The sequence below is a fragment of the Colias croceus genome, chromosome 2 (genome assembly GCF_905220415.1).
Source record: "Colias croceus chromosome 2, ilColCroc2.1".
Lineage (NCBI taxonomy): Eukaryota > Metazoa > Arthropoda > Insecta > Lepidoptera > Pieridae > Colias > Colias croceus.
The window spans coordinates 7,249,123-7,787,136 of NC_059538.1; the positions used below are offsets into that span (position 1 = coordinate 7,249,123).

The 538,014-nt window shown below is 33.7% G+C and overlaps 24 protein-coding genes, 4 long non-coding RNA genes and 1 other non-coding gene across 49 annotated transcripts; 15 read left to right on the forward strand and 14 right to left on the reverse strand.

Annotated features, from left to right (window-relative positions):
- The first annotated feature begins 5,626 nt into the window (after window positions 1–5,626).
- LOC123702383 (flap endonuclease GEN) lies at window positions 5,627–10,483 on the forward strand. 4 transcript variants are annotated; one of them, XM_045650126.1, is made up of 11 exons: window positions 5,627–5,760; window positions 5,842–5,936; window positions 6,018–6,222; window positions 6,411–6,500; window positions 7,146–7,299; window positions 7,510–7,642; window positions 7,732–7,893; window positions 8,740–8,905; window positions 9,131–9,275; window positions 9,362–9,439; window positions 9,506–10,483. In XM_045650126.1, the coding sequence occupies exons 1-11, from the start codon at window positions 5,698–5,700 to the stop codon at window positions 10,423–10,425; spliced, it is 2,211 nt and encodes a 736-aa protein (XP_045506082.1). In that variant the 5' UTR covers window positions 5,627–5,697; the 3' UTR covers window positions 10,426–10,483. The 4 variants fall into 4 exon arrangements, with proteins under 4 accessions (XP_045506082.1, XP_045506090.1, XP_045506097.1 ...); XM_045650134.1 differs by lacking the exon at window positions 5,627–5,760 and having other exon boundaries at window positions 5,848–5,936; window positions 6,080–6,222; XM_045650141.1 differs by lacking the exons at window positions 5,627–5,760; window positions 5,842–5,936 and having other exon boundaries at window positions 6,101–6,208.
- A 4,204-nt stretch (window positions 10,484–14,687) lies between these two features.
- On the forward strand, window positions 14,688–73,580 carry LOC123703032 (cyclic nucleotide-gated cation channel alpha-3). Of its 8 annotated transcripts, none has more exons than XM_045650904.1 (15): window positions 14,688–14,918; window positions 21,271–21,393; window positions 32,499–32,612; window positions 48,775–48,904; window positions 52,587–52,721; window positions 55,092–55,270; window positions 55,966–56,463; window positions 62,635–62,778; window positions 68,293–68,485; window positions 68,879–68,979; window positions 69,067–69,216; window positions 70,266–70,442; window positions 71,200–71,344; window positions 71,572–71,814; window positions 72,403–73,580. In XM_045650904.1, the coding sequence occupies exons 4-15, from the start codon at window positions 48,777–48,779 to the stop codon at window positions 72,488–72,490; spliced, it is 2,181 nt and encodes a 726-aa protein (XP_045506860.1). In that variant the 5' UTR covers window positions 14,688–14,918; window positions 21,271–21,393; window positions 32,499–32,612; window positions 48,775–48,776; the 3' UTR covers window positions 72,491–73,580. The 8 variants fall into 8 exon arrangements, with proteins under 8 accessions (XP_045506860.1, XP_045506897.1, XP_045506870.1 ...); XM_045650941.1 differs by having other exon boundaries at window positions 71,626–71,814; XM_045650914.1 differs by having other exon boundaries at window positions 70,266–70,433.
- A 22,421-nt stretch (window positions 73,581–96,001) lies between these two features.
- Window positions 96,002–170,979, forward strand: LOC123700143 (filamin-A). The gene is made up of 54 exons (XM_045647278.1): window positions 96,002–96,165; window positions 106,757–107,058; window positions 107,202–107,382; window positions 107,470–107,569; window positions 108,515–108,657; window positions 109,331–109,554; window positions 110,715–110,856; window positions 111,425–111,588; window positions 112,412–112,587; window positions 113,182–113,294; window positions 114,347–114,528; window positions 115,273–115,515; window positions 115,715–115,841; window positions 116,040–116,448; window positions 116,781–116,953; window positions 117,190–117,289; window positions 117,642–117,816; window positions 118,327–118,496; window positions 120,202–120,293; window positions 120,996–121,172; window positions 137,364–137,503; window positions 145,288–145,413; window positions 146,411–146,531; window positions 146,818–146,891; window positions 147,492–147,648; window positions 148,316–148,524; window positions 148,713–148,892; window positions 149,490–149,564; window positions 152,380–152,539; window positions 153,579–153,727; window positions 154,044–154,116; window positions 154,767–154,934; window positions 155,296–155,465; window positions 155,660–155,752; window positions 155,911–156,055; window positions 156,172–156,257; window positions 156,361–156,553; window positions 157,352–157,573; window positions 157,951–158,114; window positions 158,398–158,548; window positions 158,718–158,966; window positions 159,311–159,531; window positions 159,869–160,076; window positions 161,253–161,381; window positions 161,609–161,773; window positions 161,997–162,154; window positions 162,442–162,621; window positions 164,487–164,631; window positions 165,340–165,555; window positions 165,912–166,085; window positions 166,741–166,916; window positions 167,327–167,488; window positions 167,937–168,116; window positions 170,076–170,979. The coding sequence occupies exons 2-54, from the start codon at window positions 106,843–106,845 to the stop codon at window positions 170,211–170,213; spliced, it is 8,664 nt and encodes a 2,887-aa protein (XP_045503234.1). The 5' UTR covers window positions 96,002–96,165; window positions 106,757–106,842; the 3' UTR covers window positions 170,214–170,979.
- On the forward strand, window positions 128,522–348,424 carry LOC123700154 (ATP-binding cassette sub-family C member 4-like). 3 transcript variants are annotated; one of them, XM_045647290.1, is made up of 28 exons: window positions 128,522–128,788; window positions 310,302–310,384; window positions 311,158–311,243; window positions 312,011–312,167; window positions 320,471–320,605; window positions 321,086–321,293; window positions 324,720–324,942; window positions 327,663–327,819; window positions 332,077–332,279; window positions 332,632–332,889; window positions 333,581–333,749; window positions 334,334–334,476; window positions 335,183–335,335; window positions 336,512–336,705; window positions 337,240–337,440; window positions 339,230–339,438; window positions 340,136–340,296; window positions 340,931–341,157; window positions 341,531–341,681; window positions 342,129–342,255; window positions 342,682–342,785; window positions 342,912–343,029; window positions 343,533–343,772; window positions 344,429–344,615; window positions 344,877–345,049; window positions 346,240–346,339; window positions 346,755–346,895; window positions 347,245–348,424. In XM_045647290.1, exons 1-28 carry the CDS (start codon window positions 128,714–128,716, stop codon window positions 347,287–347,289), a joined length of 4,428 nt encoding a protein of 1,475 aa, XP_045503246.1. In that variant the 5' UTR covers window positions 128,522–128,713; the 3' UTR covers window positions 347,290–348,424. The 3 variants fall into 3 exon arrangements, with proteins under 3 accessions (XP_045503246.1, XP_045503261.1, XP_045503254.1); XM_045647298.1 differs by lacking the exon at window positions 128,522–128,788 and adding an exon at window positions 309,364–309,650; XM_045647305.1 differs by lacking the exon at window positions 320,471–320,605.
- On the reverse strand, window positions 171,630–177,370 carry LOC123700233. The gene is made up of 3 exons (XM_045647401.1): window positions 177,154–177,370; window positions 175,757–175,942; window positions 171,630–171,901 (listed from the first exon to the last, which is right to left on the reverse strand). The coding sequence occupies exons 1-3, from the start codon at window positions 177,233–177,235 to the stop codon at window positions 171,744–171,746; spliced, it is 426 nt and encodes a 141-aa protein (XP_045503357.1). The 5' UTR covers window positions 177,236–177,370; the 3' UTR covers window positions 171,630–171,743.
- On the reverse strand, window positions 192,205–194,181 carry LOC123700243. Its single transcript, XR_006752604.1, has 2 exons — window positions 193,944–194,181; window positions 192,205–193,577 (listed from the first exon to the last, which is right to left on the reverse strand). It is a non-coding gene; the product is annotated as an uncharacterized LOC123700243 (long non-coding RNA).
- On the forward strand, window positions 194,970–206,827 carry LOC123700174 (putative ATP-dependent RNA helicase Pl10). 2 transcript variants are annotated; one of them, XM_045647315.1, is made up of 13 exons: window positions 194,970–195,190; window positions 197,118–197,214; window positions 197,695–197,868; window positions 198,409–198,704; window positions 199,256–199,399; window positions 199,644–199,852; window positions 200,114–200,239; window positions 200,426–200,780; window positions 201,509–201,635; window positions 201,879–202,031; window positions 203,384–203,579; window positions 204,067–204,236; window positions 205,214–206,827. In XM_045647315.1, the coding sequence occupies exons 1-13, from the start codon at window positions 195,146–195,148 to the stop codon at window positions 205,327–205,329; spliced, it is 2,208 nt and encodes a 735-aa protein (XP_045503271.1). In that variant the 5' UTR covers window positions 194,970–195,145; the 3' UTR covers window positions 205,330–206,827. The 2 variants fall into 2 exon arrangements, with proteins under 2 accessions (XP_045503271.1, XP_045503279.1); XM_045647323.1 differs by lacking the exon at window positions 197,695–197,868.
- Window positions 244,520–265,394, forward strand: LOC123700203 (zinc finger protein ZIC 4-like). Its single transcript, XM_045647356.1, has 3 exons — window positions 244,520–244,828; window positions 250,184–251,020; window positions 263,786–265,394. Exons 2-3 carry the CDS (start codon window positions 250,318–250,320, stop codon window positions 264,406–264,408), a joined length of 1,326 nt encoding a protein of 441 aa, XP_045503312.1. The 5' UTR covers window positions 244,520–244,828; window positions 250,184–250,317; the 3' UTR covers window positions 264,409–265,394.
- LOC123700238 lies at window positions 275,360–277,741 on the reverse strand. The gene is made up of 3 exons (XR_006752603.1): window positions 277,540–277,741; window positions 275,771–275,957; window positions 275,360–275,571 (listed from the first exon to the last, which is right to left on the reverse strand). It is a non-coding gene; the product is annotated as an uncharacterized LOC123700238 (long non-coding RNA).
- On the reverse strand, window positions 276,500–276,581 carry Trnas-gcu. The gene has a single exon. It is a non-coding gene; the product is annotated as a tRNA-Ser (tRNA).
- Window positions 291,832–293,797, forward strand: LOC123700209 (glycerophosphodiester phosphodiesterase GDPD6-like). The gene is made up of 2 exons (XM_045647362.1): window positions 291,832–292,163; window positions 292,595–293,797. Exons 1-2 carry the CDS (start codon window positions 292,161–292,163, stop codon window positions 293,723–293,725), a joined length of 1,134 nt encoding a protein of 377 aa, XP_045503318.1. The 5' UTR covers window positions 291,832–292,160; the 3' UTR covers window positions 293,726–293,797.
- LOC123700221 (glycerophosphodiester phosphodiesterase GDPD6-like) lies at window positions 294,164–295,749 on the forward strand. Its single transcript, XM_045647374.1, has one exon. The coding sequence runs from the start codon at window positions 294,609–294,611 to the stop codon at window positions 295,710–295,712; it is 1,104 nt and encodes a 367-aa protein (XP_045503330.1). The 5' UTR covers window positions 294,164–294,608; the 3' UTR covers window positions 295,713–295,749.
- Window positions 298,629–304,661, forward strand: LOC123700189 (UDP-glucuronic acid decarboxylase 1). 2 transcript variants are annotated; one of them, XM_045647343.1, is made up of 10 exons: window positions 298,632–298,745; window positions 298,830–298,892; window positions 299,017–299,345; window positions 299,676–299,855; window positions 299,938–300,043; window positions 300,381–300,494; window positions 301,306–301,493; window positions 303,254–303,386; window positions 303,596–303,732; window positions 303,851–304,661. In XM_045647343.1, exons 2-10 carry the CDS (start codon window positions 298,832–298,834, stop codon window positions 303,965–303,967), a joined length of 1,365 nt encoding a protein of 454 aa, XP_045503299.1. In that variant the 5' UTR covers window positions 298,632–298,745; window positions 298,830–298,831; the 3' UTR covers window positions 303,968–304,661. The 2 variants fall into 2 exon arrangements, with proteins under 2 accessions (XP_045503290.1, XP_045503299.1); XM_045647334.1 differs by having other exon boundaries at window positions 298,629–298,892.
- Window positions 304,680–306,352, reverse strand: LOC123700226 (beta-1,3-galactosyltransferase 6). Its single transcript, XM_045647388.1, has 3 exons — window positions 305,485–306,352; window positions 305,213–305,403; window positions 304,680–305,077 (listed from the first exon to the last, which is right to left on the reverse strand). Exons 1-3 carry the CDS (start codon window positions 306,112–306,114, stop codon window positions 304,804–304,806), a joined length of 1,095 nt encoding a protein of 364 aa, XP_045503344.1. The 5' UTR covers window positions 306,115–306,352; the 3' UTR covers window positions 304,680–304,803.
- Window positions 348,425–350,342: 1,918 nt separating the features above from the next.
- LOC123701508 lies at window positions 350,343–396,624 on the reverse strand. The gene is made up of 11 exons (XM_045649012.1): window positions 396,390–396,624; window positions 392,855–393,066; window positions 369,692–369,873; window positions 366,770–366,865; window positions 365,814–365,922; window positions 364,299–364,432; window positions 362,745–362,936; window positions 362,206–362,346; window positions 354,161–354,309; window positions 353,776–353,949; window positions 350,343–351,706 (listed from the first exon to the last, which is right to left on the reverse strand). Exons 2-11 carry the CDS (start codon window positions 393,049–393,051, stop codon window positions 351,632–351,634), a joined length of 1,449 nt encoding a protein of 482 aa, XP_045504968.1. The 5' UTR covers window positions 393,052–393,066; window positions 396,390–396,624; the 3' UTR covers window positions 350,343–351,631.
- LOC123701525 lies at window positions 367,301–368,745 on the forward strand. Its single transcript, XR_006752750.1, has 2 exons — window positions 367,301–367,576; window positions 368,331–368,745. It is a non-coding gene; the product is annotated as an uncharacterized LOC123701525 (long non-coding RNA).
- Window positions 396,625–397,666: 1,042 nt separating the features above from the next.
- LOC123705714 (dynein regulatory complex protein 9-like) lies at window positions 397,667–400,509 on the reverse strand. The gene is made up of 5 exons (XM_045654681.1): window positions 400,488–400,509; window positions 400,216–400,321; window positions 399,947–400,117; window positions 399,573–399,704; window positions 397,667–397,870 (listed from the first exon to the last, which is right to left on the reverse strand). The coding sequence occupies exons 2-5, from the start codon at window positions 400,234–400,236 to the stop codon at window positions 397,667–397,669; spliced, it is 528 nt and encodes a 175-aa protein (XP_045510637.1). The 5' UTR covers window positions 400,237–400,321; window positions 400,488–400,509.
- A 7,979-nt stretch (window positions 400,510–408,488) lies between these two features.
- LOC123702481 (diuretic hormone 45) lies at window positions 408,489–448,205 on the reverse strand. Of its 3 annotated transcripts, none has more exons than XM_045650256.1 (6): window positions 448,060–448,205; window positions 421,534–421,577; window positions 416,271–416,393; window positions 415,073–415,162; window positions 410,515–410,701; window positions 408,489–409,143 (listed from the first exon to the last, which is right to left on the reverse strand). In XM_045650256.1, the coding sequence occupies exons 2-6, from the start codon at window positions 421,534–421,536 to the stop codon at window positions 409,103–409,105; spliced, it is 444 nt and encodes a 147-aa protein (XP_045506212.1). In that variant the 5' UTR covers window positions 421,537–421,577; window positions 448,060–448,205; the 3' UTR covers window positions 408,489–409,102. The 3 variants fall into 3 exon arrangements, with proteins under 3 accessions (XP_045506212.1, XP_045506219.1, XP_045506226.1); XM_045650263.1 differs by lacking the exons at window positions 408,489–409,143; window positions 410,515–410,701 and adding exons at window positions 412,711–413,190; window positions 413,488–413,644; XM_045650270.1 differs by lacking the exons at window positions 408,489–409,143; window positions 410,515–410,701 and adding exons at window positions 413,763–414,071; window positions 414,344–414,494.
- Window positions 427,124–428,405, forward strand: LOC123702475. Its single transcript, XM_045650241.1, has 2 exons — window positions 427,124–427,274; window positions 427,649–428,405. The coding sequence occupies exon 2, from the start codon at window positions 427,683–427,685 to the stop codon at window positions 428,373–428,375; it is 693 nt and encodes a 230-aa protein (XP_045506197.1). The 5' UTR covers window positions 427,124–427,274; window positions 427,649–427,682; the 3' UTR covers window positions 428,376–428,405.
- An 11,280-nt stretch (window positions 448,206–459,485) lies between the features above and the next one.
- On the reverse strand, window positions 459,486–460,437 carry LOC123700062. The gene is made up of 2 exons (XM_045647179.1): window positions 460,034–460,437; window positions 459,486–459,948 (listed from the first exon to the last, which is right to left on the reverse strand). The coding sequence occupies exons 1-2, from the start codon at window positions 460,435–460,437 to the stop codon at window positions 459,486–459,488; spliced, it is 867 nt and encodes a 288-aa protein (XP_045503135.1).
- Window positions 460,438–461,240: 803 nt separating this feature from the next.
- Window positions 461,241–470,043, forward strand: LOC123702467 (integrator complex subunit 14). Its single transcript, XM_045650231.1, has 11 exons — window positions 461,241–461,555; window positions 461,641–461,795; window positions 461,975–462,110; window positions 462,490–462,599; window positions 462,989–463,181; window positions 463,293–463,396; window positions 463,475–463,567; window positions 463,886–464,072; window positions 464,278–464,426; window positions 464,780–465,204; window positions 469,823–470,043. The coding sequence occupies exons 1-10, from the start codon at window positions 461,369–461,371 to the stop codon at window positions 465,038–465,040; spliced, it is 1,575 nt and encodes a 524-aa protein (XP_045506187.1). The 5' UTR covers window positions 461,241–461,368; the 3' UTR covers window positions 465,041–465,204; window positions 469,823–470,043.
- Window positions 470,044–471,308: 1,265 nt separating this feature from the next.
- LOC123701712 (protein O-mannosyl-transferase TMTC4-like) lies at window positions 471,309–476,004 on the reverse strand. Its single transcript, XM_045649221.1, has 11 exons — window positions 475,561–476,004; window positions 475,096–475,480; window positions 474,783–475,025; window positions 474,484–474,686; window positions 474,006–474,189; window positions 473,646–473,854; window positions 473,355–473,462; window positions 473,098–473,239; window positions 472,469–472,583; window positions 472,064–472,252; window positions 471,309–471,448 (listed from the first exon to the last, which is right to left on the reverse strand). Exons 1-11 carry the CDS (start codon window positions 475,779–475,781, stop codon window positions 471,309–471,311), a joined length of 2,139 nt encoding a protein of 712 aa, XP_045505177.1. The 5' UTR covers window positions 475,782–476,004.
- A 1,462-nt stretch (window positions 476,005–477,466) lies between these two features.
- Window positions 477,467–481,185, forward strand: LOC123701702. The gene is made up of 5 exons (XM_045649210.1): window positions 477,467–477,791; window positions 477,889–479,799; window positions 479,958–480,127; window positions 480,471–480,662; window positions 480,899–481,185. Exons 1-5 carry the CDS (start codon window positions 477,701–477,703, stop codon window positions 481,169–481,171), a joined length of 2,637 nt encoding a protein of 878 aa, XP_045505166.1. The 5' UTR covers window positions 477,467–477,700; the 3' UTR covers window positions 481,172–481,185.
- LOC123701722 (zinc finger CCHC domain-containing protein 24-like) lies at window positions 480,732–482,344 on the reverse strand. Its single transcript, XM_045649233.1, has 4 exons — window positions 482,164–482,344; window positions 481,888–482,037; window positions 481,602–481,724; window positions 480,732–481,506 (listed from the first exon to the last, which is right to left on the reverse strand). Exons 1-4 carry the CDS (start codon window positions 482,188–482,190, stop codon window positions 481,378–481,380), a joined length of 429 nt encoding a protein of 142 aa, XP_045505189.1. The 5' UTR covers window positions 482,191–482,344; the 3' UTR covers window positions 480,732–481,377.
- A 2,938-nt stretch (window positions 482,345–485,282) lies between these two features.
- LOC123704245 lies at window positions 485,283–489,861 on the reverse strand. Of its 2 annotated transcripts, none has more exons than XM_045652559.1 (8): window positions 489,428–489,861; window positions 489,192–489,312; window positions 488,303–489,047; window positions 487,603–487,799; window positions 487,222–487,331; window positions 486,785–486,991; window positions 485,788–486,014; window positions 485,283–485,691 (listed from the first exon to the last, which is right to left on the reverse strand). In XM_045652559.1, the coding sequence occupies exons 1-8, from the start codon at window positions 489,539–489,541 to the stop codon at window positions 485,466–485,468; spliced, it is 1,947 nt and encodes a 648-aa protein (XP_045508515.1). In that variant the 5' UTR covers window positions 489,542–489,861; the 3' UTR covers window positions 485,283–485,465. The 2 variants fall into 2 exon arrangements, with proteins under 2 accessions (XP_045508515.1, XP_045508508.1); XM_045652552.1 differs by having other exon boundaries at window positions 487,603–487,811.
- Window positions 489,862–490,665: 804 nt separating this feature from the next.
- Window positions 490,666–491,837, reverse strand: LOC123702527. The gene is made up of 2 exons (XR_006752890.1): window positions 491,505–491,837; window positions 490,666–490,879 (listed from the first exon to the last, which is right to left on the reverse strand). It is a non-coding gene; the product is annotated as an uncharacterized LOC123702527 (long non-coding RNA).
- A 158-nt stretch (window positions 491,838–491,995) lies between these two features.
- On the forward strand, window positions 491,996–495,175 carry LOC123704597 (decapping and exoribonuclease protein-like). Of its 4 annotated transcripts, none has more exons than XM_045653006.1 (5): window positions 492,291–492,391; window positions 492,547–492,743; window positions 493,144–493,405; window positions 493,908–494,046; window positions 494,779–495,175. In XM_045653006.1, the coding sequence occupies exons 1-5, from the start codon at window positions 492,366–492,368 to the stop codon at window positions 495,037–495,039; spliced, it is 885 nt and encodes a 294-aa protein (XP_045508962.1). In that variant the 5' UTR covers window positions 492,291–492,365; the 3' UTR covers window positions 495,040–495,175. The 4 variants fall into 4 exon arrangements, with proteins under 4 accessions (XP_045508950.1, XP_045508957.1, XP_045508962.1 ...); XM_045653010.1 differs by having other exon boundaries at window positions 492,547–492,623; XM_045652994.1 differs by having other exon boundaries at window positions 491,996–492,743.
- A 2,761-nt stretch (window positions 495,176–497,936) lies between these two features.
- On the reverse strand, window positions 497,937–508,986 carry LOC123701597. Its single transcript, XM_045649074.1, has 9 exons — window positions 508,577–508,986; window positions 507,533–507,679; window positions 506,880–506,975; window positions 503,788–503,904; window positions 502,803–502,878; window positions 502,388–502,451; window positions 502,079–502,189; window positions 501,911–501,969; window positions 497,937–501,816 (listed from the first exon to the last, which is right to left on the reverse strand). The coding sequence occupies exons 1-9, from the start codon at window positions 508,861–508,863 to the stop codon at window positions 498,787–498,789; spliced, it is 3,987 nt and encodes a 1,328-aa protein (XP_045505030.1). The 5' UTR covers window positions 508,864–508,986; the 3' UTR covers window positions 497,937–498,786.
- Window positions 508,987–528,531: 19,545 nt separating this feature from the next.
- LOC123704496 (exostosin-3) lies at window positions 528,532–537,336 on the forward strand. Its single transcript, XM_045652878.1, has 10 exons — window positions 528,532–528,993; window positions 529,192–529,314; window positions 530,267–530,778; window positions 530,863–531,168; window positions 531,241–532,249; window positions 532,757–532,959; window positions 533,581–533,682; window positions 535,157–535,331; window positions 535,588–535,692; window positions 536,172–537,336. Exons 1-10 carry the CDS (start codon window positions 528,874–528,876, stop codon window positions 536,274–536,276), a joined length of 2,760 nt encoding a protein of 919 aa, XP_045508834.1. The 5' UTR covers window positions 528,532–528,873; the 3' UTR covers window positions 536,277–537,336.
- The last annotated feature ends 678 nt before the right edge of the window (window positions 537,337–538,014 follow it).

The window sequence follows — 538,014 nt, forward strand, 5'->3', positions numbered from 1 at the left end:
GATTGAACAAAAAAAAATTCAGTTAACGTAATAAATATTTGAGAACCATCAAATCAAAATTTTTTATCCTTGTTATCTCTGTTAGCTACCACAATCGAGACTTTCGTACACGAAATTATTGGGCGTCTCATCAAAACAAAGCTACAAACGGAAAATTAGCTTGATAGTAGTCACTTGCAAAAATGGGCGATGTATCCTGAACTATAAGGAAACGTCATACAAAATGTTCGAAATGGCTCCCCCGTATTGAGGGGGATCGATAGTTGATCGATAGTAGCGGGTGACACATCCACAGATTTTGAATGACAAAGATACATAGTATAGAAAAAAGTTTAAAGTGATGTCATTTCACATTAAATAAATATCGATTGTTTCAGTTTGTAGCCCTTTCAAAAAATATATTTGTAAATACCGCATCTGACAACAAGTTAAAAAGAGACTATTTTTTAATTTCTATAGATTTTATTTATTTATTTATGTACCATTACAAATTTTACAAACTATAATATTAAAAGAAAAGGAAACATTCACAGCACATAAGGCAACCTTATCGCTTATCAGCGATCTCTTCCAGGCTGCCCAAGGTAAAGGATAAAGATTAATATTAAATGGGTACCTACCTATGTACCGGGTAGATACCTATGGCAGTATGAGTTTTAAATAATGTTGACATATTTTCTACCAAAATGATAGCTACAAATAGTACCTAGGAGTCCAGTCTGTTTAAAGATAGCATCTATTTTTTACGCAATCTAGAAGAGCACGGAAATCTAAAAAAATGGAAGCCTTAAAAAAATCTTGTTTAAATTTACCTAAATATTAGGGAAGAAAAAGATAGAAATTATACTTAATTATTGTATTTTTATCGATACGTGGCGTCTCCACTTTGTCAAGCACTAAGCCTGTCAAACTATTTTTTTTCTTCCTAAAACAAAAAGGTAGAGGTTCTATGCTCGTCTAATAATAATTTTAATTTATTTTTGCATGTTTTGTGTTTTTTAATTTATATTATTTAATTTATCGTTTTAAAAATAATTTAAGTAGTAGGTATACCTACATACAAGTATTGTAAATTCTGGTTTCAAATAATTATTGAATATATATGTATAATACAAATATCAAGCATTATAAATAATTAAGGTACATTAAATAGCCTTCGGCGTCCATAACAAAACAAGATTTCAAAATATAGCACTGATAAAAACGTATTTACTTTTACAAGCTGTATTAATTCGGATTGTTTCTTCTTGTATATTCATATTTAGGCTACACCATTTTTGTATTTTAACGGGTTTTAATCGGGTCTTAACTCTTTAAGTTCAGTAGTTTCTGAGATTACAAACAAAGAAACTCTTCAGCTTTATAATATTAGTATAGATTATCCTGTTTACATCAGATGTTCGAAAATAATCTAAACGTAATTAATTTCGTTTGAGCCAAATTAATCGCTCAATTAACGGCTAATAGGCCATGATAGCCATTAAATATTGATTATATTTATATACTGCAATATGCGCTTATTATATCATCTGTTCATCTTTATTTGCCTACTGCAATATCTCCCTGGACGATTAGCTTGTCTGTGATAAGATTATTGAAGACAATTCCAAAAATAACTTTCCAAAAATAAGTTTTTTATTCTAGATAGGGAGGCGAATAGGGGAATTTTCTACAATACTCGATCGTGGCAGTTTAAGATATGAGAGATACCTTAGACCTAATAGAACAACCTTGTTAACTATTTAGCTTTTTATGTAGGTAGTGACGCAGGCCTAGGATAGACGATCAGATAAGTAAAAAAAAATCGATAGTCTGAAATACTCGAGCGCGTCAGATTAAGATATTGGGGGTTGATTTTAGTGTTTTAAGACTAAATTTAACTAATCTGACCATAAGTCCTTGACGCCGCCGAGTTATAGGGTCGCGAACTTGTAAAAACTCTTTGCTGTAGTTGAAACATTCAACGTTAAGCAATATGCCGCATAATGCGCTCTAGTGCTGTAATTGGAAAACTACCTACCGATATTGCACAAATAATACCTAAAAGTGCAAAGGAATAGCTTTTGATCGGTAGGTAACTAGATAATAATTTTTAAAACTTGGTTCGAGCAAAATTTTTGGCGGGCGCCATTTTTGCGTCATTAGTCATAGACTAAAAATTTAAGAGATAGTAATACCACAGTATTACTGCTACTACAATATTATTTCCTACAGTAAGGAAACGCTTTTGATGTCGCGCGATGCCGCCGCCAGCGTAGGTACTTACGCTGCCACACGAAAATACGCTAGGGTTGCAACAAATGGGAAATAAAACAATTGTGATTATTAATATTATGATGAAATCATTTATTCATATGTAGGTACATTCAAAATAACATATGAATATTCAAATACACATTTATAAAATATTGTACTGTGGATATTATTTGAAAAAAAAGGAAAATATATTACCTACGTATCTGTATCACCAAGAACGTTTAGGTATATAAACCACGCTCTGCTACCAAAAAATGTGTAGCACAAAGAATGGATCGGCGGCCGTTGATACACATTTTCCAAAGTAACAATAGTTAAATATTACCGAAATCAAACCCTAGGTACATATTATCTGAAACAACCATATTCTTGTAGGTCATCTTCTGAATAGCATTATGAGCATTATAATCCAATTTCCCTCCAGAGTCCAGTCTTCTGTCTTCGAATCGGTTTCTTTTTAACCGACTTTAAAAAAAGGAGGAGGTTCCTAATTCGGCCGGTTACACCGATTATGCTAAGGTTTCTGAACCGAATTATGCGATTCTTTTTTTGTTTGACGCAGAATGGTTTCCAATTGGTCCCATAAAAATTTCATTCGGGTAGGCCTAGTATTTTTTATTTTATGAGCATTTTTGTCTGATCTTGATGAATTGAAATCTAGCAAGTAACTTTGATTTACTTCCCGATTGAGCTTAGGTACGTTTTGTATACAGTATGTAAATTGGATATTGCTGAAAAATTATCATAACAACCCACATTGCCCCGCTCCTGTTGGTCTTAGCGTGATGATATATTATAGCCTATATCCTTCCTTGATAAATGGGCAATCTAACACCGAAATAATTTTTCAAATCGGACCAGTAGTTCCCGAGATTAGCGCGTTCAAACAAACAAACTCTTCAGCTTTATAATATTAGTATAGATTATATACCTACCGTGTTTTCCAATTACAGAGCATAATAGAGCATAGTGCGACTCAGTGGCGCACAATGCCGAATTTAAAGGGGAAAAATTAAAATTCTGTCACTGTGTTGGCATCGATTGCACGCATCACGCGCATTACTTTTAAGAGTGCTCGATTGTGCGAAGCGTTGCTGTAGTTGAAACATTCAACCACAGTATACTGTATAACTATTGGTTTGATTGTGTGGTTTTGGCGACACTGGTTTTCATACTAATTATGACATTATAGCACTTCTATTTGTTTTTACTGTTCTGTGCATTCAACCTTGATTCAACGTGTCGTAGACAGAGTAACTAATAGACCCAATGACGATACCTTTCTCACTTACACAAGAAAGAGAGCGAAAATACCATAACAAATGCATAAGACAAAGACACAAATACCCAATTTTTTGTCCCTTAGTGTGTAACCTGTTTTTCAAGATCAGCAACTTGAGTTGCGAAACAAACTTTGACAGTTCGTGCCTTCATCGTGCTTGGTGTTCGAATTTTGGATATTATTTAGTAAAAAATCGATACGAGTACATTGAAAAGACGGTGAAATTATCTTAATATAGACATCGAAGTAAATAGAATGGTGCGTTGTCGTGTTATTGCATGTATAAGCGATAGTGAGAAGAAAATTGCGGGTGTGTCTTTTCACGCGTAAGTACGACTTTATTGTCCTTATTTATAGTTTCTCAGTGATGATTATTTATACTTTAGCCTAAAGTAACAACAAGTCGCGTTAAAACAAGGAAAATATTAGCGTAATATCGATTTTTATATTCAATAACCTATAAACATCAACAAGTAAGTGTTGCCAGTGTCGGGAAAAATAATACCCCGATCATCAATAAAAAAATATTGATTTGACAATATGGCGAAACTCGAAAGTAAATGAATATGAAAGCCCATAATAACCCAGTGTTTCGGGAAGACTTCGGCATCGAAAACATATTTTAATTTATTATTTCTTATAGAAATAATTGTGATTGACATAAAATTACACTTATTACATAAATTACCTGAACTACCTACGAGCATTAATTATTATTAACCTATGTTTATCGATTTGTTTCCAGATGATCCAGACCTACGTAATTAATGGATCGAAGTGGGAGAAAAGATTGGATTCTCATAAAATATTGTAAAATATGAACAAGCCAATGAAAAAGTAAGAAATGTGTACACGAAATTAACATTGTTTTGTCATCAATAATCAATTTGCTTATATTTTTTTGTATCTACTAAATTGATTATAAAGACAAAAGAAAAATCTCTTATAGGTCTACCAGAATCTGATGGCATATTTATATTTAAGAAATAAAAGATTTTCATGTGGCAACTTATTTGACAACTATCAAATTGGTTGTCAAATTATTTGTCTTTTTTGCAGTTGTTATATAATTTTTAGGATTTTGTCTAAAAAATCTTCGAAAATGTCGAAAAAGCCGCTGTGGTCACAAGCAAGAGGTGTTGTTTATAATGTGTATAGAAAAATATTTGATGAAGAAGGGTCAAACACATCACAATTTTCAATTTAGAAGATTTTATTGGTAAATTGGACTTACCCGCTTTGATACTTTTAATTAAAAAATATTATATGTAGGTAACTATAATATTGTTTGTTGATTGGAATATAATTTTATGAAAACTTATTACAGGAGTTTCCAATACGGCTATTCGTCCAGTCCAAGCTGTCCAAGTCAATTTTATAATGTGTGTTTCTGTTAATACTTACGAAAATAAACATAGTTTTATTTTACTTTTATTTTATTTTATAAAAAATTATAAGCAGTCTAGTTTTCTATCGATATAACATCGATATTTTCACATGGCATAATGATAATGAACATACAAATATAGGTATGTGTAAATAATAATATGTATTACCTGTGTAAAAGTAATATGTATATTATACATGTAAGTATGTACCTACATAATATTAAGTGGATATCTCATTATTAAGTACAGTATTGTCCACTTATGTAATGTGACTAATGATATTGAGAACAAACTAAAAAATAAGCAGTATCAAGATCGTTCAGTCCATTTTCCCTAGGGTTGCACACTCAAAATTTTGATTTCCCTAATTGCCATCAGATTCTGGTTTACCTATATCTGGTTTTATTTAATTGCTCCTAAAAATATTTACCCTTTCCAAAACATCCGGGAGCTCGGATACTGTGGCAACATTCAACTTATACATTGACAAACTATCTTTGTCTCAGTCGCGGTTACAGAGTACCTTTGTCTATTAGTTTCTCTGTCTACGGCTTTAGTGCTGAATTGGAAAATACCATAGTACATGATATTCCGTATTTAATTATCTGTAATGTCTGTGGTACTGTCATAGACAATACATAATAGGGTGCTGTCAGGTGCTGTCAGTGTCAACAGTTGAGCGTTAATTTTAAAATATGAATCAATGATCAAAATCTAATTAACATTATTTAAATATTCTTGTGTATTAAAAAGTTATGTATTTAAAAAAATATGGGTATCAAAGGTTTATGGACTGTTATGTCACCTTACTGTGAAAAGAAATCCTTACATGAGGTAAATGTAAAATGTATAATGTGTCACAACTTATTTTGATACAATATTATCAAACAATTATAAAAAACTATATGTTTCTAGATTAGAGGAGAAACTGTTGCAATTGATCTATCGGGCTGGGTGTGCGACAGTCAAAATGTGACCGATTATTATATTCAACCAAAGTTGTATTTAAGGTAAATAATAAAATAAAAAAACAATAGAAGTTTTTATTTCTTATCATTATCCAGACAGACTACATTCACTTAATGTTTCAGAAATTTATTTTTCAGAACAGCATATTTATTACTTGCTGATATCACTCCTATATTTGTGTTAGAAGGCGATGCCCCAGAATTAAAAAGAGATGTGATGGCTGCAAGAAACGCGATTCAATTTCGAGGAGCAGCGCCTAAGTCAGACTCGGCTAAAAGTCAAGCACCAAGCATAACTAGGAAACGATTTAAAGGTGTTTTAAAAGAAGTATGTCTAATGCAATCAAAACAATTCTTCTTCTTCATTTCATTCATTATACAGAAGATAATTATTAATCTCAATAATTTAATACCAATATTAATTTTTAAAGATTGAACTCCTAAAAAATATTTTGCTACAATATTGTGTTGTGTGTATCTTTTGTTATACTAATATATTTATGGATGCTATTTTAGTGTGAATCATTATTGAAGAGTATGGGTGTGAGGTGTATTAAAGGCAGAGGAGAAGCAGAAGCTACATGTGCGAGATTAAATTCACAAGGAGTTAGTATTAACTGTGTAACAATATGACCTACTCTCACATAGAAGTGAAAAAAATAATTATAATATGTTTTATAAGTTACTACAGTAGGCGCTCGATAATCCGGCGCTCTCCAATCCGGCACGCTCAGTAGTCCGGCACTTCAGGACTCAGACAGCCCGCTCTATAATCCGGCATTTTACATAGCTGAACGCCGAACTACTGAGTGGCGCGGCCGGCGGTGTTCGAGTAGTTTCTTTCGCTCGGCAGTCCGGACTCTGGGCCTAACCTCAATAGTGAAGCCACATGTAATTTTTTTTATAATAAATTCAACTTACCATTGTAAATATGAGGTCTTATTTCCTATACTAATTCGATAATCCGGCATTTCCGACAATCTGGCATAGAGGAAAAATTGCCGGTGCCGGATTAGCCTACGCCATTAGCAAGTGCCTACTGTAATATTATCAAATGTCTAAAATATGTAAATTTCATAAAATACTTATTCTTAACACTGAGCCCTAAATTTATTTGTAATAACTAATAACAATATGATTATTACAATATGATTGCAACAGAGTTTGCGCAACTTCATGTAAATAAATTGATCATAAATTATTTGTTGTTTTAGTATGTATCTTCTCATATATGGTAAATATAATATTTAGTTGGTAGATGCAGTGGTGTCTCAGGATTCAGATTGCTTTGCGTACGGCGCCCGGCGCGTATATCGCAATTTTAGCGTTTCAAGCTCCGCAGGAGGCGGAGCGATGCAAGGATCAGTAGACTGTTATGATGCTGATAAAATGTTTGAATCTAATGGTAAGTTTTCTTTAGTATTTGTTTGAGTATTATGCTTATTATATTAATGGCTAACGAAAAAGCCAAAACAGCTAACCAAAAAAGTAAAAATATATTTTTACAATTTTAATAAAAAAATTTATTATCTACTCTACCTGTTCTTCAAAATTATGAAATGTTCTTCTTTTTATGAAAAGTTTCTAAACTTTCTATTGCTTTCACAACATTCAGGATTTGGACGCAAAAAAATGATAGCACTGGCAATTCTGTGTGGCTGTGATTATGGGGCCGGTGCGTGCGGAAGTTCAATAACCACCGTTTTATCATTTTTGCACACTGTACCTGAAGATAAAGTTATACACAGGTAATATAATTATTGATACATATTTTCAATAAATGATTTTTATTTTGATACAAAAACTTTAAGATAATAAACCTATATAAATATACTAGATTACTATGCTGGGTAACGGACACGAAAGAGTACGAAGACCAAGAGCGCTGGGTGGCTCGGCCGGGAAGATGTGACCGCTGCGGGCACGTCGGCCGCACGCACTTGCGGAGCGGCTGCCCGGTGTGCGCCACTAACAAGGGATGCGACGATCTGGGGTATAAGTGAGTATGCTATAGCTGCAAAAACACTAGAAATATATATCTGTCCTAGGATAATTCAATTTGCAACAGCCCACAGACCCCATAGAGACGCGACCTCTTGGTAATTTTGAGATCGGTTGCTCTCCGCCCCGCAAGCTGAAAGCATCATCATGATTTTATTTCACATAAAAAGTAATTAATTGATTACCATAAAAATATCTAATTGTGTATTAATGCTTTATTTTATCACTCTTAATTTTACGATATGTTCGTCATCTTTTCGATTCGAACATCATCAGAATAAATTCGAATTCGAACATATCAAAAATTATATTTTTATGAAAAGAGAAATGTCCGAATATCATTAATATTGCTAGTGTATACAAGGACGATGTCACGGGAGCAATGATACGCATAATTATCGAAACCAATAATTTAATTTGTAAACATATCGGCCGCAACGTGTTAATGTGTTTAGTTGGGAAATAATTTGTTTCATGGGACTGTTTCATATAGATTCTGATAGTGGAATGAAATAACGAAATATTTCATAACAAATGGATGCACGAATTTATCTTTATTAAGTTATTTAACAATGATGTTGTTTATTTCTGATGTTACTCTGAAAAATATAAAAGCATATGTCATTTAAATTTCTTGATAAATAAAGGAAAACTCGTAACAAAGTGACATTTTTGAGTAAACGTTTATACAGTCTACTATGTAGACAATGTATGTGTACAATACAGTACTACAGTGTTGTTAACTCAAAAGCCACGGTCAATATCACCTCCAGTCCACCGTTGGATGCTCGATAAATCGAAAATTAATTATGATGAAAATTTAACAATCGCCATCTGTGTTCAGGGCGAAAGTGGCGGAATTAAAACGTGAATTGTCGCTCCGAAGCCGGGCGCTCTCGTGCGGAATGCCGTTCCCCGAACCGAAAGTTATGAAGGAATTCCTCGATGCAACACCAGATAATATAGATCTCGACGCGGCCATTCCGCAGCCGAGTTTAATTCAATTCGTGGTATTTGCTTTGAATTCATTTATGTTGCTAGTTACTCTCATTGGCTGCGAAACTAAAGGAATCGTTTTTGGAATTTAATATTGTTTTAAATGCTAATGAGTTATATTCGCATTTGTATAAGTATGTGGCAGAAACTAAATTACAATGAATATTTACGAAATTAACTGATTACTTTTTTTTTGATTTTCTATTTCATTGTATAGTTGAATAGCTTTTAATTTTCAGAAAATAATGTCGAGCAAATTGGACTGGACGGAGAGATATTGCGTGGAAAAGTTTTTACCGATACTTACAAAATGGCACCTTCAAAGTAATATTGTTTGTCGGACGATCAAACCTTCAAACATCATCAAAAAGAGAAACCCAAGAGGTATTGATACAAGCACTTCAAATCATACATTTTTATTTTTAATTTGTTTCGATGTTAAGTTTTTGTACAAAATGTTACTTTTTCAGGAGTGCCTAGTTATGAAGTTGTATGGACTGACATTAACAACCAATATGATGCACTCGTTCCAGATGATCAATTAAAAGGTAAAATTCAATAGAAAAAATATAATAGCAAAATAAATGTTAATGTAATATGTTTGCATGTTTTAGAAGGTGAAGATATATCCGACGTTTGGACAACAACAGAAAGACAAGATTTGATGCGAAAATATTATCCAGATGTGGTTGAAAGTTTTGAGGAGAGTATCAAGAAACCGCCTAAAGTGAAAAAGGCTCGTGGTCGAAAGAAGCTAGACGACAAAGAAATTAATCAAAATAAAAGCAATGCTTCTGTAAAACCCAAAAGAAAATATACGCGAAAAGTGAAAAAGCAAACTGATATTGTATCCGAATTGAATCATTCATTGAAAAACTTAAGCCTCACTAGAACAACTGAAGCTAATAACAGTAAATTGAACGTAAGCGTAAGTGTTAATAAACTAAAACGAAAAATGAAAAACAATTCCAAAGGAAAATGCAAAGCCACAATCGAGAGCTATTTCGTAGCGAAAAAGAAAAGAAAGTCCAATGCGAGTTCGTTCCGTAAATTTAAAGATACGTCACTCGTAAAGCTTGAATATCCAGATCATAAAAAGCTCGACGACGAAAAAGAGAATATTAACGATAAACATCTATTGAATACGCTCGATATGAGTGCAGAGGAAATTCCGGAAAGCGACTTATCTGACATTGTGGATAATATTGTCAAGGGAGCTCCCACGTTTACGACTGCCAAGCTCGATAGCAATCTCGTCAAGTTAGTATTTAAAAACAATTTGGAGCGGCGCAGAATGAGTGTAATGTCTGAAATAAAATTTAACAACAATTGTTCAACGCCTAAATACAGTCCCAAAAAGAATATTTTTAATTTCTCCCGACGTTCATCGGTTAACAATGCAAATACTAGTTACTTTTTTGATAAATTAAGTGAGCGCGATGCTTTTGAAATGTCGCTCGAGTACAAACATAAAAGTGCGATTATAGATGCTGACGCAACTGTTGACTATAGTTTGCCCGACGTTCACATTTAAATCAAGTTGAGTTATTATCAAGGTTGTGTAAATATTTGAATAAAACTTTTATGCGGAATAGCTTTTTTTTCATGCCTATGATCCACTTCCTGTATCGGTAATTACTTTGTAAATACATATTAGGTTGATTTAAAAATATTATCTTCCATCGAGATCCGAGAGATGTGAGCACACTTCTCATTTTAGTATCTATACACATTGAAGTATTTCCTAGATAATCGGCGAAAAGATTGTTATTACTTTTACGCTGTTAAAGCACAATTCATATTTTCGTACCTTTATTTTATACGAAACTTAAACGTAACAAATCAATAACTAAAAATGTTATCTATTTCTTTTCACACTTATCTGAGAAAAAAAACTTAGTGCAGGAAATGCTAATTATCTAATTAATAGGTACATAGGTAAAAAAATATATTATCTGTGGTATTACTCCATAAACGCTTTAAACAGTTCTCTAAATGCAACTTGAGTTTACATAAATCCGTTCGTATTTCATTTTCTAGCAATAACAAGTAGAAATCGTAATAGTTAGAGGTTTCAGGTATTCACTAATAGGAAATCCGGTAAGTGCTGAACTTTGCCACGTGACTGTTGGAGCGCAGATGGATTACATTTGATAATACCTAGTTTATATAGAATCCAAACTTGGAATTAAACTTCCATTTACTATTCTAGAATTATAAGATTTTGATGACAGTGTAAAGATTAGTTGCTAGGTTTCTTAATAGTTCTAATAGTGCTATCTCTGTATGATCTTTACCCTAATACATTTTAATTGTAAAAATTTATGCCTTGACCTTAGGCCAACATACATCCCAATTGAAAAAGAAAATGAAAATTGGTGTACGAAATGTTATCTACCTTTACGACAGCAAATCTCATATATATCATATATATAATCTCATATATAAATATACGACTGAACAAACATTAATAACTACGTACCACTTATATAATGTACTCATATTTTACTATCATTATCCGCAATAAAGAGAAATATACGTTAATAAATGGCGTATGTATAGTTTATACAGTGTGTACAAACGATATGATGATTAATCAATTTAATATCGGGTATTGGGATGGCTCTATCAGTACGCTAGAGATCATTTAAACGCGGTTTATTAAACGTCGCATCTATTTAAAAGTCACGATTTTATGTCGCATAGATAGGTATGTAATGCTTTGATGAGAATCTTTTTTATTTTAACATTGTAAATAGCTCGTATTAATTAAAGTTAGCTTGGTTTAATTTTCGATATATTTTTTGCTTCCTGTTATAATATGACCCATATAATATTTAATTTTAATCTATCTTCTAATGACAGAATTTATAATTAAAAGTTTAATAAAATATGTATTATTTTGTCTACCAATACTTAATTTATGGACACGCCCAGTCGCAGGCTGCTTAGTTCACCGATACATCATATTATCTGATAGGTATAAGTTTTACCTACGTATGTTACGGAATAGGTTATTCATTCAAACTGAATGGGAGGCTAGAGAGCTAATATATATTTATAACACTTCTTCAGCCTATTCTACAATTACTTTATTGAATCCCAAATCCCATAAGGGGGAACAGTAGCGTGTACGGCCTTTTATTAGATGAAGCGCCTGCTATTTGTCTTCTTGTGTCAAAACATAAAATATATATCTACTAGCTTTCCGCCCGCGGCTTCGCCCGCGTTTTCAAAGAAAAACCCGCATAGTTCCCGTTCCCGTGGGATTTCAGGGATAAAACCTAGCCTATGTTACTCGTGGATAATGTAGCTTTCGAATGGTGAAAGAATTTTTCAAATCTGCCAAGTAGTTTCGGAGCCTATTCAATTCATACAAACAAACAAACAAACAAAAAATCAAACCTTTCCTCTTTATAATATTTGTATAGATGTATAGATTTTACACTCATTTATGTTGTAACAAATGGTTTTTGTTTCGGATATTCTTACACTTATATTCATTTTCTTCGTGCACACAAATTTATTATTCGATGAATATGAGAGATCGTGCAACAAAATAGAATTTCATTATGTATTAGGTACTGATATTTCATTGTTGTAGCGTTTGTATTGATCACACCTCTCATATCTTCATGAAAGGTCGCATGACAAGTAATTAATAATGCGCTATTAACATTGTTCGGAGAGAAATGTTCGTTTATTTTATTAGGATTTAGTGAATATCTAGGGCTAAATGTGTAGTGAAAGCAGTCTGCAGTGTATTATAAATCTAAGATTATTTAATAAACCAAATTGTTGTAACTTGCTTATACGTTACTCCTATTTAAAATGATCACGTCATCCTTCTTATACTATAGTTAGGTGATTTCCAAAAATAGATCTTCTATCTATTTTTAGAAACCACCTAATGGTGTTCTATTGATCGGTTAATTAGTTAGGTAACCACTTGTTAGTATAGGTACCTATAAGTTTACTTTTAAGTAGTACTGAAACAAATTGATATTTACCGACCTCAAAAAATAAACTTTATATATAAATTGATAATCACTTAGACATTCAAAAGCTGTGTACTAATAAATTAAAGTACAGTGGTCCTCATTGTCATTTTATAGTTATACTCCTGTACTACCTATGGTTCCTCCATTGGGAAATTCAAGTTTATGTTGTTAAATGTATAAATAAGATGTTATTTTTATGAACCAAGACATTATAAACGCTCATTTTTATCATGCTTCCACATATAATATAATACTTTCTACCTTATATTAGTCGTATGTCGTAAAGTTTTAAAATGAATAAATATATACTTTGCGTCTTAACACTCTATGTTGCAAACAAATAGGTTGAATTCAAACTGCAATTATTTGTGATAGATCGAGGCAGAAGTTTGTAGCATGTTTATTAAAGCTAGATAGAGTACTTTACTCAAATCTATATTAATTTGTCAGAAAAAATATTTAATGCTTTATGACGATGTGCAAGTATAAACTTTATATTTCATGTTTGTTTCCGAATTTCACTTAACCAACACTACGTAACAATTGTGACAACCTATTTTCTAACTGAAAAATAAAATATTGGTTTCTTGAAATTTGCCCACTACCTATGTAGCCTAAACTAAGTTAAGCTTATTCGATGGCTTTTAGATAACTAAGAAAGATTTTTTAACGTATTCCGTTAAAACACACATTTCATAATTGATTAATTGTACAATGTATACAATACAAAGAGCATACAGAACATTATGTTCGTCACACAATATTATTGGTGTAGTCGGGATCAAATTGTCACATCCTTGTGATATTGCGAGTCTCTAATCACTGTGGAAACTCGATCAATTTGGCGAGATTAGAATATCAACATTTTCAAGAGTTGATCTAATTATAATTGAATTTACTGTAATACGTTATATTTATTTTAAACATTTATTATTTATAATATTTTCTGATAGTTTCGTATAAAGCTTAATTGGATTAAGTTTCCTGGAAATGAGTAACGACGTGTCTATATAATGTAGGTCGGTACACAGAGATGTTTTGCTCGACCCGTCATCTGCCGATTTCCCAGGAATATCAAATTGTAGCATTTTAATCGTTTTCGATCAACCCCAGCCGTTTCACCGCTGATAAAGTGTTTTAATTGCTAAAAGGCAAGCCTATATAGGATTTATTTAATAATTTAGGTTTTGAAATCATATTTCAAAATACTTTTATTTATAGAAATTGTTTAGTAAATTGATTTAAAACATTTTCATTATTTTCTCCTAACTAATATTTTTATAATCTACTATAATTGATTATTGACATTTCATATTCCTTTATTCATTTGATCCAATCACAATTTATTCAGAATCATTCTTGCAAGAAAATAAATAAATTCACATAAATATTACTTTTCTGTTGCTAGGCTGAATACGGTATTATCTGCTAACAGATCCTGAAACAACTTCAAATAGGACAACCTGAAATAGGATTCATATTTCGTCTCCGCTACAGGATAAACCTCACTGATTTACTGGGACTTGGAGTTTTTCAGACAGTAGAGCAATGTTTAGGTTCAAAGCGTTCAGAGTTTGTGCACGATCGAACCGTGAAACGCTGTGCGAAAGTCTAAATCCTTTTTAACCTCGTCACTGTGTTAGAAGGAGAAGCACGATGGGTTTGTTCACCCCTCTATCGGGAGATGTCGCGGACGGTCGGAGAGGGTCGGGAGGCTGCGACGCAGAGCGCGCGCGCGTACCCGGCCGTTTCGTCATTGCGACGGAGGCTGTCGTTTGTCAGCGCTGGACCGGAGGAGCGCTAGTTCCGCACCGACCGCATCGTGGTACCGTGTGACAACCGGCCCGCGTAACGCAAGCACGCCTCCGGAGCCCCGGGAAGCAGCGCGACACGTCCCACCAAACCGTGCGGTGTAACTCGACCGGTGATATCGGCTAGTGTTTGTGCTCGTGCTCCGTAGCTCAGTGAAACTTTCCCGGGACCGGCGATTGTGGCGCGATGTGAAGTGGCGACCGTGAATTCATGTGTAAGTTGGTGCGTTGCATGTGTCACCTACACGCTATGACAAAATGTGCTGGCATAGAACATCTTCAGTATTTATAGAAGCTGCAATTTTCACGAATATGTATGGATTACAGATTTCCTAGGAAGCAGCAATGTATTTTAACCTCTACCCGGAGGGGATAAAGTCGCGCACGTGCGCTGTTGTCTTTGATCAAAGGGAATATTTCTGATTTTTAAATTTCTTCTCCATGTATTTTGTCAAAGGAACACAATGCTTAACAAGAAAAAATATAATTAGTATATAAAATAAATGCTACCTTTGTTACCAACGTAACAGGTGTCGACGGTCTACTGGCATTCACTTTAAATTGTATTGAATAAGATCGATAATTTATATTGATTGCTTCATAAAAAAAAATCAAATAACAACTTAAATAAGTATGCATCTTGTTTCATATCATGTTATACTTTACGCAAAGTGCTTAACAAAACCTTTTTGCGAATGCTATGCAAATAATGAAAGATAATCTATGAGGCTTTTTCTAAATTTCATTCTATTCTTACCACCCCTTGATATTTATTTTCGGGCTCATAAATGGGTGATGAATCATAATTGCCATAACATATTTTGTGTATTAATAATTTACATGTGAGGGTGTGAAGTATAATTTTCCGTTAAACAAATTTTATTTTATTTGAATTTTTCATATCGACTTTTCAGTCTCAAACATTTGCGGGTATGTGAAAAATAAAACTACCGTACCTTTAATGAAATCAGAATAAAAAATAATCATGATATATTGAAATACTACTGATAATATTATATTTATATAGTTAATAGTATTCCAAAAATAATATAAAAACTTGATTTAGAGGAATGTTAAAATTTCAATTTTTTTCTGAAGTCTCATAATAATATCATGTCCTTGTTTGAACCAAACGAATAATTGTTTAAAAGAAAACTAAATGCTAACCTTAGCTCCGAACGTTGGTCCTAATAAAAAAAAATATTCAGAGATTTAAAATAATTTCTAAACATTTTATAGAGAAAGCGGCAGGAGCTTTTCCCGAGCGACGCACTTAAACAAGTACCTAATAGATGAAAACGATCGAGTGATCATTTTAAGTGAGCTTTATTTCTAAGTAACCATCTTAAATATATATCTCAATACATATACGATATATATGGGATTTAAAAACGTAAAACTACGCTTGATAAAAATGTGATAGATAAGTCTCGCTAAGTGTTTCGTTTTTTGGGTAATTTTCAAGTTTCATGCTAATTTTCAGTCGTTGTTTTGTCTTCTGTGTTTCTGACAGTTCTTAGTATTTCATTTGTATAATATATTTTCCTCTTTATAGCATCCTTTATTAATATAATGTCTCATGAAATCATTGTTGTACAAACAGTCTGTTTTCTATAAATGTTGTTTTTAATCATTTTTGTATAAAATATTTAAAAGCTTTCATTTATTCATTTGCTTTCTCATCTGCAATGAAAAACTAAATCCAGTGCGCTTTTGTTTTAAATTTATACAAGATTTATATAAAGCTGCTGAAGTTACAAACTTCAAAGTATTTTACAAAATATGCATTAATTTTTTGTGGCAAGGTCCGACCATGCGTGAAAGCTCCGTAACAGTTTTAATTAAAATTGTTCAAGTTGATGTTTTTCATAACAAAACGGTTTTCTTTATATGCAAAATATCAAGGAAGTACGTATTTGTATGAGGTATTCTTGCATATTAATTGTATTTTTCGATTCGTAATCATGTATAATAGCTACAGTACTACAGACTATTAATAGCTGTATTAAATTAGTTTGTAGAGCTAACAATATAGAGAATTAAAAAATCTATACCTACTGATAACTATTTAGTCTTCCCAATATTTAAGAAAATTAGGCGTAACACTTTAAATTGCTTGAATATGAATCACACAAACAATACTTATTGTCAATGGATTTGTCTTTCTGTCTTTCCGTGTGCTTTGCGCACGCAGGTTCGCTCGCATGCATTTTACGTTCAACCCCTATTTTACCCTTACAAGTTTAATTTTCATGGCAAAAAAGATTATCCCAAAGGTCGATTGATCCATACGAGAATTTTCATCAAAACTTATTAACATTAACAATATTGCTAATGGTAGTAACGCAGGCCCCGGAACCACAGACAATAGAAAATCTATTGTGCCTGGGACCGATCGGGCCGCTTGGGGCTCAATGGGTTAAGTTAATCTTAAATCTTGGGTAAAATGCGATTCATATATAGCAATGCTAAGCTACAAAGAAATAATAAATTCGATTTCAGTAATCACGATAGCCGGGTTTCATTGTTACAATCCTTACCTTTTCGGCACATTTAATACAGAACACGTTACCGGCCTTCCATAGTTAATGTACCTTTACATCGTTTAACATAACAAAATTCATGAGTGTACTAATAAATTGAAACAAACAGATATACTTATTTTGATTTTGCCTCAAACATTAGTGGTAAACACTAATATTTACATTAGGTTTATCACTGTTTGCACACGCTAGATCTTAACTACGAGCTACGAGCTACGAGGTGAAATGTTTTCTCACAAATAAGGTTAAAAAATGTACAGCATTTTTAAATTAAATAATATTTGTACTATTTTCGATCTTTGGGACGTTTTTATGTTACAATTTAATCATACACGGGTTACCTTATATGAAATATTCATTGTTGCCAAAGGTTGCGGTATAATCTTATTACCGTTTCCCTACGAAAGTTTTGGTCTTCCTCTACGGAGTTACGATTTTAATCCATCATATATTAAATTTATTTTATGTTACCGATGATACCTACAGATGACCTTTTTGTTTTTTTTTGGTAGGTACGTAGCTAAATAATATGCTTAATCAAAATGTAAACTCGTCAATAATTTTTCAAAATAATATTGATATGTCGCGAAAACGCAAGGAAATAAAATGGATATTTATGATAAATTCAATGCTCATGTAGGACGATTGCAGCACCAAAACTCTCTTGCGAAGCTTATAATCACAAAGCTGTAGGTAGCTGCTCTAAAGTTGTGTTCTTACAATTTATACACTAAGTGAAACTTGCCTTCAATTTTCCATTTACGCTGCTTCGCGTTTTACTGTATCCACTGTTTTATTTTATTTCGTGTTGTTGTTTCGTTCGAAATGTCATCTGAAGTAAAATACTTATAAATTGTATGGAATTTAATACCATTTTAATGAGCTTTTCAATATAAATAGCTATTAATTATTTCGTTTCCTTTATGTATGTTTATAATATTATGGCCTTTGTGTGTTCTATTTCTGTGTGAAAGTTGAGCCGACCGTTACTTAATGTGACCTCATTTTTTTATCTATATTCTTGAGCGTGTATCTTTTTATAGTTGCGATTCATTTTATATGCCTTATAATATATCGGATTTTTAAAGTAGGAACATAAATTCATCCATCATATTGTGATTTGCAGTGTACACAACAATCGCGTTGTTTAATGTAAAATAGAATATTCGGTACAAAATATGGCCTCGTAACAGTTGAAAAGGCCCTCAGACTTCATGCCAGTTAAAAAGTGAATGCAGAGAATAGTCGTTGATAGCGGGATGTCACGCGTATCATCGCGTATCTGACTGTGCCGACAAAGTTCCACTGAACAACGAAAACATTTCGGGAATGAGTGTACGTCAGAAGCAGTCGGTTCTGAAATAAATGGCAAGTGTTCAGCGACTGACACTCGCCGAATGGACGACACGTCGGAAATTTAAAATGCTTGCCCGATTTTCAAAGCCCATTTATTTGTAGCTTGCGAAGCGTATCGTCGCTTCCTATTCATTATGTCGTCCTTACTGCCCTTGGACGAAGAAAGGTAAATGTTATTAAAGTAATTTGGAATATTAATTTAGCGGGAGTAACATAAAATGGACTTCATTCCAATTTGTATTTACGTTTCTCATATTTTAATATCGTTATAAGATACCTACCATACCGAATGTGAAATTTATAAGTTTAGTAATTTCCGAGGTATTTTGCAAACAAAGATATTTCATACAATTTCAAATACCTAGTTCATAAAAGTTCTTGTCTTGGGACGACAGTGAAGGCAAACTGCAAGACGGATGATAATAAAAGTTAGAAGAAGCAGCGGTACTCCGCATCGCTATTTATAATGGTGGCAGTACACATGGGGCCAACGTGTTGGGCCAATGGGTTGGGCCAACGTGTAGAGAGCTACTTGGCGGTATGTTGGCTTCATTAACCTAGTTGGCGCCAATATTGGCAGGCCAACCGAATGTTGTCGGTTTTTTGTGCACACTTCAAAGGATCTTGGCGCGCTCCGCAAACAGCGTTCACACGTTGGTGTCTTGTTCAGTTTATTGTTACTCGTCAGTGGAGACCACAGTGGAGACAGTATCGTTGCGCGTCAATGAAATTTACGTTTCCATGTTCCGATAGCGATGGCGGCGCCGATGTGGACAAGCAATGAGGTTTTACAATTCGTAGAATTGTATCGACATGAAGGAATAATTTGGAATCCACTGCATGAACTACACAAAAATAAAAACCATATGACTCAATAAATTAGATGTTTTATTTTCTATTTAAGTATTATATTATTCTAGATATTTTTCATAACTCACTTTCATACATTTGCGATAAAAAAATGAATATATTAAAAAATGAGTAAAATAGTATGAAACAGTTACTTGTTCTTAAAAATTAAATAACAATATACAATGAGCATGATTTTGATCAAAATGTGCTTTATTACATAAATAATATTATCAAATGTCACAAATCAATACATCATCTACTCTACATCTACAATAATCTTAAAGTTTCGTTTTATAATTTATAGGTAGTTAAAATTAAATTAAATGTAAAATGTACACATTTTAAACATTTGAAAAAATCTAAACATATTTTTTAATAATGTTTTATTAGGTTTTATTTATACAGAAATAAAAAAAAAAGGAAAATAGAGATTGGAAAATGGTATCATCGCAGACGGCAGAGTACACTCAAGAGTTATTGGTGCACATGTACGTAATAATTAAACGCACTGTATAAATAAATTGCCGCGGCTGCAAGAACTTCTACGGACTACGTCCATCTTTGAAGCGCCAATGCAGAATGAACAGTACGCCAATGTGTGAACAGGAATCTTGATATCCTTCATTTTTTCCCAACACGTTGGCCCAACGCCTTGGCCCCATGTGTACTGCCGCTATAATGTGTGTTATGAATGGTTTAGCCTTTGTGGCTGCAAAAAGGAGGATCTGTTGAATTATTATATCATAGCCACAGCATTTTATATGAAGATTTTGTATTTTTTATAAGAAAGAAAAATCTAAATCCTGGCACTTACTGGGCTTTCAAAACCCTAAAATTTTCATTTATACCTGATATTTACGATTTACGATATCCGTATAATAATAAAACTCGAGAATGAGTCGAAAAATTCGGTCAATTATGATTTAACGTTTTTTTTAAAGGCACAAGGAAAGTTCTTATGGAGAGAAAATACGAAAAAGCCACACCTATAGCCCAATAAGGCAGAACAACGTTTAGGGCAGTAGTTTTAAATAAATACATTTTATCGGTATTAAATATTATAAGATAGTCTACCCTAAAACGCTGCTGAAATGATAAACACACTCATCATTTCAGCAGCCTACACAAAGGCATTGTGCCGTTCTGTAGTCATTACCGTTTCGACGTATAGGATAAAAGACGCAAAGCTAACCGAATAATTTCCTATTATTCCAACATTCTGCAATTCAATAGTTATCAATAGACCGGAAAATGGCCGACAAAAAATCTATTGAAAATAATGTACACATGGTTGGAAAACGTAAATGTGGTTTTCGATATTTCCAATACAAAAAGCTTACAATAGTTATCGTTGACACTCCCGGCACGATCGACAGCTAACTGCAGCAATTGTGTCGCATTTTGCGCACTTTTAATACTGTTCTGTAGGTAGTCAGATTATTGACATTAAATATATGAATAGAGACAAACACTTATTCAATTTATGCCGCATTTGTGTTACCCATTTATAAATTAATTATAAAAAAAAATTGCATTTGGTAGGTATCGGTTTATCGTTAATGTGTTGGTGAATAAAAATGGGACACAACAATCAGCTTTCAGGAATTTCAACTCAATTAATTTTCATTATTTAAAATTTAGGGAATAGGAAGGTACTTATTTTAAAATGATTAGTTCATTTTTCCAATAAAATTAATATAATCCACCTAAGTATATTTGTTACCTACATTACCGGGTCAAAGTACAAAACGTCTTTTGTTTGATTCATTTATCGTGTTAAGTTTGAACTTATGATATATTTATTTGTCAAATATAGGCGCAGGGAGGTGAGTGGAGGCACACGCGGGCAAGATGGCTGCGGCGACTAGCTGATAGCATGCGGGCGGCGGCGCGGCCCGCCCCGACCTAGCCGATCGCACTAGGAGCGCCACCTTCACGGGTAAGATAATAAACACAGACAAACATTCATAGACAAGCCACAAGAACATAAACAATAACTCAAAAAATTGGCAAAGCACTTATACCTGCCACTAATGTTACTATGTATGGGCTGTGGTGACCACTTAACATCAGGTGTCCCACCTGCCCTTTCACTTGCTCTGACGTAAAAAAAGGCACGAAAAACTACAAAGAATTAAATGACAGTACTTATAGGAAATCATAAACGCACTGCAGATAGATTTACCTATATTAATCGGTGGTTAATAATCATTTAAAAGATATGAGAGTAATAATGTAAATAATAGTACATAATGAAACGTGTTCACACACAACTTTATTGGGATAACGAATTTCGGTTGTTAAACAAATATTATGTGTAAGCAGCATCATTTTTACATACGTAATAGTGTGTTCAAAAATGTTTGCTAAATTTTAACCATTTTTGAGAATTATAATTTATATCAATGACAGAGCATATTAATTATGAGTTTTTGTCATGGCAGGTAACTTACTGAAGGTAGGGATAAAGGATGTGATATAAATACAAAGTACTTTCCGGAATATCGAGTTTCAGGAAATTTCTCACTTCTAGGTTCAATGCTTTATCTAAGTCTATAATGGAGCATATGCGCCTTGATACTTAAAAGTTTCCTGAACAATATTTCAGATTGTAATGTTACCATATCCATTTCATTACAATTTTAAGCTCAACTTTGTTAATTGAATTAAAAAATTACGGCCATAGTATTCACCCTATGCGGTAACTACATCTCTGTATAATGTTCCTTTTATGCCTCAAACTTGCTGGGATTTAAGAAATTTCATTATAAAGTGCAGCGTTTGAATATTTTACAATGTACACTGCAGAGGTTATCCACAATGCTTATTAATTCTTTAAATAAAGCGGCCTTGCTGGCTAATTAGGCACGGACTCGACAGGCCCATAAAACAGCCTTTCCTACAAAGTTTCGAACGCTCCCGGGCGTGTTGTAAGCGCGACTCAAAATATACTAGCATAATACAAAAAGTTATCACTTGTCACTAGACAATTGCGAAAGTTGTCACGCATGCAAAATAGTTTGGGGAACGTAAATCCATTTTGTATTAGGCATATTGTGGTGTTGAAGAGTTTCATATATTGCCTCTATGATATTTCTTTATGACATATACGTTTAATCGGACTGCTGTATGAGGTAAATGTTGCTGTAGATGGATATATTTTATGTTGTAGAGACTATTATTATATAATGGTACAGCATTGGTACCAAAACTAATAAGTTGTAATATTATAAATGATCATATTATCATTAATTTGTACCGCAATAACATTACATCATTTGGGAAATAAGTATCAACAATGAGAGTTAGATAATCAAGAAACAACGTCACAGTTAAATAAAATATATAACGTGAAAAAAAGATTCGTTAATTTTTACATAGTTACATTTGGGACGAACCTTTCTGACGAGTATTTGTACTCCGGCTCGAATTCTCCGCGCCCTACATGCATGAATAAGTGAAGGCACTTGTCCAAGAAAATGAGAGATTTGCCGGCTGTTTCGTTAAAAGGGCGACGGTGTTCACAGCAGGAGGTACAAGATGTAAAAATATATCATACGTACAGTACCTTCCTAGTCCTATATTATTGCAAACGTATACAAAAATAAACTTTTCCCCTTAACTTCGTTTAAAACCAGTAAGTTAAAGGATAGGTTGTGATGTTTATAGTCAAGCTTTTGTGTGTAAACCTGCAAGTTTAAAATACAAGGCGTATGCTACGAGCTCCTCGTTAAATTCTTTGTTCAAGCAAAACGTAATTATAGCTTGCGTTTTTCCGTGTTTGCAATGGTTTTGAGGTGATAACGCATACTGAATATTTTGACCCTTTTCCCTTTGTAAAAATTTTGCTGCCTTTACATTTTGTTAAATATGCCACAATGCATGTTTTTAAATATTTGTTTAAACGCTGAAAAAAGGCTTCTATAATTTGAAAAACTCAGACTGTTCATTATTAAATTTACACTTCCTTGGTGATTTTATTATTATGTATCGACGGCTTAAGAAAGTCTGAATACATAAATTTGTCAAAATCATGCGCTAATATTTGAAAATTCGCGAGATATTCTCCTAACAGAGAGGTTGAATTTATGGATGAACGATATTTCAATGTTATAGAGCTTTACTTTCTATAAAATGTGAAGGAATTTATATTGAAATATAACAGACATTGTAAGGTCAATTACGTTTTAGATATGGTTATATTATTATCATCTTATTCGATTATTATACACGTCAATAGGTCTATACGTTCAATTCTATGTTAGGTGCTCGCGCACTAAGTTAAATTTTAAATTAAATTTGAATTTAGAATAATAATGTGAGTTGTCTTTTTGTTATGTAAATTGAATATTTTATTTCATAAATCACCTTTGAAAAAGCTTGGTTCTTGTGAATAGCTTTTTCCAGGCCGTGACTTACAGTGCTGCATATTAATTGTAATTGGATGTTCCGTTGACATCCGAAAGTGTCATAGAAAATTGTCGCGCCGCGTATGCTACCCATACCAATAAAGGAAAAACAGAAACACACGTGTTGTTATCGAAAAAGAAATATTTTGATAAAATAATTGAGGATTAAAATGTCTGTGTATGATTTATAAATATTTTTATGAATATAATTCATGTCGGTACTTACAGCAATTGGGAGGCTTAATAAATAGAGGGACGGTGTTCTATTGCTTGTGGGGCATAAAAGAGTTATTTTTATAATTTTTGCACTCGTTTCACATGTGAGATTATAACACGGTACTTCATTATGGCAACACGTTTTCATTTATAACTGAGTACATAAGTTGATTATTTTATGAGATAGGCGCTGATAATACCTGAATGCATCGCTCGGAGTAGGGTCGTATATACGGGTTGGGCCTCGTAAACAACGCATGTTTATGACTTCACCCGTGATACCTCCGCCGTACTCGTAAAATGGAAATAGACCTTACGAGATTATGCGTTTTATCTACGTGCATAGGTTGCCTTATGTGTCTAATAAAATTGCAAGGTATTTAACTAACACGTAGCGGTGATAAGATTTGTTTACGATTCATCTACAAGTGGCAAGTTTCAGTATTTTCGAGTTGAAGTACCTACCTGAGTCCTGATTACGGAACTTATAGCACGCGACTATCACAATCCGTAGGTATACCTATGTTGGTAGTTTGTACGCTCAAAGAGTGACTGATGAACTGCTGTAATATAAGGCGGGATATACAGGAAGAAAAGTCGATAAAGCGGAAATTAGGTCTGGGATTCACTACCTCAATAATTTAATATCGCCCTGTTACGTTAGTGAGCGGGATATCGCCATAATACGAATATTAACAGAAGCTCCAAGAAACAAGCCTTGTTTCTATTTAAAGCGACGTACGCTAGTTAATTATCATCGTATATTTCGGTATTAATTGTACCTACTACCTAGCTATTTTATTAAAAACGTAGACTATGACTAACTTAGTATTTTTTTGACATAGAAACAATGAAATTATTTTCTACTTTAATATGTATACCTAGATGTATACATAATCGAAACATCTGAAATGAAGAAAAATGAAGTTAAAATTTCACATCTGAACTTTTAGAACGACGGGGAAGGTGTTTTGTATTGGATATCATAAATATAATACCGACGACCCGTAAAACACGTTTTTGCACTTTATTTTGAAATACATAAACTGGGGATTCCTATTCCGTATGACAATATCAATGTTTGTTTGGAAATGCCTTAATTACTTTATAATAACGTATAAACATACGTGTCGACAGAGGTCGTTAACAGCCCACCGGAGTTGTTGAAATGTATTTCAAACACTCTAATGTACTTTTTTAGTGGCATTGAGCATGAACTGCGAAACAATCATCGTTCTGAACAATTATTTCGCAACATTTAATTAAATGTATCCATTTATTCTCATTCCAGTTATTTAGGTTTTCATATTATACACAGGGAATATTAAGCTTTAAATTACCTGTGTTTTGTATTCCGCTTTGCAAATTCACTTCATATAAAATTAATAACAGAAAAATGATATAAAATGTTTTATGTACTTCACAAAAACTGTCACATCCGACGAGCCTTGGAAGCCTTTGATTATACCAAATATAAATGGTACTACAGTGCATCTTAATTCACTTCTGTTTTTTATTTATTTTCCTCTACATACCTTCTAATAGAATAAAAATAACTGTCGTCTCTACAGTAATATAGAGTATAGAGTATTTCGGAGAAGTAAAAAACACGTGTTCGAATATTTTTAAGGATTTTACATGCTTAAAATAAAGCACATTGGCTTAAATTGGGCTCCATATCATTTTTGATTGCCCTGAATATATAAGGACTTTAGGTAATACGGCTGATGGTAATAGGAAACTTTGCTCATATCCGCTATAGCAGGCTGAGTAATGTGATTGCCCGTAGGCAGACACCACTTAGCAATTGCGCGTATTGAATTAGAAGGTTAGCTCGACTTTGCCCTTTACTATGCAGTCAATTATCCTAATGAGAGTGTATGCACGCTTTTATCCCGTCTAAATGCACAATAAATTTCAGTTTATATTCAAACCAGACAACGTTTATAAATAGTAACAGAGTCTTATAATGTGTATGTCATAACATAATGTTAAACGGCACTCAATCAAACGGCAATTCAATTATATTTAAGATAGGAATAACGAATTGTTTAATATACCATTTTATTGAATTTGAAAAAAAAAATATCTCAAAGAACCGTGTTTAATCTCATGGTAAATTTGCGATCGGAAATAAGGAATTTGAAATTAAAAAGGAAAGCGCTTCAATATAAATCAAATCCCGTGCCAGTAGAAGGTGTTAGCGACAATTTTCGATGAGCGATTCCGAACGTATTATACAGCTAAGTGTTGGTGAATAAAAACTTGAACAGGCTTTAATGAGTTTTCCTCGGAATCGCGTAAAATACCGCGCCGCAAGTGCTACGCCGTAGCGCTACGTTTTTGTTCCTATAGATCTACGATAAGGAACGTAATGTGCAATTTGGCGTCAAATTGTTATGACTTTGTAAAATTAATATGGATTTTGTGATAAATTTATAATCTACATATTTCATTTTCCTCCGAACTTGTTGTACTATACAATGGAGATCTATTTGCCTTCGCCTTATTCTGGGATGTAACATCTTTTAATTGGCAAGATGCCAGATAATAAAAGTATAATACATCGTGTATATAACAGCCGGTAATCAAGATAAATTTGCTATATCTTTCTATATAAATAATTGGTTGGTGAACCGAGAAACACTTTTGATTACGTATATTAATAAATCTTTATTTTAATTTATGGTAAAACTACTGAGTTTTGCTTATGCTATTTTCGTTAGTTATCTATACATATAATAAATCTGTAGAAGGGTCAATTCTGTAAATTGAAAATATTAAAAAAATAAATACCAGGGGGTGTTACTGGATCGATACCAAACCGAAATATGTGATTAAAAAATTTTTTGTCTGTCTGTCTATCTGTCTGTCTGTCTGTCTGTATGTTCAGGCATCACGTGAAAACTAACGGTTCGATTTCGATGAAACTTGGGATAATTATACCTTATTATCCTGGGCGTAAAATAGGATACTTTTTATCCTGGAAAAATAGGTAGAAAAAAATTAATTTTAATTTTTAAGTTTTTTCCATAGACGATGTTCTGTAGAACCGCGAACACACGTTGCGTATTATTATAGGCCTAGCCGTATTTGGGTCCAATAGATATTTATAAGACATGATTGTTAGAGTTACTCAAAATGGAGAAATAAACCATCCACGCGAAGACCGACATCCGCGCGGACGGAGTCGCGGGTGGAAGCTAGTTCCTAATATAATTACAAACAATCTAGTTTTAGCGTAATGCTGATTTAAACCGTCAAAATATTAATTTTTAAGTTATTTTTTGTCCAGGTCTGAATTATTTGTCAGTAATAATAATAATATGTCTGATTAAAAATACTTGTTAAATTACAGTTTTATTACTATTTTCATGGAAGGTATATTTTCATGGTATATTTAGATATATAGTTACGCGATGAAATAAGTTATAAAAAGAGTTCTTTATAACTGTTCGTTTAATATTCTGAAACGTTATAATACGGACCTTTATAAATATATTTTTAAAGCTTGTAAAAAACTTTATAAAGCCCGTTGAAAGCCTGTTCAGTCATATATAAAACAATGAGCTAAATTTGAATTGTAACTGAACGAAAAATAACATGGGCGTTTTATTATTTTACTTATCTCTTTTCATTTATTTTATGTGAAATCTGCTTTGCATAAAGGGTTAGTAATGAATAATAATATTTTCGTATTGAATTTTTTTCAGTACAAATTTTATAATGGTTTTAAGTGGAGAGGATGGAGTATAAATTATGCATACAAATAAAATGAAATATTACATTTACAATATAAGGAATAAAATCACTATTTGTCAGAGGAAACATTAGAGAAACGATTTCCGCATCTCATTTGGGTTACAGTTCATTTATATCAGAACCGCAAAAGCATATCTAAATTATTCAGAAGAGAATTTCTGTCGCAGCATAGGAAACGGACTATTCCATCCACTTCCAGCGTAGGCGATTAACTCATAAATTTGTTGGGCCGCATTACGACGACCCACAATCCTAGCAAATAGTTAGTCCGCAATATCAAGCGAATAGTCGATGGAGGAAAGTGTCTTAGAGATATATAAATTCTCTTTATAATCAATATTATTATAATACGAATTTTTCTTTTAAACGACTGTCATGAAATAATTAGCTCATAAAATGTCTGAAATAACAACAGTTATATTTCTAGTAAACGAAGAAAATTACAACACATTTCAACTTCTATAATGTAACATATTTATTCTCGTTAATGCCTGTAGTGTAAAGTTACACGATGGAACATATTTATCCACATTTATTCGTAAGAACGAGAGTTGTTTATACATAATTTCATTGCAAATACTATAATCAAATAACTATGAGTAACAAACTTATATATAAGCAGTATATTTTCATTGAAAATCGCTGACAAAACCAATTCAGTTAAAGTTACCAAGTTGTGTTGGTCGCATTGTTCTCGAAGCAAAAATAGCACAAGCTAGCCAGTCTAGCATCTGAACTTATGCCATCGAGCCAACTGCAACGGGGTATTTATAGTGTGCGCTTTTATACATTGACACAACTTTATCATGTACTTTAAATAACGCGAGTTCTTTACAGCTATGATTATAACAAATTTATCAAAATATAGTTTATTCTTTGCGTATTTCTGTTTCGTTTATTTTTTACTGTACATTAACAAACTCTGAGAAATTGAGTTTCAGATATAAAAAAATAACTAAAGTCTGAAGATCAATTATTCGTTTCAATTCAATCAATTTAAAATAAGACAAATATATTCATTAAAAAGCTACAGGCACGTATGTCGAAAATAATTCACGAATGAGAGTATAAGGATATTAATTAGTCATCATATTTTAAACGAAACATGTTCTACGAGCACACTTTTGAATTATAAGTTACAAGTCGCGTAAATATATAATATTACCCAAATGTGAACAGATAAGGATGCTAACTTTTGTAACATGTTTTAAATGTATCCTTAATGTACACCGGGTATTATAGCCTTGTTCAGCGGATCGAAAATTATTAAAAGTATTCTTGAAAATAATTATAAAGTTACGCGTACGAACATGCGAGGTTCGAGCTTTTGAGTGTCTTTAAACATCGTCGACCGGATAATTACACTGTTAATGGGATAATGGTACTTAACGTATTCCTTACTTTTCACAGAATATGAACTGAATTAAACAACTTATAACAATCTTATGCAATAACTGTATCTATTAAATGGGACTTTTGGAAGTTGTAATAGTATTTAGTATTATTTGAATCTCTGTTTTAGTGGAATTGGCTTCTGTAGAATGTTTGTACGACACGTTATACAGCATACATATATACATATAGAACGTGTATTCTTGGTGCATCTAAATATACGTTTTATACACGTAACTAATTGCCTCTCATACTTTCTTTGAGTATATTTGCAATAATGAAGTTGGATTGTTGCCTAAAATTAAACAACGTCATTAAATTTCGAGCCAAGTACATGGGTAAAGCAGTGATAGCGTAGGATAGAGTTTATACGCGTTCTTCGTAATCCACCTCCTAATACTGAGCCTATAAATTAGATTAAGCCAATTGGTTATGCTCTACAGCTATTATATTGCCCATTAATGTTAATTGTATACAAAATAAAATATCATTGCTTAAAATGTAAAAATTTTATAGCGGGAGTCGAGCATGCTTCGGCACCAATTAGGTCACGCTCCCGCCGGGCTTATCTACACCATGAGAGAAGATCAGCGTCATAGTGGTAGCATATTCACAGTAGGTATGTGATCGCGCTTCTTTTAATGAAGCTATAACCAACATCCTAAATCCAAACCCTTTTGAGAACTAGATATTTCATATAAAGTGTTTTGTAGTTAAATGGGTTCCTTAATTGTTATTTTGTGAAACAGCGATACTTATCTTAAAAATTCTTCTAATGACTAATCGCTTTTCAGTACAAAATACCCTATATTCACTGTTCTATTAAAGTAATAAGTTTATGTATTAACCCGATTAAAGTTTATTTATTAAACCAGATTTTTTCATGTTTAATATGAAGGTTAAATAGTAAGAATACCAATAATACTACATTCCGTACACATCTGTTTTTTTCTAACGCACTATGAGCTTAGATTTAATATTTTATAAAACGACCTGAAAGATAATCCGTATATAGGCAATGTTTGTAATGTACGAAGCTTGTTTTTCGGAATAACACGCATTATCATTTCATTTTATGAACATATACATTTCATCAGTTAAACGAGCATATTTGATAGCGATAGGACGTCTAAACGAATTTTTTATTTATAACATTGCGTTCTGGAAATATATTCGTTTCCGTATAAAAATAGCACTGTGACAGCTAGCGTTGGTCATTAAGGTTCAACTTATGGACGTACTATATAACGTGGACACCTATACATGTATGGTATCCGAAGAATCGGCACATTAGAGAGCATAAAGCAAGGAGATGACTCCCAAACGCGTCGTTCGCACACATTCACAGAGTCCGTTCCATCGTGGGCCCTTATCGCAGACACGTTATTGGAAACTGAAAGAACCTATCAATTTCTGGTCCTATTTTTGTCTGCGATAGAAAATTGATCGCTCCAACATTTTTAGCAAAAGATAATGACTGTGTGCTCATAGCAAGCATGTAATATTTCATTGTCATATCAATTCTGAATGTAAAATATTCAAACAATGCAGAATTTAATGAAGTAGAAACGAAGTAGATATATAAAATTTCTGTCAATAAAACTCTCGTTTAGTCAAATCGTTTTTATCACAAAAAATATGAAAACACCGGTTCAGCTTTTTTTCATACACTCAAACTCCAACATTTATTTGTTCAATTTGACTTCTTATAAAAGCACTTTTGAATCGACATAACATTTTTTATCATGCATGCATAGCATGAAATCCTTTTAAATAAAAAATAATTTTGTTTTTAAAAGAAATATGTCGAGAATCTAGGTTTTTTCAATCAATTCGTCACTTCAAGTGACTACTATAATAATTAATACTGTAATATAAAATTTAAATAAGAAGAATTTTATTAAATCTAACAGATTATCTGAAGAAGTATATTTTTTATTTAAATAAATTATTACTTGATGAATATGTGTATTAAAAACTAGAGTACTCGTTCATCTAAGCATAATGTAATAATTTTCCTTCCTGGATAGTATGACCGTACTCTTGAGGGCGCCTAGTCAGCATTTGCCAAGACAGGACTGCAGTGCGGTAGGGGCATAAATTGTAATATTTAACCCATGTGACGGCCATGATATATTATTTTCGCTGCAGATTATCGTTATGTTCAGTGTTTTGAACGATGAGCATGTGGATAATGACGTATTAAGCGATGTTTTTTCGATATGAATATCAATAAAAATTTCAAGATTTTTTCTTCTGAAAGTCCCTAAAATAGTTAATGACTTTCCCATAAAATATTTACATTATTTTGATGTATAATTGAGCGATTATATTTCTGCATTAACTGCTTTTAACGATTGCCCGTATCTTTCTCAAAAGTGTCAAGATAAATAATAAAATGAGGATATATTTTGTCTTTATCGTATAAATAAATAAAAATGGTGAAAACAACACTTCAAAGTAGGTACGTTCTATTCAGACTCGCTCCCATGGGACTGAGGGTTGGGGAGATGCTTGTTACGTATTTAATTAGGTTTGTTACATTTTCTTTGTTTCTTTTTAAACCAAATTGCCATACTTGTGCCTTAATTATTGTCAATGCTTTACTTTGAGGAAATTAATGTCGATACATTATTCATGACAAGTGTTTTCATGTTAACAGCAACATAAGTATAGGTTCAAAACTAACTTAAAGAGCGTTTTTAATAAAGTACGTCAACACGTATAATAAGTAGTAACTTAGTTTACATTTAAGTAGAGTATTTTGCGAGTGACAATAAAACATAAACTAACAATTTAATGGTTCAACATACATTTTATTCAAACGATTTTCTTGAATTGAATTGGAACTTGGAAGATATTTTGTAAAAACGAAACAAGTGGAATTGAATTGGACATCATTTGCTAGTGACTCCCAATTCGACTATTCATGAAATCGCAAAATTAATTTGTTTTGACGGTTTTGTCCTTTCAGCTTTTTTAATTGAACCAACTAAAGAGTTATAACCACATCTTTGAGTAACGTAAATTTTCCTGATTGAGGTTATGACACAGATTAGGTACATTCAAGTTTTGTATAGTTTTATAGTATGTCTTCTACGCGTTGTATCTATGACGTTCTAGATCGTTGTATTTACGACTAACACACAAGAAAGTTATGTACAAAGCAGATAGATGTACACCTATTTTCAGTAGGTAGTGTCTTAAGTTTGACGTTGACACTTGAGATAGTTAGTAGCGTGAACTGTAATGCATGTCTGTGCAGGCGCGCTGGAGGGCGGTCCCCTGGGCGGCGGCAGCGGCGGCGCGCTCGGCGCTCTGCGTGCGCCCAGCTCGCCGCCCGCGTCCAGCCTCGGCACTAGCCGGCACAGTCTCATAGGTGAGTTCATGTACACTCCCTTTTAATTCCCATTACCAAACCTTTTGTATGAGGTTACGAAGCGCATTAATATCGTTGTGAGCTTTTATATACCCCCCTTTTGTGAAAATTTCTCAAACTTTTGTATGAAATAAAGAATCGCGTTTCGAGTTCGAAAGAAGTTGTTAAAGATGTTTGTCCAAGTTTAGATTATCATATGAATGTGGTTTTAAAGTTTGGAACGGAGGAAAATGCGGTCGTATACCTTTCCATCAAAGTTCATTTGTCGGAAAATAGAAGTATACTGCAATAAAAAATAACAGATGGAATTCATTTGATCGCATGTGATTGGAAAGAAATTTAAAACGCTAGTGAGCGTGATTCAATTGAATTCATTCAGTTGTAAAAATAATAATTGATTTAAAAATATGAAATGTTTTATCGTTTATGAAGTTAACGTTTATGCAGTGAATTTTTCAAAATCAAAAAGCAATTAATAGAACGTGATTAAAACTCGACGTGTTAAAAGCTTTTTTTATGTATCAAAAAGCTTAGCTATCTTTAATATAAGCCTTGCAAATATTGCTACGAACAAACATACGGGATACTCGGTGCCTTCATTTGTATTACAATGGATATGACCCATTTTGTATTTAAGAACAACAAGTGAGGAACAAAGACGCGTTCGTCAAATGGGTACGCACACTCACTTTGATAAGGGCGCGATGTGTCCCTCATTGCGTAGGTTTAATTTAGCGGCGTAGTTTAATTAACAGGATTCCGAGTGGTGCGTCCTAAGGAAATTGATGAGTTGTGTAGTGGAGGCGGAGCAGTCGGCTCGGCTTTCTCGTAAATCTGTATTATACCGGTTCACCTAGCGCCTGATTAATTTATCTTATTTTCAGAGATTCTAAGATATCTCATTATTCACTTAAAAGAGTAGATGAGGTAAAATTTGTTCTAATCTTGCTCATCAATGGCGTGAAATGTACCTACGGTGAATAATACTGTCCATTATGATATTCAAAATCGATAACCTTTTCGTGGTTGAATCAAATTATAGTACTCTAGCTTCGTATTGAGATACGGAGATTAATTCAACCGTTACCGGAATAAACACCATTCAACATGCACTATGTAAATTGAAAATCCTCTAAAAGACATAAACACGTTTCAGTTCAGTGTACACATAAAACACTACTACAAACAACATTAAGCCTGCCACATGTGTGTTGGACACGTATTAAATTAGAACTCGATGTCAACCGCAAAAAAGGCTCGATGTTTATGGTACATGTACGGCGTAGACTAGGTGTATGATCTACATCAAGATCTACATCAAATCTACATTTGTAAATAATGTGTCAAAATGAAAAATCTGCGATTCTAGGAGTATTGAGACGGAATTTGTTCTAAACAATGTTCCTATGGTTATCGATATTATAAAGATTTAAATGATTTATCTTATATTGTTTCTCATTTGAATAGACCTTAATCATTTAATTTTCAGATTACATAGGTACCAAAACCAATTCTGGTCAGCAAACATTATAAAGTTGTTTGAGATCTTAAAAAAGTACTTAACTCTTTAAACAAAGTGTAATTTTCATAATTACGTATTAAACAGAATAAAAATTTCGCGATTTCAAGTGTTGTTTTGACTACACAGTTAGGTACTCATTACGGATTAAGTTTTATTCTTTTAACGTCGTTAGCAGTTGCTTGGCATAAATATTTTGAAGAAATTCGTAAACAAGTTTTTGTTTGCGTCTAGACTTGGAATTTTATCCTTCATAATTATAGTACACTAGTTGCTCTTTACCATTACGTGGACGATCTTTCGTAAAACCACATTTATCTAGGGTAAGAAATAGTAAAAATCTGAGTTAAAATTTCATAAAAAAACCAGATTCGTAATCATATAACGAAAATATTATATTAAAACAAGAGTAAAATTAATAACAGCCCGTGTAATTGCGCTTAAAATCCACGTTAATACCTCGATATCCTATACAACGCAATCTATAGAGGTAATATTATTCGCACCAGGAGCAGGAAATCCCTTCGTAATGGATAACTTGGAATTATTCATGTGAATGTATTCGCTGTAATGATGAATCGAAAGCGATTCAAATTAATACACGAATGAATGTAATGATTTACTGAATAGAACTAGTGGGTATTGTAGCGTATTACACGGTAAATATTGTGTTCAATTGTAATTTACGTGCTGTAATAGTTTCATAATTACTGATTAAATTCATGGCTTTTTGGAATTATTATTTTATGGGTTTTGATGTTAGTAACAAGTAAAATTAGGATATTTTATGTGTAGTAGATTAGTTTATGAGGTAGGTTCAATATCTATATAACTAAGATTCAATAGGGGAAAACACGTGCCACCTAGTTTGGAGCAATTTAATTCCGGTGTCTTTTCACTAATGGCCTGTTAGTGTGTTGTCAGCTTAGTGCGATCTTGATATCTTAGGTTAAGTGTTATTTGAATATAGCTGTTTTTGATTTTAATGTAAGAAAACCAGAGCAATATAATAAGAATAAATCAGAAGATAATGTTAAATAAAAAATGACCTAATACATAATACTTTATTATTTTTAGAAATAAATAAATGTAGGGCATCGAGCCCGACGAACGTTTATTTTTAATTTGTAGGTATTATAGTATAAAATATATAATAATACTAGCTTTCCGCCCGCGGCTTCGCCCGCGTTTTCAAAGAAAAGCCCGCACAGTTCCCGTTCCCGAAGGATTTCCGGGATAAAATCTATCCTATCTCTCAAGTTGGATCGAACTGCACACGGTGTGCGAATTTTATTATAATCGGTTAAGTGGTTTAGGAGTCCATTGAGGACGAACATTGTGACACGAGATTTATATATGTTAAGAAGATAATTGCATTTAAATTATAACCTTCAATCACAAAGATACAATTTACTGAAAGCAAAATAATCATAGAAAAAAGGTCCCGTTGTGAAATTGCGCTTTCAAAGTGCTTGTACATCTGGATTTTATTCAATTAGTTTAAAAGTTGAGACTGAAATCGCATTTGAATGATCCAAGATTATTTTTATTCCAACTTTGTTATAGAAGTGTCTGTTTATTTAAGAACTAATTAAATTGTACTAATGGATAAACTCGTCGCGACTACATGAGGAAATACAGAAATATTACATTTTCTTTGTGTACCTACGAGTATAAATACTTATGTAGTCATGTGCGTGTTTATATTTTGAAGTGTATTTTAATAAAATAAAGTGGTAGTTATTTTCACTAGATAAGAAAAAAAAATGTTGTTTAGGCAAAAAACGATTTAGACATCTAAGAATTAGGTATATTTAAAACGTTTTAAAAAATACTTTTTAGCTCCAATAATTACGGATCTACAGCCGTGTCTAAAAGTTCAAAGGATTTTCCAACAGAATGTTAAGTAATTTTTCCATCGGATTCATTTATCGCTGAAGTGGATCCCTCCAGGGATATTCGCCCCGCATTGCAGATAGTTCAAATAATATTTTCTGTAACAACAAGCACGTAGTCAATCAATTTTAGCTGAAGATTCGAGTGCACTTATTACTAACAATAATTTATCAAACTGTTTCTAGATTTATTGTAGGTTACAGATAACAAATACTTGGATATTTTGAGTCTTTTAAATCGGGTAGAGATGAAGAAAAAGTGTTCATGATATTGGTTTGCTTGTGGTTACGTGATAAAATCTACAATATCTCTATATTATTTACTCTCAAACAGCACCACTAAAGTTAAATTTGAAAATTATCAACCTCAAATATTGAATTACGTTCAAATATCCTTAACACTTGTTTAGAACCGTATTCTAGGAAACAAAATTGGTATTGTACAAGAGAAATACTCAGATTCTAAATCTTGATTGTCCATTCATTCTTGAAACCCATTTATCGCGACCTCTGATTTTGACAAGCTTGAAATTTTCCGATTTTATCGTGATACGAATCAGATTGTGCAATTCAATCAATAAAATATTTCCCGTAGCTATTATTTTGCATCGTCGATGTTTGAACGCAAACAGAATGTAATAAAAGTTGAAGTGACGCTGTTAACGATTGATTATTGTAGGAAATCCTATAAAGCCGCTTGTGAGTGTCAATCTCTGTCGCCCCATATCACGCACCCTTACACATGTCTGCACTCAAACGGTTACAATACACTTGCCAAACAATATTGATAGCGAGAAAGACGACATCTAAAATCGAATAAATGCCACGCCTCGGAAACTATCGAGGCCATGTCCATATTTTTTAAAGCTTCGCTTTTAAAAAGCAACACCATTTGTTAATAATATTTTCAGTAAAAAATTCAAAAAACACCATAGTATTGATATAATAATTATGATTACTATGGAATTCCTGATATCGCATAATATACATCGTAGATACTTAACTGGAAACTTAATCTGGTCGAAAAGGTAGTAATTACATCCTATCAAAAGCATCAGGGCAGGTGAACTACAATTTTCTGAAGCAGATATACCTAGTCATATAATATAAACAATTTGTTATCATGTTTCGGCGAATAGAAAAGACAGCGGATTAATGACCCAAATCTACAATATTTTTTTGGCCAGCGATGTTATATAGGGCGACAATTTTCTGAGGCAGGTAACAGATATCATGTCTAAGTGGTTCTATGAACTGAACGCAGTTGTTTGTATTATATGTGTTTATAATGTTTATATTGAAATACAAATGTGATAGACGAACCTGAAAGAAGGTAAAAGATAAGGACATTTTATATAACAACCACTATTGACTCATTGCAAAAAAGTACGCCAAAGCTGCTCTTGAAATTAACTCCGCTTTGCCATATATTCCGAAACCCGTAGAGCGAACACAAGGCGATGTACGGAAGTGAAACTCAAGTCAGTGTAGCATTTTAAGTTTTATATTTTTAAAGATATTATTGTAAATTATGTGGTATCGATTCGTAGGTTTATGAAATTTTCATAACGTCTACAGAGTTGGTATTTGATATACGAAGCCTGCATTAGAGCACGGTTGAACGTAAAACTTTCATGACATCATCTCACAAAAGAACGCGGTTCTCTATTAATATTTATCGTTGCACTCATTTACATCGCTATTGTATCATTTTTATTACAAAACCACAATATTTTCCTTGGAGTTTGTTTATTTGGAACAATGTAGAGCTATTTTACATCGCAACTGCCAATATTTATATGCAAACGAATATTATAAATGTATAAGCAATCTTGTATATTACTTTGAATGAAATCATAGTTCGTTTGCGATTTAATTATTTCTTGTAGAAACTTTTAACATCGTAAATACAATTCTAGGGTGAAGAAATGTACGTGCTGTGTGCATGATCAAATTTCAGTTAAAAATGTTTTCTGTAACTCTCAAGAGATAAGAGCCGAAAAGCAGAAGTAGGTTAACATCAAAATTACAGCTAAGTCAAAATTGGTGTATTTTGATATCTGTTTATACATTTTTTCCATCATACTTAATAAAACAAATGTGGATTAAAGATATTTCAAACAAAATTAACTAAGTACGAGTTATTAATAAAAATAAACACGTTACACAGTTATCAATTTAATAAAATGTTGCCAGAATTGGAGTAAGAATAAATTAAAATACTCTGTATAGAACGCTACAATATTTTATATTCAATTTACTCAACTATCAATTCTAGAGAAAAGAAAAAAGGCTTTATAATTGAAGACTCCAATAATTGCTAGCTGAGAATCAGAAGGTTCTAATTTATAACAGAGATCGAGAATAGCTGGCATCGATCTTTATCAATGGCTATTAAGTTTTATGTGGCTAGCTCTTTCATTATAAGACTTATAATGAAAGAAGACACACACACTTAATACTAAGGCAATTGCAACGAAGTGTCTAGAAAATCACTTCAAGTTGGCACAATTCAACTTTATGTGTACACATTCTATAGCTTTTCATCTGTTAGAAATTAATAACACACTATATACGAGTAGAGTTTAAATGTAAAAGTTAGTCAGAACATGCAACTGGCTAATCAAATTGTATAAATAAACAAAACACCTTGATTGAACTCTTAATCGCTTCGTAGTATTGCGTTAGTGGTGTAGACTGTAGCTAATCAATATATACCCAATAGCAGAACGGCTAAGATAATAGGATGACTTGGTTCTCCCTCCTCTAATACATTTGAATAAACAATAGAAATCAAACAATCCCAGCATACAATATTTTTTACACTGGAGTAATAATTATGTGTGATAAATGCATCCGAATGATATTAATTACCCCCGGGCGCCTTCGAACGCGTTAAAAATAGCCTCAGTGCCAAGAGAATGAGGGCAGTGGACAAGTTTAATGGAATTATTGTGAGTTATAGAGTGCTGCGGGATTGCTCTTATTCGTTCATTATATCCTTATAATATCGTTTTAACGATCTACGATGTTTTCTTTGTGTGGACGATGAGCATTGTAAACTGTGTTGTTGCGCAATTAGATTCTGTAATTGTAGTTCAGGGATTAGCTTTCTGACTTTGCTTCATTGTGTAATAGCTTATAGGTAGGGAATTGCTTGTGGTGACTGGTGGCTGTATGATTTTGAAACCAAATGAACATTATGTACTGATTTCTGATCCCTTGAAAGTGGAGGATTAATTTTGATTTATTTATACTCACAGCAATTAACAGATGTTATTGAGCGAGAGAGTACTTATTTTATATAACCGGCCCAATTAAACAAGAGTCGGGCATAAGCAACGTAAATGTAAATATTTAATAGTCTGTTAAAATAGTAATCCCAAAGTAATTTACTCTCAGCAAGCATAAAAATCTTCAATCTATGGTGCGTATAAAAAGTAAGAACGTAAAGTAATTGCTTATAATAAAAAAGGCCTGAAAACAAAGGCGGCTTGCTCTGTTTAATGAGACAAAGCGTTCCATCTCAACATTTTGCTAATGTTTCTCTGCGGCTCGCAATATGCTCACATATAGCACTCAGATACATATGTTAATTCAGCGTTGAGAGTGAACATCTAATTCAATCTGCCTAGAACCTAATAGTTTGTTCATATTGTTAGGAAGTTCGTTATAAACGTGCCGTTTGCTAAACTTAATAAAATATATAACAGGTCGTTAGTAAATGTTGTTTTATTATTTCTAGTAAAGTTGTTGCAATATTGTAAGTATGGAATTATTTTATGCAAAAATTATGTGTTTTTATTATCATACATCGGTATCTTTTGTTTACATGAATAGCAATTACAATAGTAATTATTTTATACATCATTAGTTAAATTTATTTCGACTATTTATAATATTAAGGGCCGATTTTTCAATGCCCAGATAAACAGCTAGATAGACTTTATTCTTCAGTTAACAAAATATTCAATTTTTCAATAGACGAATAGGACTTATCTATCGAATAACTACGTTATTTGACGAATAAATCTATCTGCCGCTCCAACGGCCAGATAGCGTGCTATTCGACGAATAGGCATTTGATTTGACAACTGACGCGTCAAATTTGGGATATTTTCGTTTGTAATAACATAGAGCATAGAATTATTAACAATTAAGCCTTTTTCTATATAATTATTATCAATTAAAATCATATTGAAATTGATGTTTTTGGTAGTATTGATGACCATGCCATTGAAAATTTGCCGAACGCTGCCTTTATGTCGTTTCCATCGTAAAATATATAAATTTAAACACAAATTTAATCAAAACTCTTTACTAGAATCAAAACAACAATCAACAAACATAGAACACAAGAAAAACCTAAAATGCACTCCTGACGTGAGTCATAATGACGGTTGTTGACAACTTGCAAGAGTTGACTCTTTCCCGCTCTAACCTGACTAATTTAATATGTTTATTTCGCCACTCCGAGAGCAGAGCTGCCAATATGGAAATATTTGGTCAGATAGTTATTCATCAAATAAATCACGATTGAAAAATAGGCGAGCCGTAATGAGCTAGATTAACAATTGAATAAATCTATTCGAGGGGTAATTATTAGACTGAATATCTGGGCATTGAAAAATCGGCCCTAAAATGAATATATTTCGAGGTGTTAAATTTAAAATATATAAAGGTAAACATAAAAGTAGCGCCGTAGTATATATTTTAAATGTAAAAGAAATCCCTGTAATGTGCAGTACTTATTATGAATTTCAGTTGAAAACAGTAAGAAATGAGGGATAAAAATTCGTTATTCCGTTGGTAGCAAACAGGCGATGCTGTCTTTATGCAAAAAGTTGCTTAAGAGTTCTGTAACAGTGCGGTCAACTTGTCTAGGTTTATTTCCTTTACGTAAAAGAAGCTCTATAAGTTTGCTTCGACCTCACTGTAAAGGTAATATATACTACATTTAATGCTGGTAAAAGTGGGAAGAAAATATAAAAGTATGGCTTTTATTTTATTTTTATACCTTTTTAACGTTGATAAGAAGGCAATGAGGAGCTCTCCATATTGTTTTAGTTTAGGTAATATGTAATTCGTCTCTTATATTTTCGAAAATTATTTGCACCTGCTTGAGTATTTATACTTTATTGCTACACGTGCATGATCTTAGTTACAGGGAAACGAGCCCTCGAGATTCATAAAGTATTCGTTTTTGGGAAAAAAATTTTGAAAGGGAAAAGACAGTTTGCACATTTCTTCACAATTTGAGATGTATTATCATCCCAAACTTACACCATCTCTTACTCTGGCTTCAGTATTTATTTATTCAGTATACTTAAAGATTGGCGGAGTAAAACAAAGTCCCAAGGGTTATGCTTGTCTACGAAAGTTTTTACCCGTATCTACGTAAGGGAATTGGAACATAATCAAGATTCATTAAAACTTTCAATTTACTTCAAAACAATGCTTTTAAATTAATAATTGCATGCACTGCTTATCATCAACCTTTACAACAAATAGAAATCAACGATTGACAACGTCCAATGAAAAGTTATTGCATTAAAATATTTTTTTAATACCTATTTTAAAAGCTTTATTTATAAATAGCTCTAGAATTAATGTTATTTATATTTGAAAACAAACAAAGAACCATTCCCCAAGCCGACTGGTCATCGAGGGGAATTAGACCACTACCCTCCAATAAACAATTCTATCACAAAGCACAAATATTGGAATACATATACAAAGATGGACAATAAAAACGCCATAAAAATTGGAACATTCAATGTGAGATCCCTTTCTTCCACCGAGAGATATATTCAACTAACATACGCACTTGAAAACATAAAGTTTGACATATTAGGACTGTCTGAAGTGAGAAGGCTCGGTTGTAATATAGAAGAGTATGATGATTACATTTTATGTTACATTGGTGAAACGAAAGGCCTTCATGGTGTTGGATTTCTGCTAAATAAAAAATTTAAAGAAAATATACACAATTTCGCTGGAATCTCTGAAAGGGTAGCTTTGCTACAGCTAAAGCTAGAACAGGTCACCATCTCTATAATCCAGGCATATGCTCCTACGGAGACGTCCCAAGAGGAAGAAGTCCAAACATTCTACAACGACATGGAGAAAGCACATCTTCTAGCTGGTAAGAATCTCATAGTAATGGGAGACTTTAATGCAAAAATCGGCCATCCTAAGTCAGAAGAAAGCTTGTGCATGGGAAGGTATGGTTATGGGCAACGCAATAAAAGGGGACAACAATTAATAGATTATGCCATTGAACACCAACTATGTATCATGAACACATTTTTCAACAAAAAACAAAATAGAAAATGGACATGGATGTCACCTAATCAAAAAGTAAAAAACGAGATCGATTTTATTATGACCAACCAACCGCATATGATCAGCAACATCGAAATTCTTAACCAAATCAGCTTTTCTTCTGACCATAGGTTATTAAGAGCAACACTCACCATGTACCCTAGAACGAAAAGTAGAAGAAACTTCAAAAACTCTATAATAAACCTAAAAACCGAAAACGAAATTAAAATATACACCAACAACCTGAAAGACAATTTAAAAGACACAAACTTAACCAAAAACGTTCAAATATATTACAATTCATTGGAAAAACACATAAAAGATAGCCTAACAAAAACACAAAGTGACCCTAAGATTGAAAAGAAAAAGAATAGAATACTAACTGACCATACCATAAATCTAATTAAAAAACGCTCGGAATTGATACTTTCTAAAAATAAAACCAAACAACAGAAAAAAGAACTTACCCAACTATTTAAAACCACGAATAGATCAATCAAACTTGACTACAATAAACATAGAGAAGAAATAATAACAAGGAATCTAAATACAAGTAGAAGCGCTAAAAGAGCTTATAAAGAATTGACCCTTCAAAAGAAATGGATACAAAAACTAAAATACGAAACAAATGAAACCAAGACAAGAAAAGACGTGATAGACCATGCGACAGAATTCTACAGAGAATTATACAGCAAGAAAGGGAAGGAGACACAATACTATGGACACAATAGCGAAGACAACAACAAATATTCAATTGAACCAATAAGAGAAGGAGAAGTACACTCACAAATAAAAAAACTTAAAAACGAGAAGAGCCCTGGACCTGATGGATTGACGAATGAGTCTCTTAAATTAGGAGCCCCTTTCTTACTGAAACACCTAACAAAACTATTTAATATGATAATAGACACTGAAACAATACCGAAACAATGGTGCTCATCTGACATAGTTTTGATATATAAAAAGGGGAATCCGCTGGAATTGAGTAACTACAGACCCATCAGCCTTCTACCTAGTGCATACAAGCTCTTCTCTTCTATTATATTAAATCGAATTGCTAATAAAATTAACCTCACACAACCAGTGGAACAGGCGGGTTTCTGTTCAGGTTTTAGTACAATCGACCATATTCATACAGTGGAACAACTAATCCAAAAATACGAAGAATATAATATGCCTCTTTACATAGCCTGCATCGATTATAGTAAAGCTTTCGATAGCATTAGCCACAATTCAATATGGAACGCACTAAGAACATCAAACGTGGAAGACAAATACATTAACATTATAAAATGCATATACTCCAACAGTACCAGTAAGGTAAAACTAGAAAGAAGAGGTGATCCTATTAGAATAGAAAGGGGAGTTAGACAAGGCGATCCTTTGTCGCCTAAACTTTTCATAGCAGTGCTGGAAAGTATATTTTCTAACTTACAGTGGGCAAAATATGGTATCAATATTGATGGACGACGCTTGACGCATCTCAGGTTTGCAGATGACATCATATTATTCTCGGAAACAGCCAAACAATTACAAGAAATGCTCCGGGAGCTAGATAAAGAAAGTGGCAAAGTAGGTTTACAGTTGAATAGAAGTAAGACAAAAATTATTACCAATAGCTTTAAAATACCTATCAACATAAATGGAGGCACGATAGAATACGTCAATAATTACATATATTTAGGGAAACAAATATCATTTAATAGAAACAATAACGAAGAAGAGGTAGAAAGAAGAATAAATATTGCATGGAAAAAGTTTTGGTCACATAAAGAAATACTAAAAGGGAACTACAGTATGAAGATAAAGAGAACGGTAATGGATACATGTATCTTGCCTAGTCTACTGTATGGTTGTCAAACATGGACCTACACTAATAAAGTAAAACAAAGATTAAATACAACACAAAGGGCAATGGAGAGAAGTATCTTAAATATAAACATTAGAAACAAAATAAGTAACACAACAATACGCCAAAAAACAAAAATTTTAGACGCACTTACCCACGCCTTGAAGTTTAAGTGGCAATGGGCAGGTCACATTTCGCGCTACACTGACAAAAGGTGGACACTGCTAACTACCAGATGGAAGGGACCAGTTTCGGGCAAAAGGAATGTTGGACGTCCATTCAAAAGGTGGTCTGATGATTTTATAGGGGTCGCGGGGAAAAATTGGATTTATAAGGGAAAAGACAGAAATCTTTGGAAGAAAATGGAGGAGGCCTTTACTCAACGAGATCCATACCTCAACTAAATAAACAATAAAACTAACACTTACTAACTAGCATAATAATATACCTACTAATAATACTAACACCATTTGAAATGTAAAATTTGAGTTATGGAATAAAGAAGGCTTTATTATTATTATTATTATTATATTTGAATAAAATTGAGTGCCTATTTAGTGATAAAATATTTCCTTCTTTATGACATTGTTACCCATTTAATTAATAACAAATTACACCTACAAGGGAATTGAGATGTCTTCGCACGCACCAAAAGGAGGCGCGAACGTCGACGCGACGGAGCCAAAGCGTAGCGTATCTACTAATTGAATCTTAGAACTCGTCTCTAACTTTCCCAAACTCGCGCGAAATTTGATTAGCTCGTCATCTTTCTACGAGTTTAATATTTTTTAACAATTTGGAACATTAATCACCGGATTAACGGCTAGTGGATACATTGTTTATACAGCGGGAAATCATGGAACTTTTAACGATCTACAAAAGTAAGATTATTAATTGAGTCATATTTTAAAGCTACGTTTGTTGTGAGCTAACCGCTATTTGTTACTTTCAAATGCCAGCTTTCTTTAAAACTTGTGTCTTTTTCATCTTTTTCTGTTTCTTCACAAAGATGTATACCTAGTAATTCTTCTCTTTTGAAGAAAGTAAAAACAGTTTTGTGTATTAATATAAAAATATTAAATATACTTATTAACATTTTCCTCACAGTAACAAATTTACTGTATGAAATATTAATTTTTACTTGGATTATATTCCATTTGTTCAATTACTCCTGTATCCGTCACAAACTCATATTGGATGTGATGGTAATAATTTTGTAGCGTATTTACTAAAATAACCTTTATTTTTCGTTAATTAACATTGCCTGTGCATGGTAATTGAAATTTATTATCCTCATTTACATTTACATTTATATTAAACAATTATATGTTTCTTTTTATACTTTGAATTTAAACTCATATTATATTTATCTAACGGCCTATGTAATTATTCTACATTGCTTTATAATTAGTTTTTTTTTTCAAATGGTTGAATACCGACATGCCTTCAAGTTTTGCTTTCAAGAAAAATTCTGTTTATTTCCTAAAAAATATAATCAAGTGATAAAAACGGACTTAATACAAATGCTAGTATAATGATATGGCTCATAAAGATTAATTTAGTCAAGAACATACGAAAATGATTTATATTTAACTTTTTAAGATACATCTACGTCAAAGCACGTCAAAGTGCACCAAGTTTTACCTATAATAGAGAAAGATGGTCATACTCATATGTACTTTCCACTAAGCCATATTCGAGTTTAAAACACTGTGTAGTTTTATTCGCATCCTTTGTTCCAAGCTGGGAGTGCAGAAGTTCGATCTAAACTTACACTGGCCTACACTTCCTTAAGAGGCAACAAGTAGTCGTAGTGTTTCAGAATTTCAACGCTGAATGCGTCATTACTTTGACGTCATCAAGGTTTTAATGACTCTGAGAGAAAGAACGCGACTTGAATGTTTAATTAACATTTTAAGATGTCATTTAGCGCTCAAAAAACTGAGAGACGTATAAATGTTAGCGGTGTATTGTGGTTGAATGTCGATTGTAGTTTTTCTTTGGAATCTGACCTTTGTTAATAAAGCAAGTCCTTTATTCACATTAAAACAAAGCTGCCCTTATTGAATACCGTCCGAGCGTGGTGCAGGAATATAAAGAATTAATTAAAAAGGGGAATAAGATGGATGGAATGGAGGCCGGTAGATCGGTACCGGTTGAGGTACGCCCCATTGATCACACGCTGAGCAAAAAAAGTTTAGCTATCAGTTACGTTGGACACTCTTTTATAATTTATTCTAGTTTAAGTATTTCTTCAGTAATAAAATTTTTCTGTATTGTAGATGGTGTTTGAAGTCAATTTACCGTTTCATTTATGACACGCATGTGGCTATGTTACAACTAATTACCTGATCTGTTGATTCGATGCACGGACGTAATTAAAATTAAATAACACATCATATAAACATGTATATTAAAGTAGAAAACCCTTGTTTTAGCTATTTACAAAGTCTATGTTATATTATGACGAAATGTTGATAAATATGGCTATGAATGTTAATATACGGTACAAATTATGGAAACGGCTACTACCGCCATTTAATCATCCCAGTAACACGTAAAATACAGTACTATCCCTAACAAGTATCCTCGGATGTGTACCCGCCAGTAGAGCGATGCTCTCACAAAATTTACATTTTAGTTTTAAGGTAATAAGTACGGCATAAAATTATCTCGACTGAAACACGGGGGAATTAAAATGAAAATGTAATGATGATTTTCTCAGTATGTAAATTAAGTGAATGCTCCTTTTCTTACAAATTTTCTTCTTCGATTCAGCCATCTTATTCTTAAAAATCAAAATTTCAGCGAATATACGTCACTGTTAAAAAGTATTTAGTGAAGGCGATAGGATTTCTTCAAGTTAATTTTGCAATAACAGGGTGAGAGTGCTTAAGTGTAGATTTTGTGCAGATTCTCAATGTATTTTAATGATATGTTGCGACGCACTGCGGCGCGCCTCCGGCAACGAGTTATCTGTTACAACCACAACTGGCTTGCGGTACTTTGGAATAAACATAGGAACTTACTTTATTCTTCTAATAAAAATATATATTGCGATTATGAGTTTATTTTTCTAATGTACAACATGAGCAACACACATTCAGCAGGATTGACTCTTGAGAGAGATTATACATATTACGGAAGGATGTTTATTATTTGTTCTGAAAAACATGTTTGCTTTAATTCACAAGTTTAATTTAAACAATATTAAATAAGGCACAAAATGTCACAAAGTATTACCAAAAATATGTCAGCCATTTCGAAAAATACCTAGAAGGAAAACATTGCATCGCAAAACGATACCCATAATAGCTGCAAGAACAACACTGAAGTTAAATTGAAGAATATTGTTGATTCAAATGCGATTTGCAACATCTGCTTGAAGCCCTTTAATGAAAAGACTCATTTTTGCAGCTGTAAATGTTGCAGGCAGACGTTTAATTACTGCTCCAATCAATATGTTTGTCCAATCTAATATGATAAAAAAACAACTATGAGTAACTTTTTATTTAACGTTGAAAGGTGTTTGATTTTAAAATTGGAGTCTTAGGTCGAACTCGTGTTAAAAACATTTTTAGAGTCGTGTAATAAAATGGGGTATAATAAGATAAAATAAGGATTGCTAAACACCGTAATTTTAAGCTGCAAATACGAGATGATTTGTGTGGATAATTTCAGAGGTAATAAACATACCTAGAGTATTTGCTAATAGCATCATAGCAACATTAATGTTCTATAAATCGAAACTAATCCGGACATTTCGCAGTCACACTCCGCACTGCGACGCAGCGTGTCATTAAAATTTACCAAAACCACGGGCTGCGAATGAAACAATCCTCGCGAAGGTACCTGTTTACACAAAGCTGTTTGTGACGTCAAACCTCGGCTACAAATACCAATTACCTCTCATCCTAATACGATTTTAAGTCTTTGTTCCCTTACTCTACATCGAAAATAATTTAATCGGAGGTCCTTTATTGTGTATTATTTGCAATGGAAACCACGAGCAAATTTTACAGCTCGGGATTATTTGTAATTACGACGATTGCCCAATTGCATTGAATTTTCAGCTTATTTTTAGTACTTGGACGGGCACGACGGAGTTTCTTTCAAACCCGTAATTTGGACCGGAACTTTGGGTGAGCGGGCGCCTAAATGAACAAAATTGTGAACGACAGTTTATAAAAAGAGCAGGGTAGACTTTATTCGATTTATTTATTTGGTCCTCAAGATGTCTCGCTTTCATTGTCTGCTTTGGTTTTTGTCTTTCTTGTTTAGTCTTTTAAAAAATCTTAAAATATTGTCGGTACAAAATTCTTTGTCTCCGAGTTCACCCTTGCCTGCCATGCCTTTATTTGATTTTTTTTACGGGTAGAGGAAATGAAAAATTTTTTTGGTTGTGTTATTTAAAACAAATTTTGATTGTTGTACGTATCTAAAAAAAACAAGCACCTACATATATTTTACTATAGTTCAAAACTTTTTACCACTAATGATACAAAGAAATTCACACACATCTGAAAATATTGTAATGCAGACTATAGCTATATACTAATATTACATTTTCCCTAGATATGATGACGTGTCGGCTGGGTTCGCGGCGGCTGGGCGGGTCGCGAGGCTCCCTGCAAGCCGGCACCGCATGCTCTGCTGCGAGTGAATTGGATCTCTCTTTACGCTCACGACGCTCACATAAAGCTAGGTAAGCATACATTATACGTAAAATGAAGAATATCTATAGATAAATAAAAAAGGATTATTTATTGTCGCATAATTACAACATCGTTTTGATACGGTACTAACCACAGAAAGAGTATAAGCTCACAAAACTATATCTATTGAGAACTTAAACCGCTTTATAGATTTACTTAATAACTTTTATAAACGATATTTAGTAAAATAATCTAACCATTATGATTTTATTTTAAATGTGAAAATTAAAGTTAAACATTTAAAACTCATGAAGGCGTTCCCATCGTTTTATAAATTTGTTCAAAATTTGATACTAAACGAAAAAGTAAACATTAGCGTTGAAAGTTTGATTCAGTTTTGGATTCAAATAAGCTAGAGCTTTTGTGCAACTTTGAATATTCGTATTAAGTATATATTTTATGGAATAAACTAATTCAAATAAACATTTCATATCAATTAAAGTTGTTTCACACAAACAAACTATACACAATTAGCCTACAATACGTGGTCTCCGTAGCGATGTTATATATTTCTCTATTATTTGTGGAGAATACAAAGCAATAGGAGTATTTGTTTAGGAAATGTTGTTATTATTAGTTATGCGCCTTAGAAGGATGAAGGGAAAGTTGCTCAAGTATGAAATATTGACTGTATTCGGTATATACGCATAATAAATGATTACCCGAGAGCTTAGGCCAAAAATAACTCGAATGACCTACTTTTATATAGAATGTAATCAGTTCAAATGAAGTCTAATCACCTTTACAAAATTATACTAAACATCATTATTTTCTCTTCAACCTACAGCCCTAAAACATTCTTAATCCGCAGCGTATTTTTAAAAAGATTGTTCGATTTCTCTGTGCGATCGACTTTTCTTTTCGACGGGGAATTTTTACCCAATGGTCTCATTTAGAATCTGAGGCTGTATCAACTTCCCCAGGGATGCCTCATAAGTATCGGTCCCAAGTATGTATAAGAAATAAAACATCGGTTTCCCTTCCTCCTTATGTCGCATTTGTCACTGCTAAGGTTCGTGATCATTTTCTTTAAAAGTCTTAAATTGGACTGGACACTTAACTGGAAAGTACTATTGCCTTATTTAAATATATGGTTAACTAAGCTTTATGCAAAAAAATTGACATATTCTTAAAGCGAATTCTAGATTGATTTGAGTTTTTTAAATTCATAATTTTTTTACGTCTTAAACAAATATCACATTAAAAAATAATAACAACAACTACTACTAACTACGGTGAACTAATGGAATTTTCCACTAGGATAGAAACACGTATTGGAGAAACTATTATAACAAAGTACGTTAATCACAAGTTCTTTACCTTGCGGGTGTACTAACTTTTACTCGAATCCTTTAATAGAATCGTAATATTGCAAATGATCGAACTTTCCAGAAGTTTCTTCACCGTCTCTTAGAAACAAAGTCGGAGCAAATTAAATGATATCTTGGATGGATACTTGTATATTACTGTCGTCTTTGTTGTGCAATAAGTGTTTATATTTATTCAAATAACATTTCCTTACTTCTCATTGTATATTATGTATTATTCATTAGTCTTATATAATGATTGTGAAAATGAACTTTTGTTAATATCCGGTTTTAAGGGTACCTAAACTTAATTGACTTTCTATAAAAGGCGTCAGATGGTCTATGAATAACGTTTATAAAACGTTTATATTTGTCATTTTGTAGCTTTTGTAGGAAATAGAGGATTGTTTTCATCCGTCATGACGTTATTGATAGCAATTCTAAAATAGGTTATAGCACACATTTACCGGGTTCAGACTGGGTTTTATGTATGCAGTACCTAGTGATGACGTGTGAGGTGTGACGTGTACGTTCTGCGCTATGCAAAAGCAATATTATTTCGCATCCTCTAAACTGGAGCTGTCAAGCAGCTTTCAACGATAAACCAGATATATTGTGCTTCTATCTCTGAGATAATCTCACCCAGTTAGCGTTTAAACAAAAGTGCACCGTAAATTGGGGCGTTTCTTGGATTGTACTTGAACGATGCGCTATCATTTATTGTGAATACTTTTTAAATCTCCGAGGGTGCATGTATAGTAGAAATTTATATAATATGAGTGCAATTATCAAAAGTTTCTATACTTTTGAATGATATTTTCAAATTATAAAACGAAGCGATTCTGAGTATTTTAAAATTAAAAAGCATAGATTGAATTTACAGTTAAATAAACAAAAATAAAATTTACATCATTGCAAAAATCTACACTCAAAAGCAAAAATAAAACACAGCATAAAAATAACTTACACAAGTCCAACCAACTCAGCAGTACACGTATACAGGTACGGGTATGTGTAGTTTCTTTGTTACTCGTTAACGCGCTATTCACTTACTGGCTCGGAAAATCTTCGCCATAAACTGAATACAACTGGCTTTTACCTTACGTTTTTAATTTATACATTGTTTATCCACCATAAAAATGTTGTACGGTTTCAAAATGTTTAGTATTGAGAGAAATTTATTGCTGTTTACGTAACAAAAAGCACATTTTCCTAAAGTATCAATTATTTGGCGTTAGGTGGTAAACGTGTGCCGTGCCCATTAAAGCAGCCGTGGAGTGCCAGCTTCGAGGGCCCGTCTCTTGTTTGTTGAGGCACGTGAGAGCCCTTATTTTAAGAGAGCCTTAATCATAAGTGTCCCGTCATTCAGAGATACGAGCTAAAGAAGGAGGGAGGAGGTTGGCCCAGAGTAAATAAGAGATTTTATCGTTAGATCAAGTTAAACAAGCCAAATTAGTAGTTAGATATTGTTCATTTCGTGTAGAATTAATTATTTAATTAAAAATGCATTTATTTATAGATAAAAAATCTGATACCATTAAAGTGCATAGAAATAAATATCCTCAACGCGTTATTTTTGTTAAAAAATAATAAAAATTTTAACAAACAAAAAGTATTTAAAATATTACTAGCAAAAGCTTTCACAAAACGGCATTCGCAGTAGAAATATCGATAAAATACGTTTTATTTTCTGAATCCGCCTATTTCCATTGAGGCGTTTCTATAGTAAATCTCGTGAAATGTAACATTTCAACGCAGGTAGCAATGTTAAGCCAGCAATATTGGGAGTCGTGCGAGCGGGCGACGCGCCGCCTCACCATCGAATCACATTTTTGAACGGTTTATATCTCATTTCACACTACGACAGCTCGAAGCGAGCACTTTTACCCCTCAGTCCCTCGATACTGCATTTGAAAAACCAATTTTTACCGGTAGCCGCTCATGTGCCACTAAGTCGATTGAGCTTTGGAACTGCGGCGGGTATTCCTCGGCTTTTCCTCGTGCTATCGAATTCTATTAAAATTGATCAGGTTGATCTCGTTTTTAGCTGAAATTCAATTACAATATACACTCAAAATTGAATTCTTTTGTAACTTTTCGTCTTAAGTGGGGTATTTTAATTTAATAAATAAATGTGAATTCAACTCTATCATCTTCGTGTATTTCAGAGATTAAGGCTATGATATTTTACTGATTGATAACTTAACAGATTTCACATACATTCAAAAGAAATGCCACTAACCAACGATGCGCTCTAAGAAAAATCGATTTAATCAATCTGCTATTGTTGCGTGTTCTCCAATTCATACCATAGTGTTTATTATCTGTGTCTACTGATGTCATTCATGATACATTAACTGTATAGATTAAAACTCCTGGGTGCAAGTGGCGAGGCCCCACTGCTCGGCGGCTGGCGCAGCACGCCGCACACGCCGCACGCGACGCCCGCCCCGCACCACTCGCACAACCACCTCGCTTCTCATTGTAACGGCACTGACAGGTTAGTTACTACCAGTTGCTAATGACTCATACTAACTTTGCTAATAGATTTAACTTTTAATACTGTTTTGAGAAAAAGATGTTGCGGATTAAAAAGGGGATGTTTTCGTGGTATAAACCGGTAACTGCAAAATTTTATGAGAGGTAATTATTATAAAAATTCGATCACGACGCTGGACTCCTTTACTCTGGACTCCTGGACTCCTGGACGCTAACCAGCATACTTTCGCGTCATTCCGGGGCGGATGCTTGACCAACTCGGCCACTCGCCCCGAGTCGAGTCCCGCCTCGTGATCAAATTTTTTCTTCTCTTTATAAATTTATATTTATAAAACATTCCAATGTCATAAATTCAAATTCAGAGGTAATTCATTTTGAAACTCAAACATTTTGTAAGGTTTATCACTTTTATTATACTACGTACTTTAATTTATGTGATTATTCCTATGTTTCATTTATAAATTTTGATTCATATAATTTGAAGTTATTATTTGATGGATTATGTAAAATATTTAACGAATTATTCGTTAAGTCGTTTTACAGTAAAAAATAACATTGTTTTAATTAAAAAAAGTGTATGTAATCAATAATAATTAAGAATTCATTAAAAAGCTGTTACAGTATCCAACAGCTGCAAAAATTTGTTAAGGGATACTATTATAACTACTAGTTCTGGATACATCGCCCATTTTTGCAAGTGACTACTATCAAGCTAATTTTCCGTTTGTAGCTTTATTTTGATGAGACGCCCAATAATTTCGTGTACGAAAGTCTCGATTGTGGTAGCTAACAGAGATAACAAGGATAAAAATTTTTGATTTGATGGTTCTCAAATATTTATTACTAACTTAATTTTTTTTTTGTTCAATCTCAAGATAATTACCTAAATTATTCGAAAAAATATTTGTCCTACAAAATCTATGGTTTGTTCAAAGAGTCCCCCTTTCCAAAGTGTATCGATAACGAGGTCATCATAAATGATTACTAACAAGCAGATTTTTTTGTTTTCACTTAGTTAATGTTTATATTATAATTCAACAGACATATTGTCCTACAAATTGCGTAATAAATATTTGAGAACCATCAAATCAAAAAATTTTATCCTTGTTATCTCTGTTACCTACCACAATCGAGAGTTTCGTACACGAAATTATTCGGTGTCTCATCAAAATAAAGCTACAAACGGAAAATCAGCTTGATAGTAGTCACTTGCAAAAATGGGCGATGTATCCTGAACTATACGGAGTGCATGAGTTAAAGTTTGAGTTTTTAAATAATTATCTCAGATTTTAACCTTTATGTTAAAATGTTCCTGTTTTGTATAATATTGGAATATTCGATGCGCCTGTATTTCAGAGTTATTCAGCAACTATTTACTATTTCATCACGAGAACAAGTTTTCATGTAAACACCCGCGGCTGTGTGCATACTCGAGAGTCAGTCTCCGATTTTATTTTAACAAAATTCCTTTCGATCTTAGCTTAAGTAATTCATTTCTGTTATGTGTAACTTTTATAAACATTATGTTGACCAAAATATTTTAATCAGCAATAAATTAAAATGTTATTATGCGTTACTTTATAAAACGTTATGATTTACATCTGAATTGATTTCGAATCGTTGATAGATATTGAAAACAGGTTCTCCGAAAGCGATATTAATTGAACTTACTTGAATTGCGGCTTCATTTTCATGTTCATGTGACATTTCGTTATTGACTCTATATTACGTGTTATTACATACGTCGAAGTCCCTGCTTGTCGATGTCAGTATACAATCAGTCTATGTAAACCTGTACATATGAATTAATATGTATTGTTATAACACGCATACATTATTGGCTGATAGTAATGTGATCTGTTGCCATTGATTGTTGTGAGAACATAAATTGAATTCAAAATGGATTCTGTTTGATCTAAACTAGTCTTAATAGGCTATTACATCGAGAATTAATTGTTTAATGTGCTTGTATCAGTTACATAGATCGTATTAAATGCAATTTTTAATTGAATAAAAAAGATAAAATAATGACTGTTAATCCGTTTCTGTTGACTTCCAATTAAGTAATTAATTACATAATACCAATTCCCTTGCTGAATAAGCCAATAATTTTGAATGATTGAATGCTGGAACATAAAACATCGTTATTTTAGGTAATATAATAAATAATTAATCAATACTCAGTAATTTCACATTGAGTCTACACACAGATATTTCGTATTTCTCTTTGTATCGCCTTTGCAGATGTTTAAAAGATCTCTGATATTACTTAAAGACACACGTGTTTAACTGGCATCCTTATATTGACACAAACAGTCTATCGATTTTATAAATTGGAGCAACTAATAAATTCAACAATTTTGATCAACAGCAGATCCATCCGACGACGGTCGACCTTCAACGCTGGGCCGTTTCGGTTCGGATTGTCATTTTCATTCGTGTTCGACCCCGCCGGCCGGCTGTGCTATTACTGGTCCATGGTCGTCTCCCTCGCATTCTTATACAACCTCTGGGTCATCGTATATAGATTCGCCTTTCAAGAAATCAATGGTAAGATGTTCATCTTAAACCCTTTATAGATATATCGAACGCGAAGGCTGGAAGTTTTCATCCGTATAGTTTTTCTGTACCTCATAATTTAGATTCTCACTTAAAGTTGATTATTTAAGTTTACGTATAACGTTAAAATTAACAATGAATCCTATACTATCCTAACATAATAAATAATGCGATTTGTCATCTAATTAATTTATTATTTACTTATAACAAGTTTAATGAACCCTCTCTGATGTGCTTGGAATACGAATTCATGTTTAATTTTTATGAGCGCATAATATTGACTGATATTAATTATTTTGAAATTTAGTCATTTATATGAAGCTCATGTAACGTCTATTTGAGGAAGCAACTTAGATTAGCAGCCGATCTGGCTTGCATCGATTTAGCGCACTCAGCGAATAGTTTGCGTAACTTGCACCGTAGAGAATTAAATTACTTACCTAAATAGCTTTTCTCTTGAATGTCAAAACCGTAAGACAATGTGATACTTTGAAAGACGCATCTCAATGTAACAACGCTCAAATTTCCTATTGTTTTGTTACAGTCGTCCTTTCATATTTCCACAAAGATATAATCTCATTTGTTATACGCTTTTAAGATGGTTTTAGAAGTAGAACATAATATTCAACCCGCCCTTTCAATGCGATATAACGAAGTCCTTAGCCTTTTAATGTCTTTTGTTTCAGGTGAAACGTTAATAGTGTGGTTTTGTTTGGATTATTTTTCGGACTTCCTTTATCTGGCGGACATTTTATTTCATTTTCGGACGGGCTACTTAGAAGACGGGGTGTTGCAAACGGAACCGGCGAAGCTGAGGGCGCATTATATGAACTCTACCACATTTTACATAGACTGTCTCTGTTTATTGCCGCTGGATTTCCTTTATTTATCGATAGGCTTTAATTCCATCTTAAGATCCTTCAGACTTGTAAAAATTTATCGCTTCTGGGCCTTCATGGACCGTACCGAACGGCACACGAACTATCCTAATTTATTTAGGTCGACCAGTTTAATTCATTATTTATTAGTGATATTCCATTGGAATGGATGCTTGTACCATATAATATATAAAAACAATGGATTCGGTAGTAAAAACTGGGTATATCATGATACAGAGACTGCGGACGTAGTGAAACAATATCTACAGAGTTATTATTGGTGCACGTTGGCGCTGACTACAATAGGTGAGTACATTTTTTCCATATATTCAGTCGTAAAACTAGATTTTATCTTAAAAATTCTCGAACACTGAAATAAAAAGAGATGGATACAACCACGGTCTCTTGTAAAATATAAGGGATCATAAACATACCTGAAAAGGTACAACGTAAGTTCGTAACATAAGTTTTAAAAGCAACTTACTTGTAAAGAGGTTATCCTCGAATATTATATGAGGGCTTTTTAGGCAGGTACGTGATCCTGTATAGTTTACAATATCGTGTTTAATAAGGGCCCTTTATGAAAGTTGATATCAAATATGGGTTGTAAAATAATATATTATTATGTCACACATATTTCATTGCAGTACCTAGGAGGCTAGGAGTTTGCGACTGAAATTTTCAATATAGTTTTAATAAATATGTTTTCCAGTAACATTAACAAATACTGTGAAAAAAATTATATGAATATTTAATATAAGTATCACTAAAACAACATTATCTTAATAATTGCAGACAAGTCAAGTCAATGACATAATAAAAATTCAAGGTGTGTCTGAAAATGTAAAATTAATAGGGTCATTTTCGAAATCTAATACAGTTAATACCGTTAAATAAACTTTACAAATGCTATGCATTCTATTACACATAATGCAGATGCTGCAACTGCTTGGCTTACACCCAAAAGAGATTATATTTAGATCGTTTGCACTTTAGTGGCAATTTAAACACCTATATTCCTAGTACGGGAGTTAAAATGCTGAAAAGGCACTATATAAAAGCATTACGGCGTTTAATTTAAGAAGTATGATACTTCAAGAATTATTTAACACAATTTTCCTTATTCCTCATCGTCTTAAAAACTTCGTCGATTGGAAATTTTCGAACAAAAAAAAAAAATATATACTTTTAAAGTATTTAGTAGGTCTAGTTTCGACGCGTTACGATTTTGATCTTCTAGATAGTTTCCATGTAATTTTATCAATGAATGCAGGTATTGTAGAATAAGTAATATCAACTACATAGGTACAACACGAGTTTATATCACAAATAATAATAAAATATTTTAAAATAATTTTTTAAATAAAATTTAATATTCTATCCAAATATTATTTTAACCATAAACGTTTAAATAAATTTTATATTGCATAAAACTCAAGCGAACACTTTGGTTTATAAGAACTCTCATAAAAGTTGCAGTAAGCGTTCTTAAGGATGATGGCCTTCACAGATTTCAGTTATATCACTTTCGTGAATTTTCTTTAAAATTATGCTTCTCGAAAGAGAAATACAAAGGCTAATCCAATGCTTTTCTATCATAATATTTTTTACAACATAAACGTAAGCTACTAAAAAATAATAAATACCAACCTAATTATCATGTTTTAAAAACATAATCAATGTTCTCATCATAATTGTCTTTTTTATATGAAACATTTCAATATAACATGATATAATATTAAACGTACAGGTAAATCGATGAGGGAAAGTATTCCCAACGGCTTAACGTGACTAAAATATTTAATAATAGAGTGTTTGATGCGGTAAAGCGCGACACGGGCAACCCGGTCGAGGTCGACTGTTTCCGTCCTATCGGTAAATGGAGATATAATTGCAGGAAAGATAGCGTTTATTTATGTTGCTTATATGTTATTATCGATTCGAAAGCACCATCAATAGTGATAAGTACATTCGGGATCTTTTAGTTTAGATATATATTTATAATTTGATTAGGCCAATACTTTATTTTGTTTCATGTTTGTCCAAAACTCTTTTTCTTTAATGCATTTTTTGTATCATTTCTAAATTACTTGAATGCAATGCGATAGTAATAACTGTTTTTTGGATTAGTGTTCCTATGATTAGTATCGCTGATCCGTACTCCGATACTCGGATAAAAAATAATATTGTTAAAATTTTGTTATGTCAATTTCGTCCGCGCATGTCTAGAAAGCCACAATACAACTCACAATTTAAAAACCTTTTAATACTGACGATACAGAAACTTTTCCTAAAACAAACAGGTTAATTAACGATCAATATCGAATATTTGGAAAATTAATTCTTATCCTTATAATTAATTTAATCTACATTTCATTGAGGAAATTTTAAATCTAAAGTAGCTATATTCAGTCAAGATTACTTTTAAGCAAAAGTGCTTTTAACTGAGACTTCTAGCAAAAGCACCTTTGACTGAAAAGTTTTCGCCGAAACAGCTATAATAAATATAAAAATTTTAAGTCCTTTAATTTAAGAAGCATAAACAACTTCAATATTTTCCGTCAATGATATCAAGAAAAACCCGTGGAATTAATTTTAATTCCACGGGTTTTTCTTGGTATTACTGAAAGTATATCTCATAACCAAAGTATATAAAATAAAAATATAAAATAATTGTGCGTGTGCTAAGTTCAAATGTTTCAAATATATGTACCTATCTAATGAAATAAGCGCGGCAATGATGAAATGTTATTTCATTACGCATAATATATTATTTAGATTTGAAAATCACTATACGTACCAACGTATAGTGATAGGCACCAGCCTCTTCCCATAATACCCTTTCTTTGTTAACATATTAAAATATTTCGCCGTACTAATCAAACATGCAAATGATATCTATACCCCCTTACGCAAAAACATACGTGCGTATTATGCGTTCAAATTAAAATTATTTAACGCAGTACGTACGTAATTTTGAACGCGATAATGTTCCTGGGTTATGGCGGAGGTGTTGGAACGTCTAGCCTCATTTCATTTAATGAGGCCATTTGAATTTCGCGACTGCGTACACTTATTGCAGATCGCACAAACACGTTTTATGTGTGAGGTATTAAATCATTTAATTTTATGATTCCCCACATCTTATTTCATGTGAATTCTACCTTATACATGTCATTTATTTAAAATGTGAACCTTCGGTTATAGGTTAAAGAGCTTATCTTTCATTATACTAGCGCAAAATTAGGATATAGAATTATATAATACAATGAACCTATGTCAAAGTAATTTAAGATGTTTTATTAATGTTAAAGTAAATAATATTTTATTGGTATTAGATTTTCTTGTATACACTGCTCCTTAATATAAAAACGTACTTCGTAATTACAAAAGGATCCATCATAACGATAAGAAAAATGTGTTGCGATATTAGGGCCTAACAACATCTAAACAAGGAAAATAGAGCGATTACATTTTTTAAGCTTTTTGTTGCGTAAAGGTTGAATTATGGCTCCGATTTCGGCGAAAGAATTCTTTTTCAAAGATAAAGGTCTCTTTGTGGCCCTATTATATCAGACTCACTCGGCTGTAATAATCAGCAAAATAATCGGCAAAAAGAAATAATCGATTTCTTGTGTTACGTCACTACGTGTACAACAAACAAGAAATACATTAAAATGTTTAAAATCGCAGATACAATAAACATTATTTAACATGATATGAAATGATATAAAACATGGTCATTATTAATTTAACAATAATATTTGTTAAGTTATTCCTACTTTATTTACCATTAGTCTCGGCGCTAATAATGTCCTGCGCTAATCATAAAGTGTTCTGGAATAAAGTGTAGATAGATGTGGGAAACCAATGTAGAGTTAAAATAAAATATGAAATTAGCACGAAGAACATTTTATAATATTTTCATAAGTTTTTAGTGGTACTTAGTAGGATGAGCCTTTCTATAAAATCTAGCCTTTAACATGAATTTCCTAGAAGAAGCTTATTATCTAATGAAAATGTGAGGTTCAAGGAATTATGAAAAATATTTCTATAAAGCTTTAAAGATTGTTATCAAATGTTTGTTTGGTTTCTTCCGCTTTCTTGCAACTTTGAACTCCAACATGAATTCATTCAAAGCAAATATAAGTAATGTATTTACAAATATTGACTCGAAAGTCAGTCGCGGGCCGACCGTGTTTAACGATTCAGTGGCGTTTAGGTATGTGTATGATTTCTTTCAAATGTTACCAAATCCAATTATGTTCAGTTATTGTGAATATAATATAGCAATACAAATAATTAAAAGTTTGCATTGAGCCATCTGCCGCATCTCCAGTCGATATTACCCAGGAGTCTACAACGAGAGCGTTCAATAGAAGGGAGTTTATAATAACTTTAACACCCGAAATTCCCAGTGCGGAAACTTTTCAAATGTGCTCATAATATTTGATATCTGCGGTCGGGTGTACCCAACCCCTAATCAAGGCGCATTCAATTGGCTTACCCAGGGTTTGACACCGTTGTATTAATATGCGGATACATTTCGATGCGGTTAACCACTGAAAGCTTTTTAAGAGCTTCTACCTAATTAGTTTACAGTATCGCTTTTATTTTTGGGAATTTAGAATTTCAGTTATAGAAATGAACGAAGAAAAAGTAAGAAGCGACGTATTTCGTTCAGCAGTTTCAAAAATAGGAAAAGTTTAAAGATAAAATTTTTTTTAGTAATATATTTCATGAAATCTAATTCTCGATTTGTATATTTTGTGGACGTGTTTAATAATATTGGGTAACGAAAAGTTACACACTTCCCCTATGTGTTAAATATCAATATATCTTAGCGTGGTTTATCGATACCCTCTATCTAGCGGAATGTTCGAATGAGTTATGTTCTAAGTATTTCTTTGCCTCTTCTAGAACCTATAAATCATTCTCCACATAGACTTTTATCCTCTTCAATTGAATGGATGTATCGCATTCCGCAGTGGAAGTGGCCTCTATTCAATTCAAAGTAGCTTATAGAGCAATTTATCCTTTTTACCGCTTCCTCGTCACAGGTGCCGGGGCACAAATATCTTCCGTTTCGAGGCTTAATTTGACATTGATTCTATAGAAAGATGAAGTTGAAATGTGCAACCTGTTTTAATAATTTTCCTTACAACGGAATATATATACGCTGTCCGCCTTTTCGAGAACTCGCCTTTATACGTTACAGTTGTCAGTACGAAATGAATAAACTATTTCATAGCTGTCGGGATGTCTATGTGTGTGCTTTTTATTATTCAATATATTTGTCTTTTTAATATAGTAATGTTTTTCTCCGATACTTTTAGCATACCTGCCAATGTAAAATTATTACTAGAGCAAATTATTACATACTTTTATTTCATTAACTACCATAAAATAAAACTTATTTGACGATAGGTTCATTTTACTATTTCAGATTGGATTTTATCCTTAAAATGAACTTTGATGACGTATCTGAGGTACGCCCTACTTTTGCAAAACGAGCGCTATCTTCAATTAACATTTGAATGTTTCCGACTAAAAATTTACTCATTTCAAGGCAATTATAAATTTGCGCTTCAACGAATTTAACAAATGTGAACTACCGAATTCACTCGTGCCTCCGTGCAATGGTGGTCGGAGCAATTGTGACCACAACTCGTTATTAATTAAAACTATTTAATTACCGGTGTGCGGCTCGCTTCAAATTGAGACTAAAACATTATTTAAATTTATTTAGTATCTAGAAAATTACTGCTTCTAGCTGTTAGATTTATAAAGCACTAAATAAAGCGTATATCTTACAAGTTGAAATTGACTACAGAGCTTCTAAATTTATTTATGCAGTTGTGATATAAATAAATTGAACTACAAGTTGCGGCTCTGAACGGCGACTGCAGTATTTGCTTCCAGCAATCACGTACCTTCCAATCGTCTAGCCGCTCTGCATCCTGCTATTTGAAAATGAGACCAAAATTATATTTGGCCAGAAAGCGTCCTCGGCTTTCGTTGCACGGAATTTTAAATTTCAACTTTAAAAGATGATCTATGAATTATGGATGTTTGACTAATACTTAGTTGAAATATTATTTATGCTATCTATTCAATTTTTCGATCATTCTCTTCGAGTTTGTTTCCTTTAAGGCACCAACCAGAATGAATTTACAAAAATTTTTCAATGAACAATTCGAAGCAAAACAAATAATCGCGTGATATTCTTTACAAACGTGCTAACGAAAAAAATAAAACAATGTTCTAATATTAATTTAGAATAGGTACAAGAAAAAAATGTTGTAATTTATAAGATCTAAGTCGTATAATTTTACAACCCATGTTACCGCAATAAACCCTACGATTAATTAACGGACTTATAAAAATAACAAAGAAGTGAGTTGATGAACTCTACATAGTCATACAGTTATTTATAAATAAATTAAATACATTTTCTAATACATATCTATTTGTCAGGTGACCTGCCCCGACCGCGTAGTAAAGGAGAATACGTGTTTGTGATAGCCCAGCTTCTGTTCGGGCTCTTGTTATTCGCAACAGTGCTGGGACACGTCGCCAATATCGTCACTTCAGTGAGCACGGCGAGGAAAGAGTTCCAAGGTAAGGTTGTTCATAATTATTTGTAGTACGTTCTTATATTTTACAGCTTCGTCTTTCGCCGGATTGAAGAAGGATTAACTGAAAATAATACATACAACATCAAATTAGCTTTCTTTTCGCGAAAGTGTTTTTAAAATTATGGTTTTGTTGTTGATTCTATTATCTATACACACTGAAAAATAACGTCTTTTGATTTTCTTTTAATAGTCAGTGTAGAATGGGTCGTCAGCTTTAGTATATTTTTGCAACAACCATTAAAACGTTCTGTGTTATTCTGGTTCATAACTTACATTACTATTACATTCTAATTTCGCTTAATAATATCACCTACGATATTAGTGATATTATTAAGCGAATAATATCGTAGGTATATTTGTAGGATTTTAATTTGGTATTGTAGTAGTTTATACCGCCTCAGCTTAATTAAGGTTATACACGCTCTCAGTGATCGCTCTAGAAAGTACTAAACTTAGTTTTCCGTACATAATATTATTATAGCACAACTTTGTTGTTACAGAAATGTACTACACCACTTACTAAATCAGCTCTTTTGGTTTTATTTTAAACAACTCCTGTTTTTCATTAGATTATAACATATTGGACTAAATTGTAATAAACAATGGTTTTACTTGAATGGTATAATGATACAAAACTTCTAATACAGTCAGGCGTGTTTACGGTGTATTAAAAACATTATTTCTTAATCAACACACCATTTTCCGTTCAAATGATTAAAAAAAAAAACGATTTCTTTTAAATATTACGCTGTAAGAGTGTCATGATTCAGTGATTATTTAATATAAAGTCGTTATAAAAAAAGTAGGAAGCTTCGTCGTCACCGTGAGTAATACTCCTGCAATATGTATCACTAATGATGTTAATGTGTCATCCCTGTTCGCTCTAATAGCATGTATAATTCAAACGAGTAAATTACGCAAGCAGTAGTGCATAAATATCTGCTCATTGAATGCACACTATCTTTAGTATGGAGTTATGTTTGTTACATTATTATTTATGTAACATATCTGGCGAATTTGAAGTGAGGGCATAAGTTTATCAATAAAATTCGTAACTCTAAAAAACTACCGCAGGCCACAACGACACTAAAGAAGCTTTCATGAGTTTATTTTTTTAATATGTACGAAGCTATAAAAAACTGAATCCACGTAACATAATATTTTACAGCTGTAGAGTACACGTTGGAATAAAAGTCAGGTACTAACAAATATGTTAATCAGGTGGCCATAATTTATATGTGTGATGAATAGTAAAACAGAGTTAATGCTGCAAATATAACATACTGTTTATATAATCTGTGAGTACTTTGTAGCACCTATTCTATACAATGATCTCAGGGTAACAATATGTCCAGAAGAGAGATTAAGAGAGGCGCCGAAAACTCAACGTGCTTATAGCTTTCTGAGACAGTGATTGTAGCCGAACAAAAGCTATTCACCAGACCAATAATACTATGAATTTATTAAGTTTGATAATTAGTCCACAGAAGTTATTGATACAGATAAAGTAAAGTTCTCTCCTCTCTTTTATTCACGTATTCTAAAGCATAATTAATTTATTGTATTTTAAATGAAATAATAAATACAATATCCTAAAATAATAAATACAATTTTACATATCAATAAGTTTATATCCTATGAAATAATGTCAATATTTTTACACAATATGGAGGAGTACCTTCACTCGTTTATAGTTGGAAAAGTAAAAGAATTGAAAGCGAGATGAAAGGCTGTACAATTCGTTATACCCATAAACATGGGGCTTACTGCGATTTCAAACAAAACATTTCCGATTTTCTCTCTTATATGGAGTTTTATTCACATAAAAGTTTTTACGCCAAATGTTTTGATTACGTATGTTTACTTGTGTTTATACGGCTATTAAGGGCATTGCAAGTGAATTGTGGGATTTTGTAGTTACTTTTATAACGTATTTGGATAAGATTGATTGAATTTACCAATGATGTTTCAAAGAATGCATTCTCTCATAATGGAATTATTTTATTGAGTAAACAAGACATTGGACCATAGAAAGCAAACTTAACCCGAGTACTTAATGATAAATAACTCAGAATATTAACTCATTCGAAGTGTTTACCTTCATTTATTGATCATTATAGTTTAAAACATCATCGACACGTTGAAGCACAATTTGTAACATTAATACGAACAACATTTGCCGTAATTATTAATAACCTTACGCTAATTCATTAATGGTTGCGGTTCAACGCGTTCAATTTCGTGCGATTCGCTGTTAATATGATAATTAACTTGTACTCGTTTGTTTTCATTTTAGTGTAGGTATATTGACAATTAATACAATAGACCGTTGTATATCTTCATGTTTAATTAAATAATTAATTACAAGAACAATGTTTTTTGGATTGATAGCTGTATGATTTTATTAAAGCAAACACTTTTTAAAGCATTTTTTTCTATAAGTACTACTAAGTTTAATTGTATATTTCTATTAGAATTTCATTCATATCCAAGATTTTAAATCCTTTCGGTATACGCTAACTGACCGGTAAAGTTGTCTTGTTATTTCACTAAACTGAAAGGTTAGTACGGGACTAGGGTCAAAGAGCTGACGTAGCCCGTAGGTGAGACGCGGAGTCGCATTAACGTGCTAAGCAGGTAAACGTGCCGGCACGCGCCGGCCTTCGACGGCCCACGACAAAACAATCTCCCCTACCCTAATTATCCTGTTCAATTGCCAAACCTTTCCATAGTTACACGAAAATCATTTGTCTTTTTAGATTGGGTCAAGTACAAAGGTAATTTTGGGAAATTAGTAATTTATCCTAACAGTCGTATACATTTTTCTTTAAATATATTTGGTACAATTATATAATTTCGAATACAATATGAAACTTATTATAAAGTAAATTGAATCGTGTATGACGTCAGTGCAGACGGAGAGGTCAGTGGACTGCAATGTAGCACGGGGTAAGGTTGAGTTAAAAATAAACATTATCGCGTGACGGAACATCGATGGCCGAAACCGATTCAATTCACAGCAGACACAGGGGCAGCAAAGTGTCAACAGTTTTAATTAGCATTGCAGTTTGGTCGAAAAGACAATGGCGCCGCGGCGGCACAGAGCGGGCTGAATCCGTGACCTTCCTCGGTGGCGCTGCAGCGAAATAGGTCAGCGGCTTGAATGCTATATATAGCTCGGCGAAAGTCGGGCGCCGCACCCCATCCCAGCGGTGCGTCCCGCGCGTCCGCCGCATCGATCCGCAATCCGCCGACCGGTCCGCTCTCTGCCAGCCCTGGGATGCCGCTACGCCGTAGCCCTAACACGCGTGCTACACGCTACGGGCTACGGCACTCGAAGCGTGCTTGATTATACTAATTAAACCTTGATAAACGGCGAGACGTGTCGAATTGCTATTGCTTAACGGAAAATTGAGTGAAATTTAATTAATAAATAACTAACTGTCGCCAATCAAATGGCTGCGTCGAGTTTGTATCTAGAATTAAATTTTCGCTTCATATTGAATATCAAATTTGATTTTGTATTTCATCGAAACACTAATTAAAATTTAATTGTAATATATAGAAGCAATTCTTTATTTATTTATTTTCATGAATCCAGTAAATAAAATAAATATAAGTAAGAAGGTAGATATTGAATGCGAATACAAGACAATAAACTTTGGAGCACATTACTCTTATCATAAATACCATTTACTCTACACTATTACTATCTCGAGACAAAAAATAATAACGTGGTCGTTTCAAAGAATTATTTCATTGCCTTATATTTCTTATAACGAGATTTCTTATTATATAAACGAGAAATATAGCGTCCGCGAAAAGGGAATACATGTTACCAATAGACAAAATGTTTTATAATTAATTTTCTAATAATTCTTGTAAATTTTACTTGTGTCTAATACGCCGATCATTTCAGAAATACTGGTAACGCCAATATAATTAAAATAGTAAATGTAGATATTAAATGTTTATTATTTCGTGGTGTATTCCTTCATCCTTCCCTACATACGAGCACAACCAATCACCGCGCGCTATTTAGCGCTGGCCACGTGACCTACCTATGTCACGAAGGTCATTCGACAGTTCTCTCCGATCTTTTGCGAGGATCAGAACTCAACCGCCGGAGAGCTTCCACGAGGCTCTCTAGATCATCAGGCATTGTGCTTTTGTAAAACCACCGGGGTATCCCGTGCCCCGGCCCTTGGTCGCGCTCACCGCCGCGTGTGTGTTTGTGTGGAGTGTCGAACTGGACCCGTTCTTACCCGCCGCGAGCTGGAGGACCCTGACCGCGTGGCAGCGGCGTGTGTTCTGGACGCTACTCCCTCCGACGACGTATGTGCCGTGTGTTCCCGTCTTTCCCGTCTTTGCTAACACCACGTTGATCTAAATACAGTCCACTTCATATCGAGAATATATTTACGTATATTTTTTATATTGGCGCGACCAAATACATTTTTAAAGTAAATTATAATAGCATGTTTCTAGTTGTTACGATTAAAACAGTTTAAAAAACGTACTCGTGCAATTTATATACTTCTCTATAACAATAATGCATAATACGAAACATAGTGTCAGGTAGTACTCCAGCTAACATTGAGTGTAACGGTTTTATCTAAACTTTGTATTTGATACATGTTCCAAATTTGAACGATATCGCTATTATTATATAGAGTAAAACGAGCTATACTCGTTACCTATAGTGCTCGTTATAAAATCATGCATAAGCCGTAGTATATACTTTGCTCAAAGCCACGAACTAACCCAACTTTATCGGCAAGTCGCTGACATGAAAGGCTTAATCGGGTGTGCTAAACTTGAGATTGAAATTATTCTTGCTACCATTAACTTATTCCAACATTTGAGACGCTAAACTTACTCCCGAAAGTACTTCTCGTCTTTACACTCGGAGTTATTTAAGTTAACTATTATACATTTTAATTTTCACAAGCTTTGCAAGCGATACTTTTAAACGTGATATAAATTTTATTACCAGCACCGCACCTATAGTAAACTTCAGAGATGAATTTTTTTATGACGTGGTACTTAAGTCTTTATAGGGACGTAATGGCATCTGGTGAGGCGATTTGATCAGATAACATAGCTATCTTTAATAAAATAAACATTTTTTAAATATGAGTTAATTTTTTTCTTCTATTGAAATTAACGTATCGTAATTAATTATTAACTTAAATTAAATTTATTATAATTAGTATTTATGCTATAGTGCATACAGGCCTTGACCACAACAAAGTGATGTTCAAAATGATATTGGCACGAAAATTGATGTATGTAGAGCAATGTATAATTAATATTAAACCTAGACCAAATGTTTGAAATGTTCGGTTATTATAGATAATACACAGGCTTTTGAGTATGAAATATGTTCATAAGTGGTTATGTTTACTGAATACCATATTTAATTTCGATATCACTCAACTGTATTTCCATTTAAATTAAAATTAATATTAACTATTGATTTTCATAATTGTTGCAGCAAAACTAGATGGTGTCAAAACCTACATGCGTATGAGAAGAGTTCCAAACCATTTACAAGTGAAAGTTATAAAATGGTTCGATTATTTATGGCTCACGCAGAAGTGTTCAGACGAAGAGAAGGCAGTGTCTTGTCTTCCCGATAAACTAAAAGCAGAAATAGCTATAAATGTCCATCTCGACACACTGAAGAGGTACATATTATTTACTTGTTTTACACGTGTATGTCTACAATCAAAATGGTTTGAATCGAATCGTGCATAAATTTACGAGAATAAATTCAATGGAAATGATTTCTAAATTATGAATACAGTTACGATAAAGCAGCGTCAGAGAAGCAGTTTGAGCTTAATATCCCGTGTTGTATAATTAAAAACAGAAACATTCACTTTTTATGTCCATGAATTATTCAAAAGCGTTCGTTTATACGATCCGTAAATTTTTGTCGTCAAATGGCTATTGCGAGCTTTTGTTTTTCCACTAAATGCTGTTAGTGCATTGTTTGGGGTGTGGGTCCGCGATAACTTATATTATATGCGATGATTCCACAACAATTTAAGCACTTTTTATATTTTATTAATTCGCAGAGTGGAGATCTTTCAGAATACGGAAGCTGGTTTTTTGTGTGAACTAGTGTTGAGGCTTCGCCCCGTACTGTTTTCTCCAGGAGATTACATATGCAGGAAAGGTACGGAATAAGTACTATTTACCAAGTAAAATAATTATAGGGAATGCAAAGGCCAAAATAACATAAAATATTAATATTCCGTTGTAGGTGAAGTCGGGAAGGAAATGTACATAGTGAATCGAGGGAAATTACAGGTGATGGGTGACAACGGAAAAACAGTTCTTGCAACACTAAAGGCTGGTTCTTATTTTGGCGAAATTTCCATTCTGAATATGGGCACAGCAGGTAAACAACTTGGTAAATATCGCAACGGCCCGAGACGCCACGCCATTATTATCTATTTCGTTATTTTCGGAAAGTCTTTAAAACGCAAAGGTTTCGAGGAGACGCTGCAGTCAGGCCGAGGGAGCGGCCACAACGCTATCAACAGGTTCTGGGACATCTACAGACGACCTTTACGCCTGATTTATCTTTTAGTTATTATTCAAAGATTTGAATTTCTTTTAATGATAGCTAAAATAAATATCAGTTAAAGTCGTTTTGTATGAAAATTATTGTAGAGAACGCTTAACATTTTTTATTTTTTATATCACATTTTTTCGCATTTTTTTCCTATTTTGACTATCACTAATATATACATCATTTTACACTTTATACTTTCATTATAATATATATTATATATTTAGGTAATGTACAGCTTTGTTATTTACTTCATCGCATTTATTAATCTTAGTAGATGAAAGCGTCACGAGTTTTCTTTTGCTTTCAACTTTCATCTCCTTTGGTTGTATTGAAGGCAGTGTCCCCGATCGCTTTGCATCCTCCCCAAATTTTTTATATATTTGGCGTGACTTCTTGGTGCATGTAACCCCAAGATTAAATTTAAATTCTATATTGACAATTTACGTTATTGAATGATATTTCGTCATTTTGCCGGTTTAGCTGTTAAATCTTTAGTTTGAAAATCTTAGTAAAAATAGTCTTGAACATGTAGCGGCTTATTCTTTTCGAAGTAAAGTTTCTTATTTTTAAATCCCCAATGCTTTGTCTTGAAGCACTCTCTAATATCGTTAGAAATGGCTTCTTATAGTTTGTTTCTAAGTGGTATGACTTCAATTTTTTCACTTACATTTGTCTTTGGTCTATAATTCCACTTGAATGCGAGGGTAGTTTTGGTTGTGTCTGGTTGACCATTCCCTTGATTCCTCTCACAACTGGTGTTTCGGTTTCTGTATGGAATGCTTGTGATCTTCTGGCCTGGTCTTGGCTATCTGAAAGCCATGGCAGTTCATGAGATGTGTACCGAGCACCAGTTGGCACGGAGTGTGTGGATGACACGTCGACAGGCAACCGGCGGACAGCGTCAGTGCGCTCCGTGGGCTACTCGGACCTGTTCGTGCTCAGCAAGAACGACATGTGGGATGTCCTCAAAGAGTATCCTGCTGCGCGTGTACGCCTTGAAGCGATAGCGGTGAAAAGACTTGAAAAATATAGAAAAACACCGGCGGACAAAGGTACGTATGGTATGTTATCACTCCATCACTTTCATATTTTTTAAGCATATAAGTAGTTTTAATTAGTTTTAAATAGCTTACTGCCACACTCGGAGTTGAAAAATTTTGACATCTAATACATTTTTAAGTAGATTAACATTAAAATCGGTTAAATATTTTACTCTCTTGTTACTTCAATTCAGTTCATGTTAAAAACACACTTGAACACGTGTCAGAAGTGACACTTCTTTAGTAAGATTCAATGATTGCCATGACCTTGAAATTTTACTCTCAACGCGCCTAAAGAAGTTCACTTCAAAAGATAAAATGTATCTACATATCTAAATTATATACTGTTTATTTTATTAATGTTACTTATTCCCATCAAGTCCTAACAAACCAGTGTTGCAGAAAATCCTGCAACCAGAAACTCCTCTAACTGCACACATGCTGAATTTTGGCATTATTTAATGTTTATTTATATTTTAACTGTATCTTTCTTTTGTGCCATATGCAATTAATTCTTTTCTAGTGAATTATTCTTAGTGTGGCATTTAGAATAGAAATAATTATCTTAGTACATATTTGAAAGCTTATCTAGTAGGTTTATTTGTAATTAAATTTGACTTTGCTTTAATGTAAATATAACCTTTCAGTAAGTAGACAGCACCCATGTGATGATTTTATAACACTCATCGCATGAACCTTGCAAATTTCCTAGCACTTACAATTTTATTGTTTGTTTGACGCCCAGAACAAGATGGTTACATCATTTTGTGTCTTTTAGTATCTATCGGGCGTTGCCAATCGACGCCGGGAATGCTGGAGTCGGTCGGAAAAGTGTCGATAGTGGATATGCAGCTCCCTCGCCCCTCTATGATTATTCCGATGCATTCTTCACATCCGCCTTCTTTCCGGGACCAGGTTTATAGGTATATCATAGGAACGCATTATGTTAATCTTTAATTTGTAGAGATCTTTAAATTTTAAGGTGATTATTTCAAATTTCTTGTTCCAAATTTCACAACATTCTGATTTTTATTAATATTTTTAAGTAATTTATATTTCAACTGGTCTGTGATAGAAAATCACAAAGATTTTATTGTCAATATTTTAGATTCCGAGTTTAACAGTTTTCACTATTAATGTTCTATTTTAGTTCATCAGTAAGCCCTCTTCGGGTAGCATCACCAGTAGTATCGTGTGCTTCAAGTGCCCGTAGCAGTGCTGTGGGCGGCGGTAGTGTTGCGACGGGCAGTGTGGCTCCCAAGGTCGTCCGTGACTCTCATGATGCACTGGAGTCAGAGATAAAGCGCCTACGGGAACGCCTGTATACGGTCGAAACGGAGAACGCCGCTATGTCCGCGAAGCTGAGCCAGCAGCAATGGGAAGTTGATCAAAGGTTTGTTTTCAGGCAGTGTTTTGAGAGGAATATTATGGTGCCAAAGTTTATACTTTTATTGGTTAGAGTCTTGTTTTATATTTAGAGGACTCTCATTATCTTTATCCTTTTATAGATATTAATGATTATGTACGATCTAAAATTTACTTAAATCTTTAAATTGGAAATCTTGTTTTTTCATTAAACGAGAAAAGAATGTGATTGATTTAATTTTTTTTTAAAGATACTCTTTTTAAATCTGGGTTTTGTAAAGACCAAGCTATTTTACATAATTATTCGCTTCAAGAAGAGGTGAGGACAAGGTATTTACGTCGACAAAGGTGTACTTGTTTTAAGAGTCTTGTGAAGCTGTAATTTGCCACAATGTGTCGGCCAAGCATGTTTAAAGTCTTTTTTTATATTTGCTTCTTATTCTGCGTCATATTTTTGAAAATACCTTAAATTTCGCTCTTAAATTAACAAATTAAGGGAAAATAATTTTTTATTATCACCTGAAAATACATACCTATTCCTAATGATAGAACTTAATAATATGAAATTAATGTGAGAGGTTCCAGCTTGTGTAATTGCGTTAATACTTGGTCATAGGTTACAAGAGATCGAAATGCAGATCTGTGGTGGAAGTTCACTGAGCTCGCAGGAGGAGAACGAGCGCAACCGGGAGAGCATTATTTAACGGCGCGCTTCGCCCTCCGCGCTTGCCGCGCGACACGTTCCAGCTCAGAGCGCGCCGCATACGTTTCGCCTTGCCGCAGTTTGTTGAGCACTAAACTATAACATCGAATGCTAGCGAACCCTTCAGTGCCATAGACCTTGTGGATTCCAGTGGCCAGTTTTCCCCTTAATGTATGAAATGTGCTGTTCGCTACAGATAATGTATAGTGCCACAAACGCCGGCTCGCGTTTCTAGCGCGTGATCTTCCTATAAACTTCGGACTCCCAGTGTTATGACGATTATAGAAAATGGAAAGTTACATACGAATTAACTTTATCAAATTTATATACATATACTTAGTATATACGACTCGCTAATAATAAATGACGAGTGTTCGTGAAGTGAGATTTTGTCGAGACAATATTATCTTTAAATCGTTTAAACCCAATGGTGTAGTGTGTGGTTTATGTGTGTGCGCAAGGTGCGTCGTGTGTGCGCTAATCCTGCATTTTGAGTTCGCGTCTGACGACCATACATGTGTTTAGATATTAATAATTAAAAACTATTGTAAATATCTAATTTTTTATTTAATATGTTCATTTATTTTGTAATATTAATAAGATGATCTTTAATAAACGGGCACGAAACGGCCGGGTAAGAACTAAGCGTTTTCAATAAATTCGTAACGTTAACTTTAGTTGAAACTGTTTATGTATGTTTGGTATCTAGTGTGAGACGGTAGTGGTACGATAACCAAATGCAGAAGGATACAGAGAACATTAAAAGCTTTATTTGTTATAATTATGTAATCTACGTAACTCTTGTAACTAGGCGTGTGCAGCAACGCAGGGACGCAGTGCATTGAATGTTCGACAGAATGGTCTCACCTGTGATTCTCACATATAAATGATAAAAGTTATTTTCTATTTCACCATTTTAAGCTTTAATTATTATTAATCTGGGAGACTAACGAACGTATGTCGTTGTTATCCGATTCTGGTATATTTTCTCCTTTGTTATATTATTAAGGTGATATAACGGTTAGGTAGGTCTTTATTGTCAATAAAATTTTATATAATCTATGTGTATCGAAGGATCTATGAATGCATATACTTCGTTCAATAAGTAAAAAGAACCACATTGAGTTACCATTTGTTATACAGAGAAAATATACCTCTGTATCTATACTAAGTAATGTAGATTAAATAATAATACATAATAGGTACTCAATTTCGTTTGGTATTTTGTAAATCACTACTGCCAAATAAATGTTAAGTACATAGATAAAATGTTTTAATGTAAAGATATTGATCATAAACTGATTAATGTTTTATACTTATTATCTAAAAAAATATAAATAATAAGTTCGTTTAAACGTCGTTATTTAATAGTGATTCGTCGATTCGATTGATATTTACTGTTGATGCTTATTTCCTTTCGTGTTTGTTTCTTGTAATATATTTTAATTACAATGTGCATACAATGACATATAAGTATAATATTCAATATTAAGAAAATTGTAAATAAATTACATACAAATCCTACGATATTCGTTTTTAGTCAGTTTTTCATTGGGGTGCGTTTTCTTTAAACCACGAGCCAAGGTTCTTCTCGTGTTTTGTAAGAATCTTAAGGGATACAATCCTATATCGTTCATCTATTAAACACAATAATTATTGTACTTCAAGATATTTTCTCCTATTTAATTTATTTATCTGTTTATTATATTAAATATTGTAATGAACCTTTTCCCATAAATTGTATATCATATAACCTGTGGCACTTCGAGGTAATATAATAAATATTAAGAGATAACAATGTTTCATTTCAGACAATTTAGATGCATTTTAAAACTCCTTAAGAATGTTTTGTAATGAAAACGTAGCCTCCTGTGGTTATTACTGATACGTAGCTTTTGATAAAACTTAGACAGTAGTATTGAATATAATAAAATAAAAAATAAAACCAACTAAAATGCTCAAAATTTCAACGAAACGATTCATATCAAAAGCGTTATCATCTCATCAGAATTCCACTTTAGTTATTTTCAAATAAGAACGAAGACTATAATAATGTATTGAAGTACAATATATTGGAACAATAATTCTTATACGCAACCAACGAAAAATATTGTATGTACGTACCTAATATAAATGTAAAGACCAGTATTGTTATTTTATTTTAAATGTACTGAATTACTAACAAAATGTCTCTTAATCTGAAGGCGTCTGTTTTGCGAAGGATTTTAATAATTATACCTAAAGTTAAATTCACAAATAAAGCTTACGTTTTGAATTCATAATTGTTCTTCTGTATTAAATAATTATCTTTATATTTTATTTTTTAATAAATATAATATAACTCTTTTACCGAATTTATGCACCATATATTTTTGTTATATTTAAACATTATTATTGTTTCATTTTGTATTCTGTATAAATTTAATATAGTTTTATTATTATTTTTTAAATATAAAGTAATAAACTCCTTAAATATTCAATCTATATGATTGTACAAGAATTCCAGATTAAATTGTAAATACAATTTTATTTGTTCTTATTGTATATGTATATCTATAAATATTATTTTTTCAATTATGAATTGATAATAATGCATACCTACATTGCAATCAAATATAATAAACGAAGCAAGTGCTTAATATGATAATTATATGTATAAGTATTGCAATGAAAAGAATCAATAAATTGTCGCAATTCAATTGTTTTGTATTGTTATGTACATTTGTATATTCTGTTTGTCATTATATGTATATGCGTTGGAACTTGGAGAAGTTGTATAAGGTGACGAAGTTTTTCAGTAGTAGAAAATTTACCGTGCCCAGGCTTGTGGACCCTGAATTGGCAATCAATTATATGTCACATGATTCATTTTATTGTTAATAAAAAGATTACGATAATGATGCAACTCTTTCATTTAAATCTCCCTTCCATTTAAACAACACATTAAACGTACCAACTCATGTTTATAGCAAAACAGAAAAGATATCTACTAGATCTACTTGCATCTGTCTATATGATTAGGAATATGTCAGTTCATAATAGATAGGGAGGCGAAGAGGGGAATTTTCTGCAATACTCGAGCGTGGCAGTTTAAGATATGAGAGATACCTTAGACCTAATAGAACAAACTTTTTCACTATTTAGCTCTATATGTAGTGACGCGCGCCTAGGATAGACGATCAGATTAGTAAAAAAAATCGATAGTCTGAAATACTCGAGCGCGTCAGATTAAGATATTGGGGGTTGATTTTAGTGTTTTAAGACTAAATTTAATTAATCTGACCATAAGTCCTTGACGCCGCCGAGTTATAGGGTCGCGAACTTGTAAAAAAAAAACGTTAACCCGGCATTCTCGAGCGCGATTTTTTTTATTTTTATTTTGAAGAATATAATCTAAAACTTACTAAAAACACAAAATCTGCCGGTTTCCGCATGACCGGAAGTCTGGAGGAGCCATTTCGTCTTCCGAAAAACGCGTTGCAGCATATAAGTCGCGAACTTTACTTTTTCAAAAAAAAAAGTTTCAAAAAAGGTAATTTTATTTTACAAAAAAAGGTCTCTTTTCATTTTTGTCCAAAGTTTAATTTTTTTTTACTTGAAGCATCATAAAAACTCAAACTCCCGGTTTTTTGAGTATATCTCGAAAACTGAGGGTGGTAAGAAAAATTGATATGAAATAACGATGATTAAAAAAAAGAAACCCACAAACCTTTTTCGGTCAGATTAAGAGAACCCACCAACATTTTTATCAGATTAAGAAAATATGCTTTCAGGATACCTAGATAAACCTCCCCTATGAAAATCTGACGCGCTCGAGTATTTCAAAAGGACTTTTTTTTCTGAATTTTCAAAAATTCATCGTAACTTATCGTCGTGCCGTAATTGTCAGTTTTTTTAAGGGGAGCTTTCTTGGGGCCTAATTAACACCCCTTCCGAAAATCTGACGCGCTCGAGTAAATTTTTTTTTTGTGCATTTTTGACGAATTTATATGCCTAGCCCCACCACGCAAACCGGCAGATTAGTATACCGTTGTTATCAGAGGCACTTGGGGTATACGTAGTATGAATATCTGACGCGCTCGAGAATGCCCAAGTAAATGTTTTTTTTTACATTTTTGAAAATCCGTACACGCCAAACCCACCGCTAAAATGGTTTTTACTTTTTACCATAGAAGCTTTTCTTTTCGAAATTATTTTCTCTTTCGATTTTGATAAGTCTCGACGACGCCGTTGAATTACGCCATTTAGCTACCTCGCCTCCCTATCTATAAATAGAAAAACATGTTACATATAGCTTGTTTAAAGCTCTACAATTGCTCGACACTATTGAATAAACAGATCTGGAAAGGCTTAACAAAATAAGACAGGTGAAAAACGATTATTAACGAAGGGATGTAGTGTAGTTATAAAGTATTCACAAAAAATATAGAAATACGCCTAAAGCTTAGAAAAGTTGTAAGTATTTTTAAGGAAATAAATGATTAGCTATTTTTATTACTTTGTTCTCACAGTAATGTATAATATGTATATAGAATACAAATGTTCCGTACTTAGGTAGGAACGTTATGTAGACGATGTTGAATTTTTAGTAAAAAGTACACAGAAGACGAACTTTCTTTATTATCAATGCATTCAAAATATTTATCTGCGGTATTCCCTGAAGATCACTACCGCAACTCTGAAACAGAAGGTAAAGAATATTATGTTTAAAATATAATATATGCCAAGCATTCATAATATTATTAGGTAATTAATAACGATACACATATTATACGAATGCTATTTTTGTAAGTATGATAACTTAAAACGTAATATAATAAAAAAAAGTCATAAAATAAAGTGTTCGAGTCATAATCATAAATAAATTGCTATAGTTGAAAATATGATTAATCTTTGGTTATCTTAAGAACCAGAAAGAGAATAAATAGCACAAAAATAATACACGTAAGAATGAATAATTTAACACAAATAGTTGAACGTCATAAAATGTTGTTAAATAATATATTAAAAAATCTTTTTAAAGAATTTATGAAGACGGAACAAATTTACATAAGTTCCCTTAAATTGAATAAAAAGTAATCTGCCTATTTCTCGAGACCTCGGATTTCCAGTCGTTTAATATTTAAGTTCACGCTAACTCGCAATCCGTTTTCCGCCCCGGCATTTGTTCTTGATTTTTATATTTCATTTATCCAAAGGACTCTTCTTATTCATAATGCAGTTACACAATATTACGTATGTTGAATCCACTTTTTGTTAGCTGTTTTGTAGAAGCTATTCAAACCGATTGGCCTTACCAAACCTTAAAAAAGTTTACCCAAAGTTTACCTCCTAATTGACAGGTTTTAGTTACGTATAACATTCAAAATCTTTACTAATATTTTATAGAGGAAAGATTTCTTTTCAGAACAAATCCCGGGTTACAAATTGCTAGGCATATAACAAAAATAAGGGATTGAAAATAAAAAGAGAAAATGTTTATTAATAATAGAGCAAATATTAACAATCATACAAATACTGCTAAATACCTAGATTTAGTTGTTCATGGTAAATCAAGAAAAAAATGTCACAATGAATAAATAAGCAATAATAATTAATTTATTGTAGAAAACAACACGTACATATGTAACAGTATAAATACTTATAATTACATTAAAACTCATGCAGTATTTGTACATTGTATGTTCCCTATTCGAAGCAGAACCGAATTTAATATGTATAATAGCAAAAGGATTATTGATATATAAAATAAGGGATGTAAATTTGACAACAGCCATCGCGCGATATCATAACATGCTCGCGAGAAAAGCCAGGGGCTGAATATTTGAATAATAATATAGTTTGATGTATTACTTTCGTCTTTCATGAGTATTTGGTACAAGAGAGCTCTATTGTCTTCCTTAAATATGACTTTAAATTTACAGATGCTTGGTTAGAAAAACAAATTGCATTCTTTAATTTGTCCAATTGTCTATATTCTTATTATCATTAGTAAAATTTAAAAAATACATAGATCCCTTTTATTCTAAGATAAGGTAGATAGGTACATATTGATACAATAAAATGAACGTTATTATTGGGCTGATTTCATAAAGCCTCTAGTGGTTAATGGTACCGGGACTCGAACTTTGTGATAGCACAAAAAAAACGTTTCGAAGTGACGCTAATGAAAGTTTCGGACATCGAAGGGCGGCGCGACTAATTGATTACCAGATATTGATCACCAGAGTTAAATGTCATGACTTGGAATTTTTAATATCTCGTATTTTTTTATTACCCTATAATAGCGTCGAGTGCGATAAAATAAGAAGGCCTGTGTTGCCGACAGTAAAGTTAAACCAATTAAAAATTTACACACAATTCTTTTACATTTGTTTGCTTGGCACGCAGCCCATTTCCGTAACAGGACTTTCATTAAAGTTTATGCAATTACTTATATAAAAATCGTTAACACTTCCTCGAGTACAGAGTAAACATGTTTTCCTTTTGCGTATGTTTTGTTAACAATGAAGTTTTTGTTCTATTTTGTTTTCTTTGCAATACTGCAAAATTGCCAAATTAATACCAAAATTAACAAAAACTGGTAACGGTCTAGTTTATTCAACGCTCTAATTTCTTATTAACTAATGATTTTTAAAGTAACAGATTAAGATATTCAGCCGTATATTCAAATTTATTTTCTGAATAAAAACGAATCCCAAAAGATTAATTAAAAATAGAGAAGTGTAACGTCTGTCTGTGATATTCAACTTAAATAGCTGCTGTGTGTTACCCTAGATCTTTTAATTAGGGCTGTAAGCTTAAAAATTGATCATCTACTTCCTCATTAGAAGGTACTTTACTGCTCTGTCAGCATCACAGTTATGATGGTTTTTAATTAACGTTACGTTATGTATCTTTGTACTATACCAATACAGTCAATTGATTCGTTCAAAAAATAGTAACCTAGTGTTCCCCACTTTCTTCTGTACAGACATAAACAAAACATCATAGGACAATCATCAGTATTAGAATAAAGTCTTAGTTTAACAGAGCAAAAATATTTAATGCGATAAGGTAACTAATTCATCACTGAAACAAGTGCAATGTGCATATTCTTATTAAGGGATATTGAATATAATATATATTATCGATAATATTTATTAATATATGTAATTAAATAACAAGAAGAATATACACAATGCGATCCCTTAAACTTTTTGTTCATCTTGGTACATAAATAATCGTTAATGAAAATGTATACAGAATTTCGAACGCTTGAAGCTTTATTTTAATAATGGTAAACACGAAAGGTATCCAATGGACAAAGGGACAGGAACCGGGAAGTAGAAGACAAATTGGTGACATTTACAACGCGGTCAGCGAAGGCTCACCGACTCCGCTCTAATGGACCAGCGTAATATCAAATTGCCAGCCTGAAAAGGGCTTGGAAACACCACTATCGTTTAGTTTACTACTATGCTGTTAACAAAACGACGTGTGTACTGTATAGTGCACGATTAACTATTATGGACGTTTTGATACTCGCACGTGGTAGGTTGTCATCTAGACATGGATGTAGTATATGGAAGTTCGCGCAGTATATGGAATTGTCTAAGAATTTTTTGCTCAAGATATATTATTTATATGTATAATGTTAGATATAGACAAAAAACATACTCAACAAAGCATCACCCTTCTTGAAGCGCTATAGCTAACACAGTCTACAGTCGTCTATAAATTAAAAATAAATCATAACTGCATACAAAAATTAAAGATCTCAATATTATTTCATTCCATGTAAACTTCATTATCCTAATTATATTTGCAAGCAGCAACACAAATATTCTACAAATCCATTAAACTTTCAGGAAATTACCTAAAACAATTTCAGAGACTTTAGTTCTGTAGAATTTGTATGGAAATGTTATTCGGCTTCTAAACTCAACATTCCCACGGAACTATTTGTTGAAATAAGTGTAACAAACTTGTCAGTAATTCCAATTAATCACATGCACATGTAAGAATGTGTGTAATGGAAAATTATTATTTGGAAGATTCTTCTTTTTATAAGAATTTTCGGAAATTCTTGTAAAGTCTAATAATATATATTTTTCTACCTTAAAGCTCTACCTACATGTTGTGCATGCAGCTTCTATTTTCAACTAATTTATTTGTACCAAAAACATATTTAAAAAATCTCGTATAAAAAGTAAAAAAATATAAAATATATGACAAAAATCGCTTTGAAGAACGAAATCAACGAAGCATTATTTTTTAATTGCGCGTTGCAATTTTTTGTCACAATTACAGGTTATAGGTTTGCATTTTTCACTCGCTTTTTATTTAAGTACACTAGGAATAAAATATAAAGTCTATAAACGGTCTGATAAAGTAATTATATTTTATAGTATTGTTTAATTATATTTGTTCAATTTTAAATCATCAGTGGTGGCATACGTAACGTAAGAATATTATAAAAGATTAAATAAATATCAGAGACAGTAAATAACACCAGTAAAGTAAACATGTAGTTAGTTGTATTGTTAATTACCTGGCATAATTATTGAAAATCCCTTTGCAGTGTGCAAGAAAATTATAACAGAGCAATTGAAATTATAGTCAGAGAGAGCGTGACACTAATAAAATATATCATTTTTCCCATTATCTCCGTTATATTATTAAGCGACGTTACAGCTGCAGAGGATATAATTGGAATTGAATTTAGATTGGTCTTTTTATTTAAATTGCTATAATAATTTATAATTAAGAATAAAATGAGTAACTTGTAGTATTTTTTTTCATGGAATATTCTCTTGTCGTATAGGTAAAATAAATGTTTCATAAACAGATTAGGATAACTTGATTGATTGTTCACTTCATACCAATTGTATGAATTTTAAGTATATAACGTAAATTATCATTATCACTTTAGTTCTATAAATTTTTAGTATAAATATTTAAAAAAAAGTTGTAGGTAACATTTGGTTTCAATGAACAATCATAATAAAATCATAGAGAACTTTCTGGATTAATATGTGCATTTTCTGCCCGGCTATGATTCGTAACGTTATTAGGAAACTCAGCAGAAAAACCTCTACCGACAAATTGATACCATTTGTATCTGCTACGCTACAATTCGCCATGTTTGCTACTTTCTACGGTTCAACCAAGCATTATTTATCACACGAAATTCGGAAAATGAATTATGGAATTGAAAAATGAATGAATGTTCTTACAATCGTTCTTACTGAATTTTTGAACATGGAAAATGATGTTCGGGTTGATGTTCTATTGCTATCAAGTTATATTAGATTTTTTAAGGATTTTAAAGGTGGATCTGACTTTGAGTAACGTATATTGTCTTTCCCTTTCCCTATAATATATAAAACAAACGATCGGACAACGAATGAATACCCTTCATGCATATTAAAACAGAAAATCCGTAAACAAAACAATTTGTTTTATTTATTTTATTTTGTTATATTTGCGTTAAAGTGACATTATATAACTTGAAAACACTCGCAAGATATCTGTGTTACGAACTAATGTTGCTATTTTCTACAAATAAAAGCGTGGAAGGAACCACAATCATCCACTTTCGACGAGAGGTGTATTACTCCTTCCAAGTGATTGGTTCTAAAGGAAACCTTCGACAACATCATTGCAAATAATTCTGCGTTTACTTTGATATATAAATGTTGGTATATAAAGAACACACTTTCTTTGATTGGGTAGAGTTATGGTACAAAAAGCTTCTTTGTAGCAATTTGTAACAAAAACGATTTTATTGAAATTTTCTTTGATAAATATAATGAAAAATCTCTAGATGTTGCCAGGTGGTTCTCGAGCTTTTCGTCAAGCATTGACCACCTTGTATCAAATCCAAGTCGAATATTAATATTTAATCGTAAGTAGGCACCTATTTTTAACCGAACTCCAAAAAAGGAGCAGGTTTTTTGTTTGATGTGGAATGGTGTCGAATTGGTCCCATAAAAAATTTATTCGGATAGGCCCAGTAGTTTTTATTTTATGAGATTTTTTTTCTGATCTCGATGACTTAATTGAAATGTTGCAAGTTACTTTGATTCACTAAAAAGTATTACATAAAAATAACTACGTTAAAAACAGCCGACTTCAAAACGGAAAAGTAAAGAATAAAAAGATTTGATATTATTCATTACTACATATTATTTAGATGTGCTATTTATTAAATAGGTTTGAAGTGGGTGCCAAGCATTAAGCACTTAGTAAGTATTGAACCCGTGCACCGAAATCAAACCTTTTAAGTAAATAGCACATCTAAATAATATGTAGTAATTAATAATATCAAATCTTTTTTATATTTCTCACTTACGTAGGTATCTCTAATAAAAGGTGATTGAACAAAACTAAAAAATATTATAAATGCATGATTGTTTATGATAAACAACTCTACCGTGAGTGAAAAATTACATATCCATACTAATATTATAAATGCGAAAGTAACTCTGTCTGTCTGTCTGTTACTCAATCACGCCTTAACTACTGAACCAATTTGCATGAAATTCGGTAAAGAGATATTTTGATACCCGTGAAAGCTACTTTTTACCCAGGGACATAGGATAGGTTTTATCCTGGAAATTCCACGGGAACGGAAACTATGCGGGTTTTTTTTGAAAACGCGGGCGAAGCCGCGCGCAGAAAGCTAGTAGGTAATATAAAAATACGGGAAACTGATGCGCGATAAACAGACATTACCTACACAAAGTCAAGTCTCAAGGTTAGCTAACATTAGGTTGAGATAATCTAAAAATAGTTTCATAGCAATGGCCATCTAAAAATAGATTTATTGTTTCACCATAAAATACACATCGGATAAAAGCGTAATCCAAGGGATGAAATGCGAACATCTACAGATAAGTTATTGTGAGTTATGGCTTTATATGTAATTCTACTACGGCTTTGGTTTTTATATCATTCTGATTACTTCGAACACAAATGAAGTAAAAAAGCGAAATTGTAATATACAACATAACGAAACATGCTCTGCAATATTAAGTATAAAACTACTTTTTTAGGAATTCACGATTTTTATTGTTATTTTAGCTAGTTCATTGGTATTTTTTTATTTAATTTATGGGTAAGTTCTAACACTTTTTACTAGAGTTCTGGAAATCCTGTATTACATAGTAATGTCATTTATAAAATTCATGCCTTATGCAATGACCTATTATACTAGGCCTTATGAGATTAATATACCTACTTACTTCCAGTCCTCAATTCCAAGATTGAAGTACTTCGAAAGCGCCTTAAATTCATATTATTTCGCAGTAAGAAAAGTCGATAGGTAAATCCACAGCAGGAGGAGCTCCGAGGATCTACTCGTTAGAGTCCAGCGAGGATGATTTATCGTCGGCGATGGCAGCTACAGCTCGTCTTGATTAATTACCGAGCCCCTGGGAAAACTACCGCCCTACCTCTCAGCCTTATCGTTTGTAAGCTTATCGAAATTATATTAATTATTGTTCAATATCCAATACCGTATAAACGCTTGCGGCCTTGAATACTATCGGGTAACTGTTGGAGTTACGAGATTTACAAATTGTATATAAGTAATATAATAATTTGATTAAAGTGGAGTGCCGGTTTTCGGCATCTTGTCAGGTGGACACCGACCCTATAGACAGGGGTAAAATTGTTTCATGTATTATTCAAATTGTTCAATGATCGCACGGTCGAAGTCGTTACCGCGGTGAGGCGGTACGTATTCTCATAATGGCACCATTTGCTGAGATTGCCTGAAAGATTCTTAGGCGCCGCAGCGTTTTTTAACCAGACAACCAACATACGCTTTGATTTTGCTATTGTGTTAACAATTAATTAAATAATTCTTTGATATTTTAGTCTTGAATGTAATTTAGTTGGTTGATTTTATAGTAGAGTTATTGTCAGTTAGAATATAATCTGATATTTATATTGAATATTTGTTCCATATAATTACAGTGAAGTGAACTCTAAATTCACCGAGGTAAAAATAAATTGTCATAAAAATACATAGTTAAAAAAAATTGAGACCATTAAAAAAGGTTTGACCCCAAAATATGTCTAGAGAATCATCTTTTAACCTTTATCATCCCACTCGCGATTACTTTTGGGATAAGCTGCTACTTACTGCGCTTGTCTACCAATAAATGAACATAGATACATTTTCTTGATAGATTCTATTTTTAGAACCATTTTATATATCAAAGACTAAAGCTGACGGTAATTGTTATAAAGTACAGATTTGAAATAGATAAATGAGGAAAATTCTGTTCTTTGAATGGTTTAAGATAGTGCTAAAAATTAAACAATATCTATTGTTTAATTTTAAGAATTTGTACCATTACATGTCTGTAGACATTTATAGGCACCAACCATGTATGAATCTAAATCTATATAAGTATCTATTTTGTAAAATTTTTAGCATCCAGCGGACAAAACTGTAAAGCTGTAAAGAAAAAAAAGAATAACACTACCACTTCAATCTTCACTACCATATTTTAAGCCCTTCAAAAGAAGGAAGGTTATGAATTATGAATAAGAATTCTATTTTTTGTAGCCATGGAAATCGGGGTGACATTAAAGTCGCACCCGTAATAAATATTTTATACCATGGCTGACCAATATGACGAATACCTCGATATAGTCACTTTGATATACAAACACATTCGCGTTTGCTCGGACCTCAAGGGAAATCGTAGGAAGGCGGACCGCGGAAACCTTTCTATATTAACAAAACTTTAATGTAACTGGCGCGTCCCACGGGTGTGTCGTAGAGAAGATTTTTTTCGAGCAGTAAATTTTCTTTAAATCCAACGCGTGGCATTCGGCCAACATTCTGCTTAAAAATCTTATTTGAACCCATGACAGCGACCATGTTAACAGCAATTTTTGTTTGTCTTTTTATTATGTTCTCTTTGTTTAGTTTACTGTTTATTGTATATGTTGTGTACCTTTTTTTGGATAATTGAAACTTCCAATTACAAGCAAATGTCAAGACAACACAATTTTTTAAGCTAAGGACGGGTTACGCTAAGGATGAAATTCGTTTACTCGTAATATGTGTATCTATACCTAAATACTGATTCAATGTAAGTATCTTATTTCTACCTAGGTATGTTAATAACCCAAAAATTCTTTTTATATACTACTTTAGTATAATATATTTAAAATTTAAAATGTTTTAAAGCTAAGCGAATGTATTATGTCGTAGGTTTTATCTATTTTATTCATGTTACTGTTGATATGGAATTGTGTCCGAACCGGAAATTAAACTCACGATTCTTGGCAAAGGAGCAAATAGACACAATGTATAATGGTTACATGCAAAATTGAATGTCTTTTATCATTGACAGTAGCAGATTTGATTTAAATCAAATATTGTATCAGAAATTGTAACTGAAAACGTTTATTAAGTATGTACTAGTTAGAAGGGAAGTCCCATGTCCCCTAGTGGGGTAAGGGGCAGATGCCTTATACCTACACCTGTTTCACTGATCGAATTTCTTTAGGAACGAGTAGGTGATCAGCCTTCTGTGTCCTACCAGACCAAGACATTTTCTTTCTTTTTCTCCACCGGGAATCGAACCCAGGGCCCCTCAGTTCTACGTCCACGCGTTAACCACCAAAGAGGCGGTCATGCATGTACTAGTTTAAGCACCTATTTATGTGCATACTTACTCCCATAGGAATCATATGTTTTAACGCAGTAAATGAGAGTCTATATGGTAGAATAAAATAGTTCTTTTGCAACATGAAAGAAATACAAAAGAAAGAAACACTTGCATATAATAATATAATATTAGTAATCTATGAGGTTACATAAAAAAGCACATAGAGACATAGGAAGAGCACGTGTCCTATTACTTAATTATCACTTTCTTTAGGAATAAACTGACATATTTTGTGGAATTTGTCTTAAATATAAGTCATCTCATTATGAGACTATGAATTGATGTGCCTATAATATCTCCATCATAAGAGCCACTTTTCTATGCAATGAAAATTCTGACGAATTTAATTCGCTTGCTCAGAAATATTTTCTTAGAGTATTCATGAAAGTTCGTACGATAGATGACACAATATAAAAGCGATAAGACTTGGAAAATAAAAGATACTAGGTAACCTACTTTAATGCACACAGTCACCAAGTGTTAGTTCAAAGCTTATAATGTATGTACACTACACATGTGAATCTAACTTTAAGACGTCAAAGGCAAGGAGAAACTGTGTTCGCTTTGAGTACCTGCATGCTATTTCAGCCTGAAAATAGCAGACAATATTGTGCATTCAATAGAACAAAACAGTTCAGTGGTTTCCTACTTATAAGTCTTAAACAGTGTGCCCGCGGTATGCACTATAGGCGCTCGTTCATACTTTAATATTATAAATGCGAAAGTAACTCTGTCTGTTACTCAATCACGCCTTAACTACTGAACCAATTTGCATGAAATTTGGTAAAGAGATATTTTGATACCCGAGAAACTACTAGGCTACTTTTGACCCCGGGACATAGGATAGGTTTTATCCCGGAAATACCACGGGAACGGGAACTATGCGGGTTTTTCTTTGACTGCGCGGGCGAAGCCGCGGATGGAAAGCCTAAATATTAATTAGTTGGTCTAAGATTCATCGCAATCCAAATAGTATCTGTATGTTGAGTCTATAATGTGTACGTTTTATTAGGAAACATGTTCATAAATAGATTTATTGGTTGCTTTTAAAAATAACAGCATCTATGGGTGAAATTATGCTTAAGTGAGCTCTGAAAGATTTGTGTTTGATTTCACTCTCTACTCTGCGATCACCCATGACAATACTACAACATAAGAAATCCTATCAGCAATAGTTTATTTATTAATTAATGTTAATTTAGAAACATCACACAAGGAAGTTCTGTTATATCAAAGAAATAACAGAACACATTTTCACAGATTTCACAGAACAGAAGAAGAATACATTTTGTTACTATATATATATGTACATCTACGTAAGAACTATGAATCGCCTTAATGTATAATTTAGTATGTTAATATGATGTATGATAATTTAATAATATAATTATGCAAATAAATAATATACAACCTAAAAGGATACAGCTTTCAGCATTTTAATAACTACTTGCATTAAGAGGCATTCATTGTTTTATTCAGTAATACTACAACAGCAAGTTCCAAGAAGAAGGTAATATAAAATGACAGCGGTCACAGTACTTGCACAAATAATAAAGTGAAGAGGTACGTAAGTAAAGCAGTGAATCGCACGGCAGGGAGGGTCCAACGCTTCCACCCTCGCTTTGTAATACGGATGAGCTGTCAAGCTATTTTCAGCTTTCCTGTACTCCGTTCACGCCATCTGAAATGGCCTGGCTACATCGTCGGCAAGGCACTTTAATAATATTTTTCCGAAGTAAACTAGAATAGTCTATTGAATATTGTTAAGGATAACGGGCCATTACTTCATTTATATATTTTAACTTATTAATTTAACGGATATTTTAACTGCAATTTATACGTAATTGCGTTCCAAAAATCCCTCTAAGGCTTTTGATGGACAGTCATATCTACAAGGGATCTAATTACATAAGAATGAGCTTAACGTTCGAGTATTATTGTAGGTTAAATATATGAATGAAAAACATTTATTATTGAACAAGGTGTTTTAAATTTTAAGATGTCTAAAATGTAAAGCTACATAAAAATATTTTACAGTGTTCTAGATCTGTTATGAAGATATTTAAAGTTAGTTAACCACGAAATGCGAGAGGTCGGTTGTCGCAAAGCGTCACTGCAAACAACTGGGCTGCCCTTTGATCCTCATAAATTAAGTAAATATTTGAGCACTCTCAGCTGCAAGAATTTCATAAACTTGAAAATATTAACATCATTTTTAATAATTTTTGCTGCACATAATTGACGCAAACTAGTTTTAAATCGTTAAGTAACTTCTAAAATTATATTTCTAGAAGACGACAAAATTTGTTACAAATCTTCGACGTCAGTAACATTTCAATTTTAGTTTTTACTAATTTATTATTAACTGAATGCTTAGTACTTTTATTTCCTCACTATTTTAATAATATTAAACTTATTTCGTAAAGTTTTATTTAAAATAATGATGACTCGTAAGGGCCGAAATTCATTACTTACTATGAACAGCTTTTTGTTATTTTAGCACTTCACCAAAATTGCCATTTGGCTGCCAATCTAAAAGTAATTACAAACTCATTTGCAGCGATAACTTAACAAGATTTCATTTGAAAGATATTAATTAACTTTTCTTTAAGAACTAAGTAATAATTTAAAAAAATAATAATGCAAAAGGCACATAGCTAGGTATAAAACAATTGTCTATTTTAGATATACTTAGTTTTATGTGAATGAGAAAATTTAATAATACATACAATGATATCATAGTTTTTAAAGTTAGATACATAATAATATGATTAAAGATCTACATATTAAACTATGATGTACCATCTTATTTCATGCGTCATACAAATAGTATGTATGTTGTATGTATGTACTAGGTATGTTATCTTTACCTTTTTTATTTTGTTTTGATATTTATTTTACACGTTTTGGATTTTTATGCAAATACAGGGTGTCCCGCTATTGGTATACTAAGCGCGAAGGGACTGGTCGTTTTGCATACACTGATCACGTAAAAAATAGTTAAATAAAAATAACTAAATTACGTCAAAAAAATTTTCCTGAAAATTCATATTTTCTTATCTAGCTTAGTAGATAGGGAGGCGAGGTAGCTAAATGGCGTAATTCAACGGCGTCGTCGAGACTTATCAAAATCGAAAGAGAAAATAATTTCGAAAAGAAAAGCTTCTATGGTAAAAACCATTTTAGCGGTGGGTTTGGCGTGTTCGGATTTTCAAAAATGTAAAAAAAAACAGTTACTTGGGCATTCTCGAGCGCGTCAGATATTCATACTACGTATACCCCAAGTGCCTCTGATAACAACGGTATACTAATCTGCCGGTTTGCGTGGTGGGGCTAGGCATATAAATTCGTCAAAAATGCACAAAAAAAAAATTTACTCGAGCGCGTCAGATTTTCGGAAGGGGTGTTAATTAGGCCCCAAGAAAGCTCCCCTTAAAAAAACTGACGATTACGGCATGACGATAAGTTACGATGATTTTTTGAAAATGCAGAAAAAAAAAGTCCTTTTAAAATACTCGAGCGCGTCAGATTTTCATAGGGGAGGTTTATCTAGGTATCCTGAAAGCATATTTTCTTAATCTGATAAAAATGTTGGTGGGTTCTCTTAATCTGACCGAAAAAGGTTTGTGGGTTTCTTTTTTTTAATCATCGTTATTTCATATCAATTTTTTTTACCACCCTCAGTTTTCGAGATATACTCAAAAAACCGGGAGTTTGAGTTTTTATGATGCTTCAAGTAAATAAAAATTAAACTTTGGACAAAAATGAAAAGAGACCTTTTTTGTAAAATAAAATTACCTTTTTTGTTTATTTAAACTTTTTTTTTTGAAAAAGTAAAGTTCGCGACTTATATGCTGCAACGCGTTTTTCGGAAGACGAAATGGCTCCTCCAGACTTCCGGTCATGCGGAAACCGGCAGATTTTGTGTTTTTAGTAAGTTTTAGATTATATTCTTCAAAATAAAAATAAAAAAAATCGCGCTCGAGAATGCCGGGTTAACGTTTTTTTTTTACAAGTTCGCGACCCTATAACTCAGCGGCGTCAAGGACTTATGGTCAGATTAATTAAATTTAGTCTTAAAACACTAAAATCAACCCCCAATATCTTAATCTGACGCGCTCGAGTATTTCAGACTATCGATTTTTTTTTACTAATCTGATCGTCTATCCTAGGCGCGCGTCACTACATATAGAGCTAAATAGTGAAAAAGTTTGTTCTATTAGGTCTAAGGTATCTCTCATATCTTAAACTGCCACGCTCGAGTATTGCAGAAAATTCCCCTCTTCGCCTCCCTATCTATAGCGCAGCCAGCATATACCGTTCCTCTAATGTGAGCATTTTGTCTATGAAAACATAATCTTAAACGATAGCTCACGTGCGGGTGGTAAAGTTGGGCGGGTTGCTTGTTATGGATGTACAATATAGAGTTTAAAAATTCATCTATTTGAAAAAAAAAAGCCTCTGGAATTTTATAAGTATTTTTTATGTACTCAGCGTATGCAAAACTATAACCTCCTTTGTATGCACTGATGGCCGGTCAAGCTCTGCAACCAGCCTTACGGTTGTGCTAAGCGGTTGTGATTGAAAATGTTAGCGCCATTTTATAAATTTTATTACAGATATAAGTTTGTTATATAAATATAGGGCCACGCAACTCATATACATTGTTTAATATTCATTATACGTATAGATATACTTTTTAAATAGCCCTTACAAATAAGGTACGTAGCTCATCTACGATTTTTAGCATGTTTTAAATTGTAACCCTTATTTCGCATTTCAACAACTAAAAAGCTATTTGTAAATCGAACATAGATGTTCAATTTGCTGTCGCATCGATGGCCTGTTCTCCCCATGAGTAGATCAAGGATTTCTTTACTCGAATCACGTAGCATCGAGTGGACGAGTGCGGTGTCCTCTGAATGTATAAGGAGCCACGAAAAGACAACCCTGCATGATTCTAGAGGTAAGTACAAATACATTTTGTGGTTCATATTTAAAATTAACCTTTTTAAATTTTCAGTTCTTGGGTATTTATAATGTTGAATTTAGTTATTTATTCAATAAATAGGTACTATAGGTATTATAGGTACGTAGGTAGCGCTTAGAAATGTGTTCATTATATTGTAGAGATGGTCAAAATGTTGAAGAAAAAAAAATTTGTATACACAAAATATACAGTAGAAACTAAGTAAGTTTTATAGATAGGGTACTTTTGTTTTCAATGTAAACTAATAAACTGAGAGCCATGAAAGTCAGTATCATAATGAGCGGTTCGGCGTTACCTTTTTCCACATAATTTTGACCACATCATCTACCTATAGTTATTTCGAATAGTTTCTGGAGATTGTAAAAGAACAGTTAAACTACAATTAATTGAGATCTTGGATGAAAATTTCTTGAGAGAAAAGAAAATTAAAAAATACTTATGACAAATGAATTAGTAAATTGTAACGAGGAATTTTTAAATTATAAAATGTATAGATATATACAGGGTGTCCCAAAAAGTAGTGATGAACGGAAGCTGGGAGGTTAAGGACCTAGAGGGCTATCCGAATCACCCCCATGTATGTTATGCGATTTTTCGTATTTTCGGAGTTATGACGTTTTTTTTCAATTTTTCACCTATCGCCGAGTACGATGATATTTTCACTCATGGTGACGTCAATTATTGCGCTAAATGCTTGATTTTTTATTGTTTGCTAAGCTGAAAGATAGGCCAATTCAGTATGGTAACATTTACTATCGTTAGATGTTTGAATGGAATAAAAAAAAGAATTAAATGCCAAGAAAGATAAAATTATCCAGTATGTTCACAACTTCAAGGGCCCGTAAAAAAATAAAATCACATAGAAAAGTTTTCCGTTTTGCTTTTAAAAACTTGCTCTATCTATCAGGTAGCTACCCTGAAAATTTCATTTTATTATTCAGAAAGCTTCAATCGAAAAATTGAAATCTAAATGTGGTAAGTGCAAAAATTGAATTAACATGATGAATAATAAAAACAAATTAATACCAATAACAAGGTGTTAAATTACATGGCAGTCTCCCCCCATTCACATAAGGGTGATTCGGAAAGCCCTCTAGGTCCTCCACCTCCCAGCTTCCGTTCATCACTACTTTTTGGGACACCCTGTATATTTTTTTATGGAAACGTCATGCATAACTACTATTATCTGATCATCATATTATCAGGGTTTGAAATAACAATATTCTTAAATTAACCGCCAATAGGAAAACAAAGTAACCCTTTGAATTTTAACTCACGATAAATCACGCTTATTAGAAATTAAAAAGGGGCTGCGACTGCGGTGACTCCTCTAATCTTATAAATTATAAAAAACAAGGAGAAGCAATAAATTGCAATTCTGTTACCCGACACGGGTACGGTAATGAGCCGCAGTGAGGATCCGGCGACCCAATTGTCTTCTCATACTAACTAAGCTATATTTCAATTTCATCGACGGACAAAACATCGAATTCCCAGAGAGTAATATATCGCCTTCTCTTTGACATAGGTTTCACTTGATCGCCATTAGGGGTGTAAATTGTCGGCGAAGCTCGGTCCGCCCTTTGCATATTTAAGTAAAGGGATTTGCAAATTGGTTTTAAACTTTGTGTCAACAGCGTAAGGTTGTGCTATTTAATTTAACACAACTGAGATGATTAAACTACTTCTAATGTCGATGTTCCGTATCCTGAACTTGGACAAAATTTCCCAAGATAACGATTGAGTCATATTGTACTATAAACTTTTCTGAAGACGGAAGATACCACTATCCGCTTTACTTTTAGCATGCCTCATAAGCGAGACGCTGTACTAATGCTCTACCGCTCTACCACGAAAATGAAGTGATTTTTTAACTTCGAGTATTTAATAGTAAAAATAAATTTTGTGTTTCAAATATTAAGTAGGGTATCTACGTCTACGTATGTAGGAATGGAAACTGGAGTGGTCCATTTTCTATATGCTTCAGAGTTCAGTATAATCCAAAAGTATCAAAGTAATTTCAAATATCAGTTTCTAATTCAATATAGTTTAATCGTATTTGCCATTACAAATTGTTAGAAAAATAAGATGCTGAAGCGTGCACCTCGGGATTTTCTTCATTTTTTTTCACATGATATAGCTCATTTCTTGCTCACTATCAGGTAAAATATTTCTCGTATTCCCCTTTAAAAACGCAGCGCACATTTAAAATGTTCGAGCGAATAAGTGTCGCAATAAATATTCAATTTAGTTACCTTACGATATGCATATCGCAGTTGCATACTTCAGCACTTTCCCGACTTGTCCGTGTGTATTCGTCTCTCTAGAGCAAACGTTCCATTTTTCATTTATTGAAAATTTTCCTGTAAATGTTTCACCTGCGCCCACTAGCGAAAATCCAATTTCAACCTGGGCTCTCCGAATTGAATGTAAAATTATACAATGTACATATCTACATAATATGTTTACAAATCCGAGCGCATTTACATTCGCATATCCAGATTGCGGGATTATCCGCGGGGCAAATAAAACGAATGCCCATAAATTAAACTGACATTTAAAGCTCATCAAGTTTTTAACTCCACCTGAAATACTTTGATAACAAATGCATATATCAGGAAATTAGAATAATTTATTACTATAATTAAATATAAACTCGCCGATTCTATGCAGTTTTAAAATCTTCTTATAATATTAATAAAATTCGCATACGGTCTTATTATCTTTGTTATAATCAATGTTAATCGATTCTGGAACTACGTAATCAAGTATATTTAATTACAACCACATACCACCTTCTTAATTCCTGATACAATAATAATAAAGACGCAATCTTCAATCTATATTTCCATATTCCATATATTCTCAGCAAATAATCCGGAAATAATTGAAAATCTAAAACAGATCCTTTGTTAAATTTAAAGACATGTTGGTAATTAAAAATGTTAAAAATTAAAACACATTGAAAATGAAATCTACTCGGTACTGGCAAAATTTTCCCAAAAATGTTTATTTGGGAAGATTTTTGATAAAGTAACAGATGAAATCGAAATCATGTTTGTTGGAACTACAATAAAGTATCATAATATTTAAAAATATTCCTACTGATGAATAATATGATTAATATGTACTTAGATGATGTTACTGCATACTGATCAAATGTCATGATATGTTAATATAATAATCTGAATTCTATCATTCTTGGAGTATTCCAATTTTATGACAGGCTAGAGTCGGCAGCATCTGTGGCCCGTAGGCCAAATGTCACTGCGGTCTCTATTCAAGCATTCAAATTTATTCACGAGTTAAAGGCACCCGGCTTCATACTTCATGATTTCTCGACCTGCGCATTCGTTGTTATTGGAAATGATTTTTCCTACAACATTGTGAACGTAATAATTTTATTAATACGGTGTATTTACATCTAACGAACAAAGAGCTAGAAATAGAGCAAGAGCATTATTTCGTGATCTTTCAGTGTAAACGAAAACTTGTATTCAGTATTAGACCATTGCCATTTTATTATAATCTTTTCGAACGCACTAAGTAGAACGAAAGAAAGCTCTACGCCTGTTTACACTAAAATAATTTGACATAGTCACAATGAGCGTTCGCTCGTTTGATGTAAATGCACCGTTACACATATGAAACATGGAGATTTATTTCCTATTACTTAATTTAACCGAATGATACAATTGCACACTACACTTTTGGAACCACCCGCGAGTTACGTACGCTTGGTTCTAACGCATACCTAGAGCTGAAATTATTAGGTACGTAGAGTATAGGTAGAGAATTTTTAAAATATGAGAAGTGAGGCATAATCTATATGAAGTATTACAATAAGTACCTACCCCATATTCTTCATTTTACATAAATAATTAAATTTAAATTTAACTTTATCACTTTATTATATAACGACTATTATATTTAACATAATTTTATCATGACTTACCCAAAGGAGATCACAGAGAAATTCTCGAAAATACATAACAATTAAACATCACTTTGATAATAATTATTTTATAGGCAGATAACATAGTATAAAGAGCAGATAATCCTTGAAAAACTAATTGGTTTTAGGCATTTTAAAATTCACAGTTAACTACAATATTATAATGGTGACATAATAACAAAATACAGGTATGTACAGAGTTATTTTAATTACCTAAAGAAAAAAATGTGCGTCGTATTTTTTCTCTATGCTGCAACGTTTTATTTTATGTACTCGTAACTAACAAATATATTGAATGAGGCTTCAACGACGAATCTATGGAATAATAAATATGTTTTAGAGTAGCTTCCGAAACCGATATTATGTTGGTACCTTACCAACATAATATCTGTTTACGAAAAAAGATAAAATTTATTGTAAACAATAAACAAAAAAATATTGTAACTGAAAAATGTTTTTTTTTTCACCATCATTCGTTTATTTTGATAATGATAGAGTTTAGGATAAATTTAAATTAAAAAAAATCATAAATTAAACCTTCCTTACCTCAAATATTACAAAATAAAACATGACTTGTTATGGTATATTGTAACTGACGTTCAGTTCGTTAAAAAACGCAGTATAATATTAGTGGAATGTACTTCTTCCGGTGGAACGAATCTATATAGAGAACATAACTTCCCACGTCGGTACTTAGCATCATCAAAGAGTTTACTCGAGAAAAACGTAATCACTGTGCAAGGCACCATATGGCCGCTACGGCCGTCAACCATGTCCAAAGACATAAATGGGCACATTGTCATCACAGATGGAATGCCATTGCGTCGGGGCAGCCTTGCGCACGGGCCGTGGTGTGCGGCAGGGGGGGGCGGCACTCCCGCGCAACCTGCGCCTCCGTTCGCACAGATAGTACCTCGCTCGCCGCACGTTGAGCGAACCATCGCGCTCCGTTCCAATATTTAACGCGTTACTTAGTCGACACTGGATACGATAGTGTAAACATGAAGTGACAGACTCTCTCTTAAGTGATGCTCTCATAGACTCTAAATCACAAGGTAATTCGAGAATATTACGCGATACGTCGTTAATACGCCAATAAACTTAGCAAGGGCATTTGCGAGTCGGTGCAGCGAAGTCATAACAGTTATCGTCGTTACGTGTTATTCAAATTACTATTGTCAAAACAATCGAATTGATGCCGTTTATAGTAACGTACGAGTATATGCAGATACAGGTGCATCTGATTTGTGAATGACTAGGAGCGTGAACGACCGGTTTCTGCTTGCATAACAGAACCAAAGTAGAGTAGTGTGTCAACGGTGTCTTGGTAGAGCGGAGAGCCTTTTCGAGTATTAAGGGTGACAAAGATTGTGAAGTGCTGAGATAATGACATCATCCCGATATGTTCACAGTTCACACACCGCCCACAGTACACGTGTCTTAAGGTTATACGAAGTGTGAAAATTCATAATCGCGTTGGGTTTAATACGATTTAATAATAATTATGCTCGATTATTTTATTATTCGATAAAAATTAATTATTTCGGAACAGCCAATTGTATAGGTATTTCATTATTTTAAAATTGGTAACAAATCTATTAGAAATATTAACATTTGTATTTTTATACAAATATAGGAAGTATAATAACAAATAATATGTCCAATAATGACTTATATTCCGAAGTGTGCACTTAAATTTAATCTTTGTGTTCAGATTCATTTCAAAATGATAGCTATATTAAATTTTACACGGGCCTTTGTAGTATAATAATATTATCCACCTAACTAGCAAAATGTATAGTGAGATACACGATACATTATAGCTGTAAAATAAATGTAGAGAGATAATAAAGAATATTTCGCGGTTAGTGACTTTAACATAAAAAGTAACTGTAACGTAAGATCTAAAAATCTTAAACCTATATTAAAATCAAAAACAGCATAGGTAGTTACAGTATAATAATATTACGTTTGAATTAAATAGTATATAAAGTTAATAACTTCAAGTAGGTATTACATTTAAATACCAAATGGACGTTCCTGACTTAAAAGATTCGATTATGTGAAAAAAATATTTATAAATCTTTTTCAGAAATGAATTTCCGACTAAAGATATGTCATTTCAACACCGCCTTACATTATATACATCGTGCCAATAAATGAGCGACCTCACTCAAACTGCTACAAACGTCCCACAACATTCGAAAATGTGGACATTGGGAAATGTCGATAAGTAAACCTCCATTACTCAGGAAATATAAAAAATATATTGTGCCAGAAACATTTGTTGCACCTTACAGTTTGTTTTAACTGTTATTTTAGATTTTTAAAGAGCATCTTTGCGATGTACATATTTTTTAGATTTAAATTAGAAGTTCTTACAACTGTAATACTTCTTTAACTAGGTTGAGGATTTTACTTTTAACGCTTGCAAAAAGTCAGACATCATTCGGTCATAAGTTACAGTGCCAAGGACTGTTATTACTAACAAAATGTACGTTTTAAGTAAGTAAATAATTAAAATTTATGGTTGTGTTTATAACAAAACTTATCTTTATAATAATTTATCTGATAGGATTCGAGTAACCTAATACGTTCGTATGCTATTGAGACAAGACTATTAATAAAACAATAGAAAATTCTTTATTTACATATACATTTGTATGAATTCCTCATGCAAATTAATAGTGTAATAATGTTCTTTTAGATTTCCGCAAACACATCTTCCTCTATATTAATTATTCAACTCCATTCATGTACTTATCTCCGCCTCATGTCTAATGAAAATTCCGCATGACTAATATATGCTTTGACTACTTTGATTCATGCTCTGACACATTACTATATATGGCTATAATAAATGATTTAACGAACCGTATAATCTACTTGAAATTATTATATAGTACAGTTCACATTGAAAGCTTTAACGATTTTGAATGAAGCAACGTGTTTTAGAAAATACTGCGTGTAAGTTTGAGTGTAAGTTTGTAAATTAGTGTTATATAAAATTAATATACCTACCGCTGCCATTACATTGATTTTTCTACAATTATGGATCTTATTAGTAGAAATAAAAACTTAATAACTTCGACACGAGTGCGCGACATGAGGTAGAGCGCTACAATCAGATGTAGATATTCTAGTAAAAAGCCCAGTTAAGCACTGATAAACAATATTGTTTAATCTGAATTAAGCCTAAAACTCCTGAAAATATGATATTTTCTCAGTAAAATGTTCCACAAAAATACATAGATTGTGAATGTGTAGTAGAGAACTTGCTTCGTTCGCCCTAATTGTAACGCATATATTTTGTAAAAATTACATACAAGTGATATAAAAAGAACTTATAGCATTAAAAAAGTGCATAGATAAAAAGTATTTATCAAGTTAACAGTGTGAAATAACATTAGATAAAGAACTTTGCATCTTAAAAACTTAAAAATGTATCGATGATCATTCGTATTGCTTATTGCGAACGAAGTTTTCAGATTGAGTTTTTTTTTTAATTATACAGAATATCCATTGCTTTAAGAATAAATTTAATTATTTTTAATACGTTATATACACATCATAATATACTTCTTCACAAATATTAAAGGAATTTTGAAAATGTAAGAAATACGTGCATCGAATATATTTTCTCCTGTATCCAGAAACCGGAACAAAGACAAATATTTTCAACATTCTTCATTGAACGGTATTATTGTGGTATACGAAAGTGGTATGTTTAATTCAAATAATGAAAATTAATTAGGAATTCTGTAATTTTTTACATATACTTATGCCATGTTTTATTCATTAGCCGTTAGGAGTTAAAAAGTACAGAGTTAATGTAAAACTCATTTCCAAGCACATAGACGGACAGAGTTTGTCTCAATAATGAAATTGAATAATTGATATTGACTATTAAAGACATTCATAATATGAGTTCAATATTTGAAATTATTTCAGTACAATTTTATTTCATTTTAAGTTAATAACACAACAACATTTAAACCTATTTACATGTGTTTATTATGTGTACATGTGTTTATTATTTTTGTTAATTTTCCATTCGACAGTTAGTCTTAATTAATTGTTTGACCTAAATAAATGTAATTACAATTTTATTAAATACTCAATTAGGGTTAATGAGTTTTACAGCAGTCTTTATGAAGGGACGTTAGCTCGTCCTAGCTTGTTTTGTACACTTAATGCGCACTCAGCATTGCAAAGATGTTTCATAAGTAGATATAATGACATGGGTGTAAAGTTTAGATACTTGGATGTTTCTACGCCGATAGCTTCGCACATTATTGGAGGCAGCGAAGCACGAAGCGTCGTTAGGCAGCCGCTCGTTTAAAATAACATCGCACAATTTTAGACGCGATTTCACATTATTCATTTTTCTTGTTCCCCGCTAATGAGTGCCCATGGTAATGATAACATCATTGCTTTTTGATATATTAACGTACTGTTACATTAATGTAGTATAATCAAATCAGGATCTGGAATGTTAATAAACCATTACCAAAGGCATACATTTTTTTCATATCTTAACATGACACAACATAACATATTATGAAATTAGGTATATTAAAATATGGACACCGATCACCGACATGCCAATACTAATAAAATATAAAAATATAAACGGATTATAAATATCTTAATCTGAACCTTTTATACAACCTTCTTTCCGTTTAGCATTAAATTTCTAAGAATCAGCAACAGCAAAAAACCATATTTTCCAGGTACTTATTATAAAGAAGACTGGATATTATTAATCATGTTATTTTATAACAAATTCATTGAATACAATGTGGTGATGTTTAACAAGACATTTAATGATCACCTTACAATAGTTATCAAATCAAAACAATTGCTTTTGCGTAGGTTGCAGATGTATTGAGATGCATGGAACTACAAACACAGTCACAATGCATGACAACATAACCAATGCAATTAAATTTATTATTATGTTAATACTAGATTTCCGCCCGCGGCTTCGCCCACGTTTTAAAGAAAAACCCGCATAGTTCCCGTTCCCGAAGAATTTACGGGATAAGACCCATCCTATGTGTTAATCCAAGTTACCCTCTATATGTGTGCTAAATTTCATTGTAATCGGTTCAGTAGTATTTGCGTGAAGGAGCACACACACACACACACACATCCTCACAAACTTTCGCATATATAATATTAGTAGGATTGTCTTTGTAAAATATAATATCAACTCATTGTATCATGCATTACATTCATATCTCTTGTTTGTTACACCTGCGAGATTTTTGTTACGTTGTTTCGTGTTGAATTATATATTTCTCTATCTATGTCTGAAGCTTTTTACACGGAAGCCCTTCGATGTAGGTACGTGCATGAAATTGTGTCGAGCGGAAGTAAAGAAGTTACCTTAGGGATATTTGACATTTATTTGAATGACAACTTTTATGTTTAATGTGTCTTTTTTCGACTTATTGGAAATGACAAAGCGTGGCTCGCAACATGATACTGGGAAATACTTTGAGTCATTATTGTCAAACATTATGTACTCGAAGTTTGTTTGACCAGCTTGGTTTGACCCGAACATTGCTTAAAAATATTTTTGAGGAAAGTTCAAAATATTATCTCTAACAATAATTATCATACTAAGTAGATAATAATAATGAATTTGTACCTATATTTTTGTGTATACGTACAGACCAAAATTTATTCAGATTAAGCTGAAAGTAACAAAAGTATGACAATCCCGAGAGTCGGTCCAATAAAATATATTTAAGTTCAAAAGAACGAATATATAATACTATTCCATGATAACAAATACAAGCTGTCCCTTGCTTCTGTTACGAAATCACATTCACACGTAGCTTTGATTATTATCCATTGTCTAGACTTGAGATAACATCATGAATATTACTAAAGTTTTTATCGATACCCAAAGAAGGTACTTTAGTTTATCGAACTTGAAGGAATATATTTTATTTATAATGAGATGCTAAATATTAAATACGAAAACGTGTAGGTATATTCTTCAAATTGTATGTAAATATGTACATATACCTCATTACATGAAAGTGACTTTAATATATTAAAACTTTGAAAAGCCGATAGGTACATGTTAAAGGTATATCGTCCCTTTGCAAAATTTTCAGAATATAATTCGAACCAATTAAATATTTGGTTCTAAGGGATTCGTCGGCTATAAATAAAGAAACTGGTTTTGTATTTAAAATCCTGTTTCGCGAGTTACCAAAGAAAGACGGCAAGCAATTAAAAAAAACAACAAAAAGTGCCGGTCAGCACTGTTGTTTTGGGGAAAGAAACAATGAGTTTTCGCTTTAATAACTAAGTGATGAGTCCGCGATCTTTTTAATGCTGTGAAACCTTTCAGATTATTTTTATTGCCTTTCAAATTTACTTCAAAGCGCTTTTGTGTGTTTTTATAACTATATTTTGGTATGAATAATGTTCTCTTCTCATTTACAAAATTACTATTTCATTGTATTTCCTAATAGTTTAAAATACAATGATGTAGAATATCCCAGTTCATGCTAAGAGTCGACCAATATTATGAGCTCTTTTATATTACAAAGTCTCATCTCTAAGCAGCCCAAGTTCCAACTAGTTTTCCACTCACCTCCCTTAATGTTGATGAAATTGCTTCAATATTGCACCGTCGGAGTTTCTCTGAACAAAGAAATTGTATGAGCGATAGCTACTAACGAATCTCAGAAGACTTTTGCAATGAAAAAGACATATCTACTGGTGCTTTCAGTCAGCGATTTTATACATTTTGATTGCGCTACTAGCATTTTATTTGAGACAAAATATAAATTTTATAAAGATATACGAACGATATTATCTTACCATCCCAATAATAAATCCGCCAAATTGTACATTTATTTTAACTTTAAGTTACATAATTTATCGTTTCTGTAAATTTTGTTCTTGTGTGCACTGTACAATAAAGTGTTTTCTATTCTTTCTATTCTATTCTAAATGTGCATTGTATTAGGTATATTAATAATATTATAGCATATCATACAGAAATAATCTCCTAGGCCAATTTTAATTTGGTAACATGATTTTTACCTACGGATAACTGGTGGAAAAATAAGGAAGAAATACATATGTCTATTTTGGAATTGGAGTTATTTAATACCTATCTAATTAGTTGTTTTTCGTTCTTTTATGGTTGATTATTTAAATACAAAATATTTCGTTTGAATAATTCAATTACATTGAATTTAGTAATTAATCAACACCAATCGTTAATTAAAAGAATTTTTGGTTGTCATCGTCTTATTTCCCAGAGATAACTAACCATGTATATGTATCATTTAAGTTTCCGAGTACACAATACAATTGGAAATGGAAAGAGTCGGGTAAATGGTAGGTATTTGAAGCCGCATACCTTGAAGATAATATTTTCTACCACATAATATTATGTAACACAAATATAAATCAAGCCATTTGAAAAAAAAAGTGTAATATGTGCCCACGTTACCGACACTATGTTAATATATGTATTACATTAAAGTTACTTAAAAATAATAAAATCGTCACTAATACGTAAAACGTGGTAATACATCACTTTATTTATCTTCAATAAATCAAAATGGTAACAAAATCTATCGTAAAACGTCTCATTCAAGCGCTACCTATACTATTAAACATTTAGTTTATATGTTTCAACTATAAAAATTTAACTACCGAATACGAATAAAATCAATTGCAATGCCGATAGTTTTCCATAAATTGATTTCTAAGTGGGCGTCCGACTCATTGTCACGCAATAGCACACGGCCCACTTACAAAAATATGATTAGCACTGGCTTTGGTGGTACGTAATAAATCATTGTACCTATTGTATAACAGTATGTACATTTAAATTGTTGCTAAAAGTTTAAAGTAATATAATTGGATATATCTATTGTGTATACGATAAATCTTTTGCATTATTTAACTAATGGATATTCTGAATATTCTCTCTTTTTTAACTGTCAGCGGTAAAGGAAAAATAATTTCATTTACTTAGCGGAAAATTCTCTTTGTAAAATGAAACTTGAACACTGTGAATTTCCAAGATTTTAATCCAATTATTCACATATCGAAATAAGCCTTTAATTTGAAATGGATGCAGTATGACAGTTCGGGTAGGTACCAACAGAGCAAAAATATAGCAGAAAAGCTATATCACAGTACAAATATTATTTAACTGGTTCAATATCGTACTAGATATTTGTTGATATTGCGTTGGCTGTCAGACTGCAAATAAACTGGCCCAACGAATTGATTACATATATACGGTTTACGTGAAGTGATGCAGAAACTTGAACAAGCGATTAGCGGCATGTCAACAGAGACTAACGAGGTAATAGTTAGTCCCGATCGCTATCACATTCTATATAAATAAACATTAACTATTTACACACATAAAATAAATAAACTTCTACGTTGAACCACTATTTTCTCTATACGGTGTCATTTAACAAGTTATTATACCAACAAATAACAATACACTCAGTTAATAACCATTAATTAATATGGAGACAGTGCAAAATGTTGGCCAAATTTACGATATACCTATATGTACCTACATTACTTATAGGTATATATTTTATTCAAAGTTTCTCCAAAAATAAATTACAGGGATTATGTGGAAAGTTTAACTGGATAAAATATATATTGTTATATTGGCGCAGTATGTAATTCATTGCATTATGCACTTGAAAATATATACTATATAAAAACTCATTTGTTTACGAAGAACACGCAGGTAGCTAATTACATAAATAATTAACGACGCACCTCCGACACACAGGTAAAATGTAAACAAGGCCTGGGGGCTCTTTAACATTCCTATATATTCACTTATGCGGAAATCTATATATAATACGCTTATTTACATTGTATTCCATTGTTTCCTGTTAATTAAAACTTCGGGAAAACTTTGTAACGGGTACATAAAAAGAGACATAGGTACAGACTGTGCTTTTACTGAACTTTTAATTTCCAACCTTTGGTACTAAAAGCTCAAACCAACTTGTCTAATTATATACTAATACGTCCAGAAAATAATCCATAATCAAGTTATGAATAACATTACGATACCTCAAGATCATGATCGACCTAAAATAGAGATGACGCTACGTCAGATGACGATGTCGTCGCAAACACACGACCCACGAACGATTGTGTATTCATATTAATATTTATCGGCAGACTAATTTAAACTCGATATAGCCCACGTCGTTTTTAGCATTACATATTAAGGTCCAATAATTACAACATTAATTATCCACATTGCAAACTCTGACTCATAAACAGAAATATACGACAACAAACTCCCTTAATTAGTTCTGACTGCTGAGTAAAAACAACAAAAAATATTGCATGATGATAAAGCACTCTAAAACGTAATCAAGCGGATATTGAAATGAAAAGCACATTCGTTGAAACCTTATATCCGCAAAAAATCTCTGTAGTAATTACATTTCTGCAGTAATCTTTGGAAGTTGAAAAAAAACCTTTTCAAATGAATGCCTTATGTTATTTCCTATGACTTCCATCTTTCAATCAGATGAAGTTAGAGGAAAAGCTTCGAAATAAAATTGATTTTGGTGAGAAGGTATGAAAGATGTAATTTAAAGAGTGCGCAGCCACCTGCTCTTAGACTGAAGGTTTTATGTAAGGTTTTATAGCCTCCGCCCTTATTTTATACATCTCTCCTTATTTTCGTGACCTACACTTAAACGGAATATTTTAAGCCTGGCTTAAAACGTTTGCTAAATGTAGGTATAAAGCGTACATTTTTTAGGTAGCGCGTTCATAAAATCGAGTTTACTGACCATGACAAATTAAAAAGATTCTCCGTAGGTAATATTAATTAATGAAAATTTGCATAATAGGACCGAATCACATACGCTTTAATAAAGCTTAGAAAAATTATAGAATATAATGGTGAACTCTGGCTCGTAAAGCTTCCGGTCATAAAACTCCCTTTTATTCCTGTAGACTAATTACAGTGTGCACCGGCCCATGTGCTTTGGTACACATCTTTTATTGTAAGTAATTGCCGTGTTTGCACGCAACGCTCTTTTCGAGTACAACATTAAGCTAGGTACCCATGGTTAAACGAAGCCAGGAAAGGTACCTTTGTTGTTGTTTTGCCACAAAGTATTTTGCATACAAAAAATAAACGTGGATCTCATGATGTTGCGTCTTCAATTTTATTAATTTAATGTTACGATTAATAAAAAATTATGCAGCCTTATTTAATTGATGTATTTTTATAAATTTGTGTTTTGCATTTTTTTATTTATGGATACTGCTATACTTAAGAGATGTTGCGTATAGGATTGCGTTGTGACTTTGTTTAAAAATATTTTGCCACGAAGCTATATTTTTGAAATTCATAGTTATAAAAAAATAATGAGGTTTGTGTCTTTAAACGGCATTACGAATAATATGATAAAGCATATGAAAGGTTTCTTTATTTGTCACGTGACGTGCAATAACTTTGCAATGTTACCACAGATTTCTGTAATTTTTAGCAGTATACTAAGTTTCCAGCTTGCTCCTATGATCAACGCGTGTTGAAAATGTTTAATAGTTTACTTCAACAACTTTAAAACGATTATGACTAGCAATTAGAATTTAAAATAAGATAAGCTCCATCAACTAACAATAAGGGAAGTTTTAATCTTGTTGACATCATTGCCGACTCCAGTGATTGCATCACTGTAGTCGGAGCAGGAATCAACATGAATGAGAAGTATCGTTTTGGAACAACCTGACATTATTCCGATATAAAAACACAAATGATTAAGTATTAACAAATATGCATATATTTAATTTAAGGTATCGATACACTGACAGTAAACGAAATCAGCCGTTGCTTGTGGTGCTATCGAGCGCTCTGAAAGCATCATCAATCACAGCCCCAAGTGACAATACGTCATCAATCTGCTCAAAACTCTTAGCGGCTTCTCTGTTGACATTGACGAAAACCATGATAGTACCGAACTTTAGCAGAATTTGGCACAAAAACCGTTTTGTTGCTGGTCACTAACATATTATTATCATCATAATAATTATAATCTAACAAAAGCCCTTCTCAACTGCAATTAACACAGATATCCTTGAAGTTAGTTAAAGCAAATACTTCAAAAGGATATTATAAATTAGCCGACTTTTGTAGAAAAGTGAAATTTCCAATATTTTCATCTCGAATTATTCTTTTCGTTTCAAGCTGAGGTTTATGAGTTCTAGAATGTTCGCTACGAAGACTTCCCGAGTAGCTACATAAAACATAGATGATACATCCTGCATATAAATATCTTCATCTATTATTAGAATCGGAAATAGTTCACTTAGCATCGTTAGAACAAAATTATGACATATTTTTATAACGTACAATTAAACTAATTGCTACTGTATCGAATTTTAAAACCATCATATCAATTAAATCATAAACTGGCCTATAAAATGTAAATCCTATTGAAAGGCAATTTATGGAATCCACATTTCACTGATTTACATTTCATGTGGACTAAAGTGCACTACAAAAATGCAATCTCAGAATTTTTGTATTTAATTTCATATTTCATCATGAAACTCATAGTTAATAATTACCGAATAATTTTTAATTTGTTTTAATTTTAGATGACAGCAAACCTTCGAGCAGTATTGGCGGATATGATATATGAGAAATATTCATAGATTCGAGTGTAATTGATAAAGAAAGCACAATGGAGGGTGTGAGGGTTACCCATCAAGGCTTGAAGGCGCACACGCCTGAAGGCTCGGCTGGTCGTATCACCCAGGCCGGCCTTGCAGCTCGAAGTCCTGAAGGCACTGCCGCCAAGGCCATGGCTATCAAGGGCCATGAAGATCTGTGGGTGGAAATCCAGGCGAATACCTTTAGAAACTGGATTAATGAAACTCTTAAACCCATGAACATAAAGGTAAAATATATTTTCTAGTTTATCTGTCGAAATCATTCAGAATGCTCTCAAGATTCTATCAATACCCAGTCTTTAAGTGTGGTAGGCACAATGCAATATGAAGTACGTGGAAGATAATTGTTCCAATCTATTATTTTTCTCAGGTAATCGACTTAGTAGAGGATTTACGAGATGGAACAATTCTTTGTTCGTTAGTGGAAGCTTTACAGGGACGTAAGTTAAAAGGTTGGAGCCGAAAGCCTAGTAACCAACACCACAAGTTGGAAAACGTTACCACCGCCTTGCAAGCCATTGAAGACGACGGAGTTAAATTAGTTAATATAGGTAATAAGTGCATTTTTCAAACCTACCATATTTATCTTGATATTCATTCATTTGGCTGTAATTAAATCTTCTTTGTATTTTGTACAGGTAATGTGGACATAGTTAATGGAAATCTTAAATTAATATTAGGATTAATTTGGTCACTCATCGTCCGATATCAAATTGGAAGAAGTAAATTCCCACCCAGGTAAGAAAATTGAGCTAGCATTAACATATTAAACACTGTCATTTATTACATGATATATTTTCCGGTCTTCACTGATAAATAGAAGGTAATAATTACCATCGCCAGATATAGGTCGATCGAGGTGTCGTATCTAGATGGTTTGGGCGCAAAAATAAGAAACTAAAAAGCGTATATTTAAGTATCTCAGATATAATTGAAGTCAAGATCAATTATTGTGATTTTTATATAGAAAAAATTAAAATAGAAAATGAAGGTTAACGTTTTTTTCTTTCTATTCATTGCAATATTATTTCTTAAATATTTACGACATCACTATAAAAAGAGTGCTGAAAAAAGTAAGCTCTACATTCATCTCTCTAGGGCTAGCGATTATTACAGCGCTAGAACACATTGTAACCTACACATGCGGACTAACTACGTAATAGACGAAGCAATTAGCACTGTAAGGCGCGGCGTAAATACAGATAAAATGCGATTGCGCGACATCCCACCTAAACTATTCGACTTACAACAACCTGATGTTGGGAAATACTCGTTTCTCTATAAAAATTGAACATGCTACTTTCTAATAAATTATTGAACAAATATATTGTGCAGTCTGCTTTGTCGTCACATTTTTTATTAAGAGTTCGTATAATACTCATAAAAATAAATTATCGCTATGTTATTTGTTACTTTATCATATTAAACAGAAAACATTGTATGTGTACAATTAGTTTTTTAAGCTTAATTGTTATAGTTATGTATACTAAACGGTGCGCTTTTAAATTTTTACGATCGAACCTTATCCTTTTGTATCTACATTCTACACCGATCATAAAATTCTTACCAAAAATTTAAAAGCAACGCTAAGCTATCCACACGTTAGGTGTATTTGCAGTAAATTCTTGGCTTTTACGAGTCTATCTGCAATGAATCGTCAGTTCTCATTACCTAAAATTGCAGAAAGTTGATGCTATCTTGGCTGCAATCGACCCTGCCAGAGTGTCGAGTCAGCAATCTTACGACTGACTGGAATAGTGGTGTGCTTCTATCGGCTCTTCTAGACTACTGCAAGCCTGGCACATTCCCGCAATGGAGAGAACTAAGTACGCTCTTGGAATGTTTTAATTTGTCTGTATGTTGCTGATGATCAAATTTAATCCGTCGTTGAAAAATACCTGTAATAAAGTATTTAATATGGAGAATGTCTTGGTTGCAATTCAATATAACTAAAATAACAAAAGACAAACATGTTCTGAATTTGATCATATAGTTGATTACTTTAAATGGTATGACTTAGAAGTTTCTATATAAATTAATGTGATTAATGTCTTTTAACAATATATTATTTTAGTTCCAACCATTTTGAATATATATTTTCGTAGACAAAGACCTAACAAAACTCACTCCTATTATTTTCCCCATTACACACAGAGAGGATTCCAATACAATCCCAAATTCGGATTACTAGATATATATAATATTTGTTTTTGTTTCCTATATGTTAAATTGAATAACTGAAACATACGACGATCAAAGAAATCCAATAGTCACAGGAAGTAAATAAATAAGTTTTGCTTTTATTTATTTAATATGTGACTCAATCCCAATTCAAGACGGAGATAAAAATGTTTCTTAGCTCACCTTTCGGCTTCATCATATTGAAAACATAAGTCTAGCATCTTGTAATCAATTTTGGTAACAAAATCAACAATAAAAATAACAAAATGTATACTTCGCCCCTTTAAATACTCTTAACGCTATTTATGTCTTATTTAGATCGTCACGAGGCTGTAGAAAATTGTAGAAGGGCAATGAAATTGGCGCATCGTGAATTACAAGTGCCCATGGTTCTGGAGCCAGAATATTTGGCCTCGCCATGGCTGGATGAACTGTCCGGCATGACGTATCTGTCTTACTTCATGAAGCCGGACGCTGCTGGAGTGAAAGCTACGTTGGACTGGGTCAACTCACGTCTAGAGAGACCTATTTCTAATTTCACGGTAATTTATTTACTGTTTAACATTCAGATAATAAGCACGTATTAACGCATAGTCAAAACATATCGCGTGGGTGGGTATGTTGGGTTTAGTTTTTAATTTTTTTTTTTTTTGATAACTACATGAAGATGGTAAAATATTTAGATGGTATATTAGATGGTAAAATATTCTTACCTACCATTGGATAGTTACACGTCAATTCAATTTTGTTAGGAGATTGTTAATCAAAGGGCTCAAGGCCGTGTATTCAAAGTGAAAATTCAATATGGAAATTTGTGATTTTCCCCGAGGTGAACAATCTGCTTTTCATCGGAATAACCGAAGAAAATAAATAAAATGTATTGTTATGCTTTTAATTAATAAAATATTTGTTCTTGGACTCGTATTCAAATTTTTTAGAATGTGAAAATTGGTGTTTTTCTAGCGCGTTTCGTCTATGGCCGCGTGGAAAATTTAATTTATTATTTTATAATAGTTAATGAATATTTCACTAGGTATATTAAATTAACGACTTTTTTTAATAAGTAGGTAATTTAAATTTACAACTATAAGTATAATGTAGTTTTTTTTAATGAAGAGATATTTAATTCATATTTGAAAAAATACTATTTTTAGAATTATTTCTTACATTACAACGTGCTTTTTAATTTCGCATTTATACTTTTGAATAAATAACCTCGTTTTGAGCATGTAGAACAAAATATTATTTCGAAATATGAGATCAAGTGGTTAATCATGTTAATTTTACACAAATTGAAATATGAGCAAAAGGTGTGAACCATTTTCACGGAGAGTTCAATTTTCGTGTGATTAGAACAGGCCAAAAGGGAATTCCAGTTCCGACGAGTAAACAAACAGGAAAATGAAAAGGGCGAGCTAATGCCATTGAGGGACATAAACAGGCCAAAATTGTGTTGTACACCAATATGTTTGTTCTGGTATCGAATGATAATATACCTACATACTTTCGTCTGCTTTCACTTTGTTTTTATAACACCCCAAGATTTTCGCGTCATAAATAATAGCAAACCACTTAGTGAGTTTTAGCGTAATTCGTTATAAGATTAATAGTTTGTTTTCAAATAATGTAGATTCTCATAATTAATGGTACCTTTGAAGAAAATTGTGTAACTAACCACTAAGGTTTGTATTTAAATTTTTAGACTGACTGGAACGACGGTCGAGTAGCAAATGAACTGGTAAGGTCAATGGGGGGACCAGCTCCACCACCTAGCCGACTGAGAAGGGATCCCGCACGATGGGAAGAAAACAATCAACAAGCAATTGACGCAGCCAAAAAACTAGGTGTGTTATTATTTACTCAACCCAACCAATACATTCGTTTTTCTTTAATTAACAACGTTTACAAGTCCCCGATGCGTAATGTGTGTTCCAATTCGTGTATCATTTAATTGCACAGCAATGTTTTGTTGCTTTAACATATTGCGAAATTCTCCTACATAATATTCTGCTCCGATATTACCTTTGATCTGCCGTAGTGGTACTCTGTTGGGAAAACTGTCGAATGGTTATTACTTAATACAAACTGTCTGCAAAATATCTCTAATTCAACATGTGAGGCTATTAAAGAACCACTTATGAATAAATTATAAATGATGATTATTATCTATTATTCATTTATATAAAGTCGGCTATTCATCGTCGAATCTTGTCATCAAATTATGTATTTTTAACTGGTTTTATTATTACCTACACATAATAAAATATTATTTGTTACAATAAAATACATGGCATAGCGGAAGGACGTAATAGCTTTACATGTATATAGTTTATCTATGTGTGCATTGAGAACATTTCGTAGAATGGACATTACATTGTAACAATAAAGAATTTAAATGACTTCTCATTACAGGAGTCCAGCCAGTATTATCAGCCAAGGACATGAGCTCTAGTGACGTAGAACACTTAGGGGTAATGGCATGGGCTACCCAGTTCCGAAACATACCGCCGCGTCCGCCCGTACACGACATGTTGCGAGTCGCACTCGATTCCACTTCGGGGAGGGTAGGAGAGCCTGTAAGTGCCTCGGGATTTATTTTAAGGAAAAAGAACATTAATTTTGCGTAACGCGACTGGGTGTGCTCTCGAGCGAGACGAAGCTAATCTTGGAAATTAACTCATTATTTATTGCAGATTTTTTGTTGTTCTTTCCTGGTTCACAAAAAGCTTTACATGTTTAGATATAGGTTTTTACGGAACATCTTTAATTAAAAATAACTCCTAATAGCATAAGCTGAGTTGAGATAAGTTTAAAGCGCGTCACACACGGTGAAGATACTATAATATTTTATGTTAAGATTCTCTAATATAAAATATTACAGTATCTTAAGGTATCCGGTAGGTACCCGAAATTTTGTGTCAGTGTTTCGGGTCATTTGTAACAGGATGGCGTTTCTACAGGGGTCTTAGTACGCAATGACAAAAAGAAAAATGATGGTCAGAACGCTGATACCGGATACCCTAAGATACTGTAATATTTTATATTAGAGAATCTTAACATAAAATATTATAGTATCTTCACCGTGTGTGACGCGCTTTATTTTCATGAAATTCAAATTCAAATTCAAATTAATTTATTTGCCAAAGAACATGGTATACATAGATGTCAGGTAACAATTGAGTTCCAGCATGTTCAGCCGTTATTAACAGCATGCAAATTATGTCACTTAATTTTAAGTCAAAATTTCAATTATTACATTATCATTAGGTACATAAGTACATTTCAAAGTCTACAATTATTATTAACAAAGTCAAAAAAAAAATCACAATTCAAAATTTATATTGGAAGTAATCTGCCATTGTGTAAAAGGAATTTTATTGGAAATTCTCATTTTTGCAGACATATATTAAAGTGGAAAGCATATCGAGGGATCTTTCAATATCTGAAGTGAAAGTATACATAGTGAATCCATTAGAGCAGGAATCGAGGCTCAAGCTGGATTCGAGAGGTTCCGGGGAATTTGTACCGGAACACGCTGGTATGCACGAAATTGTTCTCGTCGTCGACGATATCAGGTAACTTTATTGATACTTTATTGACTTCACTCTTTTATTATAAGCATTTACGATCTCGCTATAAAATTTTAACAAGACTTAATTAAAACAAAGGGAACGGAATGCTCTGCTGTTTTCATATCATATATTTCTGAATTTTTGTTAAAATTTGATGAATGCATGGTACTTACATAATTGAAATATTAAAAAGTATTTTTAAAAAGGTTTTTCATATAATACAGTATTCGATGAATTTTTACTCCAAAATGAACTATTTTGGCAAAGTTATAGTGTGAAAAGTGAAATATTAAATATGAATTCAAGTAATGGATGTAGCAGGTATATTAGTAAAAAAAACACACACACAATAGTGGCGAACATTTGAAAATAATGAAAAAAATAGATGGCTGCTAGTCATCAAAATATTCGTATCTTTTGTTCGTAGAAAAACAACGACAGCTTTTATGTCAGGGATTTTAAAAGCCGTGTAGGTATTGATTGCTATTGCATCCGCCTAACAACTTGCGGGCTAAAATCTTTGATTTAGGAAAGGTCATTGACTTTTAAAATGTATGGAGTAGAATACTATATACTTACATAATTTATTTTATACAGGGTGGATGGCAGATACTTTTTCCGAGTGTTGCCAAGACTGGTGTCGGTACCTCCACCTGGCATGGCGCCTTGTGCAGCTGGTAGTCTTGTAGAAGTATTAGTTAGTGCAACAGGTATGAAATTAAAATTTCCTATTTAATAAAATTAACTGCGTTAAAAACAACCGACTTCAAAAACGGAAAAGTAAAAAATAAAAAAGATTTGATATTATTAATTGCTACATATTATTTAGATGTGCTATTTATTAAATAGGTTTGATGTCGGTGCACGGGCTTAATACTAAGTGCTTAGTGTTTGGCACCGACTTCAAACCTATTTAATAAATAGCACATCTAAATAATATGTAGCAATTAATAATATCAAACCTTTTTTATTTTTTACTTTTCCGTTTTTGAAGTCGGTTGTTTTTAACGCAGTTAATTTTATTTAATACTTTTTAGTGTAATTTTCAACACGAATCAAACGAGCCCAAACTCGATAAAGTTGAGTCAATATATTACTGAGTTCCTATGGCCACCTTCCGATTCCATCATCAAATCAGCTCTATGTCATGATAATGTTTCATCGCTATCCAATTTACACACTTATACAAAATTTCAGCTCAATCGGTTACCGGGAAGTGAATCAAAGTTACTTGCTACATTCCAATTAAGTCATCGAGTACAGACAAAAATGCTCATAAAATAAAAACTACTGGGCCTAGCCGAATAAAATTTTTATGGGACCAATTCGACACCATCCTGCATCGAACAAAAAAAGAATCACGTAAATCGGTTCAGAAACCTCGGAGTAATCGGTGTACATAAAAAAAAAAAAAAAAAAAAAAAAAAAAAATATACCGGCCGAATTGATAACCTCCTCCTTTTTTTTGAAGTCGGTTAAAAAAATACAGTGTTTTTTTTTAATAATAATATAATGGCCCTTAGCATGATTGTGTCAATGCATTACATATTTCACATTGTTATCTATTGGATAACCATCATTTCTTTTTACTTTTAAATATGTCATTAGCATATTTAAAATAAAATTTTCACAAGCCTCGTATTTAAACAAGTAAGAAAAATCATTAAAGAAATTTTATAATACAATTTCTAAGATAACTTACTCCGAAAAAAGTACTGTAAAGCCGCCTAAAATCTATCTAAACAATTATTATAACAAACAGGTGCACCACGCCGCGAAGACATAGACGTGACAGCACACTCTCCAAGCGGTCGAGCGGTACCGCTAGAGGCGCGGCACCCGCCACCCTCAGCACCCGGCACTACCGCGTCCAGCGCTACCTTCCAACCTGACGAAGCTGGCACTTGGACTATCGCGATCACGTACAAGGGTGAACATATACAGGTAGATAAGTGCTTCTTTTCATAACACAATGACAGTTTGTACTTATTTTTAAAATTCCCATTTTTATACGAAGTTTTGAATTTGTATATGGTATTAAGATTATTTACGTAAAAATGTATTAATTGTATAGGTACGATAAAAGTAAAACAAAATACCTACTTTCTGATTTTAATCTGTGTAGTGTGTATAATAATTTAAATAGAAAATAAATATCTATCAACTCTATGTACGCAGTACGATAATATTTAAACATGTGTTGGAGAAAGGTTTTGCTTTTAATTAATGAAGCAGAAGTTGTATATTCTTAATGGACTCGCATTAATCCAATCACTATTTCCTAGAATTCGCAAAGCGCTAAATGCTAGCTTACATTATTGAAATAATTTTTATAATCCACTTAGGTATTATAAAAAAGGGAAACAGTGGAAATGTTTATTTAAAGTCTTATTCAGTTAGAAAAATAGACCTTGGATTGTGTAGCTCGTGAAGATTAAAAAAAAGCAATTATAATGCAATCTAAAATGTAATATGTTTTCTTTATAAAAGATTCAACCCATAAAAAAAATTGAATTTTATAACCACTACTTTTAATTAAATAATTAATCTACAAATTTAAGTAACACTCATATAAGCGCTACATATTCCAATTTCTATTTGAGTGCAGTGCAACCTAAAATCGAATGGAGCTCCACATAATTCATCTACCAAACATGCGATGCATCTTCATTACGTAAATAATTACAGGGTGGTCCGTTCACGTGCGAAGTTTTCGAGCCAGCAGGCGTGCGGCTCAGCCCGGGCGCGCTCGAAGGGGCCGAGCCACTCAAACCGCACTCCTTCGAGTTGGACACCAGCGGCTGCGGCGTCAAGGGCGACTTGCAGCTAGACATCGTTCATGATAAACGAAGCGTAATGTGTGCTCTAGAGAAGTTGTCGCCAACGAAATATCGAGCGACATTCATGCCAAAGGCACCGGGAAAGCATCGGGTAAATTTAACTTATATATGTTACACATGCAGTTCAGGATTTATTTTGATTCACATGAATGTCCAGATGGCAGATATATATATCTCTTCAGTTCTACGAATACATTTAATTCGTATCCATTAATATGAATAATAATTGCCCTTAAATGTTACCTTTCAATACACATTCACACATTTTTAACTGAATATTATATTTGCAGTTGTACATATATTTCAACGGTTATGATGTTCACGGATCGCCGCATGTGTTTAGAGTAGGGTCACGCTCTAAAAAGCCCAGAGACAGCGCGAGCCCATCGCCTGCGTATGCCAGAATGTCAAGTCCAGGTATTTATAAAAAATAATAGAAAATATACTAAAAAAATCAGTACTGTTGTAATTAATTAGAACTAGTAATATTTAAATTCTCATACAAGATTACAAAAATAATCAGCTATTTAAAACGTCCTACATAATTCTTTAAACCAAAAATACCACTGTTACTGCCGAATGAACCTTTTGATGGAACGTTTCTGTGTTTTTCAGTCACCCGCTTAAGATCTGAAAGTCCTCACAATCCATACAATTTATACGATTCGAATGCTACGAAATATAACACGAGCTCAATAGATCGACGGGAAGAGCGTCGAGATTCGAGCGATTATTATAAACATGGATCAGATGTCAAAGAAAAATCTTTCGATGTTACCGATTCGTATACGTCTAGGGTGAATAAAAAAGAAACGTATAAATACGAACCTGAAAGTCCACGTAATAGAACAGCTAGTCCGATAACATCGAAATATTTGGGAAATGGCTCGAGATTGGACATTAACAGGTCAAATAGTCCGTACAGAGCTAGCAGCCCATACAGAGCGACAAGTCCAGTCGGCCGGACAAGCCCGCTAACCAGGAAAGACAGTCCTTTGAATAGGACGGCTAGTCCAATTAACCGGTACGTGTGATAGCCAAGATACAATATATCTACGTAGCTCTAGAATGATTGGTTCGTGTTTGTGATTGAACGAACCATCGATGTCAGTCCTGTAATACAACACCTCAAACAGAATTAATTGCACCTACTTTAAGGTTAATGAGATTGCTCTAACACAATTTGTGAATAGGATGCAGTCTGATACTTTAAAACTCAACAACAAAGACTGCAACTTGAATAGTTTTAATTTATGTAAATGTTTCAATTGTGCTTGGAAAATATAACTAAAAATGGAAGCTGGCATAGATATCAAATGCAATAAGTAACAAAATGTACTATTATTTTTGTTCCAGCGTTAATAGTCCGACGGAACGCTACAGTCCCGTTACAACTACGAAACGTGTAGTAGAAAAACGATCCAATTACAAAATGTACAGTTCATACAGTGGCTCTCAAGATAATCTTGATCAGAGCAGTCCATTATCATCATTGGAAAATGAACGTGCCAGGAGATATGGAAGTCCAGGTACTTTATATTTAAAAACATATAAAAGCAGATGTGGTAGGTACCTATATGTATATAATATTAAGTACATCATAGTTAATGTTACGTTATTAGATCAAACAACCAAATATCCATACAATTGAAAACTACTTTTAGTTTCTCTAGCAATAATTTATGTTTGATTTATTAAAAATAAACATAAAACGCAAGATATTAATTTGTATAGGTACCTAATAGCTTTCATTTAATTCAAAAAGGGATAGGAGAAGGTGGGGATCCGGGAGGGAGAGCACCCAGCACAAGAAAAGATTCATGGGATTCAGTTGAGAAAACAAGGCAAATGCTCAGTAATAATAGGTGAGAATAAAATTTTGATTATTAATTAATTTATGCTTCGTTAAGTAAACAATTTATTTCGTAGATAATTAAAACTTTAGTAAAGACTTTTTATATGAAAAACAATTTCCATTCGTCAAGGACAATTAAATAATTTCAAGCTCTCCAATCTATATTATGAATATGAGTGACCTACAATATTTCGGGTATAAATTCCAAAAAGACGAAATGCTGCGAATGTATTTCCTCAGATCGAATTCTCACAGGGACGTCTATTCAAAGCACAGTACCCACGTGAAGTGTTCACGCTAAATTTCTAATGAATTGATGTTTGAAATCAATCACTAATGCTAAATTAATGTTGTCCAAATAGCTTGGAGCCAAGCAATACAGAGCGGTACGGAGCGAGCACACTAGAGCGGGAGACGCAGCGCAACACGCAGCTCAACAAGCAGCTCAACAAGTTTAGCGATTTATCGCGCGACTCGTTCAACCGCCAGCTTGACCGGTTGGCCGATGATCACGAATCCGACACTTACACCAGCCGTGTAAGTAAATTCTACGTGTTTGATGAAATTGTACTCAACTGTGGCCAGCGTGTATGCTCAGGTGGAAATTAGTTCGTCCATATATATGTTTTGGTTAATTTAAAGTGGTAATAGGTAGCCCAATGAACGTGAAATTTTATGTTTTGCACGCTATACGGGTTACTTAATTGATGAGCATTTCAATGCAGATATGCATAATGCATATTATATAGTTGAAGTGACATTATGCTAGTGCGATCTATACAGATAACTGTTTATCTTATTGTAATGTAATCTCTAATTGTGATTTAAAAAATGAATCAGTGTTATAAGCTGTGGTTATAAGATATATGGGTAATATTAATAAGATTTTTTGTAGATATTGATGTAATGAACTGAGTTAATAGGTTGATATTAATATATTTTCATTTTTCGAAACAAACTAACAAATAAATATTATCGGTAGTAAACTTAAAGCTAAGAAATATCTTAACTTATTAATCCCAATAATAAGACATAATTTATATGTAGCAAGAGTTCAAGCGAGAAGTACACGAGAGCTCGTACGTCGTCCGCGACTCCTCATACAGCAGCGTGGAGGAGAAGCGCCAACAGCATCAGTCTTTTTTATCCAATAGGCCCCCCCGCGACCCGACCGGGGGGGCCCCTACTGAGACGGACGCAGCTCATGCCCGTTTCAGGTAACTTTTCTTTTTACACTTTGATTTTGCCTTGGTATACAAATATTGTGTGACCTTCCCTGGCTCTGACAGGATTGATAAAACTTTGTAAAAAAATATTTTTTATTTGATTCTATCTATTGATGATATCACATGAACAAAAACATGTAAATCAAATTCCTCATCGACAGGTCTGTAGAAGTATAAACAAACAACCACAATTTCTAATTTCAAATGTTAGGTACTCGTACCCTTCGTACCCTATAAATAATCAAATTCATTGAAGCATTGTATTAAACCGCTGATTTTATATTCTTTTATGTATTGTTACACTTTAATATCTTGTCAAAGGATCGTAACACGAATACATAAAAAGGACGGACACGTAATTTTGTGTCCGGAATACAAAAATTCGCATGTAAAAATTGAACCGAACGTGAACGTGCAATTTATTTCGTGATCCGTACCTATCTAGGATGTATTTTTTCTGTTATTTTGTGGTCTTTTTTCCATATGTATTTGCAATGTTCTACTATTTATGATATATTTAATTTATAATATAGTTTCTGATATGTTATGGATATTGTTGCATTGCTATGGAGGTATACAGGGTGTAATCGTTAAGTGTGCACAAGCGATTATTTCGAAACTATTGCAGATATCAAAAAACTTTAAACTTATATTGAAAGTACTTGACCTAATGAGTAAAATGGCCGTAATAAATTTTTAAAACTAAACGAGAAATATCCAAAAATGTTACATTAAACGCTCCCATACATTTGATTTCCCATACATTTTGTATTCATATCAGATTTTCGAAATGACGTCCTCATTGCGTACAATAACATGAGGAGCTCTATTTAAAGTTTCTAAATGAATTCCTTCAAATTTGCGAAGTAATAAAAGCAGAAAACTATAATATTTCATATTAAATGTAGGTACTACATGGGATATTCATATCTCATACTAAATGTATAGGATGGTTTTAAGATATTTTTTTTGATATTTCCTGTTTTATTTTTAAAAATTTATTACGGCCATTTTACTCATTAGGTAAAGTACTTTCGATATCAGTTTAAGGCTTTTTGTTATCTGTAATAGTTACGGAAAAATCGCCTGTGCACACTTAACAATTACACCCTGTATACAGATTTTTTTAAGAAATGGACAATTTGGAGCCTTCATTTTTGATTAGCTACAAAATCACAAAGAATATTTAATTAATAAATAAATTAGTTAATAATAGAATAATGTGTCTTTCCATAAAATAAATAGGTGCAGGTGTGTAGAAACGATCGCCAAGAACGAAATAAGTAGTCTATAAAGAAAATATAAAGCCTTTAAACGGAAATGCGTTCTCAGCGTAATAAATTTTGGAATCCGTAGTAACGGCCTCCTTGCAGCCCCCTGGTGATTCGGAATTTATTTTATAAATATATACTGTTACTACAGATAATAAATACAAATTCATTTTTAAAGTATACCACTCAATAATTTAATATTATTCTTACTGGAAAAAAGTTTAGATATAATCTATCTCTAGCAATGCCATTCTAATCGAATGAACTTTTTAGGTATTTTATGATTAAAATATTTCTGTTTTGCCTCTGTCTTTATATCATAAACTGATAATAAATATACTTGTCGTAATCTTATCCTTGGAAGTAGAAGTGCTTCTCATGTAACCGTTATTTAACTAATTTAATGAAAACTTTATTTGTTGCAGACCCATTCAAAGGGATAACAATAGAGGTGCCAAAGGAATAGTAATAAAACCAACTTACAAAGGAGTTGTAGGGCAACCTGTTGAGTTTATAGGTAATTACAAGGTCCAACAATCTGTTTTTGTTGAATAAATTTCGCTCTTTTAATTAACAGGAAACTTCTCGGAAATCGCATGTTTTTCCCTGAAATTTTGTCAATGTATATTTTAATTATAAGACCATTTTACGAAAATTATGGTTGAAATATTATTTTTCTTTATTAATTCTGTAAGTACCTAGCGATGGGCAGTATTTCATTTAAGTATAAAAAATGGTAAAATTTTTCCTTTCTAAACAATATCGTTGTAAGTAATTAAGCTCTTGCTCTGTCTCTAGCTCAAAATTTAATTCTAATTTGAAAAATTTGAAATCTTTTATTCATTTAATAAATGACTAATTAAGGAAATACTCTTATTCTTCTACTTAACATTTAAATGTTTTTTTTTTATATTAAGTTCAAATTAATGATTTAGGGTTTCAAAAACAAATTACAAAATAATATGTAGGTAGTAAGTTTGTTAATGAATAGCAAATCTTTTGTATAAATATACTATTATTTAATAAAATATAAGACTTTATCTATGCCTACTTTTATATTATTAGAAGCAATTTATAAATATTTAGATCGAAATTTCAAACATCACACCACGCTCAAATTTTCCATACAATTTTGCCAGTTTTAAAGACTAGTGTACAACACACCGCGATCATATATTTTCTCATAAGTACACTTTAGGAAAGTCTTTAATTTGTCTAGTGGATGCCAGCACAGCAGGTCCTGGACAGCTGGAGCTAGAAGTGTCCGGCGGTAACGGAGCGCTGGTAGCCAGCTCGGTGCGGTCGCTCGGCGCACACAGATACATCGCCGCGTTCACCCCTCGGGTGTTACGCCCGCATTCTGTGCGGGTCACTTTTAACAATGAACACGTACCAGGTAAGGCTTCTTTATTGTAGACAAGCTTCGCTAAATTGTTTTGCTTTGTATTTTATTTACGCATGGGAAAAAGTGACCAGTTTGAAAATAATTGTTTGACTCTGTGAACGGCAACGCATGTGAATTTTATTTTTGGATAAATATTGAAATCCGTCTTTAAGTTATATCATTCTGGTAAATAATGAATAGAAAGTAGTTTATTACATCCTTTTTATGTTCATTTCTATTAATAAATAAGGTTTAAAATTCGCTGATATCTCTAACTTCCGATTATAAAAATAAACGTTCACATTATTGTGGTTGCAACTTGCCCGCTTTACGATTTTGCCTAGATCCTCTTCGCCACTCTTATCTCCACCGTTACAGAGACAAAGTATAATTTATTTTCGGGTAAGGTTATGAAGGGATGAGCCCACTTACCTATTAAAATATAATAAGGGACGACCGACTCCTTAAGAGGCTAAAAGGGCAGTGGTAGGAACTAGGAAGACGATTTTTACTTTAATCGGTTTTCTTTAAAGTCACATGTAGTTTGGATTTGTTACTTGTTATCGAAAATGAAAATTCAATACCTTGTCCTACAATAATATTATGTGTCTTGTATCTGCTGTGGTATATTGTATGGTATGTGGTATATTTACTAAAAATTATGTAATGGATAATATGTAACAGTATTACTTCTTAGTATTATTTTTCCATTGGGTTACCTGGCAGAGATTTTTAAAAGATTAGATCCATTCACCATAATAATGTGTTGCATAAGATGGCAATAAATATATCCTGTATGTAAATGATGAGGATATCACATATTATTGTTAATTCAAACACAGTTTCAATAAGAATGGATGCTCTTTCTATATTTTTGTATCTTAGTTACGTAGGTACTCACCGTAATTAATAGTTACTGCAATGTATTTTTCACATTAACAAACATTTGCCAATACATAATACTGTATTTACTTTATTAAAATAATTCATTCAAATCGATCTCTTATTATTTATCTATTCTCAACCTATAACCTTTTTATTATAAGGTGGTTATAATGTCACACATATTAATTTAATTTTAAATATTCCAACGTAGTCACTGGTCGCCTCGGATTTTCACGTCGTGGCAGTCTTAATAAAATTAGTCTCTTACGCTAGGTATCATAACTGAAACTATGATTTTAATATCAACTACAGTCTACAAATTATTATGTGTACCTAAGCTTGAGTTTTGGTACCTGTATAAATTCGTTAAATTAGTGCCATGATCTCAATAATCTTAGATGATATAATCAGGGATAATTCGAAACTATAAGTCAGTTAGTAATTATAGATATCATTACATGATTAATAAATAAGTGATACTAAACTTTCCAAAAGGAAGTAGCTATTTATAGATTTAGACACATCTATAATCTGAAACAAGTCAGTTTCTGTTTAACAATCCGTGGCATGATATCATATACTTAATAAAGGAGTAGCTTCTATTTGAAGACAACCCAACGCGTAATAATTCAAGCAGGCCGCAGACAGCTAGGGAATTACTTACCGGCTTCAGCTCAGGCGAATAAGCAAATTGTTACTTATTATACTTTAACAAGCTCTGTGAAACCCAAGTTTTTAAGTAATGCATTTCGGCGTTATTCAAGAACTCGAGTTCACAGTTCCGACTGTAAGATAATCATTTTTGCAAAAACTACCTCATTATTAGGTAGTTATTTACAACCTATCTATAATATAAAAATGAATCCCAAAATGTGTTGGTAAGCGCATAACTTGAAAACGGCTTTACCGATTTCGTTAATTCTTTTTTTATAATATTCCTTGAAGTTTGAGGATGGTTCTTATGTAGAGAAAACGTGAATATGTACCACGGGCGAAGCCGGGGCGGACCGCTAGTTACCTATATAAATTAGCGTAGTGGAGACGCAGGGGTGTAGGCCTAGGGTTTCCGGTACCGGTCTCTTTTTTGAGAACCGGGAATTTCGGTACTTTTCCTTAAAAGAACCGGGAATTCCCGGTTCTTTCGGTTCTTTCGGGAATATTATTTAATACTACTAGTTTATCTATTACTCTTTCAAACTTCTATTCCTACTATCGAATTCATTATTTTTCTTCACTGTAAAACTCTTATTCACCGTTATTTTACTTTTCCACACTTTCTACTGTTCAAAAGTTCAAAACTTTAATGTAAATAGCTACGAGCTTATAGAAAAAACAAGCGAAATACATGGTCGCTCTGTCCCTGCTTTCGCTGTATGGCTTTCGCCATGGACGGTCAGCTGGTGATCTCCTAGTTCTCTTAACCCATCGTTGGGCTACGGCAATCGAGAGTAAAGGAGAGGCCTTAGCGGTTGCCTTCGATCGGGTGTGGCATCGGGCTCTTCTCTCGAAACTTCCAGCCTATGAACTCCCAGAGAAATTATGTAAGTGGATCCCGGTTCCATTTTACTAACAAAAGAACCGGGAATTCCCGGGATTTTCGGTTCCGGGATTTCCCGGTTCTGAACCCTAGGTGTAGCGCCTCAGGTTAAAAAATGGGGTTCATCAGATTTTTTTTTCTTATTTAGGTATCTGCACCTTATTTTTGTCATCACTACTACATTCAATGAATTAAACAATCACGAGTAAATCGAAGTCTTAAAATGAAAACTGCACGCACTTAGCCAGTGGTTGATTATAATCAATAATCATATATTATAACCAATCCCATAGGTGTTGCTACATTGGAAACAATTTAGGTATGTGGAAGGATGAAAAATGAATTCTCAATTATTCGATGACAGCTAAAACTCACTGAGCAAAAAAGTGACTTAGGTACATAGGTATTATGTAACACGTCCACACGCATAATATCGCGTGTATCAGTAAATACCCGATATGTAATACCATAATTGATACTGAACATGTGAAAGGAAGAAATAATATATAGCAGTACATGTTACTTAGGTATATAAATAAAATAAAATTTATTAGCAACTTCAATTATAACATTACAATATTGCTCTGCCTTCTGAACTAGCTACAAACTTTAACTCCAACACTGCTACGGCATAAATCCCTTACTGAAGATTGTAAAAATACGGTATAAGTATGTTTAATTGTATATTTATCTTTTTCTATTGAATGCACATCTCGACCTTTTAATTGTTTCGCGGTCATGGCCAATTATTTCACACGTCACATAATATGCAGGTATACAAATAACAAGTTCATAAAAAAATCTAATTAAATACAAAACTAAACGAGATAGGTATAGGATTATAAAAGAACCATCATACGATATAGGTAATTTCTAATCAAGCTATCATTATCTAAGTAGGTATATCTACTAGGTAATTCAAGAAATCGCCTACTACCTACCTACTTCTAATGTCAAAGCTGGTAAGGCAAAGAGTCTACCATACAAATTAACTTAAAATACACCTTGAAGTAGTAGGTACTTACACGTTTGGTAAAAGTGAACTCAAGTCTAGAATTACGATTACCGACTGAATGTAGGCTCTCGAATTCCCTGGCGCCATTTTGAATACCTGAGTGACGTCACGCGGCTGGGCGCGGGCGAGCCGCTTGCGCACCGCACTTCACAATTCACATTCGGCCCACAGACGCACTCGAACGAGGCTACGCCTCTCCAACAAAATGCATTTTCGTCGTACATATCTAACCATATGTGTTAATAAATACTAAAACGTAACAGTACCTCTCTGATCTTTTGTACAAGAACAGTTGAGTTATTCAGTGTACCTGGCTTGTACGTGTGTAGTGATTCCGCTCAAGTGTTGTGATTTCTTTCGTGCAGTGCCCTAGATAGCTGTCACCGAGGGAGTGTTTCCGTGTCTCAAAGGTCTCTCCGGCCTCGATAAGTGAGTCTATTTGCATATACCTACAGAACACTCGGAAGCCTCCACACTCATCCATAATGTACGTGGGTGAGACACGTCATTGCCGTTGTTAAACCTCTTTTTCAAATTATCCTATTCGAAAACATCGTTACTACAAGTAGGTAAACATTTATAAAAATCTTATCTCTACTTTTCCATTTTTTTTAATAACATAATCTGTGTAATGTGTAGTAATTTCACACTATTAAATTAGAAATAGAAAGTAATTCAAAGGAAATTAAAATAGAAGCTCATTAAGTTATGCAAAAGTTACATTAAATACGGATCCGAGAAATTGCAATTACATGATTGACATTTACGTAATTTCTAGAAAGTGTAGAATCTCACTCTACGTGCAATAAAGTTGACTATAAACAAAATCTATTTAAGTTAGTTATGACAATATCAAATTGAAAACATTAGGTATGTCAAAGTGCAATCAAAGCTAAAACAATGGTCAATTATATTGTATATATTCATAAATTGTCCACGATATGTCAGTTATTATATGATAACAAAGCCATTATAATTATGCAGCGAGGAGGATATCCTTCGTCTTCTGTTTCGCATCACCGCATTCAGACAAAGAACACGAGCGTTGAACTCTTTTATAGGGATTGCTTACCGCACCCTTTTATCAATTGAAATAGGTACACAAAAAACACCCCTGTATTTATGTAGGTTAATGGCCTATATCCGATTGTATGCATACGGATGTATGCTTTTTACATTTCGAGTGATTCCTTTCAAAGCCTTGGCTTAATGTTGCGTGACTTGGAGAAAAATATCGTGCTAAGCCGTATCGTAACTAATAACGTGTCGGCCGGACTTGTACTGATATATTATACACTTATGATTTGCAATAAATGTAATTAGAGCAGTATTATATAACGAAGCAATCGATTACACGCATGTTTTCTTTCTTTCACTGATTTTGTGGTCACCTAAGGTTACATTAATAATACATAATATTAAAATTTAAAACAGCTATCATGAAAGCTTATCTGAAATATGAAAAAATAAATTTGACAACAGGTTTTCAACAGATTAAATTAGTTACTGAAACACAATATTATCTGTTCACATAATATTTATTGGTAGTTTAGGGTCATTGCGCCAGTTCGCGTCCACTTATTGCAGTTGGAAAGTTTGAAGGAGAAAATAAAAATGTTCCAACGCAAAATTTATGTAACGTGTTCATTACATTGTCTATTATAAGATTTACTTTCAATTGTGTTGGAAATATCATGTGGTTTTTATTTATAATAAATAAATAGCAGAATTAGGCGTTTTACCCAGTTCGCGTCCAAAAATTCCAGTTTGCGTCCACCCGTGGACCAGTTCGCGTCCACCAGCTTAGAAAAAGAATTAAGAGTGTATTGGGTGATATTTTATCAGATAAATGCAAATAAAAATTAGATTTTAATAAATTATTTATTTACGAATATAGTTATTTAATAAAAACCGGCCAAATGCGAGTGGGACTCGCACACCGAGGGTTCCGTATTAACCTGTTTTTTTTTTCATATGTTTTAACTGTAAATGATTATTTTTTCAATATTTCCCTTATTCGTGCTATATGACGTTGCTTCGTACCAAACTTCAAGTGTCTGTGTTCACGTAAAGTACCCTGTAGGTTTTTATTCCCTTGCGAATGTCGAAATTTGCGAAAATTTGCAGCATAAACGGCTGTATCTTTTGAATTCTTTGGCTTATAAGTTTGATTTTTTCACTGCTTCAAGGGACCGTAGACTTGAGTATTCAATAAAAATTTCAGCTTTATACCTGAACGCGTTACTGAGAAAAAGGGTCTTGACAGAAAGACAGACCGGCAGACGGACATACAGACGGACGGATATCAAAGTGATCCTACAAGGATTCCGGTTTTTTAATTCACTGTAAGGAAACTGGAAACACTTATTTATATTTATCTTCTCATCATTAATAGAACTAAAAATTAACAAAAACAACGTTACATTATGTAAATAAATAATAATCAGTTCTATTAAGATTACCTACCTACCCTATTTTTTAGTTTGTAATGAATTAAATTTCTTTTTTGTTTATATTATTTTCTTAACCACAGACTTATTGACTCTCATTCTCAAAGATACTAGTCTCATTCTTAGAATACCCATTTTAAAATGAAAAAATAGCATAAAAATTTGCTCATTTGAATGAAAATTTAAATTATCAACTTGTGGTCTTAGTCAAAAATTTACAATCTATTTTAAATTACATATTTTAACAAACAATTCATTGCTACGTAATGAAAAACAATGTGGACGCAATATGTTCTATTGCTATGCACTATAGGTATAGTTTGCGCCCAACATGGACGCAAAATGGAAGTTGTATAAATTCGGTGTAGTAATTCGCGTCCACCTTATTTTAGCTAGTAATTGTAAAAGTAATAAGCTGATTTATAATCCATACTATTCCATGTTTTGTTAGCAAAGTAAAGAAAGTTACATATTCAAAAATTCACATTTAACAATAAGATACTTACCGCCAAACGCGACGCTGCGCACTATTTTTTTCTCAAAATCCCGCGCGTTTTAGCTCTCTCGTCTAATAGCCAAAATTAAATATTTTTTTTAAATAGGATAGGCGGTGCGCAGGCATATTTTGAACATGTGTGCATGTCTCTTATACATTGAGATATTATCGGAAATTTTTCTTATTACAATTTTACATAAAGTATACTTATTTTCGTGAATTTTCTAAAAGATATCCGCAAAATGGACGCGAATAGGCGCAATGACCCTAGTTAACATTCTCAGAAAATACACCTAGCATGTTCTTTTGTTAAAATTACATATAAGCTATTGCATAGCTTCTATATCGCGGGCTTACTTAATGATCTAAGATTGCGGGCCTTGAGCGCGGGGATCGAATCGACAAATTCCGTAACGAAAAAACCTCACGTTCCCCACTCCGGTGGGCGGAGGTGTGGCTTGAAGGCATAGCAATTAGCATGCAATAGCTTTACCGCGGCAGTCCCCGAGTGCCACACGTCGTTTTTTTTATACATTGTATTCTAGCCGTTAATTGGAGTCTCGTTCTCAAAAACCACCATAGTTTTAAAAAGGTATCAAAATAATACAATAAGTAAGGGCTTCACAAATAGACAATAGTCAATCTATTAATTATTTTAATTACCTACTAGGAAAGGACCTAGGTACCTTAACACAAATTAATTTGCATTAACTATTTATATGGTATTAATTAGACTTATTATATAATAACTAATTGAATAATTAATGTACCCATTACAAAACTTACTAATGCTTTAATTTTCGCAGATTATAAATCAATTTTATTTATATATAAGAAATAACAAATTAATTATACATATAATATAGGTATATACCTAGCACCTTGCACCATACTTTGGTATGATGGGTATATACCCATCATACCAAAGTATGGTGCAAGCGGAATTGAATAGCTTGGCTAGTTTTAATAAGAGGTAATTGCGCTGGTTTGCCGTCCAGCTTCTGTTTTCGTCCATTTGACTGACCTGCTACAATCACGTGCGTAAAACTTGAATACAAACCTACCTTCCCGCGCAAGTTTGCACTTTTTACGGTCCATAATGTTTAAGCAACAGTACTATCAACATTAAAATTTGATTTGACAAGAAGAGAGTTCAAAAAATTAACGTAAATGTGGCCGCTTCGCATACGTGCCTTGCAGATGTCATCGCGCGAGAGAAAAATTTGCCGGCGAGAAAAGTTCATGGTAAGGTAAATCACTGTTTTAGCTAGTTTACGTAATGTTTTTGGTACGTATGGTTATTTATAAGCATAATAAACGCAATTATAAGTGTTTATTATACATTTTTATAATACTCTTCGAAATATTAAGTGGACGGATATTAGGTTACCAAATTCTCAAAATATTTGGTTTTCGTCCAAGTGGACGGAAACTCAAACAGCTACGTGAATATTTGTTAGGGTCATTTTACTTTATCGGACCTTTAAAATACTGAATAGTTTCTCCCGAAGTGATCTTTATTGCTATTAGTTTAGTTTTTTTGGTTTCCGTCCACTGCTATGTCAGTGCTGCCAAAATAAAAAAATATTTAAAGAAGTGGACGAAAACTAAATTTAGCTTTAAATGTTTTAGTTTTCGTCCATGAATGAGTATTGGAGTATCCAAAAATTAAATATAGCCATTCTTTTGCATTACTTTTCGTCTATTTTTACGTATTGAAAAGTTTTCTATTCAGTATCTTCCTTATAAATAATTGGTGAGGGCCAGAGTGTTGTAGGTACCTAATATTGTCATTCATTCAGTCATGTATCATTCTCCTTATGTGAAGTAGAGTCAATTATTCGTAGCATAAATGGGGGTAGGTCAGACATAATACACTGTATTTTTCTTGATTATCATTCACTTGAGTATCATCTTTTATTCTAGGTCTGTTTTGCCAATGCAGTATTTTTTTATTATACTTACTCTTACTCAACGTATCCTCAGAAAGATCTTATTGTTTTTAGATGGCCTCGAAGGAGTCTAAGAAATCTAGAAAAAAAAGACGCTGCGTACACTGAAGATTCTGTAGCTAAAACTTATTATTATGGCTGTGTGTTTATAGTACGTTTCATTTGATAAACAAAGTATTAGAATGAAAATTTTTGTTGTTAGAATGAATATTTCTGTTTTTTGATGTTATTTCTTAGTCCTGTAATTATTACTTGTTTCATTTACATTGTAAGGAACGCATTCCTTTCTTTATTACGAATGATTATACAGTCATCACTAACGCCTAGGTATAAGGACTGCCAAGTGCTACATAGATCTCAGTGTTGACTAGTTATATTGATTATTATTAGTAAAACCACAAGTAAAACTAAACCTGGGTAGTGAGAAATTGTAATGTTAATTAAATAAACGTATATATTTACCTGTAATTGATTTTAAACTTAATAGTTGACCTACCCTCCTTTTTCTACACGGTGGTCGAAAACTAGCTTACACTAGGACGAAAACCAGTTTTTTTGGACGAAAACTAGCATTTACCCTACTTTTGCAGAAAATAATTTAAATAAAAAGATACATCAAAATGATTTATTTTCCCTTAATATTATCTTAAAGAAGACTATATAAGGACTTTAAAAAAAAATTATATGTTTAAGGAAGGGTGCTCCAAAATATTTATTTCGTATCACAAAGTTGGCAACTCCTATAATTGGACGAAAACCAGCGCAATGACCCTACCTAAAGCAATTAATGGATAGCAACTTAGCAAGTAAACTTGAATGCATAACGAGTAAAGACGTGGGACGAAAAAAGTGAAATATTTAACCACGCCATGTGAAAACTGGCACTTTCTTTTTACGTAAGTTGATGGTGTTTAAGCACGAGTAAAGACTAACGAGCCATAAAGGTGCGACGCTTCTTTATAGGCACACAAATACATTTTAAATTATTAGAATTATTATACTACTGTTACAACAATATTGTAGAGTTTAACACATAGGTACATAACTATTGTGATAAATGCTTCTAAACAACAATATAAGCCAACACTTCAATGATAAACTGCGTGTTAGACAATGTTAAAAAATGTAAATCTCGCGAGTCTTGAATTACAGATATCACATTGCAACCGCAAAGTTATCAAATAACTTAACACTACAATAATGCGTGTTCATACGACATTTGCTAAAAATCTATTTTATTAACATTTCAAATTCAATGCCTCATTTGAATTTGTATACCAGACAATATTATAATAAGTATTATTTTATTGTGAAATATAAAAATGTGCGTCAATAGAGAAAAACAGCAAAATGCATCACTTTTTTTAGTGTTTTTGCACAACTAGGAAACAAAAGTGTAAAGTAAAAGCCTGTCTGGAACAAGTAAACTGCATTGCGTCAGTTAATGTAAAAAACGTAGTTGAACAAGTTTTGGAACTCACATTTTTCACTTTATCTCTTAAATATGTATTCTTTTAAATGAATTAAAAAGTTGTATAAGTGGATAGGTATGTGAAATAATTTCAAAAAGGTAAATTTTACCTTTACTTTCATATTTTTGCGATATATTTTCAATCAATGACAATGATAGAAAGGAAATTGTACACACCGGAAATTTGTAATCTCTTATTTTTTATAACGCAAGTCATATTAATTATGTAACCGATGGGTAAGTCTTTTAGACTCATATACCTACCTAATTCAAAATACTAGGTAGCTATCACATAATAGACTATGTATAAATAGGCTTAAAGGTTGCTTCCAAAGGCACTTCTTGGTGCTTAAAATACCTACAAACAAGTCTTGTCCAAGGTAATGGAGGACGCCCGGTCCAGTCACGTTCCGTTGACAACGGGGCTTGACGTGATAACTGTCCAAAAACTACTATATAGCGGCACTATATTAAAAACGATAATTTCTAATATACATGCAAATGCATCAATTTCATTTTCATATTAAAAGAATATTAAAACGTTCAATTTATTAAACCCGACGTTGAACAGTTTTCATTAGGCGTACACTTAAAGCCTGTCCCAGACAGACGCGGCCTGCGGTGGCGATCTGCTGTTGCCTTCTTGCTTGACCGTGATAACAATATACTGCCGCGGCCGCGGTGGCGGTCATTCTAACCTACAGCGGCACATTAGCTCTCGAGTCTCACCTGCAAGTGGACGATAGTAATGGCCAATCGTACGAAGTTTTATTGCCCATATTTTGTTTTTAATTCTGTTGTTTTTTTGGTATTTATTTATTAGGTCAACCAACATTTGTTTACAATGATTCTTTAATATAATTATTATATAACATATAGTTCTTGTGATAAAGTAACAAATAATTAGAGGTTAACACAGCATGCGCCAATTATACAGAGCTATTTCTTAAGAGTACATAAGAGTAGTAAGTCTTTATGTGATGTATCATACAAAACTGGGTAATTTTGCACTGTTTGAATAAACAACTCAGTGTTTAAAGGCATAATTTCACGCGGTACACGCGGCCTGTTGCAAAAATTTACAACTGATCGCGTAATGACCGCCTCATGTCCGCGCGCTCATTCACACAGAAGCGGTGGCGGAGAGGGCGGGGCTTGCGGCCGCGGTAAGCCGCGCTGTGACCGCGTCCAGGCCGCGTCTGTCTATGTCGTTCCTAGAACTTTCAAGTAATCCAACTGACCGCCACCGCCACCGCCACCGCAGGCCGCGTCTGTCTGGGACACGCTTCAAGCGTGTAGACGTTTTAATTTTTTTCTCTCTCGCATTCCGCCCCAGTATCCATTGTGAAACGAATGCGACATGCAAACAATCTGTCAGAATTGTGTCCCGCGAGCGTTTCCGTCGACTGAAGTGAAACAATAGTGAAACTACAACGTTTTGTGGTTCCGCGGCTAATCTACTTGCACGCTTCGCAACTGATAAGGAGCGCACCGTGGCGTGCTAAACGAGGCCAGCGGTCATGCACTTGAGAACACTGTTATGCTGATGGTTATTAAACTTTTCCTTTTCTTATCAGAAAAACACATTATTCACCAAACAGAAGCAGATTTTGACGGGTAATTCTGTTTTAATTAAACAAATACAATAGAGAGACACTAATGTTAATAAACAATTGTGAAAACCCAAAAAACAATAAAAAAATTACTCAATTTAAACGTAAATCTAAATAGTTTTGAGGGACCATAGAAATAACATTTTCAAAATCAAGCTCAATACAGCTGACATTTCATTTAAAGTTTACAATGTAAACAATAATTTACAATAACCATTGCAATTAAATCAAAATGTATATATTTGAAGACATTGTCACATTGATGTTTATATTGACCTATTTAAAAAATATTACTTATTGGAATTATATCAATATTCCTGAACTTATTCCCGATTGTCCTGAAACCACAGCCATCCAGCTGACAATTTTTTCAAATAATTTTCTTTCAATAATTTAAATAATTACAATGTAGGTATGTTTTCTTTATATTGCGATGTTATTAGATATTTAGATTTAGGATAAGTATTACGTAATTTTGCTATGCGCTTAGCAGAAGACTCATCTTCATCAAAACCAGGGTCGTTGGTAATCTGATAAATAATAATAGTAATTTTAAACTTTGCGTGGGAAAACATAAAGTTTGATTATAATAAAAGTCAATTACTCTGGTCCGTCAACTACAGACCCGTTCAATTTATGAAAGCTATTAAAATTTTAGTTACACGATGAAAAATATCCTTTGAATCGAATTCTTCGTAGCCAATAACGTTTTCAGAATATAGTTTCTACTGGCGGATTTTTTAAATATGAATATAATTAACATTTATGTTTATATTTATATTATATTTAAGTTATTTATATAACCGTATTTGTGTTGCATAATATATTTATAACTGATTAAATCCTCTGCTATTAATATAATTCATCAGTCTGTTTACAACCTACGTTTGAAGATCATGCGTCGGCTTTTATAACAGTATTTCAATAATATGTATTCACTTTGGAAGGAAATCGCTCATTATATTTACATTAGCTCACAGCGATTAGGTGATATATTGCTTCTCACTAACGTAATATGAAATAATCGTGTGTCGTAATCACGTTGTAATGCAAACGGAGAATCCTTAGTAACCATCCGGTTTCTCGTTTCTTTAACATTTTGCTGATTAGGTAGTAATTACTCGATTATCCCAGCAATTACATAATAGATTTCTGCTAGAGTCATAATAGAGAGAGAGCTGAGCTCAGGTACATCGTCGCAATTTTCATTATTATAAGTTGTAGTCGTTCAGCGAATAATATGCATATTTACATTTTTTCTATCCTCATAAATATTGTTATAATAAAAGTGTACCGAGTACGATCTTTTAATCCTTTTCTAGAAAAAACCGATGATGCGGAAATAGAATTTTACTGAAAAGAAAAAACATTTATCAGAGGTAAATGACTGCCGCTTGCAGCGACTTTTTATACGAAGAATTGCTTTATGCTTGCACAGCGAAAACTTAAACGGTTGGACAGTTATTAAAATTGTTTTTATATATAAATACGGAAACAGTGATTTTTTTTTAATAAATTTCTTACTTTAATTCGACCCAACCAAAACCAAAACCAAAACCTATATTTGTGTATTTTTAGATACGAATGTAAATTATTCACCTTGAATTTCTTTAAAATGTGTTTATGTACACGAGCATCCTTACTTCATAACATTGTCGATTTGTATAACTAGTGACCAAAGCAATTACGAAATCAGTCTACTTTGTATGTTTATAATTATAACAGACTTTAATTTTTCTCAGCGGATCCAATCACTAAATTCGATTACGCAAATAATCTCCGCCAAAATATCGGAAAGAGATCATTAGTCATTCATTAATATTCATTATGAAATAACATTTACCAATGTTTCTCACAAAAGGCAATAAATGATCATTCACGCTGTCTTGCCACTAATGGCTGTTCACGGGATGCTGAATTATTCACTCTATTTATGTAAATGGTCAGATGTATACGTAGCTTAATATTAAACACGCGTTTGATTTCTAAACCCATGTCTGGTTTTCCTGTTTATCTTGGAACGTAATAGCTTTTGTATGTAAGCTATGTATGTAGGAGTGGCCACACCAACGTGAGAATGTTCAAATTGCGCAGTTACAATGTTATTATAATATGTATAAAAATATCTAAGTAGGTATATTTATCTCCATTACCATACGATTGCTGTATACATATTTCAGCTCGTCAGAATTTGACTAGTTCAGATTCAAAAACATCGTCAAAGATAGCAAGAGGCCCACAACCCAATTTGCAGTCGTTTGTATTTGATAAGCCTCTTAGGTTTTGCTTTTGACCATTAATCCATCAACAAATGGACGTCGGGTTTCGCTCCAAATTGTTTGCACCAAAAGAGGCACAAACCAAATCCTGCTAAAAAAAGTATCCATCTACCTTTTATTACATACGAAATACGGAAAAATATATCCTGATTTAATACGTACGATACGATACGTATATTCAGAAGCTTTTTCACGAACTTTTTTTTTTGTTCCAAACTCTCTTCTCGTTTACAAAAAACATCTGAGTTTGTTTTCTAGTAAATACTTAATATATCTAACTTAAGTTATCAAGCTAGATTAACTTCTATAGTCTGTATGGCTGTGAAATTAACGCTGATCATATAGAAAGTTAACGTGGATCTTCTGAGAAAAAAGGAAATCCACTATAATTATGGCCCTTTCTAAACATGTTGTGGAATAAAACTTCGAATTGAAATAGTTTTCGAAACTCCGTATAACTATGCAAGCTTTCGTAGTCTTTGTCGAAACTTATTCTAATATGTTTATATCAAGTTCATATTTTGTAATAATTTATGGGTATATATTTAGTAGTAAAACAAACTTATCTGCTGCATTGCTTTGCAATTACACATATGTTAAATACACTAATGTGTAATTATTATTTATGTAGCCAGGCTACGTGTTACCCTACTAATTAGCAAGGGCATGCAAACCTGTGAACCGTTAAGTTTGGTGTAGCGAAAATTCTAGGACAGTAACGGGTAAAATCAAGTTAACATAATATTATGCAAAATCAGATATGTTAAAACGTATTCAATTACCGTGGTGATGACAATCTAGTTAAATAATCTAAATATAAATTTATTACGTGTTCAACTCATGCGAATACAAAGCATAACTTACCACTAATCTAATATACCTAATATAATATTAGATAGAGGTACATTTGTGAAATATGGTAGCAATGTTATAAGATGTGTTTCAAATAATGATTAACATTTTATTTAAAGTTGAAAAGGCACAAATTAATCTGCAAAATTTAACTAACGACCTACCCCGATTTGGCACGGGTGCAATTATGCGTGTTGTATATCCAAAAAAAACTTTCTCTTGAATAGCTCTATCTATTAAAAAACTCGCATCAAAATCAGTTTCGTAGTTTCAAAGATCTCAGCATACATAGGGATAGACGGAAAAATTACTTTGTAATACTCATTAAGACGTGATAGTGATAAATAAATACATCTAAATGTATTGGGGAATAATACTGTCTAAAATAAATCAAATGTTCAAAGAGATTATACGAGCAGTATTCTCATCGCAATTTATAATTAGATTCCATTCCTAAATGTTTCTAATGTTAATTACTTTTGCTTCGCGTCTTGTTTTATTACCGAGGGTTTTATAGAACGAAACGTGACAGCTAAGATTAAAAAATACGAATAGCAACAAAATCAAAACAAACGACAATAGGTAACACCACGAGCGTTCAGCTGTTATGTTCGGGATTTTCGAGATAATAATTATCCTTTAATCTAAGTTACTTTCTATGTGTGTGCCAAATTTCATGAAAACCGGTCCGCAGTTTTTGCTTGAAGGAGTAACAAACAAACATACACTTTTGCACTTAATATAGGTAATGTTAGTAGGATTTACCATTACCATTCTTAAGAGAATTAAACCATGCTCTACGTTATAATTATTATTGACGTGAAAATATGCAATACATAGTCAAAATAGCGCTCTACAAATTTTCATACTAGCATCCATTAATATTCAAAATTTGAAGTACCTATTCTTCCGTCAAAGTAAGGTAATATTTGAGCGTTCTATTTGCATAAATTCCTCGTTTCCTCACTTACCTACTACCTACTTCAGCCGCTACAAATAATTTTGACAAAATGATTGATCGCCCTTTTGTTTGCTTCATAGCGATTGTTAGGTACGCTATTATACAATATTGCTTTTTCTGTATTTATATCATTCGTTTAACTCAAATCTCCCCACGGCCACGTAGCAATTCAAACGTGATTTGAAGGAATTTAATTAAAAACATGATATTTATTAAATAGGTATGTGAATGTTAAACAAATCGTGGAATCCTGTTTTGAACCGTTTCTAAAATAAGTTATAAGAAACGAAACGAACAATTTCTTTCAAAAACATTTTAGGACTTTAATTACCATATAGCTTAGCCATATAGGTATTATGTATCGTTGGCTTGGCTATGGCTAACTGTTTGATTATTGTGACTAATCCATACTTATATTATAAATGCGAAAGTAACTCTGTCTGTCTGTCTGTTACTCAATCACGTCTTAACTACTGAACCAATCTGCATGAAATTTGGTATAATTGATACCCGAGAAATCCCACGGGAAGGAAACTATGCGGGTTTTTCTTTAACTGCGCGGGCGATGCCGCGTGTGGAAAGCTAGTTGATAATAATAAAATTGGTAAGTATACATATGCCTATTCTTATTGGTACACACCCTAATTGAATACATAATACATTTATTTAATTTGATATCGTTATGTGTGCAGGATCTCCGTGGCAAGTCGAGGTTATGGCAGGGCCGGCGGGCGGCGGCGGAGGGGAGCCGACCAGGCTGATCCCCGCACGGGTGCCTGCCGTCTTTGAGATTTCCACATCACCTGGCGCATCCAGTTTTAGCAAAAACGAGGTAAAAGGTTTTTACGAAAGGCATGTTACGTAGCCTCACATATGTACATAGGGATCTAACGTTACAGCCTAAATGTCAACGAATAGCAATGAATAAGAAGTAGGTACCCAATATTAATATTACATTTAAAATTTCATTTACCCAATAAATATTTTTATACCTACTATTAAAAAGTAGGTATGTTGATGGTTCGACGGTTATACGTGGTAGTAGGTTCTCATATTATCATATTCTTGAACTTATGATCGGTAAAATATGACATCGTTTAACATACCAGCTATAAAAGCGTAATATCGGCATTGTGTAAAAAGGTCGGTTTTATACCATCATTTATAATAATAAATCTAATCTGTAACTTATGGGTAGAACGAAATAAAGATTATCAGCGGAATTACTGCCTATTATTAAAAAAATAGTTACTTAAAGTATATCCTAGAAGGCAGGTACATATTTTACACACACGGAAATTCCATTTGTGGATTTAATTTTTAGAAGCCTGATAAACAAACATTATTTATATTGTGAAATACCATAGGTACAAGTCTATATGTATATGACATTTAATAATTATAGTATTGATAAATGATATTCGATATTAATAGAATGTTTATGTGGCGGTGATATTTTAGGACTACTTAAGTGCGTTTAATATTGAACTTCCATTTGTCGCTTCCTCCACGTCCGCTGTACGCCTACAATATTCTTCCCACTCGAAACGAATATGAATATAATACACATCTAAACACTCGTAATATACATTTTTACCTTTTTTTTTTTTTTTTTTTTTTTTATTTTTTTTTTTTTTTTTTTTATAGTGGGGAAATCTTCCAAAGATACCCACGGCCCCCGGGGAAGGAGCCGTGGGTTATGTCGGATTCTTACCGACTAAAACCCCACTGTGTTCCGTCGAGCCGCTTTAATGAGGGGGCCGCGGGTATTTGTTAGAATTCTTCCGCAACCCCCTCGGCGGCAGCCCATCTCCAGGCCAGGCGCAAGCCAAGAACAGGAAAGGTGGATTGCCTGCTCTTCCCTCCCGTTGGCGGCATGAGCGGAACACGTCTCAAGTCGCCTCACCGCACCGGACGATGGATTACATTCCCCGTTCCACCGCCCGGCGCCCTTCGTCAAGGAGGCACGTTGCGACCGTGTAAAGCGGCCGCAACACGGCGACGACGCCCAATAAGACGTCTGCGCCGGATCGGGTCCGCGTGAGGATCCCTCTCGCGCACCCGCTCTGCCTCCTCTTTCTGCGAGATCACGCTCTCCGAGAATGCGATCACCGCACGCCAGGATCTGTCGCCATCCACCATTGCACGAGCAACGGAGGGTAGAGAGAGATCCGGCCCGATTATCGCGACTAAGCGAGCACGGGGCTCAGCCCACGCGGGGCACACGGCAAGAGTGTGATCTGCCGTGTCCTCCGGGCAGGCACACCAGTGGCAGACCATGCTGGGCTCCCTCCTCGCGACTTTACACAGGTACCGCCCGAAGCAGCCGTGCCCGGACAGTATCTGCGTAAGGTGGAAGGTTATGGCCCCGTGCCGCCTGTCGCACCACTCTTGGAGGACTGGACGTATGGCCGCAACCGTCCTCTCACCCGCGCTGGGCTCCTCGAGCCGGCGTTCCCACTCCCGGAACCGCCGCTCGACAGCCTCGGCCCTCCACTCCTCTACTTCCTCGTAGGAAGGATTCACCCCATGTGACCTAGACGCCGAGACGCGGCGATACACGTCCGCTAGCATCTCGGCGTCCAGATCCCATGGCGGCGTTCCGGCCATTACGCAGGCAGCCTCGAAAGACACCGTGCGGTATGCCCTAACTACCCTGAGCGCCATGACCCGCTGCGGCCTCCGCAAGAGGGGTCTGGTACGGGCGCTCAGGGTGTCTGCCCAGATGGGGGCCCCGTAAAGGGCCATGGAGCGGATTACGCCAGTGTATAGCCGGCGACACCCACCCCCAGCACCTCTAAGGTTTGGCAGCAAACTTCCCAGGGCTCCGGCCGCCCCTACAAGACGGGGGGCAAGGCGACGGAAGTGCTCCGTAAACCTCCATCGGCTATCCAACACGATGCCTAGGTATCTCATGGTGGTGGTGACCCTGATCGCTACTCCATCCACCCGGATCTCTGAGCCTGCGCTATGCAGCCTCCGGCGACCGGGAAAGAAGATGGCTTCGGATTTCTCCAGCGCCACCCGTAGTCCCAACCGCCGGATACGGCACACCACCTGCTCAACTCCCGTGGTAGCTAATAAAGCTGCCTCCTCGTATGTAGCCCCACGCGCAGTCACCAGAGTATCGTCGGCGTAACAAGTTACGCCAACACCTGGGAGGTTAGTGGCGCGTAGGACCCAGTCGTACCCGATGTTCCACAGAAGAGGCCCGAGGACCGACCCCTGTGGGACACCGCACGACACTTCCCTCTCACTCCATCCATCGCGGGTTGGATAGGCAACAGTCCTATCTGATAGGTATGACCGCAGCAGTCGCACCATGTAGCCCGGCACGCGATGATAGTGGAGAGCTTGCAGGATACTGCCCCACGGCAAGGTGTTAAACGCGTTGGCAATGTCCAAAGACACCGCCAGGAGGACTTCTCCACTAGCGGCCGCATCTTCTGCGGTGGCTCTCACGCGAGATATCGCGTCGAGTGTGGACCGACCACGGCGAAAGCCGAACTGGTTCCCGCTGAGGTCTGGTCCCACTCCCTCCAAATGGTTGACGAGGCGAGCTGCGAAAACGCGCTCAAAAAGCTTGCTCACCTCGTCAAGCAATACAATAGGCCTGTACGCTGAGGGCGAATCGCGCGGGCGCCCCTCCTTTCTTAACAGGACCAAATTCCCTGTCTTCCACCTACGGGGAAATTGGCCCCGCTCAAGGCAAGCCGAAAATAACCGCTCCACACGGGGCCCGAGGGCTTCCAACGCTAGCACCCACGCTCGACCAGGTACCCCGTCAGGTCCAGGAGCAGTGTTTTTCCCTTTAAGCCGCATAACTGCCGCCTCCAACTCCTCATGGGTAACGGCAGGGATTTCTTCTGCAGGCTCCTCCTGTGATGCAGGTGTCGCCGCCATCGGCGGAGGAGAGTATCTTCCCCGGTCCGGGAACAGAGACACCACAACCTGTTCTAGCAGACGGGGCTCGAGAGACTGAGACAGAGGCGGAGCCCACGGGCGGAGCTTCTGCCTCACCCGTTTATACGGCCGACCCCACGGCACCCGGTTCAGACCCTCGAGCATCTCTTCCCATGCTCTATCCTTGGCGCTGCTGATTGCCTCCTGCAGAGAGGTAACGCACTCCCTGTAGGAGGCATACAGTTGCGCTTCCTCCACTTCATCCCGTCCACTCCGGCGCCGGTGCCTGGTGTACGCCCGCCTCGCAGCCACGCAGGATGCGCGCAGCTGGGCAATTTCGGCGGACCACCAATACATCGGTCTTCTGCGCGGATTCGAGCGAACTCTACTCATGGCCGCATCACACACCTGCGCCATGGCATCAGCCATCCACGCTGCATCGTCCTCTACTGTTGTTGCGATCCGCGGTGCAGGGATCCATGCCTGAACTATGGCAGCCTCAATTAGGAGTTCCTTATCGAGACTACGAATCGACCAACGCGGACGTCCACCATTTAGGGAAGGCTCACCGCGAAACGCGGATGGCGCAGAGACGCTGAAGCGGATGTATCTGTGGTCCGACAGCGTTTCCACATCAGTAACAACCCTCCAGTCAGTAATTCGCCTTGCAAGGGGGGGGCTAGCGAAGGTGATGTCGACGATGGAGCCCCCTCTTTGCCGCACGCAGGTAAGCTCACTCCCGCGATTTACGACCGAGAGATCAGCCGCGACCGCCCAGTCCTGCAGCACCGCACCCCGCGCATTTCTCACCGATGATCCCCATGCCATTGATTTGGCATTGAAATCCCCGGCCAGAAGCACGGGCTGCGAAGGAGCTAGGTCAATCAGTTCCCCCAGATCTGCCAGGAACCGCTCGAATTCATCCAGGCCACGGTTGGGAGAGAAGTAGACCCCGATCACTGTGTTACCCTTGATCGAGGCCGAGACACAACCCCGCCGCCGGACTACCCTTTCCATTACTGTGCCGCCCTGCGTTACGAGCGTCACCAGTCCATCCAAGTCAGCCGCCCAGTTGTCCCGGGACGGCACGAAATAGGGCTCAGCCACCACCGCCACATCTATCCGCCACTCCGCCAGACTCTGGAGCAAAAGATCTTGGGCTCCGGCGCAGTGGTTGATATTGCCTTGGAGGAAATGGAGTAGAGCCATTACTGCGTTTCCATTTCGCTAACCGTCACATTCGCCTCGACGGGCGCGGGACAAGGACACGGTGCGGTACCTGGACCATCGCGTCCCCGATTTCCTCTTTTCCGCTTGGGAGCCTTGCAAGCTGGGCCCCCGAGCCGATGGCCTGCCGGTAGCTTGGCCTCGGAGCATAGAACGCAGCGAGCGGCGGAGGCAGAACATTCCCCGGCCTTGTGGCCTGTTTCTCCACATCGGAAACAGACGTTGCTCCTATCTACGAGCGAATTGCACTCGGCTCTTACGTGCCCCACCTCTAGGCAGCGGAAGCAACGCTGTGGCTTCACCTTGCCAAGCGTGACACTTGCAGAGATCCACCCTACTTGGATACGGCCTACCTGTGCCACCTTCTTTGCCGCGGCTATCGGGCAGCTCACCCAGGCTGAAGTCGAGCCGCGAGAGCCCACGCGCATGCCACTACACTTAACGTGTTCTGTAGGGCATTCTCCTGCCCGAGAAATCGCAGCCTCGACATCTTCAACAGCCGCCGAGTCGTCCAAGCCGATGATGTGCACTTCAGCGCATTTCACCGGCCTGGAAACCTTGACGGTGCCTTCGTCCCAAATCTCCCGCAGCTTTGCAGCGAGAGCATCTGCCTCCTTCGAGCTTGCGGCACCAGGGACTTCTAAGATCCTTGCCCCAGTCGCGGCACGCTTGAACCGCAGCGCACCTACACCGATTTCCGCCAGATCGATCTTTTGGCGTGATCCAGCCATTATAGAGGCATAGGTGACGCCTCGCTCCACTGCGCCTGGCTGCAGAGCAATAACGACAGCCGAGGACGAAGGATTGCGCAACCTCTGCGCCCTCGAGCGCACTCGCGCCGGCCCCTTTTTCTTTTTCGCCTTGCCCTTCTTTCCGACGACCGTCCATTCCTGCTCCAGCCGTTGCTGCAACTGGGGAGCAGAAGAAGTGGTGGGCACAGCCTTGTCAGCTGGCTTGGTCTTTTCCGGCTGCCGTGCAGCCTTCCCCTTGCCCTTCCCCTTGGCTTTTGCAGCTGGACCCGGTTTTGCAGGCTGCGCAGCAGGCTGTTCCGGTTTTCTCGCCTTTGCTGGAGCAGCACCTTTCGCTGGTGCCCCATTAGGGGGCTTTGGCGGCGGAAGAGGAGGAAAGTCCTCGGTTGGGGCTTGCCCAACCGCCATTCCCTCAACCCTGCCATCCCCCGACAATGGGGGCCTCACACACCTTTTTGGAGGCAACTCCAACGCTTCTAACCGGGCGTCCACCATTCCCCCAACCTGCCGCAAAATCTCCGCGGTCAGATCAGAGTCCACTCGCGTTTGCATGGGCTGTGCGGTCCCTATGATAGCCCTAAGCTCTCCCATCTCTTTTCGGAGGCCCGCGATTTCCGCCTGTAACTGGGTGTTCGCAGCTTGCAGCTGCCGCGTCTCCTCTGATGCAGTACGTTGTGCAAGAAGCACCGCCGCTTCTTGAATGGTGTCCGAGGCTTCCTTGAGGGAACGTTTGAATGCCACCCTTAGGTTTGTCGATTTTGCACGCACCTGCTCGATGGCATCCAGGCTCTCCTCTATACGGCGTTGGAGGGCCGCGGTAGAATCGTCGGCAAGACGTCCGTCCCCAGTTTCTCCAGCGCGGGAGGTACCGGCTCGAGAGGCTCGGGTGACCTGCGTTTCCTCGCTAGCCTCGAGCTCCGATTCCCTCCGTACGCGCGACAAGGCCTTCCTAGCGGCTGTCATGTCCGCTAAGGTCTTTCTTGCAGAGGCTGTACCTGCACAGAACCCCGCTGCTGCAGCCCCTCGCCCTTTGCCCCTTTTCGAGGCTTTCTTGGCCTGCCGCGTTCGGCCTTCTTCCGTGGAGGAGCCTGAGCAGCTCGCTCCAGAGGACCGCTTTCGCTTGGCCCACAGTCTATCCTCCTCATATGACTGGACCGTCATGAGACTATCTACGGACGTTGCCGTGGACAGCCCACTGGGTCCAGTCTTCCTCCTTCTGGTTTCAACGCGCCCCGTTTGGGTGCGCGCCTCTACCCCACGTTCCGTTTCGCTAAGCTTATCGGTCTCCGTTAGTCGTTTGCCAGTGGTCAGTTGCTCAGTAGCATTAGGGCCTGATGCATCACCCATGTGGCGGCCAGTGCCCCCTCCAGAATACGATGGGGCTGACGGTACTGTCCCGTCGGGACAGTCCCGTGAGGGATTCTCCACACTCGAAGCGAGGTGGTACCCTCCTGGAGTAGTTTTAGTTTTATTGACCTCCATTTTTGCTTTTTGTTAACCAGGGGGCGCTCCCCTGAGACATCTCTATCTGCCGGATTCCCACCGACCATTCATCCTCTCGCCGAGTGTCACTGACTTAGGATTGGGGTAATTTTTTATAGGGGTTGTCTTCCCCGCAGTCCCGTAGAACTCCCGGCCCTGTCTGCCATCCTGCGAGCAAAAGCTCCGCTGGCCCCTTCGAGCCACAGACACGCGCCAAAGCGCCATGCATCTCCTATTTACTCTTCTAATAAGAGAGGTACAGAGAGCAACCAGCTCGGTCCATATTCGCTTCACTCAAGGTGCTGGCTTGCACCCCAAGCTACTGAGCCCCTCCGCCGCGACAAGGCTTGGACCACGGGGGGATACATTTTTACCTACGACATTAATATAAAAGCCATTTAACAAACTTTAATTCCTTTCTTAAATAACATGTGTGACATGACATGTCTTTTTTAGATGAAAATTGTAAATATGTTCAAGGTTCAATTGTATATTCTACACAATACTAAGGGCATGTATAGAATATCTGTTAAAATATTTTTACAAAATAAAGATTAAATAAACTTCGTGAAAGTAACAACATAATACACATTATCTGAAAAAGTGGACGAAGTGAAGTGTAAAGGGCAAACAAAGGCTTTTATATATTTTTCACATCATATTTTCAAAGCAAACTAGATTGTATACTTAGTTTTACATCGTTAAACAAAGAAAGTAGGAGAAATAGGATTTCTTTTAACATTTTGTCTTGACCATTAAAGTAGGTAGGTATTACTTTTGTTATGTTCCTTTGAAAATATTTATAAAAGCCAAAAGGTTTTCCTTTTTTGCCACGCTATCCATTAGTGAAAACAGATCGAAAATGGGTGCAGTAGTTACTGAGTAATGAGTTTATAGCAAATGGACATCCAACGCGGCGGAGGACTTTATTTTTTTAAATAGTCATAACTACGGCCAGATTCTTTTTTTTTTCAATAATTATTATTTATAACTCTAATAGAGTATACTAGCTAAAAATAAAATGGACTATAATTCAGTACACCCGCATACTTACCTCGTAACCTAACCTTGTTTAATGGCAGTGAGTTTATTTATTCTAAACCGTATTTGGTAAAATTTTCACATAACATCGATACATCATTTAGTTTATAAAGGTTGTAGTGAACGTTGATATTTCATTTAACCAGTTTAAATAGTTAAATACATAATTAATAGTTGAAGAGAGGTGCTTTAAAAATATTTATTAATTATTCAGGTTGGTATGACCGTCACAGCCCCATCACGAAGACAGGTTACAGCAAGAGTGTTAGATGTGGCAGAGAGACCTGGCGTCTACCGTATCGAATTCACACCTGAAGAAGTTGGCACACATCTCATTGATGTAAGTTTTGTGAACTGAAACATAACGTTATAACATTTTTATCGCTTTCTTAATAAATTTGCTCTATTTTGTAGTTAGAAATTGTGTGGTAGGTATTATCTATGTTTGTCTAGGCAATAAAGAGGAATACAATAGGTATATAATGAAAAAATTAAAATGACTGTGTTTAAATAATTGTATACACTTTTCAAGCGCGACTTTTCAAGTAATAAATGTTATTACTAATTATAAAAGGTTCCTATTACCCAAAAGGGAATCATAAAGTCGAGACACGGCTGTTATTTGCATAGATACGCATTGAAATTACCTAATGATAATTTTGTCTATTTATTACCTACCCTAAGTACCTACACGAGAACCGTATCATATACCTATATATGTATTCATAAATGTCAAACTGGGGGAGTTTCGTGACCTTCACCATCGAAAATATCGGAAAACCTAAAGGGCAACCGTACAGATTCATTTTACACCCGGATCGTAAAAGTAATTTTGTGACGTACCTAGTTGTAACCCAAAAACGAAAAGCTTTCAGGTAAATTGCTATAGCTAAATCAGTATATGGCACGAAATCTTTTACTGTAGAATTTCACCATGTGTTCGCGTAATGATAACGTAGCTTTTAACGTAGTTTATTATACGGGTATACCGGTTATATCTATTCGATGATTTTCTAATTTACATCCCAATTTCTATATTTTAAACAGCCGTCAATCACAAAATTTAATATTAAAAGCTATCTAACAACATTAACATTGACCTGTAAATAATATTGAAGCCTTAGAGGAACTACATTTTATCCAGACTTATTCTCTCATCTCTGTACCAAATTTCATACTGTACCTAGGTACTTAGGTAATAATTTGCCTAAGAATCTATATTCCATATATTCGGATAAACCATAGGGATAAACTTTCTTACTTTCCTGTTCGATTATATTTTTTATAAAATAAGTAGGATATACGTATGATATATATTTTTTTTTATTGAACTATAGGTGTCAATTGGAGAAGAAAAATTAGCCGCTGGACCGCTCGTCGCAAAAGTATATGACGCAAGTCTCATCAAAGTGACTGACGTGGGTAATGCTATAGTTGGACAACAAAGCCAATTTAGAGGTGAGTTCCCACAGTAATTTTAAAGATAGTTAACTTACTACTTAATGTCAACTCAAAAGTAAAATTTGTCTGAGATAACATAACATTTTCTATTGTTATACCTAAGCTTTGTTGGTTTCTCTGCCATATTCATTAATAAATTAATGTTTCCGCTAAATACATATTCAATGTTATAATGTCTTCTATTATCTGAACCTAATCATATATTAGGGTAACTACGAATAGTATTTTTAAGATATTATGTTTTAAAAATAATATTGCCTATTGAAGTGTTCAATTTTTGTAGTGGATGCGAGCGCTGCTGGTGAAGGACAATTAGAAATTTCAATCAACGAGGGCGAAGTTCCTAATCATGTACAGGTAAGAATATATAGGCATAGGCATAGTTATATGCATATAAAAGTATTTATGTTAATTTTGAATTTAAATAATTCAAGATCACTCTAGCCTTATTAATTTTATTAATGTAAAAATGTAGGTGTTGTATATAAAGGCTTCAAGGCCAATTATAGAACGCTAACTTTCCGCCCGCGCCTAAGTCTGTACAATTTTTGACCTTATATTTTTAACACTCTATAGTTACGTAAATTTTCCCAGGAAAAATTTATCCTGTCTATGAAATTTTTCATTACTTTAGGCGTGAAATCGTAACAGATATAACTGACAAAGAGTTAGTTTCAGATTTATTATAATATTAGAATTATTAATTATTAGCTTTGATGCAAACAATAATTATTGGATTACTAAACTGTGATGATAATTGATCCGTTAATCAATTGAATTGAAGATGAGCATTTCAATGAATACAATCGAAATCGAAATTCGAAAATCGAAATTCCCTTGTTCTACATAAAGATTCTAAATAATTCCACGAAGTTTAACAAATGGATGTCTCCATTATTAATACTACATATTTGGAAAATACATTTCGTAAGTAAGTAAATTTCTATTTTGATACAGGTTGTGGGCGGTGGACGTTGCCTTGTTTTTTGGAGGCCTGAAACCCCAACGCCACACCGTGTTGACATAAAGTTTAATGGAGAACCAGTGCCTTCGTCGCCTTTTGTTTTTCACGTAGCACCTGCGCAAAGAGTCTCTATTGATACGTCACAAATAGGTAAGGTATATCTTTGAAATATTATATCTCACCTAATTTTAATCTCTCGTCCTCTCCTATCTAATAAGAATCAACTTCAAAATTTAATTATAATTTCTTCAAAATATTGTAATTTATAACTACTTACTTATCCTTTATTATTATAATATTTATAATCACAAAGGATAAGTACGAATGAGTATTACAATTAATAATAATAATTTTTATTTTGAATTTTGTATGTAAGGTACCTACCACTGGTAAGTACCATCTAGTACATTTTGACATTCTACTTATGAAATTGTGCTCCACCGGCACCGCCGCTATGTTTCATACATTTATCTCACAGATGGCGCACTAATTCAAATAACAAATCTGATAAGAACTTTTTAATTAAAATGATCATCGTCAATAATTTTTCATAACTTTGTATCACAGAACAGTTATTTGTATGAATATGCATTAGGAATATGCATCTTAACTTTAATAAAATTTTTGAACTTGATATCCATACAATAATTAGAATGTGATTTATGTCAAATGCTCCAATTGATTGCTTGTCAGATGTCAGATGATTTATTTGTAAACAAAGAAATTAGCAGCTAGATTATCTAGAGTCTAGCTAGCTTAATATTATCAGAGATGAACTTTACTGATTTAAGATTGTAAAGAATTTTACATTTTACAGAGCTGATACCGGTTGGCGAGTTAGTATCATGCTCAGTTCGCGTGGAAGGATCTGGCGGTGGTGAACTAACAGTTACCGTGCGAGGACCACGAGGGGAGGTGCCAGTTCGTCTTACTGGAGATGTAGTGTCTGGGCTAGTAGCTAGCTTCACAGCTAAAAATGTTGGACCACACACACTCACGGCTCATTATAACAGTCAGCCTGTACCGGTAAGTTAAATATGATCTTAATTGAATAATAAGGAAGCTTTAAATATTAGTTTATTATCATTCATAATTAATCCATTAATTTCAAGCTCTCAAATACATAAATTTTAAAGAATTACTTATAACATTTTTAAACCATAACATTATCAAATTAAAATTCTAAATAAATAAAAGAGATACATCATTTACAGGGGACACCATTCATATGTAAAGCATATGACAGTAAACTAGTAAGTGTTACGGGGGGATCTTTGGCTCAAGTAGGAGTACCAGTACAACTTGCAGTGGACGCAGCACAGGCAGGAGAAGGGAATCTGGAAATCACAGTAGCAGCGAGAGGACTGAATATTCCTACTCAAGTACATCCACAGGTAATATATTATATATTATATGATTTTGTGCATATAAATTAAATTTGCAAATAAATATTGTTTTGGTATTTAGGGGTAGATGGTAGTCAATCAAATGCATGTTTAGAATACATGTTCCTGTGTGTTTTTTATGCACTACAATAATTATTAATTACAATGTTTTTGGGAGGCAATTTTCACAAAATATCCAGAAGAATAAAAATAACAATATAAAAAAATTACTTAATAAGCCCAATTAACTGGCTTTGCAAACACTGCAAAATCCATACTATTATTAATATTATAAATGCGAAAGTAACTCTGTCTGTCTATCTGTTACTCAATCACCAATTTGCATGAAATTTGGTATAGAGATATTTTGATACTCGAGAAAGGACATAGGCTACCTTTTACCCCGGGACATAGGATAGGTTTTATCACGTAAATCCCACGGGAACGGGAACTATGCGGGTTTATCTTTGACTGCGCGGGCGAAACCGCGGGCGGAAAACTAGAATAACATAATATTATATACTTTTCATACTACATACATCTCATTTATTTAGATTATAGGTTTATACAGTGACATTGAATTAAATCTCTTTAATTTTATTTCAGGGCAATGCAAGGTTCACAGTATCATTTACACCAACTGAAGCCTGTGAACATGTTGTCAATGTATCATTTAACAAAGTAAGTAATACCATGGACCCAATAAATATCTAGAGGACTTATCATAGCCATAGTAAACAGCGTAATTCGTTTCTCAGTTCCCAATTTAGTCGATAGATGTCACTCGCAGTATCATTTGGCATTTTTTTATAATTGAATGGTTCTTGTCTCAACTAGATGTCGCTTCTAAAAAAAAATCAATGTGCCAAATAGTATCTTATGGTATCTTGACGTAAAATATAATACGCAAAAAACGTAAACTATAACGTAAAATATAAAACGTAAAATATTATAAAGGCAAGAGGCGGCTCGTGACAAAATTGTACGGGTGTTCAATTATTGAACTAAAACAAAGAAAATACAGTAGCGTAGTAAATTCATAACAAAAAAAATGAGCACCACATTATAAAAATGTTTATTTAAACACTAAAAATTATAAAGTACAGGCTATTTCAAAACGAATTCAATGATTATCAATTAATAATTAGAAAATCCCCGAATTTGCTTTCGCGAGCGTATTTTTATTGTTTGTTTATAATATAGGAGTGGCAACTGGCAACGTCGCGCGCTTGTCGCGCGCAATTGCTGCTGTCATGCGATGCGGCAACATCGCGATTTCGCGCAGGACCTCCGCAGGACTGTCGCAAAATTTCTCTTTCACTCTTATTGGATTCCGTATTTAGGCATTTGATATTCGTATTGGAGTTTAGGTATACGATAAATTTAATTTTAAATTAAAGATATATTAATTGTTAAATGAATGAGCACAACTTTATTATAATAATTATTTTTGAGAGTTCACTGCCCCAGCGCTCCTTAGGATGAACCGCCTATTTTTTCACTTCGATCATCGCTGTTCGAGAGTGACTTCGTGACCACCATCATGGAACACGCTGCTATGAACTGTTTTTATCTAAGAATTACTCGAACAATTAGAGCATAAATTTCAACGTAAGACGTATAAGTGTCTGTAGCTGTATTGACTCAGTCTCGTACTTATAAACTGATGGACGCTGGTTCAAATCATCGCCGTACATCTAGATTTTTTTTTTCTTTTCCCGTATTTTTTGCTCATATAAATATGTAATACTGTTTACAAGGGAATAATTAAGAACAAAAAAGATATAGACATTTTTTTCAGAAAATAAAGAATATATATACACTACTCTGATCACTATGTCGAATGTTTGTAGTGGGTGTCGAAACCTTATTAAAGGTACTCACTTCCTTAGATGCTCCCTATGTTCTCTAGCGTATGACTTGCAGTGCGCTGGAACCAACGATAAGAGATTTTATGCCATGTTACCTGAAAAGAAGTCTTCTTGGAAATGTCCAGCATGTCTTAGCCAGCGACCCAAACTTGATAACACCAACACAGTTAGTCGCTTACGTCAGTGTGAAGCGTACGTGTTTGATCAAGCGGGTTACAAATTAAATTCAATTCTAATTGAAATAGTATATCTTGTTGGAAGTTTTTATGAGTGGTGCTTAAGTTATCAAAAACAATCTGATTTGTGGACGAATACGCGTTATTAACTTATTATATACATCACGATTTATTATTAAAATTAACATTGGAAACTTTTTGCGTAAAAGTGATAAAAGTGGTTGACGGTATATTAAAAACAAAAGTTACAAATTAACATTGTCATCTATCGTGTCGATTTACCAGATACAATAAGAAACATAATTTCGTTAAAAATTACAAGACACTCGTAGCTCTGTACAAAGTGAACTGGATTTAGAACAGTTAGTAGGAAGATCGATCCTGACAAGGGTCATATTATCAGAAATTTATTACTATATTTTTTTTTTCTTAATTACTTAAATTTTCCAATCATTATGAAGTTTGCCTGTTGCAAAGCTACAACAGAAGGCAGCGCTGGGATTTTATCTTGCCCTCATTGTAAACGAAATTATCATATTGCATGTTTGTTCCCAATTGACAATAAGAAACAATTGACAAGCGAATTTAAAAAAAAATGGTTTTGCCCTGAATGTTCCACTCATCAGTCAAGATCTCTGAATACTGAAAATACCCCAGTACGCTCATGCGCTCAATTGTTACAACGAAGTCCTGATAACATTACAACACGTAGAGGTGGCACATCTTCTTTTAAATCCCCTATCGCTGTGAATAATAATGCATTATCAGCTGACTCTATTCGAGAGATTATATCCGAAGAGATGGAAAAGCTGCGGCGCTCACTGGAATCATCAATTATGAATAGGATTTCGTCAGATTTAAATTGTATATAAAGCAAGAAATTATTAGACTAAAATAATTCAAAAACACCGGAGTTTTTAAAACAACGCCCTCTAGATGTAATAATTGAAAATCGATAGTTTGCTGTTTCCATAGTTCTAAAATTGGTCACTAGTGGTGCTTTTAAAGCTGCAAATTAAATAATAAGCTCAAATCAGAGCGCCATCTAGTAATAGTCTGAAATTACGGGGTACGATCTCTAGTATGACCATTATCAGTCCTTTTAGATTATATTCGTCCATGGTAATACTATTACTCTGATTAATCATATTATAAGTATTGAATGTGATATAATATATGAATATTAAAAATTAAAAATTATTTTTAAATTCCACTGTTAAGTTAATCATGAATTTGTTTGTATTTTATTTATATTTTATGTGAGAATTGTTTAGAAATGCTGTTTATTCTATTCAAACATTACATATAAACAAAATTAAAGAGTCTTTAATAATTTAATTTTTTAATTTGTAAATCCCTATAATTAAAATTGTACCATATACCTAGTAGGTACTTGTAATTTGCTTTTACTGAAATATGACTGACATTTTAAATATTATGTGTATCTAGATGAGAGTGCCAGGTTGTCCTCTAGTCATAGATGTATCGGAGGGTGGTGTGAGCGGAGCAAGAGTGACCTTGCCGGGTCCTGTACCACTACACCAACCAACTTTCCTCACGCTACATCACTCTACCGCTACGTTGGAACAAATTGAAGTTAATGTTGAGGGTGAGTAACTTTGTGATACTATTAAGTAAGTACTCTATTGTTACTATACAGTCTTTTAAGAAAAAAATATCATGTTTTTTTTTAAATTTTGATACAACAAATTGTAGATACGGAGTGTGTTTAACACACTATGTTATTATGTTTATCAAAATTATGCAATGATTATCATATAATTTTGTGAATTGAAGGAAAAGATCTAATTAGTTATATCTATGTTCCATAAGTATGTTCTTGCTTTATTACTGGATTTTTGTTAAGTATGTGTCATGAATGTGTAATTAATATATTCTGACTACGATAAATACTATTGACAAAAATTAATAGAATAAATTGTTAATATTATGCACAACTTCAGATATTTCTTTTATAAAAAAGCTATAGATGAATTTATAAATAAAATAGTATTATGACATAAAACAAACAATATTTCCTTGCAGGGTGGAAAAAATGAATGAGAGTTGTTGAATGCGTTGAATGTATCAAATCCGATGAAAAGAATGTGGCCTCAGGGGACGAAAGTAGAAAGCTAGAACGTTTTGATATAGGTGTAAAAATAGCAGCTTTGCTACTAACAATTCTCACGAATCTTCTTAATTTTCCAACAATTATAATGATATTTTCATATATTATTAGTATATATAAGCTATCCTTTACTAACATAGACTAAGGTAATTGGTTTATTATAAAACTCATAGTGTTATAATGGTACTATAAAAATTATATCCAGGATTTAAGTTACGTTCGTGATACGACATAACATGTATAACATTCACGTTACAAAAGCTCATCCGCTTCGCCCTAACTTCTAACAATCATATGAATTATTCAAAATGAAAAAAAAAGAATATTTACATCATTAGAAAGTTATTGGGAATATGGTAGCTATCTGAGTCATGCTTGTATCATTCTAACGCATGACGGTGCATAGTGTTAGGTATCGCATGTAAGAATAGGGTAAAATATATTAGAGTAGGACTGTAGGGTTTAGGGTTAGGGCGAGTTAGGGCGTAGCGGTGAGCTGAGCGATGTTGGCGCGTAGGTCCGAACGGCGCGTCGGTCCCGGCCGCGGTGTCGGCGGCGGGCGCGGGCACGTTCCGCGCGGAGTTCGTGCCGCGGGCGGTGGGGGAGCACCGCTTGAACGTGCTGGTCGACTCGCAGCCTATACCCGCTAGCCCGTTCCATTTGAAGGTACGGTGCTTTTTGTTGTGATGGTTTTTTTATTAAATTTTTTAAATATAATTAATTGTGAATAAGTGAATGTTCTTGTGTGTACTGTATTTTCAATTTATACATTTCAAGGTCATGTAGAGTTTAAAGTAATACAACTAATTGTGAAAAAATAATTGTTGAAATTTTAAAATATATTCCTGGGTAGAATCGCTCTTATTAATTGTTGCAATTTAAACGCCCGGAAAGTTTTTATAGAATTATTTCAATGCGATTTTCTTTTCTAAGCATAAGACAATAATTGGTAGGTATAATATTATTTTTTTTTTGTTTATAGGTGTACGATGTGACGGCTATAAGAGTTAAAGATGTTGCTCATGGAACAGTTGGAAAGCCCGTTACGTTTTTGGGTAAGCTTTACAAAAATTAACTTTTTTAAAATATGTATACATATTTGTATGCGTAAAATTTTTGAAATTGCAATGTGTTACTTTTTTTACTACATGTAAATAAAATTAAAAGTGTGAAATATAAAGTATTACTTGTATTTCCCATTTCAACTTGCATAGTAAAATACTTTTTAATGCGCTTATGCGATTACGACTGGAAGTGCAAGAATCCTTATAGCTTACATCATCGGACGATCGCCCCGGTGAAACGAACTGGATCTCTTAAGCTGTAAATCTCACTAATGTTAAATACATATAAAGTTTTATTTCATAGAACCGTTAATGATTAGTATCGTAAATGAAAGAAAAATATTTATATGATGAATAAATTTGAAACACATTTCAAGATTCCGAATAAGATTTAATTAACAAATTTACAATTGCCTTTAGTTGTCCATAATTGGTTGCTAAATAAACAAGCAGTCTTTCAAGCTTTCGAAATAACATGTTCTACTCAACACTTACAATAATCTAAACAAACGACTTTTTACCATTGAGGTAACGCAAGTTTAATTGCCACTTCTTATTCTCTTCTCTATAAAAAGCACCATCCTGTCAATAAATGTGCTAAACATATACCAATATCAATTAAAAAAATATCGTATTTTCAGTGGAAACTATGGCCGCTGGGCCGGGTAACCTCGAAGTGACAGTGAACGGTGGCCGCGTGCCCACCGCAGCCGCGGCGCAGGGCGCGCACACGTACGCGATCAGCTTCACGCCGAGGGACCCGCGACCGCATACCGTGGAGCTGAGGTTTAATGGGGATCATGTGCCGGGTAATACTTGTTTTATATTATATTTATAGTTTAATTTTTACTGAAGTAATGTGTAATACAGAGTGAGACAATGTGCGTCAAAAATAATTATTTTTTTGGAATTTTTAGGTTGTAGTAATCATGAGTGATATTGGATTGATTTTACTTTGGAAAGTGTTGCGAAATTATTATCATAGTGCTAGTTACGAAATTATAACGAAACGAATCAACAAACTGGATTATATTCTTAATTCTTAATTGATTGATCAACAGTATTATCTCTCTAAAATCCTTGTACAAACTGCCTACAAACTTTTACTGCCTATAGCACAGTCGCACAAATTGAGAAGACCTTATAATTATAATTTTTCTTACCCAACAGGAAGTCCATTCGTCTGCCATGTATCAGCACCAGCGCGTGTAATAGGTGCAGGTTCAGGGGAATCCCCAGATAAAGTGTCAGTGGGCGACGCGTATACCTTCAGTGTAGACTCGCCGACATCACCGCATGTTGAAGTGCTGGGTCCAGCTAGACGACCAGTACCAGTACAGGTAAAAGTTCTTCCCAGCTAGCTCAAACGCAAAAAAATCTTTTTCAAGTAGAAATAAAAAAGAGTATATGAATATGATTGTTAAAACTATCGAACGAAGTCGAAGGTAGAAATAAAGTTAATTAAATATCATACAAACAGCATTATTTCTAAAGAGATTCCTGTCTAAAAATGCATTATTTTTATATTTTCCAGGTATCTGCCGATGAAACGGTGGGCGAAAACGAAGCAAGCAAACGGTATACAATATCGTTTATTCCAGTTGACGTAGGGGACCATAGTATAGAGGTAATTCAATTTTTCATTTTATACCAATTTCAGTCAAGAAAAATGGTGAAAGTATTTCCAAAATTCGTAACATCCATTACCAACTTACTAACAAACAAAAGTTTAAAGATTAGTAATTTTTAAATTTTAGTAAGGATTGACTGAAAATATTGTTCTAGGTTCGCGCAGGAGCCATGGGTGGTCACGTTGAAGGCAGTCCATTCTTGGTGAAAGCGTACAGCGCAGCTAGAGTATCCGTTACAGATATATCGCCTGGCGTAGTCGGTCGACCTGTTTCCTTCACGATAAACGCATCTCATGCTGGTAATAAAACAGAAAAAAGCAAAATAAATACTTTAACTAAGAACAAGATTAAAATATTTATGAAGTAAAATGATTATAGTATTTGTGGATTTTTATAATGATTTTATCGTTTACAGGGGCTGGGAATCTGGAAATCATCGTAGCCGTAAATGGCAGGAATGTGCCCAATTACGTTCAGAGTGAAGGAAACGCTCGATTCAAAGTAAGATACACATTTATTTACCTACAGAATATATTAAATCTCATTTCTTCAGATATTTTTAGCCCCCAAATTCCTAATAACATGCTCTAATTATTACTTTTAGGTCAACTTCAAACCAACGGAAGCAGCTCCTCATACATTATCAGTCCGTTTCAATGGACACGCAGTACCCGGTTCACCCTTTACTTGCATGGTATCAGCCCCAGCAGCCGCCCCTGATGCTAGAGCCACTGGACCAGGATTATCTTCTGCGGCCAGAGGAGAATCTGCGGAAATAAACCTCACTGGATTCCATTGTAAGTGACCTTCAGTTTTTTAAATGTGGTGGAAATTCTTTTTATACTTCTTCTAATTTTTTATCAAATTATTCTTTAAAATTTGTATTAAATTCAATTGTAGGTAGTTCTTAACATGATTGAGTGATATATTAAACATAATAATTTAGAGTATTTCTAGTAAATTTATTTTGTTATGTTGAATGAAACGAAAAATAAATAAAGCTAACAGCATTCTGCAGTAGCCGCAATAATACTGATGTTTGTGGTTACAAACGAGATATTACGTTTATTTACCAGAAAATAAATCAACAAACAATAGTTCATTGGTGTTTGTAGCAGATTATGTTTACAAATAGTTTATTTCGTTGGATACCGCAGTTGTGTTGGTGTTATGGCTGAGAGAATCCACAAAATAATTAGTGGATTTAAATCTACTAATAGTTTTAAACTACGTATTTCAGACGGTATCCCAATATTTTTTATGGTTATTTAAAATAAATAATACCTTATTCAATTTTGTCATGAAAAAATATTAAAACAAATAGATGAATTTGTTCTTTTTACATCATATTTGACGTTATAATTGACCAAAAATGTTCGTGTACAGTTTTTTATTAAGCTATTGCATAGCTTCTATCGCGGGCCTTGAGCGTGGGGACCGAATCGAAAAATTCCGTAACGAAAAAACCTCACGCTGCCGGCTCCCCACTCTGACGGGCGGAGGTGTGGCTTGAAGGCATAGCATGCAATAGTTTTACCGCGGCAGTCCCCGAGTGTCACACGTCGTTTTTTTATTTTATAATCATTTATGCACAGCATGCGAGCCCACAATATCCGTGACCGGTCCGGGCGGTACCAGTGTGCGTACGAGCACGCGGGCGCTAGGCGAGGGTCGCTACACGTGCACGTACACGCCCGACGCGGTGGGCCGGCACAGCGTGCACGTGCAGTGCGCGGGCCGGCACGTGCCCGGCTCGCCGTTTGTGTGCAACGTGTATGATGTGAGATGCGTGCGTGTTACTGGACTGGGTGCGGGAGGTGAGTTATGAAGAAATTTTAGATTGAAAATTATTATGTCACCGTCACTGGTTGGAGCGGTACCTGCAAACCGAAGTGAGGTAGATAGAAAGCAGTTTAATCGAGTTTTTAATTAAAAATGAAAAAAACATGTCAGATAATATTTATTGTAGCTTTCTAATCAAGCAAGAATTATAATCATATTTTTTATTCAATGCATAATATTAGATTAGACATGCATATTGCATATGTTCATATTTTTAATTAATCTTCTCAACTCATATTTTTGCAATTCTCAATTCAAACATATATCATAAGAATAATACAACCTATCTAAACGTTAAATTCTATCCTATTAGCTTGAATAATTCTACAATATTATTCCTAACATTTGGCAGAATTAGAAGGCACGCTCGAAGGTTTGAATCTAGATGAGAGCGCAGACGAAGAACGCGGAGTGGAAGTGGGGAAGCCGGTCACTTTCAGTGTTGATGCGGCTGGCGCGGGTGAAGGAACACTTGAACTAGTAGTTTCTACACCGTCTACCACTGTTAAAGCTGAGGTAAGTGACAGTTTACAAAAAATAGCGTGTGTGCCGACCACACGTGTCAGAAGTGAAACTTCTTTGGCTAGATTCAAAGATACTATAATTGACGTGACGGTATTGCCAAGACGCGACCTTGAAATTTTACTCTTATTTACTTAAAGAAATTCAATGTTAATTAAAAATAAATTTTACCACAACTGTTTAATGACAAGTTACAGTAGGTTGTAGTCGCTATAGAAAAATAGAAAAAATTGTTTTAATTAAAGTTCGTATTATAGTGAAGTTTTAATTATTTCAGGTAGTAGCAGTAGCCCGCGGTTTATATGACGTCACATTTATACCCGTGTCGCGGGAAGCTCATCGCGTTTCAGTCACATTCAACGAACAGCCCGTGCCTGGGAGCCCGTTTGTGTGCAGAGTTAATGAACCTCATACTTATGTGCAAATTGGTATGTTTCTTTGTAATTAAACCTCATTTATATAAATATGTTTTATGTCTCTAAGAAGACCTCTTACAGAAACTTTAGAACGCTGATAAAATTTAACAATGAAAACATATTTGAGCTTTATGACTTTTCTCCCTCTTTTTTCCTACGTCTTTATTTATTTTCCCTACAGGAACGACAGCAACAATCGAAATTGACGAGAACCTATCGGACGTGGAAGTGCTATCACCCACTGGTACAAGAGTATCAGATGCGAACTTGGAAGATATGGGTCTATTAATCTTCCCAGTGACCAGAGTGGGCAGATATGTGGTTCGTAGTGCGAGAGGACCCGTGGCTGAGGTGGAGGCTCTAGATCCGTCTGCTGTTAAAGTACTATCTATTGGGGAAGCGGTTGCACATAGACCTGCAATAGTTACAGGTATAGAACTGATACTTGAATACTCTTTATCGATTGGCTATTAATTTATGATACGTTATGGATTTTTTTCCTTGACTTTTCCTTGATCTAATTTCATAAATACTTGTTCAATTTTGAATCGAAGTATATGTGAAATAAAATATATTAGTATCTAATTTCAATATTTGTATCATAACTATACAAAAATAAATATGATAATACTGCTAGTGATTTGGTTTATTCATCTCTAGTTCCTTTGCACAAATTTTTTATCACATCTTTATTTAGCAATATGCTGACTGGCATTTATAATTATGGCTTATGTTTTCTGACAAGGCGTCTAATACATTCCATTTTGTATCCAGTTAGCACAAGCGGCGCTGGCGGGGGTCGTCTCTCAGCGCGAGTATCAAGCGGCGGACGCACAGTACCACACTCAGTTCGTCGGCGGGGTGGTTCTCGTACGGACCTTGTATGGCATCCCGCTAGAGCTGCTCCTCATCGTATTGCACTACTGTGGAGCGGCACTCCGGTGGCACGGGAACCGTTAGTTGTAGATGTGCTACCGGCGCATCATGGACAAGAGGTGTGTTTTTAAACTATTTGTGCAAATAATATTGAATCTAAAGTTTTTTTTATAAAACGGTTAATTCAAAGTGCATTAAGTATGTGACGGTTTATGTCAAAAATATTTACAGATTTTGATTGTTGGAAACTTTTTTATAAAATCTTTTTAGGTTAACTTGTTCACATTCTACGTGTACCTAACGTTAATACTTTGTTACTCTGAGTCAGTACGTTGATTCTTCGTTTCATAGAGTCGCCGAAATCGCAAAATTTATAGCGGTATTACGTCTCATTAAACCTTATTTTATTTACTGTCCACTTCGTAAACTCCAGTCACAATATATTATTCCACCCAGGTATCAGCATCAGGCCTTGGCCTGTACCAAGCACAAGTAAGCCGCGTATCGTCCTTCAGTATCGACACGCTCGGTCGAGCGGCACGTGAGTTCGATGTCGTGGTATCGGGGCCTGGAGCTAGAGCACTGCCAGTGCGCTGCTATCAGACCAAGTCGGGGCTGTTGCAAGCCGAGTTCACTATCACTGATGTAGGACAGAGTACTATTGGTAAGAATTTAGTTTATAGGTAGTACCTATTGTGTTATAGAAAACTTAATAATTATGTCAGAAAATTGCAAAAATGTAAAATTTTTGTGTTGTACAGAAGCTTAAGGATAAAAATTTTCTGATTATCATATCCCTTAAAACTGACACTTATTATCGTAAAATTTCATACATTATAATCTGTCATTTAACAGATATAAGCTAAACAGAACTTGTCAGGAAGCAGTAACATAGTATAAGTATATTAAGAAGAGCTGGAACGTCAACACATTTACACATTGCACATGTTAGGCCGGGAGATACTGACACAAAATTTCGGATCATTTGTAACAGGATGGCGGTCTAGAGGGGTCTTACTTATCAGACGAGTGTGACTTACGCCCACGCGACTAGTCCGCCGGTACCAGCGTTCTGACCATCATTTTTCTTTTTGTCATTGCGTAATAAGACCTCTGTAGAACCGCCATTCTGTTACAAATGACCCGAAATTTTGTGTCAGTATCTCCCGGCCTATGTATGTGTCATATTTTGCAATTGTTTATAAATACAGGGTGATGTAATTGGTGTAGTACGAATATCTAAAAATCTATGAAGAATTTTGTGATACAGTAAATGGAAGAATTATATACTATTTTACAGTATTTAATAAAATCATTTAATTTTTTGTTCATTTTCATTAGAAATGTCAATTTTTCTCACCAAGGTGGAAATTTGAATGATAAGGATCTTGTTAGAAAAATATAAATTTTGACTAAAATCGGCATTTTTTTTTTCAAAAATCAAATTACTAATTAATAATCAGAGTTATCACCATTTACATTAATTTACAAACGATATCGGTTGTTCTTACTTAAAATTGAATAGGTACCAATGTCTTATTGCGGTATGTGTTCTTTGGAAGTGTTCGTAAAGTTGTTGATCCGTAATTAAATTTTGCGGAAAATCTTTTAGAGCGCTTAGTTGTGACATATCCTAAGCATATTCAATAGAATTAAAAGACGAGCGAATATGCAAGCCAGTATAAAACTTGGATATTTTCTAAAATGAAACTAGAGTCGCATTTTTTTTTGAACATACTGTAAGTGAAATTGCATAAGTGTGAGTACTGTGAACATGCCAGCTTTGCTTAATTGACCGATACAAGGTAGTGCTGGTGCAATTATTTATTTTTATTTGCAGAGGTACTTCATCTTTCCAAACCGATAACTGGCAGCCCGTACACTTGTGAATCATTCGATCCGAACAAAGTAATACTCTCTGGTCTTCCAACTGGAAATCTTATCGCTCACACTCCTATCAACTTTACGGGTGAGAAAGTTAAAATGTTATCATAGAAATGTTAAGTTAAAACTCATGTTCTTTTGTATAAATTTTTGTACTATATTGTTACTGTAATTACTGTAAATATAGTTTAACAAGACTTTGCAAAAACTTGGAACAAACCCTTTTTATTAAAACGTCTACCATCCAAGCGCAATAAAACCTCGAGCCAATTTTCCTTTGTACATTTATATTTTTTTTTTTTTCATTGACAGTGGACACAAAAGACGCCGGTGTAGGTGAATTAGATGTACTCTGTGAAGCGATGGGCGAACGGCGTGTACGCTTACCCGTTGATATTCGAGAGGACGGACACTTGTACAAAGTGCGCTTGCGACCCACCATGCCCGCACATTACCGGATTTATGTTACTTACGGAGGTAATACTTTAACAGATTGAAAATATTTATTGATGATATGATCTACATTTTCAACTTATTAGATTAATATTTATAACATAAGAAGTACTTTTTCGGTGGTCTTTATAATAGTTTCACACCAACATCACAGTTTCTGAGTACCTTGTATTAATTTTTACCCGTCAAGCATGATTACCAAAAAAAACCCCATGTGTCTTATTAATTTTTTCAATATATTTACCAGGTGCCAGCATTCCTGGTAGCCCCATTTCTCTGGGTGTACTAAGCGCACGGGCTAGTATAGCTGCGCGGTGTGCGGGCACAGGACTTGCGCATGCGCACGTCGGCAAAGAGGCCGCTTTCACTATACACTGTGTGGATAACACGCCGCCCACTGTGCAGGTTTGTAAAAAGTTATGATTAGGTTTGTCACGATAAGCGCTGTAGAAAAATGTAATTCACATTTCCCAAAATGTAAAATCTTAAATCAACGTTTTATATTTTTTTAAGATTGTAAATAGAACAAACGATTATTAAATATGGGTTACTATTGTTTATGATTTGAATTTTCAATACATATTTCGTAATTATTGAAAATGTTACAGTGTACAGTATGTATTATAAAAAGTGCAAATAAATTTTGTAGTGATTTGCACCATAAATTATAAAATATATCTTAATTTTTATAGGTGGAAAGATTAAACGATGGCAAAGAAGAGGATTCTGATAACGGTCTACTGGAATGTCGTGTAGTAGCGGGTGCACCGAAAGAATGGTTGTGTGCCTACATACCGCTAGTAGTGGGACAATATGAAGTGAGGATATTCGTGCCGTCTGGACCTTTGCCTGGAAGCCCGTTTTCAGTTAAAGTAAGTTTGAAAATATTGTGAACGTGCTCACATTTCAAATCATGAAATTAATGTATCTTTATCAGGAGATTTTGTTGTCAAGGTACTAACAAAAATAATGGTTCTTATTGGATAGGTAATAGGCCAGTAGAAATCGACACAAAAAAACCCTAAATTCGCAAAGCACGATGTAGTTCTGAATTTTTGGTATGTTGTTTGGATCAGTTAGGGTGATGTAAATCCCAATTTGCAACTTCGAAAAAGTTGTGCTCGCTGCGCACCACGTGATAAACTGCGAAAATTTTGGACTGTTTTCACTTTTTGCTCTAAAAGTCATAAACTATGCGTTTTCGACAAGTATCATTCACTACATAAATTAAGGTTATTAAATTTTCAACAATTTAAGCCTAATTACAGCTCTCTAAACCTTATAACGACTAAACTGTGGCCATTCGAAGATGATTGAAGCAAAATATTGGCAAAAACCGCTCGTTCTATGAGAAGGTCGTATAATAAAGTTGTAGTGCATTTAATTTTCTTTCATTAGAGCATAGAACAAAGTCTGTGCGACAAATAGTTCACTCACAATATCTGAAAAACAAAAAGAAGGTGGAAATAGATTTTTAAAGAATTGAAACTGAGGGCATATAACATCATAAAAGGATAATACTTTTTCATTTGCAGGATAGGTAATTAACAAAATTACAAAATTTGGGAAAGTAGGAAAAAAGATTATACGCAAATAATAAACTGCGAAAATTTTAGACTTTTTTCACTTTTTGCTCTAAAAGTCATAAACTATGCGTTTCCGACAAGTATCATTCACTACATAAATAAAGCTAATTAAAATTGCAACAATTTAAGCCTAACTGCATCTCTCTAAACCTTATAACAACTAAGCTGTGGCCTTTTAAAGATAATCAGTTTTTACCTTCTTTTTGTTTTTCAGACATTGTGAGTGAACTATTTGTCTCATAGACTTTGTTCTATGCTCTAATGAAAGAAAATTAAATGCACTACAACTTTACTATACGACCTTTTCATAGAATGAGCGGTTTTTGCCAATATTTTGCTTCAAACGGGAGCAAAACTAAAAATTTCAATATTTCGGGAAAAATGAACCATCTTCGAATGGCCACAGTTTAGTCGTTATAAGGTTTAGAGAGCTGTAATTAGGCTTAAATTGTTGAAAATTTAATAACCTTAATTTATGTAGTGAATGATACTTGTCGGAAACGCATAGTTTATGACTTTTAGAGCAAAAAGTGAAAAAGTCCAAAATTTTCGTCGTTTATTATTTTCGTATAATCTTTTTTCCTACTTTCCCAAATTTTGTAATTTTGTTAATTACCTATCATGCAAATGAAAAAGTATTATCCTTTTTATGATTTCATATGCCCTCAGTTTCAATTCTTTAACAATCTATTTCTACCTTCTTTTTGTTTTTCAGATATTGTGAGTGAACTATTTGTCTCACAGACTTTGACTTTGAATGGCCACAGTTTAGTCGTTATAAGGTTTAGAGAGCTGTAATTAGGCTTAAAATGTTGCAAATTTAATAACCTTAATTTATGTAGTGAATGATACTTGTCGGAAACGCATAGTTTATGACTTTTAGAGCAAAAAGTGAAAACAGTCCAAAATTTTCGCAGTTTATCACGTGGTGCGCAGCGAGCACAACTTTTTCGAAGTTGCAAATTGGGATTTACATCACCCTAACTGATCCAAACAACATACCAAAAATTCAGAACTACATCGTGCTTTGCGAATTTAATGTTAATTTCCACTGGCCTATAAACAAGTGTTAACTTTCTTTCATATTGCTCTATTTTATATCCGTCTTAGAAAAATTGTGCTAAAATTATCATAAAAATGTATATTTTCAGGTAATAGACACATCAGCCATAGTAGCAGTAGGTGGTTGGGGTACGGACAATTCGGGGCGAGTTCGAGCACCTTCAAAACTCGTGTTGGATACAAGTAATGCGGGACCCGGGACATTGGAATGTTTACTCGCTGGAAGGCATCAACGTTAGTCAAACATTATTTTATTGTAGCAATAGCAATATTATAAAATATCTCCCTTAAAAATTAGTAAAGTTTATAGCCGAGTTAAGATAATTTTAATCGCAAAGCACATCTTAAATCATAATTTGAAAATATACTAATTTCATATTCATTCTATTTTTTCACTTTTAAATTTGTATGTTGACCATTTGAACAGAAAGTTTGCCCGGTCGCACAATAAAATGCATGCAGGAACAATAAATGGTGTTATAGTGCTTGTAAGTGTTATTAATTTAAAAGTGTTCCTTTAAGTATCTAAAAAACCGGCAGCAAGCCAAGGCTAATTTATTCCTACGATATCCCTCTCTTTCCTTTTTATGGACAGCAACACATTTCCCAGTTTATGGGCGGCGTGTATCGCTTAACACCAGCTGCTCGGTTGCTATCTGATAAGATTTAAAAAAAAAGTGTGTGTATACTTGTACACGCATTAGAAGTTATACTTTGGCTTATCGAAAAAATACTAGAATATACAACTTGAACATAGTTATCAATTTTCATACCGCCTAGAACTAACTTCATGCTGTTAAATTTAGGTGTCGGTGTGCGTGAGCATCGTAAAAATTCACTCTCATCATTTTTCTCCATCGCGCCAAAAGAAGTATAACTTCAAAAATCAAAGCTCACGCTAAATGATCGAATGCAATCTAAGTATGTTATGCATTTCCACAGGTGTAGAAACAGTATCAGGTCGGGCGGTAGTAACGCTAGCGGCCCCAGAGGGCGTGAGCGGCGAACAGGAACTAGAGCTCACTTACAACGGGGCCCTCGTCGCCGGGGCCCCGCGGAGGGCCCTCGTGGCCTCTGGGAATACTGCTGATCGAGTGACGTTGGCTGGCAGGGGCCTGGCGCATGCCGCACCGCATACACCGGCCGTTTTTACTGTTGGTGAGTGGCAAATAGAATTATTAGATTTAACTTGTTTACTTTTTTTGATAAATTAATAGACGAAAACGTGTGCTATTCTAACTCAAAAATATAATGATAATAAATTATTATGAAAAAAATAACATACAGCAACAACAACTCACGAGGTTTAAAAAGTTACATAGAATGTTTGCAAGTAGAATAAATAAGGCATATGTTCATGGATGCGTTTATTTCATTTTATGCTATAAACAAATGTGATGGTTACAAATATGTAATAAAATCGTTGTTGATACGTCTTATTCTGCTAAAGCCATTGAATATAATATTACTTTATTTTTGCTCCATTTTTTAAATATTGTGCATTTTTTCACTAGATGGTAGCGCAGCAGGTCCAGGTGCTCCAGAAGCATCATTATCATCGCCAGACGGTGAAACAATACCCGTAGCACTTACAGCTGCTGGACCTGGACTGTGGCGGGCTACTTACACACCTCGGCGGGCGGGAGACCATCATTTGCGGGTTCTGTGGGCTGGACGACTTGTTAAAGGTGAATTTTTATTTACGTTAATATCATGTTCATCATCATCATCATCTCATACGTTCATAAATTTTTGGGATTGTTGCCTCTACGATATTGATAATAATTTAAATGTAAAATTATTATTAAAATACAATAAAACCTTGTAAATTTTATAAAAATCACATTTTATATGCCTGTTCTATTTGTCGTAGATTGCGCGTTTCATTGCAATAACATGTGGATGCATAGATTTAGGTGTGTTTGTTCACAGCGTTTGTTAAAATGTCCATTAAACTTTAATACCAGTAAGATTCAAATCTTTAAAAACGATTTTGAGATCCTACATCGGCTCGCTTTGTTCTCCTATAAAACTCAATAACCTATACAAATGTATGGGCATTACGCCATTTGCCCTTGCCAAATGCAATTTTTATTCCCCATCTGTAATAGTGTATAATAAATCTATTTATTCATTAACTAGCGGTCCGACCCGGCTTCGCCCGTGGTACATATTTCGCAATAAAAGGTAACCTATGTTCTTTCTCAGGGTCTAAAGATTGTCTGTGCCAAATTTCATCAAAATCGATCCAGTAGTTTATGCGTGAAAACCATACATACATACATACATAATTACAAACCTTTCCTCTTTATAATATTAGTATAGATAATCCTCGCTCCACAGGTTGCCCGCTCACAGTGAAAGTGAGTGCGGGCTCAGAAAGCGGTGACGCATCCAAAGTAGTGTGCTCCGGGGCGGGGCTCGCGGGCGGCGTGGTGGGGAGGGACATACGCTCCTGGATAGACACGCGTAGAGCTGGCCCTGGGGAACTCACTGCGCATTGTACTGGCCCTAATAAGGTATGGAGATGTGGATGTGTATTTTATAATTTTATAAAGTGTGTTAATAAGATGTATGTGTGAAGTATTGTGTTTTATGTGTGTGGAAGTGTAGTTATGCTGAAATGGATTGCTTGTTGGATGATATTGACGAATATAATTATGTTTCTTTGGGTTTCAAGTCACCTTCCATTAGTATTTGAGTAAAATAAGTGTATACAGTATCACATAAGGGAATAATTCTTAATTTACTTCTGTATACAATGAAGAATAAATAAATAAATCAACGTAAGGTTGTAGTTCATACATAGTTTTAATCTCATATCAATTTAATGAGTGTTTTGATGTATTCGTTTCATTAATTAATTTTCCAATAGTTTATCAATAAGGAACATCCATAAACGACATTAAATAAAATATTCGCCCACTAGGTTGCATACTGTGAACTATACGAGCACGGTGACGGCACGTTCACACTGAACGTGAAGCCGGCTGAAGCGGGCCGGCACGTGCTGAGCGTACAGTTTGCGGGCGAACACGTGCCTGGATCACCGTTTATACTCAAAGTGGCTGGTGCTCCGGATCCTACCAAGGTAAAATAATTTGTATGTGTAAGCTATTTCATTTAGCTCATCAGCTCACTTTGTTTGATCAGATTCAATGTAAAAATTTGTATCATCTATTTGTCACGCAATTAAATCTAACATTTAACAATACGAACGATCTGTCGCTCGAAATTCCCGATACTAGCAAGAAGTCCTTTCCTACCAAGTTGCCTAGCAGAGATTGCTGTGTAGCAATAAGGCCGCCTATTGTGCAAAGTATTTGTACCTTATTAGTTTGTTATACTAGATTTACTAACATCGTTTTGTACGATAAATTATTTTCTCATAAAATCTGGGTATAAATATTGGGCTGGACGATATCAACAAAGTTGTTTAAAGCTTCGAGCTTTTATCTATTTATTCGCTTTTCGATACCATTACCATTTAAAATATTATTTTTTTTAATGCAATAATATCTATTGAAATTCGTTCACAGGTCCGAGTATACGGGCCGGGTATAGAGGCGGGTGTGCTAGCGACATTCCAGTCACGATTCGTGTGTGACACACGGGGAGCTGGCGCTGGCCAACTAACTGTACGAGTTAGAGGACCAAAAGGCGCTTTCCGAGTGGAAATGCAGAGGGAAAGCCAGAAGGATAGGACTATATTGTGCAAGGTGAGTGGCCTATGAGAATATAGAATAAATAAAATAAATAAATAGTTCACGACAATTTTCACACACGGCACGATCTGATCCCATACTAAGCTTTCGCTTGTATTATGGAAACCAGATGGCTGATAAACATACATATATAATCTATACATATAATAAATCTGTAGAAGGGTCAATTCTGTACATTGAAAATACAGAAAAAATAAATACCAGGGAGTGTTACTGGATCGATATCAAACCCAAATATGTGATTAAAAAAATTTTTGTCTGTCTGTCTGTCTGTCTGTCTGTCTGTCTGTCTGTCTGTCTGTATGTGAAGGCATCACGTGAAAACTAACGGTTCGATTTCGATGAAACTTGGTATAATTATACCTTATTATCCTGGGCGTAAAATAGGATACTTTTTATCCTGGAAAAATACGTAGAAAAAAATTAATCTTAATTTTTCAATTTTATCCATAGACGTTGTTCTGTAGAACTGCGAACACACGTTGCGTATTATTATAGGCCTAGCCGTATTTGGGTCCAATAGATATTTATAAGATATCATTGTTAGAGTTACTCAAAATGGAGAAATAAACCATCCACGCGAAGACCGACATCCGCGCGGACGGAGTCGCGGGCGGATGCTAGTTTTAAATAAATCTTAATATATATAAATCTCGTGTCACAATGTTTGTCCTCAATGGACTCCTAAACCACTTAACCGATTATAATAAAATTCGCACACCATGTGCAGTTCGATCCAACTTGAGAGATAGGATAGTTTAAACATGTAGGTACCACGGGCGAAGCCGGAGCGGACCACTAGTAGTTATGTAGATATTTAACACCAAGGTGTTGCATGTGTGTCTGGACACATAGCAAACGTCTATGTTCATCTCACACATATTTGCCCTGGATGGGAATCGAACCCACGACCTCTGGCTTGGAAGGTAGGGCCACTACCAACTAAGCCAACCGGTCAGTCTAGACAATTTCTTGTCTGGCAGGATACAGAAGGCTGATTGACACCCACTTCCTTCAAAGAGATTCGATCAGTGAAACAGATTTATGCATATATGCATCTGCCCCTTACCCCACATAGGACTTCATTTTTATAGTTCATGAGATTTGTGCGTTCAACCAAAGAGACAGTTTATGAAGAATAGAGAAAGACAATGGCAGAATTCCAATAATTCATCTCCCAATTTCTAAGCGATAAGAAAAAACAAGATTTCATAGTATTAAGTCATGATAATATTTCTATAATATTAAGTCGTCTTCAATGTCGTGATATTACAAATTATTATTATTTATTTATACTAATCAAATTACTTGAACTATTATTATTAATGGAAAATTAAAGATAAATGAATTTATTTGTTTATAACAACATAGATACGTAATAACTTATCAAGACGATTAACATCTTACAGATCCTTGAAATTGATAAATTACAAAAAAAATAGTATCGAACAACAGCAATTACGTTCACAAATTGTATTAATTAAAATCTTGATTTCGGTTTGATAGCAGTACATGAGGTACATTGGAAACAATTTTCTATGTCTTTTGTTACTTGTTGAAAATGTAGCTTTCTATCGAAGTTTTTAAAATCGATCTTGTAGTTGGTTCGATAAAACGATTTTTTACTTCGTGCTATAACAAACTAGCTTTCAGCCCGGGGCTTCGCCCGCGTTTTCAAAGAAAAACCCGATAAAACCTATCATATTATGTGTTAATCCAAGTTACCCTCTATAAGTGCGCTAAATTTCATTTCAATCTGTTCAGTAGTATTTGCGTGAAAGAGACACACACACACATCCTCACAAACTTTCGCATTTATAATATTAATAGGATAGGATAGGACAAACCATATGTTTTTTTTTTTCTAATGTTAGCTTGTATAATTTTGAGCTATAGGACACCTAATAAATCTGCATTGAATTATTTTTGTCTCTAATATACTATTGTCCTCAGTTCTCGCCCACCGAGCCAGGCGATTACCGCGTGGAGGTGCGATGGGCCGGGCGCCATGTTCCCGGCTCGCCGTTCCCGGTCATGATATTCGATACGCAGGAAGAACTCCGCCGTTATTTACAAGCCACTGCTGCTTGATACTTTTATTGTTTAATTTTATCCATGCTTTGTATTAAAATGCCTAATTCCGATGTTATAAAGTGACCTTGTTTAATAGTTCATTGATCAAGATTGGAAATTGTTTTATAAAGATACTCTACTCTGTTTATTACTAATGATTTATAATGGTTTTATGATAATTATTTTTTATCATGATTGTAATTTTGAAGATGTAATAAAATAATAATAATGTTATGAATGCAATTAGAAAAATGCAATAAATTGTATTAGAGAATTAGGTTTGTGTTGAATCGAAAATAATAAGTAGTTGTGAGTAATTTCATGAAACAGCCAATATGCCATATTTTTATGTTATTATAAAATGAAGCACTGAATGGATATAAATCTTATTCGAATCGCCATTACATTCCAAGTAATATTTAGTAAAATATAAAATATATTATATAGCGTATGATAATCTCTTTGTATCCGTCCATCGTAACATAGGTGATGTTGTTAGGATAAATATAAAATGAGCTTACTTCTAAAAGTACATTAAACTAGAAGGCATAATAAAATTCTTTATTTGTTAATATTTATTAATACAGAATATAGGTTTAACTTCATAACTAACTTCTGTAATTGTTTTTTGTTATTGTTACCTGCTTGTTGAGTTATAAGGAATGGACTGCACTATCAATTGATTTAAATTAACGAGTCTCATGTATGTCCGAGCTTTATATCTTTATAAGTATGTAATTTTTCCGCGGTTACTAATAATTGTTAATAAATTGAAAATTTATTATTTGACGGGTTTTATTTATTATTCTATCCCGCTACCAATTAAACTATTTACTTTAAAAATCCATTTACTGAAATGAATGTTCATTCATTCCCTATTTCACAAAGGGTTATCATTTATATGTTTCTGTGAAATTGTAATATTTTTAATGTTACAATTTCACAGAAACATATATACCTAACATATTTCTTCTAAGTGTACAACAAACATAGTAGGTAATTAGTATGATATAATATGAGCGTGAGACACTGTTCGTTAAAAGACATCTTAATTGCATTGACCACTCATTTACACATAAAAATCACGTCTCGCTAATTAATTACATCGCATTTGTCCATCAATAACTAGGTCACTGACGCCAGACTTGCGTCACATACACAATGGCTTCCCTATTCGTTTACGAATTGATAAACAGTCACAGATTTTTGAAAATAGTTCGAACCATCACACGTAATGTAGTTATATTTCTGTAATTGTACCTGTATCGTTACCATTATAATAATTATCAGTATTGTTTATGTTATGTTTCGGACCTTCCAACGACTGTCCTGTCTGGCACCTTTTCTTTTCAAGGCATTTGAGCTTACTTAATTATAGCAGTAAATAGACAATGTTTTCAAAATATTTTAAATCATTGAATAAAAATAGGTAAGTACTCAAACAAATTTCATTTATTACACAAACATACAATGAGTTCCCTGAACTATTATTACGTTGTTATCTTTTAATCAAGTATTAAAAAAATGTCTTTGGTTATTGACTAAGAACTATGGTTTATATCTAAATGCGATGCTTCGACGGTCAGGATATGAAACTCGAGATTCACCAGCGACCTGCGCACGCAGCGCGTCCAAACTTTGCCACAACTGTTGCATTTGACCAAAAATAATTACTTCTAGCCGCTGCACTGCGTTGTGTAGCTCTCCTGGAAATTAAGATAACATATTATTTATGTTCTATATCTTCTAATACCTTCTGTATATTATAATCATCTCGCTAATAGCAATAGGATAGTAAGGCGGGTAAAACCGCGCGGCATAGTTCGCATATTATCAGGGCCGTCTTAGACTATGCCGGGGCCCTTGGGCACTCAAGAATTGGGGGCCCTTTCAAACATAAAGAAATCAAACTTTAATAGGTATACAAAAATTTTCCCACAATTATATATGAAGAAACGAGAAAATTTCTATGTAAAATTTTTGCTCCATTTTTTAAATACATTTAACAAAAAAGTTAGTTCTGACCAATTTTGTATGATATGGTCTTTTGAGGAAACTTTTTTTCCTTGTTTTTTTTTTTTATATAATTCATTTGAAACGCTGCGCTGCTGCTGTAATGGCGCTCCAAAGTTGACTTAAATTAAATTTAATTAAGAAATATTTTAAGAATTACTTTTTCAAATTACCTTTCTCTTTTTCAAAGGAGAATGGCAAACTCCCATAGGACTCTGGGCCTGATCGTTACACTGATGATTTATGGGTGATTAAATAGATAAAAATTTACAGACTCTATGAATATAATAATTATAGATCTTTTCTATGGGATAGCAGAGATATTGGGATATTGATTAAGATCAATTTTGAATATAACGTTACTAAGGCCCTTCTGCCATTAGGTACGATACTTCTAGAATACGATACTCGCGTAGAATACTACTTAGATATTTGCTGGCTACCCGATGCTCGCATATTATGCGACTGAAAAATGACTAAATTCATTATTATTGTGCCTCGTTTTTGTGGACCGACGTTATAATAATAATAATTCATTTATTTATTGCAACAACAGTTACGTCGTTATGTCGAGCAATCAGCAATTCCAGTGACGAAGAAGCTCTTGCAATTTTTCTTTTTTATAGAAATAGAAGACGCCAACGTAAGAGTAAGAAGTACTGGATTCATCCATATATTGAAAGAAACATAAGAGAAGAAACATAGAGTTTTTGTAGCCGAACGAGAATTACAACATGATGATTAGATATTTTTATCTTTCTAACGAAGAGATACGCGCGAGAGTCGAGACGCGATGCAAAAGCGACCGACACGGTGAGTAGTGCTATACTAGTCGCGGACGTGTAGGATACCAGTAGCGTAGTGTGCGAGCCTACATAAAAATGTATGTGAGATACTCCGCGGCGACTAGTCTCCGAGACTTGCAGGATACTTGAATCGCCTATGCGTATCGTAATGGGAGAAGGGCCTAAAACTTCACTCAAATGTCAAACAACAAACATAAATCACTCATCACTGACACAATTATGATTAATAATTTGACATTTTATTAATGGCCAGCTACCTAAATAAAAATGTTATAATTATTATTGATTGAGTAAAACATGTTTTTATTTTATAGAATGATCTAAATAAATTAAGATATATTGTGTTAAAAATAAGTTAAGTTTTGCTTCTGATTTATAAAGCATTTGAATTCAATAAAATTAAAAATAAAATATAGACATTCATTCGTATTAATCACAGTATTAATCACAGAACAGTAAGATGTGGTATTAATCGATATATTCGACTTTTTTACTCCTGACAACACTGACAATCTCTGCTTGATAAGACCGGTAGTCATAGAAATCTAAATAACAATGCCGGTAGTGAACACATTATCTTTTTTTTTCAAAGATTTGTTTTCCCATAGAATCAGAAGTAAATATTTTACCAAGAATTACTAAAAATAACATAATGAATTTTAAATATATTATGATTTCTGTAACAGTTAGGCCCAGTTTCGCCATTCTCCTTTATCTTTTTAATTAGCGTCTGGATTTTTTCATTCGTAGCCGTTTCATATTGATCAAAATTATTGCGTGCGTTAATTGACATAATTTATTCAAGGCCTAGGCAAATGGCAAAAGTCAAAACGCTTGTCATCTATTCGTATAGAAATGGTCCGGTGTGAACAGAGTTCACCAAATTCTAGGACCTTTAAAACTACAAACTTGAACTTGAATTTGAATTTGAAAAAAAAAATAGGTGATTTCGCGATTAATACTGAAACTATAAGTTTTATGATAAAATCATTTAGGTGTGAAGTGATTTAAGAAACGTGTGCATATTATAAGGATGGGATGAGTTTATAAATCGTTATATCTTAGAAAATGGTAGGAAGGAAGGATATTGATTCTTTTGTATAGATAATTTTATGATCTACAATTTGAGTAAAAGTGGTTATATGATAAAACTTACCGTTTCGGTAAAAATCACGAAAAACCTATATATTACCTATTGACTTTTAGGAAAAAATTTTTTCCTAGTAACGGAAGGTTGGGAAATTTTAATTTATTTTTGAAGTGAAACTTCTTTAGGCGCGTTGACAGTAAAATTTCAAGGTCGCATCATAACAATACCGTAACGTCATGGAGTAATTCAACGATTTTGGTATCTTATAATCTTGCCAAAGAAGACGTGTGCTATTGAGCACCGAAATAATTTTTCAAATCGCACCAGTACCTAGTTCCCGAGATTAGCGCTTTCAAACAAAAAACAAACTCTGTTTTTAATAATTTTAACAAATTTCGGCTGGATGGGAATTTTGGTCGTGGTCGTCGTTGTCCTTGGTAGTGTGACCGAAACATTAGCAAAACGTCATAAGCTTATAATATCAATTAGTATCAATAGCGGATTCTATTCTCTAGCGTTTCTGCAAATTGTCTAGAGGCCCAGAGATTAAAGTTTTGTCAAAACGCCCTTGTATGCTATTTTGTAAACTTAGACTTGTCATTAATTTTCATAATTCCCAAAATAATTCAAGTAAAAATATATTATTTTACGTTAATAAGTAAATAAATAATTCGAGTAAATGTCTGATAAGTTAATTATAATGGTGTTCGAATCACTCGAATTATTTTACATAGATGTTTTGATTCGAATAAATCTGAAAATGATCTGACGTTCTGGCAACGAGAAAAGTGTATTGCTTTTTAATAAAATATTTTGAGATTTATGTGAAAAAAATTGTCAGTCCTACATGGAGATGTAGGACTGACTGGAGGAGTCGAGGGGGGCCCCCAGACGATGGGGGGCCCTGGGCACTGGCCCCCTGTGCCCCTATGGTAAAGACGGCAATGCATATTATAATATGTCGCCTGGTGAACACTATGGTTCACACACCTTTCACATGAACCGTTAAATCACTACATAGTATAAAACAAAGTCACTTTCTCTGTCCCTATGTCCCTTTGTATGCTTAAATCTTTGAAACTACGAAACGGATTTTGATGCGGTTTTTTTAATAGATACAGTGATTCAATAGGAAGGTTTTAGTATATAATTTATTATGTTTTAGACAAAGCGGGCGAAGCCGCGGACGGTTAGCTAGTCAAAAATAAATTATTATTACTGGAAAGCTTAATTTAAGACTAGAAAGCTCTGCCTCTAGCAGGAAACGGATATCATCTGTGCAATACATCACGAGAAAGATGCATAACGCGTTAGTTTGTCTAATTATATTTTTAACTGCATACGCATTTGCAAATTTATACGTGTAGTTATATCCTGTACTACGAAAGCATTTAAATTAATGATAGATGATTACTAAAGAGTTGCTCCTTAACTACTACGCTTATTTGAAACAATTTTATCATACCTATGTATTGATTGTTGATATTCTGTAGGTGTAAGCGTACCTTCAATTTCAAATCTTCAAAACCATGACTTCCGGACCGGTACTGTAGGAATTGTAAGATCCTATCGATCCTATGCGATTCTTTGATTCACACTACTATTGATAGATAATTACCTATTATTGTAAAAAGTAAAAACAAACAACTCACTTGATGTAACAACACCGTGTAGCCTTCTCGTTATCGTGGCATTTGCAGTGGCGTTAACTTCTTGTGTTTTGACAGAACACATGGCTCGCGCCTCTTCCCGAGGTCCACTGCCATGATATGTAGCATTCCGCACCTCTATGTAAGGCTGCCTATGGTCGTTACTTATAGTGTAATGAGGGCCGTGCTCTGAAATAAAATAATAACCTTAAGGCTGGCGATAGCATTACTAGGTACCAAAAATGTGCTTCATAAATACTTGAATATCTAATGAATTATAAAGAAAAAAAATTTAAGTAGGTCCTGATTCCTGATGCAGACTACAGTAGAAGCTTAGGTATTAATTAATACGAATAAAGGATAGATAAGTAACTCAAAAACAACTCGTTTGAATTGGACCAAAATAATTTAACTTCTTGAACTATACCTAACCACTTAATTATTATGAATCTTTCAAATTAAAAATGAAATATCATAAAAGATTTAGCAAGATAGTTAGGTATAAAAACATATACCTGAAGTTGAAATGAGAATGCCCTCTTTGACTAGGTATTTTTACGAAAAGTCTATTAATCAAAAAATAAACTCGGAAAAACTCATTAATAAGCTATCAGGCAGTTACTTACAAGCCTGGGGGCCTATTGAAATCCAGACGGCAGACGCAAGTGTAGATAACCTCGAGTTCTATTTCGTTATTGTTTCCCAATTGAACATACCTATCTCATTTCCCCATTTAAAAATTGGCAGACCAACACCACTTGGTTCTGTCAATCAATATTAATTTTTGCAAGACTTGGCCTTATTTTAAATACTCAAATACATATTTACGATGAACTTATACTTCGCGCAAGTACACCATATCTTATCAGTTAAATCTCAACCGGATGAATGGCATACGGACTACAAAATATTTATTTAAGATTAGGAATAACAAAAAAATAATGTATTCTACTAACATGTTTAAAAATTACGTGTGCTTTGTATTAATGAAAAAATGATCTGAACCAGATTTACTTATATAGGTAGAGCCTTACCTACCTACCAAAATAGTGCAGGATAGAGTTTGATAAATCTGTCCCGAACTATACTGTATGAGATGTGTTATAATTTAGAAAAAAGAACAAAATCAAATAACCAACCTTAATTACTGATATAAACCCATCTAAAAAAAACTTTTGAATGAAAAATTAAAAGGCATATTATGGCTATAATATGGCCTTAAGGTAACTGTGTGTTTATTTGTATACAGTTCATTATTTGTTTTTTGTCAATTTTACAAAAAAAGTAAGTACGGTCTAAAAAATGTAATTAATGAAAATAATTTTAATTTATTCTGTATATTACCTATACAGTACCTACAGAAAGGGAATTAACAAATCTAAGCCTTAGTGGGTACTTACGATAAGGATTTGCAGGCCCAGGAAGCACGTGAGTCAGTACAGTGAAAGTGAAAAACACCAGAAATATAACAAAATGCCACATTTCCAAAAACTAACAAACTCTTTATTATATTAAGTTATTAAATCAAAACCATTGTAAATATTATATTTTCGTAATTTTCGGATTATATTTGAATGAATATTACAAGTGCCTGCCGCTAAAGACGCGTCGAAGTGATCACTGAACTAGATGAAATCTGGGGGAATAAATAGCAACGGCTGGATGAACTACAGAAACCATGTATAGCTAAGTATAGTATATGTTATATGCGCTACCTGTGCTTCAATGATGAAGTCATATTTCATACCAAATTTGAACTTACTTTAGGTACATCTACCTAATCTGTGAACTAGGGATGTTAGATAGGTAGTTACAGACTCCCTATAATAATTATGTCGAATGTTGAAAGACTTGAAATAATTAAATATATGACGAAAGGTAAGTATAGTCTTTTTAATATAAGTATATCAATATGTAATGCTATGAATTTCCTAGATAGAGCTTTTCATCACGCATTTTAGAATACCTGACCTCAGATAAACATAAAGAGCAAGAGCCAGTCAAGGAATAAACTTTCGTCTTCTTAACCACTTTTCCTCAATTTAGGGCAATAGTATCTACAATTAACCTGCTGAAGTATTTTGCAGGGCGAGTAAAAAGCAGATGTAGCGCGAAAAATTTATGAACCTTTCATGTCAATTGCTAACAGCTAGAACTTCGATTTCTAAATAAACATTTACAAATAAATACGTGTGAATTTATTTTGCGCTTCTTTGAATATTATACAGGTTATATTTTAAGGGGTATCATTTAAGCTGTCACCAATTTAATTAGTTTTGTGTTTCCTAAATAATAGGGTTTGTCCTCAAAATAGTAGATCTGTCACCAAAATTTAGTCACCAAACAATGCAAAATCAGTTCCACAATAAATCACCTAAAATCCTGAGATATAAGGTCTATAGTACCAAATAAATGTTTTTGTATGTATTATAATAGGTGTGTCCTAATAAGTATTTAAGCAAACTAATTTAAAGAGATCACCAATAAATCATATTATGTTAGATACTAAAAGTTAAAATAAACAATATTTATTCTTAAAAATAATAACCACTGAATTATCAGCTCTGGTTTAATAGCTGGCTAATGGTTAGCATAATTGTAGATAAATTCTTGATAAAACACTTAATTAAATTAATTGAAATAATCAATATTTATTGTTAAAAAACAATAATCACTGAATAATCAGCGCTGGTTTGGATTTCGAAGGGCGCCCCCTTTTTCTTTTCTGGCCGATAAGCACATTTTTTGCTTCTGGTGGGGGGTTGGCCAGCTTTAAGCGTATGGCTAATCCGATAATAATATGTTTGCACATGTCAATTTTTAAAGCGCGCCAATTTGTCTCCGCCCCTTTGATAATTTTTTCATTAAAATTATAAATTGATGTATTAAATTGATAACGAATACTATTAATTTAATATCTGAACGAAATAAAATGTTACTACTGTACCTATTGGTGACAAAATATCAAATAAAAAGGAGTCGCAGTCAGGGATCGATAATCGATTTATTTGGTGACAGATCTACCATTCTGAGCACAGAGCTATTATTTAAGTAACAAAACTGTTATTATAAGAACGAAGTTTATATTCATGTTGCATTACATGAATATAAACTTCGTTATATAATTTTATTGGTTATCGATCTCTTATTTTACACATATATTAACATTAATTTGATAATTCATACCTGGGAACAATTTTTGCTTATCTGAGAACGAAAATATTTCGTGGTGATAGATCCATTTATTAGGTGATACAACTTGATGACAAATATAAATTTTGGTGATAGAAAATATAGTTCCCTATTTTAAGTAGCATAAATAACTATTAATCATATTGTGTTACGTATAGGGTATTTATTTATCTAGAAATAGTAGAGAGGATGATCTAAGTAGGTAGAGAGGCAAAAAGCGAATAGTTTAATCTTTTCAAGGTGATTTAAGAATCCGCAACAGTAATTTTCATATGCTATGCGTAAAAAAATTCTAATTAAAGAATTATGTGTTCGAATAATCATTGGCTAAGTTTAAACTGATGTCTTACGATACAGACGTCACTTAATTATTCCTGGTGTTTCCTTTCGTCACGCTCCATTTGTGTGATCAGCTATTGACCTATATTAAACCATAAAACCAATCTACTCATTCATTTACGTATTTGTTTTTTCAGACGAAGATAGACTTGTTAACGAACACTTAACCTTTTGAGGAAATGAGAGTCATGGACTGAAAGTTTCTTTATAGGTCTCGGGGAGCATTTTATGGCAAAAAGTCAGGTATTTCCTGTGGGTATTTCTAAAGAATATATTGAAAAGGCAAATATGTGTTAAATAAAATATATAAAGACGGGTGAAAGTGAATAATTAAAATACTCGTACCTACACCTTACTTGATAATCTTTAACCTTAATCTTATTATGTATAACAAAAAGTGATTAATATGTAAAATTTATGACAAAAGATGAGTCAAGTGTGCCTCTTTGGATATCATAGAAAACCTTGCCTTTTACCACAATTTCAAAACTTAAACAATAAGCTGCTTGTTCTTATATGTCCAACGTTTTTCCATTCAAAGTAAATTTTATTATCAGAAGTGTGAGATGGGAGTGGTGATATGCTGTTAGAATTAATCCACCGCATCAAAAATTGTGTCAAGGATACAATATACATGGCCAATGGTACATTGTTGATAGTCCTTTATAATCATGGGAAATTAATTCAATTAGATAGATGTGCATTTATGACTACATTTCAATAGCTGAAAACCAGGTATCATGATTTTTAGTTTATTTGTGGTTCTGACAATATACAAAGGTTAAATGGCGTCTATGTACATTGGCCAAACATATTTATATAAAAGACTACAATAGACTCAGTTTTCTTCGAGCGAAAAATGAATTGCTGTCGCTTTAGCGGTGAGATTCTTAAATAGATTTTAACTACCTACGTGCAGATAAGAAATCCTAGTTTCGAAACTAGATGATAATGGAAGCCAGTTAATCAATTACTACAAAATTTCATGGCCAGTGTTACGCGATTTATAATCCTTAGGCCTTCCCAGAACAGGCCACTGTTTAAACATATAGATACTTAAAAAATTGTTGAACGATGAATATTCTTCTGCTGACGTTACTCACAGCAACCATAAACACAAGTGGTATGTGATAATTGTGTTTTTATATGTTTTATTAATTGAATTTGGTCTGAGCATTACACCATTTTAAACCATCCGTAATGCATGGTATTAATCGTAAACCGTACAAGTAAAAAGCAATTTAAAGTACAGTTAAAAGCAATTGATGAAGGCCGAGAACGGTTTATTGGATTATTAAGAAAATTATTTTTTGTTAATAAAATATTTGTTTTAGCCTTAATCCCGTTACGAGAGCAGAAATTCTTAAATCCGAATGCGATGCTACGTCAACTGTTTGAAATACTGAGGCAAACTATTAAACAAGGTAGTCCTGAAAACAATGTGCCCGTCCTTGATCCAATGATATTTCTTAGAGAAGAAGTAAAAATCCAGACGAGGCTTATCAGGTAAAGCAAGTTAAATATCCTCCAAAATAATTAATAGGTATACATACCTAATCTAGGCACCTACTTCCTAGGCCTACTTCCCACCCCGATTTCGAATTTCGAACACCTTTTACAGCGTGATAATTATAATATAGGTAATTATAATATGTTGTTAACTACCAAGGGTTTATTTTTTTATTAAATCTTGTAAGAATCTGGTCCTCAACAATCTCTATGATAAAATATATCGGAGTCGATTTAACTATTCTGGTGATAGAGTTAAGTAAGAAAAACATATCGACTCTACCTACATAATATAATGAAGAATGAATGTTATGTAAGGGAAAAATGTTTTATAAGTAAGACTTACCTACCAATTAGTTATTATCATTTCAGTATCGGAGCAAATCTTACAAATGGTGTTATAAGAGGCCTAGGAGATTATCAATTAGATCATATAGAATTTAATCGTGATGAACTCACAATTGTCATGGAACTTACCATTTCAAAGTTAACTATTGAATCAGGTAATAAATTCATGCAGTTAAAAAATAAATACTTATAAGAAATGAGAAGCTTATGGGTTGTATGCATACGTTTTTTTGTTAGTTTTCAGAGCTAGAAATATTGGCATTTTTCGATGACTAGGTAAAATGTAGAGCGGCTCTATTTTTATTCATTCTAAGATTGGTGACACGATTTATCTTCACCGTTCAAAGCAGCATCATTCTCTAAATCTAACTATTATTCTTATTAACATAATGATATAATAACACAAGTAGATAGATATAACTTATTTAACAATACCTAATCAATTTAAAATATGTTTCAGATTATTACGAAATGGATGGTTTCTTATTTGACAAGTTGCCGATATTCGGCAAAGGGGAACTTAGGTTGGTAATCACAGGTTTTTATGTACCTAATTAGTATATTTTTAAGTAGGTCGACCTTAAAATTTGAATGAATAAGAAACTTTGAAAAACATTTTTTCAGGTTTGAAGTAAAAAATTTAGAAATATCATGCAAAGCTTTGTTAAGACCGTCTGCAAATGGTAAATCGACTTTAATTGAGAATTTTGGAAACTTCAGATTCAACGTGAAAGAAATTGCGGTAAGTACCTAAGTAATAGTTTCTAGAAAAATAACACATTATTAATTTAGATTATAATACTCGCACATAGCCCATTCAGATGATATAATCTATAAATTATTATCAAGGGCACTGATAAGGTAATTATATTATCTATTTATTGAATCAATAATAATTGATAAATTGTGTTTATCAAAAATAATAAGAATAAAAGGACATTAACCAAGTAGATAGTAGGTACTGTTCGTATCCTATATCAAGACCCGCGAAGATTTTACCTATAGGTACCTACCTAAGTATTTGTTATTTGATTTTGTTCTGTTATTGCGTATCCTAAATTTACAACCAGATAAATAATCAAAATACTAGACTTGCCCTTCTTTTGTCTCATTTAGTATAGATACAGAAGGATACAAATATTTCATTTGGTTTCATTAATTGTATGACGAATATAATATAAAATGCACTGAACTGTTGCATACCTACTTCACGGTCGATGTGATCTATTTGACTATTGATATAAAAAGGAAGGCATCATTAATCTCTCTTATTTACGACCTCATTGTAAACTTTTATAGGCGGTGCAATAAAATGCTATGAAAATAAATTGTCACAACAAAACGAATTTATTCAAAAATTCAAAACTGGAGACGTTTTTTTGCAGTTGACCGAAAATATAGGTAGAGCCTGGTTGATGAATTGATTATTATGCAACTCTACCATACATGAATAAGCTCTGTTTCTTCGTGTAAATTGCGTATTTTATTATGTATTGTTCACTCCAAAATAAGTAGTACAACTAGTATATAAAAATATATAAATGATCATAACCTAGATCGAAGGAATTTATAATAATATGTACTAAATATATTGTGTTTCTTATTCCAGTCTCACACGGAGTTTGGTGACAACGTAGACTGCATAATTAATAAAATAGTTAAAGATGTCCTCGCTTCCTATTTTACAAGATTCAATAAATACATAGCCAAAGTATACAGTCCTCAGATAAAGAAGATTTTAAATCCGTTTTTAGATAAATTTGATTCGTGGAGAATAATATCTAGTTTGTAATTGTACACCGCCTACTTACCTATTATATTATGTACTTCAAAGCTTTAATAAATGAATATTACTTATCTACTGCTTTTATTTCATCTCTATTCCTCTTTATACTACCTATACCTAAAGTATACTGCTTATTGATACACTCTTAAAGTACCTACTATATTTTATTTTATTTTATTTTATTAGTTTCCAAACAGCTTATACAACAATATGACATACAAATTATAAAAGTACAATTAAAAAAGTTCTATGTATAAACCTATTATATGGATACACAAAATATGTTTAGTGTGAAAGATATCACTTCAAAATACTGTTACCATAACAATAAAAAAATAAAAAAAATACGATAAAAGAAATGCTTATAACAAGATTCGGCATAAATCCGTGTGTTTCAGGTGCTACGCAGAGCAGTAAGTATTAAGCGACGAAAACTGGCTAGACTATTTGAAAATATGTCAATTGTGTTATCTTTATTAACTATTTCGTTATAACTTCGGCATAACCTAAATACTGGGTTATTATAAGAAATGCATAAGCGAGTGGCGGGTATATAGAAGGGTTTAGCGTTCCGAGTGACACGAGCGTTACAATACAAAGAGAATCTAGAAAGCATATCGGTGTGAATTAGGTTATTGATAATTTTATACATATAAGTTAAATCAATGAATTTACGTCGCATTTCAAGAGAATCCAAATTGAAATATTTAAGTCGAACGTCATAGGTAGGCAAGGATCTCCTAAGGTGTTTACGATAGCATAGAGAACGTAGAAATCGTTTTTGTACCGATTCGAGCTTGTCGATATGTGTTTTGTAGAATGGAGACCACACTGAGGAGCCATATTCAAGGGTGCTACGGACCAGAGATTTATAAAGAATTAGGGCACTATTTTTATTTTTAAAAGATCTGGACATTCGTAATATAAAACCTAAATTTTGATTGGCTTTTTTGACAGTGGATTCGACATGATCGATAAATGATAAGCTTTTATCGAATGTCACCCCTAGATCACGAATGGATTCTTTACGACCTATGATAATATTTGAAATTTGATACGAAAAGTTAATGCTGTTTACTTTATTAGTAAATGTGACAACATGACACTTAGAGGTGTTTAATTTCATTAAATTTCTCTTACACCAGGCATGAAGAGCAATTAAGTCTTCTTGAAGCAACTGACAGTCAGCAATATTTTCGACTTTTCTATATAATTTCAGATCATCCGCATAAAGTAGACATTTACTACCTATATTAAATCGTAAGGGTGCATCATTTATAAAAACCGCGAACAAAAGAGGGCCAAGATGGGAACCCTGGGGAACACCGGAAGGAACAGAAAAGGGTTCAGATAGGTAGCCGTTGACAGCAACTATTTGAGTGCGATTTTTAATGTATGAGATGATCCAACGCAATAAGTTCCCGTGTATACCACAAATCATCAGCTTTTTAATCAGGAGCTCATGGTTGACTTTATCGAAAGCCTTCTGAAAGTCGGTGTAGATGACATCCACTTGTCCTTTGTTGTCCAAAGTTTCTAGGAGATAGTCAGCGTATTCAGTTAAATTAGATGTTGTTGATTTACGCGCGACAAATCCATGTTGTTCAGAAATAAGTAAAGGTTTAACGAAATTGTAAATTTGATTGTAAATAACACGTTCAAATATTTTAGCGAAGCAATTTAGTATGCAGATGGGTCTGTAGTTACAACAGTTCGATCTATCACCGGATTTGAATATTGGAATTACGTGAGCGATCTTCCAAAAGTCAGGAAAGTTACCTGAAGATAGAGATCTATTAAATATTATAAACAGTGGTAAGGTGAGTTCGTTATAGCAAGATTTAACAAAATGAGATGGAATACCGTCTGGTCCAGGACCCTTGTTCGGATCTAATTGTTTAAGAAGTTTATTAACATCATGCGCGTCAATTACAACTTTGTTAAGACAATTATGCGAGTCGTTGTGGACGGGATCCTCAATAATGGCATTATTTATATGTATTATGTAGGTACTTCAAAGCTTTAATAAATGAATATTACTTATCCACTGCTTTTATTTCATCTCTATTCCTCTTTATATTACCTATACCTAAAGTATACTGCTTATTGATACACTCTTAAAGTACCTAGGTACTATATGTATTATGTAGGTACTTCAAAGCTTTAATGAATGAATATTACTTATCTACTGCTTTTATTTCATCTCTATTCCTCTTTATACTACCTATACCTAAAGTATACTGCTTATTGATACACTCTTAAAGTACCTACTATATGTATTATGTAGGTACTTCAAAGCTTTAATAAATGAATATTACTTATCCACTGCTTATTCCTCTTACTATTAATACAGTATATAAGTACTGCTAATTGATACACTCTTAAATTCTCATAAAATATGCTGAATTGACACATGCCGATACTTATTATGTTATTGCATGTCGAATAAAAGAGAAAACTTGTAGGTATGTACTTTTTACACTGATACATTTACGTTTACAATGAATAGGATATTCATACAAAATTACTATGATACTTATTAAGTGAAATTCCGTGTCCCCTATACTAGTGGGGTACGGGCAGATGCATTTTGCATACATCTGTTTCATTGATTTTCTTTAACAAGTAGGTGATCATTCTGTGTCCTGACAGACCGACTCATTTTTTTCTTCGTCTCCACCGGGAGTCGAACCCAGGACCCTCGGTTTTACGCTCACGCGTAAACCACGGCCACGGTACAAAGGAAGAAACTATGATAACTAATATAAAATATAAATGATATAAATACAATCAATGCTTGGTTTAATTTTGCCATATTGACGAAAAAAACTCTACCACAGAATAAATAGGGAAGAAATTCTACATACTCTCTAGAAATATACGCAACATACTTACGACAATTAACTTATGGGGGCCACCTCACGTAATTAATGGACGCCCCCCGTACTCACATGTCAAGAATTATTGATAATTTTAACATTACAATTGGATAAAATCATTTAGAGAAGTAGTTTTTTAGAATATTTAGTCCTGTATAGTCCTAGTTTAGTCATAGCTATCTATATGGATGAATAAATGTATTATCTATGAGCTTGAGAGTTTTGTTTTCTTTTCTCAATATAACGTAATAATAATATCATTATCCTTATATCAAAGGGTCGTCTCAAAATTCATAAACTTTAACTCAGACGTTGAAATATTTATGTGATAAGAAATAAAATAAAAAATTCTTAAGAACCTATAAAGACAGCAGTAAAAATAAAAATAATTGATGATAAAAATCACCCTTTCCAATTAAAATTATACATTAAAATAAAAATAAAATATGAACTCCCTATATTATAACCTCTTCCATAGGTAAATAATCCACACCTAAATAATGCGTAAAGATAAAAACAGTTTATCCATAACAATAGTTTATTTTACAGGATTTAACAATGAATAGTTTTATTGTTTTCAGATAATATTGATTAATCAAGTAATTAGGTTGATTACTGTCCTATCTCTGATTTATTTGTCGCAGGTGATCGCTGATTTTTGAATTAATTGTTTTTATGAGCGACCAGTAGTTTTGTGGCTCAAGCAAAACACAGGTGGGTTTTCCTGAAGTTCTGTAATCCCTTATATATTTTCATAAATATCCAATTGGTGACACGTAAGTAACATACCTCAATTCCAATATAAATTTTAAAGACTGTAAAATACGTTTTATAAAATTCCACGCAAAAGTTTCTTATTCTATCCACTTTTCCTTCGCCGTGGATCCCATGAATGGACGGTGTCCTGGCCGTGTCAATTTATTCTATGCTGTAATTTTATTGAAAATTCATCAGTCACCAATCATTTTTTAAATAAAAATATTACCTACTTATAAATAATTGTCTATGTGCACCCAATAAAATATAGGTACCTACCTACATTTAATTTTTTTTTTACAAACCGGTAACTAGTTTTAAATTTATTATTTACTAGCTTCCGCCCGCGACTCCGTCCGCGCGGATGTCGGTATTCGTGTGGATGGTTTATTTCTCCATTTTGAGTAACTCTGACAATGAGATCTTATAAATATCTATTAATACAAATACGGCTAGGCCTATAATAATAAAAATTATATATAAATAAATTTTTTTCTACGTATTTTTCCAGGATAAAAAGTATCCTATTTTACGCCCAGGACAATAAGGTATAATTATACCAAGTTTCATCGAAATCGAACCATTAGTTTTCACGTGATGTCTTCACATACAGACAGACAGACAGACAAAAATTTTTTTTATCACATATTTGGGTTTGGTATCGATCCAGTAACACCCCCTGCTATTTATTTTTTCAATATTTTCAATGTACAGAATTGACCCTTCTACAGATTTATTATATATGTATTATGTATAGATGTATAGATGTATAGATTTTTTCTTTATAGTCCTAGTTAACTAATAAATCAAATGTTCCCGAACACATAGAATAAATTATTTGCTAATAAAACTATTTTTCAAGTAAAGGGGCAGGTGGGCCCCGGCCATCTGGTGTAAAGTGGTCACCACCGCCTTTAATTATTACACTAATAACACTTTTCCCGGTCTTTTAAAGATACATACGCTCTATTCTTCAAGGGTCCAATATCGTAGTCATTCGGGAACTTCGCAATTTTTATTCTGATTGGTACTTAAGTATGTTATCTATCTCTTCAAATTATTCACATCATAAACAAGAATAGGTATTTATAATTTAATATTATAATACACATAATATACTCTACTATTTACTTACTAGTAAGTTTATAAAATACTAGTGGTCCGCCCCGGCTTCGCCCGTGGTACATATTTCGCGATAAAATGTAGCCTATGTCCTTTCTCGGGTATCAAAATATCTCCATACCAAATTTCATGAAAATTGGTTCAGTAGTTTAGGCGTGATTGAGTAACAGACAGACAGACAGACAGAGTTACTACTTACTTTCGCATTTATAATATTAGTATGGATGAGCAAAATCGAATGCAAAGAGTATATGCAGGTCATTACATTTTCAGTAAACCCATTATTTCCGTATTATGTTAATGACGATATAATAACGAGGTTGTGATATCTGACATAACATTGCCTTTTTACAATGGTAATACAAAATATAGTCATAGGAAATGGTATATTTTTGTACGTTGGTGTTTTCGACTTACCTACTTTGATAAATATATGGAACCTATAAACTAATTTTATAAGGCTGAAGAGATTGTTTGTTTCTTTATGAGATAGCCCATTTACCGAGGAAGGCTATCATCACGCTAAGACCAACAAGAACGGAGCCACGAGGGTGAAATCACGGGGCGCAGCTAGTCAATTAAAAGTATGTAATTAATTATGTTATGACTTTCAGGATGAAATTAGCAATTATATTGTTGGTAGCTGCTGTAGCGACGGCCGCGCCCAATACGGAATTGAAGCAAGATGTTTTCGATATTGACGTAGGTGGGTACTTACATAAAATAAATTATAAACTTGATAGTAACATAGCAGTTGATACCTATAGTAGGTAACTATGAATAACAGTTACTTTATCTTATAAGGTAGGTACCTACCAGATGTCTACAAATTATATTAAACAATTAACATTTCAGTAAGGTTATTTGTTATAAACTAAGATTTGAAACAGTAACATCATTTGACGATAAAACACATCGCTCATCTGCAATGACTAATGAGCATTCAACATGATTAGTTAGGTACCATGTGTTGTCAGTTTTTAGTTTGTTATAGAGTAGAATCGGAATTGGAAAACGAGCTTTCCTTTGGTAATAGGTACATGTAATGCATTTTACAAGTAAAAAACCACACATACTTTTAGTTAACTTTAGTTTAGGTAGGTACCTACAGCACTACAGGTAGGTACATACCTATGACCTAGGTATGTAGTATGTACCTACCTATATTGTACGTGTGTCAGAAACGTATTGTTAACCAATTTGATTTTAGCTAGCCAGATTAAAATCCTAGTTAGTTACTTACTTACACGAAAAAAAACCATAATCACTTGGCACTTATTCGACATACCTACTAAATATTATATTTACAACTTATTGTGTTACCTCAGTCAGAATAGAAATATGTATAACTAGGAACCTTAATCTCATTTTTATAGAATATAATTCCTGATAAAATTTTAATAGAATATAGGTATTATTATTATTTACAGCTGCGTTTGCAAACGCATCTCCAGAAAATCGCAACTTCCTCATAAACCAGTTGATTCGCCAAATAATCAACGTCCTCCGTCGCTTCATCAGAGATGGATCGGCCCTCCTCGGCCTTCCTCCCCTGGACCCTCTCGTTGTAGACAATCTTCACTTAGATGTGCCAGCTGGCCTTATAAAGTAAGCATTAAATGTACTTATGAATGATAACTATCCACTTTTACTAAATAAACCTATTTAATATCGTGAATATGTCAGTGGAAAGGAAGACAATATAATATAGTTTTGGTTTAGTTTTAGTAATTATTGGCCTTGGATAAATTGAAGATTTGAAATATTTATCGTTAATGTAAAAACCTAAAAAATAATATCAATGTTCGGTGTTTAGTAACATATTAAACCTAGTAACTACTAACTACCTACTGCAGTATCTTATTATAACATATTATTTAATGTATCGTCTAATTAATATATTATTGTTGTTGTTTATTCGCAGCTTAGACCTGCAATTAGCCGATGTATTAGTGACTGGTCTTGGAGGCTTCATTGTTCACAAGTCTGATCTCAAACTATCAGACCTTTCTTTCGATATTGATATCTCAGTTCCCCGTCTAACTATTTCCGCTGGTAAGCTATTTTACAAATAAAATAATCTTTTCTAGTATTAAAAAAAGTCAAGTGATAACCCTATAAGGCCGTCCGCCTAACACAATTCACAGTCTACGTATTTTTTTTTCTATGAAGCTAACAAAGGGTTGAATATTGTAATACTTTTAATACACTTGGAACAATAATATCCACATTGAATAAATTAACTTACAGGACACTATGATCTCACCGGTGATCTTCTAACAGCTATTCCTTTATATGGAGACGGAAAAGCTGAGTAAGTTATTGCTTTTATTTTTACTTTAGTCTTTTTGGTGCTTTATGCTTCTTTTATTTAATTTGATACTATTTTTAGGTTCATCGTTGAAGGATTCAGATTCCAAGCTAAGCTGTTTTTGAAACAGTCAACAGACAACGACCAAGCTACCGTTATTGACAGAATTGAAAACTTATCTTTCCAACTGCCACATTTCGAGGTACGTACTTGCTGTATCAATATTGAGAAAAAAACCCCGCGTATGAAATGAAATCAATATGGCGACAAACTTTTATTATCAAACTTTATCTAAGCTTTTATGGTAGGTATTGTCTGATAAAGAGCATCAATTCTAGGCAAAATGCTTAAAAAAATTAAAATCTTCTAAAGGTCCTACAAAAAGATGTAACATTACCTTATACTATTTGTACTTCGCTACACCTTTTACATAATATATTTCCAGTCCAAACTGACCGGAGTCATCGGAGGTGGAGACATAGACGGCATCGTCAATTCCGTCGTCGAAGAAGTGATCATCGACTACGTGGACCGCTTCCAGGGTGCCATCTCGAAGCTCGCCAGCAACATCGTACTTTCCGTTCTCAATCCGGTCCTAAACCAACTCAACTCTTGGCCATGGATCGCCGCCATTTTACCAAGACCTTAATTTGAACATTTTGCTGTTAAATATACCTAAATTGATTATTTATTGCTTTGTTATTTTATGTTAGGGCCGATTTTTCAATCCCTGGTTAAAACTTACCCGTCCAATAAAGTAACTATTTACCCCCGCCACACTATGCTCATCGTCCTGCTCCTCGTCCTGCTCATCGCGCTGCCGTTATTCGCCTCGATATTGCCGTCTGGCCACACATTGCTGTACTCGCGCGACGCTCTTTAGTTCGCACTTGTATTGCCGGCCCTTTGACTCGCGCGCAAAAGCCCACAAAATAGGGAGCAGTGAGCAGGACGATGAGCACGACGAGTGGCATGACGAGTAACGTGGCCACACTACGTCCCTGCCTACTTTCCTCCTCACTTCCCATACCACTCGTCGAGTCGTGTGGCTGGGGTATTACACGATAATATTAAAATGTCACTTGTAAACTGTCCATTGCATGCAATAAGAATACATTTTGAAATGGTAGTTTAATACGTTACTCGACGAATAAGTTTTAACCAAGGATTGAAAAATCAGCCCTTAGTTGATTAAAGGTAAACAATTGAACCTTTTTCGATTTATATTACAATATACAATTTGAAAATAAAAAAGCATAACGCATCCGTGTTTAGATTTTTTTAACAACTTTACGAAATACCATAAAAATGAGTGAAACACAGTACAAGCTTAACACCGATTTAATAAACCTTTAATAAACATTTGCATTAAACACTTTACAATGAACTTTTATCACTTCACCAAACTTCCCGGCACATCCCAGATACATCCAATTGGGATCCTGGTGGACAATCATTGGTGTAAACCGGCGAGTCATCGAAATCGATATTCTTTATGATAACATCATACTCCTGTACAACTTCTGGATATTGGTAGAATTCTCCTCGAATAAGTGCAGATAGTGCAGGACTGCATAATACGATCAATGTTATTGCAGCTAATAATATTCTTGACCACATTTTGGTGGGACTCACAACAGTATGGAGGGGTCGAGAGATCCTCGGTGACTGCTCATATGTTTGGAAGCAGACATCGCCACATCATTATCGAGGTTAAGCATATACATCCGTTCAGCCCACGCGTATGTGTTTATTCGCGTTAACATATCCAGATATCAGTCCTTTATTTCAATTGTTCATTGTCAAATAAAATGTAACGTATGATTTCAACGTAATTTTATTTTTGAACACTGACTTCATAAAGCATTCAAGTAACATTGTTGCCCGACGGAACAATGTCTAACTTGTTATAAATTTATTATCTACTGGATTTTTTCATAAGTTCTTATCCACACAGCATAGCTGCATAGAATATTTCTCGTGGAAACGCCCGTATTCCTATGCCTCAGCCCCCGGAATCACAGACACAATAGAAAATCTATTGTGTCTATTCCCGATCGGGCCGCTCGGTGGTCAATTGGTTAAATTCATGCCACAATGTGCAAACAAAAAAATTGAAATTCTATCAAATTCTAGGTTCTTTTGCATTAGTTTTCGTATATTTTCCTAGGGTTTCGAAGTAATTTAAAGTAAAAAAAAAAAGTTTCAATTGAGTTACCTAGGTAAAGTTTATTACCAAGTCAATAAAGACTAAACTACTATAGCATTACAAAAAGAAGGAATAGAACACTTACAGCTATGGTCAATACAATGCAACATCAAAATGTATAGTTGAAAATGTAGTAAAGTTGAACTAGAGCACATTGGAGTAAGAATAATAGTCAGTTTAAAAGCAGAAATTCTTAAAAGTTTTTGTAGATCAATATTATTGAATATCATACAAATTATACTTGTAATTTTTAAATATTTCAATCTTCATAATTATTTTTGTGAAATTATATGTCATTTACTCCAACATTCTCCAATAAAATATTATAAAAGATGCAACAGTTTTAGAAAAAATATCTTTATCACAGTTTTGGCAGTTGTTGCCTTTATAATAATATAATAAAAGCAGAAGTTACTTTTATAAACTATTTTTTAACAATTATGTTTCTTCGACACATTTATAGTTAACTACATATCTAACACTATATTTTAAATACCCAACATTAATAAATCTTTCTAATAAGATTAACATAATATATTTTCGAATTTAAAATAATAATTAACAGTTACTAATATAAAAATCCCAGAAATTATTATTAAGTAGGTAGTTATTTTTTGCTTACCTTTAATAGGTATGATGTTTGCAATTAATGATAGTACATATATGTTTAATTTGTCACATATTAAAAATGCTATATTGCATTTATTTCCCAATGCCTATTATGTACCTACATCTTACATACACAGAGACTGGTTAAATTTAATTTATACTAAATAAATATTAGCCGCCATTCAATTACTCTTCAGATTATTAATTTCCAAAATTTCAAAATTTCACTTTTAAAACAACTCTATACTAATGTCCAAATTTTCTACAGATTTTTTTTTCACGCATCTGCTTAATCAATTAGCAATTTTATTTTTATAATTAGAATAAGTACAATAGAAACTGTCCATAATTCAAAATTAATGTAAGGAGGTATGTTATACTTGACTACTTTTCTACTTTTTTTGCCTCACATTTAATAAATAAATATTCACATATATTAAATGTAAATCTTTCAGAGAATTGAGTTAAAACTCATAGTTTTATCTTATTTTACATTTCACAATACGAAACAGGAAAAGATAAAAATAAATCCGAAATAATGAATATGGTTATATGAAAATAATATTTAGTTAGGTATTTGCCTTTCCCTGGGTTTGGGGGGTTGTTGGCGCTCTCTCGGTTGTGGTGGCGGCTGCCTCTCCCTTGGTTGCGGTGGCTGTTGGGCGTTCACTTTCCGCGGTTGAGGAGGTGACTGGCGCGGCCGGGGCTCCGGTGGCGGGTGACGCTCACGAGGCGCTGGCGGTTGCTGGACGTTTGAACTCATGCTGGAAAAGAACAAAAAAAATTTAGAAAAATCTTTAGTTCTATAGTATGTTATTCTAATATGTATAAATAAAAAATTGCGAGATTGCAATAAGAAAGAAAACCTAAACAATATAAACTTCTAGTTATACATAATTATATTAAAAAGTAATTATTTTTAAATAGATTCCTGTACTTGTGAGCATAATATGAAGAAAAATATTGCAGTGTAGATTGTAACGTATAAAATATTAAATGTTGCTGCAAAGTATTTTAAAGATAGGTACATGTTTGTTTACATAAAATCGAGGCTTTTCCGCTTTTATTGATTTGTAGTTATCTCAACGTTAATTATGGGCGTGTATTTACATATTAACTAGGAAAATTACCTTTTATTTAAAAAATATGCACATCAATTTGAATATTAGCTTTAGTTTTATATAAATGGTTTTAATTATTGAAATCAGTAGTGTTGATTGTTTTCTTTTTCAATTAAACTTTGTGATCGTTTGACAGCCGACAGGTTTAAGTTTGACAATTGACTCATGAGAGTTTATTGTATAATAAAATTAAACATTTTAAATTTCGGTCGTATCAGATTGTCATACGACTTAATTTCCGAAATCAAAGCGTAAATAATGAGTCATGTTCATGTAAACGTCAAGTTAAAACCACAAAGCTTACCACAGAGCAAGTAATATGTTGAACCACAGAGGTTGAAACTTGAAACTGCCATATTCAACGGAGAGTGTTCAGTGGTTCAACGGCAATGACTTTACTGTGTCTCTAAATTCAATGAATGATTTGAATGAATGAAGTTATTTTATTACAAAAAGGGTTTTTGCACAGGGTTTTTGCATGGACTAGTGGCGTCACGTCGCGATGATATTTCGCGGCCAGTAATTAAACCTGGATATTTTAAAGAGCAATATAATTTGTGAGCAAAAGTTATTATTGACATAATATCTAAACCATGTCGGATACTCATTATCTAATTATTATTGCTTCGAGCTTTGAAAGACATTTGAATGAACGACTTCTTAATTATTATTGTTGCTAGTTGAATAAACTACTAATAATATTGAGGTTTCGTTTATAAGGTCGTCTGGTCGAGGTTTACAAGGAAAGTTAAAGGGAAGATATGTCATTAAAAATATATATTTTTTTATTAGATATTTTTCCTATTTTTTCGGAATTTCTCGATTCGGTCCCCGCGCTCAAGGCCCGCGATAGAAGCTATGCAATAGCTTAATAAAAAGTTTTATTTATATGACTAAAATAGACACAATCGATTCATTGCCTTTTTTTAAATATACCCTTGAATATACTCGTACATTATTTTTATTGTGACCAAAATAATATGACAAGAAATAAGTGAACGAATGAAATTTATAATTTTACTAAACGGCAACACTGAGTCTGTAAAAAAGAACAAAAACTGCGAATGAAAAGTGTTTGTGGGAAAGAAATTATAGCCTTTTCATGTGATTTTCTGAATTTGTGATTGTGCAAAATTCATTGTAGACTGTGTTTGTTGTAATAAATATTTTTGGAGCAACGTTCCCAAAAAAACGTACCGCTTGGTAGTAATATGAGTAATGTTACCAACCAAAATGGAACAGGTCTAGAGCAGCAGGTCGGTACCTCATGTCCTTTGTATTGATTTTTCTTAAATTGAATGAAAATCTATAAAAAATGTATTATTTCATAATAACTGGTATGCGTTTTTATCAAATGAATAATTTGTATGGAAAGCAAAGTCCTCTATTCATCAGTAGAAATAGTTTTACGTGTCTTACTATAACCAACATGGCGTCTAAATTCTAAGGTATCTCGAGTATTGGGGTGGGTTACAGCCTCACTTGCCCATTAGCTACTTTGTTAGGTTAGGAATAGAAATAATGTCAATTTATTACGATCGTCTACGGTTTCCCGTGTATTGTTATAGGCATACAATATACAGTTAAACTGACGATTATTCCCGAGAATTGCAACTAGGCTAGGCTTCACAAGGGTAGAAAGTAAAAAATCAATTTGGCAAGAATAAAATAAATACATCATGTTCATTCATCATTAATTTCTTATGATCAGATGCTTATGAACAAATATATGGATAAGTTTTTGCCATATCCACTGCATGCATTTCCATCTAATAAATTTATGAATCACTGTTATTTCACATTTCTTTACGAGATTTGATTACAAAATGTTGTGTAAAAGGTCAGGTATTAACTTAATTAAATGTCTTCTATTATTAACAATTTTTAGCTATTAAATACTATTAAATACTAACTTGTATAGAAATTTTTTGTGAATGTAATAGTATTGAGAAGATTTTATATACATTTTAATTTACATTCACATTATCGATGTGTGCAATAGTAAAAAATTTATTCACATTAAATTCCAAAAATATTCACCTTGTTATCACATTACTTGTGATTAAAGAAACTTTAAAGTTTATTAGGTATAAATTGAATCAGATTCAGTGATTAATTGAGGAAATAGGAAAGAGATAAATCATTATCTCTTGTAGTTTGTAATTTACAGTTCTTTGACACACTTTTGCGTCTGGTCATTAAATATGATAAATGAATGAGTATCATTCAATTTTAAGTTTGTGTGAAATTTTGTTCACACAAATTCTGACTCACAAAATATTAGTCAGAAGTATCTTGAAGAACATACTCTTGTCCTTAATATTTTTATACCCCTTTTATATAATTAATTAGCGGTTGTGATTCACAACAAGGGGGCTTGTAACTTTACTGAAAAATGACCTTGTTCTGCAATAGCTATATTTAGAAAGTGTTAAATAAATGCATTTTCAAGATTTCTATACTTATTGACATTCCTAATTCAATGATAACTAATTCTTAGTTCTAGAACCTAATTTTTGATACATATTTGATTTTATTGTCTATAGACAGTTCTTTACACTGCTTATAAATAAATAATGAAGGAATAGATTTAAATTATATTTTATGGTTTGTTGTATATTATGTTTTACTTGGATAACTGGTTAAAAATTGCAAATGTAATAATACAACTCTCAATACCTCTGTCATGATTTTATGTTTTTTATCTTGTGTTTGGTTGCCTGGAAGAGATGGCTACTAAAGCCATAAGGCCGCCATTTGTGCATGTCTCTCTTCTGTATATGTATGTCTTTTCCTGTTTGTAATGGTGTACAATAAAGCGTTTTCATTCATTCATTCATTCATACAACAATATTGACTGACAGAGCCAGGGGGTAAACAGCTACTACCCTGTAATGAAATAAAATCTTTATTGACTTCATAAATGATATGCGTTTCTGTCATCATGGTTTCTGTGATAAGGTTATTAAATTAATAAAGTGTATTGTTTTTTTTAATGTAATGGTTGTATTAATTTAAAAAACTGTTGAAATTACTTTGAATGTCAAAATTTTTCCATCTGACCTAGGTAATTAGCATAATATGGTTTTTATTATTAGAAAGTGGAATGTGACTACATGAATTCTTTCTTTATTTGTCTCATGTTAGTTATTAAGTACTAAAGATGTGATTTTTTTTATACAGCTTGCTGGTCTGGACTTGCAGCCTCAGGCTACTAAAAGTGCTGGCCGCTACATCCCTCCGCATCTGCGTAGGCAATTGGAGGCTAAACCTGCTGAAGGTAAGTTTGTTTACTAAGGCCAATAAAACTATTATTACGGTGACTAATCAAAATGTTCAAAGTAGGTAGATGATAAAGAATTTGAGAAACAAAATTTACAATATGTCATCGTTTTTAGGAATTTAGTTATACAGGATGAAAGATAAAATAATTGTACATAGCTTTATCATTTGGTGGTATCACTAGGATTATAACAATGAAAAAATTGGACACATTCTTTTTATTACTGAACTGATCCAATATTTTTAATGAATTATTCAATGAGCAATGTTTTTGTAATTTTATTTTTTATAAAATATAGAATTGTATAAATATAAAAAAAAAGTTTTATGTTTGGTGGATGGTCTTTTTTTAAAACATACTTATTAAAAACATACAAGTAATGGTTAGCTAAAATCATATGTACCTTCATCTAACGAAAGAAAATCAAACCAATTGACTGAAGCATCAAGTGATATCAATACAAAGACTGTTTCACAGGCGAAGGGTCTAAGCGTCAAAGCTTAGACAGCAACGAGGGACGGGACACCCGTTCATCATACGGAGGCAACTCTAGAACGTACGACCGTGGTGGTCGGCGCGACGACCGCGACCGTGACCGCGACCGTGAAAACGATCGCGGCTACGATCAGCGATACCCGCGCAGTAACCGCGGTACGAAAACCATCAAACTTAAATTAACCTCGAAATAGTGCAGAAGTCTTAAGTAACAAATAGTTCAAATGTAAAAGTTAATTTTGACCTTATGAATAGTGATACCAAAATTTGTTTTTGCTTGTATTTTGATCGTAAACCGCCGAGATTTATTGTTGAATGACGTCATTTTAATATGTAGTTAACAAAATTTCCAGACATCATTTTACATTACAAGCATTGGCGAACCATTGCGAATTGACCGTTATAATATAGCGGAAATTGACGCTACTTTTTATAAGAATAATTATGACGCATATGTGTATTACGTATTTGTGTTACGTATCTTAAAGCTATTTTTGATGGTTTGTTTTTTTTATTGTACAAAAATTTTTGGATTTAGGTATTATTAGCTACAACATCAGTAGATATCTATGCAGTTTGGATCATATCTATTGATATCAGTTTATTGAACATACTGTATTTGTCTTTGCTTATGCGAGAGCCTCACTGACATAAATTACCAGAATGACAATTCTAAATAGAAGGTGTGTGTCGCAGGTCGTGAAGCAGGAAGTCAGAATGGCGATTCAGATCGCTGGGAGTCAGAGCGCTGGTCGGACCGCGGGCGCGGCGGCGGCGCGGGCGGAGCGCGCGAGTCGCGCGACATTCGCGAGACGCGCGACGTGCGCGAGCCGCGCGGCGAGTCGCGCGACATCCGCCGCGACGAGGACTACACCGAGCCGCCGCAGCCGCGGAACGACCGGTGGAAGGAGCCGGAGCCCCGCGCGGAGGAGCGATCCAACTCCCGCTGGCCGTCGGACGACGTGCGCCGCACCTCGTCGCGCAGGGACGAGGTAATGTTGCTCCTCCATACAATACATTGATTTACCTGTGGTTTAACAGGTTGTTTTTTCAATTTGTCATGGAAGGGAAAATAGAAAATAATATGGGTAGCGTGGTTTTGGAAGTTGTTATAACATGTGGAGATTTTGGACTACCTTAAGTTGGAAATCAACATGTGCTTACATATTTGCAGATTATTCTTCTAAACTTTACATGAATTTGAAAGTTTGTCAATTAAAATTTTTAGTGCCAGCTATATAATATTGTAAAAGGGACAGTAGATAGTATGATAGGTCATTAATAACATACATTTAAAGAACTTAGATGTATTATGTAACAAAGATTAGTTCCATAATATCTGTATGTTTATACTTACTGTAATGCAGTTAATGATTAGAGTATCTAATTACAGATTTCAATATCAACCTTCATTATAGGTAATGATATAATATATAAAATTTCATTATATTCTAGTTGTATGTTTTAGGCTGCATCTAATGAGTTTTGGGTCTTAAGTTAAATAACTTTTAAATAGATACTTAATAATAATAATGGTCAACAGAATGATTGGACAGTCCCGCTACCTCGCGACGAGCGGCAGGAGTTGGAGCTCTTTGGCACTGGCAACACAGGAATCAATTTCTCCAAATACGAGGATATACCGGTTGAGGCCAGCGGCGAGAACGTACCGGACTTCATTACAAGCGTAAGTTTATCCTATTTATTTATTCTTAAAAATGAATGTATGCAATAAGATTTCGTAAGGAACATTATGAGAATATACGATTTGAAAATGCATAATTTTTGTCTAAAAAAAATATCTGATAAAATTAGTAGGGTTTAAATCTTTATATTTAAAAATTTATTTAAATCCCCATTTAAATCTAGTTGATCCTAGCAGGGCTCAAGTGATTTTGGATTATAATTAACTCTTACATTTTCTATTGCAGTTTGAGGATGTTAACCTGACAGAAATAATGCGGGCGAACATCGCCAGCGCGCGCTATGACAAGCCGACGCCGGTGCAGAAGTACGCGATCCCGATAGTGCTCGGCCGCCGCGACGTGATGGCGTGCGCGCAGACCGGCTCCGGCAAGACGGCCGCCTTCCTCGTGCCCATACTCAACCAGATGTATGAGGCTGGGCCCAAAAACGTGGGGTGAGGCTTTTGATTGTATTATTTTTTGGCGATACATATACAATCATCATATCTATGGTAATTGTTTTGTAATGATTGATATGGTGAGGTGAATTGAATGGTATGGGTAGGCAAATACATTTATAACTTATCTAAGTTACTTTATTATTAATTCGACATAAAAGTGGAAATAGTTTTGTATGATATTATACAAAATAAATTGAAAAAAAAAATACCTAAATTTCTTTGCTAAATAGCTAAAATATATATCGTTTATCCCAGGACATTCCAGCGACGCAAGCAATACCCGCTGGGGCTCGTGTTGGCGCCAACGCGCGAGCTCGCCACACAGATTTATGATGAAGCCAGAAAATTCGCCTACCGCTCGCGTGTCCGACCCTGTGTAGTGTAAGCATATACTTTGTTACTATTTATAATCTGCCATGACTTCAAAAATACTAAAGAAAAAATAATTTTTCATTATCTTGAGTTTTCAATTGATTTCCTTCTCTTTGCTGTTGTGCTGGAGTAACTTTTTGTGTTATTATCCCTATAATCCTATCTTTCAATACTAATTGAAATTGACTTGCACAGATACGGCGGCTCCCCGATCCACGAGCAGTTCCGCGAGCTGGAGCGCGGCTGCCACCTACTGGTGGCGACGCCCGGGCGGCTGGTGGACATGCTGGCGCGCGGCCGCGTGGCGCTCGACCACTGCCGCCATCTCGTGCTCGACGAGGCGGACCGCATGCTGGACATGGGCTTCGAGCCGCAGATCCGCAAGATCGTCGAGTGCCACACTATGCCCAAGACCGGCGAGCGGCAGACGCTCATGTTCTCCGCCACCTTCCCCAAGCAGATTCAAGTGCTCGCACAGGACTTCTTATACAATTACGTGTTCCTCGCTGTCGGACGGGTTGGCTCCACGTCTGAGAATATTACGCAGAAGGTGAGCTTTTATCATTTTTAACCGACTTCAAAAAAAGGAGGAGGTTATCAATTCGGCCGCTATATATTTTTTTTTTTTTTTTTTTATGTATGTACACCGATTACTCCGAGGTTTCTGAACCGATTTACGTGATTCTTTTTTTGTTCGATGCGGGATGGTGTCGAATTGGTCCCATAAAAATTTTATTCGGCTAGGCCTAGTAGTTTTTATTTTATGAGCATTTTTGTCTGTACTCGATGACTTAATTTCAATGTAGCAAGTAACTTTGATTCACTTCCCGGTAACCGATTGAGCTGAAATTTTGTATACGAATGTAAATTGGATAGCGATGAAACATTATCATGACATGGAGCTGATCTGATGATGGAATCGGAAGGTGGCCATAGGAACTCAGTAATATATTGACTCAACTTTATCGAGTTTGGGCTCGTTTGATTCGTGTTGAAAAATACACTAAAAAGTATTAAGTAAATAAAAATAACTGCGTTAAAAACAACCGACTTCAAAAACGGAAAAGTAAGTACATCAAACCTTTTTAGTAAATAGCACATAAAAATAATATGTAGTAATTAATAATATCAAATCTTTTTTATTTCTTACTTTTCCGTTTTTGAAGTCGGTTGTTTTTAACGCAGTTATTTTTATTTAATTACAAGTCACACAACATACAAATATGTAATATTTTTAAATTATCCAATACAACTAATAAATATTACTTTTGTTTATAGGTTGTATGGGTAGAGGAACAGGACAAGCGATCATTTTTGTTGGATTTATTGAATGCCTCCAATTTGTTGCAACGTTCGCGCACCGAGGAAGATCAACTCACTCTGGTCTTCGTCGAGACAAAGAAAGGTATAGTAAATTTTGTACTTATGAACTTACAACCTACATTTTATGAGAAAAATAATACAGAATTAATAAATCTTTATCAAAACTGTTAAAAAATGCGTATATGTATCATTTATTTTAAATGCGTAATTTAAACACATCAACCATTATTATTATGTCTTAAAGCCTTAGGTTGTCTAGCGTCATGATACTATATACGCGAAGCACCGACCTGTCACAAAACTAAACCAAGCTAATTGTACCCAGGTGCGGACCAGCTGGAGGAGTTCCTGGACCGCGACGGGTACCCGGTGACATCTATCCACGGGGACCGGTCGCAGCGTGAGCGAGAGGAGGCCCTGCGCCGCTTCAGATCTGGCCAGACGCCGATATTGGTGGCCACTGCTGTCGCCGCTAGAGGTCGCTTCTTGTTCCACACACACTACAGAATATATACATATAAAAAAAACAATAGTTAAATAAACAGCACAGCTAATCATATCACTAACGTAGCAATAGTAGCAGTAATTTCATGCAGACAAATGAAAATATTAAAACGGATAACCTTACACATGTTTAGAAACAAAGTTAATTGTATCGTCAATACATACACATTGAATTTATTAGCTGTGAGATTGGATACACTAAAACAAATTATATTCATAAAGAGTTTGAAAGACTTTGAAGTTCCCATACTTTATAAACAGTTTACAATAGTAATTTTTGCATGAGATCCTTTCTGAGTAATGTTTTAATATATTATATTAGGATAATTAACAAAAATAACTATGCAAATAAGTTTATATTTCAGTGTGAGAGTTTCAATACACACACAGGGAGATGCACTCGGTAAGGGATCTAGTGCAGGTAACTTTAGGAATTGGCATAATAATTGGCAGATTAAATGTATTCTGAAATAATTATTCGAATTAATTTCGCTTATTAAATTTAATTATAAATACAATAAAAATAAAAAATAAACATGTACAATTAATTTATTTATTTATTTTATTTATTTATTAATACTTTATTGCTCTTAGAATCATTACAAAAAGACTTAATCTAAGGATACATTACAACAATTGGCGGTCTTATCGCTATGCAGCGATTTCTTCCAGACAACCGGACGTACGAGGAGAAATTAAATTAGAGGAAAGGTGAAGGGTAGAGCATAAATATATATTTATAAAAGAAATAAATAAAGACTAAATAAATTACCTGCGTAAAGATATATCCATATAATATATAATAGATACAATATAATATATTCACAATCAAATAAGAATATGTTACGTAATAATAGTATAATATTCGAATACATATAATATAAATAATTTATATTAAGTACAGCGAGAGAAATGATAATCACGCACCAATGCTTTAAAACTCGATAAGGATTGTGCATTCTTTATATGAAGAGGCAAAGCATTCCACAATTTGATTGCCTGCACGGTAAATGAAGTGTCATAGAAGTTGGTGTTGTGTTCTGGCATTATTAATCGGAGCATTTCAGTCGACCGAACAGGTTCAGCATTAATATAACCTGACATCACACAATCTTATTTTTTTTCCCATGGAATAAATTTAGGAATGGTTCATTAAATTCGTTGATATACATCAAGTACAGTGTACACACACAACTTTTTTTTTGTTAACTACACTAGTTTTGGGTATATAAGTATTAAAGTACAGACAAATGGACACATATTTTTTGTAATGTGACTATCCACAAAACGAGTTCCAACAGCCAACTTTACGCTTCCCTTCTCCAGGTCTGGACATTCCGCACGTGCGGCACGTGATCAACTTCGACCTGCCGTCCGACGTGGAGGAGTATGTGCATCGCATCGGGCGTACCGGCCGTATGGGCAACCTCGGTGTAGCCACGTCGTTCTTCAACGACTCCAACCGCGGCCTGGCGCGGGACCTGGTCGAGCTGCTGGTGGAGGCTAAGCAGGATGTGCCAAAGTGAGTAATGATGTAGTACAGTAAAATGTAGTAAGGTCGCATAGTTTGACTTTAATATCTCTTTTTTTCTATAGCAAATTTATAAACCTTCAATGTTGCAAAATTTTTGAGTAAAATGTGTTATTGATCAATCTGAACAACATAATGTTATAAATGAAGCAGCATTTATTTATTAAATCAATAAGATAAAATGAACATTCTAATTATTTTTCTCTAAACAAGAATTGGAATTAACAGAAAAGTAGCCGTGGTATACATAAATATAAGCCAGTTTTCTGATAAAGTCCGTGATAGCCTGTTTGACATGTTTCGATAATGTTAATGTAAATTTTTCATTGTTTGTCCGTAACTGGACAGATAAGTTAACATAATATTAGGTGGTTGTGAAACCGCCCTTTATCGAATAATTTTGTTCAGTATTATATTGTGCGTGCTTTGCAGTATTGCCTATATAATAAAGTTAAATACTAAATCGTGTGTGTTGCAGTTGGTTGACGAGCACGGCAGCTGACGGTCGCGCTGGCGGCGGCGGGCGGCGCGCGGGCAGCCGCTCGGGCGGCGGCACTCGCTTCGGCGGCAGCGGCTTCGGGGCGCGCGACTTCCGTACGCAGTCGCGCACGCAGCCGCGCTCCGCCGGACCGTCCGCTATGGGCAATGGTACTGCACAATATATGTGGTGGTTGCACCCGTGTAAAGGCCTATTCAAACCGGAGTTGTACACAACCCACGGCAGTAGAAGATAACTCTCCCGTTTGAATGGGCCTTAAATGGAGTGGCTACCTCCGCCACACTTGTATGCATTTAATAGATGGGACTGGGATTGGCAAATTATGTTGTTGTAACACGGTTCAATGGAAAAGTTTGTAAGAAAAAAATTCGTGATTTCGATATGCGACCCACTTCGAACTTAATAATATAAAAATACCTTCAAAGCCATAATTTTGAGTGTAATTTTTTTATAAATATTTTTGTGACCATTCTCTTTGTTACAACGAATCACAACATGTAATGCAAAAATAGCTAATTAATATTTTTGCAAATTTCGGATAAATGACCAACGTTGAACATTTAATTCCATTTTTATACATGGAATTCATACATACTATGACTCATCAAACTAGTTAATAAGATATTTTGAGTTTTAGTGATTTGGGCGATTGCCAATCCTATTTGTGTTTCATATTAAAACATACAGAATGATAAAATTCCTCGCATCTCAATTTGCTCAAAACGACCGTGTTGTGTTATATGTTGCCACACTTGGAAATTTTAATTTTGAATTTATTAAAGGTTAAATTTATTTGAATTGTCGTCTTTAGATAGATTCCATACTTAAAATTGACTCAAACGATCCATGTTATAAAATTACAGATTGTAATTTTACCAGATTTTGGTCGGTTCGACAAAATTTTCCGAAAAATTTAAATTTAATTTCTTTTCAAAATAATGGTATATTTTCTTTGAGTGGAATTCCACAGAATACTATCCTTACACGTGACATTAATACAAAATTCACTCTGTATATTATGTTAACAATGTGATGATTTTTCTAACCCGCAACATAGTGCATAACGTAGGACTGTAAAAAGTCAAACGCTATTCACGTGTTTTGCCTATAACAGTCGGTTACACAGGTTTCGGCTACGGCGGCGGTTCGTACGGCGGCAACTACGGCGGTTCGTACGGCGGCGGTGGCGGCGGTGGCGGTGGCGGTGGCACCGACTGGTGGGAGAACTGCAATGAACCCTAGGGTGTTACTGCACCTGTGACGTCACTACCATCAAATGACGTCACTACCATCAAACGACGTCACTACCATCAAACGACGTCGCAACCATCAAACGACGTCGCTACCATCAAACGACGTCGCAACCATCAAATGACGTCACTACCATCAACCGACGTTTAACATCAGTCGACGCCAATACCATTATTCGACGTCCCTACCATCAGTCGACGTCCTACCACCACTCGACGTCCCTTTCACTACCTGACTAACATACATGGATAACTTCTTAATTAGATGATTTAATCAAACCGGTTTTGCCGCATTGTGTTAAATTTATTTATTAATTGTATCTTCAATTATGTTGTATCTGTGTTAAAACGTGAGGAGTGTAATAATAGTTTAATTAAAAATGGTAATGTACACTGAAATATAGTGAGTTTAAATTTTATTAAAAAGTATTGTAAACATTATAATTTTGCTATAGAGTTATTATGGAGTCGATTTTGCCCCAGTATTGGGAGATTGTGTCTAGTAGACTGTAATTACTTTTGTGAAACGAATTAAAAAGCGAAATATATCTTAAATTAATTGAATCTTTAGTTATGTTTAGTTTTATCCTGCCCCAATGTAGTTAATTTTGTACAAAGTTCTCCATGTATGTATCAACATTTTATAGTTAACCATCTCTGTATGTGATCGTCACAATATGAATTTTTCCCTATAGATAGACGGTGTAACTAGCACGACACTCAGACGGCAAAGCAAAATATCCCAGTTCACAAATAGCTCATACAAACGACAAGTTTCAAAATCTTTCAATCCGACTGGGCGTCGTGCACTTTCGTGTACCGTAAAATTAAGTAAATAAATCATTATTGTAATATTATTCGATTATTTTCCGCGCGTCGGATTAAATTACCCGTGAACTATTTAAGTATAGTTTTAAATGTAATTGTGATTCAGAGCGGTGCGTACGTGTGCGTGCGTCGCGATCGTTGAATCTCATGCGCGCCGAACGATCGCGGACAATGTTTTAACAATATTTTTAAAATATTTTAGATAGATGTCGTATCGGGCATTTCCCGCGATGCCCGTGGAAGCGAATCGCGATCAACTGATTGCGCGACAAATGGAAAAGCTACGTTTAGATTCCATCGCACCAGTGCTGGTCGCGATCCGCAATTTATTCTTTCAGTAACAATTATGTGGAAGTAGTCGATTAATATAGATTTTTTGATGTTCCATCTGTATCGTGGATTCGTCTGGATTGTATTGATGCTATATTGTATTTCTATTTGTCTTTTCCGACCTGTCTCCTTCACGATTTTCGACAATTTTAAGCATTTACGCACCTAAGTCGATGTAGCTATTCGATGCAGTAGATGATAGTTGGAGTACCGATACAGTATCATAGTAAATGTTATCTAAATTTTGTCTGTAGAGATTCCATATTGTAACATCTGTCACCAATGTGGTCTGTAATTTGAATGTGAATTTACAAATAAAAAATAAAACTGCATATTAGTTGTTTTTATTTTTCTTTCCTTTTCCCTTTATATAGTTTAACTGTTTGAATGTATTGACAATTTCTGTAGTTTACCAATAGGCTAGATTTATAGGGCATAATTCTACATTTTAAATACCAAAGTATAATGCAACAAAATGTTAAGGTAAATAAGCTAACAACTCTCTACAATAATTTTTGATAGCTTCGGAGTATTTTTTTTTTTTTTTTTACTTTATTCGGTCCGCTAACTGGACGTTCCAACATTTTGTGAAAATACAATCATAATCTTATCTTTGTGACATTTAGTTGGACGGCCTTCTAGGAGCGAACACAACATGCAAACAATTATAAACCTACACTTGTAACAATAATTAAAACTAAAATTTAAAACATATAACTAGTTAATTACATATTTGTTAAAAAAAAAATTTTTTTGATAGTACTGACCGATGCATTAAACAGGTCGAGATCATGGCATACAGTATTATAAGTAGAACACATACGGTTGATAGGTAAATTTTGGCCGTATTTAGTGCGACATAGAATTAAGTTAAAGGTCTTACGAGTGTGAATACCAATTCTTGGCGTGTTTAAATTGAGGAGACTAAGCAGATCAGGACTGTCCACCAAACCATGAAGAATTTTGTATAAGAAGACCATGTCCGCTGACTTTCGCCTTATAACTAGGGCAGTCATATTATAGTGTTCTAGTCTAGAATTATAGGTGGTTAAGCGTCGGCAAAGGTTATTAGTATACGTAAGATGGTACAAGAATTTTTTTTGAAGTTTTTCAATTCTATTGACATGGACTGCGTAAGATGGGCACCAGATCTGACTACAATATTCAAGCAGACTGCGGACGTAACAATTGAAGAGTATGACGGGAATTTCAGGATCCTTGAAGGCTTTAGTTTGTCGGATCACAAATCCCGCAAGTCTTGCCCCTTTACGGGTTATATGATCAATATGCTCTCTGAAATCCAATTTTCTATCAACTATAACACCCAAGTCTCGCAAACTCGAGACCTCCTTTACTTGTGTGTTGTTTATTTTATAAGAAACACTATTTAATTTTGAGCTTCTAGTGAACTTGATGTGGTAACACTTGGAGGCATTGAGAATCATTTTATTTGATTCGCACCATTTAGTAACATTATCAATATCGCTCTGCAAAGCAATAACATCCTTGCTATCACGAATGGTTCTGTAGATCTTTAAATCGTCTGCATAAAGTTTGTACTCTGAGTTTATTACAGAGCAGAGGTCATCAATGAATACAATAAAGAAAAGAGGTCCGAGGTGCGATCCCTGCGGTACGCCAGAGGGAACTAAAATAGGCTGCGAAGTATAGCCTCGAATGGCAATAAGTTGGGAGCGATTTCGCAGGTAGGACTCACACCACCTGAGGAGGGAACCACATATGCCAGCCCGGCCAAGTTTATCTATGAGGATGTCATGGTTGACAACGTCAAACGCTTTAGAGAAATCGGTGTAAATCGCATGTGTTTCCAATTTACTTTCAAGAGCTCTGTAAATGTGACTGACGTATGCCATAAGGTTCGAAGTAGTAGACCTCCCTGGTAGAAACCCGTGTTGATGACAGCTAATTTGGGACCTGAAGTGGGAATATAATATTTTTTGGATCATTGATTCGAAAACTTTGCCAAAGGATGAGAGAATAGAAATCGGTCTATAGTTAGTCACATCACTGTGGTCGCCATGCTTGTGAATCGGTTTGACGTAAGCAGTTTTCCATTTACTTGGAAAAACACCTGAATCTAATGATTTGTTAAAAATAATATGCAGCGGAGTGACCAACTGGGAGGCACAATTTTTTATGAATATAGGTGGTATAGCGTCGGGTCCAGGACCCTTACCAGCGTCGATATTCTTCAAGAACTTTAAAATCTCAGATTTGGCAAGGGTACAGGAGCCGAGGGATTCAACATGACTAGCAGAACTGACACGTACTGAAGAGTTATTGGCATTATTGTTGTAAATAGTTTGGAAGTATTTCGCAAATAAATCACAAACCTGCTGCCCGCCCCTAGCCACTTGACTATTGTGATACATCTCATCCGGAAATTCATTGCTATTGGATCTCAAAGATTTTATATAGGTCCAGAAATATTTAGGGTTCTTTTTAATGTGAGATTTAGCATTTGCTTTGAATTGAGATAAGCAATGAGAAAGCATGTCGTCACATCGCTGGCGCAACATTTTGAATGTGATGTGATCTCTAGGATTTCCATACGCCTTGAATCGCTTATGAAATTTGGCCTTTTCTTTTAACGCTTTTATTAGGGCAGGGCTAAACCATGAAGGGTAGTTATTTTTTCTTGGACTAGATAATGGAGTATATTTTTGTATAATGTTGTTTAGGACAGAGTAAAAATTATCAACAGAGTCATCAACCGAATAATTAGATTTAAGATGCGTAGCGAGTATGTGTATTGTTTGTTGATTGATTAAAATATTGATTTAGGTATTATTCTAAAATAATTTAAAACTATATCGATATAGCTACTCTATGTACAGAGTAAGTAGTAGGTACTAAAAAAATATTTGTAATATAAGCAATATAAGTAGGTATACAATAAACAATCTATGGTACATAAAGAACAAAAAATAATACAACGAAAGCGTTTCATGTACAGTTCACATCGTGACTTTATTGTACCTATTATAATATTATACAAAATATATAAAACATCTACTTTAACGATTACCATCAAGAAGATTTGGTAAGTAGGTGGACAAAACGCTAAAAGCTTTTCTAAGCTTGTCTTTAAAATATCATTATTATTAATTTATCTCATCGATTACATACGTAATGGCCAATGGCTTATTGAATACATCTTTTTGTGGCGCCTTTTTATTTGGAGATCGCGTCTGGAGCGGGCGGGACCCCGCCGTGAAGGCATCCACGGAATGTTCAAAAGGTGACTCGTGGATAAATTACGGACATTTCTTTCATTTTAACGATTCCCTATATTATTTAATTTATTTTTATTGTATGTTACACATTCGGCTTGTAACAATGTTTGTTTTTGGGCTTCATTAGCATAAAGCCCACGCTGAGGTAAAAAATTAAAGGCGCAGCCATTTTGATTCTTCGATAGTTTTAATCTTATGTAGGTAATTCCTAAAGGCTCACGTGTCTAATAAAAGAGATAGCGGGATGTCTCAATTCCACAATAATTTGTTAGTTTTTTATCGCATCACAATGGTGACACAATAAAACAATTAATTTATTATCGCTGGGAAAGATGATTCTGATCGGTTTATTGGTGGCGCTCGCCGCTGGACATTAATAGTTTTATGTAAGATGTAATTTTTATTAATTGTTTGTTAATATATCAGTTACTTTTAATTTATTTTTATGCGGGATCCGTCAATATACTTAGGTACCTAAGTACCTTATTCTAAAATAGATACTTACTTTAAATTTATAGGTAATAAACGACTGCCTTAATTCATTCAGGCTTAGGGGTCGTTCATAAAATACGTCACACTAAAATTTACTTTTTTTGACCACCCCCCCCCCCCCCGGTTGTCACGCTGTGTCACACTTTATGTGACCCCCCCTGGAAATATTTCGTCACAAAAACTAAGACCCCTCCCCCCTAAACATGATAAATTTTGATAAATAATACACCAATTTTGATATCAGAAAATCTTTTTTTTTTATTTTTATAATAAAATTTAAATATTAGCGCTCATGTTGAAAAAAAAATATATCAAGTTACAATTTATTGTAATAAATATATATACATTATGTTTAAATATCTGTATATTTACTAATACAAAATTGAAAAAAAAGTTGAGAGAACGAATACTCAGTAAAATTTTTTAATGGACGGCGAACGTCACGTCCCCTGTCCCCCCTTGTCACATCTTGTCACACACGCGAAAACCCCTCCCCCCCCCCCTTGTATGCGAACGTATTTTATGAACGGCCCCTTAGCATTCAGGTATTTTAATCAAAAATTTATTCATACAATTTTTTTGGCCTAAAATATGGGACTTCATAGAAAATTTGTTTTGAAATAGGTAACAGCAACAGTAATTTAAATCTCATATTATAGGTAGGTATATATGTATAGGTAAATTCATAAGATTAAAATAATTTCAAAATCAACGATTAGTTATATACAGGGTGTAATCGTTAAGTGTGCACAGGCGATTATTCCGTAACTATTACAGATATCAAAAAACTTTAAACTGATATCGAAAGTATTTAACCTAATGAGTAAAATGGCCATAATAAATTTTTAAAAATAAAACGAGAAATATCTAAAAAATTAACTTGAAACCCTCCCATACATTTAGTATGAGATAAGGAGATACGAATATCCCATGTACATGGGTTGATCCAAAAGTAATGATAATCAATATTAAACAAGGTCATTACGGTAATAATAATTATGTAGTTCTCTAGATAGTCTTCTAACTAGAAAATATACTTCAATATTTATTTTCTAAAACTTAAAAAAAAAAACTTTGACTTCATCCACAAAAACCCCTCCACGCGGCCATCACATCGCTGTCGTCTTAATAATGTATTGCTAAGAAAGTGTTTCTTGTGCCGAGGAAAGAGATAAAAGTAAATAGGAGCTAGATCTAAAAAATAGGGTAGGTGTTCAAGCATTTGGAATGCCTATTTTTGAATGGCAGCCATCGCAACTGACGCTTTGTGATCTGGTGCGTTGTCTTGGTGAAACAGCGTTCAGGTCCGCAGTTTGCCATGTCTCTTTTCCTTACTAACCTACCGCAATCTTTTAATTTGGTCTGTTTAGTAAGAGCCCAATAAAGTGGCTACCTTTTTAAAATATTCCACCATAAATTATTCCTTCAGCGTCCCAAAAAACTACCGCTTTAATCTAACCTACTGATTTTCAATTTCTTCATCGTCACTTTGGAAGCTCGCATCCAGGACATTGATTGTTTTTTGGTTTCAGCATAAACATGGTGAACTCGGGTAACGTCCATGATCACAAAACGTGACAAAAAATTATCCTGATATCATTAAAAATTTAGAAATTTACCCTCTACATGTCGAATCGTTGTTTCTTCTTTTCGTCGGGAAACATTCTGGCACGCACGGTTCACATTCAAATTAATGTAAATAATTGGAAACGTGGCCTGTTGATATGATTTTTTTGTGATTCTTAATACTTAGTGAATACATGAGCAAGCAAAAAACATTTATTTTATATTTTTATGTGCACAGGAAATACCCAATTATTTACTTTTGGATCAACCTAGTACATTTAATATGAAAGATTTTAGCTTTTTCTTTCTTTTTTGGTTTTCTCCTTTAATTACTTCGCAAATTTGAAGGGAAGTTCATTTAGAAACTGAAAATAGAGCTCCTCATTGTATTGCACAATGAGGACATCACTTCGAAAATCTACTATGAATACAAAATGTATGGGAAATAAAATGTATGGGAGCGTTTAATGTAACATTTTTGGCTATTTCTCGTTTTATTTTTAAAAATTTATTATGGCCATTTTACTCATTAGGTTAAGTACTTTCGATATCAGTTTAAAGTTTTTTGGTATCTGCAATAGTTACGGAATAATCGCTTGTGCACACTTAACGATTACACCCTGTATATTTAAATTGTTTATAAATGGATATTTTCTTATGTTTGTCAAACGATATTTTTGTGTAGATATTATACAGGTGGCCCGTTTTCAGTGGTCCAAAAATTTTTTTTAGCTTGAGAGCATCATAGTAATCATTTAAAACAAACTTTAGTTAAGCGAAAACTTATGGTTTAGAAATTATGAATTTTTTTTTTAAATATCTTAAATATTTTTATATCTTAAATATTTTTTTTAAAAATCCGTAGTTTTGACACAAAACTACTCTGTTATGAAAACTACTGGACCGAATTGAATGAAATTTGGTATAGGTATAGCGCAATAACCTACCTATCGCGCTATAGGCTCATCTTGTGTAAATAATTACACTGCATTTTTTTATTTTAACTTTTTCTGTAGTTTTTTGAATTTCTCGGCAAAATGTCGATTTTTCGAAAAAATCCTGTGAAAAAAAAAATGTACCACCAAGATTTTGCTGGTACTGCTAAAAACTTCCTTAAAATAAGGTTTTACACAAAACACAAAAAAAACACTTTACACAAAAAATCATAGTTGTCCTTCGATTGTAACATCTTCAAAAACAATATCATGTGCATTAACACATGAAAATCGAAAAATTACGAAATTTACCATAATTCAATTTTAATCATTTGGAACGGCCAATTTTTGGTTAAAGAACCATTTATTGCTATAAAAGTCGTTACAAATCAGTATTCACATGGCTATAAAAGTTAAAATGAATGAAATAAAATTTTTACCTGCTAGCCAAGATAACTTTACTTTATTCTAATGTCAATTTATAGAGTTTTTTTTTTTTGTTATTTAGTTTTTAGGTTTAAATATTAATAAAAGGTTTGGAGAATCCATAAAACAACATAAATTAACATATTGTTTATTTTTTACAAAAGGTTTTCGAAATGCCGTCCGCCTTTCGCTAAACATAATCTGCATCTGCGTAAGAAAATTTGTTTGCAGCCTATTAAATGGCTGCCGGCTTTCTTTAATGGCTGTTATAGCCACTTGAATTTTCCTCCAATTCTCGAACACGAACACGAACATGAACTCGAACACGAACACGAACACGAACACGAACTCAAACACGAACACAAGCTAAAAATCAAATTCGAACTCGAACTCGAACTCGAACTCGAACACGAACACGAACACGAACACGAACTCGAACTCGAACTCGAAAACGAACAAAAAACACGAACACGAACACGAACCCGAACACGAACACGAACACGAACACGAACACGAACACGAACACGAACACGAACACGAACACGAACACGAACACGAACACGAACACGAACACGAACACGAACACGAACACGAACACGAACACGAACACGAACACGAACACGAACACGAACACGAACACGAACACGAACACGAACCCGAACACGAACACGAACACGAACACGAACACGAACACGAACACGAACACGAACACGAACACGAACACGAACACGAACACGAACACGAACACGAACACGAACACGAACACGAACACGAACACGAACACGAACACGAACACGAACACGAACACGAACACGAACACGAACACGAACACGAACACGAACACGAACACGAACACGAACACGAACACAAACACAAACACAAACACAAACGCAAACACAAACACAAACACAAACACAAACATAAATCAGAATACAAATTCGAACACAAATTTCAACACAAATTCTAACACAAACACGAACACGAACACGAACACGAACACGAACACGAACACGAACACGAACACGAACACGAACACGAACACGAACACGAACACGAACACGAACACGAACACGAACACGAACACGAACACGAACACGAACACGAACACGAACACGAACACGAACACGAACACGAACACGAACACGAACACGAACACGAACACGAACACGAACACGAACACGAACACGAACACGAACACGAACACGAACACGAACACGAACACGAACACGAACACGAACACAAACACAAACATAAATCAGAATACAAATTCGAACAGAAATTCGAACAGAAATTCGAACACAAATTTCAACACAAATTCGAACACAAATTCGAACACGAACACAAACACAAATTCAAATTCGAACACGAACACGAACACGAACACGAACACGAACACGAACACGAACACGAACACGAACACTAACACGAACACTAACACTAACACTAACACGAACGCGAACGCGAACGCGAACGCGAACGCGAACGCGAACGCGAACGCGAACGCGAACGCGAACGCGAACGCGAACGCGAACGCGAACGCGAACGCGAACGCGAACGCGAACGCGAACGCGAACGCGAACGCGAACGCGAACGCGAACACGAACACGAACACGAACACGAACACGAACACGATCACGAACACAATCACGAAAACAAACAAACACAAATTCAAATTCGAACACGAACACGAACACGAATATGAACTCGAACTCGAACTCGAACACCAACACAAACACAAACACAAACACAAATTCGAACACGAACACAAACAAAAACACAAATTCGAACTCGAACACAAACACAAACACAAACGCAAACACCAACACAAACACAAACACAAATTCGAACACAAATTCGAATAAATAAATTTACATACTCAACGTATTGTAATATAGTGAATAATATTTTCTCAGTAGGTAACGTATGTTTATATTATGATGGTTTAGCTTGTTATGCGGATGAATTTGTGATTAGTTATAACATCTATATACTTATATTATAAAGCTGAAGAGTTTGTTTGTTTGAACGCGCTAATTTCGGGAAGAACTGGTTCTATTTTAAAAAAAGACGGGTTGCACTCCGGGAGTGCCGGCAGAAGTGAAAACTTGATTATTAACGTTCAGCATGTTTGATATTTTGGAATGGTATCCGTCTTACGCCGCTAAAGAAGTTTTCACTTCAAAAATTCTTTCGGTGTTAGATAGCCTATTTATCGAGGAAGGATATAATATTATCATCTCGCTAAAGCGCGTCACACATGGTGAAGATACTATAATATTTTATGTTAAGATTCTCTTATATAAAATATTACAGTATCTTAAGGTATCAGCGTTCTGACCATCATTTTTATTTTTGTCATTGCCTACTAAGACCCCTGTAGAACCGCCATCCTGTTACAAATGACCCGAAATTTTGTGTCAGTTTTTCAGTTTTCTTCTTAAGCTTGAAGACACTCGCTAAAACCGCGGTCAATAAATCAAATCAATAGACGTAAAACGTAGAATATTTAAATTCTATAACATTAACATTAACTACTTATAAGAAAACAAATGTCATTACAATTGCAACTGCAACAATAGACGAGGGAAGGTTTTGTTCTAATTTAAGTGGTCGTAAATTACCACGCCCGGGCCCGTATGACGGACATAATAGATTCTGCGTGTTTTGATTTATTACAATTTTAAATGTATAAACAACAGGCTATGGAACTTGTGCTGCTATTGTTTTTGAAAGGTAGAGCAGACCATAAATTAGTTAACAACAATATTTCCTGTTTTTTGCTCGCTATTAACTGCTCAATAAACAGAAGTAGGACCTTCATTAGGATCGGGAATAAAATTGCGTAAGTATTTTGTTTTGTTTGGACTCATTTCATTTGTTTTCATATTGTCATGAATTGAAGAGGTGTGAGAATTACATTAGATACATATTAAAAGAAAATAATGACCAAGGGAACCCAAACTTTGCCTCATACATGTATTGTTCTTTAACTCGACACTGTGTCATCACTGTCATCTAAATGTTGCTGTTAAGTAGGTAGGTATCTGAATTCTTAACATCTAAGGTAGAGTGGGTAAAATTACTAGAAGTCAAGGCCCTTCTGGTATAAACTCACCATTAACCATAAATTTCTGATTTCACAAAATAAGTAATAGTATTAAGTATACCTATACCTCATCCCTTAATCATTCATTACCTAACCTAACCATCTTAAGTTAGGTATGTAAATATACCTCTAAGTAGTAGAGATTTCTTTTTCAAGGAACTCAAACACTTATAAATATTTGATTATTTTGTCAATCTCAACCAAGCTTTCTTAATTATTTATAGTGATTTATGAGTGTCTCACTTATAAAAGACGCTCAGTCACGGTGGGCTATATGGTGTTCCAAAGCTATTATCCCGTGTAAAGTTTGTTTTCTAAACAAGACATCGGATGCAAACATTGTTCCTATATTCATTTTGTCTGTATAGTGTCCCTTCGTTTTGTTAGAAATTCAGTGAATACAAAAACCTGCTAGGTAGGTACATTTCGTCAACCTTTATACATTTTCAATGACAGTTTGTTACAATTCCCGATTTTGAAAGAGTGTTCCCTAGGGCATTGTTTTTTTTGGCCCCGGAATCGTTATTATATTTGTTTTTGGAGAACTAAAATAAATTAACATTGATTTATTGTTTTAAATTTGTCACAAGCAGTAGGCTGTTTTGTTAACAATATCAATTGTTTCTAATACAAGAAATAACGTGTATAAACAAATCTAATATATAAAAATCAATGCCACTTTTCGTTGTAATTCCATAACTCGAGAACGGCTGAACCGATTTCGATAATTCTTTTTTTATTATATTCCTTGAAGTACGAGGATGGTTCTTATGTAGAGAAAACGTTAATATGTACCACGGGCGAAGCCGGGGCGGACCGCTAGTTTACAATAAATTCTAATGTAGCTAGGTTTAATTGTTCACTTTTTTCAAAACTGAAAGTAGGGGAGACCGGGTACAAAAGTAACGGTGGGTCGAAAGTAACAAATGCTCTCTAGATTTATCCAATGGGCGAACACCGCTTAGCCTCTGTCAGGCGTTAGCCAAGAGCGCCCTCTTTAATTCTATTCATTCGCCGCGTGCGCCACGCGCAGTTAGGCTGTGTGACAGGACGCAACGTGTTTTCACGAATCAAAAGTACGATTTTCGTCATTTTTTTATTAAACGTTTACGTAGTCTTAAAATAATGATAGAAATCTGAATGTTTCCATATCCATTCTTGATTAGAGTAATTGTATATTGCTCATAATCATTTTTATGTAGCAAGTTCAGTTTTAAAATTTTGTTGCATATCTTGGCAAAAATATAGACAGGTACAAAAGTAACATAGCCCTATGGGTACAAAAGTAACATGCTATTTTTGTCCCATTATGATTATGTATATTTTTATGTACATCTTTACTTCAACAGAATGTCGCTACAGCGCATTAGAATTACTGATCGAGTTAAACGGACTGACACAGCTGAAGAGCATTTTGAAAATAGTGCAACAATTAGAGGCCTTGCAAAGAAATACCTATAATATTTGCCATGTAACATTATATAGATTTATAAAAGCCGGTAATACTAGTGCAGCTTAACCTTGCGTCGATCGAGATTTACTAATACAAGTAAAGTAATCTACGCGACTATTTAATCGAGTGCTCTGTAGTTTATTTTCGGTTATCTCCATCAACGAGCATAATGTGAATAATTTTTTTGATAACCTTGCTGAGGTATTGGGAAAGGTACCAATTTGAGTCAAAAGATATTCGTAATATATAATAAGATATTTTAGATTAAAAAAGTTATAGTATGTGGTGATTTTAATATTGATATACTTTTACAAACACAAACGGCTACACGAATTGTTAATTTGTTTCAGTCATTTAATCTGTATAAACTTTTTAATGAACCCACACGAATTACACCTACTTCTGCAACCTGTATTGATAATATATACTGCGACTGCTTCTGTTTAGAGAAAAATATTCTCAATACACTCACTTCGGATCACTGTGGCCAGAAAGTAGTTTTTGAATGGGATTGCTTACCTGAATTTAAAAGAATTAATGCTAGGCCTATAAGTAAAAAAGGCATTAATAAATTTAGAGATAATATTAATAAAAACCTGCCCGTACTGAATGATCAATCCTGTAATAATAATCCTTGTGAAATGTTTAAAAATCTTTTCAATTTAGTTCATAATGAATTTGAAAAAATATTTAAAGTTAAATCTTTAAATATTACCAAGGATTTACCATTTAGTAAATGGGCGACACCTAGCATACATAGGTGTAGGATCGTTCTTTATGAGTTATATGGTATGAAGCAATATAATAAAGACCCATCTTTTCTTAGTTATGTTAGAAATTACTCAAAAACTTTTAAAATTGTTTGTTTTACTGCGAAGCGATTGTATATCAGAGATAAAATACGCGAATCGGATAATAAAGTTAAAACAGTTTGGTCTATTATTAATGGTGAAATGGGTAAAAGCAAATCAAGTAATACTATAAAACTTGTAAATAATGACAGGGTTATTGACAAAAGTGCTGATGTTGCGCTTGCTTTTGAAGAATTCTTCAGTAGTGTCCCTGTTACTATTACTAATAGTTTAAATTCGTCTTCAGCACTTGCAGAAACCTTTTTGAGGGACCATGTTGCGGGGTGCAGTACATTATTTGAATTACGACACGTAACTGCTAGTGATATTGTTACTGCCTTTAAGACGCTTAATCTAAAAAATACTTGTGATCTTTGGGGAATGTCCGTAAATTTAGTTAATAATATCATAGAAAATATTGCGAAAAATTTAGCTTTTATATTTAATAAGTGTTGTGACTATGGTACATTTCCTAATTTACTAAAGCTTAGTAAAGTTATACCTCTATTTAAGAAGGGCGATCAAGAAGACTGTAACAATTATAGACCTATCTCTATTTTACCAACATTAAGTAAGGTATTCGAGAAGTTAATATTAAACCAACTGAGTAGTCATTTTGCATCTAATGATTTGCTGCACACCAAACAGTTTGGTTTCACAAAGGGGCGCTCAACCACAGATGCTGGGGTTGCACTTCTAACACATATATATAAAGCATGGGAAAACTCAAAAAATGCTCTGGGGATATTTTGTGACCTCTCCAAGGCATTTGACTGCGTTGAACATTGTACTTTGTTACGTAAACTTAATCACTATGGAATTAAAGGAAAAGCACAGAACCTCATAGCGTCATACCTGCATGATAGGATACAGACTGTAGTTGTTAATGGAGAACGTTCTAGCGGTGCGTCAATTAACATTGGTGTTCCACAGGGGTCAATTTTAGGTCCCTTCTTGTTCTTGGTATATATCAATGATCTTCCCTATTATTTGCAGGATAGGTGTGAAATAGTTCTGTTTGCAGATGATACCTCATTAATTTTTAATGTGGATAGGCATGACCCAAATGTTGACGAAGTGAACAGTGCTCTTTTACACATATCTGAATGGTTTAATGCCAATAATTTATTATTAAATGCCAAAAAAACCACTTGTGTTGAATTTTTACTTCCTAACGTAAAAAAGTTGAACAGAGATATTACCTTGAACGGGGAGGTATTGCATCCTACTGAGTCTACTGTATTTCTAGGGTTAACATTGGACGAGAAACTACAGTGGGGAGCCCATGTCAACACCGCTGCAGGTAAGCTCAGTTCAGCTGCATATGCAGTCCGAAAAATAAGGCAACTCACCGATGAAGATACGGCTAGACTGGTTTATTTCAGCTACTTTCATAGCATTATGTCCTATGGAATTCTACTGTGGGGCAGGGCTGCAGATATAGAAACTATATTTATCTTACAGAAAAGAGCCATTCGCTCTATATATAATTTACGTGCTCGGGATTCACTAAGAGATCATTTTAAGAATACTGGTATCCTTACTGTACCATCACAGTATATATTTAATAATATTTTGCATGTACACAAAAGCTCCGACTTACACACAAGAGTAGGAGATAGACACGATTATGGCACAAGGAACAGGAATAGAATTGAAATGCCATTTTTCCGATTAGCTAAAGTTAAAAATTCATTTATGGGTCAAGGTATACGCTTTTACAATAGAATTCCTCACAATATTAAAGAGTTTAGTAGTTCTAAATTTAAAACTTATATAAAAAATGTATTAGTTCAGAGAGCGTACTACAATATTCAGGAATATATGGACGATAAAAACCCATGGAGGGTTGTCGCGTAAAAACCACAAGACAGTTCATTGGCATATTATGATATATTATGTAGTTAGATATAAGTTTCATATATTGTAATATTTACATGATTTTAAAAGAGCAACTATGGAGTTTCTTGCCGATTCTTCTCCATAGATCACTGCTTTCCGAATCGGTGGTAAATGTTAAAATAATTATGTAATGACGATTCGAAAGTGCTACTAAATAGTAGTCTAATTGAATAAATGAATGTTTGAGTTTGAGTTTGAGTTTAAAAAAGGATTAAACAAGTAGGTGCCTAACAACCTTAGCAGAGCCTGGAAAATTAGTAACTAACTGTTGCTGTTACTAAAATTAGTTACTGCCATTAATGCTAATAGGAGAACACATCCCGCTTTTTTCGTATTGCCGAGGGTCCTGTTGGTTGTGCTGGAGCTGGGAATGCTAGTGGATGGATGCAGGATGTAGAATTTTTAATTATAAAAGAATGATTCCCTTAATTAATCTCATTACTTATACTAAGAATATTTTTTATAGATTTGTTTTGTATTATATTAGTAAGTATTATATTTAAAATACAAAAGATGATATGTGTTATTAATACAAAGTCTTTAAACAAATAATTTGTTGATTTACCATCATAATATTGTATTAATTACCAACTCCTTTTCTTGTTACTTTCGACCCACGACGTGTTACTTTTGACCTGCTTACGGGGTCGAAAGTAACAACTGACGATTTTTTTTTAAATTAGGTTTATTAATATAAATCACTACATAATGTAATAAATTGAGTCGCTAGTGTAAAGAATATAAACTAAATTTATATATGGTTATATTAATTTAATGATAACAGTAACACCCAGTGAGAAATCAAAGCAAAAGTACAAAGTGTTACTTTTGTACCCGGTCTCCCCTATTTTTTAATGTTCTTTTTAACAAAGTACATTTATTAAATATTAGGGCTTAGGCAAGTAGGTTAATGTTTAACCAAACAAAATGTTATACGAGTTTAAGGTACCTACTTCACCTATCTTATAAGCTCAGAAAAATATATTCATCACTTAATCTTTAGCCAAAAGGTGTTAAAAGATAATTAATATATATTATAGGTACCTTATAGAGAGCAATACCTTACCTAGCTCTACATACCTATGGGGAGGTATATCTAATACAGTAAATACATATTTATTTTCTCATTACATTCCAATAAATAAAAAAAATACCTACATAAATATAACGTTTAATCCCTACATCTGCGTGGTTGTTGAAGTATCCTCGAAGTACGAGTATGTAGCAGTAGGCCACATACATACGCCCTCCTGCGGTCGCACGTGCTCTCTTCAGCGAAGAACCAAGTGGCCACCGCAGTGCTAAATGATTCGCATTACGAGCTTTTTATACCACTGCTGGTATAAGTAGCCCAGCATGGGACATCCATTAAGTTTATTTAAAAGTCGTTAGATTTTAATTAGGTACGTAGAAATGTAGGTCATGTTGTTGGAATTGATTAATTTTTTTATGTAAATAGGTAACTAAGTAGTAAGTAGGCACAACGATTTCTGCGTCTAGAACTTTCGAAATAATAGATAGGTACCTATATATGAGATTAGTGCATTGTAGATATTATTTTCGGAATGTTTTAGTACCCATAACCCAACAATAAAGATATTATTTGTATTTGAAATGTCTCTAAATATGGATATGAATATTTCCATCTTTGTTCAAAACGTGATGAACAAGATATGTACTTCTCATGAGTCCTGTTATAAAATACCTAAAAACGGAGCCGGCTAATCAAGTTAATAACACTGGTCTGCAAAAAATTTTTTTTTCGCGCTCCTTCTTATTTTTGTACAAGATTATTATAGAAGTGATACTTCTGAACAGAAATTAAGTTTTAAAAAATTTGTATCACGTCTAGATTTTTTGTAGTTTAATTAGAAAGAAACCCATTTTTTATTCTAAGAATAAGTACATCGTTATTTTAATAATTAGGTTTGAATATTACAAATAATGTCAAGAAAACTATTAAAAACTATAAGATAATATAATTACACATTATTTACATTGTTTCAATTAGTAGTTTTCTTTTCTTTTAATATTTTATAAGGAGTTTCGCGACGAATCGATCAAGTATAATCATCAATCTTTGCTGCCAACTTATTATCTATATTTTACTATATTTTCAGTTAGCTTTTCCGTATTTCCTCTTAAACTTCTGGTGAAATGTTTCATAGTGGTCACCGGATACTCTTTTTACAGCTTTAGTCTGCTTAATTTCATAATTTAATTCTTATCTAAGCTCCCGCATTTGCAGTCCCTAGAGACCACACTAAAGACTCGCGCTTTCGATGTTGCGTCGTTTAAAAATTCATAACACGTGATTCAATTTTGCTTTATGGTTGAAATTATTTACAAATTTTCATCAATGTATCAGTACAATATAAAAATTTTACCAAATTATTAGGATAAAATTATCAACCGTCACCTTAAAACTTTACTTTGAACTGAGCGCAGCGGAGTCATGATGAGAACTACGGAAGCCCATAAATTTCCTTCAAATTAGGCCCGGCGCAGACGGCACACTTTTTGTGCGATCGAGTCTGCGGCGCACAAAAAGTCTGCATGACGCGCAAAAAGTCGGTCGCGGATTTTTCACAGACTCAACGCACACGACGCACATCTTCGATCATTTTGTCGGCAGAAAAATCGACCTCTGGCATGATAATAGATCGCGTGCGTACGTCCCTAGCAATTGCAGATTGCCGACTAAAGTGTGCGCCGTCTGCGTTAGCGCTTGTTGAAGCAAACGTTCTATTTTTTTCACAGACTTTTTGTGCGGAGCGGCGCGATGCGGCGCGGTGCGATCTGCCCGAATTACACGGATTTTTTGTGCGCCGGACTTTTTGCGCGTCGTGTGCGTTACTGCATATAATTTCATAGGTTCTATTTTGACAGACTAAAAAGTGCGTCACGGATAGTCTGTCGTCTGCGCACGGCCTTAGTGTAAAAATAATGTCTTCAGTAGATATATCGTTCTAGTTTTATAAATTCAAGTCATTTTTGTGATGAAAAATATCATAAAGACCGAATAAAATAGCATTATTGCAAGAGAGACTACTAAACAATACAGAATTTTGAAGTATTTAAAAACGACAATAAAAAAAAATTTAGACGTGATACAAAAAAACTGAAAGCAGATCTAGATTCAGCATGTTAAGATCTCCATGTTTATCATATTTTTATTCAAAGGAGGATTTCTTTGCAGACCAGTGTAATTAGGTAGGTAGATAGCTAAGCATAACTTACGTAGGGTAGGCTACTGGCTAAGGGTTACGAGGTGAACTTACACCTAAATTATGATTTTGCGATATAATTGACAGTACCCTTAAGATTTTAAATTAAAACCGCCAAGTAAACTTCAAACCCCAATCAAAAACTTAAACGTGCCATTTTTTGTTTAAATCGATTACCATATTCGACACGTCTTCTTTACATATTTTACATCTGTTTTCGATAAGGACGTGATTATAAAGTCCATTTATAAAATACGTCTCGTGAGTTAACTAAAATCAGAATGTTTATAATAATGGTAATAAATATAGCAGTAATAAATTTGAACCGGTTGTGAGGCGGGCTCGATGTTGGGTGGGGCGAGAGATGGCACGCCCAACGCCTTCTATATAATTCGGTATGTTATGTTACATATTGTCTTACATTATATACTTTGGGTGCATGTATCACATAAGTGACATGTATTAAATCTAAATTGATACGTGAATATATATTTTAATGTGTGAATGGTTAACTTATATGCTCTATGTCTCTATTTTGGAAATAGTCTCAAATCTCAACCTTGAATTTACTTTTCTTCCAAACCTCTCTTATATCCTCGTTAGCTTACTTAGTACCTACTTACGTTAGCTTACCTAGATGCAGGGTGAAATTAGCAAATAGGTACCTAGGTAAGCCAGTAGCAAAAAATATAAAAATTGGTAAAAAAACATCTAGTCATGAAGTATTGTTTTTTGTGGTGTAATCAAAATGGATAACACCTGGAATTGATAGAAATGTAAAATAAATTTACCTGTTATCCATTCCCCAAGGAAACGCGAAAGATATTCAAGAAGTCGGGAAGAATTAACCATATTGGCAAACAAACATAGTCCTGCTGATCTGCCGATGTCTACCGGTCAGAGCCTTAATATATTTTTGAAATATTTTGTCATTGTACCTAGGTATGTAGGTATTAAGTAGGTATCTGTCTATAGCATATACATAAATATTAGGAATTATTAAATTGGTATCATGGAGTTGGCTAGACAAAGAAAAGAAGACATGATAACGCCATGTACTTACAATTTGGTTGGATATAGAGAAAATTGTAAAGATATTGTAGGTACTTATCTACCTCTGTACAATATCTACTTTCTGTTATAATATTTTTAGTCCCTTTAATTGTCTACATTGTAAATATCATTTGGCATCTGGCTATCAACCCACCTGCTCTACAAGATAAGACATAAATCTAAAAAAATAAGTAGAGTTTTAGAAGAACAAAAAGCAAAATTACCTATAAGGCTCTTACTTGGGTTTTCTATGGGAAAATCAGGTGATAATACTCGGTAGGTTATAGCCAGGTGGGTAAATCTTCAATAAGGAAGGAAAGTACATAGGTACCTACTTAAATAGTGGAGAATTTCCATGGCTTTCGATCTCATACAATTTTCATTTCATTCTATATAAATATAGTCAATAGTGTATCTATACCTAAACACAGTTGTTGCGTACATGTTTATGTACCTAATAAAGAAGACTATTATGATGTAGTTTTACCTGTATTTATTCCTATAGTAATTTATAACTACAGAAGACTACACCCGAGAGTTCTAAAAGAGAATCAAAAGGAACTTAGTCAACCCACCTAATATGGTGTTCGATTGGTTGTTCTTTTCATAACTATCGCTTTTATTTTATTATCTATTCCTTAAGCTTGTGACATAATTACTAGAAATAATTATTTTCCACTAAAAAGGAGATCAACATTTTTCGGGAGGGAACTACCCTACTAAAGATTGATATGGGACAAATGACAATAATTTTCTATCAAGCAGAAAAATATCACGCCAATAGAATGGTTAAAAAATACTTCCAACGACTTAGAACTTTAAATAGAGATTAAATTGGTTAAAAATGATCTTCAATACCAGAAAGGATGGTAAGGAGGCATAGGCATCCAGAGGTAAGGAGTTACACCTAAATACATATACTTCTACGTATTCATTCTTCAGACTAGTACACCTAATTTTATTGCATAATATACACCTAAGTATCCAACAGGTGATATTTAACTCCCGCCCACACCAGGGAAGGAGAATAATTTCCAAGTGTAAACAGCAAACCGACGCGGGTGTAATGGATTACTAGGTGTGGATTATAAATTGCCCGTATCCGATATTTATGTTTTCAATTACTAGCCCTTCGTGTTCAGACTACCTGCCTACTTTACCGCAGTGATCTACAGATTGTAAATGCTTAACATAATATTTGCTCTGTTTTGAGATGACAATTTTCCGATGATAATAATTATTGCATTCAAGATTGCATTAAAAATTCTTAATAATAATCATTCCTTAGTTACTAAACATTTTCATTTTAATTCTTACTTCTACCTACTAGCTGTCCCGTTTTTTTATTATGATTTACCCCACAGATTTACCCTAAATGGTGAATTTCATCCAAATCGGAGCTCTGCTTTAGCCGTGAAAGCGTAACAACAGATAGATTAAAACAGACAAAAATTTCCAATATCTATATAATAAGTAGTAGATAGGACCTAATAATAACATAAAGTAAATATCTGACAGGTATTTACGAATTATTTTAACACTCCTTTATTCTTCTTATCCTTCGATAAAATTTATATGATAGAGTTTGGTAGTTACAAAACCGATGTTTGATGAACGATCAGTTTTTCATCCAACCCACTTGATGGGAAAATTGAATATCTATAAAAATTCAATATTCTTACTTCCCTAAATATTGATATAGGATAAAGAAAAATAATGTCTTGTAGATTATCCACTACGACTACAGGATAACCTAACAACAATAAAACATTAATTAATATATCAATAAACTTTTATTTGCTCCGTCAGAAGCATAAAAGAAGCGTCCAAGTTTATACATTATCAGCCCTATCGTTACGAACACGTAACATGTAATGAATGTGTTTTTCAGACGACTTAGAACATTAAAGAGAGATTAATTGTCCACTTTGTCTCAAAGCCAACTACGGGAACTGGGACATTATACTTGTATCATAATTTAGCGACTCGACGACAACTTCGTATTTACAAGGATAGCATTATAAATAAGTTCTAGAAGTACCTACTACCTATATCTTATTTGAATTAGTGTATCACGCAGACGCAATAAATGGGAAATGATTTTCCACACATTGCTGAAAAATACACGTTTACCATAGTAGGTAGATACCTACCTATTTCACAACGCTGTTTATAAAAAAAGATATTAAAAATTAGATATTAAAATGTATTTAACCTTAATATATTTCCCTTTTAGATATAGATAGATATACCTACCTACATACTATTAATGTTTTCATTTACCAAAAACATATTCAAACACAAGGGTTAGGCAGATATTAAGCAAACTATTTCTCGATATTTGTGACATTATAGCAATCGGTATACGTATATAAATTATCATAATATTATCAATTTATATACAAAAGTGTTTAAATAATAGTTATATTTATGCAAAGGCTCGGAGACCGTTCGGGCCCCCCGCGGGCCCCGCTGCGCGCGCGCATTTGTCGGGACAACTTTTACATCCCACTAAACATATAATAATTTAGAACACATCTTAGTTTTACAGAAATTATCGTATTATTACTATTTAATACGAAATTGCACTAATACGAAAGAACAGAAATGAATAAATAAAGTAATTTAATACAGATATTGACGTCTATTCAAAAGTTATGGTCCACTTTATTGGCCACTACGGCTATAAAATATTTTACTAGTAAATGTATTTATTTTACTACACAAAGTCAGCTAGAAACTTAACATGCTGATCGGAAGTTTCCTATTAAATTAAAACAGAATTAATGACTAGGAACTAAAAGTACCGTATATTGCGCTATTCTTAATCGCATCTTGCACAATGGTTATGAATTAACGAGTGAATGTATTTATTTTACTTAAATTATGTTATTTTTCATTTCTTTACCGTTATATAATAATATAACATTTGGAAATAACATGTGAATTTCATATATTTTATTGTACTTACAATTATTGTATTTAAAAACTTGCTTTCAATAAAAATATCCCACAGGTCACTGAAAATTAGAAACAGCAACCGATACTTTACCGTTCAACAATATTTTATCAATCTTCAAATACGACACAGTTAGATCAATTTAATTGCACAAATAAGCGTGAAAATAGAATGGTTATGTTTTCACCTCGGGTCAGGGCATAGACCGCGGTGTCGCGGGCGCACGAACGCTCACAGCTGGCCGGTGATGCCGGTGTCCCCGCGGGATTCATTTTGAAAATGCTATTTTTTAAACGAACCCTGCAGAGACACGTCCAGAACAATTAGTCACGAGAACAAACCACAAAAGAATATTATAAACTAATTTCCGCAACACCCGTCGCGCTTCACTTTAAATGTTTGGAGGTTTGTTTCCGGGGCTAACAGTTATACAGCTTTATGAAGTTATTGGTAATATTTTCGGTGTCAGATACACAACTGGAATGACTTTTTGGAACATGGCACGAGCTTTCTCAAAATGCTATCGAATGGCATTTTGAGAAATTTTGCTCGTGCCAAAGCTTAGACCTTGTATTTACCTAAGTACTTAAGTCAGACAATAAGAACATAGTTGATAGAGGAAGATAATGTTTGTCATGATAATATTTATTTATTTTTATTTATTTATTTACATCACATAGAACTTACTATCATTACAGGATTCTAACCTAATTCGACAGTGTTCTTTTATAAATTAACAAATATAATTATTATGATGTGATACAACCTATAGTTTATATCCATACTTACCTACATATTTCAGCAAAACGATGTGTAATAATATTACTCTACAACGTTTTTCAGAACAATGAAAAAAACACAACCAAGCGTACTGTATGATTATTTTATTCCCAAATAACATTGTTAGGATGCAAATAATAACGTTTATATAACGCTGACATTTTACAAGCGCATTGGTGACTTCTATATTAACGTGGTGGGTCTTTAGCAGAACCCCATGGGGAAAATGGCAGGATACTGGGACACCCGCGAAGACCAAACAATGCGTCGTGCCGCGAGACGCAAGCGCATACAGCGCAGGCCCACGGCTGGCCATTCAATCTTTACAAATCAAACAAATTATATTCGTCAAAAAAGTCAGTTAAAACTTCATTCAGATCTGTCAGCTGCTGGTGATAATGGGCTAGTGCTTAGGAAATTAAAAATAACATGATAAAAAACTAACGAATTAAATGACTCTACATTGAAAATTACGTGTAGCTAAACAATATTTAAGTCTAATATTTTTTTATATACTGTTACTGCTTGTTCATAATATTATGTTTACAGTTTAGCCATATATAATAAAACATATCTCAAATATCATTTCTATATTAATCTTTAATAGGTACATAACAGAAATAGAGTCTCCATTTTATCTTCAGGTGGTGTTTACCCGTTAATTACAAGCTCTCGTTATTAAAAGATAAATTATGTAGGTATATGCATAAGCAGTGTATAGATAAGTATAAAGAAACAGTAGGCACTAATTTTCTAAGCAGGTAAGAGAGCTCTATGATAATATTACATAGCACACGTCCTCTTGACATCAACGACTCGAAGTACCATTGAACATAACAGACCATTGGCTTGGAATTAAGGAGTGACTAGTTTAAATGAACATATAAGAAGCATTTACAAAAGCTCTTACGCGCACGTGACGCAGAATAAGGGAAATAATGGGGTAAGTCGGTAAGTACTTGATAATAAAACGATCTTTATAGGAACATATGCAATTTGCACTTAAAAATGCCTTGACACGAATAGCCTTTGATTCTTTTATTGGCGGAATCTTTAGTACACTTTGTAGAATAGTTACATTTTGTTTAAAATCAGCCATATTATTAGACATAGTAGTAAAGTTTTGTTAATGCCAATAATACTAGTACGCACTTCATATTGATTATAGGTTCCTATCACAGGTTCCTATTTATAGTACTATATAAGCTTTTATTTAAAATAAAAAGAGGTAAGTAATAAAGTATTATTGCGTGTGAAGCTTTAAATATTTTACCCATAAAACGACCACGACTATAAATAAGTTGTGATGTATTTAATAAACAAAAAGGTTCTACAACCTTCACAATATTATTCCTATCCACCCACCCAAGCGATGAATGGGTAAATAAATACTTTCTTAGTGGTTAATCAGAGCTTTTGAAAATAGAAGATACATTTGTTACTCCCTCATTCATTTCATCATTATAATCTCATTTTTTTAAGTGAACGTTGCTTTTTAAAACCCTTCAGGTTTCACTCATTACCTAAAGCTTTAACAGTTCAGTCCTTGTTAAATCAATGACTCGTGAGAAGATTTAACCGTCTTGCATCCGCTCAATACGGTCCGAGTTAGTCAGGGGAAATGAACATAGCATATTCTTTGATTTTTACGCAACAATGAATGATTCGGATAATTATACGCTCGAACAATGAACGTCGCGGAGTTGACTTGAATGCGTGGCGATAACAACGAGTTCGCATTAGCCCTCTTTAGAGTCAAAAGTTAAGAGCGAAAGAAAATCGCCGCATCAGGGGTCCTTGTACTTCCGTTTGGTTTCGGATTTCGCGCCATTGTTTTGGGCAAGGGCGCCAAGCGTCGGGCCATGTAGTGGCTTTGTTTGGAATCTGTTATAGTTTGGTGACAAGTGTTCGTATGGATTTTATTGTATCCATTGAAAAAACTTATTTTTATTCCATTTTGAAGAATTTTACAATTGTGTAGGTTTTAGGTATTTAGACAACCTATGCGAACATCACAACAATCGCTTTTTATTTTGAAACAAGTTTTTGTAATGATTTAAGGCGTTATAAAATATTGGGTACTTAAAATATGTATGAATGATAAAAATACTGTATAGTATATAATTTTAACAAGTTTTACTTTTTTCATACATAAAATTAAATCCGTCTAAGTATAGCATTTTACCTAAAGAAATAATTAATATAACGTCGACACGCGCGACTACGGAAACAATTCATTTAATCTTCTATATTCTTTTTAATACCTACTTTATGAATTCATATTTAAGAAAAATATCTACAATTCACTGTTTTGCGCTTAAAGAATTTCACGATTCCCCGTTATTAACGGGCCCTTTCATCAATTCTTTTGTGGTCCCATAATGACTGTGATTTAGGAAATAATCGCCATTCTCTTAGCGCCTGGGGTAACATTTTATTGTACTTAACACGATACCTGTGAGAAAAGACGTTTGGTACTTGAATCTATTTTATTAAACGTAAATATTTATTTATTTTTCGTTGGATTTCGTAAGTAGAGCCAGTTAGTAAGTATTTTTTTATAATTAAACTTTTCAGTAAAGATAGAAGATTGGATTGGATCTTTATTACCTACTACCCACTAAGTAACTTGGTAAGTTTTCTCTATTTTGACGATTCAAACGCAATTCAAATTCAAATATTTTATTTCATGAACATGGGTACAATTCTGGTGATTTCCAGCCATATCCTACCCGTCAAAGCATATGGAATTACAAATTATAAAATACCAATTAATAATATTATCCTAAAGTTCAATATTAAATATTATATTATGAAATTCGCAAAACGCGCTTCTAAACGAAGTCTAGTTAAATAAATATATGTTGAGTTTGATTTTGAAGTTACCTGCTGACAAGCTTAGGTACTCATATCTGGGGGCACGGTAGTGCCCCCGCCAAGACGAAAGACGAGCCAAGCGAAAGCGAAGCGCACGGGCACTACCTACCTTTTCTCGAAGCGTACTACAAGAACTATTATTGTATACCTAACACAAAAGTAATGAACAGTGAATTAATTTTTCACCTTACGCCGATGTGAATGTAGCGAAATGGCCAAGCCACATATTTTGACTAAGGTGTAGAGTTTGTGAAGTTAGGCCTTGTAGAGTTAGGGCGAGTACCTAGTGTTAGAAGCTTGGCTCTACATGAGATCTGATAACTTTTTGACAGTGCGAGTTATATGGGCTCGTCTTGGCAACATTTTACATGAAAATGTTTTTGGTGGGATTATATTATGTTAAAATTTGTAGCAGCACACTAAAAATAAAAATTAACACAAAATTCTTTCTGGACAACACAATCCCCAGATAATTTTCTTATTTATGTAATAATCTTAATTCATCGCACCTTTGTTTGGAAAGGCGGGTGAGTTTTATTAAATTACGGCTTTCACAAATTATATAGAAATAATAATTCGGTGGGGCGCGGAGGCGGCGCTATGGGGGGCTGCAGTTTTAATTAAACCCTAAATTATTGTTCACCTTCATTAATTCTTGTGCTCCTGGTCGGGAATACTAATGAGTTTCTACTTTTTTTACCGATCCTTGTTACTAACTTACCATAAAAGCCTTAACTCTTCGTGTTTGATCGGGGAATGTTACATCGCGTCATATTCCCTTCACGCTTAACATACTCATTTGATTTGCAGTCCATGTATGTATATGAACACGGTTAATAAACAATTAATTAACTCCGACTTAATTAATAAGGGTTTTTGTACTGTCTCTATAACATGGATTTACGAAGGATATCAGATGCGGATTGCGGTCAAAAACTTTTATATAGTGGTTTTGAATATACTTAGTTATCCGTAGAATTATCTGACGCCTAGGTAGGTAATTCAAGAAAATAATTGCGATGAACTGATGTTTATAGATATTACATGGAAATTATATCATTAAAATATACGTAATTATATACACCAAACAACTAAAAAAATTATTTGGTAGTAGGTAGACAGTCACCTAAAATAGCCAATGTAATGAGGGCACGACTCCCAATTTCTTACAGCAATTCTTACCAAACATATATATAACGGCACGCGCTTGCGGTTGTATTTCATCGAATTTTCCACGGTTATTTATTTATTTATTAAGGGTCGTAATAAATTGCGTTAAGTGGGGGCGGCCGGAGTCCCGCGGGGCGCTGCAGGGGAGCCTATAACCTCGGGAAAAACGCGCCTGGGCCATAAGTGCCTTTCTACACAAGCCTATATTACACTGTCGATACCTAAGGGTTGCGAACTAATACAAGCGCAATTTACTTCAATGAGCCTCCATTGTCGTTTGATGGAAAGTTTTCATATGATATTAAATGTGTTATTGGACTTTATTGATAGGTTTATTCGTTTAAATGAACTGTTTCTGTATTTCAATAACTTGTTTTGTTTTCCTTGACCACTATTTGTTCTTATTTGCCTTTAGGTATACACGTAGAATTGTAGCATATTCTGAAGTACAAAGTTGCTCACAAAAAACGTTAACAGTTCTTTTTTTTTGATACAAGTAGAAATTCAATCATTACACTTAGGTACAGTAGTAATTCTCAATTTGTTCTAGGCTCTAGAATAATTAATTGGGAAATGGGAGTAGAGACCAGTCTCAGAATAGGTATTACATAGGGGGTACCTACACTGAAAGTCCAAGATTGATAAACCTACAAACAAACAGATAATTTTCTTAGAAGTTATCCTTACATAGGTAGACATTGATTAAACTGGGAGAATCTCAACATCAAAACAAGTTAAGAGTAAAAAAGGAAAAGTAATACATTTTTTTTATTCATAACATTGTAGGCAAATAGGTTATTGAGGTCATAACCTATTTAGTACCTATTTTCCAACAATATTATGAATAAAAAAAATGTAATGAAAAAGATTTTGGTACATTAAAAATTCGCATCGGAACTTACTCTTTGAAAATAAGAAATTTAATGAACATTATTTATGAACAGCATTATTGATGAGACATATTTTATAAATTAATCAAACAATTTTCCACTGATACAATCTAGCTGATAACTAAGCGAAGTAGCAGAAATTATCATTATCTATTCCTTTGCTGTATGGAGTCAATAGAGCTGATTGGCAAAATCTTGATAACAACCCCCGTACAGGAGTCGCTTAATGTGCTTCTTGTCGTGACTAGCATTTTGCTATTATCAAGGCTTATTTAGCTACCCTTGTATTCAGAAATTTATGATATTAATTTATACACTATTTTATTGCTATACAACACACAACATTTGAATTAGGAGTCATTGTGCCTTGCAGTGAAGAGAAAGCTAGGCATTAGTTACGTTGAATAATTATGATAATTGTTAAATATTTTTTTAAGACATCATTCACTGAATAAAAATTAAGCAAGGTGTACTAAAAATAATATTCTAAAACAACTTCATGCTTTATGGAAATTGTAGTCGAAAGCTTTATTGTAAACGGACTCTATGACTCTACCTTTTGATTTTTGCTAATTTTACGGTTTACATATTATTAACTGAATCGTGGTTGATGTAAACTTTGCTATTGACTTGTTTGCATAACCGTTGGCATAACCTAATTGTGCACAAATATAAAAGTCAAGAATAAAACACCATATTATGGAGGTATATAACTCAAATAGAAAAAAAAACAAATCGATTATTATAATAGGTATATATATAAATCTCGTGTCACAATGTTTGTCCTCAATGGACTCCTTAACCACTTAACCGATTATAATAAAATTCGCACACCATATGCAGTTCGATCCAACTTGAGAGATAGGATAGTTTAAACATGTAGGTACCACGGGCGAAGCCGGGGCGGACCACTAGTAATAGGTATATAAACAGATTTTGGGGTAATTTCAGAAGCTTATTATTCATGAATCGGAAAAGTCACTCAAAAAATAAGCTTATAGAAAAGTGGAAACCATCGCTTTTTAAAAAAATCGATTAAAAATTATCTTTAGTAAATAACGATTTATAAATATAGAGGTAGATACTCATAATATAATAAGATAAATTTAAATGATAGTCCACCGTTCAGTACACTGTTAAACGACCAATTTGTCACGGAGCTGCTTTCTCGTGAGCACTTTCAGAATTCGTTTTTGATAGCATTGTACTGTTTTCAAAATGGATGCAATTCGTCGCATCCGATCAGCCTCGGGCGGCGTTTTTGATGTGCTTTTTGTGTACCTAAGGTTTTTTTAAGGTACTCACTAGTTGAATTACTATTACAGTATGAGTTATCAACTAGAAATATGTCCATAAACCATGCTTTAACTATTACCACAGAATACTTAATACCACATAATACTACTACTTTAGCAGCATCCTTCACTTCAACGTAAATTGTGATTAAGGGGATGCTTAAAGTAGCCTTCTTGAATATCTCATATACCAAATGTATTTGTACAGGTACAGCATAAATTCAAAACATCAAGACATTCTTATCATTTAAATTCTGTTCATGTAAAATGTTGCTGATTGCCCACATGACAAAGAAATACCTTCATTAGCATGAACGTTGTCTTGTACGGACAGAGCTCCTTACATCCATAGTCCATACTAATATTATAAATGCAAAAGTAACTCTGTCTGTCTGTCTGTTACTCAATCACGCCTTAACTACTGAACCAATTTGCATGAAATTTGGTATAGAGATATTTTGATACCCGAGAAAGGACATAGGATAGGTTTTATCCCGGAAATGCTACGGGAACGGGTACGGTTTTCTTTGAAAACGCGGGCGAAGCCGCGGGCGGAAAGCTAGTTATAAATAAATAAAAAAAATTACATCGTCATATTGAAAGAGTACCTTCAAGTGAAATTAGTTTATTGTCATATGAAGTATAAAAGAAATCAAAAAGGAACAAATTAATGAATACCATTTTCGGTACCGCAAATGCAAATCATTGGCCTACGGTAAGCAAAAAGGGCTAAACCGTCAATCGTCATCGTTTTATACTTGAGTCCGTTTCGAATCGCTCCATTTCGATTCCGTTTTTGCTGCGGCATGTGGCAACACCGCCGAGTTCTGTCGATTTCTTATTATTAATTACCTTCTTTTGTGCTGCCATATTCTAATCGATCTTTGATTGTGATAGTCAAATAATAGATGCACTTAATGATTTCTTAGTTAAAACGGAATGATGTTTTAGGTTTTGGATGGGTTATGAAGTTTGAAAAACATTAATGATGAGAATCGTTCTGTTTGTACCTATCGACGATTTATGTTAGAATTTTAATCCATACTAATATTATAAATGCGAAAGTAACTCTGTCTGTCTGTCTGTCTGTTACTCAATCACGCCTTACCTAACTACTGAACCAATTTGCATGAAATTTGGTATATAGATATTTTGATACCCGAGAAAGGACATAGGCTATTTTTTATCCCGGAAATCCCACGGGAACGGGAACTATGCGGGTTTTTCTTTAGACTGCGCGGGCGAAGCCGCGGGCGGAATGCTATTTAATTATAATTCTCTTATATGATAAAAACCTAGGTAGCTATATTAACAAGTGAACTTCGATGTTCTGAAAGAAACAGCAATCGGTATCATCGGCCATATAATATTAATATAAATAATATTCTGTATCACAAAGAAGATAATATAAAAATAAACACTTATTTCCCTTATTCCTCCTCACAACAGTTTTGCTCACTTACTTTCTTCCTAAAGATATTACAATTGCACATTGATATCTCACATAACATTTTCTATGCTCTGCTGACAAAATCACGAACTGAAATATTCAATGACACTAATTGTTCGCGCAGTGCCGTGTACACAGCCGCATGCGCTCATTAAACCGCGCACGCTCACTTGATGCGCGGGCGCCGACGTGTATAAATTGCTCAATTTACTTCCGAGCAAATGGCGTATTAAATTATTATCGCATATCATGTATGCGTGTATGTTCGGCTCCTTGAGTACGCTTTCATGAAACCTCAGCAGGGGTTAGAGATGATACCCTTATCCTTATGGGCTGGATAAATATACGACGCGTCCTGGTTTGTTTCGACGTTGCGTTAGTTTGCGATTTTATTAATGTTACTAATTAATTGTTTGTGAACATGATTTTAATGCAGAAATCATTCGCAAAGATCTTGTTTTATCTGTAATAAGAAATTGTATTTGTTTGTAGGAACTCGTATTAGCCCGTCAACTTGTAAGTAGTTTGTAAACTACCGAAGCACTAAAAGGTTCTTCCTCTGTGGCTGCTTCTTGCTATTAGTGCTGATTTACACAGGGTCAGTAGACGAGTCAGTCGCGGTGCCGAATTTCGGCGCCGCGACTGACTTTAACTGTTTACATAGACTTCAAGCCTCTGTACTGACTTCAAATCTGTTTACACAGGGTTTTTTTTTCGGGTCAGCACTGATTTGCCTCGAATTTGTAGTCAGTTACTGACCCTGTGTAAATCAGCACATACCTTCAGAATAATATTTTTAACTCTGTGAGGTTTAGCCTACGAGGTTTAACCTACGTCAGCTCAAATATTTTTTTGGAATATTGAAGCATTCTGGAACAAAGAGTTGATGGCCGATGGTAATATTGTGACAAACTAGAGGCAGCGAAATTGTTCACATTTCGGGACAACATCTCCGGCCTACCCAACTTTTTCAACGCACACTGAGGACTGTAGATAGTTGTTGTCAAAAATCCAAGACAGAATGACGATTCCCGAATCCGAATCTAATTTCGTTTAAATCATTGCCGGCAAAAAGTCTATCATTGGATGATGTCGGCGAGCTCATAGGGCCAGATATCAATAGTCATGGCCCGCTGACAGACCACAGCGGGACCGAATTAATTACATCAGATACTGTTATAAAGGGCAAGAGGTGAACGATCATTTTACTCTGAATCTACTTCATTAAATAATGCTTGTAGTAGATTGGAGTCTATTAGAAACAACTATTCGTAATGATAAGTACACTTATTGTTGTAGGTTGAATTGGCGAAATGAAATACGGTGAGGAGAGTAAAACCATCGGAATGAACAGTACCTACTTATAGAGAAATGCTTGTAGAGTAAATGCGTGCTAATTACAATCGACTTATCTTTAAATAGGCTATCTATATATAGTTATAATATACAATTATTCATTTAAATGGATAATTGCTTATTACTTACATAAATAAACAGAAATTTCTTTGAGTAAAAAGTACCAATTTGAATTAAGTACCTACTTACCTGCCTCATCTTTGAGGCTTTTCTTTTTTTTATTCAAAAATAAAGGATTGTGATTTTTTTATCGAAAGTATTTTAGTACCTATCTTCTTTTCTTTCAGGTAGCATTAAAAATTTATACTCATTTGGATTGTTTTCTATACAGATGATTTGAAGTATTAGTTTATGACTTACTAGGTAGCTTGCCGCACGCGACTTCACCCGCGTTTTCAAATAAAAACCCGATATGTATTAATCTAATTTGGATATGGTGGACCGTCTATATGTGTGCTAAATTTTATTGAACCTAATCAGTTCAGTAGTATTTGCGTGAAAGAGTACCTAACAAACATAGGTACTTATACATACACATATACATATACACATACAGCCATGCTCACAAACTTTCGCATTTATAATATTAGTTGGATTCTTCATATTTTATAGAAATATAATATTTTTCTCTTGATAGAGAATTTAAGACTAAATAAAATACATTTTTAATAACATATAGGTAATAGGTATTAAATCACTACCACCGCTATAGGTAGGTACTAACACTAGCCTCGATGACAATTTTTTTTTTTTTTTTTTTTTTTTTTTTTTTATGCAATAGGAGGCAACAGAGCAGACGCGTCACCTGGTGGTAAGTGCTCCACGTCGCCCATATGTACCCACGGTGCCAGAGACATTGTGAGTATGTTGCCGGCCTTTCAGGTAGGAATATGCTCTTTTCTTGAAGGTCCCCAGTTCATAGCCGTTTGGAAAAGCCGCATGAGGGAGTTTGTTCCAGATGTCTGTAGTGCGCGGGAAGAAAGACCTTTTAAAGCGCACAGTTGTAGATTGCCAACAGTCAAGGTGGTGAGGGTGGTATTGTTGACGATGTCGTGCTGTACGGTGGTGGAACTCGGCGGCGGGTAATGTTCCAAACAACTCTTCAGAGCACTCCCCATAGTAAATGCGATAGAGAACGCATAAGGAAGCGACATCTCTTCGCAACGCCAAAGTATCGAGCCGATCGGTGAGACTTGGCTCGTTAACAAGTCGTACAGCTCTCCTTTGAATGCGGTCAAATGGAAGGAGGTATTGTTGGGGTGCCCCGGCCCAGATGTGGGAGCAGTATTCCATGTGCGGCCTAACTTGCGCCTTATATAGCTTGAGGCGATGGTGCGACGTGAAATACTGCCCTGCTCTACAGAGCACACCGAGTTTTTGTGAAGCCAACTTGGCTTTTCCTTCCAAGTGACAAGAAAACTGTACGTTACTCGAGATTTCGAGACCAAGGATTCCGATACTGGCTGCGGCTGAGAGAGGAGTACCCTGAAAAGTAGGAGCTATGACGAAGGGGAGCTTTTTAGCGGTAAAGGCGCATACCTGTGTCTTTTTGGGGTTAAATTGGACTAGGTTTAGTCGGCCCCATTCTGAAACCTCTTGTAAAGAAGTTTCAATCTCAGACACAAGGTTGTTCCGGCACTCAATGACGCGCTCCTGAGAAATATTGCTGCGGCCGGTATATACTGCATCACCAGTACTGTCATCTGCATAGCAATGAATGCTGCCGTTGAGCAGCATATCATTGATATGCAGAAGGAACAGAGTGGGAGACAAGACACAGCCTTGTGGGACACCAGCATTCACAAGCTTAGGATCAGAGCAGGAACCGTCGACTACGACACTCATGCTACGCTCTGTGAGGAAACTGGCGACCCACTGGCAAAGTTTCTCAGGAAGCCCATAGGAAGGAAGCTTTGCAAGAAGCGCTTTGTGCCAAACCCGGTCAAAGGCTTTCGCTATGTCCAAGCTGACTGCTAAGGCTTCACCCTTGCTCTCGATCGCCGTTGCCCATCGATGAGTTAAGTATACAAGAAGATCACCAGCTGAGCGACCGCGACGGAAACCGTACTGTCGGTCACTGATCAGCTGGTGTTCCTCTAGATAATTCAACAGCTGGCGATTGATAACGGTTTCCATTATCTTGGAGAGCAAGGAGGTGATGGCTATGGGTCGATAATTGGACGGATCCGAGCGATCGCCCTTTTTCGGGATTGGGTGCACTAATGCTTTCTTCCATGAATTCGGGAAAACGCATGTGGAGTAGGAGTGCCGGAAAAGGCGCACGAGGACCGGTGCCAACTCTGGTGCACACATCTTCAGCACAATAGGAGGAATACCGTCGGGGCCACTCGACTTGTGGACATCTAGAGCGAACAGTGCCTTACGCACAGCACTCTGGGTAAATCGGATGTCCGGCATAGAGCCCTCAACCCGTGGGATGATAGGTGGTGAGTTCCCCATGTCATCTAAAGTCGAGTTTGCGGCAAAGAGGGAGCTAAGGAGATCAGCTTTCTCTTTTGCCGTGTGGGCCAACTGGTCATTCTCCATGCGCAGAGATGGTAGGGACGGCTGACAGAAGTTCCCTTGCACAGCTTTGGCGAGTGCCCAAAAGGCTCGTGTTCCCGAAGGAAGTCGGGCAAGTTTCTCACCAAGCTTAGCAATATGCTCTGACTTTGCTTTTGCTATTGCTCTTTTGAAAGACCTGGAGGCCGAGTTTAGTTCTCTCTTGAGTGTACAGGCGTTTGGACCACTAGACACGAGCGCAGTAGCCCAGGCCTGGTAACAGTCTTGTTTTCGGCGCGACGCCGTTTTACAAGAGCCACCAAACCAAGGCTGGGACTTGCCACCGACGGGCACAACAGAGTTTGGAATAAAAAGCTCCATCCCCTGAAGTATCACATCAGCAACAGAGTCGGCACAAGTGCTAGGATCATCTGCCGAGAAGCAAACACGGCCCCAGGGATAGGATGAAAAGAATGTACGCATCCCATCCCAGTCTGCTGACTTGTAGTGCCAAACGCGACGGCGGCCATTACAATGAGGTCGTGGATATCGCAGGATTGGCACCACACTCCGTATTAGGCAGTGGTCGGATGAACCTAAAGGAGCATCAACATTGACCTGATAGCCATCCGGATGAGAAGTCAGCAGAAGGTCCAACAGTGAAGGCGTATGATCCTCTACATCTGGAATTCGCGTGGGCGATGCTACCAGTTGAGTGAGACCATATGCAAGAGCAAAGTCATGGACAGATTTACCCGCATGATCAGTGGTACGAGACTGGAGCCATTCAACATGATGAGCGTTGAAATCACCAAGGACCACAATTTCGGCGGAAGGAATCTGTAGGAGCATGGTATCAGCAGCGGATTGTATATGTTCGAAGAGTCGGTCGGTTTCATCATTACCGCTGTGGGATCTGTAGAGGCACGCATAGACGCGGGGGTGGTCATCGCAATCTACGCGTAACCAAAGGATGGATAGATCCCTACCTTCAAGATAACCGAGGCGTCGAAAGCAGATATCGTTCCGGATGAATGCGCAAACACCAGCGCGGGGTATAAAGTTGTGCTCCAGATTGTATCCTGGGTAATTGAGATATGATGTATTAGAAGGGGAAGATATCTGCGTTTCGGTTAAAAAGAGCAAGGCCGGCTTGGCCGTCTCAAGATGGTAATGGACGGCGTTGATGTTAGAGTGTAAGCCCCTTATATTACAGAAATTCACGCAGTGCGTGTAAAGGGGTGCAGCGGTCTTTTTTCTCTTGTTGCCCCGGGTATGAGTAACGAGCGGGATTTTGCCCTCCCCAGAATACGCAGGGCAGCCTGAACGTGAGTGCTCAGGGAGGGATTCTCCAGCACTAAAAGTGTTGGTACCCTCCTGGGGTAATAATATTTGTAATTCCGCTGCCATATTAGGAAAGGGGATGGGGGGAAGTGGGCTTCCGGTATGTCTCACTCACCAATGCGAAACGCTAGACGCTTTACGCCGGTTTTCTGTGAGATAGTGGTATCGCGCCGGACGGACTACAGCCCATTCGTGCTACATACAAAAGAGGACTATTATATGTAGCTGTAGTCCTACCACTCTAGAAAAAATTTCGCCAGAGCCTCGTCCGTTGATCGGCAGGGTGCACCACGAGCAGGTGAGGTTGGCTTTGGCCGTTAGGTGGTATACGGCCATCACACCCCAAAACGACTATGGAAAATACATTTAATTTAATTTAATTTTTCGATATTTTAGAATTAAAATTACACTACACAAACTCTAGCAGACTTATTCATAAAACGTTGTTAGAGGTAGAGCAAAATCTGGTGTTTATTTATTTTTATTACCTACATGATGCTAATCTACCTACTGCAAGAATTTGAATGGAACTTATATGTGTCTATAGGCATATTGGACAACATAATATAAGTATATCTATCTTCAAAATTATTTTAAACATTTTCTCTTTGAAAAAAAGCCTGTCCTTTATTATTTTGTTCAATTTCACTTTTAGTTACTGTAATTGTAAGTTTTGAGAAATCAAATAAATGCTTTAAATTACCTACACTTGTTACTCAACGAATAAAAGATTTTTTTTTTTTAAGAAAAGCTCAAAAGTTAGTTCTACAATTTTATCGATTATTTACAATCTAAACCTAAACCCGATATAATTCACATTTTTTAAAACAATTACAAAAAAGGGATTTGAAAGTTTATTAAAACAAAATAATATCAAATTATTAATTATAAAAAAGCAATCATTTCTCCTTGGTCCTGTTTGTACAAAATGATAAGCAAGGGCTGAGCGCGCCATCTGGTGGGCCATGTTCAATAAAAGCGGTGTCCTGCGGTGTCATTGTCCTCGGTAATTTGTAGCTAGCATCACCTAAAACACCCTGTAAATAATTTAATATCAACGTTGTTTGTTTGATTGAGTAGGTATATACGGGAAACTTTCATTTAAATTACAGTAATTTGTATGTGGGAAATAAGTAAATTGTTGTTCAGGGGATGAATGACAAGATTTATAGTTACAAATTAAAGCAAGCTTCATGTTTCTTGCCTTCTTCTTATAAATGTAGAAAACAGAATATTGAGTTGGTAATAGGTATCTACTTATAAGGAACTATTTTCAATACGAGATAGTTAGGTTATTCATGCAGTTAACAGTATAAATAGCCCGTTAGACTTCAGCACAGCAAGCTGCTAAGAATTTGTTTTTCCACACATCCATTTCCTTCATTCCGATTCATTACTTACCATGACATTTTTCTCGTTATCATACTGAAGAGACCACACACGACTTTAATAATTGATTTGAAACATTCAGTCTTAGTGGGGGGGACTCTGTAACCCATTCAGCTGATTTTTTCCCCTCCTTCATTAGGAGCCTATCAAGTAAACGTTGTAAAGTTTTAACAATGAGGTGCCCATTAAGAATGAAACCGCAACAGGTTTCGATACAAAGAAATCAATAAAATTCTTCAAGCGGCACGAGCAAAAAGTATTATAGCAATCCGATCACGTTACTGTAAGCATAGCAAAAAGTATTGCGTGAGGAAAGTGCTCAAGTAAAAATATATTAAATTAATCACGAGCCTGACCGTGCGGCTTCGAATAAATTTCAGAGTGTAGCTAAAAGGGCATATGTTGTACAAAATTGCGCACACGAAATGCAACATTACAATCAATAATACATGTAGAGTTTGAAGATTTATTATGTATTCATTCATAATATTTCAACAAATTGAGATATTTTTTAGTTTTGGCTTTTTAAAATACAGTCTTGTACTCGCCTCGATTTATTCGTAAGAAAATGTTTTATAAAATGCGCGGGAGCGTCAGCCCGCCCCGCCATTAAGAGCGTTGACTCGGCCAATCCAGCCGCGGTGGGAAGTAGGCGTGCCTCATTACAAACACACATTAAATTACTATTTTTTACCAAATAATTGCTTAAACAAAAATATAAATTAATTAAGATAATTATTATTTATTAATTAGTGGCTCGTGCGAATATCCATTGTGTAAAACTTGATTCAATAAAATTCAGAGAAATTAAATTAATTTCTTCTTTTTATGACTTGCAGGTTGTTTCTATATATCTACCTCAATCAATAATTTATAATTAATTGACAAGAATAAAAGTTTCAAGGAAATGTATCATACATATAAACATTCAATTTCAGATTATTTATTACTGAATTAATTGGCTGTGAGTTGTGACAACTAGGTAGGTACCTAAGTATTTTTTACTGAGACAACGACTTTTTTATCTTTTATAGGTACTAATATTATGTAAGAAATGCAAAAAAAGCAAATGGTAATATGACGAAAACAGATTTTTAATGTTTTTAGTCATGGAATTTTTCAAACAAATCAATATACTTTAATTTTGTTGTTATAGTTTTATCTAAGTAAAGCAAAATCTAAAACAAGAAAAAATGTAGAGCAATATAATTTATCACGAAAAATTATTATTTTCAGCTCTACACGTGGACGCAGCATGACACGTATTAGATTAAAGGCGACAACATGTGTTTTCATTCTCACAGGAAAATACATTAGAGCAAACATTTCCCGGCGTGTCTTCTCTCTTTCCCACCTACGCAATTTTCCGTCTGCGCAAGAGAATACACGAATAAAGCTCGCTTGTTAACTAAATACGAGCTTTCAACGTAAATCTGATAAAACGTACACTTTACGACACAAGTACAGTGAAATTTTCTTCTTGTTTTATCAGAAGACGATCTTGTGTCTCTCTCTCGTAAGCGAGCTTACTGCAGCTAGAGTGAGACGACTATATAGCGCGCGTAGCTTTTCAGAGCGAAGTTTATTGGGCGAAAAAGTTCAAGTTGGTCCGCCCTTTTCGCAGCGTTTAGGGCTGCGATAGCGCCTTCGGTCCCGGTCGTTCGGAATATTTTCTAAGAAGCAGTATGCCGGGTGTTATGTGGGGCGGCGTCGCGGGAGCCCGCAGTCATGCTGAGAGCCTCAGCAGAGTCGGTGGACACATGTCGCGAAGCTTTTCAACGAGCGGTGAAAAACATTCGTGTGACAATTCGATCGAAAAACCAATGGTGCTGAAATGGCCCAATTCTAATATTTACTGTGAAATTGTAACAAAGTTATTATAACGATACGCCAATTTTATTTGTGATATTGATATTTTTGCTCTTAGTTTACATGGATTTTTAATTTTGAACTACCTAGTTGTGAAGTGGTATTAAATTGTGTTTATTCATTTTTTTTTAATAATTGTGCTTATGTAAGTTCTACATTTGGATTTTTCGCGGCCTTTTCTCAAGTAAGTATTCAAAGAAATAGAGATAGAGAGATAACCTATAATTAGAGAATTTTCTTCACTAAAATGTTATTAAATTAACAAAGTAAAGGTTTTAACTGGGTTGGTACGTCTATTGACTAATATACTCATAATAAAATTCTACTAATAAATATTATTTGCCTGTGTGTGAAATAAAAATACCTACTCCTGGAAAAATACTAATTCGTCATAGAAAAATATAGGTAATAAGTAACTCTACCCTATCAAGATAAACTTTAGTTTTACCTATAGGTAGAGTTCCATGTATTTCTATATAGAGTTAGGTACAATCCAATTATTTTATAAATTAGGTACACGAAAATAATAATTGTAGGTACTTAATGCTCATTAAAAATGATAATATTAATAATTTTACTGTGCACATACTACAAAGTAAAGCTGTGAATCGTTTTTGCTATAAACGGTTTTCCTACCGTCGGCAAAGTTGGAATTTAAAAACAACATTATTTTGATTGTACTAGGTATCTAATCTTTATTAAATTAATTTGAACTTATATGAATTATAAATGCCGAATAGAATAATGCATGTGATCACCTTACTTTTGATTATATAACAGGTATATTACACACAGGTAACAAGATTATGTAACAAGATTATGTAACTCAGTAGCGATAAGGCCGCCTTTTTGAACTATAATATTGTTTTTTTTCTTAATTTGTTATACTGTATGTTTTTATGGTGCTAAATAAAGTGTATTTATTTATTTATTATTTATTTATATTTTTAATAGGTAAGTAGGTACATGTAAAAAAACGATAGTAGGCAGATAAATATCATGTATACCTACTGTGGAAATACCATTAAAATATAATATATAATAATTAATTACCTATTTAATTTAGGTTCTATATCTTATAATTAATACCTATAAATCAACCTTGTAGTTTGTTATACATATTGTAATTAAAAAAAATGTAGAGTCGGTATTAAAATCAAAATAATATTATGGAAACTAAAAACTTTTATTATTTTACTAAACATATAGGCAGATAGAGATATATTATAAGTATACCTATTCATTACATCAAAACCATATTTTGTTTTAAACAGTGTATCTACATAATATAACTTAGGCTTAACTATTCAAATAATTGATATTAATTAATTATTTTTGATTTTAGTTTAAATTCAATATAGGTAGTAAAATTTCATGGAATTAAATATTCCACAATGAAGAAGAAATAAAGATTAGATAATATATTACATACTTTTTATGGTTATCTAGTACCTATAACTTAGCCCGAAAAGTAATTTCCGCTTGAAAATATTTAAAAAAAGCAATGAAATAACATGTGTTTATTATTAATTTTATCATCTATAGTATAATATGTCCCTATTTAAGCAGAATTTATAAATCTACACTAATATTATAAAGAGGAAAACTTTGTTTGTTTGTTTGATTGTAATGAATAGGCTCATAAACTACTGGACTGATTTTGATGAAATTTGGCACAGACAATCTATAGACCCCGAAAATCTTTAGATAATAAATTAAACGTAAAGCAATGTCAATTTGTAAGTACATAAATATGTATATAAAAAAAACCTTGATTTCTAAATTAATATTTAAAATTAAATTCTATAAGCTATGTTCTAACATAATATTTAAAATGCATAAATAATTATTCTATAGGTTATGCATTGTAAAGGCGATTCGAATATTACCAACCTACTTCCTTATTTTTTTATATTAGGTAAAATATGCACTTAAACCTACTTGTGTTTTATAAAAAAAATATTGTTGATGTAGGTCCTTTACATGTAAAATATATTTTTTATGAAGAATATTATGGAAAGAAAAAAGCTCACATCTTCATTGTGAATGCATTTAATGCGTTTTTAACTTGTATTAATAATTATTATGTGTTGGCAATTGGCACTTAGTACAATGAATTCATATAATTCATAAAATATTATTATTCCAGCTACCAAATGAAATGTATCTACTTTTGAGATACAAGTTTAACCATAATTATGGTTATGAGTATGAGTAATTTCATTAAATCATAACCATATTTTGTTTTTAACAGTCTATCTTAGGCACTAATTCCAATAATTGATTTTAATTATTTTCAATTGAGAGCAGTGGTGGCTCAGTGGTGAGACCTCGGACTTGGAATCGATAAGTCCGGGGTTCGAGACCAGGCGAGCGCGCAGGAAATAAATTGATTTTTCAATTTGCGCATGTTGTAACATCACCACTGCTCGAACGGTGAAGGAAAACATCGTGAGGAAACCGACATGTCGAAGAATTAAAAAAGTTCGACGACATGTGTCATCCGCCAACACGCACTTGGCCAGCGTGGTGGATTATGGCCTGTACCCTCATAGGAGGCCTGTGTCCCCGCAGTGGGAACGTATATGGGCTGATGATGATGATGATGATTTTCAATTGTAGTTTCAGTTCACTGTTCAATATAGATAAAATCCATGTAATTAAATATTCCACCATGAAAAAGAAAGAAAGATTAAAATAAAATACTTTTTAGGGTTATTATAATAATTTATAGTTTTAAGAATTTATTTAATAATAGTTAACTATTTATTTTATAACACTTAAATTATAATATGTATCTATATGTTAATGGTATTTTTAGTTTTAGGAGTTTGTTAAGGGGCTTTAGGTTTATCAATTTTAGTTTCAATAATTCGTACTTATGGTAATGATTATTTTCAAGATATAATTTATTATGATAAATTTTTTTATTTAAATTATTTTTATAATTCCTCTATGTTTATAATTATGAAGAATAAATAATTTTGTAAAACCATTGTGGCAACTAATCAGAATTTTATTTGTCTGTTGCTATTATAGGTATACCTATTTTAACATAGGTTGGTAATATAAATAAGATACATTTTGTTTGTACCTAAGCACAGACAACAAATTATAAGCTACTACTTATGTTTTATTTTATTTCATATTTAATATTAAGTACAGTAATTACCTACGGTACAAAACAAAGCCAGAATAAACAATTAATTACAACACATTTTAACACAGTTTTATAAACATTTTGTTAAATAATTAGATTATGAATGTTTATTTATAATTTATTACAGGCTACATATATCGTCTATTATGCAAGTAGATTTTTTTACTGAAAGTCTACGTTATATACGCACATGTTTAGTTCACAGATATGTTAGTACCTATAAAATATTTTTGTAGTGTTTAAAGTTGTGAAAATAATTTATTTGAATTTAAAAACTTTTAACATAATATAACATCATAAATTTATATTAAACTGACTCTACAACTATAAATAGGAACTTAAAAACGGAAATAAATTAATATTTAATTATAATAAGCGCTACCAACTCATACCAACATACCAACTCAAGTCGGTGCTAAATAAGACAAGTAGTACCTACCTGTATTTATTTGAATTGCAATAATATTATGTAGCAATAAGACAATCATGAACTATGAATGAAAACATTTATTTTCAATTTAAAAGCAAGTGTAGGTAGATCAGTGTTGTAGAATGTAGAGCGTTGATTAGGTATGTATGTATAATATGCATAACTAAATAAGTATTATCTGTATTTAGGCATATAACATAGAAAGTAAACAAACATATTTCATTAAACAAATATAATTAATAATTACTACGTTTAGAAGTACGCATTTGTTTTGTTTTAAGTCAATTGAGATATACTTAGAGACGATTTTTTTAAATATTATTTGTTACATTATAATTTGATATTGTGATGATAGTTGGATAGTAGAGGGCCTGAACATAAATCCAATTTAGATACCAAAATCATTTATGAATTCATAAATAAATTTATAATTGTTATGTTTACTTAAACAAATAGGTATGATATTACAATGTGTAGATACCTATACCTATGTTTCACATTGGGAAACTCAATAAACTGAAAGTATACTACCGTTTATGTGATAAGTAGGTACCATTATCGGCATATAACTCCATACTCCATTACAGTTTTATTTAATTAGCTTAGGATTTAAGAATAACACATAGGTGCTAGGTACTTAGATAAGATGTTGACATTCGAAACATGTATTTAGCTCGTTGGAGCAACAAATCTCGTAAACAGATCTCTCAGTTAACGGTTTTTATTAAAGTTCCGCCATTATTTCGCTAATGTGATTAAAACTAATTCCCTGAAAATCCCTGCAGCTGCAAAAAATTAAGAACAGACATATTCACTTACCATCAATGCTGTTAAACTTAGCGGGACTTAACGAGGCTGAATGCTCTGTGAATTGTTTTGAAAACGTCAGATTTTTAGTAATCCTATTGCCTGATGTCTGTCTGTGAAGATCTGTCAACCCGTTGCTTTGTGAGGAGGCGGCCACGCGGTGGGGAGCCCGCAGATCAGGCACAGATTAGATACATATCTAAAGGAATGACATTGTTTAGCGGGCGCAGGTAATATTGCCCGGGCGTGGTCCACATGGAACGATGAAGTGCTCCAAACAATACGTAAACAACGTTATTTTCAAATAATGCGATTATCCTTATCCGCTAGACAAACTCGTTCAACGTTAAATCTATTACAGTTTTTTTCGGGATGTCTTCATTTGACGTTTGATTTTTTTTTAATTCTAGTTGTATTTTCGCACAAAAAGTGGTGAGACAAAAAGTAACTTAATAGAAATTTAAATTAAATGGCACTTGCCTGAATATTAAACAAGAACAGTTTAAGTACTTACATTACCTACCATGAAAGTTCAACTAAATTTTCAATTCTAATATAGTTCTATAATGAATTAATTATCATCTTTAATTGAAATATCTATCTATTGATATTATTTAATCCGACATGATCTCAATATTAATTGAAAACAAGTTTAAGTTTACTTTTTGTCAAAATAATAGCTTTCGGCATTCATTAACAAGATTAAAATACAAAACAGGTTATTAAATGGTAGAGCTGCATTTTATACACGACCAAAGCCTATTTTTACAAATCATTAAACTATACACGCTAAACCCTGCAATAAAAGCGATTCCAGTCTGCCTAACAAATAAATTAAAATTAAATATACACGCACACAATTGGAATTTTTGTCTCAGGCGTATAAAAGTGTCCTATAAATTTACCCACAGTTTAATTTAATGTCCAAAAGTGCCTGCTTCAGTTTTTTTTTTATTATAAATAAACGTTCGATGCCGGTTATGGGTGCTCGAACGTGTGTTATTATTTTGAGAAATGGCTTTGAATTTGTCTCGGAATCACCTTGCTTTCTGGACTGGATTTATATTTTTTGTCTTTATCATCATAAGAATGTCTTAACAAAATTTTTACGAATGTTAAAATGTATTTAATTGTTTTAACAGGTCATTCAAACGAGAGTTATGCTGAGGAATGACAGCGCGTGAAGGAAATAAAAGTAGAACATAGCTAAGTCGGCCAGGAAGCGGCCGATCGATTGTTTTACGCGTAATTACCAGCGGGAAGGCCCGCCGTGTGGATGGTGGCGGGCGAATGGGGCTATGCGCCGGTGTCGGCCACACCCGCCATGAACGCTTTCCTTGAGACGAACCACGCACATCTCGCGTCTTACGGCCTGAAGATGTCCCCGCAGCCGGCGTGCGGCGTCGGCCCGCAGCACCGCGCTGCCGCGCCGCACCCGCCGCCGCACCACCCGCCGCACTACCAGCCCTACCCGCTCCACTCCTACCAGCCGGGATACCTCCGGGAGTACAGCGGCTGCGGCGAACTGTTCCCGCAGCAGCCTCTGGAACAGAGCTGGGACTGGCGCGGCGACGTGCACTACCAAGGAGGTGCCCCACCTCTTGTACCTCACTCCCACCCTCATACGCCGCACGCCTTTCTTCGATATGTCCGAGCGCCACCGCGACGGGATATGCGATGTCAGTGGCTAGACCCCGACCAGCCACCTCCGAGAAAACTATGCAACAAGTTGTTTTCGAGCATGCACGAAATAGTGACGCATTTGACCGTAGAGCACGTGGGAGGGCCGGAATGCACGACGCACGCCTGCTTTTGGCAAGGTTGTTCGAGGAACGGAAGACCCTTCAAAGCGAAATATAAACTTGTGAATCACATCAGAGTGCATACCGGAGAGAAACCGTTCCCCTGTCCGTTCCCAGGCTGTGGGAAGGTGTTTGCGAGATCAGAAAATCTGAAGATTCATAAACGGACGCATACAGGTAATTTAATTTTGATTTTTATGAATTTATACACATCGATTTACATAACATTGTATAATAGAATGTATAAGACGAGTGTTAAGGTAAACTATGTGCAGTAAGATGTCAAAGCTCAAGCCCGTAAGTGTCGATTGGTCGAAGCATTTCATATCTCATTAATTCATAATGAATAGCCCCCTGCGGTTATCCATGTGGTCTCACAGATGTTCGCTGTTGCGATGCGGCGGACACGCCTTGACAATAACTCGGTCAACACAATGACTCCGCAGTCTCCAAAACCTCGCGCAAACACAACAAACTATCTGTCAAAAATCAATGACACTAACTGAACGGTGAGAACAACAGTCCAACTAACGGAGCCCAATATAATGTCCACTGTCGACTTGTGAAGTCCGTTTCTTGGTACTATGAATCGAATCGTTTAACTTGAAACTTCATTTTCGATTTATTATCAGTCTTAAGATTCATCGCTATTGTATACTGTGAAATAAAAAATGTGCCATAAATTAAAACGTCCAGTTCCGCTGGCTCGTTTCCCCATGGGTTGTCTCTTTCACGCACTAGAACATTATGATAAGAAGAGCATTGACACATTTTAAATATAGGCTTTAAAGGTATGGTCAACAAATTCTTTGGCAAGGCACATTATGACCATCTGCTTTAAATTTTTTTTTTCTTGACCATATTCGACTGTAAGTAGTTGTGTATTTAAACTTTTGTCCTGTGCCCCCGTCTGCTATTATTTCTAGGCATTCCTGAATAGAGAGACCTTTTTGTGGTAAAGTTTGGAGAATTGTTTTATGATAGCTATAAATTTTACTTGAGAATCAATAGGAACATCTCAACCTAGCGTTGTTCTTATGGCGTGACTTGAGAAAAAAATATGAGTAATAAATAAGTAAGATAAAGGTTGCGCAAATTGACTATTTAAAAACTAGGTAAGAAGGTCTTTTTTATGTTTTTGAGGTTCTTAATTAATAAAATTAAAATTAAATTCCGAATATATTTAAAAAAATAATCAATATTGTATTGATAAAAACTCCAGTTCTAATATTATCCAAACGTAGAGACAGATCGACGATGGCCTCAAGCCTTCCGTGAAACTGATATTTTTATAAACACGTTTCAAATGTAACATAATCCTGCGTGTTTGGAAGTCGGTAGCTCAATTTATTTGCTATTGCTTTGCAGTAACATATCAATTTATTTAAATGATATCGATCTTTCTGGCTTACGTAAATTCGCTTATAAAACACCATTGTATTTTTCCGCTCCTGATAATAGATCCTGAGAATACTATTCGCAGTGATTGCAGAAATTTATAGATGCTATTCTTACGTATGGGTTTTTACAAACCAGTTTTTAATTAATTGAACTATAATATGATTTATTTCAAAGATGAGTCAGTTTAATTATTAATTCTTGTCAAATAAACACGAGCGTTACTAATTGTTTGAGTATAGCCGAAAGCTAAATCGTGTCCGTGGCCCGCGTCAAATACCCGCCGGCAATAGCATTGGGATTTTTGACGCAAAACCACACCTACAATGTGTAAATATCATAATAACGAATGTATCTAAGCGGTTATTAGTGTTTTATTTAATTGAGACATTTCTTTAATTGCGTCGAGATTGTTAAAAAAAATGAAAAATTGTATTGACATGCAACATTCGATTTCTTTCGTTTGTTTTATTTGGTCGGCTAAAGACTTAATCCATAATATTAAATTGGTGCAATTATTTGTAATTATTTGCATCAAGAACAAGTATACGGAAACGTTTAATTGCCTCAGGTAATTACGGTAGATACGGGTGGGTAATATAAATTCAGTACCAATTCATTACCTAGGTATTTGATACAAACCAAGATCTTTAATTTTCATTTATTTAATTCATATGTTCATTAATATTCATGAGTTGTCAATATCATTGTGATATTTCATAGCCAACTTTAACAATAATTTATTTATTTATTAAATATAGTATCTACCTACCTAGTTACTTACATTGCTCTCCAATCTCTATGTAATATGAATCTCTCAGTCGTCTGAATGTTTCATATAAAATACAATTTTCTTCCGCATCATTAAAATACTGGTTCAAGGGATAGGGCCGAGCACAATACTGTAATGATGATATGATTTCGAATGAAGACGACCCCCTATCAAACGCAGAGCTCAGCTAATATGCCGTATAAAATGACGCTTTCAAAATATTTTGCAAACAATGAGGAACCCTTCTGAACTTGTGGTTTCGGTATTGAATGCACCCGTCGAGTGCAGCTCCTTCACTTTATTGCCACTAACTAAATATCCATGTTCTCAACGCGTAATAAACTAAATTACGTGATCATCTCGTTATGGATTTTGGTTTTGATGTTTTAAGAAAGTATAATATTTTCATAAGTCTAATTTAATGGGTGTCAGTTAAAAATAATTACAGATAAATCCATATAAATTAATTGTTTCAATTGATTTCTACAGCGATGAAATTCACTGTTATACAAATAAATATTTTTGAGTAGAGCAATGAGCATAGTCAACTCAAAAGTATATTTGATACAATTTATTGTTTTATTACAAGAATTAAGATCCTGAACAAAGGCTTTTCTTACCGTAAAATTAAATCAAGCGTATTATTTTACACATTTTTCAAAATATTAACACAATAGTTAATAAAAAAATTAATCTCGGCATATGATAATGTTGTAACCCTGTAACAATCGGGAGCGTTTCAAAGCCGTTTATGAGGAGCGGCGGCCATCTGCCCCGGATTGATAAATTGTATAAAAAATATTACTATTAAGTACCAAATATACCGTATACGTGATGCATATGTGTGCATCATCGAGGGGAGTAGGTACCTACGCATATGTTTACTCAAAGTTAAATCTAAAATATTGAAGACTGAAATAAAGTAAATGAAGAAGGGCGACATGATATAGAAAATATGCCAGCCAATTAAACTAAAATTTAAATAATGAGATTAAACTATTTCTCATGTCGGATGTACTAATTACATTCAAAGAATTAAATATGCAGGACAATAAAAATGGATGCTCTAAACGTAACAACATGGGCGTGGCTATCACTCTGTAATAAGTTCTGTACCTTAGCCCTCGTTCCAAAAATCTCACTTCAATTTTCACACAAGCATGTCGAAAATCAGGGACACACCAACACATGAATAGCTACCCTACAAGCTGTGATCGCATGATATTGTCGCCTCGAATAGACAATACTGTTCTAAGCGGTTTACTTTTTATCTGCTTTGTGAGCACGTCCCCTTTCCAACGTTTACAATGTCGATGTGACAACACTGTACATGAAATTCGAACCGGCACATAAACGATGAGCACATTTAAATAACAATAGCAAGCGTATCTACGGTTCTGTTCTGTAAATGATACCCGTTTCAGATGTTCGCACCTGATTTGATAAGGTACCAAATTTCGGGTAAAAAACACAGCGATGCCGTCTACTGTATTTCGCTAAATTTCAAAGCGTTGGACAGTGCGAACAGGGTTTTGGCGTGCGAGCAAAAACCTCGTCGCCATGATACGGCTGCAAGAGGCTGGAACGCGTCTTCAGTCACATTGCGCGCTACATCCAACTGCATCGAATGCCTTCGTACGATACGCATCTTGCATCGCTAATGCGATCTGTAATTAAATAGATAGCTGTCGATTAAACAACAGCTTCTTACAACATATTAAGAATGATACACGTTTATAATCAAATTCCCTCGGATGAAATCAATGCGAATATAAACGTAATTGCGACTTACATTCTCATCTATATGTGAATATCGAGATGATGTTTTTGTCATTACATAATGTGCTTATATCTACCACCCGCATCGATCTTCCCTTAATGAATAATGAATCGATAGAGCCAGATAAGTCAAATCCTTGCGGATAATTTTTTGTTGCTATTTTTAAACCACTGATTATGAAAGGAGCTCTAGAAATAAATGAAAATTTATTTAATGATGCTTCGAAATTTACATTTATTAACATTTTACATTTTTATCACAATTTATGATATTTTAGTAGTCAAGCAGAAAAGGTTTTTAGTTTTTTGCCTCGTCATTTGCATTATGTATATGTGCACTATCTTGAAACTCTGTTTGTATGTCATCATAAATTTATATAATAGCAATGTGTACTCGTGCAATGGATTCAAAGTATGAAGTGCATTTACGGAGGCTTTGCCTACGCTAGCCCGCAGCCCGCTCTTGTATCTTATTGCCATCATTCCTTTTGACACTTTACTGCCTAGGCTTTATATTTTATAACGACCTGAGAATTTTTGTCCGCTTATTAACTGAGGAGAAATAAAGAATAAAAAGATGTACAGGTCTTATATCTTACATGAATGGATTTTAGCTTTTAGTTTACATGTTTTCTTATTTATCTATAACATATTATATAAAGTGACGACGACCTTGGACCTTTTCATGTACCTATGTATGTATTTATTTCTTTAGCAACTGTCGAAAGGATAATTCAAAATTGGCTGCAGCTATGAGCTTCCTAGCAATGTTTCTAGAATATCATGCTTGGTCGTATTGTTAAATATTGTGGCAGTGTAGGCTCTATCCGTTATATCGGCTTTAGATTAGGCTCCGTGATCATTAAATTAAATGATCGTTTCCAATGCGCAAGGAAAAACAGTTTGCTCTTTGAAGTACGTTACAGCGCGAAATTCTTTCGTCTTGTAGGGCGAAGCGGTGGGTCTCACTGAATCATTCAAACGTTTTTTTCACCGACACCTTGTCGCTATCAATATGTATCGCGCGTGATAGCTGACTTGCCAAAGAATAAGTCCTTTTTAAATTTCAAATAGAAAATTGACATCATTAAAGGTATTCAGTGTGATTTGTGTTTCTAAAACTACGGACAACAGGAAGCAAATAATGAGTGAATAATAATGAAAAATTAACGACAAATACCTAATACTTACTTCAAACTTAAATTTATAAGAGCCATACCTATAACATAAATATTTTTGATACATTACTCAACAGTCTACACTATTATAACCTATTACTTATTGTATAACATCGACAATCATATATTTAAACAGATATACCTACCTAAGCATAGCAAGAAGACTCGATTCACATTAACATAATTCTGCGTTAACTGTAGCTTTCCAAATTGAATTCCGTACATTTTACACCAACACCAAAAAGTCTTGATGGAACCTTCGAGACAAGAATTGGATAACAATCGAAATGTTTACACGGTAAAAAGATATAAACGATTCCCAAACTCTCTTTTTATATCGAACCAAGATAGCTTGTAAACGGCTTGAAATATTCATTCCTGTATCTGATGAATTGATGTTTTGAATAAAAAAAATAGTCCTCGTGTTAGTGGAAACTTACTTTTAAACAGTTACGTATGAAAAAATTCTATATACAGGTATAGATAATAATTACTTTTTTAAATATTAGATACCTAGGTACCTACTGAAGAAATTCGAAAAATTAGATTTTGTCTCTATTTGGCTAATAGCTAGATAAATTAGATATACCTTATTAGATAACTACTAAAGGAAAACTTGAAAAATAACTTATTCATTTACCAAATAACAAAGTTTCTTTAATCACAATTTCAATAATAAGGATTCTCTTTTTCTAAAAATGTAATATTCAAACACATTGTCTAGTTTATGATTTAGTATTTACTAGTAGAAAAAGATCTAAAAAACAACCAACAAATATATTTAAAAAAATGATTTATGAAACATGTTGTCCTCAAAAATTTAAAGAATGGTCAGAACATTTAGTGTTCCGGCGCGACTAACACAACAATAAAATTAAAGATGACAAAATAAGAACAAAAACGGCTATTAATAATCGTTAAAAATATTGGTTTGTCCCAAAATTGTGCCCAGGGGCTGAAACCTGACTCCGCGTGGGTGTCGAGTGGACGCGAGATAAGCGTAGGACCAAGTCTATATCTCAACGGATTTATATGACATTAGATATTTTACCGCAAAATTATAATATTTATTGTGTCTAAAATATTTAGATGTTAATGATTTTTTAATATATCGCTTTATGAACGATATTTTACGCTTCCTGCATAATAAGTAGTGAATCTTAATTTTGGCTTCCTGATTTTGCAATATTAGAGACATATTTAAAAAAAAAACAAAAAAAAAACTTAAACATATTTTTTACGAATTTAATGGTTCTCTATCGAATATTTCATTTCCTTTAAGCATATAAATTTTTTAATCGTTAATTTTTAACAAAAATATATTTTCCGTAGTAAAATCCAAGTAAAATCATACACCATTTGATTATTTTTTATCGCTTCGTTGCCGACGGTGATGTCGGTTTGGGCTGTCAAAACGCTTGACGTACAGATTGACGAGCTCGCTCAGACATCGTTTTACACTTATTTTCTTGTATGCAGGTGTATCTGACGTATCATATTTAGTCCTACCTACAAAGGAGAATCAAAAATTACCATGAGTTATGAATTGAGCCCTGATAAGAAATGATTAAACCCGAAAAGCAATTAATATTTTGAGTTTGTTCACTTCCAAAGCAATTTCAGCGCATTCCTTCTGGACACAGAAATACTATAACATTTTATTACTGTGTGTCGTGTACAGTGTACAGATGGTTATCTAAGCGAGAGCAAGACAGATAGATATTTCAGGATTTCCGCTGGAGACGACTCTGGCAGTTTAATTTACTATTTTGCCAGACGGTCAAATGTGATGCTGTAGGTATCATTGTGCACTATAGAAAATGGATTTCTATGTGATTTCTATCCCCTACGAGAAAAATAAAGAGCCATAAAGAATTTATTTTGCGAATTAAACATTTAAAGATTGGAAAATATACAATACCTAGATACCTGACTACACAAGTTTTAAGTGTTTAAAATTGTCATATTATACAATTATCATTGATTGCTAATTAGGTATAGTCACTTGTTAACAAACTTGCTAACACTTGCTGTAAAAACTTATTAATATAAAACACACTAAAATGTACACTAAAATGTTCTGTTGTGAGTTGTCTGTTACATATAGTTCCCATTAGCATGCAATTCTCTCACGCCATAGATTCGTTTTCATTTAATTTATAAAGCAGCGCGATATGACTGTGCAGTTTGCGGCCAGTGTTGTTACAACATTTACTATTATATTTTTATTGGGATGCTTTTGTATGAGTTGGCAGATATTTATCGGGTATTGGAACATTATTCGGTCCGCTCATAATCGTCCGCATAAAGCACCTTGTCACACGGTCGTTGGGCGCCGAACGCGCCGCCCGACCCCGCATATTCTTTTTGTATTTACGGGACAAGGGCCTGTATTCTTCGAGAAGTGGAAAAAATGAAGATATTAATATATCTTTCTAATTTGAAATACGTTTCGGATAAAAGGCGATCATAAATCATTATACTCTGTACGGAATTTAAACGCACGGACAGAATATCGATTTCGGGGAATGGACGATGTCGTCAATCAGTTTCTATGTATTTCACACGACATAAAAGATTATTCACAATTTAAGAATAGTATGCTACTGCTAGTAAAATATGACTATAATAGATGACTAATATTAAAATAACTATAATACTATATAATATATAATATATACTATCTTTATCTTTATCTTTATCTTTATAAAATCATTTTCATTCAATATAATACAAAATCAGTTAAGAGGAATTCGCTTTCTTTATGCTTTTATTTGATGCTCATTAATTTTGATGTTTATGAATGTTGTTTTAGATGTTACCTAATGCGTGTATCGATTAGTTTTAAGGTCAGAGGAACATGGCGGTCGTGTCTGGTCGAAATAGACGATTGTGTCAATAAACGGCCAGTCATCGAATTCTCATTAGCCGCTTGTCTATTGGGGATTGAATTAACTCGGATAAGCTCCATTCTCTAATAGCTATTAACCGATTAAAACAATGCCTATTACATTTAAATTGAGAGATATAAATGATGTATGTAATGCCAATAGAAAACGTTTTATTCAATTTTGCGTTCACTGATCTATGCTAAACATTGTACTGTGTACCTACTAGACATAATTGAGTGGTGTTTTAGAATAAGATTAGTATCGCACGATCATAGTTGACGTAAGAGTTGGTTGTATTATTATGTATACGAGTAATATGCGTATTAAAATACATGAATAAAACAGGTGCAAAACGTAGGTATCAAATAACAATTTATTCACAAACTGACGAGTTCGCGAACATAAGATAATGTAGTCTAATAATTTGCTTAAAGTGTTGTAATCTTCGTAAATAGCCGTCCCATTGAGAGCAACCTGATATCCGGCTGTCATGTTTGTTTTTTCTATAAACTCACCTAACGCCATTTACACAATTTGGGAGCAAAGGCCGCCTGTGTCACGTTACACATCACCCGTGCTATTTCTAAAAAGCTTGTTTTCTCAGCAGAGTCGCACTTAAGGAACGCACGGTAATTCGATACCGCAGAATTATTCATCTCAGGCAATGTGCCAGCGATTAATTATATCTACTCTATCTTTATTTCAACGCAATAGTTATTTAATTAAAGATTAGGGTGAGAGATTCTGGCTCACATTGCTTCAAAATTAGTAATAACTTTTGAGTCAAATTGTTGCTCTACCTATAAAGTTCCGTCAATTAATATTTCTACTACTGCTTGTTCTGTGTCACAAGCTTTATTGATCGTTATATTAATACATTGTATTCTGTATTAAATGTTCAATTATATTCAAATAGACACTACATTGATCCTGTCTGCAGTCTGAGTAAGTAAGTAGCTATATCGTATATAGAGTTCTACAAGTTTTATCTATAGGTGCTATAATATTATAAAGGTGAAGAGTTTGTTTGTCTGTTTGAACGCGCTAATCTCAGGAACTACTGGTCCGATTTGAATTATTACAATGTTAGATAGCCCATTTATCGAGGAAGGCTAGGCTTTATATCATCACGCTAAGACCAATAGGAGCAGAGCAATGCGGGTGAACTGCGGGGAACAGCTAATTATTGAATAAAGTTCAATTTCTCTAAAGCCAATATTAGATAAAATAATTTAACATGAATTAGGTAGTCTCCACTCTCCACCAACTTTGTATAAATAATGCCAATTCAATCACAAACTGCGCAATCAAATCTATTCAAGTTTGAAACATCCCTCTGTATTTCTGTAAATAATCTGTGGATAAAATTTCACATCGATAATAACGTAACAAAAAAGTGTCTCCCGTGGGTGATACAGGCGTTTAAGATAAACATCTGACCCTTGCCCGTGTCCCGACGTGGCATGCAACGAATTCACGACGTGCATTCTCGCTTCATGTTCTTTCTGTTTTTATTTTCTCATAAATTTTATATGAATATGTTTATATATAGCTCTAGGAAGGTATGAATGCTTTGGAGGAATACCTTATATTTGCGCTATTATATCTACGAGGTTGTTTGGCCTCACACATGAAATGTTGTCACAGGTATGTACCTACGTACCTACGTACCTATATAGTAGAAATATTTTGAGCAGATAATTTTTTCAATCTCATTTACCAAATAAACCTAGTTTCAGAAACGAAGTCACAACAAGATATTGAATTTTTAAACTCCATTTTACTAAAAATGTTTTAAATGAAGATCTTTATGATCGATAGTCGATACATCAATGTCAAACAAATTAATCAAAACGTCAATTCGTCAAAACTAAAATTGCACTCGAAGTATTTTCAAATTATAATCCTTAGTCCTTACTAGGAAATAAAAAATTGGTTGTCTGTAAAGTCGGTTTACTGACGATAGTTGAACGTGACAACGATTGTCCTTCTTTGTCGCTCATTCCGCGCTCTCGCTTGCACTGGAACGCCTCAGAGCGAGGTAACGCCACATGAGTCATGTTTATTCGGGCGTGCAGCCGGCTCTATCGAATTATAAGACGTTGTCACGTCAAAAATTATTACCTACCATAGATGTGAAGACCTCTACCATTTAAAATTCCACATAATTATAATCAAAGAAAAAACAAATGCACAAAGCCTTTTTCAATAAGATTACACTCTGATACCATACCACTAAATTATTAAATCGATGATCACAACAAAAACGTTAATAGAAAGCCATCTATTAATTAAGAAGTAATCCTTTGTTTCCCCTATGAGGTACCCCAATACACGTAAATGTTGCACATCAGGGCCACCGTGTCAGCGGCGCGTGCGCAGAGATAACCGATCACATTCCCGATAGAATTTGTCGTTAAGTATTTTTTGTGACACAAGATGAAACGCTCGATTAGTAATTAGACGGGCGACACATGTTTTCGACTCCTTTATCTTCTGCCTCATTAGGATCCCGGTCAGCCAACTTAGTCGATTTAAAATAGCTATAGGTAGGGTTCCGCACCTCTCAGTGGAGAGATATTCATATGCTGTTATAAAAACTTAAAGTTTTTACCTATTACAATGATTGCTCTAGCCTCTATGCATTCAATCTCATCCGTAACAGAGTGTCGAATGTTTTGAATTGGAAAGTTCTCTTCAGCAAAAAGCTCAATATTTTTCTTTCAAATAAAAATCTATAGGTAAGTACCTAATATCTAGTTCATTATGCAGAGTTCATTGCAATATTTTCGATTGTAGAAAAAATGTGGAGTAGGTTTTTCGATTTAAAGTGAAATGGATGACGGATATTTTTTCTCAGTAAGTAAAAAAGTCTCTTCTACGGAACTTATGTCTGCTGTGCGCATTCGCACTTTATGGATTTTTATTTTTATCTTTTCGGGTACGTATTTGAATTTTCAAACCAGTATTTTGATCACTAGCGCGTTTTAACAAAATCCCGTGTAACAACAAGATTCCGAAGCGATTAAACCTTCTCAATTTATGGCTAAACATGTGCATTTTATTTTTGTTGATATAACATAATGCGTTAACGCTACCTTGCTTATTTGTGCCTATTTGGAGCGAAAGGAAGTATCACTATTCATAATAAGCCTTAGAATGTGTGATCCGTTCATTCAGTATTTCGACACTGTAACAAAAATTGCGGTAAAGGGACTCGAGAAAGCTATTATGCCTGTGTTAACAGACACTTGAGATTAGCATCTGTACGTCTTCAACGAGATCCTCGAGTTTCAAACACAATACGGGGGATTACAAGCGAAGAGGTTTATTTGTAAACACAACAATGAAAGAATATTGTTGTACGCCGCGGTCACACTAACCGCCCGTTCAGCCTCCTTGTAATGTATTTTATTGTGGCGTATTCCCATCACACACGATTCGGTGAACTCGTGAGGAATTCATCACAATATTAAGCTCGGGATGCCGCCGATACCGCAAAAAATAAACAAAACATGTGTCAATGACGTATCAAATTATTATAAAGCCGTGCATTTTCCTGAAAATGAACCTTTATAAAATCCCAGAACGATGCGATGTGATAAATATTATACCTAATAATAATAAAATTATTTAGGAATAATCAAATTATCATTATTATTTTTGTGAAAATTGTTCCAATTTGTTGTCATCTCAATAATTCTTACTAACTCTACATAGAGTTTATACCTAAATAAATACATGATTACACCACGTCACAGCGTTAATTTAAATTTAAAAAAAATCAATCATTTGTTTTGCTTAACATAATAATAAATTCAGTGATTGAATGTAGAACTTATGTTTTTATAGGGCTCTTAAAAAATAATGTTGATTATTTTTCCGAACCAAATATCGACCAATAGAATTGCACCATTCGACGTCACGTGGTACAACCTACATGGTATTATACTGATAATTTTTTGAAAATTTTCTCTGGTCGATGACGTCAAACTGATAGGTTTAATTCAATTGTGAAATTATTGGCCGACATTTGGGACGGAAAAATAATCTCCCGAATACCACACGAGCTTCAAAATTATCTGGCATTTCCTTCAAGGTTCCCTGCAAACAAATAAAGTCGTCAAGTTTTTCAGGAAAAATCACTCAAAACTTGACTCCTTCATTTTGTTTGCAACGAACCTATCGGAAAATACCCGATAATTTTGAAGCTCTTGAGGTATTATAAGTGAATATTTCGCTAGCCCTTAAAGCGTATTTCATATGAAACTTTAAAGATAAATAAGTTATTTTTATTTCTTATTTTAAGCAAAGGGTAGCTTCACTAAATAAAGAGACAGATTAACGTCATTGTTCATTTTAATCATCACATCATCGGAAGGGATTCTTTCAATGTGAAAACTTTAACTTAACACTCGTGTTAACTGAAATGTAATCTTTTGACGTTAATTTAAGGTTTAAATTTCTTAAACCTTTTATTCGTACGGCATTGTCACGACAATGTGACAAAGTCCTCTTATAAAGATGATTTATGTCCCTGTTAAGTATCCCGTGCAATTGTTACGAATATTTATTTGTGCTCGTAAACTATAAACAACGAGCAAATCTGGTTATTTATTGCGTGATTGGACATTCGCATTCGCGGCCATCGATGTTTTATTGTGTATAGGAAGCAACAAATTATAGCTTTTTGAATAATTCCCGTAAGATATGAGACTATGGTGTATTTATTCTGCTGCTGTTTTAAGATATAATATCACTGTTATGTTTATCTTCATTTCTATATGAAATAATTATTAAATAACATTACCTGGGTGCATTATATTTTTTATTTAGATATAATTCTTCAAAATACTTTAACAATTAATATGTAATTGAAATTAATAACTGAAACATTTTCTAAATATTTTTTTATTATTTTCAGGTGAAAAACCGTTTAAATGCGAATACGCTGGTTGCGACCGGCGTTTCGCAAACTCTTCAGATAGGAAAAAGCATTCCCACGTGCACACATCGGACAAGCCGTATAACTGCAGGGTGCACGGTTGCGACAAGTCTTACACCCACCCGTCTTCGCTTCGCAAGCATATGAAGGTCCACGGCGCCGCTGGTGATGCGTCCCCGAGATATGACAGCGACGGGGATGACTCCTCGTCTGCTGGAAGCGTGAGCGTCACCGCCGGCGCGGCCAGTCCTCCCGTTCCGATACCACCGCCGCCAATACCGCCCGCTCCTCACCACCCTCAACACCACCTCACTATCACAGATAAGTTAGAAAGTCTAAACGATAAATACCTAAATCCCCACGATCAGAAATCCTACGAGCGACCGCCAGCCCCGCCGCATCATGCGCAACCACCTCATTTAACAAATATCGGCGGTAACGGCATGATGGACAACAAAATTGGCTTTAGTGGGCACTGGGGGCAATTCCAGCAGCCTGCTCCGGCGGTTCCTCATGGTGTTCCGGAATGGTGGTGTCCCTCGCAAGAATCGTATCACCACCATCATCTAATGCATCACTCAGGCGCGGCCGCCGCATACTGACCCCATCGCGCTTAGGGAACTCTTCATTCTTCGTTAATTGAATTATAATATACTTCAAATCGTGCCTAACTGTTCATAAAACCTATAAATTTATATAAACTTTAATTTTACTAATCCGCCTAAAGCTTTAACGATAATTTTTGAAAAAATAACGTAGAATGAAAGTTCACTTAAGCGCCGCTTGGTTTTTAAAATGTTACGCTTATAAATAAATTATCTGTATTTCTTGATATTTCCCATGTAACTCCTTGTAATTTATATATTCTTATACTGAGGCCAATTTTAGCCGTCCGAATGTTTATAAGTACATTATAAGTATCGAATCCTACAGACTGTATCTAAAGGGTTATTTAAAAGAGTATGAACAATAAATAGAAATTGAATTGTGGTGTAAAAACAAAAAGCTGTTAAAATAATAACCGATTCATTGAAAGCTTTACAGCATGTTGTATATTTCCCATAAATAAAGTCATACTGTGTCTTATTATATTTTAGAGATATTCTATTTTTATTGTCTGCGAGAGACCATTGTAATGTTTGTAACATTTTACACTATGCAACGGATAAGAAGCAAAATTTTGTCAACCTCGTTGACAGTGATTTATTGCAACTTTCAGATAATGTAAAGCATTTTTAAAATGTACAAACAGATGTATTGTTAAATCGCAAGCATTCTCAGAATATGTTTTTAATTATTCTTATAAGTGTGTTAAAACAACGAATGTCATAATGTTTTATGTATCTTATCTACTATGTATAACGTACGTACCTATCTACTAAATATATTCTTAAATAATTTTCTTAGATTACAAAATAAAAATAATTTTATACAAAATCTTTTCACAATATACTGTCGTCACATGCTAATTATTTTGCAAATGTCTTATATAAATATAATAAGGTAAGGCCAAAGCACCCAAGTCCAATAACGCTACACTAAGTAGAAGTAAGATATTATGTACAAATAGTTATTGTAAATTATTTACTTAGTTGCTAACAACTAAGCATTAACTGTGTATAATATTTGAGGACAAAATGCCCAGTGATAATAGAATTAAGTAATTGATTTATTGTAAATTGAATATTATGTGTTGTCGCTACAAAAAGTAAATTGTGCTATCTATCTGTACATTATGACTTCATGTATTTTATAATGATAAACTATTTTTTCACGAACCGGATCTAGATAAAGAAATATTTTATAGCAAAACGACTGAAATATAACTAAGTATATATTATGTTAAGTTAAATACAGATAAGGAATTGTTGATCGTCTTTTCTACAGCCATGTACATAGCAAAAAATAAAATATTATACAATACATTAAATACTTTTATGTTTAACCTACCTTATTAGATACCTACTTAGGTATATACCTAGAAACAATAAGATTTTAGTTTTTAGAATCACAATCCTGAATACTTAATTGCCTCCCACTTTTAAATGAAACATGTTTGGCAGTCATACCTATTTTCATAAATGATTTATACTTATGCAAAGTTGCAAGTTCCTTTTATTCTTAAGACATTAATAAGATTGATAACTTAAGACAAAGTATTAAAAATAAATCCAATTCTCGCGATCATTTCGATCGGATTTCGATCAAAAAACCTAACCGCGTGACGGTACCCACAATAAAACATCACAAAAACAAAACGAGGAACAACAATCATATTCCAAAAGAGAATTGAATTTATCATTGGGAAGGAACGAGAGGGACATATGATAAATGATGCAGAGCATATAGGGTATTAGCGGGTGCGAGCGAGACAGCTCCCCAGTTCCTTTCGACTTCACTGTCCACAGATGATTTATCGATTCTCAACAGGGATTGGCCGATCCAGTACTTAAAGATTTATAGATCCTTATGGAGCATGCGCAGTAGGAGCCCTTTCATATTATAAATCTCACTCCTGCGTATACATTCGCGATTACCTTCCGAGTAACGTTTAGTGACGAAATTAAAAATATAAATGTTTACATATTAGCCTTGATAAAGATGAAATAAAAACAAATACCTGGGAAGTTATAGGTACCTACTTGAATATTGAATACTGCCAAATCTAATCATATTCCGCTACCTACCTTACAATGAAATAAAGGTTCGCCTGAAAATAATTCAATATTTTTACTGTTAGCAATGTATAAAATATAAAATGCTAATAGCATTTTCGTTCTAAAATTGCTATGGGACAAAACTATTAATTTGTGAATATGAAATAATAATTGAAATGACTTCCGAACGGAACATTATAAATTAATAATCAAGAGCACGCTTAATACAAAAGTGTTCACCACAGCACACTAAGAATGGAACTCATGTGCAGTGGGAACACATTGCATCTATTGTTACGTTGATTATAGAGGGGCCAAGCCCGCGCATCCCTTGGCTAGATAAGATCTGCCTGCGTTTGACACCTGGCCCCGCCTCTTGCAACCCCTATCAAGCCCTGTTTGTCCTTACGAATAAAACGTACTTGTGTCGGAATCGCTTCGGACTTCTAATTCAACTATATAGGTAATCATTTTATATCTAAACAAAACAAATTATTTATAACTGGTACATGAAATCATGGACAAATATTTTGATCGAAGTATTTGCTATTTATTTCTTCAACACTCAACAGAACATGTTAAAGGTAAATACTATCTATTGTTTAATTTTGTTAGGTATTATATACGCGTTTTTGAGACACTTAATCACTAATTTGAAATCAAATAAATGTTAATCAAAATAACGGAAGACTTAAGAAGATAAAAGAAACGGAATTAACAATTGAGTGGAAATCTGTGTTTTCATGTGTATTCATCAGATTTACGAATTAATTCCTTTATCATAGATAGATATCGAGAGAGTCCCGTTCGAGCATCAAGATCAAGCAAAAACTATGATAATAAATCTACAGGGTTAAAATTGCTAAAATATTCCCGTAAGGTGCAAAAAAGAATGTATGATAAAATACAATAGAGACGGAATCCTAATGTATGCAGCACGGGCGGTCGTTTTTCGACCGGACCTATACGTATAAGACTGAAATCTTTATTTATTAGAACCCTGTAAATTATTAAAACTCAATGTTTTAAATCTTAAGGATAAATAGGACGGATAGCAACAAAAACGGTTGATATATTATGATGATAATTAATTGGTTACTTACAAACAAATACTATGTAGGTACCCATAGTATTTAATAATTAATATTTAGTAGGTACCTAAGAATAACCAATAGGCTATAACAATATCAGTGTTCTGCAAGTTCAAACAAAAAATAAAGAAACAGATTACCTAGGTACTTACATTTTCCAATAAACTGGCTGTTTCCATTAAACCAGATAAGCCGAAATCAAGATTTGTAGATCATCTTATCTAAATGATTAAAGACGTTATGTGCGATGCTGCGATAATATGATAATGTATTTGTATACAAAGCATTTAGATTTTTTTACAAGTATATAAGCATAGAAGTATATATACAAGTTTCTGTTTTGGCTACCTACTGTCCAAGAAGATGTTGCCTGGATAAAAAGCAGCCAATAAAAAGATTAGTTCTAAGTTCTTTAACAAACTCTACCTACATTAAAAACTTGAAGGATAAAAGGAGAATGAATGTTAAAAAATTGCTTATATTACTTAGAAAGATTTTATCAGTTATAAAAGGACTAATATTAGTGAAACGTATTCAATTATAGAATTCTCATATCCTATAACTTTCTCAAAGTTTTCTTAGAACCTAGAGGTTAGACCACAGATAGGAATATACTTATGTGCGCTTTTATTTTACGAGATGCATAAAATTGCTCCGATGCGACATGAAAGAAAGATAAACAAACATACTTTCGCTTTAATAGTACATATTTAATAATTAATATTTAATAGTAAGGATAACCATATCAGTGATCTGCAAGTTCAACAGCCGCCATAAGTTTAACTGCATGAAAATTGTTTGTGTTATTCCGTCAACATGTGTACAACAAACAAAGGACTTTACCCCAAAACTTTATCGAAATCCAGTTACTTTAAAACGTCTCAATCGTGTTTAGAATATAAATGAAAAGGCACGGAAGAGATAGCGGCGGCCTGCGGAGCGACAACACATTGTTTCACTATCGAGCCAAGTGTAAAGAATTAGGAGATATGCCATCGCACGTGCAACACATAAACTAACATGGAAATACACTAAACGGTGACACTATTTATTTTATGTGTAGATTAAACATCGATTGCCTCAATTTCCTGAATAACTATTATGCATAATAATATCAATTGCCACACTTTCCTGAATAACTATTATGCATAATAATATCAATTGCCACACTTTCCTGAATAACTATTATGCATAATAATATCAATTGCCACACTTTCCTGAATAACTATTATGCATAATATAATTATATTACCTACTGTTAGATGAGATCAAGAACGTACATCACTAGTCGCGGAAACGTCCCCTCCCTAATGCTGGCAGATGTCACTTGTCAGTCGATGGCGCGGAAAGAGTGTAACTGTGACGCGACATTCCTTTTGGCTTAATTAAAAAACTATTACTTCATTTAAAGTTCTTTCAATATCTTACATAATTCAGAAGTGGTATGTTCTCACGAGCACAAACGATAATCTGATTGTGTGACCTTGCTCGCGGTACACGTGGTGACAAGTTTGAAATATATCGTCGGTGTGGTATATGGTGCCCAAAAGACCTTGGTGAGCTCCATCCATATTGTTTTTTTTCATATTGTCTAAATTCTGTTTGGATTACTAGAACATTAAATAAACAATAACTAGTGAATATTAAAACATTCTAAGTGTGTGGACTATTATAATAATAAATTATAATATTTTGAATTTATAGAAGATAATTTTAAAAACTTAATTTCTATTTCATTTCTTGTGTGCGTTATATATAGTGGACAATTACTATAGAATAACATATGTGTGAAATAACATATGTGTGAAGTGTATATGTGTGAATCAGAACAATTTAATAAAACCTAAGTCTAATTAGATTCTTGATATAGAACAATTCGTTATAAACCTAATTTTAAGTAGATTTTAATTAAATAGTAAGTGTAATATGGGTCGCTCCAATGATAGGAAACGGGCTCGTAGTAGCACAAGTTCTTCATCTTCCTCTTCTGGGGAAGGTGGGAAAAAGCTCAAAAATAGTATAAGGAAGAAGGAAAGGAGGATCAAGGAATTGAAAGAATTAGTCAGACAGTTAAGAAAGAAGAATATGCCCGCTAGAAGTGGAACACCGCCCATATCTAAGTCGAGTACCAGTTTTGATAAGGATATGCGACCTGTTGTGCGTTATGTAGGGCGTAACGACTTTGTACCAGAATTTAACCCCCAAACAACATCAGTATCGATTGAACATTGGATTCGGAACTTAGAGAGCACAGCCAGGATGCATGGGTGGGATGAACGTACCCTAGTATGCAATTGCACCTCAAAATTGAGTGGGTACGCTAAAGCGTGGTATGAACAACAGGCTTCATATGAGATCAATTGGGACGAGTGGAAGGAAAAGTTAATAAAGGCATTTCCGTTCACCAAGAATAAACTTTCTCAGATTAGGGAACTCGTCAATAGGGTGAGGTTGCCAGATGAGGACCCAATTGAATTTTTCTACACAAAGCTGGGTATTGGAATGTCTTGCCATCTGAGTGATGAAGTCATAACTGAAGCTGTCATTGGGACACTTGGTAACAAGCTGTGGGAAGTTGGTGCTAAGTCAGCCGGGTGCCGTGATAGTGGTTCTCTTTTGCAATATTTAGGTAGCATTAATTCTGCAGATTTGGGCAATGATAATAGTCAGCCAAGCACCTCCAGACCTAGTGACCAAAAATTAAATAAAACAACAAAATGCTTTTCATGTGGCAAAATTGGCCATAAGGCTAGCAGGTGCTATAGGAGTACTAAGAAAACAACTCAAGTTCAGAACAAAAATAAAACTGATAAAAGGTGTTCATTTTGTGATCGGGTTGGTCATGTTGAAGCTGACTGTTTCAAGAAACGGATCCAGAAACATTGCAATTTCTGTGATATTAAGGGTCACACTCTTGATGAATGTAGGAAACGGTCAAGAGCGAGTCCTCAAAACAAACTGGTGCGAAAAGTTCAGACAGTATGCAATGATGTATCAGACAAAAAGTATTTTAAAACTGTACTGATTAATGGGAACCCTGCTGAAGCTTTTGTTGATTTTGGTAGTTCTTGCAATACTATGAAGCAGAGTTTTTGTGAGCGACAAAAATTGGAATGCACAACTGGTAATGACATGGTTATAAAGGGCTATGGTGATGCTCTTACTCTACCTCTTGGTTTGACTACAGCTGTGTTGACGGTGGATGGACTTGAGTTGGAGACTAAGTTTTATGTTGTACCAGATCAAGTTCAAGATTTTGATATTTTAGTGGGACAGCCATTTACTGAAGCGGAAGACGTTGTGGTGGTGAAGACTGCTTCTCAACTTAGCGTCTTCAAAAGAGATATGGCTTTGGAACTTGCAGAGCTGTGTGAAGACATTGAAAAGGTGCGTCTCTACCCTTATGTTGATGTTGTGTTAAATCCAGGCTTGAATAAGGTAACAGTCAGAACTGACCCATTGGCTAGGGGTATCATGGATGTGAAGCCCAGTGAACAGAGACTGCCAATGCATGAAAAGGACATACTGAGTGGGGAAGTAGAGAGTGAAGATGGATCAGTCGTTATAAAACTTATAAATAGGACACATGGACAGATTGAACTAAAAAGTGAAGAATGTGTAGCTCGAGCTGAATTGAAGAACATGGTCGAGGAACCAGTGAATGTACCTAAATTGGGTGATCACTTGACTGCTGAGGAACAAGAAGCTTTAAACTCACTTCTCGAGAACTATAGCGGGTGTTTTGCTAGCAACGGAATGGAGTTAGGGAACTGTAACATTGAAATGAACATCAAACTGACAGCAAACAAGGTAATTAATTACAAGCCGTACCGGATGTCCTTTCATGAAAGAGAGGTGGTAAGAAATATTGTGGCAGAGTTACTTGAAGCTCGTATAGTGGAGAAGTCAACTTCGCCTTATGCAAGTCCTGTACTGCTAGTGAAGAAGAGGGATGGGGGCTATCGCATGTGCGTTGACTATCGAGCATTGAATAAAATTACCGAAAAAGAAAGATATCCCCTACCTGTCATTCAAGATCTACTGGACAGACTTGTTGATAAGACAATGTTCTGTTGTTTGGACCTGGCGAATGGCTATCACCAAATTAAAATAGCAGCAGACTCGAGACCTTACACGGGTTTCGTCACACCTGATGGTCATTTTCAATACCGGATGATGAGTTTTGGGCTTTGTAACGCTCCCGCCGTATTTCAGCGGGCCATGAACGAAATACTTGCTCCTGTTATTCATGAGTGTGCGGAGGTGTACATTGATGATGTCATAATTTGGGGTAATGACGTCGCTAGTTGTCTGGACAATCTCAGGAAAGTTTTAGAGTTGATTGATGCTGCTGGTGTCAAATTGAAGCGGAGTAAGTGCTCATTCCTTACCAAAACTGTAGAATATCTTGGACATGAGATTCATGGAGGAGAGATACGACCATCTTCTCGCAAAATAACAGCTGTTGCGGACTTCAGGGCTCCCAGTAATGTACACGAGCTTCGTCAATTCTTAGGGTTGGCTAGCTACTTTCGCAAGTTTATTAAAGGGTTTGCTACAATTGCGAAGCCACTTACAATGTTGACCAAGAAGACTGCTGAGTGGAGCTGGGGTACCGAACAGACTGAAGCTATGGAAACATTAAAGAGGGTACTTACTTCTAATCCAGTCCTTGCGATTTATAATCCGAATCGTGAAACACAGATCCACACTGATGCTTCGAAGTTGGGTCTGGGTGGAGTGCTACTACAGCGACAAGAAAATGGCGACTGGAAAGCTGTTGCTTACGCGAGCAGACAGACCACAGCTACTGAGGTAAACTACCATAGTTTCGAACTTGAGGCGTTAGCTGTCGTCTTTAGCATTCAAAAATTCAAAGTGTACGTAACGGGTATTAAATTTCGAGTTGTGACAGATTGTTCAGCTCTGCGACTGGCATGGTCGAAAAGAGACTTGTCACCTCGCATAGCGCGTTGGTGGCTTGATCTGCAAGAATATGATTTTGACGTGGAACATCGACCTGGGACATCTATGGTACATGTGGACGCGCTCAGTCGAAATCCTATTGCAATTAAGCATATCGAGGAGAAGGACTTTATTAATGCCTTACAAGATGCTGATGAAGATATTCAGTCAACTATTACGAATTTACAACTGGAGTTAGACGCTAATAAACATAAAAAGGATGGGTTATCTAAGGACTACAAAATTGTAAACGAATTGTTGTGTCGTATTGTGGATGGTTCTGCTAAGCCTGTTGTGCCTAAAAGCGCGAGATGGCATATCATGAAGACTTATCACGACAACAATGGTCATTTAGGTGTAGAAAAGTGTCTGGAGGCTATTCAAGCCAAATATTGGTTTCCTAAAATGCGGAAAAGTGTAGAACGGTATGTGTCAAGCTGCATTGGTTGTCAGTTCGCCAAGAAACCGACTGGTAAACAGCCTGGGCTCTTACACCCGATTCCAAGAGCTCCTGTGCCTTTCGACACCCTACATGTCGATCATTTAGGGCCGTTTTGCAAAAGTAATGGGAAAACTTATATTTTTGCTCTGATAGATGGGTTTACAAAATTTGTGTGGTTAGAAGCTGTTGCCAGCGCCAATGCAAAAGGAGCTATTACTGCCCTAAATAGAATAATTCAAGTTTTTGGCTATCCCACAAGGATAGTGAGTGACAGAGGCACGGCATTCACCGGACGCGAATTTAAGGAATATTGCAGTGAGTCCGGAATAAAGCATGTTCTGAATGCCGTGGCGACTCCACGTGCAAATGGGCAGGTTGAGCGCCTAAACCGCACCATTCTTAATTCGCTAACCGCTCATATGGGCGAGGAGCAAAAAGGGTGGGATAAATACCTGCCTACAGTACAGCTAGGCATCAACTCGACCGTGAGCCAAGGGACTGGCAAATCGCCGTTGGAGCTATTATGTGGTTTGAGACCCCGTTTAGCTGGGGATATACAGGGAGCGTCATATGCGCCATCAAAGGTAGCCCCGAACAGAGAGGAAGCCTCCCGCAAAATTATTGATAACGCGGCACGAATGAAACTGCGGTATGACAAGGGTCGTCGTGCTAGTTTACCAATTGCAGTTGGTAGCTTAGTGATGGTCGAACGAAAAATTTTGCGACCAGGGCTGTCCAGTGGCAAGCTGATCCCTAAATACGCGGGACCATATAAGGTTACTGCAGTTTTGCCTAACGATCGTTACGAAGTCACGTCAGCTGCTAAGGGCAAAAGGGCCTATAAAAACATAATGGCACGTGACAAACTGAAGTTATGGCGAGCTCGATGTGAGACGTCATCTGATGATAGCGCTGCCTAATGGTGTTTTGAATTATTATCAATGAGCAGTTTCATGTTTTGATTGGTTACTGCGTCGCATATCTTGTGCCAATTAAAGTAGTTTGCCTATGGGGCCTTATACATTTGTTATGTAATAATTATGCCTCCGGGGCCTGTCGCTGTCCGCAGTGGTTACCTCCGGATATCTGATACAATACTTGCCTCCGGGGCCTAGTGTATGTGTTAACACTTGTTTTCCGAGCCTGTTCACACTGAAATAACTTATGTTGCCTGAGGGGCCAAGGCATCATTGTCGTATTGTACGCTTGCCTTAGGGGCCTTAGCATAGTCGGCCAATGTCTTGCTTGCCGTGAGGGGCCTCAGCACTATCACCGAAGCCTGCGTTTGCCTCAGGGGCCTCGCAGAGATGGCTTGCCTCAGGGGCCTTAGCAATATCAACGAATCCTGCATTGCCTCAGGGGCCTCGCAGAGATGGCTTGCCTCAGGGGCCTTAGCAATATCAACGAATCCTGCATTGCCTCAGGGGCCTCGCAGAGATGGCTTGCCTCAGGGGCCTTAGCAATATCAACGAATCCTGCATTGCCCTAGGGGCCTCGCAGAGATGGCTTGCCTCAGGGGCCTTAGCAATATCTACGAATTCTGTATTGCCTCAGGGGCCTCGCAGAGATGGCTTGCCTCAAGGGCCTTAGCTGAAGAGCTGCCGAAGCTGTCCGTTCGAGAAGCAAGAATCGTTGAGTCCGCGGGAATGAGTGAGTTCCGGTGGCCAGCCGGGGGAACTTCCTTCGGGGACCGAAGAGTTGCAGGATGGCCGAGCTGTTAGATGAGATCAAGAACGTACATCACTAGTCGCGGAAACGTCCCCTCCCTAATGCTGGCAGATGTCACTTGTCAGTCGATGGCGCGGAAAGAGTGTAACTGTGACGCGACATTCCTTTTGGCTTAATTAAAAAACTATTACTTCATTTAAAGTTCTTTCAATATCTTACACTACCTACACAAATTAAAGCCTATCTATTAAATTTATTAAAATTTTCAATAATTAGGTACCTACCAAAGATCACAAACCACAAAAAAAATACAAAAAATAGCAAAAAATCTGATATTTAATAATCTAATAGTATAACAGTCAGTACCTAGTAATAACATTACTACCTACTGACTTCATATTTAGCATGCAGCTGTACCTACATTTTTAAAATAAAGCAATAGTAAACACATAATGACACCAATACAGTAATATTTAATATATAAGTATAATTAAAGGAAGCTTACATTATAAACTTAAAAGAATAATAAATATCTTAACTGAAAATGAAACCCGAAAACAATTTTTTTTAAACTCATTTATTGTTTCTACCAACTTCCCCTTGCCGCTCGAGGCATAATTCACGCAAATATCTATTTTTCTTTGTTGAAGCGAGGGTGAGTCCCTCCCGGGGAGTGCTGATGATGAGTTACGAGGCAGAGGCAATAGGCTGGAGGCCGGAAATCGCCCCTCTTCGCCGGTGCCATCCCGCCCTACTTCCGATACCAATCGGCGGGCGTTTGCTTACATTGCTGCTGTATTTCATAATTTATTGACGATTTTGATGCTGATAATGTATTGGGAAACGATTCTGGATGGATTAAAATTATACATAAACTTTTGTGTGTCCGAAAAATCCTTGAACAGTCTGTTTTTCATGAATCAATCGAATGGCGTTGGCCTGCTGAAAATAATTTACATGAATTGTTTTATTTAAAGATATATCAATACTTGAAGGTAGAGTCTTTTAAAAACTGTACATTTAAGGTGCAAGGTAAGTTTAAATAAAAAAGCCCCATGACACGCTCAAATTTAAATATCATCTAGATCTTTAACATTAATAAATTAAATGTTACTTTTTTTTTTTTATTTCTATATTATACCTATAAAAACAAATATATTCCTCCTGTAGGTACAGTATTCCTTCACCGACATTTGAAAATCTTTAGCCACTTAATTGTATAGTATTCTAACACCCAGCCCATTGCCACAGGAGCATTAAGAGCAGGCTTACCAAGTGGCTAAGTGCATGTAGACATCGATCAAGGGTTGTAGGCGCGTGTCGGCGATCTACGACAAAACAATATTCATAAATAATGTTCATAACAATGCGCGGATGATGCGCGCACGTGGCCGCGACGCGTGTATCCCCGGCCGCATGTAATTATTTGCACTTATTAAAAAGATCATTTTCTTTTATTAAATTACGGTTTGTGTGAACTGTGATTCTATATTTATGTTGGTTTATACCTACTGTTTTGGTGGTTAGGGATAATGATAATATAGGAGAGTTATTTCTTAAATTAAATAAATAAATAAATTTATCTATTGGAAATTTAATTTTAATTTTTTTCTAAGTCCGCATTAGAATTTTTATAAAATGGGAAATCAGACCAGTACATTATTTTTAATATTATTTCCAGTTATATGCTCCAGTTCCAGTGGTGTAAGTAAATGTAATGTAATTTATAGCAACTACCCAACATAATGCAAAATAGGCACGTTTTGTAAAGAGCGTATTAATAATAAAAAAATTGTAGAATAATGTTTGGGTTCCAGTAAGCATGATAATAAAAATAAATAAATTTAAGTGAATAATTGACAAAATATATCGACGAGGATGGGATTCGAACCCACGCGTGCAGAGCACATTGGATTAGCAGTCCAACGCCTTAACCACTCGGCCACCTCGTCTTGCGCAAGAGATGTGAAATTCGTCATCATGTTGCCATCTTCATTTATAAACAATAGAAAGTTATGCTTTCCACTATAGCACAACCAGTGAAATAAATAATATGATGCCACCTATTAAATTGACCACAGTATAGTAAAAAAAATCTTTAAATATTCATGTATATTGTATATATACATATAATAAATCTGTAGAAGGGTCTGTCTTTCTGTCTGTCTGTCTGTATGTGAAGGCATCACGTAAAAACTAACGGTTCAATTTCGATGAAATTTGGTATACTTTTTATACCAGAAAAATACGTAGAAAAAATAAATCTTAATTTTTCTTAATTTTTCCGCGCGGACGGAGTCGCGGGCGGAAGCTAGTATACTAATATTAATCACACAGCTGTTGTAAACAGACCTCTAAATCAGGTTACATAAACTATTAATATTTGAAAACACTTCGTACTTATGGTGATATGATTTATATTTTATGTAAATAGAGGTAAGTTAATTAAAAATAGGTTATACAGTATACTAGTATCAATAATTAGCATAAGAACACTACAAGTCTTTATTATTATCATCATTATACCTAACTCGCGCCTGATTTTACCTCCAAATAAAGAGTACCTACTACCTACCCACTTAGGGGGTGATAATACACCAAAAACACCAAATAGACAATACCACTGAGGTCTTTATCAATGCGACGTTATCAAGAAAATAATTATCAATTCTGGGTATAAGTTGTATACGTAGTATATTATTATTAGTCTGTGGTATAAGTTATAACAGTCCCTATTATCTACTTAAGATATTTTAAACCCACTTAAATTATATTTATAATTATGCCTTTTATTTCCTATTACATTACAAACATTGCAATTAATATTAATTAAGTAAGTACATATTTTACTCGTTTTCTTGCATGTTTGGATATAGGTCCCCTTCAGTTAATTATACCACTTGGTTCTACCTTCACTCCTTCAGGCGTTGGATTCACTATAAGTATTCCTGTTATCTTTATGATGTCATCAGTCCACAGTTTCCAATGTCTTATAAAATCCACCTACTTGAATTTAATAATGTAAAACTTCATTCATAACTAATAAGTAAAATTGCATCTTTCAACTCTGGTTGTCACCATGAACCTATAAGATTAAGGCAAAACAATCAATCACATTCACGTGTTTTTGATATTAATATAAAATAACTACTATTTGAATCAAATTAGAATTTTGAGTTAATTACTTCATTTAAAATAAATTAAAGATGTTTTATGCGTCATAAATTACAGTTTAAACTGGCATAGTGTCATAATTTTATATTTATAGCAAGCCTACACCTTTCTTTTGTTCAAGTGCTTTTAAACGCCTAATGTTTTGACATTTTTTTATATAATTTTTATCACTAATCCCGGCAGATGTTCCCATCATATTTGTACCTGTTCTCTATAATTTATGAAAATTTTGCATACAAATTTAGTATTTACATACATCGCTTAATATTAAGGTTCTATCTAAGTGTTGTTTAATTTTTATCACAGATTTTTATGATAGTATTAACACATTATGTAGATGAGGTAATGATATCTTAAATTTTTAAATAAAAAAGATGCAAGGTAATGCCATAGGATTAAACAGAAAGAAGAGAAGTTGCAGCACAACATTCACTGTTAAACAAAATAACTTTTAATAGGTATTAAAAGATCTATTTGAACTATGTACTTGAAAAGACAGAGAAAGAAGGCATAACTACGTAATACATAATGACTATAACTACGACCTATATCTAGTCATTTACGTATGAAACCTTTCTCTGTCTATAGATTATAGTACCTAATACACACATAGATAGAGCAGCATAAGTACATACTTGCTATTTTCAGATATAGGGGAAAAAAAGTACTGTAAAATATCACAATTCACAACAAATTACGTTTACATAATAAAGTACATTCATAGCTAAGTCTAATTAATTATTAAATCACGCACACATCATCAGCACCAATCTTTTCATAGAGCGAACATCACACATTAAACACCAGTACCTGGTACCCACTATGATAAGAAATCAGTTTTAACAAACATTTACTAATCCACGTTATTAAATGTATTATTGTGGCAATAATACCTTAATCTCGAGATAAGTAATCTAATCCTTTATTTTTACAATCGGTAGGAAACTGCTTTTTAATTTATGAATATTGTTTTTTGTTTCTTCGAGTGCATATTATTTTTCCCTTTTTATTTTAGCATAAATTTTAACAACATGAACTTTAATAATCATATTGCTGTAAATACCGTAACGTTATACGTAAAGTATCTACATATTACGATAGACGTGAGCACATAATAAATAATAATATTAACGTAATCAAGACTTCCTTTCTAATACAAATTTTATCGTAGGCTTTGATTAAATTACTACTGGACATATCACGTATTCAAATCTGCCTCATTGACCATTGTACCTCACTCTCACCAGGCATCATCAAACCATTCCTATTTATACAAACATCCACAAGTTTTATTTGAATCAGTCGATCCTGTTAAAACTCAATTCAAATGAATCTTTAAGGCGCCAGGGCTACGGTGCAGCGTCCCTCGAATATGACAAATAACATGAAATGAAACTACACGAATACCAACATAAAATAAAAATGTCAAAAATTTAAATTAAGGATTAAAATATTTAAATTTAGTGCGCGTCCCGCTCACGCTCGTAGCGTCTCTGGGACCACGACGCGAAGCCTGCGTACGCGCCTGTCGAGCCTGCGGTTGGTTAGTGTGGAGAGAGCGCATTATTTCGTCCTTATTTTTATTTATGGATAGTTTAAAACTTTAAAACAATTCGAACATTTCTCTATTCCTGTCATAATAGTCTGATAATCTTTCAGTCTTCAGTAATGACGATATTATGAGGATACGTGAATATTATTTAATAATTAGATTTTTAAGAGTTACTGCTCGGTATAAAAATAATTAACATAATATTATGATGAGAAAAAAGACAAAGCAACAAAAAGCGATTTTATAGATAATACACAGATTTAAAATATGAAACCTACCTACTGTATCATATTATATGTAGGTACCTATTTTGACATAGGTGTTTCGTTGACAGGATGTATAATAACGGCTTTATAATTAGCATTGATTTATTTAATTTGCATAAATAATTTTCGGAACATGGTTAAAAAACTGGAAAATGTAGATTACAAAAATCAAATAGCATAGTCAGTATATAATTTTTCATTCATGGAATATTTTGATTATCTTTTCGCCAAAGTTCTCTCCATACTTACCTATCCCGAATACTATAAATTAATGGACTGTACTCCGCCAGAAATTTTAAATATTTGAAAGCACGTTTAGAAAAAATCAAAGTCTCCACTAACATAATATATTACATAAAATAAATAATACAATCATAAAGTAGTTATAAATGTAGTGTTTATAAAACGTAATTGTTGTTTTATGGTCCATATATTTTGGGATGGGACTCGGTTCAGGAATGGCCGGGCTTTTGGGAGCCTAGTGAAAGTCAATTTGTTTTAATTAGTTGAGCTAAACTGAGGGTTTGGATAACTCATCAACAAAACAAACTATTTATTTACGTTGGTTTCGGTAATTAAACTATTGAATATCGACCATAACTTACGAAGGTCTTAATAATATAGAGCTTCGGCTAAGTGTTGGAAGTTTAGGACTTAGGAGGGTTTTCGGGCCATGTTAATACGTTCAGTGGTTATAGATATGTATAAGACATTCTTAAAATTTCATTCTCTTATCTTAGAAACCAATACGTTTTAAAGTATTTAATCTCAATCTTGATATCGAAGTGAGTTCTATAAAAATATATGACCGTATAAAAACGTTACAGCGATACAAAATTAATACGTCTGTATATTGTCACGCATAAATATATATAAACAGCTGTGCATTTATTATATTAGTATAAAAGGCACTGATGTCTATAGATGATGTAATACCTATGCATGTGTTTCACCCAAATCGTAATTAAATTAGTATAACTTAGAACCTATCCATAATCCAACATTCTTTAAATTTTAACTCATTCTGGGAAATGTTTACACCATCAAAAATCAGAGTACGATAGAGATTCATTTTTTTTATTGAGCGTATACCTACTATATAATATATTTACGTATTTAAAAAAATCCATTAAAAACCTATTAACATTTAATAAGAATCGTAATCAGAAAAAATCAATGGAAGATCTCTCGTTCGTATGTTTATAGGTGAAGTCCAAAATAAATTTCCTTCAGCCTTTCCTATTATATTCTCGTATATTGTATGTGTTGTGATACTATAATGTTAAACAATATTGGTGTAAGAACTAAGAGGTACTACTACAGAAAGCCCAGTATATTACTTTCTTCCAATTGAAATGGGATTTGACAGTTTTTATCTTTGTTCAAAACCGGAAAATTCGATTAGGTATACGCTTCCATAACGATTACGACATGTTATGCCATTAATATTATCTTAATCGTGATCAGTATTGCACGAAAACGTCTAAATTAGACTTCAGGTAATGTATTTCTGCAAGTGACAGGCCATAATTCGCACCCCTCCCTGCATGTACCCGACAGCCGACCTTTGTGCACTAATAGTAGACTGTATCGATAGGACGTGCCTCCGACGTGCCCCACGCAAAAATGTACGCAATCCTATTTCGACAGTTATATTAAATTTAACAATCTTACGGCGTAGAGCTTAAGATTAAACTTTTAGAGGGTTTCAAAATTATAATGAGCTGTTATAACTATACAGAAGTACAGAAAATGCCGCCCTGATGCAGTATTTAGTTACGAACATTTATTCAATGTAGAGTGTACCTAAGTAGCAAGTACTACACAAGTCTTATTTCACCATTTTATTTTCTTTATTTTTAAGGACAAGAGAAAGTTTATAGCATGACCCCAAGACATGACCATAAAGCACAGCTTAAGCTGTTGGCATAACCGGGAATCCATGTAAACAATCAATGTGTTCTACCTAATTGATTAATTTGTGATAATGTCTGTTCTAATAAGAAATAGTTTGCATGTGCCAACTGCCAAGGCATGTGCTAACTATTAACCTGTTGAAACAACAGTGGCGTTGACAGAAGACATCGTCGAAAGGAAAAGCGAGGTGAAGGTGAGGGCAAGAATGGCAAGATGGTATTGATTGCCACGCCCACCCGCAGCGCGTTGCCTAGCAACCAGCACCTGACAGCTTTTCTCTACGAAATTCTGTAAATACGAAGCCTCTTTCACGAATTTGCGACTTCATTCCATACTTTGGTTGTCTGCAAGTTGTCTGCATCCACTGAAATCTTTCAAGTTCGTTTAACGTAGGTACGTCCAAGGTTTTCGTAATAAACAATTCAATTTGTTGTTTAGATGAGAGCTTTAGAGAGCTTTATGTACAAAAAAGCATTAACTACCTTCTTCTAGTATTTTTAAAATAAAATAAGATCACGCTCTACATTTCAATAAATATATTCTATGTTACTTGTGAGTTGTGTTGTTTAAACTTAGGAAGTACCTACCCTTGTACCTACCTACCTATATCAATAAATTGTCTATGTTAATGAGCTTTGACAAAATATATACTTACATTATTACATATCTATAAATAATGGTAACTATAAGTTATTATTTATATTAAAATACGTATCACAGACACCTGCTAACTAGGGAAAAAGAAAACCTGCACCATAATTTATGTAATATGTTGATTTTCTAGGTTAATGTTTCGAACATTTCTAAACTTTTCACTGCAGTCTATATAAGCAATATTGTAAATTGAGATATTTATAGATAATTGAATAGTCTAAATTCCTGTAATCCCATCGAATATTGTTATAAAGTTTCCTCTAAAGAATCCTAAAAATCGCTAAAAATGTTTGCGTATTAGCAAAATTCTTATAACAAAAATTATGCAAATTAAAATTTTTGCGAGTAATAAATTTATTTAATGTTGCTTAACAAGTGAAAGTACTGAAATATTGTTTTGGGAAACTGTCTAATAAAAAAGTTTTAATAAGCTCGTACAAAGGACACCGCTGAGAATCGTCCTTTTAGGATAAACTCAGCTGAAATTTATAACAATATTTCTTTCGCTTTTTAATTTGCAAAGTACATCAAAATATTTAAGCCAGTATGTCTTCCGATATTTTTCTATTGGTGCAAAATTTTGCATCATGTTTTTTAGTTAAGAAATAAAAAGATAAATAAAGTTATGTTCTCTTCAGGCTCAAAGTTTTGTTTGTAAATAGTTGTTGTGCAACATTTTTGATGTCCAAATTATTACCTACTTAACTTACTTATATTTTAACTTACCTTCTTAGTGCAGGCATCACTATCTATTAAATATTTGTGGTACAAAATACCATATGGTACTTGCTCTACATAAATACGTAGAGCAGGAACTCTTCACTACATAGTATAAAACAAAGTCGCTTTCTCTGTCCCTATGTCCCTTTGTATGCTTAAATCTTCAAAACTTCGCAACGGATTTTGATGCGGTTTTTTAAATAGATAGAGTGATTCAAGAGGAAGGTTTAAGTATATAATTTATTAGGTTTTAGACAAAGTGGACGAAGCCGCGGACGATAAGCTAGTTAAATATAATTTAAACAACAAGCAGTTCTAATAAGAAACTGACGAACTAATTAGAGATCAACAACATGGAAATGTTCAAACGGTGAATAATATGCCCATTTGCCTTTCCATCTTATAAAAAGTATTACACAAATACGATGATACTAAAAATCAGTGTATTAAACCGAGGTGGCCTAAGCCAAAGTGTTATTTATGCTCTTTTTATCTCAAACAAGGATCACCTTTGTTGCCGCTACTTTTTGTCGCCAGCCAAAAAACAATGTCGTTAAAGGACCTAACGATTGTACCGAACCGCTTTGTCTAATCGATGCGGATTTCTTTGTAGATTTAATCTTTACGATATCATTGATCTTTATTACAAAACGATTTTGTTTTAAATTAAGCAAGTGATGTTATTACATACGGCTAATGAAAATTCAATAATATCGCAAAAACTTCTTCAAGATCCAGTCTCTAAATACTTATAATGCTATCTGATATCTCTTTCAAATCAAGCTACCACGGGCACTTAATTTATATTTTATTAACAAAAAAGTCGTTTAATAAGATGGAAGTTTTTTGTGAACAAATAAAGAAAGTTTAAAATAAAAGATAAGATCTTACAACAAATATTTCTTGATAAAATATATTACACACCTATCATATTAAAATTATAACCTATAATTTAATTTTCAAAACGGCCCTCATAAAAAGTGACGTTGGGTGTTGTCAGGTGAAAAAACTGGTCGCATATTCGTTTGTTTCTTTTTTTTCCATGTTAGTTAACCCACGTTATAGTTTAGCGGTTCGGAAAAGATAGATGAAACGCGTTCTAGGAATACCTTCCATAATTCAACAGTTTTAAAAATCTGGATGCTATTAAAATTTGAAATTTTATGCATAATATTAATGAAAATTTTTCTTGAGAATAATAAAAACATTTTATGACATTATCATGGCAGTTAAAATTTAAAAACGTAGGTGAGTTGAAGGTATTTTGGTGAACATAATCATGAGTGACAATAAAAAGGCTCTTACACGAATAAAAAGCGAACTTATCATGTGCCAAGCCAGTGTTTACCTAATTCCATTAAAGTTGATTTTTGGTGATCACCATAAGTATTACACAGATTGAAGTTATTAATTTCACACATACTTGATACTATATACCTAGGTATTAGGTACTTGATACAAAAGGTTTCTTATTTACGGACATTCCATGTTTTTCAGTCTTCCTATTTAAAGAACCCACACAATTTTCCAAGCCAAGATCAACATAAACAAAGCAACGTAATAACTGATTAAGCAACAAATAAGAATAGGTACTTTGTTTTATGAATTTTGTGATTCACGAAAAGACAACTTCTATCAAGAAATATTATAAAAATAGCGCCAATATGATTAATAAGAAGGTTTTTATTTATATAATAGTTATACCTAAACTCTACTTTAAAATACAGATTACCTGCTTACTTTTTAAGATTCAATACACTTCCGATGGTTACAGGGCCATGTTACTAGTTATTTGTAGTAAGTTTTACCTGAAGTTTAATTATTTTTAAACAGCAAACTTATTTGAAAACTACACTCTCCCACGACCTAAGCCCGCGATCTTTGACGAATTACATGGCCGTCTGACAGGACATCATTTTATACCTACCTACACCTTTCGATCAATTCTTTGAAAGATGATGGCAAAAAATGTTGTTACCTATGTAGTTATATTTATATAAATACAAAACTACAATGCTTTTTATTATATATCCGTGTTTTATTCCTTTATCAAAAATAAAAAATTGTTTACTTAGTGAATTGTAAAAATTATCACAAATGTTGTTTAATATAAAAAATTCTTACATAATTTTTTTTATTTATATGGATTATCATAATAATGGAATATTTCTCATATTTTAATACATAATTTTATTTTTAATAAATTAATTACCATGAGGGTAATAGTTGGCCAGTACTTAAAAAAAACTCCGACCTACTTAAAACCTCCTACTTAAAAAAAAACTCCATAACAATATAATAATATAGCTATTGTCATTATTTTTCCAGTCCATCCACGGCTAATAAAACCGTTACCTACTTCATTTAACAGGTGGTGATCTTTGATTTAACAAAAGCATAGAGGTCCACTACAACAATAGCTTATTCGATCTAAAAGCGGAGCCACAACAGATGCTTCAATACAAACGAATGATTAATTGTATATGTTGAATCGTTTTTTAATGTAAAAACATATTTTTGAATTTCGCCTTTTGTTTATCCACGACGACGCCAACTTGTCTGCACCAGAGCGATTCGAATTTTGAAGAGCGATCATTAATTATATTTTGTCTTACTCACGCATTCCATTTTCAAAGTCGATATGATCTATAGATCTGATCTACGGGTCTATCGATCACGCGCATTGGAATCTAAATTTATTCATTTAGTTTATTTTTTGCAGACTATGTAGGTATTTTGAGGTAGGTTGCGTGGTATAGATATTTTTTCATCAGTAGGTACCTTGTGGGTACTTAATTTGAAAACTCATTACTTAGTTCACAGATCGTATCGTACAGTAAGTATTTTGTAAAATGAACTCTAAATGGCAACTTTTTCAATTCTGATTTTTGGGTATCTAAAAGAGGTATATAAAAAGTAACTTTAATATACCTATATCAACAACAAAATAATCTGAATTATAAAAATCCAGCATAAATGCAATTTGTCAAATCATCCTTTAAATACTACACAAGACGTTTGTAATTAAGCGATTTCATAGAAAAAGACTTTATTAGAAGATAACTAATTATCTGTAAACAATATTTCATCTCCGAAGATGGCAAGACGCGAGACAAAAAACAAAAGGTCGAAATGACCGCGCCAAAACCAAAACGCTCGCTCAAAACAAATAAACCTAAACAAAAAATGAAGTCGGTTAATAAGTTGGATGACATTTGGGAATTCGAAAAATTCTTCCTAAGCATTATTAATAGCGTACGGGGAATGGCGTCTGTATGATTATTAAAACGAGAAGACAACAATTACTTACGTGCCCTTAGACAAAGTCCTCTCCATCAATTAAACGGGCGGACCGTTTCGGTTACATGCTTATATTTTATCCTTTTATTGTTTCGACAAGACATTTTATAAACGTTACCATCGAGGCAGTCTTGTTTCGTTCCGAAGATTGCTTCTTCGTAACAATATACGTAGTATATTATTATTAGTCTGTGGTAACAAGTCCCGGATGGCGTGATAGCAAATAATTTTATAAGGACCTTTAACAATATGTCAAGCGGATTCGTATTCACTTTTTTCTTGCTTTCAATAAATAATACGTTCGCTTATAAGTTTACATTGTTCGATTTCGAGCGAGACGCAACTCGTCGATATTTCTCAAAAATTCTTTATTTTCATAAAAAAAAGCTCACAAAGCGGGTTCTTTATGCGTTTCGAAGATGCATTAGTTATTATGGGAGAATGATAATGTGATTATTGTTTTGCGAGCTTTTGGATGATTGATAGTCGTTTGTCACGGATAATGAAGTATTTTAGAGTCTTTAAATTTTATGCCCTAAGGGTCCGACAACAATGTGATGTATTGATAAGAATAAATTGATTTATAGAGTGGTATAATATTTACTCCTTTTTCTAGCTTTATTTATACTTTTAATTAATTTGTAACATCTTTCATGAGTTTCAATTTAAAGTTTAAAATGTCCGATGTGGCGATAAGATTGAAACTATCGTATGAACTTTCATCGACGATACATCTTTGCAGGACAATGCCGCACAAATTAATAATCCACGCCTATGCAGCTATTAGGTACGAGTAATTTTAATTTCGTCTATTGGTAAGTTCGATACGCTCTCACAACATAATGGTGATTATTTTTTATGTTTATAGTATCGTCAATACGTATTGTTACGGGTCGTGTCGATCGGCCGATTGTGGCCACGATTGACCGATAGCTAGGTATGCTGATTGTTCAATACCAATTTATCGACAAGGAACTAAAGAATTCAAAATTAAAACTGACATTTCATTTTAATGTACCTACTTTGAGCTTGAATAATTGTATTCTAAGTAATAATTTTATATAATGGGACGTATCACGTATATAGGTAACTAATTCACTGAAACGGATTGATGTGCACATTATAAAAAATAGATATAATTAACAGAGATACCTACTGTCTACAGGTTTGAAATCCCTATATATGTCGTGGTCATATCGTAGATTTGATCATTTCATGATATGAGTGGCCATTTCACGAAATGGTCGCATATCGTGAAATGGCCAATTTAGTTTGGCCACATCATGATGTGGTTTGGGCAGATCAATGATAAGAAATCGTTTCACGATATGGCCAATTAACGCACGGTTTTTTCATGAAATGACCAAAATTATTTGATCATATCGTAAAATAGTTACATTAATCGTTGGTAGAGGCGCTGCAAGCTCTGTGTTTATGTGATAAGATGGCGGCCGCTGGCGAAAATTAAATTATTTGCAGTTAAAAACTTCATAATTCGTTTAATAACAATATTACGAAGAAAGTCATAGCAAAGAATTTACGACGAAGAGGTACGAGTAGGTACTATGAAAAATGTGGATATCTTATATGTATTTTAGAAAAAATGCGACTTAAATAAAATTATTTAAGAAACTACTACTATATTATTATAATTGTTTGTTTTTTAAAAAGCGATCCGCTTTTGGCACTCGCCGGCCGCTGCCGCGGCACGCTCGCTTTGCTCGCTCGGCTCGTGCGTTGTTTATCAAAGTCTAACCTAACCTAACCTAATTGTTTTCTATTGCAAAAACGATTCGATTCTGGCATTCGCCGGCCGCTGCCGCGGCACTAACTTAAATGACATTAAACAAGTTTTTAGAATATAGTTATTCTGAAAATTTTTAATATTTTATGGACTCTTTATATTTTATACGATCTGGCCAAATGTGGATGACCAAATCGTGAAACGTTGACGATTTAACGATCTGATCAAACTATGTTGGCCATTTCACGATATGCGACCATTTCGTGAAATGGCCACTCATATCATGAAATGATCAAATCTACGATATGACCACGACATATACATTAGTTTAGTTAATAAAGTTAATTTAGGTTTTTGTTAAATTTTTACGTTATAAAAACCTATAACCATTTTAAGATCCTTTCTTTGGCTTTTTTCATGAACAAAGGCAACCTTTTTCCTCCCATTCCGATAAGTTCAATATTGACTTTAGATATTTATATAATTAATTGCGAAGGATCTCTCGTGAAAATAAAAAGCTAGCCCATGTTACAAGGCGTGGTTGCCCCGCCCGGGTTGACCATCCCACCTATTATTATCCACTTAACTGAATCACTTCTGTATGGGATATTTTATCTTTTCATTGGAATTTTTCAAAACATACCTTTAATTATAATTGATCGTTTGAAAGATAACTTATTTGGAAAATCTGAGTTTGATTTTCAATACGGTCGGTGTAGTAGGTAGATTTTAACAATTCATTATACCATTCATTAAACCTGTTGTTTTATGTAATTCATATAGTAATTTATATAATTATTTAAATTGGAAATATTCAAACAACCATAAATAAAATAAGGAATCCCTAATATTCTCCATATTCTTAACTAAGATACTTTATTCCATAATAAATAATACTATATTCTGTAAAAAAAACAGTTCAAGAATTTTTAACACAATTTGGAATGTAATAAAACAATTTGTATCGAATTTATCCAACCAAAATGTGTAATTTAATGTTTACAGTTAAACACAATTAAGCCCCTCTACCTTCTAAGGGGCAACGGTTTGGATAGACCTCTGGGGATAGTCTCTTCACAAAAGGATAATAAGTTTACCACAAGTAAACAATAAATTGATTTTTTGGAGGGAAGGATTATGTTTTTCTTCTAGACATCATAAAGATTCATAGATAATATTGTTTTTTCATAAACTATATTATAGATAGATACGCATTTCATGCTTCTTTGTAATGGTTTAAATTTCAGCATCTTAAATTTAATTAAATAAGCAGCATTTATTAGTACCTATATCAATTGTTTACGTATATAATAGGAATATGCAACATATAAAAAGAATACGAATACGAATATCGTATACAAATTTTACTAAAATGAAATAAAGTGGAAAAAAGTAATCAGATTTTTATTTAACAGTAAATCTCGTCAGCTAATAAAGTCGCCATATCCATTCACCCTTGCTGTAATCAATGTCTAATTCCGTATTCGAAGCTTACGATAATGATTAACGACAAACTTTATTAATTCGATCTACTGGGATTAGAGGACGCTACCGATTGCGGAGGGTAGGTGGAAAAAACAAACGAATTTTGCAAGGGATTCCTCGGCAGGGGATCTTGTATGCACCCTTTGATCAGGGCTACGACTAAAGTCGTAATAGAAAAACATGGTTTTTTGCGTTCCATATCACCTTAAGATAAAATATACTTACATATTTGATTTCCATAAGATTTAGCATATTTTGCAATTGCAAAAGACCGTAGTGCTCATAAAGCATTTTTTTTATTAGTGGGTTTCGGGTAAAAATCTTTGTAAGTTGGTACACATCTGAAATGTAGGTACAAATTATAATCTAAGAAATATTCTCTTTTTAATATGAGTAACTTCAAAGTTTTCTGGAAAATGGAAGAATAATTAAATAGTTGATAATATTTTAAAAACCTCATAACAATAAAAGTTACAATATCTCCTTCCGTGTACAAGAACAACTCACAATAACATAAACCTAGTTGTATTTATATTAAAATGAAAATGGTCGATTCTTTTGATCAACCCTAGCATATCAAATCTTTATGTCAACACACAGGGGGCAATGTTTACGCTTAGGGATGTTCACTTTTAATAAACGCATTTATTTAACAGTAATACCAGTAGTAATCGTTTTAAATTACTTTATGATACTGTTGTTTTTAATAAAAATGTCTCTTGATTAATGTCTCTACGTCACTTAATTATGTATCTATAATATATATATCATAAATCAAATACATTTTGGACAAATTATATAATATCAAGTGTAATTTTTGTACAAGAAATAATAAAATGATAACCTCTTATGTCTTATTTAAATTAATCCTGGTCTGGTCTGGTTTCCATAACACAAGCGAAAAGCTTAGTATGGGATCAGATCGTGCCGTGTGTGAAAATTGTCCCGAAATTAAAAAAAAAAAAATCCTACCTCAAGGCACAATACATGTTTTCTTCCAAAACAGTTTTGAGTAAATAAACAAATCTTTAGTCAATAAATGTGTGTAGACAATCAGACCATCCATATAAGAGTGACCTTATATTATTATCTCAATGATAACTTACGCGTGCTGTGTTTACATAGTGCCGTTACTCGAGGATCCGGGTTACGAAAAAATTATACAGAAAAACATAATTTCAACTTTCATAACATAATTTATTTTTACATGTCTTTAGTTTACTTGTCTTAAATACACTTGAAAAATAATTGTATTAATGTTATGTAAAAGATGATCATATACTAGCACTAGCTTTCCGCCCACGGCTTCGCCCGCGTTTTCAAAGAAAAACCCGCATAGTTCCCGTTCCCGAGGGATTTCCGGGATAAAACCTATCCTATCTCTCAAGTTGGATCGAACTGCACACGGTGTGCGAATTTTATTATAATCGGTTAAGTGGTTTAGGAGTCCATTGAGGACAAACATTGTGACACGAGATTTATATATATTAAGATATGACTGCAGAAGGTATTTATTTTTTACTATTGATAGATATTATTTTTATTTGTACTACCTACCTAGTTAGTCATATTTTTTATTTAAAAATGACATCTATATCTAAGTATGTAATATAAAAACCTTTAATCATACATAATAAAAAGCCTTTTATTCTATGTAACTTATGAGCTTAAATGTAGTATAGGTAGTTTCCTTAACATAATCATAAAAGATGGGAATTTTCGATATTCCATCGCTTTTTTAACAATTTTTTTTTAGTTTTGCTTATATGTAGATATGTGATAATATTTTATCAATATTATGATTTATGAACAGCTATTTTTGTCTACTTTCTAACTAAAAATATTACCACTTTAATTCTGAATTATTTTATACTGTGTTTACTAATTAATCAGGTATTGTGTGGTATAGTTAATGTAAAGATATTACGAATATAATCGCGGTAAGATAATATTTTATAGTGGTGCAACTAGCGACTCGTAATCACACGTAACTCGTGTCACACCACGATCACTTATCTAACACCGATCCAAAATGTCATAAAGATTTAAACATCATGTCTTATCTTGAATATTTCAAGTGTAAGTACAGTCGTTTAGTAAATACCTATATATTTTTATAATAGTTTTTTAATGTATTGTTAAAATGACAGCGACAACTATTATATTTAGAGTAATTGATTATTGATACTATATTCACCACAACATAATGATAGTGCTAACTGGTACTTATCATAGTAACTGTACCTAGTCCACATGACGTGTCTCAAGGAAAACCTTGAGCTTCTTTATTTTACTTATCGCCTCTCAATAGTTTTTAATTAACTAGGTAGGTATATCGTGGCTTTTAAAACATTAAACAAAGCAGAAAAATAATTCAATAAACAGCGTGCCTAATTTAAAACCAGTTTCTTTGACATTCACTACTTCGTGCCATAGCGTACTCTTCGTAACAAATGCTGAGGAAAACAATATGAATATTAATTTAAAAGACTTTCCTCTTTCGATTCACAACTCAACCGTGCAGCACGTGACGCGATATTGTTTCAGTAAACCATTTTAACTTATTTATAAGAGTAGGAATATTAGAGTAGTAAAATATAAAATTTGTAAAGAATTTCGTGCACACATGTAAACATCAGTGCTACGAGACGACACTAAAGTTATTGTCTAAAGTGAACTCTATCGAAGTTAGTTTTATTCGGATTGCTAAGTGTTTAAAATGGTAAGTTTAGTAGGTATTTACGTTTTCTAATTTAAAGTTTTTTGTTTTGATTTATGGATATTTTTCACAGCTTCTGTGAGTTCTGTTATGTGCATAAACTTTTAAACTATGTACCTATTACTAATTCAGTTATTGTTTAATATAGTTAATTTTAAAATATTAAAATGGGACGAAAACGATCAATGATCATACGTGTTTAGTTTTCTATTTCATTCCCATAACTAATATTATGTAAATTGGAAAAATAATTATAATATTTTTCTTATTGTTTTATAGAAAAGTTTATTTCCTTTTTAATATAATTATTTTTTTTATTCATGGCTGTAATGCTATAACATATTAAAACTCTATGAATTGTTTTTTTAAAGAAAAATTAATAAATTAAATAATTAAATTGTAATGTAATAATCTTATTTTTATTTTTATTTCAGGGTGAATACAAAGTATCAACACGTACGTGTATATGGGCAATATTTATAATTGGAGGCATAACTCTTGTATCTGCAGCACCATCGGCAATCATATCTTGGCAGCCTGATAAAGACGATCCAGACCGATGTCATCCAACCATCATCGCACACAGGGGCGCGAGCGGATATGTTCCCGAACATACTCTAGGTTCATACGCTCTAGCTGTCATAATGGGAGCCGACTACGTTGAGCCTGATTTAGTTATGACTAAGGACGGTCATCTCGTAGCACGACACGACAATGAGCTCGGATTAACCACTAATGTCGCAGATCATCCAGAATTTGCTGATCGACACCGAAATCAAACCGTCGACGGAAATCAAATAAGCGGTTGGTTTACAGAAGACTTCACCCTAGCTGAAATAAAAACTCTTAGAGCCATCGAACGAATTCCAAATATACGACCGGGCAATGCACGTATGAATGACGTGTTTAAGATCCCAACATTCCAAGAAATTATTGATCTTGTTAAGAGTTTACAGATCAGTCAAAAGAGGACCATTGGTTTATATCCAGAAATTAAACATAGTAGTCATTTTAAGAAATTAGGATTACCCATGGAACAGCGTCTAGTGGATACATTCCATTCAAATGGCTATAGAGGATTGAAAGCCCCTGTGTATATCCAATCATTTGAAGTCGAAAATTTAAAGCAATTGAAGGAAATAACGGGCCTTCGTTTGTTACAATTATATGAAAGCGACAAGTCCCTTCAACCTGCCGATCAAGTTATACTTGGAACTAATCTCACTTACGGCGATATGGCGACTCCAGAAGGATTACAAGAAGTTGCTAAATATGCATATGCTGTTGGACCAGATAAATCGTTTATTATTCCTCGTAAAGAAGATAACACACTCGGAGAACCGACAAGTTTTGTCAACGATGCGCATGCAGCAGGTTTAAAAGTACACCCTTATACCTTCAGAGCAGAAAACACTTTTCTGCCTAAAGAATTTCAAAGTGATGACCCAGAACTTTCTGCTAGAGGAGATTTAGTAGGGGAATTACGAGCATACATCGCGGCGGGTATTGATGGTTTATTTTCAGACCAACCTGATATACCAGTTAGTATTAGAGAAAATTGTTAGTAATATTTTAGGTGACTCTAGCATAAGTAGATATAATTCTATGTTATTATAAAATAAAAACATTGAATTAAAGGATTTTTTTTTTAATCTATACCTATAATTAAATGACCAATGTAAGTAAAAGAATATATAAGCTTATAAAGAATCGGCCAGCACAGTAGGTGATAGTAAATTATTTTTTTCGATAATACCACAGTTGACAGATATATACTACGTACATAATAATACCCTCTTGTATGTCATTTATTTTCTGTCATGTAGTTCACTTGCCATCTTAATGTGTTTTGTAACATTTAATTATAAAAGTAATGAAACAGTGTTTATACTTTATATACATATTACATAATTGACGTACGAATGAATATGCATCACGATCAAATCGTACTGATTTATGTGATGCTTTACTGTATATTTTCATGTTTGTTTTTTGCTGTTCAATAAATGGTTAAAAAAAAACAAAAAAAGTATATACCTACACTTATGTTGTAAAGAAGAATGATTTAAGGGTGTGTTTGTTTTCAAATAAAAACTCTCCGAAACTACATACCTACTGCACCGACTTGAAAAATTATTTCCTCAGCAGAAATCTACACGAGTGACATCTAGGCTAAATTATAATATTTTGTTTTTTATCCTAGGCGTAGCCGAAACGGTCGGCTAGAATTTTCATATTAATTTCTTTATATAATCGTCATAGAAAATATGTACTTATCTAAATGCTGAGGATCGTCACAATGTTATCAATAATTGTTGTCGTTAAAAAACTACTTAAATAGGATTAGCAGATAAAGTATCGTATAAACTTCTCGTAATTTTTAGCCTTTATAATATAATATTGATTAATAGTAATTACAGTTTAACGATAGTTACCGGACGCCTAAAAATGAATATTTTGTCAATTGTCTATGCTTTAGGATTCGTTTGTTCGGTTTATGCGTTGCCTAACAAAGAACAAAAGAAATACAGACGCGGACCCGATGACTGTGAGCCAGTGGTCGTTGCTCATCGTGGGGCAAGTGGATATGTGCCGGAACATACTTTAGGGGCATACGCCTTATCAGTAACTATGGGTGCAGATTATGTTGAACCTGATCTAGTTATGACCAAAGATGGGCACCTTATTGCTCGTCACGAAAACCAATTGGATGTTACCACCGATGTCGCACAGCGTCCTGAATTTGCGGACCGGTACCGAACAATTTCAATTCTTCAAAGAGAAATATCTGGATGGTTTTCAGAAGACTTCACTCTCGCTGAAATAAAAACTTTAAGAGCAATTGAAAGTTTGCCACGTATTCGACCAGGAAATACACGTATGGATGGAGCTTTTGAAATACCTACTTTCCAAGAAATCATTGATTTGGTAAGGGGACTGGAAGTAAGTGAGAATCGCACAATTGGAATATATCCAGAAATTAAATTAGGCAGTTATTTCAAACTCATAGGCTTACCAATGGAACAAGCGGTCGTAGATGCGTTTCACAAGAATGGTTACATGGGACCAAGTGCACCAGCCTATATACAATCCTTTGAAATAAATAATTTAAAAGAATTAAAAGCAATGACAGAACTTAGGTTATTGCAATTAATTGGTCGCAGACAAAATCAGCCGCTTGACCAGATGATAATAGGATCGAATTTAACGTACGGCGATATGGTGACAGCAGAGGGGCTAAAAGAGATATCGAAATATGCACACGCCGTTGGTCCTGATAAAAGTCATATTATTCCTCGTGACTCTAGAAATAGGCTTGGCAGACCAACAACATTTGTAGCAGACGCCCATGCGGTTGGGCTAAAAGTACATCCGTATACGTTTCGAGCAGAAAATGCGTATTTGCCAATAGAATTCAGGAGTGAAGATCCTTCTGATAGTGCGTTTGGTAATTTCAATGGAGAACTAAAAGCATTCTTAGCAACAGGAATCGACGGTTTATTTATAGACCAACCTGATTTTCTGGTGCGCTTGAGAAACCCATGTGTGTAATTTGTATTAAATGTAATGTTAACCAATATAGAAATGCTTATAGAAATGTGATTTAAATAAATTTATTATTTATTTTACAAATTTTTGTAGAAGTTTCCTCTCTACTGAGTACTTACTTTCCCGGTAGAAGAGTACTTAGTAAAATAATTGTAAGTACCTGTATTATAATTAATTCAGTAAGTAATTAATTTATTATGTATTATGTTTTATTTTTCCACTTCTTCAAAAAGATGATTTAAAAGCGTTTATTATTGTAGGTAATATTGTAAGTTAATAATCCACCACAAGTTCGAAGGTCAGGATCTACCACAGACATATAACTTCAAGAAATGTTTCTGTGGGGTCTGCACATAATGTTGTACCTGCTTCTTGAAAAAAAAGAAAACTACCATCTGATGGTTTTTTTCAATATGTTTTTATAGGTACTTGTTCTGTGGCGATTGCGAATATTTACAAAAAATAAATATTATAGACAGTTATAATAAGCCATTCCAGCTTAAAAAATCATTTTTAATAGGGAAACATCATATCAGCATCAAACAACACACTCAAAGATCTGATTTCACAAGATGAAGCCTATTTAGCTTAGCAAAAAAAGTCGTTATATTGTTTTTGTATTTCTATCAACATTCCTTCACTACGTAAGGCTACGTAAGGTTTTTGAGAAGTTAATGATGTAATCAGTATTAATTCATCCTTGCACAGAACAGGAAAAACTAATAGAAGTGCTATAATGTCATAATTAGTATGAAAACCAGTGTCGCCAAACCCACACATTTAAACCGGTAGTTATACCACACCCCGGACACTCCATACAAAATTATAGTTTTGACAGTCACACTGTAGAGACTGCAAATGTGTGTGTAAACTCTTTATGGTTGGCACATTTGTGACTAGCGTAAAAAAAAATTCGCGTTTTTCTGATGAAATACATCCGTAAACAGCACAATATCTAACCATTTTCTACGAAAAACGATAATCACAAATCCAAAATAATAAAATTGCTTTAAGTCAATTTGATTAATGTTGTCAATCTTCGTTGCGTTTCGTCTAAAGACGTCGTTGGTATCGTCCTTGCGGGGAAATGGGTACCATAAGTCATAACATGTCTGATCGTGCGGGGTGAGGTAAGTGTTTAATTTTGGCGGGAGGCGGAGAGTGTCCGTTCTGTAGCGTTTAGCTACTATTATGTATTCTGTGGTTATACAGTACACTACAAGTAAACTATGCCTTTGATTGGACAGCTTATTATGAGTAAAAACTGACTTAGGTTATAAATTCAGCATTACAATATGTACCCTAACGCACCAGGTTATGGTTTATTTTAGTATAACATCCCTAGGTATAATAGCTGTTTTGTTTCTCTTTGCTCAGAAATTCCAAATTCGAAAACATTCAGCTATTCCACAACAGAGGGCGTTAGTTTTCAATACATATAACTTTGAACCTCAACACATAAAGATAAGGTTGAAATTTGTGTCACTCTAAATTAATGACATTAACTTGACATTAACCTGATGCTATGCTCTAAGGGATGTCAGCCTTGTTATCGATAATTCACAAATAAATATATTTTTGTGCATTTTTTTTTTCTTTCTATTATAAGAGTATAGTATGATGTGTTACATTTTGGAGTATGTTTATTACTACTAAGTATGCCTTTTCATATTATTATATTTTGATAAAATACAGAATAGAATAGTATAAATCTATATTTACAAAATACAAACAGAAATTATGCATTATTTTAAATCTTGGAACTGCCGTAGGTTTGATGTATCGGTGGCCTTTGTTAGACTGCTTAGTGCTGTTCGGCATCCAGTTAACTCGTCACGTTGCTTTTATCCATTTCTCTTTTAAATTAGCCTCTTTGGAAAATCTATAAATAAATAGGACTAATGAAAGCAAAGGAAAAATAAAATAAAATTTAATATTAATTTATAGTGATTGTCTTTTCTAAAGTATCGATACTGTCGATTTGCGCCACATGCATCACTAATCCGACATTCGTTTGTTTATTGCAATAATATTCCAGAAAGTCTTGTTTGCTTTTCAATCTATAATAGTACTAATTTCTCATGGATTAAGGTTCATTTTGACTTATTATTTTTATAAATTTTTGACAAATTACGACAAGCGAAGCTATAACATAAAATATATCTATATATATAAAAGAAAGTCGTGTTAGTTACTCCACTTATAACTCAAGAACGGCTGAACCGATTTAGCTGAAAATTGGCAGGGAGGTAGTTTAGAGCCAGGAGTAGGATATAGGATACTAAATACGTACCACGGGCGAAGCCGGGGCGGACCACTAGTTTAAAATAAATTAAAATAAGACTTACCGATGGTATATAATGTCTCTATTGCTGATATTATTGTGTCTGCTATCATTTTTGGTCTCTAATACAAAACAACACGTCCCTATTAATGAATAAATATGGAAAAAAGGTTTGACAGCTGACAACCGACTCGAATATTTTTCTGCGCACAACTGAGAGCAAGTTAGGTGATCTTACCTTACTAGTGACACGTGGGCCACGCCCACATCACACTTCTATTAGTTTTTCCCTGTGGTTTTTCCTGTTCTGTGCATCCTTGCCTAGATTAAATTGGTAGAAGCAACTACTAAAGATACAAACTTGATACAAATATTCAGTTAAAGAAATATCAACTATCAGAACTGATATATGATGCTGTATGACGTAGATAATAGCTTAATGTCGCCCTCATTCTTTCCCTCATTTCTGCCAAGCTGCTGTAGTACCTAATTTCACGACGTGCCGAAAGATCCTTGTAGGCCTGTAAAAATTGCCAGCCTGAATAAAATATTTTTAATAAAAAGAAGTGTCATTGTGACATAGGTTGAAAAGTGACAGTGACAATACACAGTATGCTATTGACAGTTCACAGTATAGAATTCACAATTCTGAATATCAATAGCTCCGCATCAATGTAAATTTTATAAAGAAAATTTATTTAGACATTATTTTGTTCGATATTAAACAAAGTAAACAAGTACCTGTTATTATAGTAAGAAATACCTAAGTTGTATCAAAATTTATGTGATGATAATAATATTGAACATGTAAACCATAAAACTTGAAACACTTTCAGAAATGATAAGACAATCATTAAAATTCCGAAAAACTGTGACAATTATATGTGTATTAGCTCTGTGTAAGTACCAAAAAGTAATCATTAATTTACATTTCGTTTTGCGATAATTCTAATTAACAATTTCGTATGTACCTACACATATGTTTTAGTTAAGAATAAATTAAAATTATTCATGTTCTTTCAGTAATTTTTATTTTTCTTATATTGAGACAAGACAAATTTTATGACATTCAAATCGAAAAAGAATCCAGATCTGATGATGACTACCAGGGATTAAGTTATAGAGATTTTAACCGGTTACCAAAGAAGGAGAATATTTATGTACCAAGAGAAGAAAAAATTAAAAGAATGGAATCAAATGCTAAATCAGATGATAATGCTAAGAAAGAGTTGCAAGAAGCCAAAGCTCGAATTGAACAATTGGAAAAGAAACTGGCAGTTTTAGAGGGAAGAATACCTCAAAAATATCCTGATGTGAAATATCTTGGACATAAATTAAGGAAGAGAATATTGGTAACTTGTTTTATAGATTATAAAGTTGATTATATTAAAAATTGCAAAACTTCTTGAATATGATAAAACTTTAATGGATTATAATACTCCTATTATTATACAATTTATTCCACAGCTTTAATTAAAAAAAAATTATTATCTTCAAGTATTTAGTGTTTAAGAAAGAAACTCAATATTTGCACAATTGCACTATGCATATAAGCACAGCACTAGCATAAGGTGAACAAACAAAAGCAGTTAAACATAATGTAGAAAAAGTAAACAATTATTATTTACTACAATTTATGTACATTTTGGAATGTTATCAAATGGTAATATATAATTTTTCAGGTAACAGGAGGTGCAGGTTTTGTGGGATCACATTTAGTGGACATACTTATGATGCAAGGCCATGAAGTTATAGTTGTAGATAACTTCTTCACAGGACGAAAGAGAAATGTTGAACATTGGTTCGGACATCGTAATTTTGAAATGATCCATCATGATATTGTTAATCCACTTTATGTAGAGGTAATTTTAAATGACATGACATAATAAATACACAAATTAAGGAGTAAATAAATTTAAAAATGCTTTGCTTTTATGTTTCAAGGCGGATGAAATATATCACCTTGCTAGTCCAGCAAGCCCACCACATTACATGCAAAATCCAGTCAAAACAATAAAGACAAACACGTTGGGAACTATTAACATGTTGGGTAAATATTTCACATGATTGAAATAATATTTTTCTAAGGCTGGTTGCAGAGCTTGACCGACCATCAGTGCGTATGTCAGTCGCGCTTGTCATATGTATGGAAATTCATAAAACCGTTCATAGCTAGACCGAGCATACGCACGCGTATTGTCATGCGTATTAGTGTCATACAGTCATAGTCATACAATTGTTGATGCGTATCGTCAGGACCGACGGTACGCACTGACGGTTGGTCAAGCTCTGCAACCAGCCTAATAAAATTATGCATATTTCACGAATTAAATAATATTTTTCTTATATTATATAATTGTATAATCATAATTCAAATATAATTTCAGGATTAGCGAGGCGAGTTGGAGCAAAAATTCTTATTGCAAGTACATCTGAAGTATATGGGGATCCCATGGTACATCCCCAACCAGAGTCCTATTGGGGTCATGTCAATCCAATTGGTAATTAATACTTATCTAAATGAGTTCAATGTCTATGTCAATTACCTTATCATTGTATTCAAACAAACCAAATATCTACGGCATGATGAAAATAATTCATTCATTTCAAGCTTTATCACAAAAACTTCTAAATTATTTTTATTTAGAACTGCTTTGTTACTATAAATCATTGAGATAATATTACTACGTATGGAGGAGACACCACGAACAAAATCTGTGCGCCATTTTTTGCTCTAAGTTTTAAAAATTATTATCTAGTTAGGTACTTACTGATGAAAGTTATTCCTTTGCACTTTATTATTTGTGCAATATCGTAACACACACGAAGGCATATTTGATGCGTTTCACTTTAAAACAAACTAGCTTTCCGCCTGCGGCTTCGCCCGCGTTTTCAAAGAAAAACCCGCATAGTTCCCGTTCCCGTGGGATAAAACCTAGCCTATGTTACTCGTGGATAATGTAGCTTTCGAATGGTGAAAGAATTTTTAAAATCGGCCCAGTAGTTTATGAGCCTATTCATTACAATCAAACAAACAAAGTTTTCCTCTTTATAATATTAGTGTAGATAAAAAATGAGCGTGCAGTTGAGCCATATGGCTTATGGTGAGCGGAACATAAGTGATGTAGGTGGTGTCGTCTCCATATGTATATCACAATGCTATAAATTAAAATTTATCTATGACAAACATTAGCTGTTGATTTTGCCTCTATATTCTTAAAAGAAACTATGCGAACATCACATGAAATAAAATGTAAACAAAATGTAACTATAACACATTTAAATAGTAATACAAGATAAATACTTTTTCAGGACCCAGAGCCTGTTATGATGAAGGCAAAAGAGTGGCAGAGACATTGGCTTATTCCTACGCTAAGCAGGAAAAGGTATCTGTACGGGTTGCAAGAATATTCAACACTTATGGTCCGAGAATGCATGTATCCGACGGGCGCGTAGTGTCGAACTTTGTGATGCAAGCACTGCAAAATTTAACTATTACAGTAAGTAAAAAGAGTTGGGAATATAATAATGTAATAAAATTAGTTTAGTAATATTTTTGGAAACCATATTATGTGACGTTTTATGCATAGTACAAATTAATACTATTAGCACAGGTGGTGAACAATACTTATAAAATTAACTTCATACAATATCATCATTATTTATCGAAAATTCATAATTGCAACTCATTGTTCTAATTTCTAAAATATGTAATGTAATATAATATATAAATTAGAGATGCGCCGAATAGTGGTTTCACCGAATAACCGAATACCGAATACTATTCGGTTAGAACCTTACCGAACCGAATATTCGGCCGAATTATTCGGTTCAATGTTTTGACGTGTTTTGATGCGTAAACCGGTTCTAACGGGTCGCAAGTAGCTGCCGGCTCGGTGGCGAGCGAGCCTTACCTCACCGCCCGCCACCCGCGTCTATCGCCCGCGCACTCCGTGCCGTCTCAGTTGTGTTGAAACTTCGCACAAAATATTAAAATTTTTAAATTGTTTAAAAATTTTATATTTTTACTTTAAGTTAGTGTTTGCAATATGAGCGGACGTAATGTCATTTTCTATTGGGACTAAAAGCATTGTCTTCAGACTTCAGGATTTAAAGTATTATAAATATTAAATACTGACTAAGTTCTAATAATAAACATGATTAAATTATGTTGATGTAAATTTACAAAATAAACGTTGGTTTGAAATGTAATGATCGTTTTATTTTATACAGAGTGTAATCGGTGTGCACAGGCGATTATTCCATAACTATTACAGATATCAAAAAACTTTTAACTCATATTGAAAGTACTATACCTAATGAGTAAAATGACAATAATAACTTTTTAAAAATAAAACGAGAAATATCCAAAAATGTTACATGAAACGCTCCCATACATTTAGTATGAAATATGACTATTTCAAACATTTAATATGAAAGGTTTTGCTTTGTTATTTGATTTTGTGCTATAATTATTTCGCAAATTTTAATGAAAGTTCATTTAGAGACTGTAAATAGAGCTCGATGTGGAATACAATGGTATTCCAAATCGAGGATGTCGTCTCGAACATTGTATGGGACAATGAATGGGAGCGTTTCATGTAACATTTTTGGATATTTCTCGTTTTATTAAAAAAAAATTATTAATGTCATTTTACTCATTAGGTATAGTACTTTCAATATCAGTTTAAGGTTTTTTGATATCTGTTATAGTTACGGATAAATCGCCTGTGCACACTTAACGATTACACCCTGTATACCTTAGGTTCAAACATTCTTCATAGGATTTCTTTGACTTGTGTATAGTATGACATAAATCATTCATAATATGAAGTTATTTATTTAGTTCTATAGCCAAGAAAGTAGAAATACTCATACCGAATATATTCGGCACCTAAACCGAATGATTCGGCCGAATACGAATATTGAAAAAGATGCCGAATATGCCGAATACCGAATATGTATTCGGTATTCGGCGCATCCCTAATATAAATTATCATCTCAGTATTTTACATTATATTACTATTTAGTTTTTTAGTAATTAATTAATATAAGTATGATAGTCAATTAATGAAATATTAAAAATTAAAGAAGAAGACCTGTGAGAATATACTATAGCAATTGAGTTATTCATATTCTTGAGTATTTATATAACATTTGAAAATATAAATAAATATAAATCTGTTACAAATTTTAAAACATACATAACATATTTACCATCTTATGCATTGTATAACATGATCCTCTTTAATAATTCCAGGTGTATGGGAACGGAAAACAAACTCGATCCTTCTGTTACGTGTCAGATCTGGTTGATGGACTCCTTGCACTCATGGATTCCAGTTACACCTTACCTGTTAATATAGGAAATCCCGTAGAACACACTATAGAAGGTAAAATAATTTTAATTACATTTCAAATTACAATATGATTTACATGCAATTTCATTATGCTTTTATTTCTGCTTTCTAGAATGACATCATAGTATATGTGGAGTTTCATTCATTCTTTTTCCTCAAATGAATCTTAAATGCTAATTAGATTGCGAATTAGACTAGACAATATGCAAATTTAATACTTAATATTGTTTATATGATTTCAGAATTTGCTGTTATAATAAAGAATCTAGTCCCTGGATGTCGAAGTACCGTCGCAACGGGCGCGGCAGTAGAAGATGATCCGCAAAGGCGCAGGCCAGATATTACTCTTGCTGAAAAACATCTTAACTGGTCCCCTAAGGTACGATTAAACGACTATATTTACTGTATTTTGATATTGGCGTCAAGATATTGTTTGAAAAACTTTTTCATCATTCATCATCATTTCTAACATGTTTCTAACTCACTTTCTTTTTTAGATATCTCTGCAAGAAGGTCTGCAAAGAACAATTGATTACTTCAAAGAAGAACTCTCAAGGACCACATTCTACAACAATCAAACGTATATGGATGCAAAAGTAAAAGCCTCACACTAGAATAGAGTAGCTATTATGTATGTGATATTAGCCATTACAAGTGAAGTCTTACAATGAAAGAGTTTAGAGTAGTATTTCTGATTCTTCTTACACTCCATGCTTAGAAGAAAATATTTATCTCACATATTATTATAGCTTACCTCATAATAAATTGGCGATTTTATATCAGTGAGAAATATAAATCTGTAATTTTTGATCCTATTTCTTCTAAAAGACATTGAAATATTGTGATCGATAGTGTTGTTTAATATGAGAGTCAATTGTGAATTCTGAGTGGTTTTGTAGCACATGACGTTGCCTGTTTGTAGGTATTTGACTAGATTTTTGGATGATATCAAAAATATTATTTTAGTTTTTTTTATTATTATTTTTGTGTGGTGTCTCTCAATGTTAGCCAGAAGGGCTTCTACATCATAACGAGGACGCGTGGGTGACCCGAAGGTTCACCCTGGTAGCGACATTCGCAAGGGCGTCCCCCCTTGACGGGGATCTCGAACCTCGGTTGGGCTAATTATTTTAGTACATCATCCAATTTTAACATAGTAAGCCTAATGGCAATGATTGAAAAATAGACACAATTTATTGATGTTCTGTTTTGTAATGTGATTATAGCTTTTATATATTATTATCTTTAAATAAGGACTTGACTAATTTGTAATAATAATGTTTGAATGTTTGTTGTGTTCTTTTGGAAAATAAAAATAATTTTAAATTTGTTTATACAAGTGTTTTATTGTCCTTTAATATTTCAAATTGAATAAACAATCCATATAAAAGAGGTATAAGTAAAATGACTAGGAAAATATAGTTTAAAACTTAGTTAGGTACCAAAGTTACTATTTACAGCACATGGTGGGAAGGACATTCCAATCATAGAAGTAGTATTTCCGCAAAGCATTCTCAGTCTTGCACAACTTTTCTCCATGGGAATGGACTAATGTTCTGTACATCTGAAACATGTCAGTGGGCGTCTGCTTGTGACGTACAAGCATGTTATTTTCGCAACCTCGAGATTTCCACTGTGTATCAAACCTTATGTCATGAACTCTATTGATGCCATCTAGTGCTGCTGTCCACACTCCCATTGAGACATCTTCAGAGTTATAATGACTAAAAAATAAAATCAAGTCTTTAATGGGATATACCTATTACCAAAAAATATACATAATATATTATAACATTTTTTTATAAAATAAATATTGTGTTAAAGGAAATTTTTTTTTTTATATTTCAGAGAAACATTACCTTAATATCTCAGCATTATCTGCAACATATTTTACAATGCTTTTTGAAATTACATAACCACCTCCAAGAGCATATGGCAAATAAGTGTCACATAGAAACCAGTCTCTTTCTTCCCATTTTCCAGTCAAGTATACCCTAGCACGGCCATCAAAATAACCCCAATACAATCCTTTGTATTTTAAAAGTTCTTTCTAAAAAGGATTTTCAATTAGCTCGCTTAGAAATACAACGTAAAAAATGTTTTAATAGAATAAAGGCATATAGAAACTTACTTTTTTAGTAACATATTTTTGGATTTCAGGTTCATTCATGTTTGGTGCAAATGCCTCTAAATCTTTTATAATAAGATCTATTCTAAGAAAGGAATCATCATCACCCTTAATAAGATACTTCATTTCACTTAAATGATTATACAACCAGTGAAGAGAATAAATAACTTTAACTGCTAAATTTTTATAACCATCTTCAAAACTGTCTAAGAGCAACAAGTCATTAGTTCTGCTATTTTCCAATTTTAGTTTTTCCAATTTTACCAAATTTAAGTTACGAACACCAATTGAAAAAAACAATTTAATAAAATTATGTTGATGTTGGCTTCCAATCCATGAATGATTCCATTTGTATAATCTAACTCCATTTTCCTCAAAAATATTATGTGCAAAATTTGCCCACGTTGCACGAATGGCATCCCTTTTAGCTTCATTTTCTGGACTGCTGATTATTAGAATGGGATACTCGATGTTATCAAATTTCTGAGTAATTTTTATTGTATCTGCTTTTTGCATAGCAGCTGATGCACAATCTATTCGTATAAAATTTAAAGTAATACCACAACCTAGATAAAAAAATAAAATACTAGATAGTATCATGACTTTATATTTTTTTAAGTAGACTCTAAGCATAATGCGTTGCAACGGCAATGTTTATTTCTATTATATTTTACTTCTCCCCTTTTTTTTCAGAGATCTTGTATTTATTAAATCGCTTTAATTCATATATTGTTCTATTCAAAAAACGGCGCTCTCAAACTTCATCAAATAAATACTGCATTTACATATTCTGTAAAAAACTAAATTAGTTTTTACTTTTTAAGCAATTTCCATTTTAATTATTTAAAAAACAGTTAAAACATAACCATTGTTTACAACTTTACATCACAGATACCTATCTCAGTTATACATCCTTCCTCTATGCCTAGCTTATTTCATAAAGTCAAAATGACAGAATGAACTCAATGACACATTTGACTTTGAGTTTTGACAAGATTTGAAAGATTTGAGTTGTCGATGTTTGTCTACATATAACGGTGCATTTACATCAAACGAGCCAATGTTCATTCACCCCACTGCCACTATGTCAAATTATTTTAGTTTAAAGAGGCGTAGAGCATTATTTCATTGTTTTTAGTATGCTCGAAAAGATTCTATGCCATTTTATAATACTGAACTACACTGAATACGAGTTTTCGTTTACACTAAAAGATCACGAATGAATGCTCTTCAGTTTTGCTCTAGATCTATGTTCGCTTGATGTAAATGCACCGTTACATTTTTATCTAGAATACTAGGTTTTTATATATAACATTATAATCTTATTATAATATTAACATTTCTTCTTTAAATTTTTGTTTAGATTTCATATGAGAGCCAAAACGCATATAAGCACAGAGCCCAATTTATTATGCACTTGACAGTGTTTTTCACACAGGTTTTTCCTTATGGGTTTTTCATAATCATCTCTTTTCAACGATTTAAGTTGTTAAGGCGGCAGTACACATGGGGCCAAGGTGTTGGGCCAATGTATTGGGAAAAAATTATGGATAGGTACCAAGATTCCTGTTCACAATGGCTTACTGATCATTCTGCATTGGCGCTTCAAAGATGGACGTAGAAGTTCTTGCAACCGCGGCAATTTATTTATACAGTGCGTTCAATTATTACGTACATGTGCACCAATAACAATGAGTGTACTCTGCCGTCTGCGATGATACCATTTTCCAATCTCTATTTTCCTTTTTTTATTTCTGTATAAAACATTATTAAAAAATATGTTTAGATTTTTTCAAATGTTTAAAATGTGTACATTTTACATTAAATTTAATTTTAATAACTACTTATAAAACGAAACTTTAAAAAGTACGGACGAATGTATTGATTGGTGATATTTGATATTATTTATGTATTAAAGCACAATTTGATCAAAATCATGCTCATTGTATATTGTTATTTAATTTTGAAGCACAAGTAACTTTATATTATAGGTATATATTATATTTTACTCATATTATTATAAAATTTAATATACTCAATTTTTAATCGCGAATGTATGAAACTGGGTTATGAATAACATCTAGAATAATATAATAAATATAAAATAAAACATCTAATTTATTGGGTCATATGGTTTTTATTTTTATGTAGTTCATGCCGTGGATTCCAAATTATTCCTTCTTCATGTCAATACAATTCTATGAATTGTAAAACCTCATTGCTTGTCCACACCGCACCGGCGCCGTCATCGCTATCGGAACATGGAAACGTAAATTTCACTCACGCGCACAAAAAACGGCAACATTCGGATGGCCTGCCAATGTTAGCGCCAACTAGGCCAATTAAGCCAGCATACCGCCAGGTAATTCTCTACACGTTGGCCCAACACCATGGCATGTGTACTGCCGCCATTACAAAAAGCATTCGGATTATGCACACAAATGAAAGACAGCTAAGGCTAAATTATATTTATTTCAGAATTAAGCTAGAGTTTGAGCAAAATTTCATAAAATATTCCGGTAACCTAAAAAAAAATATAACCAATATGTTACAACAACCCACCTATAATAAATTTTTTTGAGGGTAATTTTTTCTGCAGAACATTTATGCACAATCTGTGCATTAAACATTCAACATCACAAAACAAACATCCAAAAGTCAAATGCAATTCACTTATAATAAAACTTATTTTTTTTTGTTTTAAATTTTCAAGGTATGGACATTGAGATTTTTTATGAATTTTTATATCTTTAATATTCACTGTATTTCTAACTAATCCATAAAATATAATAATTATATACATTTTCTATGTTTATTGACATTGACGTGACAAATACTTGCCGCAAATGATTTATAGTTTGTCGGTGCTCTGAGGTCGGTTTACTTGAAAGTCCGACAGCCGACTGCGAGCCAACCTATATTATAGGTAAACCAGAATCTGATGGCAATTAGGGAAATCAAAATTTTGAGTGTGCAACCCTGGGGAAAATGGACTGAACGATCTTGATACTGCTTATTTTTTATTTTGTCCTCAATATCATTAGTCACGTTACATAAGTGGACAATACTGTACTTAATAATGAGATATCCACTTAATATGATGTAGGTACATAAATATACAATTATACATATTACTTTTATACAGGTAATACATATTATTATTTACACATACCTATATTTGTATATTCATTACCAGTATGCCATGTGAAAATATCGATATAATTATAATGTAGATCAAAACTGCTTATAATTTTTTATAAAATAAAATATAAATAAAATAAAACTATGTTTATTTTAAATTATTAACAGATACACACATTATAAAATTGACTTGGACAGCTTGGACTTGACGAATAGCCGTATTGGAAACTCCTGTAATAAGTTTTCATAAAATTTTATTCTAATCAACAAACAATATTTTATTATTATTATTATTATATTATAGTTACCTACATATTATAATATTTTTTAATTTAAAGTATCAAAACGGGTAAGTTCAATTTACCAATAAAATCTTCAAAATTGAAAATTGTGATGTGTTTGACCCTTCTTCATCGAATGTTTTTCTATACACATTATAAACAACACCTCTTGCTTGTGATCGCAGCGGCTTTTTCGACATTTTCGAAGATTTTTTAGACAAAATCCTAAAAATTATTCATCAACTGCAATAAAGACAAATAATTTGACAACCAATTTGATAGTTGTCAAATAAGTTGCCACATGAAAATCTTTTATTTCATAAATAAAAATATGCCATCAGATTCTGGTAGACCTATACTTGTCCTATATTACTTGCTCTGTGATTACTTGCTCTGTGGAGCCAACTGCCGACAGCCGACTTGTGGCCGACTTCACGCGGTGTCGCGGTGACAGTTCAGTACGGTTTTTGCGGTTTCAGAATCGGTGGGGTTGGTGATAAAATATAAGTCATAATTTTAAAAATAGTTTTTAATTGTGTGTATTTTTATATTATATAACGGGGCCGAAACGTGTTTAATTTTTTTTATATAGTACTTTACACTCTATAGTTGTTTAATGAGAATAAAATATTTGTGTGAATGAGGGTAAAATTTAAATTTTAAAAAGTTAGTCCTGTGAAAAGTGATTTTAGTGAGATTACAAGACGCTATGAAATTATCATTTATATAAATCAAGGTGCTTCGAATGTAAGTACTTTAAAAAAATTATAATCAACATGTAGTTTTTGTTTTTGAATAAATTAATTTTGAATTAGTTACTTGTCGATGAAAACTGTAATAATAAACAGACACCGGTATTTATTTTGGAATTAGCAACGATAAATAATATCTTCCAAACACTAAAACCGAAACTCGAACTCACCATAGGTACATACTGTATGAGCTTCAAATGTTATTTCAAATAAATATTGTTGAAAAGTTAAATTGAACAACATGTTGTAATTTTATGTAGGTATATATACTTATTTTTGTACTCTTAAAAATTTATTATGTTCTGTTTTAAATATACAATAACATCTGTATAGAATTAAAGACATCACATACCTACCCGGTTTGGTTTTTTTAAATGTAAATTTTTACACAGAACAAAATATGTATTATACAACTTACATTTTTAAAAATTGTTAAGGTTTTTAAGTCATTGGTACATTAATTAATTAATACTATAAATAACATAGTCACATTTAACTTTTTTTACTATCAATCAATTAACTATAACATGAAATTCTCAGTACTCATTATATCTTTAAAACTAAAATGTTATGAGTAATTTTGCAAAGAATATAAATATGAAGGCTATATACTTAAGAAATAAACAATAAAATATCTCTTCCATAGATAAATATGGAGTCCCCATTGAAAAAAGGCAGACCGCCCCATCCTCGGGCGAGAGCAAACCCTTTATCAGCTATAACATTTGCGTAAGTAATATTTAATATTTATTTATTATATATGCAAAATAATTATATTCAACTAGTGGTCCGCCCCGGCTTCGCCCGTGGTACATATTTCGCAATAAAAGGTAGCCTATGTCCTTTCTCGGGTATCAAAATATCTCTATACCAAATTTCATGCCAATTGGTTCAGTAGTTTAGGCATGATTGAGTAACAGACAGACAGACAGAGTTACTTTCGCATTTATAATATAAGTATGGATATACTTAAAAAAAAGTATTATTGAATATTATATTCACTTAATTCAGGTATATTTTGTATGACAGTGATTAGAGAATTTATATTTAACTAGCTTACCGCCCGCGGTTTCGCCCGCTTTGTCTAAAACCTAATAAATTATAACTATACTAAAACCTTCCTCTTGAATCACTCTATCTATTAAAAAAGACCACATCAAAATCCGTTGCGTAGTTTTAAAGATTTAAGCATACAAAGAGACAGAGAAAGCGACTTTGTTTTATACTATGTAGTGAAGAAAGTAGGTAACTAGTTTATTCTCAGTAGGTTATTTCTGCTCATGTTTATATTCTTGAAGACTGAATGCTATTATTAATAATTAGTTACATTAGTTCAATTGTTGGTACTTACATAATGCAAAACAATATTTTTTATACAAATTCAATATATTTTTCATAATGATTATCACATAAATGAAAAAAAAAAACAATGAATTAAAAATGCTGTTAATATTAATAAATAAATTATCAATAATATTTTAAAAATGTTTAATTATCTATAGATGGACCTTACCAATATTTTGGGGAGGCTTGAAGAAAGAAATGGATGAAAATGATTTATATGAGCCGTTAGAAGAACATGCTTCAGGTATGTGTTTAAATTAGAATCATTTTTGCTACCTATATCAGTCTTAATTGTGAGATACAAGCATAAGGTATATTAATTATTGCTGTTTTCATTTCCTACACAATGCAAGTTATGCATGTTGTTTTATTAAATGACTAGGACAAAACACATAAATTTAGAAATGTACAAAAAGGTTTTCTAAAAAGGGGATAGCACTAAGGTGGTTTTTAAATACAATTTTCCTAACTATATGGAAAGTTTATGAATAAGTAGGAAATACCATGAAAATAAATATGATACCATTCATTCAAATAGCATTACAGTTAATGTTGTACTGAAAATGGAAAAGCAAGCCTATTTGTCAACTCATGTTAGCATCACCGTCTCCCATAGATATTCGCCTTCAGTTGCATAACAATAGGATTGCATACTGACCGTGGGACCATCTGCATCGCCCAGAGCTACAATATTATTGGCAACATATACCACTCCACTGCATTGATGCACAATATACTCACAAGTGTCCAAGCAGCGTTGTTTAAAACATTCATTGACATTAACACATTATTTCGTGGCATTAAAGTTCAAAGTAGCTATCGCTCAATATAAAACTCTGCCCAACACGCGTAGGCAGAGTTTTGCTTGGACAACACGCGTAGACAATTTTTGATCGTGATTGTGAATCTAGTTGTAAATTGTATATCAATGGTCTACTATTGGACATATACCTTTTTAAGGCACGCCAAATGCCATTCATGCTTTAATTGGATAAATATTGCAATGTTTAGGTCCACTGGGCGACAAATTCGCGCGGTTATGGGAAGAAGAGGTTGCCAGTGCGGGAGGGAAAAGAACTCCAAGCCTACTCAGGGTCATACTAAAAGCGTATGCTGCGCGATGTATGCTCTATGGCTTTGTTCTACTGTTCATGGAATGTGGAATACGGTAAGATTTGAAAATCCATTATATTTTAAATGCTGTATTTTGATAAACCTTTTAAATTATTGCAGCGAACTCTATAAAATGATGTGCCGTCCACAAATAATAATACCTTTTCGATCATAGCAAGGTACAACACAATGTGAAGGGTCCCAAAAGGCCCTCTATACAATAGGCCGGATTAGCTCTACGTATCGTAAAATACTTGCCAAAACTGCAGTGAATATATGTAATTATTATTACCTACATATTTTTTTTTAATCATTCTTCAATGAATATATTCAATAGGCGGTGGTAATTTATTCGATTACTTATACGTATTTACGACTTATATTAATTAGTGTTTGAATATTTTTTTTACTTTCATGGGAATCGTTAGAATTTCAACAATGTGCGTTTGTACTTATGTTCTACACGAAAATACAATGCTCGATCACTCGACAAGGCGGTGGAATACCGCAAATTCAAAAACAATTCACAATTTAAATTTTTTCAATAATTATGTTTTAAAACGGCGGTGTAAAAATATAATGAAATTCATAGTTTCCTTGAAATACATTCGCGTCAATCATTTTATTTTATTTAGGTACTTTCGTTTCTGTATTAATTGTTCTTAAATATCAAACAATAATAATAATTAGTACTCGTTATTATCATATTCATTATTTGAAATATTAAATACCTATATTGCATTCTTTGTATTACAATGCTCAATGAAAAAGTTATCATATTGAATAGAATATTAACGAAAGGAAGTTGATAGCGATCATCTTTAATTACTTTTTCTTGTTTTCCATATATTGGATAGGTATCCCAATTCCCAGATTTATTTAGGCTTTAATCATGTATTTATGACTTGCGACTAAAACGTGATATAAGTCGATTCTCAAACAATAATAGGTAAATGTTGTTTGTAGAAATTTCAATGATAACAAAACCCACAAAACCTATGTCAACCGTAATAAAATAATTGTCTCATAGCTAGGTATAATGGAAGTCGTTGGTAAATATGCACAATTGTGTAGATATTAACATATTTAAATCCTATTTTTAGAAAATATTGAATGTTTTTCTTCTATTTCGCACGTTTTTTTATTAATAAGACCTTGACAACCGTGTTTACACTGACCAAAGAAAAATAAAAGTTCCATACTTACATAAAATTTTAATTGCGAAAATGTGACATGTTTTGAAACATTTCATAGATAAAATAGATGAACATTAACCATATCTGATAAAGAAGGTACATGCATCGGTATCCATTGAATAGAACCGTAATTTAGTAACAGATATCGATGTTAACCTATTTTGTACTATCTATACATATAATAAAATCGTAGGAAAGTCAAAACTGTACATTGAATATTTTTTTAAAAGAATACCTGGGCCGTGATCTATAATCGATATAGAAGCCAAAAACATAGTTTTTAGAATTTTTGTCTGTTTGTCTGTTTGTCTGTTTGTCTGTTTGTCTGTTTGTCTGTTTGTCTGTATGTTTGTCCGAGCTAATCTCGAAAAGTACTGCATAGATTGACTTCAAATTTTGCATGAATATTACTAACAGGTCGGGTGAGGCTATAGGCTACATATTATCAAGCTATCATCTACGGGGGAGGAGCTGTGAACCTTTATTTTTCTTACGTATTCCGTGTATTACGACAGCGTACAATCTAAAGACTCATGTTTAAATGTTGGTTTCGAGTAAGCCATGCTATTATCTAGCTTTACAAAATAAAAACTATGTCATTTACGTAATTTGGGCAGAGAAACAGTTTAATGAATTTAGTAGTATAAAGACAAATTAGAAACAGCGCCATCTATTAAATGTTATAAAAATCAAATCAATTTACACGTTAACTATTGGAAATTAATAATCAAATGACGCATATATAAATGTTGTTTGACAATATCTAGATTGACACTATAAAAATTATGCCATTTAAGTAACTTGGGAAGAGAAACATAGCTTAAAGAATGTAAGTTGTATAATGTTAATTTTGTAACAGCGCCATCTATGAGATTTCGTAAAAATCAAATCAATTTACATGTTAACACTACTGAACACAATGTTAAAAATTAATAATTTAAATATAATTATGTTATTTATTTATTTAACTCTTTAACCCATATCTTCCGTTCCCTATAAGATATATTTCGTGTAAATAATAAACTACATTTTTTTTTAAAGTGAGGGTACCTACTTAGATGTTTATTATTTTAAGTAAAAATAGACACCATTATCTACAGTTAATCTAATGATTGTGTTCCAAAGAGTATAATAATATATTGTTGTGTTCATTAGTTACAATTTTTAAAATCTTCGTGTTTTATAAATTTACTAGCTTACCGCCCGCGGCTTCGTCCGCTTTGTCTAAAACCTAATAAATTATGTACTAAAACCTTCCTCTTGAATCAGTCTATCTATTAAAAAAACCGCATCAAAATCTGTTGCGAAGTTTTAAAGATTTAAGCATACAAAGGGACATAGGGACACAGAAAGCGACTTTTTTTTTATACTATGTAGTGATATTTATAAAGCAATTGAATGCCATAAAACCAAAAATATCAAATGCAATCTTCGTGTTTTGTGAATTTTCACCATCATGCGTTCCCACAAAAGGTAAGTTGTTACTTACAGGTATTTATTGAAATGAAATGAAATGAATGATTCTTTTATTATTTTGAGGTGCATTGGGAACAGAAGTTTTTGATAAAATTTTATTTGTAAGTAGCTTTTTTTATAGATTTACAGTTAACTTTTGATTTTTTTATTCAATGCTAATAAAATTATATCGCCTTTGGAAGACGATTTCTGCTGATATTTTTACTACACCACTTGAAAATTGATGATTTGATGATAAAGACAGTAGCAGCGAGGATTAAGTGGAAATTAGTAATCATCCGCTTCGTCAATTTTTGACTGAAGTTAATGTCCAACGTCCAATGGTTCAATCATTGGAAGTATCTCGGGAAATTTTGGAGGATATTTTTCAGGAAGGAGAGGAGGGCCAGCCAACCACATATCAAACTACTACGTTTTAGTACCGAAAAAAATGTTATTGCCAAATGAAACGTAAATTTTGCACTCACAACTTTACAAGTAATGTTTTTATTTTGACTTTGCGGTTATCTGATTATAATATTTATCGTTATGGCTATCGACGTACCGACCGTACTGGGATCAGAGTAGGTACATGATATACAGTTCATCATCCAGGATTGCTTAGAGCATTTTCACACTGAAAAAGATGTTTTCTTTGAATCGTAGTTGCTTCATTTATTTATTTTTAATCATTTTAAATAATATGTTTTAAATTCAAATTCAAATTCAAATTTCATTTATTTACAAGAATGTAGTTACAAAAAAGGTGTTGTTACAATATTAAGGCGCTAATACATTCTACCCACTATTTGGGTGTGCAAATATTTAAATGGATTTTGACATTTATATTTTATAAATATATCATTTTCATTATTTAAGTAGATAAAATAAATTATGTAACGGTTTTATAAGAAAACACATTATATTTGTTAGGCGACGGTGATTTCTTCCAGGCAAAAGAAATCATCTTCAGGATGGAATCATCCTGGATCATCTTCAGAATCATCTTCTGAATCATCTTCAGAATCATCTTCAGGATGGAATCATCATCATGGATCCAGATGGGGGTCAAGTGACGCGGGCCACGTACCACAAACATGCTTAGTTTGTGGTATCGAGCGCGAAAGATAGTCATCGTGTTTTTAGTAAAGTTACTATGTAAACTAACGTAATTTAATACTTAGGTACATATTCTATAATGGTGTGCTCAAACTGTTAATCTACATTTAATTTAGATTATTATTTGATACTAAGTAATGTAGAATTTAAACCACATTCATGTTTTCTTCAGATTTTAAGATTTTCTTATCAGAGTGTTCAATTTTAATGTAGTTAAATTTTATAAGAGACAATAATTAAGAAAATTTTAAAATAAAGTGTCACGTATTTTTTTTAAACAACGAATGACGAAAAACGACCTAATCGCGGACGAAGTCGCGGGCAACAGCTAGTTTGTTAATAAAATTAACCTAGATGTTTATCTTACTTGTATCTATTACTATTGAACTTATCCGGTTAGTGAACTGGCGGAATGCAATCGATTATTTTGTTAATTTATACTGATACTAGCGGTTCGCCCCGACTTCGCCCGTGGTACCTACATGTTTACGTTTTTTTTCATAAAAACTATCCTATCTCTCAAGTTGGATCGGACTACACATGGTGTGCGAATTTTATTATAAACGGTTAAGTGGTTTAGGAGTCCATTGAGGACAAACATTGTGACACGAGATTTATATATATTAAGATATACCTATTCGGGTTCTTAAATTACATTTTACGGTATTAGATGTTATTTGTGAACATGTATTTGGAAAATACATTACCTTGCATGAAACATTTCTCGACCCATCCCATCACCTGCCCCTATACAATTATTTGTACCTGCCTAATGCAACAAAAGCTATTTTTAATCTGCTAACAATATAGCTTCTAGTGTTAATAGTAATAATGATGTATAAAAACTAAAGAAAATTCCCTTCCACAAATTATATTAGGTACCAACTAATGGTGTAAACATATCAAATTACGTGCTCATTTTCGGGGCTTGTTGATATTATAATTCCCTAATTACTGAATACACCAAAGGACTTACAAGAACAATTTTTAGAAGTAATAAATAAATAAATAAATAAATATTTCAGGACAATTTTCACACACGGCACGATCTAATCCCATACTAAGCTTTCGCTTGTCTTATGGAAACCAGATGGCTGATAAACATACATATATAATTTTAAATAAATACTTATATAGATAATCAACACCCAAACACAGAGCAAACATCTATGTTCATCACACAAATATTTGCCCCGGGTGGGAATCGAACCCACGACCTCTGGCTTGGAAGGCAGGGTCACTACCAACCAAGCCAACCGGTCAGTCAAAAGTATTCCATATCATTAGAATATCGGACCTATAGAACAGCGTGGTGCACTTAGAATTTTAATTTACGTGAATGAACAAAACGTAGATAAAAAAGTATCTAATTCTAAGCAATTTATCTACGTGCGTAAAGAAAAAAATGTTGTGTGGTTTTATGAAACCACGGTAAAAGTGAAACTTTTTTTCACACTATACACATTTAAACTAGGGATGTAACGATACCGATACCGATACCGATATATCGGCCGATATAATCGGCAAGCCGATATATCGGTATCGCCGATAATAAAACAACCGATACCGATATCAAACAATTCAAAAAACCGCGCCCAATGAACGATGCGGGAGGCCGCCCGCGCGTGCGCACTTTGTTTTCTGAAAAAACTCTACCAATAGTAAACTTTTATTAGATACTGATTGTATGTGTATTACTTAAAGTTTAACTGACGTTGCAAAATAAATAGTTTTGTTGTTTTTTGATTTGGCATTTTTATTTAAAAGAATACGATTAACAGTTGAGTCTCTGTTAAATGTTGGTAACTTTATGCATAATTCACTATTTATTTTTCTACCAAGCCATCGATATCGGTATCGGTATCGGTATCGCCGATACATGACAACAAATATCGGTATCGGTATCGTATCGGCAAAATCATTTATCGTTACATCCCTAATTTAAACTAAAAATTATCGTATTTGTACGATAATTATCGTACGTATCGTGCGTCACGCGACATGCGCTACACAGACCAAAAAGTTTGAGACGATGGCGATGTAATAAAAGTTTCACTTTAATATCAAACATTAAAATTTAGAAAACTTACAGGGAGATACAATTCCATAAAGAAATATGCATTGATGCTTCCAATATCAAATACAATACAATTTCTGGATGTTTATAGACAAATCTATAAAACTGTCGATTTTGCAACAAAGTATTGTGTATAAAAATAATTTCGCGTTAACTTGGCGAGAATGACCGCAATTATGATAGCATAGGTGAAAATATTATATAGTTAGGTAAAAGTTTGCATAATTTTAGTTAGGCAATGCAACGTCGGAGTTACGTTATCTTGTTTTTAATTAAATAACAAATTGATTTATTAGGTCATGTGCCTCGAATTAAAAGATCAATTGTTTACTTAGTTTATTACCCCCAATTAGCATTCCAGACTTATTTGATATTTTATTTTGTTCTTCATGCAATTTGTTGCAAAGTTGCGTCTATAAATTGTGTGTGAAGATAAAGATGTCCCTATATCGGTTTTATAAAATAGTTAAATAGAATGGAAGTGATGCTGATTGAATTTCCAATGCCATTGTTGATTCATGGTTTGAATTTGCTATTCATCATGACGAAGTAAATCTAACATATTTAGCGGAAATCGCTATAAAATCATCTTTGGATCATCAGAAAGCACTATCGTATGATATTGATATCTACACTAATATTATAAAGAGGAAAACTTTGTTTGTTTGATTGTAATGAATAGGCTCATAAACTACTGGACCGATTTTAAAAATTCTTTCACCATTCGAAAGCTACATTATCCACGAGTAATGTATGTCCTGATTCGAGAATCTTGAAATCGTTTATTGACTCTTTACTATGTTAACGGTAAAAGTAATTAATATACATAAATACTTTCAATATTCATGTATTCAAGGAAATTTTAATTATTATTTATTCAAAATTAAGTGATACATTTGAAAAAATGAAGTTGAACGTTTATTTTTTTTATCTCAGTATGAATAATAATTATGAATGATTGATATGATGGTTTCCAAATCCAACAATGCAATTGGAGATGGTATTTTAAAGATAGTTTAGAATAAGGTCAAGAAATGAAGAAACGCGCTGTTACACTTTTGCCTTCGTTGCGTATGTCGACTTAGCTGTGGACTTAGCGGAATGGCAAGTCGCACAATGTGTCACTTACTTTTGGTTATGTGCGTGTTTACATTGCACGAGGAAACACCTCGCAGAGCATTGAGTTTCATGTAGCTATACGAGTAGCTAGGCTTAATACCTTTCATGACGTCATTATTTGCTTTGCGATCAAAGATCGACCAGGGTGGCTTGTACGAATTTGAAGTCACGAAATATTGGGTGGTCTGAGACGTGACGTGAATCTTATGTACCATAAATATTTCTCATCCTAATTATTCTATTAATTTCTGTCACAATTTGATTTAAATTCCATATTACGAACTTGTGTTCAATCCAAGTCCGTATGATATGACCACGATGTGACTCAATAATAAATATCAGCCAATATGTCACGTCCATTCGAATAGAAAACACCGGAACTAATCTATCTTTCTATAATTAGTTCGTAAAACGGGTATTTTACTTATCACACATAAGCATTTATTAAAATTGATTCTGCATTGCAGACTTGTAATAAAATGATCAACGCTTAGATACGAGTTACGACTATATAAAAAGAATTAAGCAATCATTTTAAGTTAATGTTTGATTTCTTATGTCATTGATAAGATATAATTATAATAATTGTTAGTTTGAATAATATTTGCTCTGAATTGAATTGATGGTATATTTTATATCTACGTGCTCGAAAGCCATTAGGCGTGATAACTGCCGTGCTCGGTGACTAGATTATGCATCGTTTATTTTATTAGATGAGATTAAGAGAGCATACCTGGAAATTTTCATACTTCTTACCATATGACTATTGACTAAGAAATTGTTTTTTTTTTTTTTTTTGGAATAAGTAGGTACCTAGTTAGAAACTATTTATAAGCTTTTTAACTGCGTAAGGGCAACTCATTTCTGCTTCTTTCATCGCAATTATGCATATTTTGACGACTCCAAGGTGTGATTCTATGAACACATGCTGAATAGCAAAAAAAGTCTACACTCACCTTTATTAATAGGTATTTATTATTATCACAGAATAACCCTTGCTTTAATACTATACCTAGATACCAAATTTTTAAGACAGAAATACTCAAATAAAACAAATGTGCACAATATATAATTGAATGTTTAGCGGCATGCAATTTGGGTGCGGTCTTTGTCGGTCTATTACTCAACTATTCATAGCATTTTCTTTTAATTATATACAATTAACTTGGAATTGAGCAACTGTAATAATCCTACAGCATTAAACCGTAAAGTCATAATGTTGTTCCTTTGAATTCAAATAGCTTCAAACATTGCGTGAATGATCGACGTTAATCTTTGCTTTAATCGTCTCATCTCAAACATCAACAATATTCTTTGAAATCATTACACTTACCTCTAATTATGAAAAATCACTGAGTAACTTTGCAGTTTAACAATCGTTCTCTCCTCTAGTATACAACAACCGCGTATGCTCGGTTTCTTCATCGCCTACTTCGGTCAGGAATCTCAACTTTTTATGCACAATCGTCTGTTGGAACTCCATAACCGAGTTGTAAGAGCGCAGGACAATACTACACTTAATTTAAAGTGAGGAAAATTGCCTGCTCCGTTGTTGAAGTAGTTTTACATTTAAATCATTGTTTATATCTTTCATAATTTTACTTTTCTTAGAAAGTTTCGTAGAAATGTAGTCAGTAGGTATATTTTTTCCAATTTCAGCTTTCTCATAGACAGGAGACTAGCGTAACTCAATCAATTTTCTTAATTAATTTTGTTATATTTTAAAAATTAATTATTTAGAAATTAATCAATTATCAAGTCACGCGTTCGTAGTGTCACTAGATATTTTACTGTAACATTATTTTATTTATCTTGTGGTTGTATAGAATATATTTCCATTCAGTAGTGTTAAAAGGAATGACTGCATGGTTGTTCATGATAATAGTGTATGCATATGTATGTATAGAAACATTGACCTACAACACTAGTGTGTTTCCTAGTTTATATCCGCAATTTTATATTAACTCCATGTGTAATTATGCTCAATGATGCCTCTTTTTTGTACAGCATAGCGCAACCAGTGTTTCTAGGAAAACTGGTCGAGTACTACAGCCCTGATCAGAAGACTGTGAAACCTACAGAGGCATATTTATACGCCGGAGCGGTTGTTATATGTTCGGCGTTAAACGTCTTCGTAGTACATCCGTACATGATGGCCATTCTACATATGGGCATGAAATTCAGGGTCGCCTGCTGTTCTCTTATTTATAGAAAGGTAAATAATCCATACTTATGTTGTAAAAATAAACGCGAAAGTAACGCTGTTTTTGTATCTGTTTCATTCGCTACTTCGAATGAATGGAGCCTTGGAGAAGGACATAGGCTGTTTTTTGACAAACAAAGTTTAACAAGTGAAATTGGAGTTCTTATGGATATTTGTATGCTGAATGATATGAGAAGCAATGAGGTGTTCAAGCGAATAAATTCTAATTCGCGGGCGGAATACTAGAGCTCTATATTAATTTGTTTTTATTGAATGTCACTGCAATACACTTTTCCCTCGAAATGCTTCTCCCTACTCTGAGGCCCAATGTTAAAATATCAGAACTTTAAGTGGACGAATACCTAAATATTTAAACTCGCAGACGTAAATAGTTATTATAAGAATCTATATACATAATAAACAGTACATGGAGTATTCGGTATTCGTATGTAAGTGTGATATAAAATTATACAGTTTTCCTCCAATAGACAATGATGCAAACGCGTGATTCATTCATCATTATCAGACAATTGATTTTAAACAGCTGTTACTGTGAAATAAATATAAAAGTTTAACGATTCAAGTTTACACTTTCAATTTGCAAGTCAATATCAATGTTATCTTTACTTCGAGGAGGTCGCGTTATCCTTTCAGCTACTGAGTAAATATTAGAAGTATAATATGTCAATAATAATAATTATGTGAAAACCCAGTTAAAGCTAATACATGATTTACTGTAGATAAAGTCTACAGTTCCAATACATGTACTTCAAGTTGTGTCTTTTGACGATATTTCGTCTTCATTCATGCCAAATCTAAATAGGTGACGAAATTATATTCGGGCAATGAAAATTTTCCAAGATGGAAATGGATTATGATTTAAATTTAAATTTATATTTAAATTGCATTTTTAAATTACGCTAGATGTTCATTACGATTGCCGTTTTACAAACCATTGTTACTTGGATTTTCCTCCATGCGGAGTAAATAATTACTAATAAAGTATTTTCCTATTAAAACTCAAAACATCGTGATAATCCCGAATAACTGGCAAATCCATTCTTATATTATAAATGCGAAAGTAACTCTGTCTGTCTGTCTGTTACTCAATTATGCCTAAACTACAACCAATTTGCATGAAATTTGGTATGGAGATATGTATTTTGATACCCGAGAAAGGACATAGGCTACCTTTTATTGCGAAATATGTACAACGGGCTCAGCCGGGGCGGACTACTAGTATAATATATGTCATTTAAGATTTTATCTCTTTAATAATGTCTCTAAGATTCAGATTTAAGCTGCAAGACAATTTTAGAACTCTATTTTATTTTCTGATCACTGCTAATTTGAGCGAATGTAAAATGTAAATGATAAGGCTGGTTGCAGAGCTTGACCGACCCTCAGTGCGTACCGTCGGTCCTGACAATACGCGTCAACAATTGTATGACTATGACACTATAATGCGCATGACAATACGCGTGCGTATGGTCGGTCTATAGTCCTTTTCACGTAGGATGATTCCTGTGACACTTCGTCGTGTTCCGAATTACGTATTTTATGTTTAAAACGCCAAAATAATTTTAGTGCATAGTATTTTTATTTTATGGCGGCATTAATACCAAAAATATAAAAATGAAACATCTTAAGCTTATAAATCAAAAACAGTATTGTTTAGTTTAATATAATGAAAAATAAAATAAAATAACACAAAAATATAATACCTACGCAATTCGTGTACATGAAATGGATCGTTGAAAAATCATAGAGTTGGAAAACATATAATCGGCGCCCATCTTGTGATCGTTTGTCAATCGAGTCAATCGTCTGTACGAGTGCGTCAGCTTTGTATACAAGTTGCATTTTTATATTGATATTTTACGTGGTATTCTGTTATTGTTACTAATTGTTATTGTTGACTTTTTTTTTGCTGTTGTTTGCTAAGTTTCCTTAGTTAATTGTTGGCGAAATGCCGAAAAAACTAATTTTGATACTTTATTCAAATCGATTTCATTTCCCTATAAAATATTATCGATTATCGGAAACAATTGATACGATTTCAGTAAAGACATCTCTACACGTGTCAAAAATCGATGTGTCACAGAAATCATCTTAGGTGGAAAGGACTATAGCTATGAACGGTTTTATGAATTTCCATACATATGACAAGCGCGACTGACGTACGCACTTATGGTCGGTCAAGCTCTGAAACCGGCCTAAACCATTATTAAAATTAAGTGTTATGCTTATCTATACTAGTATTATAAAGAGGAAAGGTTTGTATGTATGTATGGTTTTCACGCATAAACTACTGAACCGATTGTAATGAAATTTAGCACACATATAGAGGGTAACTTGGATTAACAAATAGGATAGGTTTTATCCCGGAAATCCCACGGGAATGGGAACTATGCGGGTTTTCCTTTGAAAACGCGGGCGAAAAGCTAGTGTAAAATAATTGTTGAAATAACTAATAATAGAAATCCAGAAATAAATTCTCATCACTGATACTATTGTTACGTATTCCTTGCCCTGACATTAAGGAACAAAATGTTAATCATTATCCAAATTCGGTTTATCGCTCGGAAGTTATGCGCGTACAATATACACCTACATACAATTCGGCGATTTTTTATTATACATGGTATTGTATACTCTTTAAATGTGTTCCGCTAGTGTATTAGGAAAGATAAAACAAGTTTTATTATATTTTTTTGAATAGTCTACCTACTGATGAAGTCAGACTCGAAATCTAAACCTTTTTTATTCCAGTGCTTATGAATAATCAATTTTTTTGTTGTTAAAATTTGATTATTAAGTCGGCCGCCTAACTAACTATTACAAAGAATATGTAATAATACTTGTTTATTATTTTAACTAGCCTGGATTTTACTTTATCTAAATTATTACCTATCTATTAGTAACATTTTATCGTAAGTCAATTAATCCTTCTAAAGTTTGTGTTAAATCACAAAGCTTCGACTGAAATACAGATAACTAAAAAGATCCCAAACGTTCCGTTGACAATTAAATACCCGTAAAATAGATCAAACGTCACATTTCCAAAGACTAATGCGCTAGAGCACCTTGGCATAAATGCACTATTCGACAACTAGTTTGGGAAGTATAGATATCAATGTATAGATCGCCAGAATTGCACAATTCTCATAAATATATTGTAATCCGAAATGACTATAACATTTTTTTTCGTTCACGTTTATTAATAGACTAATCCGTGTATAGAAATTGTCTGTTGAATATTTAGTTCAAGATTGAGATCTTGAATTTGATAATAATCTCACCCATAATCTATAACGAGAATGTCTCATGAAGCTCAAAAAATTATAATGGGATTTCTAATCTCGCAATCTTTAACTTTAATCGTTCATTAGCTGTCGCACAAAGTTCACAAAATTCTAAACTAATATATTTCTACAGTCGCTACGGCTTTCGAAGACAGCACTCGGCGAGACGACCATAGGTCAAGTGGTGAACCTCCTTTCCAACGATGTGAACCGCTTTGACGTTGCGATCATCTTCCTGCACTATCTATGGATCGGGCCGCTAGCTACTGTGATCATTACGTATTTCATGTGGCTGGAGATCAACTGGGCGGCGATAGTTGGTGTGGGATTCATGCTTGCGTTCATACCGCTGCAAGGTAAGGTTTTTGGGGTAATTTTTTTTGTGATTTTTTCAATATTTTTTTAGTTATTGTACTAATGCAGGTGAAGACGAATACAATAAACCAAAAAGCATTAAAATTTGTTCAGCCGTTTTTAAGTTATAACTTATAAGTCTTTTAGGTAACTTACCCGTTATCTTAAACAATACATATTATGTCGATTTTGATTCATAGGTATGTAAAAATTGTAAATAAACGTATAGAAAAAAAAATGATTTTAGATTAAAACATCAAAAATAGGTGTTCCAATTATATTGTATCAAGTTTCGATGATGATATACATACCAAAACTATTAATTTGCTAATAGTCATCGTTAATTTAGTGATATTTATAAATTCATGGGAACAAATCTTTTTAAATAAAATTTGTGAAAGTATAACAGGACAAAATAGGATTTTATTACTGATTGATTGCCGGCGAAACGAAGAAACAAAATGTAACAAAATATGTCAATAAACCAATGCAACAGATAATATGCTATTTCTGAATAGTGAAATGTGTTAAAACATGCATGAGAGAAAATAAATCTTCAAAATGTAATAATCGAGTGTGTTATTTTTGTGTAAAAATCACATCAAATACAATTTTCTTACCAACGCGAACGTAAAGGCACTGTGCATTCTTCACATATTTGTTAATTAAACCAAGCCAGATTATAATCATGACATTTAATTGGTGTGCGAGGGTCATTCCGGCTAATGACCCATATAGCATATATTATATAGGTTCTAACTTGTTCTAAGTGCCTACAAAATCCGTTCGTGTCCATATTTTTTACCAAGTGTTTCGCTTTAAACGTTCGTTTCGTTTTTTATTTGACCGTAGACACAATCGAATCAGATGGCCTCTCTCGGTAAAAAATGAGTGCATTCATGAAAACTTGTTTAATACTGCAGTTTTAGTATTTTCTCGTTAACCTTAAAACATCGCATTTCTTCGTATCGTAAGCATTATCCCCTTTTTTGCATCTACTCCTATTATTTAAATTATATGTAATTTAGTGTTTGTTTTAATTGGCTAATGTAAGAGATACCTACTAACTAACTGGCTTATGCGGTTAACACTGATAAAGTAAGGTCAACGGACCGACTTTAAATACCTTTTCACACGAACAAAGTTGGCGTTAGGATATACCACGATTTTCAGACGTATTGTGAAATTCTATACACTTACCTACATATAATCTCTTACTATTATCGTAGACAACGCCAACGCATACCTACGTCTCGGAACCTTAACCTATGCAGTGTATTTGCAACTCGGCAACGGTCTGTAACGTGACGCGACATTACGTGTTTACTGTTTACTGTGGAGGCCTTATTATGGTCAGTAACTTGATAGGATAAATAATTACTCATTGCAAAGATTGCACAATATTAGTTGCTCATCGTACCTAGGTACATATCGTTTTTATCTGTGGTCAATTTAGAACAATGCATCATTGCAGAAATACAAATAAAAACAATTTGTCACTAATTGAAACAACAACAGATAACGGCTAGGTTAATTGAGGTGCACTTTTTCCAAATGAAATGCCCCTTAGATAAAACACGGTCAAACTGTGCAATGAACTATTTTATTTTGCGCGCATAACAATAAAAAAATAATAAATTATTGACCGAAAGGACGTTCTGAATCATACTGATTGCATAAAATTGTGTAGGCGTATGACTGTTGGACTTTGCTTACTCAATTGTACATAACATTCTAGGTTCATTATACTATTTAGATATTTTAATATAGGTATGCGATTTGATAAAGATGAAATAAGAAACATACGCAAACTAAATAATACCTAAATATACATAATAAACGATACCTATGTAATTTTTTTTGAAATCGTAGTAATAACAAAAAGTTGTAATGTTTTCACCTTTATCACTAGTATACTACACGATCTTGAGATGGGATAGTTTTCCTGACATAACCTGTCTACTCTTGAGTCTTGACCAAGAAGCTTATATGTGTATTAGATGTAAGCTTCTTGGTCTTGACCTTAATTTGTAACAATGACACTTATCGGTGTTTTCGTTGGTAGCCGATGTCATAAATTTACTAAAGAACACAAAAAGATTATACCTACTTGACTTGCCGTAAGAAACAGGAGTGTCTTTATTCGTAATCCATTTAGGTACATTCATGTAAACATTACTGTATCAAGGCCACTATCGTTCTCTTTATATCTTCTTAAAGTCCTTGTGTAACAATACGAGGATTTTAACATATATAAAAAGAATACAGAAACAGGATTAGTTCTGTTTCGCTGATTTTACAAAGTTGTAAAGCTAATTTAAATATTACCATCGAAGCCTCAGCGGGTGATTACAGAGATGCACAAGCGATCACTAGGCTCTTTGCAATAATGTCGAAATCACTTGAATTGTCTTAAGTACTATTAGCTTCTGTTAAAAGGATTACTAGAAGTACAGTTATTTTGCTGCATTATTTCTATTTCTAAACGATGTGCGATGTACGTTTCAATTACTTAAAGAGAAAACTCTGTAGAATAAAGACGTTGAACCGCAAAACTATCAAGTGTTTTATTTTCGATGATGGGTTTTGGGAACGTTATAATATTTAATAAAGTTAAATATATTACGTTCCACAACATGTCTCAAGTTCATGTTCCTTTTAGAACAAGGTACCCCACATTATGTTTTCCATAGGATATCGCGAAATATGTTTTTCTTTTCAGCTTATTTGGGAAAACGTACATCAGTACTGCGTCTCAAAACAGCGCTGCGAACGGACGAGCGCGTGCGACTGATGAACGAAATATTATCCGGAATTCAGGTCATCAAGATGTACACTTGGGAGAAACCCTTCGCAGATCTCGTGGCCAAAGCTAGAAAGTAAGTTCAAACATTGCTTCGAGTTATGCTGCATATGTTTAATATTCTTGTTGTATTGTATGGGTTTATGCATGTTGCAATTGCGATTTATATACTCAACTATGTATTAATATAATATATATATCTTGCGAATAGAATGGTAAGAAAATAAATATCTTGTTCACGCTAATGTGTTTATTAAACGAGACGTGAAGTATCTAACACTTCGTTAAATAGTGAAAAGAAAATATATTTCTTGTTTTTTTTAAAGCGAGAAAAGATGGTATAAAATAGCACTTAGGGAGCATTACAATTAGTGGGTATTAGTATTAACATAGTGTATTATAATTTCTTTAACTCGCCCTCAGGGGCGTAGCTACCGCCGTATCTGCCGTATCAATTATACGGGGCCCCGGCGGCAAGGTGGCCCCCAACGTGCGCTTTTGTGAGAAATCTTTACCCTTCCTTAGGTCCCCCAAACAAATTTTTATACGGGGCCCCGCCAAGGCACGCTACGCTTCTGCTCGCCCTATGAGTGTGTGAGCTGGCTTTGGTATATAATATAAACTGTAAAATTAATTTGTGCTATTTAATGTTATTCTTAAGCGCGTTCGGCTAATGCATTTAGTCTTGTGTACATTTTTGCTGTAGGTATTATATTATCCATCTGTCTATGGTCTCTGCTTATAATATGAACTATAATTATACAAAAATGAAGAAACTGAGTAAATTGTATTGAAAATGTTTCTCGAATTACGTGAAACCAAACAAAATGTCTAACATGTGAAATATTAATGTATTCTTTGCGTGAAACAAAACATCGGCACGTTTATTAAATTATTAATTATGGTCGTCAAATGTTATCTTATCATTTATCATACGCGAATTAACGTCGAATGAAGATGGAACTTTTGCAAAAGCTTGTAATACATAAAATGTTCTATAAACAGAATTCTTGACTTGTATGTTTTTACTCAATGCCGAAGTATTCATTGAAAAATGATACCATAATATATTTTCAGTTAGCAATCTTTGTAGAATGAATCAATTTTCTAAGAAGTTTAATAAATACATGACTGATATTGACTAGCACTTCATATTATATGGCTATTACTACTGAATTATTACAAAACGTGCATAGTAATATTTTTTACAGAATTGTTCGCGAGTACAATAAAATTGTAATGTACCTATGTTAATAAATATAGCAGTGTAATATGTACACAGGCTGACCCACAATTTCATTTGATGTGTAAATATTTTTGTAGTACCTTCTACTTTTGTACAAGATAATCTCGAATATTTGTACGGCGTGATCTAAATACTATACATGCTTTCATTGCTTATCTAATAAAATAGATCGTATGTTTTCGCAAACCTTTTTTTACGTACATTGTCTGAATGGTTCCATGCTCCTTTTTATCTAAGAGGAAAACGCTCTGCCGCATTGGAATATGTACTAAAAACGTGCTTAAACTACATATTTTTTATTTCACGCTTCATCCGAACAAAATAAATTTTATTGTGTAAAATTCGAAGCAATATGCAAATTAGTTATGTGATGTTCTTGAGAATGTTCATTCAGACAGAGAGGTGACCTGTAAATTACATAATGGTTTATTTTGTAGCGGTAGTTGTTTTTAGGGTTCCGTAGCCAAAATGGCAAAAACGGAACCCTTATAGTTTCGTCATGTCCGTCTGTCCGTCTGTCCGTCTGTCCGTCTGTCACAGCCGATTTACTCGGAAACTATAAGTACTACAGTGATGAAATTTGATGGGAATATGTGTTGTATGAACCGCTACAAAAATATGACACTAAATAGTAAAAAAAAGAATTGGGGGTGGGGCCCCCCATACATGTAACTGAGGGATGAAATTTTTTTTTTCGATGTACATACCCGTGTGGGGTATCAATGGAAAGGTCTTTTAAAATGATATAAAGTTTTCTAAAAAACATTTTTCTTAAAGTGAACGGTTTTTGAGATATCAGCTCTCAAAGTCGTAAAAAGTATGTCCCCCCCTCTATTTTTATAACTACGGGGTATAAAATTCTAAAAAAAATAGAGGTGATGCATGCTAATTAACTCTTTCAACGATTTTTGGTTTGATCAAAGTATCTCTTATAGTTTTTGAGATAGGTTGATTTAACTGTAATTTATTATATTTGCTGCTACGGAACCCTTTGTGCGCGAGCCCGACTCGCACTTGGCCGGTTTTTATAATACTAATTTATGCGCTGACTCATTTGGCGATATTGATACTATAAAATCAGCATAATATGTTTGAGTGTTATGGTAAACTAGCGGTCCGCCCCGGCTTCGCCCGTGGTACATATTTCGCAATAAAAAGTAGCCTATGTCCTTTCTCGGGTATCAAAATATCTCTATACCAAATTTCATGCAAATTGGTTCAGTAGTTTAGGCGTGATTGAGTAACAGACAGACAGACAGAGTTACTTTCGCATTTATAATATTAGTATGGATAACTGAATCCCGTTGTAGCCTGATCCTCTAACCACACCTAACCACTACCTACAACTTAAAGGCTTCAAAATCAGACGTTTTGGATATTAGCTCAACTAGACATACAGATATATTTTTTACAAATTTAACTCATGATAAAATCTGTTTTTTTACACTTTACAAATAATATACGCACAATGTTTTGTTTATATACTTATTTCATAATGATCATTTATTTATTTCATCTGGTTTTCTTAACGTTTCAAAGTAAGCAATCAAATGAAAACAAAAATTAGGTAGTTGTTGCTGTTGCCAATGTTGCTATGTCGTCAATTAAGCTCGTCAACTTTAATAAATCAGCATTGATAGTTGTCTGTTTATTGTGTGACTAGTATAAATAGGGAACTCTAGGTTCAAATCGGCAAACGCATTGAAAATATAAATCAGTAAAAATAACGAATTAAAAAACTCTCTAGTTTCCGTTTACTAGACAATTTATTTTACAGACGACAAGTCGTAAATCGATCCATATAATTAAAAATGCTTAAGCTACCTAGGTACATAGTGGCTTCTCTCGGTCTAGCTTTCTTTGCGGTTGAAAAATAATATACCGTCTCTAATTACGATGTTACTATTTTTTATCACAGTTTCATTGCATTCGATGCAATAGCACTATCTTTAACAACTGCAATTTCTCAAATGAAATTTATCTTTATAATGAAATACATTTTATTAATTATTATTATCAATTTGAGAGCGTCTAGAATTCATTATAAACACGTGATTAAAAAAAGTAAAGAAGATTAATGCTTTTACGTAATTTAATAGGTATTATTCATTGAAGTAATCACCTCATATACACGTGCATGATACGTATTAATGGCATCATTTAGTGTCCGCAGGTTTTATTGATTTGAAATACGATACAGAAGCTTTCAATGTTTATTGTAATGTTTGCAATATCCTATTATGCAGTTGATAAGCGTACAAAAAAGGTTAAATACGAAATTAAGATATACAGAAAGACAAACAGAGGTTATATTTACAATGTACTTATGCTCTAATAGACGTAAGAAATTTATTACGCCATGTTATATCCGTGATAAGCTTTTAATTCAAGCACATATGTATTTAGTAATGTGTGAATCTATATTAACTGGATATCCTCTAATCTATGTCTTGCGACAGGATTCAAGGATGAGGCAAGATACAAATAAGATAAACGAATTGCTTCATGTTCAACGAGATATAATATATATTTAATATTATGTACATTTTATTTTATAATAAAGATGCGATTTTGATTTAGAATATTACTCTATATAAAAGATTATAATAATTAAAAAGAGCGTATGTGCCGAGTACACGTGTGAGAAGTGAAACTTCTTTAGCAAGATTCAAAGATACCAAAATCGTCGCCTTACCCCATAACGTGACAGTATTGTCATGACGCGACCTTGACGTTTTACTCTCAACGCGCCCAAAGAAGTTTCACTACAAAAAATTATCTTATGTGGCGAACTTAGAGCATTAAACCAATAATGTTGGTTTAATGCTCTAAGGTGGCGAATAAGAATAAATTATTTTGTGCAAAAGCTGGATATAGAAAGATATTTTCAAACCATATTTTCATTTTTTTTTGTGTGTCTCAATGTTAGCCAGAAGGGCTTCTACATTTTAACGCGGACGCGGGGGTGAACTTAAGGTTCACCCTGGTAGCGACATGCGCAAGGGCGTCCTTCATACAATACCATGTCTAACTTATTTGCGTTGAACAGCTCATGTAATATTTAACAAACGCGCACTTTCTTTGCAGACAAGAAATAAAGCAAATAAGGGCGACTTCATACATCCGCGGTGTGCTCACATCTTTCATCATGTTCACGACCCGTATCTGCCTGTTCTTCTCGATCCTGGCGTTCGTCCTTGAGAACAACGTGATTAGCGCCAAGCAAGTGTTCGTTGTGACGAGCTTTTATAATATACTGAGACAGACCATGACCGTGTTCTTCCCGCAAGGTTAGTTTGGGTTGAAAATGTATTTCAATTTTATAGGCCTATATAAACAAAACAAGTTTTTAACTTTGTATTGAATATGTCATTATAATGTTAATTTCAATCATTTACCATTTTACGCGTGGATAATTTCATATGCCTTCTTTTGATTTTAATAGCTTTGTTTCGTGTAAAGTCGTCGTTAATAATTTAATGTTTGAATTTATTCTCTCACCGTCTCTGCTATTTACATGTTACATTGTTTGTCATTGTTCAGAAAACTAGCAATTATCACTATCGTGATTCTTCAGCCGGAAATACTTAAGCAATTTTGCCCGCCTTAATAACGCATTTCCTTTACGCGTTTGTCTACCAGGTATAGCCCAAGTCGCTGAAGCTACCATATCGATAAAACGACTACAAAATTTCATGTTATACGAGGACACAAGTAAACCAGTACCAGGTTTAGCGGAAATTCAAACATCCTCCAAAAAAGGAAAGGAAGAATCTCTAGCAAAGGATATTCCACCTTCACCAGTCAAAGCCGATATGGAAAAGAAAAAGGAAGCCGATTCAAAACAATCGTTAGAAACTCCTCCGGAAACTAAAAAGGCCCATGAAGCTAAAGGCAATGGTGAGTCCTTTGATCTTTATTTATTCGAGTACAAAGTCCAACAATTCATTAGTTATTTGAACACAGTAATTACTTCATTTATTTCAACAGCGAATCGTTATTAATGAATGGCTACTAGGAATAGCAGCATCATAAAATCCATAAAATACGCACAAAGCAGTATTTTAGGTACAACAGCTGTAACATATATTTATGGTTATTCGTTATTGCCGTATTGTATTAAACGTAATTGTACGTTATGAATTTTACTAGATACTAATTAAAACAAGTACCTATTGCTTACAATCAATTAGCCACAAAGTGTTATTGATAATTACTAACTGGCTGCCCGTGGCTTCGTCCGCGTGTACACCATGATATCAGCCTCATTAAATTTTGTTATCTTGACAATAATAGCCTCTGTCCATTCCTAAGATTAATTACACCCATCTTGGTTCCAACTGTCATCATAATCTGATTCAGTACTTTAGGCAGAAACAGAACAATCGGCCTAGTAAAGTTAAATAGGACTGTACTGTTAAAGTGTGTAAGTTATGGTGTGCTATTCAACACTTTTAGCACACACCTACACCTAAATCAGAAAATCGAAGAAATCCTTATCCTTCCCTCAACCTCCTTCCCTCAACCTCCTTCCCTCAACCTCCTTCCCTCAACCTCCTTCCCTCAACCAAGTACAACTTTTTCTTCCTAGGTAATTTAGAAGCGCCACTAGAATCAGGTGAAGAAGACAATGAAGAGTTGGCAACAAGAGTTGAAGAAGACGCGAGAGGAGTAAGACTGAAACATGCCACCGCTAAATGGATAGTTTCGCACGCTGAAAACACGCTCACTGATATGTCGCTCACTATCAAACCTGGCAAGTAAGTGCAAGTCTTTTATCTTTGAAAATAATTGCATGAAATTGTATGATTGTTTTTACTAAAACGAGAGTAGAATAAGTGAAGAAAATAAAATTCCCAGTAGTAATAACACTCCTTTTTATAACTGAACTCTATATTCAATCGATGCTTTTATGAATCTTCTATTCAACTTTGTTACAACCTTGATTGAAAGATTGAAAAGAGATAAACGAGTATAGACAGTACATAACTTTTTCGTTTAATACATATTTTATTCTGTAATGAAAAAACGTGTGGCATTAACGTGTGACTGCCGCAAAAACGTGTGACTGCCGCGGTAAAGCTATTGCATGCTATGCCTTCAAGCCACACCTCCGCCTGTCGGAGTAGGGAGCATGAGGTTTTTCGTTATGGAATTTCTAGATTCGGTCCCCGCGCTCAAGGCCCGCGATAGAAGCTATGCAATAGCTTAATAATATAGTCAGATGTGCCAGGTTTTGTTTTAGTGTTTTTTCGTTTAATCCTTAAAAAAATATTTTCACGATTATCCTTTAAATTTTTTTGGACTGAAAAGTACCCATAGTATAAGAATTCTTAATTTACAGGTTAATAGCAGTAATAGGACCGGTGGGTGCGGGCAAGTCATCCCTTTTGCACGTACTGTTGCGTGAGTTGCCTCTCGTCTCTGGCTCTGTGCACATCGGTGGAACTGTATCGTATGCTAGTCAGGAGCCTTGGTTGTTTGCGGGTAATTAGAAATTGTTGTAAATACATAAATAATCACGCTTATGAAGTGTTCTGAATTTCGGGATTAATAAAGTAGTTATCGTTTTTAATTATTCTTAAAATCTTTACTTTTTTGTGTACATTCCAAAAACAGAAAACACCGTGTTCAAGATTCTTTTGAATAATTATAAATAATAAATAAATAAATAAATCATTTATTTGCACCATTTTGAGTTACAAAAATTTAATGACCCAGGCTCCTAATATAGTTGTAAACTGTTTTTCAGGAGCCTGTGTTCACACTAATTTATTATCACTGTTACAATGGCGTATACATACACGAGTTTATTCAGCTTATTCGACATAATTATACAGTTATAATTTGTATGTTGGTAAAGATCTTCGCATAAACGTACAATCTGATACACACTCGCTACAGAGAAATTATCTAAAAGTACAAGCAACTTTTGCTTCCGCCATATTTTGGCCAAATACGATATTTTTTTTACCATCGGTTCTTAAGGAATTTTTAGATACTAGCTTACCGCCCGCTGCTTCGCCCGCTTTGTCTAAAACCTAATAAATTATACACTAAAACCTTCCTCTTGAATCACTTTATCTGTTAAAGAAAACCGCATCAAAATCCGTTGCGTAGTTTTAAAGATTTAAGCATACAAAGGGACAGAGAAAGTGACTTTGTTTTATACTATGTAGTGATTTGTCCACAGGTAGCGTCCGTCAGAACATCTTATTCGGTCAGCCAATGGACCGCCCGCGATACAACGCGGTGGTGAGACGCTGTGCTCTAGACCGCGACTTTACGCTGTTCCCACATGGTGATAAGACTGTGGTCGGTGAACGGGGTGTTAGTCTTAGTGGAGGTGAGTAAGAATTTACTATAACAAAATAAAAAAAATATACCGGCCGAATTGAGAACCTCCCCCTTTTTGAAGTCGGTTAAATATAAAATATAATAAAAATGAAACATACAATAAATTTTATTAGTAACTTTAAACATTTTAATTCACAATATAGGTATAGGTATGTTTCATCGCGTAGATATTGGGAAGTTTGTAATGTATTTGTTATGTGTTTGTAGTGTAAGTATGTAAACTAATAATCTGAAGAAGAACTCCAAACTGAGTTCGAATTCCTGCAAAAAAAAGCTCGCGACTACATACATTTTCAGGGACTCGGGGTTGATGTTCAATTCTTTTAGTCTTCATAGCTTTAAATAATATTTAGACAAATTTAAATGTTACTTTTTATAAAAACAAAAAAACGTACTAAGTGATATCGATTTATAAGATCTCTGTATGTTACGCTTTCACGGCTACCTAATCGATCGTTTTTAAAGTATACTGAGGAGGGGAAATTATATGCAATACAAAGTATAACTTTATTGCGGTAAGTCAATGCAGTTTAATGGAAGCGTAACAATTCGCCTATAAACGGAATTACTGAATCGTTTACACGTGGAACACTAGAATATCTAGGTGTCTTACATTTATGCTGTCATGGTCGGGCCAGTGAAGAAAATTCCTATTAATTAGTGATTAGACTATAATAACTGATTTATAAGAATTTTCTAACAGACGAATATCATTTAGATTCTTACTATTTATTTCCTTCAGTAATTTTACGATAGTGAACAGTTTATAATTATTGATTGAATTCTTCTTCTTAATTTTTCTTCATTTTCGATGCTAAAATGTGTCCTAATATTTTTTTTCTTTACCCTTACGTCAGTTTTACATAGTAACAAGTTTTCTTAACATTATTTCAATCTCACGACAAATTTTCCTACAAAAACTGCCCTCTCCAGATCTACAAGCACACAGTGCTTTTTTTTTATAGTGGGGAAATCTTCCAAAGATACCCCCACGCCCCCCGGGGAAGGAGCCGTGGGCTATGTCGGATTCTTACCGACTAAAACCCCTCTGTGTTCCGTCGAGCCTCCTTAATGATGGGGCCGCGGGTATTGATTAGAATTCTTCCGCGACACAAGCACACAGTCCTAGGAATTAATGTTCGCAAATTGTCATTTTCCTCTCCAGGTCAACGTGCCCGCATCTCACTCGCGCGCGCAGTATACAAACGCGCAGACATATACCTACTGGATGATCCTCTATCTGCTGTGGACGCACACGTGGGCCGGCATCTCTTCGAGTCGTGCGTGGTCGGATACCTGCGGAACACCACTCGGGTGCTGGTCACCCACCAGCTGCAGTTCTTGAAGGATGTTGATCAGGTGCGTATACAAGCGTGGACATACGTACTGAACGCTACGTGGCGTGTGTGTACATCTACATTAACAAAATACATAGGAAATACGACAAATTATACATAAAGATTATGGTCGTACATATTGTAGGGTACTTCGTTTTAATTATAAACATCTATAAAAAAATTAAAGAATAGAAATTATTATATAGTGAGGCGGGTTTTGAATCCACATCCACATCCAAATTGAAATTAGAATGTTCGTTCGTTTCTGCTCTGTTGTTATTATCAGTGTGTAATTTTTAAAACCAAAATAGGAAATTATGTTTTCCTCTCTACTCATTAGAATAATAGTAATTAGTATGTAAATTTCTTAGAACTAACTGATCTCTATTTTTCAGTGTGACAAGTATTTCGTTTTGACAATACTATCTTTCCCTGTTTTAAAATATCATCTTTTCTTGTCATTGTTAATAAATTATTTATTTTAACTGAAAAATTTATCCAAATATTGAACTTTTAACATTGTATTATAAATAAAAAAAATCTTTCTTTTATTCAGATAATAATATTAAAGAACGGTGCAATAGCAGCGGCCGGAGACTTCGAAACGCTGAGCGCGTCGGGTCTGGACTTCGCGACGTTACTCGCGAGGGACGAGCAAGAGGACGAGAAGCCCGTTGCCGAGGAAAAGTCCAATATGGACCTGGATGAGTCTGTGCTGCAGGGCAGTTTCAGAAAACGCCAGATGAGCATACATTCCGTGAGTTTTTAATATCTCTATACATATATTAACCCACTAGCTTACCGCCCGCGGCTTCGCCCGCTTTCTCTAAAACGATTTGAGATTTAAACTACCTATCCTATCTCTCAAGTTGGATCGAACTGCACATGGTGTGCGAATTTTATTATAATCGGTTAAGTGGTTTAGGAGTCCATTGAGGACAAACATTGTGACACGAGGTTTATATATATTAAGATTGAGCCCCAAGCGGCCCGATCGGTCCGCGACACAATAGGTTTTCTATTGTGTCTGTGATTCCGGGGCCTGAGTTATTAAAATGAAAGCCTAGTTCACGTGGTTACGGCATCACGCGTGAATAGCTAGACCGATTTCGATTATTCTTATTTTGATGTGTTCATTATTGTCAGGAGAAGGATCAGATAGGAAATGTCAAGAAATTTGCGCCTAAATATTAAAAAAAAAAAACGCAAAAACTTAACGGCTATTTAATTTTCTATAAGTCAGAACAACGTCTATCGGGTCAGCTAGCTAGCTTAAATTTAAATGCAAAATTTATGTAGATAGCCCAGTTTTTATAAATCTGAATGCGAAATAATGTTATGATTATGATACGTATTAAATGATGTTCAAAATTATGGAAATGATCACGTCTTTACGTTATCTCAAAAACAATTTTATTTAAAGAGGTGTGAGGATTTGTGATTTCTTAAATTTTAAATGTAAAATATATTACTTTTAGCTACTTAATATCGAATAATACCACACATGCACTATAATGTTTCCCAATTTTTGAGAAAAAAAAGCAATCTTAATATAGTTTCTTAACTTATAATAATAGGATATTGGTAGTGGTTATTATATTAGTGGGATTATAAATAATCCGTATTAAACAAATAAGTACCTGTGTGTATTGTTAAGTCATTAATTGCTATAAGCTGCATGTGTAAACAATACAAGTGTAATTTTAAATCATATTATAAATTAATATTAAGGAAATATCCGACTTAGACAAAGCCTGTAAACCGATGAAATAACTGACAATTGCTTTCCTTACAATGTTGCATAAAAAAAATGTATACAAGTGTTTGAAGTTGTATTATTCACGGATTCTCAACTTTGTTTCGCAGAATTCTAGAGTAGTACATAGTAAGTAACTTAGTAAGTAACTTAGAACTTGTAATGCTCATAATACAGAATTATAATGTGTGGTTAACTGTCATAAACTTCATAGTACAAACTGCTTTATTATATAAAAAATCGCACGTAAACAATTTTTTAGTTCATTTGGAATTAAAAACATTTGATGATAGTAAACTTCATTATCTTAAAAATTATTATATATATTTACTGTATTTAATATATATAACAAATATTTTCTATAAGCAAGTAGGAAAGGAGTTTGTTTTTATAAAAATATTTACTAATTTTGCTATGGTTTATATTTATTTAAGTAATTTACAATAGAAAAATGTTTACTCATAAAACTTAAGATACTTAAAATGGTATGGTATATATTATAATAAATTAAAAAGATATATGTAAGTTATTTTTAAAAAATAAAATAAATCTTTAATAATAATTGCTTTTGGACTTTATTTTGAGTCTGAATTAATTCTGATAGATAAAATATATATAATACGTTTTTTTCCATAATACAGAATTCAACGTTAAAAATATAACGTTTCTTTATGAGTTTATTTAGAATTAAAATAAGCTATAATATCTTATTTATGTGGCAGTTGCAGACATCTGTTTCAATGATCGGTTTTCTAGATTGACACTATTTTTTTCTTGGTCGCATTCATAGGTGAGTTCGGTAGACAACTTGACAGCAACAGCGCCGCCAGAGGGCGGGCGTGAAGAAGCAGAAATGCGTTCAGCCGGCGCAGTATCGAGTGCAGTATACGGCGCCTACTTGCGGGCTAGTGGACACCCACTGCTCGTCACGCTAATGGCGCTAGTGGCGGTACTAGCCCAGTTGCTCGGTTCCGGCTCCGATTGGTGGACTAGCTACTGGTAATTAGGAGCTATTCACATTATTCTAGGGCAGTTAAACTAAACGCTGACCGCTCTGCTGCTGCTGGTCGTGAAAAAGCAGAAATGCGTTCAGCTGCTTGTACTTGCTAGCGGACAGCCGTTACTTGTTACACTCATGGCGCTGGTGGCAGTACTCGCACAGCTGCTCGGCTCGGGATCCGATTGGTGGACTAGTTACTGGTATAGTAGTAGATTGTAGAAAACAGTAATAGAACAGCAGTTATACTTGACGGCGACCGCGCTAATAGGCCGCGTCAAGATGCAGAGATGTAATATTGTATTGATCTGAGGTACTCCGTTCCTGCGCTGCATAGTTCAATAGTATCTTTACCCTCTATTGTAATTGTATACAAATGACATAGAAATCCTTAATCTCTATCCAAAATATTGTTCAAACAAGTAAATAATGCCTTATGGTTAAGTTGGCGAATGGCTTAACCATTCACTCAATATCTATACTAATATTATAAAGCTGAAGAGTTTGTTTGTTTGAACGCGCTAATCTCGGGAACTACTGGTCCGATTTGAAAAATTCTTTGGGTGTTAGATAGCTCATTTGTCGAGGAAGGCTATAGCCTACGACCAAAAGGAGTGGAGCCACGGGGGTGAAACCGCGCGGAGCAGCTAGTGTTTTATATCTACTTAATCCAGTTTATAACCGAATTTGTTTTACCAGGGTCAATCAAGAGGAACGTCATCCACGTACACTGCTACAGAACCTCGATACAAACGACACCAATGCTATGGATGTGTCATCTAACTTTACGAATGCGCTCGTTGATAACGCACACTTTGATTCTGGCCTCACAAGATACGATTGTATTTATATTTACACAAGTAAGTAATAACTAATGAGTAACAGTAGTTTTCTCTACCTATGCTACATAAACACACTGTCATAATTATATGTATCATTTAGTACTGAATCATTGCATCTGTACAGTCACGTGGTCTCATCTGAAAATTAGTGCAGCAATACATTTTAAATAATAGTTGATGCTTTGCTGACGGGGTGTCCTTTTTGCTTCCATTGCTATCTTTTTTTCTGTTTTGTGTGTTATATTACTAAGATTAATATTTTTTTACATGGTAACAAATAAAACTTTATTTATTTCTAATATTAGGTCTAAATACATGATTAATAGCTTTAAAAACCACATATTCTTCAAATCCTCACATTCAAATATTAAGATTTGCATTTTGGACAGTAGTAAATTCAGAAAGTTGCCAAAAATAATTTACAAATTAAGATCATTGGACACTATAAATAGTGCTCATTGGTCGATATAGTCTATACTCTATAGTAAAAAGACACGATAAAAAAAAATTCTATGTGTGTAGTGATTTTAACTCAAGAACTTTCAAATTATTACAATAATACATCAATATTTTCTGCATATTTGAATCAATTTTGATAGTACATTTTCTTCAAAGGCAATACCGATAGTTATGTTTCACCACTGTCCCGCAGGCATGGTGGTGGCGCTAGTTGTGATTTCCCTACTCCGTTCGTTCATATTCTTCTCCATGGCGATGAGAGCATCTACCCGTCTCCACAACAACATGTTCGCGTCCATCACACGTGCACCAATGAGATTCTTCCACACGAACCCGTCAGGCCGGATCCTGAACAGATTCTCTAAGGATATGGGTGCGGTGGATGAAGTGCTGCCGTCTGCTTTATTGGATGTACTGCAAGTGAGTTCATTTAAAGTTAGCTCCAGATTATACTTCTCTAACCTTTGGATTATTATTCGCTATTGTATTATACTTTTAATTTCGTTAACCCATTGAGCACCGAGCGGCCCAATCGGACAACGACACAATAGATTTTCTATTGTGTCTATGATTCCGGGGGCTGAGTTAAAGAAGTTTTATTCTAAACGCTAAAACAATTAAATTCTGTGGAGTCAATTATGGTTCTAAACAACACTCATGTATTCAGTAATCAAGTTCACAATTATATTATGATGTAAAACTTTTATATGTTTGTAACATCATGTGAAAAGCAAACAATCAGCCATTTTAATGGAATAAATAACCCCATTCATATATCTTATTCCTCCCTCAGATCGGGCTGTCGCTGATCGGTATCGTGATAGTGGTGGCGATAGTGAACTACTGGCTGCTGCTGCCGACGCTGGCCATCGGGCTGGTGTTCTACGGGCTAAGGATATTCTACATCGCCTCGTCGCGCAGCATCAAGCGCCTCGAGGGTGTGAGTGAGTCATCCTGACCCTCAACTATTGGTGTTACATGTAGACTGTATGACTAGTGTTTGGTGTTCGCTTTCCTTTAAGTTCTGTCTCGGTTGTTTGGTGTTCGCTTTCCTTAATAATAATAGTTCTGTCTCGGTGGTGGAAAACAATCCAGAAGGGTGAAAGAAAGCGTTGAGGTATTTCGAGTCTTAAGAACTGACTATGCGAAAGGATACACCTAAATACAATTAAAAAATGTTTTGTTTTCGTTCCTTAATAGACTAAATAGTTAATGTAATTTTGTTGTCAATGCACAATGTTTTCCTCTTAAGATCTCTATGCACGCATTTCTATATATTTTTTTTAAATTGTATCTCTTTATTAACTTGCATGCATCAAATTCCTTTTTTATAAATTAAATAACTGACAATATTAGTAACAAATTTAAGTGCTTTATTACCCCGTTTTCAGCACGTAGTCCAGTATTTTCCCATCTCAACGCCTCCCTACAAGGCATTACCACGATACGTGCGTTTGGCGCTCAAGAGGCTCTTATAAAGGAGTTTGATAACCACCAGGATCTGCACAGCTCTGCTTGGTAAATATTTACTAAAGTATTTACAATATAAAACTCATTTTACGACTGACCGGTTGGCTTGGTTGGTAGTGGCCCTGCCTTACAGACCAGAGGTCGTGGGTTCGATTCCCACTCGGGGCAAATATTTATGAACATAGATGTTTGCTCTGTGTCTGGGTGTTAATTATCTATATAAGTATTTATTTAAAATTGTATATGTATGTTTATCAGCCATCTGGTTTCCATAACACAAGCGAAAGCTTAGTATGGGATCAGATCGTGCCGTGTGTGAAAATTGTCCTGAAATATTTATTTATTTATTTTATTTATTTACTGCCAAATTTTTATTTTACGCAACTGTGAGCCTTAAATTACGTAAAGATAAGGTATAAAGTTAAGAAGTTGTAACTTAAATAAAGAGGATTTTTATTTAAATGTATTTTCCAGGTACATGTTTATCGCGAGCTCACGTGCTTTCGGCTTCTGGCTGGACTTGGTGTGCGTCATTTACATTGCTGTGGTCACCCTAAGCTTCTTAGTTTTCGGAAATGGTAATTACATTTACTCTAAATTCAATATCCAAATAAAAAAGGATAAACAGATAATTAGGTATATTAATCTGATATATAATATTTAATATCAAATGATAAATAATAAATGTAAACATGTATTTTTAGAGGAATACGGAGGCAACGTGGGTCTGGCTATCACTCAGGCGATGGGTCTCACCGGCATGTTCCAGTGGGGCATGCGGCAGTCCACCGAACTGGAGAACCAGATGACGAGCGTTGAAAGGTATACATATTATTTATAAGCATATATTATATCACAATTTATTTGAATACTTTCTTCCATTCTTTCTTCGACCGTGTTTTTAAAGTATACACATACAAAACAATGAATATTAGGAATTTTGTTTACAAATATGATCAAACGATACTATAAGAAATGTTTATTACATCAAACTAGAAAGGTAAGTATGTATATCTACCAAAACAAAAGATTTACCTCACTAAGAGGCTTGGCGACGTCGCTCCTACATATGTCCGTACGCTATATACATATTGGCGACATACGTCGTCCTTCGATACGTCGGTGAGCAACATTGCCATACCCTCTGTAATAATAATAATAATAAGCTTTATTTATTCCACCTTACAATTAATAAATACATATACATATGACATTTTTAGTTTTTTATCTATTCCTTGTTAGGTGGCTCCATATGGGTAAAAGCCTCCTCCATCTTGTACCAACACCCTCTGTACAGTGATCTTACTGTTTACAATCTTCGTCAGAATACAAGAGTACTCCTCCATCGAGCCAGAACCTCCGCTCGAGTCTCCCCCGAACAAGAAGCCGCCGCCATCTTGGCCGTCTGCCGGGCGCGTGCAGTTCCGCCGCGTGCGCCTGTACTACGCGCCCGGCGAGCCGCCCGTACTGCGCGACCTGACGCTGGAGGTGCAGCCGCGGGAGAAGGTCGGGATCGTGGGGAGAACGGGCGCGGGGAAGTCGTCGCTGATTAACGCGCTGTTTAGGTATGTGTGTTTTTTATTTAGAGGATAATTTGTATCTACTACATAGTATAAAACAAAGTCGCTTTCTCTGTCCCTATCTCCCTATATCCCTATGTCCCTTTGTATGCTTAAATCCTTAAAACTACGCAACGGATTTTGATGCGGTTTTTTTTAATACATAGAGTGATTCAAGAGGAAGGTTTTAGTATATAATTGATTAGGTTTTAGACAAAGCGGGCGAAGCCGCGGGCGGTAAGCTAGTAATAGATAAATTTAATATGGGGTATAATAGGAACAATAACTATAAGTTACCTTAAAATCAGTTCATGTATATTACTATTTATTCAAGATACAAGATTTTTTGAAGTGAAACTTCTTTAGGTGCGTTGACAAAAAATTTCAAGTTCGCGTCGTGGCAATACGGTTACGTCATGGAGTAAGGCGACGATTTTGGTATCTTTGAATCTTGCCAAAGAAGTTTCACTTCTGCCACGTGTGCTCATCACACACACGCTCTTTTTTTAATTTTAGATTTTTATTTTTTAATAGACTATCATTAAATTGCCAAAATCGAAAACATTAACAAGTAACTTTATTAAATAACCAATAACACACGCTAAAAATTATAAAACTACGTATTATTAACTAATCTTGAAATCTATTCATCATCCATTCAGACTGGCAACAATCGAAGGGGAGATCATAATAGACGGTCGGGAAACCTCCGAGCTGGGGCTGCACGAACTGCGCAGTCAGATCTCGATCATCCCGCAGGAGCCCGTGCTGTTCTCGGGCACTATGAGACATAACCTCGACCCCTTCGATGAGTACCCGGATCAAGTGCTGTGGAGGGCGTTGGAAGAGGTCAGTAGTATTGTAGTAAACAAACTGTCCAAAATTAAGTCGAGGTGGTTATTTCACAGAATGTATTCACACTTAGTCTATTTTTCATATCAAAATTGGGCTTTGTTAAATTCTTTTCATTAGTTTATTGATGCACGCCCGGTTTGCTAGTGGACTATAAATGTATCTTGTAACTTCTCTTCTACAAAGTTTCTCATGCACACGTTTCGAAGAAATACGTGTTCGTTTTCTATTATTTACCCATAGAGCTTGCCCGTACAGGTGGAACTAAAAGAAGCGGTAATGGAACTGCCAGCGGGTCTGAACTCGCGCATGTCGGAGGGCGGCGGCAACTTCTCGGTGGGCCAGCGGCAGCTCGTGTGCCTCGCGCGCGCCATCGTGCGCCGCAACCGCCTGCTCGTGCTCGACGAGGCCACCGCCAACGTCGACCCGCAGTTTGTATTCCAATACATACATGCATGGAACAAGATATAGCATATATGACATTGAGCTATTATTACTACGTATGGAGGAGACACCACGAAGAAAATCTGTGCGCAAGCGCGGCGGCGGCGCGGGGCGGCTAGTGAGTCAAATGACGTAAAATGGCGCCCGCCAAAAATTTTGCTCGAACCAAGTTTTAACAATGATAATATTGTCTAATTAATTACTGATTAAAAGTTATTTCTTTGCACTTTGCCGCATTACTTGAATTATAAGTGCAATATCGCAACACACTCGAGGGCATATTTGATGAGTTTCTTGGTTTTTTGCTTTTAAACAAACAAAACATGAATGCGACCATGGCACTAAAGCGACTGAGTACAGTTAAGCCATATGGCTTATGTTGAGCGGAACATATGTGATGTAGATTGAGCGCACACGCACACACACATAACATCCACATACTCTTATAAAAAAGGATACAAGACACGCACACAACTTACGAGTTCCAAAAGAACACACTCACTGCCACGCTTACTAGTTCACATTTCACGATACAGATACGCACGTCATCTTCGTAATGGGGAATATTCATGTTTTTCTTTTATGTCTTAAATTAATAGTTTACTATTTTATAACGTAGAAAAAAATATTAATGGGCTTCAAAATACTCTAGATATTTTTAAAAATGAAATTTAAAACTTTTAAAAAATGTAAGCAGTTCAAACGCCGCCATTGTGCGCGCGCTTTGCGTGACGTCACATGACACGTCCAGTGGGTGTTTACCTTGTGTTTACTATGGAGTATGGAGTGATGATTCATACAATGTCGTGTCAAATGACGTCACATTTCGTTCGACCAGTGGTGGCGCGTTCTGGCAGTTTGAATTTCGCTCACTTATTTTGCACTTTTTGAATATTATTTTAGGGGTTTAAATAAAAAGTAAATAAAAAAAAATCCTTTTCATTATAATATTACGATAATAAGTATTCGAGAAAAAAATATTTTAGGCCATTTAAAATTTTATGCATATTCCCTATTGTACACGCTCTTACATGTGCTATCTATATTATATTATCTATTTAAAGATTAGAACAACAATACTATAATATCTCACTATAACTATTTCAATAAGCTAAAAAATATTATGCGTTAAAATATAATACGTTATTTTTGTTCATACATTTTTTTTATATTTTAGAACGGACGCACTTATTCAGACGACAATCCGCAACAAATTCGCCGACTGCACCGTGCTCACGATCGCGCATCGACTACACACTGTCATGGATTCGGATAAAGTAATTAATTTACCTGTTTCACTTGTATTGATTATTATTTTTAGGAGTGTTCATATTTAGATAAGGGATATAATTTTTTATACTAGTTATGGCATTAAGTGAATTAGATTCTTTTGGGTCAGTTGGGTTTTAATTTGATTTTGAAAGATTTTTTGCACGATATTAAAAACGTTGAAATTAAACGTACTTACACATCCGATATAAACAATTATTTGAGTAATATCTAATTTCTAAATTAGAAATAACTTAATTTCCTAAATATGATATTGATATTAAGATACAATCTACATACATATTTTTCTTTCCGCGCAAAATCAGATTTTATATGCAGAAATATTCTGGCCTGGATTAATAAAATCTAAGTATATATTTTTTTTTAATTATTCTTATTAATAAATCTCTCTATTTCTCCTAGGTGCTTGTAATGGACGCGGGTCAGATGGTGGAATTCGACCACCCGCATATACTCCTGCAGAAGCCAGACGGTGTGTTGCGCGGAATGGTGGAGCAGACCGGACGATCTATGGCCGAGATATTGGCTAAGGTCGCCTCGCAGGTATGTATTTAACCAAATAGATTTATCTATTTATATTGTGTTTAAACAGAATATATTTATCAGTGTTACAATTAGTATGCCTAGCCTGTTTGTTAAGCGGCGCCATTAAACCAACGGCCCGTATATTGGGCAAAAGACGCAGCTGTTTGTAAAATATGACCTATAATGACAATTTTTTAAAGTAATGAGATTTCTGGGATTCGATTTTTTTATAAATTATTTTGATGTTTCACCGTTTCCATGTATAACACATCAAATATTTTTCGTTATTAATATAAAATCGCCAACGTTTTCTTTACTTTTCTTAATAATAATTTTACTCTTATCTTAATTATTTTTAAATTTTCAGGCGTATAACAAGAAATACCCACAAGCAACAGAGGCAACGGAGTGAAGATCACTCGCCGTTCGTTCCTATACTTACGCGTAGTTTATTTTAGTCAATTCGGCGTTTCGCTGAACACATGTTAGTTACGAAATTACATACGTCCTGTATCAGGGACCAACGATCTCTGGTTGTTCTTAAGCGAGATTGTATGTTGAACATAATTTATTTTCTTTGTAGATTGCATGTCGAGAAAGCGCGTTTTTTTCTTTGTTATCATTTATTTGGCTAAATATATCCAGTGATTTATATGATACATTGAAGTGAAGAGCACGATTGGTTGATTGTTTTTATGATAGATACAAAATATGAGAAACTTTTTCAATATTTATGTGTCATATAAAAGACTGCGTACAATGAGCATTGGTATCGAACGTTAAAGGCAATTTTTACCCAGTAAACTATTTCTTAGCTCTTCTCAATTTTATTCAGTAACCGTAAATATTATTCTTTTCTTTGCATTGAAAGAAATGAACTTATGTTTTAATGCCTTGACTGCCACAATGATAGCATTCTTACAATTCTTATCTGAACTTTTGTCTTTGAAGCTTTTTCCCTCAGTTAATGCGTTTTCTCGATTTGCAATAAATTTACAAACTACTATTAATTAAGTATAGCATGTATTTTCAAATGTGTGTCCTGTACAAGCGACAGGTTTTAGTTTTATATATTAACGTTTACTTAAATTATTATAATTGTAATTGAATTCAAATGACTGCCTACTTTCTCATAACAATCGAATACTTATTGAAATAATTTATTAAAGCTCAAATATAAGCTAGCCCAATTTTGATATAACGCATTGTATCAGCCTTGTATTGGGTAGCTAGTACGTTTAAGTACTTAATTTTTAAGTAGTTTCTATTCAATCTGGTTTTATCGTGGATTTATTTAATTTGATGTACTTAGAATAATTATTTTCTTTTTCTTCTGAAATAATGTGAATCTTAGTTACCAACCCACTTAATATGTAAGATCAATTTTAGCTTACATTATTATGGTGCGAATTTTTTTCTCGAATATTTTGAAAATTGAATTGTGTGATGTGTATTTCAATGTTAAATATATACAGTGCCTGCTAATTATGAATCTATTTTAATAAGATCTTGTTTGTTGAATGTTGTAATAAAAAATACATTTGCAATTCTGGTTTTTATTATCCAACCCTCTTCATCCTTTTTGCGGTAATTGAACGTTTAAACGTTGATGTTATCACGTTATAGTTACGCGTGCTTTTGTCTTCAAATGTACAAAACTTGTTCCGATCTATTCTGACCGCAAGCTTGATACATTTATTCCTTACCTTTTTATAGTACAACCAACATTATAAAGCGTAATGCCTCTAAAATTCATATTAATTTGTTATCATCATAAAGTAGGATTAGGCTGAGGTTTTCGACAAATTTTGTTAGTACTTAATTAAAAATTGGGTCGTAATCCTATAATATAAAAATTAGTCACAAAATGTGTCGGTAAGCGCTAACTCGAGAACGGCTGAACCGATTTCGTTAATTATCTTTTTATAATATTTATTTAAGTACGAGGATGGTTCTTATGGAGAGAAAACGTAAACATGTGCCACGGGCGAAGCCGGGGCGGGCCGCTAGTTAAATATAAAAAAAGCGTGTGTGCCGAGCACACGTGTCAAAAGTGAAACTTTTTTGACAAGATTCAAAGATACCAAAATCGTCACCTTACTCCATGACATGACGATGTTGAAATTTTACTCTCAACGCGCCTACAGAAGTTGCACTTCAAAATACACTATACAAAGAATGCGAGTGTCGAGAAATCTCAAGAACAGCAACAACAAACGTAGCACGCGGCTCATGTTCTATGTCTTCACAGCTTCAACTTAATAATAAATACCTAGACAAATTTTAGACATTGAATATCTGTATTGGTTAGGGATACCACTCAGGATTTATCTTTGGCTTTACAGCCGGGCCGCAGCACTGATTTTCAGTGGTTCCCATATCACAAATGAATTTTGCATTGCAAGTAACTAAAATATAATAACTAAACGTGAATGCACTAATTCGTCGAAATCATTCGAACAATCGGTAATTTTAATTAAAATCAAATCTGAGTATCAGTAATCAGTTCCCATAATTAGTTCTAGAAGAGCTTACAAAACGGTACCTAAACTAAACTTTTTAGAAGTTCGTTGTATAAAAACGGCAATGATTGAACGAGGCAGTTGTAAATAGCAGTTTTGGCAAGTTAAAAATTATAATTGGCAAGTATAATAACTAGTTCAGCGGTTAAAACTAAGTAGTTAAAGTAAACAAAAACGTGTAATAAAAAATATGAAATGGATCAGTGAATACACAATTGAGCAAGGAAATAATTAAAAATTATTGATTGATCATTGGACAGACGTGTGGGCAGTTATAAATCGGAATTCGTCGGTAAGAAATCTCATTCTAAGCAGTTCTATAAGCAATGAGGTTGTAAAATAAAATAAAAATTACATGTTTACACATATACATTTTATATAAGTTTGGGTAAGTACATGTTCCTTGAGTCACCAGTCACCACTCGCTATGATCTGCCGAACTATTTATCGAACCGCTCATTCCATCATTTTTACCGCTCATTTCAGTTATCGGACTGCTGAATTATTTTAAGAACTGACATTGTATGATAAAATAACCGAATGATTGATTTTTTATTACTGTTCATGTTCTATTGTAGCAATAATTAATCAACAGCCATTAAATTAAATAGGTAACTGCTCAATATGTTTTTCAACTGATCATAAAAATATCTCGAATATTTAAAAAACATCTCAAAAAAAAAGTTCCTTATATCAACTCTCAATTGAAAAATTCGTCACTATCTTATTTATCTTTTAATTCTTCGCTGTTTTTACTTTGTAATCTAGCCACAGGCCTACATTTTTAATGAATAAATATATTTCAACCCTAAACATAATTTACCAGGAGAAAAATAATTGTTTTCTAGTATCATGTGAGGAAAAGGCGGGATGGTGTGTACAGAATGTCATGTTCTCAGAGTTTGATAGAAAGAGACTTAAAAATCAAATAAAACAAGTATGATTCTTCTTAATCATTTATTAAGTCGTTTATACGTACATGCTATCCACAGAAAGCGAACTTAATTAACATAATATAAAACACTTCGGAATGTAAAGTAATACAAAACACGCTTAGCTATCATCGCCTATCGTGAAAATTATAACTATATACATCAACATGAATACTGAATATTTTTAACAACCCATATAAAATATGTGAGATGTAGGTATGAGAACTCAGGGTTCCAAGACACGAGTATTTCACTTAGCTTGGGACCCACTGTCGTACATTTATTGTAAAACATAAAATGGACAAATAAATTTATTTCATTTCATTTTCAGTTTCAACCCACTTTATGTGAGACAGTAAATATTCGACATTTTAGGATATTGCACTTACAAAACCTTAAGTCACATGGTAATTTTGAATACTGGTTCTGAGATTACACTTTAACACCAATCTAACACTATCTTCTATAAGCATGTTCATCATTAACTACCTTCATGTTATGTAGAAAATGGTATGAAGTAATACAAAAATATTAATTTCGAATTGAGAGTAAGACAGAATGTAGACATGCTAAGAGGTTGAAACGACTACATCTCTACAATGAAGAATATGAAATAACAGCGTACAAAGAAAGGTACTAAATGAATTACAAAATATTATATAATGCTGCAGCTCAGTTACAAACAATTGTTTATCACAGACCATTTTACCATTCGCTCAACTACACACTACAGCTTTAATGTATCTAAATATATGAGAGGCTTTTAAAGTTTTCACTTCATACATAAGAGCCACCGTAATTTACAACAAGCAACACAACACAAAAACAATTAAATTAATACAATGGACAGATTCTCAATTTTGAGAAGAACAATACTTATAATTAAGAAAATAAATTCAAACGCCTAAAATTGCCTCGCGGACATTAATTCGAAAGATAAATAAAATAAATACTAAAAGATACAACCGAAAAGATTAAATAATTGTCATGTAATTTTTCCCTTTGGCACGAGAAAGAGAAATAAGAAATTCGTGATAGTCTTAAGTTATCGAAAATAAACGTCACTGAGATCTTAGAAAACTGTATACAATTTTCATATTGTCCTACGTTCAACAGTAATGTGATTTATTTCGATAAATATTAAGAGAACTAACTTACTATCCACAGTCTTCTTGCTCATTAGCGGCACTTCACCAAAGTTAGTGTCAAACACTATTTATCACTATATAATACACTTATATTAACTAAGTATTGTTTCGTTTAGCGAAAGATTCGAGTCCCATACAAGTCACACACGCGTCTACACGAGCGCGGTCATGCTTCCAGAGCGAGAATATTTGCTTTCTTCCGTCTCCACTGGGTTCGCGGTCTTTTCCTGCAACGTTAAAAAATAACATTATGATCAAGTATCAAAAAAAGAAATAATATAAAAAATATATACATATATGTATCAATAGCCCAGAAGATTCTTTACATATGTACATTGAATAAGGATTAGAAATTACTAAACATTATATCGACTATGTATAGGTAATTTTAAGTCTTAAAATTTTTAATTCATATGACGTGTAATGTATGGTATGTAGGTTTTTCATATTTTTATTTATTTATTTTATTAATAACACTTTACTATGATAGTTAATAATACAAATTACTTAAAACTACAACTTATAGCTAATCTAGCACAGAGGGCGGCCTTATCACTAAAGAGTGATCTCTTCCAGGCACCCCACTGTGTGAAATAATAAAGGAGGAGGTAGGTCAGAAGTACACAAATACATAATATTAACATATTATTATAATTTTTAAATATTTATTATTAAAATCTACTCGTGTTGTTAGAAAATTATTATAATTATATATTTTGTAGTAATACGGGTCTTATAGTTTGTAAATGTACGTAAGCAACTTGTGAAGTTGTGAACTTGTTATTGTATTATAATAAGCTTAACTGGATATGAGTGATTAGGACCACTAAAGAAAACATTGTAGAAGAAAATAGTAAGCACTGCCACGGTAAATTTCCCACAAACGGTGCCAACGTTAATCCTTTTAAACGAATTATAACAATTTACTTTCTTAAACTGTTTCAACTCACCGCAGTAATTATTTTCTTGTTCTTACTATAAACATCTGACGTCTTTTTAAATAAATATGCAATTTGTCGTTAATATACATGCTTTAGTATTAATTTGTATTTTATTCTTTGTTAAATGTATCTTCAGTGGAATCTAGTTCTTCTTTGTACTAAAATGTACTTAAATCGCCGCGTACAGTATGTGCGCATGTGCATTGCGTGTTATGCGTTTATGATTGATATGTACATTGTTTATCTGTAGGCGTGCGATATGGGTACGTGCTTAGTCCTATGTGCGTATGCGTGTGTGTGTGTGTGTGTGCTATTTACTCCTAATAGTTGTTAAATTTGATATTTTTTATTTTTTGGCTTTGATATGTTTTTTATAAATATATATAAAGAACAGAAAAATTCGATTACTCAACTTCAACTCAGCCACCCTTTTCAACCCACCCCACTTTTATTCTTTATAAATTTATATTTATACGTACAAATTGTGTTTATGTGTGTGTGCACACAGGTGGCAGGCGTGTGCTATATATCGTGTATCTGTGTGTATGTATGCGTGTGTACTCACGGGCGGCTGCGGGGGCTGGGGCGCGGCGGGTGTGTGTTACATATCGTGTATCTGTGTGTATGTATGCGTGTGTACTCACGGGCGGCTGCGGGGGCTGGGGCGCGGCGGGTGTGTGTTACATATCGTGTATCTGTGTGTATGTATGCGTGTGTACTCACGGGCGGCTGCGGGGGCTGGGGCGCGGCGGGTGTGTGTAACATATCGTGTATCTGTGTGTATGTATGCGTGTGTACTCACGGGCGGCTGCGGGGGCTGGGGCGCGGCGGGTGTGTGTTACATATCGTGTATCTGTGTGTATGTATGCGTGTGTACTCACGGGCGGCTGCGGGGGCTGGGGCGCGGCGGGTGTGTGTTACATATCGTGTATCTGTGTGTATGTATGCGTGTGTACTCACGGGCGGCTGCGGGGGCTGGGGCGCGGCGGGTGTGTGTTACATATCGTGTATCTGTGTGTATGTATGCGTGTGTACTCACGGGCGGCTGCGGGGGCTGGGGCAAGGCGGGTGTGTGTAACATATCGTGTATCTGTGTGTATGTATGCGTGTGTACTCACGGGCGGCTGCGGGGGCTGGGGCGCGGCGGGTGTGTGTAACATATCGTGTATCTGTGTGTATGTATGCGTGTGTACTCACGGGCGGCTGCGGGGGCTGGGGCGCGGCGGGTGTGTGTAACATATCGTGTATCTGTGTGTATGTATGCGTGTGTACTCACGGGCGGCTGCGGGGGCTGGGGCGCGGCGGGTGTGTGTAACATATCGTGTATCTGTGTGTATGTATGCGTGTGTACTCACGGGCGGCTGCGGGGGCTGGGGCGCGGCGGGCGGCGGCAGCGGCAGCGCGAGGCGCAGCGCGGTCCAGAAGGCGCGGTCGTGCACGTGGCGCCACGCGATCAGCCGCGACCGCCGCAGCACCTCCACGAACCGCGACCCGCCGTCCTTCGCCTCGCGCTTCAGCTTCGGCAGGTCCTGCACAAAAATAAAAATAAGTTTAAAATCAGTTAAATAAAGAGAAAAAAGCTCCTAGAACGTGCTTTTAAAATACTATATGTATATTGTATGCAATCTTGAGACATGCCGTGCAAATCATTAGACTCGTGTAGACAGAAGTAGGCAGAGAATGTGTATATGTGTGTAAATGAACGTGCATGTACGTATGCGTGTATGTGTGCGTGTGTACCTGCAGCAGGACGACGACGGGCGGGTGCGGCAGCGCGCGCAGCTGGCACAGCGCAGTGAGCAGCTGGTGCGGCGACGCGTACTGCGCCGGCGACACCACCGCCACCACCGAGCGGCACCGGCTCGCCTCGCCCACTATCTCCTTGTACCCTACATAACGATAATATAAAATAAAACACGTTACACTTACTGGACTGTAAAGAGATCGAATCGATAAATATTACAGAACGTATAAATATAAATTAAAACACTTTACACAAACTGAAACTGTAAAGAGATAGAATAAATAAATATCAGCCTCGAAGAACCATAATCCAGTATACCCACAGAACAGTAAAAACAAATAGAAGTGTGATGTGGGCGTGGCTCACGTGTCACTAGTAAGGTAAGACCACGTCTTACTTGGTCTCAGTTGTGCACAGAAAAATATTCGAGTCGGTTGTCAGCTGTCAAACCTTTTTTCCATATTTATTCATTAATTAGGGCGTGTTGTTCGGTTTTAGAGTGGAAAAATGATAGCAGACGAAATAATATCAGCAATGGAGGCATTTCATACCATCGGTATGCTGCATACTACACTGCGCGGTTTCCCGTTGCGGTTCACAGGCGGGACAAATTCGACCGCCGCATGCAGCGTCAAACCGCCGCTGATAATCGGCGCTTTAAACTACACGGACGGTTTCCCGCTACGTTACATCATTCGGCGCGGGACCTTGGCGCTCGCTCGTGATGTTCAAATGAACAGAAAACAGCGATAAACCGCGTCCCGTGCAGTTTGATGGTCTGCGGTAGCGTTGGCGAGCGGATTCCCGCGGCGGGAAAACCGCTCGTATAGTATCACCCTATGTCTTATTTTAATTTATTTTAAATATATTTTATGTTATAACTTCGCTTGTCGTAATTTGTCAAAAATCTATAAAAATATTAAGTCAAAATAAACCTTAACCCATAAGAAATTAGTACTAATATAGATTGAACAGCAAACAAGACTTTCTGGAATATTATTGCAATAAACAAACGAATGTCGGTTTAGTGATGGTTGTAGCTTATATCGACATTATCGATACTTTAGACAAGACAAACATTATATATATTAAATTTTATTTTATTAAAGTGAATCTTTTATTACATCGTCTCAAACTTTTTGGTCTGTGTAGCGCATGTCGCGTGACGCACGATACGTACGATAATTATCGTACAAATACGATAATTTTTAGTTAAATGTCTATAGTGTGAAAAAGTTTCACTTTTGCCGTGGTTTCATAAAACCACACAACATTTTTTTTCCTTAGCTTTCATTTATCCAATTTATTTATAGATTTCCCAAAGAGGCTAATTTAAAAGAGAAATGGATAAATGCAACGTGACGAGTTAACTGGATGCCGAACAGCACTAAGAAGTCTAACAAAGGCCGCCGATACATCAAACCTACGGCAGTTACAAGATTTAAAATAATGCATATTTTCTGTTTGTATTTTGTAAATATAGATTTATACTATTCGTTCCGTTTTTTATTTAATAATAATAATATGAAAAGAAATACTTAGTAAACATACTCCAAAATGTGGCACATTGTACTATCTATACTCATATATTAGAAAGAAAAAAAATGCACAAGAAAATATTTATTATTGAATAATCGATAACAAGGCTGACACCCCTTAGGCTTAGACTTTAGAGCATAGCATCAGATTAATATCAAGTTAATGTCATTAATGTAGAGTGACACAAATTTCAACCTTATTTCTATGTGTTGAGGTTCAAAGTTATATCTATCGAAAACTAACGCCCTCTGTTGTGGAGTAGCTGAATGTTTTTCGAATTTGGAATTTCGGAGCAAAGAGAAACAAAACATCTAATATGCCTAGGGATGTTATATGAAAATAAACCGTAACAGGCTGCGTTAGGGTCCATATTGAAATGCTGAATTTATAACCTAAGTCAGTTTTACTCAAATTAAGCTGTCCAATCAAAGGCATAGTTTACTTGTAGCACAGACTACGTATACAACAGACGGTCCACTGTTTGGACGGTTTATTTTACAATAAATTAATCTTATAAATTACCACCTTTCATTCTGCGGCTTCAATCGTGTGCCTTAATCAATCCCTGTTCTTACCCTTTGAATCCTATTTAAGAAACAAAAGGGAGATCCTTTTTCAACGTAGGTAAATCGAAATTTCCGTCAAAATCGGTTCAGGCGCGTGCGGGAATCCCTATTTTCTCGTGGTCCCACTATTTTATCCTACTATGATAGAGTTACTTTCATATATATCTATAAAACAGAAAAGATTTGATAGGTACACTATTGGCATGGACCCAATAGAGTGTATTGGGTCCATGCTATTGGATAGACTCCGAAACTAGGTACCTACTGGACTGATTTGAAAAATTCTTTCACCATTCGAAGCAAAAATTATACCTACCAGATGAACATAGCCTACTTTTTATAACGGGAAAATGCTTCATTCTTACGGGAATCGATGACGAAATATTTAATTTTAGGCGCTTATAGAAAAAAACGCAAAAGACCATTTCTACGGTTTAAATCTCAAAACTTTTTGGTTCATATCAAGGTAATCTGATAGGATTATTTGGAAAATAAAACAAGATAACGTAGGTAGGTAACTATAATTTCGATTTATTATGATTATGATTTCTTGATATACTTAATTAATGTGACTAGAAATAATATTCTACGGTTTACGTACCTATAGGTTGTTAATTATTTCTAGTTGTATACGTAGTATATTATTATTAGTCTGTGTTTCTAGTATGTGGTATAGACATGCAAAACATTTAAAATTGTATTAAGTAATTAATAATGTAACAGTCCAATATAGTCTATTGAATAAAAAGTTCTAGAGTGCGTGAGTCAGTAACGTAAGATGTTTCTTCGGAAACATGTCAAGAGTCCCTAGGTAATAAATAATAATCATACTAAAACCCCGGGACACTAGGAGGAGCCCCGGAGGGGGGGTAGGGGGGGAATGGGTCCATTTTTTCATTTTTCGCTTTAATCTCAAAAACGGTACATGTTAGAGAAAAACTTTCAAGGAAAAGTTGAAAGGCCATAAAATTATCTACAAGTTGTACCTAAATCATTTTTTCCTATATCCTACCGTTTCTGAGTTACACGCAGTAAAAAATGATTTTAGCTCAATTTCCCCATACTACATACCCATGTTTATCACATCAATCGATCAAAAATATTTCTTTCTTCCAAAAAACTAAAATGTGCAACTTGTGACCGGTACTGATAGATTGCTCTTACTTAGGTCTATAATTGGTAAAATAAACACATTCCTCCATGGAAGCCTTTAGGAGGAATCGAATGTCAAAATATTTTATTATAATTTTATAGCCTTTCAACTTTTCCTTGTAAGTTTTTCTCTAACATGTTACAGTTTTTGAGATTTAAGCAAAAAATGTAAAAATGGACCCATTCCCCCCCTCCCCCCACTCCGGGGCTCCTCCTAGTGTCCCGGGGTTTTAGTATGTTTATTACCTAGGGACTCTTGACATGTTTCCGAAGAAACATCTTACGTTACTATCTCACGCACCCCCCTTGGAGGGACTCATTCAATGGACTAATAACACTGGATGCAAAAAAAATTTTTTAAAATCCGCAAATCACAGACTTGATTCATCATTCTGAGTAAGTAACTTTCCTAAAGAAACCATAATATGTGGGAAATGACAAAAAAATTTCGACCCTCCAAGCAAAATTCGCGACGCGCTCGGCAGTCGAAAATTTTGTTCATTTTCTACATATTATACATATTATACATTAAACATTTATTTATTTTTTAAAATTCTGATTTTATTTAAAGATTGCTCTTTAATATTCCGTTTTTCAGATTTACAAAAATCATGAATTTTTATTATTAATAGTTTTTCTAAAATAAATAGTAAATGTTCTTCACACTCTTCTTTACATTTGATCGTGTGGCTTGTGATCTCATTTAATAATGTTTTTTTAATATTTAACTTATGCTTAAGGTTTGGAAACACATCACTGAAAATGTTCAATGCTTGTTTCACTATGTTATATAGATCGTCGCTAGGTGTTTTTAAAGCAATCTCAAATATGCTATAATTTTTGTTCAGAATTAAAAGTTGTTTTTCGTCGTTTTTATTTCGTTCTTTTTAAATAAAATATTTTCACATTGGTCACACCTGTATTTTTCAAAACATTTTTTCCCAAGATAGCCAGCAAAGTAGGAAATTGAGCACTCTTCTAATTTATTCGAGCATGTAATTTCTTCCGGTTCCGATAATGCAGTCATGGTGGATGTAGACGGCGCTGGCTCTAAGTTTGTTATTGAAGTGCTTGGTGTAGATGTAATTGTTGTGGAATCTGGTCGTCCTGCACAGGTGGTTCATTTTCATCATCTATGGTTATAAATTTCTCATCGTCTCTCTCACAATTTCCAGTATCCATTGATGTCAATCAATTAAGGAAATTGTTTCTGAACACTGCCCGTAACTGCTTTGCAGTTGGGTTTCGATTACTCCCTGTTTTTGTCCTATACAGGCCAAACAAATTTTCTATTATGTCCTGATTTAGTCTGTAAGTATGAATAAACTGTAAATTTTTTATTAAATTTATTAAATTCTTAAATTCTTCATTAAACAAACATAAAACTGAAGTTATAGTTTGGACCATTCCAGTGAAACATAGTGGCACTGTATATTTTTTCTGACCATCTTTTTTATAGTTGATTTTTTTAAAATCATTCATTATTTTTAATCCATTTTTTAAAGTTTTTCTAACTGCGTCATTTTTTCTTGTCAAAGCCCTTTTATACGGGTTTTTATGTTTTAATGATTTACTGTTAAGTGAATCAAATAAATTATTTATTTCTTTTAAAAACTTGGCAGTATGTACTGCAGTTTCACTTTTTAGATCGCCGGTAGCTACTGCCGTTTCCATTGCTGCAGATACAGACTGGCTAAACACTTGTGTTGCCAGCTTCACTTTCATTTTTTCAAAAGAGTTCGGGTTTAAATGAGAAGGAGTGATTTTTCTAATACTTTTGCTTTTATTATTTTTGTCTATTATAAAGATTTACAACATCTTTAAAACTCACTTCTTTTCCATCCCAAATGAAGTTATTGGTGAGAAGATTGTTTCTTAGATTTTTCATAATATGCGGCACATCAAAAATTGAAAAAATTTTTGAGCCTTGTATATACAAGTATGGGGTATCCGCATTTACACCCATTCCTTTCAGTGCACTTACATTTGTGGTGCCTTGATCGCACACTATCGCCTTTGGTAGTAAGCCACTTTCCATGCATTTTTGCAGCACTGATTTAATAATATTTTTTTAATGTTCTGTTTTTACATTGGTGTGTGCCAAGAAGTAGGCCAGGGGAATTTTCCATTTTTCATATAATCCCCTGGCCACAAAAACTAAAACACTTTAAGCCTTTTTATCTGTCCTGTGGCCTTTGCCATAATCTTCAAACCCCTCTATTTGGTCGTGTTTTTCATTATACTCCAAACATGTCATTATGGACATCTCATCAAAACAAACCACACATGCTTTCTCTTTAATTGAAGCATGTTCAAATTTTTTTTTCACATTTTCAAAACAAGTTTTTGATACACCAGGGAAGCAGCTATTTCTTTGCAACCACCTTTTAATTGTACTTGGCGAAGCCAAAATAAGACCCATCTTTATAAGATGCCTGTACATTGATGGAGACTTATAATATAAGGACAAGCAGAATTTTTTTTCAGAAGTTTTCCATTTTGTCTGTTGTTTTCTCAGCTGCATTTTTGTAAAGATTTTAGCATTCTCACTTTTGAATTCAAAATTGTCTATATCTATTAATTTTTTTCCTGAAATTTTATTTTTCATTCTTTTAATAGTTATTTTGTTATTTCTTATTTTCTTTGCATAATATGCCATGCTTTGTTTAAGTTTAAGAATAGTTTTTTGCGGAGACTCAGACAAACAAAGACGCTTGGTTTTTGTAGGCATACTAAAATTGTACTCTGGTTTATTAATGTTCCCTTCTCCGAAGTCCAATTTTCTTTTATTGCTGTACTTTTTTACAGGTGTTTTAACTTTTAAATGTTCTGGTGATATAGCACATTTTGGTACAGCTGTTTTTTCCAGTACTGGCCGAAACGCTGTGGTCTTTTTTATATCACAATGCTGAAAATGGACTTCACAAATAAATCTGTTATATAGCTCATCTTCTGTCAGGTGGCTTAAATTCATGTTTCCTGCGATAAAAAAGGGTTTTTAATCACCTGTTGAATAAGGTTACAGTGGGAATAGAAATAAAATTTTTAATATTCATAGCTGTTATAGCAGAAAGATACTTACCAGCATTATCAAGCCATAGTTTCAGTCGACTTTTATCATTTATAGGGAACCGGAACATTGACAATTCTGAACTGGTGTTATTACAGCCAAAGTAGGCACATTTACGCCCAGGCGCCATGGTTTTCAAAGCAGATAAATTCCAAATAGAAGGCAGTTCACAGAGTCCGGGTGCACAGCAAAAGTCGTCAATTTCGTAAACCGAGGTCCAAAAGTAGTCAGTTGAGAAATTGAGATCATCCAAAAAAACAGCGCACAAGAAAGAACACACCAACCGAACCGAAACAAACAATGCCAAGTGGCAACCAACGAAACGCAATCTGTATCTATCAGCTGTCAGTCCAGTTCAGTGTGACCAACACCAAATTTTAAATACCTCTCAAAAAATCGTTGCTTGTTTTCGGATGTATTATTTATTATCTGCAATACCTGGGAGGGATGATTACAGAAATATAGAAAGTATTTGATTAAACTGAGAAAAAAATTACTTGTTTGTGTTGTTGCTCGTTTTAATTGTTTTTTTATGTAAGTACAAAAAAAAATTAATGCCACTGCATGAATGTAACTTTGGAGTACCTAATAAGATCTTGCAATCAAATATTCACACAATCCCGCAAGTTTTACTACAATTCATTTTTCGTATGAAAACGATCAATACATTAGGTACCTATTATAGGCCGCTACAGGAACGCAGTTTGTAAATAACGGCTCGAACCCATTTACAGCGAAAATTAAAGTTCTCGAAAAAAAATTGATAATTATTTCGCTGATAACTTTGCTTTGTGTCAAACTTCAATAAAAAAGCGTTCCTTTTCACAAAACTTAACATTTTTTATACTGCAAAGACTATTAAAAGCGTGAAGAGTATCGTAAAAACGTCTGTAGTGCCATCTATTGTTCGGTTAGCATCGCCAAATCGGACTGAGAATAACTTGTTTATAGTAGTTTCATGAGATGGCGTTGTTTAAATATAAACTTTTCTGTAAAATTAGTTAAAATCGAGCGAAAATGAAATTAAATAGGTAGGTTCCATTTACAAAAGTATGTAAAAAATTATAAAAAGCAATGAAATTGCAATTAAATCTAATTTTATTTTTTGCTGGTTAAAATGATACACTTATCGGCATCTATTGGTAGTCGGATGGCATTAATCCTGTTTTGTATGTAATGAACCAGACATGCTTGTAGTGTACTGTATAACTATCGGTTTAAATGTGTGGGTTTGGCGACACTGGTTTTCATACTAATTATGACATTAAAGGTACAAGTCCGAGACGGGCCGCAGACCGCAAACTGCAACCGCAAACTGCAAGCGACAGCACTTGTTTCTATGAACATCTATGAAATTGATTCCAAGCGCGGCGACACTGCTGCCTGCAGACGCAACGAGAAGCGATTCATAGATGTTCATAGAAACAAGTGTTGTCGCTTGCAGTTTGCGGTTGCAGTTTGCGGTCTGCGGCCCGTCTCGGACTTGTACCTTAAAGCACTTCTATTTGTTTTTACTGTTCTGTGAGTATACCGTATTTCAATTTCTTATCTGTGAGAACATATTATACTTTATAGAAGTCGTTTATTGATCAAGTTTTTGACCAAATCTCCAATTATACATTCTACTCCATTTTTTCTATAATTATCCCCCCCCTTTCAGGTAGTTAATAAAGACGATTTTTAACGTATATTTAACGTTTTAAAGTATACTTACAATCATCGGGTTGCGTGGATAGTAGGGTGGTGTGCACACGGTACTTGTACTTGAAGGCGAGGGTGGGTAATAACGCGCCACGCACCAGCTCAGAGTCAACTGCCGTCCAGCATACTAGCACGTCGAATTCCTTTTCCATCACTGCACATACAGATTACAAACATAAAATAAAACGTTTATACACTCAAATCTTAACAACAATCAAAAAAATGTTAGCAGAGTAACCTTCGATATATTTCGGTCAATACATTTACATCATTTGGACACTTAAATTTTGCACACAATAAATTATTATCGAGTATTTGAATGGCCATACGTTGAAAGGTCAACATAGTCTAAAAATTGGTTATTTTATACAACTAATTTAGGACTACCAAAATCATCAATAACAAATTCATTTAATCAATAGTGTTTAGAAACTTTATTGTTGGTTTACACAATCAAAAAAGGTTAACTAAAAATCATTGACTATATAAAAAGCAACATTGGTTTACAGTCTACACAATCATGAATCACATAAAGGTAAAAAGTCAGGTCACCCCTAGCGCGATGCGCAGCGGCCGCAGCACGTGCCCTCGCGTGCCGTGCGGCGAGCAGCAGGCGCGGCGTGTAGCGGCGGTGCAGCACGAGCGCGCTGGCCAGCAGCAGCGCGGCCGCCGCGCCGCCCAGCGCCAGCGCGCGCCAGCGCGGGCCCGCGCCGCCGCACCACGCCTCCGCGCCCCACTCGCCGTCTGCACACACACACGCGTTATAACTTATACACGAGACACCCCATGGGCCATGCTCCTTGTATCATACTCAGAAATCAGGCTCTGAAGTCTGAACAAACAATTGCAAACATTTGCAAGTGGGAGTCGAGCATGCTTCGTCACGAATTGGGCCACACTCGCACAGGGGAAGGTACCACACCCTCACAGAATATCGGCGCCATAGTGACAGTTTACTGTCGCGTTCCGTACGGTGAGTGAGGGGTCCGGAGGCCCACATCCCTTCCCATCCCCTACCCATCCTCTCCTTCCCTAACCTCATTCCCTCCCATCCTCGCCCTTTCTACCTAACTCCTCCCAAATCCCTTTGAGGACAGCAACACATCCACTTCCTAGTGGAGTGGATGCTTATGGGCGGCATTTATCGCTTAACACCAGGCGACGCGTCTGCTCGTTTGCTATCCTATAGCATAAAAAAAAATCTGAACACACGTCTATGAGCTCTTTTTATCTCTCTACCTCCGAACACACACACTACGTGTACACAAGCACGCACGTTTTACATGTTTATATAGTTCATGCTCTTTATATCATACCTTATAAAGGCTCTGAACATGGAGTATGGACACTTAAACACATGGTCACGCTACACTTTTCTTCTATCATTGTCGCCTCACTGACCGTTTGCACACACACACGCACTTTATATTTTACATTCTCCTTATACCAAACTCGCTTCTATACGTGTAAAATAGGTGACCCACAACATGCCCTTGTGCTGTGCACTCTTGGTATCTTGCTCCCAACACACAATCTACACATTCACCCAATCTGTTACACGTATCAACATTCTGTACACACACACACGTTTTTTGATATCCACTAAATTCTCCTTGTACTCTTTTCAAAAACACGTAACATTTTACACGTCCATGCTCTCTTTGTCAAAAAGGCGACGCTCTTTTCACAATACACTTGAAAAATGCCAAACTAAAACAGTAGTTAGTTATGAATATCAAATGCACTACGAACACAAGTTACACGACTAACGTTAAGCCCCCTATAAGCTCAGAAGCGTGCTCGAATTCAAATTACTCATATTTGCAGAAGAATAAAAATATATTACATTTTTCTTTAGATATTTAATATTTACTCATACAATTGTTAAGTGTTTTCACATGTAACTTCCATTATTAAAGTCTTCAATCTAAAGTGAAACTATTTTTATTTATTTATTCATACAGATTATTAGTTATTATCATTTCTGATATTCAAACTTTTCCATATTCTAAATGTTATGTTAACCTCTGCTGTTGACAACCTTTTAAGTGTCTAAACATTTGTACAGTACAACAAACACGCTAGCATATAACCAAAAAGTCTCACTTTTATAGTGCACGGTGACGTAATTCCTGAAGACCACATCGTTGCTATGCACCACGCACACGTACGTTCCGTAGTCCTGCACGGACAGCTGGTCGATGTTCAGATACGAGCCGATAATGTCTTCCACGTCCTCCCTGAAAATAACCAAATATCACACACGGCACGCAAACAATAAGGATTTACTCTTGGAACTGATATCTGAGTTGCGTCACACATGATATAAACTTCTCAGAAAGAAACGTGTTGCTGGAAGTCGTGATTGTAAAGCTATGAATTTCGTTGCGTGGAAATTGTATTGCAGCGGCATTTTAATATTCAATATCGCTATGACACGATTCCATTAATGAAAAATTAGAATTCTATAAATAAGTTATTGACCACGTCCACAATGGGCAAATGTTTATGTACAAATAATGCGTGCACTATTTCGATTCTTTTGACAATAATAAATAAATAATTACTTAACCACTTTTTTATTTGGTATATTATACCAAATAAAATCATACTATGTAACAAACTGGGATAATTTCCAATTTCCAGGTACGTTTTAAATGTTGATATTAAATTTTAATGCGAAAAAGCTATATAGGTATAATGTATATAATTATTTAAACAAAAACATAAACCGCTTTCCATTCCTCAGAACAGGACCGAATTCAAATGGGATCACACGCGGGCAGAACCAGATTTAAAATAGACATAATTAAAATCGGTTCATCCAGTCCAACGCTATGAGGTAGAAACCCTCCTCTTTCCGGAATCGGTTGAAAACGTTGAAAATTCATCATAGATGCACTAGTGCATTCTACGAACAGGGTTCCTTTAAAACAATTAAACTTCCCTGTACTTGTATACAAGTTTCGCTGCGACACCAACTTCCTCGCATATTCCCTTTTCGCAAGTTGCCCTGTGACCTGACAACCTTTCGAATCGTGGAATTTATTCTCTTTGCTTCACGTTATGAGATGTATATATATTTGTCATAACTTTTTAATCTGGATATGATACTGACGCATTTTAGTATGTATTAGTGAATCTTGAATTAACATTGGCACATATTTGCATCCTTGGGGATTACCCAATAACCCTTTTTCTAATACGATACATAAGTTTTCCTCTTTAGGAAGATGAACTACTCAATGACGACTTATTGTTTCGGAAGCTGTAGAATGAGGTAAACACACAACTATTTGAACTTGGTTTAAATATGTGGTCAATTACCATCTATGTAAAGTAAGCTATGTCTAAAAGTCGATTTAATTAATGTCAGATCACTTGGATCAGGTCGTCAGTCAGGCATTGTACTATCGGGTAGCTAGCTATAAAGAAATCTAGAAGTGTCGTGACTGTTAAATCTGTATTAGATAAACATAATATAATTCAAATACGCAATCCATATAGAAGTCAACAAATATTGATTATACTATGTAGTAATGCACTCATGGATATGTGTCAATACATGTTAAATCATAACATTTTTAAGAACTTCCCATTCAACCAGCAAATATTAATTACCTTGTTGTTTTTACTTCATTTTGCGAAGCCAATAGTTCACCTTCAGTCCCATTGGGCCACACTTTTAGCCACCGGAGATCACTTCGAGCGTCGGCCAAATACGAGCGACCTATAATAAATTAAATTCTATATTATTAATATCTCATATCAATTACGTTCATTTCTTTTTTTTTCATACTTACTAATATTTACGCAAAAACATCAATTCTTTAATTAATTGCTCGTTATATCGATATCGATAATTAAACTTGTTTTGTTTGATAAGAATAATGACATGGAGAAACAATTTAAATTCTTATAACGTGATAAAAACTCGTCTTTATTGCAGCAATACGAATTTGTAAACAAAAGTAAGTAAACAAGAAGGAGCAGTAAGAACTTCATTAAGTTTTATACGACTAACTGGAATAACTTGCTTAAAAATGTATCTCGGTAAATAAGACTGCCATTGCTTTCAAAGAATAATTTATGATGAAGTATAGATATGTAGGTAATAATCTCTTGTAGTCTGACAAAACTTTTAATGAAAATCAAATCAATCTTACACCTGGAAGTATACTAATCTACTTAGCTTTTTGTATATAGAACTTCGGCATTTAAATCTGAATTATAGGTTTCTTATGTAGAGAGTTGTAGAGGGTAAAAAATTCATTCGCGGTCAACCTTATTTTCCGATAATAGTTTACATTTACATCGATAAGACTTCAGCAACTAACGGAAGACCTTGTTGTTTTCCTCACTGCTACGCATAAATTGCTTTTTGCTGTACAAGAAAATGAAATCAATAAATTGTGAGCGAACTGTTGAACAATACAAAAATCAACCTTTTCAACTCAACTTTCAACTCGGGTAACGGTTATTCATCCATTAATCCCACTTACCACCCAACCATAACGGGTTGTCAAAACGGACACATGTTTCAGAAAATATCAAGAGTGAAATTTCATAGTCCTTACCGATGAGCGCTTCGCAGAAAAGCCGCAATTTGCTCCCTTCCTCCACCCACTGGTCCTTTGAAATGAACATTGTTTGTGGCGCGTCCGTCGGTTTTTCTGTGAAACGAAAATTGAGCTCATTGCGGGAATGATTCGGATATTTTCCCCGAACGACCAGCTGCAGCGCAGTGAAAAAATCTCGTTTAAAATGTAGCAGATCGTTTAAGATGCTGTTGAACCATAATTAAAGCTCTTTAAAGAGAAATTTAAATAATATGTTTTAAATTACTTATTACTTATATTAAAATAAATCTACACAGTGAAAAAGTACTATGTACTAAATTTTATTTGAATCTACGTTGTCTCTGTTACTATTTCTCACAACTTTCTACGGAGTACAGAGCATATACATAGTTATGATGGATGAAGGTTCCACACTAGAATTCTATTGATACATCTATACTTTCTCTTCATTTCTACGAAGCAAGATATCTATGGATACCTACGTCTTATTAATCTGATTTAGTCTCAGACTCAATGACACAAAACATATAGGGTAATTGCGCTGGTTTGCCGTCCAGCTTCTGTTTTCGTCCATTTGACTGACCTGCTACAATCACGTGCGTAAAACTTGAATACAAACCTACCTTCCCGCGCAAGTTTGCACTTTTTACGGTCCATAATGTTTAAGCAACAGTACTATCAACATGAAAATTTGATTTGACTAGAAGAGAGTTCAAAAAATTAACGTAAAAGTGGCCGCTTCGCATCCGTACCTTGCAGATGTCATCGCGCGAGAGAAAAATTTGCCGGCGAGAAAAGTTCATGGTAAGCTAAATCACTGTTTTAGCTAGTTTACGTAATGTTTTTGGTACGTATGTTTATTTATAAGCATAATAAACGCAATTATAAGTGTTTATCATACTTTTTTATAATACTTTTCGAAATATTAAGTGGACGGATACTAGGTTACCAAATTCTCAAAATATTTGGTTTTCGTCCAAGTGGACGGAAACTCAAACAGCTACGTGAATATTTGTTAGGGTCATTTTACTTTATCGGACCTTTAAAATACTGAATAGTTTCTCCCGAAGTGATCTTTATTGCTATTAGTTTAGTTTTTTTGGTTTCCGTCCACTGCTATGTCAGTGCTGCCAAAATAAAAAAATATTTAAAGAAGTGGACGAAAACTAAATTAAGCTTTAAATGTTTTAGTTTTCGTCCATGAATGAGTATTGGAGTAGACAAAAATTAAATATAGCTATTCTTTTGCATTACTTTTCGTCTATTTTTACGTATTGAAAAGTTTTCTATTCAGTATCTTCCTTATAAATAATTGGTGAGGGCCAGAGTGTTGTAGGTACTTAATATTGTCATTCATTCAGTCATGTATCATTCTCCTTATGTGAAGTAGAGTCAATTATTCGTAGCATAAATGGGGGTAGGTCAGACATAATACACTGTATTTTTCTTGATTATCATTCACTTGAGTATCATCTTTTATTCTAGGTCTGTTTTGCCAATGCAGTATTTTTTATTATACTTACTCAACGTATCCTCAGAAAGATCTTATTGTTTTTAGATGGCCTCGAAGGAGTCTAAGAAATCTAGAAAAAAAAAAGACGCTGCGTACACTGAAGATTCTGTAGCTAAAACTTATTATTATGGCTGTGTGTGTATAGTACGTTTCATTTGATAAAGAAAGTATTAGAATGAAAATTTTTGTTGTTAGAATGAATATTTCTGTTTTTTGATGTTATTTCTTAGTCCTGTAATTATTACTTGTTTCATTTAAATTGTAAGGAACGCATTCCTTTCTTTATTACGAATGATTATACAGTCATCACTAACGCCTATAAGGACTGCCAAGTGCTACATAGATCTCAGTGTTGACTAGTTATATTGATTATTATTAGTAAAACCACAAGTAAAACTAAACCTGTAAGGTAGTGAGAAATTGTAATGTTAATTAAATAAACGTATATATTTACCTGTAATTGATTTTTAACTTAATAGTTGACCTACCCTCCTTTTTCTACACGGTGGTCGAAAACTAGCTTACACTAGGACGAAAACCAGTTTTTTTGGACGAAAACTAGCATTTACCCTACTTTTGCAGAAAATAATTTAAGTAAAAAGATACATCAAAATGATTTATTTTCCCTTAATATTATCTTAAAGAAGACTATATAAGGACTTAAAAAAAATATTATATGTTTAAGGAAGGGTGCTCCAAAATATTTATTTCGTATCACAAAGTTGGCAACTCCTATAATTGGACGAAAACCAGCGCAATGACCCTATGCACATATTGCTTTATGTTGCTTTATCATTGGCCTTTTTAGTATTGCTTCATAAAATGCTTATCAATTCGATATAGTAGAATTCAAATTTCAAAACATATTTTCCTTGTTTAGGTATTGCATTGGTGGATATAGTTAATATTAGTGCTGATTTAAACAGGGTCAGTAGACAAGTCAGTCGCCAATTTTGGCGCCGCGACTGACTTTAACTGTTTACATTGACTTCAAATCTGTTTACACAGGGTTTTTTTCGGGTCAGCACTGATTTGCCTCGAATTTGTAGTCAGTTACTGACCCTGCGTAAATCAGCACTTATTTTAAATTTCATTCATACAATCATAGAGATGACTAGAACAACTAAACGATCAATTTTCAGGGGACTTTCAGGAAGAGATAACTGATGTTCTATGTACCTTACCTTTAAATATTCTCATTTATAACCAACGTTAATTACTATAAAGTATAAACTAACCTAATAAGGTGAGTTTGAGCCGACTTTAAAACATCAAACAAACGGTCAACTACCATAATATGAAAATACGAACATGCGTTATTAACAAATTTAACTCAAACTCAAGCTCTAATCATTTATTGCATACGAAATATACATTTGGTTATATAAAATTTAAGTTGGACTTACCCAGTATATCCAGTCTGATGGTGTGCGTCTCGCTGTGTGTTTCATTGCTGAGTCGGCAGGTGTAGTTGCCGGAGTCCGTGCGGGCCGCGTGCCGGGTGTACAGCGTCTGGTTCGCCGCCTCGGGGTACAAGATCAGGTTCGACACACCAGCTGACCAGGGGTACGCTACGCCGTCTTTGAACCTGGGGAAACCGTCTTCTTTGAGCAATCGATGTTATATTGAACACTTGTACAGGCTAGAGTTTGGAAGGACGCGTTCCTTATGGGTACTTATTTGAATTCAGTACAAGAAAATCGTAACAGCGAATAGTCAAAAGACTCAATTATAATTTACAGTAGCTACCAAAATGATTCTTTATACAAATATTAAAAACTTTATTACTGTTTTTATATTTGTAAATAAAATTAAGTGAAATGCAAATATGAAGTGCACAACAAATATTACGTTCGATTCTGATGATAAATTTTCTCAATTATGTATGTATCGTATCGTTTATTGGATAAACATGCGTTCATCGTATACGAATATAGTTAATATAATTGTGTCGTTCCGTACTACTGTGTTCCGTATTAATTTCGTAATCATTACATATAGCGCGGCGTCGTAGGTAGAGCGGGCTGATACACGTGTTTTTATAATATCAGGGAGATTGTAATTTGCGATACGATCAATTCCACACATCTATTACAGGAAACAATTCGCAGTAATGGCTAATGGAGCGCCGATCCGCTGGAAACGAGCAGCAGGCGGAGCGGGCGGCGGGCGGCGGCGCAGCGGCGGCCGACGGGCGATGCGACGTAATGCGACTGCAGCTGTCGATGACATGACATCCATTCCGCGAACAGGATCACGTTATTAAACTCTCGCTAACGAGGAAATCGTGACTTTCGAAGGCTTCGGACGACATCTGCGCACCGATTAATCTTCCCGCAACTCGCGTACATCTAAGAAACGCTAGCTAAATATTTATATTCCCATAATTCGGCGCGAACGGTACCAGCTGTAAATTGTTCAGGGAATGGATCTTTCGCAAACAAAACGTCGCGCGAAGCAACGATTCCTGCGAGTAGTAAAGTTCCGCGGGAGCCGTTTTTGAACGGTTTATAAAAGTAAAACAAACATTCGAGCGATGTTTCATCGCAAGGCCGCGTGAGGATCATTTCTCGGAATCGTCGAACGCAACCTGCTGAATTTCCACTAGATAATATTATGTTTCCATTTCGAGAACGCCTGGGGCGTTAATGAATTATTACTGTTTATTTGTAACGCATTAAAACTAATTTCGCTCACCCTACTTTGGATACATAATATACAGACTGTAGCTTTATTTCAGTAAACCATTTAAAAGCACTACCGAGTTGAAATTAAATAAAATGCTCTATAATTTATAAATGGATCCGGTTGAACATTGCGCTTCGGATAAAATTGCGGATACAACTTAGTTTTTTAAGGACGTATTTACAAATTGACGCGCATCAATTTTAGGTATTGAGTCTTACTACTACACGTGCACGGCTCACACACACATCGAAATGCGCGAAGCGGCGAAATTATGAGTAAACTGACACGACTTGATAATTGAGCTTATTTTTATTGCTATGTTTTTTTTAACTTTACTTCGATTTGTAAAGTTTGTAACGTTGAATGGTCACAAAAGTAGATACCATTTATCTAATTTCATTGGACAGTGATTGTTTGGTAAACAAGTACTTGCCGAAGTGTACTTCGAAGACTGGTACTGGAACTCATAGACGAGTGGAGCTAGGTGTGCCGAGTTTGGGCTCGTTTTGTTAGTAATGTTGAGACCTTACCTCCGGACTTGATGGAATGACCTGCAGGTGTACTTCGAAGACTGCTACTGGAACTAATAGACGAGTAGAGCTAGGTGTGCCGAGTTTGGGCTCGTTTTGTTAGTTATGTTGAGACCTTACCTCCGGACTTGATGGAGTGACCTGCAGGTGTACTTCGAAGACTGCTACTGGAACTAAAAGATGGTTAGAGCTAGGTGTGCCGAGTTTGGGCTCATTTTGTTAGTTATGTTGAGACCTTACCTCCGGACTTGATGGAGTGACCTGCAGGTGCATTTACAAAATATGTTTTATTAATTAATGTAATAATATAGTGTCGACTTATAAAAATACTACAGGTTTGCCGGCAGCTTCGCCTGCATCATTTTTAAATTTAACCCAAATTCGGCGCCATTTTGAAATTCTTTGTTAATTGACCGATTTCGTTCAAAATCGATATCTGAGGATCCTTAGGATCACAAAACAGGAAACTGTTACAAAAATTTGAAAAAGTCAACGCCATTTTGAAATTTTCTGTTATTGTACCGATTTCGTTCAAAATCGATATCTGAGGCTCCCTGGGATCGCAAAACAGGAAACTGGTACCAAAATTTTAAAAAGTCAGCGCCATTTTGAAATTCTTTGTTATTGTACCGATTTCGTTCAAAATCGATATCTGAGGATCCTTAGGATCACAAAACAGGAAACTGTTACCAAAATTGAAAAAAAGTCAACGCCATTTTGAAATTTTCTGTTATTGTACCGATTTCGTTCAAAATCGATATCTGAGGCTCCCTGGGATCGCAAAACAGGAAACTGGTACCAAAATTTTAAAAAGTCAGCGCCATTTTGAAATTCTTTGTTATTGTACCGATTTCGTTCAAAATCGATATCTCAGGCTCCCTGGGATCGCAAAACAGGAAACTGGTACCAAAATTTTTAAAAGTCAGCGCCATTTTGAAATTCTTTGTTATTGTACCGATTTCGTTCAAAATCGATATCTGAGGCTCCCTGGGATCGCAAAACAGGAAACTGGTACCAAAATTTTTAAAAGTCAGCGCCATTTTGAAATTCTTTGTTATTGTACCGATTTCGTTCAAAATCGATATCTGAGGCTCCCTGGGATCGCAAAACAGGAAACTGGTACCAAAATTTTAAAAAGTCAGTGCCATTTTGAAATTCTTTGTTATTGTACCGATTTCGTTCAAAATCAATATCTGAGGATCCTTAGGATCACAAAACAGGAAACTGTTACCAAAATTGAAAAAAAGACAACGTCATTTTGAAATTTTCTGTTATTGTACCGATTTCGTTCAAAATCGATATCTGAGACTCCCTGGGATCACAAAATAGGAAAATGGTACCGAAATTTAAAAAATTCGGCGCCATTATGAAATTCTTTGTTAATTGACATATTTCGTTCAAAATCGATACCTGAGGATCCTTAGGATCAAACTCAGCTCTGCTGGTTACGCTGGCAGAAAGATTCGACAGTTAACTGACATAGAAACTGCAAGAATTGTATATTTTGCTTCTTTACCAGCTGAATTTATTAAATTTTGGTACCAGTTTCCTATTTTGCGATCGTAGATCCTCAGATATCGATTTTGAAGGAAATCGGTACAACAAAGAATTTCAAAATGGCGCTGATTTTTTAAAATTTTGGTACCAGTTTCCGGTTTTGTGATCCTAGAGATCTTTAGATATCGATTTTGAACGAAATCAGTACAATAACAAAAATTTCAAAATGGCGTTGACTTTTTTTATTTTAGTAACAGTTTCCTGTTTTGTGATCCTAAGGATCCTCAGATATCGATTTTGAACGAAATCGGTACAATAACAAAAAAATCAAAATGGCGTTGACTTTTTTAAATTTCGGTACCATTTTCCTTTTTTGTGATCCCAGGGAGCCTCAGATATCGATTTTGAACGAAATCGGTACAATAATAAAGAATTTCAAAATGGCGCTGACTTTTTAAAATTTTGGTACCAGTTTCCTGTTTTGCGATCCCAGGGAGCCTCAGATATCGATTTTGAACGAAACCGGTACAATAACAAAGAATTTCAAAATGGCGCTGACTTTTAAAAGTTTTGGTACCAGTTTCCTGTTTTGCGATCCCAGGGAGCCTCAGATATCGATTTTGAACGAAATCGGTACAATAACAAAGAATTTCAAAATGGCGCTGACTTTTTAAAATTTTGGTACCAGTTTCCTGTTTTGCGATCCCAGGGAGCCTCAGATATCGATTTTGAACGAAATCGGTACAATAACAAAGAATTTCAAAATGGCGCTGACTTTTTAAAATTTTGGTACCAGTTTCCTGTTTTGCGATCCCAGGGAGCCTCAGATATCGATTTTGAACGAAATCGGTACAATAACAAAGAATATCAAAATGGCGCTGACTTTTAAAAATTTTGGTACCAGTTTTCTGTTTTGCGATCCCAGGGAGCCTCAGATATCGATTTTGAACGAAATCGGTACAATAACAAAGAATTTCAAAATGGCGCTGACTTTTTAAAATTTTGGTACCAGTTTCCTGTTTTGCGATCCCAGGGAGCCTCAGATATCGATTTTGAACGAAATCGGTACAATAACAGAAAATTTCAAAATGGCGTTGACTTTTTTTCAATTTTGGTAACAGTTTCCTGTTTTGTGATCCTAAGGATCCTCAGATATCGATTTTGAACGAAATCGGTCAATTAACAAAGAATTTCAAAATGGCGCCGAATTTGGGTTAAATTTAAAAATGATGCAGGCGAAGCTGCCGGCAAACCTGTAGTATTTTTATAAGTCGACACTATATTATTACATTAATTAATAAAACATATTTTGTAAATGCACCTGCAGGTCACTCCATCAAGTCCGGAGGTAAGGTCTCAACATAACTAACAAAATGAGCCCAAACTCGGCACACCTAGCTCTAACCATCTTTTAGTTCCAGTAGCAGTCTTCGAAGTACACCTGCAGGTTATTCCATCAATTCCGGAGGTAAGGTCTCAACATAACTAATAAAACGAGCCCAAACTCGGCACACCTAGCTCTACTCGTCTTTTAGTTCCAGTAGCAGTCTTCGAAGTACACCTGCAGGTCACTCCATCAAGTCCGGAGGTAAGGTCTCAACATAACTAACAAAACGAGCCCAAACTCGGCACACCTAGCTCTACTCGTCTATTAGTTCCAGTAGCAGTCTTCGAAGTACACATGCAGGTCACTCCATCAAGTCAGAAACTAAATATGAAATTTATAATCCCATAAGTATGAAAAACTATAAATAAAATCTTTAAACACCAAGGGGTGTGCCTTGGTTGTCGGTGCAGAATGCGTCAATGATCAAGTTTATTTGGTCAAATATTTTGTATACGTACAGCGATCTTTTCGTAAACGAGGAGCTGCCTACAAGCGTCACAGCGTCTACTCACAAAGGCGTCCGAGCGCCGACTAAATTACTAAAATATTTCATTACAAATTTTTGTACAATAAATCAAGATAGTGTCAAATAAAATAACCCTTATTTCCATGCAATAAGTATCACGCGTTACAGTTAAATATGTGAAAAAATAAGATTTGATTTTAATTTTTTTCTCAGCTTATTTGTAACATTTTGATAGTTTTAGTTCCTACCTTTTTGAGTTGGACATGTCTGCTTACTTAAAATATTTTTAAATAAGTAAATTTATTTTATTAAATAATAGAAAAATGCTTCTATATTCATCACGATATTGTCAATTTTGTGTGAAGAGGCAACGGAAATTATTTTTTACAATATTATAAACCAAAATTTTCGATTAAATAATTCCTACCATTTAAAGATTAAGGAGTAATCTATCTATGGTAATTATTAGTCAAATTTGGTTTTGTATTATTTTGCCGCAAAATGCATCGAAAAACTGCTTATTTTTGTCAGATTCGTAAACGCGTCCTTAAATAGCAAATATAAAACTGAAAATGTCAACGTGAAAACCCTATAATTTTACTCTGCGAAACAAATAAACTTAAAAGTACGGTAGCGGATAAAATCTGGTATAATGATTGTTTTTATAAATAGGACACAATGAGACGTCATCGTGAGTTTCTTAGAAATTTAATTTAGGTAGAGTAGGTAGGAGTAATTTTTACAAGTAGCGTTGACTCAATCAACAACACGTGGATAATTTAAATGTGGAAAGATGATCACATCGCGATCACAATGACAATTATTTTCAATTCATTTGTTGGGAATGTGAGAAATTTTCCAGCCTCTTTGCTCGCTGGTAGTTGCGGTACCTATATATATAACTAGCGGTCCGCCCCGGCTTCGCCCGTGGTACATATTAACGTTTTCTTTACATAAGAACCATCCTCGTACTTCAAGGAATATAATAAAAAAAGAATTATCGAAATCGGTTCAGCCGTTCTCGAGTTATGCGCTTACCAACACATTTTGGGATTCATTTTTATATTATAGAAGATATGTATATACGAGTGTGTGTTACTATTATATTATTTTGTGTATCATTCCATGAAATGGATTACGTGTAGATAGATTTGTATTATGTAATCTAAAATCTGTAAATGTAAAAAATAATAGTAATCTACATAGGTAAAACATCTCAGTCCTATTGTTAATTAATTTTTTACATGCACGCGTACTCAGACAAGTAAGAAAAATGCAAATATTAAAAAATATAATTATATTCGATATGTATATTCTCGGAAGAAACAATTACATGAACATCAATACACGCACATGGTTTTACCGAAGGAAATCTATAACAACGTGAATACATAAAAGGTAAAAAGAAATAAAAAGCAAAGTGCAGACAGAGTGCGGTGCCCTTTGTGGACTCCCGTCTCAAGTTTTTGTTCCTCTGCAAATGTTATGTCTGCTATAAAGGTAGGACGCAATTATTATGATATTAACGTTTCTTAAGAATGAGAATATCATTTTTTAAGAGCATTAAGTCGGACCATTTTACATACCACCAAAATAAAGAAAAAGCGGAGTGCGACTGTGTATTTTACACTGTGTTGTTTCCATTTTAATTTTAATCTAGATTAGAAGCACCATTTTTAAGTATCAATGAAAAGGGTCGATCAACGGTCGGTTAAAGGTCTCAAAAAAAGAGCTAAGATGAGGTCATAGCCGCACCGGCGCACCGGCAGACCCTGCAGACCGGGGCCGGCGAAATCATCCGAAATACGAACCGGTCTTTGACCCGCGTGTCGGCTTACACATAACTTGCGGCCACAAATCATTCGTGCATCACCTATACACTATACAGAGACAAAGGATACCTGTTTATTCATATACTGTTAGTAGCTTTTTGCTCCACGATGATCGACTGTGCTTATATTCATATAATACATTGTATAAAGTGAAGATAAAAATACATCGCATCATTACTCGCTTGGATCATAAGCATTTCAATGTATAAACATTTTTTTATTGCATACCCCATATGTCATATATAAAGTTCCATAATAGAAGCATTTCTAAAAGGTGGAATTACCCATTATAGAGAATCCGGAATCTCGATTATTGCCTTTAATTACTCGTAAGCACCACGGCTCACCTCTGCAGTATTTATAGTCATTATATAGGCATCAGTCATCCCAAGTTATGCTTGGTTGTTAACAGCTTTTAAAACATCCACCGTAATTGTTAAATCAAACGTCTGAAATAGCATCATTTTGCTCCCTAATAAATCTTGAATTGTAGGATATAATAAGTTGATATTAATTGAGTCTTAGTTATAATGATGAGCCCGTTCAGTGAATAGAGAATGTGCTTGTGAGTCGAGTTCTCTGTAACTCGACAATCTTGAGCAGCCAAGCGTCAATTCCTAGTCGAGTGTAAAAAATGTACTAAGGCTCTCACTGCTTCTGCGAATTAGCTGTAATTCTGGCTTACATTTAATACGCTTTCTTGTTTGTTTGATATAGGGGCGATTGTCTATGGATCGATAGTCGATTCATTTAATTAACTGATCGTTTTATTAAAAATCTAATTATAAACTTGGAACTAGCGAACAAACTTTACTGCACAGCGGCCACTTCATTCATCGGTTTGATATTGCGACATAATACAACATTGAATGAATCCACTCTCGACATAATATTGGCTGAAAGTATTTAAAGAAATTATGTATAGGTAACAGTAAACCTCCTAAGTACAATACATATTGACATTCTAGTTCGCAGACACAGTATACCTTTCACACCCGCTTACTATATGCACGGAGCAAATATTTATGTATAACAGTTAACTAACGCTGGCCTTTGGCTCTCCGTTCAGGGAATAAGCGGCTTAAAGTAACTTATTAGGATAGCGATGCCTATCAACTATCATTAGTTTTATCTATCCCTCCCACACAGGCGCAATTCGCAAACGAGTACACATCGAAGCACGAATCGTACTAATGAGGGGAGCGTGCTGAGGTTCCACGAAGGAGTAATTAGGGCTAGTGGCCGCCAAATTGACACCGCCCCGAGCAACTGGAACAGTTCTTTGTTGGAATTCACGTGTTGGCCGTTTCTCTGAAAGAACCACAATTATATGCAGTTGTCGCAGAGCACAGCCACGAACCCCTCGCATTACCCGGTAATCACACGTCGCCGCGTCACGCACCGATGACAATAATGACACTAACTATAGATGCGATTGTGGGAAATGCGATACGGGTAATCATGGAAACTATACTCGACGGATTCCAGATTCATATCAGAAAGGGCGCAATTGTCTGCTAACAATTTAGTGAACTTCTTGTTAACGACATTAATATAGTGTCACTGGATTAGAAATAGACTTACAAGAATCGTGTTTCACATTTAATAAAACATACTGCACTATTGATTATGTTTTGCAATAAAACTAAGCGTTAAGCACTAAACCCATTACAGCGATTTCGCCGAATCCAAGCTATAAAGTTCTATAGTCCTATATTACACTTCGCTGATTTAATTCCGATTAAATATGTTATATATTCACTACTCTGGATTGAAGAGGACTCAAATTAAATTATATAATATCAATGTAATAACTTAAACATCGATTGCATTTATAAATAAACACATATTTATGTTTATTGTATACAATTTCATTTAAACTCTGCATTAGGTACTTATATAAATGATTGATACGACATATTTTTAAACGGGTTACTACAATATAGCATATAACATAATATAATAACATATATCTTTCATGAAACAAAACAAGATAAAAGGGGATATTAAACTAATATGACTTGGATACCTTATTTATAAACTGTATAAGGCAAGCGATTTACCATCACTTAATGCAGCACAGTTGCCGTAAAAACACTACAATTCAGTATAGAAACAAAATTAATAAGAACTATTAGGGATGATTACTAAACCACTAAACTTATACAAAATTATAATTAATATTATTTCGAGTTACAAGAAGCAAATAAAACGAAAAAATACACTCGAGAGACAATTTTAAAATGAAATGTCGAGCCGTAATTAACATACAAAAAGTTTTTGCAAATGCGATGAGCCTATTTGTCGTCGGTTACAAAGGCGGCGCAGCAATTACACGCGAGTTAAGAATGCTCAACTACATGCAGGTATGTCAATTAATAACAGAGTTGCAGAAATAATATGCCTAGTGTACGGGCAAGAACGCTTCCCAAGTAACGAGTGTAGCAATTTCTTACAGTTACATCGGCCGAGGGATGCGCAGCGAGAATAGTGGAAATGTTAAAGCGAACCGCAAGAAAAAGTGCAGAGTACATGGCGCTGCGCAAAAACGAGATCGCGATACAGATGAACAGGCCGCGAGGAGAATTACATACCTACCTGCACATATATTTCGCCATCTCTAGGACAGATACTTTTGTAAAATTAAAAAAGATGAATCTGAAAACTAATCGCACAAGCTACGTATATGAAAAACAATTCCATTTTGTCTATTATAAATTACCTTTGATCCACTAATGCTTTCCAGGTATAATTAATGGTATTATATGGAATGGCAGATGGAGTCTTTGATAGAGACAATGTGCCGGGTTTCTAGTACATTAATGGTATTATCCATTTAGTATATAAAATACCCATGTGAATTGTATTCCACTTTATTCTTAAAACATTCCCATAAAACAGCACATATTAAAAACTTCTGTACGTGATGCTCGTATGGTATAGATCGGGAGTATTTAATGTTGTAGACATGTTATGCAAGATTACATAAGTCCGGTATAGTAGCGATGGCTATAGAGCGCAGGAAACGCGGTGAAAAACTACCGAGAGGAAAAGAGCACTTTATGATTGCAGGCTTGGTGTCCAGGGAATGTACTTTAGAGGTACGTAATGACACGTCCCGGAACAGACAGGTGCTCGCATGGCTGCGTAAGGGCAAAGAATGCCGACGCGCTGAGTCTCGCGGCTCTCGCCTGGGAACATGAAGCCCGTCAGTTTGCGCTCGCTCTGACATCTATATATCGACAATACGCTCAGATACTACACGATAACGGCTTTCTAAGTAATGCTCGAGCTATCGCTTATACGCGTCTGAGACACGTCGTTATTACACATTACCGATGTTACCAGCTCTACGATATATAATTGGTTATTCTGCGTAGAAATTAATTAACATGCATATTTCAATGCACACGGGGGGGGGGGGGTCATTCTAGCGAATAGCGGGAACGCCTCGCCTGCTACCGGTAAAACAATGGCTTTGTATTTAAATGAAGATAGGAAACAGGAAGCAATTTCCAATCACATTTGGGTGATAGAACTCGCATTAATGTTCGGTGAGGCATCGACTTTGGATATATACTACATAGTACATACACAATACATAGTACATACATATGTACGTGTGTGTGACGTGGGACACGAGTGTCTCGGAATTTAGCAGCAGCTTACATACAAATTGATTATTACTAAGCGAGGACATTAACTCATCTTATGTATCGAACAATAGCCGTTTAACATTCGGTAGTCGATCGCGGTTTCTTGGCAGTACGTGAAATTGCAAGTGCACAAGAATTTATTATTGCTCGAGGTGGTGCGACGAATGCTAAGCAGGTAGGCTGCCCGCGGTGTTGACCGTGCGTGATTCGACGTCTCTTCGATTATGCGAAATATTATGTATATCATTCCGCGAATTGGCCGGAAATAGCCGTTTCATTATGCGCGGCGGGTGCGTGAAATGATCGATTTGGATGGTCCGTTCTCGAATGGCGCCCCGTTTCCTAAAAGTCCTCGATAAGATCGTTCTTAGAGGCGGACGTGGTACATCACTACTTAAAGCTCTTAATAAAATGTCAGTCAATGAACTATATTCGAACGAGGGAATGAAATATTCAACAGGTTACTTCGCAAGCGGCAAGACGTGTAAACTGTAAGTATAGACTGTTTTGCAAACTTAAACTTAAATAACTAAGAAATGAAGTTTCAGCGCAAGTGAAGTGCGTCGCGATATAAAATATGGTGGCCACCGCAGTCGATAGAGTATAGACAGACGGACGTGCGGGACACGGCGACAGCATAATAAAGCTGCAGGCCGTCGGGCCCTGCCGAGATCCACGTGCGATAACACAGGCTTCATTTGACACATGAACGTTCTTATATAAATGTGACAAAATGATTTTAGACCGATGATTCATTTATTACATATTATCACTAAGATAAATGAACACACAGCGTAAAAGTAATCTACGATCAAGCAATGGCGCTTTGAATGTCATGGGTTTTATTTTATACTGAATCATTTTAATACTTGAGTACAGCTGACAATACTGAGTACTTTTGTTAGGTATATTTACTAACAAGTCAACGGTAGCCAGAGCAAAAAAAATTAACCCAATCATTTCTTGAAATAGGTTTATTTATAATGATTTAATAATAATTATTAATTATACATATCTACACGATTTAAATAAAAAAAGACAATACAAAACTTTGGACAAAATTTAAGGGCAATTTTATATTACCTATGCCATGATTTATTGGGTTAAAATCGATTGTGTGAAACATACCCTCGTGCGGTCGTGTTTGCAATTATAACCATTGGTTTGGTAATTTCAAACAATTATTTTTAGTAATTCAATATGCGGTTTTGGGTGTATCTGATGAACGGCATAAATTATATTGAAATTAACATTTAAATTTATGAGTACACACAGCAGCAGATTTATGAAGTGTCGATGTTTTTATTAAAAATATTGCTGAATTACAGCTAGTGCGTGTTTGCGTGCAGACTGCAGTCACAGGGCCGGTCGGCTCTTCTCAGAGACACGCAAGGTTCGCTGCTCTTCGCGCTAATCGTAATCAAACATCTAGCAATTAGTCGTATCAAAAACAAAATATGCGTTTACATCAAATCATCTGTAAGTAATACTCTTTTCCAGTAAACCTAATATATAGTTGAGACAAAATAGATCAAATGCGATAAAAAGTGCAACCGCAACAATGTTGCCGGTCATAGCCTTCGCAGCGTGGCAAATTGTCTCGAGTATTACACTCTTAATAACCGCCACACAAAAAATCGCATATCAAGCCTTTCCACGGCAATACTTCGTAACGCACTAATTATAGTGTATTGTTAAACGTCATTACGGGCGGTTGCCATGTTGCCACGCGGAGCAAGAGCCGGCAAAAAGATCGCATGTGGCCTTGAATTAGGATAATTCCCACGTACTGCAGACCAGGCTCGCAATTCAGATTCATATAATGGACAATGACAGCTACAACAAAAAATAAAAAATATGCAAATTACACCTATGACGTGCATGTGAAGTATTTTTAAACCCAACCTAAAAATGTATAAATTTATACATGCGTCTACCAATTATTATTTGTATATTGATTAAATAAATAAAGAAGGCTCATCAACTACATCCTCGCATAAAGAACTATTATAGGCGTGATTTCATTCGAACGAATAATATAGCTTATGAAACTTTAAAATCACCGACTATTATGAACGATCAAAAAACTATATTGAAAATCGAAATGAAGTAATCAATGACTCGCCAATCTTAGACAATACATAGTTGATAAGTTCCGTTATAAAGAAGCACAAAAACTTTGAAGCAATAACACCTTGCGTGATGTATCAAAATTTTCCCATTCACATTGGGCGGATACAAAAAATATGTATCTAGTTATGTCCATACAAATGACACCTCGATGGAGGTCTAGAGCAAAGTTCAATATTTGTTCAAGAGACAAACAGAAGGGTTGAGGGGCGGTCGCGAGATGCTGGTCGAATGTTAATTTTCACTATGAAGCCATTTGTCGGACGTGAGGCGGCGACATAACGAGCCTGCGCTACAATTCTGGAAACCCATACGAAACGACTGCAACGCAATGGCCATTGTTGCCTGGCTTATTATTTTATATTCAAGAATTTGCGTTCGCCGTACAATTGTTTACTATTATACTACGATGATACTGAATGGTCCGAACGGCTTCTCATCGTGCGACTATTACCTACTCTTTGCTTCGAAGCTTAGATATTCAATTGGTATTTTAAACTATTTTGCACAAGTAAAGATAAATTTAGATCAAATTAATATGGCATTTAATTTAAATGACTGTCGGTAATGTAGATTTTGCATACCAATGTATGCCTGGCGAACAAAGTGACATGATATTTCAATATCGTAATAACTAAGATATTAATTAAATATTCTGCATCTGGATTATTTTATTTCAATTTAGCCGCTTATTTATATGTAAAGTAAATCACTTGGCAGCTTTAACTGACTGACATCCTTGATAAAAACAGTCCGGATAGCAACTCTCACTTGAACAAGAGGAGATAATATATGATCATTACACCTCTAAATATTGAAGACATTTAAGTCGAGGATATAATATTGCATAAGGTAGTGTGTCTCCATTCATGGTTCTCTCGGACGCGGTGTCGGGTTTCCCATGTCGCATTCCACGCAGTTAACAGACAAGGTGGTCCAAGATTAGATACGCTTCCAACGAAACGATATCTCAATATTTGCGTATCAATCGTACAGAATTCCATCGAGCGCTACGTTCTTACGCAGATACTACAATTGTTGATTTTGCCTGGATTTTAGCCGTATTCCATATTTTGAGCATGCGAAAATCGTTAAGAAACCAAGGCTGTATGTTATTTTCAACTCAAATCTTAAAAGTACTTACTGGAATTACTTACAAGATTAGTTTTGGAGTGTTTATGATTCTAGATTGGGTTTATCCGCGCTATAATTCGATACAAATATCCTTAACAGACACTGCGTCTATCATTTGTCATAGTAAAAACATTATAAACAAGCATAGAAAAAAAAGTAAAGCATGTCATAAATTATTTTGAGACAATTATAATTTTACTTTTATCCCATAAAGCTGGAATCATTTGTAAATTATTTAATTGATATTGAACTTCGATATTCGATGCACAGCAAAACCCTACTACAGAATTTGTGAAATCACATTGCTTTTAACGAGTTGTTCAAATATGGTATGTAGCTATCTATGTATCCTTCCAGTTAAGTAGAAATGTATGTACACGAATAGTTAAGTTAATCGAGTAAACCTGTATACGGGGAACCCCGCTATCCAATTTCAACCCAACTTGGTGTATCCGTTCGAAACAGATTCTAGTTGAACATAATATGTATTCTGTTCACTTCTAATATATTCCCAATCAACAAATAATGGATCATTAGTGTACAAGATAAATGAAAATATGCAGAGTATTTTTAAAGGTGACATACACATTGATGTACTTCTCATAGCCTTATATTATATCCTTTAAATTGATATATTTAACATAATATTCATGGATTGATGCGTATAAAACCTTAAATTAAAAAGAGTACAGAGTTCAACAAGTGTCAACTATTAAATTTGATGACGACGATGACGACTTTACTATTTTATTCTAAGAAAATAGAACATTGCTTGTTGTGCAAATCAGGTCCGGTTACATGTTTTTAATAAAGCGTTCACGATCATTGATCATTAATTGACACGCGTTTGGAATCGAAAAAGAAATGTAACACGTTCGAATCGACTTAGAGTCGATTAAAATAGCATACATATTTACTTTAAATACCTAGCCAACATATAAAATGCAACACCGGATTTCTTACGTACAAGATACTCCACGAATATCGTGATTGCACGAATTCTCTAGATCCTGCTTCATAGAAATTAATCCAGACATTCCGTAACACTTCACTGATCTTCTATTATTCATGGCATCAGCAGGGAACATATAAAGCTCCTGTATAATATCAGAATTCGAGTATGTATGCAATTGTAAAATCCAATTTGTATGGAGCTGCCTCGGTATTTGAATCGTTCTAGCAATAAACCAGCCAATGGAAAATCTTGAATATAAGACTTGAATAAAAGAATAGGTCATGTGGGATGTTCTTTCCTATAAGTTTTCTTTTTCATTTCAATTCTATAGCAGTACTAATCGATATTTTTAAACATACACATGTGCATATTGCCATTCATAAATTTTTCTTTTCTCGAGTAAGTATGTTAGGTGTATGGGATATGCTACTTTAAAGTATAAATTGAAAACTACATACCCGTTAGTATGGTATGTTGGCAATTATATTGACTTTATTAATATCGATATGTGCTCAACGCTGTAATTAAGTTATATTAATGTAAATAATGAGTTAATAATATGAAGGCTATAATTACGGCGTAAATACCTAGGTCACCACTTTAAATTCTTACAGAGGAATACTTTCATATTGATTAAATTACATATGAAGCTTATATTTTGCTACAAGTTGAGCTGAAATTACAATGACACAGAAAAATTTAAAATATTCGTGCTGAGAAATGAGAAATTACATGCCCCTCAAATTACCTTTAAAGCATGTCAAAAATACATGCATTTAACGAGAACTTATGTTTTTCAATGCTGGAATTTCCTGCTAGCCTTTCGATAGGTTATTGCAGATATGGTTGTCATTTCCAACAATTAATAAGTATTTGGTCTTCAATGGAACTTCAAACTCTAAGGCAATGAACATTTATGAAACGTGATACAATTGGGGTTTCCTATTTTTTTAGACGATGTAGACTAGTTGTAGCTAATCAGGTTTTCTTCAAACGTTCCACGCCGAATCACATAAAGGTATAGATTGATGGTATACCATATTATAATTGATCAATCATGATTCTAAAAGCAATTCCGTATTAGGGAGTTGTAAAAAATTCCCAACACGCTATCCAATATACCTACTGTACGCTTTGATTCCGATTTTCAATTAAAATCGTTTGCTCCGATACAGTCCCTACCTATATTCGCAAAATCTAGTTGCCTAAAAAAACATTCCTATTCTGCATACCAATTAATGAAGAAATCGATGTAATACTTTTTAGTTTTTACACTTTTTGATTTTGTGAATCAGATTTGTATTTTATGCATTCATACCCACCCGCTAGGTCCGCTTCGTTACCATCGAAAGCTTTAAAAAATATTGTAGTAGATACCGAATTAGTTATATTATGTCATATGAGATGAGATGACGATGAATCTTCTACTTATGTGTCTATTTTCTGATAATTGTCATACATTTTCATAAATTGTCATACCTACATGAAAATTTCATATTTTACTTATGAGAACTGAATTTGGATCATATGCTCGTAATACCTACTACCTACTGCAAAACAAAATAAAAATAAAGAAGTCCTCACACACTCTCAGTCCTTTGTCCTATAGCTACAGAACTCAAATATGTGGGCAAAAAATATACGCCATGGTATTGTATCGTGAATACAAATAAAATAGTGAGCCATCAAAGATCATACACCAGATAAATAAAACGGATTATTGTGAAAGCTGCAACTGTAACCAAAGCTACCTCCTGCGTTATTATACGTATATAAATGTTTATAATTTATATTATATCCATTATATATGTAGGTACCTCATACTCAGAAGTCAGAACCGTTATAGGTGTTAATGTCAACAAACAAATGACCAAATAACAACACTTTTCGAAACCTAAGTGACACTTTTAATACACATTGCTTCCGTTAAGGGACGTTAAATATCGCTTGTTTACTGATAAGACAATCAACGAATTTGTAAAACAAAACATCCTTACCTGTTCTGGGCGGTCAGTTGTAAAGACTTTGAAAATAATCGGTTCAACAAATCGACTCGCTTTAACATGTCAAGACAAGATTTCCACTTTTTTTGTTTGGGACACGGTTGGACGTCTATGGATGTTTTGTATATTTTATGGCCACTTCATTTAAGTGTTGGATTGGGAACGACGTTTGTGAACACCTTTATTAACACATTGACGGTTTGCGAGTATGATATGGCTTTACTCATACTGCTTTGACATTTATGTCGTTTATTTAAGCCAAATAAGCTATTTACGATAGACTGAATGTTCGTGTGTATACTATGCCATTCAACTAAGATTCTAAATATCTCAAAATACTTCAATAATATCAAAAAAATCAAAAAAGGATTTCCAAGTAAATCATATTTTTATAATGACATTTTTAATTATAATATTATGTACTGATCTGGGTGGTCCCTATTGAATTTAAGCAACAGCAAAACAGGGATGACCAGTTGGGAATATATCAGTTCGAAGTAGAGTAAGTATTTAATCAATTAATTATACTGTGTCATCGTTGTTTGACGATTAAATAATAAAGAGAGAGACACGGACGTTGTTATGATACGCAAGCAAATTAAATAGTGCTTTTATTTACCTACAAAGAGCAGCTGCTGCCCCTCGATAATCTATTGTTCACGGGCGCATTGTTAATAGCCATTTGTCAAAGCGAATCATAAGCGCAATATCAAAACGTTATATTATATGGGCCCTTCAAAAGTGACAGGCGATGTTTCGAGAGGTAAGAAAGGGACGGATGAGATTCCCATGGACAGTATTGCAGGGCGAATGAGGCTGCGCGGGCGATGCAGGCCGCGGGGACGAGTGGGGGGAGGCAGCGGTGCGCAACAAAGCGCCTTCCGGGAACCGTCACAATACAGGTTTGCGGCGACGTGCGATACCTTCGCAGCCAGGTACTTACAGCGCCTTTTGTCAACCCAACGATGCAACGGTACACTGAACGACTTCTACACTTATTGCAAATTGGGCACGCCAATTTGCCTTATCATATGTTATCCTGTTGATAACGCGATGCACAATAGCCTCCCAGGAACGCTAAGATATACACGAGGCCGATAACGATAGTGGTTGGATTCGAAGTACTTATGTGAATATGTATTACTACAGATTGATCGCTAGATCATAGATGTGAAGATGTGAAGATAACGCACGCTTCAGATATATGTAAATGTACATTCGAGACATTATGAAACAAGATTACAGATTTCGTGATAGATAAAAAGCAAGAGAAAGTAAGAGTGGAGCAAATAAAAGTGCTTTACGAGCTATGATTTAAACAGAATGACAACGCAAGAATGCACACAAACCTACAAATATTTTAAATTACCTAACAGATAAACGTAACGACCTCATCTTGAATCTAATTCAATCATCATTGTACTCGTAAAAGGAAAAAAAAAAGGTTCATCATCAACTCAGCATGTTGCTCCATTCATGTAGATTGTAGTATCTTTAAGTAACGTACTTATAACATTTGGAGTGAAGATTTAACGAAAAATTGGATAGGATATCATAAGAATATTTCTTTTATCAGTAAACATATTAAAACATACGCGAAAGTAAAAAAATTCAAACAATTTTCGTGGAATAAGATTAATTTTACACGAATGACTCATTCAGTTTCTGCGTAAAGTCGTTGTCTACATCGATAAAATTGAAACAAATTGAAAGAAAATGTATAAACATTTCAATTCTCGATACTAGTTTTATAATTACAGACTTAATGCCTTCAGTTAGTAAATAATGTGGTATTTTTATGAGATGAAATGCTCCTGAATACATAAACATTGGTAAATGGGTAAATCAAATCAGTAACAACAGAGTTTCTTCATATTCATTTTCAGGATTACTCATAACCAGGTTATCAATAGCTTCTTTTCCAGCCATCAATTATACATTACACGGTTACTCGCCTGAAAACTTCTATCACTTACATACGCAATAAAGAAATTTTCCTTATGGATGATAACAAAACATTGGCGATGTCACGACCCAAATCAGCGCAAGCTCCGCCCCGCCGATAGTCTAAGCGAATATTATTCTGCGATTTGGCTAAAAAAAGATACAATGGATAACGAGACGTTTCGCTAAGTTCTCGGAAACTGTACCGGTAAATAAACGGCCACGTGCGCAAGCGAGTCATTATTACAGCGAAGTGTGACGTCGGTAGCTACAATAATGTATTACCCCACGCGACTCGTATGTTTGCACATCATATCGTTAGTAAAAACGCGGCCCTTCTATTTGTACTAGCGCTTCCGAAAATAACGATTTTCATTCTCACGTCCAAATGTTTGTGATGGTACGATGTCCGGCAGAGTTGAAAATTCTTTTAAGCTCGTATGGTTATGCGTTGGTGCTAATTTGATCAGTTTTATAAGAAACATTATGCAAATAGATAGTTGGCCCAACGGACTATTTCTTTTGAGTAATGTAGATCAATCTAACTAATGTTAAGATTAATATCCCTTCTGAGATACAATTAAACAACGTTTAATGGACGCAATTTATTTCACTTTGCATTCGTGTTTCACTTGTAAACACTTGGTGACTTGATACACACATGTAATGTGTATCTCTTCTAAGAACTTAATAATAATATACTTTGCAATTTCGCAAGTCTGTACAAATGGATAATGACATAATCCAATGGTCCGGCGGCCTAGAGCTTCATATCACAAAATGTACTGAGTCACGCAATTGAATTTAATGTGGTGCAAACCAACTCGTTGCTAATATAACTGATACATTGAGATTAACGATTATGCTATCATTGAATTCCGATTCTATTACTAATTATACAATTTATGATATAAATATTGATGACGCAATACGCATTAATTTGTACCTACTGTTTACTAACGTAGACCGTAAATATTTACTTGAGTCGAAATGTAATTTTTTATAACTAAATGATAAATATGTTTCGCTTTGTACTGGAGTCCGACTCGTACTTGACAGATTTTTTAGCTGACGCTAGGGGGTTACTTACAAGTTACACATAAACTCAAGAGCAACTTAAAAAAAAAATTATGGGTAAAACAATATATTATGACCATAGCAAACTTTCTATTTTATCATTTTTTTCCAGACTTAATGACTACAACTGTACATTAAGCCGAAAAATCTCAGTACAAGATGTAAAATTGATCCAATTAATTTGATTGTAGTACCAAATTCTATTCGTTAAAAAAATCTATTTATGAAACAACGGGGCGGAGACTAGGCTCAAAACTCCGCCCATTCGCAAAAAATGTTTACAATACTCTAGAATTCGTGCAACATATTTAAACCATACAAACTTACATAAACAATAAAAAAAAAACACTATTTGTGTATAGAGATTTCATCCACTTCTAGGCCAGTGCCGTTAACTTTGGAGGAGGTGAAATACTAAGATTACTTTTAGAAACACATCTTTAATAATTTAAACAAAACGTATTCGAATCCAACATAAGTATAATATTTTGTATAACTTGTACTATAAAATATTTTAATATAGACTTCATATTCAACGCAAGGTGCGGTGCAGCAGTGAGATAATTGCAAATAACAATTAGCATTCCCTTCGTCGAATATAGCATACGGTAATGTTATTGAAATGATTAAATATTATCATATACAGTGTCGTACTGGTGTAGTCCAACGTCACATGCATAATTTTCATATTAAATGTAACGAGAGCAATTTGATTAGCAATCCAGAGAATTATGTATATTCTTATATATTCATGCCCCTGAGAAATTAAATGTATAGTTCACTGCTTCACTTAGCTGAATGTAATCTTCGTATATAACGTAGAGTTACGGATAAATGTATCGATTCCTAGCAATCGCAATATCACTTCGATGGATATCCGCTACAATAAACACTCAACTAATGCGTTAACCAATATAACCAGCTTGTCAGTATACATTGTTATAGTTATCGCAAGTGCAAAAGTGTTAGCTCAGCGAAATGGATATAATGTGTGCATTCGCTAATTGATTAATTGCTGATAGTTCATTTACTTTTTAGTGATAAGTTCAAAATATAAAACGATATATATGTAATTTGTGTAGAAGTATAGTTGTTTTGGGTAAATCTACATAGATTTCAAAACTTTCCTTCTTGGATTCATATTAGGGAGGTAACATTTTTTAATTATATAGAGAGGTAACTAATACCTATACGAGGAAATCATATTGAGGTATTACAGGATAAACGTGAACCTATTTCGTAAATTGTTCAATCCTACACATAGTCCCTCCTAAATGCTAATCCATAGTACATTTAAAACTAAACTGCGTGCATTTAAATTCTAAGCATATTTGCTCGGAGGAATTAATAACTTGTTTTCAACAGGGAAAATATTATGACCCGTCGTCGTTTAATAGTAGATACAACAATATATTGTAAGGGAAAGGGATGACAGGGACAACAACATTGAACTGCAATCAGCAGTTCTTAGAACATGCTTAGTTCACGGGCAGGTGCACAATCTTGACGTCGCGTACTTTGCAGAAATATGTGACTAAATTATATTGTACAGTATACTATTAATTTTCGTACGATAAGGATTTTAGTTTGAATCCGTAAAGTCTGATGTAAGTTCGAATCCATTTACAATTTTGAGAGCTACTAAATAAGGATATAAATTTAAATAATACTGGTGAAAAACCTTACAAAATTGTAATTGTTCAAATTAATAAAAAAAAATTACATTAATAACATTTTATTTACAGCTATAATATGCTATCTCACACATCTGAAATTCATTTTTGAAGTGAAACTTTTTTATCGGGGTTGGGAAAAAATTTAGTGTAACATTTTTTCGTTACGCGTGACATTTTTCTGTTACGCGCCATCTTTTTCTTATCCCTACTATTATTTTTTGAAAAATAAGGTCATAAAAAGTTTCACTTCTTACGTGTGTACACGCACACATTTTTTTTGAAGTGAAACTTCTTTATCGGGATTGAAAAAAAATTTAGTGTAACATTTTTACGTTACGCGTGACATTTTTCCGTTACGCGCCATCTTTTTCTTATCCCTACCACGCGTATTCGACGTATTTCTGTAAAGTTGCTTGAATAGTTAATTATTTTTTGAAAAACTAAGGTCATAAAGAAGTTTCACTTCTTACGTGTGTACACTAGTACACGCACACATTTTTTTATTACCATTCAGGTGTAGGTATTTATAACAACAGGTTCATCTATAGTGAATTTCAATCAGATTCAATACAGACCATCCACAGGCCAAGTAAAAACCTCTGACAAGTTAAACGTTATCCCAATTAATTTATGGCTTCAACTTCAACTTTTATTTCTTAAACTTACTTAATATACAGTATATTATTTACCGAAAATGTATATAAGTCTGATATGTTACAACGTGTACCGTAATATTATAATAATGAAATTTATTTCAAAAGAATCACATCTCAAGGAAACGTAGTAGAAAAGCATTGAGTAGGTACAAATGTACTTACGATACTTGAGAGTTGTTATTATCGAGATATGCATATTTAGCATCTTATTACTATTTATTGTATATAAGCATTTACTGGAACACCATCGACGCATTAAACCTTCATTATTTTATAGTTACGTATATTAGTAAAGCAAAAGATGCAATATAATATCGTTGAAATTTATTTTTGTACAATAATATTGGAACTGTTTTATTTATAAATATCAAATCACTACATAGTATAAAAACAAAGTCGCTTTCAAGTTTCACTGTCCCCATGTCCCTTTGTATCTTTGTATGCTTAAATCTTTAAAACCACGCAACGGATTTTGATGCGCTTTTTTTTAATAGATAGAGATTCAAGAGGAAGGTTTTAGTATATAATTTATTAGGTTTTAGACAAAGCGGGCGAAGCCGCGGGCGGTAAGCTAGTCTCCTAATAAGTAAGAGGGCGTTTTTTAGCGTTGTGTAATCTAAGGGAATTATATTGTTGCATATTGTTTAAGCAAAAGATAGACACGTTCGTTAGTAGGTACCTACTCAGTGCATTGAATAAAAATGGAATTTGATTAATCAGAGCGTCTCGACTCTCGGTATGTCCTTAGTGCACACCACGGCGGCGCCACCAAGTTCTCGCAATAAAGGCGATTATAATTTTATTCGCGAATACAATGGACAAAATTTCCAAGAGTTTTTATGTTCAACGTCCACACACCTGTGCATTGTTCATCGAAAATGTTTTACATGGCAATCATATCAACGTGTATGAAATTTTGATGAGCGCGCAGAACTTACCATTCGATGCTCCTATATCCCTTGACGCAGCAGTATATACTTTTGAACTTGTCTTGGAAGCCAAACTCGTGAGGTATGGGTTCCTTGGTGAAGTGCATAGAGGAAGAGTTGCTTGGGAACGTGTTCGTTGAACAGTAGCGCACGGACAGAGTGGGTGAAGCACTCGCCACCACGCTCAACGCCACCAGCAACCACATGTTGGCTGTCACATCCTGCGAATAATAAATATTCAGTATTGTAATAAATCCTGAAACGAAATTTGTTAACGTCTGATATGGGTGCTCTAATCCTATAGGATTTACAGATCATTCAATTTTGACTGAGAGCTTATCCCAAAAATGAACAGGGAAGACAAACATATTGACTTATCAGAATACTGAATAGGTATAACCTACTATTTTTATTTAACAACTTTTTTATAAAAAACAACCACACCCGCAGCAATTATTTGAGACAAGCTATCTTATAATAGATACGGTCTATGTTATTGTCCTTAATAGGGACTTATTTCAGAAAAATGATTATTTGAATCACTGTGTACTGAACAAGCGAGATGATTTTATTACCTCTAAAAATATTTTTAACATTTTTGTTGTCAATAATAATAATTTCGAATTTATGATAAAATATGGATTGATTAATTATATTTTATTTCATTATGTTCGCTGAATGAGATAACAATAATACCGTATTAAGAATGTAGGATAAAAATGTCCAAATTCATAATCATTTTACATATATAATTTTCCTCGTGTGTCATTTGGTTCGCCTTAATTAAATGGACTCGAGATTTTCATTATTTTAGCCACAGAAGGACTTTGTTTACGTTTCGCTTTTCCAGAATCGTAAAGTTTGTATAAAAATGTCGTGACGGCAGACATGACATTAGAAAGTACAAAGGATAATGGCTCTCTGACCGCACAGTTCTCGGTACGACACAGCCTTGCCCCACCGGTTTATAGAACCTAAGCCTTTGTCTTTTGAAGCATTGTTCAGAAATAACATATTCTTAGTAATTACAGGGACCTATCATAAACACAATGGAATTAAACGTTAAGTAGCAAATGTGCCGTTAAACATGCTTATTAGTTTATTATTTTAATCCGTTGCTTTTAGATAGCTGTAACGAGTATAAGCGCTTGCAATATACCTACCTAGTTAGATAATGAGCAAAACCCTTTTCTTTTATTAATTTTGTTAAATTCCTATACCTACTTTCACTTTAAATCTGAGACTTCTTATAACTCTAAAGCAGCGTAAGCTCATACCTATCTTAAAAAAGACGGGAAAAAATTATGGAATCTATAAAAGGATAAACCTAACAGGATATAATAACCTAGAAGCCAGGACGAACAGCGAGCTAAACTAATGACTGTTATTCCAAGAATGTCAAAGTTTCGCGGTTGAGTAGACTGGTCGTTACTCGGAATCTCGGAAAGCATCATATTTAAAAATATTTTTTATTTCTCGATACATTGTTATGAATAATGGTTTTTCATGATAATTCGCATGCATATATAAAATTCATAACCGTATTTATGCACGAATAATTTCAGTTCTGAGAAAATGAAATTTCTTGTTTATCTTCGTATAACTATAGAGCGTAACTTTATTGCACGTCTATTTACTTTATGTACATAGCGACAATGTACCATTGGGTACATACTACGTATGGTAGTAGGTACGTAGCATTAGCACGAGGGGTGCAGGCGCGCTGGTCGGCGCGAGTGATTCTTGCAATTACCGGCTGGCGGCATACATATCTGACGGTAATTTGCCGCTCCTCCCGAGCGCTGATCGGCTTCTCGGAAAAGCAGTTGCATCAACAGTACGCTGCGCTGCGATTAACGCACTAATTACCGCGCACGCTGCCTGTAAGCCACAGAGCTGGTACGTTCGCGCAAAAAACTTGCTTCGCGTTTTCTACTCGATACCTGGACCCGTTTATACATTGTGGTACTTCAACGTTTTTATATTCATGTAAAGTCACATAAATGATATCTACAATTACGTTTTTGTTTCGCTGTGTTGATATAATGTCTTTAATGTACTATTTTATTTATAAATGCAAGAGTAATTAAGATAAGGCAAAAATGTTGACCTTTTTTTATACAATAACATTAGTAGAGGATGAGGTGATAAATATGTACAAGGAATAGGTAATTAGTTATTCCCAAAAAACCTAATCTTTTAAACAGACTGTTCTTCAGAGATGTATCTAAGTACATACTTTAAATCTCAATATTCAAATCTCATTGAATAATACCTGTTTCATATTTGTACCTATATCTAATATATAAAAATCAATGCCACTTTTCGTTGTAATTCCATAACTCGAGAACGGCTGAACCGATTTCGATAATTCTTTTTTTATTATATTCCTTGAAGTACGAGGATGGTTCTTATGTAGAGAAAACGTTAATATGTACCACGGGCGAAGCCGGGGCGGACCGCTAGTTGTGTATAATGTTGTACAACATTAGAAATTTAATTATTATACATATATATATATATGCATAACTAAAAAGTAATAACTTTACGACAACCTCTTACATTGAGAATACACACATATCTATGCTATGCTATGCTGCAGATTGAATGAAAAGAAAATCGCTTTAGCAACACAGTAAAACAATAAGATATTATAAGACTGGTCCTCGAGTCCACTTGGTCCATTATCTTTGAGGGAATTGTTTATTCAATATTTAAATAAACGCTTTAAAGAAAAATCTGGACAAGTGATTATGAAAGTAATAATAATTATAAAATACATATAATGGCATAACATAATAAAATATATAATAAAAATAGGATTTAAAATGAAAAAAAAAACAAATGTACATACATAAATGAGTGAATCAAATTTGTTTCAAAATAACTAGCAAATCCTATATAATAAATAATAATTAAGCATGATTCATTGCGATATCTAGTTTGGGGATACTTGTAATGTTTACTAAATTATGTCAGTATCACTATGTAAGATAATATAATGTACTAAGCTAAGGGTGGGGAAGTCTTACGGTTTAGATTAAGTCAATGATTTAAAACAGATATATTATATTATAAACATAATGTATTTTAAGGACCCTTCATCGTTATTAAAAAAAAATATATTGTATGAGAGAAAATAATGGGGACATCTCATACTACATGATGTTTTGAATGTTTTTGATATATTTTAATTAACATTTATAATATATATACATATATAATATTTTTAATTAAGTAGTTCTGGTGATTTATCTTATTTATTACACTGGATTTACATACATATAGCTTTTTAAACGCCGGTTTAATCGGTGGGTATTATTTATAATTATTATTCAAAATATACTATAAAAATTATTGCAAAAAATAATTATAAATAATTTAGTGTAGCACAAATAGGAACGAAAAAGGTAATAAATACACAGAATGAATGTACAACCTATATGGAAAAAGGTATTTTAAATATTAGCATTTAAAATGTACAATAATTATCGGATATAATTGGAAATGCTACGTAAAAGAAAGTGTAAAGATGATTACTCACCAAAGCAGACAGCGGTAAAATCCGAATTACCTAGAATTTAAGATATAAGTCGATGCTGGTAACTATGGCACAGTTTATTCACCACACATTTCCGGAAACATAATATTGTCTGTAAGGTTTCTATTTTAATATATAGTTTATAATAATTAAGACGTATTTTCGGATAATTTGAAAACAACTTTTATATGTTAGCGGCTCACACGTTACTCACTTCACCGACACAACACGACTGTGAAAGTGTCAAACTCGCAAACTGTCAAACGAGCAATTTAAAATTTCTTGACTTTGACAGTGACATTTAACGCAATGACAGTTGGTGTAAACCACAGGCTAAAACTTCTCTCAGTTCATTCACAGTGATTCACAGTCTCGTTATTAGAATGACAAAAATAATTGATTATTATTTTTATAAATCAAATACTTCACAGAATTCTTGGATATAATACATTCAATTCAGAATTTATTCAAAATATAATTCAATTAATTTTTATGCTCAACCCTTGGTCTCAAACTAACCTATTTGCTAAGGTACGGGGTATTTTACATTATTCCCAATTATTCCAATATTTGCAATAATTTCAGAATTTTTTGGTTTGATGTTTTAAAGGCAAATTCGTTATTTATTTTTTGTGTTTTTGAACAATAACAATTATAACAATTTGATCAATAATAATACAATGACATAACGACTTAAACTAAGCTTTATTAACCGACTTCAAAAAAAGGAGGAGGTTATCAATTCGGCCGGTATGTTTTTTTTATGTATGTACACCGATTACTCCGAGGTTTCTGAACCGATTTACGTGATTCTTTTTTTATTCGATGCGGGATGGTGTCGAATTGGTCCCATAAAATTTTTATTCGGATAGGCCCAGTAGTTTTTATTTTATGAACATTTTTGTCTGTATTTGTAAATCATGCAACTGTGCAAGTTTGAAGTCGGTTGTTTTTAACGCAGTTATGTATCACTTGCTTTATTACTAATAAATTGTTAATACTTCATATCTGTAAATGTAAAAAAACAGTATTGTTAGTTCTGTCGCAGACAACTGGTTAAATAAGTCGTTTCATTAAAAGTCTAGGCTTAATTATTATTGGGACGCGCGCCGTATTTCCACTTCCAATCATACAATAAATTGTATGTACATACATGGTTATACATTATACACATTGTTGTTCTAATTGGTAAATAATGGTAGAATAACATGAGGTACTTAAAATATTTTTTTATAAATAAAAAATCCTCATATTTCTAACTGAGTATGTTAACATATTATTTATTTCTTTTTCATTTTACTAGGTGCTTTCTTGGTGTTCTTTAATTGACGGAATACTCCAAGGCATCGCCGTACCATGACACCACGCCACCACGCCTGAATGCGCGTAGCGGCCACGCGCGAGCGTTCCTCACGAGCGAGCCTAGCTGCGCGCTCCCTTTTAAAAGTCAGCCATGCGCGCATTTCTCCCGCGTGTAAATCGAACTGTTGGGATTTTCAACTCGTTAGTATGATAAAAAGCATTTCTGAATCAGAAGTGTTATTCTGGGGAAACGCCCCAACGTACGTATATCATGAAATTTGTTTTTTTTTTCTTACAGAAAAGAGGTTGATTAAGTTCCTTTTAATAAAAGGATAAGAATAATTACCCAACTTGGTGGTGGGATGCTTTGAGCTTTCCACTATACAACGTTTTTGATACTTATAATCTTTTTTTATAATAATAATATTATAGGGTGTCTTTCGATATGCACTGCGACCACTGCACACTGAAGAAAAATTCGTTCCGTTATGGACTGCCAGTACACTGCCGCAGTACCCTAGGGAAATACGTATATTATATGATGTCATAAATCGCCGCCATATTCTACTGTGAGAACAGTTGTCGTTTTCGCGGTAAGGAAGTAAGGTACTCGCAGTACTTTGATCACGTGATCAGTCAAAACCACTCCAGTGCCTAACGAAAATTTTAAAGTTCTGTAATTAGTTTGGATTAATAAATAAAACAATGGAAGAATTGCAAAAATCAACTTTATTAGACTGTGTTGAAAATGTTCAATACGAGCTGAAAGTTCTTTTTTATGAAAAAGTATTTACTTTTATTATATTATTATAAATTCAATTTACAATAATTAATATTAATTAAAATATTTTTAATTTGACAGTACTCCAAAACAGTTTTTTTTTAATGTTCTAGAAAACTTTATTACACTCATTTGAATGCTGCGTCAAAAAATGCGGCTGACAGTATTGGCTAAGTGCGAAGTTGGTGGTGGGGAACGGCAAATCGACCGTAGCGCATGACGTGGCAGAAATGTGAATTAATTCTGGGCTGTCATGAGTCAAATTGCTTTATTTTCTTAACTTCCTTTATAATTTTAAGTAAAAACGTAAAAATTAGCGATATGGGTCATAGTACATGCTCTGTCGTAAATTGTAAATACAATGGGAAAAACAGTTCCTGCAAGTTTAATTCGTTTCCAACATTAAAGTGGACATTACAGCAAAGACAAAAATGGATAGCTGCTGTGAAGAGAAAAAAATATTTTTCACGAGGAAGAAAATCGCTAGGTATAATATACACACTCACTTTTTACACAATTTTTTTCAATTTCGTTGAAAAACTAGTCGAAAATCAATATATATCTCAAAAATATCGTCATAGTATAGGGATTCGTTAAGTTCTATATTGTGAATCGTAAAGTGAAATATATATACTGTGTGTGTGTAAAAGTTGTGTTGTGAAAATAAATAATTTTTACTAATTTTGTGTTTTTTATTTAAAACACAAATACACCACAAACTAACATTGGTCTAGTTGACATAATTTGACAGATGAAAGTCCTGAATAGTTGCGGCCACTAGGGGTGCTGTCATCGCGCACACAACGAATACGGGATTGCGTTCCGTTTTAAATCGTAACCAGTATATCTGGCTATAAAGGAACGGCTTCACAGTATACCTGTGCCAAAGAGTATAGACCTGTGCAGTATACTGAATTGACGTCACACCATGTACAGTGGTCGCAGTGCATATCGGAAGACACTCCTTATTGTTATTGATCAAATATCTTAAGACTAATACTAACTAAATCAATGGCTTTTGACTGACTTACTGAGTAGGTATATTAATTATCCATTAAACATAAATTAATTCTCTTTGATATAATATTTCGTTTCGATATTACCAATTTCTGCAGCTCGGTCCGCCGAGACACCGCATCCCTCAATCGCTCACATTGATTAATTAATTTAGCGTTTATATCAGCAGTATCTATTGCGTAGCGCGCTTGCCAGTACTTTAATGAATCCTCTCTTTCCTGAAATAGTATTGAAAAAATGCTTTTATATTTAAAACTAGATACGGAATTGCCGTGCCACATAATTGAATTATTTACACAGAAAAAAAAAACGTGAACATAAAATCAAGAAGCGCCGAGTCATGATTCTCCGAGAAATAATTTTAATTATACTTCAATCTTGTATTAGCGACCGTTTCGAGAAACTTATTTGAATGTAGTTAGCAGCAGAAAAAGTATTTCTACGAACTCAGGTTTCTGACCTTTGTCTGTAGTTCATAAGCCTCGACCACTTGATCGTGGACGCGTTTCTCAATGTCTTGACTGGGTGCTGGTGTGATTTCCACACGATGCTGTAAATCTAAAGCCTCTCCCCTTGCAAACAACCATTTTTCAACATAATTTAGACGCATATTTGTGTTTAATAATGTGTCCTGAAATATAAAAGCCCTATTATTTGAGAGCGCAGATCTATAAAATTGCGACAATGATTTTTATAGTATATTATTATTTTATAACAATATACAAGTACCTTTATTTTATCTTTCATCATAGCGATATTTCGGTCGCAGTCTTGAAAGTGAACCAGCTTATCTTGATGACTTTTTATTAATTTAATTTTCAGGAACTCGAGAGTACTAAATGTAAATAAAAAAAATCTTCTTACTGAATGATATTCAGGATGATATAGGTATTAAATTATTAATCAAAATAAACTTTTAGATAAAGTTATATCACAGGTTATATATCAAAAAGCTGGAATAATAGGCTGTTTACTAATTTCATAGAGTAATAGATACAAACGCTTTTAATTCCTCGTGATGTTTCTGAAGGGATATGTTATAAGAAGTGTTTCTTTCGAGAACACTAACTGAGTCCTTCAAAGTAGACCATCCTCCGGCTTCAATGAGTTCGATAAGACTTCTTTTAATTACGTCTTTTACAGTGTACCTTTAATATTAAATACTTATATTTAGTTAGGTAACCTTTGCCTTTGGGAACCTAGTTTGCCAAGAGAAGTTTTCTTTTTACAGAAAATTATTTACCAGGAAACCTACAAAGATATGGCATTAAAAATATATTTTTCTCTTCTCTTTCTCTTCTCTTAAAACTTATCAATTTTTTTTATAAAAGCTAACAAAATCGTTAGTTACATGTATTAATGCCAAAATTAATGCCAATGTCTATGCCAATTGCCTATTATATGATATAACATACCTTTTTATAACAAACAATTTATTGATTACATCATTTCTTTATCTTCTTAAATAACTTATGTGTCATTTGCTTAAAACGACCATTATAGATTTTGACTCATACCTACTCTACGTACGAGCTTAATACATAGTCTCATAATATACCTACGTTTCACTGCATACCTATACAAATTAAAATGTTGGCAAATGCTAGTGAATGTGAATTGTTCTCAGGTGCGCATAATAAACAGATATTATTTTATTTGCATCTTATTTCCTGTATGCAAACCGTAGTCATTTTCAGTTAAGGTAGCTCAAACTTTGATTCGGTATGGTTAAAAAAACTAGATATTTTATTGTTTTTCTAAATAGTGACGTCTCTACTTGACTGCCATTTCCTCTATTACTAGTACCTATGATTACCAGGAAATTACAAACGATAAAGAACGGGTGTTCATTAGATATTATTTAATAATTTGAACAAAATTACATAAAACCAGACTGCAATATTGCGCAATCACAGATAATTTATTTTATAAACAATAAGCATCATTTTAAAATGGTTTTATGTTGAGGTAACCACGAGGTATTCCTCATACCTCGTTTTTATTATGCTTCAATTGTATGAACATATGCGCCATCTCTATAAAATTTAAAGAACTTACCGCTCTTTGGCAAGCTTGTCTCTTTGGAGGCTTTCATTTTTTGTTTGGGCGGCGTTGTGGAGTGAATTGTATTTTGCGCAACCCTCTGTAAAATAGGTTGCTTATACAAGATGGCGTTAGTATTTAAGGGGGGTTAGGCGGTCAGCGAAAATTTTTCCAATCGTGTTTTGGAAACAGTCATCCCATCACACATACGTTCTCAATATTTTCAATTATAGCTCATAGAAAACAGTCCATTTTGCCGTGTTCACCTACTAAGGGCCCTTAAGTACAAAAAGTTATTAATATCCATGATGAGATAATCGCCAAAATAAGTGTTACTAACCTTTTGGAAAGCAAAAAACAGGTTTTGACGTTTGTTTAATGTTATTGGGGATCATTTTTTTAAATCTCTGTGATTAATCTCTATTTGATGAAAAAAATTATTTTTTTGTATACTTAGGTTTAAATACTTACTTGACTTTTTTTTTGCGGTCGTTCTTATTTTCAACAGATAGATATCAATATCATCTACTTATTATCGGAAATAAATCCTACAGCATAAAAACTACTTTAAAAACTTTTAAAGAGCTTTAGATTTATTTGATTCGTAAACACGAGTTCCAAATAATGAAAATCCTTATATAGTTATATAGTAATATATATAATATATAAGTACTTATAATAAAAAAGCTTACATCAATATGATGCTTACTCGATAGGAAAACCGGATAATGAGATATCAGATAGGTACGTACTTAGGTATGTAATATTAAGTAATAACATTGGCCACCTACCTAATTCAAATAATATTGTGTAAGTAAATAGGTACTTAAGGTTTCTAGGAAACAAATAAGTACTTGGTAGGGTATATACTATATTGTTTCTTTTTGTAGGTAGGTAATCACTAATCAGACAATATAGATATTGTTTTCTGCTGAAAAAAGTTCGAAGCTTTACATAACGGTTTAATACCACATTTTTTTAATCCTTAATGACACCAACCAATAATTAATTGAGGCATCTCTGAATGAAATTTTAAATAAGAAGAAAAGGTACGATAAGATGGGTCTAATTAATAAATTATTCCACTCACAGCGTGATGGAACTTAAAAAAAGTCTTAGTCATGAATATGCAATGTGCATTTTACATTCAGTCCAATTTTACATACCTAATACACACAACTGTAGCAGCATCACCTCTAAATTCATTCCGAATAATAGAGCGTCCATGTGACTGATACTGAAACGGTTATATAAAAGGTGGTTATATTAAAGTGCAAGTTTTTACACTAAGTAATTAGTTTCCCGTTGTAATTTTTGAGAAGTTGATCGAATAATCGATGTTGACATTGATGTTAGAAAAAAACACTTACATTTCGCTATCTTGCATGCTGTAGCTGATGAAATTGATCGATGTAAGAGAATTAATGTAAAATGTTTTTCACATACTTCATGTATTTTAATAATCAATACGAGCTTTTTCATATACTTTAACGCTGACAATGAATACTCTGTTTAGAATGATCGTTGCTTGACAACACATTTTGATTGGTCAATAAAACTAGGATCAAAATCACGTTTACTGGATTTACGGGTAAACTGATTTAATATTTATTTAAAGCAAACTGTCTATTGTTTGTTTTGTTTAAAATAAACGTAGTAGACATTCTTACAAATAATGTTTCGTTTTCGTTTCATACGCATAGGTAGAGAAACCTATCTCATGACTCCATTTTATCACTCGAACAGGAAAGCTTACTAGTTTGTGCGAATGTTATCGACTAGCTGGGCCCCGCGGGTTTACCTACCTGCTACCTCCGCTCCTAATTATTGTCTTAGCATGATGATGAATAGCAACTTCCTCGATAAATAGGGTATCTTAACCTTAAACAACTTTTTTTACCGGACCCGTAGTTCCTGAGATTGGCGCATATAAGCAATCAAACTCTTCAACTTGATATTTTACAATAGGATATTTTAATTTTAGGTTTATTGTATAACTTATGTAATACCTATATTTTTCTGAACGTACAATTTAGGTACGCCTTGTTGTATATATTTTTAATATGGCCAGTGTTTGCTTCCGTTAACCCTAAGAAAGAGTTCAATTTCTCATCCATATTTAGATTTGTATTGGTAAGCATTCATGAGTAAAGGAATGAAAAGCTTAGGGAACGATTGTAAAATGAGATATGGAAAGAGGAGCATGTTGCATGGAATATTAGATATACATAGACATAGTTGCTAACACCTACTGCCTACATCTTTTCGATAATAATATTTTATTAAGCTATTACATAGCTTCTATCGCGGGCCTTGAGCGCGGGTACCGAATCGAGAAATTCCGTAACGAAAAAACCTCACGCTCCCCAATCCGACGGGCTCGGAGGTATGGCTTGAAGGCATGCTATGCAAATGTGTTATAATAAGTGACCAGCTATCTAACTGGCTAGGTAACTTCCAAGTTAATTCTATATTCTGCGTGTTAATATATATGTCGTGGTCATATCGTAGATTTGCTCATTTCATGAAATGGCCAATTTAGTTTGGCCAGATCGTTAAATCGTCAACGTTTCACGATTTAGTCATCCACATTTGGCCAGATCGTCAATCTGGCCAAACGTGGATGGCCATTTCACGAAATGCGACAATTTTTATTTATTTTTTAAAAAGCGATTCGCTTCTTGGACTCGCCGGCCGCTACCGCGGCACGCTCGCTTTGCTCGCTCGGCTCGTGCATAACGTATGCGTGCTAACCTAACCTAACCTATATTTTATACGATCTGGCCGAATGTCGATGACCAAATCGTGAAACGTTGATGATTTAACGATCTGATCAAACTATGTTGGCCATTTCATGAAATGAGCAAATCTACGATATGGCCACGACATATAGATGCTTATTGCTTAAGGTAATTTAATATGTGGCGGTAAAAGCTAATTAAGGTTAATAAAGAACGCTAATTAAGGTTAATAAAGAATTTCATGTGTAAATACAAACTCACTACGATAATATAAATCATGAGCACAAAAGTGTTGAGGCAGATTTATTAGTCTAAATGCAGATAAAAGTTTTGTTAGAATTTAAATGTCTGCGATAATTTTCAGCACTAAATAGAAGGTCATTTCATAATTCTACGAGCACAGAAATATTTCCTCTCTGTACAAAGAAATTCAGTTCAAAAAGTTCGTTTCTCCACATCAATGAGAAAAGTTAACAAAGCAAACTGGAATGTCCAGAAATATTTTGTAAATGCCGAAGTTATAATTGCAATAATAACGTATCTTGTGTTACGGGTGTATTTACTTAAGACTCCAAGATTTGGTCTGTTTCACTTTTTGTTTGACTTTAATTAAATGTATTGGTTAAAGACTCTTTGTGAATAATCTTAAATGTAGGTAGCTACACCTGGGAACTGAATATATTGGAGTACTTTAAAAAAAAATTCGTCCAATAAATTCATCATAAAATATTGAGTTATCTGAACAGATGAATGTAGATAATTTATACATTTTCATCATCACCTTTCTTACCGTGTATCTAATGTTATAGCCGTAACACTATCCACCGTCATAATGCGAAGCGTTTGGCATAATGTTCTACTCGTGCTCTACCATAGACTATATAATACATAGTCAAGTCAAGCATATTATTATATCGGTATAGGTATCCGATGTAAAAAATACGGATTAAAGTGCTGAGTATTGCTGTTAACTTTCTTTCTTTTTCTTTATGTCGTAGTCGGCAATAATGTTGCAGATGCAGCACTCCCACCGCAAATGAACTTGAGGCCATAAATTTCTGCAAATACTTATAATACTTATTCGGTGAAATACCTACCTCATACCTGGATATGTTAGTTTACCTACCTACCTAATTGTTTGTATAAAATTATATGACATCAATAATAATCTCGTTCTAGTAATTCTTGTTCTTCCTGCACTCTGATGAAATTAATGTTACAATTTGCTATTTTAGTTTTATATTTAACAGCTTTTTAATTGATTTGTAATGAAAAGGCTGCCTCAGTACCGAAACGTGTCGAGGAATGGGTAATGAAATCATGTGGCTCTGGCAGCGTGCCGCTTAAATTAAATCGCCTTTAATTGCCGACTCTAGATGCTGTATCTCAGACTGTCAGCAAAGGAAAAACATCTTTCAAATAAATCAATGCTATATTTGATGGAAATAATCCTGTCTATTTTCAATCAGCAGGTCTATTTAAAGATTTCTACCGGTCTTTAGACTACTTATGTGTAAACATTTTATACGCTGCAATACAATTATTAGACCTCGATTACATTTTCGTCTTTAGAGCAAGGGCTTAGGGCAGATAACTGGCAAAATAAGGGTATTACGTAGGTATGGAAGTGAAAGATTTATTTAACAAAAAGAGAGGATATTTTAATATGCTTGTTACATTTCTGGTTACCTTATTAAGTTCGTGTAGTGCTTAATATTCTGTGCATTGTGGAACAAGACAAGTTCCTTTGTGGGCACACATTGTGTTTAGTTAACGAGAACAGAACATTTTATGATATTGTCAAGCTACATAACGATAGGTAGGAACTTGAAATCTAAAAAAACTTTTTCATATTGTGTACCCACATGATAATCACAGATTTATTTTATTTATTATAATTCACAAAATTCCTTATTAAAGCTCGTAATTCCAATATCGAAAAAAAATTATACCTACTTCAATATGAGCTAAAAGGCTTAAAAGATCCAATTAATATTATCAAAGGAATGCTTTTCTTAGGCCACAAAAGAGTATTGGAACCGTTATTCTAATTTCACTAGGTACCGTTCTCAACGTGTACTATTATAAAGTACAGAATCCAATCATTAGATGTTTCTTATTTCTTCAAGTTGTATAGAACCGAAACTCTAATCCAATTGTTAATCTATTTTCTTAATGCCTTAAGCTATTGATTGAATGGAAAAAGTGAAATACGAGAGAAAAAGAACGGATGTCAGCACGACGAAATAGGTTGATGTGAAAATTTACTAATTTGGGGTAATTAATTTGATTTTAGGATATTTGTGCACTCTTTATATACCTACCTAGGTACAGCAACATATACAGCAACTGAAATTATAATGTATTTTTACTTATAAATACGTAATACATTACATACATTTTTTTGACTCTACGCAATGATAGCATTAACTCTTGGTAGGTAGCACAAAATGTAATCACTATGTGCCTTATATGCGTTGACGAAGCTAATGATCAAATTCTCTGTTGAACACTCCAACTATTAGATTAACTCTATAATATGATTTAAACTTTTCTAAACTTGTAAAGAAAACCTCATCATCATTAAACATAATAAATGCTCTATAAAAACCCTTGAGCAAATATGATGAACCTACAGATGCTTTAATTGATATAGGAGTCAAAATAAATGACATTTATATAGAGCTGAAGACAGACATGAACATTCGCCTGTAAATGTATTCAAAATGTTACGTGAACACATTGTTTGTGTAAGTTATATTCCTATTTATCAAATCAAGAGTTGGTGTCAGGAGTTTGATACACGAACGACCTTCATATTCAACTTAATATACCTATGTTGCTATGTTTCTATACTATGGTTCACATTAACATACGAGTAGGTGTATCGATTCTTCGTATAGGAATGTAAAGATTTTTTTTACTATTTATTCAAAAAAACTATGTATATATATACCAAAGATTCAGTGCTGGTACAGCATTATAGATTTTTGTTGAATTTAAACGATATTCATAATCGCGTATTCAAATAATCAAATAGCGAGTTTTGAATTTTAATCGGATTAAAGAAAATATGCATGAATTATTATCAGTATCGATTAGTGTGAAATTAAAAAATGCGCTTCGAATTGAGAAACTTCCTTAGTTTTTGGGAACGTGGCTCAAAAACCAACGGCACTACATAATTATTATAACGTCGCTGTGCATTTAGATCAAACGAGCGAATATATTATAATCTTGTTATAATGCAAATATGTTATTAATAATTTTTACATCTATTAAATGAAAATCTCAGAAAATCCTTTAACACAAAAATATTGATAATTTAATTTCGATATATTAGATTATAGAAACCATTTTGAATTGAGGATCAAAGTGCACTACGGAAAATCAAATATAGTTTCAGATAAATTGGTCACAGATTGCCTTTAAGGGGTGTTAAATGGACTATCTTCACTTTGACAGCTCTGAGGCAAAATCGGGGCGAAACCGAAGATTATCGGTACTTTATCGGTTCATCATTAAAGATATAATAATACTACTTAATGTGATTTATGAAAATTATACTACATACTTCTTTGTATAGTCTAAACTCTATCACAGCGTTCTTTTTGTTGTTTCTGCCTCGGACCTCGCTCCCTCCAGAATTGTTATTGCAGTGCAATTATATTTTATATAAACTATAAAAGTATTCATTTAAAGCAGAGTTGATGAGGATAGTATAAGAAAAGAAAATAATTACGTTTAAATAGTTACGTGAATACTAGCGAGTAAAAACACTTATTAGTAAAATTTGTTACGATTAATGTATCTAACAAGTGTCCCTTAATGATGAAAATAATTTTGAGGTCCTTTAAGGATCCACTATTGAATAATATATTATCATTTACTATCTGATAAAGTTAACCACACATTAAGAAGGTAAAGTGGCAATACGAGGCAGGGCGAGCCATAATTTGTGAAGCCATTACAAAGGGTAAGAAATGGATAAAAATATATTTTTATACTACCTACCAATTAAATTTCAGTCGGACCGTGACATTGAAAGTAATGCAAACAAATACCCTTTTATTGATGAAAACGTCATGTATGAGTAAATTTTCATATAAGCAACATAAATCTTTGTTTGTATTGTTATTTAGGTTAAGGAAACTCACCTTCTTTTCAAAAGTGATAAATGAAAACAAACCAACAATTTAACGTTTTTATTGAACGCAATTCAATTTATTATAGACTATTATAATTTTTCTACTTTAATAAGCTAATAGAGATCATATTTAGAGTAAAAAATATACATGTAACAGCTACTCTGTACTTATCTATAAACGAAATTCATTCTAATTAGGAGACAGTTGCAAATCACAACTATATTATATAATAATAACTATCACTTATAATTAAATAAAAATATATTAAATAAAACTATTTGGCACAGATAGTCGTAGCAATTTCAATTTACGGTATTAAATAGGACAAACATTACAATACCGGTGTTATGTTGAGCTGGTTAACATACCACCAACTTAATCATTTTTAAAAACAATATAATACATATAAAATTTAATAAAATTTAATTAATTACAATGGGACGTTAACAGAATACTAAAAAAAAACAAACTAAAAACAACCAATTAAGAATATTATACAATATTTTGAAGCATTTATCTGCTATTTTACATAGATATTTTTATTTCAATACGTTTAACTATATTTTCAATAGTTTTATGATTAATCAACATGAACAAAAATACGAAATTCAGACTATTATCAATCGTATGTTGTTGAAATTGGAGATAGCTTTGAAAACAAGAGAAAAGGGTCAATAGCATCCTTTAGTTGTCATAGCGAGATGAAATTGAGTTCGCCCAGATACCTGCATGAAAAACACAATAAATTAAAATATGCAATATATTGGTAAAAATATTTAATGCAAAACATAAATAAATACAAATTCGTATAAATAAATTCAAAATTAACACACACTCAACTCCATGTAATGAAATTAAAATAGGTACCTACTCGACGAAAATACAGTCGACAATCAAACATTTGCATTGTACTGTCACAAATTAACTCTCGTTGTTTATTTTAATGCAATAACAGACGATTATGCATATCACTTAAAAATGCATGTGGATGACATTTTTTTACAGACTTTATTATTATTTTTAACCGACTTCAAAAAAAAGGAGGAGGTTATCAATTCGGCCGGTATATATTTTTTTTTTTTTTTTTTATGTATGTACACCGATTACTCCGAGGTTTCTGAACCGATTTACGTGATTCTTTTTTTGTTCGATGCGGGATGGTGTCGAATTGGTCCCATAAAAATTTTATTCGGCTAGGCGTAGTAGTTTTTATTTTATGAGCATTTTTGTCTGTACTCGATGACTTAATTTCAATGTAGCAAGTAACTTTGATTCACTTCCCGGTAACCGATTGAGCTGAAATTTTGTATACGAATGTAAATTGGATAGCGATGAAACATTATCATGAGATGGAGCTGATCTGATGATGGAATCGGAAGGTGGCCATAGGAACTCAGTAATATATTGACTCAACTTTATCGAGTTTGGGCTCGTTTGATTCGTGTTGAAAAATACACTAAAAAGTATTAAATAAAAATAACTGCGTTAAAAACAACCGACTTCAAAAACGGAAAAGTAAGAAATAAAAAAGATTTGATATTATTAATTACTACATATTATTTTTATGTGCTATTTATTAAATAGGTTTGAAGTCGGTGCCAAACACTAAGCACTTAGTATTAAGCCCATGCACCGACATCAAACCTATTTAATAAATAGCACATAAAAATAATATGTAGTAATTAATAATATCAAATCTTTTTTATTTCTTACTTTTCCGTTTTTGAAGTCGGTTGTTTTTAACGCAGTTATTTTTATTTATATAATTTTACTATTTATTTTATATTAGGAAAGTCTTGAAATGACTTTTAAGAAAACATGGCAGAAAGCCACTCTATTGCTTGCGACAGCTAAGCCTTTGATAAATATCTTTGATAATGTTTTTCGATTATCTTTGACGTTGGACGTTCGAAGTTCAATTTCAAACATTTTAACAGGCCAACTTAAGCGAAATATATATTACAGCTAGTTTTTCCAAAATCTAACAAATTCTACCACAGTATGACAATGAAAATGTTATTTTTTGTTTCTATAATCAACAAATGTCATCATTTTTTAGTTATAGTTAGTTAGTTAAGTATAAAGAATTAATTTACCTCGTTTGCCTACATTCTGCAGGAAGACCCTATTCGCGACCGCTTGTCTCTGGCTGGCTTCACGCATTTGCTTACGTGCAACCTCCAGCAACAGCCGCTGCCGAAGCACCTCCATAGGGTTGTTGATGGACAGGGAAGGCATTTTGCGCTTGGGCCGAGCGCGACCCTCCCGAAGTCCTGCCAGCCTCTGTACAAGTTCCAAACAATTTTATCACCAATTTAGAGAATGCATGTGCATCAGTACGATAAATATTAATAGAAGACATTAAATATAAATAAATAAATAAAAATAAAAATTGTTTATTTCTTTTAAACAAGTTTTCATCTCGGGTTGGAGGTAAGTGCCTTCATTTAAGTGACAAATTTCACTTGTGTTAGAAGGCGCTTCTCTTCCATAACAATTACTAGGCATTAACAATTAAAAGAAAGCTTAAAAAATAAGGTAATACATAAAAATAAAAATACTCTAAAAATTGGTAGAATGGATGCGTGTGTGTGTGTGTGTGTGTGAGTGTGTGTGTGTGTGTGAGTGTGTGTGTGAGTGCGTGTGTGAGTGTGTGTGGGTGTATGTGTGTTCGCATGTTATTGTTTGTGTAATGTACGTAAGAAATTAAGAAATGTGATTTTTTTTTATTTTATTTAACATCTTCATTTTACTCCCTACTATTCACATGTTTTTAAAATGTCTTCTGCTTCTGTATAACTAATTTCTTTAAGCCATTTTAAGGTATGTTTTTTACATTCGTTATATCGATTTCCATATATATTTAAAATTTTATTTACATTTTTGTAAAAAATATGTACATGCAAAATATAGCCTGTCAACATCTGCTACAAATGTGACTCCCAATGTACCAATATTAATAAACAATCAGAATGAAAGAACAAATAGATATATAGTCGTTGATGTTACGCTATATAGCAGTCACTACATTGGAAGTCGTAAAAAAATAAGCCCCCCTAGCCAAGTGGCTTTCTGTTAGCGTAGCGTTCATTAGAATAGACTACGAATGTATGAGATTGACGTAAGCTGTAGATAAAAGTAACTACAGCTTACGTCAATCTCATACATTCGTAGTCTATTCTATTGAACGCTACGCTAACAGAAAACCACTTGGCTAGGGGGGATGGTCTGAATAATTGATATAGCTAATTAAGTGGACTTTGCGTGCGCACTTCCAACTCTATCTGAGAGTTATTCTATTAAGCAATTCGTTGGACATAGAGGAGAAAGAAGAGTCAATATATCCTTAAAATAACTAGTAAACTATCTCACGGATTAGAAAATAGCAAGAATTTATATATTTCTAATCACTACATAGTATAAAACAAAGTCTCTTTCTCTGTCCGTATGTATGGTTTAATCTTTAAAACCGTCCTACACAACGGATTTTGATACAGTATTTTTAATAGATAGAGTGAACTTCGAGAAAGTTTTTAGTATATAATTTATTAAGTTTTATATAAAGCGGGCGCATCCGTGGGCGGAAAGCTAGTATACTTAAAAAACTGTAAAATACACCACTAATTCGAAAACGATATGTATTACATAAATACTAGAGCTACTAAATAATATATAGATATTTTTAAGATTATTTTCGATATCAAATATATTATAGTAACATTGGACGCGATGAGAAAGTCGAGTCATAAAGTTATTTGTGTATTAAATTATGTTTGTCTTGCTCTTATACTATCAACAAGAACATCGACTGGATGGTATCTATCACAAGGTTGTTTATCCAAATGCAAAATTATTAAATTAGGAAATAGAAAATACAGTTTTTATTGCCATGAAACACATTACTGTATATATTTTTTTCTATTATACAGTTTTTGTGAAGAAAGTACCTCTTAATTTTTGAAGTCTTATAAATATAAAATTATGTTTTTCCATAATACTCAGCTATTTTAGGAAGGCTTGCAAGATACAGATGCAACCGTATGCAGAAAATGATTTTTAACCAACTTCCAAAAGCACAAAAGGAGGAGGTTGTATGTTTGTCTCTACTTGTCTATTTTTTTATTAGGTATATAATTTTTACCATAACTACTCTACTTTAAAGGAGCCATTGTTAGTTTGTAGATAGATTTAATTAAGAAAGCAAGTAAGGTATTATAGTTCGTTTGTGTAAAATACGTGATAATATATCTGAGAGTATAATAATAGAAAGTAAAACAATTAATCATTCCAACAAAGTTTATTTTCACTCAACAATATCTCAAAGCATAATTAAAATTTTACAATATTTCTTCAACTAGAAACATACATGATACAATAAAACTCTAGGTATTAGATAACTACATAATATTATATTCTATTTAAAGTTTAACAGGAAATATTTGAAATAAATACATGAAAATGACTAGATTTAAAATTAATCTTACTACAATAAGTCTCTAATCTCATATTATAACTAGCATATAGCTTAATAATATAGGAAAGGTACATAATTTCTTTTTAAGCTTTTAAACATTGGCTTAAGCTATCATAAGTTAGTACAACTCTTCAAGAATAAAATATGATACTAATTAGGGAAAAATTTGATATAATCATGTCTTCAATAAAATACGAGTATTATGTTTTAGATGAGGCAATCGATTAAAATTAGTTAGTTCATTAACGATCGCGGTCCTAATAAGTATCCGTATTTACCGCAGAGCTCCACAGAAAACCTGTAATAACAAAACAATGTTAGTCATTCACGTTCCAATAAAAGAAACGAACTTATATAAACGTTATATCTTGATATAAATAAAAGCTTTTACAAACACAATATATTTTACTCTCATTGTATGACACAAATTTATCAGACCAATGCGTGCAATATTTCGACTTTATTTATGCACAAAGACACGTCGCGTGTGTAATTCTTACTCACGTATCATAGCTTTATAGGTTTCCGTGTTTGTTTTTATACATGTTTATGTAAATATAAAAAGAATGATAAAGTATGTGGATGGATAAACTACCTCGTTTGCCGATGTCATTGAGGAAGTTTCTGTTAGCGGCCGCTCGTAGAGCGTGGACCTTCCTGTCCTTTTCGAGGCTCAGCTTCTGTCGCAGCACGGACATGGGCAGGTCGATGGACAGCGAGGGCATCCTTCGCTTGATGCGGCCATTCTCCTCCTTCGCGCCAGGCACACGCATTAGGTACGCAAACATTTATACGAGAGCAGGCCGATCAAACATTGCAATTGACTTGCTCGAATTATGTGTGCCCATATCCCCCTATAGTCTACGTCTGCAGATTGACGTAATACGATAGAAAATTATAAAAGTTTCTGCCTACTTTCATGTTAGTATTTCGTATATTGTATGTAGCATAGGGATACCTAAATAAAACTACCTTTACATTCAATAGTCTTTAATAAATACTACATGTATGAATATTTACATAATTGTTATAGTAATTTTGTACTTGCAATGATTCATTATATATTCTTAAATATTTAAAAGAAAACTTCGCTTTGGCTCTAGGTGTGGACGGCAATGGAACGGCGATTCCTTCCTAAAACTTAGGCCTTCATCTTGCAATCAGGGTTGCTCCACGGATCTATGAAAATAAATAATAAATTAATGACTGCCTCTTAAATAGATTACTTGTACATTAAAAATTTGATAATTATTATGATAAATTGTTACATGCATTGTAAATTTAGCCGATCTATTCTACTAAAGCTAGACCACTTTCAGCTCTTAGCAAATGAACGTTATAGTTAGTACTGAGCGATGTTGTTAAATCTAATTGTCGAAGTATCTAAACCAATCTACGTTGTAATAAAATTGTATTTTACTTATTGAATGGATATAGTGTTGTTTGCTGACCTCTCTTTCCAATACAGTTTAAGAAGTCACGGTTATCATGTGCTAGCCTCTCCATGTAGTTGTTGTATGCACTTCGTTGCAAAAGTTCGACCGCTGGGTTTACGGAAATATGAGATCGCCGTGATCGCGCCATCTTCTCTTTAACTGGCACCTTCATACATTTAACTTACTCTTGATATTTTTACTTTACTCTGATACAAGAAATAGATAAGACACAAGATCAAAGCCCATAAAACTTAAATCAATATATTGGGGTAAAGATTAACGTTATTAAAACTAAACTTACAATGATAATGAAAAAGTCACTATAAATTCATATCATTTTCAAAAAAACCTTGTTTAAACAACAACAAATACGTACAATTAACTATTTTCCGGGCCAATGGTCCTGGCAATTAAGGTAATAGCGAAAGTGACAATCATGTTCCCTCTATAATTTGCCGAAGTAATTACAAAGGCCCTGTTTCAATTTAACAAAATAAATTAAAATAATACAAAGAGCTTATTAAAACAAACTTGATGGACATTAACAGGTTAACTTTGAAATTTAATCCCGTCGATTTCATGCAGAACGAATAATTCGTACCTACAAGCGAAAACGTTTTACCAGAAATCCTTGTGCCGCTTAATCTTTCAATTTTATCTCTGGACTGTCGAACGCCGCTATAATTTAAGACATAAATTTCACGAATAAAGATATTTTTCCGAGTGGAAAACTAATAAAATTACCTGTGAATCTCGGGGGACGTCAGCGAGCAAGTAGAGCCAGGGTGCGGCGGGATAGCGCCCTCCCGGAGACACCGCGTATTCGATGCTTTCCTGTGCAGTCATTATTCCAGTGTTACTTTAAAAACTTTACGAAAACAGTATAGTTTAAAAGTCTTTAAAAGTAACTCTTGAAAGATAAATAATATATGTTGCTAATAAATAAACAGCCTATCCATGAAAGAAAGGTGAAAACGATTTCAATAAAATTTTTCTTTATGATAAGTTATTATTTATTAGAATAATCTTTATCATATTAATAACGTAAAGCGTTGATATCATTTCACCATATTAAATTTAAAAACTTAGAAAGGAGCTTTTTCTTTTATTCGGTTTTAAAACTTTGTAAAGCTTTATAAAGTGAAAATGCCTGTATGACAAATTAGCTCCTCCGACAGAACCATGCTAAAGTGTCATAACGCAAACACGAACGTCAGAATATGCGGTGTCTAGATCATGAAATTTGCACGTGAGATAATAAATTGAGTTCTTTACAGCTCTAGATTTTATAACAAATAGGTATGCTCAACGTACGTGTTCCTTTCGCGATTGTTATTCACGAGACAAGGCAACATTTGTTCTTATTGCTGCATACATTTTGAACTTTAATGTTGTATGAATCCTGCTCTCAGTTATGAGATCGTCTTTTTCTTTTGATACAACAAGTAATCATTTAATAGTTATAACAATTTATACAAACTTTTTCTTGCGAATAATGATTAAGCATTTTCTTAAATTAATTACTATTCTATTAGACTAAAACACTTCCAGAAATACATAATTTCGCACATAAATAAATTATGATTCCTTAAATAATGTGTCAAAGACTTCTTAGACTTGTAAAAAATATTTTTGTAATAAATTCTTTGTGAAATGTTTCCTGTTTAATCTATATATATAATAATATATAAAACTCAAAGGTGACTGATATAGTGATCTATCCACGCACAGCCCAAACCACTGGACCAAGCACTGGACGTATCGGGCTGAAATTTGGCATGCAGGTAGATGTTAGGACGTAGGCATCCGCTAAGAAAGAATTTCCCGAAATTCTTGCGGGTACGGGGAAAAACGGGGATGCACGCACAAAGTCGTGGGCGGAAGCTAGTGAAATAAAATAATAATAGTGAAAAAAAATAGAAAAAAAAAAATAACAACTTACATCATCAGGAGCCGGTTCCAACTGAGTCCAGTCAATGGAATGGGAGAGTTCGCTAGAAGCCGGCGCTGCGTCTGCGTACACGCTGCCGACGACCACTGCCACGCAACATACTGCCCACCACATCTGTCAAAGGGGATTTAATTAAAACTAGCTGATTTATATTATACTAGATTTCCGCTCGCGGCTTCGCCCGCGTTTGCAAAGGAAAACCCGCATAGTTCCCGTTCCCGTGGGATTTCCGGGATAAATGTGCTATCCTATATGTTAATCCAAGTTACCCTCTATATGTGTGCTAAATTTCATTGTAATCGGTTCAGTAGTTTTTACGTGAAAGAGTAACAAACATCCATACATCCATACAAACTTTCGCATTTATAATATTAGTAGGATTAGCTGCTGTCAGTGTTTTTTTTTATGAAGTCCCGTGTCCCCTATTGGGGTAAGGGGCAGATGCATTATGCATGATGCATGCTGTTTCACTGATCGATTTTATTTTATGACAAGTACCTAGGTGATCAGCTTTCTGTCATCTGTGTCCTGTCATCACCGTACTGCTGCGTTGCTGTTTTTATGGTACACACTTCATCGACTATTTTAGTGTGAAGAATCTGTAATTTCTAACTTTGTTACAGTTGTTAATGATTAAAAATATTTTTTTTTTTTATATTCTTTATTTTCACTTTTAGAAGACTTTTAATGGTCTTTTGAATTTTGATATACAGAAAATATTCCGAGTAGGAACCTAACTATATCAAATTGCTACATTCTTAAACTAAAGCTGAAATATACCTCAATAATGTAATGGAATAACAAAGATGACAATAAAACTGTAATCAAAGGTTAGTTACTCGATTTTCTAGAGCAAATTAAACCGCCACCGCTGAAAGTAGTCAAGCTCCCTCAAAATTGCAATGAATATAAATTTTTAAATCAACAGCCAGGTGTCGGAAGCGCAATCGATTTACCGGCTTGCTCTCATTATACGAATTTCTCACGTTATGCTCATTTTGCAAAGTGATAGCTTGTAGGTTGAAACGTATTTGCAATCAGTGGTCTTAAGCTGGCTTTTATCCTGGAGCCCCTGTGCAGTTCAATTTGGCTCAAATAAATCGACTTTGAAAATGCTAATGTTTTCTGAGAAATGCAGAATTGCATACCACTCTAACTACTCTATTCATCAATAAAATAAAGTTTTTAGCCATTAATTTAAATGGAAGCGAAAATTATTTAATATATGGTTGATTGATAGAAATGCAGGTAATTTTATCATGACAAGTAGATTAGTCATTGCTGACTCAAAGTCCCCAAATAAAATTAGAAAAAAAATGACAAGTACTTACAATTTACATGCTTAATTTTTTAAAAGACGATAAATATAATTGTTTCGAGTTCCGAGAGATGGAAAAATGAATATCTTGTTGTAGGTAATTCTGTTATTTTGCCTTCAGGAAGTATATTTCATATTTAGGAAACAATAAAAGAACATAATTTATATAAATAATCATCCTAACTATACTATGTAAAATGTGTGTATAATGTGAATAATATGTTATAAGAATACAGCATGCTTAATTGGCGCTATTATAAAAATAAATATAGGTTCAACATCTTATACCACTGCAACTGGTTTTTAATTCCCAATAAACTTTCTATTATAAAAATAACATAACCAATTCTTATGTTTATAGCAATCAAAGACATTTAAACAAGAACACTACAAACCCAAACCAAAGGGAACCCGAGTTAAGATAACATTACCACTGGCAATCAGTCGTACCTATATATGGATATTTTCCTGGTGTGCACGTGTAAGTTAGGTACAACATGTTATTGGGATCGTAATAGTATTCGAATTGTAACGTGAAAAATTTCATTTGGAATTGGAGCAATTTAAAAATATTCCGTGAATTTCAGTTCGTGGAAGCTATTAACCTGCTGCGTTTTCGGAGGCAGCTTGTCATATTTTTCGACGAGCGTCAGATGTGTCGCGTAGAGATTAATATTATGTGTACTATACCTACATCGTATTTTAACAGACTTTCAAATAATGGCTGAAGCCGTACTTTTAAACCTAAAACAAGGTACTTTCCATATCAGGCTTAGAAGTATAGATATAGAACTAGATATACTAAACATAAATTAGGGTTCGCGAAATCTCTGTTTATGGTTTACATAGCCTACGAAATATTCAATCCCGTATATCGACTGTAGCGTCTGTAGCAAGCAATCTTGACATATTCAGCTACTTCCTTTCTAATATTATACCTATCGAATTTCTTTCGACCTTTCTATAGAGACGGCCTCTTTATACTATAGACGGTATCTTCTATCAATAGTTATTACAATATTCCCAATATTTTACAATATTATATTACTCCAGAGCATAAATTTAACATATAATATTAGATTTCTACAATTTTGTAATTTCATACTAATTTATCTACGTTTATTGCTCCTATAATATACTTTTGATCCCTAAAGCTACTGATATTGTATGAGCATCTTAATGTCATACTATGAACACTAACAATGATATAAAGCAAATACAAAAAGGTACGCCTATAAAGTCTCATACTAAAGTTCTCTGATTGACACGGTACAGTAAGGTAGGGAATTAATTGTCGTAGATGTTCACACGTCCCTTCTCATGGCTGTAGCCTATTAGGAACTAGTTAAGTGCGGTTTCACTTCATTTGGAGAGCCCTTGTAGATGCTGTATTTACACGGGACTTGCTGAACAAACACACGGTGTTTATGTGTTACCCGTTTGTCCTTTTATAATTACAGTAGGTGCTTTAAATACTTTCGTATCCCTGATTACGAGAGCCAATTTTTTTATGTATTATTTTGATATTTTGATACCCGAGAAAGGACATAGGCTACCTTTTATTGCGAAATATGTACCACGGGCGAAGCCGGGGAAGACCACTAGTACATAATATAAAAATGAATATTGCCTATCTCACCATCAACAATAAGAAATTTATCATAAGATTAAGCTTCTTCGTTTAATTGAAATAAATACTCTAAACTTTTATGTCATTTAAAGAAAGCTTGAAGGGAACGGAAAAATACAGAATTTATAAAAAAATCTTAAGACATTTCTGCGATTGAAAAAAATAAATAATAATAATACGTTTGAGGTTTACCAGCCGGAGGGTTTTCCTCTTAAGGCCATCTTTTTAAAGCGAAAGAAATTGGTATAAAATGGGTCTTTATCAAAATAAAAACACTTCCAAAATATTCAATGTGGTTTTTCCCAAAGAATAAATTTCTTTACCTTTTTCCTTTTACGTCTGGCTGCTACATAATATTACTTCTATACTATTGTATGATTTGTTTTTTGTCTTACAGATTCATTTATTTCTTATACAATAGGCTGTTATAAAGGTGGTATTAGATCTGGACTGAAAGGTTTCAAAGGTCTTTGTTACTTAAAGCGTGGTACCACGCAATATCTCGTGTCTCGTAAATGAATTTTATGAAATAAAGGCCTCAGAAAATATATTACATTAAATAATTTAGTTTAGATATAAACTGATTTTCAATTATTAAATGAAAGATTTGAATTAGTAATGCTAAATTTCATCTTGACTTTTTTGTAACGAATATTACATACAATTCATTATTCAAAGTTGAAAGTGACTCAACTACTAAGTATACAACTTTATTTAATTTTCATTTAATTCAAGGAGTTACAAACGAGCCATTATTGGCGTTCAAAAGCAATATTATGACTATATATTAAAAAAATTAATTTCGTGACTCGGTCAGACAAGGGATGATTTCGTTTAGATGAAGATAACTTGATTAAAATTAATAAAAAAGTTAATACTATCTGTGGAATTACTTCTTTGACGCTAACAATCGTATTCTGTACGAATTAGAAGTAATAGAGATAAGTTTATCTGAAATCTACTCACAAAACTCGACGTCGTTAAGCGCAAATGGAAAGGCAAAGGGAGAACAACCAAAAGAGCTGTATAATTTCTGAGAACAATAAAAACAATTTTCAGGTCGTCGCTGTGAAGCTATGGTTACTATTGTGCGGTTCCTGTTAAAGAAACTGAGCGCATTCATTTGTATGAAATCTAAAATTTGATTTGTAAAAGTGTGAAAAAAATAGTTCAATAATAATTATTGGTACCATGGATAATCTTTTTAAGTAACGATTTTTTGTTCATCCAGTAATCTATAGAGATTTCATTTTCATTTTTATTTTTCATTTTTATACATAGATATAAAAATGATTCCCTATTTCCCTTGGTCACATAATCACGCGTGAACGGATGGACCGATTTCCATAATTATTTTTTTATAGTATTCCTTGAAGTACGAGGATAGTTCTTATGGAGAGAAATCGAAAACATGTGACCCGGGAGAAGTGGGGGCGGACCTCTAGTATATTATAAAATGCACTGTGACTAAAGCAACATGAATTTTAAGTACCTATTATGTATAGAAATGACTCTCTAAAATAATTACTAAACTAATGGGAAAATAAGTGTATAAAAACATCGTGGAAAAAACTAATTTGGCGGGATAAAAATGTTTTATCAGAGAAACATTTTCTATTATACTCAAACCTTATTACTGTATTCTTAGCTCATCAATTATTACTGCGAGACAAAGCTATCTATATCCTATTGTCCACGTAATTATTTCATGAATAATTTATTCAGGGTATTAATCAATCATCGATGTTGTATCTTGCATTCATTGTAAGGAACTTCATTAACACCAAAATATGTTAATATATGTGAAGGTTTAGATAATATAAGAATGAGAAAATAACAAAAAGGATTTCTTATAATCTTGTTTGAAAATAGATTAGTTTTAAAATTAACTTAGATGAGGTTTCATTGCAGTCGTAGTGATAATTAAAAAATTATATTATTGAATGCAATGCTTTTTCAATTCTCTGCTCGATATTTTATTATGTACATATCCGGGTGTGCATAAGTTCTAGTGAATTAAGATCATGTTATACTTTAGTCATTGCTATAATTGAAAGCAAAAGGCTACAATTTATATTTTATCCAAAACACTAGACGGCAATTTACATTTTATCCAAAACACTGGACAAACACACGGCAGCTCAAGATTTAATGAAAGTAAAAAATAAAAAAAAGGTACAGGTTAATACGCTCTCATGGCACGTAAATATAATTGATTAAATGCATCTCTATTAAACACTACGGGGAATACGATGTTGCATAATTATACATGTACGATATTCAGAAATAACCATTATTTCACTTACCATAGTTATAGATATATTTTCTTTTAACGTCCCGCCAAAAATACCTGAAACAAAAAAGATTTCAACTGTTACAGTGATGTATAAAGGCGTTAACCGCATTTATCAAACTGCTGCATACATGACAGTTATAATTTGGATGTAATGTAACTCTGCGTATCGAAGTGATTGGCATGAGCGTGACCCAAATTCAGGTTTCCAGGTACCATCGTATCTAGAACACAGAGATGCTTTGTCCAGTCTGTTTTATTTCTTTCCTATTGGTTTAGTACGAGCTTCCGTTTTTATTTGCAAGACACATTGATTTCCAGTTGGCGGTTGCTTTATCAGACATTATGACGTTGAATATGGAAAGGGTTACAATTTTATATCCTAAATGATATGTAAGTAGTCGCTCAAAGAGTTGACGAAAGGCCTTTTAACATAATTTCAGGCTGTCGCTATGACGTCATAGAATGTCTCCATTTTTACAAGAAGGTTCTCATTTCATATGTTTTTAAATGTAAAATTATACTGATTGTAATTATGTTTTTGTTGAGACACAGAAAATGTTTACAGGTGTATACATAATATTATTCTGCGTTTGAAAACAAATCTTCATTCATTATTGTGGGTTGTAGTTATTTATAATTATACAAGACTAGTTGCTCTACCCGTCTCCGCCAGACGAGACTTTTTTTTATCTATACATAATAAATTAATTACACATGTGCGTTCATTCATCTTACGATCTATTTTATTTCGGACAATACGTTTCGAGCACATTCTAGTACAACTAAGTGTGTGATCGATTCTGCCACCGACACTCATGACCTATCACGCCGAAAGCACTTCAATAGTTAATTACCTGACGAATATCGGACTTATGTCGTTGACTGCCAAATTTGAACCTTTTTGGCATATCTAAAGTTTCTTTAAACTTCAATTTATTGGCACACGTGTGCTCAATAATTCATTCTGTTCACACTAGGCTACGACTTACTTCCTCTTAAGAGTTTCATATACAGCCGGTACATTTAGATTTATTGGATAAATTTCACAAAAAACAACAGCTCGATAGTTTAATATCCTTTTCATTTCCCATTCAACGAATAACTAGACTGTTTTGCGCTTTTTAATCAAATCTTAAATGTTGTCGATATTCCCAAAGCAAAAGTAAAATGAAGTTTGGATTAACTCAATATAAAAATTGTTTGGAAAAAAATTACCTAATGTAAATATTCTTAAAGAGTGACATAAAAATGTATAGCCCATAAACCCACGGAGTTTTCTCTACACTTAACTAAGTTGGATTGTATGTAAATTGTATTTCTTAAAAGTTCCACGAAGTGCGATCTAACTTCATTTTTCTATAGGTACCGAACTTATAACAAGGTTAATCGATTTTTCTTTGGTAAATACATGTTTTTTATTCTATAATATAGTTAAACAACATTCAACAATATCTCTTATTTGAAGGGCAGCTTGCGCATTGGCCGCTCCGAAAATGCTCATCATGTAATCAAAATCAAATCGTAGTACAGTGATAAGCGATTATCCAAACAATATCGGTAATATCCAATAATGCCATTATGAAGTGGGTAATAACGTTATAATTATTGGATATCCTACGTGCTTGGATTTCGTGTTAACAATATCGTGGGAAGGAAATGGGACGTGCTCCATTTTGGCAAATCAGTCAATCATTAGCAACAACACATTTACATACTTGATTTACAATTTATTTATTTATAGATATCAAAAATTAACATCAATACTATAATAATATTATAAAGCTGAAGAGTTTGTTTGTTTGTTTGAACGCGCTAATTTGTGTTCCGATTTGAAAAATTCTTTTGGTGTTAGATACCTAGCTCATTTATCGAGAAAGGCTATACTTAGGCTATAATTCAATTCCAATTCCAGAGAATTTACAATTTAAATACGAAATAAAATCGTAATATTTTTAATCACCCGAGATATGCAGAAATAGCCATTTACATTTGTAATTTCATTAATAATCAGTTTCTAAAATTAATTTTCTTAAGCAAAGCTCAAAACTTCAATATTTACTTGAATTTAGGAATTTATAGAAGTATTTTAATTCAGACTGGTATCCTTGGTATCGGCATACCTTCCTATTTGTATTATATTTAGCAATTATGATGTTATTAATTTATTGTATAAATTAAAAGGATGGGTCAAAAACTGTTGCATATAATTTCCATCAAGATGTGTATCCAATTTTATAAAAAGTGGTATTAGTGTAACCAGAAAAGAAAATTACAAAAAGGTAATTAATAATTTTCTAATAAGATATATTTGACATGTTTTTATTTTTTCGTGAGGGTGGAACATATGATTTATCTATTTATTCTTATACAAACTTATGTAAGTATCTATCTAATGTCCATTAGTACTTTTAGAATGAAATACAATAAAAACTAGATCACGCGGCTCTACGTTTGTTAACGTCCATGAACACCTTTGTATGTAACTCTTAAATTTCGCAAAGTGGCACATGCAGGAAAGTCATTTTCGTATTCAAACACTTTTGAGTGTGTTTTAGAAGCTTTAACATGAGCACTGTAGTCTGTAGAGCGCGAAGCTTTGTCTTGCAGTTCAACAGATAAACATAAACAGGTAGAGATGTGAAATAAAGTGAAAGGAATCATTTAAATTTGTTTACATTATTTTTTCATGTACAATTGTTTCATTTTCGAGATATAGACAAATTGACTTTGCACTAAATTTTATTTTTATAAAATCATAATTAAATTACTATGCTACTAGGATAGAATCGATTCTGCGCCATTTAGTTTAATCTGTTTTAATTTGTTAAATAAGGTGTTAATTAATTATCTAAGTGTAATAATATTGATGGTATTTAAATTTTTATACAAGAAAGTCAGGGAAAATCTTAGGGAAAATAAAACAGTAGTGAAATGCTAAAAGTATAAGTACCTACCTATATAAAGTGTATTTCGAAATGACATTTGACACAATTAACTTACCTACATAGGTCATTGACTTTCTATTCAGTTTAGTCGCATTGTATCTATTAATTATGTATATTATGTAGGTAATTCAATAGATGTTAAAACTCTACATATATCGCTCTTTTACTCATATTTTGTTGTATCAAGGAATACAAATAATCATTATGAATCATGATTACAGAGACCTAAACAAAACATAAGAATAGTTCCTTTACTCATTAGGTCTCTAAGCATCAACTGTCCCAGCACCCATTTCCCTTTAAACTGGCTGAATCAAAAGCCAGACTAGTTAGTATACGATAACGATGACGCGCAGGGATATAACCCCTTTCACTCTCTTAACTGTATCAAAAGTGTTTGGCAACTTCAAAGCGATTCAATTTGGGCCTGTATCGAATTAATTTGACATTTTGGGTTTGTTGAACTAGAATAGGTGATAAGATCGTCATGTATTTGTTGAAAGATATTGCGAACCAGATCTAACGTGAAGTTCCCACTGAGAATAGTTTTCAAATGTCAGACTCCATCGAACAATAAATTATAGAAATAGCATCAATTCAAAGGCTACATATTTGAATGGTCAGTTTAATCTATATAGCCACCGTACATCATGGTATGGAAAACGTATGCTCATTTTTGTAATTTTCATAGGAAAGGTCAATAAGAGATTTATGTTGAGTCCATATCCACCTCATTGGAATGAAACGGAAAGAACTACGGATGAAAAACGCCATATAAAGCCTAGAGTTCGTATTTTATTTTGCAATATATCTTGCTCGGGCGCGGTTGATCCGCAAGCTTAGCATTCGCTTTGGGTCGCATCCCACGATGATTATTACCTAGTAGTAATCCACATGGAGAATTACAAGGCTTTGTATCAAAAGGTCCCCTATTTGAAATAAAAATGCCAAAATTTTTGTGCACTTTTGTTTATTCGCCAACGCTTTGTAGTGTCTAACGTGCGGGCTCCCGGTGCGACGGCTTACATTAGGTTTTACTCTCTGAAAATATATCAATGTAATTTCTCAATTTCGCACTATAATGGCGAAAACTAATCCCAGAATGAGTTTATTCATAGATTTTCTTAAATGAATACAGTGCACAAAATTGACCTCTTTATATAGAAAAAATATTTCTATATAAACCAAACGTCCATCTAATAAAATAAGATAATCGATAACTGATTATTATAGCATGGATTACATCAACAGCGAAAGGGATAATAATTCGTCCAAATCATCAAGTAACGTCATAAGATCAGAAGGGTCATGCACGAATATTAATTACAAAAGCATCAAAGACATACTCCACGAGATTACCTACTCGAAAATGTCGCTGCCTTCAAATTCAATTAAACTGAAAATTACCGTATCAAGATACTCTTAGCTTATGAAAATATTTCAAAGTTACGTTCAAGAGCCGTTTCTAGAACAATATTATTATAGACAATTAAATGATCATATTTTGCACGTATAATAAAATATGCAGTAACATTTTTTTTACGCTACCTACTCGCTAGACATAGATAACCATTTTTCTATTATTAACACTGCATGATATTATAAAAATATTTTCTTATGATTCATTTCGTTATACCTACCACTTAGACTGATTCTGCAGATGACAGACAAGACAGGACAAAACAAAGGACGCTACCCAGAACTTCTTTTATACGTTAGAAGATAAATATATCTAAGAAAAGGATTTTTATATTAATATTACCTACGTTATAATTGACGTCATTGCGCTAAATAAGACAGGGGTGAATAGGTTTTATACACTATTTTTCTAGAACAATATTTCTCAAAAACAGTGATATTCAGAATAGAACCATCTAATATTTTTTGGATCTAATCTAATTGTATGGATGTATGGATGTATGGATGTTTGTTACTCTTTCACGTAAAAACTACTGAACCGATTACAATGAAATTTAGCACACATATAGAGGGTAACTTGGATTAACACATAGGATAGTTTTTATCCCGGAAATCTATGCGGGTTTTCCTTTGCAAACGCGGGCGAAGCCGCGGGCGGAAATCTAGTTGCTTATATTTTTGGAAATTTCAAAGGAGATATAGTAATAACATATGCTTTGATTTACGAAGTAAAATCTAATTATGTGTATAAAAAGTGAACTATTTTAATACAATAATACACTTTATGTACCATAAAAAGACAAGATGGCATTAAGAGATGACGTTATTAATACTCAATTAATCACCTCGGAAATAATTTATTCAATAACTCCCTAACGACTTCAACCGTCAAGCTCCTAAATACTTTGAACGGATCTATAAGCTTTTGTTACCTTGCCTTTATAATTTTATCGGAACACTGGAACTATAACTTATCAAATTTAATTCAATAAGGGTTAAATCTTTTAATCGTCCACAATATTATCAGCGTCAAAATTTAAAATCGATTATTTTTTTCTCTCGAATCGTATTATCAACTGCGTTTTAATAAATGTAAGAACTGTTTGTGATATCAAAAATTCTTAAATTCTATATACTTAAGGTAAAGCACCCAATGCTCGACAACGCACCATTGTTCGACACTAAAAAACTAAACGCAAAAAAATAACAATATTAAACGTTTTTCGAACGCACCAAAGCATTGAGCCATAGACAACTGTCACTAACTTGTCATTGTGGATGACATTTCCTACATTTGGCCATTTTGTACAAAATGGTGAAGGTGTAAATATCGACCGGCGGACAACTCTTTCGGAAATCCAGTTTTACTAGCGGAATCCTTAAGGAGGTGAGTAGCAAATATTGCACATAACTTATGTTTGGTTTAATTTACCGAGATTGATAATTATTTATTTGATTGGAGATGAAATTCAATGCCTTTTAGTAGGTTTTTAGTAATGAGAGGTTAAGTTGAGATGCCAAAACACGCTTGTCGATCATTGGATATTTTTTCATCGCATTTTCTAATTATCGACAAATGTCGAAATATAAATTTTTCATAATTTATGCAGCTTGATTTGTAATTTAGCTAAGTGTTTCAAGCACTTTATAAAAAAACATCTTCCATCTAGATTGTCAAACTGTTTCCAATGATCGACAGCCGTGTCGATGATTGGGTTATACCATACAATCCAATAATCGACATAAGTTTTTTTTTGACAGAAATGGCGCCTAAAAAAATTACACGCCTGCACAAATGGCTCAGGCTATAGAAGCGGTCAAAAAAGGCGAAAAAATTACAACTGCAGCAAACAAGTATGGTGTGCCCAGGATTACCCTATATGACAAAATTTCGGGTAAAACTCCAGTCGAGTATTCTATGGGTCCTAGTACCTATTTGTCTACAGAAGCAGAAAACCTTTTAGAAAAATGGGTGATTGACATGGCGGGAAAACACATTCCCATTACAAGAGACGAATTGCTTGACAGTGTGCAACGCATTATTATGGACCAGAAGATAAAAACGCCTTTTACTGACGATAGGCCAGGCAAGAAATGGTATAATCTTTTTCTAAAAAGACATCCTGCTTTGTCTGAGCGAACAGCACAAAATTTAACAACGGCGCGAGATGCAGTAACGGAAGAAAATATAAAAAAATGGTTTAAAGAAGTTGAATCATATATACAAGAAAACGATCTAAAAGAAGCTTCGGAAGACCCTCCAAGAATTTTTAATACGGACGAGAGCGCCTTCTATTTGTCCCCTAAAGCCGGGAAAGTTCTTGCAAGAAAAGGTGACAAACATGTCTACCGATCATCTGGAGACGATAAGGACAATTTGACAGTGTTGATTACGGGGAATGCAGCTGGACAATTGGCACCCACCATGGTAGTGTATGTGTCGTGGCCATATCGTAGATTTGCTCATTTCATGAAATGGCCAATTTAGTTTGGCCAGATCGTTAAATCGTCAACGTTTCACGATTTGGTCATCCACATTTGGCCAGATCGTCGATCTGGCCAAACGTGGATGGCCATTTCACGAAATGCGACCATTTTTGTTTCTTTTTTAAAAAGCGATTCGCTTCTGGCACTCGCCGGCCGCTGCCGCGGCACGCTCGCTTTACTCGCTCGGCTCGTGCGTTGTTTATTAAAGTCTAACCTAACCTATATTTTATACGATCTGGCCAAATGCCGATGACCAAATCGTGAAACGTTGACGATTTAACGATCTGATCAAACTATGTTGGCCATTTCATGAAATGAGCAAATCTACGATATAGCCACGACATATGCCTATGAGAGAGTTCCATCTGCAATTTCATCTCCGTTTCCAAAAGAATGGTCAATTGGACGCACAGCAAGTGATAGAGAGAGATAGAGAGAATAAGTAATGATTGTAGTGCCATTGTTTTTTATTTTATGATAATTTAAAACAGTAATAAAAGACTGATTGAGACTTAAAAAGACTCAGGCCTATAAGTTGATTAATGATAAAATACAGTTTTTATTCTTATAATTATTTTTTTATTTAACTTTTTACCTGCATGAACTGTTGATCATTGGATGACGATTAATAGAACTGTTGATTACTAGATGTCGGTCATTGGAACATGTTGATTACCGGGTGTCGATAAATGGATTTCTGCAGTCGAAGACTGGACCGAAAATAACATTTTTTTATTTTGAAATATCTCTATATTTTTAAATACTTTACTTGTTTTTAATACAAAATATTATGCAAAGATACCCAAATTGTCTGCCAAAGCAACAAAGAATCATAAAATACCAACAAGAAACTAAATATTAATAAAAACGCTGTAAGAACCCCTTAAAGTGTCGATGATTGGGTGCTTTACCTTAGGTACTTCTATATATTTAGAAAAAAAACTAAATTATCGAATTATTGCATTACTGACTCTTCTCATGTCATTGAAGAAAAATAAGTTCTCTAGTACCATACTACTAGATTATTAAACGTGGACAATTTTTCTCGGTAAAGATCTGATGTACGTGCGCACGTTTACGTACGTATGAAAATATGCAAGAAAAATATACTTAAAAAGTCGTACTTTGATGTAATAGCAAATGAATTATGAATTCGGCCTATAAATAAGCGACGAGAAGACGAAAACAGTCGTAAAATTATAATTTCTCCAATATATCCATTTTGATAGCAAAAACACGTTACGTCACATCTCGGAGTTCCCGATAAATGAAATAATTAATTATGTGCTTAAAAATTGACTATGCATTTATTAAGTAGGTATTAAATTTTAAAGATACAACGTGACACTTTATGCTATGAATGTAGGTATTTACCTAACAAAAGAATTATAGTGAAAACTGAAAACTGACGATTCCGCTCATCGATTGAAATTAATCCTACTAAATTTCGTGTCATTACGAAGTTCTCAATATCTGCGAGGATAAGTAAGCGGCTCATTGCTCTATAAATCATGAGCAGACTGGGATTGATTAAATTCTGATGACTTTGCAATGGAAAAGATTAATGTTTTGTGGCTTTATCGAGCAGTTATCCGATAGCGATCGATTAGCGGCAACTACATTAATTTACACAACCTTAATGCTACTTCATAAACTCGACTTAAAGTTCGACTTAACAAACCACAACAACAAGGTTCTTAATATTATACTTATCAAACAAAATAAATACGTGCATGCACACTTTAGACGATGTTCGATTCTAATTTCGATTTTTAAAAGACTATACAAAATTATGTATCACGGTATACCATCGGCAATAGCATTATAATTTATAACTTATATTTAATAATTTTTATGCAAAGCAAAATAGGGAGGTTCGCACTTCGCAAGTCTGAATTACCTTGATCACTCTTGCTCAGTGTGATTAATTAAAATATGATATAAGGCGGTAATTTCAGCAAGAAATATTTGATCACTAGATAATTAAATTACGGTTTGCTTGTCTGCGTGTAAATAAAGCTATAAAATATGATTAGTTAAGAAACCGCAATTTCGTTAAGATATAAGTATCCACCTACAATACATAAAATAAAAAATAAGATACTTTGTTAAAAATTGATTATTGAATATGAAAAAATTATTATAATCCTAATATTCATTTTTGTCGGATTTTTTAGGTTTTCTTCGCTTGGGAAACTTTGTGCTTTTGTTCGGTTCAGGAAAATTAAAAAACATTAGAAAGTAATCACCTCCCACGGAAAATTTACTTATCTTAATTGTTGTCAGAAATCGTAAAGGCGTAGAGTTAAGTTAAGTCTAGACAAAATTAAAACTTTAAGAAAAGATAAGACTAAATAAAATTGTCCAAATGTTAAATTTTTACTCTATTCCAATTAAACGTGAACAGACTCTTTAAGAAAATACATATTTTTAAAAGATTAATTTGTATACATTTATTTTTACGTTTAAGAAATATAAATTCACATTATTAATCAAGCAACAGTCGTAACTATGAAGTAAAAATAAACGCTCCAATCATTTTAGAAAAGATAATATGCTCGTATCATGAACGGAGCACCTATTCTGACCGTTATCATCATGTTTACACCTACTTCTGTCAATGGCTAACACATTTATATGCTAATTTTATTGTTACTCATATGAAAAGAGGGCCAAAAGTGCAGATTATAGAGACTAGTGATAGAAACATACGAACCGTGTGTGCGTTATGGTTCTGAAATTCTCATTTGCATAATTTACTTTACTTTGTGCCTACGGAATCAAGCTTTTATACGTACATTAAGAATTGACAACACCGTTTAAAATAATAGACAAAAAATACTCCATCATCTATGTATCTGATCAAATCAAACACTAGCTAGCTGTTGTAATCAAACAGTTGTAAGAGAAGAAAATTTTGGAATCTGATTTATGAAGCTTAACGCTTTGTATACATTTGCATTCGCTTTATTTGTAACTCATGTTATCAGGTTGAAATTTTCACATCATTGAACAAGCTTTTACAACGCGAACCAATGGACACATTGGATTTGACCAAAAATGCATCCATACCCTGCTGTAAGTATACATAAATCTTTAAATATTAATATTTTTCAAACGTAAGTAAAATGTTTGATTTTTGCAATTTCGTTCTAAGTTAAAATTTTCTTTACCCTTTTACTTGGCAAAATCGCGACATTTCGTTACTTTATTCATTTTTAAACAATGTTGCCGTAAAAGTTAGAATTTTATTGAATTTTTACCTGAGCTCGAGAATTTCAAGTTTAATTGGCATATTAACGGCACTAGTTAACTCTCGTTTAATGAAAGCTGATGTAAAATCAAAAAGATAAAAACTTGTATGAGATTGTTTGAAACTGAAACAAAAGTCTTGGAATTGCTGCACGGAAACAGGAATTGAACTCGAGTTTTCACTCGACTTGTGGTAAAAGCGGGAAGCACTTATGTTCATTCGATTTCATCTCATCCAAGTTTCAGGTCTCCTACGTTAAATTTCATACCAATACATCAGGCACCAATCTAGTGAATAATATGTAATTACGTTAACGGTCGTCGTCTCTTTCCCTATTTTAACTTAGAACTTCTACTAAAATGCCAAACTGTTTTTTTATACAATTTAGTAATCATTTTATACTATGCCTGGTTGCAACGTAATCCTATTAAACTTATACTTTGAGTTGTATTATAACTTACATTTTTAGGTATACCTATTTAGGTAAACAGCTTATCTAGAACCCATTGCAATTGTGAATAATGATATCATGTGAATATATTCATAATTTATTCAATTACACAATGTTTGTATACCATTTGTATACCTACTATGTTATTCTCTAGAGGAAACTAATATTGAAACTAAATTATGTTTTTCAATCATTAATAATATAACCTATTTATTACATTAAATAGAGCATTAATACCTATTTACCTACATGTGATACAATAACGTTAGAAATAAGTACTGAATATAAAATGACGATAAGAATAATGCCTACGCTTTACACGTGAAAACCTTTTTAATTTCTAGAAAGGTAGGTATTTACTATTTACTTAATTTCTTATTCTTCATTATCTACTCACTGAAGAAATTTATTTAAGAAGATGAAAACAGACAAAAAGCTTAATTAATTACACAATTAAACAAACAACCCGTCTTCAAAAATAAATTCAATTAAAATTTTAATGAACAATTACTTGAAAAAATTACAGGTATCAAATACAAGATTGTGTTAGCCTAAAAATAAACGATACCTGTTGTTTATTTCATTGCGGCTCTCAATCGTTTTAAGATGAAACCTTATTGTCTGGAAAACAACTTAAATGATCTCCGTCTTTCACTACGAGCCATTTATCAGACGATTGCTAACGTCTCATCGTTCAGAGTTCCTACAAATGATGGCACTTAATAGCTGTAAAGCATTTATATTGTGTACTAAACAATGTTGAATTGACATTAATGATTTAAGAAAATCTACCCCGGAGAGGCAAATATACTTTATTAATTTGCTTTTGTAAGATTTGTTAAGAAGAAAAACTTCTTTATGAACTGTTGTTACCTAAGTTGAAGAAGGTACCGTAAGTGTAGACCGTAGACATAGAGTCAAACTAAAATATTATTATTGCATCTACTATTTGTACATATTAAAAAAAATGTAAGCCAGGAAAATATGTTCTTATTGCATCAATGCATCATCTACATTATAGTCCAAATGCTAGTATTTCACAACATATAAATGGACACCGTATCCTTTGCTAAACTAGCAGAAAGCCAGCTATAACAAGCGTTATTAGAGTCATAAATTGGCGGCTCTCTATCATTCACTGTCTAACAAAATCCCAAATGGTGAATTCGTTCGTAAAGAAATCGTTTTTCTCTGAAGCTGCCGTTCTCCGCCCCATAACACGCTTAACGTGTTGATATAATTATTATGATCCATTACAGGAAAATAGCTTTCTCTTAGCACCATATACCTACTCAGTCTACGTGATCGTTTCGTCATTACTAACAAATAATTATTATGTACCTACTAATACTTTACTTAAAAGTTTACATATGTATTTTATTCATTTACTTATTATCAAATGAAGATGATATAAAAAAAATAATTTGAGCGATAGATTTCATCAATTTCAGTATTAGATACTGTATCACTACATAGTATAAAACAAAGTCGCTTTCTCTGTCCCTATGTCCCTCTGTATGCTTAAATCTTTAAAACTACGCAACGGATTTTGATGCGGTTTTTTTAATAGATAGAGTGATTCAAGAGGAAGGTTTAGTCTATAATTATTGGGTTTTAGACAAAGCGGGCGAAGCCGCGGGCGGTAAGCTAGTATATAAAACAAATGGTATACAAAAAATTTATCACTGAACTTACAAAACACTCGATATTATACAGAAATTTTATATAGATAATCCAGATAGATCTAGGTTATACCGAGATTGAAATTCTACGATATGATCTTCAAAATCAATTTTGTAGATACAATCCACTTAGAATACCGTCAGCATGTAAAATACAATAAATTACATTAGGTATATTCAGGTACATTTATATTATAGAATGCTTAAAATGAGCAATTAAAAAACATTCATTGAAGTTTTTCTTTAATTTTCCTTCTTCCCACATTTATTACTATGTCCATCCTTTTCTTTATCAGTTCAAGTTACATTTCATATTCCAATACAAAATTAAATTTTCTTCAATTTTACATAAGAACCTTATAATTTTATCTTATAAATTGAAAACTGCCTTTTACAGAACCACCCACGTCTTGTTTGACGAACGGAAAACATATTTATAGTTACAGAAAAATCGCTTAGCTTCGTAGTGTTTGAAACTTATATTATTTCTTTAAATTTTTATCAGGCAACTGTTTTTAATCAACTTTGGCTAAAAACTCAGAAGATTGCAATCTCAAAAAAATTGATGCCAATATAAAAAAAAAAAATTAAAAAATTTAATGATTTTTTTTTAGTTTGCACATAACACGTACACTAACATATACCTATGAATACAATTAATCGACCGTTACACATAATAAAGCATTTATTTTATGTTTTGAAAATGTTTATCTCTCTTTATAGTCGGAAATAATGTCCGTTTGAAATGCAATCTCGTGCAATATGTCCTGCAAGTGACAAAGGTTCAGTCAATATTGAAAATACTTTTCACAACCTCAATGGCTATTTAAGCATTATTCTTTGGTACATTCCACGCTTCTAACGTAAACATTGATTCGTCTTTACATATAATAAAGCATGTTTTACGCAAACGAAAACATAAATTTATTTTATCAATATTAGTAGGTACCTACAGATAAGATAAAGGGGCTGTAATAGAGGTATTACATTTACATAAAATCAATCAATCATTATGAGGAATAAATAATTAGTCAATATCGTATGTTTCCATTATAGGATTCTTAATAAATAATAATTATTTATGAACCAAAAATTGAAGTAAAAATACATTTACTAAAAATTATATTCTTGAAATTTCTATGATAGTCTTTATTAATTTATGAATTAAAGAGACTTACTTTGATGTTCATGACTCAATTTTAATGAAAAATCGTTTAAGTTATAATTAATATAACGGTAGAACAACTTATTTCACCCTTCTATCACAAAAGTAAAATAAAAATCAACAAGTGGTTCGCCTCAAAATTGAGTTGACGTCCTCGCAAATTAACTGGCTCGTCCAAAACTTCGTTTGATCCTAAGTAAAGAATCAAATAAATATCGCATAATGTCCTGATTTATAAATTAACAAAAACCCAGGGCCAAGGAGACTTCAAACACTGAAACTCGCCTAAAAAATGAGAAATTTGACGGTGTTTTATAACTCTCATAAATAATCTCAGATATTTCCAGTGGAGTTTTTGCCATCAATAATATTATTTACGATAGAACTATTCACACTTGAAACGTTATTGCCGTTTACAAATAAAATATACCTAAAAAGAGATTTACACCTAACTCTCATGAAAATTTGTGACGTTAGTATCTGATTCAATTATAAAATACCAGAAGGGTGCACCCTAAAATAATCGGATGGTATGATAAATTTACGTAACACCTACGTCACAGGTAAAACAGGACGAATATTCCGATAGTGCAAATTTATTAAGGAAATACTTAAATGCATTTTCACTTCAGCTAACAGTATCAAGAGCATTTTGCTCAAGGCCCATCTAACGCCACGTCAGAATATCATTATTCCGCACCGTTTAAAATTGCAACATGCATACTTTGTTAGCGGCTAAGTATAGAGCTTGTCAATATTATTTATTTAACAATATATTTCATAAACTAGTTAGACGATATGTATCTAAATCCAACAGTATTCTGCACAAAATCAATATTTTATGATTTATTGTATAAGCAAACTGTAATAAATCAGAGTGAACGATGGCAATTCGATTCATTAGCTAACAGAAACACACTTTAGTATTATTTTTTACAGATCTGTTAACATATAAATTTAAAAAATCATAACGTCTTAAATTTGTGTAGAGCAATGTATTATGTAGAGGTGGTGTAAGTATTTTCTGCGGTTGTTTCCGTATATTACAAAATTAAATTTGTCGAATTTGTTTTACCATCATTCATACCTATACTTTGAAGGTTTGAAGGTTTAAAGACATTTATTCCCATTAAGACATTAAGTCACTTACATGAGAAACTTAAATTTTAAACATAGGTATTTATAAAAAATATCATTCGTCAGTTAAAAATTTAGAGTAAGTTACATACTATAAACATAAGTTTAGGTTAGGTACTCATTCATTGCATTCAAAGTTTGAGCGTGTGGTCTTCCAGGATGTGTTTCGCTAATTGTTTTTTGAATACAATGAATGAGTTTACACTTTTTAATTTGCTCGGCAATCCGTTATAGAAACGTGCTCCCTCGTATGTTGCCGTTCGCCTTCCATAATTCGTTCGGATCTTCGGGAGGGCAAGATAGCTAGCTCGTCTATTAGGATAGTGGCGATTTGATGTTGAGAATATTATATTTGTATTTATGTTTTTATGTAGCGCTTTGTGGATGAACATACACGTATTATAAAAGTATAATTGTTTTAAATTCATTATTTTAGTATCGTCGTAGATTTTATTTGTAGAAGTTAAAAAAGGATATTTAAAAATGGTTTTAATAATTTTATTTTGTAAAATTTGTAGTGGCGCTAATTTATTTTTGTAAGCGCTACCCCATACTTCTATTAAATACATTAGGTGAGGTTTGACTAACGTGTTGTAGATGGTGTGGCGTAATTTATGAGGAATGCAAGAAGTGATATTACGCAGAGATCTAAGAAGTGCTGATAATTTATTTTTTAGGTGGTCGATGTGATAATTCCATTTTAGAGAGCTGTCGATTCGCAAACCTAGGTATTTCTCGTGGGTTTTATGTTCTAATACAACACCGTTAATTTTAAGTGGAGCGTGTGGTGGAATAATTTTGTTCTGAGCTTTGAATTTAATATAACACGTTTTAGATATATTTATTGTTAGTAGATTGTATTGAAACCATTTATTTAATTTATTTAAATCATTTTGTGCTTGCTTTATCATGTCATGTATAGAGGTACCAAAATAAAACAGACAGGTGTCATCCGCATAAAGTGTTAGATGACCATTTAGTTTTAAATCTTGTAAATTATTAATATAAATTAAAAAAAGCAATGGGCCTAAAATCGAACCTTGTGGTATGCCACACGTAATTGGTAAGGGAATGCTATTGTAGTTATCTATTTTAACGATTTGTGATCGATTTTTTAAATATGATTTCAGCATGTCTAGTGCTTTACCAGTAATGTTAATGGATGCTAATTTCTTTATTAAAAGTTCGTGAGAAACGGTATCGAAGGCCTTTTGTAGGTCAATAAATACTCCCAAAACTAAATTTTTTGCGTCAATGTTCTGTTTTATTTTAGTAGTCAGGTCTATAGTCGCTGACAGAGTGTTACTTTTTGGCTTAAAACCGTATTGACGCACTGAAATAAAATTAAATGAGTCTAAATATTTTTCTAATCTCGTGTGTAAAATTTTCTCTAATATTTTTGACAACACTGGCAACACCGAAATTGGCCTATAGTTACCAGGTTCAAATTTTGAACCACTCTTATAGATAGGAGTTACCTTCGCTATTTTTAACGAATCCGGAAAACGTCCTTGACTTATAGCTTGGTTGAAACAATCGCTTAAGGTATGATTCAATTTTTCTTTAATGCATTTAATTGCTTTTGTGGTAATACCATCAAGACCTGTACTACAGTTTGAATTAAGGTTATTTATAATTTTTAAAATTTCATTAGGTGTACACGGATCAAAAGTGGATAATTCGTACTTTTTTGATGGTGATTTAGGTAAGGTTGAGGAAGAGTTGGTTTGATATTGTAGGGGTATTAAATTTGCTAGACGAGATCCTATTGTAGAAAAATATTGATTAAATATCTGGCATATTTCATTTGGCTCGGTAATATATTCAGAATTTATAAGTAATTTAGTAGGTAAAGTACATTTTACAGTTTTGTTATTAGCTAATTTATTTACTAAAGTCCATAATTTCTTGGGTTTATTTATATTCCTTGTAAATTCCTGGTAATAGTAAGAATCTTTTGTGTCTTGAATAAATTTTTTTACCTTTATTTTTTGAGTGTTAAATTTTATTTGAAGGTTTTTATTTTTAGGGTTGTTTTTTAGTTGAGACCATAATAAATTTCTTTCGTTAATTTCTGTTAAAATTGCTTTGTTTATCCAGTCTTTTCGGGGCAGATTTAGAAATTTAGTTTTAGTAATCTTACTTTTATCTATAATAGATTTAATTTTATTTTCTAATATTGTATAATCTTTGTTTATTTCAGTATCAACTATGGAGTCAGACAGGGATGATAATCTTTCGTAATTAATTGCTTTATATTGAGTTTTAACACTTTTTGGGGGTAAATATTTTTTTAATTCTACGTATATGTGCTTATGGTCGGAAATACATGAGTTTATTATTGCGAAATGAAAATTATCATTTTGAAGGTTCGTACTTACATGGTCAATGATAGATTTTTTTGAAGAGTCTCTTGTGCTGTATTTTTTAGTTAGTTTATTGAGTAATATATGTCCATTACACTTAAGAGTATATTTGTATAGTTTGGTATTTTTATCTTTTGTTAACAAGTCGATATTAAAATCTCCAAAAATAATAGCTCTGTGCCTTTGTTGTAATTGCGATTCATACATTTCAAGGAATTTTTGACAGTTAGTATAGCCCGGTTTATAGATAACGCCTACATCAATTTTACATCGTTCTAAACTTATCCATAAGTAATTGTTCCCTTCCTCGTATCGTGATTCAATAAGATTGTGTTTTAAATCGTTGTGGATGTATGCTGAGACTCCACCTCCTCTTGCGTCAGTCCGGTAGTTAAAATAATGTGTGTAATTATCAATATTTAATTCTGAAGCTTGCGCATCAGAATTTATCCAAGTTTCAGTAATTAGAATTACGTGGATAGGTTTTATTAATGAGCTCAGGATACATTTTACTTCATCTAGTTTACCTTTTTTTCTTATGCTTCGCGCATTGAAGTATATAAATCTAAGCCTGGATCGGGAGAGTTGCAAATTTTCATAGCTGTCTAGTATTTCATAGGAGTTGATATTTTGGTTGTTTGTCTTTAAATTTATTTCTAGTTTTTTGACATAATTTTCTTTATAGTAGGCATTCCGTTAACGTATTTTATTGTGAGATCTGTTTCTCCTTCACCAATGCGACGGTTTAGTTCATCCTGTAAACTTTTAAGATATTTTTCCTGAGCTGGCGTTTGATCACTAAAAGCTTTAATATTGTTGGGTAGTTTATTTTTGTTACGTAGGATTATTTTAGCAGATTCAATTGTGTCATAGCAAACCTTTATTCTACGATTTTTCCCCGGTGAATACTTGCCAATTCTATATATCTTTACTGGCTTCGGTAGGTCTGAACTTATTAGCGAGGTAATTTTTAAAATTTCGTAGTTGTCTTTAGATATCCTCTCCTCTGAGTTATAAGATGTCGATTCTGGGAAACCAGCAAAAATTACATTTTTTTCGCGGCTTTTTCTGTCTCGTAGTTCCTTGATTAAGTGTTCATTTATATGTAGTTGATTTTTAGACGTAAAACCCGATGGATTGGATGACTGATTTATTGATTGAAGATTTAACTCCAGTGATTTTATTTTACTCTCACCCTGGTTGATCTGGGATTCTAATTGAGAAATAGTACTCTTCAATATGTTTTGTTCAGTAATTATCATACATGCTGATGACTTAATTTCATTGATTTGATTCGTATTTTGGCGAATTAAATTCAAGGATTGTTCGTTGGACGATTTAATTTCGGTAATTTGTGTTTTTACCTCAGAAATGTTTTCATGAATTTTGTTTATTATTTGTTCGTTTGAGCAAACATATTTTTCAAGTAATGTACTAATACGGCTCAACTCCGAGCGAATATCCTTCATATCATCACTACATCTGCAATCTTGTTCTAGCGGTTGTTTCCGTTTTCTGTAAGTGATTTGAGTATCAGTTGGCGTAGAACTCGTTGAAAACGAACTTAGCTTCGATAGATCGGGATGCGATCCACCGGCAGTACCCACTGCACCACTGCTGGTTAAACGTGTTGGCGATCGGCGTACACTCATATTTACTCCGCAATGGATAATTTGTGCACGAATATGAGTCGTTCTACGGTGCGTGCAGGACAAAAAATTGCAATTGTCTTGCTCCCGCTTGAAACGCTCGCTGTGTTTCGAACGTAAATTGAAATGATATAAATACCAAACACTAATTATGCAACTTGAATTCTTATTATCATGTAAATAATTATTAAAATCGCAAAGCAGTTTATAGTAAAAAGTAATACACGTCTATTCTGATTCACTAACGAACGATGACTCTTTACTACTCTGATTCACTAACGAACGATGACTTTAGTATAAGTTAGAGTTGTTAGATTGAGAAAATCTATTCGTAATTTTGGTCCTAGAACGATAAATATTTATTATACCTAATCAAGACAAAATATAAAAAATAAAACAAAATAATACGATCGTTCAAATTTTAAAAGATATCTTTTATGTACCTATCGTTCATTTATGAGATTAATGTTTGTATTCGTTATGTTTTAATATTTTTTAAAACAAACTAGGCATAGGCACGCTTTATAACAAACTATACGCGTTGATGTCATGTATTTTCGTTGGTATCAGCCAAAAACGTTTTGTCAATATTTTAGCAATTTTAAGCATGACAGATTTATAGCGCAACAGCTTGCTGTTACATTTAGCAAATCCATTACATTATTTAAAAAATCACTATTGTAATTAGATACGAATTGTAACATAATTACGAACAATTAAGAATATAAATCTATATTTAAGTGCAAATTTTGTTTATTATAATTTAAAGTGGACGTCCAATAACACAAAACAGTCCTTCATCTTGATAACAAACTTATCACGATAACAAATGTATTGTGACCTCAAATATTATGTTTAAATGCCGAAACAATTGGGATCTTATAGTCTATTAAAGAGAAATCTCAAAGCGCCTCGTGGGCCCAAATAATTAGCAAACTTACTTAAAACATCAACAGTGATTTAACTTTATAACCAACTCTTACATCATTATATACGCACCAAATGGCTTGTTGTGTAGTAATAAAGATTGAAAACAATTGTTTTCTAAATTTTTAAATACGTATATCCTAAATTAGTTACGAATGATTCCACATTTTTATTTAAACTTCGCATATATATATTTTCATTGTGTAGGTATATGTACAAACTAGCTTCCGCCCGCGACTCCGTCCGCGCGGATGTCGGTCTTCGCGTGGATGGTTTATTTCTTTATTTTGAGTAGGTACTGACAATAAAATCTTATAAATATCTATTGGACCCAATTCCCAAATACGGCTAGGCCTATAATAATACGCAACGTGTGTTCGCGGTTCTACGGAACAACGTCTATGGATAAAACTGAAAAATTAAGATTAATTTTTTTCTACGTATTTTTCTAGGATAAAAAGTATCCTATTTTACGCCCAGGATAATAAGGTATAATTATACCAAGTTTCATCGAAATCGAACCGCTAGTTTTCACGTGATGCCTTCACATACAGACAGACAGACAGACAGACAGACAGACAGACAGACAGACAGACAAAAATTTTTTTAATCACATATTTGGGTTTGGTATCGATCCAGTAACACCCCCTGCTATTTATTTTTTCAATATTTTCAATGTACAGAATTGACCCTTCTACAGATTTATTATATGTATAGATAACTGTCACATACCATAACAAATTTCATAAAATTCAAAACGTAATTCGTATGAAATATTTCAACTGCAAACTCAACGTACAAAGGTAGATACAGTTGTGAGAGGTACAATATGAGCAAACATTTTGATACAACGATGAGTCAGTTTCATGGAGTTTACCGCTACGAGGATGCTACGCGATAACATCAGCATGACGCGTGTAATTTAAAAACGCGTGCACTGTGTACACTTTTTTAAACGAAAACACACTTATCATTGCGTAGGTATTTATAATAATAAACTTTAATAAAGAATTGAAATGGTCCTTATCAAGATAAACATTTATGATAAAGAAATACAATTTAAATGAATAAAAGATTCCTAAACCACAAAATAGATCGTAGTAATCCGCAAAAAACTTGAACGGTTGCACGGTGAAAGTGTTGTGACTCGAAGCCGGCTAAGCTCCGTGATTAAGTCTTCAAACATTTTATCGCTACTAAAATGTTTCTTGTAAAACGTATCGGAACACAATACCTCACGGACCGAAAAACGTGATCAAAATAAACGTCCAATTGGTTTTCTATAGACGCAAGGTCCCATGTATCAGGCCTCTGTCTACAAATATTATGAATACATTTTCTTTTTCTCCCATTGGCTTTGATGAATAGCGATATTTGGATAAATAGCTCCATAGACGTAGTTGTATTAGTAACAATGTGTGGGGAAAATAACATAAGCCAGAGCTCGCAATCTAGCGATGAAAATAGTAAGATATTTTAGATACAGAAAAGAAAATATATTTCTATGAAATATTTTATATATTCTTTTATTCTATCCTACGAATGCAACAAAATCTAATATACCGTGGCCATAATTTGAAATTTATTATGCCTACAAAACAATCTATGTTTATAACTGATAAGCCTCAGCAATCTCTCGGGATCCGCTTGGATTTGTAGCAAATTTTCTATCCATATGATATTCCTGAGAATTCCCGGGAATTCCACTATTTTATAATTTAGAACCGATTTTCTCATAAGACATAAATATTTTATCAGACGCAGCGCACAGTCTATGTTGCGAGATTAAAATTACATTTACAAGGCTTAAGATACAAATTAAAATTTAATGTATATTTTTGAAATGAAAAGGTCTTTTATTTTCCTCTATGTCACAGTACTTCTGACTGCTACGAGTTCAGTTTCATTACTCTTTCAAAGAATTTCACAAACTTATATTGCTGTCATTTTAGGAGAGCTTAATAATACTTTCTTTTATAAACAGATATTAAGTGTACATTTCGTTTAAGAATGCAATAAAACAAAATGAATCAAAATTTGTAAATATGAAAGTAGAAGCAGAGCATTTCTTTATTAATTTAACTTATAGTGTAAATAACTAATCCCACCAAAAACATTTTCATGTAAAATGTTGCCAAGACGAGCCCATATGACTCGCACTGTCAAAAAGTTATCAGATCTCATGTAGAGCCAAGCTTCTAACACTACTCGCCCTAACTCTACAAGGCCTTAACTTAGTAACTCTACACCTTAGTCAAAATATGTGGCTTGGCCATTTCGCTACATTCACATCGGCGTAAGGTGAAAAATTAATTCACTGTTCATTACTTTTGTGTTATACAATAGTTCTTGTAGTAACGAACGGCCAAGCCACATATTTTGTTGATCTAGCAACAAATATTGTTGATCTAGCATAATCCAAACCCAAGTTATGAGGGTTCAAAAAAACGTCGAAGCGCTTCAAAAAAAAGTAGGTAGAAGATTGCTATTCCAAAAAAAATACACTAAGCATCCCTGTGTTCATTTTTTATAAGTTTAAAAGTTATTTACTTGCATTTACGGTCAAGATAATTTTTCATAATATTTCATAAAGGAAACTTAATCAACCTGCCTTAAATACCACATACCTAGTACAGTCAGAAGCATAAATATATTACTATTTGCAGATTAGCAAAAATATCTGTCACAAGAACGAGTTCAATAAAATCTGTCTGCCCGTACACAGCAAAAATATCTGACATTAGTAGGCAGCATAATAAAGTGGCATCAAAATTATGTGACGAAAATGTACAGCAAATAATTGTGATAACCTCACACAGCATAAATATGTGACGTCACCTAGGAGGCAATAATATCTGACACAATTTTATATATCTATATTTCGATGTGATTCCTCATATAAACCATAAATATGTGACATCAACTAGGTGGCAATAATATGCCGGGCGGTGGAACGGGGAATGTAATCCATCGTCCGGTGCGGTGAGGCGACTTGAGACGTGTTCCGCTCATGCCGCCAACGGGAGGGAAGAGCAGGCAAACCTCCTTTCCTGTTCTTGGCTTGCGCCTGGCCTGGAGATGGGCTGCCGCCGAGGGGGTCGCGGAAGAATTCTAACAAATACCCGCGGCCCCATCATTAAAGCGGCTCGACGGAACACAGTGGGGTTTTAGTCGGTAAGAATCCGACATAACCCACGGCTCCTTCCCCGGGGGCCGTGGGTATCTTTGGAAGATTTCCCCACTATATAAAAATATATATATAAAAAAAAAGGTGGCAATAATATCAATATTATCTGACACAATTTTATATTTCTGCATTTTACATCGATTCCTCACAAAAAGCATAAATGTGTGACATCGTCTAGGTGGCAATAATATCTGACACAATTTTATATTTTTGCATTTTGCATTGATTCCACACAAAAATCATAAATATGTGACATCAACTAGGACGCAATAATATCTGACATCAACTAGGAGGCAATTAATATCTGACAAAATTTCATATTTAAGTATTTTGCATTGATTCCTCACAAAAAGCATAAATATTTGACATCAACTAGGAAGCAATAATACCTGACATCAACTAGGAGGCAATAATATCTGACGCAATTTCATATTTCTGTATTTTGCATTGGTTCCTCACAAAAAGCATAAATATTTGACATCAACTAGAAAGCAATAATATCTGACATCAGCTAGGAGGCAATAATATCTGACATAATTTCATAACATAGCCTAAGGGCTATGTTATAATCCGGATGTAAGGCTCGGATGTAAGGCTCGGCATAATGTTGAACTAGCTTCCGCCCGCGACTCCGTCCGCGCGGATGTCGGTCTTCGCGTGGATGGTTTATTTCTCCATTTTGAGTAACTCTGACAATGACATCTTATAAATATCTATTGGACCCAAATACGGGTAGGCCTATAATAATACGCAACGTGTGTTCGCGGTTCTACAGAACAACGTCTATGGATAAAACTGAAAAATTAAGATTAATTTTTTCTGCGTATTTTTCCAGGATAAAAAGTATCCTATTTTACGCCCAGGATAATAAGGTATAATTAAACCAAGTTTCATCGAAATCGAACCGTTAGTTTTCACGTGATGCCTGAACATACAGACAGACAGACAGACAAAAATTTTTTTAATTACATATTTGGGTTTGGTATCGATCCAGTAACACCCCCTGCCATTTATTTTTTCAATATTTTCAATGTACAGAATTGACCCTTCTACAGATTTATTATATGTATAGATAGATGACTATTGCGTTCATTGAAAAACAAAAGTTGCTGAGAATTTACACTATCCACAAGAAGACGGTTGCGAGCAGCGCTGGCGCCTATTTCTGTGTATTTAAAAATTATATCGAACTCAACCACACCACCATATCCAGACCAACGACTACTATGCTAAATGACGTTTAGAAATTGACGAGTTGTCCTTTAGTCATTAAATAATTAATGTCGCCATGAATGAAATGAACGCGCCAGTCATTCAATCAAATAGCACATTCTACCAGATGACTGCGACATAGGTATATAATTATTATGTCAAAAGCCGCTAACGTCAAACAAAACAAAATAAATTCGAAATGTGACATGCTAGCCGCGGATAGATCATAGAAAATATATCACTTAGTGAATATTTCAATTTAATCGTGATATAATATTATGATATTTATCTAGACATAAAATATGTAGTATGCATACAATAAATAACGTAAATAATATTTATTTGTTTTGTAAATTTTAAATTCAACTGAAAATATAATCGTGTCAGATATTATTGCCTCCTAGGCGACGTCACATATTTATGCTGTGAGAGGTTATCACAATTATTTGCTGTACATTTTCGTCACATAATTTTGATGCCACTTTATTATGCTGCCTACTAATGTCAGATATTTTTGCTGTATACGGGCAGACAGATATTATTGAATTTGTTCTAGTGACAGATATTTTTGCACATCGCCCCCTAGGCATATATTATTGCTCGTGACTGTACAATACTAATTAAATTATTCAATGTCAGATTTTCGGCTATTGTTCAAGAGGCCTATTCACTTGGCATTTGTATGAATTTATATGAGTCTGGAGAAGTTAGTCGTTTTGTGATTAGTGATTACAATGTAAGTTTATTTAACCACTGTTATAAGATGTATTCCATATTAACTTAATACTTCCGCTCACTTTAGTTTGTGACCCCTTGGGTTCTAAATCCTTTTCGGAGATAAAACGAACCAAACATATATAATGGAAATAAACCTCCAGTACGCACACGAACTAATGAAAATTAAATGTGCTATGTTGTATTTACTAACTACTACTACTACTGTAAAATGTTTGTGATTTGCCATGATATGTTTTTCTTTTGTTGGGGCGAAACATAATCTCTTAGGTTTACCTACCCAACAAATGTTTGAAATTTCGCTTGCCATTTTGAATTCAATCTTATTAGATTGAATCAGTGTTCCGTGCTTATCTGTTTTTGAATAGAGTTAGAATTGTCTTAGCATTTGTTTCCTTTCCTTTCCTCAATATTTATTTTATATTTAGATAGAATTTTATCTCTTCGTGAGAAATTCTTAGACATGATAGTTCGTTTAATTACATGTTACACCTAATCATGTAAACAAATATAAAGATGTAGGTAATAATTACAAATTATCTACTAAGAAAGATAACAAAATACTTTTTATTTACATATTCACTATCTATCAAGCATACATATACACGTCCATTTCAGGAGATTATTAATTATTTCAATATACATAGCTTATTCATATTTTTGTCAAACAGACGGCAAATAATCAACTCTACAAACCATAAACTATGAAGTAACCAGAAGGCACAGAGTAGCTGCTTTTAAATAAGTTCAGAGGGTACTTTAGCCTGATTATCCTGACCCATAGATCGGAACCTCGCTGCTAAATGATATTTTACCCTTTCGATAAATTTACCTTAAAAGCTATAATAAAAGTACATTTATACATAGAGTTCCGCTTTAAAATTAGTATCGGGTGAGGTTTATAACAATGTAATCAAATTTATGCATCCCTTGTGGTAGGAACCTGATAAAATACGAGTTGATATGAAAGTTTTAATTGTTCATTGCTTGGAAATAAGAGCTTAGGAATATTTAGATATGAAATATTTTATACGCAAACTTGAATGATTTGAATGCTCGATAAATAATTATATTTCATTTGTGATATATCTATTAATATTGGTGCGACAATATCAACATAATTGCTTTAAATAATAATTGTTGTGATTTAAAATTTTCTGGAAATATAAAAAGGAACCTATTGGCCGAAAATGTAAGGAACAAATATTAGGTAAGTACACGGATTATAGACATAATTGTTGAAAATTTATTCTAAATTATTATCACTCAATAATAAAATACATTATATAAAGAGATACACATTTCAATAAATTATAAGTTAAAAGTTAAAAATCCAAGATTTGTTTTATTAAATTTTATTAATTTAACATTACATTTCCATTTGATTTAATAAATTATTTTATCGAAATATAAAGTACACGCGCATACAAAACCCAATTACTGAAACTTAATCCTATCATGGGTTATGATAAAAAGTAAAAACGTAGTAGCTATAACAAGGGAAATTTTTAAGTGCGGTCTGTATATTTTTTATTCTTTTAATGGCTCTTTTAATTTTTAAGTATCTTGGTATAAATAATATTTAAATAATGCCATCGCAAATTTTCATGCGCGTCGTTATTTTTTAGGGAATAAAAATATCGTTTCATGTGTAGAAAATTTAGAAAAATATTTACAGACTATTTGAATAACTCATTAAAATGAAATGTATAAAAAAATGCTTATTTGCAATTAGTGTAAAATAATATTTTATTGCAAATCGTGGAAACGATGATTCGCGCAAATGAAAATTAGCAATCTAATTAAAAAAAAATCACTTTTTAGATTCCTATCAAAATCTGATGACAGATTCGATTTGCGGATAGTTAATTTAAATTTGAAAATTCAGTTGAGGTACAACTGAAGTTAGATCTAGACTCACCGTAGTTCGCTGGGAAAACTTAAACTGGGGAAAAGTTCTGTTAGCACTGCGGAACTCAATCACAAGTCACAGGAAAAGTTCAAAAGTTCTGTGATTATATTTTTTATTCGAATATTTGTGATCGCAAAGTTCTCTGCGAACGAATGGGCGCGCCAAAGTTATGTGGCGATAGGTTCGTGCAGCGTGCTTATATCTTGCTGAAAGCGAAGCCTGCACGCATGCGCACCCGTCATTCATCATACACTCTCAATGACCGCCTCCGCAACCGTCGTCGCTCGTCAAATGTCCACTTTTTTATAGAGCAATTAGAATAAATTAATTAAACTGTTCAAATTTGTATTAAACTGGGAAATATATTCCAATTTTCTTGTAAATTAAGTAAAATTCCTTAAAAATTCCGTGTATTATTCCTATAAATATCTATTAAAAAGTGTAAGATCGTAATTTCAACCTTTTTTTATGATACATGATTCTATACCCGTATTGTGATGATTCTATGAAATTTCTATCGTCATAGTGAATGTACTTAGACTAAATAATTTAAAAATGTCTTATCGTAAATTAAATTTTTATTTTGAACAATGTTTAATTTTAACATGAGTTTAATTTGTAAAATTGATCCATCGAAATCACACCTGTAAAATTAGATACTTACGTAAGCCCTTAAAAACTTTAACAATAACTGTAAAAAAAACTTTGTTACGACAGGAACAAGAGAATAGGACATTTAGAAGACTTCATAATTACTTCATTTCTTTCTTGTTTTAATACCTTAAACTAGAAATCCTAGTAGTTCAAGAATGTATGAAAACTTTTTACGCAACAGGACTTATACAAGAGCTCACTTGAACACTTGTTACGTGAAGAACTTGGGTGATTTCTAAAAATAATCTCTGTAGGACAGAGGTTTCTAAACTTTATTTTTATTACTTTGAAAAATTTTGTTGATCGATTCAGCCTAGTTTTTTATTAGGGAATACCTTGACGTATAACCAATTCTTGGCTCTGTGTCGGATTTCCACTGCCCAGAAAGTGCCGACTTATCTCTACTATGTTCGTTCGCACTTCTTTCAGTGGTGAGGTACATAATATATCATGTTATAAACCAAGTGGGTTCAGAATTTAATGCCAACGTGGAATATCATAGACAACTTTGGGAATCTCTGCTCCACATTACACATAAGGTCATACCTACATGCTTTAGATATGTTTTTTTTCTTTTCATAAGTACACCTCAGGTATGCTTTAACTTTTTAACTCCTTTATCTGACGAACATTAGACATACTTTTATAATTCTAGTTTTAGAAAGAACAATTTAGTTGAATGTCACCTAACTTTATAAAACTAGCGAACCCGGCGAACTCCGTTTCGCCACCCTATGTTTAAATACGAAACGAAATGTTAGATACATATATGGCGCTGTATGTAAAAAATGATTTTCCCGATTTTCCCGCTTTTTTGTGGAAATGTTTCCTGAATTTTCTTTGCTATAAACCTCACGGAGTCGGAGATCTTTCTAACGAATGCAAATCCGTGGAAATCGGTTCGTGCGTTCCGGAGTTATATAGCGTCAGGAAGGAAACCCCGACTTTTTTTTATATAGTAGAAGACTGTTGAAATGTTTCCTGAATTTTCTTTGCTACAAACCTCACGTAGCCAGAGACCATTCCAACGAATGCAAATCTGTGGAAATCGGTTCGTGCGTTCTGGAGTTATAGCGTCAGGAAGGAAAACCCGACTTATTTTTATATAGTAGAATAGAACAAGTCAACTTCAGTTCCTTATAGCGAAACTGTCAGGAATCTGGGGGTATACTTCGACAACACTCTTTCCTGGAAACATCATATCAGAGAGGTAAGTAAGAAGGTTTATGCAACTGTGGCGTCTTTACGACGCTTACAAAATTTCCTTCCTCTCCCGACCAAAATTTTATTAGCACAATCCCTCCTTTTGCCTATACTTGACTACGCCGATGTGAGTTTTGTCAATCTCTCCGTAGACCAGTTAAACAAGCTTGAACGTTTACAAAATCTCTATATACGATTCATATTTGGTCTACGGAAATATGACCATGTATCTGAGTTTCGGTCTCAACTCAAATGGCTACCGATCCGATTTCGCCGGGATGCTCATGTGCTACATCTTCTTTATCAGGTACTGTTTTTTCCGAAAATGCCGAAATATCTCAAAGAAAAATTTGTGTTTAGAGGTAACAATGCTGAACCTGTTCGGTCGACTGAAATGCTCCGATTAATAATGCCAGAACACAACACCAACTTCTATGACACTTCATTTACCGTGCAGGCAATCAAATTGTGGAATGCTTTAACCTGTTCATATAAAGAATGCACAATCCTTATCAAGTTTTAAAGCATTGGTGCGTGATTATCATTTCTCTCGCTGTACTTAATATAAATTATTTATATTATATGTATTCGAATATTATACTATTATTACGTAACAGATTCTTATTTGATTGTGAATATATTATATTGTATCTATTATATATTATATGGATATATCTTTACGCAGGTAATTTATTTAGTCTTATATTTATTTCTTTTATAAATATATATATTTATGCTCTACCCTTCACCTTTCCTCTAATTTAATTTCTCCTCGTACGTCCGGTTTTCTGGAAGAAATCGCTGCATAGCGATAAGACCGCCAATTGTTGTAATGTATCCTTAGATTAAGTCTTTTTGTAATGATTCTAAGAGCAATAAAGTATTAATAAATAAATAAATAAAACAAGGACAAACCTGGGATTGAGAAAAACTGATGTGCATTATTTCGCTGTTAATAATATATAAACGTTAAAACCAATTTTAAAATATTGCAACACATATTTGAAGTATGCGTAAGTCGGTAATGCAAGAATATTTTTCACAAGTTTTATTGATGAAAATAAAACCTTTACAACTCCGACGTTACAAATTAAGATACATAAACATACGATAGACAAATGAAGAACATACTAAAAGTGTATTACCTACCCTGTTTTATTAACAAGGTAATATAATCGTAATGATTCGTATTAAGACGGAAATACCATACAAATAGTATGATGTACCGAGTAATGTTAAGTAGAAATTACGCAATGATTAAAGAAATTGTAGAGAAGAAATTATACTGGACTAAATGAACAACTTATATCTAATATAGTCGATTTGGTTCGGTTGATTTGGTCGTAAAAAAGAAACCAAATCAACCGAGGATGTAAATCCGGCAAATACCTTGGTGTCTACAACCTATGGTAGTAGTTTAGGTATGTATTTCGTAGGTAAATTGCATATTGAATCTTGATCTAAACTATAAGGTAACTAATTAGAAAGACATTTATAGGTGGATACGTGAATATTGGATAATCATTCGATGTTTTACATCATAATATTCATTATCAAGACATTTCCGTTTATTGATCTCGTTTTCTTTGCTTAGGTAAATTTTCAATCTAATCTTAAATGCAAACAGTCCATAAAGCCTATTTCACAATGAAACGTATTGTGACTGCGCACGATTACGTGCAATGAGTAATACCTACTACCTTATCTAAATAATTATTTGTTTAAAAGATAATCGTCATTATTTGAACAACGTAAATTAAAGAATGTAAAATCATCTTACGAATTGAATAAGTGTTATATGAGCTAACTCAAAAAGACTTCAGTGATTTTGAAATTCTTTCACCAATGGAACCTATATTCATGTTTCTGAATTATTTTTAATCAAGACCTAAGAATAATGTAAGCCATATTCTGATTTTGTTTTCATCCCGGAAAAACCGGGTGGAACTGAGCCAAGAGTCTCAAAGACTAAGATATATAGATAAGAAGACAATTAAAACAATTTATTTAACTTAACAAAGTGTATCTGATAAATATTATGAACCGAAAGTTAAACAAAAATTTACATCAACAGTAATTCTAAATGTGTAAACATTGGAAAATAGAAAAGTAGCACAAACAATTCCGATTGCAAAATTCGAACTAGACCTACCTAAATAGGCGAAATATCGATCACCGATGTTGAACGAACTTTCAAGGATTTCAAAAGTGTTACGTTGAAATTTTGCAAATAATTAATTAATTAGAAATACACAACTAATTAAACAGTAATTTCAACTTCTTATAATTATGAATGTACACGTAGGTACATTACATTGTAGTGTATACGTACATTTACAGATACATATATTAAAAATAAATAATAACAGAATTTATGTTATAAATAATAAGTATTACTGGTGATGTTAGCTAACAATTTTCAATTACCGGAACTAAACTTCTCTTCCTGTAGACTATAATTGATAAGGGAAAATCGAAGTGGAACTTGAAAATAACATTTCAATTAAATTAAAAGTTGTTTGTTTATGAATAGTATATCAGTATACAAGAACATCAACAATTATGGATTTGTATCTTTATCCAATAGGTACCAAAATATTATTTTATATAGGTACCTACATGATGGTTTTTTCCCAATATAGTATATCTAGTAATATCTTTAAAAACGATCAAACCCAGAAATGCAGTTACAGCATTACATAACGTAATTTTCAAACAGGTTGATGAAAGACTACATATATACATATTACATGGTCGCTAGACATTATCCTATTCATCTACTCATCCACAAAAGTCAAAGCTTTCGTACAAACACGTGTGTGAGATATTGTTTTCTTAGTAGTTTTCCTCATAATGTATTACGAGATAGGAATATAAGACTTAACTTTAAGACTTCTCGTTTTAATAAAGGGAAATCATTTCACATACTTATTTTTATTTCATTTGCTCTAAGCTCGTACTTTAGGTACCCGTGGTAGGTACCTAAAAGTTTTTTCGCCTGCAGGGTGTTCGGCCCTTACGATTTCTCGGGTAAGCAAATATACTTTTGAAATAGCCTGCTAAGCGACGTAACTTTTATAAATATCGAGATAACGTTCATGTAACGTAAAATTTATCATTATAAATATTGTAATGATGAATAGCAAATTGATGTAGTATTAATCTATACTAATATTATAAATGCGAAAGTAACTCTGTCTGTCTGTCTGTTACTCAATCACCCCTAAACTACTGAACCAATTTGCATGAAATTTGGTATGGAGATATTTTGATACCCGAGAAAGGACATAGGCTACCTTTTATTGCGAAATATGTACCACGGGCGAAGCCGGGGCTGACCGCTAGTAGAATATGAAATACCCTAATATTATTTTAACATATCTACTTATCATATTAAACACAAAAAAGACAATATCTGAGTAGGTAGATAACTGCTGATTATATGATGATATCAATTGTTAATTAATCAAACCCTTTACCATATAAAAAATAAAAAAATAGTAGGTAAAAAGCTCGCTTAACTAAAATAATAGTGTGATACAACTTTGGTCAACTACGGCATAACAACTTTGGTCTTAATTGGATTGTTTTCACTAAAAATTCAACGAATACTTATTAATTGAAAATTGGAATTTACTGAACAATAATAATTCTCAAGTTGAGTTCGGCGTCATGAACTTTTCAGAACTACTCAAGTCTCAAACAAGTAACTCGAGCAATATAAATCTTAAAAGCTAAATAAAAACAGAAGTCAGATGTTCCTGTAAAACATTATTTGATAAACGAAGATTAATTATAACTTCACTGTTTGATTTAGTAGATACCTTTTTAAGCTGTTATTCATATACCTAACAACTTTATACTTTTACATTTTATAAAACGCAGAATATTATTGAGAGATGATTTACAAATTTTTCGATTTTATTTATAGAATGTACTGATTTGCTAAGACTGATTTGTGTATTTATGACATATTCTATGTATATTTTTAAGGTGTAAGGAAATTATACGATTTGTAAGCATCTAATTTCTAGATAATCTAGATATTCAGGCTAACAGTATCGGAAAAACTCCTAAACGCTTAATGTCTTATTGATTTCTTTACGAGGCATACAAGGCAGCAATTAATATTTTTTTATTGGAAAATGCTCGCTCATTAATATTAAACTGTCGAATTGACTTTCTTAATGTGACGATTTCCGTTAAGTCTGACATCCAATGGAATTTTTCCATGAGCGATAAATGATATTTAAAGAAGAAATACCTGCTTAAAATGTTAAAAAATATCATATTTGTAACATTTAGGTCTATTATTAAATATTCTCAACGCGATGCGAATTCGACACGCAAATTATTGTAATATAATATAATGCAGGTGAGAGCATAGTACCTAGTGGATATTCATATATAATTTGTTTTAACAAAAACCTGAACAGCCTTTAAATTGTCAGAGCTAAGCAAAATTTAATAGGGACCAACGGGAAGACACAAGCTTTCAAATAAAAACTATAGGTAACAAAGACAAACAATTAATGTCGAATTGAGAAAATATCGCGTTGCGACTTGCGAATATCGTATTCGTCGTCGTCCGCGTCGTAGGCCTATGAGTCTATGAGACGGTTAAATTCAAATTCAAATTCAAATTCAAATTGCTTTATTTGCAGAATGTAGAATACAGATGTTTGTAGATACAGATAATATTAATGGTGCTATGACTGAGCAATGTATAATAAATATAATAAATGTAGTATTATGATGTGCCCAAATTTGAGTTCAATCGATCGGATCAGAGACCTTTCAGAGTAGTAACCATAATAAATTAAATATGATAATAGTTAATATATTATAAGCTTATTAAAAGCTATACACAACATGAAAAATCTAATCGCACGACATGCTTCTACCACATTAATTACAGTAGATAGGAATAGAAGTTTCTAGTTGTAGCTGATAACTAACTTAATTATTTTTGTACTAAAAATCATATTATAATTAGGTATATAATATATAATAATTATTTTGCTGTTTTAACCATTTCTTTTAACTGTCGTTCCTTTCGTGTTATATTATAAAAAATACCTTCTGATAGCAATAAGTCCCCGGATAATTCGCATAAACCTTGTTAAGCGATTATGTAAATCCGTTATTTATCCCCAAACAAATCGGTTCGAACTCGATTTACAAATTGGTTCTCTATTTGTATCTTAAGATACTCAAATCCGATCGAATACTATACGATATTTAAAAAAAAATTCAAAGCCCTATTACTAATCTAACTAAACTTTACAATAGTCTTTTGTGAATAAATATATCATTTCGTTACAATTATTATGGTACTACGATACGAAATTACCTTTTTTTAGAAGAAGTCTAATCTCAATGATATCCAAAATTGAATCACTGAATGGCCCTTGCCCAACCTTCATTTGTTAACATTAGGCATAACTATTTAAGGTATATTTCAACCTAACAAAATGAAATAATATTAACATTGCGATTGTATTATTGATATCCAGGGCTATATCGATTAAAAATTGTCTGCGATATTAAATATGAAAGCTTCATATTTTTTATATCGTTTTTAAAGCTTGATAGATATTATTAAGTGTAACACGAACCTAAATATCTTAATTCTTACTTCGTACATTGAGATATACATATGCAGACTACACCGCCTACATCACTTATGTTCCGCTCACCATAAGCCATATGGATTAACTGAACGCTCATTTTTTATTTGTTTTAAAGTGAAACGCATCAAATATGCCTTCGTGTGTGTTACGATATTGCACAAATAATACAAATAATACGAAAAAGTGCAAAGGTATAACTTTCATCGGTAAGTACTTACCTAACTAGATAATAATTTTTAAAACTTAGTTAAAGCAAAAAAATGGCGCACAGATTTTGTTCGTGGTGTCTTCTCCATACCTACGTATCTAGTAATATTATCTCAATGACTTCGTATTGATTTTAATTACGTGATATAGGTACCTACTAGGTTTAATATCATGTCGATAATTATTTCGTGTATATAAGTACAGCTGAAACATTTTATGATAATATTTTGTAATCCTTGATAGAAATAATAGTCTATGCATGAACAACTTTAGCACTCAGAATTATTATTAAAATCTGTTTAATAATTATTTAATTATTATGTAACCTTATATTTATTGTCTCTGGTTTTCGTTCTTCGAGAGATGATAGTCTATGGACAATGTCATTTAACCTTACGGACAAAAGGCTAAACATTTCAAAATTACCTATGTGAAAATCGCCCAAAAAATGAGTATTTCGATTATGACAACTACTTATTTACCTTAATTTGTATTATTATTTGGACCTAAGTCCTAAATAGGTCAATAACAAAACCTCTTTACAGCGGTATATTTCTTCTTGCCTTACCTACCTGCGGAACTGAACCGCAAAGTAGATTTGATGAGCGGATGGATGGAACCAACCACTGGAGCCTTGGAAAATGACAATTTTTCATGTGTGAATAAAATCGCCGCGTTCGTCGGGGTATAATATACAGAAGGTACCTAACAATATAGTTTATAAACATAATAATATGATGTACCTACATTTTGCTTATGGACTCATTACCGTGCTATAACCGTCCAAATACAAATAAACATTACCTAAATGGAAGACGATAACTGTAATGTCTCAGTAGTTATTCAGAATACCTATCTCAATAAATAAGATACAGTACAAGAACTATTCCCGAGGTACCTACTAAGAATGGTAATGTAAATAATAATTATCTACCAAACCATTAGGGTGTAAATAAAATGGCACAATAAAAACTAATTGTCGTAAAAGTTTGTTATGAATAGAATTAAAACCCAATCCTATGGTGTTTTCTGAACGGAAAATCAAAGCGACATGTTAGGTCGAAATTAACATTTTAATTGTAAATGCCATAATGTTTTTGGCGTAGTTACAGACGATGCGATGGCTCGCCATTGTCCTATGGAAAATCACCCATACTGTGATGACACTCCATTGAACACATGACATGCTCCTAATCGATTAATGAACAATTACAATTTTACACGATACACCTATCTATAAAAGTTAAAAACGATGAGATCAGCAGCCAGTCAATGGATACATAAACGTCTTTGATCATATTTACTAGGTATAACTAGCCTAGGTATACTCAGTCTGATTTAGCTTCGCGTTCCAGTCGAGCACGTGTTCATTTATATACCTACCAAATTTTTTTTGAGGGAATATGTGAATATAGGCTTTAATTCACGAGACAACGGTTCATAATAAGTTTTATTTGGTTATTCCTACGTATTGAAAGAGCCGCGGACTAGGGCTGCTTATGAAGGTAACTACGCTATGTGTAAAAATATCTGGATTGTTTTCGTTTCGGATGAAACATAAAAATGGTATCATCTCACTTGTACTTACTTACTTACTTACTTAATATCCTAAGGCCCCTAGGTGGGGCAGAGGGCGTCGACAGTACATCGCCATGTATCCCGATTTTTGGCAGCATGTTTTATTTCACTTGTAAATTAATTTATTACTTAGCTGATCCTAATGTTATCCAATCAAAGTAGATTTTTCCTGTCAGCGTCTTTAGCAAATAAAGTTAAATTTATATCACGATCAGTATTTATACCATTACAGTATCTTTTTTTTTTCGTTTTGTGTCCATCTTTTTAGCAATTATCCAGAAAGTTGAAGGTGGTCAAACATAGCGCGCTTGCTGCTGCTGGCTATATTAGCCCTTGCGCACTGGCCCTCGCCTGTAGATATAATATCTACACGCGGAGACAGACAGGCCTGATATTATAGTGTAGGTACCAAATAGCAACAATTTTCACAGAAATTGAAACACCTCACCCTTACCCACCTTACCTTTATTAGTTTATTTTCGTTAGAATGAGTGTTTATCAATTGATTCAATAGCTATCCTTCTAATAACTACAACTTAGGTACTACAAGGAATTTTAATCGTAATATAAATAGATCTTCAATAACTAAATACACTCGAGAATAATAGCTCTATTTTGCTTGTAAGATATTCCAATAATTAATCATTATTTATTCTGCGGTAAAATGACAAGGGTACGTATGCTATTAATTATAGAACATAATATTGTATTCTTTTCAAAATGCTATCTAGTACCTGAGTATCTCTACTCATTAAACATTATTTAAAATTACATTGGGAATAGGTATGGTCGAGCAAATACAATTCCCGCGATGAGGATCAAATTATTATCTCTTAATTTAAATTTTGTCTTAAAACAATACCTATTAAGGCTATTGTATCTAGATAAAGATTTATAGTACTTAGTAGGTACTTAGGTGTTGTATGTCTGCTTATAGGTACCTACGAAAAACTACTATTCTAATGAAAGTTCATTAAAATTCTAAATAGATCTCATTTAACTTAGAAGAAAAATAAGTTGATCAATAAAATAAGTACAGAATAATAAAAAAAGTATTTAAGCAAGAATAATAACTAGTAGATAGGCAACTATCGTCCTGAACTACCAATCCGATGATTTCACTTTCGCACTTCCCAAAAATCTATCAATTGCACTTTTCAATCCATCAAAATGACAATTCTCTCGTTTCTTATCACAAATATAACTTCATTTCATTTCAGGTAATTACAAGCAGTGTTCTTAGGCAAATGGTGAGACTACAAAATGTCAATGAAATCGCGAAATATTAAATCAAAAGTGACGGTAGATACAGAAAGTCTACGAAGCTTTTGTGGTTTTAGTTTTGACAAAGGCAACTATAAATTGTTTATATACACAGTGATCACGTTTATCACGGTTCTTGGTATATATTATATAACAAAGGATTGGAAAGGTTTCACAGCACCAGAGGAAGTGGATTTAGGGTCAGTTAGAATCTTATCGCGTACTTATCGCCGCAGGCACAATCGTAGCAGAAGACAAGAATAATTGCGTTTTGGATAAACTTTATCATACAACATAATTTATCATAGATATTATATAGCATATTATATAGCATGAAATAATAAAGTTTTAGTAAAACATTAATTAAATAATGTTTTGTTATGAATTTTAAAATGTGGATTGTTTTATAACAATTTTTATTAATGAAATAAAAACAAAGTAAAATATTCGTTTTTTTGTTTGATTGTAACACAGATTTACTCTACAGATTATGTATTAAGAAACTTTACAACTAATTTATAAAGACATAAAATGTTTATCTACAATCGAAATAAGTACCTATTCATCCATACTCGCCTGTGGATGTATAATCTACCGCCGGAGACAAAGTAAGTACATATAGTAAGAGTAATAAGAGTTTTATTTTATTTTTTTATTTTTTTTTTATTTTTTTGAGTTTTTTTTTTATTTTTTTTTACTTATAATAAGAGTTTTTTTAACAAATGTTTTGTTACTGCTAACAATTATATATAAAATATCGTTACATCTCTGTAATCAATGCTAGGTAAACCTACATAATATGAATAAGTAATAAGAATATCTTCGCCTTTATTTCATATAGATATCCATTTTATATATGAAATAATTTAATTGTTGAATAAAATTTAACATAATTGTTTAAGCAACTTTTAAATCCAACAATTTTATCTCATCATGTACAAGACTCAAATTAGCAAAACATGCAATAGGACTGGCTCCTCCATCTTTAGAACTCGTCGAAGCCAGCCCTAATAAATGCCCGTCTTGTACTAACAAATCCCCAGCTCTCACTGGACATTTTTTCAAATCTTTTACGCAAATCACATTATTTCTTTTTAAATTATTTCTCCATTCTATTGTTACATTATCCGATTTTTGAGCAATTGTTGCAAGTTGAAATGACAGTGACCGGCCCCCACGAAAGGGTCTGCCTATTACGTATGCTTTAGATTTAAAGTTTATTTGTTCTGCTATTTTTATTGAGGTGGCACATTTCGACATATCTTCATAACTTGATAAAAGTACAAGAGCCTTTGTCACGACACCTTCATGAGGAATTGCTTCAAAAACATCGACTGGAAACCCTTTTTTACATTGTGGGCTGGAAATAAACATATTTATCATACCTATTTAAATATTTTTAATCCATTTAGAAGTAATGAACAACCAAATAAAATTGTTCTTACTCTATTGGACTGCCTAAATGTAGCCGAACAGAACCAGATCTAAGACACAATTCATGCGCCAAAACTGAAGTTTTTGAAAGCACAGCCCCCACGCATATTAATTCGAGATTGACTATCGATTGAATTCGAGCCACATATTGATACATATCGATTTTGACTAAGTTACAATCTATTTTTGTATCAGCATTTAGTAACTGCGCATTGAAACCTCTATAATGTATAATAAAATTGTTGAAGACAATGCCTAAAATTGCTATAAAAATTGCTGCCAATAACGCAACGATACTTATTTTGCTGGTACGCGTACGTTCATCCCATGGTATTGTTATAAAATTATAATGAAATTCATAATCATCGTATTCTATATCCTCTTGAAATGCGGTATTATTATCCGTATCCTCCATTTGCAAAAATGATAACAGTTTGGCAAAATAATTAACGGTTTTATCAACTAGTAGGCTTTGATATTGGTCTGAGTTATCAAATTATGTAATGTTGGTTTTTCTTCCTATGGCTGAGCAAGTAGACATACGTGAAAAGTTCTTAATTATTTGAAGATTTCTTAGGGAATAAAAAAATTTTGAGACTTCATTTTTTTTTTTCAAATATTCCTTGCTATAAAAGTAACTAAAAATGTTCAATGATCAATCCAATAATTAGCTCATATCAGTAGGTAACTCGACATAAAAGAATTGACACAATATTATAAATAATTATTATAAATATTAATATAATAATATTTTTTCGTTCGTTTGTTTCTTTAAATTTTTACGTTCTTTTTTAACATCCTCTGTCCCGGTTAATGCAGTAGCATTAAAACCTGCAAATATTCCTAGAATTCGTTAGTTTGCGTTCGTGTATGGAAAAAACTTTTGCAAATATGGGTCCTAATTTTGTGGGTTCGCGTATTCGTAAGAACTTGAGTGAGCCACGTCAGAACCCATTAAATAACCATATTCTTAAATTACAAATATAGTCTACACATTGGCTTCTATATGCTCCACATATGCTCCAAATGCCCCCATTTGGCTCTTTCCTATAATATTTTTAAACGTTTTGAAGGGAAACCAGACTAAATAATATTTTTTAATCTGTATAAATGTACATTTAAAAAAAATATGGACGTTAATATATGTCAATGTCAGCCGACAGCCGACGTACAAACGCTGTCAAAAATCAAAATATTGTGTTGAAAATTGAAATTGTGGTTGATAGGTGGTTGAAATTCGAGTTTGTTGTGGTATATTTATTAATGTGCCAAAGTATGAAAGCTATATGGAAATTATATAAATTTTAAGCACAAAAATTATCCATTGATTTATTAAAATAGTCGCAATGCCTACTGTAATATTACTCGATGTGTCTCTCTCCATGAGCCGACCGGTTCCCTCTTCGGACTCCACAGAAACTCAAACCAGGCTAACTATTGCTTCAGCGGCTATCAATACCTTCTTGGATTATTTATGCGTACATACAAAACTTGAATATGTTGCACTTGTTACTTTTTCATCTGCTTATGAAGGTAAATAGGTTATTTGCTTTTTGATTGTCTTTTAACTGCGAACCAGTTGTTTAATTAAACTGAATTTTGATTTTTCTTGTTCCAGTTGCAATACCATTTACTCGAGAATATGATAATATCAGAGCAAAACTTCCACATCTTGAAGAAGGAGACAAAACATGTATAGAAACTGCGCTCCTTGGTGTCAATCAACTCATTCTTAATGAATGGGGCTATCAAACCCCTGTACAGATAATATTGGTAATCATTTTCATTGTTTTACTTCTCTGTTTTGTGATTCAGAGACAAGATATTAATATTTTACTGGATATAATATATTTCTGATTTATAACAGAAATTCTTTACTTCTGTACTTACCATATCATCTAATTACTAAATAGAAATGAATATGAAATGTTCTTATAATTATATTGTAATAGGTTACAGATGGAAGTTGTGGAGTTGGTACTATTGGAAGGAACCGCATTATGCAAGCCCTCCCTTTACCTCCTACTTACCCTGTACGAATACATGTATTGCCAGTCGTAGGACCACATGACACAAGTTTACAACATGGTAAGATACATTATTATTAAATTTTTGTACTAAATTTGTATGTATAGATCTTACATGCCTATTTTGGTTTCCTTTACGTAAATATGTATGTACTTTTGTTTCTGCATTATGAGAAACTAGCTTTCCAATGGCGACATCGCCCGCGCAGTCAAAGAAAAACCAGTAAAACCGTTCCCGTGGGATTTCCAGGATAAAACCTATCCTATGTCCTTTCTCACGTATCAAAATATCTCTATACCAAATTTCATGAAAATGGGTGCAGTAGTTAAGGCGTGATTGAGTAACAGACAGACAGACAGAGTTACTTTCGCATTTATAATATTAGTAAGTATGGATAATGCTTGTGAATGAAATTCTTGATCATTGATGATGATTTCAGCCATGCCACTTTATCAGAAGATTGTAGATCTAGCAAGCAATGCCAACAGTTCCACGGGTAATATTTCAAGAGGTGCCATCTATTGTCCTGATCAGTTAAATGTACCTGGAGTGAGTTTGGTCACTAAATTTTTCATTTATTTTTGTTACTAAAGTCAAATATATTATATTAACTTATGGTCTGAATTTTCAAACCAATTCTCTTGAATCAATCATTTTTTTTACATTATAATTCACTAGCTTTTCTGATTTTCTCCTACCGCTTTTTTAAGTAATTAAATCGAAGTTCAGTTTAAGTCCTCTAATCTCCATACGGAAGCATTATTAAATACATTAAATTGAGTAATTAACCTTAATTTTGAAATTTTATTTATTATTTTATTACAACATAATATATAATATTATAATATATCAAATTCGAAAAAAAAAAAAAAAAAAAACTTATTTCGTATAAACGGGACTTGATTGCATCAATTTATTAACCTGCAAACATATTTCAGGTTGTAGCCGCAATGACCCGTCTCTGTGAACAGCAATATCAAGAATTCTGGTGTTCGCTCAAGTGTGGGCAGTTAGAAGCTCGAGTGCAATTGTTTCCCGCGCCACAACCGGCTTCACACGAGGGCCTATCTGCTACTTATACAATTTCTCACCAACTACATGTCATTGGATTTATAACACAACAGGATTTAGGTATGGAGATGTTTATTCACATTTATCATCTTCTACATTGATACAAGTACATACAGCATGATGAAAATGGGGATATAAGTACTTAAATAAAAAATTATGTTTCGTTTTCAGGTACACCAATAGCTATAAGCAAACATCTTATAATACCGCAAGCTCAATCGGGTAATAATAATAATGCGAATCGGGAGAATTATGGATCTAAAACACCTACTAAGGTAAAATTATTTATTCATTGATAGCTGCTGGCTTTTTAAAGTTTTTATTTTTTTTATTTTTCTATATTTCAATTCTAGGAAGGCTCAAGTACTGATGGTTCAACTGACGAAGATATGTCTGATCCCAGTAAAGTTCCAAACTTTTGTGTATTACTCCATGGTGCACTTAAGGTAATGTTATTTATAAATCTTTCGAATTTTAGACAAATAAAATATTATTTATTACAGGTATATAAATAATAAATACATTGAATAAGTTAAATTAGTTGTGTTGCGTTTAGTCGGTTACGTTGCTAACTTATCGACAAATTTTTAAAATTTATATTCTATCTTTGTCTAACGAGGAAAGGTTTTAACTGCTAGTTTATTGGCATACTCCGCTTCTACGTCAGTTTATATGTATTGTAAGTGTAACAACGTACGTCGTATACCATATTATAGTTTTATTTTACACTGGCACGTAATAAATAAAAACGCAAAAATGCGTAGGTGGAAGGTATGTCAGCGATAGTGCAGCTCGGCGCCGACTGGTGGGGCACGCTGTCGGCGTGGTGCGAGGCGTCGCGCGCGCGGCGCTCGTGCCTGCTGCTGAGCGCGCTGCGCCCGGGCGCGTCCGCCGCGCCCTGGCTCGGCGCGCTCGACCAGCTGGGGCCCGCTGACGAGACCGCTAACAATGGTGAGCACTATAAAACATCGATAAAAAAAATTGAGTAATGTAGTCTTTTTTTTTCATAATTTTTTTAAAGTTTTTCTTTTTTATAACATCCTTATTTTTCATTATACGTTCTTAAAAATCAGTTAACAAGGTACTCTTTGATATTTAAAAAATAAAACTATATAATATGTAATTATTAAAATTTATTTATTCATTTTATTTTCAGCGGAGACGTTTCCAGTGCGCTCATGGCGCTCGTACAGCGGCGGCGGGTCGGGCTGCGCGTGGGCTCGCCCGCACGCGCTGCTCGCTGACGTGCAGAAAGTGCTCAGACACGCGAGGAAGTTGCCGGACAAGACACAACATTTGTATAAGGTACCTACACTTTGTGCACTTTATTTGTCATTTCTCATTCATCATTCATTCAGGTCATTTGGTGGTTAGAACTTGTTTTTGTGATATGTTTTCCATGGTTGTTTTATTAGTAAATAAATAAATACAAAATTTAAAGTGAACATTCAATCAAATTCTAATTTTACTTTATATTTCGCTGGCGGTTCGTTATACAAATATAAAGTATACACATTACAGAAGTCACCTTAACAAATTAAACTATCACAACTAACTCAGATCGTACAATGCGCCCCTGTACTATTATTTGTATTGTACGTTCCCGATGGAGACGTGCATAGCCCGGCATAGCAAATAAACCAACAATTTTCATACAGGAGTTGAACAGACTGCGCCGTGCGGCAATCTCGCTCGGCTTCTCGGAGCTACTAACGTGCGTGGGCAGCGCGCTGGAGCGCGAGTGCGCGGCGTTGCCGGCCGGCGCGGCGCCCGACTGCGCGCTGCAGCTGGCGCACGCGGCCGCCGCGCTGCGAGACCCGCGCACCGCGCTCGACATCAAGCACACGCTGCAACCGCTCGCTGCCAGCTTCACTGTCTCTTCTATGTCGCCGCAGGGATGTTTGCAGAAGCTTGTATAGACTGTTTTTATGCTACAATGCTAAAGAGATGCACATCCCTGGTGCGCCGTGTGCGGGACAGCCCCAATGTAATCTACGGACTATCCGAGCGTTATCCAGAAGGACTGCCCGCTTTATCCCCACTGTCATGGGCTTCACCGGTAAATCCAACCTCCTTAAATATTGTTTTAACCCCTCAGCTGTCGCGGCGCGCCGCCTCAAAAAGGTGCTGTCTGTCGGGCAAATTCGAGCTTTCGGCGCTGATTTGCCGATTTTTTTCGATATTAAAATTTGTGATATAAACTTTAACCTGTGAGACTCTTGTAAATTTTGATGCTAACTAGATAACCAAACTTTATATTAGTTACCTTACTTACTCCCTGGCATGCTTATTTTACTTATTAGAAGCATTTTTTCCCACATATTTTGAATAAATGTTACATTGTAAAGAAAAATACTCATAAAAAAATAATATCAAGGTATTTTAGATTTTTATTTTTGTATTTTCATACTAGAATAGACAATCTTTTGAGTGAATATAACAAAAACATAGGTTTATTTAATAAAAATTCGAGAAAGTTGATTATGAATATCATCGTTTACGCATGAGCATAAGCGGGCGCGATCTCCAATCATGTTCATACAAATACAGACTTTACAGGGTGCTCCAAAATGACAACATTTCAAAATTTTTTGCTACTTGTTTTTATTTTTATTTTAATCAAAACTAGATAAAAACTAACAGTAATTTTTACTTTTTGGAAATATTTAGGTTTTTATTAATGTTTAAAAATCGTCTTATTCCTAAATGACGTTATTCTTATAGTGGGCTTTGTTCTAACGTCTGTATGTATAACGTCTCCACATGTCTAATTTATTTTCTCTTAAAATTTGCATTTAAGAAAATATTTTTTGTGGTAACAGTAGCATTATGAAGAAATGCTTTTTTTTTCTTTCATGCTCTTAATTATTATCTATACATATAATAAATCTGTAGAAGGGTCAATTCTGTACATTGAAAATATTGAAAATATAAATAGCAGGGGGTGTTACTGGATCGATACCAAGCCCAAATATGTGATTAAAAAAATTATTGTCTGTCTGTCTGTCTGTATGTGAAGGCATCACGTGAAAACTAAGGTTTCGGTTTCGATGAAACTTGGTATAATTATACCTTATTATCCTGGGCGTAAAATAGGATACTTTTTATCCCGGAAAAATACGTAGAAAAAATCTTAATTTTTTCCGTGCGGACGGAGTCGCGGGCGGAAGCTAGTAATCGTATAATATGAAATGTTGTCCAACTACAAATCGAAAGGCACTGTATCCATTCAGAAAAATGTCTAAGCTGTACAAATGTGAAATCTACATTTAATTATACCATAACTTAATTATAAACCGTTACATTTAATTTATAAATCAAAAATTTACGGAAATTTGAGTTTGAAACATTTTTTATAAAATACAGCTTATGTAAAGGATAAAAATCAATAAACTTAAAGATTCAGAATAAATAAACAATTACATATAAATGATATTATACATCTAAATGTTATACTTATCATTCTAAAAATCAACAAATAATAGGAATCAGAAAACATACTAAATGAAAATCATTATATTATTATGTCCCTAGTTGTATAGAAGAAAGAATCGTATCATATTATTGTTTTATTAAAAAAATGAACGTTATGCCTTAATAAAATTAACGCTCCCAATCCTATTTATGCATATAACTTAGCCACTCGTTACTCAAATAATTTTGTCCGTGGGCTAAATTAGCTTATGAGTAAATAAATAGTACAGAGATTCTTAAAAAAATATCAATCATCTAACGGATTGAAATAATAGGTAAGTACTTAAATAAATTTTATTTAACTGATAGCACTATAAAAAATTGTTATGAAGCTTTGTGTCTGTACTATTTATATACTCATGTGGTTGTAATGTGTGATGTTGACGCCAATATTGGCCAATTAATAGGAATATTTGCAACTTAGCACAAATAACGTCGAACAGAACGAACTTCTGTTCATTATTTCTTGTAATATATCGAACACAACGACCGCCTTGAGACGACGATTTATTACCACGAGGTTCCACTTGAATTTGATCAGGAAAGTGATGAAAGCTATCCAATCTAGTTTTTATTTTACTTCAATACATGCAGTATTTCCAAGCATATTGTAATTAAGATATAAACTAATCGGTAAAATTGTATTAAAATCGGTTCAGTAGTTTAGTCCTAACTACTAAGTCCGTAGTACACAAACGGCATGGAACTTAAAAATATTTTGATTGGAATAAAATAAAACGTAATGTGTAGAATTTCATGAATAATCCTGGTATCAGGAATTAAAAGCTGCAAATTCCCAGACACTGATCGTGTAAGTATTATTATCTGTTCATTTGACAAAGTATACAGAGTTATATTTTCTTGATTTCAAATACTGTTACGTCCTATTGTTGAAGTAAGCCTTGGAGTGTCTTGTCTTCCATTGCCACAAGGATCGTTGTTCCATTTGAATTCTCTTTTATTGATACTCAAATGCTTACGAATCGGAAAAAGGTAATCCTATCAAATAGTTACTTAGATATTTTTATCTTCAAATGAAAATTAAAATATCAAGGTGGAAGTTTATTTAGGGTTACCTAACAAATAAGTAATTATTGATTATATAGTTTTAGACAGCAATGTGATATCTTCAAATAAAAAAATTGCTTTCTTCTTCTGGGTAATAGAAGCAGTTTTGACACCAAAAATACAATAATTGTTATCGCTAGTCATTTACAAAATGAGAGGATAGATTTATATTTTCAGGCGTACTGCAAATGATGCATTTAATTCGTTTTATTAAATCTGTAATGTTCCAAGGCTATTTAAAGTCATGAATGCAAAAAATAATCGTCTTCAGACAGCGATCTACATCTATGACGTTCTGCCTACGAATGTACTACATATAGTACATAAGAATAAAAAACTCGCACACCGAGGGCTCCGAACAAACCAATTTTTTATTATGTTGGAACTCTAAAATTTTATGATTTTCGAAATTATTCCTCAATCTGCGCTATAAGAGCTTATTTTACCCCAATTTCAAAACTCTACGTACACGGAAAGTACCCTGTAGGTGTCGATTCCCTTGCTAATGTCGAAATTGCTGTATCTTTTGATTGCGTTGGTTTATAAGTTTGATTTTTTCGCAGCTTCAATCGACTCAAGTAATCAATATAAATTTCAGTTAAATGTCACATTACGCGCTCCTTATAAAATGGGTCTTGACAGACAGACAGACAGATGGGCAGATGGGATGGACAGACGTAATCTTATTAGGGTTCTGGACCCTTAAAAACCAAACCCTTTGGGATGCAGCCGTTAATACTGCAATTTTTAGCAAATTTTGACATTTGCAAGGCAATCAAAACCGACAGGGTACTTCCCAAGTACATAAAATCTTTAAATTTGGTAAAAAGCAATGTTTTATAAAAACAGACATAAGAATAATTGCAAAGAACATGATTTTTAATTGCCATTTACAAATAAAAAAGTACTTAATAATTTCAACTTTCAACTACTATGAACGCCTACGTGTATTAACTTGATATTCACATTTAAAACTCAGATTTACAATTTAAAAGATACCTACAGCATAATAAAAAAAATAAGTTTGTACGAAGCCCTCGGTGCGCGAGTCCGACTCGCACTTGGCCGGCTTTTTATTTTTTCTGAAACTTAAGGTTCCCCAATAAATAATAATATGTTGTACAATTAAAGTGTTAAATTTCTTTTTGAGTTTGTCCTACACAAATTACATAGTATCACTTTGTCCTATATATAGGTCATAGTGAAAACCATTGTTCCCTTGTTCATTGTTGTTTGTAGGTTTTTTTACTATTTTTCCAGCATATATATACACTTTTAACCATAATATACTAAAACTAAAAGAATTAAGAAAGAAAATGTGTCTCTGGAATTTTTTCGTAAGCAGGTTACGGACTATAATTTTTGTAGTTGATTATGTATATCGTTTTTAACCTGAGGACAATTATAAATACCACAAAAACGATACCTTTCAATATAAACAAAACATATTATCATGTACATTTTATTTTGTATGAAAATGAAAAATTTAATTAAGACGAAATTTAAAAAATAGTGACGTTGAATTTGTGAACATCCTGTATGCGGATTTTACGGGGAAATTATTGTCGGTTTTGATTTGAAAACGAAATATCTCTAAAATGGAACACAGTATCAAATTTTGAATTATATCATTAAATTCTTCATAAAATTTCTCGTAAAATGATGTAAAGAACAAATACAATATGTAAAAAAAAATATGATTTACCAGGGGTCAAAAACTAAGCAACGTACAGTTAAGTGATAGATACATATTTGAAACCATTATTTATGGTATAATTGCTGGTAATTTTCATTATTTCGGCACATAAACATTAGGTTATATAGTCAATAATAATAAAAAGACCAATAAATAATTACCGTTTTTCAACTTTCCGCAAAATTTTACATTTTGTAAAACTTTAAAAGTTAAAAGTTACTCGACTAAAGTATGACATAATTACTGTTATATTTCGAATATTTATCGGTCAAATTATTATTGGATGGACTTTAAATATTCAGTAATTCATAAGCTATCAATTAAATAGTCGTTTATGCAGATTTGAACTATATTTGCGTTACAATGAGCCAATTTCCAACCGGCGGTGATTTGGCACAGATCTGTGCCCCGACAGACTACGGGTACAAAATTTTTGGCACAGATCTGTGTTCCGACAGACGAGGGTTTAAGGAGGTAGGAATCCAGCCCATTGGTGGACACAACTATGGGGATTATCTCGGCAGACACACCGTCCCACATCTCGAAAACCTCGTGCGCCAGATCCAGATATTTGAGCCGTTTATCTGCCTCGGCCTTAACAAGATTGTCGTCATGTGGAATAGTGATGTCTGCCAAGAAAATCCTAGAAGTTGATATAATTAATAAATTATTATTATTTTATTATTTTATTGTTTTATTTCTCCCTTTTCAGTGGTTTGTTTGCTAGGGGCGCGGGCTATTTAGCCAAGACCCTAGGTAACTTAGGTTTAAGTATCGGTTACAGTAGTTTCGCTGTCACTTAGAAATTTTCGCACAATACGACAAGTATTTAATATAGCTGCCTTTTGCATTGTAGTGTATGTATTTTTTGGTAGATCTAGAAGTTTCAGGCTATGGTGTAAATTAGTTGGGATAACTCCAGTACATGACAAAACTATTGGAATAATGTAAACAGTCCTAAGGTTCCATATTCGGAGAATTTCTTCTTTAAGTTCGGTGTATTTGTGAAGCTTTTCGCTAATTGATTTTTGTATGTTGTGTGTGTTGGGGATGGTGACGTCAATGAGATAAGCAGTTTTTGTGATTTTATTTACGAGGGTTATATCTGGTCTATTAAAATGAGTGGTTCTATCGGTAAGAATAGCGCGGTCGAAATAGATTTTAGATGTTGGGCTATCTAATACGGGTTTTGGTTTATAATTGTAATATGGTATAAGCTTTCCTTTATTAAAATTATATTTTATAGCTAACTTTTGATGAAGATAATGAACTACCTGGTTGTGCCGATGTGTGTAATCATTTTGTGCTAAACTAGAGCATGCTTCCGTAATGTGCTGTATTGTTTCGGGCTGTCTCTGGCATTTGCGGCATCTATTCGTTGGTATATTTTCTTTAAGTATGTATTTTTTGTAGTTTCTGGTATTGATGACTTGATCTTGTATTGCTATTGCAAAGCCTTCAGTTTCAGGGAACAAGTAGCATTTTTCAACCATTCGTTGGACGCTTGTAGATCTATGTAGGATTCTTCTAGTTCTTTTAGGTGTCTTCCATGTAATTCTTTTTGTCTCAATGTATCTATTTTCTGTTTTTCTTGTTCTTGTCTAGTTTTAAAATGAATTTTTTTATGTTTTAGGTTAAGCGGATTAAAGTTGTTGTCTTCTAATGACATACTTATATCCTTATATCTAAGCTTATATCAGAGCTAAATTCAGTAGTAATTTCAAGTAAATAATATAGAAATTATTTTCAGAATTGTCTAATTGACATCTTGTACAAATGGACACTGTAGGTACTTGGTAGGTACCTATAATTTACAGTTTAGTGCTCGTATATAATATAATAGATGTAAATTTTAGAAAACCTGCAGCATTGCAAATAAGAATGAAGAATTCAGATCAATAATTGTTGGAGTAAAGGTATGACTAGATAGGGAGAAAATAAAAGATAAATCACAGTTTTATTTTTAATCTTAACTTTTTTAAACTCTCTAAATTCTTGCGTGCACTTTGAAAGTTTGGTTGAATTTCTAAAGCTTTTTTATACATTGTTTCCGCCAGGTCGTATTTTTTCCAACGATGGTAGAGAACTCCTGAAAAAAATATAATTACACGAATCAGTCTTCTTTAGACCAAGAAGTTATTATTAAAAAGTTATTGCAAAGAACACCTCGTATTATTGAATATTTATTAATTGGTATTTAAAAAAGTCATCAATTCATCATTCATCAGTGATACAAAGTTTTCGATTAATATCTATACTTTATTATATGTACATATAATTCTATACTCATATTATAAAGCTGAAGAGTTTGTTCGTTTGAACGCGCTAATCTCAGGAACTACTGGTCCGATTTGACTTGATGTCCGGTGTTACTTGTTAGAGAAGTGAAGTCCTGTGTCCCCGTAGTGGGAAAAGGGGCAGATGCATTATGCATACATATGTTTCACTGATCGATTTTACTTAGGGATAAGTAGGTGATCAGCCTTCTGTATCCTACCAGACCGAGACCATTTTTTTTCTTCGTCTCCACCGGGAATCGAACCCAGGACCCCTCGGTTCTACGCTCACCAAGGAGGCGGTCAATACCAATGATGTCCGGTGGTAGATAGCCGATTTATCGAGGAAGGCTATATCATTACGCTAAGAAAAACAGGAGCGGAGCCACGTGGGTGAAACCGTGAAGCGCAGCTAGTAAATATCTTACCAAGATTCGCATAATGAATGGGCTTGACGTGATTACCAAATAATTGTATTGACGCCAAAAAGTGCCTCTCTGCTTCATTATATTCATCTATTTTTCCGTAAATATTTGCGATCGCAAATATAACCGAAGGAGACTCTGGTAATTCCTCTAGTGCTTGAGGTATTAGTTTTAATGCCTTGTTGATTTGATCTAAAATTATATTAAATATTTTGTTGCATAACAAATAAATGTAAAAATTTTGACTCGATGTAAGTATGGATGTTTATTTATCAGTCTCTATAACTAGATCACATTTTGAAACAATTCAGCAGTAGGTACTGTAGCAAATTTACAAGAATATATAGACATATTTAATAAGCTATTGATCCTAGTTTAGAAATACATAAATAGTAAATACATAGGTACCTGTGTTATCCAACAACGCAAGCAAATTAGTCCATGCAGAATTGTGTTTAGGGTTTAATTGTATTGCTTTGAACCAATGATCTACAGCAATATTAGTTTTGTTAAGCTCAAGATACTGCAAAAAAATATATTATAACAATCATTAAATAAGGGGTTTTATCAGTAAGGGAGGGATGTTAAACGAACATTATAAGCATAGCTTAAAAAAAGACGTGTGGCACTCGGGGACTGCCGCGGTAATGCTATTACATAGCATGCCTTCAAGCCACACCTCCGCTCGTCGGAGTTGGGAGCGTGAGGTTTTTTCGTTACGGAATTTCTCGATTCGGTCCCCGCGCTCAAGGCCCGCGATAGAAGCTATGCAATAGCTTAAAAAATAGTTGACTTTCAATAGGTACATCATTAAATACCGAGAGGTATCTCTACTGCATATTATGATAGAGCTCAATCTATATAGTTAAAAAGATTATTTAATAACTCAGCCCCCGGAATCACAGACACAATAGAAAATCTATTGTGTCGTGGACCGATCGGGCCGCTGTTGGGTTAATGGGTTTGGGTTAACCGCTCAATGGGTTAAGAAACTTTATAATTTCTAGCTATGCTCGATGCTCAAGAAATATACTAACCAAATTTCCTAAATTATAATGACAATCAGGATAAAGCTTTCGATACTTCAGTGCATTGTGGTAAGCTTTTTCTGACTCCTCAAAATTCTTGATACTCGCCAAAACGATACCTAAATTCATCCAAGCTGCTGGAAAATCTTCTCTGAAATATCACAAAATATAAATTGTTATATAAAAATGTTGTAATAAAAAACTAGATGACATTTAAAATATACTAGCCGAGATAAAAAATAGTTAATAACGACTTTGTTACCTACTTCAATGATATAGCCTTTCTGAGATAGTATTCAGCATCCACAAATTGTTTTTTATTTTTTAAAAGATTCGCCAAATTATTCATTGCTTGGTAGTATTCAGGATGTAATCTAAAAAAGGTTAGAGAACAATCATTAACTTATTAAAATTATATTAAATTCAATAATTCATAATATCATCATGACTCAAGAGATTGAATTTGCTAATAAACTTTATTTGGTTATACATTATAATCATGCATACATGAATCAGAGCTGAACTTACATTAAGAAAAAAATACACATTTTACCTGCCTTATTGCTATCTTATACTCATTAATTGCCCAAGTAACATTTCCCTTAGCATCTGCAGCCTTTGCGACATTGTAGTGGACTTTGGCATTCAAAGGACAAACAAGGAGACCACTTGTAAATAATTTATATTCAGTCTGCCACTCAAATGATCGCTGATAGCTTCTTAGCGCATATAATATTATTAAAAAGAAATAAATAACCATCATGACCTGGAAATTAAATGTGTTAAGTAATAACTAATAACATAATGGGAAAAGGAAGTAAGAATATTTCAACATACCTAGTTTCTAGAAAATCCTTCTGTTTAAAATTAGACATAAATAAAATATATGCTTCTCCTAGTATTAATTGCTTACTTACATTTCTAGGAATATTCAAGGGTCTTCTCTGAAGGATTTTATGAAATCCTACAGCAACAAGCAGGCAATAGCCAGCTGATGGAATGTATAGAATTCTTTCAGCAATAACAAAACCAACAGGGAAGAATAAGTTTGATGCCGGTAAGAATGGAACAATCACGAGACTGCATGACAGAATAATAAGTCTGAAACAATAGAGCATTCTTAAATTCATTGATTTTACAACACAGAACTATGAGGATTTAGAACATAACCGTCATTTTCAAATGGAACTTTGATATATAAATATTAATACATATAAATTTGGAAATATGTATATGTAAAATATCAAATGATACATCTAATTCAACAACAAACTTCTCTGCTCCTCTCAATTCTGGATCCTCAAGTTATTTACTCAATTTCTAAACTCGAACTGATAAAGAATTAAAACTAATTTTAAATATGTATTTTTAAACAGCTTTTTATTTCCATCTCACCTTTTAGATTGCAGCCGGTTCCTACCAAGAATGGAGAGTAAGGTTAAAGACCCAAAAAAATATAGTAAGATAATAAATATAATCCTAAAATCTGTGAATTCCTTAATTATTGGAATACATCCCATGGACCAATCATAGCACAGCCAATATGGCCAAATAAAAATAAGAGCATTAATGAAATAAATATAGTTGTAAGTTAATACCTGAAAACAAATTTGTTATCAATTTAAAGATATTAAATAAGAAGTAATTTAATAGTAATAAAGTTCATAAATTAGTTATATTGAAATCTACTGTACCCTTGTAAAAAAATCAGGACTAAAAGCAGCAGGGTTATCAGTGTTTTTGAAGATTGGTTTTTCTCCGCCCATCACAGACCATCTCAAATACAGCATTACAATAATAGAAGCTAATAAAAATAGAAGTCGAAAACTTGATTTCAAATTGTATGCAAAATTTCCAAAACATGTTTGAAAATATCCAGGATTCTTTCTTTCCATAGCTTGTATATTCATAATTAATTCATATATCATACAAAATCCCTGTAATGTGAATACTATTAATTTACAATAAAATACATAAAAGTTTTATAAATAGAGAACAATAACATACCAATGCTGTTATACCATTTTCCTTAAACATCATAGATAATCCAGCAAATAGGATGGCAAGAATAAGGTACAAATAGGAGAAATGTGAGTTTCTAAGAGCCTTGGCATACATCAGGAATGATGAAAAGAATGTTATAGCAGCTAATAAATCAGCTCTCCCAACAATACCACATACAGCTTCCACATGAACAGGGTGAATACAAAATAGCATAGTAGCTAAATATGCGATATTTGACACACTTTCCTTACTGGAACTAAATTGAATTTGGGTTAAAATTGTTCTATACGTTATCCATACGATAACACAACACAAAACATGCAATGCAGCGTTTGTTATTTTGAATTGATATGCAGACAGTACTCCTCCATTTAACAGGCGGTTCAACCTAAAATATCAGAGAAAATGTGTTACTTATGAGAGATTATGTTTAAAAAACAAAAATATATTGCAAATAAATAAACATACTTGAAACTTAAAATTGTTAGGGGTCGATATGACTTGTGGCTCTCTTTACTTTTCATGTTGGTGCCCCAGAAGTCATGATAAAAAGGTTCTATCCATGATTGCGACGATATATCTTTATTTTTTAGAATGGCTTCAGAATCGTCAAAAACAAAATCACCATTCAACGAAAACAAATATGGAATTACGGCTAGGAATATAATAACGAACATATTATATTCCATGGTTACATTACAATATACATAAGTACATCAAAAAACATTATAATGTTTAAATAAATAAATATGTATTAATAATTTTCTTCATTACCTATGAATCAAACATTCTTTCTTTTTCTACACACTGTACAGTTTTGTTTAGTACATTGAATAAATTTTCCTTATTTCTATTTTACTTAGCTTTCTCTATTTATTTTATGTGAATTATTTTTTATTATTGTTGACTGTGTTGTCTCTTGGCACAGAGCAAAGAGAGCACAGAGCAAGTAATATAGGGTCTCTTGGCTGCTGCATTACGTGACATTGACAATCTGAATTCAGTTCAACAACTTGACGACTAAAGAAGCCTACTCACGATTCAATTTCAGTAACAATCTGTTGACACAATCTGCAGTGAGCTGACAGATTGTGTCGTGAATAGTATAGTTGAGGGCACGTTGGGGGCGTAACCCAACATGTTGCGTATTGGATCGGCGCGGAAGCAACCCGACAAATTGTCTCAGCAGATTGTGTGCGTGTTGAAACGTGAGTATTGTGATTGCTCCAATCTCGGCTCAATCGCGCTGCGCAGTAATCGCAAAATGGCGGTTTTGAGTTAAACGCGGGAAAGACATTTTTACATATTTGAGGAAGATGTTTATATTTTATAGCCGTTTATACTTTATAGCCCTTGAAATCTATCAATAAAATTGGAAAAAATACAAGCTTTACAAAGATAATTATCTTATATTTCATAAATTAGTATATCCATTAATAATGCGTATTATTGCGTTGAGGTTTAGCATCAGGCCAGGCATCAACGTGACGTGCACACGTTGTGGCAAGCAATCGCGGAATGAAATTGTGTCATCAGATTGAGGGTTGGATGAATCGTGAGTAGAGAACGCTCAATCGCGACTGTAACAAATTGTGTCAGCAGATTGTGGGTTGTGTTGAACCGTGAGTAGGGCCTTTTATTAATAGGCAACATTTGACGTCTATCAATTTTATCTTCGAAGAGAGGTAACCTGCTTAAAAACATCGATTAAAGTGAATTAATCGATACGGATTTGAAACATTTGTCAATCGAATTTATTAATTTATGACGTAGACTGAGAAACTAATTTATGATGATTTTTATTCACAAGTAATCAATGCATTCGATTCTAGATGTCAGATTTCGATTTTTAGAGTAACGTCTCTGCTATTTAAAAAGAAAAAAGTTTATTGACACAAAATTGTAGCGACGTCAGTTCTTCAATTCAGAAATTGTTTATTATGTTTAGTATGGTTTATCAGTAGAATGAAATCTTAAAATTTCTTGTATCGGTCATTATTATTATAAATATGTAATCATAATTGAAAAAAGTTAAGCAAATTTGCAGTTCTAACAAAATGAAATATCATGTTATTCTATGTCGTCGTTACTAGGTTACGTTGTTGAATTTTGTTGAACTGTCAAATGTTGCCTATTAAAATGGCTCTACTATAGCGTAAGTGCTTATCAAACCTAAGCTAATAATAATTAGAAGATTTCCTTAACCACCTAATCCTTCCGCGGCGGAAGTCTCTGAATAAAATAAAGTACCTATATTTATTATTAAATAAAAAATATAATTTTATGATTACTTTGTACGATCAATTCATGAACGTTTTTATTAATGTCAACTGTCAGTTGTAACTACGTTAGTTGTCAGTGCTCAGTTGTCACAAATCGCAAATGTGAATTAGATTTCAAACGTTTATTGAAAAACACGAAAATAAATTTATTTTGTTATAAATAAATACGAAACATTAAGGAAAGCAGCAGCTGTTTCATCATTACAACTCAATGAAGAAAAAATAGTCTAAGGCAATTTTGTTTTTAGAACTATTCTGCTTGGAAAGAAGATATTTTTTGTAAAGTTTGATGCACATTTTGTAAATTATTTACAGTAAACGTTATCATGGATTTTACACCTGAGCTAAGCGCTTTTCAGGGATCTATTGTGTCTTTAGATAGCTCTTGCGCCTTTTCAAGAATTACTGGCAGAGGAGGTAATTTTATACTACTTTACACTATTCATTTAATAATAATAATTATTCTATTTGCAAGTCTATGTCATAAAAAAATTAAAAAATTGTTTTTTTTTAGGGAATGAAAAGAAAATTGAAGCAGTTATAAAAAGCTTACAGGATTTTATGAATGAAAAAGGATTAAACAATTTCAACTTGGATAATAAAATCAATGACACAGTGAGAAAATTTTCCCTCTATATTGTGCTTAATGCAGATTTGGTTATCTTACAAGAACTAGTGGAATTAGATGAGATAGGATCTGTAATATGGACTGTGCCAACAATTCCAGCGTGTTTACTCAGTGAAATACTGTGGAAACTTAATATGGATAATTTTATTTATGAAATTATTGTATTTTCATATCCACAGCTTTCATTAGAAGTGTCAGATATACTAATTGAAAATTTCAAATATTTTCATCCAAGGCAGTGTTTCAATCAACTTAAAACACTTGTTACAGCCTGTTACAGGTTTATTTGTAGGTTGTTGTTTTTCAAATTAAAAAATCAAGAATTAACACAAGCTGTTAATAATTTTCACACATGTCTAAAATATTTTTATGAACCTCCAAATGCCATGAAACTTGAAATGTTAAAGAGAGATGAAAAATATAAGTATGTTGGAGATAATCTGCATACAATGCTCTTGGTGCTAAGTGAATGTTTTAACCAATATACTCAAACTCAGAAGTTAAAACCACCTGATATGCATGAGATTTATGAGTTAACTTATTTGGAAGGATGCCATAATGACACTTGCAATGAAGTGAATTTAGAAACATGTTCAAATAAAGATATAAAAGAATCAATAGATAATTGCAATGTAATGTTGCTTGATACATCTAAAGAACTTGTTATGGAAGTAAGTGTTGAAATTTACTGCGCCTGGAGTGAATTTGAGGACAAAAATAAAAGTATGCAACAAACCATCGGTGAACTATGTTACACTGTAAAAAATACATTAATAAATATCAATTCTATTTGTGAGCATCCTGTTATTAATATGATGGAACAGATATGTTTTAAACCAATTGAATGTGTAGATGTTATCAATGATCTCAATAGTGATGCCATTGTTCAGAATATTACAAATAGTGAAGAAAAGGATAAGTGGATTAAAGCGTTATTGCATAGAGATAATATTTTTGATGATATAATACTTGTAGAACAAATTAGTTTCAATCTAACAGCATTCAATAATGAGGACTGCTGTGATTTGTTTAAAAGATGCAAAGAATATTTAAGAACAAATTCTAATGCTGAATATATACAAACACTCTTAATTAAAGTGTTTCAACATTGTAGTGTTGAAGACAAAATGAATATTGTAAAGGAACATTTTAATGATACAGTATTCAATGATGACTTAATGACATCACAATTTAATAACATGTTAACAGAAACCTTCAATAAGCTAACTACATCAAAAGATGCTGATTTATCAGATGCATTGACAATATTCTTACAAAGTCCTAGGAATGTGTACAATAAAATATTCAATTTAGCATGTGAAAATGCCCACCAAACAGAAATAATGGTAAGAGTTATGAAATTTTTAGGATCATTTTCAAATTACTATTACAGTGAAGAAATTGATTCTTGCGTTATAACAGTCACAAAAAAGATGATGCAAGATGATTTTGAATTTGAGAAAGTACAAAACTTTATAAAGTTTTTGTGGCAAATTAAAAATTGTAATATTATACCAGGGAAAAAATTATTTCTTTTAGTTGTCATGCCTAATCTTCACTCTGGAATTGTTAGTAAGAATATAATACAGATACATATGCAATGTAAACTGCTTGTTGATGCATTTTCTTTGGATGAAATTGTTGAATATAAGACGCCCATGTTAGCAATGTTAGCTCAAGTTTTAGATGCAGTCAGGTGGAAAATTACAACATTTACCACTTTGGCACCATCTACTCTGGAGTTGGCACTACAGCTCCTACTGTCAATATTAGATAGCTATTCGCAAGATTTACCTGGTATGTACATCCATTTAATTATAACATGTAACAGTCAAGTTGTTTCTGTAAAATGTTTGCATTGCAATGACTAAGACTGGCAAAAAAAAAATGGAATAATAGGAATATTGAAACAAGCAATTGATAGAAAAAAAAAATTTCAACCTTTTTCTTTTCAGATAATGAGAAGGCATGGTTGAAAATGAAATTAAAAAATATAAATCCATTGAATATGTATTACTACAGACATTTATGGAACCCCCCCGGTGATACATTTCTGGAAATAGTTATGGGTGTGCACATACATAAAGATATGGATGTTGAGCTACTAACAACTAGACTTTCACAGGTAAATATAAATATATATTTTTTACAGTTTAACTATCTTTGATTGTGTTTGGGGGGTAGAAATATTCAGGGTTTCATTGCATTTAAAAAAGGATAGCAACTGTAATAAACAAAAAATCTTAGGGCTCTCTGATTCTTTCCTGACATTTTTCCATTTTAACCAGTAGCTTAGGTTAGAATTTATTATTTCTGTATTGGATAAACCATGTATGACGTTACGAAAAACACACAAAATCACAGCTAGTCACACACTCATTGGTGAATGATTACCAGCTTCTTTACTCACATAAATATATATTTTTATTTTATACTCTTTATTAAAATTCATACAAATTCTATTATAGGTATTACCATCCACTACACTGCAAGAATGGCACCAAATATGGGATAATTTGAATATATTTTCTAAAAAGCAAATATTCAATATTTACCATGACTCTTTATTGCTTATTGCAATGGCAGAGAGAAATTATCACACTCCAACAACATGGGCAGGCATTATGTATTGCTTTAAAAACTTTGTCCTCATAACAAAGGTATTTATAATAATTCATTTATTATTAATTTATTTCAATTCAATGGATTGTAGAAAAATAAAACTATAATTGTTTGTTATAATAGTAGTTTAATCAACATTCATTAATTTGTGCATTATAATTATATATTCACAAACCTTAATTCAAGCTTAAGAATATTTTATAATTTGGTTATAATAGTTTTATTCCTAGTACATTCCAAGCAAATTTACTTTATGTTAATTATTTTGTTACAGTCTATGTTTTTAATCGAACCTTTAGAGGAACAACAAGTATTTGATGTCATGCAAAAGTTCATATTACTAGAAAATTTTGTCCAGGAGGAGAATTTAGAATCATTTTGTAATCTGGTTGTGCCTCTTTTTGCTAATATGGCGGAAAAACAATTAAGTAGTATAAATATGTGGAAGTCCACGTGTGAAAAAGTTAAAAATAAAATATTTTTAGAAAAGATTACATTATTCTTCAAAAACTGTGAAAAGCCAGGGGAACATTTCATTTTAAAATAAACTGATATCACTTTTTTTTTTGTTTTATTTGCCATCAAAAATAGGCATTTTAGTTCTTTAATATTTTTAGGATGATATGCATTTTTTGCATTTATAAAAGATATTTAATTTACATAACATACCTACATATTATTTTACATAAAAGTAAAAAAAATATATTTCATTACCTAATATTTAGTTAGGCAGAAGTTATGTCATTAAACTTATTATCTACGCAATATTCTTTTCTTAGAACCACAGTGATGTCCAAGTTGCTTACACTTTCCACAAAGTTCTATAGGATGTTCTTTGGTTCTATCATTCAAATTTGTCATATCTGATGAAACTAATGCCCTCTGAAAATGTTCATATATTAAATTTATTTATGTTTCACTTGAATATTCTATTACAAAATGACGATTTTTTTATTATTTAAAACTAGTGTACTCACATGTCTAAAGGGATACACGGGCTTAGAACAATTCTTGCAGATTTGATATGAATTCGGCCAACATAGGCGACTATCCCAGTAACGTTTGCATGATTCACACCTGTACTCACCAAAATATGGAACCTGTAAAAATTTAAGTCTGTATTTGAAATAGGCATTTTTAAAAGCTCAAAATATCTTTTCACTGTTTAAAACATTACATAAGTTTTTTTTACATTTTGAAAATAAAGCTATCATATTACATGGAATTGGTGAGTATAATTTTCATATTTAATAAAACACTTACACGGGTTTCACTTCGAGTTTGATGCTGTCTTATAACTGGTAAAGATATTTGCTTGTCTGAACAACTTTGCGTTATATCTTTACAAATATGACAAATATCGTTTGATTCGTATACAGGGTTTCTATTGCAATATTTGCAACGCTGAAAATCCTGGAATTATGTGCATAATAATTGATGAGAGTCTTAATATATATTACGTACGTGTACTTACATGGAGTCAAGTTATACATAGCAGCAGCGATTTTTAATTATGAAATAAAAAATAACGTTAGGTACCTCACTCTTAGACGAAAAACACCCCATAATTGTGAACTAAATATGTAAATTATTATTTAAAATAACTCGGTGAAAGCTACCCACATTTGTGTACAATGAAGTTACAACTTATCACGACACTTGTAGGTACTTTGCTACCACTTTGCTACTTTCAAACGACAATGTCAGCTTACAACTTTTATAATATATATATTTCTACTAGATAGGGAGGCGAGGTAGCTAAATGGCGTAATTAAACGGCGCCGTCGAGACTTATCAAAATCGATAGATAAAATAATTTCGAAAAGAAAAGCTTCTATGGTAAAAACCTTTTTAGCGGTGGGTTTGGCGTGTACGGATTTTCAAAAATGTAAAAAAAAATAGTTACTTGGGCATTCTCGAGCGCGTCAGATATTCATACTACGTATGCCCCAAGTGCCTCTGATAACAACGGTATACTAATCTGCCGGTTTGCGTGGTGGGGCTAGGCATATTAATTCGTCAAAAATGCACAAAAAAAAAATTTACTCGAGCGCGTCAGATTTTCGGAAGGGGTGTTAAGTAGGCCCCAAGGAAGCTCCCCTTAAAAAAACTGACGATTTCGGCGTGACGATAAGTTACGATGAATTTTTGAAAATGCAGAAAAAAAAAGTCCTTTTGAAATACTCGAGCGCGTCAGATTTTCATAGGGGAGGTTTATCTCGGTCTCCTGAAAGCATATTTTCTTAATCTGACAAAAATGTTGGTGGGTTCTCTTAATCTGACCGAAAAAGGTTTGAGAGTTTCTTTTTTTTAATCATCGTTATTTCATATCAATTTTTCTTAACACCCTCAGTTTTCGAGATATACTCAAAAAACCGGGATTTTGAGTTTTTATGATGCTTCAAGTCAAAAAGTTTTAACTTTGGACAAAAATGTAAAGAGACCTTTTTTGTGTAAAATAAAATTACCTTTTTTGTTTATTCAAACTTTTTTTTTTGTAAAATGTATCGTTCGCGACTTATATACTGCAACGCGTTTTTCGGAAGACGAAATGGCTCCTCCAGACTTCCGGTCACGCGGAAACCGGCAGATTTTGTATTTTTAGTAAGTTTTAGATTATATTCTTCAAAATAAAAATAAAAACAATCGCGCTCAAGAATGCCGGATTAACGTTTTTTTTTTACAAGTTCGCGACCCTATAACTTGGCGGCGTCAAGGACTTATCGTCAGATTAGTTAAATTTAGTCTTAAAACACTAAAATCAACCCCCAATATCTTAATCTGACGCGCTCGAGTATTTCAGACTATCGATTTTTTTTTACTAATCTGATCGTCTATCCTGGGCGCGCGTCACTACTTAAAGAGCTAAATAGTTAACAAGGTTGTTCTATTAGGTCTAAGGTATCTCTCATATCTTAAACTGCCACGCTCGAGTATTGCAGAAAATTCCCCTCTTCGCCTCCCTATCTATACCAGCAAATGTAAATTTGATTAAGACTTAAGAGCTATGACTCGCTTGAAAATAAAAGATTGAATGAAATAATGACACGTAACACGTTGTAATTATTGTATATTTATAGATTTGCTATTCAATATGAGAACAATGTATGGGGATTCCCCAAATTTTCAATCTCAATGATTAAGCGCCACAAAAGAAGTCTCATGGCTGCGGCGCTTTTGGGGCATTTAATAATGCCACTAAAATTTTATTCGAAAATGCTCCCAAAATGTGAAAAGGGTATAGAAAATATCGTGTAATGAAAATATTATGGTTGAAGAAACGAGACAAAATTTTTGTTAGTTTCTATAGCACTCTAATGGTTCGCAGTTGTGCAATACCGCTTCAATGTTTGTTTGTGTTAACTGTTGAGTATATTAATTACCGTCTTTCTAGTTTCTTGAGTATTTCTGTCCGTCTGTCAACATGCATGCATGTCATGAACCAAGTTACCCGAGTAGAGACTCCTGATATATTTTCGATATCGATAACCGCAACCTTACCGCAACACATAAACGCTTGAAATATTCATATAATAATTAATATTTAATATACTTAAATTATATAAATTTAACTAGTGGAAATAGTTCGTGTAGGTAACGTAGACAGAGCACAAGACAGAGACGAGGTGTAAGGCCGTCTGTCCACCTGCAAGAAAACTTCCGCGAGAAATGTCCGACAGCAACTTGCAAGTCTAATTCCGCGTTTCCACCTGCAAGTAGACTTGCAAGTTGCTGTCGGACAATCGGACATTTCTCGCGGAAGTTTTCGTGCAGGTGGAAACGCGGCCTAAGAAATAATTGTTGCGATTTTTAAAACTACACGAATTATTTCCGCTTATGGTCCATTTTCGGCTTACTTTTCCTAGGCTACCTACTATGAATAATGTGAATAATATTGAAATAATTAACTGTCACAATTAATATGATAAATTTACTGTCAAGCGTACATATACATATTGTGGTCTCTTTTTATTTTAAAGATTATGATAACATTCTGTAATTGTGATGATAAAGAATCAATTCTTAATTATAGGACGGATTCATTTCCGAGTGCTGGGCAAATATGGGGAATGATTGGAACCATACTAACAACTATATTATGTTGGATAATTTATTTGAAGGTAAGTATGAATAATTAGGGCGGGGTTGGTCGGTGAAATCCAATCTAATTTAGCAGGTACTATACGAGCAAACTAAAAAAAAATATATAGCGGCAAATTCCTCTAACGCTGCAACTGGCACGAATCTTCGCTGAAAGTCGAATATTATGTCCGAGTGATTAAGGTATTACGGGCGCGACAGTACCCATGCGCTATAATACCCTCCACTTTTTACTCAGCGCAACAGTAGGTTGCGCGCCGATGTCGCCTATTTCACATACGTATTATAATTTTATGTACATACCTATGTTGAGTTGTTGTAGCGATAAATTGGAGTGCAAATGTTACTGACTATATTATACTTTCACTATTTCAACGTTAATTCTTTTATGAGAAGGTATTTAATTTTTTTTTTAATTCAATTTTAAACTGGTTTTTAAGCTCGCAACAAGGAAAAGCCCTTCCCAAGACTGTCCACGCACTGCAACAATCGCAGTTAGCAGCCGAAGAAGACGCACGTAAATTGATACAACAATGCTTTAATATTGAAAGAAACAATTAATTAATAAAATAAATCTTTATTCTACATCATTATAAAAGACTTACAAGTCAACTATCATTAATAACCTTCTCTTTTATTTTCCCAAAAACATAATATTATTAAGACATATGTAACTACCTATATTTTTTCTTTTTGTAAATTTATAGTAATAAAAATATGAATTGTATAATAAATTTTCTTTAACAAGTATTATTCAAAAAATAATCTTTATCCTTTATTTTACTACAATCTTGTAATAAATATTTGTGTTCGTCATCTACTCGGCCTCTTTTCAAAAGATATACAAGTATGTATTGATAAGGAAATACAGGAACATTGTGGTGGAAGAAAAAACGTAATTTAACTCTTTCTATTATCTTCATATCGACGAAACAATAATCAGCTGAACAGCAACTGCCAGGCGTCCTGAAATAAAGGAAATATATATTTACTACAGGAACTTAATTTTTTTTTTTACAAAATGATGACGGATTTATATACTATAATATTTTATACACGTACCTAGGATCATAAGTGACTGGCTTCGCTTTCAAAGTTTTAAAAACCATTTGATAATATTGGCGGTATTTTTTCTTCATAATCAAAACAATCTGCTTGCCTTCAAATGGGAACTTGGACTGTTTTTTTTGAAGTTCCATGTGCCAGTAAACGGCGGCTTTAGCGACTTCCACGCTGGTATTATCGATCTCAACTATTTTGGGATTCTTCAACCATTCATACATATTTTCCTGCAAAAAGATGTTTAATATAAATATAATTCAAGTAAGCAATAGCTATTTTCACCATTGTTCAACCATTGTAGGTATAATAAAAAATAAAATAAAAATCATTTATTGATCAATTTGTGGGTTAGGTACAAACATGTAACATTTGGACCCCAAACTAGGACAGCCTAGTATTAGTATTTTGGGGTCCACCTTCCTTAATGACACAATAATAACAAAACTATAGCATAATATTAACTTAAATAATGATTTAGGTAACTTAGCTAATTATATAATACTTGGCATAATAGGCCCGATTTGATCTAAGAATGCTTATCAAACATAAAATTATCAGGAAGAAGAAATCAAGTTGTTGTTGATCTAAGAAATTTTAATTGTCATAATCCATACTAATATTATAAATGCGAAAGTAACTCTATCTGTCTGTCTGTTACTCAATCACGCCTAAACTACTGAACCAATTTTCATGAAATTTGGTATGGAGATATTTTGATATCCGAGAAAGGACATAGGCTACTTTTTATCCCGGGAAAATGACGCAATCCCGGAAATCCAACGGAAATGGGAACTATGCGGTTTTTCTTTGACTGCGCGGGCGAAGCTGCGGGCGGAAACCTAGTTGTTAATAAGTAAAAACAATTACATATAATATGTATCCTATATTTTACATGATAAATAAAATATATAAGTAATCGAACATATTTTCAAGTAGTAGTAGTCTTATAATCCTATACAGTAACTTGCATAGAATAGCTGAATTAATCATTACATACCTGCAAGAACTTTTTGCATCTGAAACTGTCGTACACAAAGCTGATGTTCAGTAGCCACTTGCCAGTTGCCAGGGAGCACACCATCATGCCAGTGAATGTGTCGTTTGGCAACACAGATATGAAGTGTGTGGCTAACATCTCCATTTTGGTGTTCTCAGCAACCACACCCCCCAATTCATTGATCATGGCAGTTATTCTATCGCGATCCTGTAAATTGTTGCATTATTAAGTATCCATCTATTTATTAATGACTGCCAGTTTCTCTTGGTGCTGTCAAAACATCAGAAACCTTATACTGATTTAATCATTTATGTAAAATTACTTTATAGGTTGGTTTGGCAAGAATTCTGAAAGTAAAATTTTCAGAAAACTTAGTGACTTATTTTTTAAATCTTTAGGTTAACAATTTTTACTATATACCGACTAGATTTACTTACATGTATAAACTCAGATAGCATAAATATTTTCTTGTCACATGCACATATTAAATTTTGTTTCATTTTCCATGAATCTTCTGATGTACCACTAGGAGAGCCATAGTCACTGTCTAAAAAAAATAAAAAATAAATAAACAAACAAACTCTTATGTTGTCTAAATGTAAAGGTTATGCAATAAAACATAAATGCAACTGATCTCTATTATATTTAGAAAACAACAATATAATTACGACTTTTATACAGCTTGTGTTTTGTTTGCTTGATGATATAAACTAGAAAAATAGTTTCCTTGTACCATATTATTTTATCCATGTTAAATCAAAATCAAACTGAACAAACATGATACATAATAAAATAATAATAATTTATTTTCTCATCACCTGAAACAATTTCAGGAAAAGTTGCCTGAACCCTGCTTGTTACTTCCATTTTCGAGTTTATTGGGCTATAATTAGTGGCTTTCTTTTTTTGCTTATAGTTTTGGATGTACTTTCGAAACGGTAAATATACAGCGGTCTTAGCTTTTCCATTTTCAATAAATTTTCGGAAACTCACTTTCTTAGGTGTACTCTGGCGACTGGAAAATGATCTGAAAATTCTTATTTGTTAAATCTATCTTATAATATCAAAATCAATGGTCCCGGAATAGAAAATACTAGAATGCAAAAATACAAAATTTAAGAAAGAGTTCAGTATAAACTAGAGAATGTAAGTCATAAAAAAATAGGTCTTGGTTCGAGACATGGTGAGCACATCATTAAGACTGCAGCTTTAAAAATACATTTTTTTTTTATATTAAGAATATAATACAATAATAATACAAAAAAATATTAAGACCACAATTAAAAATTGTAAGAATAAAAATTGCAACATGAACAGTATAAACACAATATGAAATTTACTAGTTACTTCAGTTTTGAGAGAAACAGATATTTATGAAGAGTAATGAAAGCAAGTACTAAAAAGAACCCATAATTATTAAAGAAATTGCATAAAAATTATTTACTTAAGCTCTATGTTAGTGATATCTGGTCAAGCATTGATGTCCCCAGGCATGCCAACATTCCATGTATGACTCACTCATTCCCCAACTTAGAAAAGAAGTTCTTAAAGGGGCTTGTATTGGGTGTTGGTTTCTCTTCAACCTTTTTGCATTCAATTTCTTGATAAATATCTTCAACTGACCACCCAATTTGTCTCCTAACTGCTTTAGGTTTACTAGTCTTCTGAATGATGGGAGCGAAATCAACGCAATCAATCCCAGGGTCACTGATGTTTTGATCAGCCTTATAGTGGACAACTTTCAAATGTTCCAAATATGATAATTTGGCAGTAAACAATTCATGGCACACGGGACACACAAAATGGTGTAGCTTTACATTGGTTGTACATTTGTTTAAATGTATAACATAGTCATCATATTGATCAAATTTCTCATCGCAAAGCACACATGACACTCTTACATATTCTGGGATTTGGAATGCTGTTGGTACAGGTTCTTGTCTAACTGGCTGGGTATAATCTGAGGCAACAAGGGTCTCATTACTGCCGGACCGCTGAAGATTGTTATTTTCAATAGTACATGTCACATGGCAAGTATGAGCACCATAATTACTATATGATTGATTACAATACACACATTTTATTGAATCAATATCACTATCAGTCTCATCACTAGTTTCATAGAAAGAGCTATTACAGGTTGTGTATAAATCTTTCACTGAATTCTCATCATTATCATCTTGCGTTGATTCAGAGTGCATGTGAAATTCTTTTTCACAAAAATCATTATAATCTGTTGTAGCGGGTTTATCAATTTCAATTTCTGTAAAAAAACATTAATAAATAATAGAATAATACATTTTCATAGTCCATTTCACAAGTTAAAGTGACAATGAATATACTGGTGCTACTAATCTTAAAAGGTAAGAATTAAAGAAGAAGACTGAAAGTCCATGTAATTTCTTACCAGGATATTTCCTAAGTAAAGAATCAATTCTTTCACATTGCTGTTTAAACAAGTATGCTGTACTTAGGTTTTCTATGCATGATGTACAGACACGGTCTGAAAAGCCATCTCCTTGATATATCTGAAAACATACAAACGGCAATAATAATAAAATTGTACAGCTATTCTAAGTATATACTATAGCGAAACTGTAGTATCATGATAGTAAATTAGTTGTTCAGACAGTTCTTACTTACTTTAACATTGGCGAATGACATAACCATATCAGATAATTTAATGGTATCATCCTTTTCGAAGATGGAACAAAAATCACCAATTTTCAAACACAGTCTGCACTTATGAAACGTCATTTTTATTCGGAATGACTACTGATAACAATTCCAGACATTATAATATCCGAATGATACTCATTGAACGTTAATTGCTTTAGTAAACATGAAATAGTTACACAAGTGCTTATTTAAGCAACCTAACGGGACCAATAACAAGTAGCTAACAGCAATAGCTTTCACTGTACACCATGGATTTTAAACACTGAAAGTTTTATCCATTTCATAAAGAATACTCTTGGGCGTACAATAATCAATTATAAAGTAAAAAATAAACATAAATAAGGTTCATTTATCATTTTATATTAATTATCGCAATCTATGGCACTGAGAAACATGGCACTTCAGTATTTGATCAAGTTTATTGACATTTTTTAAATTTTTAAATTTTAACGGCTATAACCAGGAATGGCCTCTAGGCATTTTGGACCACAGAACATAATTACATATTATATACTCAGGCCCTATTTGATATTTCTTATTTTGATGTGTTCGTTATTGCCTGTGGTTATTGTGAGTGGAGTGGTGGACTGTGGAGATGAAGAAATTTGCGCCACCGAAATAAGAAAATGTATAATAGTGAATTTAAACATAACGGCCATGGAATCTGCTCGTATGACAAATTGCGCGAAGACAACATGAACAACGTCTGTCGGGTGCGTAATGTAGACCTACATTCACACTTTGATATCTATATTATAAATCTCACAATCCTTAGATTATACACCTATAGATGTAACCATGGCGTGGCCGCACTTGAAACAGAAATAGAATTTTGTGGTGTTGCCTAATAAGTTGGCAATTCCCACATATTAGGTAAAAAATATTATGAATCTTACTTGATCGCGAACAGACTTTATAAATACCTGTAAGTACTTCGCAAACTAAAAATTCTGAATTTGCATATTTTAAATGCTAGCTTCAATAATGTAACTCTTATGTCGTAGTCGTACGAAATACTTTAATAAAACCTCCGTAAGGTAGGTAAGGAGAATTGTATCACAATATACAGATATATACAGTAAGGAAAATTCGTTTTTGTTCGTGGTGTCCTCTCTATAATAATACCTCAATGATGGACATCTATCGACCGACACGACATAAAACACACACGACACGTTCAATGATGAAATAAAACCAGTCTATAACATAAACATGTTTATTATTTATTACTATATACATAATGAAATAAGTACAGCTTGGCAGGCTTGAGTGAGGTTTTAATTGTACTTGTTTATTTTTATACAGTAATGAATCATCATCAAAATGAATGGAACAAATTTTTGAATATTTTGTTGGCAGCCAATTTTCTCGTCCAGTGGCATCCAGCCATTTCTCTTATCAATATTGGATGGAAACCTGAAAAAAGAAGATTTTATTCGCATGTTACGAAAGTTTATCTTTATTGAGTAATAAGTTAAATAAACTACAATAAAGCCCTTAAATAAATGTAACTAAAATTAAAATTTACGTACAGAAGAATTAATTTCCTCTCAATAAAAATATTATACTACTAGCTTTTACCCGCGACTTCATACGCGTGTTAATCCAGGTAATAAACTACTCATGTGCAAAATATCATTGAAATCCATCCAGACGTTATTGTGTGATTGAGTAACAAACAAACATCCAAACCATCGAATTTATAATATAAGTAGGATGAGTACCTACCATGATAAGCAAACCCAACAATCATAATCTTTAATTATAATCATAATCTTTATTTTCTCTTCACAAAACAAGACCTCGAATCGTATGTATGTACTAACAATAAAGAAATATGATTTATTTGGGTAAATTAAAGTAGCCATTATGGCAACCCTGAACTGTTCATCGTTAATCGTTATTTTATTTTAAGATAGTGAAAACACGTATCACAACTCAATATTCTTGGCATCACAGCACTGAATTCATCACAAAACATCATAATCGATGATCATCTGGCGTTGTAATAACGAAAGAAATGATAATTTCGCCTACTTACGTGTGAAATGTTATTCCTTCAATTTTTCGCTCACTCCGGCTTTTACAACCCAAAACACTGCAACCCACCATCGCACGTACACTAAATATTCTGTATTATCCAATTTTTATATGCAATAAACACTGTAAATTCACACAATCACAGAAAAATCCAAAAGACGCCAAGTTTGTTTGTCACAACTCAGATCTTGCCAAACAATAAAACCGGCCATGTCGACAAAGACAAAAACTATATATTCTGTCCTGTTTCTTTGCATGGGTTTGACAATTAACGATCTCGCTCTTTCAAGGAAAGTCATTTTAGTGGTTACATCTATAGGTGTATAATCTAAGCTCACAATCATATGCAAGAGGCCCATTTTCTTACTTTTTACTCAAAATATCTTGAGCCTCAATTTAAACGAAGCTTGTCGACGGAACGAAGCATTAATTAAATAAAATTGTCACTGTCAATTCTCAAATATGTCTAATGTCAATTGTCATAAATTTCGAAACAAATGTGACATGTTATTCTAATTTCTATTTATTTTTTTATTGAAAACAAAAGGATTTCAAAATAAAACCTACTAAAAAACTTACGATAGTTGTTATATTTATTTCTGCTTGACGCTGTTTTTACAATACTCATACTTTATACATAACTAAACTTATCAAGTTCACAGGACGCTCATCCTAGATCATCGCCTACTGCCGACTGCGAAGTCTGATTTATCAAGTCGAATTCACAGGTCGAATTACACAGATATAGAAATCAATATGAGCCAGCCTCATCTCTATACTAATATAGATATTTATCGAAAACCTTTTCCAAATTTTAGTCGACCTAAAATTATAGGCTACATCGGGTTGGAAAATTTAAAATATGCGCGCAGTTTATGTGAGAAAAAAGTTGAGTTGGATTTAAATAAATGTATAAATGAAGTTAAAAGAAAACCTCCTGATTTAGATGTAAAATTGAATGATCTACTTTCCTTTTTGTTGAAAAATGAGATACGATTCATGAAAACAAATAATTTAGAATCAGCTTTGATATTTTGCTACAGAGGGTTGATGACGTGCGTAGCTTGTACACCATATGAAAATAGAGAGCCCTGGAAAATTGTTGCCTTATTATATCAAGGTAATATTTATTTATGTGCAAGAGATACAGAAGAGAAAAAATCTAGAAAAAATAATATGAGTGAAAAAGATAAATTATTTACATCATGGGGCTACAAGTTTGAACAATATATGCTTTCAGGTGTGTGCAATACAGATACAGTACTGGTACAGGTACAGATTACCTATATTATATTCATTAGATATCTATTTAATCAAATTATCACAGTTTAAGTGATAAAAAGTACTTAATTTTCAGCCCTAAAGATGCATAGAAAACATTTTTTTAATTGGTTGTTTTTCCTGTATTGGATGGAAATGAAAAAAAAAACTTGTTAAATCATAACTACAAACAAGCATGTTGTGGGAATCAAACTGACCGGACATATTACATTGACCTTAACCCACAAGCAATCAAAAATATCATCTCATTGTCTAACAAATTAATTATTTTACATTTCATTCTATAGATGAATATCCTAAACAGTGAATTATTGAATGTTCTTCATTATTTCATTCATAATGACTCATGCAATCCACAGATAAGCCAGATATCGAACCAAATCCAGATGTCCCTTTGGATGAAACAGAAGAATTCTCATTAGTCTTTACAACAAACCTCAAAAACCATAAAATTGTCTATGGGGCTGAAATGGATGGAATAAGATGTGATAAACAATACATTGATGCAGTGAACATAAGTGAAGAACCAGATTATATAATAAAATATTTATTAGATAAAGAGTTTGTGGAATTAAAAACAAGCAGGCATATAGAGTTTGCCAATCAGGATAGAAATTTTAGGTATACTTTATTTTTTAAACAATTTTTAAAAAACTGAATTTGTTTCAGTGAATATTTCCTACATTAGAGATTTGACAGCCTCGACTTAAAAACACCACCTTTTATATCTTTAAATTTTAAAGAAGAATCGCTTTTAAATATTTTTATCTCTAATTGTGTACAATAAACCTCTTTTCTTCATAATATACCTAATTGATTATCCAAATTTTCAACTATCTGAACAACTATCAGTCTATCAGCAAATATTAGTCTGTTATAATATAGTTTTTCTACTATATAATTTTTTTTTGCTTTTATACAGGTTTGTTATGATAATAATGAAACTTACGGATTTCAGAATAATTGCAAGAAATGTAAAGAAGTAATATATTTGTACATTAAATAAAACAAAAAAAAAAATACACGAAGGGGTCTTTATTCAAGTAATGAAATTCAAAAAGTAGATTATAAATTTGTTGTGTAGCTAATTAAAATAAGCTAATATAATTTTCTTCTTTTTTAGGAGGTTTAAAGCAAAAAAATGGTGGTGTCAGTCATTTTTAGCTGGAGTTGAGACTATTGTATGTGGATTCAGAAATGATGATGGAATTGTAGAAGAACTAAAGGTTTATAAAGTTGCAGATTTGCCTAAAATGTGTCGAGTGAGTTTTACAATAATTTTTATAATGCATGTATTTTTTTATAAATACAACTATGTACAATCATTAAAATGACTAGATCACAATTCACAATCCTTTAAAAGACAAACTTTAAACTTTCCTCAAACATGTTTCTCTATATGAAAATAATTAAAGCAAAATCAAGCTTAATGTTATTGCTTTGGTGTTTTAACAAAATATAGTAAAAGAAACAAAATTTAATACACTTAAATAAATTTGGTCTTATTTGGATATATTTTATGCAACAATCAGATTTATTACCCCCGCCACACTATGCTCATCGTCCTGCTCGTCGTCCTGCTCATCGCGCTGCCGTTATTCGCCTCGATATTGCCGTCTAGCCACACACTGCTCTACTCGCGCGATTAATCGCGACGCTCTTCATTTCGCACTCGTATTGCCGGTCCTTTGACTCGCGCGCAAAAGCCGACAAAATAGGGAGCAGTGAGCAGGACGATGAGCATGACGAGTGGCATGACGAGTAACGTGACCACACTACGTCCCTGGCCCCTGCCTACTTTCCTCGTCACTTCCCATACCACTCGTCGAGTCGTGTGGCTGGGGTATATAAAGCACCTAAACTCCACCTTTGGTGTACTTTTATGAGGACATATTTTATGCTGCTGAATATTTATTTACTTGTTAATAATGATCTAAGAATATAGGTCTACAAAAAATTGAATAAAGAAATTAAAAATTATAATTTTGTTTTAGAAATTTTGGGATCCAAGTGTGTGCTTGAATTTTTTGGAAACTTTTTTCACATTTGTTAAACGTTGTTTGGCAAGAGAAGTCAAACGGAAGTATGGGGACAATGCAACTAATAATCTACAAGGTTTACCGCTTATTAGTTTATTGTTTGAGTGGTCGCCTGGGTCTCCGGTTCAAGTTTCAAATGATTATAATCACGACGACGATCCAATATTAGCGGAATGGTTTTTAAAAACGTTTGGTAAAAACATCGAAACCAAATGAAAAATGACGACCGATGATCGACGTACAATGGAAAATCCGTCCGGAAAATCATTTTTTTTCAATGAGGAATTAATATATAAGTATAATTTATATAAATAGTTAAATGTGAAGATATTTTAATAAATAATTACTTCTAGATGTTGTTTTTTTTGTCCACCATTATGAATATCAAGGCTTATGCGGTTAATGGTTATATCACCGTGCATTGGATATTTAAATGTGAATTGAAAACTACCTCCAGTTCAAGCAATAACAAAAAAAATTAGCTTCTAATTGACATTAATAGATATCCATAATTAAAATTTTTGTATGCCCTACAAAATAATAAGTCGTTTTATGTTATTAATATACCATTTATTATCACTGCATAGCAAATGGTGTAAATCAACATCCATAAGACTAATCAACAACATGGATATTTTCACTTAAAATATACAATTTATTTCTTATTAACTATAGTACATTCATTAATAAAAATGTCTAATAATAAAAACAATAAAATTAACGAAACAACATGATAATCGTAAAAATAAACCGTGTCATGAATTTACGTCTACATGTAATATCGGGTTTATTTACATAACAGTATTAAAATCGAGTAACAAGTATCCATCACATGACTGATATTTGTGTCCACGTTTTGCCTAACAAAAGATACAATGTTATTTAACATACTTTTATAAACACTGACATCAAGATATAAAAGAAGTAACCTACAGTAAGAATTCGAGTCCTTAAAACATTTCAACTAACTATTAGGTACCGTTCGATGAAAACATTTCTGTAGGAATCCGTGATTAGTGCAATTTAATTGCGTGTTTCTTTCCCCATAAAAAATCTAAATGATATATTTTATTGTTCAATTGGAATAGATGTCCATTATAATTTATAACCCTCGAATATATATTATATATGAAAACAAGAACATTGCAAATTAAATTTATACACATAATTATATTATATTCTAACAATTAACATCAATTTTACACTTAAGCTAAATGTAAGATTTGTGTACGGCCAACTAACGCTTACAGAACAACACGACAATAATTATTAATATCCGATGTTTACATGTCTACTCCACAGTTACACAAGATCCATCATTTAATCGAGTATTGCATTTAAAATGCATGAAATCTTTAAGTGGTACTCGTCCACAGTTCTTTACAATTCCTAACCGTCGGTCGCTTAAAATTATATTCATGTTGCTCTATGTTAACTAGTATTTTTATTATGTAATTAAATCATTACTTTGATCGAGGCTTAAGAAATTATTTATATTTTTGAATGTTCATATTGATTTAAGTACCTATTGCTATAAAAATGTTATAAATGATTGTTATTTTTTAAAATGTGAGTTTAATTAAATTATTTTAATGGAATAGACTTTCCTCATTGACACCGAATTGTTTCGAAGTGGTCCTAACATTCATTTCACAAAAGTAACTATATTTATATAATATAATTTCGGGATACAAAATTAGACGCATGATGGTTGTTACTGTTAACAGTTTTTAAAAATAATGTTAAACACTAAGTATTTACAAAGAAACCCGGCCGGGATATTAGTGTCACAGCCGCTACTATGTAACAAACTTGACGATACGAGTAAATAAAGAACATGTTAAAATGAACTTACATAATATCTTTACAAATAATAATTTTATAAATCTTATCAAACTCAAATAAAACATATACGTGTGTCCAGATGACATAGCAATGCACATTTTTAAAATCTCCTTGTTCAAAATATCTAGATACAAATGTTTAACAGTCTTCAGGTTCTCTTACAGTAATGTAAAATCTGTAAATCCCTGTCGAATCAGTGTATTCTTTGTACTAGCAATAATCTTTAAATCCACCTACTCATCTTGTTTACATTGTAAGCATTAGGCACAAATTTTGTAAAATAAAATATATAAAGAGCTATCTGCCAAACAATTATTTTTCTATTGCACAGCAATATCCGTAAAGAATAAAAACAGGATTTAACAACGTTTTATAACATCATAATGTTATAAATTCTTAAGAAACATGCATAGGCGATTACTAGTTGGAAATACAATTTTTATAGAGAACTGTATAGTTCAGGATACATCGCCCATTTTTGCAAGTGACTACTATCAAGCTAATTTCCCGTTTGTAGCTTTATTTTGATGAGACGCCCAATAATTTCGTGTATGAAAGTCTCGATTGTGGTAGCTATCAGAGATAACAAGGATAAAATTTTTTGATTTGATGGTTCTCAAATATTTATTACTAACTGAATGAATTTTTTTTGTTCAATCTCAAGATAATTACCTAAATTATTCGAAAAAATATTTGTCCTACAAAATCTATGGTTTGTTCAAAGAGTCCCCCTTTCCAAAGTGTATCGATAACGAGGTCATCATAAATGATTACTAACAAGCTGATTTTTTTGTTTTCACTTAGTTAATGTTTATATAATTCAACAGACATATTGTCCTACAAATTGCGTTATAAATATTTGAGAACCATCAAATCAAAAAATTTTATCCTTGTTATCTCTGTTAGCTACCACAATCGAGAGTTTCGTACACAAAATTATTCGGTGTCTCATCAAAATAAAGCTACAAACGGAAAATCAGCTTGATAGTAGTCACTTGCAAAAATGGGCGATGTATCCTGAACTAGTATGGAATATGGTCCTATATCATGCATACAAATGAATTACTTTTAAATATTTCAAGTTAGAAAATATCTTATCACTGAAACGCGTTCGCCTATATAGCATATTATGTAGTATAATTTCATTCTAAAATTAACAACAGTGTCGCGATTCTTAGTAATTGTTTTTTTCATAATAAAGAAACAAAAAACTTGTGTAACTATATAATTTGAATATTTCAACAAATTTTAAAAAGCTTGGTTTTTAATAGATTGAAAAATTGTTCGCGACACTATTTGTTATCATACAAACAAAAGTGATAATATATAAAACAAATCCAATCTATGGCTATATATTTTGTAAGCTCAAGCAGCTTTATAGCCGGATGTATATTTATTGCCACATTACATGTGGCGAAGTTAATTTTTATCGTAAAACTCCTATGCATAATAAAATATATTAAATCTTTGTGCTAACTTACAATAAATTCATTTGAATAAACTATCTAGACATTTCCCCTAACAGAGAAACGAATTGGTATAATAGTCCTCTGAGCGTGCTTGGCGCGCCAGATTGGTCTGCTTAACATTACTACACCGCTTATTCGTAAGGTAGGGTGATATCACTTTTTTTATCATTTTATGCGGATTGTGTTACGCTATGTACAAAATATTTCTATAAAAATTTCGATGTTTCAAGTTATTTTTAATGAGCTTATATATTGTCGTTAGGCACGTTCTAATATGGAATCCGTCATTAACAACAATTGGACCCGATGTGTCATCATTATTTGAAACACAATGCATGTAAGAACTTCAGATTGTGAAGAAATGTATTGTAATTAACATTTAGTTTATTTCACTTTACGAAATTTGAACTAAATGATATCGTTAATCTTCTGCGAAAGTTTTGGTCGAGGTTTCGTATGTTACCCCAATGAGTCGTCTATAGGCAATACCAGCATGTCATTTACTGCTTAAATAGTAAGGTGTAAACTAATATAATCATAACATAAGACCGCCTTCACTGAAGGCATAATTGTAAACATTGTACTCAATTAAGATACCAAGTATGATATCAGACTGTACAAATAAAGTAAAAACTTATAAGGTCGTCAATTAGAGGTCAACGTATGGAGCTCCATCTATTTTATCTAGGTCTGCTAATAAATCAGCTGCAGGAGTCAGTGGATCTAGTATATCTTCACGCAATACATCGAGAGGAGAGGTGAGCCCTTGGTCGTTGTCGACGACTGGACGCACTTGACTGGTTCCGCAGATTTCGACAGAATTTCCATTTATCAAGAAATCTCGATTACTGTAACTAAAAATACTTCTATCTTCAGCTAATTGCGGAGTGGATGGAACAGATTTTGACGATATTCCGTTGGAAACGTTTGAATAATTGTCCGCTGGAAACAACTCTCGAGATCGTCGGGAATCAATTTGTAAATTTGGGGCGACGCGTTTATAGGGTAGGGGAGTGCTAGGTACTGAACGAGAAGTGTAATATTTGTTTTTATCTGTTTCTAAATCAGATAGATCAAATTCTATGCTATTTGTTCGTTTTAAAAATTCTTCAACATTTTCCGCAGAAGAAGAATTGTTTGCAAAAGTTTCAGTAAATTGTCCACTCCTATCTAATAACTCTCCACCACTAGGTATAAAGGACGTTATTTGGTCATCTGTCAGTATCTGTTGATCTGGTAAAGTATCACAACCATTAGTCAGGGTATCATTAGAATTCAGTAAACTCGTAGATGTTCCTGCATTAAGTACCTCGTTACTACTGTCGATAGCATCATAAATTTTATCCAGTGTCTCGGGATTGAGCCCTGCTTTTGAAATGTCGCAGTCTGCTAGAGATCCAAAATCACAGAATTCATTTGGTACTGGTGTAGGCGGCACTGAACCGACGGGAGTATTATTATAACTAAGGAGACCTATATTATTGATAGCCTGTTTTAATGGGACCGACTGAGACCTAAATGTGGCATCATGCCCATGCCTATACGTAGCCATCGGCTCTTGAAAAAATTGACTAACTTCACTAGATAACGGATCAGCTGATAATGGCTGACTATTATCCCCGTTCATATTTTCTCTAAAAGAATTATTTGTAAAGAGACACATATTATTTACCCCATTAGGCATACCAGAAGATTGGAAAACTTGATATTTGTAGTGTGATAAAATATTTGGAGAAGGCGGAGCTGACATTGGTTGACAATATTTTACATTCGTGTTACACATAGATTTCGTAACAAATTTTTGATCGTTTGGTATAGCGAACGGTCTGTTATTATTAGAGCAATGTTCCGTTACGCCTAATGTGAGAGGGTTGCGTCTTTTTCTCCCGTTATGCTTGGGTATTGGTTTAGAGAAGAAACGTGATCTGGGGACAGGAGTATTTCTCGGACTCACAAAAGGACTAGCCGCAGTGCTCATCGATACCGGGGATGTTTGAAGTGAACTGCTCATAATCGCGCATTTATTTACTTTTGATGGGCTATTTACCCTTTGTCCAAATCCTAATGGGGATTTTGAATGAAAATTTGCGGGTGAATGACACCCGTCAGATATTGGGACAAAGTCATATTGTTGAGTCCGGGTAGTCGGACTTTGCGGCTCATTGTTACAGTTACCGTTGTACAGATGTGGGCCCACACTACTCATGAGTTGATGTGCATTATCCGTATTATATGGTGTCGATGTTCCATTTTCACTGGGCATACAGTTGAATTGCTTTTCACAATTGACTTCGTTTTGAGGGAGAGTGCTATTATTCATTGTCTCCACTATCGTCGACACAGGCTTGAAAGCTCCTTCCGTAGTAGTAGGTTTGTTAACCTGACTAAAAGTTTCCGCAGTCTGATTTTCTTGATTTCCTGGAATATTTTGCGAGTTAGATCCGCTTTGGTTTTTTAAATTCTTCGCTAATAACTCTCGCAATTGTGATATTTTTTCGTTTTTGCCTTGGCTATGTTCATCGTGGGGATCTTGACTAGTCTCTAAAAAAGTGGGCGCGTTCTGGGTCGCGTTTGTACTCACAGGTGTCTCTTGGTCGGTGTCTTTCGGATGAAAGTATTTCAACAGCTCCTCCTCGTGTTCCTGACTGTTGTTTTCGTTGAGATAATCGTCCAAGTCGTGCTTATCGATATTGCAGATGCTGATCACTCGTTCTCGATTAAATATTTCCGAATGTTTCTCTTCGCAAATGATTCCAGTTTTGATGTTGATGCCATCGATACCGCAACAGGACTCCGGAGTCGCGGCTCGCTCGAGCCGGGTCGGACTCTTGTTTCGGCCGAAATACTTTCGCTGCGCGGGGCGATGGCACCTAGGCGTCGGAGCCTTCACCGACCGAGTCGGACTCGCCGCCTCCTGTTCCTCCCGGGCCAGCGCCGCGGCGGTGCTTTTGGACCGGCTCGGTAAGTTTTTTGGATCCTCTAAAAAAGCAACCTCGGGACGAAGGGACGGCTCGACGCCGGTCGCGCTCGACGTCGCCTGTTCCGCACCCATCGCGGGCTGCCTCGGCGCGGCGGTCTTCCCGCAGAGTATTTCGGCGGCTCGCATCTTCTTCGGTAAGTACGTTTCCGTGTGGCGCGGGGAGCTGGCTTGGGTCTCGCTCTGGTAGGTCTCCAGGATGAGCTTCTTGCCGGGAAGGGGCAGGCGGGGCGCGTGCGGGTCGGGCGGGCGGCGGCGCGGCCACTCGGTGCGCTCGGTGGAGAGGTCGAGCGAGGCGTCGCTGCTGAGGTTGATGGGCAGGTTGTGCGTGGCGTCGGGCAGCGTGAGGTCGCGCGGCGCGTACGGCGGCTCGAATACGTAGGGCTCGGCGCGGTACTCGTGCACGGGCAGCGCGGGGTGCGGCGCGGGCGGCGCGGGGTGCGGGTGCGCGCCGTGCGGCGGGTGCGGGGGGTGCGGCGGGTGCGCGGGGTGCGGGGGGTGAGCGCGCGGCGGAGGCGCGTACGGGAAGGGCGGCCGCACCTCGTACACGGGCATGTAGCCGGGCTGGTACGCGTACCCGCTCTCGGGCAGCAGCTCGCTCTCGTGCTTCACGGACGAGTGCTGCCCGATGTATGAGGTAGACGGCGGCGATTCCACTATAATCTCTTGAGCTTTGTTCTTCTTTGGTCTTCCCGGGGTGCCCTGTGAGGAGAAATGAAAATATACTCTTAAAAATCAGTAAATGATGAAATAGTTGTTTAATACGATATTATCTATTGGAAATTTAATTCATTACCTGTAATTTCCGCTTCAACTGTTTCATTAACTGTGGACCGGAAGATTCTTCTGTTGGAACTGAAAAATTATGAAATGATTAAAGATTCTGATAAAATGACAATACTCTAACCAACTTTAACATAGCGCATAGTCTTGATGATAGTTTATAATCAAATATAAAGAATACCATGCACTGCCATAGGAGGGGGCGACGCACTGGAGGGCCCCGGCGGCGCGCGCTGTATCGCTAGCGAGGACACGTGCCTTGATAGTTCCGATATACTGTTGAACTTCACACCTTAAACCAAATCCATTTCATCACTATTAAATGTAAAATATGCACAATTTTAATATTTTCTAGGTGTGCTGATATTCAGGTTAGAACATTGATGAATTATTATTTTTATTTTTATTATTATCGTGATGCGATAGAGCTACCTGTTAAAATACATTTTAATTTTAGTAAGTATACAATATATTTTTGTAAATTTTTTACCTAATTTAGTTTCTGCCCAGTCACATATTATTCGCTCCGTTTCCCGCGATGCTACATGTACTTCCTGAAAAAGGTTAAGCAGTTGGTTTAAATTAATGACAACACATACATACATTTATAAATAAATTAATTAATATAGAAGAGCGGGTCGTTTTCTCTTAAGCTTAGTAGAAGGGCCTTACTACTTCATACTTTGTAAAATTTGGAAACGAAATAAACATTTTTTTTTATCATATTATAATCTAATTCTAAATATAAGACAGTGGTTATATTCTTTAAAATTAAAATCATATTTTATAATAAGCATAGGAAACTAACGCCATGCCACTGTGACCCTTGTTTGGACTTTAAGACGAAATAATGATAATACATATTATGAGATATATTTTTATTGCAAATATGCTATGCTATATACCTTGGATGATTCACCCAAATCTGGGAGTTGTGGTACCTCCAACTTCACCTTTTTACGTAAACCCGCATAGCAATATCTGAAAGGTGAAAATTAGTAAAAAGAGGTGGTTTTCAAGATATATGCATTTTTAATGAACTCCATTTAAAACTTTAAACCTACTTTAGAATTTATTTAGAACAATTTCTATGGTGCACGTGATAATTGCTAACGTATATGTTTTATTATGAATAATTTAATATATTATCAATTCCCGCTTAAACAAAAAAGCTTACAGCGAAATGTATATTGTAGTGAACATACAGTCGTCTTCATTGTGTTATTAAAATTAATACTTATTATTAAGAAAATAAATTGTGGGTTCCGTATACCGGTAAAGCAAAATTAAATATTTATTACGTAAGTATCACGGCCACGTGCAATTGAACGGATTTGTTCTTTGCTAGATTAGATTGATTTATTATGACGTTATTGTTTACGAATAATTGCACAACATCATGGCTGCGTTTCATATGCGTAGAGTGAATTAAATCGACCTTTTTTTAACTGCTTATAATGTTTTACTTTTTCATTTAACAATTAACATATTATATGCTTAAATCAGAACAGCTATTTTAATACATGTGTTTCAGCTAACAATGTTTCTTTACTAAACAGCTGTTCTTTACTAAAAATCTGGGAAACATATTACCTATACAGTTTGTAAAACAAAATGCTAAAATCATTTTTTTAAGCAGTAGTTTGCGGTTACTTGTACAACTACATCCAAATATGTAGTAGGTACCTAAATGTGACCTATTAATAATGTTGCCATCTTTCTGCCCGGAAGTCACAGTGCTTGTAAGTAAAAAAAAACGAAAGAAGAAAAGACGATCTTTTCTCCTGAGTGATAAGGATTTCCTGGCAGAACAACGTTTGTCTTACTTTGTAATAATAAATAAGTAAATAAAAATATTTGCGTGATATTAGTGTCAATGGTTTCCCTTACCTAGAATTCCCGCGCGTCCCCAATCGTCGCGGGCGCACAGTTGGATATACCTGCTTCATAACTTTGCCGAAGTCGGCTGTGGACAGTGGCTTCATGTTACAGCTCATACAGTGTGCGCTGTTGAGGAGAGAACAAATCCATATCTTATAATAGAACGATCAAAAGGAAACTAATGCCGAGAAAATGATTTTGTTTTGTTATTGCCTTTTATATTTTACTAGCTTTCGCCCAGGGGCTTCGCCCTCGTTCATCGTTGTTTCTTTTACCTTCAACTTGAACCAATGAATGATTTAAAAATAAACGACATCAAAATCCGTAATTTTAAAGATGTTTTCAATGATTAGAGAGTCGGGTAAATATTTATAAAGGTGAACTATGAATATGACAAAACTATGAACATATCGGATTACCTATGTATTGAAATTTCCTTACTTTAAAAATAGATACATATTTTTGTTATATAATAGTTGTGTATTTGGGCAATATAAGAAATAAAACAAAAACGATTCAGATATTATTTTATCGATCCAACGATAATATTATGATGACCGTACTAACTTATCGAACAAATTAGCAATCTAATAAGGAAGCGATAAAAAAATTACTCATTACCTAACAATATATTTATTTAATTTAAGCATCACAAATAAGATGACATTGAAAGTAATTATAGTCCAATGCATTAACAAGAATCTAGATGTGCACTTATTAATATGCAAATGTTCTGTTCTTAACAATCTGCAAGTGTTCATTCGCATTGACTTGGTTATTATTTAATACCGACATATTATCGACTGGAAGTTACATGAGTGATGGCTTATCGGGGCGATTACGTAAAATGTTGATAGTGCCCACGTGTTATTGCCCTACTGTTGTGATTAAGAATCGACATGCATCTCCGGAATTTATCGTATTCCTTAACGATTGTATATATACTATATACCTATATGTTCAAGTTTGAATATTTAGATATTCATAACTCATCAAGTTATATAATTGACATTAAATCAATTTTATTATTACATTAAATTATACGTGGAGGAACGTCGCGATTCATACGGGATTTTAGTTATCTAGAATTGTCAAGAAAAACAATTATAATATTATAATGCAATCGTTATTTTTGTCTATAAAATATACAATATCATTGTATACTTCGTCCAATCACATAATTAGTAGTTTACACGTGGTGTCGCCCACATTTAACAATCTATACAGACACACTTAGATATTTTATTATATAATAAACATACACGTGTTTATCTGTTATGAAATGATTGCATAGTAATTTCACTCGCTGATCGGTCTACAAAGCAGAATTTAGATCCTTATAGAATAGTTTTATTGATAATTATTTTGTTGTCATTCTATACTTTTAGAAGTATCAAATTGTTTATAGCGATACTTTTCCTTTTGTCCTTTGTCGTCTGCTATTATCCATTAACCATCATCATCATCATTTTACTTTCTTTTGTCAAAAGAAAATTTCGTTACCTATGATATATAAAAAAGCTAGTTACGTTACCCGCTCTCTATTTTGGCAAGAAAAAACTCAGCTAAGTGCCCGAGTTTCACTTAGTCACGCACCATTCAGCGTCGTGGCTGGACGTTCTTTTTATATTTTAATCGGCAGTTGTTATTACGAAGTACATGAGTGAGACATGTATTATGTCTCGTGCGTGAGAGTGAAAGAGAGAACAAGTGTATTGGTGATAATGCGTTAGTAAGTAGGTATGTATTAATTACGCTGTTTTTTAGTGCAATGATGTTGGCGTATGCCGCGTCTACTAGTATAATAGGTCATTGTTCGTTACACTTGCTGTAAGCATTACGCCTAATACAGGGTGTCTCAAAAGAAAGTTTATATTTTGTGGGTGAATAAAAAAAAAAGTAAGCGGTGTATTGAAAAAAATGTTTATTAATTATTAAAGTGCATAATATGGGAATTTATTTCTTAAAAATAATATCGTCCAAATGCAGTCCATTGCGTTCACGGCACTCATTTAATCGAACAGTAAAATTACAGTATTTATGACAGCTCGGCAGGTAGACACAGTGATGGCTGCCATTTCGTGCTGGATATTTTCTTTTAAATGCTCTAGAGAAGTTGGTTTGTTGGCATACACTTTAGATTTAAGATACCCACAAGAAATTATCAAGAATATAAATTAGCGAGGAATTATTGGCCCTTACTTTTTCGAAGACGAAAGGGGGCGTGCAGTTACAGTAAATTCAGAGCGATGGTAGACGAGTTTTTAGTGCCTGCACTGCAAAACTTTCCTGGCTATAACCAGAGAACATGGTTGCAGCAAGACGGATCCAATATGTCTTTACCTCGAATTCATGAAATTTTTCGGGGAAAATTGATCTCTAGGAGAGGTGATATAAATTGGCCTCCACGCAGCCCTGATTTAACTCCCATGGACTTTTTCTTATGGGGGTATCTTAAATCTAAAGTGTATGCCAAAAAACCAACTTCTCTAGTGCATTTAAAAGAAAATATCCGATACGAAATGGCAGCCATCACTGTGTCTACCTGCCGAGCTGTCATAAATAATTTTAGTGTTCGATTAAATGAGTGCCATGAACGCAATGGACTGCATTTGGACGATATTATTTTTAAGAAATGAATTCCCATATTATGCACTTTAATAATTAATAAACATTTTTTCAATAGACCGCTTACTTTTTTTTTTATTCATCCACAAAATATAAACTTTCTTTTGAGACACCCTGTAGAATAGTAATAGCGAATGATACATATAAATGCACGAGAAGGTGTCGTGTTGTGTCAGGTGGTGTGCGACAGTGTATAGCCACCCTTAGTGATTCGAAAGTATGATAATATTATTATTATGCAGTCAAATTTTATTACGAAATAAACATAGGTAGCATGTTCTTTAAAAGAAAATAAATTGCTGGGATTTATTTAAATTGTGTAGATACAGTTAAAGTAAAAGCAAAAAACAAGTAACAAGTGAAAAATTGTATACACAAAAAATAAAAAATTAAGAAGATTTAATTTGTATTGTGAAGTGTAAACATTATACATGCACTAAATGAATTATTTATACTTAGTAGTTAGTACTCACATATATTCATCATACACATCTTGTTTTGGTAATGACACATCAGGGTCCACTTCTAGGTGTGTTTGTATCCATGTTACTGTCTGTTGAAGCTCCGCTCTAAAATAACCATTAAGAACTTATTAGAATAGTCCAGAACATTTTTAACCGACTTCAAAAAAAGGAGGAGGTTATCAATTCGGCCGGTATGTTTTTTTTTTATGTATGTACACCGATTACTCCGAGGTTTCTGAACCGATTTACGTGATTCTTTTTTTGTTTGATGCGGGATGGTGTCGAACTGGTCCCATAAAATTTTTATTCGCATAGGCCCAGTAGTTTTTATTTTATGGGCATTTTTGCAAGTGCAAGTTTGAAGTCGGTTGTTTTTAACACAGTTATCACTTGTAAAAAATTTAATACATATTTGAATAAATTAATAACAAATAATTGCTTATTGGTAATTGTAAAATTGATGTTATTACTGGAACAATGAATTAATCAATGAACAATTAATTAATCATATAAAGTAATTTGTAATTGCCATATAATTATTTTTTTCTGTTAAACAATTAAATTCTTTAAACTTTATTTTTTCTCAAAACATTGACAGTATAGCTTCAAAAATAGTTGGGGACATATTTTATAAGAGGATAAAATAAGGATATTAAACAAACCTTGATCCCAGAGGATTGACAGGTTGTTTCAAAGGGTCATGTGGAGGTACCCCTGTTGGTAGTCGGAGGTACAATAACAATCTCTCTGCGCCACTCAGAGCTTCTACTGCTTCTAACAGTTGGGATACCCTTTGTCTTCCTTCTTGACTGTAAAAAAAAATAATATTAATTGCATGGATACACACATACATTATACTATGTCATTAAAAAGTTTTACTGTACAGTTATGTTTTTCTTTTTAAATGCTATGATGAATGTAACATTTTTAGCGCTGAGAAGAATATGTAATGATACTTTAAATACCTGATAAAACAATCTAAGTATCATTTTAAATGTTTTTATAAATTTAAGGTAAAGAACATATTATTATAAAAAAATTGGTTGCCTGTAAAGTCGGTATACGGGCGAAAGTTTTACGTGACAACGACTTTTTATGTCTGTCTCTCTCGCTCTTAGGCGGGCTAACCATGCCTGAGTGGAAGGGACGCGTGCCTCTCACTCGCTCTTATTGTGAGCGCATAACGTGAGCGGAGCGTAACGCAGTTGCTTGAAGTGTCACCCGGCAAACCAATTTATAAGACGTTGTCACGTCAAAATAAGTTGGAAAAATTAAATACTTTGTTAAGGCTACTGATAACTTTAATGATTGCACTTAATTAATTTAACGAGAAAAAACAGACCTTAGGTGTGTCACACCTCAAATCAAATGATTATCATTGGTATATCTTATATGATAATGTGAATAATAAATCTCCTACTTGTACATTTTTGGATTTTCTTTTTGCACTTTAAGGTAATAGTGTGCTATATTGAACTGGGCGGGATTTTAAATTTATGTTTTTCTATCTATATATAACAATGCTGATATTTTAGCATAAAGCTCAAGGTTTAGTAGGATTTCTTAAATATAAAATTATCTTTATACTATAATTTCTCTAATATAATTAAAGTTTCAATCAAATTAAAAATGGAATTGAATCCTTCGAAGCTCAATAGTCGCCACAGGCTAAAATATGTAATAAATACTGTTTATATATTATTTACCTTAGGGTGTTCTCAACAATTTGTTGCATGGAAGCTATTTTGCCCGAGTCCATTTTGGTCTCTTTTCCACTGGCGGGGGATAAGCCCGTATCCGTAGAACCTGATGGTCCCGGATTATTGCTTGAACCAACGACACTCTCTTTATCGTAAGACGCAGTTTGCCTATGTTTTGGATGATTGACATTTTCCCGATGAAGTTTCGCGTCATCTGCTAATTCTCTCTCCGATTTAACATTTTTTGAACTATCTTCTACTGCCCACGGTTGAAATGGAGTTGTATTCTCCATTCTAACCCAGGCAGGTTTTGCAAATTATGTTATTTAATATCATAATGAATTATTAAAACAATTTTATGCGTAACAAAACTCCATTTTCTTGACAAATTGACAAATGACATTTGATCAGCTGTGCGGTGAGGAAAGGGGGAGGTATTTGTACAGATTGTATCCACCACAGGTATTCACTATTGTATCCACTCAAGAAGCTTATATCTAATACACTGGAGATTTCGGTATGAACATTGACGTGTAACAAGAAAATATTCCCCAGTTCATGTTTTTTATCACTTTCACACCTAACTTGGTATTGCCACTGTTAATACGAAGTTTTCCCAAGGCTACTATATATGCTGTAATATTCTGTGCAAAAGGTTAGTTTTTGTACATGAGTTTGTTGATAAATTGCCAACAACGTCATTCAGAAGCATTGTTGGATGAGACAATTATTATTTATGCTAAATAAACTAAGTATCTGAACCAATTATTAAAAAGCGATACTCCCTGATTATGGGTAGTCACCATAATAAAATTGTAGCAACCAAGAAGCTTATATCTAATACACTGGAGATTGCACTATGACCATTGACTTGTCACAAGAAAATATAACCTTGAATGACGTCAGTGTTGTTTTTTGTCTCTTTCTGTGGGTGACCACACTGGTTTGTATATTCAGGATTTTTCGAAATAGAAAAAACTAAAAATCATGGTCTATAAATAATAACGACATATATTTTTAACAGTATTAATTATATTATAATATTACTGGCCATACTTTATAGGTACATACAATTTTAATTGGTATAGAATGATAGTTTTAAATAACTCTTGGCTACAAAGCCTGGATATGAACCGATATATAGCATTAACATCCTTTTTAAATAGAGGAAAGTTGTGTTTTGCATCAGATGCTGTTTACCAAATTGTAAGCTACTCAGATTCAATTTCAAGCCAAAATCATCAAAGAAAAACTGTTTATAATAAACGCCTTGCACAAATTTCAGCTAACTTTACAAAGTTTATTTTTCAAAAGGTATTTTTTTCTGTGTCGTAATCCTCAGTAATTTTACCCTTGATGGGCACATATATTTCTTTTTATTTTACTTTTTGGAAAGCTGAAATACCTAAAACAAAAAATATGAGGTAAGTTAAAAAAGTATAAATTTCAATGTAAAAACGAACAATCTTATAACTGTATGTGAGTGCAATACCGATGTCGAGTGTAGTTTCATTACTAGTAAAAATCTTGAAAATGGTGTTCTAAATTTCATCATAATATTGTTATTACAATATATTCTCTTCACTATCCATAAAAACTCGTCATCATGGTTACCTTACTTGTTAATTTTGTTTATTGAAAACTTGTTGAAAAATGATAAAGTATTAGGAAAATAACAAATTTAACATGACTGCTTTCTAAAATGATGCAAAATTTTACAATTTTTGCCATTGAAATGATTCTAAACAGGTAAATGCAGGAGTATTGAGGAATATTGTAAATAACGTAAATATACACTTGCCTGTGAAATTCTATGCCAGAATTTGGTGTCCAAACACTTCTGCAATTTTTCACAATGCAATACATTATTTATATTCGGAAAATATTTATTAAATACGCAACAATATTAACTTAAATATTCGAAGCGACGCAATTTTTTTGACACTTATGCCATATTGTCAAAGTGAGAGTTGCTACAATTTTATTATGGTAACTACCCATAATCAGGGAGTATCGCTTTTTAATAATTGGTCCAGATACTTATTTTATTTAGCATAAATAATAATTGTCTCATCCAACAATGCTTCTGAATGACGTTGTTGACAATTTATCAACAAACTCATGTACAAAAACTAACCTTTTGCACAGAATATTACGGCATACATAGTAGCCTTGGGAAAACTTCGTATTAACAGTGGCAATACCAAGTTAGGTGTGAAAGTGATAAAACACAACAATTTTCTTGTTACACGTCAAATGTTCATACCGAAATCTCCAGTGTTTATGATATAAGCTTCTTGGTAGCAACTCTCACTTTGTCAATATGGCATGTGTGTCAAAAAAATTGCGTCGCTTCGAATATTTAAGTTAATATTGTTGCTTATATAATGAATATTTTCCGAATATAAAGAATGCATTGTATTGTGCAAAATTGCAGAAGTGTTTGGACACCAAATTCTGGCATAGAATTTCACAGGCAAGTGTATATTTACGTTATTTACAATATTCATCAATACTCCTGCATTTACCTGTTTAGAATCATTTCAATGGCAAAAATTGTAAAATTTTGCATCATTTTAGAAAGCATTCATGTTAAATTTGTTATTTTCCTAATACTTTATCATTTTTCAACAAGTTTTCAATAAACAAAATTAACAAGTAAGGTAACCATGATGACGAGTTTTTATGGATAGTGAAGAGAATATATTGTAATAACAATATTATGATGAAATTTAGAACACCATTTTCAAGATTTTTACTAGTAATGAAACAACACTCGACATCGGTATTGCACTCACATGTAGTTATAAGATTGTTCGTTTTTACATTGAAATTTATACTTTTTTAACTTACCTCATATTTTTTGTTTTAGGTATTTCAGCTTTCCAAAAAGTAAAATAAAAAGAAATATATGTGCCCATCAAGGGTAAAATTACTGAGGATTACGACCCAGAAAAAAATACCATTTGAAAAATAAACTTTGTAAAGAAAATTTTTGCAAGGCTGCTATAAACAGTTTTTCTTTGATGATTCTGGCTTGAAATTGACCCGTCGAAGCAACGCGTTTAAAAAGAAGATCTGAGTAGCTAACAATTTGGTAAACAGCATCTGATGCAAAACACAACTTTCCTCTATTTACAAAGGATGTTAATGCTATATATCGGTTCATATCCAAGCTTTGTAGCCAAAAGTTATTTATAACTATCATTTTAAACCAATTAAAATTGTATGTACCTACCTATAAAGTATGACCATAATATTATAATATAAATACTGTTAAAAATATATGTCGTTATTATTTATAGACCATGATTTTTAGTTATTTCTATTTTGAAAAATCCTGAATTTACAAACCAGCGTGGTCACTCGACAGAAAGAGACAAAAAACATGACTGACGTCATTGAATGTCATAGTTTCTTGTTTCAAGTTAATGGTCATAGTGCAATCTCCAGTGTATTAGAGGATATAAGCTTCTTGTATCCACTATCCCTTGCACTATCCACATTGTATCCTTATCTAAAAATACAGATATCATAAGATATTTAAATATGGTTAAGAATATGGTACCTTGTAAATATAACCTACCTAGTAAGTTTGCTCACAGTTTGCTTCATAGGACGTATTCAGAAAGAAAGCTTGAAACTTATACGCGCTTAACGGCGCTTATCGGCGCTTGTCAATGCTGGTTCGTTCTACACAAAGGAAACAGGTTGAAGCAGACCAAAACAAATTTTATATGTAAGCGCTCAGCGCCGACCAGCGCTTGTTGAAGCTTGTTGGAACTTGTCGGCGCCGATCAGCGCTTATCGGCGCATGTTCATATATTTTCCTGCGCAGGTTACCAGTGCTGACAAGCGCCGATAAGCGCTTATAAGTTTCAACCACAAACTGAATACGCCCTTATTTACTATACATATTTTAATACTTATGTTATATTTTTCTAGCTGCTGCATAATATACTCGTTTTTTGAAATTTATATTTTTGGTTATATGGCATTCAAATGCTTTATAAATATAAATTTATAAAGAATAGAAAAAAATTGACCACGAGGCGGGACTCGACCCCGCATCCTTTCGCGCCATTCCGGAGCGGATGCCTGTTCAGCCTGACCAATTTTTTTCTATTCTTTTTAAATTTATATTTATAAAGTGTTTTTATAGCAAATTTATACTCGTTTTTTATCAAAATTTTATGACTAAAATAAATTAAATATCAAGTTCTTCGATTCCTAGAGTGCCCTCCATGGCCTGGGCAAACTTAGAGCAAGCGGCAAAGGTATAATATTGGAGGAAAAGGTCGCACTACTAAGGATAGGATAGGGATACGTAAGGATACAGCATTTTGAAAAAAATATGATATTTATATTTACTTATACGATCACACAGAACGATCAAGACTAGATTGCGTTGAGACGAGATCTGTATTTTTTTTAAACTTTATTCCATTTTACGTACGTCAACTGTTGATGTCAAGTGTCAAATTGTGTGGTTATCTGGTGATCTGTGATCAGTACTAACCTTGGTACTAACTTAGTAATTTTATTTACTATTTTATTTATTATTGTGTGTGTCTTTGAAATATGAATTAATATTTATTCCCAGATGAACAACCTCCTATATATCTGTAAAATGGATAACGATATAGATATAGAAGAACATAATATATTGGAAAATCCAGCGCTGAAAGCAATATTTCCAGATATCACGGCTTTGAAACAAGAATTAGATTATGAAAATGAGGGTAGGTATATTTCTGTAGTATTTTTTTCAGTAATAATATGCCTGATTAAAAAAATTGATTATATACAGTACCTCATCTGTTTATAGTAAAAATTTCTAGATAGTGTAGGACAACTTTATACTAAATATATAAATCCCGTCTCTAATGATTAAAATCAATGTTTTTTAATGTTCCTCACGAAAATTTAAAGCAAAAAAATAATATAATGGTATAAAGTCAATTTCTTTTTAATAAAATTATAATTAACTATAATATATATAACTTTAAGCATTTTAAAATTTTAATATCTTATTTCATATTTGAATTTCTTTCTATGGGGCTTCAAAAAGGAGGCTAGGTTCTCTAGTTGACCATAGAACTTTTGAATAGGTGAATAATTTTTGATACTCAATTCTTTTTTTTTTTTAATTTGAATGCTGGTGAATCGCATGTGATCACATTTTAGTTCGGTATAGCATATTAGTTCTTACAATTTGAATATGTTTTAGTTTGTGACGTGATAACGTCTTTAAAATCGTTTTAGTCGGGTGACATGTTCAGAAACTTGTGTCACACCAAAACCTCACGAGCGTGATCGCAGGTATAACGAGAGAGAGACGGACCGATCTCCCGTCTCATCTCGAGCGCTGCCAGTCATTCTGTGAAACTTGTCACGCGGAATCCTCACGAGCGGAGGCAGGCATAGCGTTCGAGTGAGTGGACCGATCTTCCGTCTCTCTCACTCTAGCGGCATACAAACGAATGGAGATTTTCTCGTGCGGTTAAGTTTTCGTTGAATGTTTAACAGTGAAACAAAATGTGAAGTGCAAGTGAAGTGTTACAACAATTGAAACAAAAAAAGGTGAATAAAATAGCCTACTTATAACAATTAACATTCTTGAATAAACTTGTAAAAGTAATGAAAAATGGAAAAAAGACACGTGTAAACAAACGAAATTTAGAGGTTATGTTATGATAAAAATGAATTGTGGTAGTGTTAAATAAAAACATAGTTGGACTCATACCCTAAATAATTATAATACAGAAATACGGAAAAAATAGATAAAGGAGCGCGTCGCGTCGTGTGAATGATTAGAATATCGAATTAAAATCTCTCACCTGTCAAAACAATACATTCTAACCTACGACTCGAGCGACCAATCACAATGCAAGAAATGAAGAAACCATTCTCATGTGTCAAGTTGGTTATGGCGCGTAATACAAAAACATTTAAAATTATATTGATTTCAATTCAAATTTTATTTCTAATTGATTGAATATCATTTATTGATAATTTAAACGGAATTATAATACCAAATTAAAATCTCTCACTTGTCAAAACCCTGCATTCTAACCTATTATGGGTATATATATATATATTTTTTTCTTTTATCTATTTAAATAACTATATAAACAGAAAACTGTGAGTTTGCAGAAACATATAAATATAATATTATTATAGATATAAAGACTGGGAAGAAACTGGCCTTCAAAACACAGTTTACCACTAGTTCGTCAGGGTCTGAACATAATGCTGTACCTGTTTCTTGAAAAAATAAATTTTTACTATTTCTTTTAACCTACGATTCGAGCGACTAATCACAATGCATGAAATCATTCTCATGTGCCAAGTTGAATAAAGGCGCGTATTACAAATTCAAACATTCAAAATTAGTATTGATTTCAATTCAAATTAATTGAATATCATTTATTGATAATTTAAACGGAATTAGAATTATTTAAACAAATTTTAATCCTAACTAATATTATAAATGCGAAAGTGAGTTTGTTAGTTTATTTGTTTGTTTGTTTGTTTGTTTCGCCTTCACGCTTTAGCTACTGTACGGATCACCATGAAATTTTGCATACACGTTGTCTGGGGTGTAGAAAAGGACATAGTGTACTTTTTATCCCGGGAAATATTACTATTCCCGAGGGAAGGAATAAACGTTACGCGGGCGGAGCCGCGGGCGAAAGCTAGTTGATAATATTTCTTTAGAAAATTAAGTTCAATTCGTTTAACAGAAATCACCACGTTCAATACGATGGATCCCCAAGCGCACGTTGTTTCAACGTCTAGTACACCGATGGAGACTGAGGATGTTTTGCCCTCAACGTCTGCAATACCTCTCACTGTGCAACACTCAGCCAATCCCGCCGAATCTAATACCTTGCGAAACCGTGAGTACAGGAAATATGTATTTTACAAAACTTTGACTTCATTTCATTTGGAATTAAAATATTTTGTGTTCCATAGAAATCACTACGCTCAACATGATGGATCCCTGTGCGCACATTCCTTCAACATTCAGTACACCGATAGAGACCGAGGATGCTTTGCCGTCAACGTCTGCAATACCCACCACTGCCGAAAAGAATGCCCTGCGAAATCGTGAGTACAGAAAACGTGTTGCAGCTATTAGAACCCCAGAACAGGTCGCGGCGTTTGCAAGAAAAGCCGCTGAAAGACAACGCAAAGCGTACCATCTACGTAGAGCTGCAAATTTAGCTCTCGCCAGCGGCACGGTGGAGACAACTACAATTGTACAAACCAGCGCTCAGCGAAAACGTGCATCTCGACAGCGTCAAGCTGAACGAGTTAGGAGTGCTGCACAACCCAGTACTTCATCGAATCAAGCAGCAGTGCACCAAGAACAACCTACCTGGTCTACAAAATGGTCTTCGTCAATACATCGATTCAAATCTACTTTCCTGGACAACGATTTTGGCCATACTTGTTCGGTTTGCGATAGATTATGCTTCAGAAATGACCTTAAAGCCATCACTGCTGTACAAATGCAGATAATCTCAGATTGGTGTGTTAAGGAAAATCAGCAAGTACACGCCCAGGAATTTACATTGGTTTGCGCCAACTGTAAACGTTCGCTGAATACAGGAAAGATTCCGAGTCTTGCGAAGATGAACGGCTTCACATATCCTGAGGTACCTCCAGGTCTACCGCCATTGGATCCAATCAGTGAACGGTTGATCTCACCACGTCTGCCATTTATACAAGTACGTCGACTCCGTCATGATTTCTCATATGGGATCATTGGACAAGTGATCAACGTTCCAGTCGACGTGCAAGAAATGGTGAAATGCTTACCTCGGCAACTGGATGAGGACGAAGTAATCAATGTCAACATAAAACGGAATCTTGCGCACAAAACGAATTACGTTAGCGGATACACGTCTAAACGTACGATCAAGGAATGGTTGGATGTACTTCAGAAGTCGAGCCTTTATCGTTTATACGATATCAAAGTAGATTTGTCGAAGCTACAGCTTACAGTGCCATCAGAAGAAATCCTGCCGGATGAACCTGGTCCTCGCATCGAAGCAATTTCTGCTGAATATACACCTGAATCTGAAATTCTTGCTGCTAGACAGCACACACTATTGTGGAACGAAGAGGATTGTCTTGACATCGCACCAGGACATCGGGCAACGCCTCTCAACATCATTTATGACCGTCATGCTGAAGAATTATCATTTCCTGCAATATACTTCGGAGAACCACGTCGTTTCAACATGGGAGTTTCGGTGACACCTTATATGATGGCGACCAGTGAAATAAGACGAAGTGACAGACGCGGCGCCACGCCTCAAAAAATCTTGTACGTTGCTATGAAGATCTTACGTCTACGCATGGTGGATGGAATTTACAGCACGTTCCGGAAAGTTCTGGTTACAGAAAACGTAACTCGACGAATGTTAGGAGACCCAGAATTTCTTAAAGAATTTGTTATACAAAACCTTGCCTTTATGAAATCAGTGCCAAACTCCGTCCAGTACTGGGCCTCTCGCAAACGGGATCTCTTTGCTATGCTCCGTCAACTTGGGAAGCCGACCATCTTTCTCACTCTAAGTGCAAATGAAGTACGCTGGGTGACATTACTGAACTTACTCCTCAAATTGAGTAACAAATATCCTGGCAAAGTTGCTGAAGATCTAAACACATCAGAGCGGTGCAGCTTAGTGAGTGACGATCCAGTTACGTGCTGCATATATTTTCACAAACTTGTTGGTACATTGATGAACATGTTGAAAGCGAAGTCGAATTATAATCCGTTCGGCCAATACTTTGTTAAGGATTATTTTCTTCGCATTGAGTTCCAGCATCGCGGAAGTCCCCACGCTCATATTTTACTGTGGTTGAACAACGACCCCCTCGAAACCGTTTCAGAAAATATGCCCAACACCATCGAACTTGTGGAGAAACTAAGTTCAGTTGCAAAAGAAGATGTGCCTAACGATACCATCTACTCCAACCAAATACATAAGCACACTTTCACCTGCACGAAACGAGGCGAAACGACTTGCAGATTTGGAATCCCGTACTGGCCAATGCTGACTACCCGTGTATTGGTACCAATGCCAAAAACTGATGGACGCCGCGTTGCATTCCAGAAAAAGGGTAAAGAGCTACGAACTTCCCTTAGCGACCGTACATATGCTAGCATGGACGACTTTCTGAGGGATCATAGTTTGACGTTCGATGGATACCTCGACGTAGTGCGTTCAACTCTGCGCAGGCCAACATTGTTGTTCAAACGCAACTTCGACCAACTGATGACGAACACATTCAACCCTTACCTTGCTGGTGAAATAAATTCCAACATTGACATCCAGTTTGTCTTAGATGATTATAGCTGCGCACAGTACGTCGTGGAATACGTTAACAAATCGGCTCGCGGAATGGGTAACTTGAATCGAGAGCTGGCGAAAATGATGCAAGAGCATCCTGACCGGGACTACACGGGCCAATTGAAGGCTTTGAGTATTAAACTTCTAAATTCAGTTGAAATGTCGGCCCAAGAAGCAGCGTGGTATTTATTACGACAACCGATGAGCGAAACAAGCCGTCAAGTCGTGTACATACCAACAGTATGGCCATCGGAGAGACAACGTTGCCGCAAACGTCGTGTACAAAGGAATCGCGAAGGAATTGATGCTGACAGTACAGACGTATGGACCAAAAATATCATTCAGCGATATGAAGAACGACCTCCTTCCTTGGAATCTGTATATTTGGCCGAGTTTGCTTCGTGGTATGCTAAATGTCAAGATTACATCGACAATGAAGACGACGTGGACGTGCATGAGTATGAAAATTTGGAACCAGAGACCGAAAAAGAATCGACGTCAAGACAATATCGCAGACGACAGATGGGACGGATCATACGATACAGGCATTACGAAGTAGATGAAATTGTCAACTATCAACGTGAGATGGTGCTGCTGTATCTGCCCTTCCGCAATGAATTATTTGAAATTGTTGATAGCAGTAAATTTCTACAATTATACAACGACAACAAGGATGTCATCATGGAACGCCGTCAGATATACGAGAAAAATCTTAACATCGACAGTGTGCTACAGGAGCTTGAAGCAATGATGATTCTGCAAAATTCTAACAGCACAGAACCAGCGGAAACTGAGGCAAGGAGAGTGTCTGTGGAACAGTCTTCAGAAGGTGTCGAAAATAACGATGACGTGAATCAAATCGTTCCACGAGAAGTATTTTCAACCAGTCGTATTTCAGTACCAAGTGTTGTACCGTTCCACGAACTTCCTGAATCACAAAATAGCATGAGGCCATTTAATTCTACACCTACTACATTACCTACTAATCCAATATTCAACCAGCCTATATTACCAAGCGATAATACATCTAAAAAACTTACTATTTCAGTATCAAACGCGTCTTTATCTAATCCTACTTATACATTATGCGAATCTGATATACCTTTATCACAAGATGACACTACATCTGATCTTCCTTCGTTCACATTCTCTATTCCACCATTTTATATTTCACCTGACTTTACACTATCCAAAAATATACCTACACCTAACACTGTATCTAATAATGATCCTTCCGTTATTATATCACCATCATCATCAATAAATCATAATAATCCGGCTTCTATACACAAAACGAATAATTCTGTAATTGTAAAACTATCAACTTCAAACAATGTTTCATCTAACATTACACCTGAAAATATACCTATTTCTGCACCTAACGTTACACCTGAAAATATACCTATTTCTGCACCTAACGTTACACATGAAAATACATCTATTTCTACACCTGAAAATATATCTATTTCTACACCTAACACAGTACCTAATAATACAACTTCGGTTATAGTAAAAGCATCAACATCACATGTACCTATTCCAATACCAACCAAAGTAGAAAATCCAGAAAATCAAATAATTCCAACATCAAATACAAATGTACGACCAAATTTACCAACATGGATGATACAATCTCAAGCTACGGGAAAAGCTCTTAGCTTGCTATTAACACCTATAATAGTTTCTAATAAAGATAAAATTCAAAATACACAAAATGAGGAAATAAACTCAGATGAAACAAATTATATAGAGAATAAATTACAAATCAAAGCTGAACCAGAAATGGTAGGTTCAAATGAAACGACAAGTAATGAAACTTTGTATATGCCACCTTTGTTAATAGGACCGCAAATAACGGATAAATCTTATAAAAATAGTGTTAATGATTATACTAATATAAAGGCAGAAACTGAAAATGATGGAAATGAGCCACCAGAAGAAAATTCGGAACATAAATTTCATGAATTAGAAATAAATAATGACAATTCAGTTGAAAATGAAAATTCACTCCAAAACATATCAGAGTCTGACCCTCTGGATATATCAGAGTCTGATAGTAAAGAAATTAAAAGTGAAGAGAATACGCAAACTTCTGAAGAATTAAATCTGCCATTATGAAAGTTGATTAAAAAAATAAAAACTTAAAAATCTTAGCCAATCTAATTTTTGTTATAGACGCAAAAGAAAATTAATGTCAAATTATATGAACGTAGTGTTAATTTTTGTAAATAATGATTTTTTATATATTATATAAATAAAATTTGCGAATAATAATTAGGCTAGAATTTAATAGAAGTAAGCCAATTTATTATGATAAGTGCACGACTGTTATGTATGTATCAATAATCTCACTCTTCAATAGTATTGTTGTAAAATGTTGTATTAACATGATAAATTACAATAATTTTGTAAATCATGGAATCTTATAAAAGTATGTTAATAATTAATATTGAATGTGGTGTGTGATATATTTTTATGAATTTAAACAGAATTGTTTTATTGACCCCAAATATATCTATAGTTTTTTACCAAAATTTCATCGACTACCATTATATTATTAAAAAGTAAAAATTACATTTAAATTTTACCTTTATATACATACATCAAATATTACAGAATAGCAAGCGATTAACACTGTAGTTCAATGTATTTTATTCATCCCAGAAATAATGTTTCAAAGCTATTTACGTAAGATATCTGCCATAAAAATGGATATCAAAATATAAATAAAATGACATTAATTTTAAAACAACTGGGTTCGATTCCCAAACTGCAGTTTTTCTTTCTTGTAACTAATATCAATGACATGGTTCCTAAGAAAACAACTACGAACGTCAGAGCGATATCACACTAGCGGATTGCGAGCGTTTTTAAAGCGGAGCGGGTGCGCAACGAATACGTTACGGGCGCACAACGAACACGCCGCGGTTGCGCAGCGAATTCGTTGCGGACGGAACCGCAATCATTGCTGAAGATAATTCATTCAACCAAAAATCCAACTTGAAGGAGGTATCTGCAGTAAAGCAAGTAACTTCAGTCAAGTACACATCTCCTGAGGTTTTGATGTGACGAGCTGAGTCTGTAATCGCAATTTCGCCGTGAAGTATTCATTAACTTACTAATACTTGAACAATACTTTCCGCGAACTTAGTTTGATTGGCAAGCACTCGGTCCGTACATTCACAACACCCAGTACGTGCCCCCGTTCCTTCAAGTTGATTCTAATATACCCATTCTTCTGTGTGGTGATTTCAACAAAAACGTTAAGACAGATGACTCATTCCTCAGATTCATGAAAGAAACGTTCAATCTTGAAAACTTGTCAGATGTTTCAAAGTCTACTACGTTATAAGTAACAACCATCGACCTGACTTTTGCAAGGCACATAACAGCTCAAACCTTCCTTTTATTTCTTACTTTTCCTACCATCGTCCTATCCTGAACAAAATTACCCAGTTTGGAAACAGATAAATTTACGTGAAGATTGTAACTGATCGTATTGTATGTTATGTTTGTATGTATGTATGTGTTATAGTCAAAGTCCGATACACAGTCTCTTCGCGGAAGGACTGGTTTATCCTAGGTTTGGCCAAAGCCATCAGGCAATCCCCGAAATACATTTCAATTTCGCCCTTTGCTTGAAGTATTTTTAGTCAAACCCAGGAGCTCCTAACTTTTCAGCCAAACGTCGAAAGTAAATTATTCTGTTTCGGTTTTGGCCTAGTCAATCCTAGAAGCGACTGCAATTCTCGGTCAAACGTTGATCTGAACATGTTTAAACAGGTTCATAATGTCTCTCGCGGACCGCGGTGTTCCGACCGATTGTTTTGTCATTTCATGTTCGTTCATTGAGCGTGCGGGCGTGTAATTGTGTAAAATTGAAGATGAGTGAATCAAACGGTGTTGTTGTTACTAAAAACGTGGATAAAGAAGCTTTAAAAGTCAAGTTTAAAGAGAAAATTTCTAATTTGAATAAAAATAAGTGTTCATTTCACATAAAAAACAAACAGTTGTATGAGCAGATTATCAGTGAGGTAGAGTCCGCTAAAGTAGCTAAAAAGAAAACGTCTTTGCAGTATCGCCGTCTCAAACGCTAATTTTTGATTAATTAAAAATGATTAATTTTTCATTTTAATTACTTAAGAAATTATTAAAACAATAAACATCAAAATTTTAAAAATGTTATTTTTTTATACTTAATCTTATACAAACTAACCTCCGTATATTCCAAAGCATTTATTTATTTATTTTATACTTTATTGCACATCGTACAAAAGGCGGGCCTAATGCCACACGGCATTCTCTCAAAGCATCTCAAATATAAAAGTGAAAATCACGTAAGCTGACCAATCAGGTGTCAGAACTGGCAGAGTTAAGCGGTTCTTAAGACTTGAAAGCTGCTTAAATGATAAAATGCTTCCAAATATACGAAGATAAGACACTTCATACCTATATCGGAGTTTGACTCGTCAAACCCCGATTTAATAAAATTGTGTTTTGACGTTTGCCTGACCAAATTAGTCTCTCCCAGGTTTGACGAAAATTGTTTAGTCAAAGGCCGAAAATTTACATTTGTTTGGGCTTTGACTAAGTCATTCAGTCTGACCTGAGGATTGACCAGTCCAACCTAGGAGCGCCGGAGCTTCGGAGTTTGCCTATAACATATGCATAAATGTTTTTATAAATGTATAAAAGTATGTTTGTATGAATGTATGTATGAAGAAAAATGTATATCATAGTCGAATAAGTAAACTTGTCATTTTACACTCGAAATTTACCATCAAAAGTGTGAATAAATCGATAGATGTAATTTAAAATTTGAAAAAATTGTTAAGTATCTTCATTAATTCCTTACTTCCCAAAAACTTATATCACCAATAAGACGTTATCACGTAAACATCTCGATCGTAAACCTACTTTACAAACAACCAATTTTTTTTGTTAAAAAATAATGTTATATTTTAATGCTCAATTCTATGATCTTGTTTTAAGAATATTAACCATAAATATTTATGTCTATCTGATTCTTAAATAATAATCAACATCTTTGATATAATTTTCAGTGTTTGAAACATTCCCGAATGATGAAGTTCACAATACAAATGCAGAATCCAATGTTGGTACAAATTCTGAGAACACTTCAGATTCTTGTGATGGACAAAAAATTGGAAGTGCTTATAAAGAAGAATGTATTTTGAATAGAGATAATTTGTTTGGTAACAGAATAATATTAGGATCAAAACCAAGGAAAAGATCTACAGAATATGAAGATTCTAATTTGAAACAAGCTAAAATATCATTACCTGATATTAAAATAATATTAAATGAAAGCAAAAAATTTTGTAAACATTGCTTAATATTATTTCCAACAGAGCATTGTTTTAATTTGCATTGCAAATTTATTCATTCAACAAAGTTATGTAGATCCAAGTTGAATAAGAAAATGAATGCAATTGATCCTCAAAGTGCAACAAGTAATTTAACAAAGGAAGACAATACAGTCACAGAAACAATATCAAATGTATCCTGTTTTCATTGTCCAATTAAATTCCCAGATAAACAAGCACTTATAGAGCATTTGTATGAAGTACTGGAACCCAAAATAAACAGAAAGACAAACAAAAATACAGACACCAGACATGCGCTTAACAAACCTATTTCAAGAATAAGTGAATTAAAAACTAGTCAATCTCAAAGTGACGGAAAAAATGTTGAACCTACAAATACATCTAATAAGCAAAAGGAACAATTGTTCTTCCAATGTCATATATGCATGTATTATTTTAAAAATGAAAAATTCTTTATTCAGCACATGTATAATAAACATGGTGGTAATGATTCAACAAATAAAGTTCAATTTACTACGAAATGTCCATATTGTTCACTGATATGTACTGACATGAAGTCATATAATAAGCACCTATATAATAAACACAATGCTGAAATTAAAGAGAAAATAAGTAGATCTAAAAATAAACCTGAAGAAAAAACCATTTCAATAAAAAATACAGAAGGACAAACACATGATGTTATTAAAAAAGTGTCCAAACATACCCTCAAAATAAATGAAAAACTTAAAGGAATGTTTTTCCAATGTCACATTTGTTTTTACTATTTTAGAGACGAAAAATATTTCACTAAACATTTGCTAGATAAACATGGTATTAATAATTCAGTTATAAGAAAAGTTAAGTTTAGCCCGAAATGTATGTTGTGTTCTTTACGTTTTTTAAATGTCAAATCATTTAACAAACATTTAATATATAGACACAGGTCAAATTTAACAGGTACAAAAAAAACAAACAATAAGTTAAAGCAAAAGACTTCTTATCTGCAACAGAAAGAACTGCAGAAGACAAGTAATATAAATAAATCGAAGAATGTGTATATGCTAGTACCAAAGTCCACACTATTCAAATGTTGCAAATGTGATATATATTTTATATCACCACAATTAGCCTTAAAACACATAGAACATATGGAAATCTTAATTAATTGGAAATGTAATAAATGCAATTTAATTTTTAAGAGAAATGAGTCAATTCTGCATATGAAACAGCATCAATTTTCTTCAAGTTTTGATGTTCTGGAAATATCTGATGACATGTTTTCGAAACTACTGTATTGTTGCCCAAAGTGTACAATACATTTTCAGGAAGATACATTTGTTCAACATTATTCTATTTGTGAAGAACAAACTCCACAGTCGATGCATTGTAGTATTTGTGATATATTAATTGATAGTGGGATTAAATCTTCACATCAAAACAGGCATGCTCAGGGGAATCAGAATGAAAATGATTTTATTATTATTGATCTAGTTGATAATAAAAATAGAGAGAAAATAAATCTAAAAAAAAAGAAAAGAACAGTTGATAGAAAAATAAAAACTTTCAATATAAATGATCAAAATCATCATCTATACTACTGTGATACATGTAAATGTTTTGTGAGTAAATTACATAAAGTGAATGTTCATCGAAACTCCCAATGTACTCAAATAATAAAATTTCCATGCAAGTTCTGTGGACTAATATTAACTGGTAAAGGAATAATGACTCACAGAGCACTGCATTATGAAAATAAAGATTTAAAATTAAAAGATTTTACATTTTACAATTTACACAGTGGAATAAAAATATGCCCTCCTATACCAAAATTACCACAATGTGAAGCATGTAATATCCATTTTTTGTATATTAATGATGTAAAAACTCATGTTTGTGGGGATGTCCACAACAAAGTTTGTCCATATTGTGATATATCAATGTGTGATGCAGTATATAAAATTCATGTGACTTTTCATGAATATAACTTGGAAACATTGTCTGAGGATAAGAATCATAATTCAGCCCCTAGTACAGTTTGTCTAAAATTGTCAGATCCTGATGTAGAAAAATCTGAAGAACAGCTTGATCCTAGAAATATTGATGAAGACAAACTTTATGTTGTTTATTATTGTAAAGTATGCTACATTTGTGTGGATTCCTATGATAAAGTAATTGAACACTGTCAACTACACTTAACATCGTCTAAAGAAATGATTAAGACTGAGTCTAACAAAAATGACTCTAGGGACAGTATAGTGTACAAATTTGATCCATTTTATTATGGATCACAATCTGATAAATGGCTGCAACATATTTATGGGTCGTTATCAGAAGAAGAAATTAACAAACTATTATTGAATTGTATATACAAGCACGAGAATAGAATAAAATTGGAAATATGCCAACCAGGAAATCCTTTGTACACAGAATACAAATGTGAAACATGTAACTGCTTTATAGATCACTCATTGTTGTATGAGCATATAGGAAATTGTATAAATAATCCCAAAAAATTTACATGTGATATTTGTAAATTGCCATACATTAAAAAGGAATCATTGGACAATCATTTAATAATTCATAGGCAATTCCATATTCCTAAGAGTTCTTTCAGAATTGTTTCCTTTAATAAAACGGAACATAAAGAAATAAATGAAATTATTAAAACAAATTCTTGCAAGCCATATGTGGTGTATAAATGCAGAAATTGTGAGGGTCTAGTCAATAAAATAGATTTTGCCTCACATATATGCAATTTGAATAAACTAAGGAAATGTGATAAGTGTGGTTTGTTATTGTATGATGTTGATTTTGCGTCACATGTTTTGCGACACAAGGAATTAGAAAGCTTCAATGAGAATAATATGAAAGTTGTTCTACTTGGTTATAGCATACCACAACCTAATAAACATTACTCATTACTTAGTACCAAGAATTCTTTTATGGGGATTGTTTGTGACTACTCTTTTTACAAGTGCTCAAAATGTGGTATCTGTATACGAGATTTTAGATCAATTTCAAAACATTTTTGTTTGGTTGATTCTGGTAAAGTTAAATGTATAAAATGTGATTTATATTTTGATGAAGGAAAATTAAAGGGCCATTATAAATTGCATTTAAACGATCCAGACTTTGTAAAGGATAATATAATAACAATTGATTTTGATCCTACAAATAGTAAGCAGATCAATGAGGAACAATCCCACCATGAAAATGTCGATAAAAAGGAGACAAAAATAGACAAAAATGCATCTGTAATATTGGAACTAAAAAATACTGTAGAAGAAAAGTTGACTAAAATTTTTAAATGTGTCAAATGTAACTGCCATTTTTTAAGTGAAAGTAGTGCTAAAGAACACATAAAAAAACGCCCTGGTAGGTTACTGAGCCAACAATGTACAAAATGTGGGTTTGCATTTTCTCCCAATAACTTGTTTAAGCATCTATTGGAGCATCATGGGCAGAAAGGTGTCGTTTATAAGTTTGAAGTTGTTGACGTAATAGGCGATTTTAAAAAACAAAAAATTTACAAATGTTCCAAATGTAGTTTACATTTTACAAATTCAAAAAAAATGTATGATCATTATCTGAAATGTGTCGGGGAGTCTTCTGATGGCGGAAAATGCAAATGTTGTGGTGTAATGTTTCATTTTTCATATTTATTGAACCATGAAAAGATGCATGAAAATAATAGTCATGTTGATTATGAGATTGTTACAACAGAAGATGTTAATTGTTAAATCTTTATAGGTAGTACAGTTAGTTATGGTAATAAAAATTTTAAGAACAAATTTTGTTTTCTTTATATAAAGTCTATAGGTAGGTACCTACCTAATTCTTACAAAACCTCTGCAAATGTATAAAATAATATGATACCAAAACCAAATAATATACAAGTGTCCCAAAAAGTATGGATTGAAGCTGGGAGGTAGAGGACCACTAAAGGACCTAGAGTGCTATCCGAATCACCCCCTTGTATGATATGCGATTTTTCGTATTTTCGGAGTTACTTTTTTTTTTTCACTTTTTCACCGATCGCTGAGTTCGATGAGATTTTTATTTATAGTGACGTGAATTATTGCGAAAAATGCTTGATTTGTTTTGTGTGCTGAAAGATAGGCCAATTCAGTATGGTAACATTTATTAACGTTAGATTTAAATTTAATGCCAAGAAAGATATAATTACCCAGTATGTTCACAACATCAAAGCCCGTAAAAAAATAAAATCACATACCTACAAAAATTAAAAAATCCAATTGGCTTGGTGGCTAATCTGAAAATTTCATTTTATTATCTAAGGTTCTAATCGAAAAATTGAAATGTAAATCTGTTAAGTGCAAAATTTTACTTTACTACATGATGATTAATAAAAACAAAGTAAAATTAGTAAAGTAGATATCTATTTCATTTGGAGATTTTTATAATGTATGTACCTATATTAATTTACGAAAACGAACACTGGCTAACTACTTAATCAGTTAAATAACATAAAATTCCTGGTAAGTAATTGGTATAGTCAATGAAGACTCAATGATGTGCTGTGATGATGTGTACATTAAAAGGATAGACAGGTTGTAGGTGTACCTTGTGGTGTACCTAAACCAAACTTATTGTTATTAATTAAAATGGCAACGGCCGTTTCCCTATAAGCCGTGCTCTTTCACTCTCTCACGTATAAAAGTAAAGCCTTTTGCGTGTACGCATTTGTTTATTTCATGTTATTTGAGCCAAGCATGTGAAGCCACCCACCATGCGTTTTGGACCTCACTTATGCGCCATACTTAGCCGTCCTATAGATGAGGTAGGATGACGCATAGACCAGCATCGGCACCAGTGCAGTGGAAAAACGAAGTCCCGGCGCCGCCCGGTACCGGGTGGGTGCCACCTGCCGGGCCATCTAGTGGAAAAACGCCTATGGAGTACTTTTAAGTGTATTAGTCCCACAGCAACGGGAACTATGGCGTTTTCATTATATCATTTTATTTGTTGTTCACTTGGTTGTTCACGATAAGAGCATATTATATTTCGTTCAAGAAATATTGCATTTTAAGTTATGATTGAACACAAAGATAAAATAAAGTGCCTTGTTAGTGTTAGATACTGTTCTTCATTACTGCCGAGGATTTGTGATAGAAAACCACAGTAGAAAAGAAAAGCTTATTTTTTAATTCAACATTATGCTATGCGTGAATTGGGATGGTAACTATAATGGGTAGATTTTGGGTAGATTCTGTGGGTCTAAGAGCAATTAACCTAGATTGGACAGTGGCATTTTGGTTGAAACTTGACAGTTGACAGTGTGCTTGTCAGAAACTGCTGACAATTGACAAATTGACAATTGATATTTCTACAGTATCAGTAATCAATTTTGTCTGCGGCTTAGTTTTTTAGTTTGGAATTTAATTAATTTGAACAGAACAAATTAATAAAACATGTATTATTTTCATACAAACAAACATTTATAACGTTAAAAATAAGTCAAAATGTGTTGTTTTATATCACACTTCACACATAAATTGAACTTTACTTCAAAGAATAAAGAGTTGTAAATTATGAACATCTAGTGAGATCGTTTAATTATAAGTGAAATCATTTGTAACTAACAATGCTTGTTCACGAGAGAATTTTTCAATGGCTTGGTCACCTGAAACTATCCCGGGTCATAATAATGGTTTCTGTGATACTATTTCTAGTACCACTCTTTACACACTATTATTTATCTAAGGTAAAGTTAAAATATGGAGTTAATATTATAAACAAAGTCTTTCAGAAAGTTTCATATTATAATAGAATTTTAAAGCAAGAACTTGTTTACAATTTTTTGAGGGTATAGAAGACTAAGTACTAGAACATAATTATACTAGAATTTTTGAACTGATTGATTTCCATAAATCTAATTGCATAGTTAATTTTTAATTTTCAGTATGAGTCGTCCTCTTCATTGGGGTTGAATGCAATGCAGCACACATTGGATGCACTGGGCGATATCTCAACAATTAACGCAGATGATCTCAAAATTAGAATTAAAGAAATGCTTCGAATCAAGGTAATTCAAACTGAAACAATTGTAACATATAACTGGGATTAATTTTTTCGTTTCAAACGGGAAATATATTATTCTTTTTGCAAAACTTCTTTTTTGTTAACTCAAAGCCTGTCATTGCATAGGTAGTACTTTTAATATTTTTACCAAAAAGTATTCCAATAGCTTCAAAAAATTGATTTTATGGTTGTATTCATTATATTTTAAAAATCTAAAACTATATTATTAAACTAGCGGTCCGTCCCGGCTTCGCCCGTGGTACATTTTTACGTTTTCTCTCCATAAGAACCATCCTCGTACTTCAAGAAATGTAATAAAAAAAGAATTAACGAAATCGGTTCAGTTGTTCTCGAGTTATGTGCTTACCAACACATTTTGCGATTCATTTTTATATATATAAGATTATAATTGTATTTGTGTGTATTTGTCATCATAATGTACATTTTAATGCTTATATTAACAATTAAACAGTTTATTTTACTTAAAACAAACTTATATCACAGTTAATAAATATGCATAATAATTTTGTATGTTTTGTAGGTAGTTCCCAAACTATCTACTACACAACAAGAAATTACTTACAGTAGGCAGTATCTGCGGTGCTGTCAGTATATATATAGTCAGTAGGGATATTTATATATGTAATGAATAAATTGTGTTTAAAATCCGTTCAAGTTATTTATTTTGAAATGGCTGTAGCATATTGCATTAAGATTATGCTGTAATGACAAGTTAATGTTAGAAAGTAACTATCCTATGGCTATGCTAGTTGTGAATTATTATTTTATCAAAAAAAGCTTTTCGTATTCTATTTACTGTGTTTAAATTATTGTTGTGTTGTATTTTTCAATTTCCCATTGTAATATTATGACCTTTTTTTACAAGTTCGAACTTCGAGTGAATTTATGCTTATGAGATTGAAAAAAAATCTAAGTTACTTTTTTTAACCATTTAGGCATCAGTCTCTACTGAATTACGTGAATTAGAAGAAAAGCGTGGACGTTTACAAAAAGAAGCAGCAGCTGCCAGTGCTAAGGCTGATAACGTGAAAGCAGAATACGCGCGCGCTTCCGCAGAGTTGCAACGGTTGCGAGTGTCCGCCGACCAAGCACGACTCGCACAGCTTGAAGCAATCCGCAGAGATTCTCCAGAATTAGCTCCACCTAACCAAATCCTTCCATCGCAACCTCCGCCTATCTTATCTCCGTTACACCCTTCTTCTGAAGTACACTGTCGTATGCACTCGTGTTTTGATCACTCACGTTGTTCCTTAACATCTGGATTTCCAATTTATTTCTATGATCCCGATGTTCATTCACCTCTCGCTGGAGCAGAGGTGGATGGCTTTCTTAAAACTACATTGCGACAAACTTTAAGCTATAACGCTCACCTGACACATAATCCGAACGAAGCCTGTCTCTATCTTGTTCTGATTGGAGAATCATTTCCCACTACCAAAGGCCCATCGTAAGTTAATCTATATTAAAGCAATATCATGTGTTTACCATAATATTAGAAGATAAAAATATGTAATAAGCTTTACTATTCCAGTTCAACACCAGAAACGTATCAACTAATGTTGAATGAAACAGCAGTTAAAAGCCTTCCATATTGGGGCGGCGACGGCAGAAATCACGTTCTGTTGAACTTAGCCCGACGAGAACTTTCAGTAGGTTCCGGTGATGCATTTCAAGGTGCTTCGACAGGTCGTGCCATGATAGCTCAATCTACTTTTACCCTGCAGCAGTTTAGACCGGGTTTCGATATCGTTACTGCTCCAGCATTGGGACCGCCCGGTGGGGATGTTTGGGCAGAATGTGCACCAATTGCACCTGCAAGAAGAAAATATTTACTTAGGTAAATGTTCAGTGGTGTTTTAATTTTTTACTTGATGTATGTTATAAGTATCTATTCATAATACTGATTTAGTTTTCAGGGTTCGAAGTCGCCTGTGACAGATTTGAATAAAGAAGACGATAAACAGTTGATAGAATCATTGCAAAAGATTGCAAAAAATGCACCCGCCTCGGATGTATTCTATTTGCAATTTGAATGCGATCCTTCAGTGGATCGACGAGCGATTCGGTCCATCGGAGATTGGGCGCTCTGTGGTACAGATCGATCCAGACGTGCAATACTCCGTGATTCAACTTTTGTTTTAATACTAGCACCCGCGGATCAGAACTATGCTTCTACAGCTCTTTTGCAAGCGAGACTGTATGAAGCATTACGATCTGGTGCTATACCCGTCATACTTGGTGGAGATAGAATTCGTTTGCCATACGACGAAGTTCTCGATTGGCGCCGAGCTACTCTAGCTTTGCCAAAAGCGCGTGTCACAGAATTACATTTCTTGCTACGAGCATTGTCAGATGCTGACTTGCTGGCATTTAGAAGGCAAGGCAGAGTTCTTTGGGAGAGATATTTGAGCTCGTTACAAGCGAGCATCGACACGTTATTGGCTGTGATAAGAACGCGATTGAATATTCCTGCTCGACCGGCAGCTCCCACGTTGGGGACGCCTGCCTTTAATGAGTCTTATTATCCATTGAAGGTGGAACCACCAGCGGTCGATTCAGAACCGGAAGAGACTCTCGGACCCTTGGAAGCTCCATATCCTAGTCCAGCGTATCGGCGTAATTATTCATTATTATTGTTACATGGCTATGAGATGTGGAATGACTGGGGAGAACCGTTCGCGATATATCCGCAATTACCTTGGGATCCGCCGGTAACATCAGAGGCTCGGTTTATGGGGTCAGCGGCGGGCTTTAGACCCATTGGAGCGGGAGCTGGGGGCTCTGGGAAGGAGTTTAGTGAAGCTCTAGGCGGGGACAGAGCAAGAGAACAGTTTACAATAGTTATATTGACGTATGAACGAGAGGCAGTACTGGCCGCGGCCCTCGCGCGGTTGCGTGGTTTGCCGTATTTGAATAAGGTAAATTGTAAAAGCTTATATTTTTTTCATAGTGCAAAAAAATCGAACACATTCAGCAGTTTTAACAATTCAAAGTTATAAAAGAGTATTACATTTAAAACCTATATTGAAAGAGTATTCTTTCAGACAGCCTACAGTAGTACGTACTAATGCTTAAAATATATATGTCTCGTTGCATCATTGACGTACTATAAACAATAAGACTAACAATCGCCTGTCATCAAAAAATGTCGAAGAAGCGTTGAACAAAACATTCATTGAAATGAACACCTTACATAGTACCTGGCTATGTCGTGGTCATTATGATCAAAATATCGCTCATAAGAAAAGTCTGCCTAATACACGTGTAGAAAGAGTTTCACTTCGGACCAACTTTGAGCGTGATTGAAAGTCTAGTTGTTTATTATGCATAAATAATTTGAGCGTCATTCTGAGACAGTTTTCATTCTGCATCATAAATTGTAACTTGAATAGATAAGTTTTTGAGATTGAGGGTTACGTCACCAGGTGGTGGTAGTATGGAACGGTGTTTCGGGTCCGCCGGCCAGCCAATCATGGCCGGAGTCTGGTGCTCCAGTTGCAGTTGTTCGAACACAACGCAATTCGCTTAACAACCGCTTTCTACCATATCATCTTATCGAGACTGAGGCGGTGCTGTGCGTTGATGATGACGCACATTTGAGACATGATGAAATCGTCTTTGCGTTTAGGTGAGAATAGGATATGGTACTCCGGCCGCGACTCCGTCCGCGCGGAAAAATTAAGATTTATTTTTTTCTACCTATTTTTCCGGGATAAAAAGTATTCTATTTTATGCCCAGGATAATAGGATATAATTATACCAAGTTTCATCGAAATCGAACCGTTAGTTTTTACGTGATGCCTTCACATACAGACAGACAGACAAAAATTTTTTTAATCACATATTTGGGTTTGGTATCGATCCAGTAACACCCCCTACTATTTATTTTTTCAATATTTTCAATGTACAGAATTGACCCTTCTACAGATTTATTATATGTATAGATAATTATATTATAATGATTATACGTATCCTGTTTAATATAATTCAATATACACGCTTAAAATGTTTGCATGTCCAACAGTTAAAGACGTGTCTCGTAATGTGATCATAAATCATTCCAAAAGAAAATAATGCCTGCATAATTTAATTTTTGAATACATAAACGTAATGTGTATACTAATTAAAATAATGGTCTTATGGATTCTATTAAAAATTGTATACAATCATTACTAAGGATGACAATAAACTATAACAGTAAAAAAAGTAACAAACACAACATATTATAATTAATTTCTAAAATTTCCAGGGTATGGCGTGAGCATCGGGACAGAATCGTGGGTTTCCCCGGCAGATATCATGCATGGGACCTTAACTTTAACAATGGATTCCTCTACAATTCAAATTACAGGTAACCTCGAGTTGGATTCGAAATATATCTCATCAGTTTTAAAACTATAGAAAACTGAAAATTGTCAACTGCGTCTATATTTTACATTTTAATGCAAAATACTTCATTGAAAGTCCTTTTTAGTAGTTATTGTGTATTTGTAATGTATGTACTAGTTATTGTGTTGTAAACGTCGCCTTAAAATATTATAATATTTTTTAATTCTTAATTGGGAAGTTTACCGACTATGACAACATCATCTTTAACGCCACAAAATTTGTGAATACTAATATGAATAGTAATTTTCTATTTAATAGACTCTACTGCTTATATTATGTTCTATCAGTTTATAGTCTGCATTTATCATGTAATTAAAATAATCAAGAAATGATATAAATAGCAAAACAGATTTATGTTTAGTTGTATTAAAACGTGTAAAATAGTATGACGTCATAACGCTCGCTTACTTGACGGCAACATTAATAATTAATTTATGATAATATGTCGTTAGGCTATGTCATGCTGATGATTAACTGCCACGTTTAGATCCCTTCTCTTATTATAAATCCGGAAGTAACTTTGTATGCAAATGTGTTACTTCTATTATATCATCGAAATATTTTGATGAAATTTGGTAGCTAGAAAAATTAGACCTAAATGTAATGGGGAAGAGCAGGCTGATACCACAAATGGACAGTTAGTAAAATGTAGAGATTTTAACGTTTCACTTTCAATCATGTTATTTTCAAAAATGTTTATTATGATTAATTAAGGAACGATGTTATAAGTAAGAAGGTGCACATAGATTACCAACACAACATTCGGTTATCAAATAGGGTACACTAACACACTCAGGATTAGAAGTTAAAGTAAGAGGATTCAACTATCGTGAGCGATAAAGAGACAACTGGATTAATTTAGCCACATTTAGACGTGCCACTCCCGAAACGCTTTTTACTTCTAATATCATTGCGACGCATCATCAACATGGATGTTTGAATTTGATATAAATATTAGTTTTATAGCATTCAAATGCTTAGTAAACATAAATATCTAATGCAATGTCGTGTCGTTACTCTTTATTATATTCATATAAACTACCCTCAATTTGTTATTTTTTGTTTCTTTTGGCTCGAGTGATCGAATTTTTTATATATTTTTAGAAATGTACACGGGGCTGGGTTCAATATTAGTATGAATTTAATAAGAATGTACTGCGATTCTACGCAACTGCCTTATTGATGTAGTCATTTGATAACAAATCACAGCAAGTCAAAGACTATTAACAAAACGTGGGTAGTCGGGTCATACAATTCGTACGAATTCGCCACGATTCAAAAGAAGGCAGCATTTTATACTATTCGAAAGCTAAGCAAGTTCTGACAGGAAATGGGGACAACTATATTGACAACTATTTATCCACAAAAATATTAAATCAAAAGTTACGACTAACAATATTTTTTTTCTCAAAAAAAAACAAATATCTTCGACCCAGTTGCGAGCTAAGCATGGTGCTAACAGGCGCGGCGTTCGTACACCGCTACTACCTGTGGGCGTACTGGCGCGCGCTGCCCGCCGCCGTGCGGGACTACGTCGACGAGTACATGAACTGCGAGGATATCGCTATGAACTTTTTAGTTGCTCATATTACTAGGAAGCCACCGGTTAAGGTACGTTACTACTAATATTTTTGCTAGTTCGAATAAGAAAAAAATTCATTATTTTTATGACATTTAATGTATTATGTAATAGTAGGAATGTAATTGTAATTTTAATATTTAATTTTTTATTTATTTTATAGTATTCAATTACTCTCCCTCTCATAGAAAACAAGCCAGTTATTTTAGTAACTTCGATCATCCGAGTGTACCTTGTCTTAACTTAAAAAAATATATATTAATAATTTTAATTGTGAAATTAAAATAGGTGACGTCGCGTTGGACGTTCCGTTGCCCGGGCTGCCCGGTGACGCTGTCTGCCGACGAAACACACTTCCACGAGAGACACAAGTGTATACAGTTCTTTTCACAGGTAATATTGGATATTTTTTTTTGTTCCTTCAAAAAAAAAAAAAAACAAAGTTACAAGATGAAGATTAGTGTTATCTGTATGAACTATGTTTTGATATTAGTTATTAGTGTCTAGTAAGGAGAATTCACTTTGTTCGTGTAGTCTGGGGGTTGTTATAACTGCCACTGTTCAAATTTACTTTTCACTACAGTAACTCAAAAGGATTAGTCGTTTTAAGTTTTAAGAAATTTGTATATGGACCTTTATGAATCTACTAGCTTCCGCCCACGACTTTGTACGTGCATCCCCGTTTTTCCCCGTTCCCGCAAGAATTTCGGGAAATCCTTTCTTAGGGGACGCCTACGTTATGACATCTACCTGCATGCCAAATTTCAGCCCGATACGTCCAGTGGTTTGGGCTGTGCGTTGATAGATCACTATATCAGTCACCTTTGAGTTTTATATATATAGATTTATATTTATGTGCAATTTTTTCTCAGGTGATGGGCTACACGCCGCTCCTGTCGACGCAGTACCGCGCCGACTCGGTGCTGTTCAAAACACGAATACCTCACGATAAACAAAAGTGCTTCAAGTTTATATAGGAATTATTTATAAGTAAAATAATCGTAGATATATAAGCACAGTAAAGCTGAATTTGACGACTTCGTATTACATTTTGACGGAAAGGAGAAAATAAATTTAAATTTTCTTGTGTTGTATTATATCAGTATGTGATTGTATTATTAAAATTCTAAAAAATAAGTTTCAGAACATTATCTGATTATGTACTAGTCTTTGTAAAAAAAATATAAGGCATCACACATAATGTTATTGTTCGGAGTTTTTTCACAAAAAATGTGTTCAAACTTCAAAGCCTTCTATTACATTATCGTTATCAAAAATCTCAACTATCATTATTTTATGTTTTGATTGTTGTAAACAAAAATTTAGATTTTATCTTGATTGAACTATAACTAAATATTTCACAGCAGAAAGATAATCGTTTTAGGTTTTATTAACTAATTCTTATCACGATTTTCGCCCACAATCAAAAGACCGTAGTCATTACCATTTTTTGGTCGCAATGGTTTGAAATTTTGTATACTACACATAACATCTTAATGAAGTATTGTATAAAAACCGTATTTCTAGACTTATTATATTAAATCTCAACTTATATTTGATATTTCATTATAAAAGTTACGCCATATTCGACCAAAGTACTAAACTTACATTTATTTTTGCGATGATTTTCGTCATAAAGTTGTAATTACTAGTCTAATTTTGTATTCGTATTATTTTAACTGTTGTAAATATTGTGTACAATAAAAAAAGTAAATATAATCTATACTGTGTAATGTGTTCTATATTATATTATAATTATTAAGTTTATAAATTATTTTAACGAGCTATATACATTGTAATAAAACTCTTGAATACATATAAATCAGAAATAAAGAACTAAAAAAAAGATTAGATATTAGAATTATTGTATGATTTTGTTTACTCGGATATTTTTTTTATTCGTTTTTATAGGTCAAGACTGATTAACTCATCGTAGGCATGACGAAAGATTTTGAAATCCTCTTCCATAATGTGTGTATACGTTTACTATACAAAAAAAACCCTATATTTCGGTAATATACTTAAATTTAACGAAGATAAAAGCCATTTTTCAAAAAATATTTATCAACTGTGCCAAAACAGCTCGCAGGTGTCATGGCGTAAGCGTGACGTCACTCTTTAGTAAATACGTAATTATTTGTATGCATTGCGATAAAAATTAAAAAATATATACCTATTTAATATGTGTTATAGAAACGAATTTCAAAGTTTATAAGTGGTGTGCAGTATTGCAGTGTGAATCCACTTTAAAATAATGCTCAAAAATGTGTTAGTAATTATTTCAAGCGAGAAAATAATAAGAAATGATTGTATAAAGTTGGCGCGGAGAACCCCGAAACCACGTATTCGTGAATTCGCAATTATATTTCTGTTCTGAGTCGATAAAGCATACGTGAAACAATAGAAAATAAATAAAAATGCGTATTCTCAACATATTCATAACAACAAAATACATCTGACGTGAGTTCTTTACTTAAGCGTGACGTCACCTGTGTTTTAGTCAAAATGGCCAACTGCAGAATTTCAATGTTTTATTTTATTGATAATCTCATTAATCTTAGTGTTTTTAAGGTCACTATATTGAATTTATTTATTATACATTTTCCCTTAAAAACACTAATACCACAGACTAATAATAATATACCTAATACGATCATTTATGGATACTGTCGTCATGCCTATTGTTAATATATCATACTACGTATTACATATAAA

What these genes read in the sequence shown, in the direction of transcription:
- LOC123701722 (XM_045649233.1), bottom strand. Translation starts at nt 482,190, where the DNA reads ATGGGGTGTTTTTCGTCTAAGAGTGAG. An exon ending in AAACTCGAAGTGAAACCCGT is followed by an intron (nt 481,725 to 481,887) that starts GTAAGTGTTTTA and finishes AAATTTTTACAG; the next exon opens with GTTCCATATTTTGGTGAGTA. An exon ending in CCGTGTATCCCTTTAGACAT is followed by an intron (nt 481,507 to 481,601) that starts GTGAGTACACTA and finishes GAACATTTTCAG; the next exon opens with AGGGCATTAGTTTCATCAGA.
- LOC123702383 (XM_045650126.1), top strand. Translation starts at nt 5,698, where the DNA reads ATGGGTATCAAAGGTTTATGGACTGTTATGTCACCTTACTGTGAAAAG. An exon ending in GAAGATAAAGTTATACACAG is followed by an intron (nt 7,643 to 7,731) that starts GTAATATAATTA and finishes TAAATATACTAG; the next exon opens with ATTACTATGCTGGGTAACGG. An exon ending in TGCGACGATCTGGGGTATAA is followed by an intron (nt 7,894 to 8,739) that starts GTGAGTATGCTA and finishes ATCTGTGTTCAG; the next exon opens with GGCGAAAGTGGCGGAATTAA.
- LOC123704496 (XM_045652878.1), top strand. Translation starts at nt 528,874, where the DNA reads ATGCTTGTTCACGAGAGAATTTTTCAATGGCTTGGTCACCTGAAACTA. An exon ending in CACACTATTATTTATCTAAG is followed by an intron (nt 528,994 to 529,191) that starts GTAAAGTTAAAA and finishes TTTAATTTTCAG; the next exon opens with TATGAGTCGTCCTCTTCATT. An exon ending in GTTTGCCGTATTTGAATAAG is followed by an intron (nt 532,250 to 532,756) that starts GTAAATTGTAAA and finishes TTACGTCACCAG; the next exon opens with GTGGTGGTAGTATGGAACGG.
- LOC123700154 (XM_045647290.1), top strand. Translation starts at nt 128,714, where the DNA reads ATGTGGCCGCTTCGCATACGTGCCTTGCAGATGTCATCGCGCGAGAGA. An exon ending in TTATCAGCTATAACATTTGC is followed by an intron (nt 310,385 to 311,157) that starts GTAAGTAATATT and finishes AATTATCTATAG; the next exon opens with ATGGACCTTACCAATATTTT. An exon ending in GTTAGAAGAACATGCTTCAG is followed by an intron (nt 311,244 to 312,010) that starts GTATGTGTTTAA and finishes TGCAATGTTTAG; the next exon opens with GTCCACTGGGCGACAAATTC.
- LOC123704597 (XM_045652994.1), top strand. Translation starts at nt 492,260, where the DNA reads ATGAGCCAGCCTCATCTCTATACTAATATAGATATTTATCGAAAACCT. An exon ending in AATCAGGATAGAAATTTTAG is followed by an intron (nt 493,406 to 493,907) that starts GTATACTTTATT and finishes CTTCTTTTTTAG; the next exon opens with GAGGTTTAAAGCAAAAAAAT. An exon ending in ATTTGCCTAAAATGTGTCGA is followed by an intron (nt 494,047 to 494,778) that starts GTGAGTTTTACA and finishes ATTTTGTTTTAG; the next exon opens with AAATTTTGGGATCCAAGTGT.
- LOC123701597 (XM_045649074.1), bottom strand. Translation starts at nt 508,863, where the DNA reads ATGGAGAATACAACTCCATTTCAACCGTGGGCAGTAGAAGATAGTTCA. An exon ending in GTCAATCCTCTGGGATCAAG is followed by an intron (nt 506,976 to 507,532) that starts GTTTGTTTAATA and finishes TGGTTATTTTAG; the next exon opens with AGCGGAGCTTCAACAGACAG. An exon ending in GGGACGCGCGGGAATTCTAG is followed by an intron (nt 502,879 to 503,787) that starts GTAAGGGAAACC and finishes TTCACCTTTCAG; the next exon opens with ATATTGCTATGCGGGTTTAC.
- LOC123704245 (XM_045652552.1), bottom strand. Translation starts at nt 489,541, where the DNA reads ATGACGTTTCATAAGTGCAGACTGTGTTTGAAAATTGGTGATTTTTGT. An exon ending in TTTACTTAGGAAATATCCTG is followed by an intron (nt 489,048 to 489,191) that starts GTAAGAAATTAC and finishes GTTTTTTTACAG; the next exon opens with AAATTGAAATTGATAAACCC. An exon ending in TTTTCCTGAAATTGTTTCAG is followed by an intron (nt 487,332 to 487,602) that starts GTGATGAGAAAA and finishes TATTTTTTTTAG; the next exon opens with ACAGTGACTATGGCTCTCCT.
- LOC123700143 (XM_045647278.1), top strand. Translation starts at nt 106,843, where the DNA reads ATGGAGGGTGTGAGGGTTACCCATCAAGGCTTGAAGGCGCACACGCCT. An exon ending in CTCGTCGTCGACGATATCAG is followed by an intron (nt 112,588 to 113,181) that starts GTAACTTTATTG and finishes TATTTTATACAG; the next exon opens with GGTGGATGGCAGATACTTTT. An exon ending in CCAGTTTTAGCAAAAACGAG is followed by an intron (nt 137,504 to 145,287) that starts GTAAAAGGTTTT and finishes TTAATTATTCAG; the next exon opens with GTTGGTATGACCGTCACAGC.
- LOC123700189 (XM_045647334.1), top strand. Translation starts at nt 298,832, where the DNA reads ATGATAAGACAATCATTAAAATTCCGAAAAACTGTGACAATTATATGT. An exon ending in GGGTCATGTCAATCCAATTG is followed by an intron (nt 300,495 to 301,305) that starts GTAATTAATACT and finishes ATACTTTTTCAG; the next exon opens with GACCCAGAGCCTGTTATGAT. An exon ending in ATCTTAACTGGTCCCCTAAG is followed by an intron (nt 303,733 to 303,850) that starts GTACGATTAAAC and finishes TTTCTTTTTTAG; the next exon opens with ATATCTCTGCAAGAAGGTCT.
- LOC123702475 (XM_045650241.1), top strand. Translation starts at nt 427,683, where the DNA reads ATGGCTCAGGCTATAGAAGCGGTCAAAAAAGGCGAAAAAATTACAACT.
- LOC123701508 (XM_045649012.1), bottom strand. Translation starts at nt 393,051, where the DNA reads ATGTGGTTGCTGGTGGCGTTGAGCGTGGTGGCGAGTGCTTCACCCACT. An exon ending in CGCTGCGCATCGCGCTAGGG is followed by an intron (nt 362,347 to 362,744) that starts GTGACCTGACTT and finishes CTGTATGTGCAG; the next exon opens with TGATGGAAAAGGAATTCGAC. An exon ending in CCGTCGTCGTCCTGCTGCAG is followed by an intron (nt 353,950 to 354,160) that starts GTACACACGCAC and finishes ATTTTTGTGCAG; the next exon opens with GACCTGCCGAAGCTGAAGCG.
- LOC123702481 (XM_045650256.1), bottom strand. An exon ending in TGGAACCGGCTCCTGATGAT is followed by an intron (nt 415,163 to 416,270) that starts GTAAGTTGTTAT and finishes ATGACTGCACAG; the next exon opens with GAAAGCATCGAATACGCGGT. An exon ending in GCAGAATGTAGGCAAACGAG is followed by an intron (nt 409,144 to 410,514) that starts GTAAATTAATTC and finishes TTTTTCATGCAG; the next exon opens with GTATCTGGGCGAACTCAATT.
- LOC123700233 (XM_045647401.1), bottom strand. Translation starts at nt 177,235, where the DNA reads ATGTGGCATTTTGTTATATTTCTGGTGTTTTTCACTTTCACTGTACTG. An exon ending in TGGGCCTGCAAATCCTTATC is followed by an intron (nt 175,943 to 177,153) that starts GTAAGTACCCAC and finishes ATTTTATTTCAG; the next exon opens with AGCACGGCCCTCATTACACT. An exon ending in ACACGGTGTTGTTACATCAA is followed by an intron (nt 171,902 to 175,756) that starts GTGAGTTGTTTG and finishes CTTAATTTCCAG; the next exon opens with GAGAGCTACACAACGCAGTG.
- LOC123700226 (XM_045647388.1), bottom strand. Translation starts at nt 306,114, where the DNA reads ATGCTTAGAGTCTACTTAAAAAAATATAAAGTCATGATACTATCTAGT. An exon ending in AAAAATATGTTACTAAAAAA is followed by an intron (nt 305,404 to 305,484) that starts GTAAGTTTCTAT and finishes AATCCTTTTTAG; the next exon opens with AAAGAACTTTTAAAATACAA. An exon ending in GATAATGCTGAGATATTAAG is followed by an intron (nt 305,078 to 305,212) that starts GTAATGTTTCTC and finishes TTTATTTTTTAG; the next exon opens with TCATTATAACTCTGAAGATG.
- LOC123701712 (XM_045649221.1), bottom strand. Translation starts at nt 475,781, where the DNA reads ATGGAATATAATATGTTCGTTATTATATTCCTAGCCGTAATTCCATAT. An exon ending in AAAATGGTATAACAGCATTG is followed by an intron (nt 475,026 to 475,095) that starts GTATGTTATTGT and finishes TTCACATTACAG; the next exon opens with GGATTTTGTATGATATATGA. An exon ending in CATTCATTATGCGAATCTTG is followed by an intron (nt 471,449 to 472,063) that starts GTAAGATATTTA and finishes TATTTTTTTCAG; the next exon opens with GAGTTCTCTACCATCGTTGG.
- LOC123701702 (XM_045649210.1), top strand. Translation starts at nt 477,701, where the DNA reads ATGGATTTTACACCTGAGCTAAGCGCTTTTCAGGGATCTATTGTGTCT. An exon ending in CTATTCGCAAGATTTACCTG is followed by an intron (nt 479,800 to 479,957) that starts GTATGTACATCC and finishes TTTTCTTTTCAG; the next exon opens with ATAATGAGAAGGCATGGTTG. An exon ending in TAACAACTAGACTTTCACAG is followed by an intron (nt 480,128 to 480,470) that starts GTAAATATAAAT and finishes ATTCTATTATAG; the next exon opens with GTATTACCATCCACTACACT.
- LOC123700203 (XM_045647356.1), top strand. Translation starts at nt 250,318, where the DNA reads ATGGTGGCGGGCGAATGGGGCTATGCGCCGGTGTCGGCCACACCCGCC. An exon ending in TCATAAACGGACGCATACAG is followed by an intron (nt 251,021 to 263,785) that starts GTAATTTAATTT and finishes TATTATTTTCAG; the next exon opens with GTGAAAAACCGTTTAAATGC.
- LOC123700062 (XM_045647179.1), bottom strand. Translation starts at nt 460,437, where the DNA reads ATGGAGGATACGGATAATAATACCGCATTTCAAGAGGATATAGAATAC. An exon ending in CATTTAGGCAGTCCAATAGA is followed by an intron (nt 459,949 to 460,033) that starts GTAAGAACAATT and finishes GTTTATTTCCAG; the next exon opens with CCCACAATGTAAAAAAGGGT.
- LOC123705714 (XM_045654681.1), bottom strand. Translation starts at nt 400,236, where the DNA reads ATGATGAAAGATAAAATAAAG. An exon ending in TGATGAAAGATAAAATAAAG is followed by an intron (nt 400,118 to 400,215) that starts GTACTTGTATAT and finishes TTTATATTTCAG; the next exon opens with GACACATTATTAAACACAAA. An exon ending in GGACCGAGCTGCAGAAATTG is followed by an intron (nt 397,871 to 399,572) that starts GTAATATCGAAA and finishes AAATCCCAACAG; the next exon opens with TTCGATTTACACGCGGGAGA.
- LOC123702467 (XM_045650231.1), top strand. Translation starts at nt 461,369, where the DNA reads ATGCCTACTGTAATATTACTCGATGTGTCTCTCTCCATGAGCCGACCG. An exon ending in GATCTAAAACACCTACTAAG is followed by an intron (nt 463,397 to 463,474) that starts GTAAAATTATTT and finishes TTTCAATTCTAG; the next exon opens with GAAGGCTCAAGTACTGATGG. An exon ending in AGACACAACATTTGTATAAG is followed by an intron (nt 464,427 to 464,779) that starts GTACCTACACTT and finishes ATTTTCATACAG; the next exon opens with GAGTTGAACAGACTGCGCCG.
- LOC123703032 (XM_045650904.1), top strand. Translation starts at nt 48,777, where the DNA reads ATGATGACGTGTCGGCTGGGTTCGCGGCGGCTGGGCGGGTCGCGAGGC. An exon ending in CGCCTTTCAAGAAATCAATG is followed by an intron (nt 55,271 to 55,965) that starts GTAAGATGTTCA and finishes CTTTTGTTTCAG; the next exon opens with GTGAAACGTTAATAGTGTGG. An exon ending in CATCTCGACACACTGAAGAG is followed by an intron (nt 68,486 to 68,878) that starts GTACATATTATT and finishes ATTAATTCGCAG; the next exon opens with AGTGGAGATCTTTCAGAATA.
- LOC123700174 (XM_045647315.1), top strand. Translation starts at nt 195,146, where the DNA reads ATGAGTAATGTTACCAACCAAAATGGAACAGGTCTAGAGCAGCAG. An exon ending in CCTCGTCGCGCAGGGACGAG is followed by an intron (nt 198,705 to 199,255) that starts GTAATGTTGCTC and finishes AATGGTCAACAG; the next exon opens with AATGATTGGACAGTCCCGCT. An exon ending in ACCGTCCGCTATGGGCAATG is followed by an intron (nt 204,237 to 205,213) that starts GTACTGCACAAT and finishes TCGGTTACACAG; the next exon opens with GTTTCGGCTACGGCGGCGGT.
- LOC123700221 (XM_045647374.1), top strand. Translation starts at nt 294,609, where the DNA reads ATGAATATTTTGTCAATTGTCTATGCTTTAGGATTCGTTTGTTCGGTT.